This window comes from Pogona vitticeps, chromosome 8, assembly GCF_051106095.1.
Source record: "Pogona vitticeps strain Pit_001003342236 chromosome 8, PviZW2.1, whole genome shotgun sequence".
Lineage (NCBI taxonomy): Eukaryota > Metazoa > Chordata > Lepidosauria > Squamata > Agamidae > Pogona > Pogona vitticeps.
Genome location: NC_135790.1, coordinates 1,034,427 through 1,597,423, shown reverse-complemented (window position 1 = coordinate 1,597,423; position 562,997 = coordinate 1,034,427). Strand labels below are relative to the sequence as shown.

Here is a 562,997-nt window from a genome sequence, read left to right as displayed (position 1 = left end):
TATTGGATCAAACAGACTCAACTGCCTACACCTTATTCATCACCTTTTCATCCTTCAGCATCTTTTTGAAAAGGATCCTCTTGATGAATCACAACTACCACCTTCTTATTTCTACTCTTCTCTGAGTGGCAACCCTGGAGGGGTGGGCGGAAAAGGAGGAGGAGGAGGAAGACGGTAGCCAGTCAACAAAAGCATGACACTTTCAATTAATATTTGCTTATATTTGACCGGAACACGGCCAAAGAGCCCGAAAAACCCACAAGAATCAGTATTTGCTTAAGTCTTATAACTTCAGGTCATCTGTCTGCATTAGCTGGGAGACAACACCTCAAAGTCAAATATCTTTGGGCTTCTCTTCCCTCTTAGAGCAAATATCACATAACAAACCACAATCAAAATCTGAAGTTCTCAAGCAGATTCCACTCACAAGGATGCCCTAAACATGGCATGTGATCCCATTCATATGGATACCTCTGTGGTTTGGGCCTCTGACTGTGGATCCAGAGGTTGGGGGTTCGATTCCCCACTGGGCCTCCTTGACTGGGGCTGGACTTGATGATCTATCTACAACAGAGGTCCCCAACTCTTGGTCCGTGGCCCAGTGCCAGTCCGTGGTCTGAGCCGGACTGGGCCGCTGAGACAGACCTCCCGTCCCACCCACCCCCCCGCATGCACTCACTCCCGCACAGCCCATTTGCGCCTGTGTGCGCACTCCAGCACACCCGTGCGAGTGCCACGCCACCGATTGCACATGCATCCGAGTGCAAGCACACCTAGACAAGCGCTGCACCACCGATTGCACATGGACACGAGCATGGGGGGGGGGGTCCCATTTTCCCCAGCCAGTCCGTGGACCGAAAAAGGTTGGGGACTGCTGATCTACAGGGTCCCTTCCAGCTTTGCAGTTCAAGGATGATGGTGGTGATAATTCTCGGGGGAACCAACAGGTGGAAGGGGTGAGGGAGGAGTGGGGGAAACATTCCTTCTCAATGCCCTTCAGGAAGAGCTGATCCCCAACCCCAGAGGAGACCTGTGATCTAGTTGGCACCTGAAACTCATTCCTTTCCAGCAGTACAGATGGGAAAACACGACAAGGGCAACCAGATTACTTTTAGTCATCCTTTCCATACTAGTTTTTGTTGATGCTAAAGTTGAGGGCAGTTTCTAAAGAGATCTTATTCAATGCATCCTCCTTCACCATTCAGAGAACTTGGTTTTCATATCCTGTTGAGATGCTTCCAACTTACAGCAGCCTCATGAATCCACAAGCCTCTGAAGCCAAGATCCTGTCTTCAGCACTGCTGTTCAGGTCTTGTAAACTAATGTCCATGGCTTCCTTTACTGAGTCTGTCCAACCCATATTCAGTATTCGTCTCTTCCTGCTGCCTTCACCTTTTCCCACCATGATTGTCTTCTCCAGTGAGTCTTGTGTTCTTATGAACAGAGAATGATGTTCTTGATGTAGTTAGCTTTGCTTCTGTAGGGACCTCAGGCTTGATTTGATTTAGAATTCCCATATCCCCCCCCTTGACCTTTGCAGGGGCTTTATGAGTAAGTGGCATAGGTCCACCCGTGTAAATTCCTGTGGGTTGCAGGATGCCCATATGAACCCAGCTGCAGATGGCTGGCCTGCTGCCCATTCTACCCAGTCGGTTGGTGGTAATTTGGGCAACCTCTGGGTGGAATGACCTTGGGCTTAGGCCCCAAGGTCCAGCCATCGCTGCATCCTTTCCTGCTTATCAAATGTGAGAACAGAAAGTCCTAGGGCGATTCAGTCTGGAAATGTAGAATCCGGTTCCAAAGGACTTAAAGCTTGATCTTGCCATCTTGCCTTTCTCATGGGGTCTTGAAAAGGTAAATGGACATTGTGTTGTCTATGGTGACCTGAGCATTTTAAGAGAGTGACACCATACAAATACATTACACACAACACACCATCCTTTGTGAGCTGGCTCTGCATTCGATCCCTCACGGAAGATGTTGACAAGACTTGAGGGTAGGAAGAAGTTGGAAAATATCACAAGAAAAATGAAGGTCCAAAATTACTGTAAAGCACCGTGTTGGCATGCAAATATTTGACTTTTGTAAGAAGAGACAGACAGTACCTATCTAGTTTCATATGTAAATATATAAAAATATTTATGTGCATTTCTCATCAATCCAAATAAGAACAATAAATATTTGATTGCAAACTGCATATTTGGATACTCTCATAACTAAGTATATAAAGAACGACAACGGTGAAAGGGTAAATTGTATCTCATTGCTTCACTTGACTGTTGCTGTTTTGGAGCCACAATGAAGACCCTTGTAAGTACACACGCCTGTTTCGAAAATATGAGGTGAAGTAAAGCTGTTCATTCCAATCTAGCCTTGGTGTGAATTTGAGAGAGAGAGGGGCTGCTCAGGTAACCCTGTGGTATTCCACGGAACTACTGCAGGAAGTAATTCAGAGGGGCTTTCAGCAAGAAACAGGAATAGGAAATGTTTGGGCATTTTTGAAAAGGTGTTTAAAGTGTCTTATTTTCATGGTTCCTCCCTCTCTGCAGATTCTGGTTGTCAGCCTCCTGGGGCTCTTTATGGACTCAGCTTTTGCGAGTAATGTAAGTAGCTTGTTTCGCTTATAATCTGTTCTTACTCCATTCCTTTGTCTCTGAACCACAGCCTGTCTGGGAATCCTGTTTCCCCTGTGAGACGTATGAGTTGGGGATTCCCTAGGCAAGCAAGCTAATGCTTAACTGAGCCACAGATTCACTACCTGGCCTCAGATAAGCCTTACAAACACAGCCTCAACTCTTCATAAAATGGGCATAATCTTGGTGGTCTATTCTGCAGGCAAGACCTTCCTTAATTCCATTTCTCTGGGTCCTCTTGCCTTCAGATGTGAGATGGGTGAGGTAGTTCTGTCATGGCACCCCAATTTCCCTGATGCGTGTGGAACCCGATGCCATATTGCAGGCTTTAACAGTCTTACTGTTTGAAAACTCCTGTGTCAAAAATCACCATGAAGGGCATGGACAACTCAAGCTTTGGTGCCCAAGATGAAAACATTTGAGAGGATAATTTCCTTATTGAAACAAACCAAAGATGCTGTTATATTCTTGGGCTGTTCCCTTTTCATCTTATCAAAGTCTATAAAATAGAACCTCATTCATGGGGGGAGGCCGTGGCAGCTCACAGGCATTGCATTCATGCCGTTCTACGTTCCACTTAGGTTGCTATTTCAGTTCACTTCCAGTTGACGTTCAGCTGCAGTTCCACTTTGGCCCCCCAAAAAGTGCAGCAGTCAAGCCGGTTTCCACACTGATCCATTGTAGCTCCAAACCCAGAATGGACTTCACTGCCAAATGGAAGTCACTCCCTTCCTCCATCTCTGGTGTCCTTTTCTTTCCTCCCCTTTCCCATTTGCCACAAGGGTGGACTGCAGACCCTCAGGCTTTCCCTCTCCTCCTCCATGGAGAGATTAATGGTAGCTCTTCATCTGTAGGCCATCCAGCTGATAAACAAGGACAAACAAGGGAGCACCGTCTACCAAACTGTGAACATCAACCACAACACCAATGTCGCTGCCTTCAGCGTTTACTCTGGAACATATTCGACCAACGCCGTCGTCGACTACAACAATGTGAGCAAGCTTCTCTTGTTATCTACTCTGTGTGTGATGTTGCAGAGGGCATGGGGGGGAGGTCCACCCTTCGGCCTCTTGGGGCCATCCACTGAATCCACCCTAACAGAATAGCAGGGCATTTCCCTATGGGTGTGCAGTGGACATGGGCCAAACACTCAAGCATTGGTTACATTTCCCCCCCCTCTTTTTATTTTTTCTTGTTTATTATTATTTATTTTTTAACTACTAGGAATAGGGTAGGTAATACAAAAGATTAAAGGAAGTGGGGGGAAAAGGGAAAAGATTAGAGGGATAAAGGTAAAGGTTCGCCTTGGGGAACTTTCCCATTTGGCTAGCAGTATAGAAGACAGGGGAAAGTATGTGTAGCTTTTGAGATAAAGTGCAAATTGATGGGTGATGCCATCTTCTTTCAACCCAGACATTGAGTTCTGATTCTCAGTGAGAAGAAAGGATCTCTGGGAAGGTCTGAAAGTATTAGATGATGAATATTCACCTCTGTGCCTTCCAGGGTATTATCATTTATCAGATGCCTTACAAGAGGATCTGTATCGTGTCCAGGATGAACAAGGAGACCTTTCCGAATATATCCCAGCTTGAAAACATGATACATGAGGTATTTAACAGAGACATGAGAACACGGTTGGTTCCCATCTAGCCCTGGTGGCATTTTGTTTTTGCAATGAGAGCCGTGCAGGACTTGTAGCTGCACGGCATGTATTTATGGGAGTATGAAGGTCAAACTACACATTACATTGGTATAGCCTAATAAGATAAAATTGCACTGTTATTCCGCAACTCAACAATCGTTACCTGCAAACTGAACTGATTTTGAACTCCTGGGGGGGCAATGATGAAGCAAAGTAAGATGAAAAGCTCCTATTGTGATCATCAGATGCTTCCTGCACTTAAGGAATTCCTACTTCAAATTATGTTCTCAGTGTAATGTATAGTTTGACCTTGAGGCTGGTGTAGAAGTTCTGCATCAGAGGAAAAAGCTAAGAAGACACTGGACAAGAGCTACTGCTGCATTTTGCGTCATGTAACATGTCAACCAATCTGAGGATCTTGGTGGGAAATTTCATGGAGAGATTCTGATCTTCCCGGCTCACAGCTTCCAAGGGGGTGTTGCTGTCTTTGCTGTGTTCTGTTGGCTATCTCTCAAAAATCCATGCTTTGCTCTGGAACCTGCTGCCTCCTTATTAAATCTAGGTTTCACTCCTTGAAATTAATGAATTCCCATTTTGTAAACACTTCTCACACGACTGAGATCTACTCTTGTGTTTCTTTTAAGTAAGAATTGCTGCACAGCTGTGGAGGCACATTACTTTTATGAGCCAAACTGTGTAACTGTTTAAAACCGTGCGAGGAGGAGCGTCTTCTGAGCAGAAAGTCCTGCTGGCGATATTGCAAGACACGTTGACTTGGGCCTTAGCCTGACCCTTCGCAAGCAGAAGGGCGGGTTTCCTCTGTCACCCCTTGGCCGAGGGCATTGTTAGGCTGTGGCCTGCGAGTCTGAGCAACCACACAAAGACCGTGCCCAAGTTCACTTAACCGCTTTGCCTTTCCTCAATGCAGGGGCAACCAGTGAACCCCCTGCAAAGAAGCTACGGGATTTCTCGCAGGCGTGTGACCAACATGGGTCAACTTGGAGGCCCCATCCAAGCCATCTGTGGAGGGATGACCACCTACTGGGCGACAGAGTTCCAAAGTGAGTGGGGCCCAAATTTCACTGTGTTCTTAAAACCAATGAAAAATGACACTATTTCACGGATATCACTGCAAAAAGGGGAAAGTGTGACAGAACGTTGCATCCTGAACATATCTAGACACATCATGAAGGAGTGAGATCTGACCAAAGGGGCAGAGGTTGGAGAATCTGATCTTGCAGGAGCATCAGAGTCCAATTCCGGGTTTGAGCTTTTGCAGGAGTTAAGCTCAGCTCAGCAGTATGAAAAGCCACCTTTAAAGTTCAGACTAAAACCAAGAGCGGCTTCCCAATCCCCACAGCTTTGAAATCCCAGTGTACACTGGGCCGAAGTCTAGTTTTTCTGTGAAGCAAAGAGCCTGTACCGTCTCACCATGAGTCCAGAGATGTTCATCCACAACGGATCATTGATGGGCTCCCCTCCCCACTAATTCTTCTGAGTACAGTAATAATGGCAGAGAAATTGTAAATATGTCTTTTCTGTGTAGCAGTGCAGTTTTGACTAAAATGCACAGGGATGCAAAAAAATGTGGGTCCTGTGCCATTGTCTTTTTAATCCTATGGATATTTTTAAAATTTTAATATCTGTTTCCATTGTAGATTTTAATATCTGTTTCTAAAAACCAAAAAGTAATTACAGAGTAAAGGAGTAAAGAGTTACTTTTTTAAAATGTAGCTAGAAGGGTAATTAATTACTTGGAATGCTTATAAAGATAATTTTTGTTAATTATTTAAATAAAAAATTTCCCTGTGCTGTAATTTAAGAGTGTGCTTTGACTCCCTTGCTGACTCATATAACTTTCTTTCCTTTTCAGAATCACGTTTTTCACGTGGAGGTAGATTCTGTGTACAAGTGAATCTTCTCATTCTGAATGTGAACCTCTGTGGAGGCTTTCTCTCTTCTAAACAAGATCTGGTATACCTCTCCCAGCTTCTTCATCCTATCTTCTGTATTCCCAATCTATCAAATTTGCCAAAACAAGCAACAGCCAACCCCCAACCCTTGTGTTGTAGGGAAGATTGATGGCTCTGATTTGGGGAAGCTTTTACAAAGTTTACAGGGGGTCTCCAAAGTTCAGGGGCCTGTCCCACAAATAGGTTCAGGACCTTGGAAAGCTCCTTTAACATTCAGACTACAATCTCGAGTGGATTCGCCGCCTGCCCCCTAAAATCGGAGCCACCAGACATCCCAGATGTGTGGTTGCCAAACAGCTGCTTATCAACAAGGCAAACAATGAAAAGAGGATTATGTGGGTGAGATGCTCCTTTCTTGATGAGAGGCAACTTGTAATGGTCTCATCAACTCCAACGGTAGCTCTCTAAAAGCATTTAAAGATTGGTACCCCCACTAGCCCCCAAATGTTTTTTTTAAAGAGAGAATAAGTTACTCCATCTCTATGCTGTTACCTGAGGAGGGGTGTTTAGAAATTAGACATTGGAACTTTCAAATCAAAGGTGGTGGTTGACGATGGAACTGTAAAGCGGTGCAGTAGCACTCAATATTTATGTTCCTCACTTAAGTCTGCTCTTACGTTGCATAATGATGGAGACATTTTGAGGAATGACCAGGTTGGCAACAAGCATCTTCATAGCAGCAACCGGGGTGTTGGTAATGGCTTTGGGTCAAAGTACTGGTGTCTTGATGTCTGTTTTGCCCGATTGATGGTTCTGATTTCCACACCCACCATAGCTATAGGTCTAAAATTGTGGCTCACTCAGCAGATGTTTTGTGGATGCTGGAGACCAAAAATGATGTTTCCAGAAGGAGTGGAATAAATCTGCTAATTGTTGGTTAGATAATATGGTTAGATACACCTCTTAAGCATGTACTCGAGTTACATCTCGGCATTGCTTCATTCTGAGGGGAGGCTGGTGTGTCCGTTAACTTTGCACTCTGAGGATTTTGTGCACTTGTTTATTTTGCTAAACTATGCTAAGTTTCATGAAATTTGAGGATTTTATGGATTATGTATGTTGCTAAAGTATGTGCCTGTTCCGTAGAAATTAACTGACGGCCAGTGGGAACGGATTCTCTCCACTCTTAAATGGTGGCTCAGCCATGAATACAGTAACGCTGGAACACCCACCTCCTCTTCATTGATGGGCTGAGGATCTTTTCCAACACTGGACCACGTGACATCTGATCGACAACTGCGAACAGAGACAAACTTAGACTTGGGGCAATCTCTCATCAAAGAGTCTTGCTGATGTAAGAAGATGGGGCTTATCGTTAATTTGATAAAATGTCTGGCAAATCACTGGAAAGGTGTCAAAAGAATTATTAGTTCTTTTGCCACGACAGGAATAATGAATTGAATGAGGACCTATGATTGTAAACATGCAAATTAAGGAGAGGAACATAAGTGAGAATACTTTCAAGTTCATCAATAAACAACAATGAAAAGCATGAGTTGAATTATGTAGCCTTAGTATGGAAACAGATGTTTTCCCAAAAAGAACTCGTATCTTCTGCTCTGACATCAATTTAAATCCCACCGTGTTAGTAGATCCTATTTCTAGTGCACACATGTGTAATTAGACTGATAGAGAAAGCCATTTGTCTGTGTTTTTACGTGTGCTGGTGAAATCCTCCAAGTATCCCATGATTCAGTTCTTCCTGTCCCTCTGTCTGGATCCCTCTTCACAGCAGTCATAGGAACCTCGTCCTTCAAAAATCTGTCCAACAGGAAACAGATACTTTACGGAAACAGTCATCTGTCCAAGAAGGTGTGGGAGCAGGTAGCAAATCTCCTGGTAGACACTTGAGGTCAATCTTGAGACCTACCCAGCTGTATTCTCATTGCTTCAGATTCAGCTAGCAGCACTTCCCAACTTTGGGTCCCCAGATGTTCTTGGACTCCCAGAAGCCTTCACTACTCACTGCTCATCTATAGCATAACAGTAAATTACGCCCTGCCACTTGAAATATCCCTCCAGAATCCTTGTTGACAGGTCAGTCTTTGCCCCATGGGGTACGTAGTCTAGACCAAAGGTTCCCAACCTTGGGTCCCCAGATTTTCTTGGACTAAGACTCCCAGAAGCCTTTGCCACTAGCTGTGATGGCTGGGATTTCTGGGAGTTGCAGTCCAAGTAACCACTGAGAGAGCACTGCTCCACATACTTCAGAGAAGAGAAAAGTTACTTTGGGGGTTAGAGCTTGAAGAACAGCCCAGAAAGCAGGGTCTATCTCACAGCTGTAGTCCAGAAAAAGTAACTTTTCCCATCGGTCCCCAATTTACAGCATGTGGTGTGATAGCCCATTACCCTGGAGATCTAGAAGCCCAACTAAGGTCTGCAAGTTTGGTCTCGGTTTACTTAACCGGAGAGGGAAGGGCGGACCCGTCTCTTGAGGTCTGATGCTCCAGGACTGCTTCAGTCATTCCAGAGACCTGGAAGCAGACTGCCGGAGGACTCCACGATGCCAGGAGCCTTGCCTGGGCGGCTGCCCAGTCCTTTCTGGAGGGGGGTGAACGGAACGCTTGGCAGCCGGATGCCGTTCCCAACGTCAAAAAAATTAAGCAGAACGCATGAAGCTGGGATTTATTTTTAAAAGCAAGGAACCCACTTGGCCCGTCTCGCTCCGTGGAGATGCAAATAGAAGCAGGTCTCGGGGGGGGGGAGCGCCACGCAGCCAGACGCGGCAGCACCCCTTGGAGAAATAATTTGCTTCCCAAGAGTTTTTGCTGCCTGAGGCAGGGTAGAGACTCTTGCCCTCCCTACAGCCGCGTGGAGCCTCCTCTTCGCCAAGGCTGGCTCTGCTCTTTGGGCGCCCTCCAAGCGCCTCTCTCCCCATCCTGAGTGGGGAAAAAGAAATTAATGGCAAAATACAGGATTCAAAATGGGCCACCCTTTCCAGACACCCTGGATCGGCTGCCGGAGGTGGTTGCCTCATCCTGCCCAAGGATGCAGCTGGTATTTTTGTTTGTTTGGATTTGGGGAATGAAAAGCTCCAGAAGCCGGCACATCATCCTCAGCCTCTCCGGCGGCGGCGGCGGTGCGCGATCCACTTCTCCCTCTTGGCCACTAGATGGCGTCCTCGGAACTGGATTTGCGGGGGCGAGGCGAGGCGCCCGGACAATCCCCCATCCCGAAATAAGATCTGCCGCCGAGGGAGGGAAGGCGGGAGGCGGAGGAGCTGCCTTCCCAAATTTGAGGCCAAGCCATGCGAGGCTAGGCAGAATAGAGCAGGGCGGGAGAAATCGCCTCCGGAAGCGGCTCCTGCGCCTTCCAGACCGGCCGTCCCGAGGTGGCCTCCATTGCCGGAGGGGGGGGGGGACAGAGAGCCGTCTCTAGGCAGGAGAAGGCCGGCCGAGGCCCCCGCTTCCCCCGAGGGCGCATCCTGACCCGCCCCCGCCCGGCGATCGCGGAGGCCCGGCGCTTGCTTTCCGCTGCCTTTCCCTGGAGCTGCGCGCGTGGGAGGATTCGCACTCCGGCCGCAGGCGCTGCATGGCGGCCAGATAAAGGCACCGGGGGACGGGAGAAGGGGCCTCCGCCCACGCTCACCCCCACCCACCCCCCATCTCTCTCTCTTACACACACAGACACACACACACACACACACAGAGGGCGCCGGGCCAGCCAGCGAGCCAGGAGGCAGGCGCGCATCCTTTGCCTCCATCCACCATGGCGCTCGGCGAGGCGAAGGCGCAGCGCCGGGGCTTGGCGGGGCTCTGGGTGGCCACCGGGCTGCTGGCGGTGCTGGTGGCCGGAGGCGAGGGGCCGGCCGGGCGGCGGGAGAACGGCGGCGCGGCTTGCTACGGGGGCTTCGACCTCTACTTCATCCTGGACAAGTAAGTGCCCGCCTCCGCTGCGCCTCTCCTGCCGCTGGATGCGTCCCCCGTTGCCTTCTCCCCTCCCGGCGCCCGGGCTCTTTGTCTGCGAGAAAGGGACCCGGGCGAGGCGCCGCCGCGGGGTTGGATCCTGGCTGGTGCAGGATCTGCCCCGATCCTGCCCGCGCGGTGGAGGGCAGACCTTCCTCTTGTCGCCCCGGGCTGGGAGCTCTCCGGCCAAGGAAGCGGCCGGTCCTTGGAGACCTCCTCCGCCCGGGTCGGACTTTCCAAGAGGCCTGGGATCCCCCCCCCCCATTTCTGATGTTGAAACCCCAGCAGATGGCCTTCGGGGCCCTTTGGCCCGGCTCTCTTTGCGCCATCCTAGTTTATGTTTATTGTATGCTTCATCTGTTGTAATCCTCCAGGAGTTGTGCTTGGCACTAAGAGGGTGGTGTATAAATAAAAGAAAATAAAAGGAAAGGAAAGGAAAAAGGAAAGGAAAGGAAAGGAAAGGAAAGGAAAGGAAAGGAAAAGAAAGAAAGAAAGAAAGAAAGTGTATGAAATAACTTTTCTTTAAATGTCAGCTGACTAAAAGGCTGGGATCCTCTGAGTCTTTCCAGATCTGTAAAGGCATCCTCTGTGTTGTTCAAAACTCAGTTTTGATTTGGGCCCATGTGTTGGAAAGTTCATTGTTGTTATTACTTCTCTCTCTCTCTCTCTCTTCAGAAATCATCTCTATACACTGCTGTTCCCCCCTCCCCTTTTCTTGGCCTAACTCTGAGTCACTTTTTCTTTGTTCCCAGTTAATGAAATGCACATTTTCTTCTCAGCTGCTTTGCCTACCTAATGATATCCAGAGAGGATCCATAAAATGCTTGCTCATGTTATTTACCCCACCGCTGACACCGTGCCACGAATGTTTGCATAAGAAGCTGGAGGCTAGGCTCGAACCTCTTTGCCAGCTGCCTGGGGTCCAGCAAGGGAAGCAATGGGATTGTTGACAAAATTCATAGAAAGAGACATGTCACGAAAACAAATGAGTCGGTTCGGAATGCCAGGATCAACAGAGCTGCTTCATCAGGCCCCCAATATTTGGAAATATGCTTTGTAGCATTTAGAGATCCCCCCGTCCCCTAAGAAGAGACATTGCTTCCTCCAGGTCACAATAGTCGTTGAGCTGATTTCAGAAGCTAGGTGCTAGCCCCATGTGATTCCAGGAGCATGCAGAATCGGCTGTTGTGTAGTTGTTTGAGTGCCAGCGGGTGTGTTTTCCCACAACTATTTCCCCATCCTATTAGTGTCTTGTAATTTTCCTTCACAGAGCCGAAGGGCCTGTGTGATGGATCTCATGTTACCTTCATAGCCGTGACTCTTGGGTTAGACCAAGGATTATACTACATGAGACTCTTAATGAGTATTTAAGAACTGACAACCTCTCTGTCCTCTAGGGATGGGCTTTCCTCAGAGCCACATGCCTGAGCCATCAGACTAGCAAATTAAGCCCGTGCCTGTCTTCCAGCAACCAATCACAAAACAAGGCATGCTAAGCACAAGGTACAGACGCAAGAAAAGTTCATGAATGGACAGACCTCTTTTCCTACTCAAGGGAGCTCTGCTTCTAAATCTGAGCTGGGAATCTTGTCTAGTTTGAGCCTCACAAAGATGGAACGAGAGAGAGAGAGAGAGAGAGAGAGAGAGAGAGAGAGAGAGAGATGGAGGGACAGGAGGAAGATATCTGGTGGGTTCCTATCCAGGTCTTCTTGATGCAGTTCTCACGTTCTGCCCACAGTGCCATGTGACTTCTTTAGTCTACCTATTTCACATTCAGCAACAGAAAAAAAAAAAATCAAAACTAAAGTATTGTGGTGCCTTTCAGTCCAAAACATTTATTTCTGTGCAAGCTGTTGCGAGTGACATTCCAGTTCTTCGGACACATTCTCATGTTGCAAATACTTCTAAAAGGGTGACTCGCAAACCCTGGAATGATTTGGCTTGATTCCCATAAGCAAGAAAGGGCCGCCAAATTTTGTCAGGTGCCAGCTATTCCCTGAGGAATAGAGCAGTGGAACTCCTTGATGTTATACCTCTAGGTCAACAGCAAGCTGCCCTGGGCCAAAACTGGCCCTTTCCCCAGAGATGGAGCAATCACAGGAAGGATCCTGAGCAGGCAGGATGGAGGCAGTTCCTCCTACTGCACGCACACATTTGCTTCTCACTGCGAGCCTCTGGCAAAGTAAGGTGCTGGCAGAGTATCAAGATAAGAGATACCACAACTGGCACATGGAGACAGATGAGTGGGGCTCCTTGAAGGAGGCACATCCATCTGTTCCAGTCTCCTGGAGAAGAGTGCTAAGTTGAATGCCTTTAGTTTTCAAGGTTGGGAAAGGTGCTAATCGCATTGGAACCATCACGGTCCTTTCTTGGTGCCTTCTTGGTCATCAGAAGCCCACAGAGAAGCATGGTGTTAACTTAGCTCTCTCTTTGCAGATGAACCCATTATCCAAAACCCTGTTGCTTAGTGCAGTAAGTCACAACTAGAGTGGGCCCGCTGAATCAAGGGAACTTAGGAGTTGCCAAGCAAAATTCTCACCTATAACGCTTGCACAGACTAACATGGCTACCCCTTCCTCAACCCAATTCTCGGTGATTCAATGGGCCTACCCTCGTTCAGCTTGCTCAGCTAAGCCCCAGGACGTCCACTGTGGTCTAGAGGTGTATCAGGGACAGTCTGTTGCAGTAAAAAGCAGCAAAGACGCTCATGGCGTGTTGGTTATGAAGAAAGGTATTGTAGCATAGCTGCTTGTGAGTGAAACCCCACATCCTCAGATGCATAAATGGGGAAGGAGTATAGAGAGAGGTGAATTGGTAGTTGCAGAGTCTTTTTGCCTTTTGGCTCTGCTGTGTGCCCTTCTTCCCTTTAGACTCCTGTATACCCGTTGACTGATGATAAGGCGTTATCCACCTGGTAGACTCCAGTGCATGCACAGATGCCATGATAAAGGTCTTGTACAGGGCAGTCTCACAGATGCCTTGCTTAGAAACAAGCTTTCGTGGAATCTGTGGGACGTCTGGTCTGCCTGATAGATTAGGATGGCTTGTTGGTGAACAGAATGTAAAAACAGCAAGAGAAACTCAAGTTACAGCTGCCATTTCTTTGTATGGTGCTCTCCAAGGGGAAGCCTTGGGCTAAACAGCCTCAGTTTCCAGTTTGACTTGCGGTCAATGGGACTTGCGAGCAGCATCTTACAAATGACATATCCGTGGCTTGCTTAGGAAGAGGGGCTCAGCGGTTGTGGAGAGGGCATCACCAGCCACCTCCGAAGAGCAAGTCAACATCAAGAGCCTTCTGGCAGAAAGCATGAGTAGTCCAGACACGCTAGCAGCCATTTCCGTGAGCCAGCCCAGTCGGAGGAATGCAGGCAGGATCCGTATGCTCTTCCTGGGAAACCTGCATCATTTCCTTGATTCCTGCATAGGCATGCGACGTTCAAAGAAACCTAAGTACCTCGTTTCCAGCTTGCATCCTCTAAATACAACCACAGTCCAGGTTATCTTTTAATGATACTTCAGTGCATTGAGGGTGGAAAGTGGCGGACGTGAGCCCACTGGGTGGCTCACTTTGGTGTTAGAGAACTAAACCTATAGTCACGTTCTACAGCAATGGTTCCCGACCTGGGGTCCCCAGATGTTGTTGGACTGCAACTCCCAGAAGTCTGCACAGCTGGAAGTGAAGGCTCCTGAGAGTCTTGGTCCAAGAACCTCTGGAGACCCAAGATTGGGAAGCACTGTTCTAATCTAGAAGATACTGAGGGGTAAAAATTACAGTTGTTGTATTTTATACTTTCTTTAGTTTAGAGGCTGAACTACACCTTACAGGTGCAGACTTATCTTTGCTCTCTAAAATTACTAAAACTAACTGAGAAGAGGCATTTCGTAGCACACAAATAGAGTTAGACTGAATGGCACTTCTAGGAAACGCTAAGAGGATAAAATAGAAGAGTGCAGAGTGATGTGTTTTTGGACTACAACTCCCAGAATTCCCTCGGCATGCTAGCCATGGGCCTGGCTTCCTAGGAATTCTGGGAGCCATAGTCCAGAAGCACAAAAAATGCACTCTTCTGGTATGAATGGTTCCTTGCCCATTTTGTTTTTGTTTTTATAAGTGTTGCAGAGTGTTCACCTGTTTTCTTCATTTGAGGGAACATGTAGAGGTTCGTACCTGGGTGGCCTGTAGGGATTAACTCCAAAAATGGGGAGTGTCCCTTTTAAGAGACGGTCCAGCCCTCTTTGCACAGCTGCAGGTCACTCATAATCTGAATAAATGGAAGGCTCGTCAGGTGGCCTTGGAAGCACCTGGGTGTCAGGTTGTTTTCTGAGGCATTTCTAAGGACCTGAGGGTGGGATGATAAACCCCGAGTGAGTACTGTACTCTTGTAGCTTTTGCCTTTAATATCAAGTGGGGTGTGTGGAAAGGTTTGCTTTCTGTCGCTCTTGTGTGTGTGTGTTGGCATTATATTCAGGTAATGTTCTTGTTTAGCAGAATGGCCTGACGAAACCCTGGCCTGTGGGAGCGCTCCTGCTCGCTTGGAAGTCGAGACCCGCTGGATTATATAATCCCAGGTCCTGAATGTCCTCATGACTGGCAAGAGGACAAATCAGGAATACTGCAAATTTTGAAACCTGGCTATTTGGGCAGGCTTTCCCTCCTGCCCTGTCTTAATTTCTTATACTTTGCCATCTTGGACCTATAATATAGGTTTACTGGTTTTTATTGTTTTTAAATTTATAAACCTCCCAGAGTAGACCTTTGGTCTAGATGGGCGGGATAGAAATCCAATAAATAAATGAAGCAAGTGGGTGATTCAACTGCAGAATTAAAGTTCTCGTTTGCTAATACCTTTTGTCAGTCTGTAAAAAAAAAAAAACAGAGCAGATAAAGGTGAGCTCTTGAGTTCTCTGGAGAACTGGAAAGCTCACCTTGTTTCTAATTTTTAAAGGTATTACCTAAACAGGGCTCTATTGCCACTGGAGGAACCCTCCAGGTCATAACACATCTGCCATGTTTATTTCTGTGGAGTCCAAGCAAATGTTTTCAAGACACAAACTTTCAAGAAGCGAGAGGTGTCTGTACTTTTGCTGAACTACTGTTTTCTCTTGTACTCCAGTTAAAGCCTCGTTATGCTTTTACTTGTCTTGTCATTCTATTTATTATTACTATTTTAAACAGTTAGAGCTTGGTTTTCCTAAGTTCCCATGTCAAACTTCCTGTATCCTCCTTATTGAGGCTTTTTGTGTTTTGATCAGAACTGATTGTTTCGCTTTGTATGTCCCTATTTCCTAATCTAGTTCTTGGGAAAAGCTAATTGTCGTTTCTTGTCCCCGGAATTCCAAGCAAACGGGGCGCATTAGAAGGCCTGTGACCTGGTCTTTCCACCTTGTCTGGTTCTTTGGCCCTTCACAGTTTGCCATCCTAAATCACCGATACGAGACTTGGCCTTCCTGGAAGAATCTCAAGAATCCCCATGAATGTGAAAGCATAGTTTAAAGCTGGTTTTGCAACTGAATCTCAAATAGAGTTTTATAGTTGGTTCACATTTCCCATGACTCTGAATTAAATGCTGCTACTCTGATGACATCGGATGTGATAAATCTGATTTTAAAATGCTTCTCTTCTCTTCCATATGAAGTACTAGTTTCCCTCCCTCACATTTCCAGGGGACTTAAGAGTTAAAGCGTTTTTGGGATGTCCTCCTATTTCAATTTGAAGTAAGCTTTTGTTAGCTGGGTTAGCTGGTCTCCAAAGTTCGCAGTGAATACTTGCACTGAGTTTCCTAGCGATTCACATTACGTCATCTTTCTTCCTTCGAAAACTTTCTTTCTCGGATCTCTTTTTTAAAAAAAGCCTTGTGGGATTTAAAAATATCTTGCTTATCTAGGCATATGGTTTGTAGATTGTGTCCCAGTCATATGGAGGTCTCCAAATAAAAGCTCTGTCCCCCCCCCACTTTTTCAGATCTTTGTATCCAACAAGGGTAAGCAGGAAAAATCTGAAGGTGTGGGTGTGTGATACCTTAATTAGACCTAAAAATTTGCAAACATGAGCTACCCGCTGACTCTTACAGAAGTCTTCAGCAGGTTGGGTGTTATATTCCAAAATGGGAGCTGCCGGGTGGGTCTGGAAGTAGCAGGCTTCAGATATCATCTCCAGGAGATTAATTAGGATGCCTTTCCAATCTCGCTAGACAAAGGGTCTAATGATCTTTCTTCTGCACCACACCCACTTCTGTAAGGCCCAGCCTGAGGTACACGCTTGCAGAGCTGACAGCTAGTCATATTTCAGGGGGTCTAATGAGGGTGTCAGCTGGCATGATAGCTCAGTGAGTTAGGTATCTGGAGCCAGAGGTGAACAGCTGCTTTCCTATTTTTGCATGCCAGAAGAGCCAGCCTGGGTGGCCCTGGGCTAGCTGCACAGTCCCAGGCCACTCCCAGAAGGAGGCAAACTACTTCTGAAAACTCTCCACTTGGAAAAGAGTTGTCATAACTCAGAATTAACTTGACAGCACAAGATTGGTAATCATAAAGGTGCCATCTCCCCTTGCCTCTGGATTGTTTACAAGGACCACAAATCTTTTTTCTTTATTTTTTTTTTTTTTTGCAGATTTTTTAAATGACCTACATGGAGAGGGAGGGAGAGAGCCACCTGGACTTTTAGTGGATTAAATACTACAAATTCTGGGGGTCGTGGGAGGTCAGCAGACATGCTTGTCACTATAAAAACAACGTGCCGGTCTTGTAGCTGTTGGCATAACCTTTCCTGGACCTCAGCTGACAGTGAAACATCTTGATCTTTAAGATGACACAAAGCCCTGGCTGGTTACTTTCCACATTTTTTGTTTTTTAGAAATGTAACCTATCTCTGTCGCTCTGTAGATATGTTTTTGCTGTTTTTATAACAACTTTCCTGTTGGTTGCTTAGAAGGAATAGATAAGTTACATTGGTTTCCTTTTTGCAACAAACAAGGTATTGGGTTACAACTGCAATATGACAAACAGTAACTTCACTTCTCTTGCAGTTTGGCTGTTCTAGTTTTATACTTCCCAGGTAATGGTCTCACTTTTTAGGAATGTAACACAATTCTTTTTCACAAGACATCATGCTTCTGGCATCCCAGTGTGTTTGAGAAGCAACAAAAACATAGTTCGTATAGTTACTTTTGAATAAAGAGGAAGTAAAGAGTTTTCTATAAACATAAGGGGCTTGTGGTAAAAGTGGGAGGGGGACACACCTCCTTCTCAGAAATTTTGGGATGAAGTGCACATACACCCTCTGTCTATAACCTGCTCATGCTTAGAACGTGCAGCTATAATGGCCATTAAGTACATTTGGACCCCAAACCTATAGTTACATCTGAATTACTTTTGAGTAATTAGGGTCCAAAGTTTCAAGTTCTTGTGAAAGAGAGCTGGGTTACATATTCTAGCTGAGGGCTGAGCTGGGTGAGAGTCTGATGGAGACCGTACGCTTTAATCCCACCTCTGTGGGAGAAACGTCTCAAAATAGGGCAGAGAGATTATCCTGAGTGAGAGATTTCCCACTGCCATTGTTTGTTTCCTTTGCATGAGATAGAACTGGTCATTAATGCGAGCGTTCAGCACCATTGGGTCTAGAGTTGCATGAATCTAACAGTGCAATTCTGACTCAAATATGCGGTGTTTATGGTGTGTTGGAAAAAAGCTGTGATGCTATCACAAAAAAAGCACTTCAGCTGGCTAATCTCAGAGATCTCCCAGTGGAAGGACCTGCCGGCTAAGGTCATCCAGCAAAATAGCCAAAAAGACAGTTGAAGAAGGGGTGGGGAACAGGATTAGGGAGGATCTGTTCTCGATCATCCCAGAGTGCAGGACATATAATCATGGGCTCAAGCTACAGGAAGCCAGACTTAGGCTGAATATCACGAAAAAACTTCCTAACTGTTAGAGCAGTAGGACAATGGAACCCACAACCATGAGAGGTGGCGAATGCTCGTCTAACACATTCAAGAGAAAATTGGGCCACCCTCTGTCAGATCTGCTTTAATTTGGATTCCTGCCTTGAGCAGGGGTTGGACTTAATGGCCTTAGAGGCCCCTTCCGATGCCCTCATCCTCTGATTCTATGAGTTAAGCTGGATCCTAACTTCTTCCAGCCCACCAGAAGCAGCCTTAGGAGGACAATGCCAATGTTGTCATAGTGGCAGTGGAGTGGCTCCAAACTTTTGACAGATCTTTAAAGGGTGCTCAGCTAAGTTTTGGGCTCAGGGTCACCTTTTGGGTAGCTCCTGTAAAGTGTGGGTTAAAAGCCGAAGTGGATCGGCTGCCATTGGGATCCACCTAGCTGCTCTGGATGCAAGCAACATTACAAACAGAAAATTAGGCCTGAGTGAAGGTTGTCCTAAAATAATTATTCACATCCCTAAACTAGGAAGAGTTTTGGATTCCCCCCCCTCCCTCTGCTACTTAGGTGCATACATTTAAGCTGCAGGACCACCTTCTTAATTTGTATGTCTTTGTTTGGGCATCTCTGAACTACAGACCTTCTGGTTTTGGGGTGTGTGTGTGTGTTTCCTTAAATGAATTTTAGAAGACATCTTCCTTGAAAAGAAACCAGAATTATTATTATTATTTTTTTTTGCTGCTGGCATTAAGTGTTGAAGCGGCAGCATTTTTCTATGTGAAGAGTTGTGTGGGAAGGTCTCTTGGAAAAAAGAGCTGTAATTTTAGATGTTTGGGTTCTTGTTCCAAGGGGAGAAAAAGACCTTGAAGATATACTTATGTGGCAAGTTTGAAAAGTGGTGTGTAACTGGGGAGGTTGCGTCCAAACCACCAAAAACGCAAGTCCTCCGACCAGCGGAACCCCAAGTTGCAACAGCGAGACACAGCAACCGAGGACAGAGGTTGTTAGCAACAGCTCTGCACTCCCAGGCTGGGCCGTGGCAAATCTTCCAAAAAATGCATGGATTCTGGGATCCATGGAAAATAGATTAATGTTTCTAAGCACCATGGCTGTTTTTTATTCTCCACTGCCTCACTGGAAAGTGGGGGGGGGGGAGGGAGGGAAGCAGAATCTTCCTGGGCAGTCTCTGGAGCGATGGGTTCTGCAGGCCAGGAGCAGACCATTGACCTACATCCAGCTGTCCAGCACCAGCTGTTTGGAAGGCAAGGGGAAAATATTTCTAAATAACTCCATGCAGGCTGGCATTTGACTGTTGAGAACGAGTGGAACTGTTGCCTTGACCGGTTTGCTTGCAGCCGTAACGGATGAACCAAAAGCTGATTCAAGGTGGAATGGTTTCTTCCAAAAATTAGGCAGACGTTTTTAGCATAGATGGCCAAGACCCCCTTGGAGGTGCAAAGATGAGGGGAACAAAGCTCTTTCGTCCCCCTTTCGCTTTAAATAGAGTTTGGCCATCATCCTCTCAATTGCACCAGCCTCCATTTTCGTCTCCAGAGTTCCCTTGAATAATGCTTGAATCTACAACTCAGTGTGGGGTGTCTTTGTTTTTATATTTTTTTCCCTGGCTTTGCCCCTGGAAGGGTGCTGTAGCCTAAATTTCATTGGCCATCAAAACTAGAGTAAATTCTTGGAGGGGGGGGGGTGAGGGAAGGCTCCTTGGTGAGTCAACACTTCCCGAAGTTCTCTTGATTCAGCGTCTGGGATCCAGTTGGGCAGTTCTGCAGAAAAGTGTAGCTGGTGGGCTCAAACTGCCATAACTCAAGAACCCTCTGTAGATCTTATCCATGGTTGATCATTGTGGCTTAAATTTGTGGTCTGTACTATCAGATGGCCACTGTACCCTGTACATGCGTGTGCTAAATGTGTAAGGTTTTCTGCTCCTACCCCAGTGGATAACAATGGACAGCCCATGAATCAGTGAAAACAATGGTGGGGACCTTTTGAGATCTGGACTTGTGCTGTGAGTGCATTCAACCAGTATGTGGTTTGCAGTGTCAGGAGTGAAGCATCTTCCAATTTCTCTTCTTTCCCTTCCCTGTATGTTACTTCGTGGTTTAATGACACCTTAGTTTACCCAATCAGTTTACAATCTGAGGGAGGTCACCAAACCAGCATGGGAGTTTGTATTAGTTTTTGTTTGTTTCTTATGTTTTTGTTTGGTAGGGAATTAACTTAGAAGCCTCATCCATGTGGACACTTTCAGATTTTGAGAAGGTTCTGTTTATGGACTACCACCCCCAGAATCTTTGTGGACAAGCTGAGTAGGAGGATTCCCAAAATTGGGGTCTGAAAAAGTAACTTTTCCAAGCTCTGGATGCTTTGGTGTATGATCTGCATTGCAAAAATGTCACATGGGTGGGACGGATGGAATCTCTAACACATGGCATTATCTGGTGGTCTCCCATCCTGTTAAAAACTAGGGGCAACTCTGCTTAGCTTCTGAAATCAAAATAAAGGAGGTACATTCAAGGTGCCATGATAGTACAGTGGTGCCCCCCAATACGACGACAAAACTGCAGTACGACTACTTTTTTGCGATTGCTATAGCGATCGCAAAATGATGGTTCCTATGGGGGAAAACCTCTTTACGATGATTAGGTCCTTGTTTTGCAAACCACTTGTTCACTAAATGACAATTTTTCCGGCTCCGCAAAATGGCTGGCTTCCCTTCGCAAAATGGGTGTTTTCCAGACAGAAGCTTCGCAAGACAGGGATTTTAAACAGCTGATTGGCAGTTCTCTATGGCCGATCTTCGCTGGACGGTGAGGTATTTCCCCATTGGAACGCATTAAACAGTTTTCAATGCATTCCAATTGGGATTTTTTTCTCATGACAACGATTTTGCTCTACAGCGATTTTCCTGGAACAGATTATCGTCGTCATGCGGGGCACCACTGTACTCTTGTTATCTTCTTTGCAGTTCTTGCTCACTTTTTTTGTGGGTTATATATTTATGGAACTGATAAGTGAATGAATTATGGAAAAAGTGCTTTGAATACAGGAAGGAATCCTTATAAAATGCAAGGTTTCTCTCTCTCTCTCTCTCCCTCTCTCTCCCACCTCACTCAAACCATTTAAGAATCCAGCTCTCTTTTCTGATTATGTGGCAGAAAAAAATCAGATGACAAGTTCTGCCTAGTGACATGATCAGGGAGCCAAAATAATTCACGCTGAGACGGAAGTGAGGACTAGAGAGACTCAGCCTTGGCAGGATTCTGCGGTGTGCTGTGTTAAAAATCCAGCAACAGCTGTTGTCGATTCTAGTCCAGGAAGAGTCCAGAGGGTTTACAGGGTTTGTAAATCATCTACATGTGCATTTCAAAGGGTCCCCTGAATTATGGGCATTTCTCCTTCTATTATCCGAGCCAAAGTAGAAGGCCTTTCGAACCGTTGGCCGCTCCTGATGAGGTGCCCAGATGATTTGAACTGTAATAAAGTGACAGCGCTTCTGTAATTAAAACAATATTTTCTGTAACCATTTCCCCCCCCCCCCAGGTCCGGAAGTGTCCTGCACCACTGGAATGAAATCTATTACTTTGTGGAACATCTGGCCCACAAATTCATAAGGTAAGAGTTCATGGCTGTCTCACCACAGAAGTGAAGGATGGAAGATGGATCTCAGTGGGCTCAACCACCTTTAGGCTGTTCAGCATCCTCTACTGTGCATGACTACTCAGGAGTAAGTTTTGTTCTGTGTGATTATTTCTCACTAAGTTCAGCTGGTCCTTTTGGTTTGCTTCACACCTACTTTTTAGTAAGTGTGCACAGAGGAAAGCCTGCGTGCCTGTGTTATATCACTGACTTCTATAGCCAACCATAAACAACATCAGGTGAAAATCAAACATAATTGATCTTTGTTGATGCTTTATGTACTTCTTGCAAAGTCTCTGTTATGGCTGATCTGATGGTCGTTGTGAATCTCTCGCCCTCCATTTTCCTCCTGTGAATTCAGAATATTATTCATTTGCCTTTTGACTGGCCAGTTGCAGAGTTTAGAAGGTTACACCTCCTTTTTTTTAACCTGCCACTCTCTTTATTATTTGGCATACCTTTGCTTTTCAAAAGAGAACTAGGAAGCAGTAGCCACAGAGAGCATCTTAAAAGATGTGTATGTGTTATCTCTTGTCAAGTCAGCATAAACGTAGAGCTTTTGAAGTAAATGGGATATTAAAGGAGTGGCTTTAACAGTCTGATTCCTCCAGTGGGTTTCCATGGCCAAGGGGGGCATTCAAGCCCAGTTCTCCAGAGCCCATTGCTCTACCCACTACACCACATTGGGAATCTTATCTTAAAAAGAAAGGTCTGCATATGGGGAGAAGAGAAAAAGTAGAGTGGGAAGGGTCAGTGGTGGAAAGAGAAGCCTTGAATCTTGACATTGCAAACAGACAGTTGTCAGTCAGCAGTGCCAGAGACATGGCGATTCCACATTTTCAGAGGTAACACAAGCATAGTAATCAATACAGTTTTGTGCAAAGGGGAAATTCTGCAAGCCTGTTGCACAAGTGAAGGTGGACCCAGTTGTGTAACAGATTTGTACGGTTGTTTCTGCCACAACTGTGACCTGGGATCAGCCCAACTGCATTGGGGTGGGTTGGGCCGGCCTGCCATTTTGTTGGGTTGAGCCAAGACACATCCCTGACTGCAGAGAGATCAGTGATGGACGTGAAGCGGGTCATAGATTATAACTCTTGTGGTTTTCCTTTTCCAGCCCTCAACTGAGGATGTCGTTCATTGTTTTCTCAACCAGAGGCTCAACTCTAATGAGACTTACTGAAGACAGGTAAGGAGGACTGGAAAAGTTATAGATTAGGGGCAGCTCCCGCCGGCTCGTGCTTAGGAATGGTGGGGCATTTCATTTGGTCTGCCTTTCAAAGCAAACTGTCCTGAATTCATACATGGGTCAGAACACAGACTTTCCTAGATTGCCAGAACTCTCCAAATTTTGCAATTAGGCATTCTCATCTATGTACAGAAGTGCTTGTTTAAGGAAAGATGCATGCAAAAATGCACCAATAGAAATTTGCTTACAAAAATGTGTGTATTAAGGAGTTAGTTGGCAAAATGTCCATGCTAGAAATAGTGGCTTATGAAAATTATTTGTTTGCAATTTCTTTTTTAACATCCCAAACCAATGTGGAAATTGGCCAGCATGGATTTAGAACAAAGTAGAAACATGTTGAGCCATAATCCCCTATTCTGATTCTTAGTTCTTTAAAGACTGCTTCATCCCAGAGAAGTTTACTTACCGGTGTGGTCCCGATCCTTGGGTTTGCTGCATCTTCCTTTCACATGATAGGCTTGGGTGGTGTTGGTCAGTGTTGGTCTTTCACGAGCAGTACTTGGGATTTTTCCCCCAGAAGGACCTGAAGACAGATCCACGTCTGCTGTTTGTTTGTTTTTAAAGAAATCTAACTTGGTGACATTTCTTTGTTGCTGCTTTTAAGAAGGCTGTAAAACTTCCCTTATTTACCAAATTAGTAGTTTTATATTCATCTGTTTATTTGTTTGGCAGCCGCTTTGAGTTATTAGTTGTGACATGCAGTTGTTTATTTGTGCTTATATTTTATGATTGGTTACTTCTGTGTAAACCACAGTGAGCTTTGCATGGAAAGTAGTATAAATGGTTAATGAATGAATGAAGGCCAGCTCGGTTTTTGGGTTTAAAACGTTGTCTGGCCTTCTTAGATCCTAAGGTAGAGGGTGCTGTTCTTTGCTATGAGATTTAATTTGGTTTGTTTGTTTGTTTGTTTGTTTAACGTATATGCAGCCCACATTACCCAAAGGTCTCTGGGTGGCTTACAACATGGTTCCATGAAAGCTTTAATGTTTGTTTCTTTGACTGTATGTATGTCATTTATGGTTGAAATTGTTATTTTGTGAATCATCCAGAGGGGTTTGGTGATTGTAAAGGTGAAGAGCATGCAGTTGCCTAGGTAACAGTTGGACTACAATCTCCATCATCCTTCATCTACATCTGTGTTGGCTAGGATTGATGGGAGCTGACTCTATCACCTTTTAAAATATTTATTGTTTAATTGTTGATTAGGTAATAGTCTAATTTAGTTCTATTTTATTTTGCATTGTGTTTATGTTTTTAAATTTTATATTTACTTACAGCATTGTCTTTTGTTTAACTATGTTGTGATCAGCCCAGAGTAGCTTCAGCTGGATGGGTGGCATACAAATCAAATAAAATCAATAAATGTACGAATAAATAAATTTAATAACAACAGCTGCAGTTCCACAGCATTTGGGGGCCACATGCACCTGACCCCTGAGCTAGTGAGCAATAAATAAAGCGAAATTGAAAGTATTGGGAAGCCATAAATGACTCATATTTCCACCAGGAGCATTTATGAAAATTTTAATATTTGCAACCACCAGAAAATTGTCGCAGCCTTCCGACGTTCCTTTTCCTTCCTCTGCATCTGTTGGATTGTGGTGGGCTCAGCCTTTAAGAAGGCTGCCGTTGCATCCAGGTTAAAGGAGCTTGGCTATATGTTACATTTACTTCACACAAGAAAGGAAGGAAGGAAAGGGAGGGAGGAAAGGGAAGGGAAGGAAAGAAAGGCCACATTTCGTAAACTGGGCTTTGCCTGTTGAGAAGCAAAAGGGTTTCCTGCAGACAGGCAGAGAAATGATGATTGTAGGAGAACACACAGGGAAGCCATAAATGTCTCTGGAGAGCAGGAGGTGAGGGAAGCAACTCAGGTGAAATAACAGGAGGGTGCAGTGGCTGTAAGACTTCAGCTGTTCTCCCTTGAATCCCCAGGCCCAATCCTGCACCTAGAGAACGAAGCTGAAGGTATGGATGTTGTACCCCTCAATGAGGCTGCTTCCTTTTGATGTGGTGGCAGAAGTTGCCTTTAGCAAATAAGGAAACCCTGTAGAAGCCCCGCATGTGACTTTCTCCTAACACGGTGGTGGTTTCAGGCTCAGTCTGGCCACATCAGCCAACGTACGTCTGGGGCTGAGGGCCCCATGTTTTGCTTGGAGGCACAACATGTGGTTTGCCTGGCAACGAGCCGGCTCCTTCCGCTCCGATTTCCTTATCAGGATGAGAGTGGCGTGCAAGGGTTTAACTTTGGGACAGCCTTTGCTTGGATTCTTCTCAACGTCCATCTTTTTCTGCACAAATGAACTTCTCTGGAAGACAAACTTGTAGGGGGGAAAAAAACCCAATGTGCCTTGTGCAGCCAGTTGTCAGCCTGACCTGGAGGGAGCAAAGCAGAATCCAGGGCAGTACTTTAGAACTCTCCAAATATGACATTGTAAAAATGTATAAAAGGTGCTTCATTGCTGAAACCTAAGCCCCTCTGTTTCTAATTTCCTGAAAAGCAATGAGAGCTGGAGCTGAAATCTGAGGAGGAGACGCCTGGGTAGAAGAGAGGAATGTCTGGTGCCATCGGTGACACGGCAACCCCTGGTTTGTGTGGTGCTTTACAAAGAATGTGGAGACAGGTCTCTGCCTCAAGAGACTTCCACAGGAGAAGTGTCCTTCCAAACCTTTTCTGTCAATGGGTCATCCGAGTGGTTCCTCAGCATCTGCATTGAGGGTGGATTCGTGGAGGGAGGGTGTGCCTGTTATTTGAGAGACATCAACAAATAAGCCCACCCAAGTCTCAGAATCCTCTAAGAGAGAAACTAGCGCCTAGTGCACTGGTTTAGATGCGTAACGTAGATTAATTTAGAAACTTGTCTGATGAAATCCAGCAAGTATGTTAGCGAGGCTGGAAATTAACTCTGAAGGCACGCACGAGGCAGAGCGTGTTCCGCCATACTGGCACGATCTTATCTGGTGATTAAGAAGGCAGGCGCTGAGTCTGTGCAGACACGAGTCTTCGCTCTGGGTCTGTTTTCCTTCTCCGACTCTGTCCTGTCCCTCGTACTCTCTGAAAGGACTTGCAGACCTTTGCTTCCTCAAAGTAGGATGTTCAAAGAGCACCCACGTAAACTAAGACAACGTGGCCATTAAAGGCGTCCACGAGTAGATATACTCCTATACAAATCCCAGTTCTTGTTGTATCCTGGTGCTGTTTTAGTAGAAACTGGCCATTGTGAGTTACCCTTCTTTAGATTTTGTGTCTCTCTTTTGGGTCCATAAGAGTCTCCCTAGAACGGGACAGATGCACCTTGTGTCTCATAACGTGTGCCTCTCCACGAATGCACATGAACACCAAGGCACTACCTTACATATAACCACCCACTGCAAATTCATGTTGAACTATTGGTGACACATGGGTTTACCGTTAACTCGAAGGAAAACAAGGGAAGTGAATTATGCAGCCAAAAATGCAGAATCATGTGGACGAAAGGGACCTTGGTGGTGGTCTTGTAGGATGGATTTTCTCCTTTAAGGGGGTTTGCCTGGCTCTCTCCCTTGTGGGATCCCAGTGGGGCATCAAATCCTCTCTCTGTGAGCCTCTGAATTTAGTTGAGTTTTCTATTTTAGTTCTCCGGTTGCTTATTTTTTAAAAATTATTATTATTGCAGTGATTTGCCTTGCCTTGCTTTCTGCTGCATGCAGGGGGAAGGCAAGTGGTGAATATTTCTAATGAATATTTGAAATAAATAATTGCAATGTTGTTTTCTTTCTAGAGGGAAACATCCCTTCCCTGCTCCTAAAATTTGTGAAATCGCCTGGCCTTTGTTGATGCCATTTGTGGGGTTAGTTATAGAACGGTGGATTATTTTGAAATGCCGTGTGTGCCCTCTGTCTGGGGGGACCTTCTCGTCCCAGGAGAGCCACCTTCTTCTCAGGAATTGTGAGAACGTGCAATGGGAAAGTGTCGAGACGGCTCTACTCTCTCCTGCTGCATTTCATGGAGACCTGCACATGTGGCGATTTGACTGGCAGTCGGGTTCCCATGGAGATAGCAGCTGGGTGAGCTCATTCACAGATAGGGTGCCTTTCCACAAAAGCCATGTCTGACTTTTAAAGGCTCCCAAAGGCCAGTTGGCTCGTACCAGCCGTTTTTTGTCACAGCTGAGTGAAAACACAACAGAGCCCACCCTGTTCGGCCTGTTTTTAATCTGTCAGTGAACTTGGGCTGTTAAAAAAGGGGAAGGAAAGAAAAAGATTAAACTGGATATCAAGGACTTTTAAAAGCCTTTCCCATGAACTCATTAATTTTGAAATGGGACGTTGGGTGGAAGAAGGAAGGAGGGCCACAGCGGATTCTGTAAACTTAGAGAGTGAGGATTAAAGCTTCCGTTACTGTGATCAGATCGACAGCATCTAATGCCGTTTGTGTCACTTGTCGTTGATAACACAGAAGACGGTTTTAGAGGCCGGTGTGACCTTGAACTTCAGCTGCAAATTGCATGGCTGGAAAAGGCTGCTTGGATATGAGGGGATCTCATATCGCCTTGTTTCTCACTGTAAGCAGAAATACAGCTGGCACTTATGGATTTTAATGTGAAATGGGTTTCTTAAAGTGTATCTTGTGAGAAAGGACACAGACCAATATGCGTTTAAGCATGTTTGTGTCCAGAAAGGGCCTCTTAATGCAGAAACGGAATGGAACAGGTCATGGATGGATGGCTTGAAAACAGGAGCCACATCCTCTCTGTCTTTCTCTCGGTGTCACTGTCTATAAGACTTCTGTCCTTTTCACGGCAGTATTACAGCCAGGACGGGCTGCTTCTGTTTTGCAGCACACAACAGACCGTGGAGCAAAGGGAGAGCCTGTTTGCATGATTGTAGCATAAAACATAAAGGGTGAAGTTCTCACCCAAATGGAAATGTTTCTTGTACTGATAGCCTTCACACATGAAACGGAGCAAAATTAACACATGCTTGGGGCCGTTTGCTTCAGTTGGGTGAGGTTTTGTGTGTTTTGCCTTGAGGCCTGTGTTTGTGTCTCATTCTGCCCCTGTGTGGGGTGTCCAACATGGTCTCTTGGAAGAACCAGAGTGAAGAAGGGGTGGGGTTGGAGGCAGAAGGTTGCAGCCCCCACGGGGTTTAGATGGAGGTGGGGGTGGGGAAAGCTTAAAAAGTGTTTCCGATCAAGATAGACTGGCCACAAGTATTAACTCTTTAAGAAATGTCCACGCAATGTGTTGTTACTCCAGGTATGTTAATATAGGGTTACACCAATTGTTACGGAAGTTATGATGGTAACCTGTTCCTTGAAATTATTGTAAGAAAAAGTGGTTTGAGTTTTCCTGCATGGAGAGGTGGCCAACAGTTTTCTGCTGCGTGAAAGGTCTGTTCTAACCTGCCTCCCTAATTATATGGTTTTGCCTTTATGTCATCTAATTGGGGTCAAGCCCATAAGATCTTGAAAAGTGACGGTGGAAAGGTCAGCCGTGTCTGTAGTATGTAACTAAAGGTAAAGGTTCCTCTTGACAATTTTTGTCCAGTCGTGTTCGACTCTAGGGGGTGGTGCTCATCCCCGTTTCCACGCCAGCGTTTTGTCCGAAGACGATCTTCCATGGTCACATGGCCAGAGTGACTTAGACACGGAATGCTGTTACCTTCCCACCGAGGTGGTCCCTATTTATCTACTTGCATTTGCATGCTTTCGAACCGCTAGGTTGGTGAGGAGCTGGGACAAGCGACGGGCGCTCACTCCGTCGCGTGGATTCGATCTTATGACTGCTGGTCTTCTGACCTTGCAGCACAGAGGCTTCTGTGGTTTAGCCCACAGCGCCACCACGTCCCCACAGTGCCACCACGTCCCCATGTAACTGAAAGAATGTCCAAAAATAACAAGAAGGGATCTAAACGTTTGTTTGAATAAACACGTTTAGATAAACTGCCATGATAGGATTAGATCCCCAGATAAGACAAAATATGTTTGTGTTGATCTTTGAATATCCATGGATTGTGACAACCCCGAAGTGCAACTGACTGACTGCTTTCATATTCCTGTTGGTGACTTTGTTATGAATCTTTGCTTGGAAACAGGCCCCCTAATGTCTTCACACATCTCTTTGTACTTCTTGGTATTCAGATATGCAAAGTCAGTAGCCTGGACTGATTTTGTAGTTCAGAGCCGAACAGCTGGCTGTGAAATGACAGCTGTGAACAATACACCTTCTCCACGGTACCGCCCCCTTGAGAGGGGCTGGACTTGATGATCTAGAGGGTCCCTTCCAGCTCTGCCATTCTAAGATAGTTGTTTTTGTGGTTGCGGCGGTGGTGGTGGTCCAGTCACAGATCATTTTAGACATGGATTGACAGTGACGTGAACCAGCACGGAAGCCCATGGATGGTGTGGCTGGATGGGAAATTCGCTATGTAAAATGCATTTTTATGGCATTTCACAAGAAGCATATCATTGGCTTAGAGAGAGCCACAAGGAGAGACAAACTGCATGTTATTCTAAGAGTACCGTATCTTACCAAGGTGGTGACATCTGACCTGACCAGAGGAGGAGGTTGTGGTGGGTGGCTTTTCTCTTTCCTTCCAGACTGGCAGTTTCCAGGGAGGAAGACTAGACTATATAAAAAACCCTTTGTGTGCCCGGGTACTCCTCGGTCATGAGGAGGGAGGACTAATCACCGATGCAGAATCGGGCTGCAGAGATCCATGCCCAGTTGGACCCAAGGGGGCTCCACAGTGTGCATGGGCTTCTCTGTGTTTCCTTTTGGCTGTGTTGTGTACAAGGTTGCCTCCATGTCAGCCTGCTCTGCTGTAAACCATCTAAGGGAACCAGTTCCTCTCTGTCTTCATCAGGACCCCCAAACGCAAACTCACCAGGGTTTGGGCTGGTGCACCCAAACACCCATGAGCCCACCTGGGGTAGGCAGGAGGCAAGGTAGCAAAGACCTGTGACTCGTGTCGGTGGGCAGGCAGGAAGAGAGATTGCAGCAAACTCATTGAAAATAGGCTAGAAAGGTGAAATGCAAGATCTTTTTGGTGGCCTGCTCTATTACAACCAGAGAGTTAGCAGCTGGAGCAGAAGGGCTGAATGGTTAAGGAAAGCTTATTTGCTGAGAGTCATTTTAAAAGCTGGTTTTTCATCTGCCAGAAAGCATTCCAACATTTCTCAGGGAACCTTTATGGAGAGACACACACACGCATCCGCTGTATCCACAGCCACTCTGATTCTGCCTGTTCTTCTCCTATGTGGGCTCAGTGGAGACAAAGGCAGGTAAAAACCAAAGTATTTGTTAACACGATATAACAAATGGGCCTACTCTAGACATAACAACATCTGGATCCAGCCCCATATGAGGAAGTGAAAATAAAAGGTACACTTGCTTCAAATTACTGGTTGCGACTTCTTGAAAAAAAATATTCCCTGTGTATCAAAGCTGAAGACCCTGAGTGTGCATGACGGGTGGGCTGAACTTGGAGTCAGAAATGTAGAGCCTGTTTGATTGGTTTGAAATTTGATTAGAGGCATCATTGAGAAAAACGGAGTGGTGGGAATCTTTGGCATGCCCATTTTTAAAATCCAGGTTTTTCTTAACAGACGATGACGTGTTCTGCTCTTGCAGGGAACAAATTCGACAAGGCTTGGAGGAGCTTCGGAAAGTCCTGCCGGGAGGAGACACTTACATGCATGAAGGATTTGAAAGGGTAAATAGGGGCAAACCACACGCGTGTGGTGAGGTTTCTCCCTGGGCTCGCCTGGGTGGGCGGCTGGTGGACTATGCCTCAGCAACTCCAGCGAATGGCATTTATTTGAAAAGTGTGGCTGTTGCTAAACCCGGCACCTCAACCTTTGCCCCAAACCTCTGGAGCAGTAAATTAATTCGAAACATCTCTGCATCATTGATGGTCCTCCTTGATTCTGTTTCAGGCGAGCGAGCAGATTTACCATGAAAATGTTCAAGGTGAGACTAGTTGATACATCTCTCTCTCTCCCCCACCCACCTTACTTTAGCTTTGTGTTGTGAAGGGCTATTTGTAAGCAGAAATCTTGACTTCCCTTTATCTCTAATGTATAAATGCTGACCCTAATTTACAGCATCAAGAACCCTTCTGTAAGTCGCATTCTCTCCCATCACCTCCAAAAAAAGCAACTGAACACGATTTCCCAGCTGGACTGCATTCTTTTCACTTTTTCCAGCAAGGCAGACAATTAAAAACGCAGCTGCTCTTATCTTTGCAGGGGGAGAGGGGGGGAAACCCTCCCACTGACAACTTAAGATAGGTTAAAGAGGCTAATAATTATTGGGTCTTTCTTTGATGATTTTCTTCAGGCAGTAGTCTTGAGATTACGAAAAGAATATGTCAAAACCCGGTCCTTTCAGAGATATTTTAAGATTTATAGCGCGAAGCAGATGGCCTGCAGTCCAAATTATCTTTAATTGGTTCTGCTCCCCCCCCCCCCCCCCATGGCAGTGTGACTTTTCAGCTGACACTTAATGACAGGCCTGGGCTGCCTGAGACGGAGATAACTATCTTGTTACAATAAGTGTGTGTTTTGGCAGTAAATCTGCTCTTTCTGCTGTTGGCATGATGTAATTGAGATGATAGCATGCTTGAGTCTTCTGCTCTCTGAGCAGTTCCATCAGGTGGGAGTGGCTCCAAAACAGATCCAGAGTTCATGACTCTCTCGGAGACCCTGTGGCTTAGCGCTAAACTAGAAAGCAGAATAAATGCATGGGCTTGGGTGGAAAGTGGGGACCCCTCCTTCTGGACTTGACTCATCCATCATTTCTAGGCCAGGGGTAAGCTGACTGAGCTGTTGTGTGAATTCTGCCTTTTTCCCTCCACCCTAATTCCCATGGCTTAACTCGACAGGTTTTAACTTTGAAAGTCGGGATGCGCGCTTGGAAAAATCTTCCCCTGTTAAAACATATCAGAGCTCCCTGCCTGGTTTGCTTAAGATTGCAGGCATTTTTCTGGATTAAACCAAGGCTCTCTCGGGCTGTAGTTCCCAGAAGCCTTTGCCACCAGCTGTGCTGGCTGGGGTTTTCTGGGAGTTGCAGTCCAAGAACACCTGGGTTTACCTGGGTTCACGTGGCCATACCTTGAGCAATGGGAGATCCATTATTAGGGATAAGCCATGGCATCAGGAGAGATCCCCTTACATTCAGGAGAAATGTGTAGTATATTGGGAGTTTTGTCAGGAAGTTGAGCTTAGTTTCGTATAACCTTCACTTGCCCCCCCCCCCCCAAATTTGATGCTTGTTTCCATTTTTGCCTGTTTCTAACCCTATGGCCAAAATGGCTGTCAACTCTTCAGGCTACAGGACGGCCAGTGTCATCATAGCGCTGACCGATGGAGAACTTCACGAGGATCTGTTCTTCTACGCAGAGCGAGAGGTAAGACATTTGTGAGTGCAAGCAGTGCCCTCACATGTCCCTGCTCTTTATTTCTCCTGGGGCTTTCAATGAATCAGCCAAACACTATGTTATATACAGCTTGATATAGTCCTCGAAGATGCAGATTTGAGAGTTTCCTGAGCATGCACAGAAAGCCTTTTCCATTCTCATGAATCATGTCAGCCTGGTTGTGTAACTAGTCCTGGGGAAGAGAGTTCTTGGATCCGTGGGTGTGTCCCTGAGGCAGGTGTGAATCCTGGCCTCACACTTTAGGAAGGAAGCTCCTTGTCTGATCTCAGCATTTGTCTGGTGTTCAACTCTATGATTCGCTAATTTGCTTGACATGGAGCTGCCTGCTCCCATTCCTTTCCTCTTTTAGGCAATTGTCTGTGTTGAAAGACCTCCACTTTCGTGCATTTATTTCCAAAAGCCCTGTGGCTGTCTCAGAATTTGGAAAAATCTGCTTTTTGGGGTGACGACTCCTAGAAACACCAACCAGCATAGACCATAGATTCTGCTTAATACAGGGTTCACGCTAAAGGGAAGGAAAAAGTTAGAATAGATGAGCTACGTACACCAGGACGTAGCACTGACTGGTTGGTAATAATCCAGGACACTCTAGTACCTCCTTGTGCCTTTGTTCAAGAAAAATCCTTCAGCACATGAGTACTAGTTATGTGCCGAAATGTTCAGGTATGTCCATGAGCAGTTATGTGTCCAACATGTCTGTTCCAAGTAGTCTGGAGATTCCCCCGTGACCACATCTCAACCAGGATTTGCAGTTTTCTGTGTCTCATGTTCAAATGCACACCATGCCTTCCTGGTTCCTAAAACTTGACCCCAAGGATGGCCGTTAATCACTCTGACTTCCCAATGGCTGATCGCAACCAAACCCCTCTGCTCAGCTATACTCCCTTAAAACCTCAGTAGTTCTTAAAAGCTCAATAGAAGGCACTGTCTTTACCATAATCCTTCCTGCTTTGAGCTCTTACTGCATGGGAATGGGACGGTAATTGATATTCCTTCTCCATGCAGATTAACTCATCATTTTATCTCTTACCAGGAGGTTTTTTTCCGTCCCCAGAAAAGCAAAGATATGCTTTCTTTGTGGTAACTCAATTCATTCATCTTGTTTCGACTCAGGGAATTGTGGGGTCCCTGTCGAGACTGACGGCATACCTTTGCACCCATAAATACTGTGTTTTGTCTGCCCGGGTCTGTCTGTCTGGTGATGAAAACTAGCATTTTCTTTAGCAAGTCTGACAGCAAGGCTTTGATTTCTTGCGGGAGACGGGGCGAACACGGGAACCTTGCCCAGACAAGCTGGAAGCCACAGACTCGATGGGTCAGGGGTTCAGCTTGCAGACAGATGCGACTGTGCAAATCGCAAATGGGTTTTGTCTGATGCACCTAAAACTCCCCACCGTTTGGGCAGAGACAAAAATAATGTTGAGCTAGAACTCGAAGCTGTTCTAGACGATCAGTTCTTAGAAAGCCCGAAGCTTCTGGTGTTGTCTTCATCCTTCAGCTCCAGAAGGGTCAGAAACTAGACACTTACACCAGATGTGCAGCCTCTTGTGCTTCGGGATGGAGTGTTTATGGACTACAGATCTCAGGATGGGAGCAGCTGGAGCGTTCAGGAGGAACGCTCCCTTGGAGGCTACCCCTAGTAACTGCAGCCTGAGGCAACAGTCCTCTCATTGTGGTAGGGGTGTACTTAATAATCATCTTAGAACGGTAGAGCTGGAAGGAACCCTATGGATCCCTAAGTGCCGCCCCTTTCAGTTTGTAAACTGTTGGATGGAACTGAAGGGATGTGTGTGGCATTTTGCACGCTATGCACTTTTTTGACGCTTGATTTGAATTTCCAAATTGGTAACGACTGCATATTGGCCCTTCTGCCTTTAACCCCTCCCGCGGTTCGAATGAAGCTCCAGGGACTCCTCCCCCACCCCGTGCTGTTTTGGGACATCGAGACAAAGGTGCAGAGGGTTGCACCTCTCTGAGCGGCAGGCAGGTGGGCAGTTTCACCTGACTCCACCTAAGCCTGCTCATTCTACGGGAGCAGAGTGTAACATTTTGCAGCCGTGAGATGCCTTATGTAATTTCTCCTGTGGACCTACATGCATTTTATGCTCTGAGGTCATCTTTGCAATTAGACCAGCGGCTATGGCCCTTCTTCCCAGCTCGGGGGGGGGGGGAAAGGCTTTCGGCCAGGCATTCCTCAGAAACAGGCCGAGTGACTGGATGTGCTCCAAGCACAAAGTCCCTCAATGCTAATTTAATTTTGTTTGCAGTGGGTGGAGTTGAGAGCTAAGGCCGAGAAGACCTATAAGGCCCTCCTGCTTGCATTGCTATTAGAAGAGGTCCTTCCATCTCCTTTAGTGCATTTTAATTGCTTTTAAAAAAAATGGAACCAGAAGCTTTGGAGAGATGCCTCCAGTTATGCAGATCTTTAAAAGCAAATTTAGCTGACAAGGCATCTCGCCAGCAAAAGAGTCACCATGATGGCGCGCTGTCCTTTCCCAAAAAGCATTCCAGCCCAGAAGGACGTGTTGCCAAGCTCAGAACATGCAGCCCATAATTCATTAGCTCACACCAGGCACTCAAAGCTTAATAAAGCCAATTATGTTATCTGTTCAGGAGTGCCGCTGATGCCGTGTGAGAGAATGGATGACACCCAGTTCGCTGGTGGGTGCAAAAAAGCTGGGTTTCTTTTGATGAGACGTTGGAGCGAAGCATCGCTGGGAGGGAAACACGGGGATCCTAATGAGCGGTTGCCTTTTTCAGTGACAATCCAGCTTCAGGCCTTAAAGGAACCCAATGAAAAGTTGGGGTTTTTTTTTGAGTCAGTGCTAAGCTAGACAGCAAAAGATTGAAAAAATAAAGAGGGCAGGAAGCTCTGTTGGTGATAAGACGTTGGTGTGTTTCGTGCTGTCAAGTCAGAAGCGACTTGTAGTGACCCTAAACAGGCTCTCCAGGTCTGTGGGATATTTCAGGAGGGGCTCCACTCCCCCAGTGAGTTTCTCTGGCTGAGTGGGGGATTTGAACTTCGTCTCCAGAATCTTAGTCTGTCACTCTCTCCACTACACCGCACTGGGTATAAGACACAGAAGTGTGGAGATCTACATAAGCAAGTGAGGAAGAGGACAGCAGGACCAGTGTCTGCCTTTCTCCATGAGCTTGTTATTTTATTCTCCTAGTTCTTACTGGTTTTATTGTACTGTATATTCTGGGAGTGTATTGTTGAATCTTAAGAATCCTTTATTGGTCTTGTATGGCCAGAGGATAGAATGGTCCATGAGCCACTCTATTCTCTGGCAGGGGATCCAGCATCTTAACAGTGCATCCTGCCCTCAACCAGGCTTGGTTGGTACAGTCAACGTGCCACGTTCTCTGGCAGGGCTCTGCTGGGCAGGGAGGTCCACCAGCTCTTAAGAGGAGCAAAGGCTGGAGAATTGCCATACGTACCAGCATCATGTATTGAATCTGCTTTGGCCCGCTATCAATCCTTTGTCCTCTTTTCCAAGGCTAACCGATCCCGCGAGCTGGGAGCCACTGTCTATTGTGTTGGTGTGAAAGATTTTAATGAAACTCAGGTAACAGAACTTCAGTTTCTATTACATTTTTGATGGAGACCCTTTCCTGTGAATTTTGTATGCAAGTCAGGCCACTTTAAGTATCTGAAAATGGAATCTATTCTCAGTTGTCTCAGAGTGCAGGACACATAATTATGGGCTCAAGTAACAGGAAGCCAGATTTCCATTGACAATCAGGAGAAGCTTTGTAATATTGAATTGTGCAACACCCTGATACGAATATAGGAAGATAACAGAATTTGTTGCAGCCGTATAGAAGGTGTGTAGTTTGAAGCGTCTGAACCTAGCGTGTGTGGAGGACAAATGCTTTATATTGGCTCTAGTCAAGGTTCCTTCTAAGGTGTGCAGCTGTGTGAGGGCCAGGGCTGACCATTAGAGGGATTGCTGGTTATAATATAACTTAAAATCCAGTATTCACTGAGAGGAGAGCATTCAGCAGTTGGTCACCTGCATTTTTGCATCACACTGGCCAGGGTTTTATCGCAGTCTTGTTATCACGTCAGGTTTTGCAGGATGCAGTCGTGGTTGTAGTTGACTCGGTGTAAGTCCCGTTGACTTGAAAAGGGCTTCATTCTGTTTTGAATGACAAAGTCTAGCCAAGAGACAAAAAAACTGTGTCCTTCCGGGTGTGGTTGAGTTCTTCAACACAACTTAAAAACTGACCATGCCTCTGTACGTTTCAGCCCATGATCACTTGACTGATAGTCTGGGTTGAAGCATCACCCTTCTCGGCGTTGCTCATTTGTCCAACTCTCTCTGTTCTTCTACCAGCTGGCGCGCATCGCCGACAGCAAGGACCACGTCTTCCCTGTGAATGATGGTTTCGAAGCCCTCCAGGGGATTATAGACTCTGTAAGTATTACTTAAACCAGCATGTTCATTTTTTTATGACCTTGTAAAAACTAGCAGGGCTGTTGCCAAAAAGCTCTCCATCTGTCAACATTCTGACATACGAGGTCCTCGAATTTTGGAGCAATTTGTAGCAGAAACTGAATGGATTGGCTAGACATGGACAGTATGGGGTGTGGTCCAAATGCTGGAGGATTGTTTAGAAAGAGCAGAGAAGCTTTGACGAGGAGAATCAGTGATTCCACTTATGTCTCTGGTTTTCTGATCCCCAGATTTTAAAAATGCAGATTTGCCATTGAGGGATTATCAGGGTTAAAGGGGTTCCCCCCCCGATGGATCTACGCTCGGGTGGGGTTGGAGGGGAGGTTGCACACATCATTATACTTGGTGTGTTTACTCAGAAGCAAGCTCCCCCGAATTCAGTAGGATTTCTTTTCGATTAGATGTCCTTAGTCTTGCAACGGTGGCTATGCTTCTTGCTGCAAAATATAGCCAGTTACAACCTTGATCTGGAACTGTTGTCTGTGTTTCTGGATAAGGAACATGGTGCGCCACAGAAGAGCAGGATCAGAATCGGAATCTAGATGGTTTTTGAGGAAAGAAGAAAGAAGCAACTGAAGGTCACCTGTTATGATATAAATAAGAAAGACAGTTTGGTGTGTTCTTGCTTATGGCCGGTAGCCTGTGTGGAAAATGTTCAAAAGATGGCTGAACTGGCTGCTGTGGGATAATTGATGCATAGCAGTGATTGAGGACAACGGTCTCTGATTCGGACCCTGGATAAAGCAGACGATGTAGCTCAGGGGTTAAGGTCTCTGGCTGCAGAGCAAGAGGCTGGGAGTTCGATTCCCCCCTCTGGGCCTCCTTAACAGGGGCTGGACTCAGTGACCCCCAGGGTCCCTTCCAGCTCTGCAGTTTTGAGATGATGATGATGATGACCTGGTGTCTAGAATCCTCTTGGGAATCCCTGCAAAAAAAAAAAAAAAAAAAAAAAAAAAACACCACACACACACACAAAAAAAAACCCCCTACCTTTTTCCATGCTCTGTTTTTAAAAGTTCTCGCTGCTTCCTGAGACGGCGATCTGCGATCCCTCTGCAGCTTTGGTTAACTTCTCCCTCTCCCTCGACTGCCATGTGCCAGATCAGTTGCGTTACAGGGATGAGTAAGCCTGAGCCACTGAATAGTGGGAGCTGGCTTGGTGAATTAAACAAAGGGGTTCACAAACACCCCCAACATTTTTAGGGGAGGTGTCCCGTGCCCAGCTCATGAGCAGCCTATATTGGATGCAATTTCCTTCTCAACATGATTCCTTGCAAGACAAAAAAAAAAAAAGATTTGTGCCCGTTCTTCTCCCTTTCTCAAGATGTCATCCCTCCTGGGCTGTGTGTGTGCCCAGATAATGTCAGAGCATCAGGTGTCCTGAGGTTGCAAAAGACATCTGCCTCTCAGGACTGCAGCCTCCAGACAGTTATTCCTAATGGATTCCAGAAGCCCTTTGGTCTCCTCTTTGTCCCTGTGAATGTGTTTCTAGGTAATAACTTAGAAGATTTTTAATCTCTGAGCCGCACTGATCTTTGAGGGTTTGGTTGGCTGTTGCCTCATCTGGTGTTGGCCATCAAGTTGGAGAGTGGGTCCTGCTGAAGCCATAAAATCTCTCAGGGAAAGGATTTTTGGAGGAGGGGGGGAGGAAAAGAAGACAAAGACTCCCTGTAGGCCACAGAATGATCAGCACTGAATATATGGAGGGGGAAATGCTAAGTTGGCTTCGTCTTTCTAGCCAGCCAGAATGGAGCTTTGAAGGTTTCAAACAGAGGGAACTAGGAAGAACGCGGGAGGGAGAAAATTGTAGGTCATGAACCTGACATCTTGGTAGAATGGACAGTGGCCACAAATAGCCACACACAAAAGTGGGGGGGGAAAAGACGTGGGAATGGAAGGGTTTCAGAAAAGGCTGCTTGCCTTAAATTGCTCCTTTGCTCCTTCCTGTGAAGCCGTTCTTGAAAAATTAAATGCATCGCATCCCTGATTTCCAAAACAGCGGGTGCTTCGCTTTTTCACACCTTGGTGGTCGGTTGCTTTTCCCAGTTGCCTCTTTTTCTATTTTCTTCTTTTACTCTTTCGTCATCTTGTTTACTTTTGTAATATGGCTTGCTGTATACTGCATGGAATACTGTTGTTGTTTTTAAATGAAAGTGTGGAATGTAAATATTTCAAGCAGCTGGTTTATATCGGAGGGCTGGCGTGGTGTAGAGGGTATAATATTGAACTGGGTTTTGAATTGCAGTGCTCACTTGAGCGGTCATGAATCTCGTTTGGGAATTAAATAAATTAATACAGGGGAGTTGTTTTTCCTTGGCAAGTCATAGGTTACACAGATCCACAATACTGTGATTACTGCAGCTTTGTTTATATTTTTCCTGCCTCCAAACCATGTTTAGAATAAGGCTGCTCCCTCTTCCCTTGAGGTTTTCAGCTTCTTGGATAAAGTTTAGTGATGCTCAGGCTGTGTAAATAAAATTAAGTGCCTGGTGCATGTAATTGGCAACATGTTTTTAAAAGGTTGTGACTCACTCAAAGGATGGACACTGAGTGTGCAGATTGGAAGCGAAAGGTCATGGTCTCCATTTGGAAGAAGGGGCTGCCATTTTCTGAACTTCAGCCTCCAGCTTTGTAAACACAAGCTTCACCTTCCTTTATGAGTTTTTTTTTTAAAAAAAATCTGTATCTTTTGCTTGTTTTTCTCTTGATCGCTGCCTTGAAACCTTGGGACAGATTGTGCCATACCATCAAAATATAAAGGTTAAAAATCAAATTAGTAAATTAAAACCGATTTGTCTCTGCATAGAAGTAAACGCTACTAACCAAATCTCTACCTGTCCAGGACAGTTTCAGATTGTTCAGGAAATTTGCTCAGGTGAAGGCTTGTTATCAGGGGGGGAGATGGTTTGAAGACCATCAGAGGGTGCTGCAAAACACCACTCTGAGTCTCAGAGGAAGAAAGCAAACTGGGAGGAAAGAAAGCAAACACAGTTTCCCACGCCATCCATTCTCTACCTGCAATATGGGAATAACCTCTTGGTCGACTTTTAGGATTGTTTAGAGGTTGCTAAAACAATTTGACGGCTTTGAAATGGGAAGTGGAAATGAGGAAATGTAGTTGCAGGTTCTTCATTTTCCAGAGACCGGAGAGCTAAACTCAAGGTCTTCCAGGAAACTGGTGGATCCTTCTGTAGGAAAGCCATTATTTTGTAGGACTAACATGTTTTGGGTAGAAGGGTTTCCCAAATATAGAATTCAAAATGTTTTAAAATGGGCGTTTTAAACAATGACTAAGAATCTAATTCTGACCGGCTAAGAGAGCCCAAAGGCTGAAGGTGTCCTGGATCAAAACCCTTCCCAGACTTGGGAGGCTGACATTATTTTGAGCACCCTTTTGTGCTGGCATGGGGGCTGAGGGGCTCCCTCCGCTGAGGAGGTCTGGATCTGGCCCAACACCATCCCTGCTGAGCCTCTTCTTCCCCTGCCATTTCAGAGGAGAGCGTTTGACTGTCACAAGGAGGTTGTTTGCTATCAGAAGACATGCCTGTCTTCCCACAACCCCTTACACCTGGCACAGACTTAAATTAAGGCTGTGCTGCAATACTTGGAAGTCAGGATTGTACCGTAATGTGCTGTAATAATTGGTTTCTCACAATTTAACCTGCCTCCAGACTAACAGTTCCTCTATTTCTCAAAAATACAAAAGTGCATGTTTTGAATGTATCTTCTGGCCCGGAGTGGCCCGCTCTTTCCTTCAGGTTTAACACTCTTCTATTGCTAACGCTAACTTCTGTAACCACATTTTCCCGTTTCTCTCTCTCTCTCTCTCTTTTCTCACCTGTTCCTCGGACAGCCTTTGCTCGCTTCTGGGCCGTCTCTTTTCCTCACTTCTTCCAAGCTTCATCTTTACTCCTCGCATTTCACTTGGTTGGAAGAACCTGCTTGCCTTCCGTTTCCTGAGATATCTGAAGCCTCTTTTCAACCATCTGTGGAGACGTTTTAAAGAGGCAGTGGCCCCACCTGCACCTTTCACTGGCAGGTATTGAAGGCAGGGGGAAACAGGGATGATAAGAGAACATGTGGATTGTTTCCCAAGGTTCTCCCAAGGAAATATGGATGAATCCCTCAGGATCCTCACCCCACCTTTTCGAGCCGAGCTCCTCCTGAGTAAACCCTTCCCTTCTTTCCTCACATCCAAACCCCTGCTGCTTTTTCCTTGATAACTTTGGTGGCCACTGGGGAGGAGATGGGTTTGACAAACCATCCCTGATCCAGCGATGGGGGGGGGGAAAGGAGAGGCACAGAGCCTTTGCTTTGAGAGCATGACACTTCTAACAGATTTTTTTTTTTTGCTTCTGTATATCTTTAATTTGGAACATCTAAACAAGCAACACACACTTACAAACCTCTAGTAATGCAATATTCTGAGCTCCAGGATGATTTTGATGACTATCAGGATACAACAACCACTTGAACTGAAAAGGTGCTTCCAGATTATTATGCAAGTGCCCTGTTTCTGTCATGGATTTTATGGAGCTCTGCAGTTCTAGGATTATTTCTAAGATTCTAAGACATCATCTTCCCCCCTTGCGTGTTCTTGCCATTTCTTCCATCTTTTCCTGTTCTACAAAAATGCCAGAAGATGGAACAGAATAGCTTGTACAGTGCCTTTTGATAGGTTGTGCTAGGATCCCTCCATCAAGAATTGTCCAGATTGACAGAGAAATGTCTTCACAGTCTTAATTTCCTTTTTTTTCCTTCCTTCCTGTGGTTTCTAGATTTTGAAAAAATCGTGCATTGAAATTCTGGCTGCCGAGCCTTCTCGAATCTGTGCAGGAGGTGAGTTTAAAGTGGATTCTTCCAGCCTTCAATGGCTTCACATCCTTGTGCTTCCTTCTTGAATCCTGAGGGAAGGCAGATGCTGGAGCCAGCCGTCTCTTGCCTCTCTTTGGGAACTTTTCCAGATTAACTTGGCACAGAAACGCTAGAAAATTCCATTTGTTTTATGTCTGCTTGTATGAAGTGATCTTGGATGGAGTCTGTATTAGGAGTGCTTTTTCTGTCTTTTTGTGTGGACCAGAAAAGCAGTAAAATCTCAGGCATTGTCTATCAGATGTAAGAATAGCCTTTGGTAGAAGTTTAGGCCATTGTAGGATCTTTTTTCCCTTCCCTTTGCCCCCTCCCTCTCCCCTTCTCTCCTCACTCATACGGCTGGCATTAGACCATCTGCAAAAACATAGAGGCGCCCCTTCCTGCCTCTTGTCCCTGTCCCTGGTTAAATGGTATTTCTTTCCAATGGGAGGAAATCTGGGCTGGCATCAGCAATTCTCCTGCTGCAGGGGAGAGGCCATTGATGGAGTCAGGAGACTAGCCTGTAAGGGAGTGGAAGCCAGCTTTTCCTTGTGCGCTGTAGCCGGGGGTGTCAAAAGGTAGAGGCGCTGCATGCTTCTGGCCAAGGGGGAGACCCAGGGCGGAGCTGAGTGCCCTGGGAGCCGTTTGCTAAAAGGGTCCGTTCCGCTCATGTGCTAATGGTACAGCTTGTGTTGCACAACAGGGAAGACACTTGGAGAAAACAAGAACTCAAAAACTCACGCCTTTTATTAGGCATACGCTCTTGTGGAATGCATCTCGCTTCATCTGGCACATTTTTTTTCCTTTGAAGATGATGGGTTTCATAGGGTCTCTGGAGACCAGTTGGGAGAAAAATCTGCACTGTGAAAGTCAAGGCCAGGGAGAAAATACCTGTAGTCACTTCTCTGTTTCATAACTGGTCATGGGAAGACTTCTGAAAGAAATGCCCTGCTGCCTATTCATGTGGGTGAATACACATGCATGTCAGGAAGAGTAAAGAATTGCAGCCTTCTACTTCTTGCGGGTGAGGGCCGTGTTAGATTTGTTTGGATAGAGAGAACAATAACTTCCACAAAAATATGAATACAGTGTCAACTTTGCTGCAGTTTTGGAATCTGAAGTGCTGGATTGATTATTCGCATCTTTCCTCACAATTAGCCAGTCTTTCTGCACTCATTGTATCAACATGCAAACAATGCCCTTTGTTGCTCTTGTTTGGATGCAAACCCAAAGGTTTAGGTTGGCAAAAGTCCGTAAGGCCTTTGGAAAGGAAGTGGAGGACCAGCCCTGGGATGGAGAGAGGGGGCAAAAACAGGCAGTGAAGCATCGCAGGAGGACACGTTTTCATAGACAATTGTAAGCGGCTGTGCCTAGCCTTTTCTCCAGTGTCAGCAGGGTGGGCAAATCTATTCTGAGCTTTAATTGGGCTTTAAAAGAGTCAAAGTGCTGAATTTATTTGAGAATGGGCTTCAGCACTCTGGAGAGCTCCTAGTAAAGTTCACAATAACACTTGGAGCAGGCTCATCGTAACACCATCCATCTGTGATATCACGTTAAGCCCCAACTAGCACTAACGCAGGAGGTGGCTTCTTGCAGCTCCGAGGGGCCCGAAGCCAATGATGGAAATTTGTGTTCCTGGAGCTGGACCACGGATGCTGGCACAGGGCTGATCCTGCCTGCTTTCCTGGCCTCCCCTAGAGCAGGTCAGCCTGTCCTTCGAACCCAGGAGGGTCTCCCTCCACCGGTAGTTGCTCCAAAGCATCTTGGGCAAAAAAAGAGGCTCTTTCTCGTTGCCTCTGTTATGAATGACAGTTGTCTGGAGTTTAATGTCAGACCTTCCACACACAAACCGCCGTATCATCTTCTCCGTCTGCCGTCAGATGAAAAATGCCCCGATGGCTTGTACGGTCTGCACAGGAAGGGCTTTGCTTAACATCAGCAGCAAATGGCATCTGTTTAAAGAAGCTGACTTTATGCCTGAGGCTTACCTGTGAGGAGGCTCAGGGACACATCTGCATGCCTATCGAAAGGCCAGTTCTCCGTGTAAGGCTTTGGAACTCAGCCAGTCACCTGTCATGAGTAAGTAGGATCACCCGCTGATCCCCGACTGGGTTGAACATGGTGCGACTATGCTTTTCACTTTCTAGTTTGAAGCCTGCAGGGACGAGGCCTCTGCATTTAAAATAAAACAACAACAACTAATCTCTGTGGACTGCAGCTGGCATGCACATCTTGACATGCCCTGTCGTAGCCCAACTTCTGCTGATTCACCAGGGTCCCTCTTTGCTGGTCTTAGGCAGGTAAAAACTCCCTAGAGATTGGAACCCCATGAATGATGTGAATTTTTTTTACAAATCCACTGAGTCATATCTCAGTTTGCACTCTCTGATGTTGTTGTTTACTGTGATTACTTCAAAGGCAAACCAGTGTGGCTTTAATTTTTTAATGGGAAGCAAATGTTAATTAAATTATTGTGTCTGATACAGTCAATGTTACGGACCTGTGACTAGAAGGGAAACCAACCTAAAAATAATAATAATCATGGTATGTAAATAATGAACTGAGTTCTTGTTAAATCTTTTTGCCTTGTTAGATAGCACACCTGTGCTTTCCATTGATTTCACAATGTATTAAGTCAATCACAACATGCATACTTCATAAGCAAACAGTGCAATCCTGTAGGTGTCTACGTATAAGTCAGCCTCACTGATTTAAAACTATATGTTTGTATAATTGAAATGGGGGGAAAAAGATGTAACATCCCACAGGATGATCACCTGTCAGTCCCTTTACTTTCCCACCACCAGCCAGAGTGCTTTTCGCTGGTGGGAACAGGCCTTCAACAAAACCTGGAGGTCTTGTGTGCACTGACGCGGGAAAGAAGCACAGTGGCTTGCTTCTGAGTAAAAGCCTGCCACTTGTGAGAAGATGGGCTCACCCATCTCTCTTTAATTAGAAAATAATAATAATAATTAGTGCAATAGCGTACCAGATCCCAAAGAATAGACACTTTGCCCTGTTGGTGAAAATCTGCCTTTCTTGATTAAGCATTTATTTCCAATGACTGATGAACTAAACCTCTGTATGATTGAGCAGCCCTGTTTTTTATTTTCTCCATAGGTAACTTTAGGTATATACACAGATATTTAGTGTTCGATCCTTTAATGGACATCAGGCTGGTTGTCAGCTTTGGTTCTGAGACACAGTGGCTTCTCGGATACATGACTAATGGCACACACGCACCTTCCTTTAGAAAATGAAATAAAACAAGGCTGAGCTTGGACTCTGGATGAGATGGTTGGCTGGCTGGCATATGGATGGCCACCCCAGGAAGATTGATGCTTACAGTGAGGTGTGTCTTCCATGTACAAATGGACCATCCCAGGCAGAAATGTTCCATCAGCACAAATTCAGTGCTTCTCAGTGGAGCTGGTTCACAGAGGTCACTGCAGATCATCCAGTGATGTATCATGAATGTGTGAACTAGTTTCAGGGGGTGTTTTTCTGATAAGAATGGGGTGGGGGGGAAACTGATCCAGCACACTTCCAGTGTTGGAAGAGGATAATCATTTTGGAAAGCCCTGATTAGGATGTTATTATGGGCAATAGGAGGCTGAAGTCCATTGACCACTGGATGGAAATGGGCAAATCCCCACCCAGGTCAGCTGTCTGTCTGTGAAACCCGTGCAGAGTGACACAGCTGAAGGTTTGGACTTTTCTTGTGCGCTCCCTCCCCCCCTCTTTCTCCCTCTCTCTCTCTCTCTCATGGATGAAGTACCTTCCACCTTTCTGTTCCCTCGCCTGTTTCCCCTGAATGAGCTCACCAGCTGACGGGGATGGATCTGCTTGGCTGGCGTGCAGCAGATCCTTCTGGGATGAAAGAAATTGAGGCTTGGAGCCGAGCCCAGATTCCTGAGTCAACTTGTATGCTTCGCTCGGCTCCAGAGTCTGAGCCCCCAGAGGCGTGTGGGGAGAGAGAGGCCGAGAGTGGGCGGCATCGCCTCCGTGCCAGCGAAATGGTTGATTCAGCAGAAATCAGGGTCACTTCATTGCAAGGAGATTTAAAGTGATAACAGGGCACTTTGCCATGGCTTATTTGTTTCCGTTCTACTCAGTGCGGGGGGGGGAGGGTTGTTCATGATGGCAAAAGTTGCGACTCTTCCTTTGCTTGAATACCTTGGCCTCTGCTTTCTTGCACCTTTTCCTTGAAGAGTAAGACCATACAGGGGAGAACTTGGTGCAAAACATCCAACCGTAACTTGGAGATGTAGCTGTAACGTACCTTACTCAAGGTCTACCAACCTGATAATACTTCAGTGTTGTTTTGCTTTTTCTGGACCAACAGATGTTTCAAGAGAAGCTGTTTTATAGGGTTAGTTTCATGGGAAAAATATATAGGGTGGTATTTTTCTGGTCATATCTCAAGAGATCTAGGGAAGATAACTTAAGTATTAATAGGGGAGAGAGGATGATGCTGATAGGTGTAAAATGTTCAATTTGAAGGGCTTGTAATGTTGTTTTACAACAGTTTTGGAATCAAACTGGATTCTGAAAAGGAAGAAGCACTAGAGATCATACTGCAAATATCTGTTGGATCTTGGAGCGTACCAAAGAATTTCAGAAGATCATTCTATACTTTATAGAGTACAGCCAAGCCTTTGACTTTGTGGACCATGAGAAGCTATGGGTTGTTCTGAAAGAAAGGGGTGTGCCTCAGCACTTGGTTGTCCTGATGCGTAACATGTATTGTGGAGAAGAAGCTACCACTGGGACAGAATACAGAGAGACAGAACGGTTTCCTCTAAGGCCAAGGGGTCAGACAAGGGTGCGATTTATCCCCTTATCTATTCAGTCTCTACAATATCATTCAGAAAGCCAGACTAGTTTCGGAGGAAGAAGGAGTGAAAATTGATGAAAGAATCTTCAAACATTTAAGATATGCAAATGACTCCATCTTGCAGGTAGAAAGCAGTAATGACTTGAAACGACTTCTAAGGAAAGTGAAAGAAGAAAGTGCCAAAGCAAGACTGTACCTGAACATGAAGGCAAAATTATGACTACAGAAGAACTACACAACTTGACAATGAAGGAATTGAAATAGATTTTTAAAAAAATGCTTTCAATCATCAGTCCAAATGGAGAACTTTAGACAAGCAATCTTAAGAAGACCGAGTCCCAGAAGGGCAGCCATGAGGGAATTAGAAAAGATCACAAAGTGATAGGTCGTGGAAGACCAACGTCAAGACCATCCACATTCTTCTACTCTTGATCACCATGCATGGGTGTGAAAGCTGGATAATTAAGAAAGCTGACAGGATTTTCTTTTTTGATGCATTGGAAATGTGGTGCTGGAGGAGAGATGCCCTGGACTGCCGGAAAGGTGAACAAGTGGGTCCTAGATCAAATCAAGCCTGATCTCTCTCTGGAGGCAAAAAATTGAGACTCTCTTACTTTGGACACGTCATGAGAAGACAATAAAGGTGGAAGCCAGCAGGGAAAGATGGGGAAAGCCAGATGCAAGATGGACGGACTCCCTAAAGGAGTTTAGAACAGCTGAGCAAGGGCAGTGGAGGACAGGGCATCTTGGAGATGGCTTGCTCATGGGGTCGCCCTAAATTGGAGGTAACATGATGGCATATAACAAAAACAACAACAACAACAACAACAATGTTGCTTATGTTAATACGAAGGAAGAAAAACATCTGTAATCTTTTCTGGAGGGCTTGTTTTACGCCTCATGTGCTGTCCGAAATATTTAGTGCCAATCCAGCGCAGCTCTGGGAGAGCTGCCAGCTTAAATCTCCTTTTGATCTTCCTGCCAACTTTATCTCCTTGTGGTGGAGCTGAGCGAGCATGGGAACCAAAGGAAACCCGTCCTGCCTCAGACCAAAGGCCTCTCTTGTACTGCATTCTGTTTGCCTGCCGGGCCCGTCTGTTGCTCCCTGGGAAATTTTACAAATAAGGTGGAGGTGCAAAAGCATCTTCCAGCTTTTGGAAACCCACCACCACCAGCCATTTGTTGCAGAGGCGACGTGGTCTCCGATATTGTCAATGCTATGTTATTGTTTTAATGCCTTTAAATACAGAAATGTTGCACTAAGACTTAGCAGGATTTTTTGTTAATGTAACAGTTATCACCAGGGCTTTTACCTGTCTTAGTAGATGGGTTAAAAGACTTTGGTTGGAAAGCCTCCAGCAAAGGAGAATGGTTCAGTGTTAGTTTAAACACAAGGTTTTCTTAACTTTTTCTAGTTAGGATTGGAAGAACATTTTCTTGTATCACATAGTTGTGGTTTGAAACAACCACAGGCAGATGTAAAAGAAGAAGGGATGCGATGCCTTCTTGGTGTTGTTGGGAGATAACCATTTTTTTCCTGCTCTTTCAGAATCTTTTCAAGTGGTTGTGACGGGAAATGGCTTCCGACACGCCCGCAATGTGGATCGGGTCCTCTGCAGCTTCAGGATCAACGAGACCGTCACACTCAGTAAGTGCCTTGCCTTCAAATCTCTCTCTGTCTGCCTGCCTGCCCCCATAAGGGCTTGGTTGTGGGTCAGCGTTGACTTCTGTGAAGGTTGCGTTGGTGAGCACGAGGAGGAGAACCTCAGAGAAGAAGGGAAGACAATATCAAATTATGGTTTGGAGCCATTTTTGTTTAGACTGGGAATAAGGAGAGGTGTTATTCAGTGTCTCCAGAGACCAGTGTGTTGGGAAATGAGGGTCCAGGGAGAAAGACGAGTCAAAAGCGCTGAAACAATGAGCATGCAGCCCACTGTGACCAGCTTCTGCTACCTCCGTGTGCAAGACATCGTTACGTGAATCAGTCCAGACTGCGTGTGCATGGCCTGTGCTGGTTTGTTTGGAGACCGGGGGGGGGGGCTAAACTCCATCCACAGCTGCCTCAGCTGTCACCGTAAAACAGCAACCGCACGGCTTCCTGGCTTACATCGGAGAGAGATGTTCCTGGCGAAATCCATCTCACCGTGAACTTTGGGGCTTTTGAGCTGGTACAAACCTGATGAAGTGGATTTTTCATCCACGGAAGCTTGTCCTATTGTATGGTGATTTTTTTTTTAGTGGTCTATAAAGGCACCGCCTATTTTTGCATTTGTATATTAATTTGTTTGGACCGCACAGCTCCTCTTGACTTCAATAGTCTGGACCATCTAGATGTCACAAGAAATTACAAGCTGCTCTTTATCATGCATAGAGTTGGCAAACGAGGAGCCCTCTCAGCTCTCTAATGTCCTGTGTGGCTGGCTGAATAAATAAATAAATGTTCAAATGGTGAGCTTAGTAAGAAGAGCATCTGCTCACATAATCCCAATTTTGATGATGCATAGAAGCCGTGCAGTTTTTGCCTCCCTCGGGGTGGTGCTGCATTCCTGCGTCCGAGCAGGGTACCTGGACGGGCAGCCCAGAACGGATTTTTATGATGAGAGTGCATGCTGCATCTTGACATGGTAATTGTCTGCTACCTTGAGTCGTGCAGAGTTTTCCTGCTTTTTAAAAATAAATACAGCCCGTGGCTGTCCCTCGTACCTGGCCAGAAAAACCACCACAGTTCAACCTCTCTCCCATTTCTGAGGTCCCGTCTCAGCTGCCCATATTTCCACCTGGGATTCTTGGAAAGGCGCATCTCCCTGTTCCAGTCCAAGAGCGGAATTCTGATGGGACCGAAGTCTCCGGGGGCCACATTCCACCTGTGGGCGCGGTAGAGGGTGGAGTGAGCACAGCCAAAATGTGATGCTTGTGTACTGTGTAAGCCTGCTGTGAAGAAAGCGGGACATGTCTCTGCACATGTATTCAGAAGTAAACGGGACTGAATCACTAAACCTGAAATAGCATCCCAAATACCAAGCCCTCTCTGCTCAGCTTCTTAGAAGTAAGGAAGAGGAGAATGTCTACTTGCAGGTAAAACGGGGTGCCTTTGCAGGCCAAGCCTCAGGATGGAGCCAGATTGGGTCACCGAGCTACTTTCTCACAAGGACTTGCCTTTTCTTTGTGGCATTTCCCAAGGCATTGTAGAGTCGGGGGGGCGGGGCACACAGAAAAGTGCAAAATCATTATCATCATCATCAACCTGGCCAGATATATTGAGGCTCCAGGATCTGAGTTAAAGTTGAGTCTCAGGAGAGAAACTACAACTTGTGGAATTGGTTTGACTGACTTCCTCGTCACCTTATGTTGAAGGATACACATTTCCTGTTTGGTTGGGAATAATTTCAAATGTATGCAGCCATTTTTGTTATTTTTAATGTCCCAAATCACAAAGCAATATTGCCTGTTGAGAGAGCCCGTCATTCATTAGAAAATGCATTATAGATAGACCTCAAAGCAGCAGAGAGAGAAGAAATTGTGGTTAAATTAAGTATATGTGCTGCTCTTAGGAATGTGTTGGTGCCAACAGCTAGCAGCGGCCTTGGTTTCATTTGCCCCATAATCAGAGGTCCTCAGCCAGGGGCCTGTTAGTGTTGTCAGTTTCAGTAGACAGAAGAGAAACCTTCCTTGGGGCGGCCCAGTCCAGCTTTTCCTGATGCTGTTGCATGAACATACTTGGATTCCTGATTGTTTGCACTTAGTAAACTCCTGCTGGAACAAAGCTGCAGTATGACTATTGCTCTCTTGGTAAAATTCAGTGAAACACCCTATTCGAAAGCAAGAGACAGCTTAAAATATCTATTGCAGACCAATAGATATTGGGTGCTTGCCAAAACATGCCTAAGTGGCACTGCAAAGCTAAAGGTGTTCTAAGTCAGTGGTCCCCAACCTTGCGCCTCCAGATGTTCCTGGACTACAACTTCCAGAAGCCTTCACCACCACCTCTGCTGGCCAGGATTTCTGGGAGCTGAAGTCCAAGAACATCTGGAGGCCCAAGGTTGGGGACCATTGGAAGTGGTTGTTCCAAAATGAGCATTAAGTGTGCATCTGTGAGCATTAAGTGTGGGTCTGTGAGCAGACAGTTGCTGAAACCTCCCCTTTTGCTCCTGTTTTAAAACTTTTGAGTTTCGCCAGGTGGTACCTCAGAATCTCTGAAGCTCAGCTAAGCTCAAGGAAGTGTTCCTTTTCTGCAAGGGTTGGCCGCCCATGCTCAGCTGTATCCCTCTTGCCCATTTTAAGGTGTCCAAGCAGCTCCCTCCCCACAAAAGATGTTTCTACTTTAAAAAGAAGGATTATCTGGAAGTTCTAAAGAGTGGCGATTCTCTTCTCAAGCAAGGTGTGGGATATTCCTTTCGTGTATGGGAGCAAGCGGGGGATCCTTGATATATATATTTTTTAAGTAATGAAAGTGACCCTCAAGTCACTGCTAGTTTGGGGGAAAGAATCTGGATGGGATGGTTAGATACAGATGGGTATTGGGGAATCAGCCCTGGGCCTGCTGAAGTTCTTCATCCTGATTTACTCCATGAACACAGGGGTCTTTTTGACATGGCCTCAGCTATTTGAAGCAGCCAGTGAAATTCTTTTGGGGTCCATCATTTCCAGGGGGGGCATCGGTTCCTAACCCTGGGTCCTCTCATGTTCTTGGACTACAACTCCCACAACGGGGAAGTCTTCCGGGAGTTGTAGTCCAAGAACAGCTGGGGACCCAAGGTAGGGAACCACAGTCCTAGACAAACCCGGATGGGTTTAAGATGGTGGCTAAAGAAGCCAAGAGTTCCTCCTCTTGTTCTGTTCCACTGCATTGTCATAACAGTTTCGAAAGATGCATGTGTGTTTACTTTGAGGTATTTTTAACCTCAAAACACACAAGAAAAAGCCCCCAGCGGGAAAAGGCTTGTCCCCCCCCCTCCCAAGGCTGCCGTAGCCTCTGCGGACAATTTGGTCCCTCAGTTGTGCGTCTTTGATTCAATACAGTAAACATGCTTGGGGGTTACAGCATGTGACAAACAGCCACGGCCACCGCAAGGGTTTGCAAAATGGATGTTAAAGGGTGGAAAATTGACATCGGCTTCTGGATTATAACGTCCTCGTGTTCTGGAATACATTTAAACTATCACAGCAATTTCCTGAAAATGCAGCTGGTTTTCTGTAAACTTTGCCCTCGAGTGTATGAGGTTGAGTTGCGAGGAAAGGCGCACAGAGGAGGCTTCAAAGCGGTTGACTGTTTTAAAGCAAAGTCGTTTGGGGATTTTGGAAGAGAAGCATCCCAAGGAAGAGAGTCTTGGCTCTGTTCTGTAGAAGTTGGAAGTTTTTTTTTTTGTTTAAAGCTGAGATGTGCCTCTATAAAAAAGCAACTTAGGAGGGATCTTCCAGCAGGCTCATTGTCCTGCAAAAAGAAAAAGCAAGTGGCACCCTCAAGACAGTTGGACGGTTCTTGAGTGACGCTCAAGTGTCACAACCAACTTTGGGGAAGGTTGAGCACGCAAATGAAGGATAGAGGATGATTCTCTTTGTCCAATGGCATTTTTATTTGTTGATTTCACTCAGCCGTGAAAATCTTGAGAGAGTTTTTTTATATATAGCTTTAGTTTCCATGGGAGAAGGAAGATGATTCTGTTTTGTTTTGTTTTTGTAATATATCAAAAACAGAAGTATAATGAACAACAGAAATGCCAGATAGCTCAAGAACAGCTGGATAGCTCAGTGGTTGAGGTCTCTGGCTATGGAGCCAGAGGTTGGGAGTTTTATTCCCCCCCCCCCCCAAATGGTGCCTCAGGGGCTGAACTCCATGATCCAGCTCTGCCGTTCTAAGATTACTGCTATTACTTCTCTAGAAGATCTAAATTGTTTTCAGTTTTACACAAATTTCTGGATTAGAATTTCTCATTCTCAAGCTCTGTCTCTGTGTTTGGATGAAGACAACAAAGCATCATTAAAAGCAAGCAAAGAATCTGCTTTATATGAGTTTTCCCTTAGTTGCTGCTGAATTTTGAGCATGGGTAGTGATGGGTGCAGCCCACTGTGGATCAGGTGGAGGGAGCAGAACTGGCCAATCAAGTTGCCCCCCCCCCAATAATGAGGAAATTAACAGGCAAGCCAAAGTGGGACATGGCAAAGACAATAGATGAGTGACAACACCAGCCTAGGGCTACAAAAAATGAACCTTAAAGACTGAGCCCAAAATGGACGCCTTACCCTATTGGAGGAAATTATATTGGGGGTCATGTTGGCCAATTTTGGGATGGGTTAGGGTGCTGAAGACTTGTCAGTGGTTTTTCTGGGTGCCATGGAGCCACTGATGATCATGAGGATTTAAACCAGTGCCTTGTGTCAGAATGACACATGCTGAGGGCCAAGGTCTGAAGGCGCATTGTTTCTGAAAATGGTACACAGGAGTATTGCCATCAGCTGGTGCTAAGACTCAGCTTGATGATGAATCCAGACTGAGGTCAAAGCAGAAATCCTACAGCATTGGAAACCAACCCAGCTAAGCGAGTCAGGGCTTGAGGAGTGCGATTCCCCATGAGCGCAAAGCTGTTGGATTTGCTATGGCTTCACTGTGGAAATATCTGAAGGGCACGAGACCAACTTTGGAAAAGCCCACTCAACCCCTCGGAGGAAAGATCAACAGTAACCACTCTTAAAAGGAGGGTAAAACAAGCAAATCCAGAACCAAGGATAACATTTGGGATGAATCAGCCAGCAAAGGAAGTTCCTGGTTCTTCGGTGGTGGTGGGTTTTCCCTCGTGAAACATGGCCGTGCCCTGAGAAAGGAAAAGTCATCTGCTCTTGTGGGAAAAAATCGTAATTCTGCTGCAGTAGGCAAACCAACATGAAAGCTGCCAAAGAAGGACAGACAAGCTAACGTTCTAGGTAAAGAAAACAGGCGGAGAGCAGAGTAGCGAAAGAGTTTTGAATTTTACGTTAAAGACAGAACCTGAAATAAGAAGGAGCCTAAAATTACAGCTGCGTGGGAGGCACTGAGAAGCATTTATTTATAGATACAGAAGGGGCTTTTTGGAAAAGTTAGTTTTTCTGCTTTATAGCTCCAGAATTATCCAGCTGACATCACTGGTTTGTTTGGCTAACATCTGGATCATGATTGTGGGAAAGTTACAAAAGTTGGCTGAAGAGAAAATCTTATTTTCATAGATGAAGCGTCAGTGAAATAGTGTAGGTGCCACCTTGGGGTGTTCTACTAAGGCTGTTGGTGGAGCCATGAGACAGAATGAATTCACTGACACGCAGGTGACAACTAGAAGATTTGGTGGAAATTTCCTCTCAAGAGGTTACCTGCTGACTTTAGAAAACGAGTATTCCTGATGTTCTAAGATGAAGACTCTTCAAGCAGCCACCTCAGATCTGTGCCATCTACGTTCTACATCTGGAGTTCTACAGGAACTCCAAATAGATAGAGTTGAATTTTTGCCTGCTCCAATCTCTACGAGGATTTGCTTGCCAGAAAATGATATTTCTTTTTGCCCAAAGCAGCCAGGGGCTCAGAAGGATTTGTGGGAAACCCTGGCAAACTAAAAACCTCAACCGTGGAAAGGGAGAAGAAAGGAAAATTAAAAAAATTGTACAAGTTTCTGCAGAACCGCCTAGCCACACTGTGTGGGACCACGGATTGTGCCCCAAGAGGTGGGAGTTTGAGCCGAAACCCTTTGCAGCCCATCTCCAGAGCGTACTCACTCGATTCAGGATGGGTCTGTCCTCAAACAGGGGAGAAGACGAGGTAGAGGTGGCTGTCCACGCTGACAGAAAATACGAGGCTATGATAAGTATGATCAGTCAAGGATATTTAGTCCTGTGGTCTGCTCCCTTCAGTGAAAACCCATATTATTTTAAGATTCCCAGCAGAAACGGGAGGTCAGAAATGCATTTCAAGCTCCCTTGCTAAAGAGGAAGAGAAGGCTAGAGATATGCAGCAGTCCCACAGATGAGAACCGGGCAATGAGCAAGGAGGAACTAGAATACTGGAGCTGCCAGGAGTGTACATTGGGTTAAACATGGCTTGTTTAGCCACTACATCTGCAAGAAGAAATGGCCAGCACTGCTTGTCCATGACAGGCCAAGAAAAGCAACATGCCACCTTAGGAGCCATTTAATCCTCTCCTTCTGAAGTTCTTGTTTTCCCACGTTGCTGGGGAAATGTTGGGCTAAGCTCCTTCCTGACATAAAGCAGTACAGTTTGCTTTTTCACTGCATTAAAGGGTAGCCGTGTGGTCCATCCAAAATACAAATGCAAGAGTAAGTGATACATTTATAGACCACTGGGAAAAAAAGTCATTGTACAATATGCAAGCTTTCAGGGGTCAAGACCATTTCATCACGCTTGTGCCCGTGTTCACTGCATTGCCATCAAGCCATGCTGGATTCCAAAGAGTTGCCATAAAACTCTCAGCTGCAGTAGGCTTTTTTAAAAAGCTGAGTTGAGCCAAGTAGGAGCTGTCTGTGGGCCGTGAAGTTCCTTGATCTGCTGAAGCCATCCATGCTCCAGTTAAATCAAAGGGGGACGAGACACTACCAGCGATCCTTTCTTTGTGAAGAGGCAGATTAAAATCTTGCTCTGTTTTAAAGGGGAATGAAAACCGAGGTACCTTGGAAGCTAACTCCTAGGGCCGCTACCATGGTCGAGGCTGTTCTCTCTGCGTGGGGCATCATGGCAAGCCTACAGCTTTGACTCTGGACACCAAGCATGGAACCAGGGAGCCCTATTTCTAGGAGAAGGGGACACCAGGCATGTAGAATTTGCCTTGCTTGCTAATAGAGGGAACCCCAGCTTCTGTCAACTAGAGGTGGATGCAAGTGGTCAGAGAATGGAGGGGCTAGACTCCATGACTATACCTTGGAAAAATGTGGACGTACAAGTGCAAACCTATTACACATTTTTTAAACTCTCTGAATTAGACCTAAAAGTCACCGTTGTTAGAACAGTTGGACGTTGAAGACCTTTGGTGATCTGTAACAAGACACTCCAGAGAGCCACCGGTACATTGTGACTGTCTTCTCTCTGCCCACTGTTACCCCCTCCTGCCAGACTGAGGGTTGTTTTTTCCAGGTCCTCTTCATTTATCTTGATCATTGACGAAGGTGTTCAATAGCAGTGGAATGAGAGTAATAGAACTTGCCCCTCCTGATGACCTGACAAAATGACTCCTTTTCCAGGGCGGTTTTTCATCCAGAAGATTGTCCATCTCTCTTTCTCTCTCCCTCTCCCCCCCTCCCCAGTCTCTTTCCTTCTTTCTCTCTTTCTTGCTGTTTCTTCTCTCTCTCTCTCTCTCTCTCATGGAATTTTACCCAACGCCCTGCTGAAGATGGAGCATATGCTGTCGATTTAAGCAGAAGAATCTACTAGAGAACATATTTTCCTCCAGCCTCTCTCTGTGTGTGTGTCTATACAAATAGCTAACCCTGTGGCTTAGCCGACTGTCTTGCTAGTTCTCCCCCAAGCCCACTCCCACCAGTATCCAGCAAACCTTACTGTAAGGATTTTTTGGCTGCCAGAGTGTATACGATGTCGCTGCTACAGACAGCCAAGGATGTTATGGCAAGGATGTCCCGGCATGGTTTTCATTACAGCATTAGCAAAACATTTCGTAGCTCATTTGTTGGGCTCTTGAGCGGGCGAATTTTTCCGGCTTGGAGAAAGCGCCAATCTTTCTCTCTCTGTGCATTCTTGCTTCTCCAAAAAAGCAAGTTTTTTGGGCGGGGGTGAGGGGGCTTGTTTTTTTGAAAGAGGCTATTTTGTCAGAGGAGATATTCCACACTGCCTCAACAAATGAGAGATTCAAAAACGTCTCCTCTTGGAAATGCAAAAGTTTTGGGATGCTGTGAAGATTTTTTAAGCGATCCTTCCATGAGCCACCTGCCTTAGATTGGAGACTGAAGTTCCCGTGGAAAAGGAAGCGGGTGGAAACAAAGATTCAAGCACAATCTTCTCTGCCATGACCTCCTTCTCAAGCCAAACTCTTTGACTCTTGGCCCAGATCCTGGAGCCCTATAGAACTGTAGAGCTTCCGGATGGTCACATTCTGCCGAGTACAGTACTTTTAAATTTTGGGAAGAACCCTGTGGACAGAAATGTGGAAAGAATAAAGAGATACAACCCAAAGATGCTGGAGAAGGTTGTCCGCGGAGGGTTCTCCCAGATCTAAGAAGATAAAGTATTTTTGGCTCTGGACTGCCTTTGACAGATTTACCTGGGCAAAGAGATGGTGCCAGGCAGTGTACCCCATAGAGCTGTGAGTAAGTGCACTCCCCAGCAATTTTTAAGGCATAATCTGTCGATGGCCTCCCCAAAGTTCACCATAGGTCAGAGTTTGTCATCCCCGTGTCTGATGCCTGTTTTTGTTGCACAACATCATTTTCCAGGAAAGGGTCAGTTGGAATTGTGCGGACTAATCTTTTGTTTGTAGCAATGAAGAAACAAAAGAAAACAAAACAGAAGGCAGTTTGTGATGAAACAAAAACATTTGACCATGGAAAATTATTCTGGTATCTTCCTCTGCTCTGCTCTTCCTTGCCCACTGCCCTTGAGCTCAACCTGTGTCCCTGTTGGGGCTGCCAAGGAGGGGAGGGGAGGGAAAGGAAGGGAAGAGAAGAGAAGGAAGGAAATCAGATTTAATGCAGGGAAGACAAACAGCCGTCTTGCGAAATATTCTCAGAAAGTGGAAACACAAGAGCTTGAGTCACTCCATGGAGAAATAAGAACCAAACAGACTCGGGAGGCCGTGGAATCAACAAAGCCATCTACCACTTGAGACTTGGGAGTCAAGAAGCTTGCTTGCATTCTGTGGAGCAGCCTTGACTAACGCCATGCTGGCCAAATGAACCACAGCTCCCATCCATTTCTCTTGGCCATGATGATGGGGGTTGTACTCTGGCCCCTTTGGCTGACTTTAGTTTGGAGAGAGCTGCTATCAAGAAGTGAACTCGATGGAAAAGAAATCTCTGCAGAAAACTCTAGAGACCCCGCTGTTGGTATGCGGAGGTGAACTTACTGTAGGTTTCAGTTCGAACTTTTCAGAAGCTATCCAAGATGTGGAGTCCAACCCCCCAAGACGGATCTAGCGCTGTGAAACTTCTTATGTGGGTTCACGCACACATACATCCCACCTTGGAGCCATCAGGGTACATTGCAAGGCCCTCTTAGCTGACCGTTTGTGGTCAAAATGAAAGCACGGGTGAAGTCATGATGCATGATGACCGCAGTCATGTCCATGTCCCAAGCCTTCCCTGGTAGACCTGTGGAAGCTGCTCACTCTTGAGTCATCCCTGTACTTCCTCTGCTGTAAGAAATCTTGATTTGCCTCTTAGCATTGGAGTGATCACCAACGTTTACAAATTGCTTTGAACACTTTTGTATTGTGTCCTGTATGCCCTAAGTCACACCTACAAGTATTCTTAGACTCTTGCTCCCGATCATGCCTGGCATCCTACATCCAACAAGGCTACCTCTGATGTGTTCCCCTCCTCCTTTTTTTGCCAAAAAAGGGTAGCTAAGAGGAACAGGACAAAATAACAAATGAAAACCCTTTGGACTAGTATCTCATTTACACACTGAGTTAAGCAGTGCTATTATTCACAACTATCCGCAGACTGCTATTCCAGACAAGGGAAATTGAAATGACTGCTGCAGACGTCGTTACCGGATGGGAGGTCACGCTGTGGGTTTTTCCTGACATTGCAGAGTCTGGGGTTATTCGGCTAGAAGTTGGATACCAAGGCTAGGAGCCGAATCGGCAAGCTAGTCCTGACCCCAGGCCCAGCTGGTCTCCATCCAGCCCTGTTTACTCCATGGCATTTTGGATTCCTGCATAATCACTCTGTTGAGTAAGGCAAACAGTGGCTCCAAAGCAGGACAGTGTCGGGCTAACTCAGAGGAAATAGAAAGCAGATTTCGGGACTGAAGTGGGATTAAGGCTGCCTCTTCTGGATTGTCTTTTTTAAAAAAGCAACTGAGATCAGCAAGGCCACGAGGTTAGGAAATATGCTGTGATCATTCCACCCAGCCTGAGATAGTTGTGTGGCATTTGCCTTAATTCAATGGCAATCCAACAGCCTCTTTGCACTGAGATGTTGTGTTTCAGGTGCTGTTCAGGATGGAACTCTTGAACCTCTGCTGTACCTCTAGAACAGGGCTTCCCAACCCTGGGTCACCAGATGTTTTTGGACTACAACTTCCAGAAATCCTGGCCAGCACAGCTAATAGCAAAGGCTTTTGGGTGTTTTAGTCCAAGAACATCTGGGGGGACCTAAGGTTGGGAAAAACTCGAAGGATGATCTGGAATAATCCTGTAGGAAATGTGGAGACCGTAAGAAGAGGGAGACATACGCCTGAAAAGAACTGGAACAGTATCTCACTGGGTTTGGTAAAGGTAAATGTTCCCCTTGACAATTTTTGTCCAGTCGTGTTCAACTCTAGGGGGTGGCGCTCATCCCCGTTTCCAAGCCATAGAGCCAGCGTTTTTGTCCGAAGACAATCTTCCGTGGTCACATGGCCAGTGCGACTTAGACACGGAATGCTGTTACCTTCCCACCGAGGTGGTCCCTATTTATCTACTCGCATTTGCATGCTTTCGAACTGCTAGGTTGGCGGGAGCTGGGACAAGCGACGGGCACTGGGTTTGAGGTCCTGGGAAATGAGGATGTTAGTAGAAGGCAATTATGCTCTTGTTGTTGAAATGCTGTGAGATATACCCCCAGGGGGTCTTCAGATGTGGGAACATCTCCTCGCTGCATGTCCAGAGGAGAATGATCAGAAAGAAAAAGGAGTTTGACACCCTACCTGGTGAATAATGGTGGGGCATGCATAATTGGGAAACGAGAAGACAGAGAGTCTCCAAACGTCTGAAGGACTGTCATGGGGAAGATGGAGATGGTTTCTTAACTTCTTATACTTTTGCCACCTTGGATCTATAATACATGTTTATTGGTTTTACTGTTTTTGAATTTGTAAACCGCTCAGAGTAGACCTTTGGTCGAGATGGGCGGGATAGAAATCCAATAAAAAAATGGAGCAGGCTTGTTTTCTGCTGCTTCGGAGGGTAGAACCCGAAGTCACAGATTTGCATTACAGGAAGTGACATTTTGACTCAACATTAGGAAGAACTTCCATGAGATGAACAGCATCATAGGGTGGTGGATTCTCCGCCCTGGAGGTGTTTAAACAATAAGAGGATCATCTGCCCATAGATGCATTAGGTGTGGTTTCCTGTTTAGGCATGGGGGTGGGCTGGATGACCTCTTCACTCCCTTCCACTCCCAGGATTCTGTCTTTCTGTGAACCACTGGAGTGCAGACATTCTTTATGTGGCATGTCTGAGGTTCGTCCTGGGAAGGAAAGAATCCTGCTGTGATAATCATGGCTCCCAAGCTGTCCTTCAAGACCACTTAAGTAGGGTGTGTGTGTGGTGCTGACCCATTTTTGTATTAGCCAAGACTGGAACTGATGAAAGAAGTTGTGTCTTGGCGATTGGAGAGGTAATTCTTGCAGTGTTTTCCATTGGGCGAAATCTAAGGAAATGCATGTCATTCCAGAACCCTAACGTGGTTTCTACGAGATGCTCAAGCCAAAGTGGTCTAGCAGAGCCCCGCCAGCTGTCCCAAGGCTTAGATTGCTTTAATTACAGGGCATTTTCAAAGGAGGATGCAGCGCTGGCCCTGGGTGATCCACAGCTTTAGAAGCCGGTTCCCCAAATCTCAGTTTCTGTTACTGGGGTGTGTTTGTGTTGATGTGATGGTGAAATAACGTTTAATGCAGAGCTGCTAATGTGTCAGCATTGAGAAACAGAAATGGTTTAAGTGAATATGCTGTGTTTCCCTTTAGGGTAATAATGTGAAATTTGCATTGGTGATAAAAATCTAATTCTGTAGACTTACAAGCTTGAAGTCTGCCACTTCAAGCCATGCTTTTCAGGAACAGGAGTGTAAGAGCAAGACAGCTTGTGACTGCATGGGGTGGAAGACACTCACTCATTATGGACTGTGAAGTCCCCGGGTATAACCGCTAGAATCTATGTTCAGGACCATCTATTGAACGTACAGGCCTTCAACAAGGGAAATGAGTAATGGATGGAAAGTTCCAGAACTTTTGAAATAACTGGTTACTTGTAATTTATTCCTTTTTGCCAGTCACAAGATGTAACTGCATTCCACTGTAATTGTAACTGAATGAGAACAAACCTCACTTTGCTTTATTTATATATCAAGCCATGCTGAAGGAGGGTTTCATTCAAAAACTTTTTAAAAAATAAACATTTATTTCTGCTGGCCAGTTGCATTGGACTAATGTTTTTCCATGTTTTATCGATGGGTGCATTATTTTCAGATTGTTATTACTTTGATTAATTCCTGTTTTCTTTGGCTGTAAACGGCAATGAGAAGTTATGCAGATGATGTGCACAAAATTTATATATAAAGCTGCCAATGTCATAACTGACACCAGGAAGCACTTTGTTGTTGTTGTTGTTGCAATGTGCCGTCAAGTCAGAACTGACTTACAGTGACCTTGACGGGGGTTTTAAGGTGAGATATTTAAGGCTTTGCCAGTTCCATGCCCTCAGTGAGTTTCCATGGCTTAGTGGGGATTTGAACCCTGTTCTCCAGAGTCCTGGGCCATCACTCTCTCCATCATACTACATTAACTTAACCTCTGCTTCGCTTTCCAGATGAGAAGCCATTTGTCGTAGAAGACACTTACCTGCTCTGCCCTGCGCCAGTTTTACAAGAAGTTGGCATGTAAGTTTCTTACGATGTAGGTAGGCTTTGTTATCAGCAACATCTTGTCTCTGCTCCTGATTACTTCTGTTTTGCTGCCTCAACATGATGCATTAATTCTGGTTTTGTCTGTTCTCGCAGGAGTTTTGTGGTAGGTCTTTTAACAGCCTTTTCCTTACAGATTTTTCCCCCATTTTGTGGTTTGATTTGGTTGAAATGCCTCTGTAGTTTCAACTGTACTTGACTCACTCTGTTCTTTAAATTAATCTATAGTATTGGCTTGCCAGTCATACAAAAAAACATAAGAGTTCCCCAATTCCCCAAAAGAGATCTGCATCTCTAAAGTCTGGAAAAGGTGGCTATCGATGCAACCCTGGGCCTTTGTACAGATTGTCCTCTTTCTGAAATTACCTGCAATGACCTTCCCCAGGCAAAGGGCGTGCCCTTCCTTGAGCATCACCTGTTTCATGTTACAGTGTACATTTAAATTTCGTGCACTAAAAATATTAAGGGTGTGTACTTGATCGACACGGTAGCCTTGCTGTATGAAGGTCTCCAAGCCCAGGTGGTCATGCAGTTGTGTACATGTAAAAATGGAGTTAAGGTGATTGTGGGTCGGTCTTAAATTTGAGCAATGACCTCCCACCTCCCCTTTCCACTTTCTAGGGAAGCTGCTCTTCAAGTCAGCATGAACGATGGTCTCAGTTTCATCTCCAGCTCCGTCATCATCTCCAGCACTCACTGTGTAAGTTACTTGCTTCGGAAGTCCATCCTCTGAATGAACATCCAGGGTAAGGCCTCCGGATTTGGTGGCTGCAAAAGTCGGAATTCAATGCAAGAGTTGCCCAGAGCAGTTCATGCTATGTTTTCATATCTAACTCTATTTGAAAAGCCTGTGGTTTTATAAACAAGTCTCCTTTGTTGGTTGAACAACCCCTTAAAAAGCAAGCTCCCCCCCCCCGTGAATGGTGGACTTTAAAAAGAACATAGGGTGCAATCAGACAGTGGGAAAGGCATGCATCCAGTCTCATTGGGAAAGGGCCCCTTGAATGGGAGCGATCTCCTTTCAAGTAGTGATTCTGTCTGTTGGAGAATTCATTCCATCCAAACCCCAAGACGTTGTCCCTCTATAGCTGGACCAAAAGGGTCATGGATTTCTGTTGAGCTGGAGCGTGACACCCCGTATGTCGTGTGATCACCAGGAAATGGATTACATGGGACTGCTCCAGAGTAGCAGATGTGGTCTCTTTTCCTATGTGATCACACCCATATTTTCATTGATGCTAGAAAGACTTTTCTTCTGAGGCAAAATGGGATAAATAAAAGCATGCAGTGAGAGACAGAAACATCTCCTAAAATCCTACAACGTGATACTTGACACTTTACTAAATGATTCTACTGGCATTTCTTGTTATTCATTTTGCATTATACAAGTCAATGCATATTTACGGGAGAGTCTGTCCTCCTTAAGATAACTTTTGATTAGAACTTCAAAGGAATGAGTGAGAATTCCAGTTGTCTTTTTCGTTGTCATCATTATCAGCATTACCGTCATTATGAACTGCATTTCTTTCCTCACTTTCTCTTAGTAAGTAGTGCTTAAGGCAGATTGCATTCATAAAACGTAGTAAAACAGCAAGGAAAAAGAAGTACAACTACAGTCATTAAAATCAAATAAAAGCAAACATGATCATTAAAAACCATTAAAGTCAATTACATCTACAAAACAGTTCAGTCATCACAATATATTAAAAAAATATTTAGTTTGCATTTTGATAAGAACTCATTGAATTGCACAATAAATAACAGAGCTGGAATGTGATTCATTTTCAGGATTTCCACTTTCCAGACCTTTATGATATGGTTCCCTAAATAATAAAATGTGCCTACAGAAATGTGCATTTTATTTATCTTTGTATTTGTGGGGGGAAAGTGCCCAAAAACATTTCATAAGGGAAACTGCCTGCCAAAATAAATAGATTAATATGTAATGGTGTGTCGGGCAAATTTGTGAATGAAAATTTAGGTCAGATGCATATGAAAATGCATAAAACAGGCTTTTTCAACCTTTTTTGTTTTTAAGCATTAGCAAAGGGATGCGAAGATGACGTGGAAGCCATTGCAGGCTGGGAACATGAGAGGCAGAGATAACCAGGTCCCTCCATCTCTATAGCCAAGCAGACGTTTGCAGGGTTGATTTGCAAAGAGGCTTAGAGAAGGCTTCTGGTCCCAGCTGACGGCTCTTCTTGAGGGACAGGCGCAGAGTCGCAGTCAAGTGGCGATTGTCAAACAGAAAGGAAAATTTCCTTTCTCCAATCGCCAACTTCCTGAATATCTTGGAGTATTCTTGGAGTTACAGTTTTTAGGAAGTAGATTTTCCCAACTCTGCAGCCAGTGTAGACTCTATGGATGGAGAATGTGGCTCTTCAGGCCTTCCCGCCCTCCTGTTCTCTTTCCATCCCCACATGTACAGTTGGTCTCTAACTCTCATCATCATCTCTTCCTGTTGGCAATCCTGGCTAGTGCTGAGGTCAGTTGCAATCCAAGCCACATCCAGAGAGCCGTACATTTAATGCTTATCAGCATGCCAGACCTCCACGTCACGTATTGAGGCTGAAGACGGCCCTCGATTCTGACCAAGGAAGTACATTTTGGGCGTAGTTTGGGCCAACCGTGGAAAGCTGATGTGGCCGGGCTGCAACCCGGCAGGACCTCCCTTTACATCATCCTGAGTTTGACCCCAGTGAGGGCAGCCAGTTTCTTCTCCAGGGGTTTTTCTTGGCCAGCCTCATTCTTTGTCCGCTTCAGATTCTGTCCAGTGAATCTGTGACAGGGATCTAGAAAGAGGCCAAGTTATATAATGCTTGTGTGGCCAGACTGTGGAGCTCAAGTCTGCCTTGTGAACGCTTGGGAATGAGAGAAAATTGATGTATCCTTGTTCTGTTTGAAACCAAGTCCCAAGAAAAGTACAGGGCAGTCACGGACTCTCTTGACATGATTAATGCCTATGGGTTTTCAGCTGTCAGGAGCATCCCTTTTCGTGGTGCTTAAAAAGGTGAAAAACTGTCCTGTCTTATGGTTCTCCCTTCAAAGTTTTTAATAATTCAGTGTCAGGGCTTGCTGGTAACTGGACAATAAAGGACCTGCCTGCTTCTTCTTTTTTTGGTGGTGGTAGTGGTGGTGGTGGTGGGGATCCCACCCTCACACAAAACTTGGCCTCTCTTGTTTGCCACCAGGCTGGCTGGAGGGGCAAAAAGGCAGACGGGGGGGGGGGGTGTTGTCTGTAGTCTCTTCTTGGCCGTGGGGTCAGTGAGGGCATGCAGACCAGAAGCTTTCCAACCTGTCTCCAGGGGCCAAGCGAAGGGGGGAGGAGGAGAGTGGTGCTGCTCCGAGAACCGGCCGAAGGGATTTTGCTGCCTGAGGCAAAGGATGCTGCCCACCTCGCCGAAACAGAGTCCCCCCAAATCGGGCGAGCAAGCTGGCTTCTTGGCTGGCAAAACCCCCAGCCCCTCAGATTTGCCTGTTTTCTTGCCTTCTCGTTTTTGCCAGGAACTCCAGGTTTTGTTCCAAAGGTTCCTTAGGGAACGGGTCAGGCGGGTCTGGGTGAGGTTCAGGGTGAAGGGGCTGAAGTGCTCCTTGGAGCAAACAGGGGGTACCTTCTTGCTTCTCCTTTCCTGTTGCAGAACCCCAAACCCCAAGAGGTACAGGTGGCAAGTTCAGTATTATTTTTATGCTCACCTTCCCCCCCCCATGGTTTCGTGTGCTCTGAACCTGGGAAATTCCCTTGACCCCACTGGGGTTTTAACATATTCACTCAGATTCCAGTATCCTTACGGGGGAAGGGCCCTCGGAAACTAACCTAATGCTCAAGGCATTCTCTGCAGTGCAGGACCGCAGCCTGACACGCCAATGGCTGTCTCATCGCTGTTGATGCTTCCAGCAAAGGAGAGCCCCCCAGCTCCCGAGGCGATTTGCCCCCTGGCTGAACAGCTCTTGCTTTTAGGAGACCTGGTGGCCTTCGGCCAACTGGTCTTTCCCTGCATTTTCCTCCCACTGCTTCTCGTTCTGCCCTCTGGAGCCACAAAGACCGAGTCTCCTCTCACTCGCTGGCATTTGAAGGTGGCTCTCCTTATCTCCTCTTAATGACCTCTTCTCCAGCTAAACATAACAATGTTTTGTACTTAACAGGGCTCGGTTTCCAAACCCCACATCACCCTTCTGGCAGCTTTTCTCTGGATGTGCCCTTTTTTGTCATTGCACCCAAAACTGAATACTGTACTCCATACGGAGGATGTTGTTGTTATGTGTCGTCAAGTCTTTTCTTGGGCCATTTTCTTGGGTCATTGTCTTGAGATCCAACATAGGGTGATCCCATGAATGAGCAATCTCCAACTATCCTCTGCTCTTGTAGACTCAAGCCTGTGGCTTCCTTTAGGCAGTTAGTCTTCCTCTTTTCCTGCTGCCTTCCACCTTTCCCAGCAAGATTGTCTTTTCCAAACAATTCTGCCTTCTCATGATGCGGCCAGAGCTGGGTACTCATTTACTGACCTCGGGAAGGATAGAAGGCTGAGTCAATGCTATCTGGGATTGAACCCTGGGTTGTGAGCATAGTTTAGGCTGCAGTACAGCAGTTTAACCACTGCATCATGAGGCTCTTTAAAGTAATTTTTAAAAATAAGTTAATAAGTAAGTATTACTTAAGTAATAAGTAAATAAGATGCTCTCCATGGACAACCCATTTCTTGTTGGCAAGAAAGGAAAAAAGGATTTGACAGAGTGGTCCTCTCCTCCTCCTCCTCCTCCTCCTCCTCCAGAACACCAGGAGGCCCAGGTAGAAGGTAGGGCAGGCGCCCCATGGAGGGCACCCAATCTCCAGTGGCAAAGATGGGCTCTGGAGCTCCTGCATGGCAAGGCCACGAGGAGAGGATGCTTTAGGAGAGATTCTTCTGGGAACAGTCAGAATTCAGTGGAAGACTTTTCTGGCACGTGGAACATTGCCGGATCAACCCCTGGCAGCATCTCCAGGTAGGGCCAAGAAAGACGCCTGCCTGAAATCCTGCAAGAGAGGTGGCTGCTCTTGTTCAGTTGCCAACGCCTGCCTAGAGAGATCACGAGCGTGACTCGTCTTCATTCCAGCTGAAGAAAAGTTGCCCAAAGGTCATCTGGGGAATGGGGGAGCTGAGGTGAAGCCCTGCGCGCTGGCTGCCGGCTCCCGGCTCCCGTCGCTTTGCAAACAGTACCTGCTAGCTGTGGACCTCTCAGGGGGAAAGAGAAACACATCCAGTCTCGCAAAACAGGAAAAGAATGGATGAAATGTGTATATAAATAATCAGGAACAGGGAGGGGCGAGGTTGCTTTCTGTAGCTCCAGGTCTTGCCTGTGTTCCTCTAGCATGGAATGTTTTACAAAAGTTTTACAACTTCAAAATAGCCCCTTCTCTTCCCCCCCCCCCAATCATTGCTTAGCTAGGAAATGCATTTGATTTCTCAAGTCACTGCCTCGCCCACTCCTCACATCAGGTTTGCAGCTGAAGCAGTAAGTCAGTTTCGCAGCTTAAGAATGTATGCATCCTTTCTGACCAGCATCCTTCCAGAAACAGATCCAGGGAAGTACGGCAGCAGTTTAAGGATCTTGTGGAGTTACCTTGAGGCACAGCTATCCTTCCACCGAAGGAGGTGCTCCTGGTTCCCCCCACAAAAAAAACTCTCTTACTTTCCAACCTTTACTAAGCTCCAATTTGGACAGTGTTTTTTTTAATTGTGTAAGATGATTCGTTTCTTACCTCTTCCCCCCCCCCCCAGCCGGATGGATGGATGGATGGATGGATGGATGGATACTTACTTACTTACTTACTTACTTACTTGCTTGCTTGCTTGCTTGCTTGCTTGCTTGCTTGCTTGCTTGCTTGCTTGCTTGCTTGCTTGCTTGCTTGCTTGCTTGCTTGCTTGCTTGCTTGCTTGCTTGCTTGCTTGCTTGCTTGCTTGCTTGCTTGCTTGCTTGCTTGCTTGCTTGCTTGCTGCCTTTTCGCCACAGGGAGAATTAACACACCCAGTTATTCTACCATAAGTAAGAATGATTCATTCATTCATTCATTCATTCATTCATTCATTCATTCATTCATTCATTCATTCATTCATTCATTCATTCCTTGTATTTTTATCTCATCTTCCTTCCAACCTCTTTTGCCAAACTTAAGGTTTCCAGAGGGGGTGTTTTCGACTTTACCACATTACGGTGAGTGTGGTGATGGTCCTCTGAAACCCAACCACCCCAAAATCCCATGTTTCTCTACCTGTGTCTCCCATCTCTGGCATGTACAGGGTTCTAATTTTTTTAAAAAAGAAAAATATGCCAAGTCCTGCCACTACGTCATGGGATTCCACATAAAAAACATGTAGTGGAAACTTAAGGACAAAAATGTTTCTCAAGAAATCTGGATCGATCTTGCGCTTCATGGCACTCTCACAAAGCTGTGAATTTTAAGAGGAGAAAAATCCTCATCTGCTAAGAGTGAAAAACTGGTGCTAAGAGGCTCACAGACCTGACCTTTCTTTGTAATGGGGGTGTGTGCAAGAACAGAGGAACTTCTCTTGTGATTTGGGGTTCTTCAGAGCCCCTCAGAAATCTCTGGCTCCAAGAGGTGCCAGGAAATAAAGAGAGAAAGAGCAGGCTGAAGGCGGATTGTGCCTGTCCAGGCCAAGCAGATCCTTCTGGGAGTTCTGCCTTTTTTCTTTTTCGTTTTTTCTTTTCCATTCTCCTGCAGCAGCCAGTGCCAAACGGCCAAGGTGCCAAAAGGAGCTGGCAGAATCCTCCAGATCTTTGGCCTTCCACAGAGTTTTTTCATTATTTGGCTATAACTTTAACCTGCCCTGCCCTCCCACCGTGGCAAGACCGAGTAATACAACCAGCATATTGGAAGCAGAGCATTTCTACAAACTGCTGTGGAGGGTTGAACAGGTGTCCAGTAGAATGAAAGGCTTTTAATCCAGGAAGCTGGCTCCAGGGTCTTGTTCCGTCAAGAATAACTTGGAGAAACCAGGACCTTTGCCCTCTTGTTGAACGAAAAACAAAACAACCACTCCTGAAGAGTCCAGTTTAAGGTGGCTGATAGTGGAGTGTGTGTGGGGGGTCATGCATGCAAGAACATTTTCCTGACCAACTTCCAACCAGAGATGGAACAGATTTTTAAAAAAATGAACCACCAAATTTTTTTCAAAAGATTACAAATTCATCAATTTGTATTCACATGAATCAATTCCCCAGTGAATACGAGTCAACGAATTTTTAGCGATTCGTGATTTGTTGATTCATTTGGCTATAAAATGACTACCCAGGCACACCAGAATCGCATGGAAGCTTCTATTGACTCTCCTCTACAATCCCTCCAAAGTTGGTGGAGATTGGGTTCCCCTAAGCCAGCTGCTAAAGGGTACTTTCCTGGGCCACCCAATTTATGGGTGTAAAACTTGAATGTCTAAAACCCAATCTTTGCCAAACTTGGAGGGACTGTAGAGGAGAGTTAGGCGAAGCTTCTCTGTGATGGGGCAAGCCTTGTGGGAACGCAAGGTTCATTTCCACCATGCTAGAATATAGTTCAACATTATGTCTGGAGCAACCCAATGGGAAATAAGGAGAAGAGGGGGGTGTATGTTATATTGTGGCACCTGTGCTTTACTCAGCACCAGCAATTTCTATGCGCTCATGGAGGGAGCCCTGAGGAACAGGGCCGTTGGTTGCTTAGCGATGTCTGTCCGTAGCTGTTATAATAGCTGGTGGAAACTCTGACTCCTGGAAGACTATAAAAGCATGCTTTTACCAAGAGCATGAAGGCAAGCAGCTGTGTTTATCCCTGCTTTGGCAACTCTTGGAGCAAATCCTGATGAAATCTCCCCACATTGGACACCACCCTTCTGATTTATTAGGAGGAAGGTTGTCAGGGTGAAGGAGGTGGGCATCACAGTCTTGTAAGAGATGCAGAAGGTGTAAATTCCTGCTTGTCTTTTCAGGACAGCGATTTGCAAGCCCCCCCCCCACTGCCGCCGCCTTGCAAGAGGGCTAGATGATATTCTGAGGCTGTTGACTTGGTTGTTTTACATGCCTTGTGTAACTTGAGCAAACTTGCTTAAGCAGCATGAAACTCTGTTAGCTGCTGTTTTTCTTTATGGACTTTAGGCACCAGAAGCAATGGGTCATTCTTTTGCATCTTTTTTTTTTTAAAAGAACTCGTCCTTCTGTACTTGTGTATTCTCACTCTGAAGCCTTTGATTAAAGCGAAACGCAGAACACCATGATAGAGTAACCCGGATCATTAGCGGAGAAATGTATTTCATTATTAGCAACTGCTTGTCAGCTCACTGGGGCTCTCAAAACTAGGTCCCATAAAAGAGTCAAAAAACATTTCTGTAGAAAACAGCAGAAGAGCGGTCTGAATGCAGATTTCTCTGCAGGGTTTTGCAGCCTGAACAAATCATCTTCTAGGGTTTGGTTGTCCACCATAAATCAGTTCAGTTTTGCTTAAGCAACTTGTCCTCTTTTTTGTTCTGGGAGCAAAGATGTTCCTTTCGATCCAGCAGCCAGAGGCTTTTTAAAACATTTTTTTAGCCAAAGAGAGTGGATGGAGGGAAGCTGAGGCCACAGCCTTATTCCTTGGCTACGGGCTTTCTATGTGCAATGAAACTGTTCCTTTTAGCGGACAGGAACATTTAATCACACTTTTGGCACCCCGGAACCAGACTTTTGTGCCTTAATTGGTTTTTCTCACTCTGCAGCGACAGCTGAGTATCCTTTTGCTGCTACGGAGCAGCGCAAACCAGGTAGACAAGGCAGTTCAGAGCCCACCTACGTGCCCCTTGCTCGCGCACGGCAGGTATTTTATGAGATGCCTTTTTCTGCTAGGTTTGGCTGCTGTTCGAAAAACCAAACAAAAGAGCAATGGATCAAAGCAAGCTGGAGCCTCAAACTAGGAGGGAGCCTGGGCGTTTTAATTTCCTTTTTATTAGACCAGATTGTTCCAGTTATATTTATTATTTCTTAAAGCCCTGTACATACATATGATAAAAATGATAGGCAGCAGCTTCCACGCATGCCAGAAAGGAAACAAAAAAGTACACCCTCAGGGAAGTTGTGGAGAGTGGCTTTCTGGTGGGCTTCAAAATAAGAGGCTTGTAGATGTTCATTCCATGGAATGTTTCCCTCCATCTGATTCCCACTGCTCTCTACATCTGGTTCCAAATTCTGTTTGGGAACGGCATGTTGGAGTCTTCCTAAACATTGTGGCTGGGGATTGTAGAAACTGCAGATCCCTGAAACATCATGTGTTTTGCTCCTGCGACACTTTTGTTTCTTTAAAACAGGCAGAGCTTGAAATGGTATCATCTCTAGCTTAGATGCCTTCAAAAAAGCAATTAGACAAATTCCTGGCTGATTAGGACCTTTTTGGCTTGCGGTGGGGGATCAGAGGCAGCAGGATCAAGAGCGACAAGAAGTGGGAGCGCTTGCCCTGAACCTCTTACTGCTTTCTGAGCTTTCCAGAGTCATCTGGTCAGCCGTGTGTTGCAGAGTTTTGAGTTTTTTGTTAAATTTCTTGTGCTATGCAGCAGAAGTACAGGGATCGACAGAGCAGAATAGCTTCAACTTTCTTGCAGTAAACCACCACTTTTCTCATCAACTGGCACTTACCATCTCAGTAACTCATTCTGAGACATTTGTAGTAGGAATAAAAGGTTTCATTACTTACAATTGCACAGATCAAAGCGGCAAACTGACGAACGTAACTGCTTTCAGCAACCGATTTCAACAGACTTGCTGCTTCTTTCCCAGAGACAACAAAGAGAGGAAAATATACAGAGCAGAGAGGCTTGGATTCAGAAGCAGGTGGGATGGATTGATGGTCATCACCCCAGTCCATAAAGGTCCCTCCAAGCCACACCCTCTCCAGGCTGCATGAGAGGTTGTAAAAACTCCCAACACCAGGATGGCAAACTGAGAGCTGCCTTCAGTAGGCCTTTGATTTGGCCCTGGAGGGCTCTTCCTATGTTCTTGGAAACCACCTGGAGTTGTGCATGGTTATGACGCCACATAGTCAAAAACTGCATAAACTGAACCACGAACCAGATTGGTTTGTCGTCATCGTCTTTTTGGCTCATGACCGTCTCTGTAGGTACAGTGATTACAAGTACCTGCACAGGTCACTGGATTCTCTTTCGGGGTATGTTTGCCCCAGCCTGCTGTCAGAAAAAACTGTTTTAATATCCGAGGTGTATTGTTACATGCATTCTTTTGAGTAGCAATAGCAGTACTTGGACTACAGTCTGTTTTTGCAGGCTTTGAGGAAGCAGCTACGAAAAGGCCTCCAGAAAGCGGATTTATGCCCCTCGGTGTCTTGCCGGCTGCTGTTCTCTTTCTTTCTCTCAGCTTTGCAAAAATGCGAGAAGCGAAGCCTCTTTTTTTTTGCCTATCTAGTTTCTTTGGCACAGAGAATCAGATTTCAAGTCACGCTTGATTTGCAATGGCTCTTAATCTATGAGGCTTTTTTTAAAAGCCGCTGCTTCAGTTTTCATAGCGAACAAGCAGCATATTAAAGGGTTTTTTTAAAAATATAAAGTCTTTGTGAAAAAATCTGGACAGAAAACAAAGCCATTTGAGCCTCGAAAGTTATTAGCAACTGGAATCTATCTGGCCAGCTTCCTCTTGTAAATCCAAACTAGAATCAATAGCTCAACGTTAAGTCAATACTCACATATTCCCCATTGGCTGAAATCCTGTTGCTTGGTGTAGTAAGCCACAACTAGAGTAGGCCCATTGAATCAATGGAATTTGCTGAGGAGCTGGCTCACCAGATTTCCATGGATTCAATGGGCCTAACTCTAGTTGCAATGTAGGATGTGATCCCACAGGGAAAGAGATCACAATTCGGATCGCTTGTAGAGCAGTACGGTGTGATCTGCTTCCCGGCAATCACACAGCGCAGGGGCAAAAGGCATTCCAGCCGGACTCTAATCCATGCCCAAGCTGAACGTATTTGGCCCACCCTGATTTCCCCTTTTATTACAAAGATCTATAGCGTGATCCCATTTGTATGAATCTCTTCAGTCTGCTATAATTTTCCGCTGTCCATTGTTGTTCTTCACCAGGAGCAAAATGGAGGTATTTCTGAGTAAGCCTGAGGGTGATAAACCGCCTGCCGCTGCTGTTCTCCAGGGGGACTAAAGACGGTGGACTGGGAGCCTGGCATTCTTAGGCTGAAATGAAACCATCCATGCTCTGATGAAACCTGATACGCTTTCATCCAGGAGAAATAAAATGCCTCTTAATTAGAGCCATAGACTTTAATTGCTTCAATCAGTGGATTAACCAGTGGAAAAAATTTCCCTCTGATTAATCAGCAGAGACTCATTTTACCTGACTAGGAATTAAAATAAATAATAGGACGGTCTCCTTTCAAAGCGTTTGCATTGTGGTGGCCATTTGTGAGTGGCATTATGGAATGCAGGAGGTGGCTAGGCGGTTGGTTCTGTTTGGGTTGGGGTTGGCCAAATTTCATTCATCAGTCTACTGAGCGGGGAAAAGAGGACACGACTTAATTCAACTGCCTTTCAGTGGGAAGAAACTCCATGTCTAAAACCCATAGACAGAATCCCCCTTTTTGAAAGAGGAGGAAATAAAGGGACAGGTGACATTCCCAGCCATGTGCTTGCAGGCAGGGTTGCAACTAAAGCAGGGCAACGGGCACGTTGTCCCAGGGCACCAAAACTTAACGGGTGGATCAATGGCACCCCCTTCCAGCCTTATGCACGTTCCTCTCTCTCTTTTTTTGGAAAGCATCAGCTTTCTCTTTCTCCTAGGGGCACCTCCTCCTCCTCCTCCTTCCTTGCTGGTGACTCACTCTTGTGCCTGAGGGCAGGGCAGGCTGGAAAGGGTGCCGGTTGCCCCCAGGTGCCAGGAAGGGCTAGTTACAGCTCAGCTTGCAGGTGATGCTTTGCACAGGAAAAAGCCTTTCTTTTTGGTGAAACGGCCTTTGCTAACAAGCTCTCCCCGCGTCGAGACTCGGAGGCTTGGACCCATCCCAAGTTCATTGGGCAAGGCAGAGTTACTTTAAAACATCTGGCCCCTTGGGATGTGCCTTGCAACATAAGCAGATGTGGTGCAGGATCATAGCGGGGTCGCTTCTGACAAATCCAAACTTTTGTCTAAAAATAACACTCCTTTTAATAAAGTCAGCAGAAAAAAGCTAGTTCCGTTTTTTTTTAAATCACAACTATATTTAAGACTTTTATTAATGAACTAGAGTTAAAAGTTTCCGATTGCTGTTTGCTATAGCTTGGGCCAGTCTGCAGTTCGCTGAAAACAATCGCAGAGCTTCTGGCTGCTTTCATGAGTGGCAGCCTTTGTGTTTGAGTGTCAAGAAGGGTGCGGGCTGTTCCTCTCTTTCGATCCTGAGTGCAGGGTGTCTCTGGGTCCTTCGCCCTCCTCATCTGGAGTCTCTCTCCTGTTCAGCTCTGCTCTGCACAGCATGGTTCAAGGAGAATGTTGATAAACTGGAAACAATTTAGAGGGAACCTACAGGGATGATAAATAGCCTAGGAGAAAATGCTTAAGGAACTGCATGTGTTTAGCATAGAGAAAAGCAGATTAAAGGGGGGGGGAGGAGGGAGGGAGTTTGGCAGTTTTGGAACATTTGTTTTCCAGAGCAGTTGAGGGAATGGCAATAAGCCATGTGTTTTAAGCCTGCAAATATCCTATCGTATATTTACCTGGGGCCTGTCCCATTGGACACACGAGGACAGTGGTGGTCGTATTTGAGGTGACCACATACTAATCACCTTGAAGGTCTTTTGCTCTCTGATTTGGTTAAGGTGTGAATGAATGCCTTCTGCAGGAGCAAGGAGTCGGAAGACTTCAACCCGTCCCATTCTAAGACCAGACAGTTTTGCAAAGAAGTGGCTGGATGTGCCCTGCTAGACCAGCCCTCCAGCTAGCTCAGCGTTATTGACATGGACAGGGAATGGTGGCTCTCTAGGGCTTTGGACCGGATGTCCTTTCCTAGCCCTAGCCCTAGCTGGAAGTGCTGGGGATCAAACCTGCAGCCTTGTGTGTGGGAAGCAGGTGTGCACTCACACCAAGTTCTTTTCTTCCTTTTCCAGTTTTTAAACCTAGAATTAGCAGTGGGTCCCACTCATGCTGTGAACAATGTAGGAGAGGAAGGAGACTGGGCCATAAATCTAAGACATCCTCACATTGCTTTGAGGGCCACTAGAAATCTCCATCAGGGTACTTGCTGCCTGAGAACAGAAGTCATGAGTCTCAACACCTTGGAGAACTGTTTCCAGTCAAAGAAGCAAATGTCACACCCCATTCACTGGCTATCTAAAAGTTTTTTGTGCTCTTGGCTTCCATGGGGGGGGGGGGCTGCAATCCACACACAATGCTGAGCAACAATTTAGGATTCCCCCTTGCCTTCTCCATTTGTAGCCCAGAGGATTTCCTGAGGGATTTACTTTTCAGGGTTCACACATGCTGGCTTTTCCTTACATATCAATGTAGAACGCTTTAAAACAGATCAGATCCTAAAGAAACCATCCAAGCTGTACATTATGATGCCGGTTTGTTTGACTAACTGTAGTTTGCTTTGCAACCTCTAGTTTGCATGTAACAACAAGCCAGGATTCTTAGAAAGTGAAATGAGACCTCGCAGAATGTCTTTTCTGATCCATGAAGCAGGAGGAGGAGGGAAGGGGGAAAGCACACAAGCCCGTTTTTAAAGACATGCACCTTACAAATTCAGTTGCAAACACAGCCCCTTCTTTCACTGTTTCTCAAGTGCTGCTGCATAATCCGCCTACGTGAAGGCATGGACCTGAAATGAAATCAATTCCCTCCCAGCCATGAGGCAACATCTGCAAAGCTCTTGAGTACTATCTTATGTCAGAAGGATGTATATAAGTGGTCATTCTAGGTTCCCTCCCCCACCTCCTTGTTTTGTTATTTTAACTGTCTGGCTCTGTAAAACCAAAGCATCTGAGCTGAACACCCGCCAAGCCTAATTTTGCCTGCTTGCGGATCTCAAAAGCCTGATGACACCGCTGAGGAATGGTTCAGAAATATTAGCTGGTTTCTGAAAACAAATAGCCTGTACTTGATGTTGAATGTGGAAGCCATGAGAAATTGTTCATCCTGAGAGGATAGGGAGGGTGGGAAAGCGATGAGGACTTCTCGGAAGGGAGGAGGATGGTGTCCACAGGACAGACCCTCCCTTCAGGTGGGCAGCTGGACAATGTCTTCATTTGGAAGAAGCATTGTTTGTTCTGGCAATACCAGGAGCTTCGGGAAGGCTTTGCCCCCCCCCCCGGGGTCTCTGTGTTGCTTCGAAGGCAGACGATGGTTTGGTCACGCATGAAGTTGGTGCCACTTGATCAAACTAATCCATCAGAGAGTTCAAGGTGGCATACCTGGTTTCCCTCTGGTAGCCCTTGTAGCCTGTGGGGCAAGAGGTTTGTGGCACCTTGAAGGCTACCCAGCTGAGAAACAGCCAGGCTGCATCGGCCAAGGGAGAGCGTCCGCCATGAAAACACCAGATCAGCGAAGGCATTAAAGGGTCACAGAGCGTTTGGTCTCTGTATTCTCGAAGGCTCTGTTTGGTCTCTACTTCCCTATAATGCTGGTTGGGCTCAGAAAGAGCGAGTCCTGGGCCTGAGAGAGTTTTGTGGGTGTGAACAAATTTGAATGTGGATCTCCCCCCCCTCGTCTCCGCCCAGCGCGCCTGCCGTTGGTTCCACTCCAGATCCAACCCTCCTTTGCTTTCTCTTTGCAGTCTGATGGGACCATCCTGGCTATCGTGCTTCTGATCCTCTTCCTCCTGCTGGCGCTTGCTCTGCTGTGGTGGTTCTGGCCGCTTTGCTGCACCGTGGTAAGTTGTTCCTCCTGTCAGAAGGGATTTGAACCCGGGCCTCCCGATTTCCCGTCTTGACACTCCTTGACTGGTCCACAGTGCGGGTTCTGTGCCTCAGTTGACTGACCTGGCCGCCCACCTCGTGGGCATGGCTAGAAGATGGCGCGCTGTTTCTACTGCACTTGGTGAGGGCTGAGGATGGAAATCAATCGGTAGAGGAACGGGAGGGATGAAGGGAGTGGCCGGGAAAGATGCGTTCAAGGCAGACCTGTGGGATGGTGAGGGGAAGAGGAGGCGGTAAAAGATGGAGGTGGGGAAGAGGTATTATGGAGTGCAAAGGGGAAAAGGGAGGTTGACGTTGGGTGGGATAAAAAAAGAAACCATTGTGTTAGCGCTATAGAGAGTATACTTTAAAATGACAATCTGGCCTTTTTGAATTAAAAAATAATAATACTGAATATTAAAGAATACTGAGAAGCTATCTTGGGCGACGTCAACTGTGCACCCTTCCTCCAAAGACGTCACAGAAAGAGACTGTATTCCTGGAAGGTATTCTCCCAAATGTCGAATGTCTTGTGGAGAGAAGAGCACGATGGAAGTAAACCCTGGAAAGTTGTTTGGTTCTTATTCAGAACTTGGATTTGCCCAAAGGATTTCAGAGTTTTGGAGAACAGAGAGAGAAACGTTTTTCAAAACGAGCGAAGTCTGCTTGATTGATATTGGGGATGAAGCTAGAGAGAACCTCGGGCGCTGCCCTGTAACCCTCCGAGGGGCGATTAACATGGACTGTAATCATTTTTTCCCATCTGCGTGGAAGAAATAATGAGGCTAAAAAAATTGTGCGAGGGCCATGTTTTCCAAGCAGGGAAACAAAAGCCCAGGCATTGTCTCTCAATTACATTAGGAGGCTTTCCAGCGTCAGAAAAAGAAGAAGGCCTTGTTTAAGGAAAACAGAAACAAAAAACCGTGAGAAATAATTGGAGCAAAATATTCACCGTGGAATTAGAACGGCAGGCCTACAATTCTCTGGGATGGTTTCCCGACAAATGTCCTTAAAATGGGTCACACAAGGGTGTAATCATAGCTGCATTCTTTGATTAAGATCCCACCCTCCATATCCAGAGTGCATTTTATATTCTTGGGGGGGGGGAGCTGGGTAGCTCTTCTTTGTCTTAGTATAGTTTGGGGAGTTCCCCCCCCATATATGAATGGGCTTCATCTCTGCCTGCTGAGGCAAAATGAGCAAGACAACACAGGATGGCGCCTGCTGAAAGTTCAGCTACCTAATTAGGGATAATTAAGTACACAGAACTATTTCGAGCCACAGAGATGGAATCTGTCACAATCCTAACAAGAGTATGCCAACAAATATGGGGGGGGGGGACCAAGAGCCCACAGACTTGAAATGCTCAATATACTGTCCAATCCCCTTTTCCTCCAAAGTTTGGCCCAGTTGGAGGGTCCTAGAGACGAAGGGACATGGGGGTGGGGGGAGAGCGCCAGGAGCAGGGCTCCCCTCCTCTCCCAAAGTTGAGCCAGCTCTGAGTTTCTGGATGGGTGCAGATCAGGGGATAGAGGTTAAAACTCATTCAGCCTCCCTTCAATTCATTGGGCTATTACTATAGTAGGGAAGGATCTCACCCACACCCAACTTTCTGTTCATCTGGGGCTTGGGAGAGCTGATTGTTCGATCTCACTTTTAGTTTTCCTGACTCTCTGTCACTCTTGAAGAGCCGGTCGCCAGGGCTTGCCAGCTGCCTGCAAAGTCTTTGATGCACTTTTTTTTTGCAAGAAATAAACCGCCTGATGTTCACATCGATTCCCTCTGGAGCTGTTCCGAAAACCTAGTGCAAATAGTTTTTCATTTTCATGAATGCCAGGAAAGACTGGGGAGGAGGGGGTGGGTATTTTTATTGGGTGGGGGAAGAAATGCCAAACACATATGCATAGGTATGTCTGCTCCAAAGTAAGGAAATGTTACTTTTTGGACTACATATCCACCCTTGTTGGTGGATTCTGGGAGTTGTAGTGACTCAGGAATGAAAAATGTAGTCAAAAACGAGAAAGCTTGCTGGGCGCACGGAAGTTCTGTTTCCCATCTCATGTTGTTGCCGATGATAATAAATCTCGTGAGAGACAGAGTTAAAGGCAAGGCTCCAGCCACTTCCATGGCATTTGTTTATTTCATTTCCATCTCTCTCTCTCTCTCTCTCTCTCTTCCTCCAAATAGCTCAGAGTAGCCGAAGTGGTCCCCCTTCTCCACTGTTCAGTCCTGGAGAGTGACTGAGAGAGGGAGGCTTAGTCATGCAACGCTAGCAAAAATGAAAAACAGAAGCAGAAGCAAACAACAAAGAAGCGAAACAAAAAAAAAAAGAAGGACTATACACAAAGACTAACGTGTTTGTCTTGGGGTGAGGTTTTGTGGCTCAAGGACTGTTTCCAAAGGCTGAATCTCCTGACACACAAAACCTTGCTCTAGAACCCATCGGGTAGTCTTTGAGGGGCTCCAGCATTCGGCCCTTCCTTTCCCCCCTTCTTCCTTTTTGGCTGCACACTGAATCCCATCAACAGGGGCACCCCTTTGGATATAGTCACAGCCCACCCGTGATTTAGAGCCAACCAGGACCTGCATTCCTGTGGCCCGGCAGGCGCCTGTCCCGTTCTCCAGACCCTTGATCTCCTGGTTCTGGGGGGCGGAAAAAACTCTATTTTGGATCCAAATAAGGTGAACCCTATCTTCTGTGTGATGCAGTTTCCATTTGGGGGCTGAATTAAGGGGCCCACGTGTGGCCCACAGATTCACAAGTCCTGCTTCAAGACTGTAGCCACTAGACCACCCTGGTGCCTTCTTTGCAATACCAGGTAGCAATCTTCATCCTATATCCCACTGAGCATCACAGTCTCTGCCAGAGGAGGGTCTTCACCATCATCATCATCTTAGAACCACAGAGCTGGAAGGGGCCCTGTGGACCATCACATCCAGTCCTTGTCAAGGAGGCCCCAGTGGGGGAATCGAACCCCCCATCCTCTGGCTCTGCAGCCAGAGATCTAAACCCTTGAGCCATCTTGTTGATGCTTAGTCTGTGTAATGCTGCCTTTTAAGAGTGCCACATGTTTCACGACAGCACGTGAAGCTGCCCGTCTGACTGTTCATGTACTGCAGATCTTCAGGTGGGGAGACAGGCTGAGGGAAGGCATCCTGGCTCATGGCCTTCTCATGTCAGCTGGGAGGTGGGCTGAGGAAGGGGTGGGCCTCAGATCATGGCTTCAGTCCTTTGCTGAGGTTGCCTCTCAGGTGGGTGTGAGGGCGAGCTGCAATTCCCCCTTCCCTTCCGTAAACTGAAGGGCATGTTATCATGCTTAGAATTGCCTTATAATTGCCTTCTTGTGGGGTGAGTCCTGACTTTGGTTAAACCTTGGCTGAAGTGCAGTGAGACTGTTGTGTAACGTTCCGTGTCTGTTCTTTCACCCCTTTTTAGATTATCAAGGAGCCGCCCCCGCCTCCTATGGAAGACAGTGAGGTAAGCGCCTTCACTCCTTGACCGTTCTTTGCTGCGTCTTGTGCGTCATTGCTTTCCATTCTTAACTGGCTTATCAAAAGAGAGAGAGAGAGAGAGAGAGAGCTTCCTCTTTCTTTAAATGAACTCCTATAATGTGTTGCATAAAACTGGTATAAAATCAAGGCAGTCCCTCTCATCGATGAGCTTAAATCTTTTCATATCTTACAACACGCCAGTTAGTCTGTGGAACAATCCAAGACCCATTAGCTGGTCCAGTTTCCCACAAAGACACTCATGCATGTACAGTATAGGCATTTGGTATGGGTATTTATCATTTATGGCAGGATTGGTTGGGCAGGGGAGTTTGGAAACCAGAGGGAACATTGATTACTCCTTGCACAAATCCTAGAAGAATGAATTCCTGTATGGTTGAGAAACGATGATGCGGAAAAGTTCTGGGCTGTTTTTCAAAAAGAATTTTCATCCAAGAGACAAATCTCTCATGGGTTAACACCAACTCATTGAAGGTGTTTTAAAACTACTCACTTTCTTCATCCAACCATTTACCACTTTGTTGCATATTATATTAAACAGGATTAGACGCCGGAGTTTGCAAAACGGGGGAAGCATCTCCTTTCCTCCCAAACCCACAGATGTTGCTCTGAACGTTTGATTTCCTTGTAGGCTGAATTACACATTGTTTACTCTAAAAACTTTGGTCTGGGTGAGGCCCAAATTATCTTCCCCGTGATGACTTCCAGGTTCTCGATGGTTCATCTCCAGGGATTCCAAACCTGAGCACTTCTTCAAGGAAGCACATGGTCCCGTTTGGTTCATGATGTTTTAGTTCTGATTTCTTGTCCTGCGCCGGCAAAACGTGTAACCCGCCTGGCTGGTTAAGGCAAGGCTAGAGGTCGACCTGTAACTGGAGAGTACTTACATCTGACATCACTTTGTGCGCTCAGCAACCAGGCAGAGGCACATTGCAAGGTCATGGCAGGTTTTGCCTCCAGCTGATTTTGGCATCCAGCAACCCGGTTGTAATTTAGCAGAGGTGATTACTAACTCCCCTGAGAGAAGCCTGTTTATCCAGCGGGAGCACCGTGCAACGTCCTCTTCCTGGGCAAACTGAATTCCTAGATGCTCAGAAGTTCCTGCTGTCCAACCACCCTTTGGCCTCGAGCATGATTGACCTGATGAGGAAGGAGTGGCGGGCAGGGGGTGAGGCCTTCTTCAAAACCAAGAAGGCAGCAGGATGCCCAGGAGTTTGGAAACCACTCATGGTTTGAAAGCAACTCACTGGCGTTCCCAGGGTGGAAAGATCAGCCAAGAGGATGCTGGCTGTTGTGAAGGGATCGCAGCCCTGTGGAGGTAGTACGTATGATCTCTGAGGGAATTGATCTGAGGTTACTCCTTACAGACGTCCATTGCAGAGTTGCTCCTTTTGCTGACCACTCGTGTCTGTACATATTGTGTGGAACCGGCTCGCTGACGCCAGCAGTGGTGATTTTTGAAGCCCCTGAGATTGGGGGATAGTCTCCAGGGCAAGCCCCATCTATACTGCCTTTGCAGTAGTCTAGTCTGGAATCACCAGGACCAATTTAGGTCCCAGTGACCAGTTTATATTTTTCTCAGAAATGGGCCACAAGTGCCAGAACTGCCCAAACTGGCATGACACTCATACTGGGAGTTGTCATCCAAAAACATCATAGTATCGAGCCCTGCGTTTTTCCTGCGGGTGGCCCTGGGCTGAGCAGCCAGAAGGCCCACGTTGCCGCATGGGGGTCTCCACTGGGAAGGCTGATTTGAGCAGCACCCCAAAACCATAGTCTTTCAGGGGAGTGCATCTAGAACAGGAGGAACGACGAGGAATCTTGTAGTGCCTAGAAGACTACGAAGTTTGTCTGATAGATTGATCTTAAAGGTGGCACATGACTATATGTTGTTTTCACTGAGACAGACTAACCTGACTTTTGCCCTGGGAAATTCTGTATCTTGAGCGTGTGGAGCATCACCTTCCAGGCCAGATAAACCACACGCTTTCACAGCCTCCGTGCAGGTTCTGGGTGTTGAGAGTTGGCTTTTTAAGCCTTCCTCCGGACCCTGGCTGGGTTCAGGCCTTCATGCAGCACTTCCTCTGCCTTTAAATGACCCCCGTGTGATCCAGAGGTTCATTTAACAATGCAGGTGTCTAAACAGTATAGTTCGGGCTGATGCAGCAGTTGAGAGAGGTGTTAATTATCCCATTTTTAGGAAAGCAAATTATACCTCAAGGAAAGGTTGAGCCAAAGAAAATATATCTCATTAAAATACAGAAAGAGTTTTAAACTTGCATCAGCATTGAGCATTTGTGCCAGAACTGTTTTGAAAAGCACTCCCACAATCCTCTAGCCGTGGGGATTGTGGGAGTTGTAATCCAACAGCGCCCAAGCTCTGGATCATTTCAACTTCCCAATCAGAGCCCAAAGCCGGGGCATCGTTTAGGCTGAATGGAAGCCAAGAATGCTGTCTGGTATGACGCTGGATTCCTGCCAGGAGTATCTCTGCAGAAAGCGTGACTTCACCGAGGCCTCCTGGATCCCCAGTATCAGATTAATGGATTGGATTTCTTTTTTAAAAGAAGAAGAAGAAGGAAAGGAGAACAAAAAGACAGGCATTCCCTCCCCCCCCCCCAAAAAAATATCCTTCCAGACCCACAGAGTCAGCAAAGATTCCGGCAGCCGCCCGTCAGCACGGCAGAGCTGTTGATGTAGCTTTCATCATTGTTTATTAATCTTTCCTGGATTGTTTCCTTTTTCACTCCCTCGTTTTCCTGAAAGATCTCGTTGGCAGATAGCTTAAAATAAACCCGAGGGCAAGAGGGTGAGCTCAGGGAAGCGGGAAATGTTTTCTGGTTATCCTTGATGTTTCCCGTGTCGTGCTGTGCAGGCAGGCAGAACTGCCCGGGTCCAGACCGGCTCCCCTCCTCCTCCTCCTCCTCTCTCCCCATAACCCTGGACTAACCCCTCTGTTGTGGGCAGGCCGAAGGCAGAGAGGAAAGAGGCTTCCAGCCGAGGCAGGGATCCGAAGGGAAGGGTGTGTGACTGGTGTGTGGAACGCAAGCGTTATTGGGAACAGATGACAAGCAGGTCCTGGCCCCAGGAAGGTGAAGGTTTATGGAGCACGCGTAAATCACTGAATTAGGGAACGCAAGCCGGGGAGAAGCCACTGGCCAAGAGCCGCAGCCGGGGACACAGTTGGGTGTATGGTGACCAAAATGTAAGCATCTTACGTCTGTAAGCCACAACCCATCCCTCACGCAGCCCAGCATCTCTGGAGCAATTCTGTTAGCCCCCCCCACTCCCCCTCCTGAAACCAAACTCGGAAAAACCGGGCTCATTGCTTCAGCTCTGGAATTCCAGCCAGGAAAACCAGTCGCCTTGCAAACCGGCAGTTGAGTTTTCTCCAAAATGGCAGTGGCGCAGGGGTCGGGGAGCAAGGAGCGAAACCGTCCCATCCTGCCCAGAGGCGGGTTGCACCCTTTTTAATGTACATGTTTTCTGTTGGTTGGGATTTTAAACAATATTATTATTTAGCCTAAGCATCACGTAGTTCCCCTACCTATTGATCTAGAGGGGTTTCAGGTCTTCTGCCATCGACCACTGCCATCTTTAACTTTAATCTTAGAACTGCAGAGCTGGAAGGCGACTTTTCTTACCCACCCCCTGCCAAAGAGGCACAGTGAGGAACTGATCTCCCAGCTTCTGGCTCCACAGACATTTGCAGGCTGCAGATGGTTAGGATTGGGCACGGACCCTTTCTGGTGGCCTAGGAACATTTCTGAATGTCCTTTTGCCCTTCTCTTGGAAGCACCTTCTTCTGGCAGCTGAGCTCAAGAGATCTGCCCGCAGGATGGGTCTGTTGGCTCAGATCTGCTGGCAGAAAGGGGCCAGAAAGGATTTAAGAGGGATTGAGAGAGGCGAAGGAGTTGCTGAGTTGTGCCAGATCCGAATCTCTTTCAGGGAGACAACAGGGACACCCCCAAGGTGAGAGGAGCCACAAGTAATTTCTAACACTTAAGTCTTCCTCATTCACAGATGCTTGATGGTGGAGGAAATCTGCCCATAGCATGGCCTCTTTCAAGAGGACATATTGATTATTTTCAGATTGGTGTTCTGAAGAGGATAGAACAAATTTGTCATCTTGCCTTTCACTTGAGGTGAACATACTGAAGAGGGAAGCAGGATTGAAAGGCCTTGTTCCTGCCTTTGTTTTTTTCTGGTGGAAACGGGCAGGAACGAAAGAAATACAGAAGGTGGTGATGGCTGACATGAGCATAAACTGCCATTGCTGAAGTTCATACTTTTGCCACTAGCTCTAAAGGCTCCAAGCCTACTTTTAAAGGTAGATCACATGGAAATGCTGAAGAGCAGAAAGATCCAGGCGACCAGCTGATTTTTCTATCATGGCATCAAAACATAAATGTACAATAAAGTAAAATCAGGCTCTCGTGTAGCCTTTAAGGGTTGGTTTTGTTCCTCACACTGTGTTTCTGGAACTCAGGTAGCAGCTCAAGAGAACCCTTTTTCTCCAGCTCAGTAAACAGATACCATATTTTGAAAGAAATAAAAAAATGTTATATGTCTCCTGCTTTGGGCTGGGCTGTTTTGGGCCATGGTGGCTTGAAGGGGCTCGGTTGCCATCTTTTCTTTTGCTTAAAACAAAATAATGCTGATGTAGGAAACTGCTGCAAGATAAATTCCTTGCGTGCAAGAATCATAGGAGCAATAGGAGAAAAATCATCCTCAGATCTCGTGGTTTTCAGGAATCTCAAACCCACAGATGCGACATAGATATTGTAATCCTTGTCTCTTAAGTGGAATGGTTTCCGCTGGGGAACAACAGGACTAAATAAAGTTATTTCCAGCTGCTTGATACCAGAGTTGAATCTTCAGCGCTGGGGTATCGCCTTTCTCAACCTTTCCAGGCCCTAGATTTTGAGTCGCCCCAAATGCTCCAAGCGGAAGATAGGCCAATAAAAATTTTATCCTTACCCGGGATTGCATGTGGTCTGTGCATCCGCACTCGCGTGACATCTGGTTAAAAAATCGGAAACTCTAAAAGTTAGGTCTCTCGCGTTCGTATGATTTCTGTAACATGCATCTAGGCTTGAAAAGCTGGGAAAGTGTACAAGATGAAGATGCAACAATTATTTGGTCGAATTCAAGCAGCTGGAAAGGTGGTGGAAGGAAAGAAAACAGAGCCCCCCACTTTCCCCTGTTTGTTTCGTTCTGGGCTTTGGTGTTTTTTTTGTTTTGTTTTGTTTTTTGCTCTGGAAGCAAAATGATTATGATGTTGCCAACTTAATAAGGATTGTTTAGGTCAGAGGGGTGATGAGGCGATGACTCCATAGCTGGAAACCAGCAATGATTTCTGGCAGTTTTCTAATCCAAAATTATGGCCGTGGCTCTTTGGCTGCAAAAAATTGTTTTCTATCTTAATTATTGGTAAGAAAAACAAAGAAGCCTTGTGACTAAAGCAGAAGGGTTTCTCTCTCTCTCTCTCTCTCTCTCTCTTAACTTTCTTTTAAAAAGTTCTAAATCCGAGGTTATTGATGCTGTGGCTAGTATCCTGAAATGAACTTTCCTGGAAGCTGTGGTTCAGTTGCTGGGCTCTGACCAGAGGAGGACGGCTCCTGACAGCTGTCCCGGACGGCTTGTGGCCTGCCAGGCAGAAGGGACTCGCCCCAGCCGTGGCTGGTGGTCCGTTGCGGGCTTGATAAACTTCCTGATTTTGCTGACTATTTGAATTAGGGAAACTCGTGGAGCTCTTAAAGCCCCAGCAGCCTCCGAGATCTGGCTTGTGGGGCTGCCTTGACCTTGGTCTGAATATTAAACCAGAAAAAGGCTAGGCTAAACCGACGGAGGACCCAAATGACATGCGTTGCTGGATGCTCAAGAGTGTCTCCCCCCCCCAGGACAGGATGATGGCTGGACCGTGTCTTGCAGGAGAACGCTGGAAGGCATGGCCGAGGGAGCGGGACGAGACGCCTCCTCTCTCTCTCTCTCTCTCTGCCCAGGGCGAAGGCACCTGAACCGAGGACGCTTCCCATGTCCTGCAATTTCCACCTCCGCCCAAGAACCACCCAGTTGGCGACTTAGCAGATCAGAAGAAGGTCCCTGTTTTACACGCACATCCCCAGCACAACAGGAACCGATTCCAGGCCAAAGGCGTCTTTTCAGCATATCGTTGAATTCGAAGAACAATCTTTTATGGTGTGCGAAACATTTCAGAGGAAACAAATGTGGACAGTTTCACCAATAGCAGGACTCGGGGCACGAACGAGAAGGCCTGAAGTGTTGATACGTTGTGTGGACGCCTTCCGGCCCGCACCTGTGCCTGTGTGGGCTCCCAGGCATGTTGTGAGCGGCCAGGCGTGGGCTGGGAGATAGTGTGTAGGACTAGGGCTTGGGAGTCCTGGGTTCGAGTCCCGGCTCCTGGGGTGGCAAAGGTAAACCTCTTTTCGGACCTCTCGCACGCCTCGGCAGCTCCGTATTGTCCAGAGTCACTCAGCAGCAGCTCGACAGCAAACGAGAGGTGCAGGAAGGTGTGCCACGAATGGATCCCCCCTCTCCCAGTGAAGGGGGCACAGGCCGGTCTTTCTTCCACACGCAACGGCCAGCACTCCTGGTCCTCCTTCCTTTGGAGCGGAGCGCTGATCCTGACGTCTTCCCTCTCAGGGGGTTTTCCTCTCTCAGGAGCCCCGTCGGCACTTTTCACATGGATCCTTCCTCTCCTGGGACGGTTGGGGACTCTTCTCCAACGACGACGTCTGTTTTTGTTTTGTTTTTGTTTTTTAATTGCGAGAGGCTCTGCCTTCTGGCTCGCTGGCATCACTTGCTCGGAGATTTAAAGGGCTGAGGAGGCTTTTAAGGCCCTGCGGAGAATGCCTTAAGCTTTGGAATTTCCTGTTGTGCATCAGGCAGAAACAAAGCCAGGAGAGGAGGGAAGAGAGAGAGATGGAGAGCGAGAGCAAGAAACGCTGAAAGAAAATATTTGGGTGGCTTTCTTCCCAGTTTTCAAGTTAAAAAAAAACCCAAAAAGAAAAAAACAAGAATCCTTCCAGAAACCTTCATGCAGGAAGACAGAGTTGTCTTGGCAGAGGCCTGCAGCTTTATCTCGAGTGTAAAAGGCACAAGCCAAGAGAGGTTGAGCCTCCTCCTCCTCGGTGCAAAACACTCTTCTCTTGGTGCTTTCTTAAAAGATTTGTGGCTGGGCTTTTCAGATGATTTACAGCCAAGGGTGCTAACGAGATGCAGCGAAGGTGCCTCCTCTCAGGTCTTCCAGCGGTCAGGAGGGATACAGGTGGGAGAAGCTGGGTTGTCTCTTCCCTTCTGAAAAAGTCCTACTTGGCCTTTTTCCCTTTTTTTTTTAATTAAGCAAAGTGTGCTGCTTGTATCCTTCCCCACAGAGGTTAAAGCACTCTCTGGGCAAGTTCTGGATCATCAAATCAGGCTTCTGTCAAGGAGGCCCCATGGGGGAATCGAACTCCCAACCTCTGGCTCTGCAGGCAAACGCCTAAACCACTGAGCCATCCAGCAGGGTGCCCTGTGTCATGGTCGGACCACCACCTGATAAAATGCAACTTCTAGGTGGCACACACACACACACACACCCCATGGGGAGCAGGGATCTATTAAAATCCCCCCCCCCTTTGCAGGCTGTTGGATCCTGTTGGTTTCCAAGATGTAATGCGGGAATAACCGGCTGAGATAGTTGGCACCCCCGTTGAAGCTCTGGTGGATGGTTGATGTACCTAAACGCCCCTTCGTTGCCAAACACACCCAGCTGCTTGGTATAACCAGCAGCTACGTGTGATGAAGCGAAATAGGAGGAGGCTAGAGAGCGTTTGGAGATGGGACCCAACGGAACACCTACTCCGCTAAAGTGAAGGCCACAAGACAATCTTGCTTCATGTACTGGAATAGCAAAGCTCGTGACCATCAGGCTGAACTTTTTCGTATTGTGCACGATCTGTCCGGGATTGGTCACATCTAACAAGAACTGCACCAAAGCCAAGAATCCTTTTGGTCTTTGTCTTTGCATAAGGTTTGCCATGGCTAATTGTGGCTAATTAGCAAGGCATCAGGGTGCACTTTCGTCACATGCGTAGTCATGCACTCAATTACTCAACTGAGATACATTCTGGTCCCTCATCAATTAGCCCCAGAAAGTTACACAACTCTTAGGTGAACACCAGTATGTTTCTGGCCAAAGTAAAGTAAAACAGAAATCTAAGCAGCAAGCAAGCAAACAAAAAAGATACAATAAATATGTTGGAGTCTCCCCTTGCTGGCTCAGAGGTGCAGCCCCACAGTGTGACGGCATGTCCTCGTTCCCCAGCAGGTCTTCTGCCTAGATCTGGGGCCAGTCTCGACTGAAGCCAGAAGCTCTGCACCTGAAGTTTCTCCTAGGGAAGGGCCTCTTTCCTTTGCAGCGCTCCTGAAGTCTCACTTTGCTTCCCTCCCCTCTCACCTCGATATTGTTCTTTCCATGGATCCGCTGAAGCTTCCTCACGCGAAGGTGAAAGTTGCAAAAATGTCTCCTTGGGTCACCACTTGCGGTTGCTCTTGAATCTCTGCTAAATGCCACAAAAGCTTTCATGGGGCGTCGTTGATGGTGGTTCTCCTTTCTTCTAGGAGGAAGACGATGACGGTCTTCCCAAGAAGAAGTGGCCAACGGTGGATGCCTCCTATTACGGCGGACGTGGGGTCGGGGGTATCAAGAGAATGGAGGTAAGTGAAACCCATTTCCCAGGCTGTTGGAAGTTCTTAACAGATCAAAGTGTGTTTTCACAGAGGACCTTTGAGAAGTGTGAGCTTCCCTCATTCATGTAAGAATTGTTGACCTTTTCCTAATGGTCAAAGAGAGCTTGCTGGTAATTATGGCTGTTAAACAGCATGAACTCAAAAGAGCAGCAACTAATCAAGACATTCATAAAATCTTGTTATTTATTGTGTCACAGAGAGAGAGAGTACAGGAAGAGAAAATAAAAGTAGACTTGCTTACAGAAGCTTCTAAAGTTGTCTTCCATGCCTGGGAGCTAGTTGGTAGCCATGATGGAGGAGATCCTGTGTCTGGTTACCCCCGTCGGGAAGAAAGCTCGGACAGTCAGTGAATGCAATGGATTTTTGTCCACTTTCTTTTCTCTCTCTCTCTCTTTTTAGGTTCGCTGGGGAGAAAAGGGTTCCACGGAAGAAGGTGCTAAGCTAGAGAAGGCCAAGAATGCCCGAGTCAAGATGCCGGAGCAGGAATATGAATTCCCAGAGCCCAGGAACCTCGGGAACAACATGAGGAAGTCCACTTCGCCACCCAAGTGGTACTCACCCATTAAGGTACATATCTGAAAGGTTCTCTCCTCCATTCCTTCACCTGCTGCTCAGAGGATGGGAGGGGAGAGGATATATTCTCCAGCTGGAAAGGAGCGGACTGGTGGGGGTGGTAGTGGTGGTACCGGCTTTCCTTGCGTGGAGCCCAGGACACCAGTAGGACTTACCCACCACTGCTCTGTGACGTGGCCCTCTCTTTCACCATGTGGTCAGCCACTAACCCCAGACCAGAACTAATCCAGTTGCACTGCACGGTGGAAATGAGCTTCATTCTCCTCTGCATGTTACTGAAATTCTGGTGCAGATCTGGACTCTCTGTCTCTACCGTTGGCAACTGTAAAAGTTACAGCTCTCTGCCCGCTGAACAGATGTATTTAATAGCTCCCAGCTGTACCTTAGCACCGTTCTTACTAGCGCAAAGGGACCCCCTGCTGGTGCAGAAATTATTCCTTCCGTTTGTTTCTGCTTAGAACCGTAAGAGCAAAAACACCTTTGGGTTGAGGTAGAGCCCTTGGCTGAGATAGAATGCATGGGGTGCATGCAGTGGACCCAGTTCAACCACTAAAATCAACAGATGGACATGGGAAAAATAAAATATCTCTGCCTGAAACCTCGGCAGCCTGGATTGTCAAAGGTATTTTGGTGGGTTCCTATTCTTTTGTGGAACTGAAAAAAAACACCACGTTGGCATGTCTTACTCTGTTTGTGAGCACTGCTGGGTAAAATCGTAGCCTGCCTCCTCCTGCCTCCTGTCCACTCCAGAAATGAAAAACAGGCAGCAAGCATGCAGCGTTCCAGCACATGATTTGAGCTTAGGCTGCATGCCTGTCCTTGGGGAAGATCTCTGTCTGCTTTCAAGGGACAGGAAGATTTAGGAAGCATGGAAGCATAAGTCCCTGCCATGCCCGTGTCATCTTTTGGATTCCCCAAACTCATCTGCAGACTTCTGAAGTCCAGATTTGCATGTTGAACTGTCGCCCGGTGTAAATCGGAGATGGATAAAAATGGCTCTCGTTGCCAACTTCAAAAAAGAAAGAAAAAAAAAGAAACAGGAGAAAAAACAACAACACTCCCCAGAGTCTGGGAGACCTTTGGCTCTCGTGGTTCATTCCATCATTGTTAGCTAACGGTATATTCATCATCCCGCAAATGTATGAATTGAGGCCTGGCGTCTATAGACTTGCTGAAATCTTTCGGCTAGCAGTAAGGCTGCAGAGATGCATTTGCAATGTTTCGGTGACAGCTGTGCTAAAAATACCAATATTCTGGGCCAATAAAAGCAGGATTGGATAGTCTGGATAAGTAATGTAAACAAATTATCCTTGTATCGTTTTCTTAGCATTGTATTATTTATTTTTCTTCTGCCAAGCATGGGAAAGGGTGAGGCGCCCTACCAGTACCTTTCCTTTGAGCACTCAATGTCTTGTCCACCCAAACGTTGGGTTACTAAGATTCAAGCATAGATTCCCAACATGAGGACTAGAAACATGGCCTTTGATGGGGCAAGAAAAGATTGAGATTGTCAGGAAGCCAGATTCTTTGCCCAGGGGCACACTTTTTGCATTGCCTGCCCAGGTTTCGCGGACATAGCCCCTTAGGTGGGGTCTAAGGAGGACTTCCCAGGGGCCAAGGCCCTGGGGGGGGATCCAGGGCATGCATGCAAGCAATGCTTAAGAGTGCAACAGAAATGCCCCCTCCTGCAAGACAGGGAATTTTCTGCTTATGTTCAGTGCATGCTCTCCAGACCAGATTGATGTAAGCTAATGTCGTTTCTGGTATTGAAATGAAAACACTTTCTAGGGCAAAATCTTGTCTTAAAATGAAGCACAGTGGATCTGCTTGAAGAACTCCAGCGTGCTTTCTGCCAGCTGAACAGAGCACAGGCAGGACATGCCCACCTTGCAAAATATTGGGGGTGAAGCCCCACAACAGGCAGCTTCATTCTAGCAGCAGCCTTCACCCTGGTCTCTAAGCCGGTGTTTTGATTTGTACAGAGATGAATTCTGTTGCTCTTCTTATTCCGAGTTAAGAATTCTGGAGTCAGGCTCTTGCAGAATTCCAAGTTTCTCTCTCCTTCTTTCTCTCTTTCAAAACCCCACCTCACACAGGCGGAGGTATCAGACCAACCCTTGAGCTCCGGGTTGGGGTTTTCTGGGGCACAGGGTCGCAACCTGACAACTCGGGCTTATCCCTCCTCTGACAAGCCAGGGAACACAACCCAGAACCAACCACAGGTCATTTCTCTGGCTTCTCAGGGAAGACACAAGCCAAATTGCTGGACTTGGCTCTCACGATGAGCGAACCATGAGGGATCGCTGCAGTTTTCTTTCTTGGGGCAGTGCCTACCAGGACACCGATTTCTGACGAACCCTAAGACATGAGCGGCTGGTTCCTCCAAGACTGAGCGACTGGCCGGAGGGATTCGAGGCACCGCGAAGCTGGCAAGACGCTGTTTCCTGTCATCGAAGGACAGCCTTCCATTCATGAAACCCTGCAGGGTCTGTCCACAAAAACCAGTGTGCTCCCCAGAGGGAGGCTGGTGCTCACGTTTGTGTCTGCTCACCACATGCACGTTTTTTCTCCCCCTACGCCGTGCAAGCGTGCCCTGCAAATGAGCTCCAGGCTTCTTGTTTAAGTTGTCTTTCCAACACAGCTGTATCTGGGGAAGGCTTGAAATGCCAGCAAGAGGTGTCGGGACCTTGGCCAAGAGAAGGATTACAGGGTGCTCTTGGTAGGTTTGTGCCACAACCCTCCCATGGGCTGCCTGAGGTCCTTGCAAAGGGTTAGGGTCTGAGTACATCAGAAAAGGTCCCTTTGCTGGGAGCCGTCTCCCTTTCCGTGATCCTCCCATCTATGTAGGATCGGCTCTAGCCTGGCCCCGGAAAAAGAGGAGCCCAGAAAGGTCCATCCTGGGCATGGATTGGGGTTAGGATGAATCGCTGTGACTGCTGGGAAAGAGCTCACACCAGACTGCGCTACACGAGATCCAAAAGGCAAGCGGTTCCCCCGTCGAATCATACCCTTGGTTTGCCTCCAAGCTCCCTCGGGATAGCTCTCTGTGCCTCGCTCCAAGTTCTGTTTCAATGACTTTATGTTTGTTGGTTGTCAGAGAGGTGTGGTTGTGTTAGTCTGTTTTGCCAACAAGAAAGACTAAACATCAGCAACAACCCAGCGGAAAAGGAGAGTGGCAACTTGAAAACTAGCAAACTTGTTTCAGAGTCAGCTTTTCCTGCCTACAGTCCCACTTTTTCAGACCCCCTCCCCATCCCCTGGCACGTTCTGTCTTTGGCGTCTTGGGATCCACCGTGGCAGGTTTCATTCTGAAAAGTAGCACCTACAAGCCTCTGTCTCACCTGTCGTGTTTCTGGACCTCTCGAAGACTCTCGCCAGCCCCTGGAGGAAACTGAACCGTTGGGTCTTCGTTGGTCTTTCTTTGGGCAAATCTTTTCTCAGAATTTTACTAAGGGGACGACTCATTGGCAACGAGCCGGGACTGGAAAGAGAACCTCAATATTCAGAGGTAGTCTCTCTCTGCTTACCTTCTTGTTGGGGGTGGGTGGGTTGGGGCATCTCTTGAGTAAAGGATCCCGAATTAGGAATTGTTGGCCTTGATCTTGCAGGATTTCTCCCCGTTTGTATGCCAACTGCCTTGCTAAGTCAGTAGCTAAGCAATATTTATTTCTTTTACCAGGGAAAACTGGATGCCCTCTGGGTTCTGCTGAGGAAGGGCTACGACCGAGTATCTGTGATGCGGCCACAGCCAGGAGACAAGGTACACTTCTCTCCCTCTCTCTTTCTCTCTCTTTTCCACAAGTTGTTCTGCAGATGCTTCCCAGAGCAGGGCATGAAAACCCCTGCTCCTTGAGGCCGAGTCGGTCCACTGGGGGTGATCTGCCTCCTTTCCCCACCTCCTGCCGGAAGCTCCACCGCCTCATATTTTGGGGGCTTCCCCCGTGTTCCTCCTGCCTTCCCCTTGTGAAGAAAAGTGGCCGCTTAGAGAGGCCTGCAGATCCCTCTGTCAGTGGGCTGGGCTGATGAGTTTTCTCCTGTCAGGGTCTCAATCCCATAAAGGGCCCAAAGAAGTTTGTGGAAATTTGGCTCCGTCATATTTAAAAACCACGATACACGCCGGGTTACTGAAAGCGTCGCTTGGAACATTTGCTAACACTGGCACCAACTGTTGTTTGGAAATCGGCTTCATGGGGCAGGGTCTGCTGAATTCTTGGGTGGCGGGCGGCTCCTTTGAGGAAGGAGAGAGATTCCTGTTTCTCTAACTTTACCTGTGAAAGCTGGGAACGATCCCCGCGCAGCACCGACACAGCTGGACGGGTGAGGTAACAGGCACTGTCTTGGGCTGTAGAAATGCAGCCACCTTGGAAGGGGGTGGGAAAGCGCCGGCAATTATTTATTAGCAAGCAGTGTTTCTGGATAGCGAGGGGAAACTTAGGAGGAACTTCTCTCCCCTCCGTAATGTCTAAAGTGCGCCATTACTTTGGTCCAGATGTCACCTCTAGTCAAGGCTATATTATTTATTAGGCTGAAGCTTAGGGGGCCCTGTCAATTTTTCTGGCTGAGGCGTCCTAGGGATCCACTGGTTAAAACACTACATGTACATATATATGTACATTAATTTATATATACATATATATATACATATACATGTTTATGTACATTAACACCATATTGCTTACTGGTTCCTTTTTTATCCATATCTCGATTCCAGTAAATTAGAATTCATTGATTCTCTTATATAACCTCTATTAATAAGATAATCAATTTCTTCCTTATTGCAGTGAAACAAATGGTCTCTTATATTAAAACAAGTATCCATAAATAATATATAAACAATAACAATTTCATTCACTTCGAAATGTTACAGTATTGAGTAATTCTACCCCTCCGGAGGAGCTTTCCTGAAGAGTTCTACTCGTGCAGTAAAAACAGTTTCAAAATGGGGAATGGTATCCCTCAGGAGACCATCCAAAGGGATCCAGGGCTATGGACTGCCGTCTCATCGCTACCACACCAAGGAAAATATATTTTTGGTTTCTTGCCTGGATTCCTTTGTGTTCGGCTCATCTCCTGTCCTCCCACCCCTCATTTTTCTCCCGTTTCCCTTCTTCTCACCATGAGGCAATAGAGTCTCGGGTCTGTCAAAAGGCTGAGCTCCTTGTCCATAACAGGCTTCCTACTCTCTATCTGGATGCTGTCCAAGAAATTTCTGCATCTCCGGGGGGTCGGGGGTGACGTGGAAAAAGCCCCAGCTCTGCCGCCGGCTCCCCTTGTCTCCCAGGCACCTAGACACAAATATTTCCAGCTCTGCCATTAATCATACGATTTTTAAAGACATCAAGTATGAAGCGGCTGGTGGTTATGAAAGAACGAGCGTGCACACATGCGCACACCAGCTGGGGCACCTTCAAAGGGAAACCTGCAAGAGCTTCAAAGGTGCCACAAAAATGCCGGCTCCCTTTAAATGCACGACCCGTGTGCCATGCAGGCCACGACGTGAAGTTTCCATCGATGTAAACCCAACCGATGTCAAGAGCCGTAACCCTTTTGTGCCGGGAGAGGGCCTGAGGCAGGTCTGGAGACCTCCACGCCTCGGAAAAGCAGAGATCACATTTCCCTGCCGGGTGTGTGTGTGTGTGTGTGTGGAGAGAAAAAAACTCCAATCCTCCAGGTGCCCATAAATTTCCTTTTTATAGGAGCAAGCCTGCAGCCATGTAACCCTTTTAGCTGTGAAAACAGGCGGCCTCGTGTGTGAAGAATTGGGTGCGGGTGAAGGCGGCCTGCAGGCCTGTTTTCCAAGCAGAGGCAACAGCTTGATAAAGCTTATGAAGGCTTTAGCAAGGCACACGTGGATGCGATCATTTTCTCTGGGACGTAAGGAAATAAACCCTTCTGGATTAAACCAAAGCACACCTGAGTCAGCCTTCCGTGTCCAGCACTAAGGATCAGTCCAAGGACATGGTGACTATCATCCTCCTTGCTAGTTTGGGAGGCCCTGCGTCTCCTGTTCGGATGAATATTGCCTCCGTCTCTCATGGCTATAATAGCAAAGACTCAGAGGAGCATCCGGAATGTTGAACAAGTTGCCTTTTTTATTGCTTGTCATGCTGGCTTTATCAAAACTGCCTCTCTCCATGTTCCTGACCTTCACGTGCAGCCTTAGTTTTGCAGTTCTTGAAGGAATAATTTATAATGATTCCCATTCTTTTCTTTTTTTTTTCACCTAAGGCTGTGGTCGACCTTTCGCTTTCATACAATCCCAGCATAACTTGGAGACTTTACTTGGTTGAACTCCAGTCCCCAGAATCGGTCAGCTGTAGTACTTTCCTGGCAGTGGTAGTTCCCCCACAGGAACTTTTTTCTAAGGGCTCCTTCCTCAGGCAGAAGGTAGAATGGAAGCAGGGCCCTAATGGGTAGAAGAAACTTAAGAAGGAAGCCAACCAGCGAGCAAGTTCAGAGGAAGGCAACAAGGAGGGTCAGGGGGCTGGGAACCAAGCCCTATAAGGAGGGAAGACTGGAGGAACTGGGCAGGTTTAGCCTTGAGAGAAGAAGACGGAGGGGAAATAGGAGAGCACTTTACAAAGACTTCTGCCTTTCCATCCATAATGAAAATCGGCAGCCCCTCTGGACAGCAGGGGAGCAGATTTGGGTGGTGGCTTTTAGAGGGGAAGGTATTTGTGCCGTCAGAAAGACTAGCTTTTTAAAAACCCTAGGCGAGGGTGTCTGTGGAGGGTGATGGCAATCCTGCACCAGTTGTGTTGACTGTGGAGTATAGGTGCTGTAGTCCATCAGAACTGGAAAATCCCAGCTTGTGCAAGGCTGCAAATGTAGAGGATTCTTGCACGATTCCTGTGGAAGAGGCAGTAACATGGCTTCCGTTTAAATTGATTCGTCATTCCTTATTTGTTGTGTGGTTGTTGTTGGTTTTTTTATGGCTCCTTTAAAAAGAGCTTGGAAGCTGCTTCTGTTGCCTTGACGTCTGGAGGGCATCAGCATTTCTCTAGTCTTTTTTTAAAAAAACAGCTCTTGACATTTTACTTATTGCAAGGAAAAAGGCAAAGCGGGCTCCCTGGGTGACTCCTGTAGAACATTTGGACGAGCAAAAGAGACGGTGGCGTCTCCCTTTCCCCCAGTGTCCAACCTGGAAGTGGGCTGGCGAGGGTTACCAACCCGCCCGGCTGCTTCCAGTCATCCTCCTGGGGAGGGACAGGGGGGGGAATCAGGTCACCAGGGAGCCTTGCGGCCTCCCCCCTCGCAGGAGGCAGAGCTGTGGTTTGCAGCTTCTCCTGCAATCATGAGGTTGTTTTTGTAATTTGAGAGACTAAGATCTGAGGAGGTGGGTGTTTTCCCCACCCCAGACTTTAAGCAAGGAGTGCCCCCCCAAATATAGTCCAGTTCCCCCCCCCCCGCCACCCTATATAACACATTCAGTAAGAGGATTGAAGGGTGGGGGTTAATTAGAGTGGCGCCCACTTGCGTTATTTTATAAGTGCACCTCACATTTCCATTATAAACACTGTTTTTTCAGGAATTTACTAGCCAACCATAAAAATGTGTTTCAACTCAAAGTATGGCCGTAAGGGACTCTTTAAGGTTCTCGGGAATCTACGTTTAATTCCACCCCCACCCCCACCCCCACCCCCGCTGCTTAATTTTTGTTTGTCTGGTTGTTTTTTGTGAATGGGTTTCATCTTGACAACACATCCTGGTGTGAAGACGAAGCCCAGAGGAAGCTTCAGTGCTTAATTACTCTTGTGAACCCATAGCAGTTGGTCTGCTTAGCATTCAGAATCTAGGCCATGGAGCCCACTTTGCCCAACACATGCCTCTTATACCATCTTATTCACCCTTTTCTTTTACCTGGAATGCTTTGAGATTCACTCGTATTTTTTTTTAAAAAAGCTGTGTTGAAAGAATACAATATAGCGATATCTCTTGCAGCAACAAATAAGGAGTTACAGTAACAGGGGTGATAGAACAACCCGTGATCTTTGCAGAATAGCCTTCTGATATGAATAATTATCACAATTAAATCTCCAACAGATTTCTGCTTCCTACAGATTTTGCCCTGTCAGGCTTCACAGCTGCAGGGAACACCTAAGACTCAGCATAACTTACTCAGAAAAAATACAAATTTTTGAGCATCTCTTCAAAGCCACAAAGGCTTGAACCTCCAAGTGCTTTAACCCGAAAGTCATGATGCTTACATGTTGATGTGTAAGTTGTTGTCATGCGCTGTCAAGCGGCTTCTGACGTATGGAGACTCTATGAAGGAGCGCTCTCCCAAATGTCAGCAGCCTGGCTCAGCTCTTGCGAACCCAACCCTGTGGCTTCTTTTAGGCAGTCATTCCATCTTGTATTTGGTCCTCCTGTTTTCCTGCTGCTTTCAGCTTTGCCCAGCGTGATTGTCTTTTCCAGAGAATCCTGACTTCTGAGGTGCCCGAAGTAGGGCAGCCTCAGCGTCAACATTTTTGCCTCCTGAGAAAGTTCAGGCTTGATTTGATCTAGGACCCACTGGTTGGTCTTTCTGGCAGTCCAGGGTATCTGCAAAGTTCGCCTCCAGCACCACATTTCAAACGAATCTTTACAAGTGCAGCTTTGGGGGTGAAATGCAGTAGTTTAAAATGGAAATACGCTAGGGTGCTTTTGTACCATTGTGAGGGAGTGAGAGGATGACCGGTGTGCTTGCTCGGTCTGGTGACAGCTTTTTATTTATTTATTTTCTTTTATTTATTATTAGATTTTTATCCCGCCCTTCTAGACTGCGTCTGCTCAGCTTTGGCTGGACAACTTTAAGGCCTCTACTTATTCCTCAGTTTTGGGGGCTCTCTGTGTTTAAAAGAGGAGGGATCCAGTTATGTATTCAGACCCAATGTCCATGAAACCTCTGCTAGTCTTTACAGTTCCCTCAAAGTGGGTGCTTATGGGATGTTTTAGCCAGAAATCTAACCGGGCCCCCTTTAGCACAGGGGGAGGGAGCATTCTGGCTGCAGGACCAACCTTATAAGGGAGAAGAACCGAGAATATGAGGAAAGAACAGATTGGTTTGGGAGAGCCAAATGTTTCTGTTTCAATCCTGGCCTAAAACCCACTTTTCTTCTAGTAAAGAAGTTATTAAAGTCCAAGTTTAGCATAAACTTTACGTCATAACCTATAAAAAGTGCATTGTTATTAGCAAAGGCCTTTATGCCATGAAAATATTCTGAAATATTTATTAGGATTAAAGCAAACAGCGGGAAGGAATAGGGGTGTCCTCAAACCCACATGCAGGAATTAGAGCCTGCTGTGCATGCGCAGAATCTGACTTTATTCCGAGGATTTATTGGTTCCTAGGAAGAATATTTGAGGAGCAGAGGGGCCATTCTGTAAATTAATGACTGTAAGGTAGAGGTTTTAACTTCTAAATTATTTCTCTGCATGTGCACACCATTAAATGAAATTATTAGGAGGCTGGTTTACTGTCTGAACTAGAATTCTGTCTGTGTCTGTGTGTATGTATATAGACCCACAGTGAATATAAGCCACAACCTATACCTCAGAGGCCTCAACTTTGCTAAAATACACCTTGCAGTTAATAATCACAATGTTTAAGGAGTTATATTTAAAGTATTTAGTACTGAATTGGGTGAGACCTTTCCATTTTCTCTTTTTAAAAATTATATTCGTTGGCGGAAAGCGTATGAGCAGGTTCCGCCTGAGTAGTGAGAATCAAATGACTATCAGTGGTGGACTGCCACTGATTAAAGACTTATTTTTTCCAATTCCGGGTGCCTGTGACTTCATCTCATTGTGTGTGAGCTGCCGTCACCCTGAAACTAAAAAAGAAGTCTTTAATCAGTGACCATCTGCAGCTGATAATAACCCCATCATTCCCATTGTGTAGGCAGAGCCACCCAACAGGATCTGGGCCATAGTTTACCAGAGTTTGCCCGAAACTATGAAGTTTTTGTTTTTGTAAATGTAAGCAGCAATACTTAGAACATAAGCATACAAAGGGAAAACTATTTATAAGAGCCAAAGGTTGTCTGTATTTTATATTATGATTTAGGTTATTATTTAGGATTAGATGGGAGACTGGTCCACTAGCACCAAGCTGGACCAATCTCCCAGGGAAGAAGGGAGAGGTTCCTGTGAATCTCAAATATTTTTCCAGCAATATCAGTCATGTTGCTGTTGTATTGCTGCACGGCCTTATGCCAAATTATTCCATGGGTCTACTTAGCTTAGAAGTTCTCAGAGTTGGGTCCTGGGGTGTTCTTGGACCCCCAGATGGCAACTGACTGGGTTGGCTGCTTTGCTAGGGATTCTGGGAATTTTAGTGCCAGAACATCTGGGAGACCCAAATTAGGAGCCACTCCTCCTGCAAGGGCAACACCGAGTGGCAGCGATGGCTGTCCAGGTTCTGGGCAGAATCCTTTCTTCACCCTACCTGGAGATGCAGGGGTCGGGTGGCAAGTGGCTCTCTCTATAGAGCAGGTGCGGGACGGGTCCGCAGTAGCTCCTGCACTTAAAACACCAGACTTTGGTCCATTTGGGCCATGGCTCCAATTCCAGCTCATTCCAGCTTCTTACATGGACAACAGGGGTGGTTCCCTGAAGTGTTCCAACAGGGAATTTCCCGGCTCCCCCTGAGGATGCCAGGGATTGGACCCGAGGCCTTTTCCCGGAAAAGCACCTGCTCTAGAACTCAACTTCATCCTTTTTGTTAAGTAGACCTCAGTGGTCCCCAACTTTGGGCCTCCAGAGGTTCTTGGACTTCAGCTCCCAGAAATCCTGGCCATCAGAGGTGGTGGTGAAGGCTTCTGGGAGTTGAAGTCCAAGAACATCTGGAGGCCCAAGGTTGGAGACCACAGAAGTAGAGAACACAACAAGGATCTTTTGAAAGGAAGAGACCCCCTCTGTTCAGCTTACAGCTCTGTGTTTCCTAGTAACGTATTTTCAGGGTTTCAGAGGACTTCTTTCCAGATCTCCTGAAGCTGAAAGTGAGACTCCCTTCTGTAGACAAAGCATAGGCGTTGCCTTCCAGAAGGTCACCCTGGGGGAGGGGTATTTCTGGTGGTAGCAAGTCCCATTAGCCCTTCGCTCCACCTCAGTCCCTATGATGCCCGCCCCTCCATCTAGGACGGTCACTATCCACTGTGTTGATGCTTCTGCAGAGTTTGGAAACAGAGTCCCTTTCCACTCGTCTTGATGTCAACATCTCTTTCATACAAGCCTGGGAAATTCACTCCAGACATTCATTTTTTTCCCTGGAACTTTGCAGCGTCCCACTAGTAAATTTCTTCTCTAGCTTTTTGGGATGATGGTGAGCCAAAAAACCAAAAAAAAAAGAGCTGGGAGTGATGATCCCTTTCTGTATTTCTGAGAAATGGCAGGGCATCCACCTCTTAAGCAACAACAGGCCAGTGACTGGAATATCACCAAGCAGCTTCATAATCTGCCTTAATTTTAGTAAGTTTGGTTCCTCAAAAACATCTTTCAAAATTACCTTTATATGTAAAAAGCACTTGAATAGCGTGACATTGGTTTTACTGGCTGGGAATAGTGGGAGTTAGGGCTCTGGAGGGCACTAGTTTTAGGAATTAAACCATGTTTTAAGGAAGAAATGTATTTGTAAGTAGCAAAGAGTGCCAGAGGCACCTGCCCTACTAGAGTTTTGTTCTGTCAGGTAAGGAGAGAAGCCAAGGCATTTGAAGTTTCTTCATAACATAATTTCTATCAATACAGACATGTAGAGAGCATAAACAGAAGGCAAACAACCAACAGGGAGCTTTTCTGTCTGCATGTCCGATATCCAAAAAGAACGAGTCTTGAAAGCCCCAGCCTTCAGCTAATCCTCTCCTCCCCTTTCTTTTTCTAGCCCCATTCCCTCTGGCTTATGTGCACACGTGTGCACATGTGTAAAACTGTGTTGGTAGGGCTGCAAAGCTGATCCTTTTGCCAGGCCGCCAAGTTACATGGCTTCTCGCAACCCAACTGTACACATGGGATGCAGGCAAGCTTTCATGCCTACACCACTACATGCAGAGGCTTTCTCCCGTCCCATCAGCCACTCTGGAAAGCTTTTGATCTTGGTTCCTAAGGATTGACTTTGAAGCAATTCCACAGCTGTGGCTTCCCCTTGGACAAGGTGCGAAAAGATTCCCAGCCGGGGGTCTCCTGTAAGTCCTTCCTTCACAGATTGGTCATTCCCAAGGGGGAAACCCCCTCTAATGACAGGAGTGCACATTTCCATCAGTGTCTATGGAGAAAGCCCATTCGAATTTCTCCTGCAAAACCTCTTGCATTCACAAACTAGCACTTCCTTTCCTCCCCAAATGAGCCCAAGCAGTATCTTCTCTCCGTACAAGTCATTCTTGGACCAGATCCTAAAACAGCAAACAACCAGAAGCTCTCCCCGAACCGTTGAGAATGTGGGATTAGCACCCATGCCTTGGTTTAATTTGTTTTTCCCCAAAAGGATCTAGGCTCTGAACTTTTCAGATTTCTTTCTTCATTTATATTATTCTTCTGCTCACTGTTGTACACGGTTGTTAATTCCCTGCATGATGTACTTTGAGGAACACATCGCAAATGATCCAATGGACGTTCGTCAGCGGTGGAACCGAACCTTTGCATGCAGAAGGGCCCAAAGGCAAGTCGTGGCCTCTTGGGAGCCACCTTGGTTGCCCTTATCGGGAGAAAGGCAGCCTATGAATAAATCCTGGTTGGCCAGGATTTCTGGGAGTTGTTGTCCAGGAACATCTGGAGACCCAGGGTTGGGAACCACTGCCCAAGGATCTTTCTCCCCATGTTCTGTGCTTTATGCACATGCCAAATGCACCAGCTATGTACGTTCTGCTCTGCTGGAAAAGCATCCAATGTTCTTTCCTCTGGTTTGCTCTCCAGATGTCTACCTGCTTAGTTGCACGGAACAGTGACTCCCATTGTACCCCTAACCATTCACTGGCTCCTGGATTCTCCGTTGTGATGTATTCGCTGGGTGGGGAAATGCAAAGAATTTCATATGCCCTGGGATCTAAATTCACCCAGGAAAGTATCTCCCATAAGTATTATATTGGAAGCCGGGATTGTAAAAAATTGTGAAATAATTATTTTTGTTGATCTGGCTGGATCAAAATTCTTTGCATTTCCCCACCCAATGAATATATATAGAGAGAGGTGATTTTAAGCATATTTATTTCTGGCTGAGCTTCCTTGGCTGTTGCCTCCTTTTATTATTAAAAAAAGAGAGAGAAAGAACCTAAATAATAAAATAAATACAGTCAGAATCATAGTTTAACACTGTTTGAGCAGCCAAGACCGAGGGAGAGTTGCATGCCATGTCGGTCCAGGACGCAAGCAAACTCTGGGAACTGGTTTCTTGGAAAAAAAGGCAAAAAGAAAAACAAAACACACAAGATTGAATTATGGATTCTGAAGGCCTGGAAATGCACAGATGAGTTTTTCTGTGTTTTCCTTTGGACAGTGGACAAAATTCTAGAACATCAAGAGAACATAGGACAAAAATTCCAAGGCCTGACCAAGATCTGCTTCCTGTCCACGTCTCCTGAGGCGGCTTCATTTTTTTCTCAAGGCTTTTCAGTGGAGTCTCTCAGCCTCAGCATTGCTAGGAAAGGGTTGCTTTGCTGGGAGCAATCTCCCTCCAGCCCCCCCCCCCCCAAAAGGAGCAGCCGTACCAGACACAGGACTTGAAGGAGGAGGTCAATGAGCTGGGCATGTTCAAGAGAGAGCAGGAGACTGGAAATCAAGCCCTGGGATGGAGGACTGAAAGAGATGGAGGGAAGAGAGGACAGCCCTCTTCAGATACTCGAGAGGGCTGTCCTACAGAGGAGGGGCAGGATCTGTTCTCGATCATCATCCCAGAGTGCAGGACACACAACCATGGGCTCAAGTTAAAGGAAGCCAGATTTAGGTTGAATATCAGAGGGAAATTTTCTTAACTGTACGACAATGGAACCCATTACTTTGAAAGATGGTGAGCACTCCCAACACTGGAGAGATTCAAGAGAGGAGACAGATATCCTTTGATTTGGATTCCTGCTTCATGCAGGGGGTTAGACTTGATGGCCTTATGGGCCCCTTCCAACTCCATGATTCTAGGATTCTGCTGGACCCCCCCCCCCAAAAAAATTCAACTTGTGTATGGATCAGGGTTGAGCTGGATCATCTAATGCCCGTGGCAAGATGGGCTCTGTTGGAAATGGCTCACACCATACTGCTTCCAAAGCCATCCAGAACGGGAGCTATTTCTCCATCCGGTTGCCCCCATGGATTGGCAGCCTTCTTTTCTTGCATGGGTTAGGTGTGTTCAGTACTTGAGGCGTGTAGCCAGAAATGCCTTGCCCGCCTCGTCCACCTGTCTTTCTTTCTTGTCTTTACAACCCGTTCTTCTCACTCCCTCTTCTCTCTTACAAAATGGCCGCGAGATCCCGTGCTTTCGTTCCTTGAGCAATCCGTGGTGGAGGGGTATTTAGAGCAGCCTGGTGCCACATGGTTTTTCCTGTCCATCGTCTAAGTACATCTAGAATGTACCTACTTGAGATGAGACGTTTAGGGCTTCTAAACTTCCTGGTGTGGACATGTGTTGCTCCGCACAATGGGCTTTTCTAGCCGGGGTGTGTGCAAACCACAGGATTCAGTCCAGGCCCTTATTTGGTGGCCTGGGAAACAACCCCATTTAGCTTGATCTGATCGGGATCCTTCTTGGGCCTGAATTCAGATCTGCCCAGCTGTTAGTAGGGCAGCTTCTTTGGCAATGAGCGAGTGGACCCACTTTCCTCACTGGGAAGCAGAAGCTGATGTCCCTTAAAAGTTGCGAGGGACCTTTTCATCTTCGGCAAACTCCTTAGAAAGGACACTGCCTGGGCTTTTGGCCTCTCTTCCTGGGGCGTGGGGTGGAGACCGGGTGGGGGAAATGGAATGTATTTCTTCCTGAGGCGCTGTGTGTGATTTGTGGCCCACAGGCTGTGCAAATGCAAAGAGGTCAGTTCATCAGCATAAAACTGAGACATAACTGATGGCTGGCCGGCCAGCCCAGCCCAGCGCAGCCCAGCCTAGGTGGGATGATTGAGGAATAAGCACCAGTGATTTCAGAGATGTGCTTGGATCAGAGAACAGGGGGTGGGTCTCTGAGCGCCTGCTAAAGCCATGAGGTCATAGCTGGGGTTTGGTGGTCTTCGCATCCCACCCATCCCAGCAGGGCCTTCCCCGTCCCTGAGGCTGCTTGGTCCTGCGCGGCTTTTGGGAAAGGCCAGAAAGGCAGAAGGGAAGGAGCTTTTCTGCAGGGGCAGTAGACGTTTCACCGACATTGACCGTGTTGTCCTTTGCGGCCAAGTGAGGGTCATACAGAGGGCTAAACCTGACAAGATGTTCCCTCCCTGAATGCATTTCAATGGTTTAGTTGAGTCACTAAAAGCAAAAGCGTGCTGCTTATAGACCTCCTCGTAGCACTTGAAGGACTTAAACCTGGGCAGTTCACAGTTCAATTATGCAGGCTACAAACTGCACCTTCCACCTGCCAGCAAGCTGGGCATGCGACTGGAGGTGGGTCTGGGCCCCCTTGTATGAAGGATTGATCCTTCCCCCCCCCCCTTTGCTGTTGGCTCCTCAGGAGGAGAGAACATGAGCGCCCATGAGAAACCTCCCCGGGGTCCGAAAGCCTGTGAGCCCCTGCCCCTCCACCCTGGCCTGCTGCCCTTGTGCTCACTCAGAACCAGCCCTGGGAAAACTGGGAACGCTGGAGGCATTCGATACCGTATGACCTTTCTGACTGGTTTGGACCTTTTCTTTTGTCTTCCAGGGTCGGTGCATCAACTTCACCAGAGTGAAGACTTCTCAGGCGCCACCAAAGTACCCGCTCAACAATGCCTACCACCCTCCCTCTCCGCCCCCGGCCCCCATTTACAACCCTCCACCCCCTGCCCCTGTCTATACCCCACCACCCCCCAGCTCCCCAACGCCTCCCACCCCCTCTCCGCCTTCCACGTTGCCTCCGCTCCCGCCTCCTCCTCACGCTCCACCCCCCAACCGGGCCCCGCCCCCTTCACGCCCCCCGCCCCGCCCTTCCGTCTAGAAAGGCCCCAACTCCCTCCCTCCCCCTACTCTCTCCCTCCCTCCCTCCCTCCCTATCTCTCTCTCTCAGAAGCATTTCTCAAGCCAGTCTTGCACCCGGAGGGGACACCACGGAGGGGGACCCTCTTTGCAGCCCTCCCAGGGGAGCAACGAGCCAACCACGTCTTAACGGGGAAGTGAGTCCCAATGCCTCCCGTGGACTGGGATGCTGAATGGCTTGGCCAGTTACGAAGGAAGCTCTGCCTTTTATCCCTTCGTTAAACAACCCATAGGGAAGGAATGAAATACATGGGAAAAAGTTGGAGCCACCAAGCGCAGGTCACCAAGGACTGGTGTCACGGGCAGGTGCCCCCATCTCCCGGACCCCCTGCGTTTCTCTTAAAGAGTGGAGTCACCTGAACGCCACCAGAAAGGCCACCTCTCTTCCTGTCACGTTGCTTCTACGTTCCTACCAAGAACAAATCCTTCATCCCTTGGGGGGGGGGAAGGTGCCACTCTGGCCCCAGAAACCAAAGCCATTTGTGCAAACCGCAGTGACGTGGCGGAGAGGCAGCCGTGTGCCTGCTTGCGTGGGCTCTGTGGCCACCCGGAAGGTGGCTGATGAAACGAGGGACGTGTCGATGGATCGATTTAAAAAGGGAGACAGGACGCCTTCAGCGCTTCGCCCTTTGAAGAAAGGGAAGTGAGTTGGCCTTCATCCACATTCTCAAGAGGACAGGAGGCGGCAGGAGGTTGTGGGGAGTCCGGTGGGAAACGCAGCATATGGTTTCGGTGTGTGCATCCCCAGGTATGCTGGCCTTACCTCTCCAACAGACTGAGGGTGGGGTGGGGTGGGGTGGGGACGAAGGCACACAGCGGCAAGCACCAAGAAGGGGTTGGGTTTTGCTGACGATCTTCACGATGGCCGAGAGGCTCCTTTCAGGCAAAGATCCGTGTAGAAACATGTGGCAGTTTGGGTGAAGCTGAGAAACTGATTTTCTCTGGGAGACGACACACAAGGGCGGTGAGGTCGGGTGGGGGGGAAGGAGTGTGCAGAGTGAGATAAGCTGAAATGACCTGACCTATTTTGGAGACAGGGGGGAAAAAGCCTTCTGAGAGTTTCTCTGGTAATTATTTTTCCAGATTCTCACACTCCTTTTTCACATATTGATGTGGGCTAGAGATGAGGGTATTCGTATACGAATATCCCCGCCCAGCTGGACTCGAGGGTCCGGCCCCTGGGGCCAGACTGTCCACTCACAGGCCTGGCTCATCCTTCCACTCACTCCCGGATCCCGGATCCCTTCCGGCTTGGCTGGCTACTCAGCCACCATGTGGGGAGACTCGTCCTTCCCTCCCCTTGTCTGGAGTGGCCAGCTGGATTGGAAGAGAAGCAGAGCCCCAGGCGTGATTGGAAGGATGATCGAGGCAGCTGCTGCTGCCGCCAGTAAGTCCAGCTGCGTGGGGATATTCGTATATGAAAACCCCCATCTCTCCTCTGGGCACAATGTACTTTTTCCCCACGAGATGTGCCATGTGCTGAATTTATGAATGGTGTTGTACCAAAGATTGGAGAAGTTACTTGTGGGAGGGGGGTTTACATCTCCCCAAATATCCAGAAGTTGGCATGACCAGCTTTTCCTATCTTGCTAAGGATGTCTAAAGTTTCAGCCAAGGTGTGTTGGGAACTGTAGGGGAGAAAGAGACAGAGAGAGAGAGAGAGAGAATACTGGCTAGAAGTTTTACCTCTGCTACTGACTGATTGGATGGCTATGGTCATGTCACCCTCAGTCTTGATTCCCATCTGTGAAATGGGAGCCCCTGTGAACATAAGGGTAAATAGCAGTCATTAAGGAGGTAAATTTAATTAAGGTTTTGTGAATTAGGAGTCCTGACTGAATGATATATAGCAGCAGTATCACACCATTCAGTTCTACATCTGCATATTTTACCACGGAAAATGATGTGTTGACTTCAATATGTTGTGAGATTCTGCCCTCCAAAACATGTTAGGTTCCCCCTGCTTAAGAGCAGCTCACACAATTTCCGAGTCCTTGTGCCTCTCAGATCCAAGACTCTTCCACATTGTCTGAAATATTCAGCCGGGTGGGGGACAGGAGTTGCTCACGACCAGATACCACCCAGGCGGTGAGCATATGTGAGAAAGAGCCTCTGCCCTGGGGGTGCCTTCGGATGGACAATGCCGGATGGAGGCCCTTGGGAGGCAGACTCGAGAGAGCTGCCCTCACCAGCCAGATTGAGACCCTTAACTTGGCTAGAGAGCTAGCGGTCCAACCTAACGAGTTGTATTTTTCACACGCCCGGTGCAAACTGGCCGTCGGTTATGAGGGTGGGGAACTCGGCAGCACTTTAGTCTAGAAGGGTGAGACTTTTCTCAAGCCACCTCCTCTGAGCAGGGCACCCTTTGGACTTTGAGAGGCCCTGGGGCAAGACAAAACAAGGGATCTACTGGGATTCCCGAGTCTCTCAAGAGGTGCACTGGCTGCATCTCGTTCTTCTTTGCTTTTTCTAAATGGGAGCTCACCTGCATTCCTCTTACCCCCCGGCAATCCTGTATAGGTACCCGTTGTAACATGTAGTAATGGCCTGAGAACGTGGCTTAGCGACACAGATGCTGGAAGTAGATGAAATTATTTGAATCCCTGAAAACAAAATTCCACTCCCCACTTGGTTACTGGGATCCATCCCCCCCCCAACGAACCCTGTCTTCTAGCTTCTAAAAGTCTTTTTACATTGCTTTTGTAGCTAAGGGATTTATTATATTTTTGAATGTATTGTGGGAGTGAAATAAACACCCTTACTTCTTTTCAAATACAAAGCAGGTATGTTCCAGCCCAAGGTAAGCACTCTGAGCTTAAATTGATTTCAGTGGCTCGGCTTTCATCTGCTAAGCGCTCTTCTTGTGCAAATAAAAACACAGTGTGACTTTGGAAGGGTTTGACTTTGGCTGACTTGTGAGCCCGACGTGCAACCTTACCAGGTGGCTTCCGGGCTCAGAGGGCCACAGCAAGAGATAAGAGGGCACAAGCTAAGGGGAACTGCTGGGCCCACGTATGCCCTGGCAGCTTCCTTTCCATATATATGGGTTGCACAAAAGTCCTTGGTGACCAGTTGCAGGTAGAGAACGTTGGGTGGTGCGAGAAGAGTGCAGAAAGGCACTTAGGAGAAGCACAGCGCAGAAAAGCACGCGGCGGCCAACTTCCTGTTTGGAGAAGAGAACATAACATTTATGCTGCCATGTGAAGCCCAGGCTTTAGAGAGGTGGGAAGCATGACCTTCTTTTCTCAGGGGGGAGACCGGTGAGCTTGTTGGATGGATTTCGAAAAGGATCGGATGAGGTTCGTGGAGGGTAATTCTTCTAGACTTGCCTGCTTTTCTTCCGAGTGCGGTCGCGTTCAAGAGCACCGTAAGCACAGCCTTGTAAGGTTGCAATGGTGGGAGGCACTCAAAGGGAAGCCTGCGTCTTCATGGTGCTGCTGCCGGCAGATGTTTTAAGCCAAGCATTTCCAGGTGGCTCTCCCTCCACCACCTGCACGGTACACACGGGAAAATAAACTACGATGATTTCCACTTTGCACGTCTGTGCCGTCTTTTGACAAAGACTGAGAGTGGCGAGCAAGGCGACGCAAAGCTCAGGTTCCAAAACCCAATGGCCTGGGATGAGATTTAGTCACGTTATGGAGCTGGGTGGCTCACAGGGCAGAGAGATTCAAGTCCTTTTTGTAGATAGGCCTCTGCCCCCCCATCCCCACCCCCCACCCCCCAGAGCAAAGGGTACTTTGTCTGCAGGCAGAACAAAGCGGCCCTGTGCAAGAAGAGGCGGAGGCGCTGCTTGGGGCGCATGTAAACACCCCCACCACCACTGGACCTACCTCCCACAAAAGGATCCACTGTTTTGGTCTCTAGGTTGTGGCCGGTTCCATCAGAGGGCTACTGTGCCTCTGCCGTCAGGGATGGCCAGAAACAGGATTTGGCCGGGGAGCAGCAGTTGAACCTGATCCTGCTGAACAGCTGATGCAAAGAGGAGGAGGAGGAGGAGGAGCGCAGGCCACCCCTGGGGAGCCTGCTTCTGCCAGCTCCACCGAGAGGGCTGGGAGCTGAACAGGAGGGCTGTGTGAACAGGGCAGCTTGCGCTCAGAAAGTGTGAAGAGGATACGAGGTTAGCATCCTCGGGGGCTGGGAGGAGGTTTTTCTCAGTCCTGATGGTTGAAAGTGCCTTCCTCCCCCCCCTCCCCCCAAGTTTGGAATGGGAGTTCCAACCCTTTTCTTTCCTGTTTGCTCAGCCATAGTTGCAGAACAACCTCGGAAGAAAAATAAAAGTCTGTTTTGGTGTTTTTGTTAGTATCTGGTATTATTAAAAAAAATAATATGTTTTTCCCAAATCTAAAGATTCAAATCCGAGGACTTGGGGTGGGGGGGTGGGTTGAAAAGTGTAAATCAGGTCACATTGTTTTCCAAGTACATTAAAATTCTCTGCACATGAGTTCAAACCAAAACATTCCCAATATCTGTGATGTATATATTGTTATTGCGTGCTTGCCATATTTTGATGGAAGCATCTCCTATCCTTTGTGGATAAAAGATCCCTTTTTTCAGGTTGTAGTAAATTATTATGAGGCCAATGATATTTCATGGCACGTTATTATATCAAGCTGTGCTTGTTTTGTTTTTATTAATTTTTCCCTTTATTGGTTGTATTGCTTTTATTAATGTATAAATATTTCCTGTAATAACGAAAATCTCCTTTGCAAAACATTAATTGGATTCACAGCCTTGCGTGAAGGTACACCGGCAAACGACCGTTACAGGCCTGTTTGCATTGAGTGTGGGGAACCAAGGGCAGTGGGCTCAATCCACCAAGTACTACTTTTGGATAACCTCCATTTATCCCAGCCTTAAGGTGGTAAGAGGAGAACCAACATTTATTGTGACCGTTGAGCAGAAGGCAGAGTGGCCTCTCTGTTCTCCTTCTCGAGCTCTGCAGTTTGGGCCTTGCGCCTGGATAGGGACCCGCTCCATTGTTCCAGGTGTAAACTTGTTGGGTCCCATAATCTTACAGGGATTGCACAAAGGCAACGGGAAGGCTGCCTTCAGGTTGGTTTCACTACCAAAAAAAAAAAAAAAAAAAAAAAAAAAACCAAACCCTGCTTCTGGGTTTTTTAATGAACAACAGGATGAGTGTCTTCCCCAACACCAACCTCAAATGCTCATTTGAATTGTGAGTGGATGCCCCGTTGTCTAGGACAGCCTTGATGCCCTCCAGTTAAGTCAGATGGGAACACTTGTCACTCCCAGTCAGAATGTCGGTTGGGCATTATAGTCTGACCCATCTTGGAAAGGGTCAGGAGCTGTGGCGGAAGGCCATGGTGCAGGTGGAGCAAGGGAAGTGGTGGATCGGTGCCTTGACAGGCAGCCACTGGGAACTCAAGGAAGCGAGCCGAGGTGATAAAGAGCATTGATTCCCCCAGGCCTTGGGGTTTAGGGAATTGTCTTTTAAGGAAGGGCTCCTTTTCCATTTGACTGAAACTGCAGGGATGCTGTAAGATTAAAGATGCGAGAGAGAAATCCATAGACAGGAATGCTTAGAACTGGTTGGATTGTGCCCCTATCCTTAGTCTCAAATCCATGGCAATTAATGTTATGTAACAGCGAGGTTGAACTGGCTGTTGTACTATATACAGACATATAGTACTGTGTATGTATCTTCTTGTAACAGAAAATCCTTGGAACTTGTTATGGTGAATATTCCAAAACTAACCCTTTCTACAGAAACAAACGGGAATCCTTTATAGAGCAGTAAGAAGAGCAATGGATAGGTGGTAGGAAGGAGCTAGATGGTGCTATAATCCCTTGCTGCCATATCTGGAGGGGAAAAGCCCGAGTATAAAGATTCTATACACAGACCCATAGATTGGAACAGATGAATAGGTCTTGATAAACTTCAGCAAGCTTTAATTAACTAGCATGGTACCAGTGGTAGCATGGATTTATTAATCCTAGAAAGGCCAAGAGCCAGTGGCAAACATCTCCCTCCTACCCAATGGGTGGCCAATCTAGAATTACAGGAAGTCACTGGAAGGGTGCAGAGGAAAGAGAACCTTACCCTGGGGTGGAGAAGATGCAGATCAGGAATTTGCTTTCTCTTGGGTCGGTCTGGGCTGCCTTCGCTGGAGGAAATGAATGTCTGTTCAGCCAGCAAAAGTGTCTTGTTCTGTGCCCTTGGCTTATTTGCATGAGTCAGTTTTAGATACAGTCATTATTCTGTCAATTTTAATGTCATTAAAGAATTGATCCGAGCTCTGGCTTTGTATATTCTGTTTACAAGAAAAGGGAAGCGGGAAGCTGTCCCCATGGATATAGGTAAGCAAAAAAAAAAAAAAAAAAAAACAAGTCAACAGCTCTTCCTGCTCCCCACTTTGATGCATGAACTAGGCATCTGTGGCTTTGCTTGTGTTAAGGAGAAGACTGCTAAAGATCAAGGACATCTAAGCCAGGTCATGATCAGGTTGGGTACTTGTTTTTATTCAAAAAGCAAGATACAAAAAAAGAAGGCGCAGAAATAACAACCTAAACAACAGAATTTGACAGGGTGCGGAATGCACAGCAAAACCCGATCTACAGAGTGGTCCCATAAACAAAGACAAGCTGAAGAAGTACATTCCAAAGGAAATGAGCAGAGAAGGACTGAGTTATCAAAATGTTCCAGTTTTTTACACACACACACAAAACGTGCACATTTTGCTTTGATATCTTCAAGCTCAGGCCAGCAGCGGCCATGTGGGGTTGGGGGAGGACTATGAGTATAAGGAGTTGGAGGGAACGCTGGCCAAGAGAAAAGCACCCAAGACCACTGTGGTGAACCATTCATGCCCGGCTGCTCTCTTCCTCTCTCCCAAAAAGAATATAAGAAGAAAGGTAGGTTCTTGGCTCGCTCTCTTTCTTATCTTCCAACACACCAAAGCTTTCACAGACCAACCACCCACCCCTTCCTTTTTGGCTCAGTATTAATTTCACTAACCTGCTCCACAGATTAGACTCAGGCTCTCTCTTCCAACGGACAGAGGCTCTTCCTCCTCCTCCACCACCAACACACACATACTCCCTGGCTCAGTATTAGTTTTATCAAACGTCCCCACAGATTAGGATCACTCCCAGTTCACAGATGGTGGAAACCAGCAGCCTAGCCTCCCACGGCCACTACATGCACTCGCTGGAGGCTCAGCAAATGTCTTCATCTCCTCTTGGAGCCCACCACACACAGACATTCAAATTTGGGGAGGCAGAAGTAATGCAAGTGCCATGGCCCAGCATAAAATGGAGTCCACCGTCTCTGATCTTGCCGTGCGAAGCAGTTGCTAGAAATAACATTGGTTATTTCTAACGGCGAACCCCATGGGTATCCTCTCAGCCACACACAGATCGACTTTCTCCCAGCTGCCCCTTCACCCAGTGACATGCGGCTTCACCATTTTATGAAAGAAGACTCTTGAAAACCAACACTTACCTTCTCTAGGTGATGGCTGGTTTTTGTTACCCCAATGAAGATGGCACAATTAAGACACTTCATGGCAACCTCACCACATTAAAAGGCTGCATGCAAGAACGGGCCCTCCACCCCGGCATGTCATTCTCTATCTATGACCCTCCAGATGTTCTGCAGTTCTAGAAGCCTCAGCGACCCAGCCGAGGGCTGAACACTACAACATCTGGAGGAATGACTGATCTAGGTCCTGAAGGACCGAGTGAGCAAGGCACCTTCCTAGTTTCAGGCTGTTTGCATTTTTTTCTGCCGTTGGAAAAATGATGAAGGCATGACACCAGTCTCCCAAGCAGAAGGGGCTTGTGCAGTCACAACAGCCACAAAGAATGGAGTTGGTTGAAAAAGTCAGCAACATCCCAGGGTTGCTGACCCGTTCAGCGAGGGTGATGGTTATGGTGCTCCCTCCCACAAACTGGACAGGCCTTCATTGCTGGGAGAATCGTACGCCTCCACCGGACAACAGTCAATCCTCAGTGGATCCAAAGTCTTTTTGCAAAGGGAAAAAGAACATCGTCTGTGGCAACCCACAGCCTAAGGTTCTTCAAGGTTCTTTATCTACCCTCATTTGTGGTTACTTTTTAAAAAAGGTCTTACCACTGATCATTAGGGGATGAAATGGTTTAGCACCTGGGAGGCCTGAAACAATCACACGAGAGCAGGGACAAAGACGATGGCTTTTAAAGAGGAAAAATAAATTGTACTTTGAAATGTTGCCACTTAACAATGCTATTGACGTACCCCACGGATTCAACACGGCCACAAACACAACAAATTATAAAGATCCTTGTCTACATATGGAATAAGATTTGAGGAAAGGGAGGATTTTTAAAATCAACAACTTCCAGTACCACAAAAAGAGAGTCTCTTGTTAACATCTGCCACTGAATTAACGACAAACTATCCTATTCAACTGTAACAGATTTGGCCAGGTTCCTCGGAAAATCAACCTGGAAGGAAAAAAAGGATTTTAATATATATGTGTGTGTGTGTATGTAAACTTCAGAGAAAAGCATGCTACAAGGCTTATTAGATGGACAGCCTTATTAAAAAACATGGTCCACAAGCTGCTTAATATGGCATTTGTGCTCAAACCAGGTCCGTCAAACCATCAGAATGCCCAGGTTAAATGAAAGAGCTACAGGCTCCCATCACTTGTGAAGACGCCCCGTAACTGTCTTACTTACACCTGGCAGGATGACCAGGGTTCCAGTTCACTGCAATGACACCCCACACACATACACTCCGGCTGTTCAAATGCATGTCTCCTTTGGTCAAAGCACAAGGCTCTGGTTGGCAGTGATGACCAACCCTCAGTTTTGGCACTTGTTAGCCCAGCAAGGCCTTTCTTCAACTGGGCTTCTCTTTCTTTCTTTCTTTCTTTCTTTTCAAAAGCAAGGGATTGTCTTTGGACCCCGCCAAGCACCCCACCTAAGGCACAGGCCCCTTAGGGCTAAATCCCCTGCTCCAATTTGGCTTGGGGTGACCCTGAGCAAAGACGATCTGAACTGGGCTGAATCCTCCTCTCGTGACCAAGGGAGCGGTTCTTCTAGGCAGTGGCTGTGTCTACACTGGGCCCTGTCCCAACCTTGCCCTTTTCATGGAGAACAAGGGAGGAGGCCAGGCAAGCGTGTCCTCGGCCCGTGCTGAGAAGCGCCCCTCTGGCAGAGGCCAGCCGAGTTCCCTTCTCTTTTCTCAGGAGACCAGGAGCAGAGGGGGAAAGAGCAAAGATGTCTGTGGGAGTGTCTGTAGCGCAGGAAACAAAACCCTCCCCAAATAACCATCTTAGGACTGCATAGCTGGAGGGGACCTTCTGGATCACGGAGTCCAGCCCCTCTCGAGGAAGCCCAGTGCGGGAATCGAACTCCCAGCCTCTGGCGCCGCAGCTGGAGACCTAAGCTAACTTTGTGCACAGGAAGGGCAAAGCCAGCAGCTGCTGGACAGCCTCTTCCTCCACGCAGGACAGAGTGATTTCCCTCTCCCTCCATAAAGAAAGGCTAAAGGATGATGACGGCAGGTCAGGATGGGGGGGTGGGGCTCCCTCCCCGACCTCATTCTAGGACCAGGAGTTGCTCCAGTGGGGCCTGAGAGAATTTGGCCCTCGGCCCAACATCCTTCCCCACCCACCCCCAACTCAAAGCCTCTCTGTCAAGAGGAAAATACATTCTCCACCTCGCTTCTGAGACAGGAAGGAAGAGAAGTGTTTTTAAAGAGCAGCACTTACATCATAGCCTCTGAGAACGGCCAGGTGGAAAGCCAGCAGTTGTAATGGGATAACGCTCAGAATCCCCTGCAGGCAGTCCACCGTGTGGGGGACTTTGATGGTTCGCTTGTTGTTCTTGATGGTCTCAATGTCTTCCTTGTCACAAATCACAACGGGCCGCCCCTGGAAGAAGGACCAGTTTGAGGAAACAAGGTGAAAGAGGAGAGGGGATACAGAAAAGGCCTTTCACATGCCTGGGAAACTCAAACCGTCCACAGTTTTTTGGGTTTTAAATCAAAGAAATAAAGCCAGATGGCCCTGCTAGAAGAAAGCCATGATCCCACTGCCTTTTCCTACTTTGAAAACCCGTTCCTTTTACCAACAACAAAATTCTTGTATCTAAGTAATAGCTGCAGTCACCTCATTAAGAAACCCACTCTTATTTCTAGAAAGCTCTTTAACTTTCTATTGTCTCGTGAGCAATTCAGCAAGGAGTCCACCGTGACAGTTCATCTACCCATCTATCCACTTCTGTGATTCCAGGGACACCTCCCCGCTTCCTCGCTCGCTCACCTGCCGCGCTATCACTTGCTGCAGGGCGTTCTGGCACTTGGTGTAGGTGTTGTCCCTCATGATGATCATGATCACCGGCATCAGCTTATCCACCAAGGCGAGGGGCCCGTGCTTCAGCTCGCCAGCCAGAATGCCTTCCGAATGCATGTAGGTGATCTCTTTGATTTTCTAGGGAGAAACGAGCTGTGTGTTAGCTCAGCCCTACGCTAGTGCAATCCAGGTCTGGAACAAAGAGGCTCTCTTAGCTTGTAGAAAACTGTTATTAGCCAGGAAGGAACAGGGTGTATGCCATGAGGGAGGAGGAGGAAGAGGGCAGACGATGACTGTGATTAGGAAATTGATGGGCCAAGGCCTCTCCTCCTCCAAAGTTTCACCTTGTTGCAGAACGCCCCCCCCCTCATCGCCTGCTTTCCCTCTTCCTGCATCTGTATAGCAAGTCTGAGACACCACGTGGGGGAGGAGGAGAAATAGCATAGCTCAGTGGTCTAGGTCTCTGGCTGTGGAGCCAGAGGTTGGGAGTTCGATTCCCCCATTTGTTACTCCCAGAGTATCTTGAGAAATCCTACGTGCTGCCCTCTACAGCAGTGGTTCCCAACCTTGGGTCTCCAGATGTTCTTGGACTAAATTTCACAGATGTTTGCACTACTAGCTCTGCTGGCCAGGATTTCTGGGAGTTGTAGTCCAAGAACATCTGGGGACCCCTGGTTGGGAACCACGGATCTAGAGTACAAGTGTTTGCCAAACTTTGCTCTGTTCCACTGTTCAAGGTGCCAAGAAAGTAAGCATTTGCTTCTAAAAAACATCTCCACCACTTTCTGAGTGGATTTGGCCCTCAGTCCTATGGCACAGACATAGCCCCGGATCTGTTATGAAAGGAAAAGGCGGCTCCCTACCAGAGCACCTTCCAGGCATGTTGCGTAGTGATATCCACGACCCATGATGAGGACTGACTTCTGGTGGTAAAGCTCGGTCGCCAGTTTCTGGATCTCATCATCCATGCTCAGCACTTCTTTGATCAAGTCTACCGTGAGGAGCAAAAGGGGGACAATATTTAAAACATGCAAGTGCAGACATGAACTGGATCATTAGGGGGCAGCTGGATCATTAGGGGGCAGCTGCCTTTGTTTTAAACACACTTTTCAACGTAGAAAAGTTTAGTCCAAAGTGGAACTCCTGCCCTGTATCTCTTTGAACAAGTCAGGGTTTCAGAAAATTCCTCTAAGCTTTCCATCCAGGTTCATTTCTGGTTACTTTGGTCGTTCCTGCTGGCCGCAGGAGCCAAGCGGGAGCAATCCTTCTGCACCATCCCTAAAGGTAGGCATCGGCAATATTCTATCTTGGTGTACTATGCAAATGCAGCCAGCTACAGGAACTTGACAGGACCACGACCTCCGCTTCACAATCATCATCCTGTCCAGCAAAGGACAAATCAAAAGAGTGCTTCCAGGGTGGATGGCTCCATAAACTGATAAAACAGCGATTTCGTATACATATACTAAAAAATTAAGAGGCTGCTGGAACTGGAGACTTAGACAGGGAGGTCCAGCACCTGGCCAGCTCCTCACCCACCGGCTGCAGCCTGGAGCTACACCACCCGGGAGCAGGGAGGGCAGAAGCAGGGAGACTCATCCCAGTATCCTCATACGACCCTGCTTCTTTGCAAGCATCAGGGCAGCATCTTTTTCTGGGATCAGAGGATGAGCCAGAGTAAGGCCAAGTTCCCAGGACAGTCATGAAATCTCAAGCCCCTGTTTTCGGCAAGGTAATTGGGCGCCTTGACCACAAATCCCGGCCTTATTTCATGACACTGAAGAACACCTGGTCCTAGAATCATGGAACTGGAAGGGGCCTCTGAGGCCATCGAGTCCAACCCCCCTGCTCAAGGCAGGAACCAAAATGAAAGCTGATTTGGCAGAGGGTGGTCCAGGGTTGGTGTGCTCGCCACCTCCCAAAGTCATGGGTCCCATTGTCATACTGCTCTGACGGATCTAACAGACCCGGCCCCCTCCTCTGCAGGACAACCTTTCCAGTCTTTGAAGAGTGCTCTCCTAGCTCCCCTCCGTCTTCTTTTCCCCAAGGCTAAACATGCCCAGTTCTTTCCTTCTAAGGCTTTGCTGGTGGCCTTTGTTGCCCTCCTCTGAGCTTGTTCCAGTTTGTCAGCATCCTTCTTAAAGTGTGATGTCAAGAACTGGGCACAGGACTCTAGATGAGGCCTAACCAGTGCCGAATAGAGGAGGACCAATACCTCACAGGATTTGGGAGACCAGATTTCTGTTAATCCATCCTAAAATAGCATTTGCCTTTTTTGCAATCACATCACACTGTCCTGGACAAAAAGCACCTGAATCCCACACCTGTTTTGATATTTTCCTTCCTCCAAAGAATCTCACTCTGTCTGTCTGTCTGTCTGTCTGTCTGTCTGTCTGTCTGTCTGTCTGTCTGTCTGTCTGTCTGTCTGTCTGTCTGTCTGTGTGTGTGTGTGTGTGTGTGTGTGTGTGTGTGTGTGTGTGTGTGTGTGTGTGTGTGTGTGTGTGTGTGTGTGTGTGTGTGTGTGTGTGTGTGTGTGTGTGTGTGTGTGTGTGTAAAAGCTCTACATACCTGGCAATAACTTGAGGCCTCGCATGATTTCCTTCCGCCTTTCTTGCATGGAAATCCTGTCGTCGCACATCATGAGTGCAAACATCACTAGGGACACAAACTGGCTTGTATAGGCCTACGGAAAAATAGGAAGTCGCTGTGAATAATTTGCACTGTTTGCTGAAAGGCCTCAGACTTCCTAAAACAGATGCTTAAAAGACTCCCAGGAGGAGGAGGATGGAGTTTCAGATGTCCTAAATGCTGAACTGTCCAGTGCTTTCTTGGGGGAATGAACGCTAGCAGAGTTTTTCTGATCCACGGTGATCTGACTTTAAAATAATAATGCTGTAATCTGGTGTGAAAGGGGACAAAAGCTCAATGAAAAATTCTGAGACACCAGAGTAACCAAGATGTTTACAGTCGACCCTCGACTTACAGACGGCTCGACTTACAGACTTTTCGAGTTACAGACTTCTCTGGCTGCAAAATTTAGATTCGACTTGCAGCCGGAGAATCGACTTACAGACCAGAAAAAACCCAAAATGGAACAAAAATAGAATAAAAACCGCTGGTTATGGGATTAATCAGTTTTCAATGCATTGTAGGTCAATGGAGATTCGACCTACAGACTTTTCGACTTGCAGCCACCATTCCAATACGGATTAATTCCTTAAGTAGAGGGTCCACTGTAATTTGGCAGAAGCTCTGGTGGGCTGCAGCCTACTTTGTCTTAACATCTGAGGGAGTGAAGAATAAGTCACCAAAGCTTTTGCCAAGTTCTAAGTCTTTTAGGTGCCACATAGTTCTGTGCTGTTTCGTCTGCAACAGACTGACAGAGCTGCCCCCAACAGGGATTTTTTTTGGGGGGGGGGAACAGAATCCCTCAGAGCTGCATTGGTGGTCTTAGTGGGATGAATGAGGGCCATGGGCCAGCCTTGTTGCAAAACAGAAATGGAAGCAGAGGAGACTGGAGAGGTGGGAAAGGGAAGACGTCCGTTGGGTTTTAGAGACATGCAGATCTATGCTCTGTCCAGACAGCGACCAAGTCTGTCTGCCGAATGGGAAAACATCCCTTTATCTAGAGCGCTAGACGCTATCAAGCAAGGGCATAAGAAATGCTTGGTATCCCAACTCTACTCAAACTAGAAGGCTCGATTCCTGCAAACCCACAGCAGCAATTAAGCACAGCAATGATCTCTCGTTTGGGGCTGCCATTCCATCTGGTTCCACAAGCTGCCTTTTCGCTTTATCAGCAAAGACCATTTTCCCAAGCAAGTACGGTTAACTTCTACTTCTTATGCAAACTGGTGATTACATGCTCCAGAAATGCAATCTCCCATGGGAGATGAATGCAATGGGTAACATCTGTTCATCTTGGGGCAGGGCCAACACATGGAGGTATTCAAGCCAAATGAAGCCCCTAACACTGAAGAACAGGTTTTCCCATCCCCACAGAAAATGGAAGGGAAAGCCAAGGAGAAGTTAGAGACCAGAGCCAAGGAACAAACCAATCCTTGAACATAAATGAATGAGAATCCCAAGCTATGAAAGGTTACTCTGAATTTGGGCTACCGTTCCTTGGCCACGCTGCCCGAAGGATTCTGGGAGTTGTGCCCAAGAAGCAGTGTTCCTGAGCTCTATGAGGACTGAACTCCATGTGCCCTGGTCCTTCAGAAGAGGCAGCATACAGAGAGCACCAAGAGAAAGGAGGAATGGCCACCTTCTTCGCCAGAGGACAAGAAGTGCCTAGGGCACCTGCACTCTCAGATCTGAAGAGGATGGTCCCTCTCCAAATCTGGGAGGGGAAAGGTTGCTCATGGGGCCTCATCAGGAGGTCACCCACAACCTCTGAAACCCACACCCAGGTTCTTCTGAGCTGCCAGCAGGCCCACAGTGGCTGTGGAGTTGATTCTGCCACGAAGCCACAGAGAGCAACTGCTCCCAGAATCAGGTTTCCACCTTCAAGCTCCCTACTTCAACCCAGTCCTGATGGGATGGGAAAGGGTGGCCTTTCAGGCCTTCTTCTACTCCAGCTCCCATCGTCCCCGGCCACAGAGCATGCTCACTGGGACTGATGCTGTAGGCTAGAAAGAGCAGGAGATCCATGAATTCCCCCCTGCCTGCCTCAGAGGAAGGATCCCTGCCTGCTTGATGCCCATCACCCCTCAGAAGTTTCCCACACCGCTGCAGGAGAGAGGAACGGGGTCTGGTCTTGGATTAGCTCACCCTCTCCCCCCCCAAATCTCCTAAGGCCTCCCTAGAGACCCAGTCTGACAGTTTATACATTTTCTTCATGGAAAGCAATGCACATATTTCCAGAAGAATGTATGCAGACCGAAATAACTCGGGCTGTGAATGCCATGAACCCGGTGTCCCACTTGTGCCAACAAGTGAGCTCACCCCACTCTGGCTAGCTCAGTTTTACCCCTACTTCTCCTACAGGAGGCAACGGATGCCTGAGCAGAGGGATCAGGACCAAGGCTTCCCTCTGGTGAAAGGCCTCCTTAAAAGCATGAGGAGGAAGGGGAGGAAAAGGCTCGACCCCCTTGAGGATGAGTTTATTAATAGGTAAACTCACCCCAGAGTCTCTCTCTCTTTCTCTGAGGGTGGAGAGAACTGGGTAGAGGAGACAGGCGGCTGCCTGGGGAGGGAGGGGAGAGCCCGGCCACACCCTCCTGGACCAGCGGGCATCCAAACGCTTCCTGGGAGCAGCCCATGAGTAGGTCCCAGAGTTCTCTGAACTGGAAGAGGAGGTGCAATTTGGGAGCAACCCACAACCTTCTCACACAATGGCCTCCCTGCTCCTCCACATCCTGATATCGCCGTGTCATCTACTAGGGTTACCATGATGGCACTCTGCTTCCTTCTGTCTCTTTCGGTGAACACAGTCCTTCTCTTCCAGCCAAAGGCAAAACTCTACCTAGAACAGCTGATGGATCTACACCAACCTTCCGCCCACCTCTCCATGGGCTCCCTGCTCCCCCAGGTCATGGCTCTCGGCCCCTTCCTCTGACACACCCGGGCTTACCCCTGCAGTGCCCATAACACCATCACCTTTTGCTCCTGACACAATATGGTTTGCCTAAGCAAAATTTATTGGATGCCATTTAAAACATCAAATAATATGGGAAAAGGCAACAAAGAGCTCAGGGAGAAGGATTACAAGGGAAATAACCTTATACACTCCCCCTCATTTTTTTTGCACCAACAGATCATTAATGCAGGGACATCTGTTTAATATATAACATACATACTGCAAAATTTATGTCAATGTAAGACGTTCATATATACAGACAATTCTGTTCTGGAGCCCCAGCTGTCATCCGACTGAGATATACATTGATGGCTGCATGAACTATACATTAATGTTGATATATACAAGGCTGTGAACAGATATGTGGAACACTGAGAAGTTCAATAAAACTGGGGCCATCCATTTAAACAGAAGCCTTGGGCTCAGTCTCCCAGCTCGTAATCAATTCTGTTCTATACATCTTCCCCCCCCCCTTTTTTTTTTCCTGTTCCAAAGAATCAGGGAGGTGCACAGCTAAGTACTTGTTTTGGATATGGCAGATCCAGATTGCGTTTCTGCCCAGATAGGATATGTATCTGCAATTCATTTATCAAGTTTCTCTGAAAGATGTATAGGATCTGAAGATAAACCAGAGTATTTATCAGGTTTCTCTCCTCAAAAGTGCTTGGTTCTTGGTTCTTGCAGGGAGAATATGAAAGGAGGGTATTTTCTCATGTATCCTGACTACTGGGGAGATAAAGCAGGGGCACAGGTCATGGGCCCCTCCCTGTCATTTCATCTGTCTGTGAAAGAAAGCCTACTTCATTTTAAAAATACCAAATTCCACATGTACTTGTATATGGGATTCAGAGGAAGGTAAACCTATTACAAGGCACAAACACTCCCAAATCAAATGCTGAGGACCTCTGATACAAAGCAGGATGAATGCCTCCTTGAGGCAAGGCAAGCCCCCCCCCCCGGCTCACCTTTGTGCTGGCCACCCCAATCTCTGGCCCGGCATTGATGTGAACCCCGCAGTCCGTCTCCCGAGATATAGAGCTGCCAACCATGTTTGTGATTCCCACGGTGAGGGCTCCTCTCTCCTTACAGTACCGAAGGGCCATCAGTGTGTCGGCCGTCTCGCCTGCTGAGAAAGAGTGATACAGCCATGGTCCAAAAGTTCAAGACCACACACAGGAGAAGGAGAAGCAACTCTCTTCTGGCTCAGCATCATGAACAGAAAGTGCCAGAAGGAGATCCCATCACGGATGGATTTTTTTTTTGGAGGGGGGGTTGTTTTCAATCCTTGCCTTGTACTTTGTAACTTAGCCGCACTTGGTTCCTTCAACATAAGCTGCCCTAAATAGACCGAGCAGCAGAGAAGGTACTACGGAAATGATCTGAACACATTTATAGGACAGAATAAATTTAAGTGCCCATGGTAATTATATACTTAGAAAAGAAATTGTGGGTAGCTGTTCCATTTCTTTCTTCCTTATTTAATTTTCAATATGAGGACAGGACAGGGAGTCTAAAAAGTCATTCATATTAAAGTACTGTAGTATCACGTAGCTAACAAGTCCTTTGGGGAGGAAGAGGTTCATGCCCATGAGTCACGCGCGCACACACACACACTCTTGAAGACCAGTCTCCAAACAGTTTCCCCCACTACTTTTACCCTTGTAACCAAATGGTGTCCTTTTAAAAACGACACAGACACTGCTGGTGTGGGAGGGGCTGGCACAAAGCCCCTTGGGCTCAAGGCCCAACCGGACCATGGGTTTTCAGTGGCAACATTCAGGGTTTAAAAATCACAAGCTCAGCTTCATCCGAAGCAAGCTCTTTGCAGACTGTTCTCGGTTTGGCCTCCATCCCTGTCTGTCAGTCTGCCTGCCACCCGGACACCCTCAAGGCACAGGATCCTACCTGACTGGCTGAGGAAAAAGCAGACGTCATCTCTGAAGACTGGAGTGTTTCTGTCCAAGAAGTCGCTGGCTAGTTCCACCATGACGGGCAGTTCAGTCAGCTCTTCCAGCACTTGACGCGTCTTGTCAAAAAGAACAGAAAAAAGGAACGCCGTCCTCGGTTGCCACACATAAGCCAAACACATTTGTCCCTGCCCTTCTAACCAGAATGGAAACCCACTTGTACCCAGGTGGATTTCCAATGATGGTTTCCGTGGCAAGCTGCCATTTTCCAATGCTGACGCACAGGCGAGCAGGGCTTTGGCCAAATGGGAAGGGAAACCAGACTGGGTGTGCCCAAAGCTTGCACCCGAACTGTGATGTGCAAACCGGCCCCTTGTCTCTAAGAGTTAACGAGTTAACTACTGACAAAGGAATGCCATCAGGGAGTGGTGCTTGTATCCAAGGATTAATATTTTAGATAGGTCATGACTCCGACTGATAATTCGGGACCCCTACGGAAGCCCCAAGGCATTTGTATGCTCTCTTCCAGCTTCAATAGTACAAGAGGCTCGTCAAAAAGTGTTTGCATCTGTTAATAAACTGATACAGCACTGGGTAAGCTCTTGGCTGCCTGAAGAAGATGAAGCCGTCTGACATGTCTCCCACAACACACACGTTTACATATATATACATATACACACAATATATACTTATACATGTATGTGTACACATGTATGTGTGCGTCTAGACCCAGGTAGATATCTAGATACCTACATATTTAGGTATGTTCCCTGAACCGTCCATTTATTTTTCTGATACAAGGCATTTGCTGTTCAATTCTTTTAGAAATGGTTCTCACAAGAAAGCAAACCGATAAAGGCAGATACTTACTGCAACTCCAGCATGGTAACTTGTCCCGCAAGCAATAAGGATCAGACGTCGACACCTCTGGATCTCCTTGATGTGATCTTTCAAGCCCCCAAGATTGACTGTTATAAATACAGATACAAAACAGCACAGAATGGTAACTCAAAAAGGAAACTATAACATAGAGTTCAACAAAGAGTTTAGGGATTATTTTGTCACTTTCTAGGAAAACAGGAACCCTTAAAAGTGGCCCAGGAGAGAAAAGGCAAGCCAAATCTCCAATGAACACACCAGCAACGGCACCTCAGGTATCAGACAAGAGCTGGGTAGAATCCCATTTTCACAAGGGTGTCAGGGCAGTTCCCCTGGGTTCCCCCCTCCCCACCCCCAGACACAGGTAGATTAGCCAAAGAACCACACTGGAAAGGAGAGGCAAATTCATGTTCCCATTTAACTTCCAGAAGAAGACCATAGACCCTGTGGGAAGATAAAGACCTTCATGCTTAGCCCTGTTTAAATGGGCAACCCTTGGAACAGCTAAAACTCTTGGGCAGGGCTTGGGCATTACTTACCCGTGTAGTCATCAAAGTTGACTCTTCCTCTCATGGTGTTAACCACGGATTCGGGTTGTTCGAAAATTTCTTTCTGCATGAATGAACTGAAATTGCCTTTAAAAAACGACAAAAGGCAGATGGTATGGACACAATCATGCACTTTTGAATCTACTGATATAAAAACACCCCAGCACAATAGAGCATTCAGCTCAACCAAAAACGGTCCCTTTCATTCTGCTGCAGAAGAGAAGGAATGATCGGAGGAAGGCTATACAATCCAAGAACCAGTTTCTAACGGTAGCCTAGCTGGGCTTCAGGATGCAAAAGCAACATGCGCCCAATCTGGGGACCCTCAAGATGCAGCTTCTGCAGTGCCCTTGCTGCAAGCCCATCACTACAAGGGTCTGTAGATGAAGCCAGAGTTGTGGCAATGAAACTTTCTGGCAAGCCAGATGTGTCTGCCTCTGCCCAAACAGTTCACACGATCCTCAAGGACCAGGACAGAAGAGAGCCTCCTAAGCAGACTAGATTAAATAAACAAAACAGGTGAGAGAGGAATGTGGGACAGAGAGATGAGCAAAAGGATGCAGAGGAGGAGCAAGGGAGCTGGAATTAGAGCCACCTCTAACACCCCTGAATTCTGGAAACCTCCACCACTGTGCTCTACAATTGGTTTTAAACCTAGAAAATATTTCACTCAAGATGCAGTTAAAAAAAAAATTAGAAGTTGAGTTTAGAGCCCAGAAACAGGGAGGTCATCCATGTCAAAGCCTTCACGGAAAACTAAGTGACAAAGAGGGATTTAAAGGAAGTAAGAGAAGTGGCATTACAGATGTGTTCTAGGAGCAGGCTGCAAGCATACAGGGAAGTGGATGAGAACAGAAAAGTATTTTGAGCAACAGGAAGTGGGGCTGAAGAAGTAAGGATCATGGGAAAGGCGTGCATTGTTTTTTTAAAATGAACCAGTGGGAAACATTTAAGTATGAGGACCAGATGGATTTGGGAAAAGCTTTGTTAAAAGAGGAGCTTGAAAAATGGACATTCCAGATCTTTTTTTCTTTTTTCTTTTTTCTTTTTTTTTTTTTGTCCTTGGGGACTGAGCTAAAAATATTGACATTGCAAGAAGCACCTGGTTCAGCATTGAGCCCTGCTCTTCACGCTTAGCAATCCAGAGATGACAGGCTCTCTGATTTAACTGGAGGAAGCAAAGCAGGGGTTCTTAACACACCACTACCCCTCGGGCCCAAGAGAAGGGAAACACTCACTATGCATCGGGAAAGGTACAGCTGTGGACCAAGTGAAGAAGCTGCCTCTGGAAGGGGCAAACGGCAGAGCAAGGAAAGGCACACACATGAGGGCTACCATCGAACAGGAAAGGGGGTCACAAAACAGAGGAAGGGAAGGAAGAAAGGCAGTAGCATTAGGAGTGTTGGGTTAAGAAGCGTCAGGGCACACACCCTTCATGATCTGCTGCAGTTCCATCTGGAGGGTCTGGACAGCCCGCCCAGGGTGATCGGCAGCAGTGCGCTTGATGCGGTGTATGGAGAGACGACCATCCACCACAGCGGCCACATCATCATCTTCCAGAAAAATGACTCGGTTGGTGTGCTCAATGACTGCACTGTAAGAGAGGCGAGAACCAGTTGACACCCGTTTAACAAAAACCTGGGGAAGAATCTCACATGTTATGTTTATCAACACAACTCACAAGTTACAAATTTACATGGGAAGGAAAGACACACCAAACAGAAATGTGTTTAAATGAAACAACTCCACTTTAGTTAAATACTTCAGCCAGGCTAGTTCCAGAGAACCTGTAGTATTAGCTATAGTATCAATGGTGGAAAAGTTGAACGATCCTTAGGAGAAACATCATTTGCAGTGGTCCTTATGCAAAATATATTTTTTATGTGATTAAAAAATGGAAATGGAATGCGCAAGTGGGGTGATAAGGCACCAGAGGTGCCCCTTGCTGATTATGCCCCCAGGCCCCATAATAGGCCTGCAATGCTATCTGTTCACTTGGGAGTATTTTATGGAAGCAACTCCTAAGTTCTTGGGGCTGTGACGGTTCATTTTTAGGCTGTGCATCCTCCAATGGTCTCAGAGCAACCGATATGGCCCCCTGTCCTTATTTCATCTGTATAACCACCCTGGAAGGTAAGGTTAAGCACAGAGACGGAGATCTGCTCACTCAGAAGGCCTCAGTTCCCCCCTCCCCAATCCTAAATTCGTAGAGTCTCCTTCAGCCGAGGCTAGCAGTTATATCTCACTCCTGCCAGGACCATACGGGAACCTAAACTCTCTTAACTTGGAGGTGGCAAATTATGACCAGGTATTGATGGACTGTCTTCCATCAGCCACAGCAGACGCAGTTTTCTGATGTGATATGATCCTCTCTTGGATCACATTCCTGTTAGCTGGGCAGCAGAATAGATGCTGAAGGGGCCCAACAGAACAGCCTCCAACACGCAGCAAAAGGGGCGATGAGAGGGCCCCATCTTGCCACATTTGGCTCATAGTTATTTAAAAACATCTCAAGAGTGTATTTGAGTCTCCAAGCTCAGGCTCACCACCTATCTTTGTTGCTGGCTCTCGCTCCTGACGTGGGAGCCCCCGCCAGGGGCCGGCCGCAGGGCTAGTCCTGGCACCCCGCCGGGGCCACTCACCTGGCATCCGAGGCAAAGTAGTACTCCACGGCTTTCTCTTCCACAGGAAAGAGGCACGTGGTGCTGTCCACGCGAGAAAGGCTGCAGCTTCCTTTCTTGTCCTTCCCTGGAACATGAGGAGGCCCCCGATCAGATGCCACAACGGCCAACGTGAACTGACAGAGCACCAACGCGAGCCGTTCCTTTGACAGGACTCACCCAAAGTCACCCAGTCAGAGTACCAACATGAAGCTTGGCTTTTTCAACATGGCGGGCCCAGGAATAAATCCTGCGCGCAGGGTCTCCTGAAACGGAGGAGGGGGAGCTGTGCGAGCGCAGAGCCCCCTCCACCTTGTTTCGAAAGGACTTGTGCAGGAGACCTTCCCATGCCTTATGAGAACTTTAGTGAGGGGAAAAAACAGATGTGAATCCTTGAAAACCTACAGGTGTTGGGAGGGGCACAACGAAAACTAATTCCTTTAGGACCATAAATTAATCAAGACAGACCTTCAGCAGGGCTACTTCTCAGTAGTTCTGCAAGCTTTTTTTCCTTTTTAAAATTTCAGTTCTTCCAATTCTTATTAAAACAGTGCACATTATTCACCTTAAGTCAGCAATTTGGGGCACGGTTAAGCAGGCTTCTCAACAAGGAGAATAAACCCAGGTACATTTGAAAGGCTGCTTGGCTTGTTTTCCTTTACCCTATTAAGTCTAGTTACTTTCCAAATGCTAATCCTCAAATCGTGTACCTCAAAGCTAGGATAGTTTCCGTGAAGACAATTTAACTGGAGTTACTGGCCTGTGAATCAGGTATTACAAAAGCTTCACTCAGCCTGGTATTCTCCAGATGGGTGGAAGTGCAATTGCCACTGTCTACCGCCATCAAATGCCACAGTAGCTGGGGATACAGAGAACACCAGGATGGGCAAAACTGCCTTAAGCAGCAGAGCAAGATAACTTCCAGAGAAAGAGAGGATCAAATGGATCCTTTTGGAACCAACCACCATTATCTCTGGAAGACCCTGAAAACTGAGACCTCTCTCAATTATCATTAGATTAAGACACTTGGCAACCAGAGAGGAAGAAAAGACGCTTGTTTTGAAAACTATGGGCATACAAATGATGTACAGAAGTACTGAATCATAGAACCATCCGCTGTCCTTTAAAGACAAGGATCCATTTGGTTTTGCCTCTGTGTCGTGCTACATTCATTTCCCCTAGCATGATCTGTAGTGCAACTCCAGTATTTCTCATTTGGACCATAATTACCCAGTAGCCCTTAGCAAACTAACTAGCACTGAAATCAGCAGTTGATTGGATTAGTATGAAAACATTGCTTTCATGTTGATACTGAGTTTTGAAAAATTCAGTCAGTGCCTCTTAAACCGATTAGTCAGAGGGCCTCAAATCTGGATGTCGCTTTCAGATGAACAGAAATCAGCAGAAAATACAGAAACCAGAAAAGGGCAGGGAAGGGTCAGAGAAAGGAAGCCACAAAAAGCCATCCCCTAAATGATTGAGAACATGCAAATTATTCCCATCCACTGCCATCTCTTTAGCACGTTGCTGTTGCTTTCCGGGGAACAAACAAGGCAGGGGTTTACCATCTCATGGCTACCCACCCCCAGAATTCAGTATTACAAACAGTCAAAGCCCAATCTGTGTGTGCCGCTTCAGTGTACATGCTGAGATGTCCGTTTTTTTAAATGACCTAAGAAAAGGAAGGCTCTGCTCAAAACTGGCAGAAAAGGCATTTAAAAGTTTGCTCATTCTCCTCAATGGAGAGCAAGAAGCTACGTGTTAAAAAAAGGGGGCAGTGTTTGTTTCATTCATTTCGAGAGATGCAGGAGGACTTAAAGAGAATTAAAATATAATGTCTTGGGCACCTTCCTCCAGTTTTATGGATATTCCATCAAAAGAATGATCCATAGGTTGCATGGCTGAAAGGGTAATATGAAAAGATTCTTCAACAAAAGGAGCTTCAGCAGCATCAACTTTAAAACAAAAAGTGGGAGTAGAAACAAGCAGGACACTTACTTCACCTCGGAACTGGGATCCCAGTTTACATAGTGGTTTTAAGAGTTGCTTCCAGTTATGCAAATGTTATTTCTCAGACAAACAGTGATGCCAGGTCTAATTGGTCCCCAAGAGGTGTTGAAGGGAAAGGGGAGAGCCGTCCCTCCCAGGTGTTTGCTGGAGGTTTGCGATAGGGACTGACATAAAGGCTGGCCTCCCTCACACACGTTCTCTGGAGGATTGCTTATTGTGATTCCCCTACAAGCCTTGATGTGATGCTATGCTTATGCCAAGAGATACACTTCCTGAACAATGCCTGTTTGTTCACAAAAGGCTGTGTTGATGGAAATACAGAAGCTACTTAACCCTGGTTCATTCGCTTTGAAAGCTACCACCAAAATGCTAATTTGCCCTATACCTAATATATAAAAGGAAATTATAGACAGGAAAGAAAGCTGGTCACTACCCAAAACTCCCCCTCCCGAAAGAACCCTTAGCAACATGGGAGCAGGTGGGGGACAGGCACAAGCATCTGATTAGAGAATGCCCAGCAGCTTTGCTAAAACTTTACTGTCTGGAGGGTTTCAAAATGGGAAACCATAAGATTTCGGCTGTTATGGGCTCTACAGCTTTGCAACACTGATGTCTCTACATGTTTTCTGCCATAACTGCTTGAAAAATATAAGAACAAAGCTCAAATTGACCATCCCCTCCCAGCACTAATCTCAATCCAGCTACAAAGGGTGGGTTTGATTTAAATCACAAGTTGAATTTTTAAAAATGGGGAGGGATCTAACAATTAAATTAAAAACTTGTAGTTTTTTTTAAATTTTAACTTGTGATTTAAACCAGGATTTAAATGATTTTTTAAAAAAAAAAATCATTGATTTTTTTCAATCCACCCAGCAGCCAAGACATGGGGCATACACAGAAGAAAGCTTTTAAATGTCTTCCACAGCATGAAATCTCCTTCTTATTTTGGGATTTTCATTTCACAGACAGAGTAGAAGTCTGACTTCTGTTATACTGTATAAAAATGAATGAGTGGGTGAGGGACACAGTAATTGCAAGTTTGGTATTTACCTGTCCTGTAGAGTATTGGAATGTGGTCAGTAGAAAGCTTGTGCTCACTTCGGACTCCGATGAGCAGGGGGCTTCCCCTCCTGGTGGGAGAAAGAAAGGGCATCCAGGTATATCACAGGGAAACGTGTGTTGCATCTGTGACTTTGAAAGGCTTGCACACTCTTAAGGGTTACTTGCAAACCACCCAGCCCTGGCTGTATCAGCGTAGGTGAGATAAAGGAGATGAGATACAACAGTCTCATCCTAATGCTGATCCAAAGACAGGCTGCTAGTACTAAGCAGGATAAAATAATATGCAAAGGTCTATCTATCTAGGGAAGGGGGTGAAATCTAGGATTTTTAAAGATATGTTCTGAATAAATAAAATAACCAGTGGTGGACATTTTCCAGAATTATTTATGGTCAGCCACGAAACTGGTATGAAACCAAGGAAAGCATCTGCAGGCAGGCCATTAGCTTGCACAGGTTCTACACAGATGAGAAAATGTGCGGATGCACAGATGTGGACATGTGGGTTATTTTCCTAATGCTGACCCTCTGTGGATGGTAGGCAAAGGACAGCTTTAAGGAACTGGGATTTTAAAAACATTTTAATGGCAGCATATAACATTGATTGCTTTACACTGGGTCAGACAACTAAAATTCCCCCTAATTCAGAAGGGGCTAGAAATCAATCAATCTCTGAGGGACTATCAGCCTCAGAGGCAAGAAAAAGGGGACTCGTCGACTGACCGAAAAGGACACCTTGTGTTGGGAGGAGACCTTACCTGGTGCCAACAGCTTGACCGGGATAGTGAATGCTCTTGAACACCAGGGCAAAAGCGCCTTCCTTGGAGGGAGAAAAACAGATGTACATTTTACTTTTCCAGTGAGAAAAACAAGAAGCCCAGGCCTTGCAAAGACACACACAAACACACACCCGTGTACTTGCACCCACTAGGCCAGTGCAAAACTCTGGCTGGTTTCAGAAAAAGCAGTTCACCAAGGCTTTCAGGGGCAATAAAAAACCACATGATGGTTGTGTAGCAGTTAAAAGAGTCTGATCTGAGAAGAACCAAATTCCAATTATACCAGCAGAGACAGAAGGAAACATGGCAGCCCCTTGTAAACAGGCACTCATATCAGGAAGCAGGATGTTCACCCTCAAAAGAGGGATTCAGTTTCATAAAACCAATACAAATGCTCAACGCACAATGAATGTTAATCAAAAAAAAAATCTCAAGGATTAAAGAAACCATTTCTAGTTTTATGAAGTCTAAGGGAAGAGCTGGCTATGGTTACAAAGAAGATACAGACCAGTTTAGATCAGAATGCTTTCTGTTCATGTATGCAGCTCTGGCAGAAAGCATTCTGATCTAAACGAATGGTCTCCGGAGCACCTTGCGAAGCCCCAGTTGTGAAACAGAGTTGCACGTTCAGTGAAACATTCAGTTTTTAAACAGCTTCTTAGGGTTTAATGAAAATGTAGACTTACCAGCTGCTGGATAACCCTTTCGACCAAGGTGGTGAAGCTGATGTCATCACTTTCACGGTTGTCATACATGTACTTGACAAGCTTAGCAATCGTTTCCGTATCGGTTTCAGACTCAAATTCATACCCTTTGCTCTCCTGAAAGGAAATGTCCAGAGTGTAATTCTTTCCAGCCACAATACCCCGCAAGCAGATTCAAGGGTTAAAGTTGAATCCACAGCACAATAAGCCTTACTTACCAAAAACTTCTTCAGATCCTTGTAGTTTGTAATAATTCCATTGTGGATAACAATAAATTCTGAAAGAGAAAAGAAACAGCACGTTAATGGCTGCAATGATTAAGCAGGTTACAAAAATTGTCAGCCATCCTCAAAGGAGCAAGATGGGCCGATGTACTATGACATGTTCGAAGACAAAGAGAAATGCATGCGGTACAGTCCATCACAGAAATGAGGGTGACCAACCCAGCGATCACCAGCCAATGATACAAGGAGGCTCTAATTTATTAGAATTACTTGGTAGCAGGCACTGGCCACCATGGTGTATGTCCTGCTTGGTAATGCAATCTAAGGGTACTTCAGAAACTACTTCTGAATCCAGCTGCAAGATATTCATTGTACCCTTTATGGTCCTAACATAGAAGAGAATACAGGCCAGCCTTAATGTGAGTCATTACTCAAAATTATTTGCTCTGCTAACTGGGACAGGAAGGACAGTTGGCCATGTTAAACATGCCATGTTGACAATGTTAGCATGTTCAGTTTCACTGTGCTTTGATTGGGATTCCTGCCTTGAACAGTGGGGTTGGACTTGATGATCTTAATGATCTTATGGGCACCTTCCAACCCCATGATTCTATGATTTACCCATGAGAACTCCTCAGAATTAAGATGTTTGACAAATTAATGATCTCTAATAACAGATCAACTGCAATTCTAACATGTGCTTGTGAACCGGGTAATATTTAAGCTTATTACAATATTCTACAGTAGGTCACTGGTATGCTCAAAATCAGAACTTTTTATCTAGAAGCAATCTGATCCCTGAATTGTCAATGTAGCCCTTTTCTTTTTAAAAAATCTTATAAATTGCAAGATTTTTTCTGTAACCTGTGATGCATTGTTCAGAAAAGCTATTAAAGTCATTGTAGGTAAACAACACAAATATGTTATTTAAAAAAGGATTCAGCTTGGACCTACATTATTTAAAAACTGAAAATTATTTAAAATTGAAAATCTAAATTCTGTTGTCTAACCTGCGAATAACTGCTGAATTCTTCTGGGTCTGAAGTCTGTAACTAGCTCTACATGGATTTAAAGGATTAAGACGATCCAAAATGACTTCTTCCTTTCTAGAAATCTGAGTGAGACGGACGCGTCTTGTGGTCCAAGAAGAAAGATCAACTAAAGTCTTGATGTGCATTAAAGAGCCAAGAGCATCCTCTGTTACACCAAAAACCAGGAGGGCTCTTCCAGGACTGCTCTCTACTGTTGCCGCCACCAACACTACACACACACACACACACACAAATATGCTTTGAGCAGCACAGAATCTTACCGTTGTTTTTATCGGAGCGCTGTGGATGGCTGTTGACAGGGTTAGGCTCCCCATGAGTGGCCCATCGGGTATGAGCAATTCCAAGATGTACATCAAACTCAATATCTAGGTCTATATCCTGTTGTTCTAATAAGAGGGAGAAGGGAGAAGGGGAAAATGTATTCTTAAAAACCACTTTGACTGTTCTCTGAATGAAAGAGGAGGGCTCAATGACCATCCTTTGCCCAGCAATTGGACTTTAGGACTCAGTGACACATTTTGACTAAAATTAAACATACTGTATAAACTGGAAACAGTGATGATAAATAACAAATGCATAACGCACAGTAATTTATGACTTCCCCAGAAATAGCCGCATTGCCTGAAATCCTGTTGCTTAGAGTACTAAGTGCCACTAGAGTTGATTCACCAAATCCTCACAGAATCACTGAGCCAACCCCTCTGTACATTCCATGGATTCAAATGGGCCTACTTAAGTTTCAACTTATTATCCAAAACAGTCACAACTAGAGTAAGCCTAGGCATGGGATTTTCAGAACTCCCATGATTCGGTGGGAACATCTATCGGCTGAGTAGCCCCCCCTCACTCCCATGCTAACCCTGCATCATGTCTTTGAATCAGTGCCCCACTGTACCACAGGAGTCGGGAGGGCGCCCTTACACTCACAAAAGTGCATGGAGGAGGGAAGACAGGTTTCGACCCAGGCTGCCTCCATCAGACCCAGTAATGTGCAAGAAAAAGGAGATCTCCACCCAAATCCACTCCAGAAAGGTCCAACACTGTTTGGAATTAAGTGTGAACCACCCCATGAATGAAAAGCACCATGCTTTCTCACTGAGTAATATGGCCTGGCCATCTCTTATCACAGCATCTAAGGCAGACCTTGCTTGGAACGCCAGTGGATCAGTGATAATAAAGCAAAGTTGTCTTTGGGGTAGCTGTACATTCTGGGACAAGGGGACTTGTAAGCTGTTTCTCCTTAGGCACACAATAGACCACTATCCTCTCTTCTTACACTGCCCTCCCTTATTTCTGAAGTGGGAACATGTGCCAGAGGGTGGCAAAAGGCAGAAGATGATACCTACTCTTGGCTCAACAATAGGAAATCATGCTATCTAGATGGGAATGTGGGTCCCGACCTCTGGAATTTTCATCACAACTGATAAGGATGCTTCCCAAACAGGGTGAGCAAGTTTCCCCGTGGGCTGGCATTTCAGAAGGATACGTATATAATCCCACCATTCAGGAGACATACGAAGGCAGCATGTGGTGGGGGAGGGAGAGAGCCATTCAATGGGTCTTTGAGGTTATGTCACAGAATTGCTCCTGAATGTTATAGAGGGCACTGAAAAATCCAAAACAGAGGATGGTGTAGTGTTGAACTTACTGTTTACTTCTTCATCCAAAGCCTTCACTTTCCCCTTCTTTTTGATGAGTGTAATTTTGCTGGCATTGGCCTCCCAGTCTTTATCATTGCCTCCATCAATTCCGACTCCTTAAGAGACAAAAAGCAATGGCATGTGAACAGAAACATGTCACATGTTTAACTAACAGACTTCCCAAAAACAGCTACATAAAGGCCTACAACTGTTTTTCTCAAGCCAGAATGAAAGTACAGGATGGATGAACATACAATCTCTTAAGCATCTCTTTTTTCACACAGCTTCTTCAACACAATTAGGATTTCAGTACAGAGATCTCCCTAGTAGACTGCTATAGAAGTCTGGACAAGTTCTGAAGTCTTGCAAACAAAACAAAAAAAATTAATGGGGAGGGGAGAGGATTTTCAACTGCAAGACACAGTAAAATGGTCTGTGGTTCCCTTTGAGCTGCTGTTGGTTGAGCTGCTGTTGGTGTGACATGACTCAATGTTCAAGTCTTTCAATGGCTCAGGAAAAATTCTATCAGCAGTTAGGATTGTTTTCCCCATTCAAACAATACATCTTCTGTGGAGAGACAGGTTTTCTCTTTTTTTTCTGGAAAAAGTGCTTTTAGTGATATTTCAAGGGCATAATTTGAATTCAGTGGTGCCAATTTTCAGGCATATATGTACAGAATTTTCCTTGTACAAGTCAGGGGCTCTTGACAAGTTCTCACTGCTGGTATCTTAAAACCAAGGTTACGTGTTTCACCTGTACTAGTGGAGAACTTTATCAAATTTGACTTCTTGTGACCAAGAAATTCTATATTTTTTGGTCACAAACTTTCCAAACCCAGAGGAAGATGAGGGGCCTGTTTCCAGCCCTAGTCAGTTCTGCCTTTTAGATGCCTTTAGATGCAAAACTTCCCCGAAATGCAAATATGAAACCAGCACAGTAGCCCTGTGCCCAACAATATGACAGCTAAAACTACATATGATAAAGACTATGTGGCACCAGGATCTAATAATTAAACTTCATAAAAATTGTCCACCATCTAAGCATACTAAAAGAAGCTCAACTGAGGCTGAACATCAGGAAAAACTTCCTAATTGTTAGAGCAGTATGACAATGGAACCAATGACCTTGGCAAGTGGTGAGCACTCAAACACTTGAGGCCTTCAAGGGAAAATTGGGCCATCCTCTGTCAGATCTGCTTTGATTTGGATCCTGCCTTGAGCGGGGGGGGGGGGTGACTCGATGGCCTACAGGCTCCTTCCAACTCAAAGGATTCTATATTGAATGGAGTAAATAATCCCCTTGTGTGTGGTAGGTACCCCACAGAACAGCAAGCAACTGCCACACCTGTGTGTTACGCTAAAAATAATGGGAATGAGCAACAGCGTGGACTGGACTGGCAGCCTCCAGGGAGCTCCTAAAGAAAACTGTGGAAGGTTGTGCTACCGTTTTTACTTGACACCCTTTCTACCTGGTATGAACTGGCAGCTTTTGTTAACATTAGCTGAGGTTAGGAAGCCATCTTGAGAAACCAGTCCAAGGCTGGCTTTTGAACTACCTACGGCTCATGTGCCATTTGTCGCCCCAGGGCACAAACGAACAACTGCTGTTCAGTCAAAGCCAAAGCTGCCCATACTTTCCTGGGCTTTTTGAAAACAAAGGAGAGCAAAGCGCATAAGCCTCAGCCACCAAAGCCCAGACCTTCTGGCTCTAAGCCACCAACGTTACAAGCCACTCACCAGCAGAATCATATCCTCTGTACTCCAGTCTCTGCAGCCCTTTAATAAGGGTCTCCAGAATCTCTCGCCTTGTCCGGGGAACATGGTAGTTCAGGTAAGCAAAGATGCCTGCAAAATCAAAAAAAAAATTAAAAGGTCATAGTAGCTGAATTCCCTTTGTAACCACAAGTATGAACGAAAACAGTGTCACATAGGATCCCAGGATAGGAGCTCAAACATTGCTGGGAAGGAATCCATCCTCTGCTCTGGACACTACAAGTGAAGAATAACTTGGTGTCTTCACAACATCCAAAGCCCTAATTTCTTTTTAAAATGTAATTATTGTGCACACACAGAGTCACCAGACTCTGGTAAACTTTCAGAACCATTGCTCGATCACCTTGTAGGGTAACTGATCTGGGTAAATGACTTCCAAATTGCCAGGATGTTTACACTAACCAGCCCTTTGAAAGGTATGGCCAGTGTTAATATTTTTTGCTTCTTGTTCTATAGGCATCCTTCAGTCTAGAGAGACTATGGTAACATGCTCTGAATCGAGGAGTGTCCTCTCCAGAGCATGAGGCCCGGGTAAAGTAATATGGAGGATAAGCTGTTACCCAAGCAGCAGATCCCCCCTCTCCACATTGCTGAGATGGTCCAATGGAAAGGCAAGAGCCAATACGACTGGTTCCAGCAACGTCGCAGGAGTTGGCAGAATGACACGAGCTGCCTTCGGGACTCCAACTCCGGATTTTGCCTCTAGGTTAACTCCTGAACCCTTTTCCATGAGTGGATATAGCCACAAGGCAGTGGAGGTTTGAAATCGGAGTTTTCCTTCTCCTAGATGGGCTGCCTTCCATAGCTGACAAGCCCCACCTACTTCTTGTATCTTCTTTGTTATTCTGATCTACTGGCATCATCAGGACAAGCGTGCCTATAAATCGGTGGCTGCAATATTGTACTCCGTGCCTTCTGAAAAACTTGGCTATATCCACAAAAGTGTATGCCAAATAAAGGTATATATATATATATTTTCTGTCTCAGAGGGGTCACTCTCAGCAGCAAACATGCTGGAGAAGAAACTTCACAGCTAAATTGCAGACAAGTCCCTGCCCCGGAATGAATTTACATATTAGAATCGGTCATAGGGAAGACTCGTGTAGGTGGCCATGAGATCTGAGGAAGAAACAGAGCCACAGTGGGGAGAGTGACCAAGCTTTTCTCCAAAGAGAAGGAAGGATTTAAAGGGAACAAGATGGCATTATAGACATGGTTATTGCTCCCACCCTAAGCACAATGGCTTGAATCCAAATTTTCTTTCCATAAACGCAACTGAGCTTACGGAATTAGGTTTCCCCCATCCTTCCTCCTGAAAAGCTGCTGTTTGGTTTGACCCTAGAAAAATCTAGCAAGCTCTTAAGGTTACAAGACCTCTGTACCTCCTGATGATAGGATCTAAGCCTGCTCCATATCATCATCTATATACCCTTCAAATTCATGAGGCAATTTGGGACTTCAAAGCAACGTGTGTGTTATATATAAACTGTCCCACCACACTTAAAACTCTGGGTAGTTGACACCCACGCTACACTATAGTCAGTGACATCTATGTGCTTCCCCCCCCATAATTAGCCAACATGTTTAAGGTATAATTGACTACATATAAGAAGCACCAGGAATCGATACCAGGGAAACTCAGAAAACACCCATACAAAAGTCAGTATACTGTTGTCCTCCTTCTCAAATACAATAAACCAATCTATAGAAATAAAACTCAAAATGGCTTTGGGCTTGTTAATAACCTCCAGGAACTTCCTCTGAGAAAGGTCATGCTAGCACTCACGTCCTGCTACAGTATACTGTGACGTGGGTTAGCAGGAAGGAAAAATGGTCAGTAAGAAGAACAGAAAACACAAATGAGTCATTCATAATTCCAGAGCATCAAGATTACTAAGAGATTATAAAATATAAGTCAGTGAGGAAATACCCACTCTCTTATAAACAACAAAGCTCTAAATTCTGTCCCAGCAAAAGAAGGGTCCAGAATCGCCAAAGCAAACCATCCTAACTATTTAGGAGCTTCCAAGATGAACCAAGAGAAGAAAGAGGAACAAAAGATCAAGGGGTACGGCACTTTTTCTCCCGAGCATCATCCACAAATTCTCTAAAAATAAAATTTTAAAAAAATATGTCCCTTCAGGTGCTTTTTAACCCTTAGATACTCTTGGTGGGAAGAGTTAAGCCCGTACTTAAGCTGGTTGCCTCAAGGGAGGTGCTCTCTCACACTCAGACAACCACAACGCCAAGAATTTAAAAATTATTTATACCTCTATGGCAGACCTGGGCAAAGTGCGGCCTGAGGGCCACATACGGCCCATGATCAGTTCCTATCTGGCCCGTGGACAGTTTTGAACATCAAAACCATTTATAGCTTTTTGTCTAAAGTTGATCAGTTGCTTATCTTTAACATACCGCAAAAAACCTCTTTAATATTTGTGAAGATTAACAAGTTTAAAATAAAAACAACCATAACATCACTGTTTCGTTTTATTTTAAAGTAAAGTTGGTTCGGCCCCTGAACTCAGTTCAGATTTTTCATGTGGCCCCCTTATAGAAATTAATTGCCCACCCCTGCTCTACGGGCACTAAAGTCTCACTTATCTAATGAGAGGCAAATTTTTCTAGAGACTTGCAAAAATAGAACAGTTTTGGGCTGTGGAGTGTGTTTCCCTCTGGAAACAACAAATCTTCTCTCAAGGAGGCAAATGATCCCCCAAGCAAAGGCCCTGCTCGTCGTTATCTCCATCCAAGCACGGCATTACTCACGTACAAGCAGGAGATGGTAGCGCAGGAACCGTGAGAATCTGAAGTAGGCAGGCAAACATAGCCGCACTTAGCTGTAATCAAATTTTCTTCCTGCCTCGCACTGGCAGTGCAAAGCAAAGCTGCCATTTCAGTGCCTCAGCTACTGCCCTCTTCCTCGTCTTCCTCACCCTCTCACCTGTGGGGAACTTCTGATCAGGTACAACTGAAGAATCCGCAACTATTGTGACTACCTCATTCACGATCAAGTATTGGTCTTCCCCAGGCGGGAATGTGGAAGTCAAGAGATCTCCCATACCTGAAGGCATGTGAGAAGCCTCTGTGATCCCAAGTTGACTTTGGTCTGGAATCGGCCATGGGCTGCAGGGAGCCTTGGAAAGCTGAGCAGCTTACGGCTGTTTTCTGAGCCTCTGGGTTTAAGGGAAATGGAGGTGAGCTCCATTGCCTCTCCTCAGTTGTAGACAAAGGACAGAGATTCAGCGCAATTGGAGAAGACCTTACACTCTCCCATTATGTAAAAAGGGAGAATCACCGCCATTTAGGTCACACCAGCATGATAAGACCGTTTGAACCCTGGATGAAAACTGTGTGTGCCACATGACAAAATATAGAATTGGTCTAAACCCCTCTGACATTGGCTATGTCCACAATTTTAGAACAAGTGCACCTACAAGCACCGCACATATTTCTGAGATGCATCACCGACTACACAGTTTCGCCAGCTAATAGACATCACACACCCAAGGGCAATTACTTATGGCACTGATCCAGAAGTGCAGAAACAGGAGGAAATAGAAAGAAAAGTTACAAATACTGTAAATATAGTCCTCATAAAGCGCGTGAATAAGATCATAGTCCATAAGAGTAGTTTCTCTCCTATAAAGTCTGATAAATCACTTGGCAAACAAATCCCAAACACAAACTTTACAGAGTTAATCATTTGTGGCCTAAAAAAAAGAAAAAAGGAGGCAATTTTTGCTAAATTAGTTCTCCATACTTGATTCCCTGGAAGGGGACTATAATCTGTCACAGCTGAACACACAAAGGCCATTTAGAAATTTATGGCACATAACAGATATGCAGATTTAATAGCACAGGTATGCAGGTTTAATAACTACTAAACAGTGCAGCTATTCTTTTCCCAATATTGGAATTCTGGATTAGAGTCACACACAGAATCGTCAAGTGGTGTCCAACAGAGCCTGCACAGAAGGCCAGCAAAACCGGTTTGCCACTGCGGAATAGGGTGGGAGCCACTGTGACTCCAAGGCCGTCTACTCCAACCGGGTGCCTTCCACGTATTTGGGGCTGCAACACCCACCAGCCTCAGCCAATCACAAAAGGGTCCAGGGAGTTGGTCCAAAACACCTGGCGAGCCCCAGGTGGTGAAAGATGACCACAGACAAAAGAGCAAAACTTTGTGGCCGGTCTTGGGGATAACAGAAGGAGCACAAACTGCTTGCTGGTGCATTTTCGCAAGGAGATAGTGGAAGAGAACTGTAATTTTCATTCACGTAAAAAATACAAGAAGTCCAAAACATTATGCTAGCAAATTGCCTCGGATTAAGCAGTCAAGTTATCTGTTGTGTCCTGAGTCACACAATGAGGTGTGCAACCGGTAATGTCTCATTCACCTCAAAAAGTTATGCTGTTTGTCTTACACTAGTGTAAGTAAGCAAGAGGATACTGGCCACTGTAATATAAACAGAGGAAAATATAAATAATACAAGAGTTTATATCTGGGCACTGTTCTTATCAGGGAACCGGACTGAAACACAAACATGTTCTGCTATGAAAAGTAATTTAGTGTTAGCTGAATTCCTTGACTTCACTGCAAACCAGCTCTTCCAAAAGCAGCTTTAAACAATAGTCAGCTAATACTGAAGCTGGATGAAAGCCCTAGATCTCTTTGGCTGAATGCACGAAGCTAGAAAGTATTCAACAGGGAGAAAGAGAAGGTGCCATTTCACTCTTAGCGGCAGTTATGGATCAGGCCCCAAACCTGAACTGAACCATGCCAAGCGCTCAGTCTTTTGATAAGAGAAGTGGAAGGAGATAGGGCACAAAGACAGGATGCAGAAAACAGTTTGGAGTGGGGAGAGAAAGAAGATGCTACCTCACTCCATGCGGCGGGGGGGGATCAAAAATGGATTGAGTAACAGTGGGAGGTGGGAGGAGATCTGTAGATTTGTTAGAGTTCTTGTACGGAAGAACAGGCTAAAAATGACCTAAGCAAATTGACCAATAGCAAAAAAAGAATGCATTTAGGTGTCTCTATTACATGGAATCCCAGTCCTCACACTTAAGCCTAGCCAATGGTTAGAAATGAACAGTGTTCACTCTTACTTTAGGATGGACCTTTAAAGTAGGTCTTAGGGTCCTATAGGAGGACCTTGCAATCAGAATATTTTACCCTCTGCAAAGAGCTAGTGGTTGATGCCTCTTCATTGCTCAACAAGAAAAAGATCTGAGACCTCATTTCAAAGAGGAAACCAATCCTTGGAATTTTCTTTAAGTGCTGTGGAAAAACCAGGTGACATCAAGTCAAATATGATGTTGTACTGATTTAATTATTAATAGGAAGTGGGCCCATAAGACTTAGTTCCTGGTTTACCTTTGCAGCAAATTTTAATCAGTTAAGAGTACCTAGGTGTGTAACAGTTCCGGCACAGAGCTTTTTGGCTTGTTTGCCTAGTGCATCTTGTGGCTCTGATAAGAAGAACCTAGTCACCTGTACATTGTTTTGGACGCTATGAAGCGGAAAGATGGATGAACACACTGATTTGGCTAATAAGCTGTCAGTCAGAGACAAGCACCCCAGATATAGAAATACAGCCTTGAGGACCAAATCCCAACAATCTCAACCACGTAAGCAAAACAAACCCCTTATCACAAAAGTTGTTCTCATCAAATTTATTCTCATCAAAGGGCTTGCTAGTCAACAGAACCTTGTAATTCTCTCAAGTTCTGAGACATAGCATCCAAGTATCTACACCTTTATTCAGATATATTTATAAGGGTGTGATATAAACAATGCACAAATTCGGTACACTCCAGAATCTGTAAATTGCACGCATCTTCTGGATGAATTTGGGAAAAAGTCTCAACTGTAGCATAATCAAACCCAACTATTTATAGCAGCAATTCCCTCTGCTATTCTTAGCAATGTGCCACTTTCCATTTTCTAAGACAAAGCGACGTAGCATTAAATACACATGAACAAACAGAGACTGCACCTCTGATGTTCTTCAGAAGATCACTTTCTGAAAGTGCACCAAGCCAGGGCTCAGGCAAGACTCCAAGGACACTGGCATTTGAAAGGGGTGGGGGAGGAAGAGATATGTTTCAGGTTGTGTATTCGAAGGAACCTGGAGGAATAACTTAGGAGAAGGGCCTGAGAACCCAAACTATTTCTTCCAATGTCACACTACCTCCTAGACCCTTATGCCATGGGTGGGGAACCTGTAGCTCTTCAGATATTACTAAATATAAATGCCATGGTGTCTCACATGTGGTTATGTATGGCCAAGGAATTTAAACCCAACCTCTGGAGGGCCAGGGTTCCCCCCCCCTCCTCTGAGATCTTCATCTTCCGGCTGCTCCTGACAATGGGGGCAAGATCGGGGTTACACATAAGAAGGCTTTTCTAGGGGTGGCACCCACCTATGGAACCTCCTCCTCGCAAAGGCTTGCCTGACACAATACAGTTTTCATTACCTTTTTCTTGATAGTCATCCTGAACATTCCTTTAAAAGATGGGATGGAAAGGTCTAAACTAAATTCTGCAATAAATAAATGTGATGGCAATGTGCAGGCCAACGGATCCACTTCTCTGCTTTAGAAATGCAAGTCGGTTTCACTGCCATCTATCTGTGCCTCCCCAGATCTACGACAAAAGCAGGCAAAGACCTTTCTCTTCAGGCAAGCTTTCTCTCAGTGGCTGGCTGCCTAAGTGGAGTTTTTAAATGGGCAGTTATGCATTACTGCTTTGACTGTGTTTTTAGTATTGCTTTTCTCAGAGTGGCATTTGTTTGCTACTTTTTAATTTTTGTACTGTATACCTATTGTTTTTAGCTTTAACAATTGTCTTTTCATGATGTAAACTGCCTTTGTATACTCATTTTTTTAAAAGCTCTAAATATTATCTTTTAATGATGTAAGCTGCCTTGGGTCCTTTTTCAGGAGAAAGGTAGGGTACAAATATTTTAAATAAATAACATATAAAATGGATATGCTTGGAAACAATGTAACAAACAATGCCCAAGGTGGAAACTGAAATTAAACTAATTTTCCCCCTGAAACATTCTGCCACACTGTATATGCTAGATACTACAAAAAAAGGCAACACAGAGTAATACAAAGTTTCAGAAAGGAAATACAAGCCAAACAATTAGAAAGACTTCTGTGTTCTAAAACACACCATCAATAAATCCATGCTTTATCGTAAGGTCTTGCAAAGGCAGATGCTGGCCATTTATCACTTCTCAATTTTTAAAAAGTAGCAGAGAGCTACTTTTTGCTTACATCACTCTGTAAAGCATCATATATGCAAATACTATAGTACGCCTATAAACACAACAGTAGTACATTCTGGAATTTCTAAGTTTGCCCTTTGGGAGCATTTTCTTGCAAAAAGCAAGACAGAAAGCATAATAATTTCTCCCCAGTTCTTTGCTTCCTTACCAGATCTCTCCAAAACAAGCCAAATTCCTTCTGCATTTGGGTAGATCAGATATTCCTCTATACCCCAGTTGCTGCTCAGGTTGGCCAGCTAGACAGAATTCCCACTGGTCCAGGTAGAATTATTATCATTGAAGAATAATTAGAAAATGGGAGGGAGAGGCAATATTAAAATCCCCGGCCTCGGCTTTATATTTACACATACACACATCATGAGCTTTTTAAAAGGATCTCTTTATCAGGCCCTCTGCACATGCCCCAACACACCCTTCTCAGGACAACCAGCTTCTCCAAGCATTATCCTTCTGGGAAGGAAAAGGCACTCTAGACATGGGCAAGAAATCAGAAGTCCAAATTGGGGCTGGAGAGCCCAAGAGGGCTGGGGTTTGGGGTTGGAGTGGTATTGGGGGCCAGGATACTAACCCCCAACTGAACCTCCACTGGGGAGGTTTATTTGTTATACAAGTCAAATAAACGAATTATATTTCTTTCATTTATATACCACCCCAGAAGGGCCAGCATTACCTTAGGCCGTTTACAGGTGAAGCTTAAAATCTCTTTAAGACCCCCCCACACACCTAGCAGCAGCATAATAACATGCAAACGGGACGTCGATGCATTGCACAGCCCTGAAGTCTAAAATTCATATAAAATAAAGATTATGCCACGGATTCTGGAGACGCCCTTGTGCAAGGCAGCCTGGAACAATCCCGTGGTGTGTGTGTGCGTGTGTTTTTGGGGGGGATATTTTTTTACCAATTTCCTGAACAGAAGGAAGTGAAGATAGGTAGAAATATGGAGAGAGGGGGGGGGATGGATGGCGCCTCTGAAAGGGGAACCTGTTCCAGGGTCTGGGTCTCTTCGACCCCCTTCTTGGGGGGGTGGGAGGGGATCTCTGCACATGCTCTGAGGAACCCATCCCCGGGAGGCTCACGGGGTGTGTTTGTGTGGGGTTCCCCCCCTCTCTCTCTCTCGAGCTAAGGCAACTCTCCCCCCCCCCGCCGCCGCCCCCATTAAAGCCTCCTTCTCCACAGCGGCCCCTCAGGAAGACCCCCCTGCCCCGCCCAGCCCACCCATCCTCGGCGGGAGCCCCTCCGTCCCCTCAGCGCGGCTCTCTCTCTCTCCCCTCACGAGGCGGCGGCGGCGCCGCCCCAACCCTCGCCTCGCCTCCCCTTCGCCTTCCTCACCGCACATGGTGGCGCCTGCGGGGACCGGGGCTCTCCGGCGGCTGCCAGGCGAGACGAGGAGCAGCAGGAGAAGGAGAAGGAGGCGGTCGCGCTCGGGGCTCGCGGGAGGAGGAGGCGGAGGAGGCGGCCTGGGTCGTGACGATGACGACGAGCGAGCGAGGGAGGGAGCGAGCGAGCGGGGGCGGCTCCTCCTCGCCTGGCCCGGCCCTCCATGGGGCCCTTGGGCCGCACCCCCCGCCTCGGACTGGCCTGGCTCGGCTGCCCGGCTCCGCCCCTCTCCCTGCCCGTCCACCTGAGCAGGCCCGGCCGCCGCCGTGGCAGTTGGGACGTGGCACCCGGATGCCCGCATCCGCCTCAGCAGCAGGGCGAGGAGGCGGCCTGGCCCGGATGGCCGCAAGCAGACCGGGGGGGGGGCTCTTCTTCTTCTTCCTCCTCCTCCGCGAGGCGGGGGCAACTCGAAATAAAATCATCATCCTCATCATCTTCAGAAGGGTCCCCCCATGGATCGTGGAGTCAGAGGCTGGGCGGAGGGGGGGGAGGACTCCAACCCCCCAGAGAGCTCAGAGGGTTCTCTCAGCTAATGAAGCCTAATTGGGATGTTTCACATCATCCTCATCATCTTAAGAACTGCCAAGCTGGAAGGGACCCTGTGTAGATCATAGAGTCAGACTGGGCAAGGGCAATAGTTGGGGAAACCAAACATAAAATAAAAAGTAACTTTTTCCAAACTCTGGGCCTCAGAGCTGAATGGATCATTCATGGCCAGAGGCAGTCGATTTAAGTCAGGTGGAGGAGAAACCGCCCAAGATGACTAAAGGTTGCTTTCAGGTTGCATCATTTAACTGTATTTAAGCCGCATTGTGTCCTTTTAAGGGGAATGGCAGGGTAAAAATATTTTTAATAAAGTCCTAAGAGAAAGATCATGATTTTAATGATTAATTTGGTTGCACTTGTTTTAAGATTGTCAGCTGCTTTTTTAAAGAGGAAAAAGGGGTATAAATGTAATAAATACACAACCAAAGGATTATGTGGCACCTGAAAGACAGGTTTTATTTGAAAGTTTTTATTGAACTAAATCCCCCTTTTCATATGCACAGAAGTCTATTTTATTTACGTGGGTATAAAACTGCATAGACTGGAGAATTTCAAGGCAGTGGACAATATATGTTTTAAATGACACATCCAGTATGTGTAAAGAAAAGGAATGTTGTCTAAAAAGGGTGGTTTCTTATTACATCACATAAAGCAATGTGATTTTTCTCAGAGGCCTTAAAAAGGAAAAGGTGCTGAGAGCTATTTTTTTCCAGGAACTCAGAACAAACCACACTTTAAAGTGTGTCACCCATCAAATAAGTTCCTGGTTTACACAACACCCATTTTGGAGCACAAGAAAGTTACCAAAGGTGTGTTCCTGATGAATAAGATGGCTGATAAGCAAGAAAACATTTAATAGGCTTGCAACTCAATCCTGTCCCAGGACAAGAAGCACAGACGCTCATGTCATATCCTGTGCATGAAAAAGGGGACAAAGCTTTGTTCCAGTTCATTTAATTTATTTAATTTATTTTACCCCAAGCTTCTCCTTAAAAAGGATCCAAGGCAGCTTACATCATTAAAGACACAACATTAAAGCTAGTACTGTAACAGTAAATTTTGCAATTCAGCCATTCGTCTCCAAATAATTTTGTCCAACTTTTCAACAGCTTCTCTGACAGGCTTCAGGGTGTCCTGCACAGTGCTACTGCCTTACCTCTGCCACACATTTAAGAAAACAATTCTTCCATATTGCTGATGGAAGAAGTAGGTAGTTGCTAACTCCTTAGCAAGGTCTGGGCTCACCTTTGGGGAAAAAGCAAAGGGGACCTCATTGATTAATAGACACCACTTTACTTTTTAGCTGGAAAGGGTCTAGTAGAGCCGTTTATAAAGATCAGTATCAGCCTCAATTTATAATGTAAGAGACACAATAGCCAAGGAAAAGGGAAAAAACATCTGAATTCATAGACTGGCTCTTGAAATTCCAAATTATTTGCTCCAAACTGATGGAGAGGCCTTGTTTCTTATCTGTTCCTTTTGCCACTGCCCGATGGAATGCTGCAGGACATGTTGTTCAAGGCAGAAGAAGTAGTCTGAAAGTTCTGCCTTTACTAGCTGCTCGGCAACTTTCAATAAGGGGGGGGGGAGCAATACCCTGTACTCCATTTATCTTTCTCCTTCCCTGGATCAGAAGAGGACCACTTCCTCCCATGGGGACCTGAAACCTATGATAAGGGTGCTGAAATGTTCTTGCAAAAAGGAGAAATTCATACGCAAGTTTAGATGAGTGCAGTCTTGAAATCTGAGAGCTGCCAAGTGAACAAAAGCTGACTGACCAGACTCAAAAGACAATTATCACAAAAACAAATAGATGATGTTTGTGTTTGGCTGTTTCTGCCACAGGATTGTGAGTCGTGGGTCTTACAGTGCATCTACAGAACATATCCATAATCAGCCCAAATACTGCTTCATTTTTAAAGAATCGATCATTTTTGTAGCTACAGGAAGACTATATTCCTTCCACAGGGCTACTTTCATTGTGAACTCAATGCACAAAGCGTTGGCTTGTGTTTCTTCAAAGCAAGGTAGCAACTAGATAGTGTCATCTACAACATGGTGCATCTCCATTCCCAGTGGGAGTTCTGACAGCTGGTATATTAAATATTACCTTTAAACTATCAACACTGTGTACAATTGCTACTCATTGTCAAATCAGTTATGCCAATTTAAGAACTGGACTTTGACCTCATATATTCATTGAAAATGTGCACTTAATGAACAGACCATCTTTGGGTTTCCTTAGGGAGTCCCAGCTCCTGCAATTCTTAGTTCTAAAAGCCCATTTTTACATTTACTTAATGTACTCTAATTACCGTTTCTGCGATTAAAGCAATTGACTATTATACTGTAATCAAGGTAGCCAGCAGTCCAAGAGGACTTGAGTTTTTACTTCATACCTTCATGTCCTGCTAGTGAAGTGTGGTGAGGATTCATATCCATATTTTACATCATTAATAGGGAACTTGGAAATAATAAATTCTCTGGCCTACAGGTGTAACTTTGTTTCTAGATGACACTAATGTCCCAAGAGTTAGGGGGAAGTGCATTGTTCTGATTCCACTGCAGAGGACATGGAATTGATAGGATCCTGCTCACAATGCAGAACAAAAGAAACTTAAGACCAATTGCGATGAGGCCTGCTGGGTACAGGAAGGAATATTCTTCGCTCCATCTCATATATGCATAAATACTGATTTTATTTTATTTGGTCTACAGGAAAATGAGAACAATACAGTCAAATACAAGGTCTGGTTATTCCATGAACAAAACAGGTTCTGCTCAATAACGTTTTGCATTTGGATAGGCAAAATCCATATGGCTTTTGCAGCAAGACTCCAACACAGAAAGCGTGAAAGACAACAGGATTTGATCAGTGTGTGTCTCAAATAACAGGAAGGCCTCTCAATAATAAGTCAAAAGTTTGTACCAATACCCATCACAGCACCATTCTACAGAATATAGCTATAAAGCACTGCAGCACCTATATTCAACTGAGAGGGGAAATGTTCTTTGAATACCACTTTCTGTCCACACCCCTCGACTTCCCTTTTTTGTGTTAAAAAAAAGGGGGGGAGAAATAGACAGATATTCTTTAGTAATATTTCTGAGTAGTTTCCTTAGAACTATCAAGCACAGATGGAAGCAGTCCCAATGAGAAATCTCTGGAAAAAGTGATGACAAGTTGAGGTTTTTGTCCCCTTCTAGTAACAAATCCATCAGCAAAAATTATTTCTGCAATGATTCCAAAGCTTTCATTGAGTCAGGTTGAGTTTACTTCTTTTTCTTCTTCCTCATTATCATCAATAACCTGGAAGACAATTAGTTGCAATTCTAAAAATCACTAATGCTGCACACAAACAATATAGGGTCCCAGCACCCAAACGATCTTTCTGAAATCCTTGTAGACAAGCCATCGCCAATCAGTGCTAACCAGTGTATGCTTTCTAAAATCACAAGTGACCATGAGTTACCCTTTAGGCAATACACTTCTGCTTATGATTGCAATTTTTTAGCTTAGAATAGAAATATCTCAAGGAAAGCATCACACACTGTATTTTTCCCCATGCCTTGGCCCACCTACTGAAACCCATTAATTGCTGATTTTAAAAAAAGGAAAGGCTTTCAAGAAATACTGAGTCAAAAAGCTTGGCGGTGGGGCAGGCAGTGGCGCCCTACAGACCTGCTGGCTATCTTAACCGTGAAGGAGGCAAGAGGAAGCAAAGCTTACTGCTGCCACATGGCAATCCCTTTTATTTGATCTGTCTAAAAGAACTTAGCACCTTTCAGGTTGAAACATTCTGTGGACTTTTTAAAACACACACACACACACACACCTAATTTCTTTCCACTTGATAGTGCTTACCTGTTCCACACTTTCTACTTCTGGAATATAGAACTGCAGCATGTTCTGTATGCCGTTCTTCAGCGTTATGATGGAACTGGGGCAGCTTGTGCACGAGCCTTGTAGTTTCAACTGCACAACCCCATCCTCAAAGCCCTTGAATATAACGTCACCACCATCTTCCTGGACTGTTGGCCTGAGGAACATTCAATCATAATGGGAATGTTATGCTAGACAAAACAATTTGCAGGAAAAAGAAACATTCCAAAATTGGTATTATGTTTAGAAATGAGACTCAGGATGCTGACCTTCCCACCTAACACTGTTCTGCCCATCTCTTCTTCACTCTGCTTGCTGCATCTTCTCTACTGCTGTACTGCTTACACCCAGAACGTCCTGCCTCTTGCAATCCATCCAACCACCTCCCTTCCTCTCCTTCAAATCCACTTCCATCAGCAAAAGTCTTCCTAGCCCTGCTCAACCCCAGTTTGGCTTCAGCTGTATCACTCACCAGGAAGGCATCATATTGCTTCTTTTTAACAACCAAAACATAAACATCAACCTTGAAATCTCTGGGGTTTATAAATACTCCCACCAAACCACTGCAAGTGAGAAACAATTGTCTTTATAATTACTTTTTGCAACATTGTTTGGTGGATGTTCTTTCTCATATACATTTGAATGTTTCCTTCTATTCTGTTTTTACTAAGCTTTCTCCATGCCAGGCTTATAAAAAGTCTCTCTACTCTCTCCTTCCTGCTTACCCTATACCAGTGATGGTGAACCTTTTTGATGCCGAGTGCCCAAACTGGGAAAAAAGAAAAGAAAAAACCAACCCAGCAGGTGGCGGAAGGGGGAATCCTGGGCACGGAGGTGCCTCCAGACCCCACTCCGGATCCGCCTCCAGTCGGGCCCAACCCCTGCCAGCACCAGCTGCTCTGGATCCTGGGGCCACAGGGTGCTAGCACCACGGCTTCAGCCACTTCCTCAGGTTTGGCTGCCAGAGGTAGCAATCCAGCAACTTATGGCTCATGTGCCCACAGAGAGGGCTCTGCATGCCAGCTGTGGGATGTGTGCCATAGGTTCCCCATCGCTGCCCTAGGTCAAGGCATAGTATCTTTCCCTTAAAAACATCCTCGGTCTAGTCCTGAAGATGAAACACTGCTGTTGAGGGATCAATCCATTTCCCATCTGGGATATGAACATGATATATGCAACATCACAATCATATCCTTGCAGTGATGCTCCACCACACTGAGCACAGTGTCTCTTGGACCCACTGCTTCATGTTCACTTTTGCCTCATTGATGTGTAATAATTTAGAACAGGTCATATTTACCATAACTGTGACGAACAAACTTCTAGCAAAATCATCTTGAGACTCAAATGCTTTATTTATTTATTTAACCAAACAGACAAATTAATGCAGGCCATTCCGAGCCTCCATCCTCACTCCAGAAAAAACCTGCACCTCTACTGCAGTGAAAACCAGACTCTTCATTTCCCCCCTCGTACTGCCCTTTTCCTTCCCAACAGGCCTCCTGATATTTACCAAAGGAACAAAGAACATTCTGTCGGTAGGACCGGCATACACTAAAATGCTGGAACCGCTTCAATGTGAATATTGACAGAAAGGCCAAAATATGAAAGAGCTACTGTAAAGTGTTCCCCTGCTGTCCTGCAGGAAAAGCAACAAGTAATTTTAACTGAAATAGTTGGGGCCTGGAATGATAAAACTAAAAGTGGATCTATAAAAGAGGATAAAGTTAATCACACTAACATTTTTAAGATCTGCCTTTCTCTCATTTTTAAATAAGTCTGCTGTCATTCCACTTTGAGTTGTGTTTTTAAATTGCAGGCTTTTTCCAGAGATACAGAAACCCACAAGAACAAGTAAGGAAGAGACCAATGAACCAGTAGTGCCAACTAATCACAAACAAAATGTTGTTTCCGCAGGCACTGACAATAAGCATCTTTCAATTCAGCCAACTGGCTATCACTTGAATTGTATATTCAGGATCTTGTCACCTTTACAAAACAAAATGGCATCCTAGACATTTTGAACTTTCATAGTCTTTACCCCTTGAGTATGTTTGTGGGATTCACAGCTGAAGTATCGGGAGGGCCCCAGATCGCCCACAGCTGTTAAGCCGGCTACACTTGGGCTGTACAGTAAGCAAAGCTGAAGCTGTACCTTATTCTAGTATCCAGCAGCTCTTTTATCATCAATACAACTTCATCGTCTTCTTCAGATGGAGCTTGCATCATTCATGAAAGACAAAAACAATGACCCACGTTTAGTATTTCATTAAATAATAGTAAAAAAGCTTAGTAAAATACCACTTTTCCATAATATGGACCAGTGAAAATGTCTAAGGCTCAAACAAGGAATCCTTTGTGGGGAAAGGGATACTCAGGGCTGCCGAAAAGGTCCCATCCCACTATAGGCAGGGCTGCAAGTCACAATGAGAAGGGCCAAGTGTACTTCCCCCCCCCTCCAAACCCACTGGTTTCAACTGGAAGGAAATTAACATTTGGAATTAACAAGGGGCCTAGTTATTCAGCCCAGTCCTAGAGCTTTCTAGGTGAACAAAGGGACTCTGATCCAACAGAATCACAGTTCGTGCCCCGTTCCCAAAGCCTACATACCAGTGGAAGGACTAGAAGCAAGAGTCTTTCCACCCTATTTACCTGCAAAGCCTCCTACAGTTTCCATAGCCAGATATAACACCTCACTGGCAGAGTTATCTTGGCCAGCAGACAAAAGAGATGCTTCTAGCCCTGCCTGGACATTACTTTGTGTATTCTCATTTAGGGAATACAGCATTTATTCAGGTACTTTATCCCATATTACTTGTCACCAGCACCTCACCTTCAAGGCTATTCGGTGCTTGAACACCCAAGATTTCATCCTGTCATAATGCATAGCAGCAACTCCCAGTGAACCTTTTAACTATTATTATTATAATATTGCTATTTACCTGTGTCTGAACGAGGTGCTTCATCAGTAATGACAGGTAAGCCGGAAGAATAGAAATCCATAATAGTTGCATAAATATCAGGTTTTATTAAGTTCCAGTCCACATCTTCACTTTCCTAGTGATCAATTCAAGAAAAGGTTTATGAATTTCAGTTGTACTGCTATGAGAAGTTGATTGCATACCTGTTTTAGCTAAAGTGAAAAAACTATGGCTGAAACCGATGGTTCCCAACTCTCAATCCTGCATGCATTCTGAATTTAGGTCTTTCTGCCAGTCTCCAAAGCCCACTAATCTGGAAACATTAGGAGCAACTCCTGAAAATGAGTTCATTTCCGCTCATAAGCCCACCAACTCCGTTTCAAACGTTGTACTAAACCAAAATGAAGAACTTAAGCTTTGGTGCACTGTATCAAGCCACCACTCAAAATAACAAGTCACGGTCAGCTGGACCATGGGAATCACCGATTATGATTTGGCATGATGTCCACGTTGCTGGACCAGGGTTATAGGTGGCACTTTGCCCCTGCAGGCAGCTGCACCATGGAAGTGAAACAGAGATTATAAACTAAACGGACACACAGCTATACCTAAGTGCATCTCTCACACATCAGAGATAATATAACCCTAACTAATTTTAGATCCAAGCTGCCATTAGTGCAAAACATAACCAGAGAAAGCACTCATTCATAGGACAACGACTTGAGCTTTTATAGCCTCCTGTTCAATGGAAAGCTCTTATGGGAAGGAAAGCTTTGGAGAATCAGGCTTGTTTGCAAGGGACTGACAGGGATGCTCCCGGCTGTGAATGTGTAAGACAGTTTTCTTACTGTTTTGAAGGTTTTTTTTTAATGCTGTATTAAAGTTTTGTAACCATGCTACTGTGATTTCATTGGGTTCAATCCAGATTACATTAGTTGCATTCTGATTCAACTGAAATCAAATAAGCATTAAATCATGATTAATAAATATTGCACAGGTATTTCAAAGGGAACTAAGTGGAACTACCCATGGCTTAATTTTACTCCGTCATCCAACAAGGTGACTTCTTTTTCAGAAAAGAAATGCAGCACACGTTTCAAAAGAAACAGACTCCATAAGATTAACATTTTTTACTTCTTTTACCGATCACATTCATTTCCTTTGCAACAGAATCTATAAAGAATGATTGCTTCAGCATGCCTTTTTTCAAGAATTCTAAACACGGTTCACAAAAAAAAGGAAACAGAATAAATTTTGATGAGCAATCAGCTCTCAGAGTGCCTTTCCTTCCCCAAGACTGAAGTGGGGGTTCTGATCCTGAAGGCTACGCTTAAAATCTGGAATAAATCAGCAGTGCCTTCTATTTTTAGAAAGAGCTTTGCAGCATTTGCTCAACAATCTGAGGAAAGCATGCACTTCCACTATCATCTCTGATGACTTGTTGAGGGTTCTGCTCATGTTTAGATCATTAAAATCTTATTTTATGAGTACCTTTGTGACAGTGATGAAGTCAGTTCCAAAGAAGATGCTTTTAACTCCTTCAATCCTGAAGAGCTGTCTGTAAAAAAAAAAAAAAAAAAAGAACCAAGAAGCGAAGACTGAAAAGTCTGTCATTCAAGCTCACAGTTACTGCGAGTTTTCTGATTTCATCACCTTAGTTCACTAACATGTTTACTGCAATCCTATACACACTGATCTGGACCCAACAGACTCTGCATCCATATAAACATATATGGGATGAGTTAAGACATGAGGTCAAATCTAATGCAGCAAAAGCTTTCTAACCATATTGTAAGGCCACCTACCTCTGGATCACATAGGAATTATCTCTAGGCACACATAGACAAGCAGCTTTTTAAAAAGATTATTTTTTCTCTCTCCATTTTATTTTATGTATTTATTTATTTATTCAAATTGTATGCCACCCGCACTCTTCAAGAGTCTTCTGACCCTCAATACATCACCAATAGCTAATATATGACATACATGAATGGATAAACCAGTCAAATTTTTTGTCGTCTTATCTGTAAGACTGATAAAGTAATCTGACCACTGAGGACATTACTTTATTATGCTCCTGTAGCTCTTCATGCAATCATGGGAACAGCCTCTCCAACATCAATAGAGTAAAATTTAGGACTGTGTTTACTTGGTTGGATCCAGACATAGCTTTGCTCTGGGAAGTCCTACTGACATCAACAGAATATGTTTAAAGACATCTATTCTAAATGTGATGAAACATGCATACAAAAAGCATAAAGTACACATAGCACTGCAGCTGAATGTAACAAAGTCCGTCTGCCCCCTCCTGCCTTGAGTATTCTGCATTCCAAAAAACAGGGGACAAAAGGCAGAGGAGTCCTTAACCTTTCCCTGGAAGCCTCTCTAGTTTCAAGCTGCTTTTTATTTCATAAGATTTTATGCTAGCATTTGGGTGCAGTACACTGGCAAAAGCACAAAGAACTGGGGGAGGAGAGCTTTTGAGGTGAAGAAGCCATCAGGGAAATAGATAAGAATCCTTTACTTCCTGCAAGCATTCAAGTGCCCTCAAGGCTTCATTACGTACATCCGCAAAGCCCTATCTGCAAACTAGTATGTGCCATGCGCGTCCTACAAAACAGCAACAAACCTTGCCAAGGGTGAGCAATATGTGGAAGCAGGAGAGGTGAATTCCATAGTTCTAGACTCCAGGACTGGCTTTCCTGGGATAAATTTCAAGCTGTTTGGATTCGGAGTGTCCTGAGTCTGAATAAACATAGACCTTGCTGAAATAATAATAAAAAATAATGTATTAAAGAATGAAATGAAATAATTTGGACCCAATCTTCACAAAAGACCATCAGCTTTGTTAGGTCTGACCAAGGAGGACCCATCTAATTCAGGATGTCTCTATGTGTGCCCAGACATCACTTGACACTCAGAAAAAAAAGACACCATGACAGGCCTGTGTTATTTGTCTCTACCATCTAGTACTCAGAAGCTCATAGACACAAAAGGTGTCAGTGAGCTATTACAGCTAAAAGGCTCTGGTGGCCCCTTTTTAGATGGTCTTGTTTTACAGATGAGGTACTCTACTCCCAAACTCTTGACGTCCCTTTAAGCAAAGCTATAGTTACTCACAACGCCTACTAGGAAATAATTCACATATACAGTACATTATACACTTTGTTATTAAGGAAATAACCCAGCAATTCTCTCCTGGGGTCGAATATAACATCACAAAATGTACATTACAGAAGGCACACAGTTTTCTAGCATCAAAAAAACCAAAAACAAAATAACGGCCTGATATAAATCATGTTTATTTTGATACACTTGGCCAAAATTGCTCAAGAGACACATGGAACTTTTCCTTACCCAAAGGATCTCTGAATGTGGACATTAAACAAAGCTGGTGGTGTTCAGAACTCAACTGTACTGATGGATCAGTACCAAAAAGGTTTTGCTATTGTAATAATGACGTCTTTATTTTCTGCTCTATTAGTACCTCAGCAACTTTGTCACGAGGAAATAATCTCCCAGAAAGAACCACACATTTTTTAACTTGAATCCCTCCACAGAAATGTGAATGCCAATCTGCAGGACAAGAGTAACACTCACCTGGTTGTAGTACTGCAGGGTGAGTGGGTGGCTTCTGTGGCATAGCAAAATATAGGCGTTGTTTGGTCATTGCATTAAGGCTGCTTAATCCCAAGCGGCAAAAGCTCCAGAGAAAAAGATAACCATTCTTACCAAGTGTACCAGAATTTCACATTTTTTCACTTATGCCATAGCACCCCAAACCATCAAATACTGATGACTGATCAATGAAGGTATAACAATCCCATCCTAGATTTAGATTGTGCCCTATTATTGGTCAGTAGGCAGGGACATTTCCTGATTACAACCTTCTCTCCTGCTCTTTTTTGGTCTGTTTTATGTGAAAACCTGATTTGTAAACTGAGGAGATGAATGCTTTTTTTTTTTAAGCCTATTCCTCTTAGCAACCGTTATTAATACTCTCTGAATTACTTAAAACCCATGGCTCAGCTTTTCTCATCACAAAAGCCTCCAAGTCTGGAGTTTCTGCTCCAGGAATTAACAAATGTGAAAAGAGAAATCCCATCTGTTAAAACAGAATGCCTCAATGAAAAAAAAACATGTCAGAGTTGAGCTAAATCTTTATTTACTCAAATAAATATTCTTATTAATATTAATTAATTAAAATTAAATATTAAAATTATAATCTTTTATCAGTGGAAGCTAAGCTTCCTGGGGAATATATATCACACTGCAAGGCTTTCTGGATACAGAACTGCATTTCACACTCATGGCGCTCTGTAAGATACTTAGGCAAACTGCCTTGAAGGTGTCACAAAACTGTGTTTTCCACCTCACAGGTTTGTTAGGAGAGTCACCGAGAGGGAAGAAAATGCTGCCTGACTCTCTGAGCTCTCGAAGATCCAGTGCTAATTAACACCACTATGGGGATGGCAATCATGAGAGCCATGTGTTACAAGAGTATTACTAGGGCAAAACCAGAAAAGATACATTTCTTTTCAGCCTTTCCTTCAGGAAAAGGCCTACGGTTCTCCACTCTGTGCTGCTCTTTCACCTTCAGGCCGCGGCTGGGAGGTGCCTGGGTCCCAGCCACCCAAGGGCTCATGGCTGAACCCATTCCCCACCCCGGCTTTAGCCTAAACCTGACTGGGGGTCCCAACCAGCGCAGGCAGACCCCATGAATCGAATTGGCTGCTGAAGGGTGATGGCTGAATAAATCCTATTGATTTAGGAGATCTGCTCCAGCGGAGACCGGCAATGGGATTCTGATCAGTGCCTGGCTTGGCGATGGCAGGAGATACCAAGTCTGAGCCCCCTCACACGCCATGACGCTCCCTTCGGCCACCTCCATCTGCCTTGGCCTCCTCTGCAGGGTTGCTATGAGGATTAAAATGAGGCAGAGGAGATCCACAAGGTGGCCTTGACCTCACGGAAGGGCAAGCAGGATTATAAACTGGTCCCCAAGGAAGAATATTAATAATTAATTAATAAACCACTACAGCACAAGGTCTGTAAAGTCAGCACGGCACTCCAGCCCCAAATTTGGGGGCCTGCGTCTTCCACCAGGCTGCAGAAATGAGCCCGACGGTGACCCGTCTCCTTCCTTGTGAAGGCAGCGGGATCCCTCCATCCGCTGATTCACTTCCCCATTGCCGGAAAATAGTAAATAAAAAACCCAAGAGATACATATAAATATGAAACACATATCTAGATGTATTTCCAGGATGTATTTCCTAGAACTAGACCCTGGAGGATGCAATGTACAGCGGTCCAGACTTTTACGGAGGGGGGAGAGCTTGGACCCGATCCCCCGCGGATACCGCGCTCATCCTGTATCGGCCTTTCTCTTCTCCATCACCCTGTGAGGTAGGCCAGCCTGGGAGAGGGAAGCGCCAGGCTCAAAGGGAGCGTTTTAGTCATGGGGAGGGTTTTTGAACTTGCGCCTGACTGGCTTCAGCCTCGCCACGCTCCCTCGGGTCCTCTGACGGAGAAGGAGGGAGGCCTCGGCTCTTCTTTGCCTCGGGCGGCAACAAACCTGGGGGCGGCAATGGTGGGGCAAGTGCCCGCTTAAAAGCCGGGCAGACTTCTCCGTTTCGCCTTTTCCTCTCTCCTTCCCTCTCTTTCTTCCCCCTCATCCACAGCCCGGCCAGGGACCCCCCCCTACCCTCACGGGCACCTACCGGCCGCCCAGCCCCACCGCGGCCACCCCTAGCCTCCGCGCGGCCGCCATCTTGACTCCTCTGCGCCCCGGAGGGGGAGGCTCAGGAAGGACCCCCTCGCCCGGGGTGCCCTCGGCGGCGCCTGACCAACCTTCTCGCTCCTCATTGGCCAAGCCGCCTCCGAAAGGACCGCCCTCTCCCGGGTGGTCGGCGGGCGACTGCGCGCGCAGCTCAAGTAAAAAAAAAAACCCACTTCGGGCGGCCCCCTACCGGCCGTGGCGGGGAACTGCAGAAGCACGTCCAAACCCCTGGGGGGAATCGAACTCCCAACCAGACGGTTAAACTGTGCAGCTGCCCGGCCAGCTGAACTACTGAACCCCGATTTGGAGGCTTCAAACACGCACCCAGTTTGGATGCTTCACATCACCATCATCGTAAACCTGCAGAGCTGGAAGGGACTCCTAAGGATCATCTGGTCCAGCCCGTCAAAGAGGCACAGCCGGGGAATCGAACACCCAACCTCTGCTTCTGCAGCCAGAGACCTCAGCCACGGAGCTAAGGGACACTTCCAGGTCCCTGATCTGTCATGCTTTTTTCCCTCTTTAAATCAGACCTGGGCTGGTCATTCCTTCCACGGAAGGACATCCTCAAAAGCAGGGTTTTTCCGCCAGTAGCACTTCAGAGGGAGGGCTGTTCTTACTCAAGGAGGACATGCGGCCACCCTGCTCTGCCTTGAGCCGGCCTCTGTTTGAAAGTTGGCTTCCAAAAGTTCCCAAGCAAATCTGTTTAGATATACAGTAGATGGTCGGGGGGGTGTGTGAGTTGTTGTTCCAGGGCCACTGCATTATAGGTGACAAAGCAGCATGTAACTGGTCAGAACTGTGTTGGCATTTGTACAGGGGTTTGCCTAACATTTTGCAGTCGGTTGACAAAGTGTCAGGAAAAGTTGGGGTACATGCCTGGTCACGTGTCTTGATTGCGCAGCCCTCGAGCATCTTGCCCATTAGCCACAATTAGCTGTGGCAAGTTAGAGAAATCTTCCCTGAATGCTGCCAGGACTCTGTAGTGTATAATGTTAACATATAACCAGTGTTGGCTTGGACTGAGTAGAGGATGTTGTAGGGACAGCTTGTCTCCCGAGACTGGGGGGGGAGTGCCTCACCCTGAAATTCCAGGGGTGGTGGGTGGTGGTCACAGGCAGCCTATGGACATCTGGCTCCATTGCAAGGTAGCCAACACAAGTGAGGTCTCAACATTCCAGCCATGCTTATTAACATGTTCACAGAAAACAATAGATCGTTAAGAGTCAGCTCTCCATTTGTTCTCTAGCATTTGAAGAAGTCGCTTAATTTATATAAATGCAAGCTTTGCACTCAGATGTAGGAAAATACTCCTATGAACGTGGAAGAATAGGCAACAGAGCAGGTTTCCTTGAATCAGATAGTTTTTAATAAAGCATACAAGAGTTTCCAGCGCTAATATTTCTTCACAAAAGACTACAGTAACCAGAACGAAACAGCAATACCCCAGCAGGACTCCGAACAGTGTAGCAAGTCAGAGAGGTATTTCCAAACATTGCTAAGTTCTGACTAGATATCGAGAGGAGGTCGGAGCAAAATCACTGGTCTCAGAAACCCCTGACTCACCATTGCACATGGAGGCAGTTCAGTATCAGCAGAGGGAAACAACAAATATATCAGCAGCCCAATCCATGTGCTCTTCTCAAGCTGCCAGTTCAGAAAAAGACAGTCCCCGTGCTGCCTTTTAGGACAATTGTCTTTATTATCAGCATTATATATATCTGCAATAGCATGTTCTTCTTCCATTCATAACTCCGTCTATGGCATAAGTATTTAGATCTATCTGCATTTCTTATAAAGAACAATCCCTTTACAAAACATACACACACACACACACACATACACCCCAAAATGGCTGTTGAGAGATTTCCTAATATCATCACAGCTGACACATTTTGTCACAATGGTCAAAATATTTCTGGATAAATGCAAACACAAAAGACATCAACCAAAATAAAAACAGAGGTGAGGGAAAAGCCACCAACCCAATAAACAATGGTTTTATGGCATAACCGTTATGTGGAGTCACAACAGCTAGGTACAGATTTAGGAATGGATATATAACAAGAGAAAGAGTTACACTGCCTCAAACTACATATGAGGAAATTAGTCAGAATACCCTATATGGCTCTGGAGGAAAACTTGCTTTAAAATCCCTAAAAACAAAACAGGAGGGGCAAAATCCAACCAGAGACGTCTTTGGTGGGAGCTGACCCTATTCTGATTATTCTATTGATTATTCCCATGCGATCGAAAGCTACCAAGTTGACGCCTATCTCTGTGATGCTATAAACCAGCATCACAAGCACAACGGGAGTCGTGCCCCGCGCGATGAGGCAGACATAGGAAGAGAGGACATGGGACAGCTGTCAGTGGAGATGCAAGGGAGGAAACCGGGAGTCCCAATTCAGAAAACACTGGGCAGCACCCACTCCGAAGATGCAGCCCGCCCCTCCTGCTGTCCTCAGCAAATATTAACCACATTTAAAGTGGAAATAGCATCACACAGCAAACTGAAAGATATTATCACTCACTCTTCTCTCTGGGGCTTAAATCCCTCCGTCTCCTTACTTTGCTAGGCAAAGCATTTTGGGCACCTGAGTCATAACATTCGAGCAGGGCTCAGGCACCGCAGTGAAACGTAAGTAACAGGTTCCCTCATTTGCTTTGCCTGCTATGGTTGGGCTGAGGACCAAGTGGAGGCAGGATCTGGCCAAGAGAGGCCCCAACCATGGCCAATCTGTGTTGTGCCAAGATCGAAGCACAACCTTTAAGACACCTGCACCCAATGAATCCCCGTTGGGAGCTTTCTGCTGCTCCTGCAGGTAAAAGGAGGGACACATACCCACTGACCAAGCTATATTCTGCAAAATGTTGGCAGGACATGGTTCCTGGAAATACTGTCCTGGCAAGCGGGGGCGCTGCGGGGAGAATGGCCTAGGGGGTGCCAGTGCAAAAGGAGGAGAGGGGAGATTCCCCCACCTGGCACGCCATGGTCCCGCCAGCGCCAAGACTTTCTTCTAGCTACTCTTACCCCCAGGAGGGACCCCTGCACTGAAAATTATCCTTAAGGCGTAAGCAATGTATGGCTGGAGGGTGGAGCCACAGCCCTACACCTGATGTTTTGTGACAATCCCGCCCCCATCCGCACCTGCTTCAAGAAGTGAAAGTGAAAACAGAAGTCAGGTCAAATGAACTTTTCAACGTCCTGGGGTTCCTGCATTTCACTGCAGCATCGTGCAGCTAGTGCTCTGTCCTCCCTACATCCTGATTCAAAGTTGATTCATTGAACCAGCTCCTGTGGAGCAGTCTTAGCCCACAAGGGCTGATCCGGGTGCTACAAAGGTCCGGCAGGAAGAAAAAGAGGAAACTTACCATAAGCACGTGGCGGGTTGTCACCTAAACAAAACAAGGAGGAGCTGGGTGTGAATTAAAATTTAACTCTGCTCTCCGAAAGTCTGCTACCTTTATAAAACAAAAGGAGGGCGGAAAATCATCACGTTTGTATTAGGTCAATACTGCACAGCAAAATTAGAATCATAAACCGACACTGCATTTCCGTTATAGTGTACATCACTCTTAATTCTGTGCTTCTAGACAACCCTACGTTAAGTGCAAATCATACGCCTACGTTTCCAGGCACCAAACTGTCTGATCCAGGAATGCAGGAGAAATGAGAGGAGACACAAAATTTAAAGATGCCCTCTTCCCCCTGGGGCCATGTGTGATGCATTCCCAGATTCAGAGGTGAATGGAGCAACTCAGTTACTCAAAGGAAACCTGGAGCTTCTCTGAGCTTTCAAATACAAATACAAGACAGCAGTAATGCAAGTCCTATTAGCACACAATTATTCATATGTATTTACCTTTGTGGAGTGATGTCTGATTTTTTGTAACAGTTAAACACCTTAATAATACTAGTGGCAAGGTCATGACTGATTAGAAGTGATTGTAACAATGTCATGATTTCCTTTTACAGTACACAGATCAAACCTAGAGAAGCTATTTCTCATGGGTTTTTTTTAAAAAAAGAGAAAAATCCCCCTCAAATTCTGTAGGAATCCAATAAAGCCAGGTCCCTTTGCTGAATGAGCAATTAATGAATCACATACACACACAAATTCACAACGGAGTAACATGGTGGGCTTCCATCAATAACTGAGTAAAGACTACATTTATCTCTTAATTCTATTCTGGAGCTATAACAGGATAAATTATTTTGCATTTCATCTTTCTCTCAAAACAGGACACTTTTGCAATATCAAAACAAATTTTAAAAAACCAAACCTTTCCCAATCTCACATAATCAAAGTAAAATCCTCAAATGGATGGTGCAGGAAACATTTCAGGAAAACATACTACAGCTCCTTAAAGGTGTGTTTCCTTGATTTAACTTATGCTTTTTGGAAAAGCTTTAGGAATCCAGCAGATACAACGGTGAACCGCCTTAATTCAAGACAGAACACTTCAGTGATGCATGCGCCATCCTCTGTTTTTGACAGTCGCGGTGCAAATGTTTGCACAGACACATGCTTTCAAGAATCCCACTTTCCAGACACACCGAACGGATATAATCATGATTAAACAACAGCAGTGATTCCTTCCTACTAGCTATTATTTACTGCACAGTTTTAGCAGCCAGAGCTGGCTTTGCAACAATTTTAAATACAGTAAAATTAAAAATACCAGCACCTGCTTGAGAGAGGAGGTAGGTGAGATTTCTCTGCTATCAGCCCAATTATTATTATTTTAAAATACAATCCAAAACTGCACCAGCAAACACAGTGCTTTATTTTGCCAAAAGCCGGGGGCTTCAGAGCTCCTGCTTTCTGGGAAGCCCTGGACCTTCAACCTTTAGATGGAGTGATGGGTTAGGAAAGGGCCGCCTGTAGACACCGAGAGGGAGAGCCGAGTAGCTTATGGGTGTTGAGGCAGCTCAAGTAATGCATAAAAGGTGCATGTTCACATGCGTATGACCACTCTTGTGAATCACTAAGCAGGTTCACGATTCCCCTGATGCAGATCTGTTTTACTGCAAAAGTCCATCATCTTCACTTCTTCCGCTACAAAATAACAGGATTTCCCGCATCTCTGGTTTCACTTCTGCAACATTCTGGGCCACAAGAAGCTTGCTATTTGTCACAGGATTACATCTAAGCATCCTCCACAGTGCAGTTACTTGTAATTGGCAGTAAAAGCAGGATACACAGATTCACACATCACATATTTCAACAGCAACAAAAAAGGTGAGACCCTTGTAGCCATCTTGCCCCCTTTTAAATGAAACACAACCATATTCTTTTGCCAGTCTGCCCCAGACCTCCACCACCCCTAATGAAAGTTCTGCATTTACACGAGCAAAGCGCTAGTGAGTTTGTTTGAAAGTACCATCGGGAGACGTCAGTGTTGTCACAAACCATTTCTCAACATAGAGGGACTTCAAAACAGAGCCTTCCCAAGAAGACACAATCCCCATTAAGCCTCCCTGCCAACTATCACGGTCGGAACGCAGGGCGGCATTTTCAGGAAAAGAGAAACAGATTTGATTCCCAGCCAGGATTTTGCTCATGAGGTTGAAATGTCCAAAGCAGAAACTCTACAGGACATTCCCTTCTCCCACGGACAAAAGACACAGCCCACTGCTCTCCCTCTAGGCAAACCCCATTAAATCAGACACAGGTTTGTGCTCCCAGCGGATCGTGCTCCATGGAGCAGACCTGTGAGTCTACCTGGACTTTACCAGGAGAGGCCATAAACCTGTCTGTCCCCCCTTGACTCGGTGCCGCGCTGGCTTTGGCAGTGAGTAGACTCACTCTTCAGATGGTAGAGAAGCAGTCCAGGTCCATTTCCAAGAGTAAGAGGTAAAAATGCCTGCGTCAAGGGAACTTTCACTGACAGGAGGTTTCTGAAAGTCTGGGTCCAGCCACATCGACCAGACAAGAACATGATGGTTCCTTCCCATTAAAAAGGCACATTGCAACCAAACTGACTGCAGGCACTCAGTTTGCCATAAAGGTCTGCACTTCAGAAGGATTTCTGCCACATGGACATCCCCCCCCCAGCTCTACAACACACCAGCTTCACGGATTGTCAGTCAAAGGCTAAGATTGTCCTTCATTGAACGGCCGGCGTTGAACTCCTGGGATTGTGTTGATTGTGGATCAAGGTGTTCGTAGAACCAGATCTTCACTTCTCAGAGGGGTCCCCAAGTTTTGCTGAGGCCAGCAGGAGTCAGATAACACAACCACACCATGACCACAGTCCTCACGGCAAAGAATAGGAGTTTTTTTAAAAAAACAAGAGGACAAAACCCAACAGAAACCCAAAGTTTCTTTCTCCAGACACATATATAAAAAAGGGTCTGCTTCATACAATTAGCTTCAAATGCATCAGAAAAAGAACTGCAGCAGACGTTTTCTTAATTAGCTTGTTGTATACAGACATTTCACTGTTAAATCCTCGACTCTCCCCACCACCACCCCATCCCATGAGCTCATGAACAAGGAAGCAGGGACGACAACGGCTGGCCTCACCCAACATTTGCACACACCCCTGGTCCCAATTTGCGATTCGGGTGTGTGCATTCGGTGCTGTTTCTGAAAGGGGAGTGTCCACTTACGGCCTTCCAGATCTTATACCAAACAAAGATACGTTGGGTTCACGAATGTCAAAAGCCAGAGGACGGCCAAATCCTGCTTCCCCACATATTATCTGGGATGCTGTAGAAGGGACTGATGCGGGACACACACACCCATGGACCTTTGTAGCTTTCATCCTGTTTTTAAAAGAATCCTATTATTCATGAGAAGAATTGCTCCCTGCGAGGAAATAAATAATAATTTTAGCAGTAATTATAATAACGGGGATGTTTTGCTGAAAGAGAGTTTGTCTGTGAAGACACAGGGAATGTTTTCTGGGAACATCCACTTCACACCGGAGGTCCCAGTGGACAAGGCCAGTGTTGCACACATCCCTAAGGCACACAAGCACACACCTTCTCCCGAGCCAACTGCAGAGCACGGGGGAGAGGGGGCCCCCCCTTCAGAACCCAGCAGGCAAGGTTTCTCTGAGGCCAAATCAAAAAGGAAACCCTTAAGCCTTTTATGGAGGAAGATGGGAGCAGTGGCCCTCGACCAAGTGGGGCTATTTTATCCACCAGTTTGCCACAGGCTTTCTCCTCCCCTGATCGCCTCTGCTTCAGCAAAAGAACAAGTTTTTGCCAATTATGAATTCTAAAGGGTGGGGGGGGAAGCTCTCACCTAAGAGAAGGTGACCACACTTTTGTGCGACTTAGGTCTCTAGGCTCTCTGCCTTTTCCTCACCGCTTCCCAAAAGGTTGAGAATTGGTTGAAATGCTCTCCAGCCAAATCCCAAGTCCTTGGCCTTACTCGTGTGTAAACACACATAAGCCTGCAGGTCAAATGAACGAGACAACAGATATTCCAAACATTAAACACCAAAAACAGGGCTTAGGAGTGCTAGAAGGTCATCTCAGCTGGAGACAAAAAACGGCACCCACCCACACACCCCCTACGCACACAGCAGAACCAAATGGAGGGAGCAGCCTTTTCTGCCCCTTTTGAGCTGGCCTATTACAGGCGCACAAGCGCACATACACACACCCATAGCACAGCCTGCAGAACCATTAAGAACATCTGTTTCAAGCCCAGCAGCTACTCATGTTGGAGTAAGACTTATTAGCATCAACCAGAGAAAAAAATGCACTTAGTCCTCTCTTCCCCAACCCCTTTTGTCTCTTGGTTGGAAAGAAGTAACTTCTCTTTTATCTGGGTCCCACTTTCCTCTTCTGGAATGATGTTCTCTATAGACGGTAGTGAATGCTAATATTAAGAGGTAATTCATTCTATTCAATATATTCATCATATAATTACTGGCTTAAATAAGGATGCCCCCAAACGTTGGGAACCAAGAGGGTCAGGCCAGGAAAAGACATTAGCTAAGAAAGAAAGAGAAGAAATGTAAAAAAAAAAAAAGAAAAGAAAATCCACCGCCTGGCAGATAAGCGCCTGAAACCAAGAGTTTCCTAAGGGTCACAGCAAAAGGAATTTTGACATTTTGTCCAGGGATGATGGAGTGGATAGTCTCGAAAGGCTTTTTTCAGAGAGCAACCGACTCAAACCCTGTCCCCAGTGAGAGTTTCCTTATGGCTTCTTCTTTCCCAATTTAGAAGGAAAGGGTGCAGAGGCAAAGGGATCGGCGCCGGGCAGCTCTTTCGTCCTGGAAGACAGAGAGGTCACGGAAACAGACCCGGCGATGGCCTGCTTGTTGGTCTGGGAGACCACTTTGTAAGCTGCGATGGGTTGGGCGTCACTGCCGTGGCTGCCGTCGGAGTTGTAGTGACGGGAGTATTTCGCCAGCGACTGCGGACGGAAGGGGTGGCTGGCCTTCGCACCCAAGACGCCATCTGGAGGGAGGGCTTGGCCCTGGAGGATGTCATTAGGGACGCTCCCCAGCTCCTTTGAAGGAGGGCCACGGGACCCTTCGGCTGCTTTTCCAGAACAAGGGGGGACACTGGAGGGTGCAACCCATGAAGATGCGGAGAACTGACCCTGAGGGCCGGGCGTTCCCTTGCCCAGGGTCGGGAACACAGGTTTAAGCCCATAAGCGGCCCCTCCTGGTACGGCTGGCATTTCCTTAGCCATATGATGTGATTTTAACTCTTCCTGGCTCTTCTTTTTTGTGAACGGGGCCCGGAGGAACACATCGCCCTCGTCTGGCGGCTTAGCAAACCCGGGGCTCTTCGAGACGAAGGGGGCTTTGGCGAAAATATCCGTATCGTCGGGGAGGGCTCTGGAGCTGCGGAAAGGCGCTGTAGCAAAGACATCTCTTTCGGCTGACGTTTGTCCCGGCTGCGGTGGCAAATCGCTGAGAAGAACGTGGCCGGACGCGGTCTGGGGAAGCGGTTGTAGATCCAAGCTTCCTCGGGGAAGGCTCTCTCGCTCCGGATGTTGGGGGTTCATCCTACAAGCCTCTTCCTCCTCTTCGGAGTCCATCAGCAGAGGTCTGGACCCACTGCAATCCAAAGGATCCCCTTCGTGGTCCGTCCCTTCCCCCTCACTGCTGTGGAAAGAGTTGTTGCTCGAAGGGCCGCCCATTGTGAAGTAGTCGGCTTCCTCTCCGCCCGGATCCAGCCCGTCCAGCATCTCAGGTGGCTTCTGGCTGTTCAGCAGGAAGCCCCTGGAAGCAGCTCCACCTTGACCATGTTCAGTAGCAACCACAAAATATACGGTCGCGTCCTCCTGAAGACCTACAAAGTACAAAGCAAAGACTTATTACTTTTCGGGCTTCAGATTTCAATCTCAGCAGAACTAAATCACAGATGCATGATGATGTTCTGTTGAAAACTAGCAGCACATATGGAAGGAGAAATATATTCAAAATTAAAATATATATATATAGATATATAAAGATATATGCATATATATGCAAAGATGGAACCAGGTAAGTTACATCAGACAGACGTCAGCACAACTCTGCAGTTCCTCACATTTCAGAACCCCACAAAATGTGTGTTAGAGATGGAAGATGGAAGATGTTACAAATACACAGACATTCAAAGCCTCATTCAAGCCTCTGCAGAAGACCAAAGGGGAGAGAAGATTGCGGCCCAGGAAATCTCCCCAGCAGATCTTGGCGGGACAGCAAGCTTTGTTCCGTTGGTTTCATGTTGGATTTCTCGGGTTAGATTTTGGTTACTTTTGCTCATCTTTCTCTTGCTGATGATCTGCTATCATATTGTTTGGATTTCCTATTGGCTGTAAGCCACCCAGAGTAGTGACTTGCGTTAATAAGGCAGTACAGAAATACATGAGATAAATAACTAAGCAAGCAAGGAAGACAAGTTTCTAGCCCTCATGAATTTGGAGCGGGGAGGAAAGAAAACGGTGTGGCCAGTTTCTCCTAAGCAACAGTGGGTTCAAATGGGGTGGACACAAGCCGTAGAGAAGCATCCCTCCACTATCCTAGCCCATCGCCATAGAGTTTTCCCCCTCCCCACCCTTCTCTGTCTACTGGAAGGTCTACGATTCCCACTCGTCCTCTCTCAAACCATGCAACAGCAATAACAATAACCAAAGAAAAAATGTTTGGAGGGGAGGTGGGGGGGGGAAATCAAGTTGCAGAAGCAAAATAAAATGCAGGAAATTTTGATTTAGGGGGGAACAAATGGAAACAGATACTTGCAACCTGTGTCTCTTAAGGGTTCTAGATGTTAACTGGAACATCTCGGAGCCACCAAAGTATCTTTGTGAAGGGCCATTAACTACACTGCAAAAAGATGCTTCCTCTCTTCGGAGGACTTTGCTGGCGGGACCGTCAAGCACCCGCAGTCAGAGGGACTGCTAATTATCACTGGTGGGTGGTGGAGGAGGACTCCGCGGGGGGCTGTCTTTGCTTCTCTTGAGGTCCCAACCTGATCAGTACAAGGAACAGGTCGCAGAATGACTGGCAGAATCCAGTGTCAAGTGCACAGAATTCACGGCTGCAGCTGAGTGGGCACACCTTCACACTTTTCAGCAAAGACTGGAGATCCTCAGTCGTGCTTTTTTTATGGGGGGGGTGACCGAGGGTCAGTGGTCCGGCTGCAGTTCCCGGCTCACAACATAAGGCAGGTGGGAGGAACTCGGCCTTCCTGCTACCTCACCACAAGAGCCGGACGTTTGTTCTTAGGGGAGGGGAGGGACCCGATGGACCACACAGACACTGATCAGAACACAAGACCGCTTACCTTCCAGGGAAGAGGAGCAGGTTAATCATGGCACTGGATTCGTGTTAGAAAGAGGACAGGAGAAAAGGTACATGTGAAAAACTAAACCATTAGGACAGACTTCGTTGGGAAGGATGAGGAGAAAGCAGAATCTCCTGTAAGTTTTGGGACTCCTGCCAAGAATGTGGATATATCTGAGAACTGCAGGCCCTATGGATGAGGGAGTCCAGCCCCTATCAAGGAGGCCCAGCGGGGAATCGAACTCCCAGACCTCAACCCCTGAGCTATCGAGCAGTTCCTTGCTCAGCCAAGGTTAGCTTTGCGTCAACTGTAAAGAGATCATCTTTGTAAATAGAGTTCCTGGGGGTCTGTTTCTTCTGCGTGTCCCTGATCTTTGGTGCTCTGGAGGACACAAGCTGCTTCCAGGAGAGGGTTGTCAAGGGCACTAACCCCCCAACCCCTTTTTCCCATGATCAAAGACAGGACTCCAGAGAGAAGCGTGAAAATCAGTTCTTTATTGAAAGACCAAGCACCTGGATACATTACACTGTAAATACAGGGCCACTGGAGAGAAAAGACGGACATGTTCATATCACACGTACAGAAGAAGGGTTTCTTCCAGAAGCCAAATTAGATAATATTCGGCAACTCTTATTTTCCCCCTATGTATTTCCAGGATACCCAGGACCGCCAGAAAGACAAACAACTGAGTCCTGAGTAATCTCTGGAGGCAAAAAAAAAAAAATAATAATGTTGAAACTGAGGCGGTCCTACTTTGGGCACATCATGAGAAGACAGGATTCTTTGGAGAAGATAATAATGTGGGGAGAAGTCGAAGGCAGCAGGAAAAGAGGAAGGCCAAATATGAGATGAACTGCCTCCCTAAAGGAACCCACAGGACTGAGTCTACAAGAGGTGAGCAGGGCTGTTGAGGAAGAGGAGGAGATCCCTCTTCATGGGGTCACCATGAGTCAGGGGCAACTTGATGGCACATAACAACACAATTCCCATTAGTTCCCTTGGAACAGTAAGTTGGCAACCCAACAAAACAAAACAAACTCCTCCAGAGGTGTAGGGGCAGATCTTGAAGCATGGCTGTTTCCTCCCCATTCCTCATAGCCATGCAGGGCAAGGAGTGTTTCAGCTCAGTTGATCTCACATCTATCCATCTGCCTGTCTCCGTATTCTGGGAGTTGTATTTTGTATTACAACCAGAATGATTATTGTTTTTTTTTAAACTGAAAGTCAATCTTCACCAGCTCAGAAACAACAGGGAAGCCTACAGTGGAGTGGAGAAGCAGACCATGTCATGGCCCTGCTAATTAAAGCATCCCCAAACGCCAACCTGGTCAAACCTGGGTCCCCTACACCCAACTGTCTTACCCTTCCCCAGAGGCACCCTGTGTTGCATGGGGTGTAATATGGAATTTTCAACAACATCGCTCCTTCTCTCTTTCTCTATAAAGGTTACTACAAGATTCTTCCTTGTCTTTTTTTCAAAAACAGACTGAATAGCAACATAAAGAACAGTGCTTCTGACCATGCACTCAATGGGTTAGGATTTTATATCTTACATAGATATTCTTGATCCTAGAAAAATTTATGCTGTTCCTTCCTCTTGGGCAGCTAGAGATGGTGTGAGGATCCACCTGATGCTGCTGCTGCTGCTGCTAAGATACCCTCCTATGATTCCAGCAAATCCTTAGATGCTCAGGGGGGATCTTAGATATGGAAAGCAAGGACAGCCAAAGCCTTGGGATCCTCCTTCTGGTAGCAAAGAAAAGCAAAGCAAAAACGCCCCCATATGCATTCAGCACCTCATGCAGACGTGATCTCACTTGTGCTTCTATTTCGGTCAAAAAAAGAAGCTGGATTTGACTTTTTGGCTCGTGAGTCCCACGAGAAACAGATGAGCTACGCCTGGCTTCAACAAGCTGTGTGAAGTTAAAAAGCCACGGTAACATTATGAAAGCAGCATATGAGCGGGCGAATGAATGGCATCTGTTATTACCCGTCTCATTTTCTGCAACCTGAAATTAAATTTAAGCAAATGTTTACAATCCTCATAAATATTAGCCCTTGTCCAGGGACTTGAGTGTTAAAAATGTTTGACATACAGAATCTCAGTTATTTATTTTATTTATTGGCCAGGTGGCTCTACCTTATCCCCCACATTGCCAGGTTTTACAGAACAAGTCTTGCCGAAGGGGACTTTTTACAGGCAGAGTGAATGATCTTTATGGTGACAAGGGCCAGATTACCGCCAGGACATGGCCAGCATCCTCTAATCCAGAAATACAACTTTCCCTCTTTCTAGCCATTTTATCCACTGAAACCCACTGCATACGGCCAGGCCACACAGCGTCCTGCTTTGCTTGGTGCAGAACCACCCACCCACCTCCATATCAAGGTCTAATCTTTGGCGTCAATGGGAGCAGTATATAAATTCAAGTGATAAACAATAAATAAATAAAGTATTGCAATTCCACCCCCCCTTTCATTGCTGGCATTAAGTGTAAATTGTGTAAATCACAGAGGTAAATTTCCATAAATAAATGAGTTGCTAATTTTGTTCCACATTGTGTGCCAGCGATACGGAATACAAGGTGACTGGAAGTAGAGTCAATTGAAGAAGAAAAAAAAGATTTTAAAAAACAATTCCTGTCTCTTTTTCCCACGGTAATCAAACCTAAGTGAGTGCAATCCTTCAAAAACTCTCACTGCTACGTGTAAGAGACTCAGGCATTCCCAGGGCAAGCCAGCAAACAGTGTTGTTTTCCTTTTGCTTTATACTGCTCAGGGATTCCCCGATCATTCAGCATACACTCCAATTGCTTTCCATACTATTTTGGACACTGAGGCACTGTATACGCCGGAGAGTGTCCATTTCCAAGAACGTGACTGATGGGGCCTTTCTGGGACAGTGAAAGAGCAGCATCGCAAACTGAAGATGGGAGAATGGAGACACCCCCACCACTGCCGCTGATCAACTGCTGGCATGCATTCCCACCGCCTTCCCACCCATTTACATCCACCCATTGATGACTCCAGGTGAAGCAAGTGCCTGCTCAGGATTGAAAGCGGGAACTCTCTGCACATGCTCTAGCGGCACAAAATGGCTAGCTTTTCCCTGCCCTTCTGCAGGTCTCTCCCACAAAATCCATCTCTAACAGGAAGCCCTTTCCAGGCCATTACGCCTTCCCACCCAGTTCAAACCAACACAGCACGCTCTCTCTGTCAAGCCATCCCTGTCCTTTGACCCAGACCTTAATCAGGGACATCCCAGCGGGCAGAGATGACACTCACAACACAGTGAGCTGTGGCTGGTGGTCTATCTACCGCCCCCTACTTTCCAAGCTGCTGTGGGTCCCTGAATTGGAGGTGGTAGATATTTCAAACAAAATGAAATAGATCAATAAATGGATGATGCTCAGCTCTCAGGTTCCTCACATCTCAGCTCTCCAGCCCCGCCCCACCTCTCTCTCTCTCTCTCTCTCGTTTTCTCATATATAACCTGACTTCACATTCAATTAAGTGAGACCACTTCTGGCTTGCAGTGCAAGTATCTCATGCTTTCGACTTGCAAGTACCTATGCCAACGGAAAGCACCTTCAGCAACCCCACTGGAATCCGTAATGTGTTATTTCTCCCTATAAGCCACCTATCAAGGCTTATCTTGTAAACTGGGTCTGTCCATCACATTTCTCTGTTCCCTGGCCCACTCCAGTCAAAGGCACCAGAATTCAGCCTATAAGCCCCCGGATACATGACAGGGTCTAACTGGGCCAATGCACAACAATTCTCCATAAGAACATCAGTTCTGGCCATGAAGCAATCTCTGGATTCGAAACAGGCCTGCAGGTTTTTGTTTGTTTGTTTTTGTTTGGGAGGAGAAAGGCAGGGTACAAATATTTTAAATAAATAAATATTTTAATCCCTCCACCTTTATTGGACCATTAAGACACCCCAAAACAGGTAACCTTTCTAGTCATGAGGCTGGGTATTACAGAACATAGAGATGGGATGGAAGAGGGCAAAAATCATCCCAGCCTAGAAGCTGAGGCATAAGGATTTGTAGTTCAGCATCTCAAGATGGAACCCCCAAACTTGATTTTACAAAATAAGCTTTTTCTTTTCTCTTTTGACTATCTAGACCCGTTGTTGACCTATCCCAAGGAAGGTCAATGGTTCCAGTAAAGACGCAGACAGAGTGCAAAACGGCATATCCTCTAGTCTAGGGCTTAGAATGTATGTGTGTCTCTCTGCGAGAGAGAAGGGAAAATTGCTTTCCCCCCCCCATAAATGTCCACTCATAGGACAGTCCAAAGGCCTTTGGGTGCTAGAAACATAAAATGCGGATTGCTCCTCCCCTGGCACTGCTGCAAATAAAAAGGCCATTTTTGCTGCTGCTTAAATGGAGCTCTAAAATGTGCAACTAGGAGCCCCACCCCACCTCAAAGCAGGGAGTGCCAAGCAAGGACAATGATCGCTGCCCATCATAAAACTGAACGAGAGTTGCGGGGATAACAAGCACCACCCAATAAATGCTCAAAGCTTAGTGGGCCTATGACAATCTTAAAAAATAATAATAACAATGCAAAGAAGCCATAACCTTCAGGGAATTTTTTTTTTCAAGAGGCTAAAAATCATTCCCAGAATTTAAGTCTTGTGCTGTTTATTAAATAATCTGCTACATGTGATTTCAATAGATTTTGATCAGTTCATAAACCTTAATACAGGATAAATAATTTCCCCCGTCTTATTTTGCCCGGTAGGATGAATTCCACTATTTCTGGAAAAGGGGGGAAAAGGAAGAAGAAAATATCCCAACACCCCTCCCACTTGTTTCGTTAATAGCGCTACTCGCAAGCAAACACCGTCTTTTGTAACTTCCAGAACTCTTCAACAAGTTCAATTAGACTTAAAATGTTAAACATTCTTTTTCAAAAGTACTTTAATTCACTGAAATGTTCTCTTTTTTTTGGTTTCTAATATACAGCAGGTGGTTTACTTTGTTTAAAAAAATCCATTCTTTTTCTTTTTCCATATATTTTTAGTATCTGACTATACAATAACGTTCTATCTAAAGCTTTGCCCCACGTCCTCCGTGTCCCCAGACGCCTGTGCTTTAGGAATCAAAAGTCAAAAACAACCCTTCCCGCACACCCAACCCCTCCGAGAGAGAGAGAGAGAAAAAAAAAATAGAAAGTTCTATCAACAATTTGACTAAGATAATTTCCATAACTTTGTCATGTAAATTAAGAAAGTGCAGCAAGGAACATGCCCATAGACATTACACATCACACATTAGCAATACTTTTGATCATGAAACGTGTAGGTAGGTTTTAGAAAGATCCAGAGAGAACTGACATGACAGTTAGGTTTTATTTACACAATTTGTTAAGCTAATTGGGAGAGGTTCGGATGGGATTCAGGAGGGGGGAAAGCTGAAGAAAAATACTCAGGGACATTGTCAAAGTCGTTCCTTCCTGCAGGAGAGGCTGAGACACCTATTGAGTTCATTCATACTTTCACACATGGGAAAACTGCACTTATTTTTTTACCAATACAGTTACATACACATACACAAAGTTAGCTTTAAGCTAAGAGTTATTCAACTACGGAATATAAGGATGGTCCCTCTCTTCAGGAAGAACCTCTCAAGGGCAACCGTTAACTTTGGGCTTGAAGACCAGAAGCGGATGAAAAGAAGTTCACTCTATCCAGGAGTTGGAGGCAACGGAGGTGGAAAGCAAAGGTAAAACCCATTCAGGTACACCTAAGCTGGAAAGTCTTCACGGGCTGACAAGGGGTGCATGCTAGTTCTACGAAGACTGAAGGACCTGGGTCATGAGCCCAATGATTTTTTGGAAAAGGGGAAAACATGGCTCCCTATTAAATGGTTAACACCATATGCAGTGAACAAGGGAGACGGGGGGGGAAGGTGAAAAGAAAAGAGAAACCCCCCAACAACTTCACCTGGTGGAAAATCTGACATGGACATCACAATCTACAGGATCCCTCCACAGACCGTCCCCTCCATGGTACAGGTATTGTTTTTCAAAGCCCCTCTTCAGCCGAGAGTTCACGCAAGGAAAAGGGTCTCAAAGTCATGCTTTTTTACATATTGAGATGTTTCACAAAGATTATTTTGCATGGGATAATTTCTGTAGCTTTAGTAGTACTTATTGGTTTATTTATGTAGCACAGTCCGTTCCTACGCAGATGGCAAAACAGGAGGCTAGGGAGGAAGGGGGGGGTCCTTTCTCTACCACCACCAGCACTGCAGAGATCAAAATATCTTTGTCTGCTCAGCTCACTTCTGGCTGCAGGCGATGCCTTGGCGATGCCCAAGGCCTTCCTGAGCAGATTGCCCGCTACAAAGAGGCTTCCCTCTTTCTGCAGACCTTTCCCGTCTTTAACCTTCGGACCAGGAAAAGGGTTCGCTTTGGCAGTCTCTAAACTGGGGACGGGGCTGGCAGGGAGCAAAAGGTCTCTCCCCTTTGGAGGCGTTGCTAGCGAGGATCGCCTATAGATTACATGGACCTCGTTGATGGTTAGGGTTCTGCTGGAGCTTAAGAGGGCAAATTGGCGGCACAGAAGTTAATAGACGGTAGCGCTGCCTCGGGCGTAGGCTTGGTAAAGAGAAATGCACACCAGGGCGCTAGCGGTCTGCATGGCGGATGTGCTGGAAGGAGAGGGGCTGAGTCAATGCCAACGGCGGGCGCAACGGGTGGACCAACTCCTTCCCCTCTGCAGGGTTATTTCAAATGAAGGAAACAAAACCACAAATCACCCCACTAAAGATTAGCTCCATTGGAAAATTAAAAAAAGAAAGAGAGAGAGAGAGAGAGAGAGAGAGAGAGAGAGAGAGAGAGAGAAGGAAACCCAAAGACAACACATCGGATTTAGGTACGTTACAGGAACCGCCCCGGTTACTGAGTGACGGCTACAGGTCTATGAGCTGATCCACTAGCAGGAGAGATCTGGCTAGGTTGGGAAGGCTGGGCTCAGAGCCGCCGCTGCTGTTTCTAGAATGCCCACCTGAAAGGGTGAGAGACAGCAATTCAGTACGGAGAGCAAGAGACACCAACCCACAAGCATACAAACAAAGCCAAAAAGGGGAGCTTGCTTTTATACCAAAGTAAATAAAGGGAGGCACACGAGCAAAGAAATAATTAAAAAAAAAATTAAAAAGGAAGAGCAAGCTAAAGAGTAGAAGATCTACGCAGGCTCGGCTCTGTTAGAACGGCTGTCGTTGGCACCAAAAGGCTGGTGGGGTCCCCCAGATGTGGCTCCCGGGAAGGTGCCCCTCCTCGGCAAAATTAAGCCATCTTCGCTGCACCCTGTGGTCTTTCGGTGAAACCATATCCCTGATGCACCACCTACTGCACAGAGGAACTGAGGGGTGGAGGGACAGGTCCGCAGCTTCCCCCTCCCCAAAGAGTTTGATTTGGTTCTCAAAATGGTTCTGGAACATAATTAGAGGCGGTCAGAAAGAAGGCAGGATGGATGGGGGTATTGTGAAGCAGATGGTACTGAAGGCCGTCTGTGGAACAGATTCCTTCCACTTGTTCTGGGTCACAGAAAACAGCAGCTGCTCCCTCAAGGGCAGGAAATGGATTGGGGCCCTGAGCCCTGCTCTTCTCCCGGTGGGACCCTCAATGGACTGAGCAGCAAGGCAAAGAGGACACTGACAGGAGAGGAGAGGGCCCCTACGTGGGGTGGGTTTGGGGCGAACAGACACGGCTTGGAGGTGACAGAGAAGACCATCTCTGAGCCAGAAAGAAGTGGGGTGCCAGAGTGCTATGGGGCACAGCAGGCTCTATGATCTGCTTCCCACACAGGAATCCCTGCAGGAGTGCTAGCTGAACTCCTTTTGAATGGATGCTTGTTCTGCCCTCCATGGCAAAGCAGGGGATTTTAGAGTTGTTTTTAGAGATGAACACGGACCGTGTGCCAAAGAATCACCAACTCGTTCCGTGAGCACGGGGGGGTGGGGGGTGGGTCGTGAAGGCTAACGGGGCCTCTTTCTGTCAGTCGCTGCCATGCAGGCTACAGAGGAAAAGCTGCCTTGGAGACCCGAGAGGTGTGTTGATATGATGCCATAGGGCAGGGAGAGCAAAATTCTGTGCAACCAGCATCAGATTCTTGTGTGGACCTATGGAAATTTAGAATCTTGCTCCTTGGTTCTAAGATCCTGAGGTCTGACATATCATTCTTCAAATTAAAAAAAAACACACACCAAAATTTAGATTTCAGAGAGGTGTTGGGAATGGCCTTTTGAAATGGCCCCCCATCACTTGCTCAGAGGTAGTTTTGTACGTGATCAGAATGATGTGGAGAAGCTGCACCTTATAGGAGATTTTATCAAAAGACAGAGGGCTGTTCCTATCTCCTCTGGGTTCCTGTGCCCTTATGGACAACAATTAGGCGGGAATCAAAAGTGACTCGGGGTCATCAGATACAGAAGCTGGCAATACTGCCTGGAAATCTCAAGCCCACCCTCCTCCCCCACCCCGACTGAGTCGCTTACCTTGTGAATTTTTGGATATCAACACAGGGATGGGGTCAAACTCATCGTCTGCCACTTTTTCAGAGCCCTCAGAGATATCAAAGCCCGATATCAGGTTAGTAGCTTCTGTAGCATGGTGGGGAGGGTGGAAACAATCACAAAATAAAAAGGAGCAAAAAGATAGAACAGAGAAAGCTGGTTAGAAGCCGCCAAAACCACATTCGCTGCATGTGTTTTGTTAAAGGTTAGAAGCTAGGTTTTTTTTTTTTTTTAATTGCTCAGGGTGAAAAAGAAATTTACCGGGCATTCATAGAAGTTGGAAAAGGGAAGCAGGACATAAATATGAAAAAAAAATCATTGGGGAGAGGCGGGGGGGGGGGGGAAGAAGCAATAGAGGCAGCAATAAGCTAGACTAAATCAGAGTGAGCACTTAGTACCTCTCCTAAGAACTCCAGGCTTGTAAGAGGAAAGAAGAGGCGGCGAAGAGGCGGACAGTCTTGAGTTCTGGTCCAGAAGAAACGGTGGCCGCTATGAGACTAGCCCCTGGACAGGTGGATCGTGAGAAGTTCAACGTTCCCAAGGGGGGCAGAATTTTTGAGACAGAGACACTCTGCCACCGGTTTCAAGGCGGGCAGTTGCTCCTTGGTCTTCTCAACACAACGTATGGCGCTGCTACATGTGCATTCATATTGTACAAGCTCACCCTTCACCCCCAAAGCAGGCTCATCCCCCCCGTGGCCCCCATGTTTGGGTGACCGTTAAGTTCCGAGGCACCTTCTGACCAAGAAGGGGGTTGGCTTCCTGGACATTTTATCTGAAACCGGAGTGAGATCTGGAAGCAACCCGCCTTCGTGGCCTGGAAATCTGGGATGGCGGAGAACTTGGGAACCACCGCCCCCCGGGACACAGCATCTCCGGGGCACCAGAAGCAGCCCTGGTGTGATGCATTTGCAAGTGTGAAAACCTCCTCAAGAGTAAGCCGTGCTCATGAGAGAAGTCGTCTCTCTTGTTAGTGAGAGGGACACATCCATCGTCAGAACAGGACACAGGGACAAAAAGTCACGGTTGAGAACAAGCGATAACCAGAACACAACTTCTGATCGAACCCCCTACCAGATGACAACCCTTTCACGCACCTTTCTTTGCCCAGAGACGGATCGTTATCGCCAATGTAAGGAGAGTAATAAAAGGAGCCAGAGGCCTCTCAGAAGCCCTTCTTCAGAGGATGAAATTAAGCCCAATGGGGTTCATGGAACCACACGGCACACAAAGGGCAGGTCCCCCTTCTCTCTGCAGGTTATCTTTTGCAGGGAGAAGGGTTCTGTCTAAAAGACTCAACCGCTGAGGATTTAGGGCTGCCCGCCTCTGCGTGGTGCAGAAAAGGTGGGGAGCAAGAGAAGAGACGTCAGGGAACGCCCAAAGGTGAATCATGTCAGGCAGGGGTCCGGTTTTAAAAAATCCGTTTGCTGGAAATGAAGCTGAGCAAACATTCACCGACAGAGAGAAAAGCTGCCAGCCACTGGGCTATAAAAATCCTATGGAGCTAAGCCAGATGTTTGTTTTTTTCCAGAAGAGGTGAGGTTTTTTTTACTAGGATTTATAGGGGGAAAGAGAGAATAGGGACTACATCTCCTGTCAAGAGAAGGCAGGAAGACCAGGAGAAATCCATGCTAGTGACCAAGGACTTAGTGGTTTAGAACTAAACCTTGCACGGATCCGAGGGGCGGCCAAGTTCCAAAAGCAGCTTCTTGCAGAGCATCTGCAACAGGGGAGATGCGCACATGATGCATTTCACTGGACAGAAGTCCACCCCAGCGTTGCTCAGCGAGCGCCGGCAGAACCACACAAATCTCGAGTCGCCCATTTCCATCCTGTTTCCGGGGGGGGGGGGGCCTTCCTCCTCCAGCCGTCACTTCCATTCACACAGGGATGCTGAAGGGATACTTTACCTTTGTGAGTCTGGGCTGGGACGGCTAAAGGAGCGAACTCCTCCAGAAGGTCGGCAGCAGGGTTAGAAAGCAGAGAGCAGTCAAGCAGGGAGTCTTCCCCAGAGACAGAGTCTGGTCCCAGCGGGCAAGCCGCAGCAGGAGGAAAACAGCAGACAGAGAAGAGCGAGTTAGCACTGCCACGCTGGGGGGGACCATTGACCCACCACCACCCGTCTCCTTAGCTGGGAGTTCAAAAAAAGGCCTCGAGACTAACTAACTGACTGCAGATTGAAAATGCAGCCTTATTCATTAATTCAGAAGCCCAGTTATTTTTTTGGGGAGGGGGGCTCTAGCTGACTTTATTGAAAGATATTCGCCAACAAAGGGACAGCAGGATGTAGTGACTAGGCGGTCAAAGCAGAACCTGGAAGATCCCAGACTCAAGTTCCCAGCGAGTTGCAAAAACTCGGTTGGTGACGTTGGATGAGCCACCCATGCCCTCCATCTGTCCTACCTCACAGGCTTATTGTGAGGATAAACTGGGGAGAGAGGAAGCCTGGGATTTAAAGATAGCAACCGCACTGATTTACAAGTTTATCACCAGGGATGGCGAAATGGAATCCAGTAACATTTCTATACATGAACGTCCCCTTCCTGCGAGCTTCCCTGCCCGCTTCGGTCACAAACTCGGGAGCAAATGCTTGTTTTTGGAGCAAGTTAGGAAATGCAGCATGGATGACGGTTTGGACCCTGCTGTTCTGTGTTTCTAATTCAATTTAATGGGAGATATTCTGGACTGCCTCTTAGATGAAGCGGGTGGGGCTAGAATGTGGGGTTGTTGTTGGCCAAAATCCTCTTGCATAAACCCTCCATACTGCCACTAATTAAAGAAATGCCATGTAAAAATATCCAATTCTACATGCACTGGAAATTAAGACGTGAGGATTTGAAGCAGGGACTCTTCGCTTCATGCTAATCTGCTACTGCAGGTTAAATTATTTCACTTATACCAGAGGATTTTGACTACCTTGTATTATTTATATCTCTTACATGGGGGGGGGGGCAGCTTATTGATACATCCTAGGGAAGGTCTACAGATTCATTTAAAATGTCAAACAAATGTTATAAAGAAAGAGTGGAGGAACCCAAAGCAGGAGGGCTGCAGGCAAACCAGGCTGCCCGTTTCTTCCCAGACCGAATGAGACCATCTGAGTTCTGAGCACCCCCACCAACCTGCTCGGTTCGAAGCCAAAGAGTCTGTTTGTGAGGACACACGCTGGGGCACCGGAGCCTCAAGGCCTGGAATGAGGCTCTCAGCCGTTAAGTCAGTTTTTCCTTTCCGAAAGCATAAAAGAGCAGAGGAGAAGCCGCAGGTTAGGTCAGGTTCAACAGAGACAAGAAAGGGGCGTGTGAGAGACAGACAGAAGCCAGCAAACTTTGCAGAACTACCACTGGCAGAAACATTTCATAGCTGGATCTCACCAAAGTGAAGTTTCCTTGATATACTGTGTCAGATCCTTGGACCATTCGGGCACACGAGGGTCTCTACGACAACTGGCAAGCAGGGACTGTCACGCATTCTTTCCTAGTCCTATGGGGAGATTTTGGGCAGCCTCCCATCTAAAGCCTAACCAGACCCCAGCTTGCTTACTGTATTATTCTGTGCACAGTATAAAACAACACTTTTTTCCTAAAATTGTTAGAGGAAAAATTGAGGGTTGTTTTATACATGGTAGTAAGGAGGGGGGAGGGATCAAAGCGCCTTGATCCTTGCTTTCCCCCTTCACTTTTTGCAAAGAAAGTGGACAGGGAGAACACTTTCCTTGCAAGACGGTGGAGGGGGGGAAATGATTCCTTCTTTCCCCCTCCACTTTCTTTGTGAAAAGCTGCTTTCCCCATCCAGTTTTTGCGAGGGGGAAAGCAGGAATCAAAGTGATTTGATCCCTGCCTTCCCCCTTCACTTTCTTGCAAAGAAAGAAATTTAGGGTTAGAAAGGGGGGTGTCTTATACATGGGGGCGTCTTATACACAGAAAAATACCAATAGCTTTTGGAATTCAGCAAGGCTAGGTATTCAGAGTGGGAGGCGGGAAGGTTTGAGCTCAGGGCTAACTTTAAAACCCAATTAAAAACATGGTTGTTTATTCAGGCCTTCCCTCCAGCCAACTCTTGATTTTTTTCTTACTTTTCCTTTTTATCTTTACTGCTGTTCTTGTTTGATTATTATGTATTTGTCTATGTTTTATTATTTGATTTTATATTTGGAAGCCGCCTAGAGTGGTCCGGTGGGCCAGATAGGCGGGGTATAAATTAAATAAATAAATAAATAAATAAATAAATAAATAAATAAATAAATAAACAAACAAACAAACAAACAAACAAACAAACAAACAAACAAACAAACAAACAAACAAACTTCCTGGTCACCTCCTTGTTGAGACAAGAATACATTCCCCCTGCATGAAACGAAACACAGGCAGTTGGGTGACCATGCGCATCCGGTGTGGAGGCAGATCTCTGCCATCCCAAACCTGTCTCAGAATGCCACATTTGCAAGGTCAGTCGTTCACACATTACCGCCAACCGCAGAGGCATCACAGAGAGATTCCGTACCCCTTGAAAAGAGGGGGGATCCAATGAGTGGGGGAGAAGCATCTCCACGGATCCTTTCAATATCACCCTTGCCCAGACAAGAAGATGGGCAACCACAGAGGGGAAGGAGCCCTGCCCACTTGGCTACACTGCTCCTTCACGTCTGCCACAGCACCAGAGAGACATGGAGTGGGAGCCTGCCAACCTCTTGGTCCCTGTTTTCATCACGTGCTCGCAAACAAATTCAGAAACAGGCAAGCCATTCCCAACCCAAAAAAAAAAGAAAAAAAGAAATCTCCCTACAAAGCCCCAAATGATACGGCTTCCTTAGAAGTCCTGGTTTTAACCTGTTGTGAGACCTAAGTCTCTACGTTTCTTCTTCCAGCAAATAAGCAGTCCATAAGAACTCACTTCTCAAAATCATTAAAAACCATGGTCTCTGGATATTAAAAATGTATGTGGGCTCTGGAATGCTTCGATCTAGAAACAAGGATGAACTTGCAGCTCACCCTCGTGAATTTTCAGTGTGACGTTTAAGACCCCTTGCCCACCCGAAAATTTGGCTCCCTCCGCCCATCACAATTTGTATCCTTCAATTCTGGTACCAACCAGCCCAGGAAGAGATGGGAAATCATGTTGACTGCAAGCTACTAGAGATGGGCACGAACCAAAAACAGGAACCAGGAAGTTTGTCAAAAAAATTGCTGGTTCGTTGGTTCATCGGTTTGTCGAACTAAACCGACACACTTTTAAAGGGATTAATCACCCGGCTACACTCCCCTTTTCCCACAGCCACGTTTCTCCCCGACTTGCCCTCGGCTGCAGGCCTGTGAGGAAAGCAAAACACGCGACATGGAAGGGGAGACATGCAGGAGGGAACACAAGAGCACAAGAGCGTTCGGGCGTTTACCATTGGCAGCATCGGCGGTGCTACCGAAGGGATCAGCGAGAGGCAGGAGGTCAGGGAGCAGAAGTGGAGGCTCAGGAGATTTGAGGCCCTCGATCAGTTTCTCTGAGGGAGGGAGGAAGCAGGAAAAGAGGAAAGGAAGGAAAAGGAGATAAATAAAGCAAAAACAGAAAATCACGTCAGGTCATTCAAGCAGGACACAAGTTGTCAGGCGGGGCATGAGCGAACCGGGGCCACCAAGAGCTGCACCTGCAGAAGAAGCTTGCCCTGGACTCAAGAGCCCCTCCTGTGGACGCAGGTTGGCCTTGGCAAGCACGGCCCAGGTGCACCAGCCTGCCTTCCCTCACCTGAAGGATGCCGGCCAAAGGGCAGGTTGTGGCCAGGTTGGAGTTCCCTCTCCGGCAGGAGGCGCCCACCTTTGGGAGCAAACAGAACTCCCTTTACCTTGAAGGAGACCAGCGCCTAGGCAAGAGCGGCCCTAGCTGTGGCAGGGAGTTCCAAACACGGACCACGTTTCCTCCCCCTAAACCGTCACCACCAAAAGCTGCTTCAGAGCCTGCTCTTTAGGGTCTTTTTGTCAGACAAGAATTTGCCCTTGTTTTCATTTTCACACTTTCTGAAATCCGCTCTTCTTTGGTTCCTGAGGAAATGTATTGAACTGGGAAGTGGCTCCGCTTCTCTCATCCAGCCTCGAGGTCAGCTTTGTCCACGGGCAGGAATCACCTGCCACCCACACACTAACCTGGTTGTCCGGGAGTTTAAAGAAAAGGCCCCTCTCTCTCTCTCCTGCTCTGGAGGGCTTGGATATCTATCTGGGAGCCAAGAAGGATTAAATCCGTGAGCGTTGCCGGCATGGCCTTTGAGGCAGAGAGGCAAAGGGAGGCCCGCATGCAGCTTCTGCTACCTCCCCAGGATGCAGGGGCAGACAGACCGGTTTGTCGGCCGGTACGATCTCGGGGAAAACCACACGCATGCCTTAGGTGGGGTCAGTGGTGCAACACAGAGTTGGGTTAAACAGAGGCGACAATGACAACATTTCAGAAATAAGACCATATAGGCATTTGTAGCCATCGTACATTTCCAAAAGCATCCATATAACTACTCTCAGGAGAGTCGCTGGGTTAGTTGTCTGCAAAACAGCTACACAATCTTGCAACACATTCAAGGCTAGCATTTTTTATTATTCTTCTTATTGCATCCCTTTTGGTCGACTGCAGGCTACCGGGTTCAAGCCTATGGAAATGTCACCTCAGCGGACAAATTCTGTTATACACACCCAGCTGCAGGAGGAAATTGAAATTTGAAGTGTGGACGGTGCTGATTACCATGAACAGTGGTCATTATCCAACAGAAACATGGGTGGTAACCCAGACATGCTCACTGAGATGAGCTCATTAACACAGCCAACGATGACTTCACACACGAAATGTGTTTAGCAGCATTCATGTGCTAAAACACCCAGTTGGCCTATGAAAATAAACCCAGAACCACAGGGTTTACTCAGGCACAAAAATAGGACCAAGTTTAATTATGCACACATTAATCACATTTGCTCCATTTCATGCAGGGGGTTCTGGACACATGTGGGGATTCAGCCGCCCTCTCCGAATGCTCACGGGGCGGCTGTAAAGATTAGGGGTGAGACGGACGTAACCCTCCGGTTGGTTTTCAGCTGCAGCTTCCTTCTCTCCTCAGCGCTACGAGTATGATGGGACTTAAACTGCATCTGGAGGGGCGCATCTTCCTGCCCTGATCAATGCTGCTTCAGACACACATGTCCAGAGTAAGGGGAACTCAGCGTCTCCCATGGCTGAAAGAGGGAGCATCTTAATGAGAGGAAGGGGTGGTGTTCGTTTTGGCCGTCCACATGTCTCTTGCTAACCTCAGGGGGTCCCCTTTCATCTGCAGTCATCACTCAAGCAATGGTGGGAAGGGATGGGTGGCAGCAATTTAAGCCATTTCTAAAGGACAGGAGATTAGAATGTTTCACATATCAGGAAAAAGAAAAGGCGTGAGCCTAGGAAAGACCATTAAAGCTTCCTTGTGAGTGGAGCAGGAAAAGCCAACATCAAGGATCACCATAAGCACAGTAAGTTCATTCCGTGACCCAGTGGAGCAGGGTAAACAGGGAGGCTGTGTTCCTCATAAGTACTCCCTCTGCTTGCACACAGGAGGGTCCAGAAACGGTCCAGAAAGAAGGAAAAAGCAACTGTAATAAACATGTAGCTTTAACACGATGCAGGCTCATGGCTCAAACATGTTTCGGTGTACCAGCCAAACCACAGGATCTTGGAGGCATTCCTGAAAGGCCAACGCATGCTTCCCCCCAACAAGCGGCTTGGTGAGATCACCCCAGTTTCAGAACTGGGCCCTGCCTGGGATGGGCCGGAGGGGTCATCACAGCTCCGGCTCAACAGGTGCCCTTCTCACCACATGGTGCCAGGAAACAGGTCAGTCAAAGTGCGACAGCTAAGTCATGAGAGCAGGGGGGGGCACTGGACTCACAGGTCCCTGGGCTGGGAGCCGTCTGTGATTCAGGCACCCACGCAGACCAACATGACACCTTCCCTCCACAGAGGGCCTTCCCCCCCCCACCCCCAGCCCCGATTCAAGCTTTACTGGGACATGTTCCTCCATGGACAAAAAGCCCACTGGGTGTCAAGTCAGGCCTACCGTAGATGCCGAGTCTTGCACTTTGGAGAGAGATAGAGAGAGAGAGAGTGGCGCTTGAGTCTGGTATTTCAAATCCTCTAAGTCAATCAGCTACAGTGCACGACACCAAGCCCATACTGTGTAAGCCCAAATGGGATGCAACGCTAGTAAAAGCCAGGAAACACCCCCCCCCCCATGTCTGTAATGAAGCAGAGGCAGGTGCGTCTATGGGCTCTATGAGAAACTCTTGACGGTTCGCCTAGGTTACGAACAGAGATGGGTGGCTTGATTTTTTTTTTCTCTATTTGTGACCCTTGTGAAACAAGAAGCCAATACCAAATCTTTGCCTTTTGTCCTTAAAAGCCAGAATGCATTATGCATTTATGCAAATTGTGTCCCTGGAGGTCTGCAATTAGTCAATTTGCATGAAGAGGGCTTTGAATCCCCCAACAGCTGTGTGCAAATTTTCCCGGGCTAATTTGCTGCACATACATTTAAGTTGCCAGCATCTGCATGACCGGGAAGGGGGGGGGAATCTGAAAGGGAAGGGGCTTTGAAACAAGCAAAAGCACAAAGGTACAGATAAAGGGATCTCAAAATGGTCCTGGGCTCCACCATGCCCCAGAATGATCCTTAAGGGCAGCACGTTCCGCTCCATTGTCAGTAACTGAGTCCCTTCAAAAGAGAAATACACAGTGACTGTTGTGGGGAACCCGAGTTCCCTTATGGTGTGCATTTGTGGATGCACCAAACCTTAGGCAAGTTGTTAACATGACCATTGCAGAAATGTAATTGCAACGTCTTCTCTTCCAAACCAGTATTTTGCTTCCAACTGGTGCTTCCTCCCACACAACCCTTGCAATTTTTTATTCTGCAAGTCTGACATCTCCCCAGTCTTACAAACTAGGGCCATTTTCTCCACACTCCCTGATCTGTCCCTGCAGAACTCTCCTCCTTCATGGCTGCTGCAGTTCTTCCTCCAGGATCCCAAAATGGAAGTGGGGGGGCTTCTGTTCACCTGTCCCTTTGGACAAGAACCGGGGAGGCATGGCTGAGCAAGCAGGACCTATTTCAGCAAGTTAATGTGGACATCATATTTTCTGTATCTGTGTCTCTCTCCCTTTCTCCCTCTCTCACGCACACACAAACCTGCCCCATGCTGTCAGTATTTCCTGGCTAGAAATCCAAAATAAACAGGCAAATGTTACAGCAGGGACCCTGGATTAGGACAGAAACACTACCAAAGGACAAGTCCATCCTGATTCACTTTTGTTTGGAGACAATCCATTGCCAAGAAGATCTAGAGCAGGCAAAAACGCACACACCCCCAAGCACGTGACTCACTCGGACAGCCACGGAAGGGAAGGGAAGGGCGGCTCTTTCAATAAAACACATAGCAGCAGAGAACTTTTCTTCGGACGTGATGTGGGGACGAAGGGCTCCCTGATAAGAATCCAGAAAAACAACATTTCGAATCGGGTGGGTGTTGAGTGCAGGAAGAGCCAGGGAGTAAACATGCCCCATCTCCAAGTTTACACACCGTGCAGTCTATCAAGGTACCGACAAACCAATGCAGTACGTCTTCAGATTTCAGTTTTCCCTTCCTCCCCCCCCCCCAGATGGAATTGCTTTTAGAAAGCTTGTTGCAAGGACAAAAGGCTAAAATTCAATTTAATGGGAGGGGGAAAGAACTGTTTAAATTTTACGCTAAATAAAACAAAATTGGGTGCCTGAACAATCCAAACCCCATCTGAAGAAAAATGGAATTCTGTACTCCGTGCAAAGCTGTGTGTTGTTCAACCCTTCCAGTTGTTTTCAGCTCAGCCTTTTCTGGCTTGAAGGACTAGAGAGACCTTAAAGGGTGAGGAGATGAGAAGAGGCTCTCCGGGAACTGAAATTATGCACCCAACAGCTGTCAGCCTGATCACCATTCTTTGCCACACGTTATATTTATGAAATAGCAGGGAATGGAGGTTTTGCAGAGGGGGCCCGGCTCCCGTGTAACAAACAAGCCAGGTAGAGCAAAAAGGAAAGCTATACATTCTGAAGATATGCCGGAGGGTTTTGGTGCAGGTTTATCAGCTGGGGCCATGCCATACAGCAAACTAGGACAGAGCAGCCAAAACCCTCACCTTGCCCAAACGAAGGAAGGCTGCTCTCTCCTGTACCCAGCCAATAACAACAAAAATTAACGCTCTGGCGACTAACGAAGGAACAAAGTCCACAAAGGCCTTATCAGGGAAAACTTGGCTGCTTTCCATTGGGAAGTGTGAAAAGCTTTGCACTTGAAATTTTCATCGCTCCGTGTTTATTATCACTGCCGCCTTTTTTAGCCTTGCTAGCAGTAGATATGTTTCCTTCCGGCATCTGCTTTTACTGAGCAGCAAATTAAAAAAAAAATAAATAAAGAAACACCAGAGAAATGACCGGCTCAGAATATTTCCTTAAGGAAAGTCACTGAGGGGGTGGAGAAGTCTTTCGAAACTCAAAAGCTTAAATTATCGAAAGGGTTTCTTATTACCGTACATGAGGACAATATTATTTTTAAGCCTTCTCTTCTCATTCAAAGGATCCAGACTGTCTTATGTCAAAGGCACAGGATACAGTTAAAAAAACCTGAACCCGTGAGTTTCGAAATATCCACTTCAAAGAGATGCAAAGTGAACAAAAAAGAAATTAAATTAGAACAGCACCAGCTTCACCTTAAAAACTTGTTTTTAATTTCTGTAAGACGGCACAGAGGAGGCGAGATCCGCTCCCCCCACCCCAGGAGAGTAGTCTGGGGCTGTTCCAGTGCCAGGAAAACCCCCACCTCTCTGGGGCTCTCCTGCTTATTGTCCAAGATGGAAAGACCCTGAGCAGAGATTCAAGACAGAGCATAAACCCCCGTAATCAAAGTCAAGACAGTTTGGAGATTTCAAAGGCTACCTTTGGAATCCATTATGAATTGTGTTTTTTTTTGGGGGGGGGAAATCATAGAATCCTAGAACGCTGGAGTTGGAAGGGCCCTCTAAGGCCATTGAGTCCAATCTCCTGCTCAAGGAGGAACCCAAGTCAAGACATATCCCATTTTCTCTGGGAGGCTTCCAGCGTTGGGAGCGCTCACCCCCTCTCAAGGTCATCAGTTCCGTTGTCATACTGCTCTAACAGCTAGGACGTTCTTCCCGATATAATTCAGGACCCCTGCATTCACTGGCAAGAAAGGAGGTGGACGCGGCTTCATTTCTTCCAACACACCTTTTGCAAGTAACTGGTTAACGCAACACGGGAAGGCGGGGGCTTGCAGGGCCCAGGCCCTCTGCACAAGCAACCCAGGGAGCCAGCCACCTTGGGGGGGGGGGATGGCAGCGCTTTTACAGGCATGTTGCAAAAGGCGACCCTCAGAGTCCCTTCCCACACGATATCTCGTTCGCACACATCCCAGTTACCTGGTGCCTCAGAGAGCGGAAGGGGAATGAAGGGGTCAGGGACAGCCAACCGTGGAGGACTAGAATCCAGGATGTCACTGGTCTTTTCACCTGGTTAAGCAGCAAGGGCCAAGGTAGAGGGAGAGAAAAAAGAAAGGACAGGCAAGGGGAGGAAAGGCAAAGACAGAGAGAAACCGAGATGTCAAGCAAAGCGCAAGAAAGGGACACCAGAAACACCAAGAAGACAAAAAGTCCATCCAGATGCATTTAAAGCGTGGGGCGCAACCACGTTACGTTTCCACTGAGCTCTACAAGAGTCTGCGGTTGGCGTTTGTTTTTGTTTTTCTAAATCTGAAATGACCAGGAAGGAATAAAGTTTCAATGAGCAATAAGAGAAGAATAATGGGTGAGTTCATTCAAGGTCACGCGGGTGAAACCAAAGGAGGCGCATCGGATCACAACACCTCCTCCAAATTCAATGTTTTGTAGGAAGAAAATTAATTCAAGACTCATAAAGATTTATTGCATCTGAGGTGGGGGGGAAGTTTACTTACCTGTAATTATACGCCCCCCCCAAGTCACATTATGAATAAATCCCTAGTCTGAGATGTAAGGCCACACGCTGTATTTTTTTAATGGATTTCTATGCTGCTGTTTGCAACGTGACAAAGCAGTTTATAAAATAAACCGATAAGAGGGGATAAGCACAAAGCGCAATGAAACTCAAAAGCTCTCAGGGAATGAGGGGCAGAAAATCAAACCCCACAGACCTCAGCTGTTTCCGAAACAGGAGGAAAAAGCCTGAAGAAACCATTCCAGACTCACACAAAAGGGTTAAGGTTGTTTCTGAGACCCCTAAAGGCATTCAGAGGATTCTGGAGAGACCAAGACTATCCACTTGGAATTAAATCCATTTCTTCCTCATAGATCCTACCTTTTTCTTATCATTGATAAGGCAGCTTGGCTTCATTAGTCACATCTTAGAATCATTACGTTAATAAGCCACCCTCAGCCATCTTCTCGGCCATTTCTCCACATAGATCTTTCTCACTTTGTGTGTTTCTCTCTTTCTCTCTTTTTCCTACTTCAGGACAGGGGTTTGCGAAGAGCCGAGATGCCCAGAACTGTTTGTGCTCCAGCTTCAGTGGTCTCTACGGGTGTGGGGCAAATTAAGGGGTGTAGGAAGTCCCCCAAATGGCCAGATCTTTTATAAATGCCAACAGCCTGGCTCCCCATCTTGTTTACACAACCATGCAGTGGCTTCAGACTCCAGCAGCAGATCTCTGAGACCCTCGGCTGCACAACATATCGGGAATATTGGCCGACTCCACTGTTCATCTCACCGCCAAAACCCACTTTGCCTTGTCTTTGCTTCAGGACTTCCCCTCCTCGGTGCTTACCTCCTAACGCCCATCTCCCTCTGATGGTTATTAAAACTCTTACTCCTTAGTTTCACCAGAAACATGATTCAGCCTGGCCAAACCCAACTGAATCCCCCAGAAAAACAAAACCACCCACTTTGCATTCAGCATGGCATCATCCACACCCCGACCTCCTGCGGGCGCATACCTGGCACAGGAGCGAGAGACGAGGAGCCAAACGCGTCTGCCTGGGCTGCGGAAGGCGCCGGCTGGAAACCCGGGATCAGGTTCTCTGTTGAACTGCCGAGCTTCTCCATGGACTTCCCTGAAATTCCAAGACTGGGTTATCAACCACAAGGAAACAGCAGTGCCACAAATCAAAGCAGATCCAACAGACATTGGACAGACGGTTTTCTCTTGAACGCCTCCCATGCTGGAGTGCTCACCACTTCCAAAGATCATGGGTTCCCAAAAAAGGCTCCTGGGAGTCGTAGTCCAAGAACACCCACCTGGGGACTCAAGATTGGGAAGCACTGCTCTAAAGCCAGGAAGTCAAAACAGTTCTAAGCATCGATCCCTCCACCCTTGTTGTACTGCTCTAATAGTTAAGAAGTTTTTTACCCTGATATTCAGCCCTAAATCTGGTTTCCTAGAGCTTGTGCCCATTATTACACGTCCTGCACGCTTGAATGAAGCAGCAATTTTAAAAGGCAAGGGAGGCTGATGTCGGTTGCAAAATATGATGACCCAGCCTAGTAAAGGTGGCAGCCCCACACTGGCAGGGCCCCTGACACCTCTCTAGCGGGTCCTGAAGAGGAGCTAAGGTAAGGACAGCTTTTGCCCACCCCCATCCCAACCATTCCTGCGCCTTCGATCCTAGGTCCTGGAGGTAAGTTCAAAGAGCCAGAAGCAAGTCTGCTCATCCGTTCTCAGTTTCACCCTTAAAGCTCAGAACCACCTGGAGGTTTCCCAACTCTTCACTCCAGCTTGGACTCCCACTTAGGAGAAGAAACTAACCATCACTTAGTTTCGCAAAATCTTTGTTGAGCAGCTCCTCCGCGGTCAGCTTGGAGAAGTTGTCGTCATCGAAAGGATTCCAGGTGGACACGTCGGGCGGATTGTAGACATTTTGCTGAGAGGTCCTGGGAGACCCAGAAGGCGTCGTCGAGGCAGACCTAGAGGACGGACACACACACACACATACACACACACACACAGGAGTTAGTCTTTTGGAAAGTGGATGCCACCGTTGGCCTTGACCGCACCTCCGCTTCCCGAGTCATGGGAAGATCTCGAGGTGCGGCTTAAGAGGTGACTGGTTGACCTTTTCGCAACCCTGCCCCATGCGAGTCACACTCAGGACCAGCCACTCAGATCCTAATTCCTTAACAACAACAAAACCCAAAGTGTCCAAAAAAATACCCCTGAGGTTGGCCACTGGGGCAGCTCTGCATCTTGAGCACCTCCCCTTGGAGAAAAGGCTGTGGGCTCTTTAACACTGGGCCCTCCCAAAGCAAAAAGTGACAGAGCAGCATCTCTCGAGCGTCTCTCCCCATTCAGGTGCTGTGGCTGCTTAATCCCAGGGGCCTGCACTTTAGCTCTACAGGTGTTGTCATGCGGACAACATTCATGTAAGGGAAGAGCTCTAGGACGACTGATGCTCGAGAAGTCCTGGATTGGTACCTCTGCCTATCTGCAAGGAAGTCACACTTACTTGGACTTATTGAGGCTGGCCTCGGCTGCGGCTGCTTGCAGAAGCTGTGTGGACTTGCTGGCCGGAACCCCGAAGACGGTGCTGTGCGTCACGTCACTCAGAATCCGCCTGTGTCCAGCTCGCTGGGTCTTGGGGGAAGAGGGCGGCGTGAGGGAGCCCACCTTTTGTCCCTGGGCAGCTGGCGAAGGGTTGGCCAAGGTCTTTTGATGGCGTGGAGGTGCTTGCTTTTTTTTGGGAGGGGGGGGGAAATGAACAGAAGTTGGCTTTAAAAGAACGGAAGCTGGACAGGATCAGAAAAGAGGTCCATCTAATCCCGTTGCATCGGCAGTAACAGGCAAAAGCTGACCAGAATTTGGGACGGGCCTCCCAAGAGATGCTGGAGGAGAAACCTGGGGTGTTTTTTTCTTTTCTTTTGGCAAGGTCAGGTGCTCCTCTGGAGAGCTTCGTGGTGAATAAAAATGACACTCTGCGTCACTGGCACAGCCCACCAAACCACGTTTTCACTGCTGTGGGCACAGGAGCGCATTGTTAAAGGCAAAGCACGCACAGCCCCAGGAAAGCATGGAGAAACCGTCTTGCCCGACTACTATTCCCAGGGACCTTCCTCCTCCGTTCTTATTCCATAACATGGAAAAATGGAGTGAGATCTGCTCCCTGTGGCAGAAGCTGGACTTTTCAGGGCCCCTGCCTCAGTTTTCAGAAAAGCCTTCGGAAAATCCAATAGCTGAAGAACTGTATTTGAAAATGTGGGAGCAAAGACTTTGGCACAAGACTCCCACTGATTCACGTAAAACTGCCAGCTCAGAAGAGCAAAACCAGCCTATCCTATAAGGCAGCTGTACAGGTTAGAGGGTTCCCCCCCTCTTCGCCTCCCAATCCATACCTTTGCTGCCTTTTAATATAAACACACTCCCAGGGCAACCATTTACAACCAAATATTGACTCTAAACAGTCCAAGAACGTGCCCTGAGTGTTGCATCTTGCTCTGGAGTAGCAACTGATCTCTCGGCATTGCTATCCCAGTGATTGCTCTAGAGGCAGGTCAGGCCCCAGGGAGAGCACCCCGGGGAGAGCTGCGGTCACCCAGCGGCCGGGCAGGGCTTTCCAACCCTCACAGAGGTGCAGAGGGCTTCCCCTGCTCGCTTGCTCCCTCCTGCCAGAGTTTGCCCTGCAGATCTGCTCTTGAAACCAGATGGTTTTCAGATACTCAAAATCTTTTGGCATTAAAGACACAATCTACAGCAGCCGTAGCTGGGAATAAGTACAGTTTCAGCTGGAACGCATTTAATTCCTGCGTATGTGGTACAACTGTTCCGTTTCCAAACCCCTCACAGACAGCCAAAGAATCTGCCATTCAGTATGAAAAGAAACAAGGGGGAGATGATTGCATTTGAATAGTGATAAATTCTGAGTGCGTGTGCATGGGTGTGCGTGCATGTGTCTTTGTTTGCCCCTGCATGCATGTGGGGTGGGGGTGGGGGAGGTAAGAGAAATGTGAAATGTCACCCTCCCATCTCTGCATTGGTAGCAAAGGGGAATCTTTGGCAACTTTCCAGGCCTTTTATTCTGTACAGCAGCTGCGTCGTGCAGGGCAGGGAAAACTCCAATCCTCATTAAGCAAAGAGCAATGGTTAGGGATGAATGTGTATACATTATGGTCATTAAATGGAGGGTTTCTTTTCCTCTTCCTCCTTTGGAAGACAGTCTGTTGGGGAGGGGTGAATGGAATTTATGGGTAAATTTTCTCCCAATTTGCTTGGCAGGTGAGGGTCCAGGCTCTCTGCAGAGAGGGAAGCAGAGGTCAAGACCCCAGGGGCCAAGAAAGCCATCCCCTTGAGCCCAGGGGGCACGAGGAGCTTAACTTGCCCAAACGCAACACGGCTTTTGGTCCACCATTTCCAAAATGGAAACATGGACAGCTTCAACATTGTTTGCTCTACAGCAGCAGTTCTCAAACTGGGATCTCCAGATGTTCTCCAAGAACATCTGGGTCCAAGAACATCTGGGGACCCAAGGTTGGGGACCACTGGTCAAGTGAGTAGAGTGAGGGGTGGACAGAATGTCAGGCTAAGGCAGAGGTCCTCAAACTGGGACCTCCAGATGTTCTTGGACTTACAACTCCCAGAAATCCTGGCCAGCAGAGTTAGTGGTGAAGGCTTCTGGGAGTCGTCGTCCAAGAACACCCACTTGGGGACTCAAGATTGGGAAGCACTGCTCTAAAGCAAGGAAGTCAAGACAGTTCTAAGCATCGATCCCTCCGCCATCACGAGCTGTAGGGAAATTCGCCCTGGTCCCAGTCCCCTGGGATCATTTTGCTGAGAAATTCCTCATTTTGTCCAAAAGGAAGGCCAGGAAAGCACTCCGGGGCTCATCCTTACCGGATGGTCCTGCGTCGAGGCTGGCAGGGCCACGGCTGGCTGCCCTTGCGGCTGCGGCAGCATCTGAGCGGGGGGCTTCGGCTGCCCAGCGGGTGCTTTTGGCTGCATGGCGGCCTGTTGCGCCAACACCTGCTGCGGCGGCGGCGGCTGCTTATAGTTCTGCACCGGCTGCGGTTGGGCAGGCGCGACCACTCCCTGTGGCACACCTGGGAAGGGCGGCTTTACCTGCGGCTGCGCTGCTTGCGACATCACTTGCACCTAAAACACCGGAAGAAAAATTCAGAGAGCTCTGTCGTGACCGGCTGCAGCCTCCTGTTCTCAGCACATAAAAACGGTGGCTTGTGCGAGAGCCCCTTATTGGGCCCACCCTCCTCCCTTGCCTTCTAGCCATCCCAAAAAGCCCCAAAAATACAGAGCCTGCAGAATGCGACATAAGGGGCTTCTCCTCCTCCTCCTCTTTTTTAACGGCTGAAAACTACCAAAAACATTAACAAATCATATGTGAACAAAAAGAGAGTCTCCATTTCGCAGGTATGAACATTTCTGCAGATTTACTTATATGAGAGGCGGGGCAGGGCCAGCTGTTTTTGGCAAAGACTTTCATCATCATTATTAGGGGGAGATGATTTCTGTGACATGTCATTTTTTTTCCCTGCAACCTATGTTTGAGCTTATGGGTGGGTTTGAAGGTGTTTATGAGTCATCTGGCAAGAAAGGCCAGATGACTCTTAATTTGAACTCGCTCACGGGTTCAAAGGGAGGCTGCAGAGAAAACGTGACATGTTATAGAAACCCTCCCCCTAATCATCATCCTCACAGAACTGCAGAGCTGGAAGGGACCCTCGGTGGATTATGGGGTCCAGCCCCTGTAAAGGAGGCCCTGGGGGGGGGAATCGGACTCCCAACCTCTGGCTCCACAGCCAGGTGTGCCTTAAACCCCTGAGCAATCCAACACTTCCTATGTCCATATACTTTCCCCCACGCACCTGTACTCACAAAACTGGGAAACGCTTCCACCCATCGGCCCCGTCACCTCCCGACTATACATCCCAAAATGTTGGGGCTCTGGAGCTTGCCTTTAAGAGCGTCCAGGGCAGGCGTGGGAAATTCTGCGCAGCCGCATTCCATAGCACCTCCTCAGCTGAGCGGACGACTGCAGGGGCTTCCTTGCAGAGGAGCTGAAACTGGAGTCCCCCCAGGAGCCCTCCCAAGGACAGAAAAGGGTTAGGGCGCCTTGTTTTCAGTTTTGCACCAAAGGAATCTGAACTGGGAAGCAAAGGGGGCAGAACGACCCCTATGGACATTCGGCATCTTACTGTTTCTCTCCCCAGGGCTGGTACGGCTCTCGTGGGCTGGAGCACATGGCGGCAGAGCCCAGGGCCGGTGGTCCGAATCCACCTAAGGCCTTCCAGGGGAATGGCCAGCTAAGACCATGCAGAGAATATGTGCCCGAGGTGGCATTCCCTGCCCTGCCACTGGCACTGCCTCGGGCAGACGGCAGGGAGGTCCCCGACTCTCACCAGAAGGTGGGACTGGGAAGTAACACCCTCGAGCACTCCGTATGCAGAGACTAGAGATGGGCACAAATCACGGGTTTGCTGGTTCGTGGTGGTTCACTTCTTGGTCCGACAGGTGTCCCAGTGCTCCAAAGCCCTGCCTCTGCCAGCAGACAACGGAGGAGGTGGGGCAGGGAAGCCAGGCTGCCGCCTCTGAGTGGGTGCCTGTTAGAGGAGGCAGGACTTTGAAGGTCGAATGCCTGTTCAGCTGATAGAAAGAACTGGCACGAACCGCCCACCCTGTGCTTCGTGCCCATCTCTGGTGGAGACTCCCTGGAGGAACGCCATAAGCCAGAGTCAATCCATGGCACAGAAGCGCTGTTGTTGTCCTGGCCTTCCTCCTCGTCCTCCTCCTCATTATTGTAAACAGTCTCTTGACATAAGTGCACAGGCAGTGGGAGACGATCTTCAAGCCGACTGTGATTTCCTAAGTGCCAACTTATCAGCATCTCCCCCTCGCCGTGTTCAGACCGCTCCCCGCTGCCAAGCCACAGCTGCCTGGCTCCCTGCGCAGTGACGGGCAGCGGAGGAGGAAGCCAAATGAATTGAACCAACAAGCAGAAAAACCCTTAAGAGCCTCACCTGCGGAGTTTGCAGAGACGGCGGCGCCTGGGGTGGCGGCTGATAAAACGGAGCCGATGGTGCCGCCGGCTGCGGCTGCGGTGGCTGTTGCTGCTGCTGCTGCTGTTTCAAGAAGAGCTGGTGCTGCGGGGTGGCCTGGGGCTGAGCCGGAGGGACCTGCGGCTGAGAGGCGGTGGCGGGGGCAGCTGCCGGCGGTGCCGGGGCCGGCTGCTTGGGCTGGGCTGGCGGGAGAGGCTGAGGCGTCGGCTGAGGCAGAGCTTTCGGCTGGGGGACGCTCCCGGGGGCCGACGGCTGGCCACCAGCCAAAGGCGCCGGAGCTGCAGCGACAGAGCAGAGGGAACCTAAAGCTGTGCCCCACCGTGGATCCCGTCCGCACCTCCAAACGGCTGCCTCCTCAAGGTAGTTTTAGGGAGACGCCAGGGGACAGCCTTGTTCACAGAAAGCGGCAAGCTATCCATGACACTTCAAGCCAACATAAGTCTTTATTCTTCTCTTACAAAAGTGAGTTATTGAGACTTTAAGTGCCAGTTAATGAGAAACTTGTAGCTATTCTCCTGTATGGGTCTATAGACTTCTACACTGTAACAAAAAAGGAATTTTACCAGGAACTCAGCAACAGATACACTATCATCAACAACCAACAACAACGGCTCTATTTGAACACGCAAGTTCCTTAAGATTCCCATGCTCCATACCTTCCTTGTCCCCCCCCCACCACCAAATACTGTAGGAGAAAATACATACATCCAACCCCATTGGGCTCACTCAAGTCAGGGTGAGATGATTTGCAGGAAGCCACTCCGAGAGGAACCTGGAGGGCCAGCAAGCAAGCCCTGAGGCCCGCCAGGTAAGGCTGCTCGACAAAACTGGAGGTCCCTGTTATGCACAGGTATGTGTCCTGATCCATAGTGAGCTAGACGTGTGAATAATTCCCAGCAGAGCAGGAAACAAAAGGCAGCCCAGGTACTTAAGATTAAAAGAGGAGGAAAGAGGAGGAAAGGGGGGGGAGATTCCAAAGGGGGGGGTGTCAGCTCTTGCCCTCACCCTGTGCCTGGACATTTGCCGGGACGGTCGGCCTCTTTCTGGGAGTCAAGGCAGGCTGGATGGGCAAGATCCCAGGGTTCGGCTGCGCCTGCCCAGCTTTAGGCCTTTGGCGCGGGGTGATGGACGTCTCCATCGTAGGAATGGGATCCGTCAGCCTGGAAGAAAGGGAGAAAAATGCACAGACCGCATACACACCATGAAAGGGAAGTCTAAAGTTCTCTCACTAAAGCTTATCAGTCAGGACCTCGAGTTCTCCTGAGCGCCCCCCCCCCAATATCCTGGTGGTAAGCAAACCTCCCCAGAAAAAGTGACTTCCGCGCTGGCTTTTTGGTGGCTTTTGGGGAAACATGCTCCCAAAGGGATGAACGCAGCAGTCCACGTTTGGCCCCAGTAACTTCACAAATTACACAAAGCGCATGATTTTGAGACACTTTCCCCTGATTTCAGTTCCAGGTGCAGAATGGCAAGTTTGGGGTGCTGGGATCCCTGGTATGCCCTTCGGTCCCTGATTATAGGGAAGGTTGTGGGGCCATGAAAGCGCCTGCAGAAGGAGAAGAGGGTCACTGAGGAAAGACTCGGTTAAAGAAGCACATTGGGCGGGGGGGGATGGAGGAATGACCCCCCCCCCACGGGTGCCAGGGAGAGGAGAGCGTTTGTAGCTGGCCAGCCGGCAGCATGGAAAAGGCTACCGGCAGGAGGACCGGCAGGCAGAGAAAGGCCCAACTGGGGGGTACCACAGACGGTGGTGCCAACGGCCACCCAGCCTGAACCCAAGGCCGCAGGGGGTGCTGCCACTCAAAAGAAGGAAGTCGTCAAAGTAGAAGGCACCGAAGGAGGCACGAAGTGATTCTATCACTGGAACTTTGCAAGCATGAAATGCAGTCATAACCTGCTTCGAGCTCAGGGCGCGTCCCCATAAAATGGAGCACTACCTGAAACAGTGCTAAAAACAGGTTTAACGCTATCTTTTATGGAGGCCCTGGCCCAGCCTTATCTCTAGCAGAGTGGAGAGGCCACGCGGGATCACCCGGCGCCCGGGCGGCCTCCTTCAGGCAGGCCAGTCCTCCCTCAAGCACACCCAGGTAGGAGCACGATAACAACATCAGTGCCGTATGTGCTATCGAGGCATAACTGTGCCTCTTCTCTTGCACAGGCCCCCCTTCCCCTCTCCATCCGCCAGAGGCGCCTCCTGTAAAGGACAGCTGAAACATGTCGGAATCACTTCATGCGTTTGAAGACCAAAGACAATATACTATTCAAATCTGCCGTTTTGATAGACTTTAGAGAAGAGTGGGCAAAGGCATAATGAGCCTGATGGCCACAGCTGGCAGCCTCCAGTGCCATTGTTTGCAGCAACATCCGTAGAAAGAACGCTTGTCCGGCTCAGAGCGCCCCGCTCTAAATGGTTCCCCTTCCAGTTCTAGGACATCATCTATGGGGAGCATCCTACAGCTAAGAGATTAAAAGCAGCTTCCCCTTCCCAGCACCCCACTTGGTGAAGGACAGAAGAGGGACCACATGCATCCTGGCTGGGGGAAAAAAACGCTCCAGATACTTCAAGCAAGCGAGACCAGCCCCACAGTAGAGGAAACCAAAGGGGCGCCTTGGCCATGGAAGCAAAACCAAGGAGACCCTCCCGCACTAAGGCCCCTGCAGTTCCAGGAGGGGACTGGAGAGGAGAGATGGGAAAACAAGCCCAAGGAACTGGGTGCGGTCCTTGGGAATGGAGGGATGGAGGGATGGAGGGGGGGAAAAGGCTGGACGGTCCAGAAAAGAGGAGGGAGGAGGAAAAGGAAATGCCCGGCTCACCTGGCTTTGGGCTGGCTTTTCTTAGCAGCAGCTTCACTGGCTTTCACCGGTTCTGGGAGTTTGGCAGGGATGGAGGAATTCTGCAAAGACAAAAAACCTGGCACTTATTGCACCCAAAGGGGCCAGCGGGCGGCAGGAAGGTGCGAAGAAGTATCAGAAAGCAACGCAGAGCCAGAGCACCCCAGCTCCGGCTCTCTCCGCTTCTGCAAGGTGCAAAATGGCTTAGCCCCCTGAAGGGGAGAAGCAGCCCCAGACTTTCCCACATAGCAGTCCTGGCTGCAAAAGGTAAGAGATAAAAACACTGTTGTATGTTAGCAGAAAAACTCTTGTCATGATTCCGGTAACTCTTAAAATACATGCAAAAGGCCAAGGGAAACACAGGCACACCGTGGAGGGACAGTCACAGGATTTGGGGGAGATCGAAGAGAATCGCACACCTTCCCGTGTACTAAACTAAAGGTGTACGGGGTCTGTGTTCTTTCAGGTGACATCTTCCAAACTTTTGCAGGCAGGCAGGAAGGAGAGCACAGCTTAAAAGGGCTGGCCCCAGACTTTTGGTCTTCTCCACTTTGAGCAAAGCAGCACCAACTATAACTCACCTGGACGTTCGGTACAGGACATTCCCGCTTAGCTAGCTTGAATGCAAAATAGGAGACCTGATAAATGTCCGGCCTCTTGTCAGGGTCCAGTTCCAGCATATACCCTGTAAAACAGAGACACCTGTCAGGCTGGCTGTGTGCTTCCCAAAGGACCCCCCACCCCACCCCAGAGACGTTCTGTGTCCTATTCCTGTTTATATCAGGGGTTCAAAACCCAGGTCACTGGGGGAGATACTCACGTATGAGGCAGTGCATGTCTTGGGAGTAGCGGGAGTTGTCAGGGATGGTGAAGTTCCCGTCGCAGATGGCCACTTGGCTCTCCCCAAAGGGTAAAGTAAAATAACAGAGTTTGTACAGCAAGCAACCCATGGCCTAGAAGGAGACCAGCAAGACTTTATCAGCAAAGTAAGCAAAGGCTTGGCCCCTTAGGATGTTGCGCCACTGAGCCCAGCAACCGGTGGCATTCTATTTGATACAACTGAGACATGCATCATCAGTGTCCAACAATTTGTTTTATTTACAGCAGATTCATACTGGGGTTTTTATTCTATTGTTATGATTTAAAATACAGGTTTTATCCCACCTTTCTCCTTAAAAAGGGCCCAAGGTGGCTGACATCGTTAAAAAGAAAATATCTAAAAGTTAAAAAACAGTAAGGACACAAATTTTAAAGAAGAATTAAGCAGGTATGATATTAAAAATGGTCAATAAAATCAGTACTAAAACACAATTAAAACAACAGAGCACAACAAACCATTTTTTAAAAACCTTCTCAGACCACCAGTCGTTAAGGAAAAGCCTGCCTGAGAAAAAGGTCTTGGCCTGCTGATGGAAGGGGGGGTGAAGATGGGGTCAGTCTGGCCTCCAGTGGGAGGGAGTTCCAGAGTCTCTGGGAACAGCCACAGGGACGGCCCTCCTCTCCCGTGTCGCCATCTGAGACGCAGAGAGTGGTGCGGCTGAGAAAGAGGCCTCCCCAGATGATCTTAACACCCGAGCAGAGGGAGATGCGGTCTCTGAGATCACTTGGACCCAAGCTATGTTCGTGACTAATTGCCGCTAGCTGTTGAAGCGCCGGTGTGTTTCATCCACGCGTGTCAATCAAAGATGCTGTGCAGCCAAGAAGCAGCCCCAGCACCTTATCAATGAGCTGAAATTAGCCACGGCAAGTGTCACGAACATTATGCAACTACCAGTAGGATCCCGGCCAATAATTATTTCCAGGTAAATAACTCAAGTTATAATCAAGGCAGCCCAGTTAACTCATTACTTTCTCCCTGGAGAAAGTGCTTTGTTTCCGAGATGTGGACTGGGGTGGGCATTCCCTTGGCAAGCAAGAGGCTCAACAGGTTCTCAGAGCGCCTGTCCCCTTGAAATGCTGCTGGCACAGCCCATCCTTCAGAATAACCTCCGATTCCTGGGATTTAATGTCCACACACTATTCACACAAGCCTCTTAAAGCCACCTGCCATCCCCTAAAGACAGAAATAAAGACTGAACCACAAGAACCTGGGCACAGTCCAAAGTAAATGCACTGCTAATAAAATATTAAAGGCGAACCTATCTTTGAAACACATTAATAAAACGTCCCACTAAATATGAGTCCCTCTTTGGCTAAATACAGCCTCTGGCCATAGAGGGCTCGCACCAAAAAAAAAAAAAAAAAAGGAATGGCCGTTGCTCTGAGACATACGTCTTTGAGGGTTTTAGGAGTCATCTAAGCAAACACACAAAGCTGGGGTGCTTGGTGTGCCAAAGACCCAGGAAGGGGCTTCTGAAGGCAGACTGATATGTCTGCTAGCAGCATCGGGCAGTTCCAAACCCTGACTTCATTGCACACTGCTGTACACAAACATTTAGTGGCTCAATAAACCTCCATAACTGGCCCACACCTCGAAGTATACTGAGGTGGCATATTAAGAAGCCCAAGAGTACTGTATGTTGTTCAATACATTCACGTTGCAAGCCTTCTAGGGTCAACCCAATTGGTGAAAGCCAACCCACAACATTTCAACTCAACTCTTCTTTGGAGAAAGACCGGGTGACTTACATGCAGGACTGCAGCTAGACATTTGTAATGGAGGGATCTAGACGGGTGGGAAATCATTGCAAAATAGCAAAAACATGAGGGTGCAGGACACAAAAAATGCCTTGATTCTACTTCTTCTTTGTGAAGATCTGAGTAGTTCCCCACTTGAGTGGCTTTTCCATTTCCCTCCAAAATGCCACCTTCCACTAAGTCGTATTTTCTGCTGGTTGTGTCTGGCGTCAAAGGGAGGCTGTGGCTGAGACCTCAGTCTTGGGGAGATTTAAACACTCCACGGTGGGGGCTTTCTTTGGGTCACATCAGGCAGGAGACCAACAGGTGGGGATGGGGACTGGGACAGGAGGGACCACAGACCACACTGGGGCAAGCGATTCGAAGAAGCACCCCACCTACCCAGATATCTGCTTTTGTAGTAATCAGCTTGCCACTATAGAGGTTGACCATCTCTGGTGCTCTGTAGGACAGCGTGGTGTATCTACAGAAAGACAAAACGATGCTCAAGTATTTGACATCAATGAAGAAAGACACAGGGCTCCCCTCAAAGACCAAGCAAGAATTTCAGTCACTGTTACATTCACCACAGTGCTAGGATACTACTGAGCCTACAATGTACTTGGACTACAACTTCCATAAGACCTCACCATTCAACTGGTCAAGAACCAGGGGTAGTTGCAGCCCCATATCTGGAGGGAACCATGCCTTAGGAGGAAAGACTGAGAGAACTGGGCAGGTTTAGCCTTGAGAGAAGAAGACAGAGGGGAAACAGGAGAGCACTTTTCAAAGGCTTGAAAGCACATCGTACAGAGGAGGGGCAGGATCTGTTCTTGATCATCCCAGAGTGCAGGGCACAGTAATCATGGGCTCAAGTGACAGGAAGCCAGATTTTGGCTGAGTATCAGGAAAAAACTTCTGAACTGTTAAAGCGGTACGACAAGGGAACCAGTGACCTTGGAAGGTGGTGAATGGTCCAACCCCGGAGGCATTCAAGAGGAATTTAGAAAACCACCTGTTAGATATCCTTTCATTTGGATTTCTGCATTGAGCAGGGGGATTGGACTCAACCGCTTTATAGGCCCTTCCAACTGTGTTATTCTAGGATTCTATAAATGCAAAGCCGTAGGATGCAACCCGCCATATCAGTAAGTCTTTTCCACGTTAATGCCCTGCTTTTTGCAAACATCCCTCATCAGAGATTCGCCAAAGGTTGTATTTTCTTTCTCTGGCAGCAGCTGAGCTCAACGTGATGTTCCTTGCCAACAAACCAGCAATGATCGCTTACGGTTTAGTGTGACTGTGGCCACTGAACAAGACTATCGTCCTACTGCTGCACCAAATGGACACCATCATAAGACTGGCATATATGGCCCAAAATCAAAATGTCAAAGGAGAGGTAGAATCCAGGAATGGGTCAACGGGAGAAACCTTAAGCAATTGTTTTTCATTTTACATGCTACTAAATGTTGAGAACATTAATTAGATGCAGATGACCACAAAATAACCTGCCAAAAAAACAAAAAATATCCAAAACATGAAAAGCCCTCCAAACATGCTTACTTCTTGATTTCTTCTTCTACTGCATTCACCCCTTCAAGCTGAGGATTCTGGAATTTGTTAGTAGCACTTCCAAAGTCACACAGGACATAATGGCCACGATCGTGGAGCAATATGTTCTCTACCTGGAAACAGCATGTGCAAATATCTGTGTTAAATTCAGGCAAACAAAGAGAATTTCTTTGCATAATGCATAACCCGCGGAATGCACAAAACCTGGCGCCCCCTTTTCAAAGGCATCCACCTCTCGCCAAACAAGTTTCCACAATGCTCCAGGGACATTGCTGCAGCACTCAAAAGTTATTTACGCCCTTGGCAAAGCAAATCTGGGCTCCGCTCTCTCCTTTTCTCTCCCCCCACCCAATTCAGTAATTCAAAAGCACTTCAGAGCTCAATGTGCCAAGAAAGCAGGGAATGGAGGGGGGGGGTCAGCAACTCGAGGAGCTCCGGCTCCTTTCACGGATGCTTACGAAGAGAACGTCCCTCCAGATTGGAAAGAGGACTGTATTTTTATTTCGTGCCTCATGCTCCCAGGTGACTAACCCTGAATCAGGGAAGGCGAGCCACCCCAACCTTCTGCTCTATCGAGAGCCAGCAGGATGATGGAAGGCGGAGGCCCAACCTGGACGTTTCGAGGCAGCAAGCAGGAAGATGCATCAGAGACATGGCCTTCTCGCTGATATGCTAGCTCGTGCATGTGTGTGCCTGCATGTAGACAGCTGTAAAGTTTCCTCCTATGGACTGGTTCTGCTATCTTGGCAGTGCCACTGCTAGATGAGAAAGCCAGCATCCCCCTCCCCATCACAACAACCAGCGGTGTACACCTGCTGCCTTAAAGAGAGTGCACTGAAGCCTTAAGGCAAGCTCTTCCTGCAGGACCATCCTCTAAGAGGCAACTCCACGAAAAAGGTCTCGGTTGTGGACTGCAGAGAAAAGCTTATCTCAGGCACGGGGGGGGGGGGGAGAGAACAGTACTGCTAAAGGCTCAGTTCCAAGGAATGACACAGGAAGGGCCTGTCCACTTAGGGCCGTCCTTCCTGCCCACTGCTCTGGCCGGCTGGAGCTCTTCGTCAGCATCTCAGGGAGAGAGAGAGAGAGAGAGAGAGAGAGAGAGAGAGAGAGAGGCCTTCTCCTCCTCTCCAAATGGTTACTTATCAACTCGAAAGGCTGAGGACGGAACCCCGAACCTCTTGTACGCCCAGCGCAGAACCAGTCTGAAACAATCAGGGGGATGGTTTCGTTGAGGGGAAAAAAATAATTCATTTGCAGGTAGATATTGAAGTTGTCCAGAAAGGACTTCACAGCATCATATAAAGTATCTGAGGATTAGCACTAAGACGAGAATCCGTAATATTAATAACCGAGGTCATGTCAGAATGCCAGCTTGGGAGTCTCAAGGCTCATCGTAAAGTACAGATCCGACAGGAGGCCCGCTTGGCGCATGTCCACCTTCTACTACTCTAAGGCTGTTAACGGCAAAGGGCAATGGCCTCGTTGGCCACAGCAGAAATAAAAGCACCACAAGAAAAGCTGGAGACATCATGGACGGAGAACGGCTTCAGACGTAAACACAGCAGCAGCAGCAGCAGCAGCGAGAGCGACAGAAGGCCAGAGAAAAATAAAACATGTCTTTTGACAGGATTACAAAGCAGGCCCCAGGCAGACCTCTCTGCGGACTGTGTTCTATAACTGGAGTTTTACACCTGGAGGAGCCTACTCTTGAGGAGTCCCTTCCGCATCAGGGCACTCAGAGCAAGGCGTGCTGTCATGACTTGCAGAGGTCTCTTGAGCCCCCAAACATGCGAGACATCACAACGGGGTTTTCGTGAGCTACCTTCAGGTCCCTGTGGACTATCGGAGACTTCAACTGGTGCAGCCTGGCCACGGCCTCGCAGGTGTCACAGAAGATCTGCAGGACTTCGTTTTCCGTGAACCCTGTCTGCAGGCGCTGATTCATCAGGTTCACCACCTGGCCCCCTAAAAGGGAGAAAAATTTACAGCATTGCCCCATAGATGTTCTATTCCGCCCCCCGCCCCCCAGGGCTCCCAAGGTTATGGGCAACGGATGAAAATAATGAAGAACAGATTTAAAAACAAATGAAACAATCTCTCTGTTATGGGATAGACCTGGAAAGCAACTTCATATCCTGGCTTGTTCTGTTTTTGTTTGAAACGGGAAACCACGGTTAGTAAAACAATCCATGGTTTGTTTGCTTCTGCTATAGAGGAGATGTATATGTGCCCAAAAGGTTCACTGATACATTGGTTTCTTAAGCCAAGGTGTGATTGTCTCTAGATCAGCTCTGTGATTCAGCCAGACATCGGACTCTGCCGGCACCTGGCTGTCACACGTAGGACTTTTGCCATCAGGTCCATGCAAAACAGGACAACAATGAACATTGACACACCTCTGCAAAAATCCATTAGGATCAAGACTTCCCATACATCCCCGCTGCTCACAGAGTTTATACTGGAGTCGATGTAACCAACGATGTTCTTGTGCCCCACGAGATCCCTCTGAAAGAAGTAAAGACAAAGAGGAAGGGCTCACTGCCAGCCACAACTGGACATTTCTACATGCAAGAGCACATCCTTCATGACAGAGCCCTACTCTCAGAATTGCACTCTCTGTGCCTTTGAGGGCCCCAAAAGATAAGTCTGCTTTCTCTGTGCTTCTTCTCACTCTCCAGGTATCCATCAAACCCATTAGGACCAAAACAGATTCTTCCTTTTTGGCCATTACCCCATCCAGCGGCTGTAACCCTTTTCTAGAAAGCCCAGGCCATACACTTTGTCATCTGAATTCCCCGCCTGCATGCCATTTTACTCCTAAATATAAAGAAGCACCCATTCTTTTTAAGGGCCCTGGTCTGCAATGGTTCTGAGAGCAGTCGTATTCTTTTCCCCTCGGTCTGCTGAGCAGGCAGATCAAAATTCAAGATGGTACCTCTCTAACCGCTCTCTCTCTCTCATCTTGGACCCCAGGACTGGCTTACCATAATCTGGATCTCCCGTTTGCAGACCTGCAGGTCGTGTTCGTTGTTGACGTACATTCGTTTGAGGGCGCATTTCACGCCGTTGTTGGTCCTCACCAGGAATACGATGGCAAACCCGCCTGTCGACAAAAGACACACAACAGCTCAGTCAGGGATTCGGAAGAGTCCAACGAGGACTCCCCTGTGAAAGTCCAACGAGGCAAAACAGGTTTCTCCCAGATCTCGTATTGCACTTTCAGCTGGAATATGCCATTAAGCAGCTCATCCTCAGTCTTGCAACCTTCTCAGCTTTATGATTAATCTCTTAGTGTTTTTTTAAAAAATATGACTTAAAGATTTAGACTTTCCTAGATCAACAGCTCTGGCATCTACCAACTCAAGGGGCAAGGCTTTTAGTATTGCTCGGCTACGGCAGGAACAAGGAGATCTGAAAGCCTTTCAAGCTTCAAAACAGAAGACACTTCTAAAAAAAAAAAAAAAATGGGATTGCCATTTGTAAAGAAGGACACATGGCCAAACAGATCAGAGGAGTTTTCTGTTCTCTGTCATTTCCAGGGCGATAGACAAAAAATGGATCACACCTTTACAAATGTAAAGCTCCTTGAATGAATTTTTATGAGTGTTAATCCCCTGAATGAAGTTTATGAACAGCATTGTTATACTATTATTGCCATGTTTTAAAACTCTTAATAAAAAATATTTTTGAAAGGGAGAAGGCCCTGTTCACTTCTCCAGGTAGTCATTCCTGTTTTTCAAAATGGTTAAAGAAATAAAACAGAAATACAAGTTGAAAATAACCATAGTAAAAGATAACATTTATCCGACTGTTACTCCAGCACTGAAATGATCTTCTTGATACAAAACCACTGTGGATTTCTCAGCGAACAACCTCTCTTTCCTCCCAGCTTGCCTTTGGTTGCTCCTTTTGTAAAGGAATTCAAACAAAACCTTTTCTTGTACAATGACACGGAAGAGGCTATTTGTACCTCCGGGATTTTGCAAAATCTGATCTCCTTCCATTTACTGTATCTCTCCCACGGGAAACGTTACTGTCCTGACTCATTAATTGGGCTCTAAAGAAAGATAAGGGTTTATGAAGTCAAAATGCAACCATCATGACTTGTACCTATTTTAGAGCTGGTATGGGGTGCGTGGGCTATATTTCAACTCTTGGCCTTGATTTGAGATACATAGGAACAGATTTCAGCTGCCCACAAAAAAAACCAATTGAAATATATTTGCTTTCTAGAGCACACTGAACAACATTCATTCCACAAAGTGGGGGGGGGGAACCCCCTGCAGCAGAAAAACCAGCTTGCTTTTGCCTGTTACCAGGATGAGAAATCTCATGAGAACCATATGTAGATTACCCTAGACGTCTGGAGGTATAGCAGGGGAATGGCTCTCTCATAACTGTGACCCTTCTCAAAACTAAACCTGGAGAACTGGGGCCCTTAACACTCCAAGGGATCTGTCTTTAGCAAACACAAGGGTAAGGTCCACCTGCGCTGAGTGAAGCTCAAATGCTACACGACTATGAGAATCACCATTCGTAGGTGCGATTCGTGCGTGCCCAAAAAAGTGACTCATGCAAAGAGACAATGGGGAACCCAGTTCCAAACAAGGATGATTCTGTTGTGCCTCTGGTTGAGGATTTATTCTGCAATCCATCCAGCTAGGGTATAGCCAGGCCAGAATTACCCATCTTCAGGGGAGACTAACCGAGAAGAGGCAATGCTTTCTGTAGCAGCAGCAGCAGAGAGAGAGAGAAATAACACACATTTTCTTTCTTGCAGGCAAGACGGCCGATTCCATTCAGCAACGGCCTCCCTCTCTCTCCGAAGGACAGTCCTTGTTATCTCTTGATCAGCCAGAGCAGCTTATGACTGGCTACACACTTTTTCTAGAGATTTAGTAAAAAGCAAAAGGGAGAGGCCTACAGGGGACACGTTTTCTATCAGAACAATCCCAGCCATGAACATATTGATAGTAATAGGCAATTAGGCAAGATTGTTCCTGGGCCACATGGTGCTTTCCTGCTCCATTAATTTGTATTATGCAGAGATGCCCGGCGTACACGTACAGAAGGACACCATTAAAAAAAATACTAGTTCTTTTTGCACAGGGTCAATTCTCAGGACTCCGTCATGTTACTTCTCGCACTGATAAATCCTACCCTTTTCCTGAAGAGAACAAAGCACCATCTTCCATCAGCATTAGGAAAAAAGCACCACCTGTGTTCGCAGAATATGTCCATTAAGCAGGGACCGAGAGATTTCTGACAGCAACTCACTGAATCCTAGAAACGTGGCGTTGGGAGGGGCCTCGAAGGCCATCAAGTCCAACCCCCTGCTCAAGGCAGGAATCGAACTCAAAGCAGATCGGACAGGTGGCTATTCAAGAGAATTTTTTTTCCTTTCAACTTAGTTATTCTAGGATCCTCTGATGGTCCTGAGGAAGCCCCCATTTCTGAACTCCAAGCTAAAGGATGAGGATTCTACACATAAACATGCACTTACATACACTTACAAAGGGAGGGGGCGGGGGGGCTTGGTCTTCCTAAGAGAAACCCCTCTCTCTTTTCTGGATGGTGTTGCCTTAGAACAATATTTTTCAACCTTTGATACTGACATTAATAGATATCTCTAAGGGCTTTTGAAAAGAGAGAGAAAGCTACTTAGAATGAAATATTAACTACAATTAATTTAACAGTTGAAGAAGGTGAAATAGTTTTGAAGTTTGTAAAAGAAGCCAACTAAGAGGAGGAACTGTGAACTACAGATTAATACAAGTGATAGTTCTCCTTAGATTTTTTTTCTTTATTATTGTATGGATTTCTACACTTGAGATAATTAGGTAGTTAAGATAAGTATGAAATATAATCTGCAAGGATAAGAAGGATCAATCATGTAATTAAACTGAAAAAGGTGCTTAACATTTTTAAAGAGAGGAAATATTTTTCTTCAGACAGAAATTCATCATTTGGTTAATGTTTATTAAGCAGGCGGTTAACATTCAAGAGCAGCCGCAATCTGGAATTCTTGTTTGTTTGTTTAAAATCACTTAAACAAGAGCATCTGGTCGAGGAGGAGATTTAGACGGGAAAGGTCCATGTGGACATGTTCTATTATGCTCTTATGACAACCTAAATAATCTCTAGAAGAAAGCTTCTAAAAGATACTGATTTAAACAGGCGAAGGAGTGATAACTGTTGGAAGTGATAAGGGTGATAATAAATGCCACAAACTGATTAAATGTATATGGTTATCGCTCATAACAAATTTATTTATAGTTGGCAAAGAAGAAGAAAGCGTGAAATCCTCTTGCTTAGTTCAGGAAGGCGCAACTAGAGTAGGCCCACTGAAACAGTGGGGATTTGGGGAGTCAACTTTTCCAAAAGTTCCACAGATTCAATAGGGCTACTCAAATCATGACTATAATATGAAACGACAACATTAATAAAACAACCCAGTCCCCAAAACCCAACCAACAGTAAGTCTTGACTAGAGTAGGCCTGTTGAATCAGTGGAGTCCACACCTACGTAATTTCCAGCGATTCATGGTGCCTCCTTTAGTTGTGACAGACAACTGGATTTTAGCCATTAAACAGCACAGGGTGTTCATCGAGACAACAGATGTAAAGGGTTTCCCCAAACAAGAGAACGTGATGGAATGGGTGAAGAAGGGCTGTTTTTAGAACTCCAGAGCCAAAACGGAATATTTGGATCTGCCATGAGCAGGAGGAAGCGTCCCACAGCCAGAAGCTGCTTCTGTGGGATGGGGGGGGCATCTCCCTTTCCTCCCTGTAGCCTCTTCTTGCATTGTTCCTGGGGCTGCTAGCAGAAGAGGTAAAATTCCTGATGTTTAGCAAAGTTTTGGGTTTAGGCCAAGAACTTTAGCAGTATCTTTTCTTTTTTTAAAAAAAAACTAATTATTTCATTTTGCAAGATATTAGGAGGTAGAAACATTCTAAGGAAAGAAAATCCGGTGGTGTTTTTTTTACCTGCAGTATCATGCACTTTCAATTTCTGAATGCATGATACATTTTTAAAAAGTGTAGCCATCCTGGGATCCATTCTATAAGGAAATCACAACATGAGTTCTTGAAATACACTATCTGTTTTAAAAACAAAGGGAACAGATACTAAATGATCCACTAGAAGTGAAACAAGAATGGAAACATATCCTTCAACTGCATAAGGCTGTATTATCAACAGGAATAATAACCATTTAGCTACTTTGTAAAAGGCTTTCCGCTCAGGGCCAAAAAAAAACAAAACCTGTATGTTTAAAGAGGTACTTGGCCTACAAATATGATTTGTTTGATGTATTCGCGAAGGCTTTCACGGCCGGGATCTAATGGTTGTTGTGGGTTTTTCGGGCTTCTTGGCTGTGTTCTGAAAGTGGTTCTTCCTAACGTTTCGCCAGTCTCTGTGGCCAGCACACAGAGACTGGCGAAACGTTAGGAAGAACCACTTTCAGAACACGGCCAAGAAGCCCGAAAAACCCACAACTACCATGATTTGTTTGCTTGGCCCTGTTGATTTTTCACCCCTCTTTTCCTTTAAGAGTCGTGTGGCTGGCTCTTCATTTTTATTGCTCCTTGATATTTAAAGGCTTATACATATTAATTTTATTTTTCAACAGCAGATTTCACGATGAGCTGAATATGTAGACGTTTTCAATGGAAATGTTTAAATAAATGGTAACCCATTTGGAAAGCCCATGACACTTAGCTCTAACAGTTCTCTAAAAGTAGCCAGATGAAAGGAAAAGGAGAAACGTCCACCAGCCCCATTTGGTAAATCACCTGGCTGACTCAGACTCAAAGACCTCTCAACAACCTTGGCAGTTTACTGCGTTAACTTAGAAATCCAGCTTCTGGACTCCAGAACCCAGAAGGACCCAAAAGACCAGCCCCAGTTGTCAAGAAGTGGCTTCCATTCCAGATCAAGTCAAGACTGGACAGAGATCAAATGTACATTACAGATTCTTCATTCTGCTCCACATTTATCTCTGTTTCCAATATTTCTCCCAACCTCCTCCTGCTGCTTCTTCAGTTGCAAATGATCACAAGGGACCATTTTCAGCAGCACCAGTGTTACTAATTCATTTTCCAGAAGTAGGAAATTAGAAAATACTTCTGCCAGATTAAACAGCCGTTTCTGGAATTCAAGTGGATCATCAGCACTTTCAGACTTTAGTCTTCCATTTGAGCAAGCAACCCACCCACACCCACCCCACCCACGCCTCGAATCCTCCTTTCTGCTTAAAAAAAAAACATGCTGAGCAAACAGGTTTTTCCTACACGAAAATAACAGCTTTCAAACCTAAACTGCTCAGGAGCATTCAGGCATCCAAGAGGTGGTGGAGAGCAGAACATGAACAGCCTCAAATTCATCTGTGCTGGGAGGAGAAACTTTTACAGCCTTCATTTATAAGACCGCTGGAGGCAAACAAAATGGGATCTCCCAACCTGAGCAGGAAGGGCGGCTGACTGTCCTTCCGCTCTCTGATCCTGCACCAGGACCAGCGACGATAAGACGAAAGCCAAAGCCAGAATCAACCCAGCCAAAGTAGCCGATCGCAGGGTGGGGGGGCAGAAGCCAGTCCTCCACAATGGACTGCTGATGAAGAGGCTGATGGGGCTTGAACCCAAGAAACCAGGTTAAGAGCAGGGGGGGAAATCAGTTTTGCTCACATGTGTCCTCCTGGTTCCTCTGACATGCGTGCCATGGGCTGGAGGTGGAATTCCAGAAGGCTATTAACATTCAATATCACTCATTCCAGGGACGTGGTGGCGCTGTGGGCTAAACCGCAGAAGCCTGTGCTGCACGGTCAGAAGATCCGGCGGTCGTAAGATCGAATCCACGCAACGGAATGAGCACCCGTCGCCTGTCCCAGCTCCCGCCAACCTAGCGGTTCGAAAGCATGCAAATGCAAGTAGATAAATAGGGACCACCTCGGTGGGAAGGTAAACAGCGTTCCGTGTCTAAATCACACTGGCCATGTGACCACGGAAAGATTGTCTTCGGACAAAACGCTGGCTCTATGGCTTGAAGAGCGGGATGAGCGCCGCCCCCTAGAGTTGGACACGACTGGACAAAAATTGTCAAGGGGAACCTTTACCTTTACCTTATCACTCATTCCACATTGTTGTTGTTGTTGTTGTAGCAGCTTTTTAGGAAAAGGAAAAGACCAGAAACCGGGCCTTCTCGGCGGTGGCTCCTCGCCTTTGGAACAACTTGCCCCCTGAGATTCGCGCGGCTCCCTCGCTGGGCATTTTTAAGAAACAACTAAAAACATTGATGTATAGGCAGGCCTTCCCAACAGAAAACCCTTGACGATCTTTCTCTTATTCTGTTCTTTATTTTCATTTACGCCTCTGCTGTAAAGTTTTAAAATTGTATTGTTTTTTACTGTAAGCCGCCTAGAGTGGTCTAATATGATCAGATAGGCGGGATAGAAATAAAATAAATAAATAAATAAAATAAATAAATTTTAATGCATGCCACTGAAGCTGGGTGGTCAGAACAGTATCACTTCTGTTGGCGGCCCATCCACTCCACTGACCAGCAATCTAATAACAGATGCTTTAGGGGTTTCTTTTCCAAGATGGATAAAGGTGAACAAGCTTGTGCCGAATCCAGATACAGAGAGGCAGCTCATGAGTGCAAAGCACAGATTGGGGAGTCAGATTCAGGGAGACGGATGTTCACGCCGGGTGTTTGTTGCATCAGCTGGGACTGCTCCTGAGTCAGCCTGATGTGTGGCAATAGTTATTTGTGTCTCCACGGCAGCATGGTTGAACTAGCGCCACACACTCTACATGGCGCTGCCCAAAAGCTTCTGCTGGTACAGAAGGCGGCACCAACGGGCACAGGGCATCAGGATCACACAGCGTATCAGGATCACACTGCCATGGTACTACGGGAACTGTCTTGGTTGCTGATGGTTTTCTGAATACAATCCAAAATGTGGGTTTTAGTCAGCAATGCTCCTCTGTTCGTGGCCTAGCGATCAAAGGGACCCCCTGTCTCAACAGAAACCTGTCAGTTTAAGATGGGCAAGGAAGATCCTTCTGAGGATGGGCCTGGCTGCAGAGGCCCACCTGTTGGTCACGTGGGAATGGACTTCCTCATGTGCAGTGGTTCCCAGATTCTGAGTCAACACTCGTTTTGCATTCAGGAATGGGTCAAAGTGCCTCTTTTGAACCTGGCTTTTAAGAAAGATTTGCCTGACCATCAGGTGGAGTGAGGATATGGCGCTTGTCTGCCCACCACACCATCACCATGATCCGAGCCTTACCCGCATTTGGGCCTTTCCTTCAAGACCTAACCCAAAGTCTGCACAGGTCAGAAAGTCACCGTGTCGGTGTTGCCGTCTCAGAAATTCTTCCCAGTCCATACAGGGTGTCATTTCTGACAATTCACTAGTGTCAACTTCATCTTCAGGACCAGTGGTGCCCAAGACCTCCCGGACTTTAGCAATTGAGGCAGAAGTCAAAACAGACAACCAGCCTGTTGTGCGCATGACATGATTGTGACATTTATCCCCAAGTGCTTGGGATCTGTCCCTACGCTATGCCGGTTCAATAAAAGTCTAACTCTGACCCAAATAAACAGAATAAAAACACATTTTTTAAAAAAATAGCTGCTCAAGAAAAGCAGGTCAGCCGGCTACCTAGATGGGAGATTGCCAGAGGCCACAGGAAAAAAAGAGCAGGATGTTACCCGAGTCAAGATGCTATCTCTCTAGGCTTGAGGAGAAGATGTCCCTCATGTGTGACAGTGAAGTCAAAATCTTATCTCCAAGCACCTAGCAAGCTTTCTCCAAGATCTTTTGACTTACCAATGAAGCACCTTCACCTTTTTGAAAACAATTCAGAACCAGTTTTTCAACAAGATCTTTTTTTATTTAGGAAAATTAAATTGTTTGATACAATTCCTCACCTGCTCCTCTGCCTACTGGGGAGAGGATGAGATAAAGACTCTGCATCATTCAGACGGTAAGCATACATTTTCTGAGAGAGACAGAGCAGAACTGCCTTCCCTTTCAGTCCATCACATAAAACACCTCATTGCTGTTCTCTCTCTCTCTTTTTTTTTCCTACCGAGGTTGAAAGATATGACGGTTGACACATTGCACCTTTTCCTCTAAGATCAATCCATTTAAGGCAGCTGGAAACTGTCAGTTCTTTCACAAGGTGGAAATTATCTCGGCCATTTGGCCAATTTCAGTGTCTCTCTGTTAGCTTGGCTTGTCCCCTCCCAGGGGGCAGCCAATATTGTATCTTAGGCGGTTTTCAAAGAAGATGGGCTTGATACTCGGCTGCATCAAAACAACAAAAGAGTCGGGTGGTGCCTTTAAGATTAGCAGACTTATTATAGCACGAGCTTTTATGGATTACGAACTCCTTCCCTCAGATCCATCCATGCATAGGTCTTAAAGGTGCCCTACAAGCTCAGCCAGGCCATCCATGCCCTGCTGGCGCTCAGCGGAGAAAAGCCCATGGAATAACTTCCTGAGTCCGGTCTCCGTGGACTTCTAATTTCTAAACACAGCTCAGGGATGAAGATGGGAAGAGCAGCTCTTCTCCCACGGCCAGGAGGGCCTTTACAACTCCCTCTGTGTCCCAAATCTTTCAGCTTGCCCTCCTTTGAATTCTATGACAAGCCCACCTTCTGTAGAATGGATTTGGAGAACTGACTCAAGACTGGATAGGCAAAGAACCTCCTGTAAGTGCAGGAGGATGTAGAGACAATAAATATTTATAACACTAATAGCAACACACCCTACATCTGGCCCGATACCACTGCACCGAGGGTGTTAGTCACTCCTTGAGTGACCCATTCAATCGGCCAGCTTCCAGTCACAATTAGCTAGGTAGAGATGGGCACGAACTCCTGCTTTTACAGTTCGTGCCACTTCGTTTATCGGCTGAACAAGGGTGTGGCCTTCCAAGCCCCGCCTTCTCTGGCCGGTGACCATTCAGAGGCAGCAGCCTGACTTCCCTGCCCCATCTCTTCCGGGAGCTGCCTCTGAGTGGGCGGGGCTTTGCAGCACCGAACACTCATTTGGCCAATAAACAAACGAGCACAAACCGCAAGCTTCTGTCCATCGCTAAACAAAAACCACCACGCCAGGTTCAGAGAAGCCCGTTTCGTTGTTGCCTCACCACACGAACCGGCATCAGGATCAAACAGTACAGAAATATATGCACAACTGTCAGAAATCAGGGGCCAAATAAATGATTTGCTGAAGTCCAGAACCCAAACTTTGACAAGTCCAGAACACAAAACAACACCTTAGAAGGTCATGGTTCTTCTTACTTCATCTTCTTGCTTACATTTGCTATCAGCTGCCTGAGTCTGGGAAGCTTGCCGCTAACAGAGAAGGCCCACCACGCTCTCCCATCCACTCTGGAAAACCTGCAGGAGGGGCTGTCGCAGGTTTAAAAAGAAGAAGGGGGAGAAAAGATGGGACATGCCCAGGCAGCCACTTCCGGTTTTGATTTTGAGTTTTGGGAGCCTGGGAGAGCCCCTGGTCCTTCCAGAAGCAAAACATGTTAGTTCCAGAGGATTACAGCCACAAAAACAGGCCTTTCTCTTGAAAATATACAGGAGTTGTGGTGAGATTGGTTTTTTTATTAGCTTGCCTGGGGGGAGAGCCCAAAAATCGGTCTGAGGGCCATACACAGCTGGTAGGTGATATGCTGCCCACGCCTGTTCTACAGGAACCACCGAGGCCACCCAGTTATCAGCTACTTGCCTACCTCGAGGCACTTCACAAAGACAACAGGTGGGAACAAGGAACAGGAAGCACTAGGTCAGTGGCTCCCAACCTTGGTTCCCCAGATGTTCTTGGACTACAACTCCCAAAAATCCCAGCCAGCACAGTTCGTGGTGAAGGCTTTGGGGAACTGCAGTCCAAGAACATCTGGGGACCCAAGGTTGGGAACCACTGCACTAGGAGATAACTTTTTCTGCCTCAACGCTCTTGAGTACAACTCCCATTACCCTCACCCACCATGGCCAATGAGCAAGGGTGCCATCTGGAACATCTATAAGATAACGGACTAGGAGAGGATAGCTTTCAAAACAGCAACAACAACAACCCTCTGCTCAGAACGGGGAGAGGACCAAGACAAAGAGGTCCCTTGAGATGTTAGCAGCAGCAGCAGCGACAATCGCTGGGAACACCAAGGACAGGGGTGGGACCGTTTGCTGTCATTCCTGCGATCTCAAGGATGCTCCCCCTAGACTTGTTTTGTCTTTGAGGGAAATTCTCTCCCACAACCTCTAATCTCTTCCAGCTTTCTTCTCTGCCTTCCTGTGCTATTCTCTGTTTGAGAAACCTTTCTTTTCTTCTCCTCCCACAGGCCCCTCATTGGAAGAAAGGCAGTCTCTAAACAACCCTAAATGGACAAAAAGATAAATATTTCCATCTCCTGGAGAAAGATCTCTGTGCTGCTTCAGGGAGTCCCAAAATCCAGCAGGGAAAATATGGACTTGGTCCACCCTACTTTCCCGAACATTGACAAACCAGGAGTCCATGAAGAAAACGTTCATGGAACCTGAGCACAGCCCTCCTGATCAAAACGCATCATCCTTCTCTCCAGGTCTCAAGAGATCATCTGCAGAAACTCCCTCCCTTTCGCAAACACGGCCAGGAAGCAAAGCTTTTTTGAAATGCACTTAGGATCTGAGCAAGTAAGAGGATTTCTCCCCTCTGCCGGAGAAATGGCCCGTTAGACGGATCTTTAAAAGGATCTGCTCAAAATGACACCACTGGGAAGTGGAGAAAATACTTTAAAAGATTAACAACAGGCTGCTTTCGCTCATCAAGGCAAACGAGAGATAAACCTTTCCATTAAGAGCTCTGACCAGGCTTATATTACTCGTAGCAACTTCCCTCCAAACCTAGAGGACGCATCCTATAGTTCTGGGCTAATGTGGGAGAGCAGAGCTTCCCGCTGGCTTTGCCTCAGCCTTCCAGGTCAAGTGAAATAGACTCACTTTGGGCGTCTCGCCCTCAACGGTTGGCAAATTTGCAAAATCCTTAGGAAGGAGTAGGATGCAAATGTCAGCTAATTTTTTAAAAACCCAACACTTAATTCTGGGTATAAATAAATAAACCGTCTTTATATTATTTAATGCCGACACACAGAACAGAATTCAAGTTACAAAATATTGGTCCCATCCAACAAAGACTTCTGTGGCAGCTTAGGGGTGGACATGTTTTGTTTTCTGGAGGTTGCGATCCATGAACACGTTTGCCAAATAAACCCTGCTTAGTTTTCAGGACCACCATAAAGATGCGAAAATAACAGGAGGTGGTGTAACTCATGCTTAATTCCTTTTATTAAAAAGTGGAGGATGTTACATTGAAAGTAGCCACGCACCTATTGGGGGAGAAGACATAGCCCGAATCTCATGCAAGGTGCTTCATACTTGGACTCAGTGATGTTATGATCTCCCCAGGAGAAGAGGGTGCTTTTAGTTGCTTCCTATATCGAGGAATTCCTGGTTCTCGAACAGGCAAATGAAGGCTAAATCTGCCTCTCTTGCACCCAAAGTATTGCATGAGGTGAATCTCACTTACCCACCCACCTACACACTCACCCACCTGCCCTTAAACTGGGTCAGCAAAGGGCAGCCTTCCATATGTTGACGGACTACACCGCCCAGCATTCCACACTCCTGGGCATGCTGGCGAGGGCTGATCCAAGACTACATGGAGAGCTCTGTCCATCCCGCCATAGCCTCGCACGGGTGGCTTCGTCTCTTCTCCTGCAGTGCAAGCAGCAAGCAAGGCAGAGAGCCCTGTGCCCTGCAATGCCATGTGCCCATGCACCAGCAGAAACTTACAGGAGGGAAAGCAAGCTAGCAGTGGCATTCCAGGATGCAGGGGAGTTTTAGAAGAGGTCGCTGTGTGGGTCTGTGCTATCACAAGAGGCAGAAACTCAGGAAAAATAAAAATAAAAACATTAAAGATGACGAAAACATTGTGGCACCTTCAGGATGTACTCCAATGCAGGTTTTCATGGATTCACGTCCAGGAGAGCTCACATTGAAATATAGCAGTTTATCCTTAAGGTGCCACAAGGTTTGTGTCTTCTTTATTGTTTTACTTTGTGTTCGTTTTTGCATAATGCAAGGGAGGTCTCCCCCAAGACCTGTTACTGCCCAGAAGTCCGTGTGGCTGCTCTTTCAGTCCTCATCCAGAGGAGGCCTTAAAAATGAGTTGACAGTTGGGGTTCTTAGAAGCTGCTCAGAAGTTCTGCTGAAGCACCAACGCACTCGATAATAGATCACAGGAGAAATCCAAGACGCTGCGTGCCTGCAATCTCCCCTACAGCTTTCCGAGCATGAAACAACACTGTCCTTTGCTACAGAAGGTTACACAACTAACAAACACTACATTGAAGCATGATATTGCTCTCCAGGCTGCTGCCTCCGACTCAATTGTTGCATTTAAAAATAAAAACAAAACGCAGCTATAAACCTTCTCTGTGCTGTGACCATTCCAGCCTTCCAAGCCTCCATGCAGGAAAGGAACTGATCACGTAACTGATCAGCAGCAGCAACACTCTCAGCAGGCTAATCGGCCAGCTGTCTTCCTCTCCCAAAGAGCATCTTTCAGCGGCCACCCTTTTTCCAATGGTCAGTCTGTCCTGGAAAAAAGAGAGTCAACTGCAGAAGACTGGTAGCGAGCAGAGCTGCAGGGTGGCCCCGAAAATGGATGTCAAGCCAGAAAAAAAAACCTGTGACAGCCAGGACACTCTTTACAACACAGCAAAGCAGAAAATGGAACCTCTAAAAGAAAAAGGCATAGTCAGGAGGAAATACAGTATCCCACATCTTTGCTGTTATCAGAAGGGCAACAGAGAGAGACCCCGGAGCTGCAGCCCCTGGCTGTGGAACCCGAGGTTGGGAATTTGGTTCCCCTTCTGTGCTTCCCGGAAGAAGAGTCAGCCTGTATAGCCTTGGTCCAGGAGCAGCCCAGCAGAAGAGATGGGAGGTAAACCAGTTCTGTGTGCTCTGCACTGGGAAAACCTGGGTCACGATAACTCACAATAAATTGGACAGCATACAATTATTATAAACTTAAAGGATACCTGAAGAGGAGTAACAGCATTGAAAAATATGCAGCATGATTAAATGTGCATAGACAGCACTTCGAGGTTACTCAACCCCTAACCCTTTGCTCTAAAAAAAGCAATCACCATCACAAAAATGCAGGCCAATATTAAGACCACAGCATGGAGATGGAGAGAAAAGCTGTACAACTGAGTCAAGTCAAACTGAAGATTGAAATTGGGGGGAGGGGAATCCCAGACTACTAGTTGGGATGAACAACACAGAAACTAGCCCTACAGAGGTTGCATCTGCCATGACAGGCATTTTGTGTGTGTGTGTGTGTGTGTGTGTGTGTGTGTGTGTGTGTGTGTGCGTGCGTGCGCGTGTGTGTGTGTGTGTGTGTGTGTGTGTGTGTGTGTGTGTGTGTGTGTGTGTGTGTGTGTGTGTGTGTGTGTGTGTGTGTGTGTGTGTGTGTGTGTGTGTGTGTGTACACCAAGTGACAACCAGGAGGATGACACAAAACTCCAAGGCTTGCATGAAACACAACTGCAGAGATCTATGTAAATAACCCCCTTGAGCCATCAATAACCTTTTCCAGACTCCAAACCCAGCGCAGCACAAAGACAGAAGGCCGTTCTGTCAGAAGAGGTTGGAGTCAGCAAATATAAAGGCATGAATAAGCCATGATCCCTTCAGACTGCGATTCATACGGAAGTTGGAGCGCTCGTTTGCAGGCTTAACGATGCCAAGGTGACAGTCCCCCTGGGTACCCCCACTTCAAGGGTCAAGGGGAAACTACGTGTTGGTGCGACTGAGAAACAAGGATACTCTCGACCTCCACCCACATTTACTGGGAGGGAGAGGATCACACTTCACAAGCGAGGCCGTAAAGATCTCTTGCAAACGAAGCGACCCTGCCTGGGCAGAATTAGGAAGGAACACGGAAAGCATGCTTCAGTCAGATTCCCGGGCGATCCAGTCAACACCGACTGGCACAATTCTCCAGAGGGACGTTGGCCGATTTTCACCCCAGCTCCACCCAGAGACGCTGGGGGTTCTCCTCATGCAAAGACGGTCCCACCACCTCTGAGCTGCAGCTCCTACCCAGTGGGAAGGAAGAACTCGAGATGAACGGGGCTTTCCACTCCAGGAAACGGTCAGCCACGGCCACTTCTTGCATCCTCCGAACTCCTGAATCAAACAAGAGCCCGGGTGCTCTGGGCCGCGGCTCATCCTGATGGTACTTGTTCAAACGGTGGCCTCCATTTTTTAAGAAACCTATTCTTCTGTCTGCCTCTATGACTTCCCATACGGCCAGAGAAACATTCACCTCTGTGGGCTCTTCCGGGGGGGGGGCAGGAAAACCATCACAGACAAGGCGGGGCTCTACTGGGACCAGAGGCAAATGAAAGCGGGCATTGGCGCCTCTTCGTGAAGAGAGAAGGCCCCTGGGTTTAACTGCAAGCGCCACTTGCAGAAGGACTGTTGGCAACAGAGCTTAGAAACACCTTTGAAAACCGCTGCTCGGAGTAGACCCACCTAGGCTCCTTGCCGAGGAGCAGCCTCGTCTGCTGCTTAAGCAAGTGCAGGAATGGATCTTGTCCCACTTCAGAGAGTGAGTTATAAGGTTTCAGGAGCCAAAGTCCACAAGCGGCAGGACAACATGTCCCGCAGGACAAATTTTAACCAGCCTTTAAAACGCAACAGGCTTTTTATGAGCCGCAACAGAAATCCACTTCCCAGGACTTAAACCTGAGTCCTTGCTTCCAGAAGTGGGGGATTTACTCAGGTGCAACGACAAAGAGCTGGATTGCCCGAGGCAGGCAGCTATGACACAGGTGGTAAGGGCTCTCCTTGTCTCCAGGACTGGGCCCTTGACTGGACTCGGTCCCAGTTCTAGAGACAAGGAGAGCCCAGGATGCAACCCCCCTCCGAGAAACTCTGGATTACATCATTAGCCAGGTGGAAGAAAGCCACACTGAATTTCTCGCTTCTTTGAAACGTTTACTAACTAGGATTACTAAACTTTGATACTAACTTTGATACTAACTCGTTGTGTTTATGAAAATAAACAAAAGGAAAAGTCACAAAAAGTTGACGCTGTTTGTAGCCACCCAAACAGGATTAAACACTGTATCTTGTATATAACTGGACAGAAACGTGGAAGCTAGCAAGCCTGCATTACTGAGTATCTGATGGGCCCGTGGATGCACCTGGACCGTCCAGGACCGCAAGCAGAAATCCAGGTCCCAGGCAGGCTTCAGAACAGCGAGGCCTTTCCCAGGTGGCTCAGAGTTTCAGCTCAGTGTCTGCAACACCCAACATGTTTTATTTATTCTGTGCAGCCCAAGAACCACTTCCCAGGCTGGCCTTTTTCTGCTTGAGTGGAAATTAAATTACAGCTCACAGCCTGGGAAACGGGAGGCAGACCCTTTCAGAACAACAGCCACTTCTGTGCCACATCTGGAACCCTGGGGAGGGACAGCCTCCCACTGCTGTGTTGCCAGATGTGAGCAGATGCACCCTTTTGAGGACTACCTTTCCTCTTCCCCATGCCTGGACACACCTTAGAAGGCCTACTCAAACAGGGGCAACGCTCCCCAGAAATAAGCCGGGATTCTGGTTGATTGCTTGTGCACAGTTTAGAACTGCTACTCATGCGAACAACACGCTTGGAGGAGGATTCCCTGGTGGATCAGGACTGAGAGTTTTTCAGGATTACAAAAATCTAAAGTACCAGATCACCCCAAAATTGAATGTGACCCTGAAGTAAGATCTTTTGACAACTCATGAACCTACAGAAGCAACGCCTGTTCCCACAGACTTGGCGACCTCCGCTTAGCTAGCACCCAGCTTCGGATCAGCTGGAAAAACTGAGCCAATCATCCAGAAAGCCTTGGAGCGGTTACAGGGCGGTCAGCACTGCAGGCCATGCACCCACCCCATGCCAATGGAACCACAAGCCTTGGGTCCTCTAAACATCCTGGCGGATTGCCATGCAGCCCGAAGAAAGGATCTGGCCCAATACCACCAGATGACTCCCGTTCCTCTGGGACATTCCATCTGCCCTGATCTGAGAGCTCTCCAAGGTGCTGAAGGAGGAGGAGGAGGAGCCCCGCCACAAGGAGGGAGAAGAACTCTGTCTCCCAAACTACCCCACCCTTGACCCCCGACCCAGCCTCAGAACGGTAGCAACGACAAACCTGGATGCACGCGAGAGGATACTGTACCCAAGGCTTCATTGAGGCTGGGGCGAAAGTAACGCACGGCCTAGCCCACAGCATGCCCTGCCCCCAGGCTCTCTCCAACCTCCATCGCAAGCTTCAGTTGTCTGCGTTTCACCGTCTCGCAGGATAGGGACTGGCACACACTAGCAAGCCACCCTCTTTTCATTATCACCAATGTTTCACTTTTTTTAAAAAAAACAACATTCTAAGTACATTAACACCATGACCCAATTGAAAGGTGACACTCTTGTTCTGTGCCATCACGTTGCTTCTAACTTGCGGCCTGCGTAACGTGTTTTCCTAGGGGCGTCGGATTGATTTCTTGGAGCGGCGGTTTTGCCATTGCCCCTCCTGCCCAGAGGGTTGCACAGCCGAGCTGAGCTCTGCACCCCACGCCTTCCGAGTCCCGGCGCAACCCTCGATCCACGACGGAGTGCTGACTCCCCTAAAGCGAGCGCTTCCCATCAGAAGAACGCAGGGCAGCACTCACAAGTTATGAGACCAACACGTTCCAGAACCATAGAGTCATGGCAACCAAGGGTCATCCCATCCAGAAAGGCAGGTTTCCAGGCCCTGCGGTGACGCGGAAGGATCACGAGCCATGAAATCAGGGACCCAACTTCAGAACTCAGATCTTGCCACTCACCTCCACAACCACCAGGAAGTGTTAAGAGAGGCGCTCCACCCTGGAGAGGAGCCGTCATGAGAAGCCCTCACAGAACAGATGGGCCTGGAAAAATTTCCCTGCTTTTTCTGTGCGATGAACCACTTCCTGGTTATATACACCACGCGCACACACACATACACACCTTCCCGGGTGAGCCATCGCGAGCCGGGCAGAGGGTGGCTTGTGCTCTTCTCTGCTCCGGGAAGCAGTTCGTCATCCCATTAACTCCAACTGCAGTTAAGGCTAATTAAGCGTCCCGGTTAAGCAAGGCTCAAAACTGGTTTAGAACACATGATAAGAAGCATGAGATCCTCTCGGTGCTGATGTATTGTTGTGTCACAGCACTGATGCGACACCTTGCTCAGAAAGGGGGCCAGCGGGGAGAAAGCGGGGAGCCGAATCCCACCAGAGAGGAGGCACTTCTGCAATCTGCGCCCCTTTCGCTGAAACCCCGGCTGGGCGTCTGGAAGCCTTCTGCTGCACCTACCCACTGAGCTCAACCACACTGTTTATGAAGTCAGACTCGTAAAGCAGCCCCTTGCCCACAGCAGGAAAGAATGACCTCCCAACCCATAAGATCAAGCCCATTCATTGGAGACGGGCGGGCCTCCTGCTCGCCTTTGGGGTCTCAAGCCCCACTGACAGGCCTCGCATGGGTAAAAACAAGCTCGTCTCCTCTGTGGGCAGCCTGGATGGCATGGCGCTGAGCTGGCAAGCTTGTTCCCTTTCATTGCTCTGGCCTGCCACTCCCTAAATGCAGGATCAGTGGCCATCCTGGCTATTTATTTAGCATTATTTATTTATTTCGAATATCCTTACCCCACCTTTCTTCCTTAAAAAGGACCCAAAGTGGCTTACATCATTTAAAGAAGAAGCTAAAAAGAACCAGCAAGCATCCAAGTATTTGAAAAGAATGAAATTAATACCACACCACTAAAAATGGTAAACACCCAAAAGAGAAACGAGGGCTCCCTTCCCGTACAAGCCATGAAGTACCTTATCACTCAACCCCCTAAAACTGTCATTCACTGCCCCCCTCTTGAAGGGAGGTTAGGGAGAGCCCCAGATGGTCCCTCGTTCTCTCTACACCAGTGGTTCCCAACCTTGGGTGACCCAGATGTTCTTGGATTACAACACCCAGAATCCTGGTCAGCACAGCTAGCGGTGCTGAAGGCTTCTGGGAGATGTAGTCCAAGGACACCTGGCAACGACTGCCCAGCAAAGCAGAGTGTCCTGAACGGTGAGATCTAGGCATCTGAGCGTACTGGCCGGCCTGCCTTTCTCTCGTGAGGTCACCCGAGGACACAAAATTTTAATGAAACAAATTGTACTCGCTGGCAGAGTATGGGGTCAAGAGTATGGGGTCATCGGTCATTGTTTTTCTTTGGGAAAAAAAGTCATGGACAGACATCTACAGATAGTTTCCCAAAAAAACAACAACACATCTCTGCCATCCCCATAGTAACCCATATCCAGGCCTGCCTTTATAAAAGCTGCCTCTTCATCTTCCCAAACCAGGAGATACCGTACTTTCTCTCACATGGATGGGGAACTTTGGGGAGAGGCCTGTTTTCAATCCCAGCACGAAGCATGCCTGAAAAAAAAAGGCCAAGAACACATACATTTTAAACATCTCAAAACCTGCTTTGTGTAGAAGCCTGCATCTGGTTTTAATCCTATGATTTTTAAAAGGGGCTGCTGGGCTACACACACACACACACACACAGAGAGAGAGAGAGAGAGAGACACACACACCAACGTATGCAAGGATTTTTTAAAGCCCTCGGTGAGGGTCTTCTGGAGCAGAACCTACCCCTTTTCAAGACCTGGGAGACCATTATAAGCATCTCAGTAACCTCTCAGGCCTAGCAAGAGCTGCTGAAATAAAACAAACGCACAATGCCAAGAACACAACAAGACCCATGCAGAGAGGAACTTCCGGGCCTCCACCTCCAGGGAGAAGACAATGACACATATGCACGCACGCTCCCAAGCCTTGCTCTCTTCTCACGCTGCCCTTGTCCAGCAGAGGAGAAGCCCAGCCCATCAGCCTGAAACCACAGGTTGCTGCGAAGCAGCCCATAATCCCCGGGAGCTGCTTTCCCTTCCCAGGCCTAAAGTAGTGCTGGGCCTCTGAGCTTCATCTCTTCCTCCCCTCCCCAAAAAAAATCACCACAAGAACGACTTTGACAGCTATGAGGCAGCCTTGAAGGCAGAAAACCACTGCTTCCCCCCCACCCCAAATCACAGGAAGGTCTCAATTGCAACATTCATCTCTCTCTCTCTCTCTCTCTCCCTCCCTCTCTCTCTCTCTCTCACACACACACACACAGAGAGGGGGGGGAGGGAGAGAGAGCTTGCTCACAGGGGCCCTGCAAATGGTTCCCTGGCAGAGGGGGGGTCACCCAGGGAACAAGGCAAGGGCTCTGCCGTTCACAGGATGACAAGAGCTGTAAGGAGAAGGCGGGGGGGGGGAGAGAGAGAGAGAATCTCTCCTGTCTGTGGAGCAGTTCATCCCCTGCGCATGTCAACAGCACATGGAGGATATATCAGCAAGTTACTTAATCATCTTCAAAGCAGGTCTTACGTTTCGTTTACATAGGAAAGGAGGCCTGTCTGCATTTCAGTCTCAAGATCGTGGAAGGGATGAAGCCCTGTCAGAAACCCCACGGGCCGCAAACCTCCGTCATCCCGTGAAATGTATCCCTTGCCGTTTTGGTTTTCTAATTAGCCTTGTTATTTTGGGAGAGAGAAAGAGGATGATGCTGAGGGCTGGCCTTTTGCCCACTCTCCTTGCACTCTGTGCGTTAGGCCTGCGGCTGTTCACCAGGACTAGCAGCGCCGCAGTTCGCCTGGGTCAGAATCAGCTCCAATCAACTCCAGCACCCCCACCCCCAGGCATCTTTTCCAAAACCCTTCCCTTAAAAAGAATGCCAATTTGGGAAAGTGTTGCCCCCCACTGTCTTTTTTCCCCAAGGCTGGTTTAATCAAATAGTCTTTGCACATTGATACAGGCAAAACCCCAAACAATTAAAATGCAAAAGAAAGGGGGTCCCTCCCACCCACTTTGCTTGACCAGGTTCCCTCCGTCAGATACTCAGTTTTATGCACTGCATAACAAATCCTGCACACCCAGACTTTTAAGCAGATGTCAAAAAACCTTCTGGCTCATCAATAATCCAACAGAATCATATAATTTTGAAGGTCAAGGCTAAGGTTTCTAGACAGGTAAAGAAAAATTGTTAAGCTGGAAGAGGGGGGAAAAATTCCAATCGTACGGCATCAATGCTGCTTCGTATAGAAAGCCAAGGGTTTCCGCAGCTCAAACTTTAACCACCCAGTGTTTACAGGCCCCTTTAAGAACCTCCCCAGCAGCCATTAAAATGTAACCCGGATCTCTGTGTCCGAGGAACTCATGATGCAAACACGCATCACGTGAGCATGGCTGCCTCATCCTGGCTACCCAAAAGGCACCATAACTATAAGGGAAATTTTACTCCTCTGCCTTCAATCATCCTTGCTGTACTCAAAAGGGCGGGGGGGGGGAATGCAATTGAAGGTGGAAGGGAAGAACCGGTTTGGTCCTCTAACGTGTGGATCAATGCATCCTCACACATTACATAACATTGCTGGGGGGGGGAGGAGAGAGAGAGAGAGAGAGTTTCAACCCAAGGGAGGATTTCGCTTAACAGCTGGCTGTTGTTTCCACGCCTGTTTGATTTTACAGCCCCTGTCTCACCGTTCTTAGAAATCCAGAGACTCTAAGCCATTTTAAATATATATATATATATTGTGATTAAAAACAAACAAAAAAGAGAGACAGCTGTTTCCTATGTTGCCCTGTTACCATCAGACTTTAATATAATATTCATTAAGCAAGGCCATTTGCAATCTTACTAACGCAGCACGCTCCCTTGCTTGCCTGCCTCCCCCCCCCCATTCCACCCAAAATGAGATTACAGGAGGTCAACGTGCCAACAAGAGATGGCAATCCGTCTCCATTCCCTTTGGCAGATATTAACAACAAGGCCTCAACGGTGGAAGGAGGCGAGACAGGGAGGGGAGACCTCGGGGCCCCTTACCTTCCGCCAGGACTTCATCCACCATCACCTGGTGCCTCCCGATGTTGAAAACCCGGCCGATGTATCCCGTGCCGGGGCCGCTGCTGCTGCTCCCGCCGCCTCCGAGGGACCCCGACCCGGCTCCAGATCCTCCTTGATCCCTCCGAGAATCAAAAAACTTCTTCATGGCTCCCAAAGTCCGTGCCTTTCGCCCTTGACACTTTATCTTCTGCCTGGAGAGATCTACCTATCTGTCTATATTTCTCTCTATATATTAAATAGGTGCAGTTCTTCACGTCTTGAAGCAGGACAGGGTGACTCCCTTTACAGCTGTTTTTCTTCTTCTTCTTCCTCTTCCTCACCCTTAAAGGTCAAATCCTTTTTTCTCTCTCCCGGTCCTGAAAGGCAGAGCTTGGAAGGGGTTCGAACCTGCTTGGGGGGGGGGGGAGAGAAACGAGAAGAAGAGAGACAGGATGAAGAGATCTAGGAGTCACTCCACAAAAACGCAGAAAAATAAGAATCAAAAGTAGTGAGTGGCAGAAACCCAACCCCCCCCCCCGTCTTGAAGAGGAAGCAGGGAATAAAAAGGACTGTGGAGCCAGAGGTTGGGGGTTCGCTTTCCCCTTCCCCCCCCCTGCCGGGACTGCTTGACAGGGGATGGACACAAGGATCCCTTCCAGGTCTGCAGTTCTAAAATGATGAGGATGATAGACTGCTCAGGGGTCTAGGTAGACTGGTCGTGGAGCCCGGGGTTGGAAATTCAATTCCTGACTAGGCCTCCTGGACAAGGGCTGGACTCCAAGATCCATGGGGTGGGGGGGAACCCTTCCAGTCCAGCAGTTCTAAGATGGATTATTATTATTATTATTATTATTATTATTATTATTATTATTATTATTATTATTATTATTATTATTATTATTATTATTATTATTATTATTGGGAGGGGCATGGAGAGGAAACCACCCTGCTAACACCAAAGAAAAGCAAAGCAAACCGGGCTGGCTGGGGGATTATGGGAGTTGTAGTCCCCCCCCCCCCCAAAAAAGAGCAAAGGTTGCCTTTTGGGCCCCCTCAGGCGAGGAACTGCAGGAGGGTCCGAGGAGAGGGAGGGAGGCAGGGAACCCCCCCTTCTCTCCCCCCCTTCTCTCCCCCCCCCCCGAACATCGGGCCCCGGAGGCGGCGGCGGCGGCGTCTCCCTCCCTCCCCTCCCTCGCTCGCTTCCTCACCTGCTACAAGGTTGCTTTCTCCGCTTCCGCTGCGGGCGCCGCGCCGGCTCTGCGGCATCGCGGCCGGACCGGCGGGCGGGCGAGGGAGCGGGAGCGGGGAGAAGCCGCCGGCCTGGAGGGCGGGCGGGCGGACAGACGGGGCCGGGCCGGGGCCGGCGGTGGGGAGACCCTGACGGGCGGAGGAGGCGCCCCCTTCCCTTCCCTTCCCTTCTCTGTCTCGCTCTCCCTTCCCGGCCTCGCAAGCGGGCCAAAAGGGGCTCCAGCGGAGGAAGTGGCTGCTTCCAAGAGCGCGGGCCGGGCCGGGCGGGGGGGGGGGAGGGACACACAGAGGAGGGGGAGGAGCCCGGCGAGGGGGAGGAGCCTGCCGCCGCCGCCCCTTTAACCCCTTCCTGCCCGCTCCGCCTCCCTCCTGCCTCAGCCCAAAGGGGCGCAGGGCTCTCCCTCTCAACACACACACACGCACGCACTCGGTTCCTAAAACTCGCGCCCCGGGAGAGCCGGGACTCCCCCCTTCGCCGCCGCCCCCCCCGTCCTTCTCCAAAGCAGGGCCCCAGGCGTCCGGGCCGCGCGGCTTTCTGGGAAGAGTGGTTTCTCGCCTCCCTCCCCCGACAGAGGGGCAGGACTACAAGTCCCAGCCGGCCGCGCGCGGGGCGGGGCGGGGCGAGGCGAGGGGGGGGAACGAAACGGAGGGGCGCGCCGGGAAACTTTAAGAAAAGAACCACCAGCCGGAACTATCCTCCTGTCTCTAGTACGGGTCGCGTCTTTCGGAGAGCAATCATCCTCCTTGGGCAGGGAACGTCCTGGATCTTATGCAATCGTGGTAGCAGGAGGAGGGAAAGGGGGAACCATCATCATCCTTAGCAGCAGCAGCATCCTTCCTCGCCGTGGAGGGTCCAGGATCTCGCAGTTATCCTCGTCGGGGCTGGATATCTGCGAGGGTTGGGGTGGGGGACGCGGAGGTGCCCTTTCTTTGGACTCCAGGTCCCAGCATCCCCTCGGTACAGAGCGCGCCTTGCTCATGGCTAGGGCCCGTCAAGCCGGTTCCCGCTCCAGGCGACCCTTTGGAGGAAGGGCGCCCCGTCCACGAGGGGTCCCGTCTTCTGGGGGCGCGGCTGGCCCCAGGGATGCCCAGGGTGGCCCTTCGTTCTGGAGGCACCGGGAGGAACTGAAGGGGGAGCCTCCTTCCGGCCCTCCCTCCTTGGCAGCCAGAGATACTGAGCTGTCCAGCCAGGAAGAAAGTGATTACACAGCCCGTAATTCTGGTCAAGCATTAACTTTTAACTTCACACTTCCAAGAATAACAACAACAACAACAATGTGCCTTCAATTCTGACTGAAGGAGACTCTTTCCAGGGTTTCTTGGTACAGTGGACCCTCTACTTACAGAATTAATCCGTATTGGAACGGTGGCTGCAGGTCGAAAAGTCTGTAGGTCAGGTCTCCATTTACCTACAATGCATTGAAAACCGATTAATCCGTAACCAGACGTTTTTGTTTCATTTTGTTTTTTCCCCTGGTCTGTAGGTCAATTCTCTGGCAGCAAGCTGAACCTACATTTTGCGGCCAGAGAAGTCTGTAACTCAAAAAGTCTGTAAGTCAAGCTGTCTGTAAGTCGAGGGTCCACTGTATTCACAGAACTGGTTTCCCTTTCCCATTTTGGTGGGGGGGCATCTTGGGAGGGTGCAGCTGGCCCAAGGCCACCCAGGCTGGCTCTTCCCCAAGGAGGCTCAGTGGGGGAATCGAACTCCCAGACTCGGGCTCCCTCGCCGGGAGACCTAAACCACTGAGCTACCCAGGCAACAATAAAATCACAACCATAACAGTCAACTGATTCACGCTATGCTTTCAGTGCACCCGAAATCTGCTCTCTGAGAGAGCTTCTTCACTCTTCTTCAGGATAGGAATGGCCCCATTAAAACACCATGAAACCAAAGCACCACCATTAAAAATGTCTGGTACGGAAAGGCACAATACTTTTCCATAAAACTTTAATGGGCCTTACACGAGCTTTGTGGGGCTGTAAAGACTGGATGCGACTACCCTCCCTTTCATTGTCATCATCCAACCAAGAAAAGAAATTGTGTCTCATGGGGACACTCCTGCCCAACCCACGACAGCTCAGGTGAAGAGTTCTCCATGTGCAAAACATCCATGGTTTTGTCCTGGGGGGGGAAAGTGGCCTGCAACCTAGTTCTCCCCTGTAAATGTGGGTTCCCACTGTGTGAATAAATGTCACAGACAGACATAAGTTATAATTTATATCCACAATGAAACTTATAATTTAATTATAATCATTAATGCACAACCTAAAATTTTAAATGTTTTAAATAAATAATAGGAGACAGCTGCTCTGTTGACATCTACTGTCATCTTCTGGAAGATAAAGGAGTTCAAAATAATGTATTCTCTGAGCTGGGAATTTCTGGAAAGAACCTTTCACTTTTTCCACCTTTCTGTCTCTTCTTTATTGCAAACATATTTGTGTGAGCTTTTTTTCCCATGTTGGCCGAGAGGATGAAACAAGTTGGGGGCATAAAAGCCAACCCAAGAGGTGAATCCAGGAAGCCTTCCGCATCCTTCACCATCCATATTGAGAGCATGACAGCCTCTTACTGCTCCTTGAACTACAACTCCCAGAATCCCCTAGCCAGCAATAAATCTTGTCTGACACAAATCGTGAGGGTCTTATTTACAACATGCAAAGATTATTTACATTTCTGAACTCTTTGTTCTGCATCTTGTCAAGTCATTTTATATATATGGCAGCCCTTTGAATTAGTGGCCTGCAAAAGGTCCCACCAATAACAGCCCTACTCAGTTCAAGGCTGTGGCTTCCTTTATTAATCAGTCCATCTCATGACTGATCTTCCTCTTTTCCTGCTGTCTTCAGCTTTCCCCAACATCATTACCTTTTTTCAGGCAGACTTGTGATGTGCCCCAAATAGGATCCCCCCCCCCCCGTTTCATCCTTTCTGCTTCTAGGGAGACTTCAGTCTTGATTTGATCGATTACTGGTCTTTTTATGACATCCATCAAGCTTTCCTCCGACAGCATTTTAAATGAATCAGGTTTTTTTTTTCTTTCACTGCCCAGCTTTCATATCTGTATGTAGCAATTGGGAATACCATAGTAAAGAGGGTTGTTCTTAGACCGAACTTTCCAGACAACACTTGGAAAAAGGTCAGCTTAATAAAAAGCACCCTCTTGTTAAGAAAGGTTGGGTTTTGGATTGCGTGTGTCTGAGCAGAGGCGGAATGGGAGGTGGCCACCCCATCCATGGAGCAATGCTGACCTCTTGTGATGGAAAGCGGAGTCGCCTGGGGCCCTTTCCGGTGCCAGCCTCCTCTCGTCTCTTAAAGGAGAACAGATTGCTGTGGCTGTTGGGGAAAAAAGCCGGGGCGCCCTTCCCCTTGACTCATCTTCCTCCCACTTCCTCAGATCACTGTCTCTCGTGCTTTGCCTTGGAACTCCGGCCTTGTTGTTTGTAACTTCTATGGAGCTTGAAAGCTCAGGGAATGATTAGTAGCAGCATTTTTTAAAAAATATGTTTATATTTTATTAAACGAACATCCGACCTAAACAGCACATTAGGAGCAGCATTATAATCTATAACAATAATAATAATCTTAGAAGAGCAGAGCTGGAAGGGACCCTGGAGATCATTGGGTCCAGCTCCTGTCAAGGACTCCCAACCTCTGGCTCTGCAGCCTGATGCTTTAAATCACTGAGTGGCCCATCATCATCATCATCATCATCATCACCTTAGATCTGCAGAGCTGGAAGGGGCCCTGTGTAGATTATTGTCAAGTCCAGCCCCTGTCAAGAAGGCCCAGGGGCGGGAATCGAACCCCCAACAGCCAGAGATCTAAACTGCTGAGCTTATCCGGCAGTTCTGGATAAAATGGAAGACAGCACGGAAGACACCATATTTTCCACCCTTCCTCCAGCTACGGTTCTGCTTCTAAGGAATATCCAACCGGCCCGGCCCTGCACAACTGTGTTGTGTATTGCATAGAGTTCAGACGGAAGGTTTTGAGGGGCACGCTCATTTCGTGTGGGGTGCTGGCTGGGCATGGCTAGAAACGGAGAGGGGACACCCTGGCACACCAAATAATCCCATGGATGACTGAATACCTGAAGTTGGGACCTGGCATTATTAGTACAGGGTGCTGGAGCATCTGGCTGCAAAGGCAAGTCCAGGGGTTCCGATCCCCGCTTTACCTGCTGGGAGAGATCTCCCTGCGGAGAAATGGGCTCCGGCGCACAAACGCTCCGCCAGCAACCGGTGCGCCGAGGGGCAGAAGCGCGGCCAGGGGCGGGAGGCCGGCTCCAAACGGAGCTCAGAGTCGGGGCACCGGCAAGGCCGACGGCGCGGGGGCAGTGGTTAGGGTTGGGGAGTGTTCGTGGCCCCCCTTGGACGGCGTCACGTCCTGGGGGGGGAATGCAGCCCCGGAGGTCAGCCAAGGGGACCCAGGCCTGCCCTGCTTTGGGCCCTGGGGGGGGGGGCGACGGGGCGAGGTCTCCGCCGGGCTAGCGCGTGTGTGGGCCGGCTGCGCCCCTGGAAGGCTGGCCTCCGCCTTCCCCTCCCGCACTCGCCTTCTTTCTCCCCCCCCCCCCGCGGCCTCTTCTGCGCCTCTCGGGCCCGCTTCTCTCTCTCCTGCCCCCCTCCTCGCAGCAGCTGTGGGGCGTCCCCTTCCTGGCGGCTGGCCGGCGGGGCTGCAACCCGAGCCGGGCGAGCCGCCCCTTCCAGGGCGGGCCTGACGCGCCTCTAAGAGATCGCGGAGGGAGCGGCGCGGGGCCAGCTGCGCGGGCGCGGAGAGCAGGCAGGCAGGCAGGTGAGTGCGGGAAGGGGGGGGGCGCCGTCGGGGCCGCCTTTCCCCCGGGGAGACTCCGGCTGCGGGGTCCGCGGGGCACCCGGCGCAGGCGGGGCAGGGGCGCCCGGGGCTTCTGTGCCAGCTTGGGCAAGGCAGGGCAGGGCAGGGCCCGAGCCTGGCAAAGAGGAACCGGCAGGGAGGGAAGGCTCGGCTTGCTCCTCGGGGCCCGCGGGGAGGGAAGCGCCCTCCGCCTCCCCTTCTTCTGGGCACGCAGGCGGCCAGCGCTCCGCGGGGCGCGCAGAGCGCAGCCGGCGGCGCCTCTCCTCGCCGGCCAGGGGCCAGGCTGCCCCGTGGACGGCCTCGGGGCCGCCCCCCAGCCCCGGCCCGGCCCTCCGGAGCGCCGAGGGCTTTCCCCGCAGACCCGGCGGCCAGAGGCGCTGCGGGAAGGAAGGAGCCTTTGGGCGCGGGCCGCCTTGGCCTCCCCGGCGGTGCGTGGAGGGCTTCCCCGGGTTGCGAGAGGCGCTCCTGGCCTTCTTTTGCTGGGGTTCGCTTGGGAGGAGTCGCGGCGCCTCCCAAAGCGCCTGGGAACCTCTGCCGGCACGTGGAGAGCAAAGGGAGGCGCAATCCTAACACCCGAGGAGCCCGATCCCTTCCCAGCCGGGATCCGGTTTCTAGGGCGAGGTGGAGGAGCCTGTCTTGGCATCCAAGCGGATCCTGCAGGTTTTTGTGAAGAGTCCTGCCTAAATCCGCCTCCGTAAATAAAGCAAGTGAAGCCGCTTTGGAGAAAGAAGGTGGCCTTTCTCTGCTGCCGGGCGGGTGACCCGAAAGGACCCGGCGTGCCAAACGGAGCCCTGCCGGTCCAGAGCCGCCTGAACGGGGCGGCTGCGGGGAAGCCGGCGTAGGCCTTCTCTAAACTGCCCCCTCTCCTTCTGATCGGCTGGACTCCATTCCCTCCCCCCCAGGGCAATGGGAGTTGTAGTGAAGGGCATCTCCTGGGCAGGGCTGTTCTGTCCCTTGCCAGTTTTCTCGTGACTTGCCTCTTTCTAACTTTCCTTCCGCTGTGAAGAAAGGAAGCTCCTTCAGGAGCCCAGAAGTCACGCTTGGCTTCCCCTGCGGGGGCGAGGAGGTCACTTCTCCCAGCGCAAAAGTGCCCAGCCTTCAGAAGGGAGCTTTTTGACTTGGGAGGGGGCTGGCTGGGCGGTAGGCGGCTGGGCCCCTGGCCACCCAGGAGAAAGGAAGGGACAAAAACATACTGGGGCCTTCCCTTTTGGGGGAAAAATGTCTCCATCAGATCCACCCTTGAGCATCCTGAGTGGTGATGGCTGATGGCCATGCAGGTGAGGAACCAGCCTGAGAGAAGCCTGGAAGAGAGAGGAGGAACCGTGGAGGTGCCTTAGCTAGCCAATCCTGGACTCACTCCCAGGGCTGTTACGCCCTTGCTTCCTCTCTCCCTGTGTGCCTCCTGGCTTCTTTCGGTTCCAGATCCTGTTTAGCCCCTTGTGGACTCACAACAGCCGCTTTTAAGGGGGAGCTACAGGTCCTGCACCTGGCACCTCACTCCTGATCCAGCCTGGCCTCCTGGCCCCGGTTGGCTTCTGAACATCCTCTTAGAACGGCAGAGCCGGAAGGGATCCCACGGATCGTCGAATCCAGCCCTGGTCAGGGAGGCCCAGTCGGGAACCGAACGCCCAACCTCTGGCTCTGGAGCCAGAGACCTAAAACCCAGAGTGATCCAGCCGCTCTCCACAGTTTGCAGTTGTCATACAAACACAAGCAATCAGACAACCCTGGAGGTGGTGGTAGATAACCGTGGAGGAAGAAGGAACCAGCCACTCTGGTTTCGGGGCCACATCATGGAACTTGGGGGGATCCCGACTCTACTTTTAGCTCAGAACGAAGGCGCCCCATTTAAGGATTTTTTTTTTTTAAAAAAAACCTACAGGCTAACACAACATCTGCTTTGTTCCTGCTCTCGCTTTCCAAATGCTGGAGTCAGGTGACAGGGGCAGCCCTTCCCACAGGTGGGCGCTTTGGGCAGGATGCCAGTCGGATCTGTTGCTCCTCCCCAGCCCGCCTTGTTTCGCCTTGTGCAACCCTGGCAGGGCCGACCGGCTCTGGGCCTGGGTTGCTGCCGAGGGAGCAAACCTGTTGGGTAAAGGTTTTCTATGGCTTGGGATGGGCCTGGGGCCCAAGAAGTGTTTGTAGGATTGCCTCCTTAACCTTCCGTACCGTTCGCAGTTGTGGGACAGGGAAGGTTGGCAAAGAGCCAGGGTGATGCCCGACCACGCGTTTTGAAATGCTCTCTCCCTGAGGGAGACCGTTTCATGTGGCCACCCTCATCTTTGCTGACCTTTGCAAGAACCGCCTTTCCTGCTCTTCCCCTCTCCTTCTCCTCTCTTCCCCTGATGGGCAAAATGGGTCGTCAGATCCATAGGCCCCTCTGGAAGCAGTTGTTTGACGACAGGCTGGGTGTGGATTTGCAGAAGGAGCCCCCCAGGGAAACAAACAGAGCCCCTTTTCCTTTGCCTCTCTGCTCTGTGCCGCCAAGTCAAAAGCAAATAGCAGCGACCTTATGAGCTGGCTGGATCGCTCAGGTCTCTGGCAGTGGAGCCAGAGGCTGGGCGTTTGAGCCTCTCGGGAGAAGGGTCTCCTCCCGGAAGGTTCAAACCCCCAAGCCTGTGTGGTCTTGGGCTGAGCTGCACAGAGGAAAAGAAAGATACACGACATCACTAAAAGGATGTTTAAAAGCGAAAAACAGGAAGAATACAAATATTTAAAAAGTACCATATTAAAAATGTTAAAGAAGAATCAATACTAAAAACAAATGTTTAACTAGCTGCCCTCAAGTTATAGCCAGACCTGAACGGGGAGGGGGGGAGGGGTTCTACAACATGAAAGCGCGTCTCCACCCCCACCTGGTTTGCCTTCCCCCAATGCCAGGCAGGTCCTCCCAAACAGGCCGACCCCTGGGTTTTCCAGTATTGGTTTAATCTGTTTGTTCGAAAGGGAAGGAGCCTCCTTGGCCAAACCGTATTTTCCAGGGCGAGCGTCCTAAACAGTCCAACTGGTGCTGCGGATAAGAGCCAGTTTGACGAGTCTGGCTCCCTCTGTAAGATCCAGGAGGGAAGGAAGATTCCCCACCCGTTCCCTCCAAGAGCTTCACCCTGTTGCTTTTTTTTAAACCTGCCTTCCCTGGAACTGCCCCTAGGGTTTCTGGGAAGTGTAGTCCAAAGTGTAACTCTTCCAGGCTCTGAAAAGAAATGATGTCCAAGCTCTTTTCTTAACAGCACAGGAAGTAACTTTTCCAGTGCTTTTGTTCCAAAAAAATTCCAAGGGCCAGGCTCTCTTTTACAGTACAGTACAGAAACCTTTATTGGCATGCTGCATAAATAAAACGATAAAACAATAAAATACCGGGGAAAGATTCATTACTGGGGGGAGGAGGAACCAGAACATCAAAGTTGGAGCCCCTCGTTTTGGGGGAACATGTTGCGGCGTCTCTGGATAATGGCCTGGACGTATCTGGCGGTTGATAGAGTGACTTCCTTGCTAAGGTCACCTAGAAGGTATTGTATTTTCCTCAGGTCTGCCCATCCGAAATGAAGGGGGAGAAAGACCATCTGATGTGACAGGCGGATATCCTTGTAGAGTGTACAATAGAATAGCATGTGCTGCAGGGATTCAGTCTTTCCCTGCCCACATGGGCAAATTCTCAATTCTGTTGGTAAGCCCCTATACCTGCCCTGCGCTAGACTTGATGGTAATATGTTACATCTAGCGAGGGTGAATGCCCAGCGGTCTTGTGGCTGTTCTAGAAGATGAAGGTAGTTGGGTCTACGTCCGAGGGTGAGAGGTAGCTGGAAGTACAGCGGAGAGCAGACTTTCAGGGCCGCGCTAAACAGCGTTTGCCCTTCTATGTCCAAGACCCTGTTTTTGATGGTTTGGAAGACCCTAGAGGGGGGTATTGAACCCATTAGGTCTGGTGACAGCGGCTCTCTTTTAAGAACTCCCTGGACTAAACGCATCTGCTCATTTTTTGGCTTGCTTTCCATTGCCCTCTTCCTCACAGCAGTGCACTTGTCGTCCTCTGTGACCAGGCAAGGTGGTTTTTCTGATGTGAGGATGTTGTGCAAATTAAGCCAGTCTGGTTGATCCCGGAGATGGCAACGCATATTCTTTTGCATACCTCTATTCTGCTTCTGGTAGTCGGAGAGCAGCAGGGGTGGTTGAGCAGGCCCTTCAGCCAAGCTGCTTGCTGCCATTAGAAGCAAAACATTCTAGGGAAGGAGTAGGACTAATTTCAGAATGAGATGCTCGCCCTCTGGATTTATTTATTTTCCCCCAGCACTGCTCTGGAATGTGTAACCAGTGTGTCTTTCCACTGTGCTGACAGAGGGAAATGAAATAGCAAGCATGCTCTCTTTTATTCTCGCTCGGGTTTTGAAACTGTAAGCCATTCCGATTGGAGAGGTTCTGGACAACTGGGCAGAGGACTAAATGCTCCCAAAACCGGGAGACAAAGCATAGAAGCTTTTGGTAAGGTGCCCATTTGAAGAGTCTTAAAGGGTAGAACGGAGGAGGATTGCCTTGCTCAACTAGGGAGTGGCCAGGTTTCGTTTGGAGCTTCTTGTCTCGGCAAAGGACAGGGGACTCCACAGAGGCTGGGAAGGTAAAATTATGGGTGGCATGGAAAGATATTCTGCCACTCAAACTGATCTGAAAAGCACAAAGGGAGACCAGTCCCAGCCTGGCCATCTTCTTGGTTAGCTGCCGCTGATGGTACCCCTTTAATGTGGCATTCATCACCACCACCTGTGTTAGCTCCTGGAAAGGTTAGATGGGCCCTGCTGGTTAAAGCACACGTCTGCCCACATTTCTCCTGCCAGGCTGAACACAGCGGGAGGTGGCCTTCCGAGCAAGATTCAGTCTTGCTGCCACCAAACAGAAACTAGCCGTTCATGGACAGCTGCTGACCTGGATTTTCCAAGTGGGATGGTCGGGAGAGATCAGAGGACCTAAGAAGCCTTTGATGTTATGTGTTCCATCGGTATATGGGATAGCCTCTCAAAGCCCCATGCAAAAAGAAAGGGAAAATACAACCAGGTGGCCTTCCCGGGGTGCCCAAAAGTGGTATGGATCATTTCCATAAGCGGCAAGGCAGAGAAACCAAGCATAAACATTTGTGTTTCTATTGATAGAGCTCTTTAGCATACTTTAAAATATAGGTTCTTTGTGGAACAAGCCTTTTTTTTCTTTCTTTTTTCTTTTTCTTTCTTTTTCTTTCTTTTCTTTTCTTTTCTTTTTTTTTTTTTTTTTTTTTTTTTTTTGAGGTAGAATTAATCAGAGTGGAAGATATTAGCCAGCCCTAATCTTAAATCTTGCTGGTTGAGAAAGGGGTCCAGCAGAAGCCTCACTAGACCAGCAGAGCTTGAGATAACACTTGAGTTTCTAATCCTTTGTTTGTGGACAAATGCTGAGAGAGAGAGAGAAAGAGAGCGATATGGAGGCCACTTTGGCCCCCGAGAACAGCTTTGCTGCTTTCTGTCCCGTTACTTGTTTCTTTCCATCTTCTCCTGCAAACTCCACCCATCCTGGCCTGAAAATGAGAAATTCTGCATTAAAAACCTGTTTGACGCAGCCACGTTTGAACAAACTGGTCACCGCTGTACCTCAGATGCTAATGATAGATCTGAACCACACCCTTCTTGAGGAGAACATGGAGCAAGTTCTGGGGAAGGCCTGCCGTACGTGGAAATTTACCCAACCAAAGGTTTAGCTGCCAAGATGAGTAAAATGCTTGCAGAGTCAAGAGTTTGCGTGCTGAATCTGGAAGCTGGCGTTCATGTTTGCTTCCTCTGCCACTGGTGCAGGATTCATCAGGCACTTTACTTGGTCCTTTCTTTAAATGGACCGCCTTCTGGTCCTGGGGATGGGCTGTGGATCTTGGCTTGAGAGAAGGTGTGGAGGTTGCAGGAACCTGGACCTCAGCTGTTGGCTTTTGCGTCTGGAAACTCATGGGCCATTTAGAAGATGTGTTGAAAGGCTGCATGTTTAAGTCCCGTAAAGGTTTACCAACTGGCCCTTCTCAGAATCTTTGCTGAGGCAGTGCTCACAGGGGAGGGGGTATTTCCATGTTGAAAATCCAAAAGCCACAGAAATCTGACTGGCGGTCTGCTGGCGTCCCCCAGCTCTGTTTCTTCCCTGTTAGAAATCCGAGGTGGAGGCAAGAAGTGATTGATGCAACCATCTTTGTCACCAAGCCCATCCTGTTCGTATTTAAAGGAGAACAGCCTGGTGGGTTGATATTATTTTTATATCAAATTGCACACACAGGTGAGGAAACCTCTTCCAAGGGTGGTCTTCTGCCAATTCCTTTCAAACCTGCTCTGGCATCCAGGTTGGGGAGAACTGGGAGAATTTTCACGACGTGAGAGGGTAGTATAGGGTGCTGGGAAGGGCGGTCAATTTTGCTCACCTTTGTGCCTAAGCTTTTTTTATTTTTATGGCAAACTTTAAAAAAACACCTTCCCACTTTGAGGCATGAACAGAGTTCTTTGCTTCTTCTCAGAAGTGCTTTCCTTTCAGGTTGCAAATTCAACTGGGGGGAAACTGTGTGGTCTAGTAATTATATTGTTTGCACTGTTTATATAACAGAATATTCCTGGTTAAAAAAAATGGTAAACTATAAGCAGCAATAAAATACAAGGTAAAATCTGAAAACAGATTTTACCGGCAACGGTAAGAAAATAGAGGTGAATAAAAATGAGTACAGTAGATGTACTCATGTGCTATTTTATGGTTCCAACTTCCTCAGCAGGAACCATAAAACAGCAACCCCACTGCTTCCTGATTTACATCTAAGAGCAACTTTCATGGCAAAATCCACCTTGCCATGAATGTTTGGCTTTTTTTAGTGCTCCACATTGGTACAAAGCTAGTGAGGTGTTTTAATCAACAAAAGCTTGTGGATTGTATGATGATTTTTCATTGTGGTCTATAAAAATACTGTCAATTTTTACGAATGGGCTAGAAAGCTTTCCTGTTTTAAAATGAAAAATCCAGGGTACGTAGACCAGTCTTTACCTCGTGACTGAATGTGGATGTCCAAGGGCCCTCTTGAGGACGGGAAGACCTTTTATTCCCCCCCTAAATATGGCCCTGCTTATTGGGTGGAATATCTTGGAAAGGGTATCCAAAGATACTCTAAGGATCTCAGTAGATAAATGCGAGAGGAGGCGATCCTTCCGACAACACTGGACTAAAGTTTTTAGAACTTAAAAAAATGAATGCCAGCATTTTAAATTGGACACATGGGTGCACAGATGACAAAGCCTGTGTTCTTGGAGTTGATGATTCTCAGAACGTTATCAATAAAGTTTACCTTTTGACTAGACATATTATGCTAAGGAACAGCATTAATGCCGTCGTAAACCCAGCAGCACCCTATAAAAAGTTGTTTCCAAACAGGCTTGCAAATGTTAATGTTTAATAAAGGTTTTGGTTCCCTGACATTGAAGAACCATTTATTTATTTGATTTGTATACTGCCCATTTGGCAGCCAGGGCCACCAGGACTGATACTGCCCTTAGTACTTGTCTGTTTCTGTTGGTGTGCACAAGTCTTCCTTCGGTAGAGGATGAGTAGGAGGAAAGGATCTCTCTCTCCCACCCTCCCCATCAAGTGTGAGGATTCAGCAGAAGGAAGGGGAAAAGGAACATACAGTGCCAGGGAGGCTGCTCAGCCAGATTCATTCTGACAGAGGCTCAGGGGTTACATCAAAAGGGTTTATCTGGACAGGTGGTTTTCAAAGCAGCCTTTCCGTGCTTCTGGTAAATCAGAAGCCCCTGCTCCTTGTTTCCTGTCCTCCTGATCTGACCAAAAAGGCAAACAGCAGGGGAATTAGGACAAGCACATTTCAAATGGCCAGACTTTGCATACAGCCAACCCAAATGTTCAATTTGCCTCTTGTTTGTTCAAGAAGACGGTTAAAGGACCAAACGGAGACACATGAGATATATTTTTGCATTTTGCAAGTTTTAGTAAACATGCTCAAATTACGGCCGTTCTATAGCCTCTGTGATGCTGTTGTCACGGCCCTCTGTGGGTGCAAATTTCTGCTGCTTCTTTAGAGTTAAGGCACAACTGATACACCTGTCTTGATCATCCCAAGAATTCCAGTGAAGACTTTGGAAGCCCACTAGAAATCCACTCATACCTAGCACTGGTCCGCCTTCCCTGGATTGTTCAAGAAGCCGTACCTCACACTTGTCTCATGCAGATTTATTAATTTTTGAATGACAAAACGATCGCCGGCCCAAATGGCCGGCTACCACACTTTGATGGCACATCTGCCACTCTGATCTGGCGCACATCCATTGGCCTGAGACAACTTGAAGGGCAGAGTGACACGAAAATGCCTCAGGCCACCAAAATTTCATTATTTTGCTACATACAAAATGTAGTTTGGCAAGTAAATACGCCAAACAAGGAAATACACCTAGCTTTCCAGCCAAGATTTTCTCCTTAAACAGCTTACAACCACAGCGTCCATAAATCCACAATTGCAATAGACACAGCGGCTGAAATAGGGGATTTAGTGAGTCAGCTCCTCTGCAAGCTCCATTGATTCAAAGATCTTACTCTAGTTGCAACGTACTACTGGATTTTAGCAGGTATGTGTGTCGTGTACAGCACTGGATGTTCGGTTGATTGAAGAAAGAACGCCAGTTGCCCTTGTGTGCAATTCACATTTATCTCTATTTAACAACTGTGTTTGTTGTGTTTCTGTGTTTGGTGCCCTGTTGCAGTTGCAGGCCCTTTCCTTTCCGTAGCTAAGAACGCATATCCTTTCCTAGAGATTTTAACTCCCTGGGGTAGGAACGCTCTCTCCCCAGCCACCCTCCTGCTCTCTCTGCTCCCCGAGCAGCTGGTCCTGTATGGCTTCCCAAGCCGTTCCAGGTGACTGAGCCGTTCTTCCTTCCTTGTAAAGATGCCCATTATTTGAACTCTATTAAATATTATCTAAAACGCTTCCTTTCTTCCTCTTTCGATTGCAGGGAGGTATCTGCGTTGGAAATTTGACACCAGGGAGAAGTGCCCAGGGGTCCGTTGTCATGGTGAGTGCAAAGCAGGTGCCATGCCGTGCCGGGTTCCCGGGGAGCCTAACCAACGGGGTCAATGGGCAGGGATGTTGACTTGGGCAAATAAAACAAGCAGGAAGAGTTCCTCATATCAGGGTGAATGTGATCTGATCCTGAGATAGGGAAGGGAGGCTTGACTTTGTTCTAACAGAGATGGCACTTGGGGGCCAGTGCCAAAAAGAAAGTCCTGTGTTCCAGTCTGCCTCCTCTTGCATGGTGCAATTCTTCCTCCCTAACAGCCCAGAGAGCCGAGAGGGAGCCTCGCTTCCTTGGCTCCTTCCTGAATTTCTTTAAGTGCCACTACGACAGAATCAGAATCCCCCGGGGTCTCTTTGAAACCACCTCATGCAAAAGAGGACCATCCATTCACAGAGTCCAGTGTTGTCTTCTTTGACTTAGCAGGGACCGCCTCGCAATTTCAAGCATAGCTCTCTGCCAGCTAGCTGTGCTTTCTGAGATCTTTCTTCCCCTGGAGGTTGAACTATAAACATGTGTAGGCAAAGAGTTTCACTCCAGGTTCAGTGGCACTAAGTTCCCAAAGACGATGGGCCTGACAGGTGCCGTGGCCGATATCTGGTATGACATTGAGTTTGCTACTAGAGCCACTTCTGGCTTAGAAGCCAGATTGAGAGGTCAAGCTTCAGCTAAGCCTGCATCTTAATGACATACCGGAAATGTACCCCTGGCTGGGTTGCATTCAGGGCAGCATTTCACAGCTGATACTCTGTGGCTTTAGGCTGGGAACCGAGGAACCATCCGGGAAGCCTCCCACTTCAGCGCCGAGGAGGATGCTCACAAACTCCGCAAGGCTATGAAAGGACTAGGTGAGTCACTCTCCTTCCAGCTGTGACAAACCCAGACCTACTGGGATATGTCACACAGTTACACTAAGCTGCCACCAACCATTCCCTGTAAGAAGTCACACAGACCAGGGATGGATTTTTAAACAATAAAAAGAATAAGGTTTATTTTAAATACACACAGGTAAAAATAAACAATCAGGTGAATAGATAAAGTAACGTGGCTTATTCTCACTCATACAAGCATACAGTTTGGTTCACACAGAACCCTTAACTTGAAGCACAGACCCTGAACCTATCAGTTCTGGCTAACCATACAGACACCTGAACCTATCAGGTTGGTACTCTGACACACAGAAGTACCCTGTCTGACACACAGACTCCCACAACAGCTTCTTCTTCCCAGCTGCTGCTTCGTCACAACCCAGTGTCTCTCAGCGTCTCTCTCTCCACCACACAGGCATCACATATTTATACAGTACAGCCCCTCCTCCTGATGTCCCGCCTTCCACTCCCCATAGGATGGAACTTTCCCTCCAAACCCATGATAGACAGGTAACATCAGTGCTGTATGTAACACCTCCCCTCTTTATAAGTTGTTTTGTAGGGGGAAAGCTAACGTGCTTTTCACCAAAAAACAACCTGAATAAAACATACAACAACAGTTATACATACCATATTATACTTACTCATACTTACATTCTAAGTTAACCATAGCAATTAGGCATTTTAAACATTTACCATATACATTACATCCATTTACCTTTATTCATACAAACCAAATTCAAAACCAGGTACATTTAACTTTTTGTCATCATTATATACACATAGTCCATGTTTCTTTCGCCGTCTTCATTCTTCAGGTCTTCTTGATAAGGCGTCAGCAACACAGTTCACTGACCCTCTGACCACCTTCACTTCAAAGTCATAGTCCTGTAGGTTTAAAGCCCACCTCATAAGTTTGCTATTGTGGGTTCTCATTGTCTTTAACCATTGCAGTGGTGAATGGTCAGTGCACAGAACAAAATGTCTTCCCCAGATGTAAGGCTTGGCCTTCTGGATCGCGTAGACTATGGCCAAACACTCCTTCTCCACGGTTGCCAAATGTCTCTCACCTTTTTGAAGTTTCCTACTCAGGTAGGACACTGGATGCTGGTCACCATTCTCATCCTCCTGGCACAGAACTGCTCCTACCCCGCTGTTAGACGCATCGGTGTAGATGATGAACTCCCGGTCGAAGTCTGGAGCCCGCAGGACTGGATAGTTGATTAACGCCTCCTTCAACCTCTGGAACGCCGCCTCACAGTCGCTGGTCCACGGGATGCGGTCATCAGCCTTCTTCCTCGTCAGATCGGTCAGCGGAGCCGCAATCTCGCTAAATCTCGGGATGAACTTTCTGTAGTAGCCCACCAACCCGAGAAATGATTTGACCTTTTTCTTGGTGTTGGGTCTAGGCCAATCACGAACAGCTTCTATTTTGGCCTCCAGGGGTTTTATCATTCCTCCCCCTACCATGTGACCCAAGTATTTTATTTCTGGGCTACCCAGCTGACACTTGCTGGCCTTTACTGTTAGCCCTGCTGCACTTAACCTCTGCAGCACTAACTCCAGGTGTATCAGGTGATCTTCCCAGGTATTACTGAAGATCCCTATGTCGTCAATGTAGGCCACTGTAAAGTCACTGAGTCCTGCCAAGGTCTGGTCCATCAGCCTTTGGAATGTGGCTGGTGCATTTCTGAGACCAAAGCTCAGGACTCGAAACTCATAGAGACCAAAAGGGCTGCAAAAGGCAGTTTTTTCTTGATCCCTGGGATCAATTCTTAATTGCCAATATCCCTTTACCAGGTCCAATGATGAGATGAACCGACAACCCCCTATGGTTTCAATCAGGTTGTCTAGCCTGGGCATTGGGTAGGCATCAGGAGTGGTTACACGGTTTAATTTCCTGTAATCAACACAAAACCTAATGCTCCCATCAGGCTTGTCCACAAGGACTATCGGAGAGGACCAAGGACTAGAAGAGGGGACGATTATGTTCTCCCTCAGCATCTCGTCCAGCTCCTTCCGCACCTTGTCCCTATAGGGTCCCGTTACTCGGTATGGGGATACTGCCTGCGGGGGTGCATCCCCTGTGTGGATCCGATGCATCACTCCCTTCACTATCCCCGGCTTGTTGGAAAACACCTGTTGATATTTACTAAGCAGCATTTTTAGTTCTTGCTGCTGGTCTTGGGTGAGTGCAGGACTGATCTTTACCTCCTCTGGGTTGTATTTTACTTCCCCTCTACCCTCCCAGAAGGGTAATTCAGCTTCCTCACTCTCAGCTGCTTTTATCGCGAATAAAACCCTCTGTTCCCCTCTGTAGTAGGGTTTTAGGGCATTCACATGAACCACCCTCCTTGCTTGGTTCTCCTCCTGCTCTATAAGGTAGTTCAGGTCTGACATCTTGGAAATGACCCTATATGGTCCTGCCCATTTGAGCTGCAGTTTATTCTCTCTGCAGGGCCTAAGCCAAAGCACTTCCTCCCCTGGGTCAAAGTGCCTCTCTCTAGCTTTGTGGTCATACCATGTTTTCTGTCTGACCTTCTGAGCTTGCAGGTTTTCTGCTGCCAGCTCTAGATTTCTCCTTAGGTCATTCATCAAGGTGTCTATGTAAGTCACAACGTCTTGTGGGTCATCCTGGGTGACCTGCTCCCAAATTTGTTTGATCAAATCAAGGGGCCCTTTCACCCCTAAGTGTGCAGCAAACATGTCAGAGTGACCCCTTTGTAAGATCATGGGGCGATACTTTTCAGGTACCACCAGTTGACTTCTGATCCCATCTCCCCCTTTTGAGATATTCCTCAGGGTTTCTCTATATAAAATCCCCTTTTTCTCCAGAAATCTCACTGGGGTTTCAGGTGTTAGCTGGGCGTCAGTCACCTGTTCAAAACACTTTTGGAGAGTGGCGTCTGCCTTTTGCTCCTGTCCAAATCTGCTGTCTGTGGTTAAGGTTTCCACCACAGCTTCTGAACTCCCCTCTGCTTCCGTCTCTGGCTCATCATTACCCCCCTGAACTGTCCCTGTGGTGGCTTGTGAGCGTGTAATCACTAGCACCCGTTTCACATGTTCAGCCAGGTCATTTCCCACGAGCACGGCTGCTGGCAGAGTCGATGAAATCGCTAGCCGCCAATCTCCCCTCCAGCCTTGAAAGTGGACAGGTACCTCTGCTACTGGCAGAGAGATTACCTGCCCCTCAATCCCTGCCACCTTCATGCTCTCATTTGGGATTATAAACTCCCTAGGAATAATATCTGGATGGCACAGGGTTACCTGGGAACAAGTGTCCCGCAGCCCCCTATACTGACGGTCAAGTATTCCTACGTCCACCCTGGCTGTCTCAAACAACTGAGAATCTGTTTTTATCAGCAAGCAGCGCTTTACCTCCACAAGAGGACCATTTTCCTCAGCCTGATCAGCAGAGGTAGCTGTTCCAGACTGAGTAGTCATGGCAACAGGCTCCCTCAGTGACACTGAGCCTTGCTCTTTCTGGACACAGAACACAGCTTTTGGCTTGGTCCCACTAGAATTCTGAGGCACCATTCCTTTTAGCTGCTTTAATTTCTCACACTCTGAGATTAGATGACCCTTTCCCTGACAGAAATAACATTTTCTGGTGTATTTTGATTCTCTCTCATCTTGTTTTGGTTTTCCCTCCAAAATCTGAGGTCTTGGTTTCATGTCTGAGGGCTTCCCTTCACCATGGGCCCCTCCCCCTTGCTGGCTTTTCCCTGGTCCCTGAGAGTACTTGCTGTAGGTTTCTTTGGGTTTACCTACAGATTTTCCCTCACCCAAGGGCTTTCTTATTTGGGAAATAAAATCTGCGATCTCTGCGGCTGCTGCCACAAACTTCGGTTTCCTTTCCCTCACCTGGAATTTCAATTCCCCATGCAGGACTGAATAGAACTGTTCCAGCGCTATCAAGTCTTTCAGCTGCTCATAGGTCTCTGTCCCTTCCTGCGATAGCCATTTCTCAAGCAGCCTCACCAATTGGGCCCCCACTTGGGTAAAAGTTTGTTCTGGTTTCTTGGTGAGGGACCTGAATCTTTGTCTCAGCTGCTCCGCATTTATCCCATGTCTGGCAAACACCAGTTTTTTAAACTCTGCAAAATCTTTCATCAGTTCCTCAGGCATCTCGGCATAAACCTCAGCCAGGCTACCACTGATTAAAGATCGCATGATGGTCATCTTCTCAGTTTCCCTCACTGAGAAGTCCACAAACGCTCTTTCCACTAAGGAAAAGAACACCTCGGGACAATCTCCCTTGTGGTACACAGGGAATTTCTTCAGGTCAGCCTTAGACAATTGGCCTCCCTCAGAATCCCTATTGTTATTATTGTTCTGGTTCATCAGTTCCAGTCTTCTTAATTCAAACGCCATCTTCTCTCTCTGCAATTCCAATTCAAATTGTCTTTGCCTTTCCCTTTCCCTTTCCTCCATTTCCCTCACCCTCAGTTCATGCTGTTGGGCTAGGAGTATCTTTCTGAGTTCTGGGTTCTGCTCTCCTGTGCTGTCACCTTGCACTGAGCCAAATTCATCCTCAGAACCTTGGTCAATCTGGGGGTCTTTCACTTCACTCATTTCTGTTACTTGGCTTCGAGTCAAGGGCATACCCCCCCCTCAGAACAGGCTGCTTTAAAAAGTCAAGCCTCAAAATAAAACGACCACTTTTTTTTCTTCTTGCCTCAGAACCAGCTCTCCCTAGAGATTGCTGCTGTTCTTCAGCACTTAAATTGCAACAGTATCGAGTCAGAGCCTACCCCCCTCTGCTGGGCCTCTCAGCTGGCAAGCTAGATCACTGTTGCTACGCAGTTTTGCCTCAGCTTTTTCCCGCCAAAACTAGGCTGCCTCAGAGCACCTTAATCTAAGTCTCCCCAGTTGGCACGTTCTTCTACTAGCGCACCTCCCCGTGAGGTACACCTAGAAGATTACCTACGCGCCTCAGACTGTCCCTGACTAGACCCCCCTTGCTCTGGGCACACCTGCCAAGGCTTTGCTGGACCACTGGACAACTGGACCAGTCGTATCCCACACGCTGGACACCAATCAATGTGACAAACCCAGACCTACTGGGATATGTCACACAGTTACACTAAGCTGCCACCAACCATTCCCTGTAAGAAGTCACACAGACCAGGGATGGATTTTTAAACAATAAAAAGAATAAGGTTTATTTTAAATACACACAGGGAAAAATAAACAATCAGGTGAATAGATAAAGTAACGTGGCTTATTCTCACTCATACAAGCATACAGTTTGGTTCACACAGAACCCTTAACTTGAAGCACAGACCCTGAACCTATCAGTTCTGGCTAACCATACAGACACCTGAACCTATCAGGTTGGTACTCTGACACACAGAAGTACCCTGTCTGACACACAGACTCCCACAACAGCTTCTTCTTCCCAGCTGCTGCTTCGTCACAACCCAGTGTCTCTCAGCGTCTCTCTCTCCACCACACAGGCATCACATATTTATACAGTACAGCCCCTCCTCCTGATGTCCCGCCTTCCACTCCCCATAGGATGGAACTTTCCCTCCAAACCCATGATAGACAGGTAACATCAGTGCTGTATGTAACACCAGCAACCTTCATTCTTCTTGGAGCTCAGCTTAGCCGCCTGGCCTCTTCTCAGCCAGTGGCTCTCTGGCCTTGTCATGCTTCTTCGTTAAGCTGCTGGCACATCAAACAGGGAAGCTATTAGATCTGTTTCAAAGGGCATCGGACTTGGTGAATTAATAGGTTACTTTTTAGCATGACTGAAGAGGCCTTCCACCTTGCCAAGCGGAAGTTGTCTCTTAAAATAAACCACACTCAGGTGTGTCCCTCTGTGTAATGGGGACGGGAAGCTTATTTAGAGTTCCATAAAGCAAAGAGAAATGTGTTGGACTAGATCAGGGTTCTCCTGTTTCTCCTCCCACTGGCATGTCCTGTCATTAGCTTGACTTGAGCCTCAGATTGAATTTAAAGCATGGCAGGCAAGAGTTGATACATGTGAAAATGGAGAAACAGTGGACTTTTAAAATGGATTTTTACAGGTCTCTCCCTGCCCAGCCTGCAGGGAGCTCAGGGTCACATACTTGGCTCTCTCTCTCTCTCTCTCCCCCTGCTCGTTGACCCAGACAAAATTGCTGCTAAGTAGGCATGGTTGAGGAAGAGCCTAGGTTTAATGTGACAAAAAAGGGGCATCCCAAACGGGTTTCACAACCACACCTGTTCCACTGGTCAACATTCGCACATAACGCACGTCATCAGTTAGCTAATGGATGGACCCTTACGAACGGCCTCCCTGCCTTTTCCTCCTCTTGCACCAGGAACGGACGAAGATGCCATTATCGAAATTCTGGTCCACAGGAATCTGGCCCAACGGCAGGAGATCAAGATGACCTACAAAGCTTCTCTGGGCCGGGTAGGTTGCCTTGGTGCGAAATCTCATTTTCCATGCTTCTTGTTGTTAAAATTAAAAGCACTGTTCAGACACTGTTGCTTCTGTGAAGTGCTGGATAGCTTAGTGGTTGAGGTCTCTGGCTGCGGAGACTGGGAGTTTGATTCCCCCCCCCCACTGGACCTCCTGGACTCAATGATCCATAGGGTCCCTTCCTGCTCTGCAGTTCTGAGATTATGATTAGTTTTTGTGATGTACTCATTTTGGAAATTCAGTGATGAATATTCAAAAGGAACATAGTGTTCTTTCGTAGAGACATCCTCATCTTTGGTCTAGATGGGCAGGATAAAAATTGAATAAACAAATACAATAAATAAAATCTTTCTGGCTTGGTGAATTCCAGCCTCTTCTTCCTGCATAAAGGTCTAGCCTCTGACTGAAGATTCTGGGACATGTTGCCGTTTGCCCTCTTTGCTCATGGGAAGCCCTGGATAAACCTCTCCTCAAGATTCATAGACCCCTTTGCAGGGGAAGCTGGCCAGCGACAAATTCTCTGGAGAAGCAAAGGTCCTGCAGGGAGTTTCGCGTCTCAGCAGAAGAGATCTGACACTGGTGATCTCCCAGGTTCCCCACCCAGTCCCCTAAGCAACCTGGACCCACTGGTTCTCCTAGGGCTGGTCTTAATAATCCTGAGCAATTGGGATTTCAAACTTATCTGTGCTGCCTTTGTTTAACTTGTGCCTTATCTCTGAGATGGCCCAAAGCCTGCTTTGATGGTCCCCTTGGTGCACAATGGTCCATCTGATGCAACGTGTTCCTTTCTCTCCTAACAGGACCTAATTGATGACTTAAAATCTGAGCTAAGTGGGAAGTTTGAGAAGGTTATTGTTGGCCTGATGACGCCCATCACTCTGTACGACGTGGAGGAGCTGAAGAGAGCCATGAAGGTTTGCAAGCGCTTTCACAGAATGGCATGAGCGGAGCGGGCAGGGAGGACAGAACTTCTAGAGCAGCAGCCGAGTCGGTCCTTTTTCAACAAAACCAGAGAATTCTGTAGGGACTTAAAGATGATGTCCTCTTCATCAGATGCAGAGTTTGGGATAGAATGGTCTCTTGCCTTTAGGGCTGGTGTTGGGAAACAGCTGTATCATAAAAATACAGAAGGCAGTCTAGGATCCGGAAGGAAGCCTGACGCAACACCTGGAATTGCTCCTCGTTCCTTTTTTCTGTCTCCACGGCACCCTTCCCAACCACAAAGGCTAGAAACCACAAGGGCTAGAAACACTGCTAGTTATGCACTAGTTTGCACTTATATCACAAGTCTACAAACAGGGACCTCTATCACAAACAACTCATGCTTTTATTAAAAGGCCATAAATGGGCTGAGAAGTTGAGTTTAAACAACCACAGAGGGTGCATTCGCTGCATAGTTAATGCTCGATATTTAAAGGACTGTTTTTAATGACCTTTCAGAAGGGACCATCTTCCCAAGACAGTTTGCACTATTCAGTAAACACCCTAGTAAAATTGTACAAGAACAGTATTAAAATGCTAAACCGTGATACCCTCTGCATTCTCAGTAATTTTTTCTCTGTGAGCTTGGTGTTTGTCTTGATCTTTAAATGTTGAAGATCATGGCAGGTGCCTGAAGATCCTGCTAGTGTTGGAACCAAACCAGTTGGGGTCTCTCTTTAGTAATGCTGTTTTATCTCCTGTTCCTTAGGGGGCCGGGACCGATGAAGGATGTCTGATAGAAATCTTGGCTTCCCGGAACAACATGGAAATCCGTCGGATTAACGAAACCTACAAACACCGTGCGTACGAAAAAGAAATGCTTCTGGGTTTCTTGGGTGATGGTCCTTCTCTCAACCCATCATCCACTTAAGGGCAGGGAATTTTTTTAAAAAGTCTGTCCGCCTTCTGCCACGTTTGTCTCAAACTGGACCCGGGCTCCATTTATTTGCCTTTAGATTCAATACGATAAGAGTGGCCACATGTCCTCTTTTAAGGTGAAAGAGTCCTCGAGTGGAAGGTCTAGCACAGGTCAATTCTCCTTTGAAGGCATCCTCCAAGATCAGGGACTTTTAAGTTTACTCATCATCCACAGAGAGAATCCAGACAGAAGACTTAGCAGGCACGCAGTTCACTTGGCCATAGGGCTTTCTCTGTTCAAGTGAGATGTGCTGTAATTCTATTTAAATTACAAAAATCCCTTTTAATTGTGCACCTATTAGAGAATCGTTGTGATGCAGTAGACAGGGCAAAGGATGTGGACTCTGGAGAGCTTGGTTCAAATCCCTGCTGAGCTGTGGAAACCCACAGGAGGCAAAGCGATGGTAAAGGCACTCCTTAAATACCTCACACAGCTTGGAAACCCTATTCAGGTCTTTGCATGTCAGATGTGATGGCAAATAACAACCACACACATTAATTTGGATGTTAGCCGTGTTTGTTTTTGTCTCTTTTTGGTGATGCATAAAAGGCCACTGTAGAATAGACCTGTGTAGTTTCTCGAGTTGTCATCACCTCTGCCCCGCTTTTTAAAAAAATAGAAAATAATACCTGTTTTCCTGGGCCTTCTCGACAGAGTATGGGACTAATCTTGAGGAAGATATAGTCTCCGACACGTCTTCCATGTTCCGGAGAGTTCTGGTATCCTTAGCAACAGTAAGTAATTCAACTTTGTCAGGCCTCAGTCAGCTCTCCCTATAATGTCCATCTTCTTTAGCATTTCTTCCAACTTCTTTGGCCCTTGGTTGGATTCCCTTCTAGTAGTTTGGCTACTCTGTTCACTGGACGAGACTTCATATAAATCCTAGGGGTTTCAGAGGAGGCTTCTACTGTGCCATCTGTATTTATACATATCCCCTAGGGTGTGTGTGTGTGTGGAGCTACTCCCTCAAACCTGTTTCTCTTCCTGCATCTCAGATTATTGATAGGCCCATGCTACCAATGAGCGGGTATCCTCTCTCCAGAGTCCTCTTTGGCCCATCTTGAGGTCTCTCCCTCTTTTATGGGCCTCGCCTTCTCCTGCTTCCTCCTCCTTCACTGTCCACCCTGTGGGTGACTTCTCCCATATAAAGATTTGTTGTTCTCGTTGATCTCTATTGGGTCGAATTTAATCTGGGCCTTCTGTTCTCAGGGCAACAGAGATGAGAGCAACTATGTTGATGAAGGCCTGGCCCGGCAAGACGCCCAGGTTTGTATCACCTTGTGTTGTATAAGCGGGTGCTACTCTGTGCTCAATGCAGGTGTGGGGGAAGAGAAACTAGAGGATCAACTTATGCTGAAATCCACTTCTTTAGAGAAGCTGGGCTGTTTCTGTGTCCAGTATGATTTAAATAACGAGCAACTTGGCTCAGGAGTCATATTGACTTCAGAGATGGGCAAGGTCTGGCCTTCCAGAGGTCAAGATAGCAGTTCCTGCTCTTCATACCACCTTAGCCAATGGTGAGGACTCAAGGAGGCATGGCCCCAAAGCAACTGGAATGCAAGAGAAGCACCCTGGATTGTAGGCACCTATGCCAGGGTCAACGTGGAAGAGCAGAGCCCTTTCACAACCATCCCCCCCAAGCCATCATCACCCCTGCCATCAAGTCGAGAAAAGGCCAACTGCTGGAATTTACAAATGAGCTTTTGTAAAGCTAAAGGCTCCTAATGGCCTGTTCAGGACCACCCTCAAAAATGTGGCATTGCAACAGAGAGAGCAGCAAAACTATACTGCTCCTGGAGAAAGTCCATTTCTTCCCCAGGTGCCTTGAGGATTGCAGCTAAATACCTAGAAAACTGGAAAGTGTGTGTGTCTGTGTGTGTTTTGTTTTTGGCATGTCTGTGGATGGTATCTGTTACTCAAAAAATCCTAAGTCTTTCACTCTGTGAGCCTGGAACAGCTACCCCATTGCTCTGTCCTGACCCCTCCAAAGTGGATGGCTGATCGTTTCTTCTCTTTCTGTTTAGGCCCTTTATGAAGCCGGGGAGCAAAGGTGGGGGACGGACGAAGCCCAGTTCATGACCATCCTGTGTACAAGAAACAGAAGCCACCTGTTGAGGGGTGAGGTCCTGACTACTGTGCATTAATCACAACTGGGATTTTAAGACCAGTTGACTGAATTTGTTCTGCTGTGGCCGATGTCTATTCAGCATTTTTCTTCTCTGTCTCCTATTCAAGAGATGAAAATGTGAGGTCTGACTAAGTGGCCTCTCCTGCCAGTATAAATTTCCTGTTTTCCGCAAAGCAGTAAAATAGAAACTGACTTCTTTATCAACCTTTGTAGATTCAATGAACCATATCAATAGTATAACTGGAAAAGACAAAGATGCTTTGGGGGGGGGGGAGTAGGAAAAGAGGAAGCTCCAGAATGAGATAAAGTGACTCCATAATAGAAACCATGTTGAAGTTGCAAGAGCTGAGCTGAGCCATTCAAGGTTGAGCTTGTGGAGGTCATTCAGTTATTGGGGTCTCATAACTCGGAGCAACTGGACAGCACAGCAAAAATGTCCCTTCTCTTTTCCAGTGTTTGATGAGTACACCAGGATTGCTGGCAAGGATATTACAGAAAGCATTAAATCTGAGATGTCGGGAGATCTTGAGGATGCCTTGTTAGCAATTGGTGAGTCTTTAATTTGAGCCGAGGACATCAAAACTGGACATGCAACCTTCTATCACTGTTCTGCCAGGGTAGCCTCTGTTTTAGATTGTTTAGTGCAAGCTCCGGACATACTCAGAAGGGCTTCTCCCGGGTTCTTCTGACTTCATCCTGCTCTCCTTCCAAGGAGGCCAGTAATGAAGATATTAAAACCCTGTTTGATCCTCCCAGCAATGAGATGCTGCGGGTGCTGCTGCTGCAGGGTCACTTGGAGAATCATAGTTTGCAAGCAGGACGTCCAAAGAGAAGTCTCCTATCCTGTGAGCTTGCCCCATTCCTTAAGAGCCTGACTCTCCTCGTTCCCAATGATGGTGGAGAGCGAAGGCATGGGGGCATTTGGGGACGTCTTGACTTTGGCTCTGCACAGGGTTTTGAGTCCTTCAGTCTATAGGAGACCTCCTATCATTTTACACATACCGGTCCAGTGGAATTCCAATTGACAGTGTATACATTTTCTTCAGTAGCTGCAGTAGAAGTTGTCATATTGGCCAGAATCCTACCGGTGTCCTTGCAAGGATTTTCTGTAACTTGCCTCAGCCAATTAACAGGCTGGGCAGAGCATGTCTTGATGTGCAACTGGACGCATGCTCAACCACCTCATCTATTAACTGCAATTAGCCTCTGCCGTTTACCGAAACTTTATGTCAACACCAGCAGGGTTCTTGGCATTGTCCTTATTCTATAATCATCTTCATCTTAGAATTTGCACAGCCGGAAGGGATCCTTGATGGATCATGGAGTCCAGCCCTTGTCAAGGAGGCCTGGGGGAGGAGGGGGAATCAAACTCCCAACCTCTGGTTCCGCAGCCAGATCTGCCTTGAACCCCTGAGCGACCCAACAGTTGTCCCTGGCTGATCTGTGGGAGGGATCTTGGTTTGGTCCTCCACAGTCTACCTCTGAGTCCCCAACCCAGGAGAGGAGGTTGTTTCTACGGTGCCTCTGTTTTTCTAACTTTTTTGCAGCGCATCAGCAAACACCCCTCCTTCCACATTGTGTCTCGGACAAAAATTCCATCCTTTATTTAAGCTGCCAGAAATGTCATTCTCCTCTTAAAAGAAGGGGTGAGGCCATCACACTTCAGCGCAGAAACGCAGCTTAGAGACACCCAGAAGGGTTTCATCTCTGCTGGATTGCGCAATAGGGTGAGACCCACGGAAGGATACACGGGGCTCAGGAAACTGGCCCCACAGCCCTGCCAAAGTCGCTCTCTGGGAACCTCGATAGTGGCTGCTGTCGATGCAGATGGCACAGAAAACGGAAGGGCCTCCGCCTTGGTCAAGCTCAATCTATAAAGAACACGTTGTTGTAACCGTGCCGTCTCTCTGTGGTTTGCTTGCTGGAGAGATCAGAACCCTTGATAAATGGATTTCGCCTGGTTATAACTTATTTCTTGTTTTTTTCTAACTTCACATTTGTTTACTCTTCGCAGTAAAATGCATGAGAAATAAGACGGCCTATTTCGCTGAAAGGCTCTACAAGTCCATGAAGGTAAGGAGTTGTCAAAAGGCTGCCCCTCTGCCTGCCGTCGTCCTTAAAATGTCAACACGAAACCATGTTTTACTGCAAGGCACAAACTACATGCCCCACTTCAGCTTCCAACGCTCTGCTCCTGACGTTCCCAAATCCTGCAGCTTGAAATCCTGGTCTCTTATTTGTGGGGTAAAATAGTTTAGGCATGAGCTCTTAAGAATGTATTCTCCAAATTTAAATAGTCATGTTTATGACACAATGGGGGAAGCTTTAGAGGCCATCATCATAGGCCACTGGATCAAGGGGTATATGGGTGGGCGATTGGAAATTGCAGAACAGTGAGAGAGGGAACTTACAAAATGAGGTGGGCAATGGGAGGGCCAGATGCAGCCTCCTTTGGAACCCCAACGTAGCACCTCTGCCACTCCAAGTCCCCATATACTTCCTAGGAATTGATGGGGAGGAGCTACGGCACCATGTTTTGGGCTCCCCAACCACTCCCTTCTGGGCAGGCAAAAGATATGATCTGCCACTCTGCCGCCGGTCTTCTGCAGCAGTAGGATTAAAGCAGCGGTCCCCGACCTTTTTGGGGCTGCGGATCGGCTGGGGGAAGCAAGCTCCATGCATGGGGGGCAGGGGCACATTGCACAGGCATGACACACCCCCCATCCATGTAGGCGGGGGGGGGACGACGGAGATCCTTATCTGCGGTCCAGTTCCGGCAAGCCCATGAACTGACACCGGACCCCTTGATTAAAGCACGATGAGTGGTAAATGTGTCATATACCATGAAGTGCAGGAAACCAGAACCTTTGTGTTTTGTAAGGCACAGGCTGTTACAGCTAATCGCACAAAGGCGAACAGGGAGAGAAGTGCAGGAAGGGAAGAACTGGCTGAAACACAGTCGAGAGTGGTGTGGGAGCAGCGTCAAGCTCTTGGGGTTCAGTTATTCAAAGTCGAGATGGTCCAAGACGGTGTCTGGCCTCTGGCCATCCATCAAAACCCTCCCTTGTCAGGTTCCTATGTTCCTTTGCCCAGTGGGGCAAAGCATCTGGTTTACAAATTCTCTTCCCACCCCCCCACCCTTCCTCTAGGGTTTAGGGACTGATGATGACACCCTCATCCGAGTGATGGTGTCCCGTTGCGAGATTGACATGATCGATATTAAGGCAGAGTTCAAGCGGATGTACGGGAAATCTCTCTACTCCTTCATTAAGGTGAGCTTGCAATTAATTCTTGCAGAGCCTTGTTTGTGGGACTTTAGGGTGAGGGCAGAGACAGCTGGGCTGCCAGAGCACAAAACAGATAAAACAAGCTCGTGGGGCTCCGGCCACAGCTGTGCTTTTTTTTTTTGAGGGGGGGGAAGAGGGTGTTCCACTCATTGCAGGAACCTTGGGCTACAGAATTTGCCACAGGAGTTTCCAAAAGAATTCAGAAAGCTGAGTTGACCATGGTCAACTCTACATTTGCCTTCTGCTGAGAAACGGATCTGTTACAGCAACAGAAAATCAGGAAAGAGACCATCTTAATTTTAAAAAAGCAAAATAAGACCCCTAACGGCAGCTTGCTTGCTCTCTTCCAGGGAGACACTTCAGGAGACTACAGGAAGGTCCTACTCCATCTCTGCGGTGGGGAAGACTAAAAACCCAAGCTAAACTTGTGCCTTGCTCCACAGTCCAGGCTGCGCATCTGGCACTCCCTGAAACAAATCCTCAAGGAGTAATGCTTCTACGGGTCTCGAAAGGACACCACGAGTGCATTGTGCTAACATTGATTTTGCTTGCTAGAATTGCTGTTTAAATACATTTGAAAAGAATTTAGCATTGCTTGGGACTAGGGGCCTCAAAGGCAATACAGAATCAACACTAGCATTTTTAAAAAATTATTTTTGTATCCTGCTTTCTTGAATCAGCTCTGCAGAAAGGTTTCTTACTAGAAATTGGGGAGTTTTGAGTCTCTTGCATCTCCTTTTAAGTGGGACGAATTCCCCACACATTTCAGTTTTGATGGGATTGCAAGCAGCCGCCTTCCGCTATCCGTACAGCCGAATGACAAAACCAGCCTTTGTTATTCTGCCTCCAGTCGGCCCTACAATAACTGCTATCTTGATCGCATCTGGTCTGTAGACCCCTCACGGGTCCTGACTCCTACATCCCGTTCCCCAAAGAGGAAAACTAGTCCAATGAGGTTCAGAGCTAGATGACTGGACCGAGAGAAGGATCTTAATTTGCACACTTGACATTGACATGGGAACTCAGGCTGCTTGGATAGACATTTTGGAGGCTGTGCCAATTATGGAAATTCAGGCAGGTTCACCTTAGCCTGGGGTTTTGTTAGTGGAGTGGGCATAGTTTTCCACTTGTGTTGAGTAACTCATGTTGCTTCCTATGATTGCAGTCATTAACAGCAGGTTCTGCCAGACGGAAAGGACACCACCTTCTATCCAATTTTTAGAAGGTTAAGAGAACCTGAAATGGGATGGGAGATGCTTTTAGGGGATGATGTCCCTCCTGCTCCAGGGTTAGGCAGCAGGCTGCTGGCCAACGGTTATTCCCCAAAGGAGAAAAATTCTATCATCTCTATGAAATCTTATGCGTGCAGAGCAGATCACATATATCCACCTGCTAAAGTAACATGTGTATAATTATGCTTAAGCTGGAAATGATGTCATTGTGCTGGAAAATGCTTCGAATATTCCACTACTGTAAGGTATTGGGCATTCAAAAGCTGTAATTTCTCTTGTTTACATACACTCAGCTGACAACAGAAACCCTTTTGTGCCTTTCCTACAATGTATGAGAAGTGAAGATGGGCGGAAAAAAGTGAGACATATGAGTGATGGATTTTTTTAAAATTAAAGTTGTGTGTCTAACTTCTCCTTCCAAAATCATTTGAAATTAACTGCCTTCTGATGCTACCATTAGCAAAGTACTAATGTATGTGTTTTTGTTTTTCAGAAGAAAAGCCCATATTCATAGCAAATACTTGCAGCGGGAACACTTTAGACTTCCCCATCATGTTTGCATGAATATTATGTTTCTCCAAATAAGTTTTGCTTTGGGCCAAGTGTAAAAATGACAAGTGTCCTGAACCAGAACTGCCTCAGGTGCCAAACCAAACTGCCGGCTGAACAGGAAATATCCCGTCCATACGGCAACAGCGCAGGACAAACAGCTTGTTGGGGGGGGGGGGGAGTTTGAAAATGGCACCATACTTCCTACTTTGATAAAACCCAGATATCTTTGCTGCAAGTCTTGCTTTTAAATGGCGAGCCCACGGCCTCTCAGTGCAACAAAAATAAACTACAACCAATGTAATGTGACCCCTGAAAGCTTTTACCTCTGGGAGCCTCCACAGCAAAACTTGCCCGCTCACATGACACACTGAGGAAATCCATGTCCTTCATCACAGAGCAAACCTCCCCAGTGCTGCACACCCACCAAAGCCATTCCCTCGAGAAACCAATGGAATCCGGGCAACTCCCAGGGGCCGATAGGTGGGTTTGGCCTGTTTGTTTGCTCCCTCTCTCTGCCCCCCCTCCATCTCACCTGGGAGGAATCTGCCCCCAACTGGCCTCTCTCTCTGGAGGTCCCTCGGAGATCCCCAGGGGTGCCCCCGCCACCATGCTCCAGGCCGAAACTATCCAGACAGCAAGACTTTTCTTTGGAAGATTATTTCACTTGGCAATAAATACCAGGGAGGCAGGCCGGAGGCAGGGCTCTCTAGTCCATTGCTTGCTCCTCCTGGCAAGGCGGGGGGCTGCCGCCCCTCCCAGACGGCTCAGGCACGTGAGGGTCGTAGGTCCACTTGGGGAACACCCGCTTGTAGAGGGTCATCAGCACCGTGTCCTGGGATTTCAGCTGCCCGTCAAACTGGCACTTCATGTGGCCGTGGGTCCCTGGCAGCAAAGGAGAAGGAGGTGGGAGACGTGGGTGGGTGGGTTTAAATGCCACAAAGGGAAGAGCAGCCTGGCGGCTGGGCTGTCCTCCCCTGGGTGCCCCCTCACCCCGTTCAAGGGCCCGGCCCCACTTACCCAGGGGCTCCTTGATGTGCCCCCGCCGACCCCACTTGGTCCGGAGCTCGACAGGTTTGAACCACAGCACGTCCTCTGTGGGGGGTGAGACAAGGAAGAGTGAATGGGGGGGGGGGAGCAGGAGGAGCTGCATATTTTCATTTACGCCGCAGCGCTTGGGTTCGGGCCGAGACAACAATGTTCTCCGGGCCTCGCGTGCTCACTCGGCAGGGCAGTGCCTGCGACCCCATCGGTTCCGAGGCTTCCACAAGCAGAGGAGCCTTGGAGTGGGACGCCGAGCCAGTCCAGAGACCCACGTTGCCATGTATTCTCCCACCACTGTGGTTGACCTCCCAGTACGCGAAAGCAAGGGGGGGCGGTGGCTGGACCCAACAAGCCCGGCCTCGGCTCCTGGAGACCAGCTGGGCACCGTCGGGTTCCTCTGTTATCCCAGGACAAAGCTCCGAGGTTCTGCAAAGAGCCCGTGGAAACTGTTCGGACGCTCAAGCACAGAGTGGTTTCAGGAGAAGGGAGGACAGGCTCTGCCTCTCGAGGGGTCTCCCTTCTGCCGGAGGACTGGGCGGCTCCCCCTCCTCCGGCACTTGGCTAACTGGGCTCCTAGAAGACGGTGTTGGCCACTGAAAGGCTAATTCGGCTTCCTTTTCCCCAGGTCAGCTTTACGCTCTGAACAGCCCCTCTTTAAAACAAAGTGACTTCTCGCAAACAGGCTGAGGGTTAGGGAGGTTTAAATGGGTAACCATCTTGCCCTAGAGCGCTGGGTCTCTACCTTGGGTCCCCCCAGATGGTCTTGGACTACAGCTCCCAGAAAGCCCAGCCAGCAGGGGCTTCAGGGTGCTTTAGTCCAAGAAGACCTGGGTTACCCAAGGTTGGGAGCTATTGCCCTGGAGTCTTCTGGGGACGCGACTGGCCATTTCTACACAAAAGTCTCTGTTCAGGGTGGAGGGCGCCGTCCCCTGGAGCTCCAAAGGGCAGGCAAGGATCGCCCCCAACATTGTCCACTCCTGCACCACACCATGCAGTCTCTCTCCTTACGCAGCTGGCTTGCCACCTAAAGGACGAGCCTCTTAAGAGCAGCAGGCAGACGCAGGGATCCCGCTTGCCAATAGATCTGTGACAACTGCGCTGGTTGGTCAACCGGGCCCTGCTCTACTCAGAAGCATCCCAGTCCCCCTACCTCTGTTGAAGAACATGTAGCGAACGACAGCCAGCTTCCTATGGATCTTGAACGGGTGGCCACTGAGCACCGCCCGCTTGATGACCAGCCTGTCGGGGTCTACGCTGAGCAAGGAGCCTGTGGCCAGGAGGCTGTGTGCTCCTGGAAAGGAAGACAAGGGAATGGGTCAAAAGAGGCTAACAGGTTCTTTCGGTTTCTGCAGGATCCAGCCCACACTTCTGTTCCCCTGTGGCAAATTCAGGCTTCAGGCCACTCTCTCCCCCTGTCCTTGCACCTCGTTTTTCTACTCGGATGGCATGACGATACAGACAATAGTTTAACTCAACAAGTCCATGGCGATCCAGCAGCACCCACACTCTTCGCTAGAAATGGCAGCAGTGGCCCCACAAAACCCATTGAAAGCTTTCATGGCGAAGTGGGATCCAGGCTTGGCAAAGCGTTCCACCCTCTCCAGCCCCAAGGAGAAGGCCCTGGCTCCCTCCCTACCCTTCTTCCTTTGTGCCAGGAAGGCCTGCAGGGCAAAGCCTGGCAGAACAACTAGGTCAGTGAGATGCTTCGGGGAGCCATCTGCCCACTCTGCCCTGGGCATAGCGACCGCAGAAGAACCGAAGAAGACACAGGCAGGGGCTGGAGCAGCTACAGAGCAAGAGACGGCCAAGGCTCACCCACCCAAGTGGCGCGCCCCCAATCCCGAACTCACCGTCGCTTTTCTGTCTGAAGAGCAGCACGGCAGCAGGTGGGAAAGTAATGGGGGCGTAGACAGTGGCCACCACGGCAGCGTCAGGCCGCAGAAACTTCTCCAGCTTGTGTTTGTCCGCTGGGGGTGGGGTGGGGGGAACAGACATTAAGCGAAGTACTGCTCCTGCTCTCAGACCATCTTTGTTCTCAAACTTACCATATTAAAAGACTTGACATTTTTTAAAAAAAGGAATTAGACAGGGGGAAAAGATACGGAGACCAGCGTTCAAACCCCTGCCTGGCCACAGGAACTGCTGCGCTCGGGGAGGGGGGGGAAGCACCCACCTGAGGTGTGCTGAGAGTAGAGTGGGGAAGCCCGGAAGCGTCTGAATCCACAGTGGACGATCACTTCCTCCTTAGACTGGATGGGCTCGCTGTGACCAGGGTGGCGTCTCACCAGGAGGTTCAGCACAGACATCTGCAGGCCACGAAGGAAGTACAGAATCTCAGGAGCCCTGGCCGTATCTCAGGAGCCCGGCTCACACCCAGCACTGTCCCGAAAAAAGCCTCAGTTCGCCATGGGATGGACCCCCAGGCCTGCAGGGAAGGGTCACTGGCTTCCATGGCCCCCGAGGGACCAAAGCAGCTGAACTGGCCCCTTTCCGAAAGAAAGAAAACCTGCTTCAGCTCCTTTCCCTCGGATTCACCTTCTGCTCGTAGGGAAGCAACGTGAAGAGCACCAGAGGACGCCCCTGCTGGAAATGCTCCATGACAGAGACGGGGACGTTGCAGACGTGAAGCGTGACGTACCACCCGACCTGTGGGAAAGGCAGGCAGGAGAATTAAAAGGCCAACTGAGATGGTTTAAATGCATTCAATCCCACAGCCATAAAGATCAAGCTTTCGTTCCGTTATACTGTCTGACAGAGAGCCCCCAAAACACCTATTGAAGTACAGAAGCAAGACGACAGTAAATTCTGCAGCACAAATTCATCACTAAAAGAAGACACGCATGAACAGATTCCGTGACCTCACGATGGGTCAGGCCAGGGTTCCCTCCAGCTCAGTATAATCCACGTAGCAACCAGCTTTGAAGGGATAAATGTCCACGCAGAGGCACTCACGTGGCAGAGGTACCCGAAATCTTGCTTGGCCTCCCAAATTTTAGAGACTTTCATCTGATTCTTTCAAACCTGCCTGTGAAGCTTTTCTGCTTAACCCCTTGTACAAAGGCTCAAGGAGCTGAACTTCGCACACAACCCACTCACGGAGCGGTGAGAGAGAACCTGCTTAGAAGCCTGGCGACCGTGTGGGTTCAGCCTCGCTGGCTGAGGAGGTTTCTGCTTCCCCTGAGAACCAAGGACTGCCATGGGCCTCGGTCCCTCTTGCCTTCCTCGCCCTTTGGGATTCACACTAGGGAGCCGGGACGCCTCGGCCAGCAGACTCCCCACATGCCCTCCAACCCTGCTTCCCCCCCCCACAGACACACACACCAGGAGATGGGGCTGACCTCGGCTCCTTCGTACTCCTCTCGCTCCAGTTGCCGGAGGAGGTGCTTCTGCATCCGGGAGAAGTTCTGGAACTGGAAGATCCGGGCGTAGTCCCTGGGCAGGTTCTCTTTGGGGTCCCAGGGGGAGGACCGGAAGCTCTTCAAGCCCCTGTACTTTTGGAACCTGCAAGGCAAGTGGGGTTAACTCTCCAAGAGAGCGCTGGCTTCCTGCTGTCTTCCGGGTTACTCTCCACGGAGCGGCTGTTTCCTTCCCTGCGATCCAGTACACCCCACGGCCAGGAAAACTCCCACCGCTACGAAGGCACCTCTCTTTCCATGGGCAGAAAGGCTGATCTCATCAGGCCTCAAGAGCTGTCCCAGCCTGGAGCAAACTGAACAGGCCGCTCGGGCGGCAGGGAGATCCTGTACCCGATTCCTAGCCACGCCTCCGCTTACCGGATCCGGGCCGCCACATCCCGGGGGGTGTCGACCTCATCAGGAAACATTTCCTCCTGCCGCTGCTGCCTGTACTTTTCCAGCATGGCCTCCTCTTCCTCCATCTCCTCCTCCTGCTCCATTTCTGGGAGCGTCATGGTCTCACCTTCTTCATCCTCCGAGGCAGCTTCCTCTTCCTCGCTGGCACTCCCGCCCTGGAACACAGAAACAGCCACCGGTGTGAGTTTTGGAGGAACCAGTATTTAGGGAACGAGTGCAGGACGCAACCCTAAAGGACACTGAAATGTCGAGGTCTTAAACTCCACCATGAAACTCTTTTGCTAAAAACCAAACCCCAACAACAACACATGCCTAGGGGAATCCCAGCGGGCAGGCAGGAGGGGACACCAAAGTCCAGTTTGGAAAAAACCAACCAACAAACAAAAAACCTCCCAGGCGTATCGGCTCTTTGCCTTGGCCTCTCCATCTTTCCAGCAACATTCTTCCAACGATATTCTCCCTCAGGCCTATTTCTATACCCACTCCTCAACTTGCAGCCACAAATCCACCACGGCAACAACATCGGTTCCTGGTTCCCCAAGCAGAGCCTCCCTCTTCTCCCGAGCCACCGGCACCCCCTTGTCCTTTGGAGAAGAGACCCCAGGTGGTGGTCCTCTTGCCTCCCTGCCTCCAAACCCCAAAGAGAGACCTGACTTCTTCTCTTGAGCACATGCCCAACGACTCTTGGACCGGGGAAAGGGCGGTGGTGTCTGAGCCCAATTTCTGCGGGGCTTGGCACATCCATACCCCTTGCTACATACCCTGGAGGACGGCACCTCCGTTCAATAACGTCTGCAACTCTGTACCATAAAGACCTACAGGAGGTCCTTTTTCTTTAAGCTGCAGAATTTCTAGGCTGCAACCACGGAGTGAGAGTGCTAGCGCCACTACCTGGGACATTGCCTCTTCTGCCAAAGCATCGTTCTCTGCTTCCTCTTTCTCCTCTTCCTCCTCGCTACCATTCTGAGACTCCTCCTCGTCCAAGATCCAGGCTGCCTGGTAGGTGGAAGTGCCTTTAGGGACTTTCTTGGTTGTCTTTTTCTTTTGCTCAAGAGACTCTGTGAGGAGAGGGAGAAGAGGAATGACTTCATGCCGAACACAGATATGCTCTCCCAAAACCAGGTTTTCAACCTAACCCAGGCAAAGTGGGGGTTGAAATCTCTACCGCAGCTCTGAGAAAACAGTGCTGAGGGGCTTAGAAAGGGTGATGGAGCACAGAGACAAAGACCCTACAACTGTGGGGGTAGGAAAAGACTGGATGCCTTCTTCACAGGTTCCTTTCAAGTGACCAAAGATCTCTCCTTATCGGGAGCTGGCCCTGGGGGGCCTCAGAAGGCAAAGCAGGGTCCCTGGGCTCCCCCCTCCCTTTCCCACTGAAAAGGACCCCGTTGCAAACAGCTGGAGCAAAGCAGAGAGCATCCCTTCCAGCGGTATCTTAGACTGACCCTCCGCCTCCCTCAGCTCCTCCTCGGTGGGCCAGGTCTGTTCTCCGTCCATGGGATCCAGCTCCGCTTCCGATTGCAACGATTCTCGCTTGCTGGGATCTGCTTTGCACAGCACCTGCACGTCAGCTTCCATCTCATCGAGTGACGTAATGCAGTCATCCTAGGGACCAGGCCAGAGATGGTTACACCTTAAGAGGCAGAAAAGCTGCATTCTTCCCCAAGCAGTCCTTGGAGGCAGCATCCTGGCACCCTCTAGCCCAGCAAAGGAACTCACATGGGCCTCCATGCTCCCTGGATACCTTGTGGGGAGCCTGGGGTTCAATGAAAGTGGCTCACGCGGGGCGTCCATCTGGCTCATCTGGAAGTCCCCATGTCCCACGATGTGCACCAGGCTGTTCACTTTCAGGCTCTGCCCTCTCACGTAGCCAGACACCTTGAGCGTCCCCACCAAGGTGCTGTCTGAGCCAGGCATGAACTCGGCAGCCTCCGCCAGCAGATGGGCCCGCCGGTCCCGAAAAGCCAGGTGCCGCTGCTTCTGGTCGGCAAGGTGCTGCAGCAGCAGAGCAGACTCCTGCTCTGTGTTGAGGGGAAAGAGCTTGGTCTCCGGAAACCTCTTCTCAATGGCCTTGCTCAGCTTCTTCCGGCAGTCAAGTTGCTTTTTCAAGGGCTGGTCAGTTAGACCCTGGACTGCAAGGCCTGAAGGTGCAAAAAAAGAGGCAGCAGTGGCTCAGCAGGGCCAAATCTAGGAGACCTGCATGGCTCCCAGTGCAAGACAGGCTGAATAGACAAGAATGCAGCAGGCATTATGCAAAGCCACAATACCCTTTACCCCTGTTTTTCTTTTCAGTTCCAATACATCCAAGATCTTTTATATAAGCATAAGGGCACACATGAAAAATGGTGGTCAGTTAACCCTAACATTTATGGCATCCGGCTTCTTTTCCCACTAAGATCAACCAAGCGTATCTAGGGAGAATGAGAATTTTATCTGAGAAAATGATGGTGATCCATACAGGGGCTGTGAGAACTGAAATTGCTGGTTTGCAAAAATGCTCAAAGACCCCCTTTCTGCTGATATTTAGTCAGAATATGGGCAGTAGCACTGATAGAGAAACTACTTTAGACTGATTAGAGAAGAAACAAAATAAGACAATTGCATTAAGATTGGGTACCCTTTGTTGGTTTTCAGTTTGGATTCAAACAGAGAGGGTGAGCTTTTGAAAAGCTCGTGTCTGGCATTTTGGTGTCCCTGCCTTTTAAGTTCTACAGACTGCCAGGGTTGATGAGCTGTAAGATAGGCTATATTGTTCACAGAGATAAATTTGCTGTTGGGTATGTGAATGTATGCTTATAAATCTTGCATCATAACCCCTTCCGTTGTCTTCATCGTTTTTCTTCCTCCATAGACTGCAGATATAAAGAATAAACAGAGAGAATTTTTTACTTTTCTCTGTGTCCTGAACCTGGCTCGTTGCTGCCCACCTAGCAGTCTGAACTCAAAACATTTCCCCAGGAACGGCTGACCCCTTTTCCATCTGATTCCTGCTTTCCAGTTTGCAGTAGAGATTTTCTGCCCTGTGGGAAATTCAAAAGTGTAGCTGCATTTCAGCCCACACTCACCGTAGCTGGGGAGGCCCTGGGCAAAGATGCAGGAAAGGCAGTAATCACCAGCCACATCCCAGCCCTCAAGAGGATCCAGCATGAAAAGGAGTGAATCAGCCACCTTGGCAAGGTCCAGCATGGTGTGAAGGTTTCCTGGGTGACAAGAAGGGCACAGGTAAGGGCGGAACAACAACACCCGGCTGGAAAAATGGCATGAGAGATGAGCAACACCCTTACCTGTATCAGCCACCACAAAACGCCACCGCAGCTTGGAGCGGGGACACAGCAAGGCAAAGCCAGGTGGGCCCGTTTCAGTTTGGTACACAGCAGAAGCCTTGCTGCTCCGAAACAGGCTCAAGGCACTCTGGGGAGTGACGTTGGAGTGCAGCGGCACCACCACCACCAGGTGTGGGGGTGCGTCCCTGCGCCCCAGTTTCCTCTTCTCTTCCAATACCTGTGAACACAAACAGAAAGGTTTGGGGGGTCCTCCTTTGACCCCCCCGCCTTGTGCCGGCAGGAAGCCGCCGACCCTGCCTCGCCAACTCACTGCCTCCTTGCGCTGCTGGCGGAGTTGCCAGGCCCGGTGCTTGCGGTCTTGCTTGGCCAGGTTGCGACGCTGCTGCTTGCTCAGGGTCTTGGCGGGGACCCGGCCTGCAGGGCAGAGAGGAAAAGAGTGCGCTATGGATGGAGGGGATCCTGGCTCTCAGCGCCGTGAATGCTGTTCTGTTCGCAGGTGGTGAAACACAGGCTAGCGAGACCTTAGGTTGTTCTTGTTTAGTCGTGTCCGAATTAAAAGAGGAAGAATCCCCTGACTGGTGCTCTGGACCTTTTTCCTTCTTTTGCTTTAAGATACAGCTCTTCTCATACTGTTTATTGAGAGAAAGGCAGCCCAGGAATGAAGCACAGGGAATAAACAATTAAAAGGGGGGAGGAGTGGGGGGGGCTTTCCTGCTGAAAGCTCAGGCCCAATGCCTGGGATAGACTGCCGCCGAACAGAGAGGCTCGACCGGAGGGAAGGTGACCCCTCCCTCCTCCTCCTCAACCCCACACCCTAAAAGCAGGCCTGTGGGCCCGCTCCTCACTTGCATAGATTTGCCTGAAGTCTTCCTTCCCTCCCTCCCTCCCCCCCCGGCCCCCCATGATGCCAAGGCGCTCACCGCCCTGCCTCCCGGCGCTGCTCCCGCGGTGCTTCCCCGCCTTGTGCGGCTTGTTCTGCTGCTTGAAGGCCCCAGCTCGGTGGGAAACGCCGCCGCCGCCGCCAGCCTCCTTCGCCATTGCCACGCTCCTGCTCCTACCGGTCGCTTTCCCCAACTTCCGGTCACGGTATAGGAAGTGACGTGTGAGAGACTTCGCCCCCGCCCGCCTGCAACAACCTCAGACGAAGTATTCGGACGCTTTACAACCGTTTCTTTCCGTGCCGCTCTGACCTTCCATCTCTATGGTCGTCCCTCCGCTCGTCCAGCCTTCGCCTCCTCCCGTGAAGCTCAGCTCCGCCGCGCATGCGTGCCAGAGGAAAGCCGGCCTCTGGCAGGCATTATGGCGTGCCGGAAGGCTGCGCATGCGCCGTGGCTCGCTCCGCCGCTGAGGCCGTCATGGCGGCCGCGGCCGTTAGCGGCCGTTGACTTCCGGCCGGCTTCCTTCGCCGCCTCCTCCATGAGGGGAAAGCGGCGGCGGCGGCGGCGGCGATGGGATCCTTGAGCAGCCGATTGTGGAGGAGCCGGGAGGAGGAGGAGGAGGCGGCTGCGGCGGGAGCCCCGGTCGGGGACGAGCCGGCGGCTTCCCGCGGGGCTCTGAGGGGAAGCGGCCGCGGCGGGGTGGTCAAGAGGAAGCGGGCCGAGAGCCCGAGCGACAGCGAGAGCGGCGAGGAGAGCGAGCGGGAGGAGCGGCTGCTCAACACGCCGAGGAGGTCCGTCCGTCGGGCCGGCCAGCCTGCCTGCCTGCCTGCCCCGGGGTGGTGGGGCGGGTTTGGGACTACAGCTCCCAGAATTCCCCAGGCATCGCTGCTGCCTGGGGAATTCTGGGAGCGGTAGTCCCAAACCCGCCCCACCGTCCCGGGGCTGGAGGGAAGCAGGCAGGCTTCGGCCACGTTACTTTTTTTCATCCTAAAACCACCACGTCTCCCCATCCTTAGAATCCTTAGCCTTTGAAACGTTACTTCTTTGAGGTGTGTGTGTGTGTGGGGAGGGGCTGCAGCCTCCTGCTTCTCCCCCCACACACACACACACTCTCCAGTTATTCTTCCTTGTATCCCTTAGAAGCTGTTGTTTTAATACATATTTTCCTAACTCGAGGCATTTGGCTGAATAACCTGGGGTGGTTTGTCTCAGTTGCAGCTGCACGCAAGAGAAAGAGGGAGAGAGAAGCAGGCTGGAGGTGAGATGGATGGACTCCCTCTAGGAAGGCGCCTCCTCCTCCTCCTCCTTTGCAAGACCTGAGCGGGGTTCTTGATGGCAGGTCGTTTGGGAGGGGACTCCTTCCAAGGAGGGCTGCCCTGGGCCAGAGGTGATGACAGGACGGCACAGAACAACAGTGTGATAATGATGATCCACTTCCATCCTGTCGAGCATCTTTGGCAGAAACGATGCTCTGCCATTGCTGGTCCCCAGCCCCAATGAGACAGGAGGAGGGTTAGGTTAGCCACCTGTCCCTTAAAAATTAAAAACCGCTACAGAAAATAGCACATAATAGCAAAAACAAAAGGGAAAAATTGGGTGCTGTTCCCGGGAAGTGGAATGTGTCACAAGGCGTCCTTTTCGTTCAGCCAAGGACAGAGCTTTTTTTATGGAGCTGCCTTGCCCAAAGGTTTTCAGACCTGCAGGGTTAACAATAAAAATCAGGGAATGAAAAAACACAGATAACGTGTGTTTATTTAAAATGTTTTTATCCCGGCTCTCTCCTTAAAATGGAACCAAAGCGGCTTACACTATTAAAAGACAGCATTTAGAGCAAACAATTGTGAATAAACAAATAATAAAAAGGATAAAATCAATAACATACTAAAAATGGTAGGCTAAATGCTTCTTGGTGTTAAAAGCTTGGAGCAATACTGGTGAAAAAGCCACCTCTCCGTGAAATATCAGATCAAAACGCAGTACAAATGTATGTGAATGCCTAACAATAAGAATGTTTAAAACAGTTATGCAACCCCACCATAGTTGTTCAGTAATTAACTGTCTCATTCTGACCAGTGACATGATTACAATGGCCTTCATTTTGCAGGAGCTAAGAAAAGCTGTTAGTGATCTCTGAAAAGTCTTGCTATTAATTCATAACAATAGAATCATGTGCCATCAAGTTGATCCTGACTTAAGATGGTCCTTTTGAGGGTTTCTTCCAGGTGTGGTTCACCCTTCCCTTCTTCTGGGGAGGTTGCCTTGGGGCCTTTTCAGCTTGCCCAAGGCCACACAGGCTGGCTCTTCTCCTGAGAAGCCTGGGGGTGGGGGGATTGAACTCCCATCTCTGGCTCCGCAGCCAGAGACCTAAACCACAGAGCGATCCAGCCAGTTCATCCATTCATAGGGTTGCCACAAGTAGAAAACTACTTGATACCTAACTACCTGCGCTTACAGCATTATTGAGTCTTTTCCCAAGGATTCTTGGCTGAGCCCCAGAGAAACTGCTTGGAGGTGCACCAATGAAAGGAGGCTTGTTTATAGTCTTGTGAAAAGGTTCCAGCTTTGCGGTGCTTCCATAAATGTTTGCCAGGCATTCATTAGCTGAGTCATTTTTCTGAGGTGTTTTTGCCGATACTAAGACAAAATGACCCCTTTAGGGGCCTATAAATATATGGTTTAAACACTTGTCAGAATTCAACATGTGTTTGTTTTTTTCTTCCTCCAGGAAAAAACTAAAAAGCACTTCCAAATATATTTATCAGACTCTGTTTTTGAATGGTGAAAACAGCGATGTTAAGATCTGTGCTCTGGGAGAAGAATGGAACTTGCACAAGATATACTTATGCCAGGTAAAAAAAATCATTTTCCCCAATAGCATCACAGGCTAACGCACAAATCATTGTACTGGGACAGGAGTACAGAGTTTGGAGGCTTGAATTACCCACGTTGATGTGTTCTTAGAATACCAAAGTTCACAAGCCAGAGCCCGCTGCAAAAGACAAACATCATCTACTGCAGAATTCTGAGCCCAGGCATTTTCACCGAGGAACAGAACTGAATGGAAGTTATGAATTTTAAATGTATTTTAAAATGTAGCTCCTAGTTACTGCAGGCTTCTTGAGCAGTAACATGTAGGGCAAAGGGGCACCCTGTTGTCGCTGTGACAAAATGATGTAATGTTTATTCTTCTTGCTCTGTCTGCATCTGAAGGTTCCAAGTCCAGGATTTCACATCTCCAGTTAAGAACTCTTCCCCGAAACACTAAAGCAAGGGTTGTCTTTAAGTCTGAGTAGACAAGTAAGCTGGTCTTAAGGGTCAGACTGTCAAACCTGTATCAATGGCACTATCAGATATTCTTGCATTATTTAAACAGGGTTCCCAGATATATTCAACAGCATGTTGTTGCGATGGAAAAATCTGTTCTTAATATATGCAATGAGATGGGAGTGCAGAGAATTTTTTTATCTTAGATTAACAGAAAGCCACCTTATTTCTCTCAATTTCTGAGTCTTTTCAGAACGTTTACCGTATCATCACAACAGCAGTCATAATTTGGCTGTACCCCATGGAAAACTAGCAGCAAGTTTTAAACTTGCTGAAGGTGTTCTGGAGGATTGCTTGTTTTGTTTGGGTTAACTCTAAATCAGGAGTAATTTTCCAGCACTTCAGAACTGGTGGCAATGTGTCCCATAAAGCCATGATACTGTGGTAAATAAAATGTGTGGCTAGTTAGATCAGAGGTTCTTGTGCAGATTTATGCACTCCAGTGCTATGAGTGATGGATGGGTGTTAGATTATGACTTGCAGCTGTCAGGAAAGGGAAGTTGAACCTAATGTGTATATTTAATGTGAAATGTCTGCCAGAACTGAATAATCTTGAATGGCAGCAGCCGCTCCTGTTTCTGGCTGGAGACACGAGCTGTGATCAAATAGGAAAACTTTTAAGTACGTCTGCCGGGATCTTCTGTCACACCGACTAAAGCATGGCCTGTGTGGCTTTTCTCTCCTTTGCACAAGGGTGTGTTCAGGATTGTCCTATGCAAGTATGTAAGTCTTAAAGGGACCTCTGTAGAAGGGCACCACTTGTAAGGAGGCCATCTCACATTACAGTTCCTGTGGAGCGTTTGCCCTCTCCAGCTGCCAAACAGAATTCCAGGCTACCTGATTGACCTGAAGATTGCATGACTTAATTTCCTTTGTAATATTTTTGGGAATTAATTCATTGTGCCGTCTTTCTTTCTGTAGTCTGGCTACTTTTCAAGTATGTTCAGTGGTTCGTGGAAAGAATCAGGAATGGATACAATAGAACTGGAAATACCTGATCAGAATATCGATATAGAAGGTAAGCAAAACACCAGGGTTTGTAATGTTTTCAAGCAAACACTGGATTGGAGCTACAATTATTTATATTTAAAGCTAGACCCATTGAAGTTAGGGCTTCAGTTAGTTCTATTCTCATTAAGACGTGATAGTCAGAACAACGGAGTACCAAGCTAGCATCATTGGAAAGAAAAAAATGCTTGGTGGTAGAAAGATGTATGTTATTTGGGTTACGTTAAACAACAGGAACAATAGGGTTAGGTAAATGGGATATTTTCAACAGCTTTTCTGGACCTATCATGATCTTCTGTTCTGGGTCTTCCTTCAGCTGCTTTTTGCGTGCCTTTTGCTTTTGAGGGCTCCCCCCGCTGGCATTTAAATTTACCTATCTTAAAGGTTTCCCTAGCAGTAATTCTTTTATTTATTGTATTCAGCATCCTTGTTGCAAAGAAAAGGAGGTGCTTTAAATTACAAAATGCATGCTCCTTTCATTTTGGCTGTCATGATGGCTTCTTTCTTCTTCAGCTTTACAGGTAGCATTTGGCTCACTTTATCGAGATGAAGTTTTAATAAATCCGAGCCGAGTCATTGCTCTTCTAGCCGCAGCCAGCATGCTGCAGTTGGTAAGTCGACATGGCTCTTCGTATTTTCCAGCGTCCCTTTTGAGTGTCAGCTGCCAGACAGTTGCAAAATACTCCTGCTTCACAGTATGATAGGAAAACTGTATTATAGAGCAGTTTTGAGCATTCTATAAAGCAGCCAACAGCTGCTCTTCTTAATGATCCCACCTTGTCTTGTTGCTTCTGAGTTGAATCTTTGCAAGCACACGTTCCTTGGTTCAGTAGTTTGTCTAAAGGGTTTTGGGTGGCGTGGCGCTGGCAGCGGCAGAGGCTCCTATTGATCCTTTGCCTGGTGCCACCCAGAACACAGATCACAGCTCCTTGTGAAGGGATCCAGAAATCTCTTCCAAAATGTGGCGGTAACTAATCACTTCAAAATTAAGTACTAGTATTTATCTTGCTGTAAACCACCCAGAGTGGCCTTGGCTGCCAGATGGGTGGTATATAAAATGAAATAAATAAATAAATAAATAAAATAGTATTTCAGACATTGTGTTGTGCATTATAAGTACACTGTAGCCAATGGCAGACCTTGTCTGGACACTAAAGATAATATACATTAACTATTTGAAGGTAAAATATTAGTTCCCTTTCTTGCCAGATAGTTTTTGGAGACTACAGCACACATAACTTTTTGACTTGGCATTTAAGATTGGTTTTATATCATGTTTTTATAGGACGGCTTAATACAGCAGTGTGGTGAGACAATGAAGGAGACAATTAATGCAAAAACCGTGTGTGGTTATTATAATTCTGCAGGAACATACGGGTTAGATTCCTTGAAAAAAAAGTAAGTATCAGCAGTGAGGAGATATATCAAAATGTGCTTTAATAGGGAGGAGAAGCCAGGCTTCAAGTCAGCAAAATGCTACGAGGCCTTTACTTTGGGAACGGTCAGTGGAAGAACACTCTTCAAAGGCATGCCTGCATGTTGTTACTTCTTTTCTATTCCAGTCTAAAAAGTCAGTCTAGAAAATAAGAGGTGGATTTTAGAAAAGTAAAGAGTAAACCTGTAGACCTGAAGGATATTTGTAAGAGCAGCAAGCTTGCAGATTTGCAGTTGTTCCTGTGTCGAATAGTCAAGAGTTTTGATTTAAATGGGCAGCAGTGATTGCCAATGAGAATGGCATGGGAGATGCAAAGAATGGCTTGAAAGGAGCCCTTCCAAATGTGAGATGCAAAAGCAAACAGATCTGTGTGGTTTGGAACATGGGTGCTTCATAGTAAAGCTCCCAAAAGTTAATTGTTTGGACTGTGGTTCACAGAACTTCTAGCAGGCATGACCGTTGGTCTTTCTCTCTGGGGAATTCTGGGTGTTGCAGTCCACAGAAGTAGTTTTGCTTTGCTTTGCTTCATCATGCATGAGGGCATCTGCTCCTTGCATGTGAAAATGTACTGTAAGGGGTTTAAAACATACAGTATGTTGAATTGTTTGGATAAGAAGCAGCAGAGCTTCCTTCTGTGCACTTTGACAGAAATGCTTTCTTTTAAATCTAGGTGTCTCGAATGGCTCCTGAACAACCTGATGACACACCAGAGCGTCGAACTCTTCAAAGAACTCAGGTAATGAGAATCCAACTTTCTAGGGTTTTCTGAGATCATGCAGATCGAATCAGACTTGCCTAGGCTGATAACTGAGTCCAGAGGAGCTTAACCTTGCTGTGCTTTAGCTTGCCGGACTGATTTCCCTGGGACTGTTTTCAACCTTGCTCAATCTATATCCAGTGTTTTTGCTGTAACATTGAGTTTAATGGAATGCCACTTCAAAGGAATTTGCTGATTTAATCTCAGATTGTCACTTGTAACTGTTCGTATACCATACCTCTCGTTCCAGCATAAACCTCATGAAACAGCTGATTGGTTCTTCTAACCTCTTTGTCATGCAAGTAGAAATGGACGTCTATACTGCTCTCAAGAAGGTACTAAGCGGAGTTCCCCAAACAATCTCTGGGTTTGATTTGTACCGACTAGATTTAACTTGGGTGGCATTTTGCCAAAGGATGGGAGTTGTAAGTTGTAGAAGTCTTTCCTGCCATTTGCAGTAAAAACTGAATGGATATGTTTGCAGTAAAACTTGGGTTCCCCATTGAGCCAGTCAGATTTATGGAAGTTTTTCTTTGATTTAGTGGATGTTCCTTCAGCTGGTGCCTTCTTGGAACGGATCATTAAAACAACTCTTAAATGAAGCAGATGCCTGGTTTTCCAAGCGCAGAAAAGGTATCTGTGCACGGGCTTTGGTTTCATGGATGAAAATGTATTGATGAAAATGTCAAGTTCTCTATCTGCAAGATACACCTGGCACTTCCTTAAGGAGTGGACTGTTCCGTGTGGGTTAATATGTTTCCATGTGTTATTTGGCTTCATAGTCCGTCATTCTATTTAAGTATATTCAGTTTCTCCTTTTTGTTAATTTCTCTTTGAGTGCTTGTGACTTTGAATGCTTAAAAAACCAAAAACAAAGGAGGAGCTGGTTGTGGTAAATAGATGCAGTTTCTTCGAGTGGTTCAACTATACTTCCAGAATACAAAACCCACTTGTTACTGAACAAAAGGTTTGATGTATGTGGCTTATTTAGTATAGACATTACCCAAAGGAGTCTGAGCTCATAACAGTTTATATGACCCTGCAGATTTTGGGGATGGCATCTCATTCTTGGAATCGGAACAAGGACATCCATTTTTGACAGTATTCAGACATCTCAGGCTGCAGTACATCGTGAGTGATCTGGCGTCCGCAAGGATTGTGGAGCGAGATAGTCTGATGCCTGCAGGTAAATGCCATGCAGCTCGTCTTGGCTCTCTGGTTGTGTCTGTCTTGGTTTTGAAGCTCCTCCCCTGTAACCACATGGGCTCAGAACTGAATCTGGGCAAGTTGAGGGACCTGATCCACCTGTTCAAACCTAGTTTATTCTTGTGGAGGAGACCTGTTACTTATCAAATGGGGTTTGGGATTGTGGATTGGGAGTGCTTGCTCCCTACATCACACCTTTGGTTGTAGTACCTTCTACAATGTGCTGTGTTGGCTGCCACAAAGCCTGCACTTCTAGTTAGTAAAAATGGCTGGCTGTCAGTTTGCAATTGGTTAATCAGGTTCTAGTGCCAGGCTGAAAACTAGTGTGTGGGTGGGTTAATATTTGTCTTGAAAGGATTTGCTTTGCTTTTGCTATAAACATTAGCATCTAGGCTGCTGGATTCGTCCTTCTCTTCTCACGGTCAGAATCGTTATGAGCTCCCACTTTAGAATGGTAGGATTCTAGGGCACCAGGTCACAGTCCTTCTGCTCTTGCTTCATCAGAGCACACTGGGGCAATTCCTCGTGTTCCTTTGTCCTCACTCAGCTTGGTTTTGTTCATTGCTAAATCTCATCTTGCCTGTAAATTTCTTGCCCCGTAACTTCCTCCAAGAACCAAAATGTTTTCCCTGTCTCAGTGGGATGTGTGCAAATGCACTTGTTTCCCTTCACTGTAGTCTGGCAACCGGCAGAACCCTTTATTCTTTCAGTTCACTCTGACACCAGCAAAGTTGTTCAGGGGCAGAGTAATGCGGTAGCATTAGATCAGATGGTTTGCGATCTAGTTCCTAATGATTCGTGTGCATACCTTTGAAGCTCAAAGTTTTGGTGCAGCTTTCCTTCCGTGGCCCATCCCTAAACAACCCACTTTGATTTCTTTAACTTTTTAGAATGGCTGTCCTCTGTTTACAAACAGCAGTGGTTTGCCATGCTTAGAGCAGAACAGGACAACGATATTGGGTATGTATAGTGCCTTTCCTTCCCTATAGTTTGTTACTGCACACCCTCCTCAGCTTTGGGTATTTCAGGAATGCAAATGTCATGAAAGAGGGAAATCGTGATTCACTAGCTCTTTCCTTTCAAAAGATCCAACTTGTGGGGATGGCCATGTCCTTGGGATTTCTGTCATCATTGGATGTACCAGTTTCTTTTGTTCTGCTTTAAACCGTGAAAGTGAAAGTCTGGCCAGTTGTATTCATTTTCTGCTCACCAGTACACTGCAAACTTTTCCAGTGGGGATCTTGCATAGTTGCCATTTCGGTTTCTCTACGTTTATCCCTTGATCCTCCTGGATATGAACCTTGCCCTTCAGTTGTTTAACATGCCAGGCATTGTCTTCATTCCTTCCTTATTTTGGAAACCCAGGCCTTATAAAACCCACAACAAATTGCACTGGGCCACTTGTCCTAAAAATGCTGAAGGGGTTTGTGTGTGCACGTCTGGCATTTCCATTCAAAAATTGTCCTCAAACCACTTAAGAACATGAGGCAGGGTGTAAAGACAGCCATGTTGACCCGTGAACAAGGCCTGTACGTGGATCAGGCTCCCTATTAGGGTGAAATAAAAAACTGGAAGGAAAGGCACGCAGGCACCCGACTCATGGCTGGATTCCTGTTTAGGCATCTGGTCTAACAGGCTCCTTTTGACAAAATCCCATTTTATAGACATTTCTCTCGTATTTCTAAGGCCTCAAGAAATTAATAAGGAGGAACTTGAAAGAAACAGCATGCGGTGTGGCAGAAAACTTGCCAAGGATGGTGATGTAAGCACAAATATTTTCCCAATGTCCTTTGTAAAAATGTGTGATTGAATAACAGTTTTCATATATTGTTTGCTTAAAGATAATTCAAAAACAAACACTGTTTTCGTAAACAGATCAACTTACCAACAGGTTTTTCTTTGTCGGAAAACATATTTTTTGTTTCGCTGATACATTTATGTGCCCTCAAATCTTTTGACTTACGCTGACCCTCCTACACCCGGGACCTCCTGAAGGTCCTTCCCTCAACAGCCAGCCCAGCCTTTGCAAACGCAAAGCCCCGGCTGCCTTTATCGGATCAACCCATCTTGTTGTTCAGTCTTCCTGTTTGTAGGTGGCAGCTTTCAACTTTCCCAGCTTGATCGTTCACTTCCAGTGAATCTTCTAATTCAGTTTAATTAATTCTGATTTTTTAAAGAACATTCAGACTTGATTTGTTATAGCATCTGCTTACATCTTAATGTATTATGTGTTCTATATGTTGGAGGCAAGCCAGCTTGCCATAGGCTTGACAACAGAGGTAATAGCGGTTCTTAGCAATAAAATTCAGCTGAAGTTTTTGCTCGGGCCGTAGTCAATCTCCAGTGCCATTGCAAAACCCTGAGGTATCCCAAAGGATTGAGGGCAGGCTATTCAAGTCCAGAACTAAAGTGTTCATTTAGGGTGTTCTGTATGTGGCAGTGAGTTTCTTCATGTCTTCCAAGTATTGCTGGCGATGGACGGGCTTCAACTTTGGCTTTGACTTGCTGGTCACGTACACCAATCGTTACATCGTCTTCAAGCGCAACACTCTGAATCAGCCGTGCAGCGGCTCTGTCAGCCTGCAGCCCCGGAGGAACATTGCTTTCAGGTGGGTGTGATTGAGCCTTTTTCTTCACAGAGCCTCCCTCTGCTCTGTCCCCGGTTGCTCCAACGCGGAGAGATTCTTGGTGACTGTTTATCCTTGCCTCCCCTACGAAGGACCGTGTCTCTCCCTCTTGTCTAATGGAGTCCTCAGTGGACCCTTTAAGGATTCCTGTCCCAACTTCCTTGGGTGGATTCCTTGAGTGGATTCCTGTCTGGAATGTGGAGGGTGGCAGGGCCAAATCCACATAAAGTATCTCTTCGTCATCCATCAGAGAAGCAGCCGGTAGGGAGAGAAAAGTGGGGAAGCTTTTTTCTTCTTCCAAGTCACACACCTCGTTTCAGGGCAGGGTTGGGGGAGAGGCTGAACATGCTGAGAAAGGCAGCACAAGCAAGGAGGGTGGGGAGCAAAGTTGGGGTGCCTCTTTGCACCATTCATTCCATCTTCTGGCAGAATGACCTCGGGGTTCATGGGCACGATATTGAGGGACTTACTGATGTCACATAGATGTGCTGAAAACCAGGTGCAGGACTAAAGGGTGTTCCATTTATGGCGCCTCTAGACAGGAAGGGTCAAATGCTCTCCTTAAGGTCCTGGTAACTGCTGCAGCTTTTACTGATATAGTAGTCTGTTCAAAGGACGTGTTTGCTGGCAAGCGTATCCTATTTCGCCCTCTTCCCCCATGACCAAAAGAGGCAGCCCAGGCCTGGCAAATAGCCATGAGGACCTGTAGGTATTCCTCTTTTTATAACATTTCTATCTCCCCGTCCCTCTTAAGAGAACAGACATTCACAGGGTGTAACTTCTTTTCTGCCCTTAGATTGCGCTTGGCTTCTTTTGATAGCAGTGGAAAGCTTATTGGTAGTAGAACTGCAGGCTATCAGATCCTAACCCTTGAAAAGGACCAGGTATGTATTTGACATGCTTTTGGTTCTGTGTGAAAAAGTTGAATTGTCCTTCCCTGAAATTATTTCCTACAACGGGTGCACAGTATTTGTGTATTTACATGATTTGCTAAATCTGTGCCTCCATTATGCACACTACCAGCTCCATCATCACCTATGGGGTGGTTAATTCTGAAGACCAAGAATGTAAAGAGAAATCAAGGCTTAAGCAAAGACTGCTGCTTTAGCCTGCACAAAAACCTCCCATGAGATCATAGAAATGTACCTGAACTCATTTCAGGAAACAAGTGAGCAAACTTGGTTTTCCATCCCAGTGAGATGTTATAAGTAGTCTAAGGATTGAACTTGGTTCAGGCGATGGTTGGTTTCTGGAAACACATGGGAATGAAACTGTCGTAGTGGTAGAGCTATTACAAACAATTTTGGGTTTTTTCTGTTGAAACAGATGTACCTCTTGGAAAACTGATACAAAGCTGTTTTTCCGCTCTTCTTCAAACATTAGGAGCTGAACTCTAAAGTTTGGTCAACTTTTGGATTCATCGGTTCTTCTTAAACTGTGCTGTGCTGATTTCATCCAGACCTTGTAGGGCCATTCCAAATGACATGGGGCATGCATTCTTCTTCCCTCGCAAAATATGTCCTAATGCTTGCTTTTCAGGAACAGGTAGTGATGAATTTGGACAGCCGACTGCTGACTTTCCCTCTTTACATCTGCTGCAACTTCCTGTATAATTCCCCAGAGAAGAAGAGAGAACATGATGGGCAGCCAGAAACCTTAGAAAGCTGAGAATTACCTTTGGAACTTTTCCCCCATGACTGCTTTAACTCAAGTGCTCTTGCTACACAGAGAAAAAAGTAATAAAATGGCCTTATAAACAGTAGCAAATAAAATGCAGTTTCCACCCCTTATCCTTGCACATTCCGATGCATTTCAGAAAGGGATCCAAACTAGCATGGCCAATGTTTGCTGTTCTACAGATCTTCAAAGAGCTACAGGGGATGGAGAACTGGAGAAGTGTTGTACGTTTTCTCCCAGTTACAGAGAGAATTTAAATATAGCTAATCAAACCGGGCATATTGATTTATTGTGAACAGCACATGCATAAAATACTTTAGCGTTAATCTCAACATTGCATGTCCTTCGAACTGAAGGGTCTCAAGCTTTTGTTCTTCTGACTGAACTCTAAATTTTTAAGGGTCAGTTTACTGTCTTGACAAAATCCCACTGTCTTAGTGGTTTTGCACCCAGGGTTCAGCTTACACGTTTCTTGTTTCAAAAAAATAAAAAAACTTGTTCCGTATTTAGGGCTTGTGAAGGTTTCCTACTAAACTAATGCTTTCATTTAGCATATCCTGTTTTGTTTTTAAGATACATATTTTTAAACAATGTATTTTTTTACATTCATTTATAGAGGCTCCAATCCCCTTTCTGAGCAATTAGCCACCTTTATATTTGACCATGGTTTTCTGTGTGCCGTAAGATATGGGCACCTTCTCCAACTCTGAAAGTGGATCGCTTCCTTTAGTTGGCCCACCAAATCCAGGTGCCAACAGGGCTCTCAGAACCAACTGTATTCTGTCCCCGGCAGCGTCGCTGAGCCCTGTCCTACAGAGACCTCTGTGTGAAATTCTGAATCCTATGCAGCTTTTAGAAGCAGAAGGTGTCTTCTTTGGACCTGAAGTGAAGTGTGCAGTTCGCTGTGTGTGTCTGTTTTGGAATGAAAGTTGTATGCCATGGCTGAAATGCTTGAGAAGGCCTTCGGGAAGATTTTGTTTTTTGAGAATTCCCCATGGCATGTCTTGTGTTGCTTGTATGTCCTCCACATATCATCTTGCCCATGGATTTTGGTTTGTGTTCTGTTACAGCCAAATATAAAAGGTTTTAAAAGCATTTTTAGTTCTGTACAGATACCAGAAATCTATATGTCCTGATTGTTGTGCTCGGAAATTTACAATCTTTTGAGTGCCTTTGAGTTATATGTATACAGTATTCACATTTTTTAATGTCACTTGAGCTAGGTTGCAGATTCCTAAAACTGTACTCAAAGCATTCATATATTGAACTAGCATTAGGAAAGAAAAAAAAGTGGTCCTTTAAAACTGAGATGTAAATTTTGAATTCATTTGTACATATCTTTGCAAGGGGTGCTGTTGAATTTCTACCTTTACATTTTTGTTGGTAGGAAATTTTGTACTGTTCAATTATATACCCTTTGTATTCTGTGGAGATAAAATAGCATATTTAAAGAACAGGACCAGTGGCAGCTTGTGAATAAATCTTCTGTTGTTTAAAACTCTTATAGCCATCTGTCATGCTGTGTCTTGTCTTTAAAACTTGTGTTAAACTAAGGGTGGCAGAGTTTCTCCCCCAGGGCCTAGGGTGGTCAATGCCCAGGGTCTACAGATGGCCAGTAGATTCAGCTGTCCATGGTGCTGAATACCAAGAGCCCCCCTCAATCATGGAGCTCTCCAAGGTGCTGCAGGCCTTTATGCTGTGCGATCCGTCCCGAGGGGCTATGCATAGTCCTGGAGGGGGAAAGCCTCCCATTCTCAATCTCTTTGCTTCATCTAGTCAGGCAGCAGGTAGTGGTTTGTGATTTCCCCCCCCACAGAGCCAAACTGGTCACTGCTCAGTGAAGCCTTGCAACTTTATCATACCCTGGTTAGCTGATAAAGCAGCTTGCCACAAGTAACAGTTATTTCCAAGTTCTGATTTTGTTCCTCTCCTTTCAAACCATAACAACAAAGCTTGGGGGCTGCAAAAATCAAGCGTTCCTCCATAGATAGTTCAAACTAAAAATCTGGTCTAATTGAAAAGTGGTGACTTTGCAAGCCCAGAAGCTAGGAGAATCGTGTCCCAGGAGGAACTGGCTGTCCAGTTGGATTTGACTTTCACTGGGGAAGCCCTGGGGAGCATCTCCGACTCTTCCTGAGGCAACCAGTGTTAGAAGCCATGACTGGAGTGTGCAGTATCTTGAAACGAATTTCAGCAGGCTGAGAAAACAGAAGCAGAAATGTTTCCTTTGCTGTTTCCATGAGGAAAGCATTTCTTTTGTGAGAACCAGCGTTTGGTATGGAGAATGGGAGCGTAGAACAAGCGACATGGTCTGGTCTGTGACTGACGGAGAACAAGAAACACAGATTGAGGGGTAGACCACATTCCTACTCTCAGGCAACCGGGGAGAAGGAAGAGCTTTGTTGGGCTGCCAAGGTGAGCACTGATCTATGCAACAGGCTTGGTTGGTTCCCCATGAGGTCTTCCAGCCATGCCCTGGCAGAAGAGTCTTGTATACCCTGGTAGCCCCAGGCCCCAAGATGCCCTCTCTCGGCCAGCCGGTTACATTTTATATATAACGCTGGATCGTAATCTATCCATATTTGGTCCTCCATACAGTTCTCATGCTGCTCAGCCAAACTGAGGGAGAAGCTGCAGTCCTTCAGAACCGAAGACAGCCTCTTTAAGGTCTTCAGCTAAAGGGAGGCACAGGGCCAAAGAAGGCTGGCCCTACCCTCCAATGCCTTTGTCCAGTCCAGTCCTAGACGTCATCGGAGCTGGGGGCACCGTTGGAACCCTCCGTGGTGCTGAACCTTGGCGTATTTTACCCTGTAGGCCTTTGGGTCAGGGTCGTGTCCAGAGAGAACAGGGGAACCTAATGACGTCCCTCTGCCTTCCTCTGAAGATCGACCTCGTCTGCTTACAGTGGTGGACATGTGCTCAAGCAGGTCCTCCTCCTCCTTCCTTTCACTTGGTCGCTTTCATGTTCTCTCTTTTCTCCAGTGGGTTTAAGGTGGGACACAAGGCTCTTCCTCCCCCCCATCTTCTCAACAATCCAATGAGGTGGATCAATCAGAGGCAGTATGAGTGGCTGTAAGTCAGCCAAGAAGTTTTTCTTGGCTCCATGGGAAATAAAACGCAGGTCAACTCAATCCTGGGCGGACACTCTATTTATTCATTACTTATTTATTTCTTGAGCGTCTAGACCACCTGGCTGAGTGAGAACACTGCTTGGGGTGTTACATAATTAGGCAAAGCATGTTGTTGTTTAGTCATGTCTGACTCTTCGTGACCCCATGGACCAGAGCACGCCAGGCCCTCCTGTCTTTGGCAAAGCATACAGTTAACTAAATTAATTTTAAAAAGAAAAAAGAAATCGGAAAGCATAATACCACCACAAACTCTCTAGTACCTGTTGTGCTACAAGGAGACAATACAAGCCATGAAAATTTGTATTTATTTATTTTACAAATTAAAATGGGGGAAGTCAAAAGAAGGGAGAAAGCTACAAACATGGCCTGTCCTCACCCCGGCGACCCCCTTGCAGGAAGGCGGCTCCTTCCAAACACCCAAGGGAGACCCTGGCCCTAGACACAAGTGCCCCACCTCTTGCTTCGCGGCTTCTCCCTTTGAGGAGGGGAGGGCCCATGTTCACAGGTATAACAAGACAAAGACAAAGAGGCCCCAAGCGCAACTGCCCCAAACTCTACTTAGGAGCCCGTCTGGTTGACATCATTTTAATGACTCAGGAACAAACATGTTTGTTTGCTTCCAGCATCCGCCTGATCTCACCACATCCTCATCTGCTATAGGAGCAGGCAGTACCAGCCAGAGGCAGGAGATGGGGCTCTACTCTTTCCCTTCCCTCTCCAACCCAAGATTACAGAGTGGCATTGGAGGGGGGGGGACAGGATTTATACCTATCCGACACACAACCTACAGACAACTGTCCTATGGTTTTCAAAGAGGCCATTCCCGCCCCCCAAATAGTTGCGTTTCATCAGTGAGTGCCTCCAGGTTGATCTTCTGGAGCTACCTCTCTACCTGGGGGAATTGGGGGAAAGGGGAAAAGCTCAGCAGGCCTGGTGAACCGCTGTTTTGTGGAGACCAGGAGAGAGTGTGGGAACAACAGATGTTTTCAACAGATGTTATGCGCTGACAAGTCCCCTCTGACTTAGGGTGACCCTATGAAGCAAGGACCTCCATAATGAAGAAGCAAAAGCTCCGATTCAAAGAATTATCTGCCCTGCTGATATATCCTCAGCAAATATCGGAAGGGGATATTAGCAAATACCATGGTTTCTCCCCAGCATTTCAAAAGTCACCATCAGGTAGTTACCCTTCCAGTAACTGTTTTGGCAGTCTATATGCAGAAGTAGAATCTATATACTTAGTGTGCATGTGGTGCAGAGGAGCCCAGTCCTCTTGTTTATGCAGAATTGAGCCCTACTTAATTAGGAAGCAGGAGGCAGTGTGGTGTAGCAGATAACATGTCAGACTACGACCCAGGAGATCTGAGTGCAAATCCCCCTTCAGCCATGGAAATTTCCTGGGAAGCCATGCTTTAAATATTTCACATCCTTTGGAAACTCTGTGCAGGTCACCATAACTCAGAAGTGATGGGATGGCACACAAGGAGAACTTTGGATCAGGACCGAGCACCAAGTATTGTGCAGTGTAGTGGATGGTGTGCCAGACTGGGACTCGGGAGATCTGAGTTCAAATTCCACTAGGCTGCGGAAACTCAGTTGAAGGTGGCAATGAAAAACCACACCTTGAACATCTCGCAAAAGCCCTGTTGGGGTCATCATACCTTGAAAATGGCTTGGAGGCAAACAACAACAACAATGTGTGAGAAGGTACCTAATTTTCAAATAATGGCCAGGTGCAAACAGGAAAGAATGAAGTTCTCCATCCTAGCAATTACAAAGTGCCCAAAACGAAATGCCATTGTGGGCGGACAAGCCCAGGGCTCCGAACGCTGGCATGCCAGCCACCGGTTTCTGTCCGGCGTCAGCTGACAAAGAACGAAGTCAAATATGCCGCCCTGCAGGGTCACTTCGGTCTGGCTCTTACCAAGAAATAAACCCTGCTGCATCTCTCATTCATTCTGCCAGCCTTAAGTGGCGCTCAAGAGGTGCTCCTGCCTCTGGCTTCGAGGCTTGCCAGGTCCCCGATATCCACCACCACCCTGAAAGGGGGCAAAGGGGCAGCCGCCCAGTGTCCTGCCCAGCTCCTCCATCCACTCGTTTATTCGTTGCGCTTGTGTTCTACCTTTCCTTAAAGGAGCGTAGCAGAAAAGACAGTTGTCTTAACGTGGAATAAGTGCAAACACCCGCTACCGGGGGTAGAAAGGTGAGGGGGCCTGCCGGACCTCTGAGGTGGGCTCCCCGAGTCTCCTTGGCCAGAGGGGTGCCCAACCTTGGAGGATGCTCCGATCTCTCTTTGGGGCTGGGCTGAGTGAGCTGAAGGGCGTCAAGTGGCCGCGGCAGCTGTGTCTCTTTTGGCCCTTTAGTCACTGCCTGACAAGTCTCCCTGGGGCCTCCTACGCCGCTCCTTCTGCCTTATATATCTTATCGGAGCGTGTTCCTGTAATTCCTAATTTCCATCTGCAGATTAACTGGGACGGCTACTGCTATCAGCCGGGAGCATCTGCCTGAGGAACAGCAGCTGGCTGAGTCATGCCCTCTGGAGATACAGGATTGTGTGAGCTGTGTACATCTGGGGGAGCCGCTTTCATTCCAGAAGTTCAAGGATTTCTTAGTAGGAACATTTGCAGGAGTCGATGGAGGAGGAGGAGAAGCTGACACTGGACAATAGCAAACATCTCTCCCATGCTTGACACGTTTTCTAAGATGTGGATCAAACTTTCTAGACTGCAATAAGGACTCCGGAGGAACAGCTTGGTCACAGATGATGAGCATGTTAGAGTTTTGAGGGTTTTTTTAATTAACACTTTTCAGGGCAGTGGCTATGCTGCTAGATGGATTCTTAGAACTGTAAACTGTTGGTTATACTTTTGTGCACATTATACCACTCCTCACTAAAAAGATTTGTTGTTGTTGTTGTTTATTCATAGGTTGTCCTCCGTTGCCTCCTTCAGTGATTCCGTTGGGTCGCTATTTGCTCAATGTGTTGTATTTCGATGATGCTCCCTGATGGGTTGAAACACGAGAGCGCCCTGATTAGTAGGGCTGCTCTTGAGATTAAGGAAAACGCACTAAAAAATGCACTGGAGCAGAATCTGTGGCAGCCAGAGGTCACGAAAGCATGACACTGAACAGGACTGGGAAGACCGAATATTTGCACATGCTAGATTGCTGGCATTTTCTTTTCCGAGAGAGCTCTGCATGTTCTGTGCTAAACCTTGCACATTTAGGAGAAAAAGAATTTGGAATGGATGCGGTGTGGACTTTTCTGTACAGGATATTCCACATACCTGTGTGTGGAGTCTGAAATATCAGGGCAGCACCGTTTTGCTAGACAGAAGCCCATTAAAACGTCTTTGGTAAAGAAACCTTTATGCAAGGAGGTTTGAAGCCAGCGAAGCATCAGCTCTGCCAAAATGTATGAAATGGGAACTTCGGAGATGATGTGAAATTGTTCTGAGGGCACTAAGAGCCCCTTTCTGCTCATTCAGAGCCTCTTGAGGACATTAAGGAGCCTCTTTGATGAGGAGCAGCCCCGAGAGCTAAATAGGTGCACTTTGGCTGCAACCCCGGCAGGGAACGGGGTGCAATCCTCTCTCGGGTACAAAGCCAGGGGTGGGGGTGGGGGGTTTATTTGGCAGGAATAGAAGGATCCTCCAGAGCTGGAAGGCAGTTTGGTCCCCGAGAGGGCTCCAAAAGCCCTCCCCAATTTGAATCAAGGACCAACTGGTTTTGCTCGGTTTCCGTTTCAAGGGAAAAGAAGCGGCACTCCACGCAATGTTTCCAAAGCCGTGTCATGGACTTCTTCTCTGTGGGGGACCTGGGAAAGCAAAGGGAACCCCCCCCTACACACACACAATCAACCATCCTCTCCAAGGACGTGCAGTCGTTTCTTGTAGAGCCTCTCGCCATGAGTTGAAGGGAAGGCCCTTCACAGGGAAACGCAGAGAGAGGCCAGGCACGGCCAACATGCATTTCCAAGGGAGAAATCTGCAGACTCAGTTGGTACGACCATCCTTTCTACGTTCTTTAAAAAAAGGAGGATGAAAGAGAATACTGTACTGGTTTGCATTAAATTGCAGAGGCCTGTTTCCATGAACAGATTCCCAGTGTGGTGTACTGGACAGAGTGATGGACTAGGGACTCAGGAGGCCTGGGTCTTAAATGACCAGCTTAAATAACCAGCTTATGCCAAGTGCCTGCACCGTGTATTTGATCATAATGGCAGTCAAGGCTCCATCCTTCTGATGAAGTAGCTATCCTGCGGTTTCTGGAGTGCTCTACATATTATGTGCACAACATCCCTGTGAGGTAGTGTAACAGTGCCTATATTTCCGAGGAAGCAGCTTGCTTGATGTTCCAGAGAGGTAGCTGTGTGGGTAAATTTCCACATGCACAACAAAACGAAGCAAACAGCAAAACCCAAGAGCGCAAAGACTAAGAGGTTTATGTCCATGTGTGCTTTAGAGAACCATGGTCTGCTTCCTCCCTAGTAGTATTGTGATATATATATTCCCACCTGATGTTGCATCATTGCTTTGAGCAATCTTTGTCTGACATGCTGGCAGAACTAGCAATAGCTAGGAGGTGAATTTAGGGTGATCTCTGCAGAATATCTTGGAGCGGGGAGGGGGGGCGGCACTCAGATGGTTCAGCCAAGGAGAGTTTAGTGGTCAAAAGCAACCCACAGACTGACCTGCATGTCAGAATCCCATTGGGAGGGACAAGCGGGGGAGAAGGTGGCATCAGCGGTTGGATTTAACCTCTCTGATGATCTCAGCCGCTTTTTAAAAGAGCATGTTTCCTGCCCTGATGGTGAGGAGGGTGTTTGCAAATGTATGAACAAGGCCTGCTGAAAATGAGAAACCAGGAAAACGACTGGGCTTAAGTTAGGTGATACAGTTATCATGTCATTTGAAGCAGAGCTCCTCAAAGCGGTAAAAGATCCCAGGCTGTCCTACCCTACGCTTCATATTTTGTAAAAATGGGCTTCAATTTGGCTTGTGACTGGGGCCCAAAGCTTTCATTTGCAATTTGATCGCCAGTCGCCAAGCTCTGAAAGAATTGCGTTCCTGGTGGGAAAGTGTTGTAATAACAGGAAATGTGCACTTCCCTTAATGTGTGGCTTCATTTTGAGCAAGATTTTCAGTGGTTCTGGGCGGGGGATGTAGCGCCCTTGATCTGCCTGGGACCAGCGAAACCAGAATCAACCCGCTGAAAGCAGGACAGCAAAGGCCAACAAACCACATGGTCCCTAAAGAAACGGCGCGCGTCTCTGAGACTAGAGGGTCTACAGAACCCTCCTCTCTTTTTTTGCCTATGGAAGTGGAGGCACTGGGTGCAGATTTTCAAACAACAGCCCCCCCCCAAAGCGGCTGTTTCCTTGGCCCCCGAGCGAGCGAGCGAGCGAGTGGTGTTCGCTGCTCCATGAGGTCACCCCCTCGGGACCTCCGAGGGCTTTTAGGATGTGTCGGGGCTCGGCCACGGAGCGGACGGGTGGTTTTTCCGCCCAGCTCCCACTGCTGCCTCGGTCTCCTCTTGGCAGCCAGCTGGGTCGTTTACACAGCCCCTGAAAGGCCGGTCTTGTTCTGCCGGACGGCTCTTGGAAACCCCCCCAAAGAAGGCCTCCTTTCAGAAGCCTCCAGTTTTTCCTAGACAGAAAATTGTCATTTTTCAAACACCACAAGGCCCGCTTCTCTTCGCCTGGAGCCTTTCTGTTCCTGCACGGGTGGATTGACGTCAGGCAGGGGCCTCTTTGTGATGGTCTCCAGAAGGAGGGGTGTGTGTGTGTCCCCTTTAGCAACCTGCCCTGGCGGCCCCAAAGGGGTCAGCGAGCCAGGATTCGGGGTGGGGTGGGGTGGGAAGGGAAGGGGGGGTGCCTGCCCTTCTCGGCCCCAGAGCTCACCCCCTCTTGCAGGTTTGGGAAAGGAAACTGCAGGGCTCCATTCATGCCTCAAAAGGAGAGATGGGCAAAAACAGGGGCCGATGTCAGGCCGACAGCGCTTGCGAGAGGGTGGGGCGGGCGGCTGAAATCTCACGGAATTCCTCAGCTTCCTCGGATCATCAGCCTGGAGGACCAACGGCCGGGGGGGGGGGAGCAGGTTTCATTTGGGGTCCGAAGGCGTTTCAGAGCCTGGGCAGACACTGCCCCCCTCATTTCCCAAATGGCTCCAGGGCTCACAGATTCAGTGCAAAAGTCTCTCTCTCTCTCTCTCTCTCTCTCTCTCTCTGTGTGTGTGTGTGTGTGATTGAGAGATCAGCGCAAGAGCTGTAGATAGATGCCCTTGGTCCCATTCCGAGCAAGGCTGGGAGTGGAGTGCCAATGGGATAAGGCAGCCACCACCCGCTTGAGAGCTCAGAATCGGCCCCCCTGGCTCCCTCTCTCTAACGAGAGGGCCGGGACGGAACGACTGCGCTGCCTGCCCTCCTCAGCCCTCTGGGCTGTGCTGGTGCTGCCCGCCCTGTTTGTCTGCTCCTGGAGATCAGGATGTTTTCACCCAGGCAAGGGATGAACCCCCTTCTTCCATCCTGATTCGGCCTGGGCTGGCTGCAGCCCCAGAGGAATCCTGCTCTCTTGAACGCACATCAGTGGAAAGAGACCCCCGTTTTAACCCTGGGAGCGGCCTTCCCCATGAAATCCTCCACGGAAAATTTCCGTGTGTGATCTCAAGCCGAAAGGAAATCGGCCTCGGCTGCCTTCGGGCTCTGCCTCAGAGTTCCCCCAACGTCCAAATAAGCAACCACGTTTCTCACATGGCCCAACGGAGAGATTTCCTTCCCACTTCGGGTTCCTGGTGTCATTTCTGCCCCAGAAGAGGGTTGGAGGCTTTGGGTAGCCTTTGCTTAAACTTGCTCTAAACATCCCCCCCCCCTTTTTTTGGAAAACCTGACAATTGACTGGGAGCTCTCCCATTTCCGACGCCAGCCCAGCGCTTCTCCGAGGGCTCTGCAGGGCACACAAAACATTCATTTGCAAGCATCAACATCTCTTGTCCTGTTTGTTTTCAGCTGAGTGAAGAAGGGAGTAAATATCTGATTCTTTAACGGGGAAGCAGAGCGGCAGTTTGCTGGAGACTCTCCGTTCAAGGGCGGAAAAAAGCCACTGGGGAATAATATCAGATACGTTGTAGGGGCCGTGCTTTCAGGCTGTGGCCTCTGTAAAGTTCAAAGCGTCCTCCGAATTGGCCGGGTTGACTTTTGTATTTCAAGAAAAGTTCAGTAGCGCAGGCGGTTCTGGAGCCCGGCTGCTTCATTCAAAACACAGATCTGCTCAATAGCCTTTGACGGTGGCTGAAATCCAGTAGTCAATCACCACTAGAGTTGCCCCATTGAATCAGTGGGGATTTGGTGAGGCAACTCCTCTGTAAATTCCTCTGCTTCAATGGGATTGCTCGCAGTGGATCACAGCGAAGCATGCTCTGGGCTTTTCTTCTTCTTCTTTTTCAATCCAGGTGTATGTTGAGGGTGTGCTCAGATCCCTTGAACACCCACCTGAAGAGAAATGGTTCAACCGAGGGTTGGGGGGAGAGGTTGAAGTTTGCTCCTTACATAATCAAGTTCATGGTTTCAAAGGCTGCTTCTGAGCCTGCCTTCCTCTCTTGTACAACTAAAACGTGGCAACCCGGGGAGGTTAAAATCAGCCAGGGTTTAAATCAACCCAGCGAAAACCCATTCAGATTGTCCCCGGTTTGGAAACAAGGATGGTTTTCCCGGAAGGTATTTTGGTCTCTCTGCCCTCAGTCCTTGGGAGTTCCTCCTCCAGAGAAGGCTTTGGCGCCCATGCCCAAGGCCGAGAACACCCTCCCACGCAGGAAGTGCACACCGGTACAGTTGGCGGGCCCGATCCCTCTCGTTCTCACCAGGCTGACTCACAGCGAATCCTCTGGGTGTGGGCAGGCAAAGGGGTGTGTGTGTGTGTGTGTGTGAGGATTTCCCAGGCCCCCTGGCCCACCTTGTCACTCCCAGGCTGACACAAGGAGTGATTTGTGTTGGCAGGAAATTACTTGGCAGGTTTCTTTCAACCCCCCCCCAAAGGGGGGAGCTTGTTTTCTTATTTCCCAGGCATTCCCAAGGATGTTTCACCCATGACAAGGTGACAAATCCCAGCCAGTCATCCTTGCAAAGAGAAAGAGCCCCACATGGTGGTTAATCACCCCTGTCGGATGCTCACATTGGCAAACACTCTCATAACTCCTTTTTCCTACAGGAGACGAAACCTCACAGAGAGCGGGAGCATCCTGATTTTAGCAGGGGAGGCCAGTGGAAAGAGAGGAGAAGACCACAGAACTCAGGTGGCACCCTGACCACTAAATAAAGCCCAAGAACGTCACACTAAAAATAAATGTCCTGGTCCACTGGGTTTTGTTGTTTGCTTGTCTGTGCGCTTAAGCAAACCAACACCACAACCTATTTTAGGAGGGCAAAAGTGTAACATGCAGCAAGTTTGAAACCTAGGAATCTATTGTATTTTGTCCCTCCAATCCTGGAAATGTCATGACTGGACTGTCTGAGCGTGAAGACTTTGGCTTATATGCTGGGTGGGTTCATCCCCGGGGGCTGCATTTAAACTGAAAAAAGAAGCAGGTCGGGTGCAGTGGAAGCACCTTAACGAGTCTGGGGCAACCTTCTCCGACCCGAGGCCTCCAGGAATGTTGGACTACATCTCCCATCTGGAGAGCACCAGGTGAGGGTGGCGTAATGCATGGGATGGCTTCCCAGAGCCAGCGCAAGCCCAGCAAAGTGAGGGTCAAGCTCGATAAGACAGTCGGCTCTGTGCAGAAGCCGGTAGACCATGACTCTTCCCACGGTGTGCCCACCGCAGAAAGGTAAATATTGCTAAGTGAGGGCACCTCAAGCCAAACAGGGCAAAATCTCAGCACAATGCGCCTCTGACATGTTTCCTTTCCCTCTGCTTTGACCAAGACAAGATGCTCTGTAAAAAGGCCAGGAAGAAAGGCCTGGTGGAGATAAGCCTAGTTGCATACTCCTGGCGGGATTTTGTGGCAGGCTTCCGTTCCTTCTCTTCGCCCACAAGTGGAGGACCTTTCTTTCTTTGCCCAACAGGGAATTTTGGAGAGCTGCGCATAGGCCTCCCCTTGTATCTCCATAGCAACCCCGTTGGAGTCGCCCACAGCCATCCTAGAAACATCATGGCGGTGTTGAAATTCGAATCCAAGTCTTCCTGATGCATTGCACCAGTCTGGTTAAGAAGAGCAACACACGGGTCTGTCTGAAAAGCCAGCAGAGAAGCTGGCAGCCTCTCCATGAGGTGGTCACTCTGTTGTTCCTCAGGTGATGAGAAACGTGAATTATTCTGAATCTATTCCCTCTCCTTCCCCCGTTTCTTTGCAAGAGACATAGTAGTGAGTGCAAGGGAGTCAGACTTGTATTTTTGCTGATCCCAAGACTCCCCAGTCCTAATCCAAAGTAAACACACGACTGAATCCTTTTATGTTGGATAAAAACACAGAGACCCCCTTGTCTGACGAACCCTTTGGTTGGCAATATACAGTGGGCCCTTTTTCCTGCTGCATTTGAATTTTATGCCTCTTGAAAAGCAAAGTGTCCTGTCCCCTTCCTCGGGAGCTGGTGGATTCATGCAGGGAACGTAGAAAGTGGCATATGCTCTTCTGGGAAGGGACCCGTCTCCTGTCTCTGTTGCTTTAAAATGACTCTAAGCTCCAGGTGATCACCTAAATACATAAATAAACACCTTTCCTCTGCTCGGAAAGAAGCCTCCTCCATCACAGCAGAACCTCCTCCTCACTTTTGATTTTGAAATAACTTGTAATGCTGTTAAGAAGGAGAGGGAGCAGTCCTTTCTCAACTGTGCAGCCTCTGATTATTGTAGACTACAACTCCCATAACTCTTGACCGTTGGCTCCATGCTCTGCAGCTGACAGGTGTTTTAGTCCTCAGGGTTGGGAAAGGCACTTGGTTGCCTACCTCAGAACTGAAAGCAGGCTGCCAGGTGGAAGGAACTCGGTCCAAGGAAGAGAAAGCATCCCCCCCCCCTTTAATTGTAACAGCACCTTTCACAGTTCTGCAGACGCGGGAATTTTATCAGGTGTAGATGACAAAGCAAACAATGTGTTATGAAATCCCATTGTATAAAAAAATAAAAGTACAGGAATCCTGTCCTCTTCCTCATGTTTCCACACTCGCTGGGAACCTGATCCGTGCAGAAATTTTATCTCAGCTTCCTTTAACAGAAAGGTTTGTTAATTCATATACAGTATTTGCAAGGAGGCCTATGATTCTCAAAACACAAGCAGTTCTGGAGATGAAAAATAGGTGGGCTGCACGGGGCAGAATTCAACCAGACATACTCCTGGCAAAGTTCCAATTTGTTTCGCACCGAGGTCAGCAAAGATGCCCCCTTCTGCGGCTGGATCGCAACCCCCAGGAGTCCACACCAGCTGCTCAGGGGGCTCAAGCGGACGGGAACAGTGATCAAACCACCCTGGGAGTTTGCCTGCCCCAGAGAGAAGCCAATGAAGTGGGTCGGGTTCTCTTTCACGTGGGGTGTGCAGGTGTGTGTGTGTGTCCAAGCAGCTGACAAATGAGATTTGGCCATAGCATGACCTGCTGACAGATCTGCTCTGCGCCCATCAGCAGGGTGCCCGCGCAGCACCTGACGCCGGTGGCTTGGTTTTGTCTGCTTCCGCTTGGCCCAAGAAAATAGCAAAGTAGAGCAGGGAGAGACCCTTTCAGCACCCGTAGACGACTACCCCCTGACTGCAACAGCAGCCAAGCCCTGCACGCCTGGACAGTTGGAGGAGCCCCTCTGGGCCAGATCATGCTAGGAAGGAGCACCCGGCACATTTTTTAAAAAATAAGTTATTCCTTGCAAACGAATGGACAGATGGACGGATGGACAGACAGAAAAAAGAAAAGAAAAGAAAAGAAAAGAAAAGAAAAGAAAAGAAAAGAAAGAAAGAAAGAAAGAAAGAAAGAAAGAAAGAAAGAAAGAAAGAAAGAAAGAAAGAAAGAAAGAAAGAAACATAAGGTGCTGCTTGGCTAGCCAGAGGACCAGCCTAGAGCAATGGGCATTTTGGCCAGAGCAGCTCCTCACACATTGCGAGGGAGAAGTAGCACCTGCTAAAATTCTCCCTCAGACACATCATGCCAGCTCTCCCCCATCTACCCTCCTTTGCATTTAGTCAGCTTAAATGGAGGCTGATTTGCAAAGCCCAGGAGGCAGCGTGATCCCATCGAAAGCGGGTTAGCCCAGCTACGTAAAACTCTTATTAGCCAGCCTGGGTTTATTGATTTATTTTCCCTAATCGCCCCTGGTCCGTCTTAAGGAAACCATTCCCTCCTCCTTTCCTGCCGGTTGGGGCCAAGCCGTGCTGAGGAGGATCACTCTGGCTATCAAGCCTAGCGGAGAACCCTTGTCAGTGACTCAGGCGTGGAAAGGGGAGGATAATGAGGGAAGCATCTTCGGTTTGCATCAATAAATAATGGGACCATCAGTGTGTGGAACAGAAGGGGAAAGTGCAGAAGGGAGCTGGGTGGCCAACGGTCTGGGAAAATGCATCTGGCCTGCTTTTGTACATTTGGTCTGGAGAACTCAGTAAGTGGCTTTTGGGCCAGCTCTGCTATTGCTGTCTAAAAGGAATAACTGCAGCAGTCGGGCAAAAAGATGTAAAGTAACTTTGTTTCTACTTATTTTTCTTTTGATTCCACTGATTGGAGGGGTTGTTATTCCACGCCGAGAAGTCATTTCCTACTCAACGGTCACCCTGCAAATTCATGACCGTACATGATTACCTTCCCTGTAGAGAGAGAGAGAGGGCTGTCCTTTCATTCCAAACATCACTTCCAGTTCTCCCGAGGGTTCCAAGAACCACAGAACCCAAACTGCAGAACAGGTTGGCTCTAGAAAAGATATTGACATTTTGGACGCGAACTTGCCAAGGGCAGTGAAGGGAGGGGGAGCAGCCTCTATTAGAAGAGGCGACTGTTCTGTGCCGTCAAGTTGCCTCTGACTCACGGCGACCCTATGAATAAACAATCTTCGATGCGTCCTCTCTTCAACAGCCCTGCACAGGTCTTGAAAAGTCCAGCCCGTGGCTTCCTTGTGGGAGCCAGTCCATCTTGTGTTGGCCTTCCTCTTGTCCTGCTGCTTCCCACCTTTCCCAGAGAATCCTCTTGCCTTCTCGTGATGAACCCAAAGGAGGACAACTTCAGCTTCAACATGTTTTGCCTCCAGAGACAGTCGGGAGAAGCAGATGTTCCTGTCCCTCTATTAGAAAGTGCTTTTTTCTATTTTTATTTCATGCTTCGAGTAGGAGGTCCCAATACAAAGGGCACTGAACAGGAAATACGCCTTGCTCAGCAAGGCTGGTCAGAAGGTGAGAGGAGGCCAAGCTTATCTTCCATGGCTTTCAGAATTCGCTTTCACAACAAATCACCCGAGAGGCTGGCGTTGACTGGAGGTTTCTCTGATTCTTTCTGAAGCATAAAAATGGGACTTCCTTTGAAAAGCGTGGTGGCTCTTTCCTGGGAAGTCTCTCCACCCCGCACGGAGCTGTTTTTGTCATTCCAGAGAAAATAACACAGACGTAACTTGTTGCAAAACACAGTGGAAATGCCCAGCCCTCACTGTGTCTGAAATAGGGGCACCCTTCCAAATCTTTATCCCTAACCTTTGCCCTCTCCCCAAAAGGTAGCTAAATAGGTAGGACGTCCAGGTGTGTGTGTGCCGGGGGGGGGCACGGTCAATTTAATTCAGTCTGTGGTGGAGAGTAAACTATTGGGGTGGGGTGAGGAAGAGAGCCTTTTAAAAAAAATCTCTGCCACAGAATTTGTACCAGACTCTGAGGACAGTCCTGGAATCTGAAGCAATAAAGAAACACCCTCTGTGCATGTGCAGAGTTCATAGTGACAGAGAGCCAAGGAAAGAATGCAACGTGGTACCCTCCCCCCCTTTTTTTTTACAGTGGAGAATATCCTTGTTATTTTGTCCAAACATCTACATTCCCCTAAACAGGCCAGCCCAAGACCCTGAGGCCAGGTGAGGACCTACTATCCCCCCCCCCCGCCCAGACGCTCTGGGGCTCACGGGGACGGGTGGGTGGGGGTTGCCCTGCCACCAGTTTTAAGGCCGCCCCCTTTGGGGCTATTTTGCCCAAACAGCTGGGGGATCTGCCTCCTCGGCCCCCGCACCCCCAGCAAACGCCCGGGCGGCGGGGAAATGCTTTTTCGAGACGGCAGGATCGCGCCTCCTTTTGCTCCCAGGTAGCTCAAAGCAGCGACCCGAGCCGCGGAGGGGGTGCGGGGGGGGTGTTAGGCGGCCGCGGGGCCCCTGGAGACCGGACTTGGACCCCACCGAGGGGGCTCCCCTGCGCGCTGCGCTCTCGCGCCCCATCGGGCGCGCCGCCTACCGCCAGCTCGGCGCCTCTGCCGCGGTTGCCGGGCCTCCCTCCTCCGGCCCAGCCAGCCAGCCAGCCAACCAACCAGCCCGCCCGCCCCGGGGGCGTGGAAGGGACGGCGGCGAGGAGGAGGCGCGGCCGGGCCGTCCGGGCGGCCAGTCGGCGCACCTGGCCGCGGCGCGCAGCAGCGGAGCGCGGGCAGAAAGAGGCGAGCGCACGCGGGCGCCTTCCCTGCTCCCAGGCAGCTGTCCGACTCCCGGCAGGAGCGCACGCCGCTGCTTATCTCCGCCGCCGCCTCCCCCCCTGGCACCCGAGCGCGCCCCTTGCCTTTGCGCCCACGCGGACCGAGCCTCCCGAGCCGGGCATGGTGGGCTCCGCCGGGCGCCCGACGGCGGTGAGGAGGTGAGCCCCCCTCCGCGCCCGAGCCCGGTCCGCCCAACCGCCCCTGCCCGCCCGCCCGCCCGCCCGCGCCGGACGTCCCGTCGGCGGCACAAGATGGTCAGCGCGGCCGCCGCCGCCGCCGAAGCGGCCCTGCTCACGCTCGGTAAGTGCGCGCCGCGCCGACCGGACTCCGCGCTCGCCCTGCTCGGCCTCCCCCCCCCCGTCGGGGGCGCTTCGGGACGCGCTGGGCGGAGAGGCGCGGAGAGCCCCGTGGGTGGCTCCTCGCCTTACCTCCCCGTTTACTCGAGAGGAGCCCCTCTCAGGTCGGCGGGACGCCTCGCCGGCAGTTCCTGGCGAGCGCATCTGCTTAGGATGGGACGAGAGGTCGCGCAGCGCGTCTTAAGCTTTCCCTCCTCCCGGCTTCATCTGCCCGCGGCGGAGGGGGCGCTGGGCTCCCCCCGACGCCCCCGGACCTGATTTATTAATGCCCACGGCCCGAGGCACGGAGAGGGGGGGGGGACGCGGAGTTGGGCGCAGGAATGGTGCTAACACGCCGTGATGCTGCCTTGCCCTCCCCGCCCGGGCGTGTGTGCTTTTTGCCCCTCGCACACACACAAGCACACGCGCACACACTTTGCACCTCAGGTCTCTCTCTCTCTCTTCCCCCCCCCCCCCCGCCTCGCAGCTTTCAATCCGGATTTCTCCCGCGATGTTCTTCAAACGTTAGAGCAGGGAAAGGTTAAAGCGGGTGATGGGTACGTCATGCAAGGGAGAACGAAATGAAGGCAGGGAGGAGGCCCTCCTCAGGCTCCTTGCTGAGGACTGGAAGCTTAGAAAAAGGGATTATGTTACAGGTGACTTCATCCTTCCCTCTCGGCTGCAACCAACCAGCCCACTTGTGCGCGCACCCGCTTCTGGGGGGGGGTTCGCCATCCACCCCCCTCTCCCTCGCTCTCCCCCCTTCCCCCCTCACACTTTTAGGTGCCTTCTAAGCTTCTTTTCCCTGCTATCCGCCTCTTTTCCTGTTCTAGCAAAGTTTGCTTTGGTGGCTGAAGAAGGGATCCTGGCATGTAGTTTGACCTGAGCTCTCTTTTTTCTTTGTGTTTCCATGTAAACATATTTTTAGAACAAAGACTAGGCTTGCCTCTAAGTAACCCTAACCCTTAACGGCCCAGAAAGGCTTTGAACATACAAGGGCCGTTTTCTCACGAGGTAATTAGAACTTTCTTTCTTTCTTTCTTTCTTTCTTTCTTTCTTTCTTTCTTTCTTTCTTTCTTTCTTTCTTTCTTTCTTTCTTTCTTTCTTTGTGGGAGAGGGAGAGGGAGAGGGAGGGAGGGAAACGGCCATATAATTACAGAAATACTGCTTGGAGAAATTAAACAAACACTTCAGAGCACATCACACCTCTTCTAAAATCAATGGCATCCCTTCACAGGTGTGAGATTTGTGCAGCTGTGGGATACACTTGCAGTAGAACAAGTCAGTTGGCAGCAGTCTCTGGAAAGGACATAGGTTATTACAACCAGCCAATCAAGCTTAAATAAGTGGCGTTCCGTCTTGGGCGGTTCTGGTCAGCTAGCAGAGTGTAGCATCCTTTCCTGGCATCTGAACTGGAGAGCTTACGAGCCCAGTGGTCGGTGGAGAGATTTGGAGGGCTTCCTGTTCAAGATCAAACTTGAGAAGGAAAGGCTGAGACTGCCAGAAGGGAAGGGGAGGGGAGCTAGAGATTGATCTTGGTTCATCATCAGCAACCCTAAGCTGGTGGATTTGAGAACAAGCCATGGCTGTCAAGGGGATCCTTCCAAGAGGGGCGGAGGAGCAATGCTCAGGACGCTGACAGAGTTCAAGAAGAGTTGGAAGGAAGAAGGAGTGCAAGCCGGGGTAAAAGTTTAGCCCTTATCTTCCAGGTTGAACTCTCCTCCAGGCAGATTGAAGCAAACTTGGACAGAGTGGCCTGTGGGGTATTTTCTAACCCCACGGAAATCCCAGCGTATTGAGAGTTATCAGGATGATTAGGGTTAATGGGTCTTCTATGCCCTGAACCCCCTGAAAAGGTGGGTTGCCTGGATCAAACTTTTTTTCCTCCCCCCAATGCCAAAAAGTGATAGATGTGTTAGGAGGAATTTTTAAAATTGGGTTTTAAAAAAAACTGCATGTGAAACACGTTTGAAACTCTGCCAATAGCTCTTGTGTTGTGAAATGCCTTACCTTGTGGCTTTATAGTTCTCTGTGGGTTCTGTTAAGACACACGGCGTGGAGGGGCTCCACATCCTGCCTGCCCGGATGAAGGTTAAGGCATTAAGGAGGTTGAAAGCCGAGCCCCACGGCAGTCTCTGCCTTGTGGTGGCCCCGGATTTGGCTGGCTTCCTCTTGGGCAGTGCGGTCAGAAGTGGCCGGGAACCCTTCTTCCCCTCCTCACTGTTGACCACCAGTGCCCTTTAGAGAAGAAAAAGAGAATTCCTCTGTGTGTGTGTGTGTGTGTGTGTGTGAAGATTGCACACGTTCCCACCACTGCGTTAACTTGTACGGTGTGTAAACTCATTTTTTCTTCCTGTTGTTTGGAAGGAAAGTCGGCTTGCCCATTGACCCTCCCTGAGCCTTCTCTCCATCTTTCTATCTTCTTAGTTCCTCTTCTTGAAATCCAGCAGTTTCACATTATCCATGAAGGCAGGAGCCAGATGGCAGGGTTTGATCTCAGCATGATTTCTTGCTCCAGCTTTTCTCTTCCTCAGTATATGCAACGCTTTGCCTTCAAGTAATCGATGGTCATAAAAAGCCTATCTGGGGCAGGGGAGGGAGTGTGGGGGAGGGGTTGCACTGTTTAAGGCAGTCCTCCATCAGCCTGGCATTGTTCAAATGAATTAAACTGTAACTCCCATGACACTCTGCTACACAAACCAGGTGGAGACAGGCAGGGCTAAGGTGTACTCTTGGTTCACCTGGGATACTGGCCAAATGACGAAGGGGTCAGGGTTGCCGACTGGATGCCTAACCTCTATCACAGTGGTCTCCAACCTTGGGTCTCCCCAGATGTTCTTGGACTAAAACTCCCAGAAGCCTTCACCACTAGCTGTGTTGGCTAGGATTTTTTGGGAGTTGTAGTCCAAAAACACCTCTGGAGACCCAAAGTTGGGAACCACTGCTTTATCACATTGAAAATGCATTGTAAATTCGCTTGCCAAAGGCTTCCCCAGCAAATATTTTCTTCTCAAAAACTTACAACAAGAAATCCTGGGAGTGAGTCATGGAAGTAGAATGGGTGATCCTGGCCCCGAGGTGCTCCCATTAAGCTATAAAACTTGACTCCCTGACATGGAGCGGTCAGGACTGCCTACTCTCTAAATGCCCTTGGCTGAAATCCAGTTGTGAGTCGTTGGCTCGTTGAATCAGTGGGGGATCTGGTGAGTCATTCCCTCCTCCGTAAGTTCCACTGATTCAATGGGCCCACCCTAGTTGTGACTTACGTCTGGATTCCAACCCCTGAACGATGTGACAGAGACTTCGGAGCAAACTAGGATCAGGCTGTGGACGTTTAGATTGGATCCAAGAGGTTCCTGAAGGGTTTATTTATTTTGCTCGCTGCTTCTTTGGCCCAAGAAGGGTGTAAGAGAGAGCACGTCCAGGGAGCAAAGGTCCCGGTGCCGGGCAGAGTTATCCAGGTGTTTCATTTCTCTTACAGAGGGTTCACAGGGGCTTCACTGCAGGATCGACTCATGTCTCTCAGCTCCTAAAAAAGCAAGTCGGGTGCGGTGCCTTCCCTGGGCTTTCCCTCTACAGCAGCTGCAGCCCACCTTGGCTCCTAGAAAGGAGTCCTGTGTCATGCACAACCTTTCCAAACGCCTGTTTGGTTGTGTTTGCCTATGCAGGTTTCAGTGGTATGTGTCAAATATTCTGGGTGTTTGTGTTAAGAATAAGCGAATTTGTGTTGCAAAGACTTGTGTCTCTGGATATTCTTGTTCTGGCTGATTCTCTAAAAGGAGCTGAGGATAAAAGTAGGGAAGGGATCCATCGTGTCTGTGCAGACCATGGTGGCCCAAAGACGCCGCAGGGAAGAAGCCAGCCTCACACAAACACATGTGTTGACCCAGAGATTAAAATGCTTTGTAGTGCCTCGCTCAATCTTTTCAGGCCTTTGAACAGCGTTCACAGCTCGGCGTTCAAAGCTACAAAGAGCTTCCGGAAACACCCGTTCCAGGGAAACCTGAACAGGGTGCAGACGGGGAGTTCACCATGAGCTTGATCAAAGGAATTGCATGACATGATTTTCCTTGCTTAAGGGGTGGACCTGGGTGAGGGTGGTGGTGGGGGCTGGAAATTTCCCAGGAACAGAGTAGCTGAGGGCACGGCAGGTAAAAGGTAAAGGTCCCCCTTGACATTTTTAGTCCAGTCGTGTCCGACTCTAGGGGGCGTTGCTCATCCCCGTTTTCAAGCCGTAGAGCCAGCGCTTGTCCGAAGACAGTTTCCGTTGCCACGTGGCCAGCATGACCCTCACCTTATACTCCTCCTGTGCTACTCCCGACAAAACAAGGAGAAATCTTGAAATTGTCACATTGACAAAAACCCATATGGTTTGGGAGATCATCTCCCCTCACATGAACATCTGTTGTCCCCAAACAGTTTTTAAAAAAGAAAAGCTTGCAAGTCGGTGGTGGAACAGAATATCTCTAGGGCACTTAGGAAAACCTTTTTTTTTAAAAAAAAAGGTGGAAATTGCCAATTAGCACCTTGTCTAAGGCAGCTTCTGCTGCTGGACCTTGGAGCAAACACAGCTGCCCGCCTCTGCCCTGCTGAGTCCTGCAAATGGTCATCTACAGCCATTTCACCTGTGGAAACTTGATTTGATAAACTGGATCACAATGGATCAAACTGTCTTTCCCCCACGTCGTAATCACAGCCTTAGAGTGATTCAGGGCCTTAACCTTCCAACTTGGATCCTCTCCGGATGTGACAACCAGTGAACAATGGGAGTTAAAGGTACCGTGCATACATCTTGAGGGCACCAGTTGCGGAAGGATAAACTTTAGTCATAACAACGTCCCTGTTTTTCTGTTAATAAATAGGTTTGGGTATGAAGGCAGGAAGCCATTTCCTACTGAATCAGCCCGTACATCCTTCAAAGCCGGTGTGTTTTTGCCGCTTTGCTGCGATGAGTCTCTGAGCCTGAAGCAGAAAAAAAAAAGCTCTTGGATAGCTGAGGACCAACACAGCATTAAGTACCTTCTGTGGGCAGAATGCATGCTGTGCTTTTTTGGTTCTTTCACATGTTGAGGTCCACGTTGGGCAGACCTTTTCGCCAAAGGTCAGTGCAGGATCCAGCCCTCAAAGGCCGGGCTGATAGACAGTCACCACCAGGGCTCTTCACTAGGGTAGAGCCACCAAAGCACCATCTTTTAGAAATCACAGCAACCTAAAAATGAATATACCGATGAGTGTTAGGAAAATAAATGGTGACATCTTCCTGCACATCTTACTTTCTTTTCCTGGAAGCATAAACTGCATCCTCCTTTTGGGGGGTGGGTGGGGTTGAACACCAACTTCTCTTTCTTCACGCAAGTGTGTTGTGTTCCTGTTTCAGGGTGGAAGAACAAGCAAGAGATGGTGGAAGGGTTGAGGCCTCTCTTGGCAGTCAACCTGGGTCATTGGACTTTGTTGGCAAGATTGATGGCTCTGGCGTGTAGCACTGAAAGATGTGCATGTCTGAAGGGATTGCCCTGCTCTGGCTGGAATTACCAACCTGTCTTGTAAATGCTGTAGACTCTTCATGCTTTTTGCCTTAAAGGGAAGGGCTGCAGCCTGGGAAAAGTTGGTCTAGACCAGGGGCTTCAGCAGAGGGAGATGGAGATGTTTTGCCTCTAGAAATATCTGAATGCCTGTAGAACCCCAAAGTAGAGGATTCCTCCTGAACTGCCACAGATACTGTTTTTGCTGGTGGACCGTTTGCTTCTGTTTTCTCTTATTAGGTATTGTTCCTGAACAGTGTTCCTCTAATGGCTGGTATAAGTTGAGGATCACTGCCAAGTGTAAGGCAAAGGACTTGTTACATAAGTAATCCAACTGTCTGTCGGGGTGTAGCGGCATTTTGTGAGCTCTGTCGTGAGTGAACAGAGATGTCCCGAGATCTTTTGGAATTGTGCACCTTACGTGTGGGATTTGGCCCCATCAGTGCAGGCGGTGGAAGACTTCGAAAGGGCTGGCTTCTGCTGCGGCTCCCTCTGGCTTCATGAATGAGGTGACTGCCCGCTTTCTGCTCTTACCTCTTTGGTGCCTGCCTTGAAACTGGGCCACTGAGGCTGTGGAGGCTTTTCTTAACCAGTAGGGCTTAGTCTGTGTAACGGAGGGGGGTGGGGTGGGACGAAGGTATTGGAATGCACCTCTGGAAGAGAGGTCAGGAAATCTGTGGCTGGAGATGGAAATGGTACAGTCTAGGCAAAATGACATTTTCCACCATTTTGGGAATGGGGAGAGTCTCTTTCTAGAGGAGAGGTTTTTATATAGCTGATGTGTAGCTGAGCATGGCAGGGGAGGCCACAGAGGCTGCCATTTTAAAGAGCAAAGTACACCTTAAGGCATATGGATCTATCTTCCTCTTGCATAGGTTATCCCGTCAGACACACAATTCTTTCAGCACTACATGCCAGAGCCATCAACAAAGTCCTGCTATTGCAAAACAAAAGCAAGGTTGTGAGCTAAACGAGGCAAGCTCCTGTCAGGATCTTGAGGGACCTTGATTAAGTAGACTGAATAGTTTGGCCTCGAGTTTTTCTGCCCCTCGGGTAGCTCTGGAAGCTCAAAAGACTTTGGAATGCATGACACTCTTGTGGCAGATCTGCCGAGACAGAGAATGGGAGGCGTTTCCTCCCCCCCCCCCCCCCGTCGCTGGCTTTGTTTTGGCATGAAATGGTTGTGTGCCGTGAGAAACTTGTCAGCTTTGAGGGAACACGGCCCATTCTTTGAGACATGAGGACCTCTGGAAGTCCTTGTCATTTAGCAGCCCATGGAGAGGGTTGTGTCCCCCACTCTTTGTGGGGTGGTTGAAATCTGGGCAATGGTGATCAGCAACCCCAGCACCCTTGTCTTCAGTGTTTGGAGCCAAGGATGAAATGTCCTCCCGTCCCGGGTTCATGCACAGAAGGTGACCGGCATGGAACGCTCTGTTTTCCGGCGGAAGTAAAAACAGCTGCAAAGTTCAGGAGAAACAGCCAGGAGATCATGTGAAGTGATCACTTTACTCTAGTCAACGGTAGGGCTGTGCCCGGCCATTATCTCCCACTTTTCGGGGGAGGGGAGGGGAAAGTGTGTTGAGAACGGCGGTTTGTAGACCTAGTAAACTAAATAAACCATAAAAACCTTTTTGCAGCTGCCCTTCCTCATTCCTCTGATACCAGCCTGGCCGCCTGACTCAAGGTTAAAGTATTTCAGGAGGAAGTCTCAGACTTGTACCAGCAAATCCTGACTTTTTCCCCTGGTCACCCGATGGTGGAACGCCAGCAGGCACACTGATCATCCGAATATTCCAACCAGTGTTCAAATCCTGTGCCAAGCTGTGGCCAGGAAAAAAGAAATCTCAAAAACATCATTACCTTTTGGGAGGTTTGCATCTCTTTAAGATTCGCGCGGGGCTTTGGGAAGCTCCCATTTTGCTGTGACATGCAACTGGCTTCCACCAGTCAGGGAGTCTTCCTGAACACACACACACCCCAGTGGGGTATTGTGTTATTGTGATATCCATCAGATGCTCTGCACCAAATCTCCTTCCCACCTTTCAGCAGACAAGCACCTCTTGGTGGCCTGTTTGCTTAGTGTGTGTGTAAACTGGGAGCAGTTGACATCAGCAGGAAAGGAGAAAGGCCGAATGTGAGATGGATTGACTCATTAAATGAAGCCGTGGTGTTGAGTTTGCAAGTTAGAGCCCCTTCCTAATTCTGCGTATGGCAAAGGGCAAGTTGCATCTTGTTCCATCTACAGCAATAAGGCAGTGTTTCCCATCAGACTGCAAGCTAGGCATCTCACTAGATGAAATACTGATTCCATTCCTAGATGCAGTGCTCCCTCCAGCTGTGAAAAAGGTATGACTAAATGCTTATTCAAGGTAGAAGACTGATGAACATTGAAATGATCCTCAAAATGTAAACAACTGTGTCTGTTGTATGTCTCATTTGGAAGACATGCATAACTAAGGTGGCTGAAGGAAGAAAATGTGGTAAAAACAGGAAAGACCTATTTACCTGAATGAATATTTTCGCTCTAGCTTGCGGGGAGGGTGGAAGGCAGGCTGTCTAGTACCCATCATCCTGCTCTCCAACAACCATCTCCAGAGAGACCTGTCTTGTTGGGCTTCATAGTTGAGCCAGCCTGCTGTGGATGCTCCCCTTTGCCAAGATACTTTGGGTGGCTACAGGAGGTTTTATGTCAAAAACCCAAACCGTTTCTTCTTGTTGTTAAAGGCTTTGGGAGACTCTTTGTCTTTTGAAGGGGAAAATGCAGCGCCCATGGGACCCCCCCCCCCCCAGGCTGGCTCGCTTTTGGTCTCTCCCGTCTCTGGAACAGCTGGCCTGAACTTCCTGGGAATCGATCCGCCAGGAAGCTCTGCATGTTCAGCACCACTCCTCTTTTGCACCCGGGCTAAGCCTCCTTCCATGCTGCCTTTGCTTCTGTTGTGGTTGCATTTCCCGCCTGGAGCCTGACTTCTGATTTGAATTACACCCTCACCCCACCTTTGTGGTGTGTGTGTGTGTGTGTGTGTGTGTTGCATCAGGATGGAGGGCCTCCCTTGAACCAGCTGGTGTGCAGATTTGTCTCCTGCTCCTCCTCCTCCTCCTCCTTGAGCTCCTTCTGCTGCAGCTCCCTTGTCCTTGGATGCAAGCCTGGCTTCCCCCTCCACTTGGTCTCCTTTCCTGGATCGCTATCTTGGTGTGGGGCAGCCTCGTATATGTATTTATGCCATGACAAGCGATTCCTTCCACTTCCCGTCACTAATCCCAGGAAAAGGGTGCCTTGTATGTAGCCTGTGGTTTCGGGACTCCTCCAGATGTTCGTGCCATATTGCTCTGTGTCTTCAGATTTCCCAAATACCACTGCTTGTGAAATATGGTGGTAAAGAATTCTCACAAAATTGCTGGTTCTGGAGGAGGCTGGCTCCCTTGGCGCCCCGAGATTGCCCGTCCAGAGCTTGCTGTGACCCAAACGGGCCGAAAAGGTCAAAGAGTGTGGCGTTCTCTGCTCTGTGAAGGATGCTGAGAGTTTCCCTCTTGTGGGTGCAGAAACATTGGCTGAGCAGGGTGTGGGTGGGGGCTTCTCTGGAGGGGACGCAGATCTCTCTGCCCTCACTTGAATCAGGGTGGGCACGCATCCCAAAGATGAGGTCGGCAAAAGGATTTCTAAGGCTTTCCCGTCACGCCCTGAGAAATATGCTGTGGACGTATTTATGAGTCTTAGCTCGGCTCAGCCCAGAGCAGCTTGCTCGGGGCTGGGCTCTCTGCCATGGGGCCTCATCCTGTGGCCTTGTTAGGCACCCTCTCCTTTCGCGTAGAACTGACAGTGTGACCTGAATCTTCTGGGGAGAAAGAGCAAGGAGAATTCACTAAAGAAGGGACGGCTAAGCCCCTCCGTTGCTTTGGACTTCCATATTCCTTAATACCTTCTAAATGGAGAATGTAGCCCTTTAGTTAATTTGCCTATTGTGTTAGGACTTTGTTAGTTTTAAGATCCGCTGTCTGACCTCAGGGTGCGTTTGAGCCTGTGCAGAATTCTTATGTAGGGTTTCCTTCTCCCTTTGCGGATGAGACATTATTTAAGCCACGGATCTGATCCTCGGCCTGTTTACTTGAACAATCCTGGTGTCCGTGAGGCCCATGCTGGACTGCAGCCCGAAACGGATCATTCATACCTGTTTACGACCCACAGACATAAAACAGGGCTCACCTCGCAGAGCTGAATGTGGAAGATTTTATGTTTTGCAATCGTAGCTTCAGAAGGAAAAACAATACCAAAACGCGCTGGAAAATGTTTGTCAACGTTTTAAAAATAGTGTTTTTTGCAAATAAACAGTTTATAGATTTTTTTAAAACCTGGATTTCTTTCCCTCCTTCTAGGGGTTTTATTAGCGGTGTGCCATGCCTTGGAGAATACAACGTCGGCCTTAAGCGGTGAGTTATTGCGTTGTAAAATGTAACCTAATGAAATCTTGCCAGCGGTGACTCTTGGCTGTGTGTGTGTGTGGCCGGGCGTCCATCAACCGCCATGGCTGTTGGGCACGCCTGTATGCCCTCATTGAAGGGTGTGTGTGTGGGGGGCTTTGGGTTTTTGAGGCCGTATGTATCAAAGGCCCTGGATCATCTGAAGTGGGGCCACCTCCTACACGCGCTCAGGATCTCCAAAGATAGAAGTCTGGTCCCGGATGGCCACTCAGGGTGAAATCTTAATGGTACCCCCATGGCATTCAGTGTCTAAGGAAATATGGCACATCAGCTCTGTACTGGCCTTCCTTAGCCTTTTCTGAAGTATGCAGTCTGGTCTGAAGGAATCTATGGGTCATGGTACCTTTCATATGGGTCTGTGTGGGCGGTTTTGGGGAAAAAGTGACTCCTGTTAACCCAGCCCAGCATTCGGTATTGCCCCAAATACTTGACCCAAAAGCTAGGTTTGTTAAGGAAATGCACACCACATTGCTTTAAAAACACACCCTATAATGTAGCACCTTTTAAAAAATACTGAGAGATTAATTGTTGCATGCAATTGCTTGGATTATAACCCATCTCTTCAATTTACTGAATACTTCAGGGCTCAAATCATGAGGCTCAGAGACTCGGATCAGAGTAAAACAGGGCACAGGCATTTGCAATAGTGATATTTACATTTGTCCTACACTTTCAGAATGGTGTTGGTTGTGCCTGTCTTGACAACAGTGTGGTAGCTAAGTGGTCGACAGTCCTTCTGCAAGAGTCTTGGTTGCCTTGAAGCCCAGGCTTTCTGGAAAGCATTTGTGCTCAACCCAGAGAGTTCAATATATTTTATTTATTTATTTATTTATTTATTTATTCATTCATTCATTCATTCATTCATTCATTCATTCATTCATTCATTCATTCATTCATTTATTTATTTATTTATTTATTTATTTATTTATTTATTTATTTATTTATTTATTTATACCCCGCCTATCTAGTCATTTTGACCACTCTAGGCGGCTTGTGCCCCCTTTTGCAAATGTTAGTTTTAGTTTTACTTTGTTTTTATTTAGCTCGATACAAAATGTTTGGAGCGTCAAGTCATGGTCAACAAAATCTCTTTGTTTTCCTCGGTTCAGGAATGTTAAAATATTGCTCCTGGAAGAACAGGAGCACCAGGCAATACATTCTAGTTCACAGCCCCAAATCCTCCTCCCTGGGATACAGGGTAGATTCTGGGTGGATTCTGCAGGCACTAAGTAGAAATTGGGTGCAGCCTCACCTATGAAAATGGCAGACGAGCTGTTGGAGTGAAACAAGGTGAACCCATAGTTGCAACTTGCACTTTTGCACTGTCTATAAGGAAGCAAAGGTGAAATTCTGAATATATGACAGCATTTTTCAAATACTTGAAAGGCTGCCATACCGGGGGGGGGGGGAGGCAGGATCTGTTCTCGATCCTCCCAGAGTGCGAGACACGTAAGAATAGGCTCAAGCTACAGGAAGCCAGACTTTGAATATCAGGAAAAATGTCTTAACTGTTAGAGCAGTAAGTCCATGGAACCCACAACCTTGGGAGGCGGTGAGCACTCCAACACTGGCGGCCTTCAAAAGGAAATTGGGCCACCCTCGGTCCGATCTGCTTTGATTTGGATTCCTTCCCTGACAAGGGGGCTGGACTGGATGGCCTTCGAAGCCCCTTCTCCAACTCAAATGATTCTATGATTCTGTTCTATGATTCTACATCATTTCTGATTTTGTTCAACTTGTTGCGAATCCTTGTTCCCAGTGCTGTGGGTTCTCGCTTTTGACAACATGGAGGAAATGGTCACCTTTGTTTTCTAGAATCACAGATATCCTGGCTCCGGGGGGGGGGGGGGCGGCAGGGAGGAGGGAGAAAAAGCTGCAAGGAAAAAGTCTGAGCTGCCGCTTTCTCTCTGCGTTCTCCTAATCCTTAGCAAGCCGTTCCCGGCATTTTGGAGGGGTTTCCCAAGCCACGTTCATTTCCCTGGACTCTCTCGCTCCCCTCCGAAGGAATGCAGGTGCAGTTCCAGCTCTCGATGTGGTTAGGTTCTCCTGCCGATGCTCGTTCTAGGTAGCCTCTTGTTGAGTTACTCCCAATTATGGCTGATGTAACCGCAAAGAGATTCAGTGTCATCTCTTTATCCCCAGCCTTCTTACCTGGCCTGCTTTCTCTGAACAACCCATGAAATGAAACTCTGTTCCTCATTCCAGCAGGGCCGAGCGGCTCCCTTGATAAGGACGGTTTGAAGCATGACTTTGTCCCTGGATGCCCTCCACGGTCCAAACTCCACTTGGCCTCTGTCTGGGTTCTTCCAGTCTTGGTTTTTGCAGTGGGGAGGTGCCATCGGCCCCTCCCGACGACGTCAGGCTCCAGCTAGAAGCAGGCAGAATTTTATTCTCCACCCCACCCCAGTTCCACATACCTTTCACTCTCTGGGCTTAAAGCCTGACCTCTTTCCCAGTTGAGACTTTGAGTTTTCGAAGGACAAAGGGTGTTGTGCTTCGGTGTTAGAATTTATTCGGGAAACGAAGCTGGGGTAGGTGGGGAATTCGTTCACTTCTGAACTGATTCAAAGACAAGTGAGGAGGTCCAAAGCGCCACTCAGGTGGAATCGGGGCTCTTTGCTGGTTAAAAATCCAGGCTGGCAGCTTTTGTTTCTGATCAGGGGTTCCCAACCTTGGATCCCCAGATGTTCTTGGACTGCAGCTCCCAGAAACCTTCACCACCAGCTGTGCTGGCCAGGATGTTCTGCGAGAGGCAGTCTGAGAACATCTGGGGGACCACAGCTGGAGAGGATTCAGGGGTGTATGCATTCATACCCCTAGTAAGAACATAGGAATTCCATTATTGAATCTGACCGGTATGGATTCCCGTAGCTTTTCCTGCTCACCTTCCTGTTTCCAGTCATGATGCGTAGCCCTAATACCAAAGGCAGAACATCTGTGCATTTCATAATGAGCTACTTGTCACGGCGGCTGGGCTGTCAACAGCGAAAGGTGGCCCTCTGTGCTGCGCCTGTTTCCACCCGTGGCTGCTCTCTTAAGGCTGTGGTCGTTAAAGGTCCCTGCCAAGTTTCCCATTAAAGAACCTCTGGACTGGAGGCCCCGGGAGATCCTCACTGCACCTCCTCTCTTGCAAAGCCACAGCCGACCGTGCTCAGCCGCTGCAGGAAAACCGGAGGTGTTTGAAGTGGTGTTCCTCTCCTCCAGCGGTGATGGGCAGGAGTGCTTTGCTTCCACTGGAGAGCCGTCAGTAAACCTCCCGTCTCCCCCAGCCTTGTAAGTGGTTGTTTGAGTGCCTTTCAACGGATGCCCAGGATTGTAAGTGGGCTTTGCTGCACACAGGGTGCGTGTGTGTGTTCCTCTATCACCACAGAGAGTGGCACAGGGATGGCATCTCCTCCTGCCTTTGGCTTCCCGCCACACTCTCCTTGAGCCTCTGAGCCGTTCCTGAGCCCTGGTTCCTTTCTTGTCGGCACCCACGAGTCTCCCACCCTGGAGATTCAATCTCTTGAGACGGCGCGCCCATGAGATGATGCTTCCCGGACTTGGGGGCCACTGGTGGTTAAATCTGAGGCACTCTCTGTCCACTTGAGTGGCGCGGTGCCCTTTCTGGGTATCCTTAGGAGGATTTCCTTGGGGGGGGGAGGAGGATACACAGCGTGCAACTGGAGAGGAGATCAAAGAGCAAAGCTAGCGGTTACAGGAGGCAGGATCTTTGGGTAAGTAGCTCCGTCTGTTCCCCATCAAGCGGCACCCCAGGGACGCTTCGCATTTGCAGGGAAGAGCAAAGATGTTCCCCATCTGCCGGCTGGTTCAGGGGGAGTCTGCAAGACAATAACCTCAGTTCGGGAGGAGGGAAGCTCTTCCTTTGCTGCCTTGGCTCCCTGCTCTTCTGTGGTTGGTAATTAATTCTCATTTGGTGAGACCCGGGCCTCTTCCTTCCACGGCAGGCAGAAGCGGTGGTGGTCTCGATCCTGCTGGTGGGTTTTGTGGTTTGTGAAGCTCCCGGTGGGAGCCGGCAGTCGAGGGAACCAGCAGAACAAACCATTTAGAGCAGCACTCCAAATGGTTTGTTCCCTTTCTGAGGTGCGTACGTATGTCTGTTTTATGTGCTTTGGGTGACCCAGTTAGATGCTCAGACCTTGGATGGCGTTTGGAAAAATCAGAACTGGAGACTTGTGAACTAACACAGTAACAAATTAATTACCTTTAAAAACAACAACAACAACCAGGGACGCAGGAAAGTTACATTCAAACCCTGGTTGTTTGGGTGTAACTATTAGTGTGTTCTAGTTATTTTTAAAAAGCCTCTTTTTAAAGGTACTGTGAGGGGAAGCTTTCACATTGGAGGCTGTCTGTTCTTTCCAAAGTAATCAGAACCAGCATCAAAAACTGGCATGAAGACTGAGCACCCCTTTCTGAATATACGTTTCTGGCAAAAATGCTGATGGTTTCTCTGCCTTTCTATCTTTTAGGGGGTGAAGGCACCGGTTGATTGACTGCTCAAGTATTTTTGCCCTACTCCCGTGCAACATCACGGGGTATTGCAAGGATCCGTTTAAAATCTTGTTGTCATAGAGTACTTTGATTCATTGAAAAACCACAGTTGTCTTAGTTTTGCAGAAATCACATAGGGTTGGGCGTATGGATGTACTTGCTTGGTTTTAGACCTGGCAGTACAAACTCCACCCCATAGTGCAAACACACTCAAGCAGACTTCTGCATTTTTATATTGTGTTGGTGTGTGTTTAATTTTAGATGGCATCTCTTTACTATGGGGAAGCCTGGCTTTTTGCCAGGTGCACTATTCAATCTTAGTAACATTGCTGACTATAAATAAGAATAGATGAGAATATTGTGGTTTCATAAGAGTTGAGTAAGTGAACTTTAAAAGAAAAAAACTTCTGTAATTGTCTTTTGTTACATGTTGACTCATGGTACAAGTATGTGAATCATAATTGTCGCATATTTTATTGGCCATTTGACCCAACTGGTCCCTTTCTCCCTGCTTGCCAGACTATAGATGATGCTTTTTGTAAGCCTGTGTCCCTGAAGAAGATGATCGTTCAAGAAATGTTGCCGCTCCTCCCAAAGGCTCTTCACCCTCTTTTTCGATCTTGAATGTTTAAGCGTTATATTTACTTTTTTAAAAATTAATATAACAAAAACATAAATGACAAATAAAATCACAATTCAAATATACAGTGTAACCCACCACCACTTTATTTATTTAAAATACAGTATTTTTACCCCGTCTTCCTCCTCAAAAAGGTTCCAAAGTGGCCTACATTATTAAAAGACTATATTAAAGCCAGCAACAGTGACTATAAAAATACTCAAAAGTATCAAACAAATACCGTACCAAAAACATTAGCAACATTAAAACCTAATCAAAACAGTAAGGTACAATAAGCCATTTAAGAAACCCCACTCAGGTGGGCCAGTCACTGAAGGAAACCTTGCCTGTGGAAGGACGGCAAAGATGGAGCCAGGCGGGCCTCCAGTGACAGGGAGTTCCAGAGTCTGGGAGCAGCCACAGAGAAGGCCCTCCTCTCTTGTGTCCCCACCGAACGCACCTGTGAAGGTGGTGGGACCGAGAGAAAGGCCTCACCTGAGGATTTTAACATCCGAGCTGGCTCATAAAGAGAAATGCAGTCCCAAGAATGCCCTTGAAGAAGGAAATGACACTTCCAAAATGTGCTGGGGCCACGAGAAATAAATGTCTTTCTTGGCATTTTAGAGAATGGTCTTTTCCTTTTTTTTGTATTCATCCCTCAGGCAGGTTTTAGGGTTAGGGATTCCTGCCCTGGTGGGGGCTGGACGAGATGCATCTAGGGTCAGATGTAACTCTTGTCACTTTGTGATTCTGTCGCTCTTTTCGAACGGTGGAAATAAGCCGGAGTAGCTGCGTTGGCTGCATGGCAGATGCTGAAATCCCTATTGTAATGATCCCTTTGTTAGAGTGACCCAAAAAGAGCCCATAAATCTGTGCTTTCTTCTTTGGCCACCATGCTACGAAGCATAGGTGGTGATGGGGGTGAGCCTTTCCCCTCTGCATGTGCTATTAAAATATAACAAACAGCATGGAGGAGTTTGAAGCGCTGCAAAACGTTTCATCGAGCATCACCTTGTGTGGGCCCTCAGGGCTTTCTGGGAAAGGGTGGGGGGGGGAAGACAGGTACAAACTTTGATTTCCCTTTTGAAAATACAAAGGGGGAAGAAAAGTATTTGGAGCCTCAAACCGTCTCTATCCCAGCCCACTAAGGAGGCCATTCGGGGTGAAAATGAGAATCTGAAGAAACTTCCTCCCATTAGATCTCAAAACAGGAGTCAGGCAACAGGCCTTTAAGGTACAGTAGTGCCTCCATGTCTCCCCTGCTCTTTTCTTGCTATGATACGAAGAAGAAGCTGGTGGTATAAAAATCTTCTGTTGCACCTCCATAAACCTGGCTATTGTGCATAACCAGGAGGCCACTGCAGGTATTAATCCTTGATGATGCTCTGAGCGGGATATAATGCTGACATGCAGAAGGTTTGCAAGTAGGAAGGAACAAGGATTTCTGAGCCTGTGTTTCTTCTCCCCAACCCCCCAGGATGTTCTAGTGGATTTTTATGAATGGAATCACAGAAAGAGATCACATGGGGTGGGCGGAACAAATTGTCAACACTCTTCTGGTGAGCACAAAAGCTTAAGAAGTGCAGCTTGTGTGAAGCACACATGTTGGGGGCTTGCCTCCAATAATCCCTCGCTTGGTACGCTTGGTACGATGGAGCTGTAAAAAGCCGGATGTCTTAGGGTTGTTTTTCTCTCTGTGCGTGAGGGCTCCCCCCACCCCCACCCCCGTCGTGCATAATCTAGGTTGAAAAAGAAGTGGCTTCGGATGCGTGTAAGGGGTCGATTCATAAGTCCCTTGTTATTTACCCAGCACCCGGTCAAAACATGCGCTGTGTCTCTTGGAAAGGTGTGTTTGGAATAATTCCTCCTGGCAGCCAGATAAAACCTCCTTTTAAGGGTGACGTTCAACTTTGGTTCAAAATGATGATGGGGGGATGATAGGGGAGTGAGCAAACTCTGGGTAGGAGAGGGAGAGGCCCTCTCATTTTTCTGAAAGGCTGTAGCTGCCAGTTTCTCATATTTTGGGCAGATGTTCGCCTGCAAAAGGGGTGTTTTAAATTTCCCCAAACTTCAGGAGAACAAGAGAATGTTGTTCTGTCTCGCTAGAGACAATGTGGCAGTTCTAGTCCTTTGGCCCAAGAGCTAATGTTTTTCTGCTGGATCGCTCCAGAATTTGGTGATAACCAATCCTCTTCCCTCCTCCCTTCCTCCTCCAGCTCCACCCCACCCATAGAAGGCGGCTGTGGAGGGCGGGTAGGGAACCTTCCGGCGGAAGATTTTGGTGCCGCAAGAGAGGACAGAAGTCCCAGGTTCCACTACTGTTGGCTCTCCATCTGAAAGATCAAACTCCCATCATTTCCAAGTTGTGTTCTTAGTCGTGAGCGTGCAGTGCAAATGTCTGGGGTTTGCCTGCAGGTAGATGAACGCAGAGGCCAGTGGGGTAGCTGGACCATGGAGAGGGATGAAGCATCTTTGTCTCAAAATGCTAAGTCCGTGTCTTTGTACCTTCTGTAAATATTTAACTGTTCAAGGGGCTGTGAAACCTTTCTCGACACCCCTTTATATATGTTCATACACTTTTTAGTATCACGAGTCTTAGCTTCTGGGTTAGCATTCTGTTCTCATAAAATGTGATGTTTTAAGCTATAAAATTATAGAATAAGCTGCAGTGCTGTCGTTAAAATGATGGGTTTGCTTGCTTGCTTGCTTGTTTGGATATTTTGTGCCCCAGGAAGGAATTGGGGGGGGCACAGTGGAGGAGACTCTTAAGGCATGGCATGAAGCTGACTGATGGTGAATGAACACCAAGGACTATGTATCGAGCATGCACACATGTTCCTTTGAGGACACAAGAGTGCTCCAGATCTCATATCATTTGTTTTAACTCTTGCTCCTGGGGTGTCCAGACTTCCCCTCCATTCAGCAGCATTTGGAAGGGGGCTCTGCTCATAAACCAGAGTCCACCCACTCTGTGTGTTAGCCTGCCATTCTCACACGTGGATTTCCTGAGACCTTGGAAAGGGGAGACTGTACATTTCAGCCCATCGGTAGGGTGAGCAACCTTGCTCGTGATAGTACTCGTTGCCTTTGAGAAGGGCCAGCAAAAAGCAGCCGCCCGGCCTCTTCCTGGCCCACGTCATCTGCTCTGGGTGCTTCATGTTACAGGCGCTCGCAAGGTGAACGGGAGAGGGGAAACAGTCCTGAGACAGGTGGAAATACAACTCCCTTCGATCCAGCCTTTGGTAATTTGAACTAGAGATGGGAGAACAAAAGAAGAAGAAAAACACAAGCGCTTTCTCCCCCCGCCCTTTTCTTTCTTTCTTTCTGTTTTTGATGTGGAACCGCAGGGCAACCGAAGGGGCCGTTTCGTCTGCTCCTTGATGTGAGCTTGTAAATAGCGTCTGAAGTTGTAAAGTTGTCCAGGTTTGGTGAACCGAGCTGCTTTCTAAACACTTTACTGTTCCTGGATCCGTTCCCAGCCCTTTGCAAATAATTGCCTCGGTTTATAGTGCAACGCTTGTCCTCCCGCCAATCCATGCAGGCTGAGTGATGATGGAGGACTCTCTACCTTCATGGAAACTTGGCCCCCTTCTAGGGATCCCTCTGCTTGGGAAGCCTTCCAGTTCAGTGCGGATTCCCTTCTCCTTCAGTGGAACGACTGGAGGGGCTTAGAAGAGCAGACGCGGTGCTTCTCCACATCCTTTTTATGCACGGGCTTCCTTTGCTTACACTACCCTTTTGTCCGTTTTTCTTCATGCGTATCTGAAAATGGACTCCAACAAACAAACTGGAGCAAGTTCAGAGAAGGGCCACAAGGATGATGATGAGGGGGGCTGGAAACCAAGCCCTAGGAGGAAAGATGTTTAAAGATGTTTGATTTTTTTTTCCAGAGCTGCCCTGGAAGATTTGACTGTGGTTTTAATTAGGTTTATTGCCTGATCTGCCATTAGCTTTCTGAAACAGGAACTTGAGAAAATGGAAATCGGGTGTGCTTTCAACCGGGGGCTAATTTACAAGGCAGGATGTTCTTGTCTGTGTGGACTGAGGGACTGCAAGTTAAAATGGTCCAGGATGTGAGGAACAGCTGTGGGAAAATTGGGGGGATGGGTTTGAAAAGGTTATCCCAAACACACTCCTCATTTCCAAAGGGTTTCCCCACCCCACCCCTTAACAGTGATTAAGTATTCAGATTAGGCATCCTTCAGTCTCAAGGGACTATAGTAACATGCTCTAAATAGAGGTCTTGGAACAGCATCTGGTGTGGCTGAGGAGGCCAATTCAAGAGTAACACAATCCCTTCCACACTGAAGACAAATACAAACTGTCCCCTGTCCAGTTCCCTGATTTTGACTGCCTCTTTGCCTCGGCCTGCTGGACAAGGGTCTCTTCAAATTGGGAGAGGCCGTGATGCACCGCCTGCCTCCAGGCTGAACGCTCAGACATCAGGGTTTCCCATCTGTTGAGGTCCATTCCTAAGACCTTCAGATCCCACTTGCAGATATCCTTGTATCGCAGCTGTGGTCTCCCTCTGGGGCAATTTCCCTGCACTCATTCTCCATACAGGAGATCTTTTGGAATCCGACCATCAGCCATTCTCACGACATGCTCGAGCCAACGTAGATGTCACTGTTTTAGCAATGTATACATGCTAAAAATTCCAGCTTGTTCTAGGACTACTCTATTTGGAACTTTGTCCTGCCAGGTGATACAAAAAATATGTCGGAGACAAGGCATATGGAACGTGTTCAGCTTCCTCTCCTGCCATGCACGAAGGGTCCAGGACACACTGCAGTACAGGAGTGTGCCTTAAGTATTAGATAAAGCAAAATGTGGTGCTTAGATACCACCCCATAGTGCTTAAAGGACCCTTTGAGATGTAATAACAAAGCTTTATTGTTGTTCTTTGATTCTGTCAATTTGTCTGTGAAATTTTGTCGAGGGGAAACCCTTCGGCTTGCTGTTATGTTCTGAAATTTACACCCGTATCAGTTCAGTGTTTAGTACACAACGCCTTCCTCTTTATTCTTCTGTCTTAGGCCATGACAGAACTGCATGATACCTGGAGATTGTTCCTCAAAGTAGAGCTCCCTTGGGAGATTAAAACTTGCCATTTATCCTAGCAAAAATTTCCTCGGCTCCTTGTGTGGCGGATTAGCTTAGTTTTGCTTTGTGGTTAGTCATCGAGAAAAATCAAAAGTTTCCTTTGTAAGTTGATGGCTTGAGCATGAAGCTCTGAGTGCGTGAAGTCTTTGGAGGGAAAATGTGCAAATGCTCATGAAGTCATTGCCAACCGGGTAGGGCATTTAGAGCCAACAATGCATTGGTTTCCTAAGGAAGGGACTTGGTGAAGCATTAGGAAAAGACAAGGGGAAGGTTTCCACCCCCACAGTGTCTTGCTGCTGGAAAATCAGCAGATTTATAAAACGACTAGAAAACTGTGGTACCTTTCCTTTGGCTTTTGTAGAGTTCATCCCCTGAAGACCTCACTCCGTGCATCAGAAGAAGTGGACTAAAGCTCAGGAATGCTTCTGCCAATTAAAACCTGAGAGCCATTCAAGGTTTATAGTCCTGTCTGTCATGGAAGCCTAGCCTTTGGGACAGGCACAGCCTTGCTCAGCTCACCTTGACTTCTCCGCCTGTAAAATGGGAATAATGGAAGCTTCATGGGTGATTACTCAGGCCAATGCAGTAAAACGTTCAAATGCAGCTTGCAGATGCTCCAGAAATGCAAAGTGCCATTTGTTGACACAAGCCAGAATATTGCACTTCTTGTTCGTTAGTTATTTTATTTATAGGCTTCCTTTCTCCCCATTGGGGGAGAAGGAGACTGTTGGCCATAGCATGGAAGGCTGACCTGTCTCCTCTTCCTCCTCCTCCTCCTCGTTCCAGGTCCCCCAGTGGCAGCGGCTGTGAGGTCCCACTTTAACAGTTGTCCAGATGCCCACAGTCACTTCTGTTTCCACGGGACATGCCGGTTCGTGGTCCAAGAGGAAAAACCGGCATGCGTGTAAGTCTTTGCCTCTTGCCTCTGGAAAGGGCCACCACTCATGGGGGGCTGGGGGTGGGAGTGGAGGTGGGGGGTGGCATCAAGAAAGCGCATGTAGGGTGGCTTCGGATCACGGCCTCTTGGAGGGCTTGAGAGCTGTGGAGCCCACAGAGAAGACAAGGGGAGGTGGCTTCTTTCGCGATTCGAATGTACGCTTGCTTGCTTAAAAATTGGGGGAGGGGTATCCCTGCATGGTGGCACGAACGAAACCAAGTCATCGGGTGGGAAGTCCTTGGAAAAAGGGACGGAATAGAAGGCGGGAGGGCAGGACCGTTCAATGGGGTTAGTCTTCCACCCGGACGATGACACCTTCTAGAGCAGCCGTTCTCAACCTTTTTATTGTGGGGCCTCTGTTGAGAATGTCTGTTCTAGACTCCAGTTCCCATCAGCCCCAGCTCACGTGGCCAATAGAATCCAACTTACAGTGTCTGTGGTTTGCCTGCCTGTCTTTCCTCTTGAGTCCTGGCTGTTCCAGTTCTAAAATTAGACAAAATTCCACTTGGGCTCTGAATAGGAACTCTGTGCTCAGCTCAACTCTTACATTAATAATGATAAAATAATTAGAGAACTGCAGAGCTGGAAGGATCATCAAGTCCAACCCCCATTAAGGAGGCCCAGTGGGGGGAATTGAACTCCCAACCAGACCTAAACCACTGAGCTACACAGAATTAAGAAAAACACCCACCCACATGCATGCAAATAGTGTTCTTTGAGTTTCACTTATTGCTTTTTCCCCCCCTTCCTTTCTCCTCCCAGTTGTCACTCTGGGTTTGTCGGGACCAGATGCGAACACGCCGATCTCCTTGCGGTCGTAGCGGCCAACCAAAAGAAGCAAACCATCACCGCCTTGGTGGTGGTTTCTGTGATCGCCTCGGTTGTCCTCATCGGGGTGTGCGTCTTAATACAGTAAGTATCGGGGCTCCTGCGCCAGAGTTTGAATCATCATTGTGTGCCAGGCCATTTGCTTTATGTGGAACAAAGTATGATGTAAGCACACGCACGAGTGCACTGTTGTTCTCACATATGTCTTTAAAAAGAATTTTGTTTATTTGTGCTTGCTATTAAAAGGAGCCCCGTGACACAGTGGTTAAACTGCAGTACTGCAGCCAAAACTCTGCTCACAAACCAGGTTCAATCTCAGGTAGCTGGCTCAGGGTTCACTCAGCCTTCCATTCTTCTGAGGTTGGTAAAATGAGTGCCTAGCTCACAGGGCAGAGGAGGCGGTGATGATGTGTAGTCTGCATAATTAAAATTTTAAACTGCCCAGAGATTGCTTTAAGCACTATGGGGTGGTATATAAGCAGCGCACTTTGCTTTTTGAAATCTATATTTGCTGATAAGTTTGAAGCTGACTCAGGTCTTTTAAAACAATTGCTTGGAGAACTGTTCCTCTGTACTTTTGCAATTTGTTTTAGAAGGCACATTTTTGTGGTTTTTATTTTGACCTTATTTTTATTTTTATATATGGCTCTTAAAAATTGCATGTGTGCAGTAAAGTGGTGGACGGCCTGCAGAAGTAGCACAGGGGAGTGTGTTTTTTGCTGGCATGCTTAAGCAGGCAGGAGAGGATGCCTTTTCCTGACCCTTGCCTCCAGTGCAGGAGGTTGGGGGCCAGCAGCATTTCCATGGGTTAAGGCTGATGTTTCTTGCACACCAGAATCATATAATCTCCTACAGTCATGCACACCAGAATCGCATAACCTCCTGGAATTGGTCCGGTGGCGTGTGACGCCCGCAAGCTGGCTGAAGCTTAGCAGGCCTGGGGCTGGTCAGTGCCTGGATGGGAAACCCATCTGGAATCCGAAGCATGCTGCTTTGAGTTTCCAGGAAGAATGGTGAGGGAGGAGTACCATAAACAACTAATTCAGACTAGATGTATAGCTGGTTTTGCCCCAAAGCCCAGCGGTGGCTGGACTCTGTTACAAAACTTTTCCTGTAATAGTTTCAGAGTCCAGGTTAGAAATATGTGAAGCCTTGTTCAAGGTCCAGCAAGTATAGCTCTGTCAAAACAAATGAACTGAAGTCAGCTGGATACATGGAGAACGAAGACCTTGACCTAATCAAGAGTCGGTCACCCGTTGCTCTTTTAGCTCTGTGCAAAGGTATGAAGCGTTATAACAATCTTTCCCCATTAAACACCCATATCTGGCTGGGGATATAGAGGTCTGGATTGGTTCTTAGCCAGTGGCAGAGAAGGGACGCCTCCTCAGAAGAGGTTGTGAGAGAGTCCAGATCTGCTCAGGGCCATGGAAACTCGGGGGCAGAAAACAGGTTACAGATGCCCCGTTGTTAGAAACTGAAAACATGTCGCCGCCTTCCAGAGACGCAATGCCGGCAGAACGTATGACTTAGTGCTTGTAATTGTAAATGGAGCCTGTGTTTACCTGCTGATGACCAATCACAATTTAAAGCAAACCTTCATATTGGGGGCATGGAAAACGTGTGCTGGGGTCATGACACAGTTTCAGCGCTGAAGACATTACCTCTTCTGCCCCATGAAAGGTGTTTCAGCGGACACCCCAGCCTCATTCCTTAACCCCCCCCCCCCTCCCCAGCTGAAGGCTGTAACTTTCCATGGTTGTGTTTCTGCAGCTGCTGCAGGGTAAGGAAGCACTGTGGTTGGTGCAGGACCGTCGTCTGCAGGCATGAGAAGCCCAGCGGCCTCCTGAAAGGTGGATCCTCTTGCTGCCACTCAGAAACAGGTACCCACAAAAGCAGCTTCCCTGGGGGGCGGGGGGTATCTTGAGCCTGCCTTAAAAGCCAAATAGATGATACGTCTCTGGTTATGGGCACATCCGACTTCTTTGAAATGTAGTTCCTTGCTTCGAAGTACATAAGAACAGCGTTGTCAGAGGAAGTCACAGTCCAGTATCCTCCCTCTGATGCAGGACAGTGGAAAGTGTGTGGGAGCTTTGACACAAGGAATTGTGGGGGGGGGGCAACCTTCCCTTGGGCTTCCTCCTCCTCCTCCTCCTCCTCCTCCTCCTCCTCCTCCTCTTCCTCCCAGGGGGTGGGGTGGCCAGGCATGGAAGTCCTCTGAAGGAGGTGGTTTTCTTGAGCGGTCGTGACCGATGGCCCCCCACCCTTCCCTTGCTTTGCCTGATTCCCTTTTCAAGCCACCGTTTTGGGGCCATCCTGGAATTCACTCCTCGAGTGACGGTAAGGCTACATTGGCTGCATGAATTTCTTCCCTCCTTTTAAGACCGTTTGATGTGTGCTTTCCTTGCAGTGGTCTGACAAAAGACGGGGCCTCTCGCGAGACTTTTCCAGCTGCACTTAACTGGGACCACGGCAGCATCCCAGAGGAAGCCTACAGTTTTCCAGGGAAAGACTTGACATTGGGCAAGAACATCTTCCGGGGCAAAGCAGTCTCTACAAGACAATTCCATGCAACTTTGGGCGTCCGCCTGCACCCTCCGTCCGTATGCCGGGGTTCTGGAACCTTCGCCAAAGGGAAGGGAGACGCACACCTGCGATGGGACACATCTGGATCTGGACAGGATGACAACCATGGACTCTCGGAGACTTTGTAGTAAATTAAAGAGTGCACATGGGAGAACTTTTCTGTTTATGTAGCTGCAAGGAGTGCGCCCGGAGAGGGCGGCTTGGACAGGAAAGGCGGACCATTCAGGTTGGGCTAGTTTTGTTTCCCAAGCCTCTTCTTCTCTCCTTAAGACTTCCTAGAACGTGGCCTGAAGGTGTGTTCTTGGCTGTGTGATTGTGTCACATGCTTGACCCCAAAGGAGCGATGGACGGCGTCGATGCTTTTTTAACGAGAGCAGCACCGTCGCTTTGAGAAGACTGAGTTGGCAGGTCCTTGCGAGTTCCTCTGAAGATGTCAAGAGGGACGTTTTCCAAAGCTGCCACAAGTACAAAACCTCCACCGGTTCTGTGTTCAGAGTCCCCCGGTATTAGAAAATAAAGATCCAGTGAGGTGTGGAGCAGCAACGCAAACCTCAGGCAAAGGGCTGGCACCCTCTCTTCTTTTTACGAGTTAAAACTTTGCAAGCAAACTAGGACGTTCCTTAGCCACCACTTCGATCCTCCCCCCCTTCCACCGCACTTCTGGTCTGCTTGATAAAAAAAAGTGCCTGTTTTGCTGATTTCCCCCCTCCCCAAAAGATTAAAAAGGGAAAAACAGATGCCAGAAAAACATTAATTGTGGCACGATGGATGGATGTGAGCGGGATGCTGAAGAGGGACTTCTCTTTGAAGGCTTGCTTGTTTTCAGCCGCTGATGCTAAAACTCCTCACAGGATCCTGGGATCCTGCTGGCGTCGGCTCTTAAATTGTTTCTGGTCTTAAATTGTGGTCCCTGTAGCGGCTCTGATTTGGGGGGGGGGGGTCGCCGACCTCCTTTCCTCCAGGTGCTGCTAGACTGCAACGCCCGGCATTCCCGACCATTGCTTATGCGATCTGGGGAATGATGGGGGTTGAAGTCAACAACCTCTGGGGGGCTGCATTTGGCCCACCTCGGTTCTGAGTGCTTGTTAGGGCTTCCTAGACCATTTCCAAGGACCTTCTGAGCCACACGGCTGGCAGGTAAGGCCGCCTTCAGTTGCTAGCTCGCCACCAGAAAAGGCTGGTGGGTTCAGCATCGATGGGGTGGTGAATCCGCTCTGGGATTTTACTCCAGACTTTACAGAGTGGTCCAAAGCGCTCGGCCTTTCCCTCTAAAATATATTCTGCAGCTTGGATAACTTCTTTCAGGTTTATGGACGCAACCTGGGAGCAGATTCACTATTTAACCGATTTCCAAGTGGTCAGCCAACTTTGGTCCCCGCCAGAATGGCTCTGCCAGGGAACCTACATGTACGAGTCGACTTAACGAGCTCCAGGATTTAAGGCGACCTGCTCTACTTAACAGCAACAATTGAATTGAGCCCCAGAGAAGAGGTTGGGCCTGACGGGGGACCCAGGCAGTGCGGAGAGAGAGGGAGGGAGGGAGGGTGGGAGAGAAAGCCTGCTCAAAAGCTAATCTCCTCTTCCCAAAGTGGCAAGACAAGTCCTTTTAATTTAAAGAGGCAACTCAGAACCTCCTTTGTGAAGAATGACTTTTCCCTTAGTGGTGGAGGAAAAACAGCTTTGCTACCTTTCCTAACAAGAATCTGTCGGGTCCTGTGCTTAGCGTAGCCAGAGGGGGTTGCTTCTCTGCTTTATTTTGACTGATGTTGGTTCCAAAGTTGGCCAGTTATGAATTATTTTTAATGGACCTAACCCTTTTTATCCCTCGTTCAGAAGGACAAAGATATTTAATTAAAATAAAATAAAAATAAAAAATATATATTTTTAATCTTGTCCTCATATATTCCCTGGCCTTTTCTTAGCATCCTGTGACCACTGTTGTCTGATTCAAAGGAATATCACTCCAGTTTAGGGAAAAGAAAAAGTCTGGGCTCAGATTTATTTATTTATTTATTTTACCGCTCTCTTCAGCCTGGCGCAATCTTTTGAATCCCTTCTTCAGTTGCCCCCGATCAGACCTTGTCTGCTTTGGCTGCGGATGATGGAAGTTGTAGTCTTGGCACATTTTGAATGTGCAAAGTTGGGAAGGGCAGCTTTAAGGTGTGATGAAGGTCACGTCAGTGCCACGAAACTAAGGAAGAATGGTTGGCTTGGATGATGTTGGCAAAGGAGTATGTCTTTCCCTGGAATCTCTGTTTCTTTCCAAATTCTATTCCAGGAGATGTGTGTATTCCTCTTGAAGCAAACGCCTAAACCATGAGCTAAACATCCAAATTGAACTGGGATGGACAAAGGAACAAGCAAGACATGTACCTGAATTCTCAATAAAATAGTTTGCTTGTAGATTTCACCTGGAGGCCCGCTTCATTCTCCCCACCCACCCCCTCCGAATTATGCTGTTAAGAAACTATTATTCATTCGCTGGGTGATCAGATATTGCCTGTATTTCCAATGTAGTTTGGGTACTGGACCAGAATAAAAAGTATGAAGTTTTAGGAGGGTTTTTTTTTTAAGTGAAAACTGTCTGTTTTCAAAACCGATGAATTTTGGACAAGGCAAAAGTAGAACTCTCGTCAGACTGTGCCAATTTCCTACTTTGGATACACCTCCATTTATGACAAAATAAACTTCAGTGCTAGACATCCATTCTCACCTGTGTGCTCACTCCCAGCCTCTTTGTTAACACCCTTCTCCCCCCCCCCCCCATTTTCATAATTTAGTTTACTGTTTATAACCAACCTGAAGTTTATTTTTAGTCAAGGTTACACTTTTCTTTCCTTCTGTATATGTTGTTGCACTGAAAGTTAATATTTAATGTTTTAATTTATTGTGTGGTTAAATTAACTTGATTGATGTAAAATGTTTCTGTGATTGGCTTTTGTTTCTTCCATAAATACGCCAAATGCATAGCTATTTAAATGAGTGAAATACACTTTTTCATAATACGTTGCTGTATGCTTGACTTCTTTCATGGTGCTACGGATTTTTTTTTTTAAAAAAAATCTCTCTGGGCAATTTTTCAGCATTGGTGCCTCGGTTTCTTCTGATTGTGAAGCAATGTCACAACTTCCTGTGAGAAAGTTCAAGCTTAGCTTGATCTTGGACCCCCTTGTTCGTCTTTCTGGCAGTCCAAGGTATCAGCAAAACTCTCCTCCAGATGTTTACTGTTCTACAAGCAGTCCCAGTAGCCGTTGGATGGGGATCATGGGAGCTGTTGTTCATTCTCTGGTGGGCCCCCCTTTGCACCTGGACCACAGGAGCCTCAGTCTGCAAATCTGATGGATGTCCTCTTTTGCTTTCCCCTTTGGGCGGTCCATGCAACGCCAGGTCTTCAACACTGTCTGGCCCATTCCAGAACTAGAGTGTACTTTTGCAGAACAGTAAAGTAAATTAAAACTTCATGTGACTTTAGATGAGTGGAAGAGGGGTGGCCGAAAGTATCTTGTGCTTTGGAAAAAGAAAAATGGTTGTGGTTGGAAAGGGATATAAATAGTTTCCATTGCAGGGCAAACACCGGGTGACATTCTGTGTTCACATGGATATCCACATGGAACAGGGGAGTGTGGCAACAACAGTGGTCCTGGGGGGTTGGTCAGTTCATTAGTTGGTGTCCTCAAAACAAGCCCTGTGTGATGCAACTGGTTTTGAGGACAAAGCCAGATTTTTCAAAAGCCTATTAGCAAAAAGTTATGGGCAAAAAAATAATTTCCATACTACTGTTGGGTGAAAGAAGTAAGAGTATGAACTCAGACTTGCTAGTTGTATTCTCTCTGCTGCTCTACCACCCCGCAAGGGTCTGCCGCCTGGCTGTTGGATCTAGAAGGGGAAGGTGACTCAAGACTTCTCGCTGCCTGAGGCAAAAGGGCGCCTTGTTCCATTGCATGTACTGACGGCAGCTGTGCTGCTAGGAGGAGTCCCTTTGCCACTTCTGAAGGCAGGAAGGCTAACATGGGGTGGGGGCGGGGGTGGGTGGGAGACAGGCTGTGGGACACACTCAGCTTGGTGGTTCAAAGGGGGGGCACAGCTGGGGGTTCAGGAGGAACAGCAGGCAAGCTCCCCTACCTCCCACCTGCCATATGAGGTGATGGTCCTACTCTGCCACAGGGTAGGGCCGACTCTGGATAATGGGTTAATTTTAGATCTGTGGGGGGGGGGGAGAGGCTGTTTCTATGGAAGTGTGCACACCTTACGATGGTTCCTCGCGGGGCCACCTGGGCTTTCCTTAATGCCCAATTATCTGCTGCCTGATTTCATCCCGGGATTAGTATGTGGGTCACCAGGTGTGTGGGACACCCAGGACTGAAACTGAAACTGTTGGGCAGAAACAGCCCTGAGATTGCCACACGCCCAAGTATCAAGAACAGGGCTCGCCACACACAACTCTCCAGGGGCACAGTGACCCACAAACCCGGTTTGTAAGCTTCCTCTCTCCACGTGGGAGGACGGTTCGCGAACGGCACCATCGGCTCGTATTGATCCTTCACTTTTCTCTCTTTGGGAGTTTCCAGCAAAGAGGTGCCTTTGGAGATGACTAGAAGTCGGGGCCAGCGGGACTTCTTAAGATGATTCTACTACAGCCTTAGGACGCGTGCGAGTTCTTGAGCTTGCCTCTCCATGAGACTTGGGTTGCACTCTCTGCTCAGCCACGGCACAATATATGCAGCCTTGAAGCCCCTCAGCCTTCCCTGAGCTGACACCATTATTGGGAAGATAAAATGAGGCACAGACGCCTTCTCCGCCATCATGACCAACCTGGAGAAAACGACTCACACACACAGAGGAAGCCAAGACCTCCCTGTAGAAACACCTCCCTCCCTCCCTCCCTCCCTCCCTCCCGGCTTCGTTCATTTCTGTAAAATCTGCATTTTGGTCTGATTTTTTATTTTCCTTCCAAGGGATGTTATGTCCCTGTAAACATCCCTCATTCCTATAGATCTGCATGGTGCATGTCATTAATGAGGAGCATGGCGGGCTCCCTTCGTTCTGGAGATTCAGTGCCAACGGTCAGCCTTCATTGCCCAGCTTCATTACAGTTGGAGCTTGTTTGTAAACAATAATTATGCTCCCAGATTCTGAGAGATAATAGCCTGCCCTTCCAGGTCAGGTCCCAGGTAGGGCAATGAGCAGAGACCTCCAGGCATTTTGGATGTTCTTAATGAGGACTCGCTGGTTCTGGCAGCCGCCCGTTCCCAGACTCTTGAGGCTTCCTAGGTCACCTCCTTCTTCATTCTGAACTGCAAGGCACAGATGTTTGTGTCACTTCCAGAGCTGCTTAGCTGTCCTGGTTTCCCCTAAAACATGCTGGGAATGGTAGTGGAGTGAGCCTGGTAAGAATCTGTAGGAATTCCTGCCTTCCTCAAAGAGAAGGAAAGCGTGCCATAACTTCTTTCTAGCAGGGATGCTCCATTGTAATATTAAGCTAAACCATTAAGTTAGGGTTATGCCTGTCCTCTTGTGGTGACAAACTTGGAGAACTGTACTTTTGAGACATCTACTAAGATTTCCGTCTCTTTAGACATCTGGGCTCCATCACAGGAAACAAGGTACAATTTCAGACGCAGGCGGCAGGCAAGCTTGTCCGGCTTTGTGGATCAGCTGCGTCTCAATCCTCCAGCAACCAGAAGCCAAGAATGGCCCAGACCCTGTTACATATTGTAGCAGGTTGCACCGGAGGAAGCCCATTGAATTTAATGGGGATTTGGTGAGTCTACTCTTCCATAAGTTCCATTGATTCCAATGGACAGAAGCAACAGCTAATTGCAACTTCCTATGCTAAAGTAAGTCGTTGTGTGTTACAGAATTGCTAGCGATCACCAGTTCTTTAAGCCAATTAACCAAGTAATGACTGGATTAAATTTAAACAAGGGGGTCCAGCCCCCAAAATATGTGTGTGTGTGTGTGTGTGTGTGTGTGTGTGTGTGTGTGTGTGTGTGTGTGTGTGTGTGTGTGTGTGTGTGTGTGTGTGTGTGTGTGTGTGTGTTTCTTTGAAGGAAATATTTTTGCAAAGATAAAAACAAGATAAAGTCTGTGCCCTGCTCAGACTGTTAAAAAAAAAAACACTCTGTGGAGATCAAAACAGGCAGTAATGACAGGGCAAGCCGATGTTCTCGGCTGACAGAGCCTCTTTCAAAACTCTCCAGGTTTCATTCCTTGGCCATGTTTTCTCCTCCTGTTTGAAATGTTTTCCTCGTTTTCTAGCCAAGCCAGTTTTCCATGAGATAAGTCATCGCAAACCAGCCTGGCTGCATTCGGTCGCGAGACCGGCGTTGCTGGAGAGTGAACGGGTGTGCAACTAAGCCAGGCCCTGGCATGGCTCTTCCCTGCAAATCAATGGGCTCTTGTTTAAAGAAAAGAAATGAAAAGCCCCACACTGATAAATAGGATAGGATCACAGCCACCTGTAGACAAAGTCATACTTGTACATGGCAGGTGAAGGAAGGAAGGAAGGCACACATTTTGCACATAAGGGTTCTCCGTTTCAACACCCAGCATCTCCAAGGAAGGCTATGAAACAGTGCTAAAAAGCTGACAGGAAGAAAGGGCACCAGATGTTAGTCTTCTAGCGGTCTTAATTCCCTGAAATCCACAGGTCTGAGCAGTCCTGTTTACCTCCTGCTGGCAAATCACCAAACAAAGCACTTGTTGACAAAAGGTAGGAGATGAGGAGGATAGCCCGCACTTGGATAAACAGACATCACCCAAGACTTAAGGGGGCCCTGCTTCGAGCGGCGTGCTAAGTGCATTGAATTGTTTGAACTCCCATGTAGACCAAGACTGGGCACAATGAACTGAGACTCCATCTCTCAAGATCAGGATGTCCCCTGAGTTCTGGTGACTGCATGAGGAAAACACCTACAATCGAACACACTTCCCTTATGTTGGGGGAAAACGTTTGCCAAATATTTTTCTAAGGAGGAACATTCACCCCTGCCATCTTCCACCTGTAGCCCAAAACTGGTACAACCCAGCACCTGTTGGCCACCATCCTGTGTGCTAACATCCCTGCACCAGCTGCCTCATCCTTCTGCATTTGATGATGGGAACAAAGAAGCTTCCTTCCTTCCTTCCTTCCTTCCTTTCATTATCAGCTCCTTCCTTCCTTCCTTCCAGATTTTTTTAATCCACAAACACTCATATAAACCTCAGTCTAACCAACCAGGTGAAGGGGGTGAGGACATGAATGGCCTTTCAGGGTCTGGGGAATGAGCAAGTATGGACCCAAGAAAACCTGTTTTTTGTTCTGTTATACCTGCTGGAAGTGACTAAGGAACTAAACAGATGTAGCGTTGCTAGAAGAGGGTTACCCTTAAGGGATCGTGGCCTGTGAATGTCGCTTGCAGGCCTTTTTCTCATGTTGCTGGAGTTGGCCCATGAGATGAGCATTTAGGACTTTGAGCTTGTGACGGGTGTTTAGGACTTTTCTTATCATTGGATTCTGTTGAAGTTCGATTTCTCAAAGGAAGCCGGCTGCAGCCACATCTCTACAACATTTGGAAGGCTTTCGTCTCAAATTATGGGCTATCTAGAACATCTGTTTTGGCTAAACGTGGCTGCCTTTTTGGAAGATGAACGTAAGAAATGGTGTGTGTCTTTCCTCCCGTATCCTCACAGCTACCTTGCGAAGTACATCCTTCTTCTCTTCTTGAGAGAAGAGCTGGCCTGAGGTCACCCATTGAGCTTGATGGTTGAATGAAGACTGGAACCCAGAACCCTCAGGTCCTCGCTCAGCACCCTCCCACCGCTGCCCCAGGTAAGGCTCAGTCGTGGCCTCAAAAGACTTTCCATAATTTTCCCCCAGTGACTAAATAACTTGCATCTATTTATTTTTGTTTCTGAGTTGTATGCCCCTCCTTTTTTTGGAAAAGCCACAGCAGAAGGACAGCATAAATTTAATTGCCACCATCAATTGCAAAACTGGATAACAAACGAGAAGGGGGGGGGACCCAAAAAAACCTGGCTGGAAAGGCTAAAACCCAATATTAAAAACAGACCAAACATTTTAAAAATAGAAATTGAAACATGCCCTGAACGGACACGGAAGAACAAATAAAACCTCAACTGACAGCAGCTGCCGGGCCTGTTCTCCTATTTTTACCAGGTACCGCAGTAAAATTGGTCCCAGCACAGAGATCTGGGTATGTTTGTTGCCTAATAAAGATTCCTTTCCAGCCTGCCAGAGACGTGGTTGTGGGATCCTCCCTGGTTTTATCCTGATCCAGCTTGAGACATTGCAGGGGAGGGGGGGAGGAGGCACAGAGCAAAGTGTCCCCCGAGAGGCCATCTCCTCTGCAGGCCTGTCACCAATGGGGCTGAAAAGTGCCCAGTCAGCGTTCTGCGTTTGGGGTCTTTTTGTCCTCCTTTTAAAAAACACACACACAAGGCTTGTTCTCCTTGGAGGTGGCATGTGAGTGACCCGAACATGAATCATGGATGAAACAGAGGCAAGAGAAGTCCCCGTCTCTCTTTCAACTATGCAAAAAGGGTGAGCATCTCCCCAGACGGTAGGAAAAAAACATCCTCCTGATCTTTTCCTCTTGGAAAGGGGTGGGTCTCAGGTTCTCTTTTTCTGCCCGTGTCCGAGAGGCATCCCTAAACTGTCAGGAGAACTCAGCACCATGAACCTTGTCTTGTTTCCCGGGTGCGTGGGAAGGGTCTGTCCGCTCCTGTCTTCGCAGGCAGGTGAAGGTTCCTGTAACAGCAGCTTCTGCCTTCCCTTTCGCTTCCATGTTCTCTGCACATGTTCAGAGGCACTATTTGGCCTGATGATTGCTTCACATATTCTGAGCCTTAGCAAGGGGACCATTTCCAGTGCAGCCGCCTACTTGAGCTCCTCCTTACTGGAAGCAGAAGCTCTGTTGGATGTGACGTGGTTATGCCACCATCGTTCACCACCAGGGCTCTGATCTTTTCACAGAGTGTGTAACGGAGAAGCAAGCCTTGCAATATCATTTCAAAGTCCAGAATTACAATCCATTTCCTTCCTGCCAGACAGACTGATTGTCAGTTCAGGGGTAGAGCCACACAAATGCAGGAATAAATGAGAAATAAGGTTGTGTGGATGGTGATTTTTTAAATCCCATCAGCGGCGATGCTAGTTTATCCTTCCTGGAGATAAATAAAGCCACATTGATCCCGGGAAGACAATGCCCATTATTGCCGCTGGCAAATTCTAAGCCTTTGTAAGACCCAAATCTGGGGCATACGACTTGAGTGTCTGGAAAATTAATCTGAAGTAAGGCTGGCACTTTTTGAACTGCCCTGTGCCTTTAGCAGCTGCTGGAGGTGCCGATGCGAGCAGGTGATCTTGTTTGTCTCGGTGCCTCACGAGGGTGGCGTGTGTAGGGGTTGAATTGCCAGACTGTGACTCAGGAGGAGGTCTGGCTTAAATCCCCTCTTTGCCATGAAGTTCCTGGGGTGACCTGGGGCCAGGCACATCCTCCTGGCCTGACCCACCTCATAGGGTGGGCGTGACAATAAAGTAGGGAGAGGTCTTCAAGGGCCCACCAGACAGCCCTTCACCGAGAACCTTACAGTCAGCCCACTCATTAGTAAGCAAAACAACAACAACAGCAACACAACCCCACAGCCCAATGGGTCAACCGCACAGTCAATAACACAACAAGTGAACTGCCACCTAAGAAACCCTGTTCCAAATAAAACTTGTTTGACTTTAAGACAGAACAAGATCGTTCGGTTTTGCCATAACAGGCTAAAACAGCTTCTTTCTGGGAAAGGTTCCCTTGACAGGGCGAGGATCTTTGCTGAGCAGGATCTGCTTTGGAGTAACCCTAACAGGTAAAGCTTGGCCACGGGGCTGCGGTGTAGCTGAACCTTAGAGTGCTCGGTGGTGATGGGTTTGTTTGGACAGACTTCCGCTTTAATGCCTTTTCCAAGAAAGGGAGGGCTGAGTGAGAATTCGGAGGTGAGGAAATGGTCGCCTCTCCCCTTCCGGCTTCAATCCTGAGATCTTCTCACAATGATCTCCTGCCAAGGAACTGAGCCTTTGTGACCGTCAGGTGTCCTTCTCTGTTTGCCAAGTGGGCAGGGAAGCTTTGCAGGCGAAGGTCCTGGGCGGCAGAGCGGAGGTGGTTCCCAGGACCCATCCAACCTTCTCCGACCTCTCCTTTTCCTTCAGCTCAACCCTGGCATTCGCTGGCACTCAAATGTACCGGTTTGCGCAGGAGGGGTGAAAGCCACCGCCCAGTAACTTTCCTCACTCTCTCTTGGAGCAAGTATTCTGGAAGCTACGTAGAATCCAAGACAACCACTTTTCCAAGCTCTGTTTAAGATTTTAGGATGTCATCCAGCAACCATTCCTGTGATGCTGCACCAAGGGAAAGAGAAAGGTTTAGAGGCACAACAAGTCGAAGGCCTAGGGCAGCGTTTTAGCAGTGACAAAGGACATTTTTACAGGGCTGGCCTTTTGCCAGCTATTTCCTTCCAAGTATCCTGCGATGGGGAAGGCTCTGAGCTTTCACACGTTCCCTGCCAAGGTGGAAGAGCCATGCCCTGAATCCGGGCAAAGCTGCCTATTCTTGGTGGTCATCACAGCCTCCGCTCTTGTGTCATCTGGCAAAATCCAGAAGAGACTCTCCAGCCTCAGGAGGATCTTGCCCCGGGGGGGGGGGGGGCAAAAGATAGCTTTGTGCCACCTGCAACTAGTCACTGATGAGGCAAAACTTCCAGGTCTGGCTTTCCTCAGCTTTGGAACCTCCAGCATGCCATCCAAAATGATCTCTAGCCTTATTACGTGCTTGGAATTAAAAGCGGCCCTGCAGTGGGCAAGCAGGGGTGGCCACGGACTTTGTGGCTGAAATCCTGTTGTGCAGTTACACAGACGATGCCACTTTTGGTGGCCATGCGATGTATGAGCAGAAACCTCCATGGACCTTAGCGGCTTCGCACGGGGCCTCATGCTTCAACGGAGGAGGCCTGTCGAGCCTTCTTAACTCATAGCAATTCACATTAAAGTTGCCGACTGTATCCTTGTGCCAGAAGTTCTGAGCCTACATTTGTGCAAGCCCAAAGCAGAACCCCAAAGGGAGGCACACGCCTAGCATCCTCGGCGGCTAGCGCCTCGTGTTGAGAGTGGGGCATCCTCCAGGCATCTCCAGGCATCTCCAGGCAGCCCTTGGGGGTGCAGGGTTTGGAAGCTTGCTCTACAAGTTGTGATCGGCAGCTTCTGCACAGGGGCCCTGTCATCCTCCTAATTTGGGAGAAGAACTAGCTGCCCTTCAGCAAAGGTCCCTCTTTCCTTGTGTAACAGCACTACTGGTTTCCTCCTCCTGGTCTCCACTCCTGGGCCTTTAATTAGCTGTTTCCCACTCATCCCTTCTGGTGTTTTAATCTGAGTGCTTCCTATTTGCATCAGAGCAATTGCATAATTTCCGTTTAAAGTCCTTAATTTTAACAACAATCTCAACAAGCGCCCCCCTCCCCCATGAGATGGCAGTGAGAGTCTATGAGCTAGTTACCTTTTTTCTCTCCCCCCCCCCCCCCAGTTTACGTCTCCGTCCTGTTGTGAGCAGAGGCGGCACTGGCAACACATTCTGCCTTGATCTCCTTGAGGAAAACGTGGGATGTAAGGACGGAAGAACATTTCCAGGTTCTGGAGCTCAGAGGGTGGGGAGGACGGCCCAGCCTCCATGTGCCTCGACCGGGTCCAAATGCAGAAATAGTTTTGAACCGTCCCATTTTATAAGGGCCAGTGTGTGTGTTTTCCTCCTCTTGTGGAACAGTGGTCAAAACATCCCGTCAGCCCCTTCTGATGGCTGCTGCTAACCCACGGGCAGGTCTTGTGGAGGAATTGCTGGATATTCCCTGTGCAGGCGTGTGTGTGACATTCCTCCTACAGAAGCAGGGAAGGGCTTTATTTTCCATGCCACTTGGGCGAGGCGGCCAGCTCAGCCAGGGGGCCTTGCGCACGCATGGGCTCCTGTTCTGTATTGTTCTCCCCGCCTGCCCCCCACCTCTGCTGGTGACAGATGGCGCGCAAATGGCTAAGCGGATCTACCCAGAGCTTCCCGGGGCTCTTAGCAAGGATCTGGGAGACAATGGGCCGCCTTAATGGGCCAAGAGCAACGCTGCCCGCTTACCGAGCAGCTCCTGATTCTTTCATCTGCTTACAGGGTGTTTTTGCCCCTCTAAACCCATGGATGGCTCTCAGACCTTCTCTGGGTGGTGGCAGATGGGCGAGTGCTCAGGGAGGGAGAAGGCACCTCTCCTTGGAAAGGCCGCCGGGCAGATGCGCATCACACCGTCTAATGCTCTGACCTCTGAGTTGTGACATCTCCTCATGGGCCAGGATCTGGAGAGGGCAGGCTCCGTTCAGCCTCAGGAATGTCAAGTTCAAAAGAACTAGAGGGGGGATCTGTGTGTGTGGGTGTAGAACTCTGTTGTTCTTGGGACTCCTGCTAACAAAGGCCAGGTTTTTAATAACTGAAGAATGGATGGGAGGAGACTGGGAGACTAGGATGAGAAAGAGGGCTGTGTATCATGTCAAGTCACCCAAAATTATGTCAACAAAAAAGTAAGACACCCTTCACACTCACTCAGACTGACACACAGAGAGAGAGAGAGAGAGAGGAAACAAGGGGACACAGATGAGCAAATGCTATTTTATGCACGTTTATATCTAGAAGATGCAACATTAGGGAGGAAAAAAACTTGTATAATTCAAACAGAACGATTTACATCTTGCTGCCTTGCAAGGGATGAATGTGTCTGACACTGAAGTCATTGTTCAGGAGCTGGCAGGCAACTAGTTCAGGAGCCTTCAAGGAGGAGAATTGTCTTTCTGGCTTGTAATCTTTAAATGAGAGCCGGACTTCAAAGAGAGGACACCCTCAGGAAGAAAAAGACATTTACCGACATTGCTGCCTGGCCTAAGACTGAACTTTGGTTCCAAATCTGCCCCCTTCCCATACGTAGACGTGAGAGATTTCACTTAAATAAGCCACTATGCTTTCCTTAGGTGAGCAATCAGACTTGGAAACAAAGCTTGCGTTTACCTCCCGATGACCACAAGTTAATTTGCAACTTGTGGAGTGTGGCCAGCTCAGGTTGGGGTAAAGAGGTGACCGTTGCCCCATAAGGTGGTCTCGGGATGTGTTGGCTGTATTGTCTAGTTTAAGCCTACGTTGGGGACCATCGACACATCCTGCGGCAGTAGAGGCCACAGTTCAACTGTATGTTGGGTTGCTGTTTCTCCCCCCCCCCCCCTATTGCTGTTTCTCAATCAGCGTGATTCATACTACTGGCCTGCCTGTGGAAAGCACTGCCTGCCCAGACAATAGAGCCCGTTGTGCATCTCCGTTTGATGTCGTCCTAGTAACCCGACAGGAACTTGCACCTTGGAAATAAGCCCTTTATCGGGAGAAGCCTGCGCCTGCTGTTTCTTCCCTGCTCCTCTGGGACAGGAAGAAGCTCAAGGGGAGCCTTGGAGCTGAAAAGCAAATGAGCCATTCCCAACCCAACTGAACAAATGCCTTAGTTCCCAGGATCCTAATTTAGGGAGAGGGGGAAAGGGCCAGGAGTTCTTATAAACAGGTGGGATGTTTTAGCCGAGTTCCCAAATCCTGAAGAGTTAATTCTTGGGTTGGGGGAAGGGAGGGGAGAGGAGGGGAGTGCATGGGGAAAGACACCTCCCATTATATAGAAGCACCACCCAAGAGTCCTCTCTGTTTAGCATCCTGCTTCCTACCTAGGAATTTCAGAAGATAAAGGCAACCTATTCCCCCAATCCTGTTGAATGCCCTGGACCCGGCATCCCCGACCCTCCCCCGTGCAGGTTCGATTCCGTCTCTTGGCTACAGGGTTTGGAGAGACTCCAATGCAAAACAAGGAGCTGCTTTTCAAATATGGTGGCAATCAACAGGGCCAGTTATTTGTAGAAAGTAGTTCCAAAGTTCTTGCTACAGCTAGTTGGAGGGAAGGCTGAGCATCCATCCTCTTCCTCAGGCCCATGTCATCTTGTTGCCCATTCGGCTTTATAGAAGGCACCCCTCCCCAAAGAACTACACCTCCCACAAAGAACAAGGCCTGCCAGGAAGCGCTGGCCCAGTTCTCTTTTGGGTGCAGGAAGTAGACCCCAGGTAGCCTGGAGCCGCTCTTGTTCCAGGTGAGTGAAAGGCAGGTGTATATTCCTTGGCAGAAACTCCCAGAATTCTGCCTGGGGGATTCTTGAAGGATTCTGGGTGCTGTAGTCCAAACAACAACAACAACCCACAAATGGCACACCCCTAATTTGGGCATGCAAAGAGCAAAACTGTTCTTTGGGAATTTCACTACTGTTTAATAACTTTATGCCGCTGAAGGTAGATGAAAGACTGCTCCAAGCTGAAACTCAAGGAATGGACAACATGAGGCCACCATGCGAAGGCCACACGAATCCTGGAAGCTTATGCAATTGTCGAGGGGTTTGGCGTGGAAGAAGGCAAAGAGTCCCGAGTCTGCAGGAGGCCCTGTGCCATCTTTCCACAGGCAGAATAAGTGTCCCTGCGAATCTACGGCTAAAAACATTCTCCCCAGACTGGGTGGCCTGGAATGTGGGGCATATGGAAAGATCCCCATGGAATAAATGCCTTGGGCAGCAAGCTTTCCTGCTACCCTCTTCCATATGTCCACTGTTTTATATCCCCGGGGGGGATGGGGCAAGAGATAAAAGAAATGCCATGTGTAAAATTTAATGAGCCAAACAAGTAACATCGGGTACAGGGGGGAAAAAAACAATTAAGAGCAGCATATTTTCCCTCTTTTAAATGTCACATTTCATTTCGAGGCATCCCTTTGGATCCCCGAGTTGGCGAGAAGAATCCAACCCAGTTTTAAGACCAGGGCATGCCGGAGTCCCTTCATTGTATGCAATGCTGCAGGAGTCTGTTTTTCTTTTTTTTTTTTCCCTCCCCCCCCTTTCCCCCTGTATGAATCTTGTTGCTCGCTTGCTCTGCCCTTGCACAGATCCTGAGCATTTTGAGAGGAGTCATTGTGCAAGAGGGCTTCCTCTTCAGCCACTGGCAGGCTGTGCTCTAAACTCTTCTGTCTGCCTGAGATGGTTGGTGTTGTTGTTGTTTTTTTAAACCTGATTTTCTACTATGGCTGCACCAAAGGTGAGGAACGTTTCTTGCTGGAATGCCCCTCTTGTAGGAGGTAGTGGATGTTTCCACAGGCCTGGATATTTTCCATTTTCCTTACCCTGCAGCAAGCTGAGCTCAGTGGCTTCTTTCCACATCTCGGAATTGTAGGGACCTGGCTGTGCCAAGTCCTGCTTCCTCCGATATTTGTTTGTCAAACAGAAGTGTGTTACGTTCTCGGCCAAAAGGAAACCATCCGCACCGTATGTATATATCGTGCATGCTGAACACCAGGAGAAAAGCCTTCCTCCGACCACCAGAAGCCTTGGGATTTCCCTCTCCCTCATTGCCCCCCCTCCCCAGCCAGCCCTCCTCTCTGCACTGAACAGGCTGAATGAAGCCACTCATTATGAGGTCTTGGCCAGAGAAGTTCGGAGCTGTAAGATTGCCTTCTTACTTCCCTTGGAAAAGTCATCCCAGCCTCACTTCCTAACCCAGACAGGATCTGGAACCTGGCTTTTGTAGGCCTGTGGGGAAAAAAGGGGGGGGGGTTACCCAAAGTTTTGTTCTGTATCTCCCCCCTCTTGACCACTCTTTGTGTCAAAGGCAAGCAAGTGGAGAAGAGAGTGAGAATTTGGGTGCGAAAACACAGCTTTATAACTGCACATGGAAGGGAATTGGGTAACTAAGCACCAGGTCATTCTCTTCTTGCTTCATCTATGCAATGAATCAGCCAATTATTATCATGTTGCCTCGGTTAATTGATCCATAGCCGACAGTTCAGCTGATGGCTATCGAACCAAGTCTACCATCATGCGTTTGCATTTCTAGTCCGTTGCATCCTCCCGGGCCACTCCCGGTGAGTAGCAGGAGCTGCAAAATCAGCGGGGACCCATCCTTTCTGTGTAACTGCCACTGAAGCAAAGAACCCAGCAGGAGGAGGAGGAGGAGGAGGCTGCCCAGGGAGGTTCTTGCGACACACGGTTTTAAAAATATTTGCCGTCACAACAGCTATCCAGTAGAGTAGATTCATCTCGATGGGCAGTAGAAAAACCAAATAAATAAATAAATGTATGCTCTAAGGCTTTCACCAGGATCCGATGGTTATTGTGGGGCTTATGGGCTCTTTGGCTGTGTTCTCAAGGTTGTTCTTCCTAAGGTTTCACCAGTCTCTGTGACCGGCCTCTCCAGAGGACAGGAGTCAGAACTCCTGTGCCCAGAGCACAGGAGAAATTAAACCGAACGGTTTAAGTGCTGGTTTTTATATCAACAAGCCAAGTTTAACTTTGGCTTGGCCACAGTTGTGATCAGGGGCTTTTGCAAAAGTATATGGCTAATGTTGCATACTTATTGATAGGCAAAATTAGAACTTGGGACTAGTCCATATGTTAGTTTGTTGCTTTTTGGGTAACAAATAATGTACCAAGAGTTACAAAGTTACTTTGTAAATCTGGTTACTTTGAAAAGTAACACCTAAAGCAGTGGTCCCCAACCTTGGGCCTCCAGATATTCTTGGACTACAACTCCCAGAAGCCTTCACCACCATCTCTGCTGGCCAGGATTTCTGGGAGTTGAAGTCCAAGAACATCTGGAGGCCCAAGGTTGGGGACCACTGACCGAAAGGGTATTTTAAGGCACTTTAGAGGAATTTTAACATGTTTTTTAAAATCCTAAGTGGCAAGACGAATGATATTTCATCTCTTTTGCATTTTATAAATATTTCTGAGCTGCAACATCAGAATTGGTTACTAGGGAGAGGTATAGAGTATTTGCCTGTTGGTTTGCTCTTTCCCCAGGCCTTGTAGTAAATACAGTACAAGTTTACCTTTAATAATGTATTTACCATCAACTCTTTGTACAATCAGAGCAATGCTAATGGTAGCCCTGGTGCCAAGGGTTAATATGTAATAGAAAAAGGTTTTGAAAAAACTAAAAATTTATGTATTTCAATAATGTTCTGAGTTCTCTGAATGAAAGAATGAACACGTGAGTGTAAATCTTGTCTGCAATATATCTTTGAATTATGGATGATGGTGACACAAGAGGGAAACCAGTGCAGTAAGATCTGGTGGCAAGTAAGCATGCTTATGGTAAAGCCTGTGGTAGACTTTTGAATTTCTGCTCAAATTCCCTTTTGCTGCACAGTGAAAGTACAGAGACCTACAGAGGAGAATAGCTACGAATCCCCCCCAATAGTCCACCCCCTTCTCGTTACTTGGCCACTTAAGGTCTCAGTAGGTCACTCTGAGATATTTGTAGGAGAAAGAGTAAAAATGTTTCATTACTTATATTTACGGACAGGTCAACAGCAAACAGACAACCACTCAACGCCTACTGAGAACTGAGAGGGGAAAAGAAGCACTCAGCAGAGAGGCGGGGCTCTCTTTGAATTTAGAGGAGGGAAGGGATGATTGGTTAATGCTGGATAGATCGAAGGTCACCCCAGCCCAGGAAGGTCACCCTCAGTCACACCTACTATGAACAGCATGTGGAGCTGTAAAAACTCTAAGGAAGCCATTGTGAATGAAAATACCTGGATCTCTGCTTCCCCACCCAGGATGCTTAGGCAGGCCAACACCCAATCACACCTACGTACCTCCCTTGGCACTGTTCGGTTGCACACATTCCAGTATGCACTCTGTGGGATCCAAGTGGCACCTACGGATGTGTGCCAAGCCTCAAGGCGTGGGCTTGCAAAAACAAACAGGTGTGTTGCCTAGAAATGCCTGTGCAAACATTCCTGCAGTCGCTCTGTGGAACCCATCTGACCCCAAAGCAGTTCAAAGGCGCTTAGTCTTTCTTTGCCCTGGTGCAAAGGTCTTGGGGGGGGCAGGGGGGGCAGCCCTGTTCCGATGCCTTTCCTCTCTGGTGCCATCATCAGAAAAGGCAGAGGAGCAGCAGCCGCGATGGTCGAGAGGTTGGCAAAGGGACACGAAGGCAAGGGAGAGAATCACTAACAGTGATGGGAAGAGCCAGAAGCCGGCTGGAGGGGTGCTTTTGCTGTCAAGCTCTTCAAAAATAATGCAAAGCAGTTCTAGAGAGCCCCAAGTTGCACACCTGCTTTCTGTAATTCTTACAACAGCCACGAAGGGCAGCCCAGCATTATTATTATTATTATCCTGACGGCTTCAGTAGGAAGATGGTCCTTTGCCAGGACTTCCAATGGAGGATGCTGCTCCGTGAAAGACTATTTCTCGTGCAGCATCCTTGCAGGCAACAGTGAGATCTGTAGGTGATCGTCTCCTCACCCCTGAAGAAGATAAAACATTCCCTAATGGTCTCTGGCTGAAGGCCTACGTTCAGAGGAAATGGGGAGTGACTTTAAAGAGACCTTTCAAGATCGCAAAAGGTGCCAGCTCCCATCGGAAGAAAGATAAATGAGGTGGGTTTTGGCAGGAACCCCTCCAGCCACCAAGCCAAGGAAAGCAAGACAGCCTTCGCTATTTCCACTTAAATTCCCTGCTCCAAATGCCTCTTGGAGACGGCGCACTCTTGGCACCTGACAGAAGCGCATGGCTGGGAGAGCCGATCAGTCCTGGGTCCTATCCAGCCTCTTGCTCCTTAGCCGTATCATTGGATTTTATGACTTTCCCGATTCCAGCCAGTGACAGGAAAAGAAGGGAGAGAATTGCCAGTTCATGCAGTGCATTGACTCTGTGCCGTGGGAGTATTTGCAGCATCTTGTGCGCAGATTCCCTCAGTCAGCTTTGTAACGGGACTGCGAGGAAGGTCAAACGGACCCTAGGCCATCAGGGGGTCAGTTCATGGCAAGGAGGTCATCGACGGTCCCAGCAGGCAGGTGGCAACCCCCAAAATGGAAGGGGTGTGTGTCAAGTGCCCCTCTTCCTGTCACAAACCACTTCTGTACATGGCAGAGGTAGGAGCTGGGAGGGATCAGGTCCTTTGGCAGGAAAAGAAGAAATGCATGTTTATAATCTTAGAACTTGCAGAGCTGGAAGGGCCCCTCTGGATCCTTGACTCCAGGGGGTCTCATGGGGGGGGGAATCGAACTCCCAACCTCTGGCTCGGTAGCCAGAGGCCTAAACCGCTGACCTATCCAGCCAGCTAATTTTGCACAAATTGTGTGGAAATGAGAGAGATCTTCTCTGCCAAGAAGGAATCTTCAGGGATGGCAGAATCAGATTCTCACCGAGGGGTCAAGACAGGCGACATCTATGATGGATTTAATCAGTCTTTCTCACATTCCTAAGTACAGCTGGAGAACCCCAGACCCTGGACTTCAAGATGAGATCATCATCATTATCTCAGAACTGTAGAGCTGGAAAGGGACTCTATGGATCATCAAGCCCAACCCCTCTCAAGGAGGCCCCGTGGGGGAATCGAACTCCCAACCAAACTACTGAGCTATCCAGCAGTTTGTCACTCTAAATGCAGTGGGAAGTTGGGCTGGGAAAGAATCCTGTCTGGATCTCTCCAGAGCCACTGCTAGTCAGGACAGAATCCAAAGGCTGGAAGTAACTCATTACAAATAACTAGTTTCTTATCATTCATTTCCCCCAAAACAACTTTCCATCATGATTGTAACTTAGCAAGGGATAATGTAACAGTCTGTACTGCGTAACTGTAACTTTAAAAATTACTTTTCTGAATGGCTTTGAAATAATACTTTTCAACATTGCCTGCCGTGATTGCAGGCACGACTGATTATTTGCAAAGCAGGATCTCATTTCTCTGCTGCCAGGGCCCCTCCAGAACGCATCCCTTAGGCAGTATTATAAGTCAGTATTATAAGTGACAGCCCACAGCTGCAATAATAACAGAATATTATGCTGCTATTTGTCTTCTGCTGGTTAAATATTGCATTTAATTTTTTTTAATGTAGAAGTGGAATAAAAAGAAAGAGGATATGTCCTTGTTCATGTCCATGTTCCCAGCAGCTAAGAAAAGTTAAGTTGTTGAGAACACACACTGAATGTTTGGTTGACGTTGCTTGAAGTGGTCTTGACAAACAGAAACACAGCAGCGAGGAAATGCCAAGCTGAGAGAGAGCCTCTGATACAATAACTGTATGCTATCAAGTCAATTCTGGCTTATGGTGACCCTTTTCAGGGTTTTCCAAGTAGAGAATATCCAGATGTGATCTTTCATTCCCTTCTTCTGGGGTGCCCTGGGACTACTGTGCAGCTGGCCCAGAGCTACACAGGGCGATGGCTTCTGTTCCAATGCAAAAATGAGACAAACGGCTCGTTCTCCTTCATCTGGGTCTCCACAATTTGAGCAAACATCTCTGCCGAACACTTTCTCTTTGAAGAAGTAAATTGCCCCCCACCAAGAGCAAGTGGAGAAGAATTGTGTGCTTGTTCAAAAATATGCAAACAAACAACCCATCCAAGGCTTGCAATTCTTAAAAGTTTGATTTGGCACAATTGCAGCATCGATTACAGTGTTGTGCCAGTCACACACATGCACACACACTGGCAGGAATAAGGATGGTCCTGTTCATCCTCCTCCCTTGTGAAGATTTATATTACTAGTAAAAGTATTACTCAACCAGGAATTCTAGATGTTTCTGCACCCCACCCCCAACCCCGTGGACCAGCACAGCTGTTTTTCCTGCTGTCTCTGTGCTTTGGAAAGCTCCATGATTATTTGCGTAAAATATTTGTCTGTAACTCACCCACAAAAAGCCTTTGGAATTCAAGAAAAAGCCACACTCAAAAGCCACAATGCCTGACCTTCTTATAAGAAAGCAGATTGCCAGGCATGTGTCAAAACAGGCCAGTGGGGGTGGGCAGCCGGCTGGCCTGTTTTGTTCTTCATTAAACCTGCTTTGGCTGGAAGCTTTACCCATCTGAGCTGTATTGAGTGGCCTCAAAAGGACTGGAAGGGCAAATCAATTTCTCATTTGCTGCAGTGCAATATCTGCTGGCAGACAGCAGTGAGTCTTCTTCGCTGTATTCAGGGAAGTAACGATTTTTAATTCGGCTGCTCTCTCAGCTAGCAAAATCGACAGGGAGATCCTCCAATGCAAAGGGAGGAACTGGTGGTCATTTGGTGCAGTGGGGCAGGCCTGTAGGTCTACTGGGGGGGGGCAGGGATGGGACAGATTGATTGACTGACTGGTTGATGATATGCTGGAGGTTAACTTTGGCCTTAAAGCCCTGGGGGTTGGGAAAGCGGGAAGGTAGAAAAGTCGAGGAGAAACATGAGGTCCGATTGGAAACTTTGCATATTATGTTTGCAGAGCCAAAGTTTTTTTTTTTGTTTTTTTTTTGGGCTAATGTCCTCGGAGGTGAGAGGAGAGGTGCCCTCCAACGGCTGCAAAGACACGCACCTGATTGCACCAGAAAGGGTCATGTTAATGACAACGATCTCCATTAAAGTGACCCTCCTGTCTGCCAGGGAATCTCTCCAGACTGGCCCCCAAGATACACAAGCCCTACAGGTGGACCCAAGTGGCCCAGCTTGAGCACGGATCCAGGGCGGGCAGGAACGTATTTCCCTGTGATCGCTGGGACATGCATTCCACTGGATCTCTCCGCATGTGATCCAAATTGCAATCTGTTTTCCTCATGTGAACAATTCCTTAACAAACCCCTGGATTCAGCTTCTGCCCAGCGTGGGCAGCTTTCACATTAAAAAGAAAAGCACCCGCCCTGCTCATCCAGATTGCCTGGGGTGGCCTGCAACCTGGCCAGTTTCCCTGCCCTCTTTTCCCTGCTGCTCAGCCATCATTGCCGAGAGCGCTCCACGCAGGGCTGCACTTGAAGGTTCTTCGGGAAATGCATTTGACCCTTCAAGCCGCCGGAATGCCGGCGAGGCATCCCCTTGAGCTGCTTCTGTAAAGTCTGCCCGGATGCCCACTGTGCCCTTGAGCAACATCTTCGACATGCCTTTGAAAGGTCTGGAGCATCATTCCCATACCAACCTGACCTTGACCGAAGAGTGGGTGGAGAATTTTTTTTCTTTCTGTATTCATGCCTTCGTACAGACACAGTTGATACAGACAAGAAGCAGGATCTTCTCAGTAGTGGCTACCCCAAAACTCTAGAGCCCTCTTTGACAGTTTAAAGTTGGAGGCCTTGAAGAGAATATTAAGACCACCCTCTGTCGGATCTGCTTTGATTTGGATTCTTGCTTTGAGCAGGGAGGTTGGATGTGATGGCGTTTCAGGCTGCTTCCAACTCCATCATTCTATAAAAGAAGTAAACACTTGTTTCTTATTCAAGCAAGTATTTGCTCCTTTAGCTTTATAGGATTTTTTAATTACCTTCCTCTTTTTAATTTTTATTGCTGTTTTATTATATCTTACTGCTTTGCTGTCAGCAATCCTGGATGATACAGAAATATCTGAAGTAGTGGGGTGCATGCCTTTTGTACGTGTGCCTCCCTCTTCTCTGCCATTAGTAAATAAAGGTTTTGTCTTGAGCCCGTCCTTTTTACCTAGCAGATCACAGGCTAATCTTTCCATTTGAGACTTGTCGCTTCTGCTTAGGGCTGCTGCAGAGGCAGAGAAGACAGGAAAAGAGTGTGCGAGTCAAATAATAACAATTACAATTACATGTAGCCTATTTTAGCCTTTGCAGCCCGCAGTGATGCCAAAGCAGCTGAAGCATCTGGAGAATGTGTGACACGGCAAAAAATATCTGCCCCCATCCATTAAGTGGGAGCGCTGGGTCTACTCCTGTGACAGTCCGTGTGCTTTTTCAGTGCACAGAAAGCTCATTAAGCGCCAGGATAGGGTTTCTGCAACACAGCTGCCCCATGTCAGGCAGACACCCCTTCCCCCCAACACACAACATGTAGTGACCATCTCTGAGTGTGATTGTGGTTGCTGTTCCTGCTGCTTGGAGAGACACGAGAGCTGGAAACTCTTAACCTGGATTCTTAACCTGCTTATTAACCCTAAGCCCAGCTTTTCAGGTTGCTGGATTCTGCACCCAGAAGTACACTCTGGACCTTTGTGATGTTACAAAATTGTGGAGACAGAACACAGCAAATACCTGCTACCAATGGGCCTTCTCTGTGGCTGCCCCCAGACTGTGGAACTCCCTCCCACTGAAGGCCCCATCTTTGCTGTCTTCCCACAAGCAGGCAAAGACCTTTCTCTTCCATGACTGCCTGCCTGAGCAGGGTATTTTTAAATGGATTATTGTACCTTACTGCCTTGAATGTGGGTATTGCTTATGTTTTTTTCTATGGTGCTCATTTGATCTGTTTTAGTATTTGTGTTCTAAAAATACTGGATAGATTTCATATTGTCTTTTAATGCTGTAAGCTGCCTTGGGTCCTTTTAAAGGAGGAAGGCAAGGTAAAATATTATAAGAAGTTAAGAAGGAAGGAAAAAGTAAGGAGAGAGGGAGGAAGAAGCAAGCCGTGATGGTCATTTTTGGAGAGCCCATGAGATGGTCCAGTGGAGCTGGTGTTTTTGGACCCTGCTGTCAAGGAAAGGAGACCCTTCCCTGTGACCATGAGCAAGACCACCAGCTTCTTTGGGAGAGGAAGGCATCACCAAAGAATCAAGAGGAGGAAACCCAGTGGGAACAAAACAGAGCGGTAGCAGCTGCTGCCGCCGCCTTGAGTCTTATCAGGCTTGGCTGGTCTCAGAGCTGCGTCCCCGTGGGAAAAGCATTTCTGTCTTCTTGCCAAGATTCCTAATGAATAAGAAGACCGGCATGTGAGGTTGGTGAGCACACAAGGAAGCCGGCGAGATTAGAAAAGGAAGCCAAGGCTGAAAGGCAGTCACTGCCCAAAGATTCTCCTCCCGAGTGGCCAAATATCATACCCTGATCATTCCTCCTCTTACTTAAATTCCAATATTTGTTCACTGGCACAGAATGTATGATGTGCAGTATTTACATCACAGTCATGATTGCTTTATTCGTTATTTAATTATTAATAGCGGCAATAGCAGTACACAAAATTTCCTCTTTGTTGCCCACCAAAATGGATGGATTGATTTGATATTTGTACCACCCATTTCAGGGTGTTAAATCAAATCAACGAAGTGAATAATAAACATTTTAAACAATGAAATGACCAAGAGATACCAATATATCTCATACTGATTTCAAACTGCATGATTAAAAGCGGAGAGATGGACAGACAGGATTTGATCTGTAGATGTGTTGTGGGTATACGAGCTACAAAGAGTGAAAAAGGGAACTCCATGAGTCAAGACTAGAAGCAGCAGAGAAATCCATCCCTTTTGATTGTTGTGCTTTGATTCACACAATTATCATTCAGGCTTTGCATTTATTGGAAGGGTGCAATGGAATTCTTACTTCAGCGATTGTGTGCAAAATCCATGAATTAAGGAGTGGAATGTAAAATGCAAGTACACCTATGCACAAAATGTGTCTGTTATGGAAAGTTGTGTTGCCTGGGCTCTTTCCCCACCATCCAGATGATGTCGCCCCTTATACCAGTATGGACAAGAATGAAGTGAGGGGCTTTGGCTGACTTTCCAGACCGTTTTTGACCCTCATCGACTGGCTGCTGTCATCGTTGTTGTTCAACTTTGTCCCACTTCTCTGTTTCAGCCCCTTTCCCCGGCTCCAGCAGCCATCCGGAGAGGTGTCAAGAGGCAGTGAGGCAACTTGAAGGGAGCAGGGAAACCAAAGGCACATCAGGACACAAACCCCGGAAACTAGCAGTGCCGAGAGAGTAGGAAGCACCAGTCGTGAACCGAACAAACGCTCCGTCTGGAGGAGCCCTCAGCTGAGACCTCTTGAAGCCGCTGGAGAAGGTGAGGAACAGGATGGTCCTGTATCAACAGAACGCCAGAGAGCTGAGCCGTTGTGCTGATTTTAGGTCTGATGTCACACTGTGTATTGCCTAAGGCCAGTTGGTGATGTTACCCCAGCACTGAGGCAATCTGTGGGAGGAAGCAAGGGCATCTCCTTCTGTCGCAGCTTGCAACACACGGAGATCTTGACTTCCCGCCTCGCCTCAGGGTGATTCAGGATGGTGCCTTCAGCTTCTTTGGAAAGCAGACTTGCCTCTTGCAGGTGTCTGAGGCGGGGGTGTCGTGCAAAGGCTATCCCAGATTGCACGGCCTCCTGCCACAGTGGGTGGGAGGCTGCAGTGACTCCAGAATGACACACGGCCTGATGTTCGCCTCCGTGGCTTCCAACGTTGAAGGGAGAAAAACCCTGGAAAACAACACTCCGTCGGGTGTCAGGAGATTGTTTTTGAAGTCAGCAACTGTCACACATTCTGCAGAGGGAAATCCTTTCTCTGGGGAGTTGCTAAACCTGACCAAAGTTGGGGGGGGGGGGAGTTCTGTAAGAAAACAGAAGGCTGAGGTGGCTGTATTTAAATGAGAGCCATCTTGAAATATTTGAAGGGGTTTGTTTGCGGCTCTGAGATTTGCCCCAGCCTCTTGTCAATTAGCTGCAATTAGCCGTGGCACCTTATATACACCTTACGTGAACGCCAGGGTGGCAGTTTGGCCACATTAGCTCTGACCCACGGTGGCTAGCTAGGTTTTTGGGTTTGTTTGTTTGTTTTGCAACTTCGCCAGTTCCGCCTGTGTGTTTGGAGTGGGGAGGGGGCAGGGTTTCCTCTGTAGAAAATGATTTTCAACAAGCTGGTCAGCCCCTACATGCATGCCATCCCAGAATTATGTTCTCCATCCTGGCTGCCTTGACCCCTGGGCGCTGGCTGCCCACGTCACTCCAGCCACTCGTAGTCCCCAGGAAAATGCAGGCGGCCTGCCCTGTTGTCATCTGGTGAAGCCGTCTTGTCCCTTCGGGTCAGGAATGTGACCCTGCTAATTGTGGAGGGTGAACTCATGAGAAAGGCACCCGGTCCATCTCCCTCCTCTGCCCTGCACAAGACGTTCGCAAAGGAAGCAGAGGAAAGGTGAAGAGAAGGCCTCCGATGAGGGATGTGCAGAAGATCCAGAGCTGGCCTTAGGGATGGGCGTGCCTGCTGGGCACCCACCTTGGGGATCACGCCAAGATCTCCTTGGCAGCTTGTGGGCTATTGTTGATGGCACTGCTTGCAATGACCTAAGGCAAGCCAGCGAGGGGAGTGAATGGCAGCTGTCTTCAGATGGGAGTCCTCTCCCTTTTGATGTGGCCAGCGTGTCCCAGTTCTCTGGCCTTCATTGACAGCAGAAACATAATTCAAACCCATGGCTTCCTGACTTAGCTCTGAGTCTTTTAACCACAAAGGGAACAAGGAAATAAGTACATGACCATCTCTGCCTGGCTTTGTGGCCACGGTACCTTGCCGTTTAACCTGAACACAGTCCTTGAAAAGCTGGGCTTCTGGTTTGCAAAACCAGGCAGTGGGCCTTGAGGTGGCAGGGTTGCCCGCAGCCCTAAGGGGCAGGGTGTTGTGGGCACTTGAGGGGGAATCAGTCCAGCTGCTTGCCATAAAAGGCTTAGCCCTTAGAGAAACTATGCCATTAGGACACCCAGAGGCATGGGGCTTCTGAGAGAGAGAGAGCATTTCAAAGATGCTCAAGCAGTGACTTCACAACCCTTAATTTAGACCTCACAGGATCGGACACAGCTAGTAGCCAGCATGCTGAGTGTCGAGTGTCGGTTGGAGAGCTGTGAGTAACCAGAGCTGAACTCCCCGGGGGCTGCTGCTTCTGCAGGGAAGGGCTCACAGGTGTCAATGCATCACCCCATCCATCTTAGGCTGTTTGTGTCCAGACCTGGCTGATCCTGTGGCTCCTTGGTGTTGTCTTTTTTGTGGCGTTTCTTCTTTCTCTGCCGTTCTCGTCTGATGAAGGAGGCCGTGGTTGGTCTAAGCAGCATTTGCTAAAAAGCCACAAGCAGGGAAAAGCTCAGGATGGTTTATTAAGGGAAGCTTCATAGTGGAAAACCTGGTCTCTTCTGGGCTCTCAGCTTTCAACCCACTCACCCATCTCTCTCTCTCTCTCTCTCTCTCTCTCTCTCTCTCTCTCTCATTAGCAAGTTTCTAGCTCCTATGAGGCTTAGGAGCCATCAAGTCTCAAGATGGTTGAAGTTGCAGGAGATTTCTGTTCTTCCTGCGATCTCCTGGCAGGGAGGTAAAGCTCTTCACTGGAGAAGGAGGAGGAGAAGATTTGCTTTTATTTTGTGGAGTGGTTTTGCAGCCCAGGTGCCCGTTTCCACCTCTCTCTGGTCGATGCCAGGGCTCGCTGGTTCAGCCCAAAGTTGTTTTCACCTGTGTTGTGTGCTTTTGCAATGCCAGCAGACCAAAAAGTCAGGAGACGGGAAGGGAGAGAGGGTTGGGAGATACGGGTGCTTGGGCCCCTTCAGGAGTGGGGCCTGAAGGGAGGAACCTGCAGAGCCCCTCCCCTCAGGCTCAGTCGGAAGGCTCTCTCCCGCGAACCTCCAGGACCTCCTTGCTAGGAAAAAAAGAAAGTGTGGGGGGGCATGGTGAGAAGGGGAGAACTCCACAACCCCTGGAGAGACACCAAGATTAAGAAAGGGGAGGGGAAACTGAAAGAGAGGCCTGGAGGGCACGGACGCCATTTTATCTCCGTGTCGGTTCTTCTGGACATTTTCAGAAGAAAAAAAAAAGAGGGATGTCTGAGGAGATTTGCAAATTTTCCCGCCTTCACCAACAACTGGAGCAATCCTGACCTTTCCTCATTTTATTCTCCCCCCCCCCCAAGCATTAATCTATCCCTATTGCAAAATACCGGAGCCTTACCATTGCCATTTGCTTATTTAATTAAAAGAAGAGTTCTGCTTTGCTTCATTACAGCGGAGTGGGTTATATGATTCATGGATCCCTATGTGGAGAAGGAAGAGTGGGCCACCTTTTGCTTCTTGAGGGCAAAGCCACCGGCCACTAATTGGGCTGCCGGCTCGGGGAAGGACGACGGCCTTGCCCTTCCTTCCCAGAACAGCTGGATCATAATCCTGCTCAGCAGGCAGCGTGGCATCCCTTACTGCCTCCTGAGTGGGGAATTAAAAGGATGGTGGTGAGTTAAAGCAAACCACACCACCAGAGCAAAGGGAGGCCCTCTTGTGAAGAGGCAACTGCTCTTGGCAAGGGAAGCTCCACTGGGAGGCCCTGCCCTGGCTTTGGTGGAATTCCATCTTCCTGGGGCCTCTCATGGTCCTTTGACAGAGGAGGAGAAGGAGGAGGAGGAGGAGGGTGAAGATTGAGGCAGAACCTGAAAGCAACCACAGAAGAGGAAAATTGGGCAGGGAAGGGAGTATTCTCACACCAGAAGGGCTTAATCATGAATGACCAGGTCTTGGGCCCCTGGCTGAAATCTCAGGGGATTATTATGTTTCTGGCAGGTCTCCAGGCAGGAAGACAAATCTCAGAAGCAACGGTGCTGGTGTAAGAGAACATTACTGGTTGGGAGAAATGGAAAGTGTAATCCAGGAAAGTAACTTTTTCGAGCTCTAGCGCTCCGCTGTATTCCGTTTGTGAGAATGGCTTTCAGATGGGATATGATTTCTCATGTGATCATTTTTCAGCAAATAAAAGTTTACCACTTTGGGACTAAACAGGGAGCAACCCTAGATAACGCAGAGCGTTTCATGAATGAGGCACTCATCGGTGGCTGTTATTCCTGGGTGGCCTCCGCACAGAAGCCATAGTAGACCATCTCAGTTTTGGAGGGTTTATTTATTTATTTATTTATTTATTTATTTATTTATTTATTTATTTATTGCAAACTTCATTCCCCCATTTTCAAGCTTCTCAGGGACACCTTTGTTGCCTGTTGTTGGAAAAAAAAATAACGCTAGATTGAATGAGCAAGTAAAGCAATTCTGAGGTTTTAATCAGAGCTGAATTGCAGCTAAATAGGACCTTGGTGCTGAGTAAGCAGTCTGTGTCTTAATACCAGTCAAGGGGGGGATGGTTTTTTAAAGCACATGTTTGAATGTTCCATCATCACCTCAAGCACTCATTGAAAAAAAGAACAACCCTGGGCTAGATTGATCTAGGTTCATTTTCATCAAGCAGCGTTACTAAACCCTTTTTCCACCAGGAAATTCCTTTCCATTTTGGGAACACGCTCAGAAAGCTGCCTTATGCTGAACAGGGGCAGTGAATCCACCCCAGTGTTTAGGCTGCGCTTTAACAGGAGCTGTCCCGGGTGCTGAACCTAAGGAGGAGACAGGTTGAGCATCCTGGAGAGGTTCCCTTAAGTTCAAAACTAGGCCTGGAGTGGACTTCCTGCACCCATGGAATTGGAGCCACTCCATTTAGGCTGGCATGGTTAACTGCAACTAGCAAGATTTCACGCATAGTTGTTTTTTACTTCTACCAGGACTCAAAGGCTATTCTCTGGGAAGTGTCTTCCATGCGAGTAGTAAAAAGGATTAACCCAAATCATCAAAGATTGTGTGGGTGTTCAGGCTGGTGCGATGGTAGTGCTGTGAGCACCGCAGGCCTTAAAACACTGGATGTAACAAGGCTCTTGTCGAGCCATCTGAAGTGTGCCTTGAACAACCACAAAAAGAAATGCAGGAAAGCCTGCAGTCCTTTAAAGCTAAAAAGTGAGCCACATTTTCACTGGGGTAAATCAAATGGGGAATGATTTTTTTTTTCTGTACCCAGAGAATAAAATCCCTCTCTCTGCAGAATAACTTTACTTGTGGGTCCCCCTGCCGGCCAAGAGGAGGCACTGACAGGCACCCAGAGTCTGTCTGCACCTTACTCATGAGGAAGATCTCCTTTCCTTGTTCCGCAGTGGCCTGATAAACTTTGTGAGAGGTGGTGATGGATGTTACTTTCGGAGGGGGGGGCAAACTAGATCACGCAGATCTGAGGAAAACGAAGCTGTTCAGTGGCAAAAAGGTACCTTTCTAAAGAAAAGTGCAAAACCAGTCCTGCAAACGTACAAAATGCTCTTGGAGAGCAAGCTCCACATCTCACCCTCTTGCAGCAATGAGGAAAAAGGGAGTGATTGTGTTTTCCCTTGGACTGAAGCAGGTGCCACCAGTCGGGACTCATGTGCCTCCTTTTGGAAAGCAGCAGGGGAAAGGGCCCCCTCCCACCACAGCCCTTTGCCACAGACTCTGCCGATCCCTCTCCTTCTTGCCGAGGAGGTGGTGGGGTAATCTCTGCTGCCCTACCAAAGCAGGGCTCCCATGTGCAACCAGAACAGGCTCTCACCCTATGGCCACATCAGGATGTGGGCACATCCACTGCTGCTTCCTTTGGAGAAGGGCCCCATTTCCTGCTAGAGACTCATGGAAACCGATTTCAGCCACCCCTTCTGGGGAGGCTTTGTCATGTGTGAAGGCCACGCAATCTCAGAGTCATCATCACCTTTCACCCATCCAAATTGTGAGTGTCAACATCTCCAAAAGAGGCCATCTTTCCTGTATGCTCACGGCTGGTGGGCTTGAATCACAGGCAGTAATGGAAATGGAGGCTTGAAGGGAATAATTAATAAAGGTTTTAAAAGAGGGGAAAGTTGTCGTCCGCTCTTAAAAAGAAATTATACCATTTTAGACATTCACATGGCAGCCAAAACTTAAAATGCTGAGACCAAAGCCATAGGCTTCTGTTGTAGCATCCTTGAGTTCTCAGAATTCTTATTTCTAGTACATTCTGAAATTTGAACATCTTTAAAAAAAAACAACAGTCATTGGGTTGAACTAGACAGGATGGCAGCTGTGCAGTCAGAGAGTGATAAAATGTGATCCTTTCAGCTATTGGGTTTGCTCCGTCAACAATCAACAGGCAAAAAGTATGGGCATGGTTTATTTTGTGACAAAAATTCACCAAATGAAAGAAAGCTAATCTGTCACTTGGGGAGCTGCAGAATCTTGTTCAAGGATGATCAGATATCTTTTACTTCTTACTGCAGCTCCGATTCTGACTCCAAAATGGCATTCTCTTTTGGGCTGGTCCAAAGGTGCTCAGGTAGAAATAGGAAGTGGTTCAGCACAATGTGTTTTTCTTGCTGTGTGTGATCCCTGTTTTTAATGGAAGCTAATTACCCCTCCTGTGTTTTCAAAGGCCCCTTCCCTTCCCTTCCCTTCCCTTCCCTTCCCTTCCCTTCCCTTCCCTTCCCTTCCCTCCTTCCTTCCCTCCTTCCTTCCTTCCTTCCTTCCTTCCTTCCTTCCTTCCTTCCTTCCTTCCTTCCTTCCTTCCTTCCTTCCTTCCTTCCTTCCTTCCTTCCTTCCTTTAAGGCATCAACATTACTTTTGTGCAGAGAGATACTAGAAAAGAGCCTACATTCTCCTTAGGTGGGAAGCTGTGAAGGGGTACAGCCTTTTACAGTATTTTCTGACTCCAGGAGGCCAAGAATTCCTACCTACACAATAGATTCACAACCAACCCTTGGCAAAGTGTCCCTTCTGTAGGTTGGCTGAGCACCATTAACAACAACAACAACAACAACAACAACAACAACAACAACAACAACAACAACAACAACAACAACAACAACAACAACAACAATGGATTTTTTAGCTTTTAAATGTTGTCTTTTTAATGATGAAAGCTGCCTTGGATCCTTTTTAAGGAGAAAGATGGGATAAAAATATTTTGAATGAATCAATGACTCAATCAATCAATCAATAACAATGCACTCTCAAGTCAATTCTGACTTAGAGTGACACCTTCCAGACTTCTCTAATCATAAGTGAACTCAGAAGTGGTTTCCCATTTCCTTCTTCTGGGGTACACTGGGATCATTGCACAGCTTGCCCAAAGGTACGCAGGCTGGCTCTTCCCTCCAGTGGGGAATCAGACAGCAGGCCAGCAGCTCCAACTCACTGAGCTATTCCACCCAGCTTGTGCACGATTTGGGATCAGAATACAACTGGCCTGCGGAGATGCGCCAGTGCTAGGGCCCCTGGCACTGCATTGACTGTTGGTTTGAGCTGAAATCCAATCGGCCCTCCAGCCACTGAGTGTTCACTGTTGTTGGTTCAGAAGATTTTGAAACTCAGTCGAGCTTCTCAGGGCAAGGTTTTCAAAGAGAATCAATAAATCATTCTCTGGCGGGCCAGACCGGGCTGCATCTTTGGCTTCTGTTTCCAGTTTCCAATGTGTAATGTACTGTGTACGTCTGGAGCCTCTTAAGCTCTTTTGACCCGGGCGTCACACAGTGCGGCTGTTGAAGAAGGACTTTTCCATCCCCTCCTGGGCTGTCGCCCCTAATTTTATTTTACCGGGATGGAACTTTTGCAAGTGTCATGAATTAGTTAATGTCTGCAAGAGACCCTTTGAAGAGGTAATGGGTGTTTCCACCAGCAAACGGCTTGCGTTCGAGACAGAGAGAGGTTGCTTCATCGTTTCGGCTTTGCGAAAATAAACCTCGCTTTCAGTCTTGTTAATTGGGTGTGTTAATTTAAGACGTTGGCAGCCAATAATTCTCAGCATGTACTTCAGAATTTCAAACTAGTTCCCCCCCTACTGTCTCAGCAATCCTTAAAACAATTCTATAAGTTTTTTTATTTGTTTGTTATATGCTCTCAAGTCAGAAATGGCTTATACTGACTCAAAGGGTCCTATGTTTAAGGAGTAGATTGACCAGTTCCACACCCCCAGTGAATTTCCATGGCTGAGTGGGGATTTGAATCCAGTCCTCCTGAGTCCTAGTCCATCACTCTATCCACTACACCATACTGGGTATCCTTTATATACAGGGAAATCAGGGTTATTGTCCCCAGGTTGCAGACTGAGGGACTCATGCTAAGAGGCAGTTACTTTACTTAATGCCACATAATAATAGGGTGGTCAGCTTTGGAAACAGCCCTTCTATAGCCATAACTTTAACCAATCATATTTAATCATTTAAAAGCATCCCTTGGAGACTCCTGCATATCAAATCACTGCAAAAAGGACAGGAACAAGCCACGCTGTGTGGTTTCTTTGCCCCAGAATGGTTGGCAACTGGGGCTAGCCTTGCTGTTAGACTGGGCAATGTGGTTGCCTCAGGTGGCTGGCCCGCGGGCAGGCCACTAAGCCACTCCTGCTCAGGAGGACTACGTATAGCTTTACTTTGTTCCTTTTCTTTCCACAAGGCTGAAGTCTTGATCCTGAGCCTGTACAGGAAAAGTGCCCAGAAAAATCACCATTACCCCGGGAGCTGCTGATTTGTTGTGTCTGGAAGTAGCAGGAGATCATTGCTTTCTCCATTTGTTCCAAAACACAGAAAGCATCAACACCAAGCATCAACAACTTCATTTTTTTAACAAGAAAAATGTCTCCACATCATCTGAGAAGTGGATTTCTGGGATGTTGAGAGAATTCACAGAAGAGTGAAGGCACTTTCCTGCTTGCCAAAGGGGTTTTACTCATGAGCCAGCAATATACTGTAAATTAAACTAACCGGGCATCTTATCAGCCAGAATATATATCTAAGGATGTTTGTTTATTGTAGCCTTTTTTTATTCCATCCTCCCACCCACCCTGTTCCCCAAACAGTTTACAAACTTAGAAGACAAAAATAATGCCACTGAAATAGACCCGCCATGGACCATCCATTCAAAACAAGGAGTAATAACTGATAAAAATAAAATGAAACAAAAATATGTAAATAAACAAAATAAAATAAAACAAAGAAGATCCTCCGGCCAGCTATTAGATAAAAATGGGCACCGACCCCCCTTGATGATGGCTAAAATCAAGGAAAAACTTTCTGCACATCTTTGAAACTCCGAACGTTAAACTGGAGGAGACTAGGCTGAATCTATGGAGAGTAGCAACAAGCACGTTTTTCTGAAGGGATGAGTGCTGAAGGGGTTCTCCCACCAGGATAAGACTCTGGCTGGACTCTCTGGAAGTCCCTTCACAGACTTCAAAGTGAAAGAGGAGGATCAAGGAAGAATGAAGTAAAATGGGGGCTACTTCAATACAGGACAAATGTTCTGTGACTGTGGAGGAATACAATCAAAGAAGCATTTATGTGCTTGTAACCAACGTCCCACTACTGTATGTGTACAAAAGAAGGTCTAGCAAATGGCTGAGATAACGCTATTGAAGTAGCCCTCTATAGATCAAAACCAGTCTTAATTATCTTAACATTTTGTTTCCATTTTACCTATGTTCCATATACATCCATGATTTTGAATTGATGTTGCTGGCACAACTAGTGATGGGAGCTTCCTGGAGTTGGAGGCAATTTCTCTCATTTCAGTGTGCCAGTCTGGACACCACTGGGCTGGCCTTTTTAGAAAGCGGTGCCATTTTCTAAAAAAACAGGGGGTGGGGTAGGGAGTGAAGAGGTACACGCAACAATCCTGATAACTAAATAAGGACAATCTGGGGCCACAAGGAAGGGAGAAGCCAGGAAGAGGAGCGATTCGTAAGCATGACTCTTGTTTCTTTGGTTTTATTTTGGGGGGGGGTCTCCCAGCTTTCTTCACTTCCTCATGGAACAGGAGCTTTCCTAGAAAGAAGGTCACCCTTCCCTTGCCTGAGCTTATGCAGCTGATATGATCTCTTACTGGCAATAGGGTGGATTTCTGCATCATTTTAAGCTTTGCCCACCCTCTCTGATGAAACAGAGGGCACGCATTTCTGAGTCAAGTCTTCAACTCAAGACAAAAATGTTCCTTTCTCTACTTCCTTCCAGACGGTCAAGTTCCCTTTTTTTAGGTGCAAAGGGGTCAAAAAAGAAAAAGAAAAAAGGCTTGCTGCCCTTCTGCTTCATTTCCCATCATGTGTTTTTCAGAGTCATATCCTCTCTGAAATCCCCAAATTCTTTGACAGCAGAAAGTGATATTTTGCAGACCATTCATTCATTGAAGTCACTCAGTTTATCCTCAGAGTCCCGTTACCAGCCGTCAGAGAGAGAGAGAGAGAGAGAGAGAGAGAGAGAGAGAGGATATGGGGCCGAATTCCCATGGAGGGCAAACGGGATGGATATGTGTGTCGTGCATCTAACATGGGCTTAGTAGCTACACTGAGGCTGGCCTGGCAAACCTTGGCTTCTCTGCTGACCAGCTTTGTCTTGCCCTTCATAGTGTTCAGGATCTTGCTCATTAGTCACATGGGAGTCCATCAACAGGAGGGTTGCTCAACCTTGACCAACCCCTTCTTTTTCTCCCCCTGCCTCCCAACTGGTGAATCTGATGAAGACGGGGACTGACTTCTTCAGAAAGGATGGATAATATGTTATTTATTCTCTTGCCATGAGCTGCCTGGAGCAGCTCTCGTGGGAGAGCGAGGATGTGGCTTATGTTTTGGTCACCCCGCATCTTGTGTCAGAGTTGGTGTGATAAAAATTGGAATATTTACTTGTGACTACAATACATAACAAGCTAAATGCAGGGAAGACAAGGTCTTGCTCAGCAGGCATTTGTTTTGCTTCTGTGGGTTTTTTTTTGTTTTTTTGTTTTTTGCTCAGTCGACAGGGGTGGTGGTGGTTTATTTTGTACTGATTCAACAGGCATTACTCTTTTCTGTTTTCTGTCACATGCCAGTCCAGAGGGGCATGCGCAGACATGCCCTATAGTGCCAGTGACGGCTTCAGGGTGAAGCAGTAGGATAGCCCAAAAAACCTACAACAGCCCTCGGATCCCGGCTTTGAAAGCCTTCGTGAATACTTTACAGTGGGCTAATTCTTCTCAATTGTGTACCTGTTGCCTCCCTTCTTACACACACGTTATCCTTTTTTTAAAAAAAAATACTGTACTCTTGTCAGATTTAGTGCTGCATCAGGTAAGTGCTATGTCACTTCCAAAAATATATAAATTAATTTAAAAGGAGGACAAAGGAAAAGGAAGAAGATGGTGTTAATAAGGCGTGGCTGTGTTCCCTGTGGAAACTGAACTGATTGGGAAGCGGTGGTGTGGACTCTGACAAGGGAACGATTCATTATCTTGAAGTGAGCAACTCCAGAGATTTTAGCAGCAGGAGCGACCAGGGACCCAGATTTTAAAACTTCCAGCAAGCTGAGTGTTTGGTATAGTCACATCCTCTGATCGATAGAAATGAAATATTTCTAAAACATGGAAAGGAAGAATAATAGCACCGTAAGGGGTAGTTAGACTTTCCAAAGGAAATTAGCACAGAGACGATGACTATTTGCGCACAATACAATGATGCTGGCATATCATGGGAGGTAAATAGTTTAAAAGATGGTGTTTCCAAGTGAGAGAGAGAGAGAAGACAAGTGTGCAAAACGGTGCTCCCATGTCAGGCTGGTTGGGCTCATTCTCCATTTGCCTCCTTGCTGAGCCAGTCCAGCTGCCCTGTGTGCTTGCTTTGTTTTGGCGTTGTTGTTTTTTTGCAACCCATGGGGCCGTGCAAAGTAAGTTTACAGCAAGCCAAGGGGTGGGGTGGGGTGGGAGGAGAGTTAAAAGACAATCCAGACCCTTGTGCTCACCTTAGCGCAGGCTACTCCCGCCCCCTCGTGGGACGCACATGGAGCTACATCCCAATTCCTCTCCTTACCTGAGACAAGGAACAAAGAGTGTAGGGCTGGAAAGATACAGTATTAGAGAGAGCCCAGATTAGAATGGCAAGCATTTTATGCTTAGAGAGAGGGGACCCGGTTTGTGAAAATTAAACTTCAAAGGAATCTCAGAGTTCTCAACCATGCTGGCTAGAAATCGGGAGAGTTGTAATCCAGAAAGGTATGTTTTCCAACCAATAATCAAAGAAAGCAAGCCCATGTCCTTACTGGTAAAAATGGGAGAAACTCCGGCTGGGACACTCAGATGCTTTCACTAGTTAATAATTTTCTTTATCATTAAAGAAAACTGTGGGCAACGGCGGTCCGCCAGATGTTTTGGGCTCATAATTCTGACGACCAGCCCTTTGACAGCATTCCCAAAGGTGAGGCATGAGGGGAGATGTAGTCCAGAAACAGCTGGAAGGCCACAAATGGCACACCTCTGCCTTAAATCGGATTTTGGGGTCTGCCGTCCTCAGTCCTCCTGATTTTTCAAAATCATCCCTCGGTCTTCTTCCTTCCACTCCTCCTCCTCCTTCCCATTCCAGGTTGAGGTTGGTGTATTCCTTTATTCCAGCACCCATCTTCATGGTTCAGGATCAGTCCCCTCCACCTCCACTTTAATGAGGCTGTGTATTATTCCTTTAGCTCAGGATAAGTAACTTCTCATTTTTCTCCCCCACATTAGGAAAGGCTTTTCATTTTAACCAACAACCCCCCACCACCACTATCCACGATGTTTTAAAAAATTGGATTGTGTCTGAGAAGTGAATGGTAAACGCCAGAATTTTGTAGGCTACTTTGGGGCTACAAATACAGTACCAGCATCTTCCAGCCCTATGAGGACTCTAGAGGAAAAAAACCAAGCTGAGTTCTGGTCGTTCCCCCAAAGTTCACAGTAAAATAGATCTGCTAGCCTTAAAGTTGCGGCAGGATTTTATTGGGGGGGGGGGGGAAACCAGGGGAAACTTGGCTCCCTTCCTTAAAACTCTTTTTTTTTAAAAAAGGAAATAGATTTTTTTAGGAAGACAGGAGCGGAGTGGAGTAGATCGGATTTTTAAGATCTGTTGCTGTTTAACATTAATCTTTGATTTTACTGCTTTGTAAGGCGTGCAGGCCGACATGCAACCGGTGCAGCCCTCCCGGCTCAGGAGGAATCGGCGTCGGCAGGGGGAGCCCGCTCGCCCTGCCGAATGGCGGCCTGGCCCGGCTTGCAGTGCCGGGCGCCGGGCGCTGGAGGCTGCTCGTGTGCGCTCCCGAGGCGGCGTCGGCGGCGGCGTCGGCGTCGCGGAAGCCCCGCCGAGGTGACCCGGGAAGGAAGGCCACCCCGTGCCCGGGCGGTCGGGTGGATCGGATCGGTGCAGGCGCCGGGGCGCGATCCGGGATGGCCGAGGCTCAGCAGCTCCGCGTGCAGGAGGCCATCGAGGGGATGGTGCAGGGCCTCGAGCGGCAGAACATCCGCAAGATGCAGGTCAGCCGATCCCGGGCGGAGCGGGGCGCCCCGGCGAGCCTGCCTGCCTGCCTGACGCGCACGTGGGAACGCGGCCATCCATGCGCGCAGGCCGGGCGCTCGCCTCCCCCCTCCTCTGGCCCCGGTGGGAGCCCCCGCCGCTTGGAAACGTTACTTTTTTTTTGGAGGGGGGGCGCGACTGCCAGAAGTAGTTCGGAGTGGAGGGGGGGGAAAGGAACGCTTCCAGATCCCCGGTTTTGCACCCCTGGTCGTCCCCTCCAGGGCACCCGGGTCCGTTCCCTGCCCGGCCACGGGGTCACCTTGAGGTGGTCTGGTCGCGCTTCCCTCGCCTCCCTTGGCCGGGTCTACCTGGCGGGGCTGTTGTGCGGCCGGCTTCTCTCTCTGCCCCCTAAGGCTTAGCGAAGGCGAGCGGGCGAGGCGGAGAGGAAATGGGTCGGGGGGCCCTCCGCGGGCAGGGTTCGGCCCTTTCCCTCCTGGCCCCCGTGGAGGAGCGCTCGGAAGGCCCAGGGAGGGGTTCGAAACCCAGAGGCAGACCTTCAGGCTGGGCTTGACTCCCCCCTCCCAATTAAAAAAGCAAAAAAGGGAGAGAAAAAAAGCAAAGTGTGCTGCTTATATACCAGCCCCTTAGTGCTTCAAGCACTCTCTGGGCGGTTTACAAGTTAATTATGCAGGCTGCACATTAAGTAACTTATCCACGTGCCTTGCCTTGCCCGCTGGGTTCCCACGTGGGAGAGGCACCCCGTCCTCCTTCTTTGCTCCCCGGGACCTCCCAGCAGGAAAGGGAACCCGGAGGTGTAATAAAGAGATTCAGAAAACCGGGGGATCCCAGTGTGTCCTTGCAAGGGCTTTCAGTCTGACCACACCCCTGCCAGGATGCCTGGCCTGAACAGAGACTCGAACCCAGATCCCCCTCTCCCCCCCGTGCAGTTCTGCCCCCTGTATGTAGGGGTCTGTGGTCTGCGGCTGAAGGAGACCCGGTGGGGCCTCTTGTGGGCCGAGGGGCAGCCCGCCTGCAGTTTTGAGCTCTGCCCCTTCCTGGTGAAGAGGACTTCGGCTCAGCTTTCATTTAGGTAATTAGCTAGTTTTCCAGTCTTAGAGGCCCGGGTGGCTTACCAAACAATTAAGGAACGCCTAAAAAAAGCAACGTGAAGTCAAAACAGAGCAGTCACATTGAAACAACCCCAGAATGAAAACAAAAATTGTGTCGGGAGAACAGCAAGTGCACAGAGAAAGGTCCTGCCCCCCATCCGTGGGCAAAGGATGGGACCGCTCTAGAATCCACGGGAAGGGAGTTCCGCAGGCTGGGAATGGCCACCAAGAAGGCCCCGTCTCATGTCGTCCCGAGAGGCGGGGCTGAGAGAAAGGTCCTGGCCGGAGGTGGTCTTAAAACCCAGGGAAGGTCCTGCAGGTAGGTGCTGCCTGTGAGATAGCCTGGAGCAAGTTGTGCGCATGTCCCAACGGAGAGGCTTCTCAGCAGGGACGGCAGCGCCCTGTGGGAACCCCCCCCACACACACACACACACAGCCACAGGTAGCGCCTCCCTCTGGGGTTCAGCTCCCAGAGGACAAGCGCAGGTCAAGAAGAGCTTTTGGTTTGAGCCTCGGGTGAGGATTCTTCGTGTTCTCCGCAGGGGGCCATGTTCCGGTGCAGCGCCGCCTGCTGTGAGGACGGGAAGGCCTCCATGCAGCAGGTCCACCAGTGCATCGAGCGCTGCCACGCTCCTTTGGCGCAGGCGCAGGCCGTGGTCACCCAGGAGCTGGAGAGATTTCAGGTAAGGCAGAGGGACGCCAACAAACGAGGCTCTGGCTTGCTCTCTCTCTCTCTCTGGAAGGGCCACGTCTCCCACGTTTGGTGTCTTTCCCTTTCCTTCAGGAGCCGCTCTGCCTGCCACGATTCATGCCTCAGCACCCCCGGGGCAAGCAAAGCGTCTTTGCAACCCTCCCAGCAGAGAGGGCGCTTTCGAAATGGGCCCCAGAGAGCCGCGCATCGGTACTTCCGACTGCAAAACCCCCCAGCCTTTTTCCCCAAGGAAGAGGGGTGGGGTGGGGGTCCTGAAGGCAGTGGTGGGCCACATGTGGCCCTCCAGATGTTCCTGGATGGCCACCCCTGTGCTTCACTGCCCCTGTAGCCACTGTTAGGGATCACGAGAGCTGCGGCTCAAAAAGATTTTTCAAGGCTATTTAATCCACCCCTGAATTAAACAATTGTTGTGGCCAACACACCAAGATGGGGACTAAAGAGCCATTTGCTTGTGCTTTATGCAGCTGGTAAGCTACACAGTTGGGGTTGTTTTCTGAATAGGGGGCTCTTTTGGGGCCCAAATAGAGACCTTTGGTACAGTGGGTTAGGATTTGTTTTCATTCTTCACTCATTTCATTAAAAGGTAGTCTCCCCCCCCCCCCCAAGTTGAATGTTTAATTCAAAGACATATAGGCTGTAGTGGGTTAAGATGAAGCACAAGCCTCATGGGGCAGCAGAAATCTGTATTGGCTGGCAGGAATTTTGGTCTGCTGGCAAACCCCTCTTTGTGCCGGCTGCTCTCCGAGACCTGATAAAGTAAGTCACCGTGTGCAGTTGGTAAGGGCTGCTGGCAGAAGAGCTGAAAAGGGGAACTTTGAAGGTGTAGGACACGGGGAGAGCCACGTTATGCCTGATCCAAGCCTCTTCCAGGGCAGGGCTGTCGTCATGCTAAGGAATTTCTAACATCCTCGTGCTGGGAGAAGCTTCAATACACCACTGCCTCAGCCTCAATCTAGTATCAGCTGGGCTGGTCTTTAGTCTTCTTGGCCAGTTAATGATTGTAAATGATCTTGTACATCCTTCAGTATCTTGGAAAAATCACCTGTATTAAGAGTCTTGGTAATATTAGATTAAATTAAATATGTTTTACTAATCAATAATAAGGAAGAGGATCAATTTTAAACACTTTAAGAGGTTGACACCACTGTTGTACATGACAGCTCCCAAGTTCTTTTTGCCCCAGGGTAAAAGCAATTTATTTCCATCCTTTCCTATCTCAGCTTTTCATCGTTTGTATATTTCCTTCCCCCCCCCGCCGCAACAGGACCGCCTCACCCGCTGTACGATGCACTGTAACGACAAAGCCAAAGACACCTTTGATGCAGGAACCAAAGAGCAGCAGGTCAAGCAGCAGCTGGAAACCTGTGTGACAAAGTGTGTGGATGACCATATTCACCTCATCCCCAGTATGACTAAGAAGATGAAAGAGACATTGGCAGGAATCGCACAGTAGGAATTTGTGGCTCAGAGGAGGAACAGGAAAGGACGGCTGGTTTAAAATTCAGGTGGATGTCAGGAAGCTTGCTGGAAACTCGAATTACAGATCTGGGTACCTCCGTGGTGATTTCTGGTGGTGTCTTGTGATGTGCCCCTGGCCTGTGTGGTTTAGAAGATGTTTAAAAGAAAGGCTCCACATGGTAAAGATGAGAAATCCCCCCCCCCCCCCCGGTTACATCCGTGGTGATTCTATACATTGGTGTGTGCGCTGATAGCGTTCCTCTCCCCATTTGCCATGGCTGTTCCTTCCTTTGAGGTGATAATGGGGGCAGGAGAATTTTGATGGTGCTATCCCGGCAGCTCTGAAGATACATTGTTCAACAAGGTTTCTGCCTCACAAACAGGAGACACAGCTTTAAACGTATAGATTTCATGGATATTAGGCAAGACGGGCAATGTTATTATGAGCACAGTATCAGTTCAGGAACTTCTGACCAATAAGCAGAAGTTCTTGTGAATGTGGTGTGTTAATTCCAACAGGACCGGGCTTTGGGAGTCACAGGAAAATTGTCCTCCTGCTCCCTTCCTTCCCCTCCTCTCTCACATCAAACTGTGAACGGTTTTATAAGACTTTAAATAAAAAACAATTTAAAAAAGTGACAGATCTGTATGTCAGAGATTTTAGGTAGGTGGTGTTCTGAACTACTGTTGCTGTCATCTTCCTATGCCTGTGGAAAAAGCCCTTTTATTGATACTACCACTAGGATGACCGCTCTACATGACCAGTTGCTAGTAATGGCCTAAGGGGTAATAATTTTTTTATATAACTTAAAGGGGAGTACCGAGTGCATCTTTACAACTGTTTGTCAAATGTCACAAGAAATGGAGGAGGAAAAAGAAGCAGATTTTTAAAAAATGAGTTCAGATGCGTATTCACAATAACTCCCACTTCTCGTTGCAAGATCTTGAGCTGCAATTCAAAAGTAAGTGCAGTGTATTTTCCTTCCATTCAGAAAGATATGCCAGGAATACAATATGACACTTAGTTTTCAATATGCACCCTCAGAAGTGATACCTTATTTAAACGGGCTAAATTACATTGCTAGCCTTCATTGATTGGGTTAATTAACTATTGAATTTAGCCCAGTGGTGCATTCCCAAATAAATATGGGTGTAAACCTTATAGGTCAGTCATAAGATCCTTCTTCCTCGGTTCCACACGAGATGTGTTAATTGTGCACATATTTAAATATATAAGCATAGGTACAGAATCAATAGAAGGGCTTTCTGAGCCCCAATAGAACACGTGGAGGAAACAGGTCATCCAAAGGGGGGGGAGGAATGAGCTCCTGGGCCGCTGATTGGTTGGCGATGGAACTATCGGGGCGGGCAGGAACGCTTGGCTCCGCAGTGATTGGCTGCTAGGTCTAACCAGTCCTCGTCGCAGAGGACTTTGCGCGTTGACCGGCGCGCCGGGTACGCTCCGCTTACGCCTGCGCGCCGGGCACTTCGTGATTGGCTAGAGGGTGTGCGTGTCGCGGTGACGTCTTGGGCTCAGAAGGCGCAGGCGGGAGACCGTGAGATCCAAGGCGACGGGAGGATCCGCGTGAGGAGCGACGATGAGCAAAGCGCACCCGCCGGAGCTGAAGAAGTGAGTCTCCCCGCGGGAGAAGCGGCCGCCGCTGGGCGCTCCGGAGCCGAGGGTGCCGCGGTGGGCTGGTGGGCGGCCGTCCGGCTGGTGGGCGGGGAAGGCTCCGGGCTCAAGGGGGCCGCCTAGGCCGCGTTTGGGGCTCCTCGCTCCCGGCACGCCTTGCGCCCCGGCGGCTTTTCCTAGAGCTACGAAAAGGGTAGACCAACATCACAGCAGAACCTAATTGCTTTCTCTCTCCCCTTCCCCCCCCTTAAGGTTCATGGACAAGAAGCTGTCACGTGAGTAGCTGGGCTTCTTTTTTTTTGGGTCCTCGTGTTTTGGAAGGAGACGCGGGCGCGGTGTTTATCATCTTTCTGAGTGGCATTTCTTTGTTTGCATGCTTCTTGTTCTAGGCTTTGGTCTTGTCTTTTAATATTTCAAGCTGCCTCTTCACCCTCATTGTTTTCGGCTTTAAATATTGTCCTTCAAGCACGTCAGCCGCCTTGGGTCCCATTTAAAGAGAAAAGCCTGAGTAAAAAAATATTTTCAATCAATGTTATTTATTGATTTTGAAGTACTTTTACCTCACCTTTCTCCCACCAAAAAATAAAATTAAAAGGACCCAAGGTGGCTACACCAAAAGCAATACGCACACCACAGAATGGTGAATGTATTCTTTGTATATTTATTTATTTATTTATTGGGTTTTTATTTTGCCTAGTTTGTGGAAAGCACTATTCTGGGCAGTTTACCATCAAAGGGGGCTGAATATCATTGTATCTGCTTATAGCAGTTGATCTTATGAAAAGAAATAGCTTTACAGCTTTATTCTTGCCTATGGTATCGATGCATATGTGCCAATTAAGTATTGGGAGAACCAAAACTAACTTGCTGAGTGTTCTTCACAGTGAAATTAAATGGTGGCCGGCACGTCCAAGGGATATTAAGAGGATTTGATCCGTTTATGAATCTTGTGATAGATGAGTGTGTGGAAATGGCACCAGGTGGACAGCAGAACAACATAGGAATGGTGGTAAGCAAAGATTATTTGAATTTGTTGAAATTATTTAAATCATGCTTTTTGCAGTGTGGAAAGCATCTAGTCTTTTGTAGTACAGTACTACTCCAGAAGAAGATGTATAGTTATAAATGCATGCTTTCACCTTCATTATCTCTTGTACTTCCTAGACAAAGATCCTGTATCGATTTAAGTCTTAAAAGAACAGTTTATATTATTGGCTTGCTTTTAAATGTGATTTTAAAGCCTCTTGGGTTTCTCTGCATATTGTGTAAAGTAGGCTGTTTATTTACACAATTGTATAGCAAAAACTACCCCATGTTTCATTTATATATAATGTGATATGGACACAGAAGCCCGAGTTTTTCAAAATAGACCTTGAGACCTGTTTCCAGAGCATCATATTTGGGGGTGGGTAACCATTCTCCTACGGAAGGTCATATTTCTTTAATTGAGGTGTGTCACTTACAGTGGCCAGGTAGTTCCATTTTTATTTGTTCTTTGGTCCCTGGTTAGGATACTATAAGAACAGGCTCATGCCAAAGGGACTGCTTGTGGTGGGCCACACGGAAGTAATTCAAAGGCCCCTTGCAGCCCACTTGTTGCCACCCAGTTTTGATAAAAGCTGTTGGCTGGAATCCAAAATAGAGCCCAAGTGGAAGTACTTATTATGATAAAAAAAAATATATTTTGATTTCTTTTCATGTGATATGTCTTCTAGCCACACAAGTGGGGTACCATCTTTATAGTTTCATTTCCTTAAATGAGGGTTACCCAGAGTACTTAACAAGTGCTAAGTGGTAAAATAAAAACATTTATCTTTTGAAACCTAAGCACTGAAGCATGATAATTCTCTGTAGCTGGTATGTTTAGCGATTTTTGGAAAAAGGTTATGAAGCTGTATAATATTCCCCTCAAATTCTTTACTATGTTAAAATTAATTGGCTGCTTTTTAATCTCTAGGTAATACGAGGAAACAGCATCATTATGCTAGAAGCTTTGGAACGAGTGTAAATGAAGTAATGGATTCTACTACAGTGTAGCCGTCATTTTGTATTATTATGGGTTCTATAGGATACATTCTGTATACATTCTTTGTGTACTTTTTAAAAAAATAAACTGTTAAAATAGAGAAATTGTTTCTGTTGAAAGTTTAATTCAAGTAACATCAGATTTGTATGCTTCTGACTGTAAGGTTGGGGGAACCTGTGGCTTTCCCAGGATTTTGGCTGTCAACTCACATCAGCCTCTTGGCCAGCTGTGGTCAGCCCTAGGGGATTATGAGAGCTATGGTCCAAACGATGAGTGCCAGAAGTTCTCCAGCTGTCTTTCAAAGCATGAGCAGGAATGTAGCAACAAGAAAGTTAACATCAAATCTCTTTTCTATGAAAGTCTTTTCCCTGAAGCAGGTCAGTCAGTAAATTCTATGAGGAGATAGTAGGAAAAAAACGTTCTTTCCAAAGCCTGTACTGGGATCCAGTAAAAGAGTGGGTAAACTGGTACCCATCAGATAATTTATGAACATAAGAGGTAGGCTGAATCACCCTAAAGGTCTCTCTAGTAAAGTTCCATGATTCAGTTCCAGCAGTGGCCAGCCAGATATAGCAACAGGACACACACATACACACGAATCAGGACGAGCTACAGCATCACTTTTCTGCTCCTGTTCCCCAGCAGCTGGTGCTAAGAGGCTAACTGCCTTTGACACTGAAGGCACCATGACAACTATTGGTCTAGCTGGCCACCACTGATCTCTCTCTCACCCAGCTTTATAAATTCTTACTGGGTACAGCTCGACAGTGTTCCAGGCAGAATTCTTTCTTGGCTCTTCCTAGTGATCCCAGGTGCTCTCCCTTCAAGTACTAACCAGGCCAAGCTTTGCTTAGTTCCTGAAATAAAGTGAGATCTACAAGTTCAAGGTGATGTGGTGCTACCGTTGGCCGAAGGCTGAAGCGCGCAAGATTCTGTGTGGAAGACACAATATGTGCTTCAGCATCCTCTTATGGAAAAATCGCTTTCTTCAGCCTGGTGTTTGGGCCTACACTTCAAGCATTCGCTGACCACTGGCTGAGGCCAGTGAGCACTGAGGGTACCAGGTCTGAGAAGGCTGGGTTAAAAAAAACAACAACAGAACTCAGCCACACTGTTTTATTCTGCTGCAATAACAAAAGGTCAGTATGCCCAATGGCAGTGCTCCACTAGCAGGTCTGCTGCTACCCTTCTTTTGCCTCCTAGGTAAGTAGTGATCCAAGCAAGTGGTACTCTAATGCTTAAACGTTAACATAACCAACTGCACTGCCATATAAATCTAAGAATGCCTTTATTCTGCTTCTTCTAGTAGGCTTAAAATGCAAGTACTGTTAATTTGGCTGCTGTTCAAACAATATTTGAATATTGTAGTTCTACGCAGCAGCGCTTAGCCATACACAGCCCCCTCAGTTGCTGAAACTGGATTACTCTTGGATGGCAGAATACATCTTACTCTTGATAACAGTAGCATGCCTGACATTAATCTCCCCTAGCAGCAGTGTGTAGGCTAGGGATTTCTGCAAGGCAGAGACACAGCTTAAAGTCAACACCCACTACCTCTGTGTGTTTCAAAATTATCTTTCAAGAGTTGCAAAGACGGATTGTGCCAACTGTGATGATTTGTGTTTTTATGTGTATTAGAATGGGATATGTAGTACTAAGATTGTCCCAATAGCATCCATTTTGATTTAAAGTCTGTTCTGTAGTAGGAAAGTTTTACATGCTGTTCCAGAGAAGCTTCGCTCTCTGGTTATCTCGTTGCTAAGATGAGCAGAGAGCAGAGAGTTTCGTAGTCAAAATAATTCTGCCACAAAGAATGATAACAACCGAAGCTCCCTGAGAAAGTTAGGCGGAACAACAAGACCCAGGAGGCATTCTGGGAAGAAGAAGGAAGAAGAGGAGAGTAAGAAGAAAGATGGAGTTTGCCTGAGAAAGGGGCAGACACGTGTTTTTCCCATAATGGACTGGTTTTCATCTAGCATCAGCCTTTGAAGACCCAAGACACGTGAGATGGATGATTTATGCTTTTTGTTAGTTAGCATAGTTTCATTTCTTTATTTTTTTAGCTGGAGTGGGGGAGTGGTGTGTTCCGTTAGTCTTGAATGAAAATGTACCTACTGAAATATTTTACTATCAACTGAAACCTTTTCTAAAGTAATTCTTTTTAATAAAACAGTAATGATTGATTTCTATGTAGAAGCTTTGTTTCTTGAACAGACCAGCTGAATGTCTAATTGGCCACGTGGGTTTGCTACCAAACTTTCAGAGCCAAATCATTCTGAGTATATCTCATGGTTATGACTGTGTTGCTTTCTTAATAAGGAGATTGGCCTCTGAGGAAGAAAATTTAGACAGAACTTGGCTGAGTTCAATTGGCTCTGCTCAGCAGTTAGAAGTTTGTCTGGTTTTCTTACTCGTCCCGATTTCCTGCACCCCCATAAATCTCTTTGGAGATACGGGGCTGTTTACATGGTGGCAGCGGTGGGACGGAACACGTGCTTTAGTGTGATTTATGGATTTATGGTGCTTGCTTCGTAAGTGAAGCTGCAGGCATTCTTCCGGAAGCCTTGGCTGAGGGAGTGCGTGCATGCTGACAGGCTGTAAATTAGCCAAATTGCTTTTCTCTTTCCAGCTAAGGATCTTACGGAAAGACTTAGCTGCAGTGAGGTCTGATAAGAAACAACGCTTAGGTTTTAACAGACATTAAGATCTGTTTAATTGGGCTGTTTAATGAGTGGGCATTTTCATGCAAGTAAACGGTCGCCCTTCTGAAGCTCCAGTTTAGGGCTGTTCCTGCCAGAGTGTTTTATGGCTTTACTCTCGCCCTACAGTTTCGGCTACATGGGCAGAGAGAGGTTTTTGGAATTGCCTGGAGAGCTGTTTGTGACTCAGAGAAAAGTTAAAATTGGTAGTGCATCTGCTAAGCTGCCTTTGGTTAGTAAAGATGTGAAGTCCTTGCATCAAGAGCTGTTGGAGGCTGTTGAACACGACGTCTTGACTCCAAGTGGAGCTAAGCAAAGGATTACTTATGATTCTTCACAACTGAGTAGGGAATTACAAAAGGGAGATATAATGGCTAAACTCCCAGAACAGGACGTCCAGGATCTACTTAGATCTGATTCAGATCAGACTTGGACTAAGTTGCAACAGATGGATCAGGCAGAGGAAATGGCGGGTGCCAGCACTCCAGTAGGGAGGGGAGTGCCAGGCAGAGGCATTTCTGATGGGACAGCAGGAGCAGCAGCAGCAGCAGCAGCCGGTGCTGAGGGCCCTGATCCTAACAAGAGTCTATCACAAGTGGATAAGTTAACAATGATGTTTGCAGATTTTGTTGCTTGTCACACTCAATTTATTCATAATCAGAACAGTGATGATGAGTTATTGAAGCAGTACAGAGAGGCAGAGGTGGAGCGTTTGGTTAATAAGCTGAAGGAAAAAGAGGAGTCTGAGGACTCAATAGCCAGTGTTGATAGAAGCAATCTACCTTACTACCATGATGACCTACCTGTTAGGCCAAAGACTGCACCAGTAGCGCCTAAGAGACAGAGTCAGCCTGAATTTAGAAAGTCTTTTCCTCAAGAGCCCAGGCAAAGTTCATTTGAGCAACGCAGGAGTCTAGCTCCTAGCCAGAGTAAAACGCCTCTTAAATGTTTTGAATGTGGTGGCTCTCATCTGCGACGAGATTGCCCAAGGTTGAATGTGCCAGCTAGCCAAGTTAAGGAGCCAGCTAGGAAAACACCTGTGCCAGCTCCACGCAGATCTAAAGCAGGCACACCCAAGATGGCGTATGTAAGTTCTGTGCCAGCAGGAACTCAGCAAGTGCCAGCTGCCAGTAATGCAGTTTCTGTGCCTCACCAGTCAAGCATTGTGCCTTCACAGAGTCAGGAAGGAGTTAACCTAACTGTAACCCCTTCGCAAGCCAGTGGAATGCAGGCAGCAGTAAACCAATATGTGCCTAGAGTTTTGGACTTACAAATTGCTTCAATTTCCTCAGAAATTGTAAAAGAGACTGCATCAGGAGAGAGGTTTTCTGTTATGGATCCTGATTGCATTGTACCAACTGCGCAAAGGGACTGGGCAACCCGCACATTTTCTGAGGTGGTTTTTCTTCACACACCTGGAGGTGATATGGCTTTAAGTGCTTTTCGTGACTCGGGTGCCGACATTTCTTCGATAAGCAAACGTTTTCTAGACCCCACCTTAATCTTGAACAACCTGAGGTGTCCAGTAAAAACTTATGGATCTGTAGAGACTGATCAGCGTTTCATTCCTTTAGCTTATGTCAAAATTTCGTATAAGTCTTGGTCAGGGGCAAAACATATTTTAACCCATGAGGGAAAACCTGATTTTCTTCTTGGAAATGATCTTGCTTTTTTGGATCACATGCAGAGTCAAAATGCAACTTCTATGTCGGTAGTTACGCGTTCTCAAAGTAGGGAGATGCATGATCCTGAACAGGAGCAGGAATCCACTGAGGATAGCTCAGATGGAGACCTTACCCAACAGCAGCCTCTTGTGACCAAACCTGATAATGCAGCTACAACAGAAACTAAAATGGAGGAGGTGATACCTAAGGGATCAGAGGACTTTAGACTGAAGCAACTTAATGATCCCTCTCTAGCTTCTTTGAGGTCACAAGCAGACAACTATGCTGAACGTCCTACGCATCAGCAAGTTAGTTTCCTGTGGGGAGAAAATGGACTTTTGTACAGAGAATATTTCCCCAAATCCAACTTGGATGCCCAACCTGTTCAACAGTTAGTCGTGCCTACTGAATATAGACTGAGAATACTAGAAATGGCTCATGACCATCCAAGTAGTGGGCACCAGGGAATACAAAAAACCCTAAAGAGGATTTCTCAACATTTTTACTGGCCTGGTATTTCAAAAACTGTAAAGGACTATGTCAGTTCTTGTGACTATTGCCAACGCACAGGCCATCAAACTGACAAGGTAAAGGCCGAAATGCAGATTATGGAAATTCCTGACCAAGTGTTCCAGTGTTTGCAAATGGATGTGCTAGGACCTTTTGTTCCTACTAAATCTAAGAAGAAATACATCATTTCTTTCATCTGTTCTGCCAGTAGGTGGATCGAGGCTTACGCTATTAGCAACCTGACAGCTACCACCATAGCTAGAATCATCGTGGACTTGTGCTCGCGTATTGGAATACCATCCAAAATAATTTGTGATCAAGCAGGAGCCTTTACAAGTGAACTTATGCGTAAGATCTGCGAGATAAGTGGAATAACCATCAGTTTTTCCACGGCCCATCATCCTCAATCTCATGGTATGGTGGAAAGAGGTCAACAAACTTTGCTTAGGATGATTAAAACTTTGACCCAAGAATATGGAAACATTTGGGATGAGCTTTTGCCTTTTGCTTTGTTTGCTTACCGTAGCTCAGCTCATTCTTCACTAGGTGGCTTTTCTCCAAGTGAGGTGGTGTTTGGAAGAAATCTACAAGGACCATTGGACTTCCTGAAATCCAATTGGGAAGGTGTGGTTAAAAGTAGTACTGTGCCAGTTGCTGATTTTGTTAGAAAACTTCAAGAGAAACTCTTGGCTGTCCAGGAGTTGGCCAGAGACAATTTGTTGGACGCTCAAGCAAGTCAGAAGTTCTTCCACGACAAGAGATCCAGACACAGGGAATTTTCTGTGGGTGATTTGGTACTTGTTCTGAACCCACTCAGACCTTCTAAGCTAGAAGTTGTCTGGGAAGGTCCAGGTGAAATTGTTCAAAAACTGGGAAATGTCAATTATCTTGTCAAAATGTTGGATTCTAATAAGAAACCTGTTCTTTACCATGTCAATAGTTTGAAACTGTACAAAGATAGATCTGCAATGGTTTTTCAATGTCATGCTGAATATTTTCATGCTGCAAATGAACCTATTGATATGTTGTCTGAATTGCAAGATGCAGGTACATGGTCTGATAATCTTGTTTTAACAGGTACCGTTGATCAGAAAGAAAGGTTGTTTCAAATTTTAGAACAATACCAAGATGTGTTTTCAGATAAACCAGGTTACACCAAATTGATCAGTCATGTGATAACTACTGAGAACAACGCCCAGCCCATACGGTCTAGCCCATATAGAGCAATTGGTAATCATGCTATCCAAATTGAACAAGAGATACAAACGATGTTATCTTTGGGGGTGATTGAACCGTCATTCTCCCCTTGGGCTTCTCCGGTGGTTCTGGTGCCAAAACGTAACGCTTTGGGTGAAATTCTCGAGGAAGTAAGATTTTGTGTTGATTACAGAAAGTTAAACAGTGTTACTGTTCCAGATCCATACCCATTGCCTAGAATGGATGATTTAATTGAACATCTTTCAAAGGCTAAGTTTATCAGCATTCTCGATCTAAAGAATGCTTATTGGCAGCTAGATTTGGCTGAAGATTCACGAGATAAGACCGCTTTCATCACGCACGTGGGAACTTTCCGTTTCCGCAGATTGCCATTTGGTTTGAAGAATGCAGGTGCGTCATTTCAAAGGATGATAGATAAACTTTTACAAGGTTTACCTTTTGCAAGTGCTTATCTTGATGATGTTGCCATTTTCAGTTCTGATTTTGATTCTCACATGTCTCACATTGAAACTGTTTTGTCCAGACTTCAGCAAGCAGGACTGACAGTCAAAGCCAGCAAGTGTCAGTGGATGCAAGGAAAAGTCATGTACTTAGGTCATTTGATTGGGCAAGGAGAAATTCAGACTTTGCAAGCTAAAGTACAATCTATTAATGATTGGCCTATTCCAAAAACTAAGAAACAGGTACGCTCATTTTTGGGCCTAGTCGGCTACTACAGAAAATTCATTCCTGATTTCAGTCATTTGGCTTCACCTCTGACAGAGCTCACTAGGAAGAGACAGCCTGTCAAGGTAAAGTGGACACCAGAGTGTCAAGGTGCCTTTGAAGCTTTAAAAGCTAAGATTATGGATGCACCTATACTGAAGTCCCCTGATTTTGACAAACCATTCATCTTACAAACTGATGCTTCTGAATTAGGACTGGGAGCTGTTTTGTTACAGCAAGGAGAAGATGGGAACCTTTACCCTATCTCATACTTCTCTAGAAAACTCTTGGATAGAGAGAGAAGTTACGCAGTACCTGAAAAAGAAGCTCTTTCTATATTTTGGTCTCTTAATTTACTTCGACCTTACCTATGGGGTCGTAAGTTTACACTCCAAACAGATCACAGAGCTTTAGTTTGGTTGCAGAAGATGAAATCTCACAACCAAAAATTGTTGAGATGGAGTCTAGCATTGCAAGATTTTGATTTTGAAGTTCAACACATTCCTGGAAAATTGAATGTAGTGGCAGATGGTCTTTCTAGAATGTACTGTGAAGATTCTTATGAACCTGAACGTTGAAACAATGTATTCAACAGTGTGCTATGTTTCAGTATTGTAATAGTTAATCTGTAGTTGAATTTTGAGATGTAACCAGTTAATTACTTTGAATTACTTTTTAGTTACTTTTACTTGATTACTTAAAATTAGATCAGATTAACTGCTCTGAATTTTAGCGATAATCAGGGGGGGCATGTGATGATTTGTGTTTTTATGTGTATTAGAATGGGATATGTAGTACTAAGATTGTCCCAATAGCATCCATTTTGATTTAAAGTCTGTTCTGTAGTAGGAAAGTTTTACATGCTGTTCCAGAGAAGCTTCGCTCTCTGGTTATCTCGTTGCTAAGATGAGCAGAGAGCAGAGAGTTTCGTAGTCAAAATAATTCTGCCACAAAGAATGATAACAACCGAAGCTCCCTGAGAAAGTTAGGCGGAACAACAAGACCCAGGAGGCATTCTGGGAAGAAGAAGGAAGAAGAGGAGAGTAAGAAGAAAGATGGAGTTTGCCTGAGAAAGGGGCAGACACGTGTTTTTCCCATAATGGACTGGTTTTCATCTAGCATCAGCCTTTGAAGACCCAAGACACGTGAGATGGATGATTTATGCTTTTTGTTAGTTAGCATAGTTTCATTTCTTTATTTTTTTAGCTGGAGTGGGGGAGTGGTGTGTTCCGTTAGTCTTGAATGAAAATGTACCTACTGAAATATTTTACTATCAACTGAAACCTTTTCTAAAGTAATTCTTTTTAATAAAACAGTAATGATTGATTTCTATGTAGAAGCTTTGTTTCTTGAACAGACCAGCTGAATGTCTAATTGGCCACGTGGGTTTGCTACCAAACTTTCAGAGCCAAATCATTCTGAGTATATCTCATGGTTATGACTGTGTTGCTTTCTTAATAAGGAGATTGGCCTCTGAGGAAGAAAATTTAGACAGAACTTGGCTGAGTTCAATTGGCTCTGCTCAGCAGTTAGAAGTTTGTCTGGTTTTCTTACTCGTCCCGATTTCCTGCACCCCCATAAATCTCTTTGGAGATACGGGGCTGTTTACACCAACAATTTATTTGACTGCCAAACAAACCTCAGTAACAATATGATTGTAAGTTTCTGGTTTTAGCTGCTATTAGTTAGTGGCTCTGGCATATTAGATTTTATTAGTGAGTGTAACACAGAACCTGTATGGTGCTATTTGCCAATCGGTTTGCCTGTTCCTAGTTTTACAAACAAGTGTTCTTTATACGAAGAGAATTTTGAGTGGGAGGCACCCAACCGAGGCATTAAATCCTACTCTCCAGGCTTCATCTCTTGCTGCTCCTTTAAGAATTGCAGAAAACACAGGAATAGTTCTAATGATCCAAACTTCCCTTTACAGAGTCCTATCGTGTATTCTTGCTTGGACGTAGGGTAATAATGAAGAGGTTTGCACCACTGCTATGGGAGAACGGGAGTTGTACACCTACATTCAGTGTTACATGGTAAAGCTGGTTTATATTTGTAAGTGATTAGGCTCTGGCTATTCAAGTAGTCAGTAAAATGAACTTAAAAGTGAGGACCTCTTGGCTCCTGGTGAGTCCTCTACATAATCAGCATTTCTTAATGCAGATGTAGAAAAATACTTGTAGGCAGCCCAAAGGATTTGGGGCAGGATCCTATTAGGATTTTGTGCACACACAGGATGATTTTGCAGGAGTTGTTGCACTGAATTGCTAAGGTAACAGTTGTGGGCTCAACAGACCAGCCTTTTGTGAGAAAGCACGGTTTCTGTTGTGTGCTGGGGGGGGGGGGAGCAATAGATTGCCTGTAATGTTTCAGATTTCTTCCTGCACGCAGAATAAACGTTGATAGGAAATCCGTTATTTGCAAAGAGTGGGACGTTGGCAGAAATTAAAGAAATGGACACACTATGTGAAAGAAGTTCTATGTTACGTATTCTTTTTAAACACTTAGAGGTTTTGCTGCTGCAGCATAGGCTCAATTTCTATTACAGTGTTTGTAGCATTTTTCTTGGCAACGTGTCTGCTGCCTCAAAGCTCTGTTTTAAGTCTCTCGTGCAAATCTTCCTGATCAATCATGTCCACCTTGTTGTACCAGCGATGGTAAGCCAAGAGTGCTACATTTTTGGCTGAGATGGCACTCATTTCCATGGCACTTGCAATACACTCTATGCTGTTGAGGTAGTACATGTGATCGTGGAGAATGACAGGAGGGCACTTCTCTGGAGGGCTGTAGTGTGGATAAGCAAGCCACTTCTTCTCTTCCACAGCATCATAGGATGAGAAAAGCAAGTTAAGCTGCTCCTTGGTCAAAGACTCAGCTGAGAATGCTTTCCAAACATGAGAGCCGAGAAACGGATCTGTTGTGTTTTGCACTGGAGAGACAACACTAAGACTATAGAAGAATGCATTTGGGTTCTCCATTGTGAAAACGTCACTTAAGGTGAATTGGGAAGGGTCCTTGTAGCCAAAGAGAGAGGCGTTAATCTGCCCGTGGATGAACGTTGTCACAATTGGTTCATATGGTCTGGAGAACCCAGGGATAGATGGTTTGATGTTGTGGAATGCTATGCTGGCAATTTTAGGGTGTAACGGAGTAGCAACCACAATGATATCATATGAATCTGATGTTAATCCCGTTGCAGAATTGTACATAACTTCATAGAATTTCACTGCACCACCTTTAAGAAAAGATTAAAAAATGAAGTACAGTATATAGTTTGCTGTGTTTCAGCTGTCTGACATTTCATTACTGCTTATATTTCTGGTGAGCCATCATCAAAAGGACACTTAAAACCACCATTTCTTCCTTTAGTTTACCAGTATCCTGGCTGTCCTCTTAAGAAGATCCCCCACTTCATTTTCCTCCCCCCTGCTCCACTTTAGCCTCACTGTTTAGTTCTTCTGCGTGTGCGTGAACTTGGCTTTGGATGTTTGAATGGTACTTTGGCACAAGGAAAGCAGTGTGCATCTGTTCCGCTTGTTGAAAGGGAATTTGTGGCAGACTTTGTCCTTGGAATTCAGCTCATGTGCATAACAAACAGAGAGAGAACACCCCTGCCCGCAAGAAACGGCTAAAAGGAAAACCGTTCCACCCAATGATGCGAAAACGCCAGCCTGTGGCTAGAATAAGAGCAGGCAGTGTCGCGTCTTGTGTTTTACAGATAGCTTCAACTGCTCCACTCATTCTGTCCGGTGTTAATGTTTCACAAAAACGAGAACATTGCTTTATCTTTCTAGTCTTCCCTGTTCTGGTGGAGAAACGAACAACTAGGTCAGGAGGCCAACTCAAAGCCTCACTCTTCTGAAAGGCTGCTTATTCCTGCCTGTGACCCTTCTCATTCCCACAAACTACCCTCAGTCTGTGATTCCGAAATAGCAGTTTCGAGGTTTTTCAGCCATTTCTTGGATAGATCATGTCAGAGGATCCTCACCTGAGCGTCCTTCTTGCCTGGTTTTTCCTTCTACCGAGAGAACAGTGCCAGGAGTCAGTTGTGCTTTAGAAGCTTCGAGAAGACCAGAACAGGCCCGCTTGTTGCCCCCTTCGATTGACCAAAGTCCAGGATCAGTACCTGTCAAGGCCACTACACCTGGCGCAGAAGGAACAAAGGACAGGGTCAAAAATCGGTACCTTAAAAACGAGGGGGGGGGAATGCTCTCCTGCTATAAAGATTAAAGGTCCTACCTCTGACAGGAGGGCAGAAGGGCTGTAAAACTCTGCTTACCATTTTGGAATGGAAGGCATGGGGTCCTTAACCAAACCTTATATTTAAGGGCTGCTAAAGCCGAATGTTCTACACAATCCAGTGACCCCCAATATCTGCTCAGTTTCCGTAATCCACTGAGAACCGAATATAAAACTACCCAAGCAAAGGAAGGAGAACCGGTGTTAAACAAAGCACCCGAGTTCTTATCCTGTCCACATTCCATGAACTTCTAAATGATTGTGGAGGCCGATGAACCATTTTAGGCCAATGCAGATAAAAGAACCGTTCTCTAAAGACCAAATGAGCTGTACAGCCTTGATCAGAAGTTGATGCTTTGCCAACTGAATATTGTCAGTTTTTTTAAAACTCGCAGGAATCGATCCTTAAGCATTCAGGATGTGGCCAGAGGCAAGATGAAAAATCTAGGCTGGTGTTCCATTAATTTTTCCTACTGATGGAACAGCTCCTGGATTCCCGGCCGCTCTCTCTGACAGCCTCAGCTACACACAATAGATGCAAAGAGGACCGGCGGAGTTCCTCTCCAGAGGGGCCGAAGCTCAGAGTTGGATTGGCCCCCGAAGAAACACCACCACTTACCCACAAAGCCGTTGATGCTGGCACCTTGTCCATAATTGTACCTCATGACCGGAGTGACAATCTCGTTAATGAACTTCTGAGAGAAGCCCGCTCTCTGCATGGACTCATCCATGGTCTGATTCAGCCTCTGGAGGAAGTCAGAGCCCCCGAGGGCATGGAGCAAGGCCTCGCTGGTACTGAAGGCGTAGTCGTGAGATTGGTAACGATAGATCCTTCAGTCAAAAAAGGGGAGAAGAAGCTATCAGGAATGAGGATCCTGCATTTCTTGCAAATGGGAACAAGCAAAGGAATGCAAGTACAGATACACATGTATTCATTCACTTTTGTTAGGCCTTCCCCCCCTCAACACCCCTCATATGATATATTATTTACTTGTTTCTTTTCTATGTTGCCTTCCTCCCAGCCCAGAGATGATTCAAATGTGGATCTTGCAAATCCCGGTCTGATCTCCTTAATCCTTACCCCGGAATGGCTTTTTCAAACCCGGACTTCATTGCATACCTGATCCTGTTCCTAAATCCCCTACCGGACATTGTCTTTGCTGTACTTACTCAGGGAACTGGGTCTTCTACTCGTTCCTAAACTCTCTTCCTTATAAACAAAGCCCTGTAATTATATTCCTAGCCTTTTATCATGGTTCTCCTTAACAAGCTTATTAAAACCTGGGGGTGGGGGGCGACGGAATGGCGTTAACAACTTTCTAGTGCCAGGTGACAACTGGCCGGTGCGTCTTCTCACCTCATAAATTTGTCCAGGATTTCTTCTTCCCACAGGTACATTCGCAGGCCATTCAGTCCGTAGTGCCAGAGGAGTTTGAGAAAATTCCAAATGTACCAGCCGCTCTCCTCAAAGACAAGTTCCTCTCCACTGTAGAAGCCTCGGAGTCCATCTTGTATTGCAGAAACGGACAGGCCTGCAAATTCGACCGCAGAATCGGTGAGCTGAGAGAGAGGGCCACCCCCCGCCCACCCCCGCTTTCTGAGGGATGTTCCTGGCCTTTCCTAGAGAGAGCAACGAGATAACATTTACTGGGAAAGTTCCGAAGATAAACTGGGGCCACATATGAGCTCCCCCCATGTGTCCTTTCAGAATGACAGGTTTAGGAGAGAAAGCTCCTGAAATGATGAGGAAAAGTTCATTTTCTTTATGCTGTACTGTACATCTCAGCTAACATTTCCACATTTTGCTGGTGGTCTCCTCTAACGCCACACCTGTTGCCCCCGTCACTACTGTCTGTCTCTGCTATGATGTTACCTGTAAGATCTTGTATATCTGCCTGGGCATTGGGACAGTTGTGATCCTGTATTCAATACCCTCAAGATATAAGCACAGAACAGTTCCTTCCTTTTAGGAGCAAACCCTCTGCGTCCTGGCAGGGGAAAGACAGTAGAAGAAGGGGCCAGCACGGCCACAGTCGGTGCACACGGACCAACGCGTGATGCGCAAAGGTGTGCACAACTCCAGAAAGAAAATCTGGTCCTTCTTTGGAGGAAATAGGGATGACTGTTGCAGCAGTAAACATGCGGGGTTACAATATAGATGGTGGTCCCAGGGGAAACAGCAGCCATACCTAACTCCTTGACAAAATGTTTCATGTGCAGGTTAAGAGGGTGAATGATGGTTCCTCCGGCTTCGTAATATTTTCCTTCGACGTTGAGAGTAGCCAAACGGCCCCCAACTTCTCCCTTTTCAAACACATCGATTTGGACGTCTCTGCCAAACTTCTGGCGCAGAAAGTAGGCTGCTGAGGTGCCCCCGATGCCAGCGCCAATCACACCTGAAATGAAGAAGGGGGGGGGAAGCAAAGTGGAGAGTCTTGTGATACCTTAAAAACTATCATAAGCTTTTGCAGGTGTCAGAGTGCCTTGGCTGTTAGCCTGTGGGTTGTTTTGCAAAGCACAATCCTCGCCACTCAATTATGAGGCTGTGGCCACTTTTCCAGCGTTGCGATCAAGGAAATGGGCCTTGATCACAGATCGGCAGCTTCACGGGGTCCTTTTCTCCTAACGCCTTTCCTCAAGCAGGCCTCTTCATGACTGGGGATCAGGCGGAGTCTGCTTGGCAGGTCTGAACCAGCCTAATAAAAGGAAGGGCTCTGCGTGCTCCTGGCTTCTTCCGGGGAAAATTTTAAAGGAGAATCAAGATGAACGTCCCTCTCAACAGGGCGTCTGACCAAGGGGTGCATTTCAAAGAGCCCAAAGAGCCAAATGGGCTGTTTCAATTCTGGATTAAACAGTAACCTAAGTAAGGGCAAAACATTAATTAACACACCTGCTGTTTAATTAACAGCAGATGTGTTAATTAAAACATCTGCTAATAAGGCCAAAGAACTAGCTAATGAATGTCATTGTTAATGAGGACTCATTATAATTTTGCAACTGGATAGACAAGGCTCATGGCTACATAGATATGAACTATTGATCTACAGACTGGGCATGTACTAATGGGATCAAAGAACTGGTTAATGCATATCATTGTTCATGGTGATTCATCATAATTTTGGAGGTGAGTAGACAACATTCATCGCTATCTGGATAGGAACTGTGGATCTACAGGCAGGGCCAACATAGGCCTCTTTGACCCTTTTGCACTGGCTGCCAGGATGCTTCCGGGCCAAAGTCCAGGGGAAAATGTTAAACGTATAAAACCCTGCATGGTTCAGGACCTTGCAACCTGCCTCCGCCTCCGATTGACTTCCCCTCTTAACGCGCGGCACCGCCCAATCTTTGATGCTGCAGGAAGGTGGCCACCACAACAAGGGAGGCCCGGAAGCCGTCAACGGGGACCTGGGCCTTCTTACTAGGGGCCACCTTGCTGTGTGAAAGTGCATCAGCCTCTCCCCCCCCCCCGGCTTTTCACCCAGGCCTTGGAAATCCACGATCCTCTTTCATTTAATTATTATGGAATTATGTGACAGCCCTGCGCGTATTGTTTACTGCACACCATTTCATAGTTGCACCTGTTTCCACCAAGCTGGAAGTTACAGTATGTGGTTTCTGATTTGGAGTTTTTTGGTTCATTGTTTTAAAATATTTTTGTTACAAAATATTTTCATCTTATTTTGCCCATCTTAGAACCCTTTTTCTCCTGTCTTTGCCAGTAACATCATAAACCAGAAAAAGGATCTTCAGTAGAATCTTCAGTTTACACACGGCTAGTCTACCAGACCATGAAAGTTTGTCTCGTCTTCCTGAATTCATGCAACTTATTTTTAATTCCTTGCTTCAATATATCTCTTTTCCTTTTTCAAATGTTGCAAATGCTTTTGCTTAGTTACTAGCAAAAACTTCAACAGCCTTTGTATATTAGCATCCACATTTCCCCCCCAGTGATCTCCAAACTTGTGTCTGATTTATACCAACTCGTCTGTAACCACGTTTTCTCTCCAAAGTCTCTCCGTAACCCTAAAGCTCTTATCGAAACTCAGCCTTGGGGTTACAATTCTCCTTCTACTGATGTTCTAACTGCCGGGGGGGGGGGGGGGAGAGAAAGATCTCTATCACCCCCACCAAGCTCCCTTCAGGGTCCCACACTCCTTGGGGAGCAGTCCTCCCTTTTAGACTACAACGCCTAGCATCCCCCAGACAACAAAGCTCCGCTCCCTAAAAAATCCCACACTCCTCGGGAGGAGCGTTCCCTTTTGGGGGGGGAATGGGTTGGGTTGGGGGGAGGACTACAACGCCCAGCATCCCCTCCAAACAAAACCTTGGGGATGCTGGGCGTTGTAGTCCCCCCCCTCCCGAAGCGATGTCCGTACCTATCTTGGCGGGGGGGCGCCGCAGTCCCTGGGAGGCCGAGGAGGAGAGGACCCCCCCGCCCGGCGGCTGGAGGAGGAAGAGGAGGAGGAAGGCGGCGGCGGCGGCGGAGACCCAGGCGGCCATGGCGGCGGCGGCGGCGGCTCGGATCGGCTGCCGCCCCGCCTCCCGAGGGGGGGAGTTTTGGGGGGTGGAGGCGGGCGGAGGGAGGGAGGGCTGGCGCTCCAGCCGCCCCACCCTCCGGAGGGCGTTCCTTTTGCGCTCCCTCCGTTACTCCTTACGCGTTCCCTATCGTTACTCGTTACCGCTTCCTTGCCGTTGTTCTTCTTTTAAAACCGGCGGTCTCCCACGGGTGGGGGTGGGGGTGGGGGGATCGGACTCCCAAATGTCTCCAGAAGCCCCCGCCAGCTGGGCCCTGTCCATTTCCACGCGGGGGGAGAGAGAGACCCGGGGAGGAGTCCCCTCCCCTGCAACTCCCACGCCCGCCACCCTCTTTTTTCAGAGCCAGCAGCCCGGGTTAACCCCTTCCCAGCCGGGATCTTTTGAGGCCACGATCCGCGGGGAATCCCCTGCTCGGTTCCCTTTCTCCATGAAAAGGGGAACCCTGGCGACTCAAGACCCCCTCGTGTGTGTTTTTGTGTGCAATCGGGAGAGGTGCAAAAGCATTGTAATTTTTGGGGGGGAGGGGGTTGTTGGAATTGGAACAAATGGAGTCTCCCTCACTTGGGAATAAATGGGGGGAGAATTTGTTCTAAGGCGCACGTGCCTTTGGAAGGAAAGAGGATCCCATCCGGCAGGGCGAACCCTGATGGGTGCATGCAGAGGCTGCATTTGCTAAAGTGGTCTAGGGCTGGAGCCTTCGGGTGCATTATTCACGCACACACACTTTTTGTTCGCCGGATGCGGGGATGGATCCTGGGAGAGGAAGTGTTCACTTTGCACTATAGAAATAAAACCTTTTGCTTCCAGGGATGGCGGCGGGAGGGCGCAGGAATCCCAAGGCGTTTCTGCTTCGTAGGATGCGCTTTCAGAGGTGTTTTCCATCCGCGCCGCTGGTGTAGTGGTATCATGCAAGATTCCCATTCTTGCGACCCGGGTTCGATTCCCGGGCGGCGCAGGTAACATTTTTTCCCTTTCGGTAATTTGCCCATTCTCTTCCAAGATAATCTTGTGTTAGTTATTATACACCAACTATATATTCTATGTATTTTAATACGAGTGAAGGAGTTTTTTCCAAATATTGTACTGTAGTTTTCGCCCCAGGGGCGGAGCTCGCAACGCATGCGCAAAGGGGAAGCCTCGCGAGAGTGGCCGGGCAGCCCGAGAAGAGCCGCCCAGGGGCCGGCGAAGGAGGCCATTGGCCGGCGCCGACGCCGCGAGAGGCGCGCGCGTGGGGGGGGTGGGTGCCGCCGTCTGGCGCGGCGCGCGGCGCATGCGCTGAGCGTCCCTTTCGTCGGCCGGGCCCGCTCGCCTGCCGGGGCCTCTCAGCCCGCCAGCGCCATCTTGAGAGGACGAGCAGCGGCGGCGGCGGGATTGTTCGTCCGCCGCGCCGCCGGGGCTACGTGAGGCCTCCCTCGCGCCTGGACTCGGCCCGTCGTCGCCCTCGCTTTGGCTTGTTGGAGGGAGAGGAGCGGAGCGGCCGTCGCTGAGGCGGAGGCGGAGGAGGGGGAGCCGCCGCCATCATCCTCATCATCCTCCTCCTCATCTCCGCCGCCATGGAGGACGAAATGCCCAAAACGCTGTGAGTCCGGCGGCTCTGAGGTGGTGGTTGGCGGCCGGGAGGGTCCCCTGCCACGTCGCCGCTCGCCCCCGCTGCCTGGCGTGGCCCGGCCCGGCCCGGCCGTTCGCTTCGGCGCCCATTCGTGTATTTCGGGCTCCTTTCGCCCTGGTCTCGACTTCCTCCCCATTCGGGCACCTGAGGGGGCTTGCCAAAAAAAAAAGGCGGGGGGAAGGGTGAGGAAGGTCTTTGAACATTTGGGAGGGGGGGAGGGAGAGAGCCGACACGCAAATCTTCACGCATCCCGACGTGCAAGGCGCGGGAAAGGGGAAGCCCGGAACTGGGAAAAGAGAGGCCTTCTCAGTCCAAAGGGGCCTCTCCGCAATACCAGAGAAAAGAAAAAGAATGGGCAAATAAATAAGTGATGTTTAAAAAAAGCCGTCTCCTTTCTTTCAAAAAGAGGGAAGTGGAAAGAAAAGGAGGGGTCATTTTTTTTTTACTTCGGTTCTGCCAAGGGAACAAGCCTGGTTTCCTTCTCGTTTCTCCATTCAAAACGGGAGGGGATTGTTGGCGGGGGGGGGTTATTAATGCTTGGGTCCTTTTAAGGGGAAAGGGGATTTTAAAATACTGTATTTTAAATAAAATAAATCAGTCAAAATGAACTCTCCCCCCCCCCACACACACAGAGACACTTTTAAAAGAGATCTTCTGAGGGCCTCATAGCAACCCAGGTGGCAGTTTGTCCACCACTCAGTTTTTACTTTCACAACAGTCTTAGGAGGTAGGTTGGCGAGAGCTGTTGGAAGAAGGTTAGGGGCATTTGAAGACGAGTTTCTCAATTCACAGGGTTGGCTTTTCCCCACTTGGAGTCCCTGGGGGCTTAGTTTTTGGATATTGTGTGATATACCACTCCAGCTCCCACTGCCGAGGGAGTTTCCCAAACCACCAATGGAGGGGCCACCCACCCTCAAGACCTCTGTCTTGTCCATGTTCTTGATGGGAGTCTTACATTAGAGTTCAATATAAGGCCAAAGAAGCCCCTTTTAAAGTGTCTCAGCTGTTTAAAAGAGAGAGGAGGTGTGTTGTACTTTCGTGTGTGTTTTATTTGGTCTGTTTTCTTATTTATGATGAATTATCAGCTGCCTTAATGCTGCATTACAGTATTTGGCATTCTAAATCTAGATAATCCCTGTAAAATTCTCCCTGAGCATCAAGATCAGCATCCGAAGTTCCTGCTCTTGGGTCAGCCAGTGATTGCTGTCAGATTGGCAGGAACAGGAGACAAGGATCCTTTCCTGGGGTAGTCCACTTTTTTTCTACTGGTTTTCCACAGGAACTGATCCATCTTTACTGGTTTTAGAAGACTTGTAAAGACATAGAGTTATTGCAGTGCATTGTACTTTCAGCGAAGGTTCTAGTTGCAGCTGTTACCTTGTTTGTATTCATTGTGCACTGAGTACTGTACTTTTGTTTGCAGTTTGTATTTTAAAAGTACATGGGAACTGGGTGTTATTTGGAAAAGTCGGTTATAAATCTGTTAAATAAATCCAGCTGCTTAGCCTCACTAACTTGCCTCAGAGGACCTGACTGGGAGTGTTGTCCAGCAACTGCCAAGAAGCCGGGATTTGCCTCCATCAGAGGCTCTCTGAGATTCAGCTCCTTACCCCATTCTCTTGCCTCAGGTAGAAACAGGAGCAGATTTTTAAAAACCCACCTGTTTTAAAGCTAATTTTAAAAGGCAATTACAAAAAAAAAAAAAACAATCAAAACAACCTTAAAAGACTCAGTTGAATCCAAGTTTAGATATGAAGTGTTATAGAAAATAATATGCTTCTGACTGCTTGCTAAAAACTTAATAGGGTAGGACCATCTTGACTTCCTTTAAGAGGCAGTTCTGCAACTCAGGAGCTACCCTAGAGAACCCAGTTTGTTTATAGAATTATTTGTCTTTTTTTTTGTGAGCTGCCTTCTGTTCCAGTCCTGGAAGAAAGTCAAGATATATTTAAGAGAAATAATAAAACCTTGTAATTCCCTTCCTCCATTACTTTACATTTTACAAAAATGCTTTGTTATTTGGGGTTATTATATTAGATTTTGTTTACAAGTTGTAGGTGTGGAGGAACCTGAGGGAGAGTTGCAGATGCCTTGGTATGGAATATGTTTTATTCTTTCCCCAAAAAACGAAGTTAAGGTTAACTGAATGTGATTTACTTTCACACAGTTGAGGGTAGAGAGAGAGAGAGAAAGAAAGAAATTAAGCTTTGAAAAAAAAGTGTACGTGCTGTTTTCTTCTCACATATTTACTGTGTATAGCCATACATCGGGACGTTATTGTATTGTGCAAAAAGGAAGGGAATTTTTTTTTTAATTCCAGGATAACACTATTCATCGCTTCTGTGGCATCTTCTTTCGGTGTGTGTCTTTTTAAATTTTATGTTTTGATGGGGAGAGCCACAATTTGTCATTTTTGAAATGGTTACTAAAAACACAAAATGTATCTTTGGTTTGTTCACTATACTAACAATCTGTAAAGTTAGAAAGGATTTTGTTGTTTTAAAATCCACCTCTGCCAAAGTTCCTTGTCTTAAACTCTTGAGACAGAAGGCTGCCAGACACTCAGCATTACCACCCTCTTCCTTGGCCGGAAAGAGAAGCTCCTCATTTTGGTTTGGGATTAGGGTGACATAGAAACGTAGCAAACCTTTTATTGGAGAAGTTGGGATAAAATTTAAGGTTTAACCCTTAGGCGAGCCAACTACAGCCTGTATTTTGGTTGGCAGTTCTTAACTGTTGGGCAGCAGCTCATAGCAGAGGGAGGTGTTTACTGAGATAATCAGAACCCAGTACATTTAGGATGCTTAAATGTTAAAATGAATTGGCTCCCGGTATCAGATCTGTAGCCAGTGCAGCGGAGTTAAATAGCTCTAGCCAGTGTAGCTGTTTTAAACCACCTTGAATCCATAGGGTACCATATTTTGTGGTCACTGCCATATTGAACGACCAGATTTTTTCAACCATCTTCAAAGGTATTCTCAAAGGAGGTCAGGCCGATCTCATTTGAAGTAAAATAAAAGCAAAGTGAGAACAACAACCTTTTTACTTACTTCAGCTTGAGATTTGTGTTTTTAATATGCGAGGCAAAACTTAAATAGAAATGTAGGAGGGTAAATACCTTAGATTTTGCTTAGAGAACAGTACTGTATTGGATTTCCAGATTCTCCTGAGTTTTTTTTAATACCTGAAAAAAGAAGTCAGTTGCTTTTCACAGATTTGCATGCTGTAGGTCAAATCAGCATTTCATTTCCTGCTGTTTCTTCAATGCTTTGCTGCTTTTCAATCAATCTGTTTTGGTTTGTTTTTTCTTCTTCTTTATTCTACTAAGCTACGGAAATGCAGCTTCTCTGCTTTCCTTATTAATGTGGCCTTGCAATGACCGCTTGGATCTGAAACCTATATAAATTTTGCAGATATGTGGGGAACCTATCAAGAGATGTTACTGAAGCCCTAATTCTCCAGCTGTTCAGCCAGATTGGACCATGCAAAAACTGCAAGATGATAATGGATGTAAGTTTACCTGTGCGGTGTGCAGAGAATATTGACTGTTGGGCAGTCTGAATGTAGCAAAATACATTGAAATGATAAGATTATTTCTAAAATGCAGACTCAAATCCACATGCAAGATCCAACTAGAGGAGGCCCATTAAATCAACACAAAACTGCTGGTCTACCTTTTGTGGGGCCTATTCTTGCCAGGACTAGTAATTTTATTTAGGACATATTCTTTTCATAGGAAAATGGGGGCTTTGAAGATTCTGAAAAGGTGGGATTATCAAGGAATTTCATGGGCTCCTTGCTCTCCATTTAAAACAGGATGTTTTAGGGAGGAAAGAAATGTAATTGAGCAGTTCATGAGCAAGTTACAAAAATTAAGAAAGTAGAAAATAAAAGGGTCACTTTTCAGAATTAAGCCCCGTTCCACTCAGCAAAGTTTACTTCTTGCTCTGTGTAATTAGGACTATAACTGTAAATTACCTTGGTGCCCCTAAAAAAGTAATAAGTGCAAAATTTATAAAGCCTAAAGTTGCCTTCTGGTTTCTGAACACTTATCTGGCATAAATATCTACTTACTGCAGTGAAATTTTTTTTCTTCCTTTTAATTTTAAACACAAAAGGGGAATAATCATGCTGAGGATTGCAGCTTCACTGTTATAAAACATGGTTGACATAGAGTTGAGAGAGTTTGGCTGTAGCCTCCTGACAGTGTTTTTCTTTGCTTAAATAGACAGCTGGAAATGATCCATATTGTTTTGTGGAGTTCTATGAGCATCGTCATGCAGCCGCAGCTTTAGCGGCTATGAATGGACGGAAGATAATGGGTAAGGTAAGCACCCAGTACTAAATAGTGAAATGGAGCAATTGCATGGATTCTGTAGTATTGGATTAAACTGCTTTAAAAAAGAAGAAGAAAAGGTAACGGTAACAATTTGTCCAGTTTTAATCTTGTGTATGGCAGAGTTTCCAACTTTTGGAAGATTGTACTTTTAAAACACCATGTTAAGACACAACTGCATGATGACTTCACAAGTGAAAGAGCTGCAGTATGTTGTGATAAAAAAAGATTGTGGGTGTAAGTACTCACTATCTTAACTTTCCTGGACTTGCAAATACAGTTGCTTGGCAGAGCAATAAAATATAATCTGGCATTTTATTTTTCTATGTGATGTGACTGACCTTCAACATGGGAGCTTTGCTAAATAGACTTTTGTTCAAATAAGTCAATTATTCATCAGATACAACAAACTGATATTTTAAATGCAATTGGAATCCTGTTGGATTCATGACATGTAAATGGTCAGTCTCACAGCAGTGTGTGCTTTATCATTGGCCATCCGCTGCGCCCTTGGCTGTGCTGGTACTGTACAGTTAATCACATGAAATAGGAGTCTGGCAAAATGTGAACTCACCTGACACAATCACCCTTAAATGTGTGGACTTTTTACTACAGGAATCTGTCCAACATGTTATGTATTTGTCAAATTACTCTGTTGTTGAGGAATTTCAGATTAGTCAGGCCAGTGTTATAACTTCCTTGAATGTAATTTGAGCAAATGTTATTTGTAGGAGGTCAAAGTGAACTGGGCCACGACCCCCAGCAGCCAGAAGAAAGATACCAGCAGTAAGTTCCTTATGATTCTGAGTAATTACTCTTTATTTGCTCAAACGTGTTTTTAATGTTAAGTAATAAGCATCATGCAAATATTTGCCCTATTGTTTTGATCATTATCCTAAGATATTATTTAATGTGTTTGTGTTAATAAACTTAAGAACAAATCTAATCTTTGTCATCAGGTAGTACCGTTGTCAACACACTGCGTTCACAAGGTAATTGTATCTTCTTAAACATAAAATGAAATCTCTCAGGGGTATTCACTAACCGCCTGAAGCTATTGGGGGGGTTGTTCTTATAGTTACAAGCTTCTCCCTCCTCTCTCCAATGGATCAGGATTAAACTGCTGTGGCAATAATAATTCTTTCCCTCTTTGTGAGGGTGAGAGAACCAGCTTCTTTCAAGGCTGCAATTTGTGATACACTATAAAACTTCTTTGCAGTCTATCCGTTGCTCTTCCAGTGGGATCATTTTCCCTTGTACTGCTAGGCAACCCAGTGTGTTGCTTCTCTACTTGTCTGGCCTTAGAATTTTTAAAACCTTGGGGGTGGATTTAACCATACTCTTGCTAAGGTGAAGTTGTAAAGTGTCACGTGTGCACTGAAACCCGTTAGAGTGGTGATAATGGTTTTGTGTGACTATCAAGACTGTCCTTAAAGATGGCATCGTTGTCTCACCAGTTCTTATGTAAATGGCTGTAACATAAATTATGAAGGGATTACTGTTTCCGTTCTGTTGCCTTCAGTCTTAGTTCACTTGCTCATGGATTTCACATACTTTGAATTCACATGGATACATGGTGTAAAGGCTGGGCAACCAAAAGTGTTGGCTTTTCAGAAAACGGTCAAATACTTTAACAACAAACTGTTACAATGCAAGGTATCTTTTTGACTGTTTTTCACAAAGTATGACTAAGATTGAGCTGTTTATAATTTATGCTGTCTATACTGGTTTGTTTACTGTATTCTATTTTGCTCATAGAACCAGTAGACATTTAGGCTCAGTGTTCTTAAATGTATGTATATGTAAGATTAAATAGTAGCATTTTAAATTAAAACTGTAGTATAAACTTTTGGCTTGGTGCAATATGAGTAAAGCTGTCATGGAAATGCAGTTTCTGATATGAATAACAGAATTTAATAAAAAGTAAACTGTAGTTACATGTAACTTACTGCACTTGTGTATTGTCATATCTATTTGTGATTATATATTAAATAATGATGTATTTTGTTATATGATAGGTCAAACTATATTCTAGTTCTAATATAGTTTCCAGATGTATGACAATTGATACAAATTTTTCTTTAAAAAAATTCCCTGAGTTTCCAGGATCACTTGCAAAAATGGACATTTTTTTCTTTTTTCTGATAAGACCACTTCCATGTCTTTGTTGGAGACCTCAGTCCAGAAATTACAACTGAAGATATAAAAGCAGCTTTTGCACCATTTGGAAGAATATCGTAAGTAATGTCTTATGACGGATGATGGGGGACCTTTAGGATGAAACTGAATCTCATGTATTATGCCAGCATATCGAAGGATAGTTATGTTCTCCACATAGCGTTGCAGTTATTAATTGATTAGCAAACAGGTCATTTTGCTTTATTAAGTGTGCATAACAAGCCATTGGTTTTATACTTTAGAAGTTTTAGAAGAGGTACTCATGTTAGTCTGTGCTAGCATGTCAGGTAAAAACAAAAGAAAAATAAGAAAGACAAAAACATTGTGGCACCTTAAATACTAACTGCTATACTGTAATGTGAGCTTTTGTGGACAAATCCACTTCCTCGGATGAAAAGCTCACATTAAAACATAGCAGTTAGTCTTTAAGGTGCCACAAATGGTTTTGTCTTTATTTTTTATTTTGGTTTTTGCTGACATTTCAGAAGATCTCTTATTTCCAACTCTGATTCATTCCTTTTAAATATATTCATCTCATTATATTTATTAAAGATCGTGGAGTGGGTTTTCTAATGTAAAGTTGCTGTAAGTGAAAGCTTCCAGTGAGAATAGTTGTGTAAAAGCAGTTTCAATATACATCAGATTTCATAGAAGTTCTGAGCTGAAAGATTTTGGCTTTTTGTGAAATGGGTGCTCTATTAAATAAAATAAACTAGAAGTTGGCCTTCAGTGTAGTTTCCTGTTTCTGTCATTGTCTTGTTTCAGAAGTCTTGTGAAGGTTTGCATAGCAAACCAGGGGACCATCTGTCTTGTTTCTACTAAGAAACCTAGTGGTGGCCAACTTGCGAAAATGATACCATGACATTTTATGGGTAGTTCAGTGAATCTGAAATGAGCCTTTATCTTTGCTCCAGTTTTAATTAAAACAGCTTGAAAGCATAATTTCTGAATAGAAATTATTGTATCATGGCTTACCTGGAGTTAAAAGGAAAGTTGGTTGTTGAAGGGTTTTCATCTCAAGAAGCTGGGAGGAAAGTCCCTCCCTGGCATCGTTACTTAAGGACAGGGAGCATGGATTGAAGGATCTGATGGTGTCCCAAGAGGGTGATCTAAAGCAGCGATGGAGAATCTTTGGCCCTTTGGTGGTTTAGGCCTGCACAGTTCCCACAGACCTTTCCTGTCCGCCACGCTGAGTAGAGCTGATGGGCCCAAAAATTCTTTATCCCTTCTATAGGGTTCAGTTTAAGCAGAACAGGTGCTGTTCTGTTTCAGTGGAACGTGTAGCCGAAAGGTCTTTCAGTGGCTTTTGTAAGACCTTGCCTTGGAGGGCTGTAGAAAACTGCTTTTGCATGTTGCCCTGCCCCTGTTCTAAAGAAACATTGGCTCGTGGTTATTCTTGTGATCCCATTGCCCTGAAGGAAGATGTGTTGTTTAAGTTATGTCAGATGTTAAGAATCAGAAGCAAGGAGGGTAAGTAAAAGTCCTAATCATGTTTGTAAACAAATCTTTCAAAGGCAAGGGTTACCAACTTCAGATGATTCCAGAACAAAAATGCAACACTGGTTGTTGATCGAGCATAGTTTAAGGAAAATAATCAAACTGCATTGACAGCTGAAATATTAAGATCTATAAATCCCTTTTGCGAAGTGTCTGTATAGTCCCCAGTACAGAAAAGATCCTCATCTACAGGGCGTGGATTTTTTCTTGCAAATGGCTATAACTACTTTTTAGGAATGTCTCTGAAAGAGAGAGGAAGGGATCTCTACATTTACTCTCTCTTGGAAAGAAATTCAAGTAGTAAAGAGGAGATGGAAAGGTTGAGGACAGATGGAGAAGTAAATCTAAACCTCCTGATTTAGCATGGGCTGCTTTACCCATAGCACAGCAGGCAACAGCTTGCCCCATTCCTGTTGGCATAATTTACTCCTGAAATTTCCAGAAAAGTAGTTGTCTGCTGATGTAAGAAATGCACTGCTCACAGGATGCACAGACTGATGATGCTTGACAGGAATGGGTTCCTGCTGTTTGAGACACAGTGCAGATAAAGTTAGATTTGCCATGTCCCATGATTATTATAATAAAAAAACATGTGGTGAAGACTTTTAAGTTAGGCCAAGTGTCTCAATGAAATCTTGGGAATTGGGGCACTGTTAATTCGATAAAACAGAAATCCACCTTGAAAACATGGTTAATGTTCCATCAGAAAGCAGAGCATTCTTTGGGGCTGTCCCCAAGACCTACCTTGTTTGTCGGTTGTAAGTTTCACACAAAGGTGGCTTGAGTTTTGGAGCTGCTCCATTTAGAGGCCATTCCTACTCTCAGCCACTTTCTTTGCGATTCAGCTCATTTGTGTGGGCACTCAAAGAGTGAGGAGGGCAGAGTGGATATTTGGTGTGGAGAAGAGGTCTTCATGGGTTTTCTGCTGATTCCCTCCAGAGCCCAGACTCATTCCCAGGTATCCTGCAGCCCCTTGCCATCAACTGGGGACAGCACTGTGACTTAGTATCCCCTGGTCCTTCTATAGCAGCTGCTGAGAAAGAGGAAGAAAGAACGTATAAACCCTTGGAGTGTATTGTTATGGGTGCACATTTGTTTGGCAAACGTAGGACATCACTTTAATGGTCCTTTAAAACCATCCTGTCATGTCAGTCTGTGCAAAATAATTCGTTTACCCAGTTCAAAAAGATAAAAGCTTTAGTGAGAACTAGTAAATTCTAAAGCTAAAGAATAGTCACAAGCCAGTATCCTGTTGAGCAGAAGGTCCCTCTGGCAAGGCAGCATGGAATGACATCTCTTGCAGGAGACCTGTCAGGATGCAAGCGATAGTTACCCTGAAGAACATTCACTCTCCCGAAGTGGCATAGCTTGCATTACTACAGACCTGGGCAAAGTGTGGCCCAAGGGCCACATACGGCCCGCGAGCTGCTCCTGTCTGGCCCATGGACAGTTTTGAACATCAAAACCATTTATAGCCTTTTGTCTAAAGTTGATCAGTTGCTTATCTTTAACATACCGCAAAAAACTTCTTTAGTATTTGTGAAGATTAACAAGTTTAAAATAAAAACAATCATAACATTACTGTTTCATTTTATTTTTAAGTAAATTTGGTTTGACCCCCCAAACACAGTTCAGAATTTTCATGTGGCCCCCCTATAGAAATTAATTGTCCACCCCTGCATTACTACATAGCAGGGGTTTCTGCTCAGTGGAAACTCAATAGGATGCTGGCGATAATATGTAGAGGGCAGAATTTTACCCTTTAAGGAGGTACGGTATGGAGCCAGTGGGGCTTTAAATTTCTGGGGGGAAATGATGATTTTTGGGATCCTGTTAAATGTCTCACTGATCATTCTGAAATATGCGAATCAGTTTGAATAATATAATAATATGAATCTATTTGCTTTAAAAACATTACTGTGTAGTTGACACTTAATAATTACATATTTTTGCAAACACACCCACCTCCTGGTAGCTTGCTTGCTTTGAGTTCTTAGGTCTAATTTTTTAGAATGCCAATTAAGGGTAAGTATAGACTGTTTTCCACTTTTAGGATGTGCAGAAAACAACATCCACATGATTATGCCAGTAACTGTTCTCGGACGATTTGTAACGCAATCCTAATTCAGACTAATAAAATTTCTCAGGCCTCTTTCCGCTTACTCAGTAAAATATTATTTTGTTTTCTGTGAAGTAACCTCTTAACTAGTTGGATCTCTTGTTCAGCAGCCTCCATATTGCTTAGCTCCCTCCCTAAAATCCAGTGTGGTGTAGAATGCCATAACTGTGTATGTTGGAATGCTTTTTAAGGATCCCCTGGCCCCACAAAGCTTCTCTCACACTCTTTATCCATTTGGCATTGTCCCTTCAGTTCCTCCTCTGCCTGCCTGCCTTGCTGGCTCTGTTCTGTGATGGTCTGTGTAAAGTCCTGGATTCTGCGGGTTGGGGGAGGGCAAAGTAGGCTGGCATGTTTGAAAACACCCTCGAGAACTTCTCTCCTGTGTACAGAGGGCACAAAGGGGTGGATTTGATTAATAAAAAGAACATTTCCGCCAGTGGGGTTTAGCTATTGTAGCTGGGTCTTTTTGTCTTTTTTAACTCAATCTCAAATAATAGGGCTCTGGTTATTTTGCAGAATGTCTCTGAAGAATGGACAGCATTGCCATGGCTAACTGCAAGCTACAGTTCACAGTGGACAAACGTTGTAGTTTTTCTATTTCCTTTTATAAATTTTTTGCTTTATATATTTTGTAGTTTTCAATCAGTCCTGTATGATTGTTAATTACGAATGCCGTTTTTAAAAGATTATTTAATAGTGTATAGTAAAAAAGAAACATGTTAGTGTTTATTTTCTTCCATAATGCAACCATTTCTGAAAATGTCAATTTCTCAAAATTTACAGCTGCCCAAGTCCAAAAAGGGGGTAACGAATTGACCTGAGAAAATTAAAGAATTCAGTTAACAGGCGACGTATGCCTTTTAATTCCTATTTTTTCATTTTTTCTATTTTCTATTTCTAATAAGTAGGTAGAATGTGTTGGCCAATAGTAAGTTTATAAATTGCATGGTTGAAGAGAACCGGTTGCTAATATGCTAGTCAGCTACATGCCCTCAGTTATTCGTTTGAATAGCTGCTTTGACCATGCGTAGTGTTTTAAAAAGTATGTAAGAGCATTTTGAACTGTGAACCAACGATTGTAAAATATTTGTTTTTAAAAGCTATTGATTTTGCATGTTTACACAATTAAGTTAATTTTTTACTATCATATAATAGAACGTTAGTGAAAGGGAAAATTGCTTTGACTATATGTTGCTGGTGCATTGAGAAGTTCGTTTTATTAAGGAAGAAACATGAGAAATGAGCTGCGTGAGAAATGTGTGAGACATTTTTCATTGGGATTCTCTTCCGTTGGTGCTTAACTGCCCTTCTCTTTCCTTTTTTAGGGATGCTCGGGTAGTTAAGGACATGGCAACAGGAAAATCCAAAGGATATGGTTTTGTTTCCTTTTTCAATAAATGGGTGAGTGAGAACACATTGATTCCCAGAATCTTCAAGGTCTTCTTCCCCTCCTGCCCCAGGAGTCCAACAAAAAACATGGTTGGAGGGTGGGAGAGAGAAGGCTGCTGGCACTTTTAAGAGTACCAGCTTCATTTCCATGTGAACTTGCATGGGATTATTGTCTCCTCCTTAAAGACAAGTGGAATACAGTATTGAGGCCATCCTTGTTCTCTTAAGCTCTCTGTTGGAGCTGATGGGTCTAAAATACACCCAGATGGTTAACAGTCATCTGACTCTGGCTTCCTGGCTGTCCTGCTGGGATCACTCTCACGTGACTCATGAGATTTTTAATGTAGAGTCTCCTAGTTTTGCCAGTGACTTTTCCTAGTGGGAAGCAGATTAGGAAAATGCACATGATCTCGAGCCCACCTCTTTGCCCCTCCCTGGTACAGTCCTTTGGAGTGGGAACGACTTAGCTCTTACTTCCCATTTGTGGAACCCCAAAAGGACCTTAACCACGCTTCCCTATTTATGGAATTGGACTGTACTTGTCTGTGTCTGGTGCCTTTTGTTGCTTGCATCTAGGAGACTGTGGTTCTCTTGCCTCTGCAGAGATTTTGCCTTGCCCTAGCTTTAGCCAGGGTCTGGTCTCTTTGAAACACTTTCTTATTTATTGTCAGGCTGACCTCTCCTGTAAACCTGTTTTGTCCTTCTGCTAGGATGCAGAAAATGCTATTCAGCAAATGGGGGGACAGTGGCTCGGTGGAAGGCAAATCAGGACTAACTGGGCAACACGCAAACCTCCAGCTCCAAAGAGTACATATGAGTGTAAGTACCTTAACGTTCAAGACTGGGATGAAGAGGTTTCCTCTCCAGCTATGGAAGGCAGCTTTTTCAGAGTTGACTGTCTAGAGGGGAGGAAGGGCCAGCCTTTCCATCTAATGCGGTGGCCTCAGTAGCAGCACACTCGATGCACTGGAAAAGGGTCAAGCAGAGCTCTGTACAAACGGATGTAGACTGTTAACCAAACTCTTGCACTCCCAGAACTGTTGGCTCCCATAGCCAGTGGTCAGGGACTCGGAGCCGATGTCTCAGACACACCTGGGCTAAGAACCAAAGGTTGAGAATCCCTGGGTGGAATAATGGGTCTGCAAAGCAAAACAGTCGTGGAGACCAGTTGTAACCGCTGGCCAGATTTCTGGTGTGTTGAGAAGTGTCTTGCTTTTTCTTGTGAGAAAATCAGTGACTTGAAAAGGTTTGTTGTTGTTGTTGTTGTTCAGCAAATGCCAAACAGCTGTCCTACGATGATGTTGTAAATCAGTCCAGTCCAAGCAACTGCACAGTATACTGTGGTGGTGTTACTTCAGGACTAACAGGTATGACCTATGAATTTTGAGTCATTCCAGGAACCAGGCTCTGGGTATGCACCCTGACTTCCTCTCTGTCTCTTTCTTTGCAGAACAGCTCATGCGGCAGACATTTTCTCCATTTGGGCAGATCATGGAAATTCGGGTCTTCCCAGATAAAGGATACTCCTTTGTGCGGTACGGAACCATTTCCCCTTGTTTTTGTTTTAAGTAACCTTATTGTCGCCATGTGTCTTCATTTGCACATTTGCTCCTGACACACGAGTTTGCCTGTGTGGCACATTATAAACATAGATCTTGTGGTTAAAGACAAAATTCACTATGGGTGAAAGGTTATATTTCACACTTACATAAAGCCACTGTGTTAAATAAAAACTAAGGAATGTACGTTTTACTACAAAATAGATGTGTACCAAAAGCCTATGGCTTTGATTAGGCCTGGGGCTCTCGGAGTTGTTTGGACTACAAGTCTTAGGAGTCTCGTTTCTGGGAATTTCAGTTGATAAACCTACAGATGCCTAAATATGGCTCAGCTGGAGAAAAGGCCTAGCAGGAAGATTTTGTGCATAGGCCTTGCTTTGACTTGGCTTCTTGTTCAGAAAGGAAGCTGACCTGCTGCTGCCTGGGAGCTTCCTTTGTAGTCCAAAAAATCTAAAAATTCCATGCCTGATTTTGATACACAATAGATAAGCTGGTTAGAATAATCCCATGAAGCTTTGACAAGCAATGTGTCCTGAAAAAGCTGTGGAGGAGGGAAAATAAATGGTTGCCAACTGATATATATATATATATATATATATATATATATATATATATATATATATATATATATATATATATATATATATATATATATATATATGTGTGTGTGTGTGTGTGTGTGTGTGTGTGTGTGTGTGTGTGTGTGTGTGTGTGTGTGTGTGTGTGTGTGTGTGTGTGTGTGTGTGTGTGTGTGTGTGTGTGTGTATGTGTATGTATATATATATATATATATATATATATATATATATATAGATTTAGATTTGGATTTGGATTTGGATTTGGATTTGGATTTGGATTTGGATTTGGATTTGGTAGGTAATGATGGAGGACTAAGTGCCGTGGAGCGGGGTTGGCAACAGAACAAGGCTGGGCAGCACATGCAGTAGAACAGAAAGTCTTGTCTCTTCGTAATAGTGAAGAGAGGGCTTTGCAATAACTAAGTGTCTTGAACGTCCACAGGTTCAACTCCCACGAAAGTGCCGCACATGCCATTGTTTCCGTGAACGGCACAACTATTGAAGGGCATGTTGTGAAATGTTATTGGGGCAAAGAAACACCAGATATGATAAATCCAATTCAACAGGTAGGAGATCTGCCCCTTCCCGACACCCCACAAAAGCATTCTGAAGACATTTCAAGGTTGCCAAATCATATTTCTAATAGACAGACTTATATCATGGATGTTAACTCAGGGAACTTTAGGAACAATAATCCTGGAAAATCTTCTAATGTGTTGCTTATGACAACAGCACAGAGCCTTATAAAAGGACGTATAGGGTACATTCCTAATCATAGGCCAGAGCATCGCATCCTAATGTTCATGAACTCTTGCCCTCCATAGCACTGACATAAATTTGCATGTGGAGAGTAATGGGAGGGCAGGGCACGGCATGGGATGGAGTTAAAGTTTGGGGTGTCTTCTTGCCCTGAGTTAACTTTTGTGCTCCAGAATTGCAGCTAAATCTCAGTGGAAGACCAACCAGCATCATTTGGGGGCAACAGTATTGGGTCAGAGGTAGTTTTTCACATCTCAATAGTTCTGTTGGTGATTTTCATTTAAATTACTATGGTTAGTGATAAAACATACATTTTGGCTGCCATAGACTTATATCTGAAATATTTAGTTCTTTTTCTCCCCCCCCTCCCCAGTATATCCCATGAAATGCTGTCTTGTAAATGGGCCTGGAGACACCTGTACTTGAGGTCATTGTGAAACCAGAGAGTAGTTGGCTAGGTAAGCCAACAATCTGTCACTGGACACTTAGGTGTGAACAGTCTCCTTTCAACAGGAGAAAAGTGGCATCACAATGCCACAAATAGATCTGTAGTTTCATATATATTCAATGCTGTGGTGAAATATGACCTGTGGAAGTCTTCTGGACTTAAAATGCACCAGAGGTGTGTACATGATTACATAGGTAAAGATCAGATGAAGTGCAGTTGTCATTGGAAGGACCGTTTTAAGATTTTTGGTCTTGCCTGTACGTGACACCACTGATGTTGATTAATTTGCCTTTTCAAGCAGAATCAAGTTGGATACCCACCACCCTATGGGCAGTGGGGCCAGTGGTATGGAAGTACCCAGCAGATCGGCCAGTATGTGCCGAATGGGTGGCAGGTCCCTGCATATGGAATGTACGGACAGGCCTGGAATCAGGGATTTAAGTAAGTATCCAGCATCTTATGGAAGTAAGCTGTATCGTTAAACACTTTCATTTAGCCTCTTGTATTCTGAAACCATTCACTGAACTAGCAATTCTGTATCCATTCCAAGTGTAGAGCTTTTTGTTTAACCTGTGCTCTTTGTAAAGAAGCTGGCGGCCATTCAGCAAATTTGTCCTTATTTATATAATTTTAAAATACTTTGCATGTCAGTTATTCTTTTGTTCCTGAAAGGGTGAATCAGCTTCTAAAACTGATTTTATTTTGTGGTCCTGGGCTGTAATCTTGGGTGATACGGTAAAGGAGTTATCTCACTTGACACTCATGGTCACATTTGACTCCTGTTTGTTGTCTGTCTGTCAGCTTTGGCTAATTTAATTTCTTCTTCCCTTCAGTCAGACACAATCTTCCGCAGCATGGATGGGTGCAAATTATGGTGTACCGCCACCTCCGCCGCCCCCGCCGCCCCCACCCCAGGGGCAGAATGGAAGTGTTTTAACTAGTCAAACTGGATATCGGATGGCAGGTTTTGAAACGCAGTGAAAGGGAAAAAGGACTCTTATCAGAACAACTGGTGGCTTTGAGGCTATTTGGAGCATTGTAAATCCTTTGTTTACTTAAAAAAAAATCTATCCAATCAAGTCAGTGCAAAAGTCAAACAGTATTTATTTTTAATCATGAAACTTTGTTGTCCACATTTTTTTTAAAGAAAAAACCACACACAGACACACACACACACAGAGACACACAGGAAATACTAGATGCTGGATATCTGCCAACTTTTGCCTTCTTTTCCTCTTTTGAGATGTGTTTCTTAAGATCCTCGTTTGAAACACAACCAATGCAGGGATTTCTGCCACTTTTAGATGGGGGCAGGAAATTGCACAATATCAAAACTTTTTTCCACTGAAGTAGTGTGCAGTTCTAGTTTGCATTCCTAGTAAGAAATTTGAAATGTATATGAAAGAAGATGTACAAAAGGAAAAAAAACACACACGCCAAAACTGTGTGAATTCTGAAGGTTCATGGCAATCTTCAGCTTGTGCACAATTCTGTTTTAAAGAGAGCCTATTGTATAAAGTGTCCATCTCCTCACTTTTGTTATACTGGGGTTTCAAATATAACTTATTGGTTTACATTATTTTGTATCTAGACATTTTTCAAAAAGTGGTTTTTGCCTTACTGTCAGCTGTTAAATTATTTAATAGGAGTGGCGGTGGAAAAGCCAGAACACACACTTAGTTGTACAGCGCTCTCGGGTGGATTCCGCTCTTCAAGTTGTTACTTCTGTTTCATGTGGGAAGGTGCCTGGGGAAAAATCCCTGTTGGATTTGTTCTGAGATCTTTATCTTCACCAATGAATTTTCAGCCCAGTTTCAAATATTATTAAAATGTGACACATTCTTATGAACCAGCTTTTTTAAACCTTGTCAGTTTTTACATTTACATGTATCCTTTATCATGTAAACTATTTTAGCAAATTAATATTTTTCACAAAAGTCAGTCAGCTTTTGTATGTCTCCTTCTTTGAAAGGATAATAGGCAGAAAGATCTACGTGGCTTAATGAGTACGATTTAAGCTTTGGCTTTTGCATGTGAATATCTAATACATTGTTAGACTTTGAATAAAACACTCATGCTCTCATTTTTTTTCAAAGATGTAGAGAATACATTGGTCTTAACTGTTAAAAACTTTTTACTTGAGTGGAGTAACTTCGATTTGATTTAGCATGTACAGATAGAGCTATGAAATTATATAGCTTTGTGTGAATCAGGCCAGGAGTACAGGGGATGCTCTAGCTAAGCCTGAAGGACCAGCTGGGTGAAGTATTTTGAATTGTTCAGAGGCCAAAAACGTTTCAATCCTACCTCCTTGACTAGCCTTCAGAGAGTGCAAAAAAGAAAGAAAGAAAACTACCCTTAAGTGTGTAGTATTTATTCATCCCTGTTAATGTCTGGGCGCGTGGAGATAATTTGCTTTCTGTTCTGCATTGGTTGTAGTGGAACAATGTATCAAGGGAATATTGAAGTTATACAGAGTGTCCTATGACCTTGTATGTTATGGAAAGAAGTGACCCTATGACACGATACAGGGTTGGCTGTGGAAATGTTAAGTTACTGTTTGTCTTGATTTCAATCCCCACCTTGTCTTTGGGGGGAGTGTTGGGGTGGGGCGGGGAGTTTAGCAAAGCTGTTCTAAAATTCGAAGAGTTGCTGCAAGACCTCATTTTGCAGTGAGTAGCAGAAGAGGGAAACACAAAAGAGAAACCTAGGATGAACTTTGAGATCACTGTATTGTCCCAGAGTATATTAACGGCTGGCATTCTGTGGAGTGAGCAGAGCCAGGCCGCTTAAAATGGTAGGGAACGGTACAGTGGAGTTGTGTTAAAACCTGGCTGTTAAGAAAGCCAGTTATCCTGTAGACAGGGCCTGACCCCCAAATATTACAAAAATAAAGCATACTGAAAAAAGACACCTTTAACTCTATAGATTAGTCTCATTTATGTCTCTTTGTTGCCTTTTAAACTTGCATAAACTTATCTTAACCTTCTGCTTACTTTACTACGTTGCCTGTGTGACTTTTTCAAAAGAGGACATGAGGATGCTTGAAGTGAGCATGGTGCTGCACTGGGATTTTCTGTGTATATTTTTCAGCAATAGAACTGTCCAAGTTTGAGTAAATAAAATTTCTTCCACTAAAGCAGTCTGAGATCCCATTGCCCAGTTTAAAATGAGAACAAGAGGGCTTTTTATAACTTAACCAGTTGTGACAGTTGTCCTTAGATTTTCCTCTGTATTTGAACACCAACGAATAAATGAATTTCTGTTGGGCTTAATGAATGATGTTCTTCAAAGTCAGGAATTATTTGAGTGGGATTAAGGGGAAAGGGGAGAAAGTAACGGCTTTTCAAGAATGTAAAGAGGCCAAATGCTTTAAGGTGCTCAATTGGACTTTGACATACTATGAAAAAAATTGATTGGCATCATCAAGACATGTAATTTTTATTATCATATTCCTTTACTAACTAACTGAAGATGCCTCCCAACATCTGCTGAAGAGGAACACAATTTAGCAGGGCCAGCTTTATTTCTACGCTCTTCCTTCGCTTCAGCAAAAGTGTGATGTGGCCCTAAAGAGAGTTTGATACTCCCTTGAGCCTGTTTCTTCTTGGTGTTCCCATTTCCCTGCAGTTTAAGCATCTGCTATGCCTTTGAACAGAGAATTTCCTCAATTAGAGATGTAAACAGAATATACTACAAAAAAGGTAACGAAGGTGAATGGTTGGTTCTGTTCTGTTCTTTAAAAGTAGCAGCTCTTTTTGGTCTTGGTACAAACCAGTGGAAGCTTCATCTGAACTCATCTAATACTTGTGTTGAGAAGCTCAAGAAATTCACTCCAGCAGCTGAGGCTGTTGAAAGCCACAGCGAAGTTAAGACATCCTAGTCTACCATTGGTGAAGAAATGGAGAAGGACGGTATCCTGTGGCACTGGGCGGAGGCTGTTATTGGTGAAGTCTCGGTTGCCTGCTGCCAAAGGGCCTTTTCCTCTGATGGGATGAGACACCTCTGCTGCATGGTTGGAAAGAGACGGTTTCGAGACGGTCCAGTTTTCTGGCTGGACATTCTAAGTCTCCGGAGGAGGAGGCCCATGTGTTACCACCTCCCATCCCTTCTGCACTGAGAGATCCGGAGCCTGCTGGCAGGCTCCTTTCTTTCTGCGCCCCAGTGCACCAGAGTCAGGCACCCGGAGGCAGAACCCCTGTGGCTTTTGGTTGCGCCCGGATTTTGTTTTCCGTTTTGCAGCACAAATGACCCTTTTGAGATGATCTTCTGGCCCTGAGCCCAGCTTCACCAGGGAGGCCCTGTTTTGTTTTCTGACCGCCCTTGTTGGAAGGCCCTTAGTTTAGGGGGTTGTCCTAGGAGGTGAACAGGAGAGGGGCTGCTGCTCCAGCGAAGCCCAGGCGATCTCCTCCCTCCGTGGTGAGGCCTTCCTGGGCGCCTCCAGCCACCCCGGCCTTGCCCTGGACGACCAAGGGCGGGAGCCGGGAGGGGGGGCTGTGTTGGGGGGAGGGTCCCAAATCCCTGGCAAGGCTTTCCTGGGGGATAGGGCCCTGACCCCCCCCTTGCTCAGCTAGAGGGGAAGGGAGGGGGTTAGGCCGCCTCTTGAGCCGGGGGGGGGGTGAGTGGGGGAGAAGGGTTCACCCGAGACCGAGAGGGAAGTCTGGGAGTCTTCGCGGTGACCCCCCCCCCCCGGGGTGTGCGTGTGTCTATCTACACACGCACTCACACAGACACACACGCTTCCCCCGGAGGGGGGGGCAGCCTCGGTGATCCTAGAGTGGCTGAAGGCACAACGGGAGGGGCCCCCCTCTCTTAGGAGTGACCCGCAGTGGCGGCGCCCCCTCCCCTCCCGGCCCCAGCCCCGCTAACCCCCCTCCCCTTCCCCCTCCCGGGGACTACGTTTCCCGTCGTCCTTCGCCGCCCGCCGCGTGACCGCTCGAGGCCAATCGGGGTCGCCGTTACAGGCGGCGGTGGCGGCGGGGGGCAGGCGTTTGTAAGGAGCCACCGCGGAGGCCGCTCGCCGACGCCGGTCCGGCCGGGTCCCTCCCGAGGCCGCCCAGGTAAGGGCGACGCCGGGAGGGCTGGCTGGGGCCGCCGCGCGGGGAGGGGAGGGGACGGGAGGGGAGGAGGGTCGTCGTCGTCGTCCGCCCCCCACACACACACCGCCACCCCGGCCGCCGAGGGAGGCCCTCCTCCGCGGGGGAAGGGAGAGCCGCAGGAAGTGACGTCAGGGGGGCGGTGCTGGAGACCTCCCCTCTCCTGGGCCTGAGCCGGGTCGCCCCCCCTCGCGGGGTCGCCGTGGCAACGGGGAGACGGGGGTGGGGTGGGGGCTGGGTCGTGACGTCACGCCGCCCTGCTCCGGGGAGCAGTCGCCCCCCCTCCCCCCAAATGCAGACCCCTTCAGAGAGAGACGGGGGGGGGAAGGTCCGCCGTGCCCCTGAGCATACGCAGAGCGCCTGCCTCCTCTCGTGCCCGGTGGGGATGATGGTGAGGGGGGGCGCGCTTTTCCTTCTGTCCCAACGGCGGCCGGGCAAAAGGGTGGCCTTGGGGTTGCGGGGGGGGACAGGCAGGCGGGCGCGATCCTGACAGGAGGCGCTTTGGAATAAACCCCGACCGGGCCTCCCCGGTTTTGCCTGTCATTTATTTCAAATGTTTCTGTTCCGCCTTTCTCCCCCCCCTCCAAAAAAAAGGGGCCCAAGGCGGCTGACCTCGTGGAAACCGTCTTGAAGAGCTGAAAAGAGGAAGCGGACAAATACCGATATCAATCTGTATCTATCTAAAGAATCGAGCAAGTACATCGTATTCGAATGGTAACTCAGATCAGTCTCAAAGCACCTTTGGAGCAAGGGCCCCGTTCCCTTCTGTGCCCCCCCATCTCTTCTGTGAGGAAAGCCCTTTTCTGCCGGGGGGGGGCCCAAAGGAGGCTCCTCTCGGGGCAGCGAAACAGAAGCCGGTGGTCGTCGGTCCAAACAGCCGCCCCCGCCACCGCCTGTCACAGGTGTCCTTGAGCCGGGCTGAGTGGCAGCCTTCAGCGTTCGTGTTTGTCTCCTTTCCTTTCCTTTGGGGTCTTGCCTGGTCAGCAAAGCCTCAAAGACGGGGGTCAGAGAAGGCCCGCCTTGTAGCGCTGGTTCTGCCTGCGTTTTGCAGTCAGACGTGACTCGGGGCAAAATGCTAAAATAGTTACCTTGTTTTGACGAGGATCAAATTCAAAAGCAAGTTTGGGATTCTCTTAGGTCAGTTGCTGGGCGGACCAAAAAAGACCCTTTGGCTACTCTCAGCATTGGCCTCGACAGAAGCGGAGCAATTTTTATACCACCGCTGTTGGCGGAAAGGAAGGAAGAAGCAGGGGGGAAAAATCTACTGCTTTTCATGCTTCTAGGACCAGCCGATCCCTCTGGATCCCACCGTTTCTTATGTGCAGGAGTTGGTATCCATTATGAACTCTGTGATGTGTCACAGGAGAGTTTCTGTGTCAGAGGTGGCTCCGTTGTGATGCTCCAGCCAAATGACCAGTTGATGTCCCACTGGACATCCGGAAAGGCAGAGGCGAGAAACCTATGCTTCTACATCTTTCATTTATTTAGGTATCCCAGGAAGGAGAGTTAACGTAAAAGAAAAAGGCGCTGGGACACAACACAGCGGCATCGTTCTTTGGAGTCCGACGGGTCGTGCGAAGGCTCCCAGGACCCTCGAGTTGGAAGGAGGCCACCAAAGTGTGCTTCTAGCAAGAAGGCCACCGAGTCCACTCTCCTGCTCAGCACAGGAAGCCTCGTGGCAGGATATCAGATCCGACTGATGGCTGTCTCAGTTCCACTGGATTGACATCCTGACTCTCATGGAATTGGGAAGCCGAGGATTGTCGTCGCCTGGACTCCCAGAGTTTAGAGCCGGTCAGTTTCGTCCCCTTTGCAGTCGTCACCAGAATGCGGTTTCTCATTCCTCACTTGCCACATGGCTAACTGAGGCTTTGGTTGCCACCCTGCAAATACAAGGTTAGTTTCTTCTCCGCGTCCCAACAAACCCTCCTAGCTGGGTTTTTTTTTAGCTTGTTAATGATATATCGAGTGCAGTTTGACAGAGATGAAATACAGTAGTTATTATTTTTTAATCCTGTCCCCCAGCCAGGAAGTTTCATCCACCTCCCTAACCCCCAAATGCAAATGAGCAGCAGCAGATAAGCAGAGCAGAGAACCCTTTCCCCCCCCCCCCACATCCCCCATGCTACCATTCCCCCTGCCCTTTGCTCTGTCTGCCGTTGGATGGGAACCGAACCGGAAAGCCTACGGGGCGGCTTCTTGTGCCGGGTTGGGGCACCTTCAAGCAGTAGCGGGCAGGCGGGAGGTTGACTATGTTTCTTCATCGTGCAGCCCTGACTGCCATTGCTCCCCACACCTCTCCAACTATTTTTGGCTGGGGGGGGGAGAGGGAAGAAAATACATATTCCCCATGTCTCTGGCCTTTGGCGTAACCTTTCAGTCTTCACCCCTGGAAAGCGAAAGAGAGGTTCCGCTTGGCACGAAGGTAGAAGTGGTGCTCTTCCACGACACGAGCTTTGTTTGCCGCCATGTGGCGCTGTTGGTTCCTGTTCCTTCATTTGTGGTCCACAGAGAGAGTCTTTCAAGGTGTCCTTTGAAACACAAAGGAGGTAATTATAATTGAGAGGAGTGGGTTCCCTCTTTCAGGGGGAGGATCAAGGGAGGTGGAGACAGGATGAAGACCTGCAGGGCCAGACCCAGAAAGGACCTGGGGGGAGAGAGGGGGGGAAAGGCATCCCAGGGCTTCATGTAAGTCACCTTTTTGTGCCTCTTTTTGCCCCCCCCCCCCAGATTCCATAAACTAAAGGATGGAATTCAACTCCCTGAGGAGCAAAGTCCCGGCTTTCTTATCGGACTTAGGTAAAGCCACCCTGCGAGGGATCCGGAAGTGCCCCCGCTGTGGCACCTACAACGGCACCCGGGGGTTGAGCTGCAAGAACAAGACCTGCGGCACCGTCTTCCGCTACGGCGCCCGCAAGCAGGCCGGCGTGGATGCGGTCAAGATTGTCACAGGTTCGGACGTGCAGGTCTACTCGGTGCGGCAGAGGGATCGGGGCCCTGACCACCGATGCTTTGTGGAGCTGGGGGTTTCGGAGACCACCCTCCAGACGGTCGACGGGACCATCCTTACCCAGCTCAGCTCCGGACGCTGCCACGTCCCCTCGTGTCTGAAGGCCGCCTCGCAGGGGGTGGCCGAAAACCAGTGCCAGCACATCAAGCTGGCAGGGAACTGCCAGACGGAGGCCACGCCGCTGACCCTGAAGAGCTCGGTCCTGAACGCCATGCAGGCCTCTCCGGATGCCAAGCAGACCCTCTGGCAGCTGGCCACCGAGCCCACGGGGCCCCTGGTCCAAAGGGTCACCAAGAACATTCTGGTGGTCAAATGCAAAGCGAGCCCGAAGCACAGCCTGGGCTACCTGCACACGTCGTTCACTCACAAGGCAGGTCCCAAGAACGTGGCGGAGCGCCGCTTCTTCTGCTCCTGCCAGGCCTGGAGGCCCAGCAAGGCCGGCCCTCCCAAGGACGAGGCGGGCCAGAAATGCATCCACTTCTTTGCCTGCGTCTGTGCCTTCGCCAGCGACGATGCTCTGGCCCAGGAGTTTGCAGATTTCCTCAGCTGCGATTCCAGCGGTGGGTAAGGGCAAGGAATGGGGCGAGGGCAGGGCAGCAGGATGTGCCCCCTGCGAGCCCAGAGGAGACTCAGGGGAGGATCGGGGGGTGGGGGTGGAGGCCGGAGGGAGGCTTGGCCTGCACCTTCACCAAGGCTGAGCGGCCACCTCTCCTCATCCAGAGGTGGGGGACGGGCCTGCTTTTCAGGATGCCCCCTTTTTGAAAGAGGTGTCTGGTCCTGAATCTCTTTTCATGACAAAGAACCATATGGAAAAGGGGGAGCCGAGGCCCCAAAATCTCCCATGAGTGCAATGTTTTGGAATTCTGTGCAGTTGCTGAAAAAGGGCTTCTGATTCTGCAGGGGGACTTGTAAATCAGCACATGCAACTACATGCACACCAGTGTTCTCTTTTATCTGGGAATGCTTGTCCTTCGATTTGTTGACGTGTACATGGCCGGTCTACCCTGGTCTTGACAGTGGTCACCCTTGTGAGGAGTGACCTTAAGGCAAGGCTGGAATTGGAAAACCCAGCCTGAAGGGGGTGAAGGGGCTCCTGAGAGCTCAGCCGGCTTTGTATCGGTGGGGAAATGGAGTGTGTCCTTTCCCCTTATATCTCTGCAAGTAAAAATGGCAGAGGCTTCCTTTTCTAAAGAGATGTGGAGGTGGGAGGAGAGAGAACAGAAAGAAAAAGACAGACTCAGCAAAGACCCAGGAGATCCAGAGTGCCTCGGCCTTGAAGTCCCTGTAGGCATTACATGGGTTGTGAGAAATACGGGTAACTCAAAAGAATGGGGCCTTCTGCTTTTTTTTTTTTTTTTTTTTTTTTTTAACTCCTGCAACCCCAGGTCTGAAGCCTGCGATAGGAGCACAGCTTGTCTGCCAGCCTGAATCTGCCCCGCCCTCTGGAGATGCTGTTGCATCGAAAGCCAAGAGGAGGAAAAGAGAAGGCAGCTCAGGTCAGAGGCCTAGATCTGGATTTCCCCTTCTCGGGGTGGTCGGTGAGGGAATGGGGAGCTTTGTTGACATGCATATCTGTAGAAAGCAGGCGGCCTTGATCCCAACCGGGTGACCATTGGCTTAGGGACGAGGATTGTCTGCTATTATACATAGCATGGTCTCTGTCTCTCTCTCTAGTGGCCAGTTCTGGTAACTTCATTGTTAGAAATATATATTTCTAGGCATTTTTCTTTTAATATTTTTAATATTTTCAGGCCATGGATAAGTGAATTAGTGGATACTGAATCTGTGGGTTTGAGGGTTCTGCTGTATAAAGATGAGGCCTCTTTTTGCAGGGTTGAATGTCCTGCAAGCAACAGTGTGCCCGCTAACTTTGAGCTCCCCTTGGCAGGGCACTGCTTCTCCCTTGTGCGACTTTGCCCCTGCATGTGTGTGTGCGTGCGAGACTCACACACACATACCCTGCACAGGGTTCTGTCACAACTGGAACCTAACATGATTGCTGCATGGAGGAGGAAGACAGCTGCGCTCAGAGAGACAGAGGAGTGTGCCCAGCTTAGAGGGAACCTTGCCTGCAAAGGTTCTTAAAGGGTTTCTGGTACCCTTTTCACCACCAGAAAGAAGCCTCTGGTCAAAAACATATCACTCGCTCTAAAGCTGTTGAAATTTCAATTTCAGGGGCACAAGGAAACGGCCCTCTCTTGTCCCAAGAGGTGGCAAACAGCAGCCTGCGGAAGAGTGGGCAGAAAAAAAGCCCAATGGTTTCGCTCAAAAGGCAAGGTGGGTTCTGTTCCTTGCGCGCGCGCCCTCCGTACCTCTTGAGAGGACGGTTCAGAGCACAGAGCTGCTGTGTATGACCTTGCAGTGTTAATGCCCCCCCCCCATAGACCATTCGACTCCAACCAGGAGTACAGGTGGATTTAGCCATATGTATGTACATCCTCTCCCCCCCCCCCCCTTGGGAGAAATTTTAACTTGAAAGGTTAATCGTCCTTCAATAAAGAGCAATCAAAGCGTACCCTTCACTCCGAGTCAAGGTGGCCTCCAGAGGGAATGCTGTTGCCTTTGCTTCCCTTGAGGAAATGCTGCATCCCCTTGCATGAGTCTCCCCTGCCCACAAACACACACACACATGGACTCGCTCCCTCCTGGTCTGATCTGCCTCACAGGGATGTTTGGAAGAAAGGTCAGAGAGGAGGAGAGCGATGAGCCATTCTGTCGGGCCCCTGGAAGTAAAGGCAGGGCAGCGGGTGTCACAGAGAAGCCGGTGGCCAATGGCCTTTCCTGTCTCTTAGCGTGCAGCCAGCTGCTGGACGAGTCCCACGTGACGTTGTCCTTCCAGGAGTGGCTGGCCAGTGTCACGGAGCGCATCCACCAAGCCATGCACTACCAGTTTGATGGTAAGCCTTCCTCGCCCATCCCTGCCAGCCTCGTCTTTGGGCCTTGAATGGGCTGAGCCCACGAAAGGATTGCAGGGTAAAAGCACCACGTGTTGGTTTGTCCTGTGGCTTTGTGTACACAGGGATAGTCTCTCGCCTCGGGGTGGAAAGTAGACGTGGTGTGGGGTTGCCCCACGTGTCTGGGTGTGGGAGATAAAAGAAATCTATGCAACAGCAAAGCTAATTGGGACTCCCTCCTACGCAGTTTGATTTACCCAGACCTTCGGAGGTTGAACGGAACTGGGCGGGAGGCTCTTCCCCCCCCCTTGCTCTTTTCTCCATTTTGATCTCCAGCAAACAGAACGTTGAGGTTGACTTCGGGATGTTTGTTTGTCGTGTCTGCTAAGCGATGGTCCGCTTAGTAGTTTTACGTGGAACTGTTGGGAAATACATACTTGGCTTATGGCTCTACCAGTCGCTTTCTTTTTCTTTATTTCGGGGGGGTTTATGTGTGTGTTTGCTTTTCACTCAGGGAAGCCAGAACCGTTGGTGTTCCACATTCCCCAGTCTTTCTTTGAGGCTCTTCAGCAGAGAATTTCCATTGGGAGCGTCAAGAAACGCCTCCCCAATTCAACCACAGGTAACTGACCAGGGCAGGCATCTTTCGTACGGGAAGCCCCCAGTGAGAGCAGCTCATTGGCGCAGAGGGACAACAGCAGTGATGATGTCCAGGCATTGTTTCCTTACGAGTCATAAGGATGGGGGGAAGGAAGGCTCTCTCGGGAAGAAAGCTGCTTCCTGAGGGAAGAACTGGCATGGGGTGGGCAGAGTGCCGTCTATGGGCCCCCCGTGAGCCCCCTCTCCCAGCCCCATCAGTCTCCTCTGGGTGCCTGGAAACCCCCCAACGCATATCCTGAAAAGGATGTTGGCTAAAAAGTGGAAGATGGTGTCTCAGAAGCTTTTTGGAGACGTCCTGGGCCATTTGGGGACTTCCTGGGGCTGCTTCAAACCCAAGGGAGCTTTTTCCCCCCAAAACTGGACGGGCCCAGAAAGGAAAATGGGAAAACCATAGGTGGGTGTGGCCCTTTGGGGGCCAGGGAAAGGCTGGTGCAACCGCTGACCCCCAGAAATGGCTTGCCTTTGAACTAGCCGCTGCCGCTGGAAGAATCTTCTCCCCAATCTCTAGAACTGCTCCCTGGAGAGTGAAAAATGCTTCTTTTCCTGTGAATTGCTCACGAGCAAAGGACAGATAGGAGCCTGCCCCCCCCCCCCCCCGAGCATCAGCTCTCTAACAGGCTTGTGTCTTTCTAAGCTTTCGTCCGGAAAGATGCCTTACCCTTGGGGACCTTTTCCAAATACACCTGGCACATCACCAACATCTTGCAGGTCAAACAGATCTTCGACACCCTGGAGGTGAGATGGATTTGTACCCTGGCCTTGAGAAATATGGATGGGTTGAAGGGCGCTGACTGGGGGGGGGGGGGACGAAAGGGAAGGTGCCGGCCTGGCTCTGCCACTTTGCCTCCAGGGGGGTGCAGGTGCCTGCCGGACGGGTTCATCAGGAGGGGCCCCAGCTTCGAATGCCCCTTCCTGCCTTTAGAGGGTGAGTGTAAAGGTTCTAGTCCTCTACGGGCAGGAGCTAAATATCCTCTTATAGCAGAGTGATTACCAGGCCCTGAGAGCAGAGCAGAGAGACGCCCCTGGAGGGCCCTCTGTTCTCACCCTCTCCGTCTGGTTTCTCTTTCCAGATGCCTCTGGAAGTAACACGCAGCTTTATCCAGAACCGAGACGGCACCTACGAACCTTTTAAGTGTCCCAAGGTGGAAGTGGAGAGCATCCCGGAGACCTACGGGCGCCTGGAGAAGCAGCCGGTGCTTCGACCTCTGGAACTCAAAACCTTCCTGAAAGTTGGTACGTTGACAGTGCGATACGTTTGCAGCCCGGAGCGCTTTCTCTTTATTCCCCAGCCGTAACAAGAGGCTTTGTTTTTCGTTTGGCTGTCTGATGTTGGAGGAGAGGCTCCGAGGTGATGGCTCTTCTCTTCCGGGTTTCCCTCTCTCTCTCTCATCAGGTAACATGTCCCCGGATCAGAAGGAACCCACACCGTTCATCATTGAGTGGATCCCAGACATCCTGCCCCAGTCCAAAATTGGCGAGCTGCGGATCAAGTTTGAGTACGGCCACTACGGCAATGGTCACGCCACCGAGTACCAAGAGCAGCGCCCGACTCTTGAGCAGACGCTGGAGCTGATGCCGCTCACGACCATCACCTTCCCCTGAACTGCCAGCGCGTTTCTTTCACTGCATAGTTTGCACAGACCTGCCGTCACTGCCACGGCCTCGGTTTGGGGAGATCGCCGGGAGCCGGAGCCCAGCGTGGGTGGCTTGGTGGTAGATGGCCCCCCGATTTGCCGCAGCAGCAGCAACAACGTCCGTGGCTCCCACTTCCTTCCTTTTCTCTTGCGTATTTCATGGCTGCTCAGTTCGACAATAATTCTGGTATTTCTCCTTTCTACCCTGTGACTATCCTGTGTCTTTTCTTTGTTGCTGACACCACGGTGCACAAAGTTGACGGGTGAACTGTAATCCCCAGATGGGAGTCTGACAGAAGGGCCAGGTGTTAGGTTGCTTTAAGTGATACTATGCCTTTACCGGCCTACTTTATATTATATTTTTAAAATAAATTAAATTGAACCCGTTCCAGTGTTTGAAGGCCAGTTTCTTGCTAAAAAGCCAGTGAAGTTGGGTTCTTTCAGTGTCCCACGATCCTTGCATCCTTGCTCCGGCTTGTTGGTTGAATATGCTTTAAAAATAAGGGATCTTTATAAATTAACTTTTTTTGAGATAGATATATATTTATATATATTTATGGATTAGCTTTTAGATTATCTTCCTTCTTTGCTTCTTATCTCAGTGCAGTCCTTGGTAGTGCTTGAAGAAGGAAATGCCACTGCCCAGTCTCTGCTTACAAAGAGGACTGGCACAAAATGCTAGTATAGATTGGTTTGAAGGAGATGAGGGCACGTTGAGCTAAATCATACGGAAAGAACAGCACTTGACCAGCAGGATGGGGGTGGCGGCTACAGTTCCTGGCAGAGGTGTGCACAATTTGTGTTTTCAGCATGCCCTCCGGCCCTGGCTTTGCTGGAATTGTGCTGCTGGTTGGAAACAAGACCAAATCCTCCTCGGCCACGCTAGAAGGCAGCACTGGGTGTTGGCAGGACCCCAGAGGAGGCACAGAAGAAGGGCCAGGGCTCTCCAGCATGGATGGCGAGGGAGTTGGGCAGGTCGGAGGGAAGGCAAGGAGGTCGCTCTGCATCTGCTACTCCCGTTAATGACCCCCCTCGTCTGAGTACAGTCCAGCGACAAACATGTGACTTCGTTTTTAAACAGGCAGCTCCAGCGAGCGGCAACAATCCCTCCCCTTAAATGGTGTGTGTGTGTGTGTGTGTTCCAGTGGGCTGAGAAATGCTTTGTTTCAGATCTCCTGTCTCCATAAAAAGGGGAAGCTTTCTCTGACGGGTGAGCAGTCCAACTGAGTTCTGCTCTTCGAGATGAATGCTTGCCGTTTGCCTGGCCCCCTGGAAGTTTGGAGCTCAGGAAGGCTAAGCAGGAGGTGTGCAGGCAAGGGGGCCTTTGGGGAAGGCTCTTCCAGACTTCCCCTGCAGGCGAGACCACTCCTAGTCTCCCCAGAAGCCGTTTCTGCAGCCACATCACGTGAAATCTCTAAATTCGACAGAAAATGTATTATAATAAGAGGATTAATTATAAAGCAGAAAGGAAGTGAAATAAAAAATAAGTGTGGGGCATGTCCAATTTTTACCAGCGCTCTCTCCCAGGTTGCTCCACCAGCAGCGTCATCAGGGGCTACTTCCCACTCCATGAGCACCTGGAAATGAACCTCTGGTGCCAAGGATGTCATTGCCAGGGGAGGGATCATTTATCAGTGCAGCCTGAGCTTTAATTCCATAAACGTAGCAGACATTCCTCCCAATAAAAGCAGACTGCTGGTGTTTATCAGAGACTGGCTACACATGGCTTGAAGGCGGAGGAAGACAGAGCCGGTCCAGGCAGGGCAGAATCCAAATTTAGTAGAATCAGCTTGTAGGAATCGCTTGTAGGGAAAAGCTTGTCCCACCCCAGCCCCCCTCCGATTATAGGATTGACAGAACAAACTGTGCTGAAGCCATGCACACCATGCTTGCATAATTATACAACTATAATGACACTTCTGGCATCGGCCAGGAATTGGGTGACTCCGATTTTGTGGCGCCTCTGAAACCTCTTTATGGTTTGAATCGGAATGCGGTGGGAGCTAGCCAGGGTGCTGAATCTGATTTCTGCCCCTGAATAGCTCCTGGCACTTCTGGATTAAAATATGACCCAGTTCATCTCCCCCCCCCCTCAAAAAAGGAGACTACCAGCCTCCCAGTGGCCCCAATCCTGTGGGACAGAATGCGTTAGCATCCTTGCAAAAGATCAGGGCTTTGCTGCCATCAGCCTTTTGCTTAAAGTAAAGGGTAAAAGAAGTGGAGGGAGGAAACTGAGCCATGCCTCACTTCTGGCAAACCACCTCCCCTAGGAGCTCTGGGCTCTATCCTGGGGCCAAGAAGGCTCCAAGCAGACACCGGATGTTTTGATTTCAAGAGTTGGCACCCCAGCGGGAGACGTCTAGGTATCCATCTATGCCTTGGCCAAGGTTACCCCACCTTCAAAGACAGCCAGGTCTCCTCCTCTGGTCAGATGGTCCTGTCCACCAGCAGGGAGACTAAGAGGGGAGAAGCCCATCCCACGGAGGGAAGCCCAGGAGCCAGAGGGATAAATAGCATTACGGTAATCCCTTTCCTTTGCAACCCAGCACAGCGCAACTGAACCCCAGCCTCTGAAACAGGTGCACTGATTCTGCCAGCGCTAATTTGGAATTTGGAAGCCCTACGAATTTTCCATGGAAAAAGTCTGAACGCATCTCTTAAGGCTCATCTTTGAAGTGAAAGGGAAGAAATAAATGTTTCTTACAACTGGCGGCCAGGAGCCTTGGCTCGGAGTCACCGGAACAAATCTGCCCTCGCCATCAGACCATCACCAAGCCATCTGCTTGGGCTTTTCATTTCCACTTTATTTGCCTTCCAACTACATTTTTAAAATCCTCTAAAGTTACTTTATATAGATAAATAAAAGATAAATAAGGGGGGGGGGAGGCACAAGACATAGTTTGGAACGTGGCATCATGCACCGATCTCACTAATTATTAAATAAGCAGCATTTGAAAGGAGTGTATGACACACACACACACACCGCCATACATTCTCATAGCCTTCCACAAAGCATCTCCATGCACACAAACACAGAACCCTTCATTGTTTGGCCATGCAGAGAATTCTCTTAACAGCACCTGTGCTTCAGGATGCTTGAGACCTGGGACATGATCCACCAGGAGCATCGCTTGAGAGAAGTCCATTGCAAGGAACTCATGGAGTTAAGAAATGGTCAGTGCTATTCCTTCATCTTCTGTCTTGATGGCATTCCTCCGTGTTATGTGGTTGTTCCACTACCGTGGGAATTAAGGTGATGACATGATATTTTACCTTTTCAATGTGTGATATGATTTTATAATGCTTTATGATTATGCCATGTGGTATTCTGGCTGACATTTCAGTACAAATGTGAGCAAACAGATACATAAATATGTTTGTTTTTTTATAACCAAGCTTTTGGACTTCTACTGTAAGTTCTTCACACTGATACAAGCCTGATGAAGTGGTTTAATCCATGAAAGCTTGTTTATTATGTGATGATTTTTTTTTAGTGCTATATAACGGTATTGCCCATTTTTGCATTTGGATTTTGTTTCAACCACACGGCTGCCCTTTACTTCAAAGCTGCCTGTTTTAACTCAATTGTGAGATTCAGACTGAAATTGATCACCTTTTTTTAAAGCTGCTCCTGGAGAGGACCCTCGCCAACTAGTGCCCCTTTCATTAAGAGATTCTGAATTTTGGATGATGATGTGCTAACATTTTATCCCCATGTCTTCCCCCAGATGTGTAGCACAAAAAAGCCAAGATCTAAGGCTGGATTGTTGTTCTCAGGTGCCAGCTACCTCTTGCTCTGAACACAAAGGCTGATTAGCAAACTGTCTGGGGAGTTGGGGGAGACCCTTCAGAGCTGGCTTGGTTGCAGCCTGGATGGCAGGCAGTTTGTGTTTTTGATAAACCCTTTTTCTTAAAAAAAAACACCTGTCCTTGTCCTTTTAACATAGGCAAAATTTGGGGCAGAAATCAGTTCATGGTCTCATTGCCGTGTGAAGTATTTTGAATTTTACTGAAATGATGCACTATTTTAATGGAAAAAAAACATCCTTCATCCGGAAGAAATAACAGCAACATTTCAAACCCTCTGGATCAGTTCTAGCAGCACATCTATTTCAGTTCTGCAAATATCTAACCCTTCTGCAGGGCTCTGAAGTCACTACAGGCTTTCCATTCAAAATGCCAAGCAAAGCCATCCTACAAATTCTACAATGCACATTCCTCTGCTTAGGGCACCACCTCCGAGCCAGACTAGACACTGCATTCAAAAGTTGTGTCTGCAAGGCAAACAGCTCATCGTGGAAGAGAAGAGGGCTGCCGTGGGGGGGGGGGGACAGAAATAATAAGGAACTGGAGGGTGGTGGTGGTGTGTGTGTGTGTGTGTGGGGGGGGGGAAGTTAAGTGCCCAGATGTGGAGATATGCAGACAGACCGCTGTCGCTCTGGGTTCTTCCCTGCCTAAAGGCAGCCAGGACTACAGGCACCTGACAGCAAGGGCTGACAACCTCCAGAAGATTCAGGAAAGACAAGGTACAGACAGATACGATCATTAAAAGCTGCACAGATCTGTTAACACTGCCCATTTCTTTCAAGGGACTCATCCTCTATGCTGCACAGAAAAGATAAAAAACACCAATCCTCTGAAATGTTTTTTTTCCTTCCTTAATAAAGGATTATAAACACATCATTCCCACCTCTGAAAGACTCTAGCTAGATATGTCTTTCAGGGCTTGGCTTTTATTTAAAAAGGGAAACACACAGCTTCCCCGTTCCTCCTTCTTAAAAACAGTCCCAAAGAGGGGGCTTTGAACGATGGAGGATAAGGATGATAAGGGAAAGCAAAGACAGAGAGGCTCGGGAGGGGTTAAAGAACAGAAACCAGTCCTTTGGAGCCTTGTCCACGTGGGGTCATTTCACCAAGGAAGCTGGTGAAGCCCATGACCCGTGTCACATGCTTGGGATGCAGGAAGACTCATCAATCATCCCCCAATACGTTTCTCAGGGAATAATTCCTACTGAGCAGAGTTGGATGCTGGTGTTGCCATTTGGGTACTGAACAGGAGACTCGGGTTCAAATCCCCACTTGAGCTCTGAACCTCCCTCTCTCTGCCTAAGGATTGTTCTGGGGATGCAAACGGGGAGGAAGAAAACCAGGGAGACTGCCTTCAACTTACTGGAGGTCAAGGAGGGTGGAAATCTAACCAAAAAACCACAGATAAAATCAATCCACAAAATGGCAGGAGAGCCAGAAGCTTCAGCCCTGCCTAGTCCTTGGCCAGGCTGGTTTCTGACTTCTCGTCTCCGGAAGAGTCCTCCTCCACAGCCACGTCGGGCTCCTCTGAATCGCCAGGGTGGTGGGGGCGCTCCTCTGTTTCTCCTTTCTCGTCCTTCCTGATGGCAAGCGTGCTGCTGGAGAACCCCTTCAAACCTGACAGGGGGCTCGAGGAGAAGGGGATGATGAAGCCCAGCATGTGGCTGCTGCTGCTGCTGACGGCGCTGACGGTGCTCAGGCGGGTCTCCCCTCCTTCCAGCAGTTTCCTACAGAGGGCAGGGAGAGGAGACCAAGGAAAGCCAAGGTTAAATGAGCCCCACTGGCATTCCAGCAGGGATTCAGAACTGAGCGTTTGCAAACCCAGCTGAGATCTTGTTTTGTAAAGGAACCTGGTGGAACATTGCCAAGACTGGCCCTCAAAGGTGGGTTCCTGTAAAGAATTAATGCATCGACAATATTTAAAGAAACACACAACTTCTTTCCAGCTTTCTGGAAGCTGCCGGTGCCACACCAGGCTATTCTATATCAGCTTTTATAGACAATGCAGGGGGGGAAAAAAACCCAGCAAAGACTCTTGCGATGCCTTGAAAGATGAAAAGGTTTTAGCTTTCCTGGGCTAAAAATTGCACCTGAAGAGTAATTTTCCAGTGCATTTCACAGACACTTTGGGATTCATGAATAGAAGTCACTGAGACGACTAGATACTCAGCTGAGATTTTTAAAAAATATAGGAAACGCATCTGGAGCTGGGATCACACTGGGATTCGAGAAGTATGATTCTTAGGCACTCGGTACAGATTAAAAACCAAAAGCCCCTTTCCGCAGATGAGCAGAAATGTCCCACCTGGTCTTGCGCTGCTGTGGCAAACTCTTTCAATCTAATGAACTTCCTGGTGGATTGGGGCCCGTTGAAGATAGGGCTGGTGGGGGTGATGGCAGAAGGGTGGACGCCCTGCAGCTTACTCCTTTCCGGAATCCCAGTGCCGTGGGTTCTGGCCTCTTGCAACCACCGTTCCTGCACTCAAATGCATGCAGCTCCTGGAGCAGCAGCCCCCCCCATGACCACCCCCCCCGTGGCCCCCTCCCCAGCTGATCAGGGCCGCTATGCAAAGGACGCAAAAGGCCGAGCCCAACCTGTATGCTGCTATTTCAATATCAAGGGCCATTTTCACGTTCAGGAGGTCCTGATATTCCCGCAGGTGACGCGCCATCTCTCCCTTCGTGGTCCTCAAGGCGTCTTCCAGCTGGCGTATCGTGTCCTGGAAATGGATCGAGCCCATCGTCATCTCAGCAAAGGTGCCTCCATGGGCGAGCACCCGTGGAGGGTCCCAAAGCCCCTTCCCCACCCCCTGGACTCCCATCTTTTCCCCAAATAGAACGGGAAAGTCACTCCCAGCTTTGAAGAAGCCTCCTGCACCCCTTGCAAGGGACGGCCTTGGCTTTCCGCTAGACGCTGCGACGCCGCTGGGACTTCAGGAGCCCCGCTGGGACTCTTGACATGCTCTACCATTCCCAGTCAGAACAAAACAACTGCCCCCCAGAATCACCCGCTGGCCGGCCAGCCGGGCCCCACCCCGGCGTCTCTCCCGCCCGAGCAGACTCCCCCTCACCTGCAGATGGTGGTTCTCCTCGTGGCTGCGCTCCTCCGCTTCCTGCAGCTGCCGCTCGAGCAACCGGTTGGTGCTCCGGAGGGTCTCGATCTCCACGTTGTGCGCTTGCAACTGGTGGCGGCACTCGGAGAGTTCCTCCTTGGCTCGGCGGATGCCGTCGCTGCTGCGGGCGACCTCTTCGGCGAAGGTGGCAAACTTGGCTTTGTACCACTCTTCGGCCGACTGCTGGTTCCGAGCGGAGAGGACCTCGTACTGGGTGCGGATCTCCTGCAAGGCTGCAGTCAGGTCAGGTTGGCTGGTGTCGATCTCTACAGGCGCCTGGGGAGGAAGAGCCACAAAACCTCCTCAGAATAGCCCGAGAGGACTCCAGGGTTTATCACTGCCTTTCTCACTGAGGTAGCCTACTCCAGTGGCCCTCTGCGGCAGGGAAGGCAGGAGGACTCGATTTGAGGGTGAGAGAAGAAAACAGAGGCACAGCAAGTCAAGGAAAACCACTTCTCCACACAATTCATGCATTAACTTAAGGAACTCAAGGCCACAAGATACAAGCCTAGTGGATGTAGAGAAGACCTTTCACCAGCTATTAGGCATGGCATCCCATACACTCCCCACACAAAGACTGTATATCTTACAACCAGACAGCTTTCCACCATCACCCACCCCTTCAGAAATCAATTCTCAGTACTACAGCTATGACCACAGGGAAGTTCAATAAATACATTTAAGGCTGCCGTGGACACTAGCGTTCAGGACCATGGTTAGCTCTTGTAACGCTGAGACTAAACCCCAAAGCAGATTCAACATTCCACTGATGCCGGAGCCACCAAGCCTTCATTCATGGAGCCCCCCCCCCATGCTAAAAGCCACCAGCCGTCAACAAATGTTTAAGAAAACACCCAGCAGCACAATTTCAAGGAACTCCTTCGAAGCACAAATCAGCCAAAAGGACTTGCTTTTTAGCCACAGCGCACTAGCATTTATTCCCTCCTCGCTAGCAAAATATGACATTATCACAAGACATCCTCCAAGCCCAAGGAGTTTAAAACTCAGCAGCAGAGGAGAAGCCCCACAGTTGTGTTCTGAGAGGGAGCTGAAGGCATAGCCAGGAGCAAGAGAGAGCGCCGTCAGGAAGGACCTGCATGCATGCGCTAGGCCGATGGGGTGATGCTTCTCTGGAGTGTGTGAAGCAACGGAAAGACAAAACCCACCGCTCTGTAACAAAAGGACTCATGTGGGCAAGATGCAACACACACAAACGCACAAGTGGATGAGAATTACGGTCTTTTTAAAGCTCCCCCTGGAAGGGTCTGACATGCTCCCCTCCCCCCCCCATTTGAGCTGCTGATTTTGCAGGAAACCCCCTTGCCCTGCTAGACTATGGCTTTCTCAAGCAGCCGGCAGGAGGGGCGGGGCAGCCCCCCCCAGCTGCCAAGGTCACCTCAAAGGAACTGGGGGTGGCGGAACAAAAGAGATGCTGCCTCAGGCCCTAACGCGCCTCTCCAGGGGCAGCCCTGCCCAAGGACAGGCAAAAATCCATCACGGCATCCTGTGGGCTCTGTGAGCTGACCAGTGAGGAGGAGGGCCTTGGCCTCACCCACCGGGGTCAAGGAGGGAGGAACGGACCAAGAGGTCTGTGGCTAAGCTGGAGACGGAGCCTTTGCCTCCGGTCGCCCGGCAGAGCTTGCCTGAGCGTCACACCCAGAGGGACCAAGGGTCCGAGGTCCCCAGTTCCCCTTTAAAATCCTCTGCATCCCCCTCCCCCTCCCAAAGAAATCGGTTCCCTAGGAAATGGATGCAAATGCAAAAAGGCTGGATGGAGCCACAGGAAGGGGGGGGGAAGAGAGGGGGCTGCTGAGCTTCTCCCCCAAAGGGGAAGGGGGTCTCTTCCTCTCTCTCCAGACTTCACAGGCCATCAGCACCCCTGAAATGTGTGCTGCCCCCTCCCACGTTTTCTAATTAGCCTCAATGCCTAGGCTAGCCGGCAGCTCACGGGTGCAAAGCTGGGGAGAGGGGAGGGACCGCCGGCGGCCTCGGAAGCCGCCTCCTAGCCCACCGGGCACAATGCGCCCGAGATGCAGATCCATCGATGGAGAGACGCAGCTGCAGAGAAGGGCAGCTATAGCCCCTGAGGCTCTGCTCTTCTAGTTTCAAGCAAAGGGTGACCCAAAAAGTTTAAAACAGCCAACAGGGCAAGTAAACAGCCCAGGAGGGAGCCCGGTTGTCAGAATGATCACACCCTTCCCGGGCTTGCCGCTGAGACCTCGCCCACAGGCTGGTTCCCAACCGAGCCCTTAGCAAAAGAAGCTCACTCTTCGCCCAAGGCGGACGGAGGGTGGCAAGCTTGCTCGTCTAAGAAAGAGACTATATTTTCACGACCACCGTGCAAGTGGTTTCTGGATATGGAACCAGGATCTGACCGGAGAGGCAGGGCGGGTGTGTCTGGAGACATGTCGGTCTCTCCTCCCCCCCCCCCCCAAGGACCGGTGAGAAATATTGGCAAGGAGTCGCTCTGGGGTCCCCAGGATTAGCAGGGCAGCCCTGGGGATCGCGCCCCCCCCATCTCACCCGCTCCCCAAACTCTTTTCAGTTTCTTCTCTGGGGGAGCACGAAAGAGGCAGGAGAGACCTGGCCAGCTTGGCTCAACCCCCCCCCCACGGCCCCCTCCTCTCCCCTCCCCTCCCCGGCCCGTGGCACCGACCTGGGCCTGCTGGAGCTGGGCGCGCAGCTCGTCCACCTCTTGCGCGTGGAGGCGGCGCAGGAAGGCGAGCTCCCCGCGCAGCGCCTCCGCCTTCTGCTCGAGGCCGAGGCGGGCCAGGGCGGCGCGGGCGGCCTCGGTGCGCGCTCCGCGCAGGGCCCGCTCCGCCTCCTCCCGCCGCCGGGCCTCGCGCGCCGCCTCCCCGCGCAGCTGCTCGAGGGCGCGGGCCAGGCGCTGGCTCTCCCGGGCGGCCGCCTGGCCCTCCCCGCGCAGCGCCTCCAGCCGGGCGCGCAGCTCGGCCGCCTCCCGCTCGTAGAGCCCCCGCCGCCGCCCCGAAGGCTCGGCCTGGCGCCGCCGCAGCCCCGCCGCCTCGGCTGCCAGCAGCCGGTGGCGGCGCTCCAGCTGGCGCACCGTCTCCAGGTAGGCGACGAAGCGGTCGTTGAGGGCCCGCAGCTGCTCCGACTTCGCCTCCGGGCCCGGGGCGCTTGGCTGGGGCGGCGGGGGCGATCCCCCGGCCCCGGCCAGCAACTCCTCCAGCAGGTCCAGCGAGCTGCTCGGCGCCGGCAGCCTACGGGAGGCCGCCGAGAAGGAGGACGCGCCGAGCCTCGACGACGGCGAGCCCCCGCCGGCCCGCGGGCCGTAGGGCGAGGCGGGGGAGGGGAAGTCCCGGCGGGAGCGCATGGCCGGCGCGCGGGGGGGGGAAAGAAAGGGAGGCGGCGGCGGCGCGTCCCGGGGAGCCCAGGAGCGGCCCCAGGCGGGTCGGCCTCGACGGCGCGGAAGGGGCGCAAGCGGCGGCGGCGGCGGCTTTTCTAGCTGCGCCGGGGCCAATCCAAAGGCAGCGGCGGCGGGGGGGGGGGCAGCCGGGGGGAGGGTGGGAGAAAGAGGGCAGCCAATGGGGAAGCCGAACGGGAGGGATGCGCGCAGGCGGCGCTGCTCAAGGCCTGAGCTTGGTGGGCGCGGGGGCGCCTCTGCGTGCGCCAGAAAAGGGTCCCTGAGATCGCTCCGGAAAGCTCAGGCTGCTCCGGGAGGAAGGTGGACCTCATAACCGTCTAGGAAGGATGCTCAGGCGGGGGAAGAATGCGGGAAAGGGGAGAATCCCAGAAGGGACCGTGGCAAGGGGGTGCCCAAAGGCCATCTAGTCCAACCCCACGGGGATGTGGGAAATCCTCAGCCGGGGCTCCCCCGACGGACTGACATCCAATCCCTGTGTAAAAAACAGAAAGAAGTGGCTCTCCGTCGCGCGCCCCCCCCCCCAGCCGACAAAGCCCCCCCCCTTCTCAGGGCATTCTTTGTAACCTTGACTTGAAACCTCCTTTCTTGCCCTAGGAATACATGAGTCTGGGTCTGCAGAATCCAGAGCTGCGTGATCCTCTATGGACTTCCTTCTGAGTAAGAATGCTGGCAGATGCACAGATGTTAGGGACACCCTGCCTGCCCCCTAAGAAAAGAGAGAGAGAACTCGCCCCTCTTGAACTCTGCTATAGACTATTTTGGGGTGCAAAGGGAGAAAAGGGATGGGAGGCCCATCCCATCATCCCGCACCTCTTGTCAGATCCTGGGAGCTTGGCTGCAAAGCAGCACAGGAGGGTCCGAGGGGGGGCACCGGTTGGGCTCCTCACGGCCCCTCTCAGGAGGCTGGTGTTTGTGAAGCCCTGCAGGAATGGGCGGGGGGGGGGGCTGGCAGAAGTTCCTCCTTTAGGTTTTGGCCAGAACAGTGCTTGGGGCCGCGCTTGCAGAATAGTATAAGGGCCCAGGTGTTTTCTTATCGTTCTCTCGCCAGCCATGTGGGTCCCCAGCGCTCTTCCTCCTGGGGTCCCGGAGGCCCCTTCTGTGCTGGAGCCCCACACCTCTCCCTCGGTGCAATTTTCCAGGAGCCTTTTTGCACCACCGTGGAGGTAAAGATAGAGTAGCTGCACCCGGCTTTCTGGTGCCTAGCATTAAAAGCCATCCATCTGGACCTCAAGCATGAGTGTGTGTGTGTGTGTGTGTGTGTGTGTGTGTGTGTGTGTGTGTGCATGCACATGCGCAATGCATGCACTTCCTTTGAGAAGCGCACAAAAGAAAAATAATGGCCTTCATTTTCGCTTAACAGATGAAGTGGAATCAGATGTTATTCCAAAGGAAAAATATCAATACCGTTTTGAATAGGGGGTGAGATGCTGGCTGACGCCGACCCCTCTCCTCCCTCACCATGGTGTCACACCACCTGCCCATTCCTCCTGCTGCTCCCCGTTCAATTTCTGTGCCTTTGTCTGATAAATCAATGTGTCCTTATTTCAAAAGAAGGAACCACAAGCCACGCTGAAGAGAGAGACGTGCGAGGATCCGGCTGATGCGGAATCAGGCGCATCCGTTGCACCTGCTCCTGACAGTCTTGGTCTCTCTCTCTCTCGAGGGAAAAGGCAGGAGATATTTGGAGGTCATGGAAAGAGGCAGGCAGCTTCCCTTGTGTCATGAAAAAGTGCTGTAAAATGACCCTGATTCCCTTACCGAACCCCAGAAGAGTTTTCCCCAGCAGGGTTCCTTCATGTCAGGAATTCTGGAATCTCCTCAGGGCTTCTTCCTCTTTGCAATCACTTCACTTCTGGATCCCCCACTTTGTTTTTTGGTGCCCAAGACCCATGAAAGAAAAGAAAGGGAGAACAAAGGAGAGTCCATAGCAATATATATATATAGAAAAGCCTGTGCTGTCAGAATCTGCCCACGTTTGACAGTTCAGAGGTGGGCTTGAGATGCCAGACCAGGGGCCTCCAGGATTCAGCCTGCTGAGCCCCTTCCTGAATCAGGCTTCAGTCTCCGCACACAAGTGGTGATGGTGGAGGGTCTACAGCCCTCTCTCAAAGCCAAGGTGGGACCGTGATTTAACCTGAGGAAGGAACTCATGAATGGAGGGAGACGTTCAGCCTTCCAGCTGCCCCGGATGTTCTGGCCTCCATGTTCCCTTCACCTTCCGGGCACTTTCCTCCAACAAGGCACACTAGCGGGGTGGGGGGTGGGGGTGGGAGGGTTTCAGGGGACCCATGCGAGGAGTGTCCGGGGAGGATCCAGAGCCCGTTGGCCATGCTTCCCTTGAACCCTTTACACATCCCCTTTACTCATCCGCTTATTGAATCCTGGTTTCAGGGGTCGCTCGAGAGACTGTCAAGCCCAGCTTCCTGGCAAGACCGGATGTTCAACGTGCTCACTTTGTGCTCCGTTTACATCTCGGGTGTGAAAAGGTGGCAACTCCTGCCCTTTTGAGCTCACAGTTTATTTTTATGGCTGCCAGATTCCTGAGATCTGGCTTCGCTTTTGACCCTGTATAGCTGTCTTTCTGTTCCCTATCGAGGGATCCCTGGGAAACCTTAAGGGTGGCCTTCCCTTCTGTGAACTTGGTCCAGCTTCAGATTTGGCATCCGAGGACGTGGGGCCTGGCTGGCGTAGCTTCTGCAGCCCTGCCAGGGGAAAGAGGTACCATGGACAGCTCCCCTTCCAACAACCACAGGCATTCGTTCCCCAGGAGAAACGGGCAGAGCCGTCTTCTTATCTGTGTTTCAACTAGGTTGTTTTAATTGGACCATCTTCTTAAATTTTTTAATTGTTCATGTTTAGCATATTTTAATTCTATTTTTAATATCAGTATGCGTTATATATTGCTGCCTTTCCTCCTGTGGATAACTGTTAGTATCATTTCATTCTTTGTAAGCCTATTTGCTATTTGGGTTTGTAAAGTAGGATGAAGACTGTTGCATTCCCTAGCATGACTGTCATGATAACAACTCTTTAGCAGAATTGGTGGTTTCTTTAAGGACGACCAAGGGCGGGAGAGAGAGAGTTCTGACTTTGTCTGGAAAAAGTAGATTTTGAGGAAGGTGCTGGGGTGTGTATGTGTGTGTAGAGCAGAAAAGGATTCCAAAACAGGCACCGACACCCAGACATGACCTCACTTGCTGTCAGGCTGATTAATTTAAAAAGCGTCACTGTTAAAGCAACTGTGTCAGCAGGGAGCAAAATAGCTTTGCAGAAAGAGGACAAAGCAGTGGACTCGGCTCTCTTTGGTGCTGGGTGCTGTTTTTCTGCCAAGGAAGGACCAAGGGCTTCCTTCCCGAAGCACAGCATGGCTTTTCCATGAACCTGACCCTCCAGCTCCCAGGGCAGGCAATCTGTCCAGAGGGGCCACTCTTCTAGTTCAAGCACGGGGTCACTTCCTTGTCATCTCACTCATCTCTCAAAGCAGGGGGACATTTTATGCACAGGGACCAGCCATGGGGGAGGAAGCAGCCGACGACTCTGGAAATCCCCAGGTTCTCACCTTTGTCCGGCCGGCCTCCAAAGCCATTTTGCTCTCTCTCGGGGGATGGAAACGTTCTTGAGCAGCAGCTCTGGGACAGAATGGGTTCTACGAAGGCCTGGAATGGCAATGGGGACATTCACCTCCCTTCTCCCAGGGCTGCCACCCAGCTCTGCTGGAAATCTTTCTGCCCATCGGGTGACTGTAAATGTCAGGGAGAGCTGAGCTCATGGCAGTTTCAGACCACATCCTTTGCTCAATGTGTGGTGGGAGCGGGATCTTAAAAAGGAAATTAAAATAAATGAATGGCATCTTTTCTCTTCTGTGCTAGATGGATGGAACGGGTTGGGGCTGGGAGAGAGACCCGACGTGGAGAAAGGGGCGAAGAAGGCAACGAATAATGCTCGGGCTGTTCTCAGGTCCCAGGACTCCTCGTCAAGCAAGGATACAATGCGAACAGATGAACAAAAAAAGGGAATAGAGAAATATTTTGGTCTGTGGCCTTCTTTAAAGGTGCCAGGGCCCCTCCCCAGGAGGCCATATGGCCCCCATTGAGAAGAGCTGTTCTAGATGGTTAAGATGGTGGTGGTGGTCGGGAGAGTGGCAATCGGGTCCAGAGCATCAGCTGAATGCTTTCTATCACGGAGGTTTGTTAATGAAACTGAGCCCTAATTGGAAGCCAGGGAGCCCTTTGGTGAATGAAGGACTAGTTCTTTGACCGTCGGACATGGATCGTTAGGTCACATGAGACAAATTAATTGCCACCCATTAAGAAGCTGCAACTCCTCTTTCTCATAACAGAGCCCTTGCCTGGCCTGGCGTGCAACTTCTTAAGGGGCAGAAATCACAACAACATACTTATGCGGTACAGTTCCACTTTATATTTCCCTAGCAGCTCTTGTGTTTGTGTGTAACCTTGTACATACATGCACATTCACACTACCAGGAACCCAAATGTTGATTCTCCATTTCTCACCATCTCCTTGTACTCAGATTTACCTGCATACATTGAACAAGATCCATCTAGCTCTCTGTGTAATGGGTGTTACTAGAAGGCTTTCAAAGGCGTTGGTGCTGATGGTTCCCCCCACACCTCTTTTGATATATTTAAGTACATGATGCATACATGTACATATATTTTATACATATTGTGCTGGACTGAATAAATCAGGGACACCAGTCAAACTCCAGGCTGCCTGCAGCGCGAAGCCTTCTATAACTAGGATTTGGAAACAGCTGACTCTGAATTTTTCAGAGGGTCCAAGATTGGACCTGCTCTGGCATTTAGTCCAAACTTTAAAAATAGTTATCCAGGGTGCTGAGCTTATTTAGGCCAGGCTTCAGGACCTTCTACAGCATCTTTAAGGCTCATGCTAAAGGCTCGACCGCTGCCAGAAAGGATCCCCTCCCCAATCACACTTCACCTAAGGTCGGCAGGCTAGATACTGAACGCATTTCCGCACCTACATTCTGCAACAGGAGTAGCAAGAAATACCATACACGAATGAGTGCAGACTCATCAGAAAACTGAAAATTACAGGTGTCGCAGCATAATTTCATGCCATCCTAGAATTCTGGGCCCCGATTCTTTCCCATACGTGGATCAACTCAGAATTGATTCAGAAAATCAAGGTTGAAAAACTTGTGCAAATCTGAGAGAGGAATAAGGCCCCCCATTGAGCAGAATGTGCTGATCAAAGCCCATGACAGGAGTGGGTTGTAAGGCCCGGTGTTTGTTTTGTTGCACAAGAGTAACCTGGTTGTTGCTCTAATATGACAAACGTGAGATCTGTCATCTAACGGATCCAACCTGAAGACAATAAACCCAGATAGAACGAGTGTTTGCCACTCAGAACAAAGCCAAAGGGCTCCGGTGCGTGTTAATAGGACCATCAGGTAAGTTTTTTGAAAGGGGTAAGCAAGAAATGATTTTTCAGGATTCTCTTCCACTCCCTCATCACATTCACATACAAAATAAGGAGAGGGAAGCTGGAGGAAAAACGAGATCCTGAAACAAAGGAGGAATGTGCTGGGACTCCCAAGACAAAGCTGATCCCTCTTGCTGGAGTTCAGCACCCCCTGCCGGTTACAGGAGAGGAGAGAGAGACAGAGAGAGTGCCTCTTATATATCAAATTAGTGGTTCACCTCATGGTAGTTAATTCCACAGGGCTGCGTCCTTCTTGTCACATAGGCAGTGACTAAATAACTCCGCCTGCCCTAACCCATAGTTAATTGCATGTCTTCTTCTTGAAGACCTAACAAGCATTTCAATGGGTTTTTCAAGATCTTAACCATAAAGATCCCATTCACCGAAAGAAAAATGATATTCCGAAACTCTTAGCATCAGGCTCCTTAATTTCTTATTCTGTCAGCATTTGGGTTCCACAGGCCTCAAACTGCATTAAAATCCGGAATTATCTAAAAAGAAATTACATTTTCTCCCCCAGCAGGAGGCGCTATGGTTTGCTCTTTGAAAGCAACATCTGCGGAACAGGCCCGGCCAGCTGCAGGGCTGTGATGTTTTCGAGCTATGAAAGCAAAATATTACATCAGGAGTCTCAACGTTCGGTCTTTGGGGGCGTTGACAGTGGGATGGCCAAGTCGGGCGGTGAGCTCAGAAGGCAGGAAGCAGCCAACATTTATGAGCAGCGACAAAACATATGTGCAGCTTGCCCTCTCTGCTCCGGGTGGGTCCGGTGCTACTCACATGCCATATTTTCTTACCAGAACTTGGTCGTGTGTCAGAAAAGCAGCGCGTAACACATCACATGTTGCAAAAAGTACAGGGGAAATCTCAATGTTTGTGTAGGTGTGCGCAGTGAGGGATTCAAGCAAGGACGTGGTAAGCAGGACAGGGGAACGTCACTCTTCTCCAGGGCTGCCGAGGGGCTCATGCCACCTGCTCACTTCCGTCGGCTTTTCCACATTAAAATCTTAATAGGACAATATGGGGTGAATATTTCTCGTGGTTGTTATTGTATTGGGGGAGAGCCGTGATATTTTACTGAAAAAAAGAGTGCCGTGAAATAAGGACTCAGAATTGAGACTTAACTTCTGATAACTTCCCCTATGGCTTTGCTTTGGAAACATTTCTCTGCTCCCAGATTCATCAGTGGTTGGTTGGGGCAATACAACCACACACTTCCAAAACCACGTCTGTCAGTTCTGTGGGCTTGTTCCTTGGAGGTTCTGCAGAAAGATGCAGAATTGTGCCTGGGGTGTCTTTTTAATGATGGCGTGGTGATGCCCTGCCCAGATAATTAAGCGGGCGATTGTGACTTGGGAAACCTTCCACCAACATCTGGGCGTGTCGGAGAGAAGCCCAGCATCCAGGGGAGTTCTGCCATTGCGTTCAGTGGAAGGTCTTGTTTGCCAGCAGGACACGAGACTAAAAGAGAGGCCTGGGACAGAGAGAACCGCACAGGGAAAGGCCAGAAGTCGTGGCGTGAAGAAGACGGCACTGACTTACACGTCCCTTCAAATGAGATGCGTGTTCATTTTTGACCAGCAGGGAAATGGCACAAGGCATACAAAGGCTTTTGAGCCTTTAAAGTGCTTTCCTAGAGACCAGCTTTCATTCAGAATAAAAAAAGGAGTCTTAAAATGGGAGCTTTCAGACTCACCCGTTGAAAGGCCACCGGCTTACTCAGAGGCACAAAGTACCGTTTCTGAGCTTATGCACACCGTATGAAAAGGGAGCAGAGAAAAGAGGGACAATGGGGTTGGAAAAGGGGACCGTTATTGTATTACCGACAGCGGAGATAGACGATTGGCATAAACCTTCCGGCAGTGAGGATGCCATTCCGCTGTTCGTCCCCCCCTCCGGCACCAGGAGATAAACCAGCAGCCTTGTTCCGCAACCATCACACACTCCACCAACCTTTGTGTCGAGACGCTTGAGGACAGGTAGCCCATCACCGTGCAGTGCTGTGAAGGCCTGACTGACCTGGCGAGGGTGTTTCGCACTCCCTGCCTCCTGCTCATGGGTGGTGATGGGGAACGAGTAAGGGAGCACAGGCTTCGCTGGTGGAGCTGAACCCAGATGAGGAGGTCCGCCCGATTTGTGCCCCTGGAAGCTTGAGATGGCTTTGGCAGGAACAAGCTTGTGCTCTGGGCACACGGTATGCCTGGGGGGTCTTTCCCCCCCTCCCCACCCGTGGCTGCTGCTACCTGTGGCCTCGTGGCTTCATGAACGTATCAGGGGTGCCGTGATATCTCTTGGCCTGCCATCAAGAAGCAAAGGATTGGGCGAGTTGAAAGCAGACGCCACTCCTCTCAGCGTTTCCTGGGGGTTCCCGTGTGTTCCCAGGCAGCCTTCGAACCAGGCACCAGGTTTCCCTCTGATCTGCGTAAAAACTGATTCAGAGAATGGCTGCTCTGCCACCACTGTTTCACTCTTTTTTTTTTAGGCAGGGAAAGAAAACTTGGTAGAAAAGCATTAGCAGCTAATTAGCTATAACGAATTGTGTGCCATCAAGTCAATTCTGATTTATGGCAACCTTTTGCAGGGTTGTGGTTTCCCCTTCCCTTCCTCTAGGGGGCGCCCTGGGACTGTGTGTGCAGCTGGCCCAAGGCTCCCCAGGCTGGCTCTTCTCCCAGGTGATGCACAGCGGGGGAATCAAACTCCCAACCTCTGGCTCTGCAACCAGATTACCTAAACCGCTGAGCCCTATCCAGCCAGCTATTAACTGTTAATGACTTTTTATTGAGCAGTTCTTAAGCACGTCAACCACTTATTCAACTGTTGATCTTTTTCTGCTACCTTTCCTACTTCTAGACCAGCTTTGGGACCCTTTAAAGTGGCTCCAAATAGAACTCACAGAAAGAAAAGAGAAAAGGTAGCCTTCCCCAGCTTGCTTTGTCAGGACTACGAGATCAATCACGCTATCACCTGGCATCAGGTGTGCTGACTGAGGGGATGATGGCAGTCCTAGTCCTACGGATCTTGAAGGGGCACGAGATTGGGGGAAGGAAAATCGGGCAGTGCAACTGATGATCTTAAGCACCGGGAGAAAAACAGGCCAGGCGTTTGTCTCTTCATCCGCTCAGTCAACAAAAACAGACTGAGTCTCACACCTGTTGATCCATATTTTGTGTGCGCGTGTATGCACAGATGAAATAAGCAGTCGGGTCTAAATTCATGGTTCCAGCCCCAGCGAGAGGCGATGCAATGGATCAATCTCTGAGCGGTGAGTCAAGACTTGCCCACATCTGTTTGATTCAATGGGTCTCCTCCAGAGTGGACTTCCAGTGGGGGGTTTGTGCCTGAATGCCACTCCTACCGATGGGAATGGACGACCTGGCTTTGTTGAGCAGGTTTCCGGAGGAAAGGATGTGCAAAGCAGCACGATTGCTGGGAGGGATGGCCCCACTCCAAATGCATGACTCTCTCTCTGTGTTTCCATCCCCCCCCCCAGCATGTGATGCAACACCCTTTTCTGGTCAACAACAAGAGCAGGAAGTAAACCGGTGATCAGTGATCAGCTTCTTGGAAGGGTTGTGATGTCACAGGCTGTTTCATAGCAGCTGGAGTGTCTTCCTCCTCTTCCTCCTGGGGAATCAGGGCTCGGCAGAAAGGGCCATCGGAGAGCAACACAAGAAAAACTCCCTACCTTTGGGGGGGATTCTTTGGCTGTAGCCCTGATTGGACACCAGAAGCAGAGTGGAGCTGCGTCCCCACTGGCTTAGCTAGCAATGATCCGGGAGAGAAGGACCCTTCCCCCCCCCCCGTCCCTGCCCGCCTGATGCAAGGGCTGTCTGTCAATCAGCCACCACCCTGGAGGCTGCCTCTTGTGAGCTGGGCTGGGAGGCACCATCCAGCCGCTCTGGATAGCTGCCCTGCCTCTCTGTGTGTACAGGGTATTAATAGAAACAATGACAGATGGTTGCAGGATGCCATCTTCCCCTGCAGAACGCCCGGTTTGGGAGGGCAGGAAGCACAGGGCTCAGGAGGAGGCAGGATTAAAAACACCACCTCTGGCTAGAGGGATGGGCCGAAAGGCTGATGCAGCGCGGGTGGGGGAGCCCCTGGCGCACGCCAACATCAGGGCATCGGGAGACACTGTGAGGGGTGCAGGCCAAAGTCACAGAACGAAACACAGAGGGTGGACGGAAGGCACACGGGGAAGGAGCAAGGGTTTGCAGCCGTGTTTGAATTGCGGGGACGGAGGTGGGGTGGGGGGTGGGGGAGCCAGCAAAAATGTTGAAACTGAGGCGGTTCTACTTTGGGCACATTATGAGAAAGCAAAATTTTCTGAAAAAGACCATCGTGCTGGGCGAGGTAGAAGGCAGAAGGAAAAGTGGAAGACCCCCCCATATGAGATGGGCCAACTCCCAGAAGGAAGCCACAGGCTTGAGTTTGCAACACCTGAGCAGGGCCTTTTGGAAACGGCTCGTTCATTGGGTTGTCATAAGCCGGAGATGATTTGATGACACATCACAATAAACAACAACAAAGGAAGAAAGGATGAGAGAGGGCCGGTCACCCCCACCCCCACCACCCCCAAGGCTGGAAGGGAACACCAAGAATCTACTTAAAAATTCTTCCAGTGCCAGAAAAGGGCCAAGCATTTTAGTATCTTGTGGTACCTTTTAAATCAGTTTTAGTTCCTGTGATTTATTTAGCTCTGATGATGATGATGTTACCTTAACTGAGCCTCCATTAACCTGCATCTCATTAAAGTCACATTTGCTTTGGGATTATTCTTTCTATTGCTGTTTCAAATTGCCTCTGCGAACATTTTGTTACAGGGCGGCTGAGGCACATCAAAAACAAGCCATAAATCTGTGGGCCTGCCTACGCACGCACACGGCATGATGCAAGGGCCACCGTTTCCAGGGATTTCACCCAAAGCGGTTTGCAGTGTGGGAAGCCCAGAGAGAGAGAGATGGTAGCTTCTTTTGAACTCGTCTCACCTCTGGCGGGGGTGCTGAGTGTGGAAAAGAGTTGACTCGCCCTTCTTCTGGAACCCTCTAGAAACGTGACCTTGGAACTCCCCACCCGGACCTCCTGGTCATAATCTGTCTGAGGTCAGCTGACAGCTCCAGAGGAAAAGGGTGCAGCGTGTGCGGATGTCCCTCTGGTCGCCTGTGTCACGTCCCTGCTTCTTTGGCGGCACCAAGGAAGCCTCAAGCTGCTGTAACAAAAACCCTCCCAAATTTTGGTAGAATCTGTAAAATCGATGTTGGACGTCTGTAGTGATTTCGTAACATTTGGTAGCACAAAACCCACACTTTGTACCAGCAAAGCGGGTCATGCAGTTAAATAATAATAATCGTAGAAGTGCAGAGCTGGAAGGGGACCTATGGGGTCATCCAGTCCAGCCCCCGTCAAGGAGGCCCATGTGGGGGAATCGAACTCCCAAACACCGGCTGGGCAGCCAGAGAGACCTCAACCCCTGAGCAGTAAAAACTGCTGGAGGGCACCAGATGGGGCAAAGCTGTTCCCATCACTCAAAATCTCTGACTTCCATTCAGACCTGACAGGGCACCAGGCAGAGCAGTTTTGCGTTTTGTGCCTCAACAGCTGGAGGAATTCTGCTTCGTTCGCTGAGCCCCGTCCAGAAGAACTGGATCCAGTGGCCGTAAAGGGGGTGTCGCTTCACACATGATGCAGGAGGCTCTTGAAAAGGCCAGGCCGGCCACGACAGCCACCGTTCAGGAAACGTCCCCCTCCCCCCCCTTCCAAGTCCTTGCGAAGTAGCGCGCCTGCTTTCTCATCATGAGGTTTCAAAACTTTTTTACCAGCGGTGGGCCAAGAGACGCAACAGAGTGTCGCAAGGATCCGCTACCAGCCTGGGAACAGACCTCGGACCCGCTTCCCATCCGGCAGGGCCAACGCAAAGCATTTGCACATTTCGCTGGACCGGCCAGGGTTTGCCCCGGGTGGTACCGCTTTGGCCCTGCTGCTCTGTCTCCCCAGCCCCCTTTCCCCCCACCCACCCCCTTCCCATCAGGGACAGTCTGGCCACCAGAGAGGCAAAGCTCCAGGGGAAGCCCAAACCTTTGCGTGCCCAGCGGCCATAAAGCACGAGGTTTACAGCCCAGGAGAGGTGGATGATGGGTAGTGCCCAGGAGCGGACTGGAAAGTCCTGGGGCAGCCCTCTTCAGGGGAAGCGATTCTGCGCTGGGCCTCCAAAGGAGGGATCGGGTTCACGTTGACAAACAAAGCCCAGGGACTGGTAGAAACTCCCCTCCTGGTTCTTTGGGAGGAAAATGGCTTTGAGGGAATTTTTGTTGTTGTGAAAGGATGGAGGGTTTGGTCTGTGGCCTCTTCAAAAGTCCAACCATCCCTTCCAGGGGCTTCCTGGCATGGCTCTCCCTGACTGAGAGGAGCTGTCGGGCGCTCCCCCCCCCCCCCCGTTTTCCATCTCAGACACCGTGTGGGATTTGACCCTGTGCTCCAGAGAGACCGACAGACCGACCCAGTCCGCTGGGGGTTCTCCTCCTCTCAGCTCTGGAGGTGTTTTTTTTTTTTTTCTTGGCCTCTTTGGATCCAGGCCACGCCACTCCTCTATCCAGAGGGAGGGTTGGGGGGGTTGACTTCCAGCCGAGCAAACCCCCTCTCCTCCCAGAGGACGGGCACAGAGGAGCGTCCCTGGGAACGGCCGGGCTGAATCCTGGCGTGCCAGGGCGGCCCTCGCCTTCTGAGGCATCCCAGCCACACAAGCACCCGGCTGCCTGTTGTCGTAATTCTTATTTTTAGCCCCACATTTCGGAGAAATGGAAACTCTTTCCTTCTGCTTTCAAAACGAAAGCGGGTGTTCACGCCAAGGAGGGGGGAAAAGGAAACTCTGCGCGAAGCGTGACGTGGCAGCTTTTCTGATGCCAGGCGTGCCATCTGCCAGCCTGCCAGGAGCGAAACTTGGCAGGCAAGCCGGGGAGGGCCACGTGATGGTTTATCTTGGAGCAAGACGGAGGGGACAGCCAAGCCCATGTCCAGCCCTCAGAACAAAAGAGGGCAGAGGCGAAGCTCTCGGTCCCCAACACCCACCCCTCCAAAAACAAACCAAAAAAAGCCCCTCCCAGAGAATGGCCAAGTTTCAAAAAGTCATCCTTCGAACTGGTGTGTGTGTGTGTGTGTGTGTGTGTGACAGGGGCAGGAGTAGCATTGGGGTGCCCTGGTGGCACCCTAGAGGAGAGCCAGGGGAGCAGAATCAGGCCCTGGTTCCTCAAAGCTGCATCCCCCAGCTCTTCAGCCCCACCCCAGGCGCCAAGGAACTGCAACAGCACAAGCACGCAGCAAACATACCACAACCACAACACACACCAAGCCCTCCTACCCACCTTTGCTCAGGGAGGTCCCCCCCTCTCCCCCCCGGCTCCCCATCTGCCTTTTTGTCACTCTGTGGCTGACTTCAGACTGTTTTTAAAATTAGCAACAGGAATCCAGCAAAATAAGTTGGAGGAAGGAGCAAAAGTTGCAGCCATCGACATTCTTTATACTGTATATTTATCTATCTCACCCCTTCTTCCCCATCCAGAAGGGAAAGGTTTCCAGATGGCCCAAAGCTTCACACTTAGGGAAGATGGTGGGCTCATTGGGAAGGGGGGGGGTGGCTCTTTCAGGACAGGCTCTCCGGCCCCTGGGCCATCCCCTTTGGGCGCCCTCCTGCATTCGCTCCTGACTGTCCACGGGCAAAAGGCCAGTGAGTCAGAGGCAGCTTGGAGGACCGAAAACAAAAACACACTCCCAAAACAGACACACACACACACAGAGGCAGGGAGCAAGGGCTGAAGCAATCTCCCTGGAGGTGAGCCAAGGTCTTTCCGGGCTGGGCCGAGGGCGGGTTGCTCAACCGCCTTCCTGTGCAGAACAGGTACAAGGCCAGCCTGGGTGAGACCAGGGGTGAAAGGGGGACAGCCGGGCACCAGCCACCTGCCTTCAGAACGGGTCTCTCTCTCTCTCTCTCTCTCTCTCTCTCTCTCTCTCTCTCTCTGTGTGTGTGTGTGTGTGTGTGTGTGTGTGTGTCTGTGTGTGTGTGTGTGTGTGTGTGTGTGTGTGAGAGAGAGAGAGAGAGAGCCCCATTGAATCACCTGCAAGACCAAGAGTGTGGTTTTGCGGTTCACGGCAGCAGTTCCCAGAATAACTCTGGGGATTGTAGTCCTAGAAGACGGATCCTCACCCCTCTGCCACGTAGACAGGACCCCTCGGTGCAGGCCGGCTGGAATCTTGCCCTCAGAGCCGGTTCACCCGGGGAGCCACCACGGTGGAGGGGATGTGCCTTGGATAGGCTTCTTCTGCGGGTGGGTGAGGGGCCGGGAGGCGGCAGGAAAGCCCAGGTCCAAACCTTTCCCTCCCAGGCAAGAAGGAGGGAAAGAACCAAAGGCCACGTGGCTTTTGCCAGGGGCAGGTGCCAGCTTTGGCAGATCCACAGCTCACTTTTTCCTAGGCATGGAGTGCAATTTGGGAGCATGGAGCGAAGCTGTGAGCCCAAAGGCAGAACGGCTGGTGCCGGGACAGAAGACCGAAACCATCGTTGGTTGATGCCGGCCGGATATCCCACGGAGAAAGTTCCCCCATCTGCTCCTCCCCGCCAAAGAGAGAGAGAGAGAGAGAGAGAGAGGAACTTTTTCAGCCTCTAGTCAAGGCAGTCGCCTCCTCGTTTGAAAGGCAGACTGGCCTTGTCTTGTGTGCGGGTTCTTCCAAGATCTGACCCAGTTTGCCCAAGGCCGCCACGGCCACCACCCTTCCTGTGGAGGTGCCACCTCTGCCTTGCCCTTGCACTGGATGCTGACACTCTGCTTACACCTTGCCGTCCATGACAGCCTAATTACGCTTGCTAACGAGGCCGGGCAAGCCTCCCCAGTGGCAAAGGAAGGGAGAGCCCTGTCCTGCCCCACTTTCCAGCCTCACTTTTAGGAGGAGCGGAGGCCGGGCATCTTTCTCCTCCCTGGGCCAGCCTTCCTCCACCCTACACAGCGCGCTGGAAAGAGGCTGCGAGTCACCTTTGAATCCTCTCCTCTTGTGACACTTCTCCTGCAAACTGTCATTCTGCCTAGGAGGGGTGATGGGCGGCACTTGTTTATCCTTCACACGGATACCCCTGAGGAGTGTAAGGGAGCACCCCCCTGGGCACCCCCACTCGCCCTGGGCCCCCTCTGAGCTCCCCCCCCCCCGGTGTGGGACACGTCAGGCTGAGAGCGTGTGCGGCTGGCCCAAGGTCGTCCAGTGGGTTTCATGGGTGAGCCGGGATTCGAACCCGGCTCTTCTATGTTACGGTGGAAGTGCGAGAGTCTCCAGGGCCAGCCCCAAAGCTGCAAGGAGTCCAGAAATACAGGCAGGTGGGATTGGTCCATACCCACGAGGGAGGAGTGAGCCTTTTGTAAAGTTAACGGCTCCTGATTGCTCAGTCAAGATCAAGCCACCCTCAAATGCTTTGCGTTACAACCGGGACAGACTAATCCCGGGGTGAATCCATTTCTCTCCCAGTTCCTGTGAGGACTGCAGACAAGGGCGTTTCGGGAGGAGGGTGGAAGGCGCCACAGTCCCTGCTAGCACAGCCCAGACCTGACCCTGTCAACGACCCTGGACCCAGAACGTGACGGATCCTGAGTCCTGCTCTGTCTGAACCTTCCAGGGACTTCAACCGCCTCCATCCCCATCTCAAAGGCTCCCCGGAAGCAGCGGCTGGGCCGGCATGCTTGGGGTTGTCCCCTGGCACGCCTATGCGCGCCAGCCTCCTTTGTCTCCTGGGGGGCCCCAGCAGCCTCCCCAGCTGGTTTGGCTCCCTCGTCACCCATCGGCTGATCCCGGTCGGTTGGAGGGAAGTTGGTCAGAGTTTATAAATAAAGAAGGCAGGAAAGCCCAAAGGCCTTGGCTGGGTGTCGTTACCCACTCGGGAGGCGACGCCTTCGTGAGTCATGCCTGGCTCAGGGCCCCGCACGAGAAAAAGAAAGCCGCATCGGGAGAGGCGGGCAGGCGGGGGGTGGGGGGGAGAGGAGATGTCATCTGGCTCCGGATCCCGACCTGGCTCAACCAGCTGCCCCGGTGGCCGTCCTGCCCGCCTGCTCGGGATAAATATTGACACCCTCTCAGCAGGTGAAAGAAACGGGAACACGTCTAAAGGCCCGCTGCCAGCACGGAAGAATGTTCTGGATGGCACAGGAGGGCACGCCAGGCAGTTTGTTGGGCACAGTTTCATCTTTCTTTCGTATTTATTTATTTATCTATCTATTCTTAGAAGGACTGATTCACAGCTTAGATGCAGAAGTTTCAAAAGACACGGCACAGGTGTAAGCAAGCTGGTTTGGGTTATCCACTCCCCACCCAATAAATAAATATTTCAATAAATAAACAAATAATAAATACTCTGCTGCGATTCATCTCCAGGAAGTGGCCTGAGAAAGGAAGGTTTTGGGGTTACCCAGGGCCCTGTCGTTGTCTGGTCCACGCTGATGGTGGCGGGCCCATAAGCCCCCTCTCTGATCATGGTCGGACCCATATGGTGGCTGGGGAGGGACCTGGAACATGTTGGGAGGCTGATGCAGGTCGGGAGACTGTGTGTGTGTGTGTTTGTGTGTGCAGGTTGGGAGACAGGGTGTGTGTGTGTGAATCAACTATTTCTGCTTCGCAGTTACCTTTTTAGGGCGGTATGAGAATCATACATCGATTTTGAACTACACGGGGGTCTGGTGCCCCTAAGCCCAGCATTGTTGAAGGGGGACGTGTTGTGTTCATTACTAAAACATCTCGTAAACAATAAGCAAGAGAATGCTCACAGTATGCACATGAATATCCTGTTTCCCTGAAAATAAGACCTAACCTGAAAATGAGCCCTAGTAGGATTTTTCAGGATGCTTGTCATATAAGCCCTACCCCAAAAATAAGCCCAAGTTAAGTGAAACCCTGCCCTCCACCCTTGTGCAGCAACCAGAAGAGGACAGGACAGTCTTTGAATCAATGTGGATTGTTGTACATGGAAAAAATTTAAAAATCCCCTGAAAATAAGCCCTACTGTGTTTTTTGGAGTGAAAATTAATAAAAGACCCTGTCTTGTTTTCATGGAAACGCGTATACAAGTATTTATGTGGCTCGAGCTGGTATCGCTCAGCGCATTGGACCCCAAGGGGTCGGGGATTCTAATTCCTGTTGCGAGTCCCAGGAGGTGGCAGAGCGAAGATCACCTGGAGGATGTGAGGATGATGGGGCCACATGTCCTGCCTCCGGGGTTGCCTTGGGCAAGCTGCGTGATGGCCCCAGAGATTTCTGAGCGTGAGACCGAGACAGACCCGACCAGGTTCTTCGTAAGTCTTAACTGACTTGACAGAGCCTTATATTTATCTAGAGGGCAGGCATGCCTGAAAGCAAGAGGCTGGGAGTATGTGGGGGGGTCTTGCCGGATGGTGGCCACAGAAGGACCTGGAGGCACACAGGACCCCCTAGGAGGGTCAGACGCACCGTGAGATGAGGCAGGAAAGAGGTGGCTCTGGATGGAGGAGGAAGATGCCGTGCAACGTCAGTCACATCTGTTTCAAAACACCTCCACACTCCCGGCGTCAACTCAGCGGACAGGTATGCACACGCCAGCTAAGGCTCACCTGAGGCTCATTTCCTGCCCTGGAGGAGCATCTGACCCCTCGAAGACCATCTCTGCTCCTTGACTCAGAAACGTGATACCTTGTCCTGATGCCGGGCCGTAAATAGGCACCTCATTTCCGTGGCTCCTTCAGCTGGCAGGCAGGCTTCAAAGCGCTTGTTGGTTCCACAACAGTAGCTGAACAATTTCATCAGCTGTTCAGTAAATCTGGACGGCACTTCCAAATCTTCCCACTTAGCCTGAGCCAGCTCTCCTTTCCCTCCGTCTCTCGTGCCACTGGATGTGTCAGAATTCACAAGACCTTCTTCGCCCACTTCCCTGAGGCGACTTGCTGGGGAAGACGATCTTTCTGAATACAGGTCCTGCGTTTCTCCTCTTTACTCAGCAGGCAGAGTCCCTGCGAACAGGCTTAGCAAGACTGTGCAATGGTTTCCTCCTTTGGAATGCCAGAGACCCACAACCTCTTGTTAGGAAATCCTGCCAAACTTGATAAACGTGCAGGTTGGGGAAATTAGCTCTCCCTAATGTTAGGGCCGGCCCTCATGGTTAAGATCTCCATGCAACCAGTACAGTGGTCCAAAGACTATCATACCCTCTCTCAATCTCCTGTTTTCCAGACTAACCCATAGCCATTCCTTGGAGGGCTTGGTTTCCACACCCTAAACCTCTGTCCTCTGGACATGCTCCAGTTTGTCAATGCCCTTCTTAAAATGCAATGCCCTGAACTGGAGACAGGATTCCAGGCGAGGTTCAACTCTAGCAGAGTGGAACAGTGCCCTTGCTTCCTTTGAAAAGGGCCACACTACACTGTGGCTGACGCCGACTAGGGTTGTAGGAGGGGTGTGTGCTTTTTGCTGCCCCCTCACATGGATGACTCACATTTAGTGTGTAACCCTGCATCTCTCCCATGAAACCTATCAGCTAGGCCAGCTGTCTCCCATTCCTGGGTTTGTGCTTCCGAATGTTCGTGCCTAAATCTAGAACGTCCACATGTTTCCCTGCTGAAACGCATTTTGTTCGATTTCATTTCCATTCCATAAAGGCTCTTCTCTCTTCTCGGTTATTAGTGAACTCTCCTCCACCAATCTGAGGAGCGCCTGCTCTGCGTCCAAATCAAAGTCATTTATCAAGACATTGAAGAACACGGCAGCCGGGACGGAATCCCACTGGCTCTGCGCTCTCGGTTCTCTCCAGCAGGAAAAGGAAACTTTCGGGAATGATTGCTCTACATCAAACAACCCCTGTAGCCATGCAGCGGCATCTTGCTAGCACACACCTGGGAGACGTGGCTTAGTAAACTTATAGCTCCACAGCTGGAGCGGCTGGACTGCTTCCTCCATTCCAGTGGGGCAAATCATTCTGAGGTTTCAACTCTTCTTCTTGTTGCTGCTTTCAGAAAGAGAAAGAGAGAGAACATGTGGAGCCAAAAGATGTTTCCTCCCATCTTGGATTCTTCTCTTATGACAGGACTGAGAAAAGCAGTTCCTCCCAGGAGCTCACCAACGTGAAGGAAAAGTGAAAGCAACATCCTGGCACTTGGCTGGAAGATGCTTCCTAGTGCCCCAGCCAACCTGGCCAAGTGATTGGGGATGATGGTGGTGGTGGCCCTCGCCCTCCCCCCCCCCAGCTCGGTTGCTCCTGGGTTTGGGTCAGGCTGAGCCTCCCCCTCCCCTTTGGTGCTTTGAGCTGAAGAGGGGCCTCATTCCAGCTTGCAAGAAATAGGGCTGAGTCAGGGGCTGGCTGTGACGGTGCGTGTCGCAAGACCTGTTTGCACAGCAACTGCAAGGTGTGGTGCCCGTCCTCGGAGATCTTCTTCGCCGCGTCGTGTTTGCCCAGAAAAACAAGCCCCCAGCGTTCCTCCCTGTCTGCTCTGGAGCTGTGTGTGGCTGCGTTGACAGCTGGCTTCTCACCTTGGGGCAAAGTCATCGGGGGGGGGCTTCAAGGTCTCAGCCAGGACACGGACACCTGGTGTGGACCTCCACTTTAAGGCCCGCTCTGCCCAGCCCTGTCCCATCGCCCTGGGCTCCTCAGACCCACCACTGGTAGACAGAGCAGATGGCCCGGGGACTGGAGGGGGGGGGCAGGCGGCATCTGAGGCGAGCAGGGCTCTGTAACCTGCAAAAAACCCTGATCGGTGTCAAGAATCAAGGCCCTCAGCTGAGGAGCACGAAGGAGGGTGTGGAACCCGACTGAATGAACCTAAGACAGGATCCTTCGGTTACACGGGAGTGGGCCAAAGTCAGCCGACCAGATACTGATGGACTGCAGCACCCATCGTTCTTCACCATAGGGGTATGCTGGCTGTTTCCGACGGGCTGTGTGGTTTGGCACTGTCCCCGCTGAATGGCACAGCATGGCGATGTGGGGGGAAAGGCAGAGAAGAAAACCAGAATCGCCGAGGCCCTCGCGCAGGGGTCCGCGTCTTGAGTTGGCCAACCAGCGCTGGCCTTCTTAGAGACTGCTACCCTCTCAGTCTCCGGCCAACAGATCCAATGGGCCTAAGAGAACACGAGGCCCCTTGCCAGGCGTGTGCCCAGAAGAGCCCCGAGCGGCTTGAGGGGCCCCTGCCCGTTTGCTTGAGTCCAGCAGATCCCACCCTGTAAGCCATCACGGACAGAAATCTCTCCTGGGCAAAGGGAGGTGACTCACATCAGAAGGAGAAGTGGCTGCTTTCTTGCATTTGCAAAGGTGACCCAGGCCGTGTGGTTCTCCCCACCTCCGTTCCCAACCCCCCCCCCCAATAAGTTTCCTGGTAACCAGGAGGGAGCTTACGCTGCAGAGTCTAGCAGCTGATTCACCCGGCTTACTCAGCCCGTCTCTGGAGGAACCTCCTTCCATGGCGTGACAGCGTGCGCGTGGGCCGGGCGGAGGGGTGGCTGCCCTTCCTTGTGGGCTCTTGGGAATGCGGTGACTGGGCTCTGCCTCCCAACACCCCCCCCCCAACAACAACATCGTTCTGCAAACAACACTAGCGGGGGGAAAATGTCACAATCTATACTGAGGTGGCTCCTTGCACAGAGGTCAAGCGAGAAGGCAGGAACGCATGTACAAAGGTGAGCGTGCACGCCCGTGCAAAAACACAACCACGTGCCAAAATCAGGTCCGTCTCTCTTGCTGTCCGGAGTGTTTCCAGAGCGGATTCCGGGCATTTCACCCTGAGATAGAAACCTCCCTTCAGAGCCCTTCTCTTATTTCAGCCACTCTGGACAATTTGGGGTGCGGTCAGCCCGTGTGACCCCCTTCCAGAGAGGAGAATTAAAGAAACAAACCTTCCACTGGAAATTGTAGCAACCTTGTTGTGTGTGTGTGTTTTTTAAAGGCACTAAGGACCCAATGAAGACAGTTTTCGAAAGTGCCAGGTTGTAAAGGCATTCACTGTTTTGATGAAATAAGGAGCATATTCAGGGGATGTTTAAAAAACCATGTTAAGGTTTCTTTAGGAGGATTTTTGACAACATCAGGTTTTATGCCCTTCTGCCCCTACCTAGCCATGGTGTTTGGAGGGAGACGGAACCATTCCCAGGCAGCTGGAAGGGGAAAGAGGAGGAAGAGAAGCCACACAGGTTGGGGCCAGACTTAGCCTGGGTACCTGGTCCGATAGCATGATTGAAGGAGAGTCTTCCCCCTCTTGGCACCATCCAGAGGTCTTGAACTACACATCCCATAATCCACAACCAGAGTCACATTATACATTTCTTATGGCTCTGGAGTGCATCAAGGTGAGGAAGTAACTTGTATTTCTCCAAAAGAGTTATTTCTGGACAACCTCCACCATCAAACAGGCTCCATGCTTCATCTGCTGCCATTCTTTAAAGCTTCCCAAAGAGTTAAGGGTTTTTTTTTTTTACGTTTCATTTTTAACTAGGGGGTGAACTTCAGGGTAGCAAATGTTTCTTGGGTTGGCAGTTTCAAGTTCAATATCTTAACTTACAGCAAAAGAAAAGCCCAGGAGAGGAAATGCTTTTTAAAGAGTCCCTTCAGCTTTCAATTTTTTTAAACAAATAAAATAAAATTAAGGTGCTTGATTTCTCAAGGAGATTAGCAGAAGCTGTTCACCACCATAGACTCAGACTGGAAGGTCTTGGCGGCCGAAATCCTGTTGCAATTCAGGCAAAAGGTGTACATAATAACCTTGATTACAGAGATTTCTTAATTTACGGCAGCTTCCTCTGAAAAGCTACGCCTTTTGCCTAACGGCGCAACAAGATTTCAGCCGCTGAAAGCTTCTCATCTCAGTCTTTCAAAGGGTTTGTTCAAGCTTATAAAAATATTTAGGAATGAATTCTTCAGGAAATCATGGCTTCTCACAGGGAAGAAAAGTGGGCTTCTAAAAATAAATGGGGACAGGCTGCCTAGTAAGCCGAAGGTCCATTTCCCACCAAAGGGCACCAAGGGCCACCAGTGGGGTTAGGAGCAAAGACTCCCATCGGGAGGAGCCTTGAAGTAGCATGTGCCATATGCTTTTCTTTTCCTGCCAGTCTTGTTGTTTCTAACATTAGCGCCCATGATTCACATAATGGCACCGGAGTTGTGCGGACAATTTCCAAATGTTGGTGGAAACAGATTTTTAAGCTCCGTTGTTGTGAATGAAATAGGCCTTTTCCTTAGCTTGGAGATGCTGGAGGGCCCCCCCCCCCCAATGCAATGGTCAGGCTAACTTTCTGCTAAAATCGGTCTAGATTTTGAAACTTCGTAGAAACGACCCCTATATGGATGGAATGTGCGCACTCTGATGAAACCCTCCAGCCAAGGCGGCTGTTCTTTCTGAGAACCAGGCCTGTTCTTTTCTGATGAATTTCTCATAATCACACTACCTGGCTGCTGCTGATTGTGCAACGCGATTACTCGCTACACATGGGTGACCTCAGCTAAGAGTCCCTAAGAGCTGAGGCAGCAATCTAGGGCGTTGAACATACGTGCGTAGCAATCAACGGGAAGGAAGCTCTACATCCTGCAAAGTCTCCGTTGGCTTCAGGCGAGGTTCCTCAACCAGGACCGGATGGGGCTCAATGGATGGGGACCACCTGGTGGGCATCCATCACCTACCCTGACCTGGGAGCTATAACACTGAGATAAGCTGCACACACAGGTGGGAAATCTCCATCGGAGCTACTACAGCGCAGGGACACCCGGCTGCATAAAGACCTCGTCTGAGCCAATTCGTTAATGCCTTTAATTTTAGAGGTGAGGAACCCAAGAGCTGATAAGTAAACCAAATACCACAAGACCGAGCATGCTGTTCCATTTGCACTTGGTCAGATGGTTTGGTGTTGGCCGTATCCCATGCCCAAGACCGATCTATGGAGAATTAGTCCCCGTGCTGCCAGTCGGTCTGACTTTTCCATGGTCTTGGCTGGGCAGGACCTCACCGGCAGAGGGTCTCCTGGCCTTACCTCTGAGGACAGAAATGCCTTGCGTGTCTCACTGGACGTGTCTGTGGTGAGTCTGACGTGATCTGGTTGCTACTCAAGTATAGAAGGAGACACGAGGTTGGTTGGGGTGATGAGCCAAGACACAAGTCAGAGAGGAGCACCAAACACCGGCAAGTTGATTGAGAGACATCTGTGAATTTTGGTAGAGCGCCTCCTTTAGATCATCTCAGGTTCATCCTGTTCCTGTGCTCTCCTAATTTGCCTGAAAGGATTATGGAAGGCCGTGGGACACCGTTTGCAGGCATGCTAGGCATTGATGGCACCGAATAGGCTGCAACAGAACCCACTCCAACATCAGAGCAGGTTCTGTGGCACACGACCCCTGGCTCGCAAGCGGTGGTCGTGGCAGCTGGCAGCCCACATTGTGCCTGGGCATAGCCTCTGCCAGGCTGCCATAGGTCCAGCTGCCCAGCACATTTTGGACAGGTCTTGGGTGGGGGGCCAGGAGGAGAGAGGCGACGCAGGTGCTGAAAGGCACTCCTGCTATCATTGGCACCCACCCTTGGGCCTTTGCCCGAAGAACAGGTCCTGGGCTCAAATTCAAACGATGAGTCAGGCACATGGACAAAGAGGAGCTTTTAAGGAAGGGGGCACCTGGCCACCCTGAGCTCATTGCTCAGGTTTACTCTGAACTCCCCGCGTGCGGCTCAGTTTTGTTTGGAGTGGGCACTGCTGCCCTAAAACGACCCTGTTTCCCCGAAAATAAGACCTAACCTGAAAATAAACCCTAGCAGGATTTTTCAGGATGCTCGTCATAGAAGCCCTACCCCAAAAATAAGCCCCAGTGAAGTGAAACCCTGCCCTCCACCCTTGTGCAGCAACCAGAAGAGGACAGGACAGTCTTTGAATCAATGTAGATGGTTGTACATTAAAAAAAAATAAAACAACCCCTGAAAATAAGCCCTAGCACGTTTTTTGGAACAAAAATTAATCTAAGACCCTGTCTTGTTTTTGGGGAAACAAGGTATCCTCCCCCCCCCCGGTCAAGAGGTCATTTGTGCCACTGAGCAAACACGGGGGTTGGTTGTTTTTTCTTTCCCAGGCGGTGCCTCTCCTGCCACCTCGGTCGCTCGGGGCCTCCACCCAGTCTTCCCTTGGCTCCGTGCCCGACACGGCATGCAGGCAGAGGTCCCTGCTACCTTGGCTTTCCCAGTTGCATTGAAGGCGATGCTTCTGCGAAGGAGAGGCCGGGCTTTATACGGGAATTTTCCAATCACAGTGTTGAACTGGGTGGTTGCAGCCCTAGATGTGTGGGTGTGGGTGTGTCCTGGGGGGGGCAGGGCCAGCAGTGTATCCTTGCCCCTGTGTTAGAAGGTGAAGGATGCACTGCAGGATTTTGTTTCTGGTCCTGCTGGACAAATCCCTCGACACCCCTGAATGTGGACTGGAAGTGCCTTGAAGCCAGGATCTGTGTTTTGCACCTTCTGGCACCTTTGGGCAGCCACATTAAGAAATAGAAAGAGCCCCGGTGGCCCACATACTGGTCAATATGTCCTGTTCAGACCTCAAGACCTTCAGCCTTCCTCATAGCCACAGGCAAAGGCTTCTTTCCTCTTCCTTAAGAAAGCAAACGAAACCGAGCTGATTAAAACCAACAGTGGCCGCACAAAGTCCTTTGAGCTCTGCCTCACTTTTACAAAAAAGTGAGTGGCTGGCCAACCTCCCAGCCTGGCGGCCAAGGGTTCAGGCCTCACCACTGCTCTTGGAGCAGCACAGGGAAGCAGCGGAGGGGCTGGAGACGCTGCCAGCCCGGCAGAAAGGCTGTGATGTATGGCGCCTGCAGCGTCCTCAGGAGCACAGCAGCAAAACAGAGGGTCCCCTCTCTGTCTGGGACTGAGATACACCGTGAAGCGGGGAGTGTGACGGGCTAGAACTCATAAAAACCACGCCTTAACTACCTTACTTATCTTGGAAACCCCACAAGAGTTGCCGTAAGTCGGTTCTGACTTGATGGCACATAAGATGCTGTACAGGACCAACTGCTTTTCTAAGCCAGTGTGCTTTACCTAGTACTATAAACCCCATCACTCCCATTACAGCCACTGAGCTGGCTGGCTAGAGGGGATGGGAGTTGTAATCCAGCACCTAGTAGTCCGTTCTTCAAGGGAAAGGGAAGCACAATGCCCGCCTCAGCAGGGACCCAGAGTCCCAGGGCTGCTGAGCAAAAGACAGGGCTGCTGGGGTCAGACCTGGCGAGACAGGTAAGCGTGTTAGACGTGGACAACTCCTTAAGTGCTCCTAAAGATCCATTTTTCTTAACATGAGTTCTTCCCCCCCCCCCCCCCACACACACTCCTCCTGTAATACGTGTGTCAGCCTGCTTTGTTTTCTGGCTGGTGGGAAGGAGATGAGCACTGGCTTTGCCGCCCCCCCCCCCCCGGAGACCCTGAGTGCCTGGAGATAAATGCTCCATCCCGTCACAGGGACACAGACTTCTCTTCAGCTTCTGGTGACCTTTTCTGGGTCATCTGATCTGACTCCTAGACTCCTGCTTGGAAGGAACGAGGGCCAGAAGACTGAGACACGCCGCAATGCAGCCAGCAGCCTCTTAGGGGTTTGTGGCAGCAAGAGAAACCCTAGTTTATCTTGTTTTCCATAGCCCACCAACTTCTCTCTTGCGAGGGCACAGGGGCACCGAGCCACCTGTTTTCAGCCTCCTGGTGCAAGGGAGAAACCATGTTAAACTGTTTCCTCTCCAAACAAGAAACAGCCAGGAAGGATCTCCTCCTCGCTTTCTAGAGTAGCTTGGCAGGCCAGGCAGCTTTCCCTCCCAGCTTTGTGCCAATTCCTGACTTCTCTTGGACGCTCACCAACGTTCTGTGGGTGTAGGCCTTCCTTGTGTCAACTGAGAGAGAAGCCTGGAGCAGCAGCTGAGGGTAGTGGCTTGAGAGAGGGGAGTCTTGTAGGCGGTGACTGTGCATGTTCATTTGACCCAAAAGGTAAGTGAAAAGAACCCCCCCACACACCAGGACTATGGCCATGCTAATTTTACCTATTCTGTAAGCATCTCAAGCATTTTTCTAGTGATCAATAGTGAATTACGTTTATACCTGCCAGGGAAATAGACAGCCCTTTCACAGGTTTTTCAGATCTGCACCCCACCACTCAAAACCAGAAACCCCCCCCCAAGAAAAAAAACAGAGAAGGGAAAATGAGCATCATTAGTGCCACAGAACCAAGTGATGTTTGCCAGCCTGGACACCACAGGGAGCAGATTAGATCAATTTGTGAGGACTCCAGGGCCTTCCATGACTGCAAAGTCAGGATGGCGAGGTGTCACCTCCTTTACCAGAGGCCGTATATGCTTCTCAATTCCAATTGCTAGAGAAGACCAATGGGAGCGTCAATGATGAGATCACATCTGAGTTCGCCAGTTTGAAATGCTCCCCTTTAACTTGGCGCAGATTTGTGTTCTTTGAAGCTCACTTCATTGGGGAAAGATCTCCAGTCTTTGAAGGAAGCCTTTGAATTCCTAACTGCTTCCCTTCAAACTGCTCCTCAGGCACGCTGGTCTCCTCCTGGGCTTTGTGCTTCCTTCCCTTACCTGTGGCATGCATTACAGCAGAGTGTCTACTCATACAGGCACTGCAGGCTACCTTCTATCAAGAAAATAATGGCAAGACACGGCTGATGATCTGGGGATGAGACCTGGGAAGCCAGCAGCTCTCAGGACAATCGGAGGTATCTGGATACAAAAAGTAAGCTTTGGAATAGGAAGGAACAACCCCCTGCGCTCAGGGCTGCCTGTACTACCACAAGATCTTCCCCACTGAATCCTAAGAATCTCAGCTTTTGTTGAGAAGGCTATGGAGGGTGGCAATGGAGGAGAGAAAGCACAATTCAGCTGCACGGCATTGTGGCCATATGTGGCCATGGCATCTTCTGAAGTCTCAGAAGCCAGACATTAGGCTGAGAAAGGTTCCTAATGATCAGAACTCTGAGGCACAGGAGGCCTCATTGCCTCTGCCCACAATTAGGAAAAAACAGAAAACTACAAAATGCGATAGTGCTCGGTGTGCATACAGGTTGAAGACACCAGTTTGGGACAGAATTTTCCCAGCCTTAGAAATGCAGTCTTCTGAAGCATGGCTTGTGGGCACCGCCTGCCTCGGCTCAAGTGGGAAACCAGGTTCCCGTGAGATCCTCACTTAAACCCAAAGCACTCAGTTAGTCCTAACGTTACTTGAATGCAAGTTGCATCATTTCCATCAGTGAATGAGTAAGAATTTCCTTTCCCACATAACGCCACTGCTAGAGCACTCTTTAATAATGAAATAATTTATTTTCTAACAGTTGAACAATACAGAAGTATACATATACACAGCAAGGTCATCTAAAACATGTAGTTTCTAAAAATGCATGTGCTAACTGTAATAAAAAGCACCATTATATGGTCTTGACACAGGATTTATAATGATGTGGTATTTACATTAGGAACTGAACATCTGGAAACTGAATTCCTATTTCCCCCTGCCTGCTGCTCCCCTGTTTAGGATGCATTTTTATTTGGAAGACTCCAAAATTAAACTCAAGAGTTCAGAACAGCAAGTGCTGTTAAGAGCACCGATGTAATGCAAGTTCCTCGGCCAATCGAAAAGAACAGCACAAAAAGAAAGCCAAACGTTTTCAGATGGGTCAAATCTTTGGGCACTTTAGAAGGATCAGCTATGTTTCAGCAAGCATATTTCAGCCATCTTTTAAGTATTCTACAACCAGACCACATATTCAAAACAAACAAGTTTGCTAAAGTAACCTTGGTACAAAGATACTGGAACACGGGAAAGAAATTCTGTTTGCTCAGTCATTGGGGTTGTCTTTCTCTTCCAAACCAAAAGCACTGCTGATTCACATAGCTGTTTGGAAAGCTTCAGGTAGTCAACAGAAAACAGTCACTTGCATTAAGGGGAAAAAAAAGGAAAAGAAAAAAAAAATAAATCTTTCAGATGAATGCAGCAAGAGCAGAAGCAACACAATACAGGTCACCAGGGGAGCAAGCGCACAGAGCTAGATATAAAAAGCAGAATTCGTCCAAATACAGTTAAGTGTCAAAACCTGAAATCTGTTACAAAGGGGGCAAAAAGGACTCTGAGTCCCAATATATTGCTAGACTGGACACCAGAGGCCTCAGTTTATTCTAATTAGGCAGCGAGCACTTAAAAAATAACCCTTCCCCCTCCTTCATCCCTCCCAGAGAATACTGGGCTTCCTCCTTCTGACTGCGTCTGTAAGCTCTACTGTAGAGACTGAGTTTTAAAGAGTGACCAGAGAGGAAAGAACCAAAAACAAATAACAGACCCCCCCCCGGGGGGGGGGGGGGCTTCAGGGCCGGAGAGATATGCCCCACTTTGAGAACAAAGTGCTAAAAGGGCCACTGGCAGTCCACAGCCTGCTCCTGCCCAGGGCTCTAGAACCGTGCAAGAGGGTGGGCAAGTTTGTGGCATCTCATTGGACATCTCAAATAAGTGCTCTGTATTTGAATCACAAATGGGTAGCTGGACCAACCTTGGGTAAAAGTTCACAGGATCAGCACCTTGAAAGCTCTGCTTTACTAAAAATGAAACAAAATCCCAAAACAAAACCCCATCATAAAAGTTCTGGGTGTTCAACACTCAGGAGAAAAGGAGGTCACGTAGAGACCACACTTTCAGGACACCCCAGCCTGTCACCCTGACAACCGAATTTCCTTCGGATCAGTAAGAGCACACAAACTTTGGATTTCCGTTTCCAGTCCAATATGCCCCAAACTGACTATTTGCACAGGAAGTCACCATATACAGCAGCATTTTGTGTGACCTTGTGAACGGGCACGCAAATTCCAGCTGTAAATGCAGGCACTGAAACAACCGCAGCTCCCCTTGAACAACCTACAAAATTAATTTCCTGCAGCTTATTGAGTAATAATGCTGGTGGATCAGTGAATTCTAGGGAAAGGCTGGCTGGACCAGAACGTTACACTTCCGTGGCCCAGTTTTACACATTCCCCACGTGGCACAGGGGCAGCTACCTCCACGGCTGCTCCACGCCACTCTGGCAGTGTATGAAACTTCGGCTCACACAGTTAGGTGGGGGACTGGTGCGCTTATGAGCCACACCGCTGCTCCCCGTCCAGATACGGTACAAGACCACACAAGTCACTCTAACCCAGTGGGCAGGAGTTCAGACATTAGAGGAAGTCAAATGTACGACTCACAGGAGCTGTTCCTCCAGCCTGGAAGTGGGCTACCAGCGGCATGGGCTGGGTGAAGAGCAAAGAGGGCCACAGGTGTTCGAAGCTGCCAAGGCTAGTCCTAGCCATGACGTGGAAAAGTGTCCCTGGAGCCCACAGAACAATTTACCTGTCTAAATGCTTTTGAAATACAACACATCCTTTTTAAGGTTAAGGTTTTTTTAACAATAGTGCAGTGTTTGCAAAGTCCAACGTTTTCTGTACCATACCATTCAAATTTTGAAAGGACCACATCCAGACTGTGCAAAGATCAGTTACTGGTTCACAATAGGGACAATTAAGCAAAGTCCCACAGTATTTTAGTAAAAAAAGAGAATGTGGGCAATCCACCTGGAATTTCTCCTGCCAAAAGTCCACCCACATGAACGCCCGTTCCCACAGCTCTGGATGGGTCTGCAACACTCACGCCCTTTAGGAATGGTGGGGAAGGACAGAGGCGGGACCCTGACCAGGAGAAATCAAAAGTGGACTGTGCCCAATTAGAATCAACTCATAAAAGGCACAACAATTAAAAAAAAACACACACACATCAAATTGAATCCTTAAGAATTATTACTTCTAAAGAAAAGTACACAAATTTGTAATTTAAATTTACCCCACGGAAATGTCCCCCAAATCTGAAGTTATTTTAAAATTAAGGTGTCAACATGAGAGTTGGATTTGAGACAATTTTATGCAACTCATTAACAACTATAGAAGCTCAAAGGTCTCAGGCAAGAAACATGTTGGAACAAAGGACCTCAAAGTGCAGTACTTAACATCTTTAAAGTTTATAGGTTGGGAGCTAGCTCTCTGAAGGGTTTTCTGCTTGGACTTAAAGCCAGCTTATAAATGCAAGAAAGGCCTCCAACAAACAGGAGCTCAGTGCAATTCTGCTGGATATCTGAAAATTCCAGCTGTTATTATTATCGTCATTATTATTATTTTAAAAGACAGCACACTCAAAAGTAATAGCTTTGGAGATTCTTTAGCAATCCACTAGCTCCACTTCCCATCATGAAAGTTTATTCAGAAATAGCTACAAACATTTTGAAGAAATCAAGTTTCGTCTTTATGTTGTTTGGAACTTGGGACAGTATCCTAGTGGGTTTTTTATTAACCCATTTGTGTGCATTCACAGAGACCACTACAAAGAACCTAGTGGATTTTGGCAGCAAAGGGTCCCTGCAAGCAAGCGTGAAAATTACATTTTGAAGCTGAATAAGCTACATAGCCCTTTTTGTGACATGAAGCTGCTTAACTGGCTCTCAAATATCCTGTAAGTGCTGGAGGACAGCAAGCTGCAAAAGGAGAAAAAAACTTTAAAAAGTCATTCGGGAACTGGCCAAGTGGGCACAGTATTAACGTTTAAAGAAAAAGGGGGACTGAGGAAAGCTAGGTTAGTACACCTTGACATACAAAGTTCCTAAACATCTATAAAAGCACAAAGTAACAAGAATATTACATTTATATAAAAATGAATAAATACTATTTATAGACCACATGTTATATACATCTGTGTGTGTGCTCAATTTAGCCAAAGTGAAGAATGCTATTGGGGTGGGACATCAATGTCAGAATGAAAGGTATGTATGTGTGTGTTGGGGGAGGGGGGAGATGCAAGTTTTAAGCGTCCAAAATCCACAAAGAAGCCACTTTGAGAGGGCTGCCAAATAATTTAAATAGGCAAGGAAATACTAGAATGCCAAGACGGCACCACAGAATTACTTTAATGCAGTCTTCTCCATCACTAACTTGCAGTTAGCACAGCTAACTCTGTCACTCAGTTATTGCTGAATCTTTAAGTAAACAGATTGGACTAGAACCAAGTATACAAATGAGGCATGTTTTTGTGCTAAAGGGATTGAGATCAGCTTTGTTCATCTCTCTGAGGTAGAAAGAATTGTCCCAGAGACAAGAAGCAGGACTTGGCAGCTAAAAAAGCTGCAAGGAACAAACAGGAAATGCAGCTGTTAATGTACAGACATTCTAAGGATTGCACAGGATTAGTATTTGGTCTTCTGACAGAAAGATATCAAGAGGTGTGTGAGTGAGTGCGTTTTTACTGGGGCCATCAGCTAAGAGTGAATTATCCCCCCCCCCCAATTTAGAGCCTCCAGCACGATTCTATTCTTACTCTATTTCTGCTTAGCTAAGTTTTGGTCTGATGGCCCCCTGCCTCCAACTCAGCCCTGGCCACTGAGAAGGATGGGCTCAGTGTTCAGAACGCACAGGGAGCTGTGAGTCAGTGCTATCAGCATGAGGAGTGCCTCTGAGACGTGATGTTACAACTGCAATGACTTGGGAGACTTCAGAATAACTCCCAGGCAGTGGCTGGACTGTTCCACTGTGCGAAGTCTCTAAAAGAAACTTACTTTACCTGGTACGTCTGTTATGCCAAATGTCGGCTCTGAATGACGAGCAGCAATCCTTCTGCAGGTCCCGTTTGAGGACCAGTGGCTAGCCGGGCTATTTATGTCACAACCTTCCCTCCCTCCCTTCCACCCCCCTGGATGAAAAGGTACATCTAGAATATGAGGCAAGAGCAGCACAGGCAAACGTGTGTGTCTCACTGCTACTGCAACAATATTCTTGGGTGCTGAGAAATCTGGTTGGAATGTTCAGTCTCACAGAGATGAGTTCACAGACGGAAAAGAGAAGCTAGTGGATGCCATCAGAGGTGTGCTCCAGAGAGTAGCTTGTAACCCACAACCCTATGCACTGTTTAGAGACTTTAGGCAAAGCAGATTTTGGTAATGTTGGTGGAAAAGAGGTTCACGTGCAAGAATTGTGGGACGGTCCAACATACTACCTAGTAAGATCCAACAAGGAAACAGTGATGGATGGCGGGGAAGCTCCTGGCTCCTTAGAGGCTGAGGCAGGCCTTCAGATTGTTCTGCAGCTTTATTCTCTTGATGCCTGCACTCGAATAGCCCTCATCGCTGCAGACGCTCTGCAAGCTCCCCCTTTCATCCGAATCGCTTGGGCTGCTGCTGCTGCTCCAGTCAAGGTCTCCTGTTAGATAGTCTGTGCTTTCCACATCCACATCGATTTCTTCTGCAAGAGAAATGCAAAGTCACTTGGGTAATTTGCTTCACATTTCTTCCCTAAACAGAGCGGTTTGTGTTTTGGTGTGAAGGCAGGGATCCAACTCCCATCCCCCACTTCTACTTACCTCTATCCGAATCTGACCGTTCGGAAGAAACCGTTGACCCTATACTGTCCATGCGGATGCGCTCGATGCCCAGTTTCTCTAGCTGCCTTTTCAGATGCCGTTGCTCTCGTTGCAACTGATCTATTTGGTGTACGGCTTTCCTGTCATAGTCTTCAAGTTTCTGTTGAAAGAAAGAGCCAACATTAGGCCATTAGCCAAGCTCTTCATGAGGAACAAACTCAGGGGACACCAGTTTTATCTCTCCCCCTGGTCACTATCTGCACTTGAAAGAGAGCTAATTTTCCAAACAGTCTGAACATCATCTCTGAAAACAAGAACCTTCCTCCCCAAGGCTGTTTTTCCATAGTTAGGTATTATCTGGCCCTCAGCTCACCTTGAACAGGAGTAATGCCCCCAAGTGTATTCTTTTGATGCGGCAATTCACTGGCCCAGTTCACAGGCCAGCCAGAGTTCATGAGCAGCTGTGGGAAGTACTTAAACAACTTGTGGGCCTTCCACCTGTGGTAGTGTGGGGTCTGAAACCAGGATCTCTGGCTTGGCTCTTTCTTGAAAACCCGGAATTTGTTCTTGCCTCTTCACTGTGGTATGCCAGCAGAGAGATAACGAAGAGGCTCCTGGTTCACCCATCACACGAAACAATCCATAGACAGAAGACCTACACTTTATGGACTGCTGCGCCCTTGCACAGGAGGTTGTGGCAGGAGTCAAGCAGCACGCACCAGGGGACGTTCACATGCCCAATGTGTTAATTCAAATGTTGTGACAACATTTCGTCCTTCTGGTGATTGTGACACAGGCAAGACGCTAGCTAGACAGGACCTCCTAGAAACATCTTCAACATTCTCTAAAAACTTTTGGCTGGAAACCCTATTACATGTTTGAAGAAGATTATCTAGAATGTTGATTTCCAAGTAATAGGTGTTTAGTACAGACTTCCAGAGATCATTATCACCAGCTCACCTTTATGTGCAATTTAGCCTTTGTTAGTAAACTCAGTGTAGTATGCCTGCTGGATTCCGGTCCAAGGGGCACCAGCCCTTTCAGCTTCTCCAGGCATAGGCGCAGATGAGCACGTCTGATAATCAAAATGAACATCCGTTAAGGTTGCAAGATCACAGTCTGGGAACAGTGCAAACAGGCCATGCTGCACTGCCTTCTTATGAAGCTAGGATGGCTCCAAAGCACAAGATGGGTCCTCAACGGTCAGCAGCAAGACAGTCTGTCTTGGGCCAGGGGCACAAGGGCATGCACCCCTCCCACCCATGATCTTTAAAGCAAGTACTTCTATTTCTCAATTTTAAAATTCTCATTTCTTGCAGACATAGCGATAAACCATGACACTCTTCAAATCTTCATTGGCCTACACGGCACACGACTGCCTCCTCCGACAACTCTATTTCAAATCACTCAGAGATCTGCTGGGAGATCCCAGTCTACCTTCTCCTGATTGCAAAGACAATGAGATTAGTGTCTGACTTCCACAGGAACAGGACAGGACTGAATCTGCATGCCATCTGTTTTGCATGCCGTTTTCTTATATTTGAAGGCAGAGGGGAAACACACCAGAACGGGGGGAGGGGGGGGAACATGTGGATTTTTAATACTGTGGATGGCCAAGACACCTCCTCTCATTAATTTGAGGCAGTGGTGATAATGATTGTAGCTGGCATAGGATTGTGGGGCTCAAATTCAATGAATATGCACAGAGTGCACAAGATATTGCTCGGTATTAAAGAACAAATGATGGATAGGTTTGTGCAGATTAAGCTATTATTGATACTTCAACACAAACAGTGATATAAGCCATTCCATCTATGAGAATAAGCTCAGTTTTCCACTGCCTTGAACTCTGGGTCACATTTTCAAGCCCCCCCCCCTTGCGTTTTAGAGTCATCTGACAATCGTTTCACCAAACCTCAGAGCCAAGCTTATGCGGCATCTTGCTAAGTCCTGGCAGCATGAACACAGACACCATGTTAATGCTGTTTGCACGGCACTAATCCCACAGGGCACAGCCTGTTTCTTTCAACAAGTGACCAATGGCAGCAAGTCAGCAGAGCAACTCATACAGGTAAGCAGGGTGTGATGAAATGATTCCTTCCAGAAGCAAGGGGAGCACTATTTACTTTGCATGTGCTGAAGGCAGAGGAATGCAACCTTGCTACCTACCCACCCGCTGCAAATACACAGAGTGCTCGCAGATTCAATTCCCATTCATGCCATGAGAGAAAACGAAGCATGAGTTTAATTCTCACATGGAAATCAAGTGGACAAAAGAGTGCTCCATCATGCCTTAGTCCTGCCCACATCACTCTGAACTGCAGTTCTGAAGCCATCTGATCAGATCATGAGATTTACTGGCTAAAGCAGTGGAATTTCCTTGTTTTCACTCACTGTAATTGCCCGGCAAACCTTTGGGGAGGCAGTTTACTAATCACAGCTGAGTAACATTTCCATACTAAGTGCTTTACAAGTTTGCTTTGGGGCAAACATATTCTATACTTTGCAAGGCAAAATTAAGTTCACCAGTCAGGGCAAATGTTTTGGGGAAAAAAATAAGGCAGAAGTAGTACAAACAAGTGCTTTTTTGAAAGGGGGAGGGGCTGGAAATTGAGTTCACCATTAGCTCACACTGGTGATTATAAAAATGCTCAACATGTCAACCACAAAATATTGTTCTCACAATGAACATTTGCTCATCAACTAGCGCTAACCTGAGTGCATGGGATTAAATGCTTCTTACATGTTGTAGCTGACACCAACCCTTTGCTTATCCGTATAAAGATATGGGGAACAAGATGCTCCTTCTTTGATAAGAATATAAAAACCATAATACTGGACCTGCCCAAACGCCTGTGTGGTCTAGCCCTATGTTCCAACGGTAGCCTCTAGGAAGACCACAAGCAATGCATGACAGCAAAAGCATCTTCCACACAAAACCTACAGCAACTGATATTGACACATAATGTCTCTGGCACTGGAGACAGTATATGGTGACTACCAGCTGGTATCATCATAACTAACCATTATTAGCTTTCTTCTTCATGACTCTGAGCAGCTAGCTTCATATTCCATTTCGGTTTTGCTACTTTGCTCCCATAATCACTTGCAAATCACAAATTACACTCTGGTTTCTACAAGACATATGCAACCAGCTCCTAAAAGTTTAACAAGCTTATTAAAAAGTCTTAGAAGAGGTCATACCAAGAGCCAATTCCCCCGTAAACACATGTATTAACTAATGGTCCTGTCCAACCTCAAGCAACCTTAACAGAAGCACAAAAAAGAGTTCAAATCCACCACAGCCTGATCCCAAGGAACAGCATGCCATGTAAGCCTCAATAAGCGGCACTGCAGGCACTTTCTGAAAAATACTTGGTGCACTCAACAGGATCTTACGAGAATGGACCTCATGTCATTAGCCTGGCCTCCTCTGACAGGACTCAGCTATTGAGAGATTTTAATGTTATACTTTGGAGGTGTGGAAAGACTGTTATGAGCCAATACTTCTCACATTCCTCTAAGAGGCAGAGAACTGTACACAACGGGAGTGGCCAAAGGAAAGCCAAGAACTACACCCTGTGATGCAAAGATTTTGAAGAGTGGCCTGCCAGTGGGGAAGCAAAGATTGCAGAGCCCAATTACTACTGCAATGCTACTGCAAAGGCTGCAGTTGCGATGGGGCTTGAATGCGCCCACAAGCAAAGAACACTTTAGCAACGGCCTCCTCCCGAAGACCAAGGGGAAGGAAGGAGGCATGGTGCAACCATCACTACCACAACTACAACCATAACTGCCACCACACTGTCCTCAGTGTGACTGGTGTGACCGGAGCCTCTCTCTCTTCCAGGGGATGGGAAATTTTTAGGACTTTGACTAGCCAAGCTTGGTTCTGAGGTAAGAAGAATAACTGAAATTATCCAAACCACCTTGTGGCTCGTTTGGATAATTTCAAATAGCCATCCATCCTTCCACCCTTTCACACAAAGAAAGGGTGCAAGGACAGATGGCTATCTGGCTGGAATCATACTCATTTCAGTCAGGACTGAACAAGAATTTTCCCATGGCCTCTTAGACTGTGCCTAGCTTTCAAGGTGAATTGCTTCATGGAAATCCAGTGGTAGTAGTGTGATTTAGTGCACACAACAAACATAACGGCCCAAGTGAGCAAGCATTAGGTATTGCATTAGTGTGAAGTATTTGTACTTGGCTATAAAGCAGCACCCAGAAAAACTAGTTTTTCTTTACTGGACTCTTCAGCTAAAACCCTGTTTTAATTGACATATGAAGGTGCTCCGTAACACTTAAGCACAGAATGTAGCTATTTGTAACATTAATTAAAAATTAAAAGAGATTTCTGAGGACTCACCTGTTCTTTTCCATTTCATTATGTGTTGACCTTGAAACAGAAAAAGACATTAAACATTTTCAATTGGAACCATGAGATCATAAATATTACAAAATGCAGCTCAACTAGTAAATGACCTTTAAAGACTTCAAGGAAACTCCTGATTATCTTTATGCCTATCATACACTGTTAATAATAGTCTACACAAATCCAGGACTGTGAGGCTTTAAATCAGGCACCACACCTGCCTTATGACCTGATAGCAATCACAACTGCCTTTCAGAGAGAATCTGCCATAATGGAAGACAAAATAATCTCCTGGATCATCCTGATCAACTGCTTCTTAAGTAAATACCTATGGGAAAAACAAGAAAAATCTACAATTTTTCTGAGCTGATTGATTTTAGAAAATACAGACCGAGCCAATACTTTCCAAAGCAATGTAGAGATCCATAAATTTTAAGTCTGAAAAACACACTCTTAACTCTTAACCTTGCCATTTTCAAAAATGTTTACATTTGGCAATTCAAGGCATGTTGTGTTATACCTTCTTCTTAAAGTTTCTGAAGCTCGTGAATAGTTTTGATAACTTTTCTGTGAACCACTTGCACTCATGGCCACTACAAATTACTATATTCCTTTAAATACATGAAACACCAGATTCTGTGAGGTTTACCTGTAAAGACAGACTGTCAAAGTATGCTAGAAACAACCTGCACAAACTAATAACCTATGATCAAACAGGTGACACACTCCCCACATAACACATGCTTTTGAAGATTCCTTCTACAGCGCCTTTAGATAAGGATGGCTGCAACATTATTCCTGTGAAGCACAAAACTCAACCACACTTCTGTATTATTATTTACGTGACATGCTACCTATGCCTCAGAAGAGCATAGTAAAAAAGAGACCCAAAGTTTGACAAACCACTATCAGCCTTCTTCAACCTGATGGCCTCTAGAGGTTTTCAACCGCATGTCACGTTTGCCCAATGTGGCCAGCGGAGATGACATGAGCTGTCGTCTGAAACATCTGGAAGACACCAGCCTGTGGAAGGCTAGCGTCTCTCTTGCTATGCAACCACTGAACTTAGCAGCTGAGCAGAAGGCTATGGTAACTAGGGATGGAGACGTTTGGGTTAACTCGAAGAGCAAAAACAAGAAAGAGGGATTTTTTTTCATTCCTTTATGACGGAGACTCTGAAATACAAATGATCTGGGAATCCAAATAAGTGTGAATGAAACAGATGTCTTAAGGATGCTATATTACTGTGCCTCCCCTGCTTTTTCGGTTTTTGCCTTTTATTTTATAGATTTTTTGAGGGATTTCTCCTCACTTCTTTTATTGTTCCTGGGAATGCTTATCTGCTGGTCCTGATGCTGGACTGAAGCTACAGAGACCTCTTTCTCCAATCCCCCAAGCTTTAGGTGGGTAAAATTTCAAATACTATTAGTGCCTGCTCAGATGTGTGGACATTCAACTTTCATTTCTCTTGTACTGTTGTTGTTCACTCTTAGAGCGGATGGCTGTCTGTTGCCTTGTCCCTGCTGAGGGTTTCTGAACTAGTTTTGAGAGTTCTTAGGTCTTAATTGGCTCTAGTGTCAGAAAGCAGAACTGTAAAACTGAAACAAAGAACCCAAAATATTCTGAAATTTTATGGTCTATAGAAAGGACTTGTACTTGAAAGAATCTAAAACTGAAAGAGCCCCCAAAAGACCCAGAAACAAAACCGGTACAAAAATCCCCTCTCCAAGGTAGATAAAAAATAAATGATAAAAAAAAAACAACCAAATGGATTTAAATTACAATTAAATTTCTAAAAAATCAATTAAAATTTAAATTGTCAAAAAAAAAAACACAACAATTTTTAAAATCAGGTCCATCCTGCCGCCAGCACATTCCTAATGCTCACTCCAAAAATAAACATCACAGACTCTTGTTAAAACTAGGCAGACAAAGACTTGCTGGACAAAAAACTAGATCAGTAAGGAGAGTTTATTGTCTCTATGGTATCATGAAACTAAAATCAGTAGTATCCCTTCCCTTTAATAAAACACCCAAGTGATTAACTTATGGGGGGGGGGGGAGGGGGGACAAACCTCTCCTTCTACATATGGCTCTATCCCAAAACAGTTTCTTTCATAGAAACAGAAGTAGAATTACCTAATTCCATAAAGAAATTAACTCAAATAAGATTCAAATAAAAGTACAGAGCAACAAGAGAAGCAGGGGATGAGGGAGGGGATGGCCTTAACAATGAAACTTCATCCTCCAGTTTCCATGCCATTCCCTGTATGCAGAACATCATGTCCTCATCTTAAGAATGCTAACCACTGGCACAACATAGGGTGATATAAGGACAAAGGTTTTACTGGGCACTTCCTTATTCCTAACTTTCTCATGACAGAAAGGTAGCATGGATGTAGCTTGTGGCAAGATATGCAAAGACCAGGAAAAAGAATGAACAAGACAGTGATTAAGCTATCAGAGATTACGCTACTTTTTCAGTGAAAAAGGAAGTGATCTGAAGGGATCCAGCACAAGGCTTGAGACCTCAATGTACTCCACTTGTCTTACAGCACAACTCACATAATCTCAAGCCACCAGCCATGACAGATGAAGCTTGTGTGACGCACAGGATACAATATCAGGTGTGCATGCAGGATGCCCATTTTTTTTTCTAGAAAATTCAGATTACTAAATCAATTCATTTTTATTCCAGTGGGTTTCTGGCCAAACAAGTTTAACAACTGGATACACTTTATCTGTGCCAGTTGTTTATGTCTTTATATATTTACTGTTGTTTTACACATCATAAGCCATTCTTAGTACAGAAGAGCAGAATATATATAAAATAATAAGTCTTGTAAAGTATCCAAGTGGAACATTTTTTCTAACTATAAAGCAGTGAGTTTGAGCAATCACACCAGATAAAGGGAATGAAGGAGAGTGAAAGCGAATGAATAAACAATCCTTGCATTTATGCAAACAAACCCTAGTATATTTATAATGAATTAAATCTCTTTGTTCACAGAGTTTGCAGCTGAATTGATTCTATTTATGATTATAGTTTTAACATACTCCCAAATTTCCTTGACTTCATAAGATACAAGTACTATAAACCTAACATCCTTAAAAGACACATTTAAATTAGTTTTTAGCTGGCTTCTGGAAAACTAAACTATTGTGGTGCAATAACTGCACAATATTTTTATCAAATACATTTCAGTATCCAAGTTGAGTCAAATGTCCTTTGCTATAAATATATTTTGAGACAGTTTGAATTAAGTCCATATTTAAAGGACCTGCTTAGACCCTGCTCAAAAGATGAGCAGGAAGGGGAAATAGGTTGGGTAAATTTTACCAAAGTAATTTTAGAAAGATCTTTCAGACATTTCAGCTGCATTGCTGTGCTATGCCACTTTAAATGCCTACAAGAAACAAAAGTGAAACTATTACACAAGATGTACCTGATGAGCACAGGAACTCTGGCACTACAGCATCATCTATAGATCAACTAATCCTGTAATTAAGACTAATGCCCTTGTGATTAGTGTGTGTCCAATGTACTCATCAGGCTACTATTATAATTGTACTGGAAGTGACTGGACTTTACATGATTGACCATAAAGAGGGAAGTCAATATATGGAAAACTATCAAGTTGTTATTACCTGCTGCTACTGCTGTTCTTCTTGGATTTGTTTCTTCGTTTTAAGGCCTCTCTGTCCTTGGTGTTGTAGGGTAACATGGATGCATAGCCATGCTCAGCTTCTGGAGGAGAAAGGATAGCACCTGTTCCATTAACTTTTGACAAAAGAAACATTGTCATAAATACACTGCCAAAGACATCTGAACAGCACCACTGAAAATGCACCTTCGCATTCTCAGGAATCCCTTCTGCATACAAGGCAACATTATACAAGATATTGCTCCATATTCAATCACAGATTCATTGGACAGCCTCAGGTAAGCTAATATTCTCTGCTTCATCACCCTTTGATATTGTATGGCCATGTTACTACCAACTGTAAACTTGATTAAACCAATGGCCAGAATCCAGTTACATCTGCACTGTGTAAGTAGGCAACTGCTCAAGTGAGCCAATGAGATGCTATGCTCATCTGTTTCCTTGGTTCAGGTAAACAGGTGCAAGACTAGCAAGTGAGGAAGGAGGAAACTACTATATAACTGCTCTTGTGCACATGGTTTTCCCCAACAGGATTTTAGCTATCATATATAGTGGCCAAAATTCTGTTGCTTAGCATAGCAAAAGGCACTACAGTAGGCCCATTAATCAATGGGGATTTGGTGAATCAATTCATGTGCAAGTTCCATTGATTCAAATAGGCGTACTCTAATTGTGACATGCTATGCTAGGCAACAGGATTTTGGCCTATATAGAGCATCTGAAACACACGAATTATTAGGATGATGAACCAATTAGACACAACATCTTGAGGTGGCTGTGTACTCAGAAAAACTCTTAGCCTCTACACAAAACCTAAAGAGGCTGCAAGGAACTGCACAGGGTTTGGGAGGAAAAAAAAGACTTGAGGCTATAAGCATAAACACCGTTGTATGTGTACAGAGGCAAAAGGCTAAAAGAGGTGCAGGAGAACTATTTTTGGGTTACTATCCCAAGTAGAGAATTTCTTCAGAGTCAGGCTATATAGAGCCATCAGAGAGAACAGAGCAGCAGCTCGCATTTCTGCTCCTTTGGAGATTGTCCCCAGCAGATGACATATGAGCAATTACCTTTCGTCTGTAGATGAACAAAAGCTTGGGGGCATGACTATATGCACCTGCACAGAACAGTCACAGGGAGACCTTGCCTTTTTGCAAGGATAAGATATAAACCAAGCATACAGCTGTAACCTGGCATCTCTACGTCATTCTTTTATATCAAATTAAGACTCCCCATCTTGGCTATCGAGTCTGCTTTTGAGAAGAATGAGCACTCTGATGCTTGGCCTTCATCCTTCCCCACTATTGTTTTATGCCATCCATGCTCTGGAGAACCTGAAAGTTCAGCATGTCCATAACTCTTTAGGGACCCAGTGACGGCATTACTGAGCCCAGAGCCAGGTTCCCATTCATGGTCACGTGGCTACTTCTTCCTGCTTACAAAAGGAGTACGATTTGGGGGGGGGGGGGGCGCGTTCAAGATGATCTGGGGTTGGAGAAGAAGGCAGCAAAAAAGATGGTGCAGGAAGAGAAGGCTTCCGAGCTTATTTCTCTGCTTGGCTGCAGAGGCCCTCCTTCAGCCGGGGTGCCCACTAAGCAGGCAACTGGTGCCACACCTCCAAGCAGGGCACCCCTCCCAGGGCAGCCTTCCCTCCCTCCCTCACCCTCCTTTTCGGCCAATGAGCCTGCTTTTACATCGCAACCCTTCCCTTGCAGATCCTCTTCCTTGACAGGAGGCGAAATGGATCCTCCTCCTTTTGTGTGAGTGGGGTTTGGGCTGGTTGTTGGTTTTTTTTTTTTTTTTTTTATTTTTGGTCCGCGAGGGGAGGGAGGGGGAAAAAAAGGCCCAGCTGCGCGAGAGAGTGGAAGGCTTTGTCCTCTCAGGCCCTGGAGCCACGGGAGGATGCCTGCCTGCCTGCCTGCCTGCCTTGCCCGCCTGCCCGGGCGACGAAGGGCTCGCCACCCGCGCATCTGGCCTGATCCCCGGGAGACACGTGGACAAAGGGAAGGAGGCCCTCCGAAGAAAGGAAGCCGAAGGCGGCGGCGAAAGAGGCGCCCCTTCCCCCTGCGTTTCGAGGGCAGGGCTGGTGGTTGCCCCCCCCTCCATCCCCGCCGCCGCCGCCGCCGCCGGCGGAAGGGGCGCCTGGTTCGGGCCTCCCCGCCCGGGGGCGTCTGTCGATCTAGAACCCCCTCCCCCTCTTTCTCAGAGCCTCTAAATATACTGGCCGTCGTCCCGGCGAAGGAGGCGGCCCAGGAGATCAACAGCACCGAGAAGGGAGAAGGACGACGGAGGGGAGGCGAGAAGGATCTTCTCTACCTTCCGCCCCCCCGCACGCGCGCACACACACACACACACACCCCGCAGGGACGGTTCACACGAGCACAGGGCGCAGGGACGGATGAGGAAGGAAGGCAGGCGCGTTGTCTGTCACGGGCCGGGCTCGGAGGATCCGGGACCGAGGGGGACCCATCCGGGCCGGGCGCCGAGCAGGCCGCGCTCCTCAGCGAGGACGAGCGCCCGACCGACCGACCGGCCCGCCGCCCGGGGCCGCCCGGGGCCCACCGGCGGCCTACCTCGCTCTCTCCGCTCGAGGAACTCGGCGGCCTCCAGCAGCATCTGGATGTTCTCGCACACCTGGGCGGTCGCCGCCATTTTGCCCCTTCTCTGCCTGCCTCGGGCTCGCCGACCCCCTCCCCTCGTCGCTCGGCCGGAACGGCGGCAGCTACAACGCGGCGACGACGGCACCGGCCAGGTTCGCCTTCCTTTCCCCTCCGGCGCCCGCAGCACGACTGCCTGTGTTTACCTCACCGCCGCCTGACAGACTCGGCGCAACCAACCCCTCCCCCCCCCCGCGACCGCAGCCCAACCCGCTGTCCCGCGAGCGCGGCGCGGATTGGGCGGCGGCAACCGGGCTCCTCCCTCGCCGTTTCCAGATTGGTCCGCCGCCATGCAGAACGGGAGCGGGCCACGCCCCGCTCGCTCTTCCTCCTTCTCATTGGCTTTCCCCCGCCGTTAGTAAGACTTAGCCTCGCCCCGAATCTATCTGCTTTCGGTTGGTTCAGCGGCTCGAAAGCACCGCCTCTCTGCGGACGCCTTATTTCATTGGACGAGCTTTCCACACACGACCCTTCCCCCGCCGCTTGGTATTGCCTACGTGACAGAACTCCCCCCATGCTTCTCTCCTATTGGCCAAGATTTTTAAGGCCACGCCCTCAGGCGGCCCTGATAGACCCACTCCTTCCTCGGGCATCCCTTGATTGGCCTCTGAGTCCCCCAACCCTCACCGTTTCTTATTGTTGCTTTTAGCGCTTAGCCCTACCCACCGTCCACGCGTTTCTGTCATTCCGACTGCTCAACGCGCATGCGCTGTGCCTTCGTTGGGAATGAAATCCTGGATTCTCATAAAACATGGTATACGCGTTTCAAATGTGCATTTGTTGCAGGATGCTGAGAATATCTTGGCTCCAGCAGGAGAGACCAGTGGGGAGAAATGATAAAACAAAGGCTTAAAAATCGTAAAATGGAGAAAACTAGGATATTTCGGTCACAAAAGGGGAAAGGAAAAATAGTGTTACAGATGATAAGGTAAAATGCACAGTATAGGGAAAGAGAAGTGCCAGGAAGGAGAAGAGCTTCTTGGCTGAAGAACCTGGGAGACTGGCTTGGATGCAATGTGACATCATTGCTTAGCGCTGCTGCATCCAAAGCCAACCGGATCTCCAACCTGCCCCACCAGAGAAACAACAAGATTAAGCAGCAGCTGATCTACTGCAGGTTAGATCTCTTTGGAGGGGGCAGCCTGGAAGCTGATAGCAGTGGATCTGCAATCTTCATCCTGCTTTGCCAGTTTATGTTCAAGACAAACCATGTCACTTTCAGCCACCTTTTTCAGCTGGTGACTTCCTGTTGTCTTCTTAACCCCCACCTCCAAATTTTTATAAAACCAATGCCTCAACAAGTCTTGAAGAACATTTAAACTCTTCTTATGTATAACATTTTAGTGATCCAATAAAAATTTAATTCAACTCAGTCATTTGATTTTACACCTGAATCATGCAACTGTAGGTATTTTTTAAAAAGAAGCCTATTCTAATGCAGCAGTGGGCAACTATTGCTGTTAGACCAAACCTCCACCCTGCCACCCCACCCCGAGCACAAAACTACTTGCAAGCTTTCGGGAAAACTACATCCCTTCTTTCAGCAAGATGTTACAGAAATCCATAAAACCATTCATTGATTAATTTAGCCAAATCAAAAAACAAAGTCTATCCATATGCATCTTTTACTTGTTCTCAATGTAGGAAAAAAGCCTCTAAAATCCATGCAAAAGCATTAACTTTATTAGTATAGACAGAAATATCCCCCAAACCTCTCCAGAAGACACGAAAGAAAGACTGAGAGCTGAGAACCATTCTGGAGAAGGTTTTTTTTGTGTGTGTGCTACTTGGGGGTTGGGGTATGGATTGAGTAGGAAGGGATGAAATTCTGCATCCCACCAGCACTGGGCACTAAAACATGTTATCATCGTTTGACTGTAAAGGGCACAGAAACTTTGGGATTACGTACTTCCATATTTGAACCTGATTTCAAGGGCCACCTTCACTGGGGCTATAGGTGGCCCTTAAAACATATGAACATCTAGAGTGCTACTGTTACATTTCTCGGGACCACAGTCTTGTCTTGTATCACCGTGAGCCTACTAAATATAAATTATGAATTTTGTTGACAATTCAGGCTTAACTTCACACTTGTATTTCCTGGTTAATCCAAATGAAGTCACTCAAAAACTTCAAAATAGGAAAACAAAGTATATTCCTGAACCAATCGGAACAGGATCCTTGGGGTACTTAACGGAAAATTCCCACTTCTTCAGGTGGGATTACTGTACTTAAAACTGCAGTCTTGCAGCCCTGAAAACTTCATATATTCAACCAATTCTAAAATATAGTTCTCATCACTGACTACTGATTCTCATTCTTAACAGAACATTTATTAATGAGGAACAAATGAGATGTTTACTTGAAGGAGACACAGTGTGTGTGTGTGTATAAAAGGGACAGAGAGAATGACTTTAGATTTGTCTGTGAGATAATCTTACATAAGGCACACCCTCTTGCAGTGTGAGCTAGCAACATCCTGTTAGCTTTAGGACTCCACATGCACTAGTGTGTAGGAGGAATAAATCCTATTGCCATTCTAGGTCAAAGGAAGTTGAGCTTCTGATTTTAATCTGGATTGTACCTCTTAGTTGTTGAAAGCCAAAATAATGGGTGTTCAGCAGCAGAAGATGCCAAAATGAACGGATGCACTTCAAGCCCAATTAAGAGTGCTGTCATATTAAATTCAATGGGACTAATTCCCAATGAGGTGTGCACCATACGGACAGCTCACAGTGCTGGCCTTCACCTCCTTGCTAAGACAGCCTCCAAAACAGAAAGGCTAAAATGGCACCAGCATCTAGGGGCATTTTACACAAGGTACTGATGCATTCGACCGCACAACTCCGGTTCCTGTCACTGCAAGGTGGTTTCTTCTTACCTTAGCACATCATCTGCAGCATGGCAAAAGCCACCCAACGTCCACATGAGAGGACTGAGAGAAAGGGGGATGTGAACAGCAGGGGAAACAAACACCCTTTTCTACATCTGAAGTATGTTCAGACCCGAGGGGAGGGAAAACACTCAGCATAACAAGCAAGAATTAATTACCAAAGCTGGTAGCTTTCTCTACTATTAATTCTTTCAAAGGAACATAAGAAGTAGCAATGACCACTGGTTTGCCTAATTTTTAAAGGGAGCCAGATAAAATAATGGAGATTAGTTTGGAGACCTTTAGCCTAGACAACTCTGTTCTGATTACCAAATATTCGAAGCAGGTGATGGCTGTAACCGCCTGATCCTGCTTGCCTTCCAGACCTGTCCAAGGATTGCAAGCAAACCAAGAAATGAAATCTGAGCTGTATTAACAGTCTTGTATGCTGATGTGGGAGCCCTTAGCTAAACAACAGCAAGTTTCATTGTGGGAAAGGGCAGAATAGAAATGGAAATAATTTTTATAAAATTAAGAAAACACGGCAGTGTCTTTCTGCAGAGTGGCGATGGCGGGGAGGGAAAGTGTAATCTCTGAACAGTCTGACAGATCAAGAAATGCTCAAAGGAAAAAACAACAACTTCAAAACTTAACTTCCATATCCAGCTAACATATTACAGGAATACACACCAAACCATTTTGTATCCTAATCGTTAGGTGGCTGTCCAACTTCCAACGTGTCCACAAAGACAAAACAGCTTTTTCTTTTTAATGGAAGCAACAATATTTAAAAACAGAAGTCTGCACAGGACAGGGAAACAGAACGCACTCAAGATTAAAACTGTGCAAAAATAAAACTCCTTACCTACTAAAAATCTGAGAAAGCCCCATAACCCTATGAGACAATGTCACTTTCACAGCATCTCCAGAAACAAGATTCCTGCCCTGTGTGGGAAGAAGCTGGCATCCTCTTAGCCACAGGTGTTGGTCTTAAGACAATTAAGGGACTAGAACAAAGTCATCTTTCGTGCCTTATCCCAATCAGATATTAGGCAATAAAATCTAGAGGCCGATTGAATCCACCTTTTCGGTTCATATATTGCCTGCAACGAGAGAAAGCAAACATTAATAGTGAAGTACGTTGAAGCCAGTTCCCAATTTCTCATAGCCCTTCTGATTTTTTCTGAAACTGCTTTGCAGATCGCCCATGGATTGTCAAGCTTGTTTTTGCAACTATGAGAGCTAGGAAAATGGGCTTTCATGCCAGAAGAGTTAAAGCCAACTTAGGGTCCCAATATTGTGTTACCAAAACACAATTCTGGGCCAAAGCATAACAAACATATATCTAACCTTAGAAAATGTCTATTGTGTTTTCACCAACAAGAGTTTAGTGCAGCAGAAACTTGTATGACTCAGTGTGTCAACATTCTGACCACTGTCAAAATGTTAACTGGCACAGAGACGTTAACATCAATAGGCTTTTGAAAACCAAGGGTTGCAAGAAACTACTTTGTCTCCCAAATGCAACTCTAAAGGTTTGAGGGCTTTTTTTAGCTCAGTCCAAGGAGGATCAGAGTGTCTGATTGCTGCTCAGTATTGGCTAACTAAACTGCTCCCACACTGAGAAGGGCAATCCGTTCTGTACAGAAATAAGTGTGTTGCTTTTTTCTTTTGGCCTATGGCTTGCAGAATCCCACCGTTAGCACAGTCTCTGCCCCTCCGGCTACAGAATTCTGCAAGCTGTAAGCTCAAAAAACAACACTTCCTCTCTGATCCTTTTGTTATTTTTTTTTCAAGGGGAGGGGGACGGGGGCTTGAAGCAACACCCAGCGATCTTTTTGCAAGTATCCTGATGACTTTGTTGCTGCTGGGCCACTCACTCTACTCCACCCCGGAAGAGTCAGCCGCTTCCCAACTACAGGAGCAAGCTGTCCGAGCAGAAGAAAAAACCAACCTGTACTTCCTCTTCTGTGACACGTTGATAGCATAGGCGTTGGCAGAACCGTCCACTTTCTTGCCCTGCAAAACACAAAGAAACACAAAGCCACCTTCAGATTACAAGAGGTTGAGCAAACCTCGCTGTCTGTTGCAAGTTCTGGGAGCCAAGTTTAGTGATGGAAGGCAAAGCAAATTCTTCCGTGTTATGGGTTTCTTTAAAACAAGGCCCACATGGTTCTAGTACAAACATAAGCAAAAAAATAAAAAAATACTGCAAGCCAGACCAGTCCTTTTTCTAGAGATTATTATAGGCTCACAAGGGACACTAGACGACACAACCACCCTGTACGTACTCAAGGAGCACACAACACTTCTAAAATTCTCCAGCAGCACTGCAGAGGACCACCTGTAGAAGTATCAATCCACTGTTCTGGGGAATCTCGCAGAGGAATTCAAAATGCTATTTGAGCACCGTCAATCTCGTATCTGTGGTGCAAGTTAATGATGGGAGAACAGCTGGGGTGGGATGCGTTGATGAAAAAGTTCTAGCCTAGCCAGAGATTTCCTTCTGATGACTAACTGACTGGAAGCTACAAAAGAGTGCATATAATTGCATGAACTGGCTATGATATTGCACACATTCAGACACACAACTTAACTTGGGGGATTCAGGATGCAATGATGGCAACAGCCTAGGTTGCTTGAAAAAAAACATATGGGGAAATTTATGGAGGCGAGAGACCAATCAAGCACTTAATAAACAGCTGATACATGAGATTTTAATGGCTCCACCCATCCAAAGTCTTATTCCTTCAGGCACCTATTACTGTCTTTCCTCTGTTTTACCACTCCAGGCAGATGTAGGTGTTGTGAGAAACAGGCGACCATCAGCCTCCACCAAAGGAGCTTTAGTTAATCCATTTTTGTGCACACAAATACGCAGGCACAAACAGCAGCAGCCGCTAGAAGGTACCTCCTGCATGCCTGTCTATTGCACCAGTACGAACTCCCGTTGGTGTGCATTTACCAAATTTGCAGCTGAAGAGATGACTCCAGCATTACGTATCCTCTACACTTAAAAAAAATCTTGTCAAGCAAGTCCAAATTCTTAACGCAAATCCTGTTGTTTAGCACAGCAAGTCACACTAAAAGAGGCCCACTGAATTAGTGGGGGCTCAGTGACTCAACTTCCACTGACTCAACTCTGGTTGTGACTTTAGCATAATAAGCCACAACCAGAGTAGGCCCATTGGAATCAAGGTTAGTTACAGAGGAGTAGACTTACCAGATCCCCTACTCAAATGCACCTCGATGTAGTAAGCAAGAGGATCTCAGCCCCAGCGAGCAAGAAGTGCTTGAATTCTCTTATTTTGCAAAATGAAGTCCCCCTTTTAGCATGAGCTCCAGTAATTTATTTTGGCTTGGCTACCCTTGGAGACAAGACAAGGAGAGGAATGGGGCACTGGAGTTCCATTACCCCCCCCCCGGAAAATCTGTTTCAGCCGCCTTTTCCAAAGTTTAACCCTCCTGTGGGTACTACCGAATCCATTCGAATCAAGGCTTGAAACACAGGAGGGTGGAATTATGCACTCGGCAGCACATCCTGCTGATGTTCAGACCTTTGGCACTGGCATGGATGGCCTTGCTTCTGAGTTGCTGGCACAAGAGGGGACACAGCATCCCCACATGATGCTCTGGGCCTAAGAACTAAGAGACAAAGCACAAAGTGGCTATGGTATTATATGTTGTGATGGAACCCTCACGCCTTTTACCCAACCACAACAGAAAGAAAGTGATTGGCTGGAAGAAGTCAGGAGGAGAGCCATTCCAAAGGAGCCAGCAGGAGAGAGATAAAGATGAAGGGGACAGGAGGGAGTTAAATTGTATCGAAGGAAAGGAGTCTGGGTTTTACAATGGGCTGCATAATTATTCAGCACTATTTAGGCTTCACCTTGAGTATTGTGTCCAGTTCAGGACACCACACTTCAAGAAGGATGCTGACAAATTGGAACAAGTACAGAGGAGGGTGACAAGGACGATCAGGGGGTTGGAAACTAAGCCTTACGAGGAAAGGCTGAAAGAATTGGGCATGTTTGGCCTGGAGAAAAGAAGACAGAAGGCAGCACTTTTCAAATATTAGAAAGGCTGCCAAACAGAGGAGGGGCAGGATCTGTTCTCGATCATTCCAGAGTGCAGGAAATGTTGTAATAGGCTCAAGTGCCATGAAGCCAGATTTCAGCTGAATATCAGGAAAAACTTCCTAATGGTCAGAGCAGTACAACAGTGGAACCAGTTACCTCGGGAGCTGGTGAGTGCTCCAACACTGGAGGCATTCAAGAAAAACTTAATCACCTGGCAGTTAGGCTTTGATGGTATTCCTGCCTTGAGAAGGGGGTTGGACTTGATGGCCTTTGTAGGCCCCTTCCAATTTCACTTTTCTATGATTTCTATGGTACTGTACTTGTATCAGGGAGAGCTAGTTCTGGCATGGAAAAGCTGACACTTAGGATTCATGTAACCTCAAGCTTAAGACTGTGCAATTTAACCGTTGTGATCTTATTCTTATGTTTCAATTTAAACACCATTTGGACTCTTATAATCTGGGCTTCAGGCAAGTGCAGTGAAAGGAAAGGGCCATTTCAAGGGATATGAGCCAGGTTAGTAGGGCTGGTCACATATGTATTCACCTTTGTTGAGTCAAATGTGGCAAAGCCCATCATTTTCATCATTTCAATCTCTTCCTCTGTCTTGCCCTCCAGATCTTCTTCTGGAAAAGAAACCAAGACACAACAGGTAGATTAAAAAGAGGAGCCGAAGGCAATGAGGAGAACCTTCCAACTTCCACAGGGCAGAGTGAACTGGGATCAAGAACGGCATGGAATCATCAAAAAGCAACATTTGTTTTTCACTTCCCAAGATCAAACTGGAGCTACCACATGTTTAAATTTCCAGAAAGACATAAAAGCCTTTTAGAGGGTGAGTGGGAAGGGAAGGCAGAGTGTACTGATGAATGAAATTTATAGCTTTCCTACAAGCAATGTGTTCAAGATTCCACATCACCCAACGCAAAGAGGCAGATTTCTGAGTTGTAGCTAACCTTGGGTTTTCAGAAGCAGAGACACACAATTCCCTCTCTGCCACAGCAGGCACTATCCTGCTTCTTTTACTGTTTTGCTCCCACCGCAGACAAGAAAGCCCTTGTGACTATTCTGCTTTTGAACACAGAAACTCTGCACGAAGTCAGGCATCCAAGATGTTCTCCACCTTCTTCAGCTAAAACCTTTTCCTCTTCCTGCTTGTTTCACCTTGAATGATCAAGCAGCAGCAACCTGTACTTTTCCTTTCTCATCACATAACCAAAGTATTCAAGCTTTCTGCTTTTTATGTGTTTGATGACTTCTGTTCATTTTGGTACTTCTTCATAGGTCCTGTATCCATCCAAGAAATTCTTAACGTTCTGTAATAAACCTATGTTTCAAATTCTTCTACATTTCATAAAACAGTCTGTGTTAAAATTGACAACTCCATACCATATAGTAGAACTACCTGGAACTATGCAATGAAAATCTTCAAAGTCTTCACAGCTTATCCCTTTCTTCCTCAGAAAGCAGCTCTAGGCATCTCTATTCTGACTTTTTTGCTTGGCCAGGATCCTGCTGTAGATTCAACCTAATTCCAAGACACTGTACTTGTATTTGTCAACACATTGTTTACGCTCATTTGGGGACCTTAACTCCATTTCTCGGAGCAGAAACACACAAGACGCTACCTTCGTAATTAGAAAACAATAAAATGTTCTCCCTCAAGAGTTGTGCTTCCATGTGATTCCACATACCTGTGGAACAGAACAATCACACTTGAAAACAAATCACAAATCAAAAGCAAGTTAACCGGCCACTTTTGGACCCATAAAATGTGGTGTTAGGACAAAGACATGGACCGAACCTCTCAAGAAAGCTCCGCTTCTAGTGATGTGCTCATGGTACAGTTGGTTGAGACAATTAGTCTTCTTGATTTTCTGCTAATTACTATGAACTTCATCTTCTTAAACTCATTTTTTGACAGTGTCTGTTACGTCATGGGTTGGTTTATTCAACCAACAGCCAATACTTGATGTGGCTGAAGGGCATGGCAGCACTAGCCACTGACAAAAGTCAACCCAGAGGCTGACCCCTTTGCTGCCCAGCAGGCATTGCTGAATGCCATCGGGCTGCGACACAGCGGTACCTGATGCAGCCCTCAGGCTCTGCCATGAAATGGAATAAAACAACGGCTCCTTCAGGGTCTGGCCCACTTTGGGAATTTGTATACTCCTGCTCGCCTCCCATTCAGGAACCCTTCAGGCATTTAAAAGGGTCTTAATCCAGGCACTGCAAGACTTTGGGTTCCCTTGTTTTCCCTTCATGGTTACAGTATTTTCCTTTTAGATACAATCAGCTGTATAAAAAAAAACACAAATAAATTATGGGACACATTTAATCCTCTTGCATCCTTAATAGCTGCAAAACAGCCTTCTTTCCCACTCCATCTTATTAAGAATGAGATACTGTGAACAACTCATAATTCCAATCTAGGCTAATTCAATAGGACCACATGTTACTTTGTACTTTTGTTCTCCAAGAATCGGAAAGTGCAAAGAACATAAAAGATAATTACTCTTGAATGTTTTTGTTACTTGGCTTTAGCAAAAGGGCTTTTCGCAGGTACAAAATGCCAAGCTCATCCAGTTCCAGATTCTACCAACATTTTAATGTACAGTATGTTGTTTGTACCATTTCTTTCCCCCCCTCTTCATATAATAATAATAACTATTATTATTATTATTGTGTATTATCAAGTCAATTCCGACTTATGGTAACTCCTTTCGGAGTTTTCCAGGTAGAGAAAGTACTCAGAAGCGGTTTACCCTTCCCTTCTTCTGGGGGCCCTTCTGGGACTGTGCAGCTTGCCCAAGGCCACACAGGTCCAGTGTAATTCAGAATAAAAATACTTTGGAAATGCAACAAGGAAGCAACAACAGCATTTCAGGAGAAGATCTGAACAGGAAACAAATGCGCCCATACATTGCAAGAAAAGGGAAGTGGCCTTTCTTCTTTGGAAAAATAATATGGAGTCTTGGGGCACCTGAAACACTGACTTATTTTTTCTGAATACAGTATTGTGAAATACGACAGGAACAAGATTGATTTGTGTGAAATGTGTTGGAGGAGAGCTTTGGAGATACCTTCGCCTACCAGAAAGACAAACAAGCGGGTCTTAGATTAAATCAAGCCTGAATTATCTCTGGAGGCAAAACAAAACAAACAAACAAACAAAAACCAGTCCTACTTTGGACACACATGAGAAGGCAGGATTCTCTGGAAAAGACAATAACGCTGGGAAAAGAGGAAGGCCGAATACGAGAAGGACTCGCTCCCTAAAGGAAGCCACAGTCTTGAGTTTGCAAGAGCTGAGCCGGGCATTTGAGGACAGGGTTTTCTGGAGATGGCTCACTCATAAAGTCGCCAGAAGTTGGGAATGCAACTTAATAGCACATAAACACCGTGTGAATTGTAGCCCAGTTTTTACATGTGTCTAAAGAAGGGGGCTAGAGTCCATGAAGTGTACTTGTTAGTTTTTAAAGTGCCTTTAAGACTCCTTGTTGTTTCTGCTGCAATAAGATGAAGATCGCCCTCCTCTCGGAAATCTCTTCCTGGTGTCTCTGGTGGAGGCCTTCTGGCCGGGCACATTTTACAGAAACATGACAGGCCTCTGCTTTATTACCTGTAATCTGACGCTCTTTGCTTTTGGCATCCTTGTTCTCTTTCTTTTCATCATCTCGCCTTTCTTTCTGTCGGGAAGGGGAACTGGAACTGGATCTGTGCCGGCGAGGAGATCTAAAAAGTGGAACCAGCACAGGTTTTGCTTGAGTGGCAAAGGAAAGGATAAGGTACATCTCCCAGCTTATGACAGCTATCATGAACAGTCTGAATTTCAGCAGAAAATGGGCTGAGGGGTTTATATATATATATATATATATATATATATATATAACTGACCATAAGCACAAAGGAGTATAGATCCAACATACTGCTATTTTGCCATAGGGACTTGAAAGGAAAGAGTGGAGGAGGGCAGTTATGGCAGATGCTCTAGCTAGATGTTGAAGCCAGAGCCTGTGGCTGTTTTGTAGGGAGCGGAACATGAAGGATTATCCCATTTTATTCTCACAACAACTCCACATGCTATGCACATTTTTTACTGAATATGACAGAAAGACCCCCACAACATTCCAATGAGCAATACATCAAGTTGAACCTAGCCTTCATTTTTGAAATTTGAACACTCTCCATTATGTGGCCACTTTGCACTTATTAACTGACAGTCTAAGATTAAAGCCAGCTACTCAAATGGATTACAGTTTGGTACAAAAACAAAGTCCAGAATGATAAGATACCATACAAACAGAGAAGGTACGAAACAATGTATTGGAAGAACAAAGGGAGGTTATTTCTGAAAAAGACAGAAGGACAAATGGACACAAGGATTAGTTTGCACACAGAAGCAGCTTGTTCCAGTATACGGCTGACACTTAAGAGAAATGGCTTTCTCGTGATCTTTCAGCTGCCCAGAAAATATTTATCAATGTAACAGATAGCTAATATAGTCACATTGTCAAACACCACAACCAAGCCACTGCTGGAGGTGAGAGGGAGAATAGTCAAGATTGTTTTATATTATCACAAAGACAACATAAAAGACAAAATTTAATTTCAAAGCCCAGTTGCAATTTTCCCAGGCCATAGACAGAAGAAGCAAAGGATTTTCCTGTCATTTGCTAGGTAGGTAGGTAGGGAGGGAGGAAACAGCAGCCAGAGAGATACAGTAACTTACTTTAAAGAAAACTAGCCAATTAACATGCAAAGTAGTAATAATTTTTTTAAAAAATAAAAGTAAATATTGATAGATTGCCCTCATTCCTCAGACTCTCGATAAGGGCAAGAGCTTATCTGTGGCTTCGACAAGAATGGCGCTGACCAGAACAGGCTCACCAGAAACTGTGCACTACGATCAGTCACCATCTCCTCACCTGGATCGTCGCCTGTGTGGGGAACGTGAACGACTTCTCCTCCTGTCCCTTTCCCGAGACCTGGATCGCTCCCGTCGTCTTCTCTCACGTGAAGTTGATCGGGAACGCCGACGCTCTTAACAAAGAGAAGGATATGGAACGGTTGCTCCAGTTGCAATACACTGCTTGCATCTGAAAGCAGTTTGGCTGGTTTTCCTGCAGTAACACATCATACCCAGCAAGGAACTTCAAAACAACAAGGCATGGTTTTCAGTTTTTCAATGTCATTCCCACAGGAAAAGTCTGGCCCACCATCTTTCACTCTCTCACTGATTTAAGGCTGAAAATTCTAATAACAACAATACAGTTCAATCAACTCTCCAAAGATTATGACACGAAGAAACCTGTTGAGTTCTTTCATTAAAATGCTTACATCTTTAGAGGCTGCTCAATAGTAAGAGAATGCCCCTCTTTCACTTAAATAAAAATAAAATTCATGGGGTTATAGGTAACTGATAGTGCCACTGAACAAATCAGCATTCACTTCACAACTTCCATTTATTCATCGGGTTCATCCAACTCAGACAATATTGGGTGTAGCCTGTGTCCTTGAACCTTAATAAAAAGGGGTGCATTACTTTCCTATTCAGCTGCCTATAAAAAATATAAATGTTTCTATGCAATAACTCAGTTGTGGTTTCTAAATGCTTTAATTTGGAGGGGGCCAATATCCCACGCTAACATTAATTAGAATGTTATCCTCTCCTTCCTCCTTGAAATATAAAGCAGCCTACCCCTTTCTCTTCCATATTGAGTTTTGGCTATAAAGTTAACCAATATACTCACAAAGGCTGAGCAGGGACAGGTTTTCTCTTTCACTTGGGAGTGTATCTAATGTATCTTTTTCTGCAACCTTTCTCCTCTAAAAAGCGAAAGAGAACAGACAACCTCCCCCCTCCCACCTCAATATCCTGTGCTCCTATGACCAGAAGGAAGGTATGGAGAGCCCTTCATGAAGAGAAAACGGGGAGATCGGCTTGGATTCCTGCCTGGAGCAGGGGGGTTGGACTCGACGGCCTTCCAGGCCCCTCCCGACTCCATCATCCTCGGATTCTGTTCACTCTCTCGACCCCACCCTTCTCCTAGGCCTGGTCCAACCACCTGCCCCTTTTTCCTTTTGCAAAGGACGGCTGTGAGGGGAAGTGGCCCGGGGGGGGGGGGTTGGCACCATTGCTCACAACCCTGTGAGGTAGTCCAGCCCCGAGGCCTGCTTGGGGGGGGAGGGTGGAGAGGGAGGACATTATTTCGTAATAGGATTTTTTTAAAAAAAGACACAAAAACGGTGGAAAGCCCTTCGTGGAGGCGGCAGGTCCTCCTTCCCCCCCCCGGTGCTTCAAGAGGCCGGCCGTTGAAACCCCACCCCCGCCCCCTGATACCGGGTTGGGAAAGGAGAAGGCGGGGAGGGGAGGGGGAGAGAGAGAGAGATCCAAGGGTGGGCCCTTCCTTCCTTCCTCCCGGGAGGGTGCAAGGGGGGCCTTCCCTGGGATACTGACCCCTCCGCGGAGGAGACCTGGAGCGGCTCCGACCCATCTCGCTCCCTTCACGGCAGCTCCGGAAGCGCCCAACGCCTCTTGTCGTTCGGACGCCGGGACTTCCGGGGTTGTGGTCCACTCCTTCTTCAGCTCCGGCTAGGAACACTCCCCCTAAGGCCGGTGGTTCCGGAGAGAGAGAGAGAGAGAGAGACGGCGTTCCTTTCCACTTCTATTCCGTTGCTCTCCTCTTTCGGGTCCGGGTGGGAACACTCTCCTAGCCGCCCGAGGTTCCGCCTCCCTTTCCGGCTCCGGGTAGAAACCCCTCTCCCCGATCTCGGGTTCTCCTTCTTTGAAGGGCAGGCTCGTAACCAATCCCTGGGCGGGGCGGAGCAAGCCCAGGGCCCGCCCCTCGCGGTGGGTGGTCGTCCCGGGCAGGCGGCTCCGGTTTTCCTGCCTGGTTGTTGAGGCAGAGGTTGGACCAATTCCTTTTGGGGCCTGTGTTGCACCTTTTTTTTGCGGGGGGGGGGAACCCTGCTTAAAGGCAGCGGGATTTTCCTCCAGGCAAAGCAGTTCTGCAGCCCAAGCTGGAGCATCTTGGCCCAAAAAGGAGCTTCAGCGAGACTCTCGTTAAATGCATTTTATCAGCGGCCTAGAAAGGCGCCGCCTATTCTTGCATTTGTTAAATGCATGGATTCTTTAGCCAAAAGCAGGTTTCCCCTCTTAGTTATTCTGCCGAAGCCCAATGCATGCCTACCTAGGCACAAATCTGAGCGCATTCAAAAGGAGCAGGCTTCCAGCGTGCAGGCGGTGGGCGCGCACACTGCTATTGAGCCATGCAAATTTAGAGAAATGTGACAGCTTCAAACCCCTCTTAGTGTGGCACACACCTGAAACATGTGAGTAGTGCAGAAAAATCATAAATGAACACCCCAAAATAACTGGCAAAGTTTCCCAGGCAAAATCTTCTTAAGGGGCGTTTAAAGCTGGTTACAGGCATGCTTTGCCCTGTGGCATTTACCTTGGCATTTCGTTGAATTAACGGCAAGATCATGCCTGTGCAATAGAAGTCAGAATGTTGTTGTTCCAGCGTATTTACTGCCCCTCAGGGCTAAAGTCCCTGGAAAAGACCCTGATGTTGGGAAAGTGCGAGAAGGCAAAAGGAGAAGGGGACGACAGAGGATGAGAGATCGTGCAATTACAGTGCTTGGGGGAGAAGATCCACTGGGGCCGCTCCCGGACCAACAGTCAACAAGAGGAAGGGGACTTGAGGCCCAGGGGTGGTCAAATTTGGGCTGGCCGGGTTGTCGCTGTCTTCACAACTGCGAGATCTTGGGGCTTGGGACTTGCCCATAGTTTGGTAGTTGAGACCCCTCTGCAGAACCTCATTCCGCACTTCCGCAGGACCCCCCCTTTTTTTCCCCATTGAGGATGAATATGGAATTTAAATAAAGTATGGCCCATGTTTCAATCCATAACAATTGTCTCACGTCTTATTCTGGGGTCAGAGGATAATGGGAGTTGTAATCCTGAAACAACTGGGCGGCTATAGTTTACCCACTCTGGCTCTCTAGTTGGTAGAAAATAAGAGACCGGTCCATTAAAACAGGAAGGGGTATGAAGATGATAGGAGTTGGAGAAATTATAGGACTAAGGCCTAACCGTTTGGCCAAAGTCTTCACATTGCATAATATTAACCAGAGAAGTGTGCAGTTCATTTGTCATAAACACAGCAAACCAACATCTTAAGTCAACATCTTGTGCAAATGTTGAAAATAAATGTAAGCATGGCTTAGTTTCAGTTTTGTATTCCCGGCATTTGAGAGATGTTATCTATTACAGTATGTCTCTCAAATACTAGGAATACAAAACTGAAACTAAGCCATGACTACATTTATATGAGAGATTTTACCTACAGTATGTGGTTGGACAGGGTCATCGAAGCGACCAACATGACTGACCCAACTCCGGGAGGCCGTGGAAGACAGGAGGGCCTGGCGTGCTCTGGTCCATATGGGGTCACCAAGAGTCAGACACGACTTAACGACTAAACAACAACAACAGGGCTAAAGCACTCAGAATGAAGATGGCCAGGAGCAGCTACCTTAAGGCAAAGAAAGGAATATGTAGTGGAATCATAAAACTGACTTTAAGGATATGCACTAGACGGGGCTATACTATGTGTTCTTGGTTGGATGGCATAGAGTCCTGGACATGTACACAGGTATTAAACAGCTGGAAGCATATGAAACGTGGGTCTCATTAAGAGTGCAAAATTTTCTTGGATTGAGAGAATGATTAATAAAGAAGTACCAGAAGGCATGAATAAAGATGAGGAAAGCATAGAACATAAAATAGAGAAAGGTAGAATAGTTTTGGCCAGGTAATGAGAGAGCGAAGGTGTGGATTGTGAAATAAAGTGAATGGAAGAAAAAGTGGCAAAAGGTGAGGGGGGGGCTACTTAGATTGTAAAACAACATGATTATTTAGAGCTGTTACTTTCAGACACAAGAGTAGTCAAGGGAATATCCAGCCTCCAGGAGGAGAGAAACAAGGAAGTAACAGAATGATTCTCACCAAGGAGATGTGTAGGTATGTGCCCTACTTTTCTTAGAAGACAGCTGAGTGGTTTAGGTCTCTCGCTGTGGCACGTGAGGTTAGGGAGTTCGATTCCCCACTGGACTTCCCTGACGGGGGCTGGACTTGAGGATTCATTGGGTCCCTTCCACCTCTACAGTTCTGAGGTCATCTAAAATCCTAGTGCTTTCTCACCGAGGTATGTGTTCACAACCTGAGGTGCTCACCTTTGTTCACTTGGGACAAGGCCCAAATGTTCATCTATGGGGTTCCAGGCAACTATTGAGACCAACAGGCAAATCTGTCACTCCCCAGGATGGAAATCTAATTTGTGGGAGCAGGGTTTCCAGGCCTCAGGGCAGCAGCTGATACATCTCAGGGGATGCGTATCCATCCAATATTGGAATTCCATCCCTGGTATCAATGAATGAATGAAGAACCTGTTCCAGAAGCAAACGATGGCTGTTATTTGGATAACTGAGTTTTGTAGATACCTTGCGACGGTTTATTAAAAACAGAGAGATTTCCTCAACGTTTTTGGTGTTCTGGTGAAAGTTTATTTGCATCTGTTATTTTCTGTGACTGGGGTTTTCATCCCCAAAGAGCAATCAAAAGAGACAAAAGCTTGTTAGGAAGTCTTGGATTCTGACACTTAGCGAGAACTCACCTGGGCGACACCTTTACAGCCCAGTGAGAGCAAACATCTCCTGGCTGAATGCAGTTGCTTTAAATGCCATTAGAGGAAGAAGAGGAGAAGCACACCACTGTCCTTGAGGTCGGGAGGAAGAGCGCGGACAGTCACCTGCAAGGAGGGACATGCAGCATTAGCACACTGGCAAAGCGGCACCGTTGTGGAAGGGCTCAGCTGCTGATTCTCTTGAAGACGGTTCAGTATTCAAAGACTTAAAAACCAAAGTACGATACAAAAAAGGAAGATAGAAAAGTGCAAAGGAAAACAAACAAGCGAGGAAGAAAGTGTCAGTCTTAAATTGTTGAAAAAGTGGCAACATACAGAAACGAAAACAGGCTCCTGCGTAACAATGCACAGATTTAGGAACCTTATGTTTATGTGAGAACCTCAAAGGCAGACTTCACAATATCGATCGAAGACCAAACACAAGGAATTTATTTACAGTGGGCAACATTAAATAGCACTTCGAAGCAACGATTGTCAGACACAGACATGAAAACTTCAGCAGTCCAATGGAATCACAGAGCGTCCTTGGTTTCTGGCTGGTCTGGGCCATATCCGTTCAATCTAGGGGTGGGGTGGGGGACGGATTAGAGAACTTCAGGTGTGTTGTGTCTCTTGTTTGGGCCAAATCCTGCTGCTCCGTTACTCCCATGACCCTCTATCCCACTCCTTCTACTGTTCAAATTGTGTAAGACGCAATTTCACAATTAGGAGCTGACTGGGGCTTCTCCCTCCAGGTATGTAATTCCTTCCAAGCTCTGTGCCTACAGGATCAGGTCTGTAAATGACCCCCATGTTTACTTTCAGATGACGAAGCAAAAGCAAAAGCAAGTTGATTTTGCAACATGGCGAAATGAGGAAAGGTTGTGCTAGGACCCAAGCAGACAACTTAAACTTCCTTAGAGAGTTCTGCTTGGAATGATGTGCTAACTGTATTGTGTAGTTTAACCGTGAAAGAGCAGCGGGGGTGGGGGAGGGTGATCAGAGATGACACACGATCAAGGGTTTGCTGGGGTTGGTCCTTCATATAAACCTGTGGGCCCCAGGCCACCCATGACCCGGGCTATTTTTGATGTCTGCATGTCAAGTAGAGTTACGCTGCCTGTGGAACCTGGGAGTTGTAGTCCATATCACAAATGTGCTCATCTCTGGTGCTCATGCTTGCTGAGGCAGGCAGGCTAGGCAATACCCCAAGAATTGAGCAATGGAGCCTGAAGAGTGAAAACTGTCTGCTCAAAGGGGTGAAGCTGCCCTACCAAGTGAGAAAGAGAGATTGAATGACAGTTCGAAACCAAAAATGGGTGAGGCCGTACAGAGGCTGATCTGTAGCTGTAAAATGAAAAACCCAGTTTCCAAAACCCAAATGCCTCCTTTAGGATCAACTGTAACAGGTAAACATTCACCTGCACATTTTCTGCACTTTCAGTTTTTCCTGATAAAGAGATTGCCAGCCCTCCCACCCCTCACCAACTATTGGTTTAAGAGTCTTCGTCTCTCTCTGTCAGCCAGCATCTCCCATCAATTTAGCAAATTCCCTGCAGCTTTTGCACTTTTTCCTTGCAGCTCCAGAATGTTGGCGCTCTTCTCAAATTCAGCCTCTTTTGTCTCCGTTTGTAAAGCTGCCGAGATCATGGGCTTGACCCCAGGGACTGCGTATCCTGCAGGTGTTCTTTGTGCCATGAAATGGGGTTTAGGGCACAAGGGTACATCACCATGGAAATGGGAATAAAGTACGACATTCCTAAACCATTTCTTTCGGCTCCTTACTGGGCACAATGCAAACGGCTGGTTGGTTTCAACCCTTGCAGTGTGCTGATCTCAAGGGACTGTTTTCCTGAAGACATCCTTCCCTTGGAGTTCCCTGGTCAACACTTTCTTGATTATGCCAGCTCCCCTTCAAATTTGTTCAGCAAGAGTTCAGAGAGCTGGAGAAAACCTCCAAAGAGGTTGTTGCTGGTTAGTTAAAAACAAAAAACAAAAAACGGAAAGGAAGTATCTCCCTGGGATTTGACTTCCAGGCTCCTGGCAGAGCCATTTTGTGCCTGTGTGGCTCATGGGCCAGGTGGAGGGAGGTCAACCCCCCCCCCACAATGCACCCTTGCTCTGTCCTAAGCGACCTACGCATTTTATGGGTTGGAAGAAGGTGGTCCATGGATGAATGGACCCAAGTTTCTCAGTTTCAGTGCAAAGAAGTCGGGAGCTAAACCACTGCTTTAAAGCAGACGGGCTTTGTTATCTAGAAATGCTTGGCTGTACTTTTCTCATTATATATTTCTTGTGTGAAAAATCCTTGCATCTCAGCTCCCTAGGAAAAGAAGAACAGACCCATCTCATTTCTGATACCATTTCACCCTGAAGGGGGGGGGGGAACATCCCACTGTTGCTCCCAAGGGAATGAATACTCTGATCAGCTGCATAAGAACGACGATAATTACAGGGTTATTTCAGAATAATTACACATTTGCTTAGGCTTTGCCGGTTACATGGAATAAGTGCTTTTCAGAACAGAAGCATGCTTATAAATGAATAATTACTACGTTAATATCATGAAATTACAGAGGGAGGTCGGGAGTCTTTATTCCCCACTAACTGAAGTGATTCTCTTTAAAAATATTACAAAGTCTAAGAGAGAGAGAGAGAGACGTGGAGGGTCTCAGAGGCTGTTATTCTCAAATAAAGTGGGCACAGTTCACGTGGAATGTGTCCAGCACAAATCCGATCCTTTTTTCTTTTAAAAATTTCCCCAGGATCTGCCTGGGGAGTTCTCAAGGAGGGGGGGGGAGAGTCAACAATGGGCAGAGCAATAGACAATCTCTGTACAAGAGAAAGGGGGGGGTGTCTCTTCTGTCCACATCCGGTCGGTTGTGAATAAGTCAGGATGTGTTTAACTTTCGCTGCCGAGCTAACGTTCCTTTTGGGTTTCCTGCTGCAACTCCCTACTAAGACTCCAGCCTGCCTTCCATCAGCTTTTGTGTTGTCATTTCCCTATACTGTGTTCAGAGCTTGGAAGGAATAAGTTAACAAATATTGTACTGGACAGTAACTAGTTATGGGGGGATGTAACAAGGATGTAATTGAGTTGCATTTCAAAGGTTATATAATGAGCAGGAATTGAGTTATTTAATTGGTCTAGTGAGTAACATTTTCCTAGTTACCTTTTTAAAGTTACTTTCACACTTTGCTTTTTAAGAGCATGGTCAGAGGCATGCTTTTGGCACTGATTTTTTTTTTTAATGTGTCATGCCATTATCTGATCAGTCCTACTTTTTTTGCCCCAGAGAGGCCACTTTCCTCAACCTCCTTTTAGCTTTTGACCTCCCGCTTCTGTCCAGGCACCTCCTTCAGCTCAACCAACAACTGCAGCCATCAGTCGCAGCCACGAGATGAAAAGGAGCCTTTCTATATGTGTGGGGCATGCCCCACAATTTGGGAAAGCGCTCTTACTCTGGGTGCCCTGCGACAGCCTACATCATCCTGAGAGAGTGATGGTGGAGAAGGAGGAAATAGTTGCCTGGGGTGCTCAAAGCTAGTCCATGTGCAACCAGCAGGTAAGGAATATCGATTTTGAATAGGTTTGGGGCAATTTGAACTGGGCCAAGAGATTTTGGGGGCAGGGCTTTCCAAAACAAGCCCTGGTCCGACTGATGGCAGAGGTACAAATTCTCTGTCTCAGGCAGCAACAAAAGGAAAACAAGGGTGCTGGAGCCCCCATTAAATCTACAGAACCATGGGAGGTGCTGTCATATATGGAGTCAGACCATGGATGTATCTGGCTCAGCAATATAATAAGTGAGAGTGTTACTGCCACTACAAAGTTAGCACAGATTGGCAACACCTTTACGCGCCCTATGGAACCCTGAGATGAGCAGAAACGTGACCAGAAGGCTCCGAGGCCATCATCCCCAGAATTGCAGGGCAGAGTCTGGAGTCCTGCGTCATCCTGCAATTGCTCAAGCTTCCCTCAGGGGACCATCCAGAACAGTGTCCATGTGCTATACCTGTGCCATACTCTGGTAGCATCTTCCAAGGGACGTAGGTGGCCTCGGTGCCTCTGCCCCAGCAACAGGGGGAGGAACTGGTGCTCTGGCACACCATCTCTGCTCTAGCCTATGCTCTTGAGATCCCATGCATGTTGAACTTCCCACCGAATTGTGACCCATACGAAAGATCAATTGGTCGCCTGTCTGCACTGTTTAAAATGCCTGTCCTTGGATATATTCAAGATTACGTGAAAAAAAGAACAAGAAGAGCATTTCAAAGCATTTGTTATGATTTTCATAGTACGAACAATAGCAAATGCATCAAGGCAGGGCAAGCAGGCACTCCCCGCCAGCGTCAGTGGGCAATGCTCGGCCTTCCCTAAGTAGACCTCCTGCATAAGCTGCCACGTGTACACAAGAACTAGGACTGAACACGATGAGCTGGTCAGCAGAAGCAGCGGAAAAGCAGAAGGTGCCTCTTGGTTCTGCAGTGACTGAACTCCGGGGCGCCTCCGTTCGCTTACTCTTTGTTTTCAGCATCGCCGCCATTGGCAAGTTCTAAAATGATTCTCTCTCCTCCTTGGTCTCCCATGGAGAAAAAGAGGGAACTTGGTCCTTATCGCAAGAGGAGCGAGCCTTTTTATGTGAAGCACCAGGAGAACTTTTGAGGTACGCTGAGGAGGAGGAGAACCCCTCCGAGAATAAGTCGGCAAAGAACCGGAGTGACTGTGAAACCACACACACACACACACACACACACCCGAGTGTCCTAAGCATTACGTGCCGTGAGTGAGCAAACCCCTCTTCAGCTCCATGCCTGCCGTGCACAATCGCACACACACGCACACACACTAGGGAAGGGAATGAACGTAGCCTCTTTCCAGGCTCATATCCTAGATCCTTAGCTTTCAGTGCATGCACCTTCTGTCTTTGCTGACTGTCTACGGGGAGAAAGAGAGGTCTTAAGACCTGCTCCAGGGTCAACCACCCTGTCCATTTCAGTTTGCTTCACTCAGGACAGCCGTGCTGTGGATTGGGGCCAAAGAGATGCTCACCCTACAGCTGATTGGGAAATAGGATCCCCTCCTTGTGTGCGCAAGGTCGTGCGGGACCAGGCTCCGGTGGCTCCAGTCCAGCATCCCATTTCTAGACGTGGGCTGGCTGGGCCCATGGCGGGAGGCAGTTAAGGCAGCCGTCTCCGCCTGCTCCCTGCCTTCAACCTGTTTTTCACAGGAATCTCGTAAAAGGGAGGTTCTGCCACGGCCACGGCAGAGTTATCCTCTGAACTGCCTGCCCTGGTCCCTCACCCGCAAAGGTCACGAAGCCCTGCAGGCGGTGGGAGGGAATCCCGCCATCCCATCAGCCACAGGGTGGAATAAGTGGCCCCGGTGGCCTGCCTTGAACCCTGGGCCCATCGAATTCCAGCCAGCCTCTGCCTGGTCAGGCGGCTCCCCTTCAGACCTCTTTCAGGCTGAGGAGAAACGTTGGGTCAGGAGACTTTTGGAACATTTATTGCATGGCGCGAGGCAAGCCTTCCTCCCTCAAGCGGGGACTTTTGCTTCCTAACTCAAAATTAGGATAATATCAGCAGTGAATTGTGGCATGTCATAGCACTCTGGAGTAAGGCATTGAATTGTACAAAAGGCAGTCTTGCCTACTAGTCATCCCCACCGCTGAGCCACAACAGGTGGCATGGCACAGCTTAAAAGGGTGTCTATTCTTTTTTAAAAAATCCTTCTCGCTTATTGTAGTGTGACAAAAGGACAGCTTTTACCAACGGGAAGTTTTTTTTTCCTGGAACCAATGGCAGGCGTGTCACTCCCCCTTGACATGGATCGGGACCACTGTTGGGAATAAAGGGTTCATGCTAACCTTTCGTCTTCTCCCGGTCCTGCTCTGGACTGAGCCCTCCACTTTTTATGTATCTTTTTAAAAACACATTGCATGAATACCACCACATCTCGCTTGCTCGCTGGGCTAGTAAATGGCCAATGTTAGAAGAACAGGAGCTTGAAAGAAGTTACTTTTCTGGACTACAAGTCCCCAAATCCCTCAGCCAGCATAGACAATGCTGCCTGCAGGATTCGGGGACTTGTAGTCCAAAAAAGTAACTTCCCCAAGCTTTGAGAATGGCATAAAGATATCTGTGACATACGTAACCCTAGTGGTCCTTTTTAAATTAAAAAAAGCTGCTTCCAGCAGGGTTCTTAAGATCAGAAAAAGAAGGGAAGGAGAGACATCTAAATCTTTCCCGTGACCTTAATTCTCCAGATCAATAAAGTGATAGCAAGCAGTTAGCACACTTTAGTGTTGGAGAAATGTGATTCAGGCTGTTGAGACTTGAAAGGCATCCTGTGCTCAAGTGGTGAATGTCAATTGTAAACCAGAGCAAGTTAATTTGTAAACAAAAGGAGGTGGGATAAACTCCTGCTGTACACTCAGAGGCTTTCAGGAGATAAGGAATTCCTTTTTTTTTCAGTGATAGGTTGTCTATAATGTCTGCCTAGGCCCTCAAATATGGCCAAGTTTGGGCTTCCCAGAGTAAGTGTTAGAAGGATACCAAGCAGGAAAGCTAACCATGAGGGTAAGTGCAACATACTTCTCCTCATTTATTCAGACTACCTTGCCTTTCCAGAAGCAGCTCTTTCAGAGCAAAAGGGGGCCTTCCTGGTAGTGCTAATCCATGTGTAGCAATCTAGAAATTAATTCTGTAAGTTCCCTTTGGGTTGCAAGGGCGATGCCTTACGGTCACACAGCTTCTCTTATCAGCTCAGTAGCTGAGTGTTTGTGTTTCATGTGCCCCCGGCTGGCAAAGTGGCACTTAAGTGACCAAAGTCAAGTGGTATTTTAAATGCAGTGCATGTGGAGAGCGGATGAATCCTGCTTTCCCCCACTTTGTCCACTGCCTCAGATGCCGCAGGCAGGCAGGCAGGCAGGGGCTCTTAAGTGCAGCTCCTCAGCAGTGACATGTGTGTGCGTGTGTCTGTCTGTCTGTCTGTCAAGGTCCCCCGGGGAAGGGGCTGCTGGAGATGCAGAGGCAGGCCGCTGGATTGCAAGCAGCAAAAGTGTAAACCAGCCTTTCCTCACCTGGCAACCGACCAGGTGTCTTGGACAACAATTCCCACCATCTCCAGGAACGATGAGAATTGTAGTCCAGCACAGCTGACAGGTGCCAATCTCCAGGCGGCCGACAGAAGCACGTCAGAGTCGTCATGGATCCGTCTGGCTAAAGAGTGGCTACTCTCTCAGGCAACTGGACAGCCTTCCCCTTTTCGAGTAAGGGGTCGCCTCCTTACTCAAACCCCAGAGGATCCAGGTGTTGAACCCCAGGGCCAGACGCATGCAAAGCATAGGTTCAGCCCCCAAGAAAGCCTGCCAGGGCCAGGGGCACGAGAGAGGACGAGAGACTGGAGCAGGCCTTCGTTCCAGAATCAACACAGGTGATTCTGCAAGCGGGAGAGAGGATTCCGTGCATTGGTTCGGATCGTTACTCGGGTCGCCGCACGGCCAAGGAGCAGATCGCAGGATCCAGCGTGGGATGCTCTCCTGCTGAAAACCCAGGTCAAAGAACAGGAGGTACGCAAGGCGACATACCTGCGGCTGTGCGTTCACAGACATGCTTGTGTGGGCTGCTAAAAGAAGAACTCTGGAATAGATAAGGCCTTGGGGGTGACGCTCGTCCCTTCAGCCACCCTGGACGGTTCTCTCATCGGCCCCCTTTGGCAACACAGCAGGCCCCGTTTTGCCCAGAACCACCAAAGAAGGGGGCCGCTAGCTGGGGGCCAGCCTTGAAGTAAAACACTCCGCTCCCCCCCCCCCAAAGACATTTAATTGTCCCATTGCGGTGACAGCAGGCACCTGGGCAGTCCTCTCACCAGACTCCTGCCCGAGGAAATCCACCGGCCGCCCTGGCTCTGAAGCAAGAGCCGCCTCGTGTTTCCGAAGCACAGAGCGATTTCCGCCAGGGCCGAAGGGCATCCGGGTGAACCAGCTTCAAAGACACGTCCAGGGCTCCCTTCGTGGGGACCCCCCCTCCTACTTCGGCAGGAGGTCCACACTCACCCTGGTGCGCCACCCTGTTTCCCAGCAGGGATCCCCCGTGCACCAGCCAGCAGCCCGTGGGAAGTTTCAAGCCACGGGACTCGGATGGCTGGGGATGAGCAAAGAAGAGGCGTTCAGAGTGGTCCAGCCAGCAGGCGTTCCCTCTGCCCGCCGCGGGACGCAAACGTGCCCAGATAGCAATTTTTGAACTTGGCTCGGCAGAAACTTGGATCAGCAGAAATGGGTGGGAGAGGAGGACGGTTTGTCTCGCAAATTCCCAGAAAGCGCTCCTCGTCTTTCTCCCGAAACGCCGGACGAGGGGGGCGGGTTCCCTGGGGGAAAAGGCACCCCAGGCCCTTCGGTCTCTCTCTGCCGACAACATGTCATCCCAGGACTGGCTGTCCTCAGGAGAAGCTGACCCCGGTTGATCCCGCGACTCTGCAGCAAGAAAAAGGAGTGGAAGGCGGGTGGAGGAGAGCGGAAGGGGGGCCAGAAGAGTGGGAGGAAGTGGCCGGGGGGTGGTGGCGGCGGTGGCGGTGGGCGAGGACCTCAGGACTCGGCCTTCTCTTTCTTTTTACTTTTCTTCAGGAAGGAGGGGGCCCGGAATTTCTTCTTCTTTTTGGAGGGGGACTTTGACGGCGAGCCCTCCGGGGAGACGGGCCCGCTGGTGACCGTCTCCGTTTTGTCCTTGGTGGCTTCGGGCTCCGCGTTGGTGGTCATCTGGCTGATCCCTTTGCTGAGAACGTCCTCGATGTTTTGATCGTCCTCTTTCCCGTTGACGACCACCGCCGCTTCGGGCTCTGCCTTCTCGTCTGCGGGGGCCTCGGGACGGTCGGGGGCCTGGCCGCTGCCTGCCTTCTTCCCGCCTTTCCGGAAGGGTAGGGGGGTGGGGTGGGGGGAAAAGCAAATAAATAAGAGGATTGTATGCAAACATTTTGCTGAGGCTGGGTCTTGGATGTCATGGGGTTATGGTCAATTCCTTGAGGACCGGATGCCCGTGGAGGAGACCGGTGCCCTGAACGCTGCTCAGCCAGGAATCTATCTTGGGCCTAATGCATCTTCCAGGATTATTGGGAGAGAAAAGGGAGGCAAAGAAACCAGCTCCAGAAAGTTGTACCCCTCTGCTAAAGAAGCAACAGAGCCAGCCAGACTAAGTGGGTCATGCCTGCAAGCAGGTGAAGGAGAGGAGAATAGCCAACACACAGGGAATAAAAGGAACACCCATAAATAGTGGTGCTGGGCATTTAAGTTGGTGTTTTAAAAGCATTCTCTTCATGCCCCCCCCCCCGAGCTGTAATCCTTACAGCCACTCTATATGGAGCAGGCTGGAGCAAAGGGAGGAGGGTTTGTCTAAAACAAGAGCTAGAAGAGGCAGCCGTTTGAGTCTCTGCGGCTAGCACGGCAGACCAAAACAAAAGAAAAATAAAAAAAGACAAAACCGTGGTGGGAACCTTAAAGACGGACCGCTATGTTTTAATGTGAGCTTTGGTGGACAAGTCCACTTCTTCAAACCTATTGCGTCTCAGTCTCATGTCTGAAGAAGTGGACTTGTCCATGAAAGCTCACATTAAAATATAGCGGTCCGTCTTTAAGGTGCCAGCCCATTTTCTGTATTCCCTCTTGTTTGTTTGTTATTATTATTTTGTTTTGGTCTAAAAAGCAATGGTTCCCAGCCTTGGATCCCCCAATGCTCTTGGACCACAACTCCCAGAAATCCTGGCCAGCGCAGCAAGTGGTGAAGAAGGCTTCCCGGAGTTGTAGTCCAAGAACATCAGGGGACCCAAGGCTGGGAAGCACTGGTCCAAAGCAAGGCTAGGCAAAGTTCAGCCATCCAGATATTGTTGGGCCTCCCCTCCCCTCCCCAGGGGCAGTGCAACAATATCTGGGGGTCTGCGCTTTGCTACCTCCCAGCCTAAAGCCACCTGTGAGTTCCCTCAGCTACCCCAGTTCTTCCTGAGATGATACTGAGTACTCTACAGTAAATATTCACAGCAAAGAACAAAACAAATAAACAAAAAAACCCAACAACAACAACAACACCAAACACCTTGCAATATATTGGCAAGAAAGCAACACCAATAGGCAGCTGATGTAGAGATATTGTCCTGATGCACAGTGACAAAAGGCTCTTGGTGGCGCTCCATGCCAAGCTGGTCTGTCCATTCATTTCAATAAAGACTTAACAATTAATAGAACAGTAACGGACACCAATGTTGTGTAAAGAACCAAGCAGCTTCCCTGTGGCAAGGAGCCACTGGCGTGGGTTTCTCTTGATTTCTTTTGAAACAGCAAGAGAGCAGGATCAAAAACAAAACCTGGAAGCAAGGGCAAACAGGCCCATCCCTGTCATTCAGCCACTCGCTTCCCAGTCTCGGTAGAAAAAAGAACCGGAGACCGGGCCGGCCAACGGCGGCTGCCCAAGGGCCGATTCATCCAGGCTCCCTCTCCTCTCCTCATCAAAAACCAACAAAGGGCATTGAATATGCATGAAGGAATGGCAGAACAAGGTGGTGGAGAATGTCCGTGAGCATCATAGGAGGTCAGAGGGGCCTGGCCACATGGAGGGGCTGAACCACGTCCAGCGAGCCTGTGAGAAAGTGGTACCTTATCAGCAATCCCAGGCTCTTCTTGGGCCACCCGGACGCCATCGGCTCCGGCACTTCTGGCGGACAGCATCCCATTCCTAACCTTGCTATCCTTTTATAGGGAAGACCCCAATTCTGTCATTTTTAAATTTTTTGCATGCAAAGCGAAGGCTCTGCCCTAAACGAGAGCTCGGGAAAGGGTCTGGGTTTGGACGGCCAGGGTCCTGCGCTGGCTGGGTTAGGACTCTGGCCGATGGGAGCCCAGCCCTCTTCCATGCTCAGTGGACTCTCCCGCCATCATCCTGGCCGCTAGGCTCAGCTGGCACCCGCCTCGTCCAGCACCACCAACCGGGAGCAAAGCTGGGCTGAAGGACTGCCCCTCCCTCCGTCCCCCAGGGCGAAGCAGAGAACAGAGAAAACAGCCTCTCTATACTTACTACAGTGACAAGTACTCAGAGGCACAGGTAACGTCTTGGTGGAAAGCCACACATGGAAAGAGAAAGGGAGACATGATGGAGACAAGCATGCCAAACACGACGAGGCACAATGAGACAACGGAAAAGAAAAACCACACACAAGGACACACCCCACGGCCACCACCGTCACCACAACCCCCGTCGTGACCGGCTTGCTGGGGCCACCCTTCCCTCTCTCCCTCCCTCCCTAAGGGGCGAAGAGCACCTCACAGCCCTCCCCTTGAGTAACAGCCCAACCCAGCCTTAGAGGAGGGTTGGAGAAGGAGCATAGAGGGGGGGGAAAGCAAGACTGGGTTTCCCCCCTTGACAGGTTGCTTAGATTGATCTGCTAGATAGACAGTTCAGATGCCAGCCTTCACTCAGCCTCCTCCTCAGAAGGAGGAGGGATCCTTTTGCCCCAGGAGAGGGTGAGGTGTTTTTGTGGCACTCCCAACAAAAAGACGACAAGAAATGAAAAAAAGCTTGCCCCCCCCCCCATTGTGCAAGTTAAGTAAATTTGCACAAATAAAGCAATAAAGCACATCAATACACATGGCACAGGATGGCAATGGCTGCATGAGCTTCTCCGGAGCAGGAGGGTCCACCGGGGGGGGGGGGGCTTTGCCATTTTCGTAAACAGGGAGCCTGTCTCACTCTTCGCTTGCTGGGGGTGCTTTGTTTCCGAAAGGAAAAGGGCGCTAGGTTTGCACAAGGACTGCTTGCACCAATCCTGGAGATCTGGATGAACGGATGTTGCGCAGTCCGTGTCTTGCTCCCGCCTGCAAGCAGAATCTCACAGAACCTGAACATTCCCCATCCGGGCGCTTCCTGAGGTTCCTCTCACCTGTCCTTCGGTTTCCAATGCAGCACGGCCACGGGTCCCAAAGGAAGCGCAGGGGGCAGCCTGCTGTGCTTTGTCCACTGCCTCTGATGGTCCCTGGACCTCGCACGGAGTGATCACGACCCCAATCCAGGAGCAGACTCCCACCCTTGTATCCTCCCCCTTCCACAAATATTCACTTCCATGAATTTTTCCAATTCCCCTCTAAAAGCCATGCTCCCCTTGCAGGGCTGTGCGCTCCCTGTCTTTGCTGCACCCTGACCCACCCCTGGGATCCCTGGGGCTTTGGTCAAGGCCTGCCTTTTACCTTCCAAAGACTTGGCAGGCGACCTGGGTGGGCTTTTCAGGCTAGGCTTTGTGGGGCTCTCTTCGGCGGGGGAAACGGTCGGTTCTCTAGGGGATGTTATCTCTTCCTCCAAGCCAGAGTCCTTCTCGCCTAGGTGGAGCGTTCGTAAGGAAACAAAGAAAAGAGGAGAAGGTGCCACTTAAGAGCAGTGGAATAATACAAAAGGAAAGCCCCTGATGGATGGCCGTAAAGGCATCCACAGAGACCGTACGGCTTTCTTGTGTTATTCGTCTTCCATGTTTCATTTCCATCCCACCTTTCATAAAAAGACGCCTCCCTCTTCCCACCTGGTTTATCTACCTGGCAACCCTGTGAGGTCGTTCAGACCGAGGGCAGGGGACTAGCCTCACAGAATCTCAGGGTGGGGTGGGCAGTGGGACCCACACTTCCTGATCCTCTTGGACCCCGTGTGCAAAACGGGAGGTCTCTTCCAAGATGTCTGCTCCAAAATCCACAAATGAGCCCAACATGCCTGACTCTAACTGTGGGTGTAAAAGGGATTAAAGACCAGAAATGGGTCATCTCCCCCACCCCACATCTCCCCCACTCAGAGGCAGCTGTTCTGCAGTGCAGCTCCTCGGCCGGTTCAAGTCCGCCTTTGTATCCATCAGACCAAGAAATAATTGGGAGGCAGGCATTGCCATGAGAATCCAGGTCGGGCCGAGCCTCGGACTTGCTCTGCCCCATTTTGTTGCAAGAGCGGGAGGGGTCCCCGTTTGGGGGGGGCTGGCCTGGTTCCTTTTGCCTGCCTGGCCCCTGATGCCTAAAGGCAGGAGACCTTGCACCGTGCAGGTGCGGGAGTGGGGGGAGCTGCCCTGCCCCCTTTTCTCAGCAGGACGCGCGGGATCATCGCAGGAGAGCCGGGCGGCGATTGCGCCCACGGCGGAGGAGGGGAGCCCAGCTGGGCTCGTGAGGCTCACTCACCCCGGAGGGTTTCGAGCTTGGCTGGGGAGCTTCCCTGCTCTGGAGCCACTTGCTGGCTGCTAGGACGTGGCTCCTGACTTGACCACAGCTGCAACGCCACTCCTGGTCCCATCGTGCTGCGCCTTCAGCTTCCTGGGCTACTCCTGTCTCTCTCCTGCTTAGAGCCTCACCCTCTGAGACTAGCTATTCTGAGGCGGCAGAGGGGTTGCCTGTAGGGCGGCAGGCTGTGGGTGGCCCGTCCGATGTGACCCGAAAGGGACGGCGCTCTTCCGCTTCCCTCAAGGCACAAAGCCACCCCGACCCCAAAGATTTACCATCCAGGCCCAGCTTCTTTCTCTCGACCTCTTTCTTGTACTCCTCCAGTTCCTGGTCGGTGAGCCGGCTGAAGGGGTTCGGGGGTTCTGGTTCAGGAGGAACGTCTTGGCGGGAGTCGTCTCTCATCTCTCCGTCTGCCAAGTTACTGTCCGTGGACTGCGATGTGGGACAAAACAAGCATTTGGTCATTAGGACAAGCAGATGGCCGAAGGAACCTAAAGCAACTTGGGGTCAAGAACCAGGACTTGGGCTTCATTTCTATTCCACCCTTACTCCCTGCAGCGTAGGTGGGTTGAGCCGTCCCTATGCCTGCTCCCCACAACAAGTCTGTCAGGTAGGTTTAAACGGAGGGACGGTGCCTCATTCTAGGCTAAGGGCCGCCAAGGCTTTGGATCCCAGCCTTCCCGGGTCTGAGTCTGATGCTCCATCTGCTACACTGCCCTGCCTCTGGATTATCCCCCCCCCCCCGAGTCCTGTCATGAAAAGTACCGGGCTTCTGCTTTTCTCGGCAATCACGCTGGCGAGCAGCTGGGACTGGGGTCCGGCGGATTTCACCTCCTGGCGATTTTGTTCTCGGATCTGCACGTTGAAATGAAAGGAGAAAAAAAAAAGTTCCTTGGTCTGTGGGAATGAGGGGGTCCCCTTCCAAAGAATCCGCCTGATCTGAAACTGATTGGTGCCAGTTAAGGGGAGCGATTAAGTCACAATAACCCAGTAAGTTCGGCTGAGAGATACCAACCAGCCCAACACATTCGGCCAGCGCCATAGTTAACTGGGAATTTCAAACTGGGTCTATGTGCTCCTAGTTCATCACAGCAGGACCCCCTATCCATGGGACCACTATCCTCTGATTCACTTACTGGCTGCCTGGAAAACACTAAATTAAAAACACCCAGAAATACTTATATACATTTCCAGGGTGTATTTACCAGACCTGACCACTAGAAGGAGCCAGAGACCACACAATGTATAAGTGTTCAATACTTCCATGTTTTCCAGCATGAATGGAGTGGGGGGTTTGGAATAAATACCTTTCAGATACTGTGGCCCTATTGCATTCACACAAATACATCACCCTAGGTGGCACCCCTAGATTGTAGCTCATTTTGGTGGTGGTGAATTAAGGAATTCCGAGCCGTTTCAGCCCATCCCATTTCCCGGGCGTCTTTCTGGGCCCAGAGAGCTGCTGCAGCATTCCTCGAAGATCGATTGCTGGCACTGGCATCTCCTCCAGAAATGGAGACTTTCTGAATTACGACTCGGGGGCAAGGGGTGGTTGAGAATCCAACCAGGTAATGAGATGCTCCTGCACCTTGTTCCTCATTTCCAGGACTTCTTGTGGGTCCGTATACAGAGGCACAAATTGGTTTGGGTTTTCAATTCGGATTGGTGTCCCGCTGCTAGACTTCTCCACGTCATCCGCTTTCATCCACTGGGTGGGCATGAAAAGGAAAAAAAAACAAAAACACAGAGAACCGTAAGAATTATGAACCGCCCAGGGCGTTTGCACTAATGGGACGGTATAAAATTTTTAAAAACAAACAAGCAAGCCGATAAATACATAAGCGAGTTCCCATTGGGGATAGACCAAAGGATGAGGAGCAGGCTGGGGGTTCAGGGTTCTGGGAAATGTGCTGGAGCCCGGGGGGAGATCCTGCTGAGGAAATGCCCACAGAGTATTCTGGGAACTGCTCTCAGCTAGAGACCACCTAAGGCAGCCCCCCCCAGCTGTTTCTGCAGCTCTGGGAGTTACAGCCGCTCCTGGCTGATTTGGGGGTCATGGCAGTGCACAGCCAGCAAAAAGAAGGTAAAACAAGATGCTTGAGGGGCACAGGACTCTTCCCTTGGTACGAGCGAGCGTTTTGGAAAACTCCCTGTGAAGCGCAGCCACTCCCCCCACCCCCACCACCCCTGCCACCCACTTACGGTGGTTTTTGTCCTCTGGCTGCCTGCACTCCCTTGGCTTTCCTCCGCCACGTTCACCCGTAAGTAGGTGTTTGGGGTGTTGAGCCAACGCGTCTTTTCCTTCTGCTGCTTCTGGGCGTGTTGCCGGAGGGTGGAGATGGGAGCCGCCTCTTCTTCAAAGAGGAAGGCCGTGACCGTGGCCGGAATCTCCACTTCGCTCTTGTGCTTGGTTTTCTCCTGAACAAACGGGTGGCGGTAGGCATAGCCGGTCCGGTAGCCCTGGGAAGGACAAGGGGGCACTCCGTCACTGCATGTCCGCATGCCTGCCCAGAGGTTAAAACCTGCCTATCCTCATGGCTGTTCCCTTCACACCAGTCCCACCCCAAAAATCCATTCTCTAAAAAGGCATGGGAAGTTCTGAAAACCCAACCGAAAACAAACTTCTCCAAGGCGGCTGTGAGTGCCTCCTAAAGGGTCCCCTGGCCTCTGGGGAGGTCCATTTTAAAACAGACATTGCTTAGAACTGTGTTTCCCAACAAGGGGTCCTGATCCCCAAGGGGGTGATGGGTTTCCCTACATGCGTTGTAGTCCTTGTTAAATAATTTCACCTTTGATCTTTTTTGGGGTGGCGATGTTAAAGCTAGCATGTATGAGAAACAGACCCTTTAGAGGAGAAAGAAGTCTCTGCTTTCTGAGAAGGGATGACTTAACCTCCATTAAAAATGCCTTTTTATGCAAATGTGGTGTGGGGGTCGCAGGCTGCCTAGCTATTATAAAAGAAGAGCTGTGATTCAAAAAAGGTTGGGAACCACTGGCTTAGAGACGGCTCCATTCCTTTATCCTTAAGATCACCCAAGAGTGCCCTGTTAATACATCTATTTACATCTTCACTTTTGAATTGTGACCCTTGGCTGGACTGGGCTTGTCCCAGAGGGAAATACTTAATCCCCCCCCCTTTTTTTTTAAATGACGAAGGAAGGCAGAGGAGGTTGGTGAGTCTGTCATTGCTGGAAAAGTGAATCCATCTCAGTGTTTCATCCGAACTTTACAAGACCCATTCAAGGTGCCAAATTCTGTTGTCAAAATAGCGCCAGCACTTCCAATTCTTGACTGAACTTTAAAGGAGCTAGCCATGGTGCTGAACCTCTTTGGAGAATATGCGCCAGCACCTTGGATAGCTCCTGAGAAGAAAGTTCAGACACGCGTAGGCCAGATTCATTGTGCCTACATCCAATGCTCAATTCCCTCCCCTCTGTCACACAGAGAAGCACGCCAGAGGTCCAGAAAAGGAGGCATCAACCATTTAGGAAACCAGCAGGCAGGGATTTCCCCCTTGAACACGTACAAGGTTGTCCAGCATCCGCATCAGGGCTTCAAATTCATGTTCCCCCAGACGGCTCTTCTGCATGGGTCCAAAAGTGCTGCCGGCCCATCGCACAGAGCCAACGTCGAAGGGTCTGTGTTTCTCTCGCTCCAGGATGATCAGATTTTCTGCTCCACCAACACTGGACAAGGCTGAGATCTAGAAGAAACAGACCACAAGAAGACAGTTACAGGACAAAGGTGAAAATTCATGGCATGTCCTGGGTCACCCACACTCTTGTCCTTTGGGCATCGTTGGAGGCAGGCGTACAACACAATAGGGAGGCACAGAATCTTTCCGTTTCTTTGGGTGTAATCTCTGCTCCCATTGTTTTCAAGATTTCGTCATGCTTCAGAAGCTTGACTGGCCACTCAAGGAAGCTGGGCATCTACCTTGGGATCAAACTCCCAGCCGTAGCGTTGGTGTCAGTATCACAATGGGAGATTCTGCCAGGAGAAGAGCCAGCCTGGGTGGCCTTGGGCAAGCTGCAGACTCCCAGAATGCTTCCAGAAGAAGGAACTGGTAAACCACCTCTGGGTATTCTCTGCCTGGAAAACCCTGAAAAGGGTCCCCATAAGTCACAGCTCAGAGGTTTCTGATTAGGTGGTTTCTGGTTAGGAGTTCAATTCCCCTCCTTGACAGGGGTTGGACCCGATGATCCTTTCCAGCTCTGCACTTTTAAGAGGATGATTATGTGAAACATCCAAATAAGGATTCAGTCATTGAGCTGCCTGGATAGCTCAGTGGTTTAAGTGTCTGGGAGTTGGATCCCCCCCCTCCTCCAAATCCAGTCTTTGACAGGGACTGGACTCAATGGCCCATAGAGTCCCTTCCAGTTCTGCAGTTCTAATAATGCTGAAGAAGCCTGTATTGTTAGCTCTTCACCTGCAGAGGGCAAGCGTGTTGCCCCCCCCCCCACAAAGCGGCTGACCTAGTTTTTTCCAGCTGAAGAAGTAGGCTGACGCACAGAGGGGCCGACACAGTCGCACACTCGGAAGGGGCGGCCACTGGGGCCCAGCTGCACAGCGCCCTGCCCACCACGCCTGGTGCTGAGGCTCTTGGCTGCTCCCAAGTGTGGGCAATGTGAAAAGAGGGAGCGGGGGGGGGCTCCCCAGCTCTACAAGAAACAAAGGGGGATGATGAGCAGGGCTTTTTTGTCTCAAGAACTGGTGAAGCTTCTCCTTCTTACAAAGGCTGAAAGCCAGGAGCCAGGTGGGAGGAAAGGTCTGAGCTTATTGGTTTATTTTATGCTATTTTCCTATATTTCCATTCCAACAGAAGTCCCACCCTTTCACGCACATCCTCATCCTCATAATGACACATGCTCCCACATTTAGCCTCGTGAGTCGATTGGCCTGTGCCGATGGAGACACGTTGATGAGAAGAGAGATCCTTCTCTTGCTGGTCTCCGTCATTCTTCCGCCTCCCTTTCAGGCCGGGCTCGGAGGAGAAAGGCTAAAAGCCAACCCTCTTCTGGAAGCTGCAGCTAGAGATGCAAATCGTAACCCAGTTTGTCCCCGCTCAAGGAGAAAGTGCAAAACCGTTTCTCTTTGCAATAAGAGAGAAAGTTTGTCTTTTCCTCTTAAAACTAATTTGTGCATTTGGAAGGCTCTCATTTTAAAACCCACCTTTTTTCAAACTCACTCATGCTTAAAACAAGAAGGACTTCCTCCTTGACACACAGGACTTTTAAAAACTGGGAGCATCGGATATGGTGTTCGGCTCTTAGCGAGCAATCAGCTTTCCATTTTGTGCTTGCTGGGTGTATGCGTGATTAGCTTCAGAATGGACAAAGATGGTAATTTTTTTAAAAATGCAAATTGTGCAGATCAGGATGGAAAAAGAAAACACCACTCGGTTCTTTGGCTGTTGTGCTGGAGGCGAGAACTGATGCTAAAAAAACCCTCAGCAGGCTGTCTTGCTATGTCAAGACGGTTTCTCTTCATGACAAGCAAGACTCTGGCAAGGTTTCTTCTCCCTTTAGCAGGGGCTGCCGGCTTCTTCCAGCTTAGGAGCCTCCCTCCCTCCCTTCCTCCCCACCAAACAAATGGGCCACAAGTGGAATGAACTTTTGTACAGTCATGTGTCTTATCGCTACCTGGCTTCTGCCTCGTTCATCAGCTAAGCGGTCCAACCCAGCATCATGGCTTCTGCTAGCTGAGCTGCTGTGGCTCGCCTTTTCCAAACGATGCAGCTAGTCAGCACAATTCCTGGGCTACATGGTGCTCATCCCTGGTGAGGTTCTAGGCAATCTCCTCCAGAAACATATAAATCTAGTTCATTATTGATTTCATTTATATACCACCCCATTAGTGCATGTCACTCTTCTGGGCAGTGAACAGTGTGATAAAATCAGGGAAACCTAGCAAAAACCAAAATTGAGATAATGTAGTCATAAAATCATAAAAGCAGCATTCAACAGAAGCTGATTACTGGCAACCAGGATGGCTAAAGAATATGGAAAGATGCTGCCCTCAACTGTTCCGTTAGTGTACCGGTTTTGCTGGAGTTGAGAAAACTATGTTTCTAAGCAGTTCTGCAATTTCTGAGTTTGGGAATCCTGCAAAATCACCATCTCACCTGGCAAAGGATGAAATATGTTGGAAAGAAGTGCACAGAGCACTGCCGATGAGACTGAACAGTGATTGGCCTCCCCCTGCGCTGACTTGTTGGAGACGCCGTGTGGCCCCAGCAGAGGGCACTGGGTGGCCACGGCAGCTACCACCCGCCCTTCGGCCCGCCTCAAAGCCTCTGGCTCCAGAGTTTGCCGCCTGAAAGACTCTCCCAACAACCGAAGCCTATGCTTTGCTATCAGCTTCAAGCAAGAAATGACACAGTATTTGGTGGGAGCTCTCTAGTAAGCCAATTGGGAGCTGTATCACGGACTGGAGGGGGATATCAGCATTTGGTGAGTAGAAAAGAATCAGTCTGATGTGCTGAGCAGAGCTCGGCAGACCTGGGTTCAAATTCCTACTCAGTCATATAAGGCACCAGAACAGCCACATTTTCTGACCCTGATCTACCTCAGAGGGTTTCCATTGTGTGGAGGATTCCTGGAGAGGAGGGAGCTCACGCCTGTTGCCTTAAGCTTGTTGTAAGAAAGCTGGGATAGAAATGTAATTAATTGCTATTCAGAAGGTGATGTTGTTTCAGTAGTGCAGGCAAGAAAGAGGACTGAGGGGTGATAACTTTGCTGAGTTCAGTAACAGGCATAGCAGAAGCATTGACTTACCAGTCAGCAATTGATCCCAGGGAGCTATCCATGGTGCTGACCAACTGAGGTACTCTAGCTGGCAGGGGCAACTGGACTTTGCCTGACGTATTGCAGTTAGAAGCAAGCAAGCATGTGTATGTGTCTCTCTCTCTCTCTCTCTCTCTGTGTGTGTGTGTGTGTGTGTCTTGCTCTGTTGCTCACCTGTACTTCACAGGCAGCCTGCAGATGGAAGATCTTGTAGAAGGCTTCTTCCACTGTGTCTCCCAGAGCCACCAGCCCGTGATTCCTCAGTACAAGAACCTACCAAGAGAAACAGCAAGAACAGAAGGCCAGTAATCTCGGCAAAACACTAAGGACAGCAAGTTCTTCTCAGTTCTGGATTATTTAAGGATTTCCAAATGTTGGCTAAGACCCCACCCAAAGGTCTAAATCTCGAGGCTAGTCCTGGTTGTATGTTGCCTGAAAGACTACACAAGACCATCCAAGAGGATGCCAAAGCTTTTATAATACCCTTTCTCAATCCTAACCTTGCAGGTAGGTCCAAGACACTTCTGCAGCTCAATTCTGTCCGCTTCTTCCTCCATTTCGCCATTGTAGTCAAAATACACCATATCCCCTGCCAGGAGGGCATCATGAGAAATCAGCAAGAGGCCATATTTCATTGCTGATACCTTGGAAGAAAGAGAGCGAGAACGAGATAATTTGAGAGAGAGGACTTCAGGACTCAAAGCTTAGCTTATTCATCTTGTGTCGGTATGTCGATTGTGCCTCCTGACCTTTCCAAGGCCAACGGGCAGGAGATTGTCTCAAAGATTGTCTCAATCTCAGGAGATTGTCTATTTAAATGTTTGTTACAGCGTCATGGAGTCTAGAGCTGAAGACTCTGGACCACTTGTCCGTGATCCCTGACACCTCTTCCCAACACCTCCCTTTGCTCTGCTCCCTCCTCTTCCTCTTCCTCTTCCTCTCCCTTCTCCTTCACCACCACCACTACCATGCCCGAGAAGGGTGGTGAGGCCAGAAGGCCCCCATTCAGCTCTGCTTCTGTTTTCATGCTCTTCTCTGGACCAGCCACAGGGCCAGTCCCGATGGCTGCCTGGCATTTCTTATTGCTTTGTCAGAGAGATGGAAGGCACTCCTTACTGCGGCAGTGGCTGGCGTGTGCAGATGGATGATGCACCGCACGTCCGGTCGAGCTGCATAGATGGCCGAGTGCAGGCTGAATGCCTGCGTGTCTACTGGGAAGCTGGTACTGCCTTGTTCCACCACTTCCCCCAGGATGTTCACTTTGATCTGCCAAGAAAGAGGATGCAGACAATATAGGAAGGCAGAAGGCAAGAAGCGGAGGGTTGTTTGTTTGTTTGTTTACACAAAGGACATCTGAGCCATGTGTTTAAGGTGATGCTGGGCCTCCCTGAAAAGCAGTGTTGTAAGTTGCATCCTATACATTAACAGGGAGGGAACCCAGAGCTGGTTCCCCCATGTCGGTGCCACCACGAAGAAGGCCCTGCCTCTTTTGCATGGCTTTGGGGCTTCCCTCAGGGCAGCTTTGTGGAGGAGCCTAGCCTGGGAGGATCTGGTGGGACGGGCAAAGGGCATTGGGGAGAGATGCTCTGAGAAGTGACATGGACACAAACTGTAACACACACACACACACACACACACAGAGAGAGAGAGAGAGAGAGAGAGAGAGAGAGAGAGAGAGAGGAGTCTGTTTGATGCATCTCTGCATGAGCCGGTGCTTTAAGCTTCCATGCCAGTCACCTCTGTGGTTCACTGAGTGATTCCTTCCCATTCGTCACGCACATCTGGAGAAAGAGTCTCCTGGCAGGACATGGGCTCGTGTAGCTTAGAATGTGCCACTTCACCCTGAGAAGTGCATACCATCGTCCTTGCTATCTTGGGTGTGAAAACACCCCAACCCTCCAAGATGCAAATTTGCAGTTGTGGAAAGAGAGAGATGGGGAATCAAATTGTTCTGAATACTCACCAAGCTGGAAGCCGTGACTTCTTGGCACGCGAGGCCGAACGGACACACCAGGAAGTGGTCTTGCTCTTTGCTCACCCGCAGCTAGGAAAGGGGGGGGAGCGTACAGAGTGATTTTATGGCCCCGTTTGCTTTCAGGGGATCCCAGAGTACTTTGGTCCCTAAAAAGACATGCTGGCGGATCAGACCAAAGAGTCATCTAGCCCATCATCCTGTTCCCACCAGTGGTAAATCACAGGTAGCCCAGCTGCAGGACCTGAGGGCACCACACCCTCTGACTCAGTTTCCCCATTGACTACAGTACAGCAAGTGATGTATAGCCATTGTTCCCCCTCTCATGTCCATGGCCAATGGGCTATGAAGGCCAGAAGTACATAGGGTACCACACGTGTGGTGGACACCACAGGAGGCCCATGGCTGATGCAGGGAGGAGCATCCCTCAGAATTTTGAGAATGAAGCGACTGTGCTCTATCCACGGGTGGCCTCTGGCTGCCACCAAAACCAAGGAGAGAGAAACAGGCAAAAAGGGGCTCTTTCCCCTCCAGGACAACCTCTTCAGGAAGAAGGTCCCAACAGGGGTCATCTAGAGACAGTTTCGTCTGTCTCCAGTCTGAGGGAAGAAGGCCATCATCTCTCCTTCATCAGAACAGAGGATTCAACCCAGATCAGGAGACTCACTGAAGTCAATGAGCCACAGGAGCCAGGGCTGACCGGAGGCCCAAGGGTTTCAATGGGCTCCTTCCAAGAAGAACCATGCCTGGATCTGACCCTCTCATTTCATCTCCTCTTTTGGTGCAGAAGCTGACCAAACAGGCTGTCGCCTGGGAGCAAAGGGAAGGCAAGGGACTCCTGTTTTCACATGGGACAGGGTATTAATACAATGCACACACAACATCATATATCACACTGTATCACATCACATCACATCACATCACATCATATCATATCATCAACTTCTCTCACTTGCAAAGAAAAGTCTCTGTGTTATCGTTCTTCTAAAACATGTTATAGTTGGTATAAAACATGTTAATACCTTCTATGTGAATAAGCATATCAATGCTGTCTCATTTCTGGGGCTGCAGCCACTTCAGAATTACCCATGAAAGCACTTCCCACCACCCCACAGATCTAGCCACAGGTTGCCCAGAGGCTGACAGGAGTTTGCGCCTTTAGCATCATCAGATTTCCAAATAGCAGTTGTGTGCCTTGAGCTAGAACACAACAGCAAGGAAAGCTGACAGAGTCCAGTCTTATCCTGGCCTGGCACCAACATGTGTGTGTATGTGTGTGTGTGTGGTTAATGAAGCGAAGGGGGTTTCTCACCGTGACGGAGGTGCTGCTGAGTTGAGACCAGCCGTAGAGGTCCAGCAGCCGGTAGACGCTGCCCATCTTGCAACGCATGAGCCGCTCCCCTTTGGCTAAGGTGGTCGAGTCCGTGCTGTAGAGGTCGTTGATAGGTGTCACCGTGGATAAATCTGAAGGAGAGAGAGAGAGAGACAGACAGAGAGAGAATGGTCAGCAAGGGGTCTCCTGACCCGCCCAACCCCACCAGAAATAGCAAGACAGGGTGAGTCATGAAGCCAACCTGCTTGCTCTCAGCTGTTGTTCTAGAAAGGCAGTCCCTGATTCAGGCCACATGAATTCCCAGTATTCCCATATCCCCCCCCAAACCACTGCATCCAAAATTGCAAATGGCATGCTCCAGAGCCCTTGAGGCCTTAGCCCTAGGAACATGATCCCGCCCTTCCCTTTCCCCTGATGTTCCTCCATCCTGCCCAATGGAAGTCAGGTTTCAACAATAAGAGCCGTGAGACAGAAGGAGGAGACCAGGGACCTCCCGGTGGCCCATCCACACTGCAGTGAGAGGAGAGGAGGAGAAAGGAATCAGGGCAGGGCAGGGCAGGGCAGGGGAAAAGGACGGGAGGACCCGCTCCAGGGCCAGCGACTCCCTTGAGGGGTGGTCAACGTACTCAAGGGCGACGTGGGGAAGGCGGAGGGTGCGGTGGTGGCCATAAAGTCTGCGATCTGGCGAAGGGCCCAGATGTTGGAGTTGTTCCCTTTCTTCATCTGCTCTTGGATCAGGCTCTCCAGCTCCTCCCTGAAAGACTGAAAACACCACAGAGACCCTGAACCATCCAGGCTTCCGGGCAGAGCATTCCCATTGAGAACCGGGGGTTGGGAGTTGGGGAAGGACCTTACGGACGGATGGGGATCCTGCTGGGGCCACGAGGGCCAGCGGCTTAGGAACAAAAGGGAGGGAACAGGCTGTGGAGTGGGAGGGTCGGGGATTTCCAAATGGTGTTTGGGCAAATATTCTGTGGGAGCTGCCTTCTTGGTGAGAAGACCACGCAAGACCAGGACATGGCAGCCCCACTTGGGCATGAGAGAGATTCCATATTACGAGTGGGCAGAGGTGGTCACTGTGGAACTGAGTCTGGGGTTTCACCAGAACACTGGAGGTGATCGCAACCGGCGCCAGGAGCAAATCACACGGAGGCAAATGGCCGCTCTTTTGAAGGATAACCCCCAAGAATTCGCTTATGCCAGCTGGAATAGAGCTCCAGCTGAGAAAATAAGTAACTCTTCCCTTCCTTAGCAAAATGTTGCCGGTAGTGCCTGCCAGAGTCAATTATCCTTTCAGAAGAGTGGGGTTCAGGGCAGTTTACAATTCAATAAGGCATAAGATTCCAAACAGAGGAGGTCATAACATCAAAGCATAATTAAGCAGACCATCGTATTAAAAACAGGTTGCCAAGCTTTCCAGCAGTTGAAAACGTATCAGGGCAAACCAGAGGAGCGCGTGCTCCCCCATGCCGACCTTAGAAGCCCCTTTCCCAGCAGGCTGTCCATTCCCAGAAGCCTCCTTGGATAAAATGGAGAGCCTGGAGGGGGCCGGCCGAACATCCCTTAGAAAAGGGGGTCCGAGATCCCAGGAGCAGCTGCCATGAAGGGCCCCCTCGGGTGAGAACGAGGGGTGCCTGCTGTGCCCACAGAGCTGAGAACGGAGCCTAGGTCCTGAAGGATCCCCGATCAAGATGCAGCCCTTGCGCCATCGAGCCACATGGGTCCAAGGGCGGCGCTCCCGCCAGCCAAGTGCCTTCAGGGAATTCCCCGGTCCAGCACCGACAGACCTCTGCCGTTCCAGCGCTAAGCTGCTTGCTTGCCTCTCTCGGTGCCCACCCTCCAATCTCCTCCCCCCCCCCGCCCGCCCGCCACCCCCGGAGTTGGGAGGGTGGCCACCCCTCAGGCCGGGCACACTCACGGGGCTTTGCAGAATCATGGTGACCCTTTTCTTCTGCTCCATCAGGTTGAAGTCCTGGCGCAGGTTGGCCGCCATATTCCTGATGCGCAGGTACTCAGGGTCGTCTTCGGAGAACCGGTCAAAGTAATGTTGGCTTTGGGTGGGCTGGGAGGAGGCCTCCTCTGTGACGGTTTGGTCGCTCATTCTGGAATAACGGGTCGTCTCGGTTTGTGGACCTGCAAGGGGGGGGGAAGGCGGCGCTCAGGAGGTCTCTCTCCGTTCACCCGCGCATCGGACTGGAACGGGTTGATTGAGCCGTAATAACAGGGCCCTGAAAGGGTTCCCTTATTAACATGGAAATGGGATGTAAACAATCTCTGAGGAGGTTCAGAGCCTTTTATCTCTAACCAAACTGTATTAATTTAATGTCGTTTATTAAATGGATGTATTAGCTGTCTTTCCAGTGCTGAGAGCCGAGCGCAACTGCCAGCAGAACCCACTGAGCCTTGTGCACAACCCACAAAAAACATGACAAACAAGTTTACAAGCGGCCGTTTCTTCCTGTCGGGAAAAGGGCAGAATCATTTGGAGGTCGTATCATGGCCGAGGGGGTCAACCTGCCCCCTACGCCTGACCACGGGTCGGCTAAGGCCTGTCGCTGAGTTTCCCCACCGAGGGATGTCAATGCAGGCTTTTGGGGGAAAAGCACCAAAATGTCACCCGATTTGGAATCTGTCTTCCTGCCCTCAGCGCCAGGAGTGGGCAAAGGCGTGAGGGGCCTGGTGTGTGTGTGCATCAAGTTTCTGGCCCTGTCACTCCCACCACCCCTGAAAATGTGTTTAGGAAGAAAGGAAGGGAAGGACTGAGGTGGGGGCCGCCCCTGGTGCACAGTCCCTTCTCCTGGAGGTGGTCAGGAATGGAGGAGGGTGTCCTCCCCGAGGCGAAAACCAGCCTTTTAGCAAAAAGTATTTTATAAAGAATATTGGCAGGCTTGCTTGTTACGATGGGCAGTGTGTGTGTATGCAGAGAGGCTGTGTTTCTCTGCATAGACCGCTTGGGCCATAAGCGGCTCATTGATCCAAGCCATGGAGGTGCCTGATATTGGGGTGCAGCCCCCACACAGCCCACAAATTGGCCCTGGCTGTGTGGGGGCACCGTTACATCCCCCCCAGCCACTGAGGGTGAAGGTAAACAAGCCTTCCTCCCACCTGCTCACACTACAGGATACCCCGACACCCGGGGGCTTCATGACATTGTCCACCAGAAAGTGAGAAGATCTTGGCTTGTTCAGATGGGAGGTGGATTTGTGTTCTGTGTCTAACAACAGATGGAAAGCTACATACATTTGAAGCAAACTACTTGGACCTGTGAGATCAGTGCCCCAGAATAGCTTACTAGAAAAATATGGAAAATATAAACTATAAACTGCCACCGCTGCCACAAGTGGGTGGTTGTGATAGCCCTCAAAACCTAAGAGCTGCGGGCTGGGGAATGCGGGTGGGGTAGGGCCGTTCTCCCTCTCGCCACACCATCACACCATCGGTGCATGGCTTCACAGAAAGGTGCTGGAGGCAAGCTCCCAAGCGGCCAGCTGGGCAGGGTTTTGCTCTCCTCCAAATCATTGGCTTCTACCGGTGACTGTGCAGGTTGAGGGCTACAGCGAGAAACACCCCTTCCAGTGGACCAGATTCAGACAAGTCCATGTACCTCCCTTGGCGCATTGCGAGGCTGTGTTTCCAGGAGAAATCTGCTCCCAAAGGATTCCAACCCCTTCGCCAGCCGCTGTTCCTCCCCAGCAATTAATGCCAGAGAGCATCTCCGTGCAGCATGTGGGGGAATTCATACACGCCCAGGATCACAAGGAGAGAAAGCGAGGTGCCGCCTGAGTCACGAACAATTGCAGCTTTGTAAGGCCATCAGGATGACAGAAAGCCCTAGTGAAAATTACACCCTCCAGCCAATGTTCCCCATCCTTCCTGTTTCCTGCAGCTCAAAATGTTTAATTATGGTGAATGAGGTGGGATGAAAATGCCACTTGAAAGCGCAGGAAGGGTGCAAACCTCCCTCTTTAACCAAAGGAGCTGAGGTGTGGCTGTTAAGCAGAAAACAGACCGACGATCCCACACGGGACCCCAGACTGTTACTCCTCTGGTGGCCCGTGGCAAGGACAATTTTTCCCCCCAAGGGAGCCGGCTTAACAAAAGGGGCCCATTAACAAGCAGACCCAAGGGTAGATGATGCTCAGCAGATCTCTTTCCTCTTCCTTTCTGCCATCCCTAAAGACTTACATCATCTGCCACCCAAGAGGACCACTTCCTTTGGCCACAAGGTGTGGCACCTTGGACAAGCTGGTGGGCATCATAATGTTGGGCAAGCGGCAGGAAACACTTGGGGTTTTGGGCGGGGCACAAAACCCCCAGAATCTGCAATATGGGGGGGCTGCAGTTCACGAAAAGCAAGTATTTTCCACCTTGGGACTGGACTCTGCAATGGCATTTCAGTCCCTAGGAGATGAGCTGTAAGGCAAAGCACATCCACACTGCTGCTGCTGCTGAAGTGCAATGCCCATCATCCTCACCCCAGCTTGAGGACTGCTGGGATCCATCCTTCCCCTTTCCTCCCATGAATCTCCACAGCTGGGGGAGCAGCTCCCCCCCTCCCGTGCATTTAATCCCAGCTCCTTCCAACCTTTGCTGAGCAGAGCCACTTCCTTCTGCCTCCCACTCTCCAAAAAGCGTGTGGTGGCATCGTTCCCGTTGCCTGGTTACCCAGATGTATCAGCCTCCTAAAAATAAAGATCTGAGTAGGATTACGGTAGCTTGGAAACGAGAAGGGCCTCCTTGCCTTTCTTCCTGTGGATAGTTTATTGCTAATATATATACACACACATATATATTAGTACACACGTACGCACACCTCTAAACCATGCTTTCCTTCCAAAGTGGCTCTCAGCCAAGGAAGAGCAAACTCAGTTCCAACTGATAGGAGCCACAGAAGCCAAGGCTGCGACCCATCGTTTCTGGAACGCCGAGGTGAAGAGATTATCTGACTTGTTGGGCCTTCCTTACTGCTCCCCCTCATCCCTTGGAACTCCAAGGTTCATGAACAGCAACTCCCACCTCCCCATGGATTTAGAAGGAAAGACCGGGGACCCTCTCAGCCTGGGACCTGGAGGTGAATGAAATGGAGCCAGCAGCTCCTGCACGCCAAAGGTCACTCTGGTTAAACCCAAAACTTTATTCATGGCATCACAGCAAGGAAGACTCCAGAGCAAAATTAGTCTCTTGCACTGTTGTTGTTTTTGGTGTGTGTGTTTAACTTCAAGGTCTTTCCGAAAGAAAAGGCACTTCCAAGTCAAACGGTAAGCTCTCACTGCACGCAATCTACCACGGCCCCCCACCTCCCCCACCCCCAGCAATTAAGCACTCAAAGTCAAGCAGCATTCATTGAGAGGGGTCCAAATGGAGGCTCCGGGGTCTTTTTGCACTTAGCCTGTACGCTCAGTTTGTAGGACTCCCTGCATAAACTTTTAACCTCCCCAGCCAAGAGCGGCTATTCCACGTGGGTGGGGCGAGCCGGGCAGGGCATATGGGAGCTCACAACCAGTGGGGGGAATCCCATTACGTGGCATTCGCAATGTTGATGGTTAAACCTGGGACTGGAAAACAGGTCGGCCATGCCCAGTAGTAGCTATGACAGCCCTTTCTTGTCCCACGAAGCAGCTGCCACTTTCATACCGGGCATGGCCAGGAATGCCTGGAGGCGCTGGGTCTTGGGATAAATGTGCCCCCTTCCAAAAACATTTGTCCCATCTTTCACAGGCTGGCTTTTCTCCCAGGAGACACAGCAGGGGATTGAACTCCCAACTTCTGGCTCTGCAGCTAGTTGCTATCTCAGTCCACTATCGTAACAACTGATCCCTTTGACTGCCATTGAAGGTCCTGTAGATTCCCCACCTGTGAAGGGGGGAGACGGGCAAGGCTGGGAGGAATTAGGCTCCCAGTGGCCTCCTTTTCAAGTAGAAAGTCAGGGTAAATGCATTTTAAATGAATAAATCATTTTGTGACCCTTTCCACTTGGTTTATAGGACTTCCCAGCTCCTTTGCTGATCTAGCAGACCTTTCTGGTCTCACTTTTTCTGCTGTTTAGCCTCTCAGTCCCACCGGCACTGGACCCCCATTGGTTTTTGAAGTTGACATGACCACTTCAGTCAGTCCTCAAAGTGGATTAACCAAATGGCCAAACGAGAGAGAGAGAGAGAGAGAGAGAGAGAGAGAGAGAGAGAGAGAGAGAGGAACCAATGAATGCAATTAGAGGGAGCATCAGTCAAACATCTCTTTCATTGTGGCATTCCTTGCCATGGGCTCTGATGGGCTTACACCCAGAGTAAGCTGCTTTTGGAGGTCCCTTTCTTCTGAAACACACCCATGAAGACCAGAGAGGCTTATTCAAGTTCCACCTCTCTCAATGTTCCTCCAGTTGGTTCAAGGAGAGAAAAGTGGGCCAGACCATGCTAGGAAAGAACAAGAAAGAGTCTAGGGATGGTAACAGAAACCTCTCAATCCTGTCCCTCCCAGGGGAAAATGAGGTTCCATTGGGTAGGAGGGTACAACCAGAAATGACGCTAGACCACTTGCAGGTATAAGATTTACAAAACGTACTAGCCCTCCCCAACGCCATGGCCATGTACAGCCAGGTGTTTTTGTTTTAAATCCATGCCTGTGTTTACTCAGGTGTAAGCCTCACTGGTTTCAGAGGAATTTACTCTTCATGGAGCCCTCGAATCCTGCTTGGCCAGAAGAAAACACAGAGAGTAGGGCTGGACCTCCAAAGTCCAAAGAAAGCCAAAAAAATGCCGCCCTGCCCCAGCTGCTTTGAAGCTACCTGTGAAGCTTTGAACCAAAAAGACACTTTATTCTTTTTACCCATCGACCCAGTGACGGATGTTCTTTAACCAAGAGTCCAAGGGCTGAATTGATTCAAGCTGAACTCCCTCGCCCTCTCCTTCTCCTGACTCCCTTCACTTCTCACATCACCTTCCCGTCTGGAAGCTGGTCTTGTCCGATTCTTGCTTCTGATTTAGTGTGAACACAAACATCCTCAAACAGCATCTTAGCAGCAGCAAAAATAATCCCCAATGGGATTATTTTTCACACGACTGGATTTAAAAAGGTCTCTAAAGGGATATGGGCCATTAATGAACGAACGCTGGGGGGGGGAGGGACATACCAAGATGGGTGGTGATTTCTTTCCACACGGATGAGCCTGCTGGGTTTTTAAAGATGCTTCTCAGATGGAGCGTTCATTCCCAGTCATACACCTCGGACAATGACTCAGTGGCCGACATGTTACCGTCTGTCCCACTGGCCCTGCCGCTGTTGTTTGGAGTCCAAAAGCACTCTGATGCCCAGATTTCACAGGCAAAACTTCTTGAGGTAGAGATCCTTCATTTCAAGATGCCATTTAAGAAGTTGGTGTTCTGTCAACATTTCTGACCATGATAAAGTGCTGGATTTTGCAATGCTGGTTCCAGTAAAAATTAAAATAGCTTGCCCACCTTCCCCAAACCATGGTCTTCTGCCCATTAGCTCCCCTACCCTTTTAATTTTGCTGTTTGTGAGATTGTCTCCTTAGAAGCAGCAGCCGCATTTCGCAACTGACTTGGGTGATTTAAATTCAGGCTCAGAAATCTCCGGAGACAGAACGTGCCTGGCGACGGCTCCTCCCTGTTCTAATGCAACTGGAAAGAGGCAGGATCCTTAAGTGGCACTTCAAAGCAAGCAAAACAAAGACATTATGTGGGTCACGTGAGGACCCTGGCTATCAGCGGCGCGGAGAGAAGGAAGCGATTCGGGTATTGCAAAAGAAACTCAATGACAGTCAGCTTCTAATCTGGCTGGATCATGTCTATTACAAAAAACCTCTTCGTCTATCAAGGAAATAAACCACAATGGAATAACTAGGCCAGTTTACGGTATTACAGCCGTGTGTTTTGCAAACCTCCAGATGTGCTCCCACCGATTTGGAACAAGCCAGACACTGTTTCTTACAACAAAGGGTAGAGAGCCGGGGAATAAGGTCACTGGCAGATCAGCCCTAGCCATGCAGGGGTTCAGCACCTTCCATCTGTCCTGCGGCCAAACAAGAGCACAGCTGGGCAAAAGGACAGTTGGCCACGGAGCCACAGCCACCCTTTCTGGAGGAGGACACAACTTCTTCAGACTGTGCACAGTGCTTACAAATGGGGAGCAGGAACTCCCCTTCCAGCCCCCCCCCATTTCCCCGCTTCTGCCAGCCGTGCATAGAAGCAAAGGCAAATTGTCACAACTCAAGACAAGGTTTGTCAAAGAAAGGGCATGCCCCGTGGAAGCCATTGTTTGCTTGTTATTTATTTCATTGTATTTATATCCTGCTTTTCCTGTCGCAACCTCAAGGGGACACATGTGGCTCTCCCCACAATGCCTCAGGTGGCTGTGGGTGGTTCATGCCCCTCCCTATGTTACCCCCAGTGGATTTCTGGGCTCAACGCAGCAACCACCAAGCTATCTGGACAAATGGGCCACAGCTCCATCTCTAGTGCATGCCTGTCTGCCTACTTTCCGGAGGTGGAGGATCAGGGCCACCACATCTGTGCTCTCCTCCTCCTAAGGTGCATCACACCTACGGGTGGGCAGGCAGGCAGGCAAGGGAGTTGATTTAGGAAGAAAATGAAAGGGAGAGAAGCAGCCAGACTGCCCAGCTTTGAAAGCAAGAAGAGTCCAGGAAGGTTCCAGCCAGGTATTGTCCAGCTCCTCCGTTGGGCTGTGGAGGAAGTGAATGAGTCACAATGAGTTTTAGCCTGGATCTGCTTGCCCCTCCTGGCTCTGACTATGACTGGTTGTTGCACCCCTTGTGCCTTCGCTCCCCCTGTCCCAGTGGGCACCAGATGGCAGTGGTTGGGGGGGGGCAGGCCAGGATCTAGACCTCCCCAGTTCTCCAGGACTTCCAGAAATAATCTTTTTGTAAACAGGCAGAATGCCCCTCTCTGCCTCCAAAGCCCGGTGGCTGTGACGCGAGTATTGCCTTCATATCTCCAGCCAGCCAGCCAGCTGTGACTCTTCGTTGCTCCCTGGGGCCTTTCCAAGCAGAGGCGGCTGCCTCACCTTGGAATACCAGATGTCACTGGTGACCAGCAAGAGGGGAGAGGGCTGCTGGCTTTGGAGGGCCCCCTGGCAAAGGCTCCCCAGAGGGCCCTAATGGGAGGCTCTTGGAAATGAAGATGTCTCCGAGGGACTTAGACCGTGGGGTTGATCCCACAGGACTCCTCTTAGGGCTCCAAATCGTGAACCTTGGAGATGGTTTCAGTAGCTGTTGAGTGGAGGTCTCAGCTCTCACCTAAACACTCTTAAGCTTCCATTTGATTTTGAAAACTCTGCAATGCCTGGCAGAAAGGTCTTGTTGCTGCTTCCAGAGTTGCTTATCCTTTGCCCACTGCTGGGACATTTGGCCGCCCACATCCGGCCCGGTCCGTTGGAGCCCTTCTCCCCAAAATGCCTCTTTACCCCCTGTTACACCCATCCCTCCGACAGCGGGTGCCATCAAGAACACCTCCTCTGGAAAGAGGCGCTTACAGAGTCCAGGCTTTTGCATGTCCGGCTCTTTCCCCTGGTTTCCAGCCCATCTCTTACTCGGCAAGTTAGCAAGCTGGTCAGGGGACCTCCTGAAATGTTTACAGCAAAACGTGGGGACCCCTTCCGTGGCAGGCTCCTGGAAGCAAACGCTGGCCCCGAATGTTGCGTCCACCATGATTTCTGACCAGACCCTGTGGGACTGCCTTAGCTCTACCAGCTTCTGGTCCATTCCAAAGAGCCAGTTGTGACATTTTTAGCCCTGAATGGTTTGTGACCAGGGCACTCAGAGGACGTCTTTTCCCCAGAGGAGGCCAGCCTTTTCAGTAACACCTTCCAGAGGAGAGATCTTGGCCTGCCATCCACAGCTGCCTTGCAAGTGGCTGAGACGCTGCAGAAGCCCCGTCAGGACCTTCTCTTTCCGAGGATTTTCAGACTTTCAGGTTTCTCTGGCAACTCTTCTGCTTGCCATTCCTTAGCTTCTTTGGGGATTTTTGTGTGTCTTTTATCACATGAGTCGCCTTCATTGTCTTTTAGGTGAACCTGGGTTGCCTGTGTCTTCCTGGGGTGGGTGAGCGTCCCCCCCCTCCGCCTGCCAGCAAGGGTCACACATCAGCAAAGACTCTGCCGGTGCTGCCAGAAGCTTCTCATCCACTGAACTCTTTCTGTTCACAAGAGCCACAAAGACATTTCCAGACACGCAAAGGGAACGAAGCTACCACTGTGGCTTTTACAGAAATGGCACCAGATCAGCCTGGTAGATGATGGCACAACAGAAAGGAAGCTCAGGAGGGGACCCTCACATCTAGATGGAAATGAAGCTTGGCAGCTGTTTGGAAGGCAGGCAGGTAGCAGGCGCTGAGGGCAGCTGGGAAGGGCAACACCCGTCTCCTGAAAAGGACCCGGAGATCGTCCTGATGTTACAAGTTCCCTTTGATAGAGTGGGCCTCTGTGTACGTGGCAGACCGGGATGGCGTGTTTGCTCCCATGCTGATCACCAGACGGTTATTAAAAATTCATCGAGCAGCCTCCACCAATCTGTTCTTCCTTCATGCGCAGAATAGAAAGGAGGAGAAGGGAACAGCTAATATATATATATATTTTTCTTTTAAAGAGACTTCCTTAAAAAGCAAACTGAAAAAGCTGCTTCATGATCTCAAGCGGCCAGAAGGTCCCTCACCACAATTTCACATAAACATCCAAAGATTAGTGCTGTTTTTCTGGAAAAAGAGAATGCTAGAGGATTGATGCTTTTTTTTCTGGACTGAAATTGGAGGCATTTACTAATCTTGATGGAAAACCAAAACAACCAACTAACCAGCAGGAGAGAAACTAGGATCAAACTATGTGAGATGCTAAATTCATATTTATAGGCTGGTGGCAGGCTTGCCTTCCAGAACCAGTTTTCCCTCAGAGCTGTGTGGCTGAGCAATCAGATTCACAGACTATGCTGATGTTCACCTCCCAGGGACCAATCGCAAAAGAAAGCAGTCAGATTTGCAAAATTCATTTTTCTGCCAAAAAAACCCCAACAAAAAACTGAATTGCAGCTGCTGTAAACCTCCTTTCACACCATCTAAAATCAGTCAAGCTACCCTTTTTTGGCACAGGTGGGGTTTTGCAACACCACAAAGATGTGGCAGGCGAGATTTGGGAGGAGGGTTGGAGCTGATCCTGGACCAGCTGATTCTGGAGATGCAGACAAAGTAAACCAGCCCAGAATCCTAGTAAAAGGAAGCTAACCAAGGACTGGGACAGCCCAGAGGTCACAGAGGGTGGGTGTTTAGGCTCCTGGGTTGGAGACTCCATGCACCCAGCAGCCGCAAAGGTTGCTGCTGTCCTTCTTGCACCCCACATGGATTTAAGGACAGCATGCACGATGCACCTAGGGGAATTTTTTTTCCAGGCCCCCCGCCATGGGCACTAGGGCTGAACAACTAGGAGGTCCATGAAGATCTAGACAAGCAAAACCATCCCTAAGTCTCCAGCCCGGAGAGCTCCTCCCCGAAGACCAGCTGAAAAGGACATTTCTGTTTTCCCTTTCAGGCTGAGAGGCATCAGATTCTCACTGTCCTGCATGAATATGACCCCCGCATTTAAATAAAAGGCATCCGAACCTATTGTACCCGGCAGACTTGGCTTGGAAGTGAGACCATGCCCATTTGGAGGGAGGGAACAGGCTGTTCAGGACTCCTGCAACACCTGAGAGAGACGCTGGGAGGCATTTTGCAATCTCACCGGCTGCAGATGATCAGTGGGGCTGGAGTGTGTGGGACAGGCAGCCCCTCAGCTTTGCAGTCCAGTGCTGCTATGGCAGCCCTGCGCCAAACATTTCTCTTGGCTCCTATTCACTGCTACATGCATTACCGAGGCCACTTATGGAAATCAGATATTCTGGTTATTGTTTTTGTATGTCCTCTTGCACATTTATTTTATAAGGACAAATGAAGAAACAAGAGCCTACGCGGCATGTGTGAAAGGCCAAAATCAATGGCTTGAGAGAGACGTAGAAAGAAATGGCATAAATAAATCAGAGATCTGAGCATTTACTGTTGCTGTTGCTGGGCAGTGGCGCTCCTGCCCATCTTCCTCCAAAGGCTGCTGGTTCACGAACTTTATAATTTAAGACTTATTTTAAGATGCATTCTACTCCTACTGCTAATTACTGCTGATAAAATCCATGGCTTGGGAATGCAATTGATTGATGAGATGAAAACTGGGAGCTGGGTTTCTAATGCATTATTTTTTTAACAAGTTCTGAAAAAAATAATAATTCTATCACTATTGTACCCAGATTGCAGAATGCCAGGATGTGGCCAACAGCTTGTCAATTATGCCATCTTTCCATAACTGCCTGTTGTTATATCATGCTTGCTGTAGACCACCGTTAACGCGACTGAAAGCTTTTGTGGAAGCAAGCTGTAGCCGAGGACGAGAGTCAGACTTCTTGTCTCCAAGGATATTTTGCAGGCATCCTCACAGTGCTCCCATTCTGCTCACTTGCCACAACACAGCTCTTCCTTAACAGAAAAGAAAATCCTATCCACATAAGCTGGTCATTTGGAAGAGAATACTGCTGTGCAGAGCGAGGAATTGGAATCAGATGGAGAAGGGAGAGCAAGTGGTTAAATAGCTAGCCAGGTGGACTCCAAGGTGCTTTCCCCCCCCTTGCTCTTTCTAAGCCTACATGTAGATTGGTGCTCTTAGGCTCACTTCCATGGTCACTTCTTGTTTCTTTCTTTCTTATCTGGAGAGGAAGGCTGCTCATGACTTCTCCATAAGGGCAGCTCTCACAGGCATGTAAGCCAGCCCCAGGGGATTCTGTAAATAAGTATAGAAATCCTTTATTTCCTCCTACACTTTCTGTAAATTGATTTCCTACAGCAGTAAACAGTGTCTTTTCACCCTTTGTCTAATTCCCATTTTCAGAGGGGTTACTTTCGTTCAGACCTAGCTTGCTCCACTCCGCCAGGAAGAATAGCCAATGCTGCTAAGTACTGCAAGTGTCCTGTATTTCATGCAAATGAGGAGAGCCCCCCCCGCCCCCCTGGCTGAGTGCCAGCCGAGCCGAGCCAAGCTGCCAGATGGGGCACCTTGTTCTCAAGCTGCCTAAGAGCACCCTGCTATGTATGTGTCATGTCTGGATGGCCCTTCCCTCCTAGCTAATTGTCTCCAACGTACCTGGCAGTAGGGTTCTTACCCATGGGCTGCGGTGTATCCCCATCAAAGGAGCCCCTTTTAAGGATGGTCGCCTGCGGAGCACATGGGTTACTGAACTTCCCTTTTCTAGGGCACTCTAGATTGAAGCCATGTATGCAAATCTCATCTTCCCCCTTCTATCCAGAGGGTCTCGCAAATGCAATCTGCTCTGCTCCCAGCAAAAAGCATCTGCGGCTTCATTACGCAAAATGTAATATGCAGCAGGCCTCAAGCTCTCTAAAAAGAGAAAAGAAAGGGAGGGGGTTGAATCTGATCAAAAGTTAAATGGTTTTCTCTCTCTCTCTCTTGAGTGAAAGTGACAGATTTGTCGTTGATGAACCTGCTGATTTGAACCACAAGCTCCCCTTTGAGAAGCTACAGCACAGGGCAGAATCAGAAGGCCCCCGATCAGAACTGAGTGGTCACTCAAGCCGGAGTGACATGGCTCAGAGGGGAATCATCCATTTCTTAGAAATCAGCCTTAAAGAGATCCCACACTTGAGTCCCGGAGACCCAGCAGAAAACAAAGTGAGCCAACGTGCAAACTCTAGAAAGTGAAAGCAGCTCCTGCTCATAACACTGACACATGAGGTACCATCTTTTAATTACCAGCTAACAGCAATTTGCTTGATTCAGTCTCCACGGCTGAAATCCTGTTCTGCAAGTTCTGTCACAAAAGGCTGATGAGGTCACCAGCCTTACGTGGCACAAATTTTCATGGAACAGGATTTTAGCCTATGTGTGACTGAAGGAATTGGGGTAAAGAAACCTCCCTGTTCAGCTAAGTTAGTGTGAAGCTGCAGAGGGTGCGGGGCTCATAGAAAGCAACAGCAAGCCATCCGATGTCTGTGATGCAAGGGGAAGCTATCCCACTTGTCTGGTTTTCTAACCTTACATAGGGAGAGGTTGGTAATGTGATTGTCAGAACAGAGAATTTAAGGTGGAAGGAAGGGACATTTATAGATATAAGAGTGCTGGAGCAAAGATGAATAACATGACCATGTTCCATGATAGTGGTTAAAGTCTCAGGGAACTGCTGTTCCCCCACCTCACAGGTCTCCAGGCAGGGAAAGCAAAGGAAAAAGAAGTTTAATTTCAGCACGTAGGGTGGCTTCTATGCATGGGTATCCCCTCTCTTCTCATTCTTCACTCACACCAGAGCTCAGTGGTTCGGTGTGATTGTGTTTGCACACATGTTGCAGAGATAATCCTGGTCTAGGAGGCAGTTGTCATCGAAGCTACCAGAATGAATTGGACCCACCTCCGGGAGGCAGTGGAAGATAGGAGGGCCTGGCGTGCTCTGGTCCATGGGGTCACAAAGAGTCAGACACGACTAAACAATGAGGAGGAGGCAGTTGAAGAAACCCACATTGTCTCCTTGGGGAAGGAGTGAACACTCCCTATTTTCCTCCTTCTCCAGATTTAGGCTTTCTTGGCAAGAGTTTCAAAGCCCCAAGTGCTCCTCATCTCCAGCCTTTACTCCCTCCCTCATGTTGTCTCCACGTGTTGTAAAATACCTCTCGCGTCCTTCGTTTTTGACAAGTAAAGCCCATGTGCGTACATACACCATGACACAAAAGATGGGTTGGCGGTTAAGGAAATTGCCAACCAAATATCTAGGGCTTCAAATTATAAGACCAAACAACAATTATCCTCGTTTTGAGCAATTCGCCTAATTCATGCAATTCAAAAAGTGTTCAAAAACAGGCTATTTCTTCAACACAAAGACTCTGTCGAGAGCCCCAGAATTTCCCCCTCCATCATCTGAGGTAAAGAGAAGAACATTAAAACTCCTCATCCTTGCCAGCAAAGAAAAGGTAAGTGAGAACTTATGGGTGGTGCAATTCAATGTATCTGCCTATGCCCTGTTTCCCCCCAAAATAAGACCTAACCTGAAAATAAGCGCTAGTTATGATTTTTTTCAGGATGCTCGTCATATAAGCCCTACCCCAAAAATAAGCCCCAGTTAAGTGAAATCACGCCCTCCACCCTTGTGCAGCAACCAGAAGACGATGACAGGACTGTATTTGAATAAATGTAGATGGTTGTACATGGAAAAAATAAGACATCCCCTGAAAATAAGCCCTAATGAGTTTTTTGGAGCAAAAATTAATGTAAGACCCTGTCTTATTTTCGGGGAAACACGGTATGTGATGTGCCTGGGAGGAAGCCATTTTACCTAGAGAGATCCCATCTGCCTTGCGGCTGCTTTCTCCCCTTAAGAAACCTCTCAGGTGCAGTCTATTCTTCAGAAACCTGGCCTTCACCAAGTGCTGCTTTCCTCGTAATTCTATGGTAATGTCTTGCGTCCATTGGGAACACAGCCCTCCTTTTTTTTTTAATTGGCCTCAGTGGGAAAATTCAGCTGAAGAGGGGATGGTAACTCAAGGCCTTGGGTTATTTACACAAAGACCAAGGCTGTGACTGTTCTCAACAGCAGGTGAGACTGGGGTGTATTTTATTCTGATCTGGGGTTGCACCCTTTGTGGGCTCTCAGTGATCCTGCATCCATTACTCATCTCTTGTGGCACAATAACGTTACTTAGGGAGGCTCCTGCATGTTTCTTCCTCTGAATTCTGCTGAAAGGATGTGGTTTTCTCCCATGTTTTCCACCCTAACGCACATCTTTTGTGCAAAGATCCAGGACATCACAAACGGTGACTGCAGCTTTCAGAACAATGGCGCTTTCCCGGCCTCCTCTTGCTTTGGGGGATTTTATCTTTGCTCTTGCTTTTTACGGATTGGTTATATTTCCTTAAGCGCAACATGCTGCATTGTCAAGATAGAGAGACCGTTTAATGGGATTCCTTCTCTGTGTGTTTCTCTCTCTCATCTTCAAACGATGGCAGTTACGCTTGTGAGTCTTCAAAGATTTCCTTCAGATATTCCCATGAGCAATGGAACGCTCCAATCTGCTTCTGACTCCAAAGCTGACTGCAGTTGTGAGCATCAACTGGGCACCCAATGGGTTTGCTTCTGCATCCACAAGGCGAATACGAGGGGGCTAGAGAAGCACACAGCTGACAACGCCGACAACTATTGTCTCATCCTTTGTGTATCTGATGATGCACTCCAGCCCACTCTCTTGCTTTTGCCAGTCATGAAGCAGAACATGGTGTCATCACAGTTCACGAAAAACAAAGCTGCCGAGCTTGTTGTGCAGAAAGGGAGGGCTGCTAGGGTGCAAAACTACTGATTGTTTTCCAAAATGCTACAAGGGGCTCTGTCAAAATTTCCAGCTCTGGGAAAGAAGGATTTAGGGGTTAAAATTCAACGGCTATGCTTGCTTTCAGTCAAAGATGCCAGTAGAAATGGTTCTATATGTTTACACATGGAGGAGTCCTGTTTTGGTCAGGATGTGGCCCTGTGTTCCCATCTCTTTTTATCTTGACTAGCCATTTATAGCGTTTTATCAGGTGTGATTCTCACTCCTCTAGAGTTCTGCTTGAATTCTCTGGGGCTTTCCCATGAACTGCAGCGCCAAAGTTCCCCAGCACTGAACTCTCCGTCCTTCCTCAAACTACGCAGGCCAGAACGCCTTAGGATGGAGGCCTGGTGGTTGACGGGGTACCAGGGCTGCTGTACTTGGGCAGGGTGGATGCGTCCTCCTCACCCTGGCCCAGAGTTGAACAAAAACAGTTTGCAGTCATTTCAGCTCCTCAGAACTCACAGGGGATCTGGAAGGTTCAGCACCGCGGAGAGATCCCAGGGAGCCGCCCCCCCCCCCCCCCCCGGTAGGGGCTACACCAGCCCCTGAGGCCTTTTTCTTCTGCTGATGACCCAGGACTGCTCTGCCGGGTCCCCCTCCCCCTCTCTTCCCCTTGGAGGGCCTGAAGGGAGAACCTTTTTGGGCTGCAGCCAGGCTCTTGGTGGCCTCCCCCAAAGGCTTCTGCTGAGCACGCTGCTGATGCTGGCCTCTAGGCTCTTGGGACTGCGGATCTCTTGGAGGAGGGTGGTCTCTCCCAGCGCTGCAGCCAGGCCCTGCAGGGGGGGCAAGGGGGGGTCACAGGGATAAAGGCCTGAACTTCAGGGAAACCCATGCCAGGGGCAGAGTGTCAGGGCTTGATCGCTTTGGGCAGGATCTGGGCTGGATGCCCCCTCTGCTGGGGCTATAGGCCCCTTAGTCTGCTGGACCCCCTGGTGCTTTGCAAAATCATGCTTGGGATCCATCCACACCACTGAAATAGTCCTCTGGACAGCTTTTCCTAATTTCTATGAGGTTTGACCAGGAGAACGTCCCAAGAAAAGGTTGCCTTCGACCAGCTCAAAGTTCTGATCAGCTACTCTTTAACTTTGACCCATGGCCAGAGGCACAGCGGAGTCCATCTTTTCTCGACGTCTGCCAAAGAAGGCAGTCTAAGCCACTGATGGTGAGCATATTCAAGAAAGCATGAGTCCTTTCATCCGTGCTAACCAGGCTGCAGAAACTGAAGCAAAGTGGCTCACAAAGGACAACTCTCAAGCAATCTGGCCGTGGAGTTCTCTGTTTAGCCAAGCAGAAAGAGTGGCTGAATAATGCATACCCATAGCAGTTTTGGGAATGGGTTGCTGAGCATCGCCCTCCCTTTCAAAGTGGCGCTTAAGGATGGCGTGGCTCAGAGAAGAGGAATAATGCTATAAATAAGTGATAGCTCTCAAATCCAAGAGGGAGGTTGATCAGGTGGATGGAAGGCAAATGGGGTCTGAAGAGGCTGCACATTCACCAGAGGAGAAAGCATACAAAGCCTGAGAAAGGTCTGCTGGAGGAGGTTTCACGTGGCCGCAGCGCTCCTGCAACGAAGCCAATGTGGACCTGACCTGTCACATAAATCAGTCTCGGAGGGTTTAATCTGATTCCAATTGCACTCCTCAACCTTTTACTGCTGTCCATACCTGCACAAACCCAACAAAGAGATCAGACAGAGACAGAATAAACATGATGGGGGATGGGGAGGTGATGCCTTTCTCAAGAGAGAAGGGCTCCCTTGGTTGGCTGGAGCCGGGCCAGGATCTGCACAGTCCCGCCCTGCTTTGAGGCAGAATGCTCCAAGAAGCAAAGTTTTAGCAGGATATGGCCCGTGGAACCCTAGGAAGGCCTGGCCAGAGGAGTCCAGAAGGAAGGTCACCGGTCAAAGCAGAGGTCTAACAAACAAAGTCCTACCAGAGAGGCAGGTAGGCCAGGTATGGAAGATCCAAAGCCAAAGTCCAAAATCCATCCAGAGTCAAAAAATCAAGCTAGCCCAGGAAGAACAGAAAGCAAACAGGGAGAGTCTGAGAAGCCACTCCGAAACTTAAGCACAGCCTAGGAGGCATCCGTATGCGACAGGAGAGACACACACAGCAGCCAGAATCCTGAGTGAGGAGAGGCGTCGTCTCTAGCAAACGCCTCCTCCCAGCTTAAGGACCTTACAGCCAGGCTCTCAGACCCTGCCAAGAGCTGAGCTTCAGGCATCTGGCCAGCGGATGGAGGGACTCAGCTGCAGGATCTGGCTGCTGGTCTCCTTGGGAGGACGATCTTTCCCTCAAGGTGGCCCCATCTCCTGAGGCAGCCTCTTCTCCTGATGACCTTTCTAGTCCAGCTCATTTCGTCGTTCTCTGGCATTCTCGTGGCTGGGGGGAGAGGGTGGCTTTTCCCTCCAGCTGGGGCACGGAGTTACTTTGAGCTGGGGGTTCAGCTTTTTGGTCCCTGGAGGCTCCAGCATCTGCAGGGGCTGAACATGCCTCTCCTGTCATAGGTCTGGGGATGTGTGGAGCAGCTCATCCTCACTAGAGGATGCATCCAGCAAAGGCGTGGCATTCGCATCCTGCGGGCTGTTCCACAGACCATAAATGAACCCCACTCTGAAGCAAACTAAGACAGCGGCCCTGGCTGGCAGATCTGGAATCCTGCATTGGGCAGGTGAGCCATTTCTACTTTAATCTGTAATAATAAAGAGGTCTCATAATGCCAAATTCTCCTCAGACACGAGCAAAGGAGGGATCTCTAACCTGAGTCATTAAATATATACATGGTCAGTGGAGATGTCAGGGCCCTTCCAAATGGGGCATTTTACTGCCATTTGTTCTGGATTCTGTACTGATTATATCAGGATTTTTTCCCTGATGAGGGTCTTCCCATTTGCTTCATAAGTTTTGTTTTCCCAAACTTTCCTAACCTTTTCACCTTCCAGAAACCGTTTAATTCCCCCCCCCCCACTTTGTTCCCTGTGATACAGCAATTCGAAGATGATAAAATATTTTCCCTCCAGAAACTCAGTCCTTCAAAGCGGCCAGCTTCATTACGCATTTCTCGGGGGAAAGGTCCATGCCCTGAACCCATGAAGTTTAATGTCACTGTTGAGGCATGGATGGAACCCCGAAATGGCACAGCTTCATTGAAAAGCAGGAAAACATGACGGGAGAAGGTTAAACCATGCGGTTCTGTCTGGCAATGTGGCATCTGCACCAACGTCATTTTGGATGAGTCATGCGCGATCCCCAACAGGCCATTTTGCCAAGTCAGTCCAGGAGGTGATGTGGAGCAAGAAAGACGGGTGTTGCCACCGCTTAATCATCTCTCCTCTCTCCCTCCAGGGAACACACTGAGCGGCTTTAGGCCACTGGTCTCTGAGCTCAACCTGGGAGGGAGGGGTGCGCAGGTTTCCAACAGCGCCCTTCCCTAGCCCTTCCTGGGGATCTCCCACCCCGGGAGGCATTCCACCCATGGACTAAGTAGGCCTGACTCTGCTTAGCTTCCCAAATCAGACTGGAATCCTTGATCATTTAGGGTCAGCCTGAGGATCTGCAGGTGGCGTCCATGGTTCTACAACCCCACCCCATCTGCTCCCAACCATAGTCTTGTGGGTTGGGTCAAAAGGAAAGGGAGTGAGCACCCCAAGATCAATCTGTGTGCTTCATTTCCACCCAGGCCCTGCCAGTCTTAGGCACTCCCTTCTGAGCGGTACTCAACACCCTCTCCAACTGCTTAAGAGGCTGTGAAGACACATTTTTTAAAAAAAAAGGCTTACAGAACCATTTAATTCATTGTGACGATTTTAACTATCTGTTTGCTGCCTAAGCAGACTTAAATGATGTCATGGCCTCCCCTACTTTCTGTTTCCAGCCCTTTTTATCATATTTGCAAGACAACTTGGGCAATATTCTGTAACGGAAAAAGGCAAGGCAGGGTAGGAGGGTTGAGCAGGGATGATGAGCTGCCGGCTTCCCCCCCCCCCAATAGGGCCCAATCCTCCCTTAAGGCTGTGGCCACATCCCCATTTCTTGGAAAAGAGAAGCAAGAGTCCATGATGACCCATCTATGGGGCAAAGTGGGAAAACCAACCACTCCAGGCAGCAGACGAGGTGTGCCAGCAAGGGGAACGCAGCTGGACAGATTCGAGTTTGGAACGCAGAAAAAAAGAAGACAGTGGGAGGCCCTGCAGAAATCATACAGAAGGGAAGAGAAGTTTCAGCCCCCCCTGTGAGAAGGGGATTGTTTGGCGTGTTCCTTTTACACAGTCAGTTTTCTCAATATCTTCCTGTCCAAAGACACAACAACTTCCTAATTCTGTAAAGACCAGCCTGTCAGTCTCAAAATCTCGCCTTTTAAAGGGCAGGCCCAGGACAACCCTTGTCCCACCCGGAGCGTGGCCTTTGCACATGGCCTCCCATCACAGTAGCTTGCTTCTGGTTGCTAACGGGAGAAGCTGCAATTTGCCTCTGAAATGTCAGTTACATAAAAGAGGAAGAAAATTCGATATATGTATTGTGACCTAATAAAAACAGATTAGCGGGGGAGAGAGGCTGTGCTGAGCAGGGTAGGGGGAGATCAATATGAGAGTTGGCAGAGGGGGGGCGGGGGAAACAAACAGACACGGTGGCAGGCTCAAATAAAAATCTTTGCTGTCAGTTTTTTCAAAGGAGAATGTCACCTTAGAAACCTTGCATCAAAAAAAAAAAATCACTTCTCCCCAGCCTCATCTCTGTCTTCAGTGTTGCAAAAACCAAGGGCCATATTTATCCCTTGAGCCGTTCAGGTGGCTTCGTCGACAAACTAAAGATTAACAGGGAACCAGGAAGAGAACGGAGGCAAACAAATCTATATCAGAGCAGAAACAAGCCCCTGGGAAGCAGACAGGGGCGAGAGAGAAGCGCATTACACCATAGGTGGGTTCAGCACACCTGAGCAGATGATGCTACTGAGAGCCTCAAGATGCTGGCCAATGTGGAGCAAAGTCATAGGTGCTGGTTCTTGGCCAAATAACTGTCTGAAGTCTTTATGGTCAGCTCAGAAAACTGCCGCCCGTCCAAAACCTGTGCTAAGAGATTAAAAAGCTTTTCTTTTTACATTTCATTATCTAAAGAGTGCAAACTTGGCTCCTTATTTATCCCAGTAGATCATTCTGAGATATCCAGCGCAATGTCTAGTCTGTGTTTATTAGACCTGCTGGAGGTTGACAAGGCACTCATATGCTGTCCATCTACCACTTTTTTTCTTATATTCTTGCCCACCTTGGCTATTAACATCTGCCAAGGATACAAGGTTAGAGCAGGCCATCCATGTCAGCCATGGAAGGCCATGGGCCCTCCAGTTTAAAAGAAATTATAGTTAGGCCCATTCTTGAAACTAATTTGGTGACGGATGATTTGACCAACTGCAGACCCATCCCAAATATTGCACTTTTGGCCAGGTAAATTGAGAAGGTGGTAGCTGAACACCCCTTTTTATTTTTGTCTGCACCCTTTGCTACGTGCTTCCCATCCAGCCCTGAAAAATGCAACAGTAAGAATAATATCCATGTGAAAGTTATTTAAAGTAACAGCCTTGCAAGCAAAAGACTCCATCATGAACAGGTTCCATGTTCATGAGACTGTGCATTTTCGTTTTCAGCAGGACTGTAAAGTATTCCTCTAGGTTAGGCTTCCCTTCCACACTGAGGTCCCAAGCTATACATTATGCAGAACCGGAATTGTGAGTGAGCTCCCTCCTCATCTCCTTGCAACTCCAGAGACAGGGACTCGTCCCTCTGCAGGAGCTGGCCGGCTGATCCTAAGAGCCTTGAGGATGTCCATTTGGGACCTTTCAACCCATTGCTTCGTAGGTGAGCATGTGGCCGGCAGAAAAGTTCCCCGATGCAGACCAGAGAGAAGGGGTGGGGCCCCCTGCTGTGTTCCAACTAGAATCTCTTGTCATGGTGTGATCTGCTGATCTTTGAAGTGGAAAGCAAGAAGAGAGGAAGGATTGACAGAGTGAGGAGGTGTTCTTGGAAACAGGGGTGAGGGGTGCCTTTGAAGCATAGCAGTGATGCTAAGAGAAAAGGTTAACTGGAACAGAGGCCAACAGCCATTCATATCTGTCATGCACTTACTCTGCAATTAAGGGTACTTTTGTCCTGGTTAGTGCATGGATTCCTTGTAGTCAAATGCCACAGTATTTGCTTTTACTGTGCAATGACAGTGAATCCTTCAGTGGTGTCTTTCCCGTCCTTTCTCCCAGTTGCCCTTTTGTGGCAATCCATTTTTCTTGCTGTTTTAAACCTTCTGGCAAGTGCAGTTTCTAATCCAAGTAAACCCCCCAAATCCCACCCTCCATTCTAATGAATTCTGAAGGCTTTTTCTTCCTTGCCAATTGAAAAAGATCAGCTGGGTCTCACCTGTAAAAACACAGCACACCTGTAACAATGTGCTCCCACTTTAACCCCCTGGATCTGCAGTCTTGTGGGGGATGCTTTGAAATCTCTACTAGAGAGCCGTGGTGCTCCCCCCACACCCAAGGGACAGTTGAGATTTCTAAGCCCTTTCACAACCTACAAACCACAGGTTTCTCTAGAGCTGATCCACCTGTCTTCTCCTCTATAACATCAAGCAATCTTCAAAGTATCCCATGGTGTTATCGTGTCAACAAAGCAGAATGAGATGGTATTGCCACATGCTTCTAAACCTGAAGGGCCACAGTGATGCCACTGCAGAGCCCCCCCCCCCTCTCCCTGTGACATAAATTCAGCACCAGGTCCACATTTAGACACCACCACACCGAGCAGAAATTCAACATGTCCAAGTTCACCTTTTCTCAACAAGCAAGGGTGGGCAAGCACCTTTGTTCCTCTTGGGTATGGCCGGCCAGCAGGAGGCAAATGAAACTGCATTGGGAGAGGCCCCACCTGGCCCACAGCTGCCAGTTTGCTCAGCTCCAAAATGAGGCTCTCTTGCAGTTACCAAAGAGCAAAAGACACCAAGCCAAACCATGGCAAAAAAGTCTGCTTTGGATTGTAGAAGTTGCATGTTTGAGGGTATTTATTTCAAATATCCACAACTTGAGAGCACTCGGTCGTGATCTTAGTTTACCTCTGAGTTACTAGCAATGTGTTGCTGGGCCGGGCTCCGAAAAACAACTCATGGGGCGAGAGTCAGTCTCTCCTTTGAAGGAAAACTAGGTCCAGAACTTTGCAACAATGGGTCCTGAGCCCTATTTCCCACTCCAAGCAAAACCCCAGCGGGAGAGATTTTCCACCTCGCCCCCTTGTCTCCTGTCTATCATCTCCCACCCCAGCAACCAACCACCTTACACTACCCATATCACATGCCCCCCACTTCCCTTCTCCCCAGCACTGGTGGAAGAACAGAAGTGGCTCACAAGTAAATTGGTCCCCCCCCCCTCTTTCTGTCTCCACCATCCAAATTGGTTGGGCAGCCAAGCTGAGGATGGGAGGAGAAGAGACAGCCTCCAGCCCCCCCCCCCAGCTGTTTGCTGTGAAGCTGCATTGCCAGTGATGGTGGTCGGAAAGAGAAAAGTGTGTTTCGGAGCAGTAAAAGGGACACTTTTCTTACATTGGGGTAGGGCATGCGCCAGGGACTTCCCCCTTTTCTTCAGGAAAATCTTTAATGCTCTCATCCAGCCAGTCCAAGGGAAATAAATCTCAGACAGTTCCTTGATCCCTCTGCTTTACCCACAGTGTTTGATCTTCAAGACCACACAATGATGTAGGACAGAAAAAGGAGCCGCACAATGAAAGCAGCCACAAGAAGAAACACCCGGTAACATTGCAAACATATTGCCCTCTTGAAGTGAACAGGCTTTAAAGCAGAACATAACCATGGAAACAGAGAAGTAGCTTTTCTATATAGGGTAACAGAACATTAAATCATGGACTTGCAAAGATATGTTTTCCAATTAGGAAAGCTCCTCAAATTAAAGACATGGTTTATTCAATGGCAGGTGACAAGCAGAGAGAGAAAGAGAGAGATCAAAGGAGGAAGCTCTCTCTCAGCAGCACGTTAGACAGACAAGATGCGGAACAGAATTGACTTGGCTGGGCGAACATACCCTTGACAGTTCTGAGAGATTCTAGGCTACCTGGAGGTCCTTTTGCACAAGCCTGTGGCCTTAAACCCAAACGCTGAAGGCACAACAGTCCTCCTGACCCTGTAAACCTCAGTCCATTTCACAGATGGAAACAGGGCTTTTCTGTCGAACCGCCCAAGTTTTCTATGCAGGCTATGACCCCTGCCTCCACCAACAGGACAGCATCACAAAAGGTTCTTCTCTGCTGCTATGGACTGCATTCATTTGCTTTGCCATCCTCTACCCTGGGCTCGCTTTTGAAGCGGAGGGTGGTAATCGACAGACCATAGGTTCCCCCTGTTTTATAACACAATCAAGGTTGGCAGACAGATCCCAAGTGCATCTGCTCTGAAACAAAGCTCGGAAGTAACTAGTTACAAAAATGTAGCTACTTCTAACTAGCTGTTTTTGCAAGTCTTGGGAATGTAATTAAGTTAGCTTTCAAAAATAATGTAGTGAAACTTTTTTAAAAAAATCCCTTTTCTAACATGCTTTTAAACAGTTTTAGATAGTTTTTGTTATGCAACAGTTGTTTTAATAGGCTCATATGTTTAATTGCTTGCCAATATTGCAACAACTAGGCCGAAATCCTGTTGTTTTAGTATAGTGTGCCACAATTAGAGTAGGCCTATTGAATTAGTGGAAATTACAGAGGAGTTGACTCCCCAAACCCCACTGATTCAGTGAGCCTACTCTGGTTGTGACTCATTGCATGAAGCAACAGGATTTAATCCTTTGTATTTTGACTGCTCCTGTTTTTTAACTATTTTGTAAGCCTTCTTGAGTCCCTTAATTGGGAGAAGGATAAGAGACAAGGAAAAGGCATGGATGGATGGATGGATGGATGGATGGATGGATGGATGGATGGATGGATGGATGGATGGATGGATGGATGGATGGATGGATGGATGGATGGATGGATGGACAAACACAGGCCTGTTTCTCCCTCTTCTCTCCCTTCATGGTTTCCCCCATTGCCAAAATGTAGGAGCCAATTAGCCTCCAGATGTGATGCATCACCTCCTGTTCATCGCAAGGCCAAGGAACTGCTGCAGGTGCCCGCCCTGGATTTCTGTAAGCACTCTGGTGCTCAGGAGAGGATTCGGTTAACCTCTTCCTCCACATCACAGACCCCACAAAGCTCACCTCCTTGAAGCAACTACAAGCATAACGGAAGGTCTCCACCCACCCTGCAAATTGTCCAGCAATTTTGCGGGATTAGGATTGGGGACACGTCCCCCTGCTGCCTCCCTCCCCACACACTATTGTCAACAAGAGACATGCCACCTGAAGCGTTTCATTACCAGGTCTCGGTTTTCTCTCTGACTGCTAAGTCCCTCAAAGCAACGATATGCCTTAGTTTGCTGTTGCCCCTCCGTAAAGTAACCTTCCTCCCCCCCCCAGTCCCCACCTCTGTATCAATATCCATCTGGAACTGTTGCCATGTGCTGTCAAGTCACCTCGGAGGGCGACCCCATGAATGGGCAACCTCCAAAATGTCCCACCCTCAGCTGCCCTGCTCAGGGCTGGCTCTATACTCCATGAGTCCAGAGAAGGGGGCTGCAGCCTATGAAGGCTTACAGCAATTCCCTGGAACGCGTTAGCCCTTCCAGTGACAAAAGGCTTCCCAAAGCTTTTGCGACTCTCTGCTCGCCTGGCTACTCCTTTGGAGCGCCTGGCTAGTGGTCCCTTGGCTGTGTCCAAAACCAAAGAGGCCAGATATCAGGTATGGGTCCTTTGAAATCCACCAAAGCTGCCCGGCTCTGCTTTTGACTTTAGCTGAATCATGCCCCTCACACCGTCCTCACAGAGGGATGGCTAAGGGGACCCAGCCAGATCCCCACTGCCCCTTCTCCCCATCGGCACCCTGAAATGGAGGGGGCAGAGACAACCCCCCCCCCCGCGCCTTGCTTGGAAGTAAACAGACGGTGCCGATCTAGCCTTTCTCTCTCCCAGGTATCTAGCGAGTGCCTGAGAGATGTGATAGAAGGAGGCAGCCATCAGAGCCCTTGGACGGAGACGGGAGGGGTTGAGATCCCACCCCTCTCCTGCGGGGGGGGGGGAGGAGAGGCTGAAACAGTAGCTCAGTGGGGGGGGGGCCCTCACAAAAGGAAGGGAAGCTGCTGTTTCTGCTTGCTCCTGTAAGCCATTAAGCACACCCCCAAGCTCCGTCTGGGTCCGCTGAGCCACGACCCCAAGGGAAGGAAAAGGGGATAGTCTCCCCACCCCCCCACACCTCCACCCCCACCCCCACCCCCACCCCCCACCCCGCAAGCTCTGGAGCGATTAAACACCGAGCGGGTTGGGAGGACCGGCAAGGGAGGGTCTGCTGGTGACTCACGGCGGGCAGGGGGGCGAGCGGGGGGGCCCGCGAGGCATCAGCCGCCCTGATGGTCTGAGAAGATGCTGATGCCTCGGCTGCGAAGAAGACAAAAGAAAGAGAGGAAACCTCGGTCCAGAGGCGGCGCCCCCCCCACCCCGCCTTTCCTTTCCAGCCCAGGCCCCCACCTCTAGGGAGAAGGAGGTCACCGAGGCTGCCCATGGCCCCGGAGGGAGGGAGGTCCGGGGTGGGGTGGCGCAGCGGACACGGGGCTCCACCCGCTTCCAGGCTCCCGGAGAGGACCCGGCAGCCCTCTCCCTCCGCGCCAGGGATGGCCGGGGAAGCCCGAGGCGGCCGCCCAGATGCCCGGTCCGACGCCGACCCTCGGCCCATCCCAGATGCCCGCCCGTCCGCCCGGGCCCTGGCAAGCGCCCCGGAGCCCAACGCCCCACGGCATCGCACTGGCCTCCGTTCCGCCTTGGCTCCCCGCGGGTGCCCGCCCGAAAGCCCTCGCCCAGCCAGAGAATGCGGCAAAGCCCCGGCGCGGGGGCGGCGGCTCGGCTCGGCTCGGCTCGGGTGCCCGGCATCAGCAGCGCCGCAGTCCCTTACCCTTAGCGCCTCTTCTCCCGGGAGCGCATCCCGGTCACGAGCGGCGGCGGCGGCGAGACGAGCCTTCCCCGGCCGCCTGGTGCTTCCGATCGCCGCCTTCTTTTGGCAGCCCCATCCAGGCGTCCGCGGCGGCGTCGCTGCTGGCACTGGCGCTGCTGCTGCTGCTGCTGCTGCTGCTGCTTCCTCCTCCTCCTCCTCCTCCGCTGCGCATCCCGGGAGCCCGGCGGCGGGCAGCGCCTTGCCTGCAGAAGCCGGCCCTGGAGGGAGGGAGGGAGGCAGGCAGGCAGGCAGGCAGGGGGAGGCGGCCGGCGGGAAGGAGCCCCGGGCGGACGCGCCGTGGAGCTGCCGAGCTGGGCAGAGGGAGAGGCGCGGGCTGGGCTGTGGGGCTGGGCGAGCCCCCTCGCCGCGACAAAAGGGGCGCCGCCCCCGCGCTCCCCAGCGCCCCCCAGCGGCAGACGGGCCCGGCAGACGAGGACGCGGCCGCCTCCCCGGCGGCCCTGCCCGAGCCTCCTGTTACATACAGCACTGGTGTTACCTGTCTGTCATGGGTTTGGAGGGAAAGTTCCATCCTATGGGGAGTGGAAGGCGGGACATCAGGAGGAGGGGCTGTACTGTATATAAATGTGAAGCCTGTGTGGTGAAGAGGAGACACTGGGATGTGAAGAAGCAGCAGCTGGGAAGAAGAAGCTGGTGTGGGAGTCTGTGTGTCAGACAGGGTACTACTGTGTGTCAGAGTACCAACCTGATAGGTTCAGGTGTCTGTTGGTTAGCCAGAACTGATAGGTTCAGGGTCTGTGCTTCAAGTTAAGTGTTCTGTGTGAACCAAACTGTATGCATGTATGAATGAGACTAAGCCACGTTACTATATATTATTCACCTGAGCATTTTATTTTCCCTGTGTGTTGTTTTAAATAAACCTTATTCTTTTATTTGTTGAAAATCCATCCCTGGTCTGTGTGACTTATTATAGGGAATGGTTGGTGGCAGCTTAGTTAACGTGTGGCAGATCCCAGTAGGTCTGGGTTTGTCACATTGATTGGTGTCCAGCGTGTGGGATACGACTGGTCCAGTTGTCCAGTGGTCCAGCAAAGCCTTGGCAAGTGTGCCCAGAGCAAGGGGGGTCCAGTCAGGGACAGTCTGAGGCGCGTAGGTAATCTTCTAGGTGTACCTCACGGGGAGGTGCACTAGTAGAAGAACGTGCCAACTGGGGAGACTTAGATTAAGGTGCTCTGAGGCAGCCTGATTTTGGCGGGAAAACGCTGAGGCAAAACTGCGTAGCAACAGCGAGCTAGCTTGCCAGCTGAGAGGCCCAGCAGAGGGGGGTAGGCTCTGACTCGATACTGTTGCAAGTAGTGCTGAAGGACAGCAGCAATCTATAGGGAAAGCTGGTTCTGAGGCAAAAGAGAAAAAAAAAAGTGGTCGTTTTATTTTGAGGCTTGACTTTTTAAAGCAGCCTGTTCTGAGGGGGGATTATGCCCTTGACTCGAAGCCAGATGGCAGAAATGGGTGAAGTGAAAGACCCCCAGGTAGACCAAGGTTCTGAGGATGAATTGGGCTCAGTGCAGGGTGACAGCACGGGAGAACAGACCTTAGAACTCAGAAAAATGCTCCTAGCCCAACAGCATGAATTTAGAATGAGACAATTGGATAGGGAGGCCAGAGAAAGAGCTGAAATCAGTCAGGCAGAGGCAGATGCCAAGAAAAGGGGAATGGCCATGAGGATAGAAGAGATGGAACTGGAACACAGAGTTAGAATGGCACAATTAAAATTAACATTCCTAAATAAGAAAAATAACAACTTATCAGTTGAAGAAATTGCGGAAAGAGAAAAGTATGAGGCTCAGGCCAGACAAAGTGAGCAAGATCTTGAAAAATATAATCAGCAAAAAGACATTAAATTAAAAGAAATCAGAGATAAGACTGAAGAAAAAGTAAAAGAGATAAAAGCTAGGGCTGAGGAAGAAATTTTACAGATCAGGGCTGAGTCTGAGGCTAAGCAAAAGGAGCTGGATTTGAGAATAAAAGAGAAGAAATTGCAGCTAGACAAGAAACCAAAAGAAGGCACACAGGTTAAGGCACAACATCAAAATCTGAAGTCTTCTGAAGAAAACATGAGGGAAACATGGGACCCTAAGTACTCTCAGGGACCAGGGAAAAGCCAGCAAGGGGGAGGGGCCCATGGTGCAGGGAAGCCCTCAGAAATGAAACCAAGACCTCAGATTTTGGAGGGAAAACCAAAACAAGATGAGAGAGACTCAAAATACACCAGAAAATGTTATTTCTGTCAGGGAAAGGGCCATCTAATCTCAGAGTGTGAGAAATTAAAGCAGCTAAAAGGAATTGTGCCTCAGGATTCGAGTGGGACCAAGCCAAAAGCTGTGTTCTGTGTCCAGAAAGAGCAAGGCTCATTGTCACTGAGGGAGCCTGTTGCCATGGCTACTCAATCTGGAACAGCTACCTCTGCTGATCAGGCTGAGGAAAATGGTCCTCTTGTAGAGGTCAGGCGCTGCCTGCTGGTGAGAACAGATTCTCAGTTGTTTGAGACAGCAGGGGTGGACGTAGGAATACTTGGCCATCAGTATCGGGGGCTGCGGGACACTTGTTCCCAGGTGACCCTGTGCCATCCAGATATTATTCCTAGGGAGTATGTAATCCCAAATGAGAGCATGAAGGTGGCAGGGATTGAGGGGCAGGTAATCTCACTGCCAGTCGCGGAGGTACCTGTGAACTTTCAAGGCTGGAGGGGAGTTTGGCGGCTAGCAATTTCATCGACTCCGCCAGCAGCCGTGCTCGTGGGAAATGACCTGGCTGAACATGTGAAAAGGGTGCTAGTGATTACACGTTCACAAGCCACCACGGGGACAGTTCAAGGGGGTAATGATGAGCCAGAGACGGAAGCAGGTGGGGGGAGTTCAGAAGCTGTGGTGGAAACCTTAACCACAGACAGCAGATTTGGACAAGAGCAAAAGGCAGACGCCACTCTCCAAAAGTGTTTTGAACAGGTGACTGACGCCCAGCTAACACCTGAAACCCCAGTGAGATTTCTGGAGAAAAAGGGGATTTTGTATAGAGAAACCCTGAGGAATATCTCAAAAGGGGGAGATGGGATCAGAAGTCAGCTGGTGGTACCTGAAAAGTATCGCCCCTTGATCTTACAAAGGGGTCACTCTGACATGTCTGCTGCACACTTAGGGGTGAAAGGGCCCCTTGATTTGATCAAACAAAATTGGGAGCAGATCACCCAGGATGACCCACAAGACGTTGTGACATACATAGACACCTTGATGAATGACCTAAGGAGAAATCTAGAGCTGGCAGCAGAAAACCTGCAAGCTCAGAAGGTCAGACAGAAAACATGGTATGACCACAAAGCTAGAGAGAGGCACTTTGACCCAGGGGAGGAAGTGCTTTGGCTTAGGCCCTGCAGAGAGAATAAACTGCAGCTCAAATGGGCAGGACCATATAGGGTCATTTCCAAGATGTCAGACCTGAACTACCTAATAGAGCAGGAGGAGAACCAAGCAAGGAGGGTGGTTCATGTGAATGCCCTAAAACCCTACTACAGAGGGGAACAGAGGGTTTTATTCGCGATAAAAGCAGCTGAGAGTGAGGAAGCTGAATTACCCTTCTGGGAGGGTAGAGGGGAAGTAAAATACAACCCAGAGGAGGTAAAGATCAGTCCTGCACTCACCCAAGACCAGCAGCAAGAACTAAAAATGCTGCTTAGTAAATATCAACAGGTGTTTTCCAACAAGCCGGGGATAGTGAAGGGAGTGATGCATCGGATCCACACAGGGGATGCACCCCCGCAGGCAGTATCCCCATACCGAGTAACGGGACCCTATAGGGACAAGGTGCGGAAGGAGCTGGACGAGATGCTTAGGGAGAACATAATCGTCCCCTCTTCTAGTCCTTGGTCCTCTCCGATAGTCCTTGTGGACAAGCCTGATGGGAGCATTAGGTTTTGTGTTGATTACAGGAAATTAAACCGTGTAACCACTCCTGATGCCTACCCAATGCCCAGGCTAGACAACCTGATTGAAACCATAGGGGGTTGTCGGTTCATCTCATCATTGGACCTGGTAAAGGGATATTGGCAATTAAGAATTGATCCCAGGGATCAAGAAAAGACTGCCTTTTGCAGCCCTTTTGGTCTCTATGAGTTTCGAGTCCTGAGCTTTGGTCTCAGAAATGCACCAGCCACATTCCAAAGGCTGATGGACCAGACCTTGGCAGGGCTCAGTGACTTTACAGTGGCCTACATTGACGACATAGGGATCTTCAGTAATACCTGGGAAGATCACCTGATACACCTGGAGTTAGTGCTGCAGAGGTTAAGTGCAGCAGGGCTAACAGTAAAGGCCAGCAAGTGTCAGCTGGGTAGCCCAGAAATAAAATACTTGGGTCACATGGTAGGGGGAGGAGTGATAAAACCCCTGGAGGCCAAAATAGAAGCTGTTCGTGATTGGCCTAGACCCAACACCAAGAAAAAAGTCAAATCATTTCTTGGGTTGGTGGGCTACTACAGAAAGTTCATCCCGAGGTTTAGCGAGATTGCGGCTCCGCTGACCGATCTGACGAGGAAGAAGGCTGATGACCGCATCCCGTGGACCAGCGACTGTGAGGCGGCGTTCCAGAGGTTGAAGGAGGCGTTAATCAACTATCCTGTCCTGCGGGCTCCAGACTTCGACCGGGAGTTCATCATCTACACCGATGCGTCTAACAGCGGGGTAGGAGCAGTTCTGTGCCAGGAGGATGAGAATGGTGACCAACATCCAGTGTCCTACCTGAGTAGGAAACTTCAAAAAGGTGAGAGACATTTGGCAACCGTGGAGAAGGAGTGTTTGGCCATAGTCTACGCGATCCAGAAGGCCAAGCCTTACATCTGGGGAAGACATTTTATTCTGTGTACTGACCATTCACCATTGCAATGGTTAAAGACAATGAAAACCCACAATAGCAAACTTATGAGGTGGGCTTTAAACCTACAGGACTATGACTTTGAAGTGAAGGTGGTCAGAGGGTCAGTGAACTGTGTTGCTGACGCCTTATCAAGAAGACCTGAAGAATGAAGACGACGAAAGAACATGGACTATGTGTATATAATGATGACAAAAAGTAAAATGTACCTATTTTTTGAATTTGGTTTGTAAGAATAAAGGTAAATTGATGTAATGTATATGGTAAATGGTTGAATGCCTAATTGATATGGTTAACTTAGAATGTAAGTATAAGTAAGTATGATATGGTATGTATAACTGTTGTTGTGTGTTTTATCCAGGTTGTTTTTTGGGAAAAAGCACCTTAGCTTTCCCCCTACAAAACAACTTATAAAGAGGGGAGGTGTTACATACAGCACTGGTGTTACCTGTCTGTCATGGGTTTGGAGGGAAAGTTCCATCCTATGGGGAGTGGAAGGCGGGACATCAGGAGGAGGGGCTGTACTGTATATAAATGTGAAGCCTGTGTGGTGAAGAGGAGACACTGGGATGTGAAGAAGCAGCAGCTGGGAAGAAGAAGCTGGTGTGGGAGTCTGTGTGTCAGACAGGGTACTACTGTGTGTCAGAGTACCAACCTGATAGGTTCAGGTGTCTGTTGGTTAGCCAGAACTGATAGGTTCAGGGTCTGTGCTTCAAGTTAAGTGTTCTGTGTGAACCAAACTGTATGCATGTATGAATGAGACTAAGCCACGTTACTATATATTATTCACCTGAGCATTTTATTTTCCCTGTGTGTTGTTTTAAATAAACCTTATTCTTTTATTTGTTGAAAATCCATCCCTGGTCTGTGTGACTTATTATAGGGAATGGTTGGTGGCAGCTTAGTTAACGTGTGGCAGATCCCAGTAGGTCTGGGTTTGTCACACCTCCTTTCCCTCCTGCGGCACCGGCGGGGCCCCTCGCCCTCGCCGCCGCCCCCTCGTCCTCCTCCGAGGCAGCGGTCGGTCGCTCCCTCTTTCCCCCTCCGCTTCCCGCCAGGCCATGCCCGGCCACGCGCCCCCTCCCTCCGCAAAGGCGCCGCCACTGCATCTCCCCCCCCCCGCGCGCCCGATGTAAGCACCCCCTCCGGTCCCCCCCCCCTAGGCGAGGCTGCCGAAGGAACTGCGCTCTTCTGAGCACCCGCGCCCCTTGCCCGGGCCTGGCAGGGGCAACCCTGAGGCACGGAGGTGAACGATGCCACCGAGAGCCACAGCGCCTCGCCCCCGGGAAGGCGGCGCGAACGGGTCGCCTCCTGCCTCCAGCCGGCCCAGGTGGGTCCCCGGGGGAGGATGGGCAGCCCTAGGGCCCCGGATCGGGCCCCTTGCAGATCAGGTTCGGGCCCTTCTCAGGGAGGGGGCCTTCTAAAGGAGGACTTCCTTCAGGCCGCTGCCCAAGTGGAGGACTGTCCTCCCTAAAAGAGGGCATGTGCCCACGCCTGTGGCCAAGGGAGGCTTGAGGGGCACCAGTGAGTGAGTCCATCCTGATTCAGGCCTGGACGTTTGCCATCAGGGTCCGGGAATATTTTACACCAAGACAGCCGAGGTGCAGTGCAAAGGAAAACTCCTGTCCACTAAAAACGGGCATTAGGAACAGTAACCTTCAGAAACAGGTGGGGAAAAGGACCAGTTCATCTCTGACTGGACAGTGGCCATACCGGAAAGACAGGCTGGAAAATGAAGCAAACACATAAGGACGTACCCAGATGTTTTGCTCATGCTCCCCTCAGCTTGGACAAAGACGGGGGCCCTTTTTTTGTCTCATCAAAATTTTGTCATTGCTCTCTTACTGTGCATAGCATGGCTATTGCTCTTAGCCAAAACAGTTACTCTCTAGCAAGCACCAACCATTGCTTCACGGACTTGGGGTGCCGCTGACCCGACCCTTGTGGTGCACTGACTAGCCTTTGGAAGGCTTCTGGCCCATGTTCATCACACGATGGCCGTATTCATCATCATCTCCCGTCAGCGACACTCTCTGCCCAGCCCTGTAACTAAACTACCTCTATGAATTGAATATTCTGCATCCTGCATCTCAAAACAAGTGTGCTCAGCCCCTGAAACTCTAGCCAGCTTAAAGGATCCACAAGCCACTGTGTTGTTTACATGGTAACACAGCAGAATACTAAGAAAATAATGGCAAAAGGCAAGCTGCACAGTGCCAGAATTCCCTGCCCCACGAAAAGGAGGGAGTGGTAAACCCCTTCTGAGTACAGTACCCCTAGAACACACTTACACTATGGTAAGTCACAATTGACTCGGTGGGAGGTCATTATTGTTAGATGACCAACAGTGTAGAATTCCAGCAGAGGCTGCTCTACAGCATGCCAGATAATGGGAAAGAACGGAGTGCTCCTGAGCACGGCACCATGGAAACCAAGCTTCAAATCCATGAGCAGCATCCCCGTCTCCTGACAGTTCAGGTCCAAATCTTGAGACTTGGAAAATGGACCTCAAAGGCTGAGATCTAGCAGCTCAAGGGGTGTTTATTTCCAAGCAAAACGTCTGCGAACAGCAACTGGTTGAGAAGCCCACAGCCAGGCTGATGGGCACTGCCAGACTCCTTCCCCTGAAACAATTCTCTTGACTTCTAGTTCATTTCTGCAACTGGGCCAAACTGCTGGTTTGGACACATCCGGGGAAGCCTTTCCACACATTATGATAAGGAGGACTAAAAATTCCTATGTCTCAGGGATATCTCAGGTGTGTTGATTGGAAATAAGTGGGTGGGCTTTCTGCTCTTGCCCCCGGTTTGTCTGAGGTCCTTCCCGAAGGAGGTCTGCCTTGCTCCATCACAGCTGGAGTCTGCTCTAGTAGGAGTCAGAGTCTCCTCTGTTGAGGATTTTGGAAAAGGTTGGGTGGGCCTCTGTAATGAATGGCGGTGTGGTGGGTTTCCTACATCAGAAGGTTGGACAAGATGCTCTTGTGGTGCCTTCCAAATCTAAAATTTCATATGCACTACAAATGCAAGCCTACACTGGGCTTCAGGAAGCACTTTCCTTTCTGCATTGAATTTTGCTTCTGATACTAGACTGCAAACATGCAAACCATGAATGCTTAACAAGGTAACTTTACTAACTTTCAAATAAAAGTGAAAGGTATAAAGAAACAAAGCGTCCCATCAGACATGTAGTGCTCAACGTTGAAGATCCTGCTTCCATTCAAAGCAGGGCTTCTGCAAAACAATTTGATCACAGATATTACTATAATTAAATGCAGTTGGCCATCCATCAACCAAGCCTGTAGCTGGCTTAGAGTTAAAAGCCAAAACAAGACACAGTATTAAATGTACAATAACTGAAAACAAGGGGGAAAAAGGCATAATTTTTTTTTCTTTTGCTAGAGATAAATTAGGCATAATTTTTCAATGTTGTTACAATCAAGGAATGCAGCTAGACTGTTAGGATGTTTTCAGGACTCATAAAGCAAAGAAAATGACCTTCCGTGCCTTGGAAATAGACCCTAAGGGAGGCATGTAGCAAGACTGTCCAGGGAGGTTATTCCAGAGCCAGATGCCACAATCAAGAAGGTTTTCTCCTTGGACCTCCCCCACTCACGCCACCCCATGCCTCCTCACTTCTTGGTGTTAAGCTTCGGGTAGATGCATATAAGAAAGAAGCAAACTTTATGGCTTCCATTGGCCTTTTGCTCTGCCTTATTTATGGTTCTTGATGGAGGTCCCAGAGGTAGTTGCTTTCTTCTCTGCCTTCTCTGCTGCTTCTCCTCTCCTTTTTCTTAATACTGTATGAACAGAGGGAGAGGAAGAATAACAGCCAGAATGCCTTTTGACGTAGCTACCGTAACTCCTTGTGACACTGTCTGGAAAAGAGACATCATTCCATCTTGTAAGAGGGCTAATAAGGTTCACAAAGCCCAGCAATTTAAAGTGGTGTTGGGAACAGACCAGCAGCTAGACTGAAACACTCTGGTTTTATATGCTTGTCAGTCCTGTAATTTGTAAAAGGCAGCCCCAGATGTAACATGCTGGAAAAGTCCAACTGGATAGCTTTGGCCAAATTATCTCCATCAAGGTATGGTGACAAACTGCTGTGTTTACATCTGGGAGAAGCTGGTGAGCCACCAAAGTTACCTGAGCCTTTAAGGCTTATGCCTGATCCCTTAACACAAGCCCTTGGCCTCATCTGAGCTAGCTTTGTGCCTGGTTTTGAAAGCCCCATGCAGGGACAAACCATATCTTCTCCCATAGCCTGCTAGGTGTGGAAAAGAGGGAGCAAAAAAGGGGGGGGATTTAAGAGACTGGTGGTCCACTCCCTCTCTGTAGGTCAAGTCAACCAAACTCGCTAGAAACAATATGAGGTTCTCATGCATCACTTCTGGGCAAGCAAGTGCTTTGCGAAGTGTGCTAAGCTCTCTCTAAGAGCAAAAGCTGGAATTTTCAATTCTTAAAAAAGAAAGAACAAACTAAAGTACTAGGCTTTGCTCTTATATTCCGTTGATATTGTCCCACTTGATAGGAAAGCACCCTCTTGGTGGAACAGCCATGGGATAAAAATGAAAAGCATTTCATGGGTTGCAAATAAGGGAGAAAGCCTTACCATTTAACCATTTTTGTGAAGCTCTACAATCCCCATGTAGGCAGGCAGGATCGTTTCACCCCACGAACGTGCTGGAGCTTCCACCACCTGATGGGCCCAGACCACCTCCACACCATCTTCAGCCTTGAGGTAACAACCAGATTCCTCAGACAGGTTTCCAGACAAGGGCTTCTGTGGAGGTCCTGGCATGGGGGCAGACTCAGGAGAGGCCTGGCTGGTCAAGTCTTCCATCTTGTGTAAGCAGAGAAGACATGCAAGGATGCCAAAGGACGCACATGGGCGCACACATGCACACAAAATTTGCAGCCATTTGAGCTTGCAAAATAATTGATACCTCTTTTCCCCTTCATCCTACATATAGAGAAACATTCTAAAGCAGTGGTTTGCAAACTGCATTTCCCAACTTCACGGGATCTCCAGGGTGGAGAAACAGGGAGGTTCTTCTGAAAGATGATTTCACCAGGTATTGGAGATGCTCCTTCTGCCACACAGAAGCATCCCTTGCATTGTGATGGGCCTGATGAAGGGTGCTGCCTTGCTAGTGTCTTATGCTGAGCAGATTCATTTGCTCACTCTTTGTGAGCTTCATTTGCTCAGTATTTTTGGAGCATCTATAGCCTGTCATCATTACACCATCTTTAAATCTATCCTCATCATTAAATATTGCCCTGTTACCCACTTCCTCCAGACCCCTGCCCCTAGCTTTCGAGAAGTTGGGTTACCAAGCCAAACACATCCCTACCTCATCTCCTCCGTTCTCTTCCAAAATCAAGCGCAGCAAGCGAATGTATTCCGTGGCTGCTTTCAGCATATCAACCTTACTAGGCTTCCGGTCCTTTGGGATCAGCGGCACAATAGATTTCAGCTTGGAAAAACCACTGTTCAAGTTCTTTATCTGTTCAGAAATTTTAAAAGCAGATCATTAAAGTCAGGGGGGCTTGTGTCTTTTCCCAAGGGCTTCAGTACAAAAGCACCTTTCCTGCTTGCTTCCTGGGAAAATCCTCACGCTGCTGGTCCTGCCAACTAGCTGAATGTTTAGTAACAGAATTCCACCTCAACTCCTTCAGTGGAATCTCTGTAATCACGGGAGATTTGATGTTCTGACTTAATGTCCATAGAGCATATTCCAAAAAAGATAGAAACTCATCCTCACCCAGAAGGATAAAACAAAATCCACAGAAGGAGGGACACTGCCTTTATGAAGATCAAATCTCAGTTTGCAAAATGCACAAGCGTGCCAGTTAACGCACTTAGCCTAATCTTCAGTTCTAACAGAAGTCAAAGGCTTGCCCGGGGGTCAAACTTGGCTTCCATCCTGCTTGATGTCATGAAATGTGCTTCATCCTTTGCTAAGGTTGCTCTTTTTAATGAGAAGGTCAAGGCAATGAATAAAAAAGACCTGCCAGAGAGAAGTGGAAGGAATTTGTCTATCGCTCACAAACAGCTATTTCAGTTTTTGCAAACTTCCTCCATCTCAGAGGAGAAGCTGTTATTTGTCTCCTGCAGAAGCCTGACATACCTGCTGGCATCAAACCAAATAGGTGGCTAACATTTAACCCCTGCAAAGTTTACACAGGCTATCGAAAGTCAACAGGCTGTCAAGCTCATTCTCCGATAAGAACTCACTTGATGTGCACCTGAGCTGTTTTATTGCTGCATCTGAGTCATTTTCCCAGAGAAAGTGGCAAAAGGAAACCTTGGTATGACTCCAGAGAATTCCAGCCGGCAGCCACCCTGCCATGGCCGGTGGGCGGGCGACTGAACGAGCTACACTTTCCACACCGAGTGCTAACACTTGACTTGAGAGAGCACAATGGCAGCACTCAACGGCTTGTGAGATTTTAATGGCATTTAAAAACATGATCTTCCCATTTATCAGGATTTGTCAAGCATACAGGAGGCCAGTGGGATATGGCAGGGAAACTGGGTTTTTACTGGCAAAACTGGTGCACCACCAAGTGCCCCTGGTAAATATCTACTTTCCTCTTGTGTACAATTTAGCATTAAAAGGCAGCATTTGTTACTCAGAGGGATACGTACTGGAAAACTGCTAATGAGTGTTAATCACAACTTCCAATGCAACAATAAATAACTTTATTTCATAGTTTTTTCACCAGCCAGTCTCAGCATTTTCCAAGACAGGCCCTCAACTCATTTAAAACTGATTCATCCCTTGGGCATGTCAACACAGCAGTAGCTGGCTTTAGATTAGGGGTTGTTATCTATTGTCTAAGCAGGCCTGGAGATCAGGAAGTATTTTATTTTATCTTTTTACTTTAAGCAAAGTCCTTTTTTGTGTGTGCGTCTCACTGGCTACAGTTTCCTGCATTTTGAGGGTCCCCCCCCCTTCCCTCCATCTCCCTTTGTCCATTGTTTTCTGCATCAAACAAATTGGGGAGGCAACGAATACAAACACTTGCCAGAGAGGGAAGGGCAATTTAGTGGAGAGGAAGGTAATCAGAAGCAAAAGAGGACAGGATTCCTCTATCTTTACTATCTGCTTAAAAAGAGGACATTTCAGCAGGTGCTGCTTTTAATGCAAGCTACATCTGCTGAATTTCCCTTCCCCAGGCAGCTCTTAAAGGTACCCAGAGCCGTTTCTCTTTTGCATTTCATCATGCTAATCACAAGCAGCAGGACTTTCTGACTGCTTTCAGCTTCCATGAGAAGCTGTTTTTATATCTCCCAGTAGGGTACGAGTCTGCACCCAGAGCCAAACCATCTCACCGACAGTAACACAATGCTAACAATTTATCAAAGTAAATTTACCAAGACATACACACAAACACACAGCTATTTCTTTGTTGAGTCACTAAAATGACTTTGAAGTTGTTTCATAGAATGATAGGCTTGAAAGGGATGTCCAGCACCATCTAATTCTAGTGCTTCCCTACCTTGGGTCCCCAGATGTTCCTCTTTGGCTGCAACTCCCAGAAATCTTGGCTAGTACAGCTGGTGGTGAAGGCTTCTGGGGGTGGCAGTCCAAGAACACCTGGGTGACCCAAGGTGGGGAACCCCTGGTCGAGTCCAACCCCGCCATGCTGCAACCAGGCAGCCAGAAACGTTTACATCACCCGCTTTTTGTGCACACCCCTGGGATGTGTTCACTAGGGCTTCCTCGGAAGTCACGGCACGTGGTAGATGCTGCATCCCGAAGGGGTTTTGCCCACTGGCTCACTCACCCGCTCTCTCTCTTTAGCGTTGGCGGCACGTCTCCGACCCAGCACTTGCTCCCGGTTCTCCGTGGGGAAGTAATGGCCGGAAGGCTTCTTCTTCATCCGGGTGATGGGAGCCATGAAAGGTAGAGGTCCAAACTGCTCACTCAGGACCTTTCCCAGCAGTTCAGGCGAAGGGGTCAGGAGGACCTGAGGCAACGGCCGGCCTTCTTCCACAGGTGCTGGCCCGGCCATCCCGGCACCCTGGATTGGGGAACAGACCCAGGCAGAGCCGTCAGGTCAGGAACATGAGCTGCAAGACAGCAAGCAGGTGGAAGCAGAACCTTGGGCCTTCCGGTGGCTGGGTGGGGAGAGCCAGATATATTGCAAAACAAACTCTAAGGAAGCCTCATTTCCCTCTTCCACATCTCTCAGACTTCTAAGTCCAGTTTAGCTAATCCAGTATGTATTATTTAACACCAAGGCATGTTACCAGGGCTTTTGACCATTAAGACCAGCTGTGGGAAATGAGAGGCCCCCTGGCCTTCCTGGTCTTGATTAAAATAAATTTTCCTCAACTGAAGCTTCTAAAGAGCCCCAGGCAGCTGTGCCAGATCTTCCTTTTTTCCCCTAGTTCCAGCATTCACCTGTCTGAAAGAAGAGGATGATGCAGGTTTTCCCAAAACGGTTCTTACCAAAGGGGTTTGGCTCTGGGGCTTGTCATTTGACATTTCAGGGAGTGTGTGTTGCCCAGTTGGGCAAGGCCCAATTCATTGCAACAAGGCTTGAAGGCTAAATCTTAGAGTGAAATTACATAATTTCTCTGAGGTTGAGAGAGAGAGAGAGAGAGAGAGAGAACGAGAGCAAACAAAAGTTCAGGTGAGTCTCCTGGGCTTCTCAGTCGCTTCTGAGACTCACCAGCCCTGTATATTATTTATGACGGCTTTTGGGACAGGTGGTCTCGGCTCCTACGGGCAAAGCTCTTCCAGTGTTTTTGTTCTGATCTTCTTGGTCAGTTCCAGAACAATGCACTGAAATTCCTCAGAGAGGACAAATCCAGAGAGACTAGGGACTAATCTCCCACGGCAACAACCTCCTACAGACTCCACCAGACCCCCCAAAAAAGAACAAGGATGAGAAATCAAAACTGAATGCCACCAAAAGACCACTTTTGTGTCATTTTTTTGGGGGGGGGGGAGCCTGCATCCCATGCTGTTGCAAAATGTCCACCATGGAAGGCTTCAGGAGTAGGGAAAAGGATGCTTTTGCAGCAGAATCTTTCTCTCTTCCCCCCCCCCCCCCAATATATATATTTCAGTGAGGGAAAGCCACAGGCCACGAAAAATAGCTCTGGAGGCTGCATTTTCCAGCCCAGGATAGGCAGGGAAGTGGAGGGGGGCACCGGTTCCCCCAAGGAAGACACGGACTGGAAAGCCCTGAAATGTTTTCTTCTCGGGACCACCTGGATTCCTCCGTCCTCAGCAGGAGAAATGAAAGGTACGGACTGCTCACCGGGAAAGAGGAGCCCTTGGCTTGCTTTTGCCCCACCAGGACCTGAGAGAACTGGTGAGGAACTGGGACTGCAGGTGGGTCCAGGAGGAGGCTTCCTGAGGGCCCAGGTGCCTCTGGTCAGCCCTGACGAGCGAAGCCACACCTGGCCCCTTTGGTGTGAAAGGCCCGGGAACCCTCGGCCGCTTCTCCCACACGGAGGGCAGGGACCCCGCGGGGCATCCCCTGCCTTGCCAGGGCCATGAAAGGTGGAGACGGGCACCCTGTGCCCCTCGACCGGCGAGCGGGGAAGGCATCCCACTCTCCGAGCGGCAAAGCCCATGAGCCCCGTCTCGCTCGGAAGGCCTGTTGCCTCAGCCTGGGGCCATCTTGGAGGGGGGTAACAGAGCCTCTCGCCCAATGCAGCTGGAAAGCGCTGTCTTGGGGACGGCAGAGCTGCAGAGTAAGCTTTTGTTCGGAGAAAAAAGTCGCTCGAGCTCCTCGAATCAAATACAGGCCGGTTTCCTTCACAGGGGTCAAGGGGGAAAACGGATAAGCAGTGAGGTCCAACCAGCCCCGGTTAAATGGCTGTTGTTGTGAGGCCCAGGCCAGAGAAAATGGGCTTTTGGTGGTGAATGCGAGGTAGAAAAAGGGTAGGTGTATTGCAGAGAAAGGATCAGTCTCCAAGCAGCCCGTGGGGGGGGGGGGATGCTGTTGTGTGGTCCTGCTCAGACCAAGGTTCAAATCCTGCTTGGCCATGGAGCTCAGTGACCTTGGGGAGCGTACTAACAGCTGGATCTTTTATGCAAAGCTGCTGGGAGGGCAAAGGTGTAGTAGGAGAGCCTGGATGCGGTTGTGACTTCCATGGATACAAAGCCAGCTTCAAATGTAATTAAATGTTAAATGAAAGTCCCTCTTGCATCTCAATCCAGTTTCTATTTATTAGTTTAAATCTACCTGTTAAGTCTGTCTGTGTAATGTTCCAAAAAACAGGACAGGAGCCCTTGTTTGATTATTACCTGGTTTTGAAGAGGGACCTTCTTAATTATCCAGTAATTACCTCTGTCATGTTGTATCAGACCAAAGCTCTAACTAATCTCTCATATACCTTCTAACAACTCTGGGATATTCACTTCCAGGGCGAGGAAGTCCTGGCCTTACTCACCTGGTTATTTCTATTTTTCAGAGATACACTGCCTGTTCATGGAGGTTCTGCTTTGATGCATCTGTAACTCCTTTTTAAAGCCATCTAGACTACAGCCCCACCCTCACCACATCTTGCTCTCCGTTAAAAAAAGAGATTGCTTTGGAATCAATTATAAAACAAAGCTAATTTTACAACATTGGCAACATTATTAGTTGTTCATGATTTGGGGCTTTGTATGCATTTTATGTGTGTATTCTGAAACACCTTTGGGCAGATCCATGTGGCTGGAGGGAACCGGGAAATCACCCTTCCTAGACACCTTCCCCTCCTCCTTTGACATGCTTGAACCCTGCACGGAACTGTGTTTACTCTGAAGTAAGCGATTGTCATTTTGTCCATCTATTTCAGAGCTGCAGATGTGTACCTCAACAACCTTAGCGGCTTGTACTACGAGTGGATATGGGAGGAATGAAGGTGGAACACCACATCAAGCAGCAGCAGCAGCAGCTTATGGTGGCAGCTGCTGCCATAGCCATTGTTTGGCCAGCAGCTCTGAATTCGGGAAAGAGAGGAAAATTCTCACCATGGACTAGCCCCATTGACCCAGGTATTGTTTAATCACAGAATCACGTTGGCTTCCACGGGTAGCCCTGCCAGCTACAGCATTGTCCTTTTACTTCTCTTACACTTCAATACAACTTTAACCATCATGGCTCCATCTTAGCTTGGTAGGATGATTAGAATGCTCTGGGTCTGTTGAGACCAGGGCTTCACAGGTCTCCGGGAGAGAAAGCCAAGCCCCTCACCAAACTAAGTGCTCCAGGATCCCCTAGGGTGGCACTGTGGCAATTAAAGAGGTCTCAGGCTGCTACAATAAGTAGACTCCATGGTAGGAACTCTGTGGCACCATTAACGTAGTGCTGAGTGGGGTGTTCAAGAAGCTCGTTAGCTCAGGCTTTTGAGTGCATGGCAGCTGCAGAACACTAGAGAGCGCTTTACGCCAACTGATGGTAGCTCAGTGCCAAAAAAAAAAATTATACTAGTCCTGAAATCAAGCAAGGGAAGCTTCCCCCCAGTATTTTATTTTACCTGCTTAATTTGTGTTTGTCAGGTTGGTTATCAGTGGCACCAGAGAATGAGGGTAGTCAGGGGGGAAAATGGTCATCTATTTCTGACTTAGGTTTGGAAGCAAGACAGAACAGAAACAAGTTTGTTTCTCTGTTCAAAGTAACCATGTCAGATATTTCCGGAATAAGTCACAAATGTTTGCTAATTTTTAATTCAATACGTGGTCACCTGCAATATTTTATCATTGCTCTGTGGCAGCATTTCGTGGCTGATGCACAAAGATACAATGCTCGCTCTGCGTGTCTTGTACAATTACTGCATTTCATCACATCACAAGCGAGCAAAGACCAGCAGCAGTTCAACTTGGCATGGGGGGGGGGGTAAGACTTCTGTCCCAGCTGCCAGTAGGCTCAAATATTGGTGTGCTTCTCTCTGGCCACGAACTCCCGGATGTACCAAGCCAGCCTCCCTGTCCTTTAATGCCAGAGAGGCAATATGCAGTTTCTCAATTAATGGGAAATATCCAAAACCCTGTTGTACTGTGACGACCCTTCGTCTTGTCTTGGTTACTCCCTCCAGTGTCTGCTACCTCCTTTGCAGAAATGAGGCCCTGCATGTGCCCTCTTTTTTGTTTTCATCATGGTGATATCGAAAAATACAGTACAATAAATTAAGGTGCATGCTTTTCCCCCAGTTCCATTTCTTTTCTTTTTTTTAACCACCCCTTCTGAAGAACTCAAATGCTTGCATAGTTTGTGACTCTATAGATCATCCAGATAAATGGACGGATACACTTCACTATCGCACACGCTCACCTTGGAATCCCTTTCCAACACACACTGTGGGCTTGTTTTCCTGAACGATACAAGTGGTCTCCAATCCTGAATGCCGTGGAATTTTTGGAGAATGTTTTGGGGGCATAGCCATGCTGCACCCTTGTTAATGTGGCAAATTCCGTTGACCTCTGTCCTGGCTCTGTCAGACTGATAGCAGCTTGTCATCTGTTAAGATCAGAGCCAGAGGCTCTGGAGAGAGGAGCTTTTCTAGCCATCAGGGACAATTCACCCAGTTACAAGGACTCATGGAAATCATCACGCTGCCCATGATGCAGCTTGTGCAAAGAATTTATTTTGTCGTTTCTGGGGAAAGATCCCTGGAAGGAACAAAGGAAAAAGAATGTAAAGTTTGATAAACCTTGATTGGATCTTGCAGGCCCACTTTTATTGCAAGAAATGGCCAAAGGGGAAAAAACCCAGGGCCAGGCAAACAGCACTACCTTTGTACGACTTTATTTGATCCCAGGATGTTTGCTTCTTTGAATTCTTAACCCTCCAGGGGGTCACTCAAGGACATATGATCTGAATGACTGAGAAGTCGGCCATATTCCGTTCATATGACTTTACATTCACATGACAGTATGTGTAGTTTTAATTTAATATTTCCTTTAGCTTCATCTGAGAGATGATGTTGGAAGAAGAAGTCCAAAGAAATTGTCCCAAAACTTCTGCTGGCTCCTGTGTTAATTGGAGAAACAAGAGAGTGACCAACTCCATCTTTAACCCCTTCCCCTAATAAAAACCACCAACACCACCTCCCTGTCCTTTCTGGAAATAGGAAAAGTAAAGACGCACACAGGCTTCCTAACCAGTTACTGGTTTTGAGCCACCGAAAGGTCTGGGAAGTCTGGCTGGTCCTGGAAGTGGTTCCCAACCTGGGGTCCCCAGATGTTCTTGGACTGCAACTCCCAGAAATCCTGGCCAGCACAGGCCATGGTGGAGGCTTCTGGGAGTTTTAGTCCAAAAACATCTGGGGACCCAAGGCTCATTAAAGACTCTTTCCTTTTCAAGGAATTTTTGGGCTTGCATTCCTGTCCTTGGCTGTAGGAGGCACCCTACTTGCGCAGATCCTTGTGGCCTTTCCAGTCTCGATCGCCACCTATATGGACATTTCTGCAGCAGTTTGGTCCATCTGCTCACACCTTAGGTGGCAGCAGTTTGTTACCAAATGCAAGGACTGCATTGAGCCATAGCTTGTGCTTATATAACTGCCTTTGTATCATTTCGAGTAGGACGTCCCTGGATGGATGTGTCTCTTCTCTGTTTCTCTCACGTGGTTGCATTTTGCAGGCATGGACAGCAGCATGCTCTCCTTCCTCCTGGGCAGGGTGGGAGACGTGGCTGACGTGGCGCTCTCAGCATAGACACTTACCTTTCCATGTGGTACGTGATGCTACCCAGGGATTTTAAGTTCAGCCTTCCTTCCTGCAAGAAAGCTGTTCTGAGACTGTCAGAGTGTATATGCTGTTGGTTTTGTGGCCACTGGTTGTTGCAACTAGCTAAGGACCAGGCAGGGGAAGAGACCGGAGTAGAAAACACACCTGGGAGGTTGTTTCCAGAGGTAAAAATGTGCTGGAAATGAAAAAGTTTACAGTTTTTTCCCCCCAAAATATTCCTTGGGGGATGTTTGCTGCATGCCAGACAACTGCAAGGACATCCTGGCCAAAATCCTGTTGTTTAGTGCAGTTAGTTGCACTGAAGTAGCCACATTGAATCAGTGGGGATTTGTGCAGTCCACAGCTCACGTTCCATTTATTCAAACAGGCCTACTCTAGTTGCAACTTACTATGGAAATGCAAGTTGCAACTCAAGTAGGCCTATTTGACCTCACACGGAAGTATAACACTTCAACACACCATGTTTTTAATCTCTTGTTTTTTCTGATTTTGTTTTGCTTTGCTTTCTTTTCTGTATGATATGCTTGCAAAACCTAACACAGCTACTTTTTAGAAAAGTACAGCTATGAAAGATTCTGTTTACACAGGTTGTGTTGAAGCTGGAATGACTGGTAACCTCTCATCCACCCCCTTTTTTGCCTTAGGTGTGAAGTTCTAACTGCAAATTCTAACATTGCATTTAGAATGAGAAACGGCAAATTCCAGAGATTCGGATGTTGCAGGAATATTTGTTCTTGCAGTACCTGTTGGTTCTCCAAAGACAGGCAGGTGTATTCTCCTCCCACTTGGCTTCTTGATAGTGAGTCTCTCTCTCAGGCCTGTTCTGGCCAAGAAAGTCGTGAGGAAAAGAGAGACAGGCAGACAGACAGAGTACTCCTCATGCAGGACATTCAGCCTCTCTGCTGGTGGGAAAACTCCGGCACTTCTTGGTTCTCTCCCATGGAAGAGGTTAACATGTGAGTTTATTGGCAAGGGTCAGATAAGAGGCTGATTGTTTTTCCTCTCTCTCTCTGATAAGAGATAAGCACATGGCAAAGACTACAATCTATTTAACTTCCTCTGTAGTAATAAAAAGGCACTAATAGAAGCCAACAAAGAGATTCAAGAGCTGTTTCTTTTTCTTGTAAGTGCGTCTGGCTGTATTACAGATTGCTGTCTGTTTCAGTTTTTGGTTCAGCAGAAAGCTAAAAAGGTTCTTCCTTCTGTGTATTTTTTAAGACAGGGAGATTGAAAAGGGGAGCTTTTGGGGGCCATAAAGACAGGGTTCGGTGTAGAAACTTTTTCATGGGAGCATCCCCTGCTTATGTCAACGGAGGAAAGAAAGACCACAGGTCAAAAAAAGAGAGGCTTATTTTAAAACTCTGACAAAAGTCCCAGTGGTAGAGCCACTCACTGGTTCCATCTCAGCTGTAGATTTGTCAGCTATCAAATACTCTGGTAATATGTGTGCTTGGAAGATTTGGTTCAAATTGATCCTTTCATCCACAGAAGCAGAAAGAATACTTGTCGACTGGCTGGGGTATGTGGTGGAGGGAGGTTTAAACTTTGCCATGTTCCTTACCTGCAGAAATCCACAAAGCAGTGCCAGCCATCATTGTGTGCCCTTTGCACAAGCATACACAAATCGTTCTCTTTTTGAGCGCATAACAAAAGCCCTTGCCCTCTCAGGGGGAAGGAGAATAAATTTGCCATTCTTTGTGTTTGCATGAAAAGATAAAGCAAGGAAGAAATGACAGTCTTAGAGGTGTGCACATTTGTGTATTCCCTGGTATGACACTTGATTCCACCATTCCCAAACTTTTTTGCCAGGATCTCCTCAGTGATGGCCCCTCGGCCTGGCATTCGTGGCCAAGGGAAGCTCCTAGTTCTTCTGGAAGCAGATACAAACAAGACCCCAGCAGGGCTTCAATAGGTGTGAAGTCAGAGAGAAATTTCCATGGGATTGTGAAAAAGCTGCACCAGATCAAATCCTCTTTCCTTTTCTCATGCCATTGTTAAAGGTAAAGGAGCCCCATCCTTTTCTGTCGGTGGTTACACACTGCATCTGCTGACAGGCTTTCTGGTCAAACGAGGCAGAGGAGCCTTGCCTTCTTTTCCATCTGGCCACCATGCCTACACCATAGGAAGCAGCACAGGGAGTGTCAGGGCAGCATTCCAACCTGATCATCTCTAGTTTTACAGACTTAACAGTTCTCCTTCTCAAAGGGCCTGCATCTGGAGAAGGTTTCTTGGTTACTGCTAATTAAGGGCGAGAATAAAGCCTTGTGTGTGGGGGGGTGCCGTTTGGCAACATATGCTGGAGTTATCCCATGAGCATACCCAAGAGTTTTGTGAGGTGGTAGCAGATGGAGGCGCAGCTTAGATGTCATCATGAGCTAAGTGGCTTGGAAATGTTACTCTCCTGGACTACAATTCCCCAAATCCCCAACCCGCCCTATTACTACTCCTACGTAGCTGCGTGGGTGATTCTGGAAGTTATAGCTGAAAACGAAACCAAACAGGCAGAAATGGTAGTCAAGCTTTGATGGGATATCATCACCGACAGAAGTACTTTTATTCTCCAGAGACTTGCCAGTCCTCTCACTAAATAAAAGTTTAAAAGCACAGATTGTGTAGAAAGCATGGACTGCAAAATCCATGCATGGGGGGGGCGGGGAATCAAGGCCAACTTGCAGTTGATAAATTCACTGAGATTAGTGCAATGAGCTCAATGAGAGCCTCCCTTGAAGAGTGTTCAGAAATTTCAGAGGGGACCGAATGTGACAGGCAAACTGATGACTGGGGCCAGCAGGTAGGGACAGAATATCAACCCTCTGCTCCATTTCCCTGGCTGTCACCATGTGTCGAATGGATGCCGTTCCCTGGCTTTTGCCGTTGCTTCTCTTCACTGTTTAGAGCTGGAGACATCTTTAGTTCTCATTGTATCTCTGGGTAAAGGAAGTGGGAAGTGTGTCTCTTTGTAGGAGATGGTGGTCAGATGACTCAGCTGGGCTTCTTGCCCCCCACCTTCCTCTAGAAATGTAAACAGACGAAATAAATTAGTTCCTGTTGGAGGTAACCAAAAGAATGTACCTGGGGAGCTCCTGGAAAGGAAGGTGTTCAAAGACTAGCAGAAGTAATTTAATTAATCGCCCTGGAAGAAGTCTGAGCGATGCTTCCAGGTTGCTGCTGGTGGTGGTAAAAATAGCAGTTGTGGGACTAAAAATAGCAGTTGCTTATGAGAATCAAAGGTTGGAAAGAGTAGAGAGAGTAGCAAAAAGTCCTACTTAGAAGAAATGCAGAAGTAATGTCTGTGATTGCCTTGAATGTGAGCAGCAGAAGGAGAGAGACTGCTTTATTTAAGCAAACCAGATCGCAGACTGCCCCGAGGGTTGGTCAGTTTTTAAGGAGACAGCCTAGCACCCTGAACAATACTCTCAATGGGTATGGTTTGGACTGCTAAGCACGGTCAGCCCTGGTTGGTTGTTGGATGGGAGACCCACTGCCAAGGGGGGCCAGGAATCTGTAGACAGAGCGAGGAAAGAATTCTGCCAGAAGCCGTGGAAAGCCAAGGCGAGAAGAGACAAGACAGCACTGCGCTAGTGGATGCCAACTTCCAATGCCCTTCTCCTGCTTTGGAGTTATAGAATAATGGCATGATCACAGGGCCACAGCCCCAAACGGACTGGTGCAACTCTGGCTCAAGGGAATGGTTAAAGCTGGAAGATGAAATCCTATTAAGCAGTTGAAAATGTCTCTTCTACTAGCTTTCCCTCTTCTCCACGAGAAAAAACATCATCTACTCCCTTAATTTCTCAGAAAGTGGGCTAAAAGTTCAGCTTCGTTGTCTTTGGAGAATGGAATCATTCATATGGTGGCGGAAGTGGCCTTTCCATCATCAGCTGCTGAGCCCAGGGAGGGTGGTGGCAAGTGCAGGCATCTCAGGAAGCAGCCACGAATATTGGAGGCTGCTGGCTCTTACCCAGCCTGGCTGGCTTCTCCACTGGCACCTGGAGGACCTTCTGCAGGAGGAGGAGGAGGAGGGAAACAGCACCGTCACCAGTTTGTCACAAAGGGGGAGCAGGGGGGACAGAGAGAAAAAAGTCTGGCATCTCTGTAAGGAGCTGCCTACCTTGTACGCTTCTTGCCTGGAGACCTACGTACTCAAGGTTGGTGCTTTTCTGACCCCCGCCAGCTGCCCTGCTTGCCCTTCTCTGCTTGGTGACGGGCATCTCAACAGAAGCTCCAAAGTGGAGCGAAAGCAAGCAACCGCCTGGGTGTATGGGCTGGAAACATGGAGCAGCTGAGGACTTGATTTTAATCATGCAGCTCCTCGTGCCAGCCTGGAGCCTCCTGAGGTCGCCAGTGGAGGCGCGTGACCTGCCGTCCACCCCCCACCCCCACCATCAGGCTGCGAGCGGATGCGCTTGGCTTGCAGAGCTGCCTCTGGGTGTGTACAAGAAAGCCTGGCCGTTGGACTGCACGGTTTCGCACAAGGATGGGTTCGATTTTCTCAGCCTTCATGTTCCGATGACCCAAAGGAGCAGACGTCAGGCAAGGCTCAGAAGTGGGGGCCTCCGTGGGCAGCTCCCATGGGGCGTTGGGGGTCTCTCTCCTCCTTTGCCTGGTCCTGCTGAAGTCCTTCCTTCCATGCGTCGCCTATAAAATGGGGATAGTGGGGCTGATCCAGGGAGTGGGATCTGTAATCCTGCGCCTGGTGTCACTTTCTTTGGTTAAGTCTTCTGGAGAGGGAGAGGATTTGGGTCAGGGCTATAGCAGGTGTTTGCGCGTGTACATGTTTAAAGTGATCGGTCTTCCTGCCCTTATATCTTTAACAAATTCAGAGGCTTTCTTTATAAAATGAAAGCTGAAAATTCAGGGATGGACCTGAAATATTCCCAAAAGGTCCAGAGACCCTGTCATGGCATCCCCCCCCCCCTCTTTACCTCTAAGGCCTGACATGAACACCCGCTTTCAAAACAAGGAATTTGGGGCAAATTTTGAATTATTTGTGCATGTCCACTGCATCTCTAGTTGTGTCCATATGCTAAACCCCACGTCCTGTGTAAAAGGTAGGCCTTCTCTCTGTTAAGTGCTCCCCCCGCTGCTTTTTAATGGCAAGGAAACAGAAAAACAAAGCTAGCTGTGGGAGCCATTGGCTGAAACACAGTTCTGGGTTGAATATTGCCTTTATTGGCTCGGTCAAAAGTAGCACATGAGGCAGCCAGCTTCTTCAGAATTCTTCTTCTGGAGAAGGCAGTGGAGAAGTTGGGAGGTTTCGGAAGAAGCAAAAGGTCCAGCAACATCTGGCCAGATGTCACAGGCAGCAGTTCTTGGGGGCTTCTAAGGTGGAAGCTGCCAAGCCCCTTGTCGGTCTCCCACCTTGAGGGAGGCACATGGGAACCTCGTGTTGGCTTAGAGCAGGAGAAAGGAGTAACAACGGAGGAAAAAAGCTAGGGAATGGAAACTGGGCAGGTGGAGTCACTCAACGTCATCTGTGAGCTGGGATTTCACTTTCTCTCTAGCGTGGTCTGTGTCGCCGTGGTGGCGAACTGGTTGACATATGTGGCCTTCTAGGCTGAGCGCAGGGTTTGGCCTTGCTCTTTTTCTACTGCCTTCCACCTTTCCCAGCCTTATTGCTTTTCCTCCTGTTTTTAAAAGAGTGTTCATAAAGAGTGGGAGGCGCAGTTATTGACCAGCTTAACCTAATTAGCTGAATAAAGTCACAGGAAATCCTCTTGTCATTAACTCCTAGGTAGTGTAGCTTACAAAGGTTTGGTTTTGTGACCCTGCTTCTCAGAGCAGATCCAGGGGCACTTCCGCCCTGCATCTTTTGGGTGGGGTTGCCAGACTTTCCTTATTCCTTGTTCATTGATCATCCTCATAATAGTTGCCATTGTTTAATCATCCTTCTGTGTTTTTGCTCTGTTCTTTCCTCCTTTTTTTTTTTTTTTGCACTTCGGAAAATCTGGCTTTTCTCTGTGCAAAGAAACAGAACAAGATGTTATATTTTGAGGGGGGGAGGGAGGAGGCCCGAACAGGGGCAGGGACTCTCTACCAATGCCTTATTGCCTCACTGCATCATGTGGCGTGATGGGCTTGGATGGATGTGTGTGTTGGATGCGGCTGTCCCTTCCCCTCTTTTCACTTCCTGATCAGCACCATGTCATCCCGTTTATTCCTTCTTAATGAGTCTTTCAATCTGTGCTGAATGGCCTTTTGCCTCTGCTTTAATCATTACCCCATTCGTACAATAGTGCCTAAACTGAAAAGTGCTTCTCAAGGAACTTTTAGAAAATGATTTTAAAGAATATGCTGCTGTTCCAGATGGCATCATTTTAGCATTGTTTGGGATGAGGGGTTGTTGAGTAGGGCTAACCAACTTTTTGTCCTATCTTTACAAAATGATATGAAAGGAACCACACAGTAGCATCAAAATCTAAAAGTGTTTAAGGACAAATATATATTAGGATCTTTAAAACTGATGGGATGGGTGTGTGGTTTTTTTAAAATGGTCTGCTTAGTTGAATTGTTCCTTTCTTACACCCATGATTGTGCAGCAAACCACAATATGCTTAGCAGGTATTTAGAAGCAATGATCCCTTAAGGAGCAAACCTGTAGATGTTATAGAGCCTGGAGGACAGGATAGCTGACACCACAAGAGATTTAAAAGGATCTCGAGTGACTGGGTACGATTGTGGACTGAAATCAACCAGAAGGAATTCAACCGCAATATACATAAAACTGCATCTGTAGGTTCAAATGATCAAAAGCGCAGGCACGGATCAGAAGATCTTGGCCACAGTTAATGAGAAAGGGGTCTGTTTTTCTTAACTGATAAAACTTGGACGGGAACTGGGGGATGCAGCATGGCTTCTAAAAAAAAGCTAATTCAATTTTATGCTGCATAAACAGAAGAAGAGCATCCATTTGTATTACAAGAAGCGGCCGTTCTACTCCAGGCTCTGCTGATGTGGCTGCTGCACTTAGGGCCCTTTGTCTGATTTTGGATGCTGTGTTTTAAGAAGGTACTTGGCAACACAGGAGCTGTCCAGAGAAGGGGAATGACATGTTGGAAGGTGGAAGGTGGAGTGGAGAGGATGAAGGGGAGACATGAGACAGAGGCCTTCAAATGAATATCTGAAGGGTTGTCCTGTAAAGCAAGGGTTCCCCACTTTGGGTCACCCGAGTGTTTTTGAACTGCGGTTCCCAGATGCCTTCACCACAAGCTGGGCTGGCTAGGATTCCTGGGAGTTGCAGTCCAAGAACACTTGGGTGACCCAAGGTGGGGAACCACTGATAGAAAAGATAGAACAGTCATTCTCTGTTGTTCCAGGGGGCGAGACGATAATGAATGGATGGAAACTGCCCATTTCAGCTGAACCTTAGGGGAAGCTTCCTAGCCATGAATGTACATGTAGGAGCCTTGTGGAGGAGACTGCTAGTGAGAGGTGGGACAGCCAGGTCTTGGTGCAGGGAGAGAAACACAGCTGCTGAGCTTCTCCTGGTTGCCAGGCAAGGGGAACAGCTCCGAAGAGTTTTTGATCTTTGCATGGAAGGTGGCTTTACCAGACAGGCCTCTCCACCCTTGCTCAGCCACTCGCTCCACACAAAGTAGCTTGCGGGCGTGTCCTGCTTCCTTCCACCTTGATCCTTGTCTGCTTCTGTGATCTTGCAAGGATCTGACCTCTGACCTCTTGGGGAGCTGCTCTAGGGTCTCTCACTTTTGGCCCCTGAACTTTCAAGGAATGGGTGGCGGCTGATCCAGTAGCCCTGCTGGGTCGCCAGGACCCTTCCATATCTCAAATTCATTGGTTCTCTTATTTGAAGACTGAAGGATGATTTTTGCAAAAAGGGCAGGAGGAGGAGAATGCCGGGCACTTGCAACAAAGCTGGCCAGCTGTTCTTGGGGGGGGGCTGCAGACACCACTCGTCCTCTTCAGGCCCTCAGATAGGAAGCTGCTGTGCTAAAGATGCTGCAACATCCTTTTATGGTTGCTGTTATGTCCTGTCAATCTGACTCCAACGCCTGGTGACCCTGTGAATGAATGGTCTCCAACATGCCCTGTCCTCAACAACGCTGCTCAGCTGTTGTAAACTCAAGCCTGTGGCTTCCTTGAGGGAGTCAGTCCATCTCATGTTTGGTCTTCCTCTTTTCCTGTTGCCTTCCACCTTTCCTAGCATTATGGTCTGATCGTTTTATAGAGGTGTTCAGTAACTGCACACAATAACAAGTTCTTTCAGAAGGCTGCAATATAGTAAGGGCTGAGTTTCCCAGCTGGCATGACTCACATACTCACAACATCACATGTGTCTTAAGAAGGAAAAAGAGAACAGGAAGAAAGCCTGTGATTGCATCCCCTGAAAATTCCCAGGTTGCCCTGTTAAGGCTCAAGGAGAAGGGGAGGCGACTTGATGTGGCAAGAGCTGGTCCTTTCCATTATCCAATCCCTCCATGACTGGCATACCTGTGGCAACCGTCCCGAGAGCAGGTGATGAAATTGTTTCTAGCAGCAGGGATGGGCCAACCTGACAGAGCTTTCCTGACTTGTGCCAGCAGGTTGGAAGGTGTGCCCAGGTATAATTTATTTGACTGCTTTCCTGTAGAAGACTGGCACACGTGAGTTCGCAAAATCCAAGCTGTTTTATTTGCTTATGAGGTAAAGTGTTTCTTTATGCAAATCTTAGTGTGAAGGTTGATGGAAAACCTAGGAGTTCTTAAATTTTTCATAGCGGAGTAAAGCCGCAGACCTGCTGAGCCCTAGATAGGTGCCAGGAGAAGGCAGACTGATTCTTCCCCCCCCCCCCGGAGGCTGAAAGGGTGCTTTCGGGTGGGGCTTTGGCTGGAAATGTAAACCACTGAAAGGAAGATGCTGGGGAGGGCGAGTCACAAGGCTGCTGCTCATCGCTCCTGGTGCAGGAGGCTGAAGTGCTGTTTCACAGGCCTGACTTACCTGGAAAGAAAGATTGCCTTCTTTTGCCTTCAGTGTGTGTTCCTGACAGTGATCAGCTGGGGGGGGGGGAACAGACAGATCCAGCGCTGGGGTGGGCAGGTGCCCTTTGCATGTGGCATCTGCTTGGAGAATGTTTCCTGGGTGGCCCCAGATGGACAGTGTCATCGAAGTGACCAACGTGACTGGGACCAAACTCCGGGAGGCAGTGGAAGACAGGAGGGCCTGGCGTGCTCTGGTCCATGGGGTCACGAAGAGTCGGACACAACATAACAACTAAACAACAACAACCCTACTGGTTGGGCAGGGAGGGCGTTGTGTTCTTTGAACCAGCCAGGGAAGGCAGGCATACATATCAGGGGTACTTGGTCTGTGTAAAGAAGAGAAAGTCTGCGGGAAGAAAAAGCTGATCAGACATATTTTTTAGGGAGTGGTCCTTTTATGGTTGCTCAGACACTTTAACTGGATGAGCTTTCCTTGTGCCCTGAACATGGGTGCAGCAACACTGAGAAGTACATGCATGTTCTAAAAGGGGTGAAGGAAAGGACATGAGAGAATGAGAGAGGGAGAATGCATTTCCCTTTCCTGTGACTGATTTTGATACTTCAGTTTTGAAAGATCCAAAGACATGGATACTGCTGGAAGATTGCTCTCCAATGAAAGGCACCGTGGAGATTTGCAAGCATCCAGCATCTCCCTACACGTTGTCAGCCTTGCTCTGAGTTGTGCGAGGACTCTTGGTTTAATTTCGCTCTGGTGCTCCTCTCCTCCCTGGGGTCAGTCTTGTCCTGAAATGACAGCATGCCTGGCAGTGCCCTTGCAAAGCAAAAGAGTGTTTAAAATACATGCATGTCAGTCTTATTAATAGCACCTTAGCACTAGAATTCACATTAACATGAAGCAATAAAACAAAAACCCAAACATATCTTGGAACAATGGTTCAAAGCCAATAAGCTGAAACATGGTAGAAATATGCATGCCATTATTTCCAGTTCTTCTGTGTGATGAAGGCATATACGTAACAATGTATGTGTCCAGAAATTGACATGGTCCTTTGATGATTTTATGAAGGAAGAATTCCTTGCTTGTGGCGAAGATAATAAACACATAGTAAGTTTCTAGGAAAATATTTTAGGGTCCCTCACCCACAGATCCTTCAAAGGGGGGCTTAAATGGCTTCTGGGTTGGAATTTCCAGGCTAGCTTTAACATAACTTTTTACAGTAAGTTTAATTTGTTGTATGCCAACTTGGGAATGTTTTGAAAGGTAGAAGATCCATTTATTTATTGAAAACCAGTTACCTCAGGAGTTGGCGAGTGCTCCAACACTGGTGGCATTCAAGAACAATGTGGCTATTCCCCTGGCAGATATACTTTGATTGCATTCCTGCATTGAGCAGAGGGGTGGACTTGATGCCCTTGTAGGCCCCTTCCAACTTCACTTTTCTATGACTCTATGAAAATGTTTTTTGTTCTGTTCAATTGGCAGTGCCTTTAGAATCATTTATAACACTTTAAATGGCAAAACTTCAGAATCTACCATCATCTTCCCTTCAAAACCTGGTGTGCTTCCAGATAAACAGCTGATTTTCAGACATAAACGTAAGGAAAGCCTTCAGAATGTTATGAGCTCAGCTTTGTAAACCAGACAGTGGAGACTGAAGTAGTCCCATTCACACTAGATTTTCTTTTGGGAATGACTAGCCACAGCTAGTCATTAACCAATCTAGATAGTGTTTTCCGTGTAGAGTGGATTGCAGTTTGGAGGACAGTTTGGCCAATGAAATCCACCTGCAACTCTAATCTGTCCAGCTATGATGGAAAGAGTCCCACTGAGGGTTTCCACAAACCCCTGCACCTTTTAAATTAAAATGACCCGCTTACCTCTCCAGCCTGTTTAATTGCTTGCTGCTGATTACGGCCGTAAGAGTAGAGATGAGCAATTGCTTATTTGCTCACTCATGCTCTAGTTATTTCCCCCTTACATGGTTTCTCTGGACTACCCTGATGGTCTTTCATCTTAAATTACTGATTGCCAGAGCCATCAGCCCTTAGACTTTGGGGTGGGTGGGGATGGGGAGTGATAGAGCAGATGATTTACTGATTTTTAAAGCTGGGATTATAGTGGTTTCCCCAACAGATCTTTATGGGTTTTTTCCCCATTGACTAGACCCCTGGGCAGATGAATGCAGCCTAAGGGCTCATGGAAGGGGGAATGGATTCAGCTGGTCCACAGATACACCACCTCCGGCCCAGGACTGGCCTCCAGTTCGGGCTCTGTTGTTGGTGAGATGAACACTTCTAGATCCAAGAAGCTTCTCGGGGCTGTAAGGTCTGCCTCCAGAGTGGAGAAGCCAGTTTGGTGACAGGGTTCCTCATTCCATCCTGTTCTAGATGGTGTCGTCAAAGCTTAAAATTGTGTAGGTTTCTAAAGAAACAGGTGGTCTGCAAATCTCATGATTCGGATGTCACACTTGAAATGTGTGGAAATAGGATTTCCCTCTGGAGAAAAGAGGCAGGGTTTTCCCCAACTTTCTCATCTCCTTTACGGTTCAGAAGCCCTCTGGCTTGGTTCCCTTTTTTCCCCCCTCACAGAATTAATATTCTCTGGCTTCTATATGTTCTCCTTTTGAAAGGGAAGTAATTTTTTCCTCTTAAACTCCCTAGTTATTATTTTTATCGTGGTCACTTATCAGGTTTATTGGAGGTTACTGTAATTTGCCATTACTTTGTGATTAGATTAGTACTCCAGCTCTCCAGTAATTACAATGAGGTTTTGATTAAAAAAAAGAACACACAACCCTGCTCATTACAAAGAATGCGTAACTAAATGTGCACAGTTTAATCAGCTGTTCTTGATTCTGCCCAGCAGTTGGCAACTGTGTGTGTGTGTGTGTGTGTGTGTGTGTGTGTGTGTGTGTGTGTGTGTGTGTAAAAGAGAGAGAGAGAGAGATCTTAAAGTGGGTGTCATGGCACAGTGGTAAAATTGCAGTGAAGACTCTGCTTGTGAACTGAGTTTGATCCTGAGATCAGGTAGCCGGGTTGAGGTGGAATCAATCAATCAATCAATCAATCAATCAATCTTCCTTCCTTCCTTCCTTCCTTCCTTCCTTCCTTCCTTTCTTTCTTTCTTTCTTTCTTTCTTTCCTTCTTTCCTTCCTTCCTTCTTTCTTTCTTTCTTTCTTTCTTTCTTTCTTTCTTTCTTTCTTTCTTTCTTTCTTTCTTTCTTTCTTTCTTTCTTTCTTTCTTTCTTTCTTTCTTTCTTTCTTTCTTTCTTTCTTTCTTCCTTCCTTCCTTCCTTCCTTCCTTCCTTC

At 47.9% G+C, this 562,997-nt stretch overlaps 18 protein-coding genes, 3 long non-coding RNA genes and 1 other non-coding gene across 58 annotated transcripts; 11 read left to right on the top strand and 11 right to left on the bottom strand.

Moving 5' to 3' along the window:
- The first annotated feature begins 9,841 nt into the window (after window positions 1-9,841).
- On the top strand, window positions 9,842-105,168 carry ANTXR1 (ANTXR cell adhesion molecule 1). 2 transcript variants are annotated; one of them, XM_072978885.2, is made up of 18 exons: window positions 9,842-10,123; window positions 21,590-21,661; window positions 22,803-22,874; window positions 30,545-30,626; window positions 30,850-30,883; window positions 32,242-32,321; window positions 35,852-35,920; window positions 36,692-36,772; window positions 41,590-41,650; window positions 48,049-48,147; window positions 61,217-61,286; window positions 61,932-62,010; window positions 76,075-76,170; window positions 79,632-79,673; window positions 88,331-88,426; window positions 88,859-89,026; window positions 92,712-92,792; window positions 104,835-105,168. In XM_072978885.2, exons 1-18 carry the CDS (start codon window positions 9,957-9,959, stop codon window positions 105,105-105,107), a joined length of 1,722 nt encoding a protein of 573 aa, XP_072834986.2. In that variant the 5' UTR covers window positions 9,842-9,956; the 3' UTR covers window positions 105,108-105,168. The 2 variants fall into 2 exon arrangements, with proteins under 2 accessions (XP_072834986.2, XP_072834987.2); XM_072978886.2 differs by lacking the exon at window positions 9,842-10,123 and adding an exon at window positions 14,430-14,518 and having other exon boundaries at window positions 104,835-105,167.
- Window positions 105,169-111,607: 6,439 nt separating this feature from the next.
- Window positions 111,608-145,222, bottom strand: GFPT1 (glutamine--fructose-6-phosphate transaminase 1). 4 transcript variants are annotated; one of them, XM_072978883.2, is made up of 20 exons: window positions 144,898-145,222; window positions 136,229-136,336; window positions 134,501-134,608; window positions 133,113-133,238; window positions 131,795-131,853; window positions 131,559-131,693; window positions 130,852-130,913; window positions 130,085-130,164; window positions 128,872-128,925; window positions 127,007-127,112; window positions 125,795-125,958; window positions 124,356-124,451; window positions 123,808-123,905; window positions 122,936-123,056; window positions 121,996-122,156; window positions 118,018-118,132; window positions 116,313-116,440; window positions 115,420-115,587; window positions 114,868-115,029; window positions 111,608-113,593 (listed from the first exon to the last, which is right to left on the bottom strand). In XM_072978883.2, exons 1-20 carry the CDS (start codon window positions 144,902-144,904, stop codon window positions 113,549-113,551), a joined length of 2,103 nt encoding a protein of 700 aa, XP_072834984.2. In that variant the 5' UTR covers window positions 144,905-145,222; the 3' UTR covers window positions 111,608-113,548. The 4 variants fall into 4 exon arrangements, with proteins under 4 accessions (XP_072834984.2, XP_072834985.2, XP_020635814.3 ...); XM_072978884.2 differs by having other exon boundaries at window positions 121,996-122,153; window positions 144,898-145,021; XM_020780155.3 differs by lacking the exon at window positions 128,872-128,925 and having other exon boundaries at window positions 144,898-145,021.
- Window positions 145,223-148,177: 2,955 nt separating this feature from the next.
- On the bottom strand, window positions 148,178-158,175 carry NFU1 (NFU1 iron-sulfur cluster scaffold). 2 transcript variants are annotated; one of them, XM_020780153.3, is made up of 8 exons: window positions 158,016-158,175; window positions 155,896-155,999; window positions 154,925-155,060; window positions 153,787-153,853; window positions 152,317-152,431; window positions 151,530-151,593; window positions 149,357-149,531; window positions 148,178-148,801 (listed from the first exon to the last, which is right to left on the bottom strand). In XM_020780153.3, exons 1-8 carry the CDS (start codon window positions 158,063-158,065, stop codon window positions 148,754-148,756), a joined length of 759 nt encoding a protein of 252 aa, XP_020635812.3. In that variant the 5' UTR covers window positions 158,066-158,175; the 3' UTR covers window positions 148,178-148,753. The 2 variants fall into 2 exon arrangements, with proteins under 2 accessions (XP_020635812.3, XP_020635813.3); XM_020780154.3 differs by lacking the exon at window positions 155,896-155,999 and having other exon boundaries at window positions 158,016-158,149.
- Window positions 158,176-159,420: 1,245 nt separating this feature from the next.
- AAK1 (AP2 associated kinase 1) lies at window positions 159,421-229,163 on the bottom strand. Of its 11 annotated transcripts, XM_072978842.2 has the most exons (22): window positions 228,700-229,053; window positions 227,492-227,899; window positions 206,434-206,552; window positions 205,846-205,954; window positions 205,272-205,414; window positions 203,441-203,562; window positions 202,280-202,361; window positions 200,082-200,214; window positions 199,843-199,946; window positions 199,244-199,323; window positions 197,435-197,589; window positions 196,391-196,707; window positions 194,253-194,510; window positions 191,875-192,098; window positions 191,178-191,335; window positions 190,369-190,485; window positions 188,821-188,910; window positions 182,744-182,845; window positions 180,477-180,578; window positions 179,265-179,375; window positions 177,337-177,441; window positions 173,737-175,844 (listed from the first exon to the last, which is right to left on the bottom strand). In XM_072978842.2, exons 2-22 carry the CDS (start codon window positions 227,655-227,657, stop codon window positions 175,750-175,752), a joined length of 2,892 nt encoding a protein of 963 aa, XP_072834943.2. In that variant the 5' UTR covers window positions 227,658-227,899; window positions 228,700-229,053; the 3' UTR covers window positions 173,737-175,749. The 11 variants fall into 11 exon arrangements, with proteins under 11 accessions (XP_078235827.1, XP_078235826.1, XP_072834942.2 ...); XM_072978843.2 differs by lacking the exon at window positions 188,821-188,910 and having other exon boundaries at window positions 228,700-229,052; XM_072978844.2 differs by lacking the exon at window positions 182,744-182,845 and having other exon boundaries at window positions 228,700-229,051.
- Window positions 229,164-229,357: 194 nt separating this feature from the next.
- On the top strand, window positions 229,358-258,868 carry ANXA4 (annexin A4). Of its 3 annotated transcripts, none has more exons than XM_072978853.2 (13): window positions 229,358-229,447; window positions 242,570-242,629; window positions 243,390-243,477; window positions 249,810-249,904; window positions 250,714-250,827; window positions 251,604-251,694; window positions 252,468-252,547; window positions 253,023-253,079; window positions 253,838-253,931; window positions 254,395-254,490; window positions 255,956-256,014; window positions 257,091-257,213; window positions 257,579-258,868. In XM_072978853.2, the coding sequence occupies exons 2-13, from the start codon at window positions 242,627-242,629 to the stop codon at window positions 257,636-257,638; spliced, it is 960 nt and encodes a 319-aa protein (XP_072834954.2). In that variant the 5' UTR covers window positions 229,358-229,447; window positions 242,570-242,626; the 3' UTR covers window positions 257,639-258,868. The 3 variants fall into 3 exon arrangements, with proteins under 3 accessions (XP_072834954.2, XP_072834953.2, XP_078235837.1); XM_072978852.2 differs by lacking the exon at window positions 229,358-229,447 and adding an exon at window positions 233,450-233,534; XM_078379711.1 differs by lacking the exon at window positions 229,358-229,447 and adding an exon at window positions 233,469-233,535 and having other exon boundaries at window positions 242,567-242,629.
- LOC144584171 (uncharacterized) lies at window positions 243,589-537,998 on the bottom strand. Its single transcript, XR_013538264.1, has 2 exons — window positions 537,460-537,998; window positions 243,589-244,095 (listed from the first exon to the last, which is right to left on the bottom strand). It is a non-coding gene; the product is annotated as an uncharacterized LOC144584171 (long non-coding RNA).
- TSR1 (TSR1 ribosome maturation factor) lies at window positions 259,654-268,224 on the bottom strand. The gene is made up of 15 exons (XM_072978850.2): window positions 268,070-268,224; window positions 267,460-267,563; window positions 267,150-267,366; window positions 266,931-267,065; window positions 265,585-266,006; window positions 265,311-265,470; window positions 264,757-264,923; window positions 263,827-264,020; window positions 263,392-263,554; window positions 262,589-262,699; window positions 262,227-262,359; window positions 261,904-262,020; window positions 261,204-261,344; window positions 260,030-260,104; window positions 259,654-259,894 (listed from the first exon to the last, which is right to left on the bottom strand). Exons 1-15 carry the CDS (start codon window positions 268,185-268,187, stop codon window positions 259,719-259,721), a joined length of 2,433 nt encoding a protein of 810 aa, XP_072834951.2. The 5' UTR covers window positions 268,188-268,224; the 3' UTR covers window positions 259,654-259,718.
- Window positions 268,454-281,559, top strand: GMCL1 (germ cell-less 1, spermatogenesis associated). Of its 2 annotated transcripts, none has more exons than XM_078379710.1 (14): window positions 268,454-268,818; window positions 270,753-270,876; window positions 272,273-272,369; window positions 272,873-272,970; window positions 273,645-273,757; window positions 274,465-274,530; window positions 274,802-274,886; window positions 275,094-275,184; window positions 275,597-275,737; window positions 276,648-276,717; window positions 277,444-277,519; window positions 278,221-278,366; window positions 279,181-279,268; window positions 279,768-281,559. In XM_078379710.1, exons 1-14 carry the CDS (start codon window positions 268,598-268,600, stop codon window positions 279,816-279,818), a joined length of 1,467 nt encoding a protein of 488 aa, XP_078235836.1. In that variant the 5' UTR covers window positions 268,454-268,597; the 3' UTR covers window positions 279,819-281,559. The 2 variants fall into 2 exon arrangements, with proteins under 2 accessions (XP_078235836.1, XP_072834952.2); XM_072978851.2 differs by having other exon boundaries at window positions 268,456-268,818; window positions 279,924-281,559.
- TGFA (transforming growth factor alpha) lies at window positions 291,887-324,711 on the top strand. Its single transcript, XM_072978855.2, has 7 exons — window positions 291,887-291,995; window positions 296,330-297,109; window positions 307,038-307,091; window positions 318,145-318,262; window positions 319,058-319,207; window positions 320,894-321,003; window positions 321,531-324,711. Exons 1-7 carry the CDS (start codon window positions 291,887-291,889, stop codon window positions 321,536-321,538), a joined length of 1,329 nt encoding a protein of 442 aa, XP_072834956.2. The 3' UTR covers window positions 321,539-324,711.
- FAM136A (family with sequence similarity 136 member A) lies at window positions 359,311-364,023 on the top strand. Of its 2 annotated transcripts, none has more exons than XM_072979165.2 (3): window positions 359,311-359,433; window positions 361,232-361,372; window positions 362,666-364,023. In XM_072979165.2, exons 1-3 carry the CDS (start codon window positions 359,323-359,325, stop codon window positions 362,852-362,854), a joined length of 441 nt encoding a protein of 146 aa, XP_072835266.2. In that variant the 5' UTR covers window positions 359,311-359,322; the 3' UTR covers window positions 362,855-364,023. The 2 variants fall into 2 exon arrangements, with proteins under 2 accessions (XP_072835266.2, XP_072835267.1); XM_072979166.2 differs by lacking the exon at window positions 359,311-359,433 and adding an exon at window positions 359,440-359,600.
- On the top strand, window positions 364,344-366,622 carry SNRPG (small nuclear ribonucleoprotein polypeptide G). The gene is made up of 4 exons (XM_020780149.3): window positions 364,344-364,489; window positions 364,745-364,767; window positions 365,377-365,501; window positions 366,450-366,622. Exons 1-4 carry the CDS (start codon window positions 364,458-364,460, stop codon window positions 366,498-366,500), a joined length of 231 nt encoding a protein of 76 aa, XP_020635808.1. The 5' UTR covers window positions 364,344-364,457; the 3' UTR covers window positions 366,501-366,622.
- PCYOX1 (prenylcysteine oxidase 1) lies at window positions 367,621-382,093 on the bottom strand. The gene is made up of 6 exons (XM_072979164.2): window positions 381,927-382,093; window positions 379,740-379,946; window positions 378,908-379,082; window positions 378,170-378,381; window positions 377,300-377,455; window positions 367,621-376,546 (listed from the first exon to the last, which is right to left on the bottom strand). Exons 1-6 carry the CDS (start codon window positions 382,048-382,050, stop codon window positions 375,897-375,899), a joined length of 1,524 nt encoding a protein of 507 aa, XP_072835265.2. The 5' UTR covers window positions 382,051-382,093; the 3' UTR covers window positions 367,621-375,896.
- Window positions 382,971-383,041, top strand: TRNAG-CCC (transfer RNA glycine (anticodon CCC)). Its single transcript has one exon. It is a non-coding gene; the product is annotated as a tRNA-Gly (tRNA).
- TIA1 (TIA1 cytotoxic granule associated RNA binding protein) lies at window positions 383,329-401,697 on the top strand. 6 transcript variants are annotated; one of them, XM_020780145.3, is made up of 13 exons: window positions 383,358-383,665; window positions 387,109-387,205; window positions 387,924-388,022; window positions 388,763-388,817; window positions 388,991-389,023; window positions 390,181-390,268; window positions 395,151-395,226; window positions 395,925-396,033; window positions 396,486-396,581; window positions 396,665-396,749; window positions 397,794-397,917; window positions 398,860-398,999; window positions 399,392-401,697. In XM_020780145.3, exons 1-13 carry the CDS (start codon window positions 383,640-383,642, stop codon window positions 399,537-399,539), a joined length of 1,176 nt encoding a protein of 391 aa, XP_020635804.1. In that variant the 5' UTR covers window positions 383,358-383,639; the 3' UTR covers window positions 399,540-401,697. The 6 variants fall into 6 exon arrangements, with proteins under 6 accessions (XP_072835109.1, XP_020635804.1, XP_020635806.1 ...); XM_020780144.3 differs by having other exon boundaries at window positions 383,359-383,665; window positions 398,857-398,999; XM_020780147.3 differs by lacking the exon at window positions 388,991-389,023.
- C8H2orf42 (chromosome 8 C2orf42 homolog) lies at window positions 403,471-412,239 on the top strand. Of its 9 annotated transcripts, none has more exons than XM_078379706.1 (11): window positions 403,471-403,618; window positions 405,143-405,550; window positions 406,035-406,203; window positions 406,401-407,224; window positions 408,050-408,160; window positions 408,840-408,941; window positions 409,457-409,561; window positions 410,073-410,180; window positions 410,853-410,953; window positions 411,289-411,451; window positions 411,612-412,239. In XM_078379706.1, the coding sequence occupies exons 2-11, from the start codon at window positions 405,394-405,396 to the stop codon at window positions 411,818-411,820; spliced, it is 2,049 nt and encodes a 682-aa protein (XP_078235832.1). In that variant the 5' UTR covers window positions 403,471-403,618; window positions 405,143-405,393; the 3' UTR covers window positions 411,821-412,239. The 9 variants fall into 9 exon arrangements, with proteins under 9 accessions (XP_078235832.1, XP_078235830.1, XP_078235833.1 ...); XM_078379704.1 differs by having other exon boundaries at window positions 403,514-403,618; window positions 404,249-405,550; XM_078379705.1 differs by lacking the exon at window positions 403,471-403,618 and adding an exon at window positions 404,108-404,633.
- Window positions 407,231-407,892, top strand: LOC144584170 (uncharacterized). The gene is made up of 2 exons (XR_013538263.1): window positions 407,231-407,683; window positions 407,716-407,892. It is a non-coding gene; the product is annotated as an uncharacterized LOC144584170 (long non-coding RNA).
- On the bottom strand, window positions 414,636-422,145 carry LOC110072209 (low molecular weight neuronal intermediate filament-like). Its single transcript, XM_072979034.2, has 4 exons — window positions 421,429-422,145; window positions 418,731-419,048; window positions 418,255-418,379; window positions 414,636-417,386 (listed from the first exon to the last, which is right to left on the bottom strand). The coding sequence occupies exons 1-4, from the start codon at window positions 422,104-422,106 to the stop codon at window positions 417,113-417,115; spliced, it is 1,395 nt and encodes a 464-aa protein (XP_072835135.2). The 5' UTR covers window positions 422,107-422,145; the 3' UTR covers window positions 414,636-417,112.
- Window positions 448,929-464,955, bottom strand: MXD1 (MAX dimerization protein 1). Of its 2 annotated transcripts, XR_012080868.2 has the most exons (7): window positions 464,657-464,955; window positions 462,070-462,169; window positions 458,416-458,445; window positions 455,007-455,121; window positions 454,047-454,206; window positions 453,684-453,928; window positions 448,929-449,531 (listed from the first exon to the last, which is right to left on the bottom strand). XR_012080868.2 is itself a non-coding variant. In XM_020780136.3 (6 exons), exons 1-6 carry the CDS (start codon window positions 464,733-464,735, stop codon window positions 453,738-453,740), a joined length of 675 nt encoding a protein of 224 aa, XP_020635795.1. In that variant the 5' UTR covers window positions 464,736-464,955; the 3' UTR covers window positions 448,929-453,737. The 2 variants fall into 2 exon arrangements, 1 of the variants encoding a protein (XP_020635795.1); XM_020780136.3 differs by having other exon boundaries at window positions 448,929-453,928.
- On the bottom strand, window positions 468,361-478,410 carry SNRNP27 (small nuclear ribonucleoprotein U4/U6.U5 subunit 27). 2 transcript variants are annotated; one of them, XR_013538262.1, is made up of 6 exons: window positions 478,152-478,410; window positions 476,620-476,814; window positions 475,314-475,426; window positions 472,238-472,317; window positions 469,567-469,631; window positions 468,361-468,715 (listed from the first exon to the last, which is right to left on the bottom strand). XR_013538262.1 is itself a non-coding variant. In XM_020780135.3 (6 exons), exons 1-6 carry the CDS (start codon window positions 478,186-478,188, stop codon window positions 468,661-468,663), a joined length of 465 nt encoding a protein of 154 aa, XP_020635794.3. In that variant the 5' UTR covers window positions 478,189-478,385; the 3' UTR covers window positions 468,361-468,660. The 2 variants fall into 2 exon arrangements, 1 of the variants encoding a protein (XP_020635794.3); XM_020780135.3 differs by having other exon boundaries at window positions 476,620-476,734; window positions 478,152-478,385.
- On the bottom strand, window positions 481,239-532,509 carry ADD2 (adducin 2). 2 transcript variants are annotated; one of them, XM_072978833.2, is made up of 15 exons: window positions 532,132-532,507; window positions 506,618-506,832; window positions 505,326-505,461; window positions 504,679-504,830; window positions 503,358-503,438; window positions 502,511-502,660; window positions 501,895-502,038; window positions 501,569-501,667; window positions 498,136-498,312; window positions 496,812-497,069; window positions 496,198-496,317; window positions 495,375-495,464; window positions 494,885-495,041; window positions 493,608-493,736; window positions 481,239-490,285 (listed from the first exon to the last, which is right to left on the bottom strand). In XM_072978833.2, exons 2-15 carry the CDS (start codon window positions 506,798-506,800, stop codon window positions 489,969-489,971), a joined length of 2,193 nt encoding a protein of 730 aa, XP_072834934.2. In that variant the 5' UTR covers window positions 506,801-506,832; window positions 532,132-532,507; the 3' UTR covers window positions 481,239-489,968. The 2 variants fall into 2 exon arrangements, with proteins under 2 accessions (XP_072834934.2, XP_078235828.1); XM_078379702.1 differs by lacking the exon at window positions 481,239-490,285 and adding an exon at window positions 490,379-492,475 and having other exon boundaries at window positions 532,132-532,509.
- A 2,160-nt stretch (window positions 537,999-540,158) lies between the features above and the next one.
- FIGLA (folliculogenesis specific bHLH transcription factor) lies at window positions 540,159-545,302 on the bottom strand. 2 transcript variants are annotated; one of them, XM_020780131.3, is made up of 4 exons: window positions 544,845-545,302; window positions 542,405-542,557; window positions 541,663-541,893; window positions 540,159-540,925 (listed from the first exon to the last, which is right to left on the bottom strand). In XM_020780131.3, exons 1-3 carry the CDS (start codon window positions 545,070-545,072, stop codon window positions 541,666-541,668), a joined length of 609 nt encoding a protein of 202 aa, XP_020635790.3. In that variant the 5' UTR covers window positions 545,073-545,302; the 3' UTR covers window positions 540,159-540,925; window positions 541,663-541,665. The 2 variants fall into 2 exon arrangements, with proteins under 2 accessions (XP_020635790.3, XP_020635791.3); XM_020780132.3 differs by having other exon boundaries at window positions 540,159-540,847.
- A 306-nt stretch (window positions 545,303-545,608) lies between these two features.
- LOC140701860 (uncharacterized) lies at window positions 545,609-553,615 on the top strand. Its single transcript, XR_012080848.2, has 3 exons — window positions 545,609-545,696; window positions 547,861-548,059; window positions 549,969-553,615. It is a non-coding gene; the product is annotated as an uncharacterized LOC140701860 (long non-coding RNA).
- Window positions 553,616-562,997: the final 9,382 nt, after the last annotated feature.

Coding starts and splice junctions, on each gene's coding strand:
- FIGLA (XM_020780131.3), bottom strand. CDS start 545,072: ATGGCCGGGCCAGCACCTGTGGAAGAAGGCCGGCCGTTGCCTCAGGTC. Junction 542,558..544,844: donor ACGCTAAAGAGAGAGAGCGG/GTGAGTGAGCCA, acceptor ATTTCTGAACAG/ATAAAGAACTTGAACAGTGG. Junction 541,894..542,404: donor AAGAGAACGGAGGAGATGAG/GTAGGGATGTGT, acceptor TGCTTACACAAG/ATGGAAGACTTGACCAGCCA.
- ANXA4 (XM_072978853.2), top strand. Junction 250,828..251,603: donor AGCTGAAGAGAGCCATGAAG/GTTTGCAAGCGC, acceptor CCTGTTCCTTAG/GGGGCCGGGACCGATGAAGG. Junction 253,932..254,394: donor CAGAAGCCACCTGTTGAGGG/GTGAGGTCCTGA, acceptor TCTCTTTTCCAG/TGTTTGATGAGTACACCAGG.
- AAK1 (XM_078379701.1), bottom strand. CDS start 227,657: ATGAAGAAGTTTTTTGATTCTCGGAGGGATCAAGGAGGATCTGGAGCC. Junction 200,215..202,279: donor CTACAAAAGCAGATATCTGG/GTAGGTGGGGTG, acceptor GTCTCCTTCTAG/GCCATGGGTTGCTTGCTGTA. Junction 194,511..196,390: donor CGTCTCTGCAAACTCCGCAG/GTGAGGCTCTTA, acceptor CCGGTGTTTTAG/GTGCAAGTGATGTCGCAAGC.
- ANTXR1 (XM_072978885.2), top strand. CDS start 9,957: ATGGCGCTCGGCGAGGCGAAGGCGCAGCGCCGGGGCTTGGCGGGGCTC. Junction 10,124..21,589: donor CTCTACTTCATCCTGGACAA/GTAAGTGCCCGC, acceptor CCCCCCCCCCAG/GTCCGGAAGTGTCCTGCACC. Junction 62,011..76,074: donor TCATCTCCAGCACTCACTGT/GTAAGTTACTTG, acceptor TTCTCTTTGCAG/TCTGATGGGACCATCCTGGC.
- C8H2orf42 (XM_078379706.1), top strand. CDS start 405,394: ATGGAATTGGGAAGCCGAGGATTGTCGTCGCCTGGACTCCCAGAGTTT. Junction 405,551..406,034: donor TGCCACCCTGCAAATACAAG/GTTAGTTTCTTC, acceptor GTAACCTTTCAG/TCTTCACCCCTGGAAAGCGA. Junction 409,562..410,072: donor CATGCACTACCAGTTTGATG/GTAAGCCTTCCT, acceptor CTTTTCACTCAG/GGAAGCCAGAACCGTTGGTG.
- LOC110072209 (XM_072979034.2), bottom strand. CDS start 422,106: ATGCGCTCCCGCCGGGACTTCCCCTCCCCCGCCTCGCCCTACGGCCCG. Junction 418,380..418,730: donor AGGAGAACCACCATCTGCAG/GTGAGGGGGAGT, acceptor ATCCATTTCCAG/GACACGATACGCCAGCTGGA. Junction 417,387..418,254: donor ATTGAAATAGCAGCATACAG/GTTGGGCTCGGC, acceptor TGCCCTCTGTAG/GAAACTGCTGGAAGGAGGGG.
- GFPT1 (XM_072978883.2), bottom strand. Junction 125,959..127,006: donor TACTTTGCCTCGGATGCCAG/GTGAGTGGCCCC, acceptor CCTCTCTTACAG/TGCAGTCATTGAGCACACCA. Junction 116,441..118,017: donor AGGCCTCAAGTTATTGCCAG/GTATGTAGAGCT, acceptor TCCTCACGGTAG/ACTTGATCAAAGAAGTGCTG.
- TGFA (XM_072978855.2), top strand. CDS start 291,887: ATGCATGGGATGGCTTCCCAGAGCCAGCGCAAGCCCAGCAAAGTGAGG. Junction 291,996..296,329: donor AGACCATGACTCTTCCCACG/GTGTGCCCACCG, acceptor TTGCCCAAACAG/CTGGGGGATCTGCCTCCTCG. Junction 307,092..318,144: donor TACAACGTCGGCCTTAAGCG/GTGAGTTATTGC, acceptor TCCTCGTTCCAG/GTCCCCCAGTGGCAGCGGCT.
- ADD2 (XM_072978833.2), bottom strand. CDS start 506,800: ATGAGCGACCAAACCGTCACAGAGGAGGCCTCCTCCCAGCCCACCCAA. Junction 505,462..506,617: donor CCATGATTCTGCAAAGCCCC/GTGAGTGTGCCC, acceptor TGGTGTTTTCAG/TCTTTCAGGGAGGAGCTGGA. Junction 498,313..501,568: donor AGGCTGCCTGTGAAGTACAG/GTGAGCAACAGA, acceptor TGTTTCTTCTAG/ATCTCAGCCTTGTCCAGTGT.
- SNRNP27 (XM_020780135.3), bottom strand. CDS start 478,188: ATGGGTCGGAGCCGCTCCAGGTCTCCTCCGCGGAGGG. Junction 476,735..478,151: donor CAGGTCTCCTCCGCGGAGGG/GTCAGTATCCCA, acceptor CTCTTTGTTAAG/AGCGTCGGCGTTCCCGATCA. Junction 469,632..472,237: donor CCACATTTGACTCAACAAAG/GTGAATACATAT, acceptor TGTGTTTTGCAG/GGCAAGAAAGTGGACGGTTC.
- SNRPG (XM_020780149.3), top strand. CDS start 364,458: ATGAGCAAAGCGCACCCGCCGGAGCTGAAGAA. Junction 364,768..365,376: donor CATGGACAAGAAGCTGTCAC/GTGAGTAGCTGG, acceptor TGTTCTTCACAG/TGAAATTAAATGGTGGCCGG. Junction 365,502..366,449: donor AGAACAACATAGGAATGGTG/GTAAGCAAAGAT, acceptor TTTAATCTCTAG/GTAATACGAGGAAACAGCAT.
- FAM136A (XM_072979165.2), top strand. CDS start 359,323: ATGGCGGCCTGGCCCGGCTTGCAGTGCCGGGCGCCGGGCGCTGGAGGC. Junction 359,434..361,231: donor GTCGCGGAAGCCCCGCCGAG/GTGACCCGGGAA, acceptor TGTTCTCCGCAG/GGGGCCATGTTCCGGTGCAG. Junction 361,373..362,665: donor AGGAGCTGGAGAGATTTCAG/GTAAGGCAGAGG, acceptor CCGCCGCAACAG/GACCGCCTCACCCGCTGTAC.
- TSR1 (XM_072978850.2), bottom strand. CDS start 268,187: ATGGCGAAGGAGGCTGGCGGCGGCGGCGGCGTTTCCCACCGAGCTGGG. Junction 267,066..267,149: donor TTTTGTGGTGGCTGATACAG/GTAAGGGTGTTG, acceptor CTTGTCACCCAG/GAAACCTTCACACCATGCTG. Junction 261,345..261,903: donor CTTCAGACAGAAAAGCGACG/GTGAGTTCGGGA, acceptor CTTCCTTTCCAG/GAGCACACAGCCTCCTGGCC.
- TIA1 (XM_020780144.3), top strand. CDS start 383,640: ATGGAGGACGAAATGCCCAAAACGCT. Junction 396,034..396,485: donor TCCAAAGAGTACATATGAGT/GTAAGTACCTTA, acceptor GTTGTTGTTCAG/CAAATGCCAAACAGCTGTCC. Junction 396,750..397,793: donor AAAGGATACTCCTTTGTGCG/GTACGGAACCAT, acceptor GAACGTCCACAG/GTTCAACTCCCACGAAAGTG.
- GMCL1 (XM_072978851.2), top strand. CDS start 268,598: ATGGGATCCTTGAGCAGCCGATTGTGGAGGAGCCGGGAGGAGGAGGAG. Junction 272,971..273,644: donor CAGCCAGCATGCTGCAGTTG/GTAAGTCGACAT, acceptor ATGTTTTTATAG/GACGGCTTAATACAGCAGTG. Junction 279,269..279,923: donor TAACCCTTGAAAAGGACCAG/GTATGTATTTGA, acceptor CTTGCTTTTCAG/GAACAGGTAGTGATGAATTT.
- PCYOX1 (XM_072979164.2), bottom strand. CDS start 382,050: ATGGCCGCCTGGGTCTCCGCCGCCGCCGCCGCCTTCCTCCTCCTCTTC. Junction 378,382..378,907: donor ATCCTGGACAAATTTATGAG/GTGAGAAGACGC, acceptor TTTTGACTGAAG/GATCTATCGTTACCAATCTC. Junction 376,547..377,299: donor CAGGCAAGAAGGACGCTCAG/GTGAGGATCCTC, acceptor CTTTTCTTAAAG/GTGGTGCAGTGAAATTCTAT.
- MXD1 (XM_020780136.3), bottom strand. CDS start 464,735: ATGGCGGCGACCGCCCAGGTGTGCGAGAACATCCAGATGCTGCTGGAG. Junction 462,170..464,656: donor CCTCGAGCGGAGAGAGCGAG/GTAGGCCGCCGG, acceptor TTTCTCCTCCAG/AAGCTGAGCATGGCTATGCA. Junction 455,122..458,415: donor AATGAAATGGAAAAGAACAG/GTGAGTCCTCAG, acceptor TTTGATTATCAG/ACGTGCTCATCTGCGCCTAT.
- NFU1 (XM_020780153.3), bottom strand. CDS start 158,065: ATGGCGGCCGCGCGGAGGCTAGGGGTGGCCGCGGTGGGGCTGGGCGGC. Junction 156,000..158,015: donor GCGGTGGGGCTGGGCGGCCG/GTAGGTGCCCGT, acceptor TTTTCTCTGGAG/CTTTTGCCGCTTGGGATTAA. Junction 148,802..149,356: donor AAGTAGAAAGTGTGGAACAG/GTAAGCACTATC, acceptor ATTGTCTTCCAG/GTTATTGATGATAATGAGGA.